General features: G+C 42.0%; 2 protein-coding genes across 3 annotated transcripts; one reads left to right on the forward strand and one right to left on the reverse strand.

Annotated features, from left to right (window-relative positions):
* Positions 1-9430: 9430 nt before the first annotated feature.
* Positions 9431-116766, forward strand: LOC128686549 (carboxypeptidase B). 2 transcript variants are annotated; one of them, XM_070084343.1, is made up of 6 exons: positions 9431-9658; positions 9851-9998; positions 18241-18776; positions 43558-43741; positions 69162-69483; positions 115934-116766. In XM_070084343.1, the coding sequence occupies exons 1-6, from the start codon at positions 9571-9573 to the stop codon at positions 116294-116296; spliced, it is 1641 nt and encodes a 546-aa protein (XP_069940444.1). In that variant the 5' UTR covers positions 9431-9570; the 3' UTR covers positions 116297-116766. The 2 variants fall into 2 exon arrangements, with proteins under 2 accessions (XP_069940444.1, XP_069940445.1); XM_070084344.1 differs by lacking the exons at positions 9431-9658; positions 9851-9998 and adding an exon at positions 17016-17934.
* A 14510-nt stretch (positions 116767-131276) lies between these two features.
* LOC128703252 (protein Star) lies at positions 131277-302111 on the reverse strand. Its single transcript, XM_070084345.1, has 7 exons — positions 302001-302111; positions 243269-243378; positions 181573-181754; positions 168369-168563; positions 150661-150759; positions 134703-134867; positions 131277-131551 (listed from the first exon to the last, which is right to left on the reverse strand). Exons 1-7 carry the CDS (start codon positions 302027-302029, stop codon positions 131396-131398), a joined length of 936 nt encoding a protein of 311 aa, XP_069940446.1. The 5' UTR covers positions 302030-302111; the 3' UTR covers positions 131277-131395.
* Positions 302112-432500: the final 130389 nt, after the last annotated feature.

Here is a 432500-nt window from a genome sequence, read left to right on the forward strand (position 1 = left end):
TCCCCTAATAGATGCTTTAGCCTCCTGTTAACCCATTTGGGATCGTTATTATTAGACCTAATTTCTCTCTGGGGAATGTATATACTCTGGGCACTGTGTACATTATTAAGAAAACAATCATAAAAGCAGATCCCTTCATATTCATAAGTATGATTATCGTCAATAAAATCATTAGCTAGATAACCCCAATCAAGATTAGGCAGATGTTTCCTAAGTCCATTATAATCGGCAGAACGAAAATCGGGGATTTTTACTGTATTATCATTATTCTTGCATTCCCAATTAATGCTAAAGGTGATGGATTTGTGATCACTTGCGCCAAGCTCTTCAGTGATCTCCAGATTATTCACGAGTGTTTCCTTATTTGACAAGACTAGGTCTAGCAAATTATTACCCCTGGTAGGTTCAGTTACACTCTGTTTCAGAAAACAGTCCTGAACTGTTTCCATGAAGTCCTCATGTACGAATTAATTGCTCTACCATATTGTATTACTTTTGTCACTACCACTACTACTACTACTACCACTAGTGAACATCGAAATGGTACCTCACTGGTATTCACCTCACTCTGAGCCTTTATATACCCTCTGTGTCCATGTATTGTTTGTAATGGCTTGATAAAGCTCCTGGAGAGCGAAACGTTGCCACAATAAATGTCACATTAGTTGCACTTGTGTCCTTTTACTTTACATATTGTCGGTAATTCTACCAACTTTATTATACTCCATATCTTACTGTGTGTACTGTTGTGATGGTTGTGTTGCAGACTTCCTTCTCACCTTCTGATACAACAGTTTACGCTGTTTAATCTCAATTTAATAATTTTTATATATACTGTATATCACATGAATTATTCTAGAGAAAAAACTATTTATAAATATATGATGGATCACAGTTATAATGAATATAATTTATAACGAAAGTCTGGTGAATACACCACTCAGAAAAGATGAGAGGAAGAGAGACAATATGAAAATACATGTAATAAAGTTGGTAGAATTACCGACAATATGTAAAGTAAAAGGACACAAGTGCAACTAATGTGACATTTATTGTGGCAACGTTTCGCTCTCCAGGAGCTTTATCAAGCCATTACAAACAATACATGGACACAGAGTATATAAGCCACGTCTACGGCCCTATGCTGTACATTCTACAAGACTGATGGACTGAACACATCGACTCCAGGCTGAGGGACTGATTACCTCATACTCCTCCTCTCCTTACGCCTTCCTCTTTGTATTGGACTGATGAAGCCACTGTGTGGCGAAACGTTTCCTGAATAAAGATTCCCATATGCTGCATAAGTGTCTCAATCTTCCACATAGAGGGTATATAAAGGCTCTGAGTGAGGTGCAATACTAGTGAGGTACCATTTCGATGTTCACTAGTGGTAGTAGTAGTAGTAGTAGTAGTAGTAACAAAAATAATACAATATGTTAGAGCAATTAATTCGTACATGAGTAAAAGAATATAAAAGCTATTACTTGGGTAACATAAAAATAGGTTGGATAAATATAGACTGGAAAGAGGCAGGTTTTTTCAGTGTTCAGTCTCTGTAATGTGCTTTGTGTAGTATAACAGGAGAGACTATGTGATGGCAGGGTTTACTGTTTTCAGGAGGATTCTTGCTAAGACTTCGGAGATGGTGAAGCTGCCGTTATTTTGTTTAATTGTATTCGAAACAGCGATCAGTGCTGATTCAAGGCACTTGCGTCTGTGGAAATTAGTTTCTTTGATCACTAATTGGGCATCTCTGAATTTCATGAGATGATTGGTGGAATTTTGGTGTTGTACACAGGCGTTGTTTAAGTTGTCGTTCCTACATGCGTAAATGTGTTCATTGAGGCCGGTGTCGAGGTTTCTTGCTGTTTCACCTATGTAGATCTTGTCACAGCCTCCACAGGGTATAGTGTAAACTCCTGCATTGACTGGTTCGTGGTGCTTGGGTTTTGTCCTGGTTAGATCCTTTATTGAAGTGCTAGAAGCGATGACGACTCTGGTGTTAGCTTGTGAAAGTACTTTTGAGACGTTTAGTGCAACCTGGCTGTTGGGAAGAATTATAACTTTGTTGGAAGAGGTGTTGATGCGTGGAGAATTAATGATCTGAAGAGCTCTTTTCTTGCAGTCTTTGATGAAAAAAGAAGGAAAATGTAACTCAGTGAATGTTTGGTGAATGTATTTGGGCCCCTGGAGTGGAACCACAGTCGATGGCCTCCACTCCAAACCAACAGATACAGATACTAATGCCGGAAAAAAATCCCCCCCCAGTACCAACAATACCACCAGTCCGATGACATTCTTCTTTGCAAATATACAGGGTCTAAAGCCAGCAACAAACAACAAAATACCTTTCATCCGTGGACTGCTTGCAGAGGCAAAGGCAATGTTCGCGGCTTTCACTGAGACCCACATAAAGGATCACTTGGACAACGAAATATGGATCCCAGGTTACAACCTATACAGATGTGACAGAGTGAACAGGCAAAAGGGGGGGAGGGAAGTTGGCCTGTACATTGCAGAGTCACTTGTTTGCACAGAACTGCTAAATGCCTCAAATGATGTAGTGGAAGTTTTAGCAGTAAAGGTCGAGAACCAAAACCTAGTCATTGTGGTAGTCTACAAGCCTCCGGATGCAACATCCCAGCAATTCCAGGAACAGCTGTTAAAAATTGACCACTGTCTGGAAAATCTTCCAGCTCCTGCACCCAACATCTTGCTCCTGGGGGATTTCAACTTAAGGCACCTAAAATGGAGGAATATAGCAAATAATATTGTTGCAGAAATAACACCAGGAGGCAGCTCTGATGAAAACTCACACTCACACGAGCTTTTAAATCTCTGCACAAAATTCAATTTAAACCAGCAAATAATAGAGCCTACTAGACTAGAGAATACACTAGACCTCATCTTCACTAACAATGATGATCTGATAAGAAATGTCACCATATCAAAAACAATATACTCAGATCACAACATAATTGAGGTTCAGACATGTATGCGTGGAGCCCCAGACCGACATAATGAGACTAGTCACGAGGGAGCATTCACCAAATTCAACTTCAATAACAAAAACATAAAGTGGGACCAAGTAAACCAAGTCCTAACCGATATAAGCTGGGAAGATATACTAAGCAACACAGACCCCAACATATGCCTAGAACAGATTAACTTGGTGGCACTCGATGTATGCACAAGGCTTATTCCTCTAAGAAAAAGGAGGAGTAGATGTAAAATAGAAAGAGACAGGCGCTCCCTTTACAGGCGACGGAAAAGAATAACAGTGCGGCTAAAAGAGGTCAATATATCTGAAATGCGTAGGGAGACACTGGTCAGAGAAATAGCAAGCATCGAACTCAAGCTAAAGGAATCTTATAGGAGTCAGGAATCGCGGGAAGAACTAAAAGCCATAAATGAAATCGAAAGAAACCCAAAGTATTTCTTCTCCTATGCCAAATTAAAGTCGAGAACAACATCCAGTATTGAGCCCCTACTTAAACAAGATGGGTCCTACACAGATGACAGCAAGGAAATGAGTGAGCTACTCAAGTCCCAATATGACTCAGTTTTTAGCAAGCCGCTAACCAGACTGAGAGTCGAAGATCAAAATGAATTTCTTATGAGAGCCACAAAATTTGGTTAACACAAGCCTATCCGATGTTATCCTGACGCCAAATGACTTCGAACAAGCGATAAATGACATGCCCATGCACTCTGCCCCAGGGCCAGACTCATGGAACTCCGTGTTCATCAAGAACTGCAAGAAGCCCCTATCACGAGCCTTTTCCATCCTATGGAGAGGGAGCATGGACACGGGGGTCGTCCCACAGTTACTAAAAACAACAGACATAGCCCCACTCCACAAAGGGGGCAGTAAAGCAACAGCAAAGAACTACAGACCGATAGCACTAACATCCCATATCATAAAAATCTTTGAAAGGGTCCTAAGAAGCAAGATCACCACCCATCTAGAAACCCATCAGTTACACAACCCAGGGCAACATGGGTTTAGAACAGGTCGCTCCTGTCTGTCTCAACTATTGGATCACTACGACAAGGTCCTAAATGCACTAGAAGATAAAAAGAATGCAGATGTAATATATACAGACTTTGCAAAAGCCTTCGACAAGTGTGACCATAGCGTAATAGCGCACAAAATGCGTGCTAAAGGGATAAAAGGAAAAGTCGGTCGATGGATCTAAAATTTCCTCATTAACAGAACACAGAGAGTAGTCGTCAACAGAGTAAAGTCCGAGGCAGCTACGGTGAAAAGCTCTGTTCCACAAGGCACAGTACTCGCTTCCATCTTGTTCCTCATCCTCATATCCGACATAGACAAGGATGTCAGCCATGGCACCGTGTCTTCCTATGCAGATGACACCCGAATCTGCATGACAGTGTCTTCCATTGCAGACACTGCAAGGCTCCAGGCGGACATCAACCGAATCTTTCAGGGGGCTGCAGAAAACAATATGAAGTTCAACGATGAGAAATTTCAATTACTCAGATATGGTAAACACGAGGAAATTAAATCTTCATCAGAGTACAAAACAAATTCTGGCCACAAAATAGAGCGAAACACCAACGTCAAAGACCTGGGAGTGATCATGGCGGAGGATCTCACCATCAAGGACCATAACATTGTATCAATCGCATCTGCTAGAAAAATGACAGGATGGATAATGAGAACCTTCAAAACTAGGGAGGCCAAACCCATGATGACACTCTTCAGGTCACTTATTCTATCTAGGCTGGAATATTGCTGCACACTAACAGCACCTTTCAAGGCAGGTGAAATTGCCGACCTAGAAAATGTACAGAGAACCTTCACGGCGCGCATAACGGAGATAAAACACCTCAATTACTGGGAGCGCTTGAGGTTCCTGAACCTGTATTCCCTGGAACGCAGGCGGGAGAGATACATGATTATATACACCTGGAAAATCCTAGAGGGACTAGTACCGAACTTGCACACGAAAATCACTCACTACCAAAGCAAAAGACTTGGCAGACGATGCAACATCCCCCCAATGAAAAGCAGGGGTGTCACTAGCACGTTAAGAGACCATACAATAAGTGTCAGGGGCCCGAGACTGTTCAACTGCCTCCCAGCATACATAAGGGGGATTACCAACAGACCCCTGGCAGTCTTCAAGCTGGCACTGGACAAGCACCTAAAGTCGGTTCCTGATCAGCCGGGCTGTGGCTCGTACGTTGGTTTGCGTGTAGCCAGCAGCAACAGCCTGGTTGATCAGGCTCTGATCCACAAGGAGGCCTGGTCACAGACCGGGCCGCGGGGGCGTTGACCCCCGGAACTCTCTCCAGGTAAACTCCAGGTAAAACATTCCTCGTCAAGAAACTCAGGACTACAAATTCGGTATGCTCTTAGGAAAAACCCGATGATGATGCCTCTTTTGGTCTTGGTATCTTGACTGGAATAGAAGTGTGTGAGATCATTTTTATTGGTGGGTTTCCGATAAACTTGAAATCTTAGGTTGTTGTCTACTTTGTGAATGAGGACGTCGAGGAAAGGTAGCTTGTCATTGGACTCTTCTTCTAGTGTAAACTGGATCGCTGGTTCAACTGCGTTGAGCCTTGCCTGAAGATCCCGTACATCAAAACGTTTTGGAGTTATTACGAGGACATCGTCCACGTAACGTAACCAAGTGACGCTTGAAGGGATGATGTTGGCGAAGTGTTCGGACTCTAGGTGTTCCATGTATAAGTTGGCTAGAACGGCACTTATTGGGGACCCCATTCCCATGCCGTAGGTTTGTTTGTAGAGCTTGTTATTGAAAGAAAAACAGTTGAAATTAACACAGAGTTCAATCAAGTCAACAAAATCTCCGGGAGGTAGAGGAAGATTAAGGTCCTGATTGACTTTACGTCATAGAACCTCGATGGCTTTTTTGGTAGGTACTTTTGTGAAGAGGGAAGTCACATCCAAACTGCTTAGTTTCTTGTTACGGATGGAGAAGTTACGGATGCGGTTGAGAAGGTCGCCTGAGTGTTTAAGATGAGCGGGACTGATGGTCCCCAGAAGGCAGCAAAGATGTTTGGCAAGAACTCCGGCTAGTTTGTGTGGAGCACTGCCTATTCCTGACGTGATTGGTCTGAGAGGAATATTGTGTTTATGGGTCTTGGGTAAACCAAACTAGCCGGAGTTCTTACCCAAGACCCATAAACACAATATTCCTCTCAGACTAATCACGTCAGGAATAGGCAGTGCTCCACACAAACTAGCCGGAGTTCTTGCCAAACATCTTTCCTGCCTTCTGGGGACCATCAGCCCCGCTCATCTTAAACACTCAGGCGACCTTCTCAACCGCATCCGTAACCTCTCCATCCGTAACAAGAAACTAAGCAGTTTGGATGTGACTTCCCTCTTCACAAAAGTACCTACCAAAAAAGCCATCGAGGTTCTATGACGTAAAGTCAATCAGGACCTTAATCTTCCTCTACCTCCCGGAGATTTTGTTGACTTGATTGAACTCTGTGTTAATTTCAACTTTTTTTCTTTCAATAACAAGCTCTACAAGCAAACCTACGGCATGGGAATGGGGTCCCCAATAAGTGCCGTCCTAGCCAACTTATACATGGAACACCTAGAGTCCGAACACTTCGCCAACATCATCCCTTCAAGCGTCACTTGGTTACGTTACGTGGACGATGTCCTCGTAATAACTCCAAAACGTTTTGATGTACGGGATCTTCAGGCAAGGCTCAACGCAGTTGAACCAGCGATCCAGTTTACACTAGAAGAAGAGTCCAATGACAAGCTACCTTTCCTCGACGTCCTCATTCACAAAGTAGACAACAACCTAAGATTTCAAGTTTATCGGAAACCCACCAATAAAAATGATCTCACACTTCTATTCCAGTCACGATACCAAGACCAAAAGAGGCATCCTCATCGGGTTTTTCCTAAGAGCATACCGAATTTGTAGTCCTGAGTTTCTTGGCGAGGAATGTACATACATTCACCAAACATTCACTGAGTTACATTTTCCTTCTTTTTTCATCAAAGACTGCAAGAAAAGAGCTCTTCAGATCATTAATTCTCCACGCATCAACACCGCTCCCAACAAAGTTATAATTCTTCCCAACAGCCAGGTTGCACTAAACGTCTCAAAAGTACTTTCACAAGCTAACACCAGAGTCGCCATCGCTTCTAGCACTTCAATAAAGGATCTAACCAGGACAAAACCCAAGCACCACGAACCAGTCAATGCAGGAGTTTACACTATACCCTGTGGAGGCTGTGACAAGATCTACGTAGGTGAAACAGCAAGAAACCTCGACACCCGCCTCAATGAACACATTTACGCATGTAGGAACGACAACTTAAACAACGCCTGTGTACAACACCGAAATTCCACCAATCATCTCATGAAATTCAGAGACGCCCAATTAGTGATCAAAGAAACTAATTTCCGCAGACGCAAGTGCCTTGAATCAGCACTGATCGCTGTTTCGAATACAATTAAACAAAATAACGGCAGCTTCACCATCTCCGAAGTCTTAGCAAGAATCCTCCTGAAAACAGTAAACCCTGCCATCACATAGTCTCTCCTGTTATACTACACAAAGCACATTACAGAGACTGAACACTGAAAAAACCTGCCTCTTTCCAGTCTATATTTGTCCAACCTATTTTTATGTTACCCAAGTAATAGCTTTTATATTCTTTTACTCATGTACGAATTAATTGCTCTAACATATTGTATTATTTTTGTTACTACTACTACTACTACTACTACTACCACTAGTGAACATCGAAATGGTACCTCACTAGTATTGCACCTCACTCAGAGCCTTTTTATACCCTCTTTGTCCATGTATTGTTTGTAATGGCTTGATAAAGCTCCTGGAGAGCGAAACGTTGCCACAATAAATGTCACATTAGTTGCACTTGTGTCCTTTTACTTTACATATTGTCGGTAATTCTACCAACTTTATTACTTTTGAGACGTTCAGTGCAACCTGGCTGTTGGGAAGATTTATAACTTTGTTGGGAGTGGTGTTGATGCGTGGAGAATTAATGATCTTAAGAGCTCTTTTCTTGCAGTCTTTGATGAAAAAAGAAGGAAAATGTAACTCAGTGAATGTTTGGTGAATGTATGTACATTCCTCGTCAAGAAACTCAGGACTACAAATTCGGTATGCTGTTAGGAAAAACCCGATGATGATGCCTCTTTTGGTCTTGGTATCTTGACTGGAATAGAAGTGTGTTGGCCAATCCACAGAATTGTACTGGCCATTCTGTCTGTCTTCTCTCTCGCCCGAAGCTTCTCACTTCTCACTTTCTTGAAACAGTTGTTCTAGTCTCGGCTAAAAGCTGCAGATAAAGCCTAATGAAAATAAATGGTATAAAGTACCGACACAATGGAAACATAAACACATATGCAGTTTAATTAATGTGATTCTTTATTGACAACGTTTCGCCCACACATTGGGCTTTTTCAAGTCACAAACAGATTTGTTTGTGACTTGAAAAAGCCCACTGTGTGGGCGAAACGTTGTCAATAAAGGATCACATTAAACTACATATGTGTTTATGTTTCCAGATAAAGCCTAATTTTAAAACCAACAAGATTTATCTTAGGGACAGGTCTGCGTCTTTTAAATAAGGACGATAAGGCCATCACTAAGATCAGCACTTCTTAATAGGTAACACATTAAGTTTATAATAAAGTTGGTAGAATTACCGACAATATGTAAAGTAAAAGGACACAAGTGCAACTAATGTGAGAGCGAAACGTTGCCACAATAAAATGTCACATTAGTTGCACTTGTGTCCTTTTACTTTACACATTAAGTTTATTTCTTAAAACAGCTGTATCCTGGCAGGAGCACTATCATATACACTATCATATAATCTCTTCTCCCCCAAGAAAATAAAAATATAAAAAAATGAAGAGAATCTATGACTTTCCTAAGGTCTATTATTTTATTGCTAACCATTAAACTGAAAAATCCCTAAAATATATAGAAGGTTAACGAACTAGTTACAGTATCTTCCTTTCGGTTACACATCTTTTAAACATTAATACAAAAATTTAGCTTCTCAGTTTCTGATAAATAAAGTTTTTTCAATAGTACCTTAGGAACCTATGAAAATTGAACCCTATTTCCTTTCAACATCTACTCTTTTCCCCATGTTCCTTATCGTTCATTCTTTAATTCCTGATCAATTACAGTACTTCCAGACATCCTCCCAAAGCTCTCCAAAACTTTCTACCTCTTCTCTAAACAGTTGTAATAATGTTATTAGTATTAAGGTTCTCATTATCACGTATTTTGTGCTTATAGACTACAGGTGCCAAGATAAGTGTATCATAAAGTGTATCATAGAGGCTTTTATGTTTCCAGCTGGAGGTTGCAGTGAGCCCCAACTCCAACTTATCTCATTTAACGAGACAATCAAGGCACGCCTCCCTCTCCGACTTTCACTGGCTTGGTCGCCACCACAACGAACACACGACCCACAGTATTAAAACAGAACAAGCAGTAGAAGAAATAGATCTGGAAGAAAGAGCAGCAACATCGGGACGCGAGAGACGGGCACTGATGAAGGGCCTGCTGGGCTGGGAGACTCTACTGGAGGACCTCAGTGACTCATTTTTTACTCCCGCTCAGTCACAACTTACTGGCCATGGTATGTGGATCTGTGGTGAGCCTTAATAACTTTGTGGATATATGTGTATTAACCCAAAACTGCTTTAACTACATGTTATTCTAGTAACTCCCTACCTCCGCCCAAACATCACAACTCTCTTTCTGCATATTTTATTGCCCTCAACTTACACTATATCTTCTCTCATGCCTGCGTGTTATCCCGTGGCTACAGAACGATTGGCGTGGGATAACTACTATCGGTATTCAAGCATCTCCAGCTTTGCCAGGAAGCTGGCTCAGCAGCACCGCACTGTGGAGTGCCTCCAACTGGGTCACACTGCTGAGGGACGCCCACTGCTGGCCCTCATCATTGCTACTGAGTGCATGACCCTTTTCTTATTTGTTGTTTCTTTGGTTATTATACATTTTCTGCATGATGATTTATATATAAATTCAGAATAATGTCACGTGGTTGTACATACAGATAACACTATGTAACACAATTTTCGATCATGGTAAGTGTTATTTTCCAACTTCTTTTTTTGCAAAACAATAGTAAATGCCCATTATTCCTTTTAACTTTAATTTTGTGATTTACAGGATGAATTTTGTATAAACATGGCTAAATTTCAGTATCTTCTGCTAGTTTTGGATGTAAAACAAACACATATAATAAAATAAATAAAATTTACATAACTAAGATAAAATTTACACAAATATTATTTTAAATTTTCTGAAACACATTTACAAAGTTAAAAATGAGCAGTTTTTCTACATAAGCAACAAATCACTATACCCGTTTAAGCCCCCAAATGTAGTCTGCCATTATGTTTTCATTATAAGATCCCTGATATCTGTGTTCAAAGTTCACTATATCTTGGTGGAAGCGCTCCCCTTGTTCCTCTGAGTATGCTCCCATATTCTCCTTGAAATTGTCAAAATGACAATTTCATCTGTAGGGACATCCTACAGCCCATCTGATCATAGTTTTTTTTACCAAGGATTCAATTGTCAGCCTTGTTGTTGCCCAGAAAGCCCTGTGCTACAGCAACAAAACTCTCACTGGCTTCCTTTTCCTTCTCTGTGAGCTTCTTTGGAAATTCTGAGCACTCCATTATTTTCCCGACTTGTGGCACAGTGAAGATGCCAGCCTTCACCTTTGTCTCTGATAGCTTGGGAAAGAAGTCTTGAAGATACTTGAAGGCTGCAGACTCTTTGTCAAGAACTGTAACAAACTGTTTCGTTATCCCTAGTTTGATGTGTAATGGAGGGAACAGAACCTTTTGAAGATCCACCAATGGTTTATATTTGATATTATATCTTCCTACTGAGAACTCGGTGCTTCCTCTGGTAATGTGCTGCTCTGTCTCTACTATCTTAATGACAGAGATAACAGGGAAACTTGGTAAAAACCTCCGTGGAGTCCCATCAAAAAAGCCACCATTTTGAAGTCTCCAATAATCTCCCAGACATACTTATCATAGTTCAAAGCTTCCAGTAGAAGTTTGACACTGTTGTAGTCCTCCTTAAGATGCACTGAATGAACCAAAGAGATGGATACTTGTTCCCATTGTGCAGAAGTACAACTTTTAGGCTTCTGGAGGAGCTGTCAATGAAGAATCTCCACTCATCTGGATTGCATGCAATTCCAATTGCATCAAACATGCCTGATACATCATTACAGTAGCACAACCTGTCTTCATTAGTGAAGAAGCTTCAGAAATGTTGATGACGTTTTCTTTGGCTTGTTACTTGCACACTTTCATCCACCATGTCCCACTCCTTGAGCCTTAAAATCAAAAGCTCAGTATTTGACTTTGTCAAACCAAGATCTCTGATAAAGTCATCAAGGTTAGTTTGGTTTGGGTAGTAATTATTCCTCCTAACAACTGCATCTGTGAGATCATAGTCTTGTTCACTGTGCTCTTCATTTTCTGATTTGCTACTTTCTTCTTCTGACGGTTGACTTCTTTCTGGAGGTGTAGGTACAGGAAGATCAGCACTGTGTGGTACTGGTGCAATAGAAGAGGGAAGACCTGGATAAGAAACAGCAGGTAGGTTCATTTTTCCCAGTTCGGTGTTTGGAAGGATCCACCACCAGATAGAAGTAGCAGTTGGTTGTGTGATCAGTGGGTTCACAACATATTCTAGAAACACCAAACTTCATGGCTCTTTTTTCCTCCTCTATATCATCCTGTAAAAGAACAAAAGAATTAGTTTCTGTTACGCACAATTCATTTAAAAAATGTTCCAAGTCAAGATTTTACCCTTCATGTAACTAATGACTTTCTTACCTTCCAATGTTATCTTACAATGTTGACAAGCAACATGAGGCGCCCAGGTCTTGTCTTGGTCCACAACTGACATGACAAAATATGCTTTGTAAGCTTCATACATTTCTTTAGATGTTGTTACAGAGAACTTCTTTACTCTTGTCTTAATGAACTGACCACATATGTAGCAGAATGTATCTGGAGAATGATTGCAGCCTCTTGATGCCATTTCACTTCTTCTGATGTGTCTTCTCAGGCAGCCAGAGCTGAACTGAATGATGGTTTGTGAGTCCTTGTTTTTATATTTGCCAAACAAAACCCTAGAACATAATAGTTTTACATCAATCTTGAAAGTGTTCCAGAAGTGTCCTGACCACAAAAGCAAAGTTCTGGCATCAAAATTACTTATTTAAAATTTTGTTTAGTTATAAAGAATTGGGAAATAATGCTTGTTTCCCAGGAACACGACAAAAGTGAAATTTTGTTACATAGTGTAATAAGTAATTAAAAACTGTTTGAAAAAACAACTCAAGTCACACTTATATTGTGTAATCTTGACTCTGTATATTGTGTTATATGTTTCCAGACTCATGTGTCCACTCTTTTTTTTTTCCTCCTCCTTCTTCCCGCCTCCTCCCACCCAAACACACATGCTTAAATTATACAAAAAAAAAAAAAAAACTTAGAAATGCCCAAAGACGACTTACATAATGGATAACTAACAAACACAAACACACACACACACACACACACACACACACACACACACACACACACACACACACACACACACACACACACACACACACACTCACACACACACACACATACACACAATGGTCTGTAATATACCACTGTGGATAAAATACTTTGACGTATCTTGACATTTCTGAATGAGTTGTCTCTGAATTCATTAATTTGATCGCACTCCAGTACATAATGACGCAGGGTGTGATACTAGTTCATCTGGTAAAGTTTACATTTCGTTTGGTCTACATCTGATGGTGAGGATTTAACCTGCCAAGGATACTTATAACCCAGCAGGAGCCGGGCGGTAGTGACATCAAAGAGTCTGTTGGATGCACCATAGACATGTGGCTCCTCCTGCATGATAGAATGATGATCGATGGACTGACTTGTGTCACTCTCCGTGAGTCTTAAGTCAATGAAATTCAGTTGAAGTTCTTTTCGTATTACTGTTGTCAAACTGCTAACTGACAAGCCAAGACTGTAATCTACTCCCTCTTGGAAAGCATACAGCTTAGCCAATTTATCAGTTCTATCATGCATCTGAAGACCAATGTGAGATGGAATCCACAGCATGTGCACTATGACTCCACTGTCCACAATCCTACCATACCTATCTCTGGCTTCTGACAGAGTTGAGAACATTTATGGATGACAGAGAATCAGTTACAATTAAAGTGTCAGCCTTAGATACATGGATGCATTTGAGTGCAAGGAGTATGGCAAACAGTTCTGTTTGAAGGGTAGAGGCCCAGTTATTGATGTTTGTTCCAATTTCTTTATGTGAGTCATCACTCTGTACGACAACAGCAGCACTACCAGCTGCACCAGTGGATTGGTGAACAGAACCATCAACGTAAATAATTTGTGAGAGAGTGTGCCGTGTGACTAAGTTATCAATACAGCTTAAGGCATCATGTGCGGCTTCAAGGCGAAGCTTTGATTTTCATTTAAAAAGTAGTTTGGGGGGAAATGGAGGAATGGTAGTTTGGAATGGGGTAACATTCCATGGAGCGGAGAAGTGCCGCTGTTGCCTTACTTGACATAGATCATGTATCTGATTCATGCGGAGGTCGGTTCCAGTTTTTTCGATCCACCTGGAGGGGTGTTCACCATTGCTGAGAAAAGTTTGGAGGGCTTCTGTGCTGGGGTTTGAATGGGCTTGCCTGAGCAAATTAACCCCAATTAGGATATTTCTTTCAGCAACACGATCTCTGATGCTTGGAATATCAAGTTCTTTTTGCATATTTAAAAATTTGGCAGTACGAGGGCATCCTCAAATGATCCTCATTGCTTCGTTCTGCAGTTTTTCCAGCCCTCCAAGCTTCCAGTCAGACACGAGTGTAAGTAGTGGCGCAGCATAATCAACCAATGATCTAATACAAGCAAGATACATCATTTTTACAAATTTAGCATTAGCACCATACCTGGGGTGAAACCCAGCCACAACTCTAAGTGCTCTCAGCCTTTCTATGTATTGGCGACAAAGTTTCGTTACAACAGGTCCAAGTAGTGGAACCTCAAAGCCTAGATACCTGTATCTGCTTACATATTCTAGAAGAGACCCATCATGCAACTGGATCATGGCGAACTGTGCCTCTCTGTCGAGGAGGACGCCTATTGAGTATCTTTGTTTTATCAGTAGAGACTATCAACCCCAGGTCCTGACACGAAGCTAGTACATGATTAAGAATTTTTTGGGTGTTGGAGAATCCGGCAGTGTGAATCATTATATCATCACAAAACTAATCATAATGATGAGGTTGGCTAGGCATAGCATTAAGTAATGCATTAATTAGAATATTGAATAAAGTGGGACTGAGCACACCTCCCTGTGGGGTTCCCAATTCAAAGTCTTTAGTTATACTTCTATGTCCCTGGAACAACACAGAAGACTTTCTGTTGGACAGGTAGCCTTTAATCCAGCGGAGAAGCCATCCTCCAACATCCATTCTTGGAAGTTCACTAATGATTGCATGTCGGTTGGCTACATCAAAAGCAGATTTAAGGTCAAGGAAAGCAGTGTATGAGCTGTCAGTGTGCAGGGTGAGAAAGGTGACTATGCAATGATGCGCGCTTCTTCCATGCATGAAATAATGCAACCGGGGAGACAAAAATTGTTTGATTCTGTACATGAGACGATTAAGAATCATCCTCTAGAATGTTTTGCACTAGCAACAAATTTTTCGTTCCCCCCTTCCCTCTCACCCCTCACCTTCTTTCCTTCTTTTACATACCCTTCCAAACTCGTCCTCCAACCTCTGCATCTTCTCTTCAGAATCTCCCAAAAGCACACTGCCATCAGCAAAAAGCAATTGTGATAATTTTCACTATGTGTTAGATTCCTCATTTTCCAATCCAACACCACTCAATAAAAAAAGTTAATTTCTACGGCATACCTGATGGGATGGGGTATATCTCTCTGGGGCAGGAGTGATAACATTAACCAACTTGGTTGATGAGGCCATTACTGAGTTGTTTAGGACTTTAAACTGATAGAAAATAGAGGTATGGGTGTGTGTGGGAAACAAACAGGAATATTACCCAGGAAACCTCAGGGAGTAATTAGCTTTTTAAGGTTTTCTATACCAATAGTAGGAGCATTAGTAATAAGATCAAACCATACCCCCGGCCGGGATTGAACCCTCGGTCATAGAGTCTCAAAACTCCAGCCCGTCGCGTTAGCCACTAGACCAGCTAGCCACAATAAGATTCACCCAACTAAGTATATTTCTACACCATAGGAAGGTTAGCACAGGCACCACTGTGACCACAAATGCAAGTTTTTACAGACGAATCTCCAGCTAGCGTGGCCGTGACGAACTCTAGCTCAAGTCCCTTCACTGCCGTCAACATGACTCAAGAAATCGTAATGACACGATTGCAAACAAACCATACCCCCGGCCGGGATTGAACCCGCGGTCGGGCTGGAGTTTTGAGACTCTATGATCGCGGGTTCAATCCCGGCCGGGGGTATGGTTTGTTTGCAATCGTGTCATTACGATTTCTTGAGTCAAGTAATAAGATAAATGAGATAAGATTAATTGCCTTCTGAATGCAACATACAGAGCTGTAAATTATTCCACACCGATAGGGTTAACAGGAAAGGAGGCGGAGTAGTGAGGTATGTCAGAGATAATTTAAATTGTTGTGCTAGACAAGATATAAAATTAGAAGCATCAGACACTGAATTTGTTTGCCTACAGTTTCTCGAGGTTCGTGAAAACTAATCTTGGGTGTGGGTTACAGGACCCCAAACTTCTGTGAAACGAGATTCATAAGGCATCCTGATACAAAAATGTTGTGTTAATGGAAGATTGTAACTTTAGACAAATTGTGTGGAGCAATTTGACAAAATCTTGAGTCTAGCGACTTTCTTGATGCGATCCACCATTGCTTTCTAAAACAGTTTGTGACACAGTAAAATAAAGGAAATAATCTGCTTGGTTTGGTTCTTGCCAACAAGGAATCACTGATTAATGATCATGAGGTTAATGATTAGCAATCACTAATCTCTCATTTTCAATATATCATGGAATTACCCTAATAACTACAACCAAGCCAATGTCCCTAACTTCTTCTTGGCTGATTTAATAGGACTGATAAATTACCTGGGTGGGTTGAACTGGCATGACCTGACTATAGGTCAGGTAGGTAGTGATGGTTGCAGATGTGACATTTTTCAAAGCATAACTCTAGCTTTTCAGACTACTTATGCTCTAAATAGGGAAACTAGAACAGTCAAAAATGACCCTAGGTCAAAAGAGAAACATTTACAGGTGAATCACAAGGGGAGATGGGCAGTTAAGACAACAACATATTCAACTTAAAAACGAAATTAAAAGAAGGAATGAGAAAAGCAACAAGAGATTATGAAGTTAAAGTCGCAAGGGATTCGGGGATTTACCCAAATGGTTTCTTTCAGGTATATAGGAGGAAGATAAGGACAAGATAGACCCACTCAAATGTTGCTCAGATTAACTCACTGACAATGACAAAAAAATGTGTTCAATTTTTAACACTCATTTCCTGTCTTGTAGACAAATGCAAAGTCTTGAAGCTCGGGAAAGTAAATAACTTTTGCATCTATAAACTAAATAACATACAGCCTGGCTATACATAATTCGAAAAGGACTTGGGAGTTATGGTCAGCACGAACCTGAAGGCAGGACAGCAGTGCCTAAAAGCAGGTAATAAAGAAAACGGATTACTGGCGTTTATATCAAGAAGTATAAAGAACAGGAGTCCAGAGGTTATTCTACAGCACTACACATCATTACTAAGGTCTCGCTTAGATTATGCAGCTCAGTTCTGGTCTCCATATTACAGAATGAATATAAAGTCATTAGAAATTATTCAGAGAAGAATGACAAAATTAATCAATTGCTTAAGAAATCTTCCATACGAAGAAAGACTGAAATCCCTTAAATTACATTCACTTGTAAGACAAAGAATGAGGGGAGACATGACTGAAGTGTGTAAGTGAAAGATTGTATAAACCTTGGTAATAGATACCGACAAACTGGTTTAGAAAGACGCGTAAGCAAACGCTAGGAAATATATATTAGAAAACAAAGAGATCAAGGTCCCAAGACCGAAGTCTGTATAAATAAGTGGAGAGTGAGATGTGAGTGATGCACGGTGACCTGAAGAATGCCATATTGGGATGACGACAGGTCGACAATATGATCACGTGACTCCTGTGTTGTTAGGTAGATGGTGCTTTGCCCCTAGTTGACTGTCATGTATGGTAATGTTTTAGAAATTTTGTGGTTTCCAGTATTGTTCTATGGTGTCCGTAACGGCGATTAGGGAGGCTTCCAGACATCATCAAACAAATCTCCCCCTGAAAAAGTCTTCTAAGCAGTTGATAGTGCTCCCATGTGGTGATACTGCGACGAATACTCGCCAGGTACTTGCTAAGAGCAACATAAACATTTCCACCATAAACATATCATCTATCAAAGACTTCACTACGAAACGTAGCCCCACACCTCTAGCTTCCACAGAAGGCGTCTACACAATCCCCTGTGGATAACGTCCGAAGAAATATGTAGGAGAAACAGGCAAAAATCTTTCGGTCCACCTGAACGAACATTGAAAAGCCAGAGACGATTTAAGGTAGACTTCTGTCCTTCATAGGAACTCCACGGAACACTGATGAAGTGGGATGTGGCACAGTTCGTCCTCACCGAACGAAACCTTAGATGCCGACAATGTCTGGAAGCCTCGCTAATCGCCGTCACTGACACCTTTGAACATATCTGCCCAATTCGGTTATATTTGATTTTATTTTGTAAGTGTTTATTTATTAATATTTGTTTTCATTAATTTCTCATTTTGGACCTAATTATTTTAATAATCAGTGTATATGTTCCAAGAAGAATTTCTCTTATTATGTACTCTGACTGAATATATTATATGTATACACATTAATGACTTTGGCAGTGATTAGTGTTAACAGTTGTTAGTGTACAGGTGATATGTTACTTCATATAACCCTCAAATCAATGTTAACTTTGGTGAAAAACAAAAATAATTTATCTTTGGGGTTGTACAGAGTTTAAGGCATTCTGCTGACAATCGTGTTTTTACCTTGCAGCGCCATCAGGATGGCCAGAGCTTACACCAGAGAGGTTCTGTCTGCACGCAGACACCAAGTTAAAGCAAGGACCATGCAGAAGAACCTCCAGGAGTATATGACGAGTGACGAACTAAGTGTTGAGACTTTGATCAAAAGAAGCGAGAAGGGAAGGAAAGAGAAAGGCCACTGGGTTCAGGGTAACATAAAAGAAGAAACAGATATGGCACATAGTGATGTTGCTCAGAGACAAATGACGTCTTTGAAATTTTCAAGAAAGAAAAGTAAGATGAGAAAACCTGAGAGACTGAGACAAAGGCAAACACTGAAAGTTGAAGAGGGAAGCAAGAGAAAGCTACGGAAGAAAGTTGTGGAGCAGAAGAAAGCTGATAAATGGAGTCTGAGGAAGAAAAGGGTGATGAGTAAGACACAGAATGGTGAAACGAGAGCAAAGGGCCGATCAGGAGGCAAGCTGCGAGATAAAGCAAAAGATATCTCAAGAAGCAAACTACGGAAGGAAGCTGGAAGATCCAAGCCAGTCATCCTCATTGAAGCAGGTGAGTCATTGAAGCAGGTGAGTCATTGAAGCAGGTGAGTCATTGAAGCAGGTGTGTCATTGAAGCAGGTGTGTCATTGAAGCAGGTGAGCCATTGAAGCAGGTGAGCCATTGAAGCAGGTGTGTCACTGAAGCAGGTGTGTCATTGAAGCAGGTGTGTCATTGAAGCAGGTGAGCCATTGAAGCAGGTGTGTCATTGAAATAGGTGTGTCAATGAATCAGGTGAGTCACTGAAGCAGGTGAGTCATTGAAGCAGGTGAGTCATTGAAGCAGGTGAGTCATTGAAGCAGGTGTGTCATTGAAGCAGGTGAGCCATTGAAGCAGGTGTGTCATTGAAATAGGTGTGTCAATGAAGCAGGTGAGTCACTGAAGCAGGTGAGTCATTGAAGCAGGTGAGTCATTAAAGCAGGTGAGTCATTGAAGCAGGTGAGTCATTGAAGCAGGTGTGTCATTGAAGTAGGTGTGTCATTGAAGCAGGTGTGTCATTGAAGCAGGTGAGCCGTTGAAGCAGGTGTACCATTGAAGCAGGTGTGTCATTGAAGCAGGTGTGCCATTGAAGCAGGTGTGTCATTGAAGCAGGTGTGTCATTGAAGCAGGTGTGTCATTGAAGTAGGTGTGTCATTGAAGCAGGTGTGTCATTGAAGCAGGTGAGCCGTTGAAGCAGGTGTACCATTGAAGCAGGTGTGTCATTGAAGCAGGTGTGCCATTGAAGCAGGTGTGTCATTGAAGCAGGTGTGTCATTGAAGCAGGTGTGTCATTGAAGCAGGTGTGCCATTGAAGCAGGTGTGGCATTGAAGCAGGTGTGTCATTGAAGCAGGTGTGTCATTGAAGCAGGTGTGCCATTGAAGAGAGGTGTGCCATTGAAGCAGGTGAGTCATTGAAGCAGGTGTGTCATTGAAGAGAGGTGTGCCATTGAAGCAGGTGAGTCATTGAAGCAGGTGTGTCATTGAAGCAGGTGTGCCATTGAAGCAGGTGTGCCATTGAAGCAGGTGTGTCATTGAAGAGAGGTGTGCCATTGAAGCAGGTGAGTCATTGAAGCAGGTGTGTCATTGAAGCAGGTGTGCCATTGAAGCAGGTGTGCCATTGAAGCAGGTGTGTCATTGAAGCAGGTGTGTCATTGAAGAGAGGTGTGCCATTGAAGCAGGTGAGCCATTGAAGCAGGTGTGTCATTGAAGAGAGGTGTGCCATTGAAGCAGGTGAGTCATTGAAGCAGGTGTGTCATTGAAGCAGGTGTGCCATTGAAGCAGGTGTGCCATTGAAGCAGGTGAGTCATTGAAGCAGGTGTGCCATTGAAGCAGGTGTGCCATTGAAGAGAGGTGTGCCATTGAAGCAGGTGAGTCATTGAAGCAGGTGTGTCATTGAAGCAGGTGTGCCATTGAAGCAGGTGTGCCATTGAAGCAGGTGAGTCATTAAAGCAGGTGTGTCATTGAAGCAGGTGTGTCATTGAAGCAGGTGTGGCATTGAAGCAGGTGTGCCATTGAAGCAGGTGTGTCATTGAAGCAGGTGTGTCATTGAAACAGGTGTGCCATTGAAGCAGGTGTGTCATTGAAGCAGGTGTGTCATTGAAGCAGGTGTGCCATTGAAGCAGGTGTGTCATTGAAGCAGGTGTGTCATTGAAGCAGGTGTGCCATTGAAGCAGGTGTGCCATTGAAGCAGGTGTGCCATTGAAGCAGGTGTGTCATTGAAGCAGGTGTGTCATTGAAGCAGGTGTGTCATTGAAGCAGGTGTGTCATTGAAGCAGGTGTGCCATTGAAGCAGGTGTGCCATTGAAGCAGGTGAGTCATTGAACCAGGAGTGTCATTGAAGCAGGTGTGTCAATGAAGCAGGTGTGTCATTGAAGCAGGTGTGACATTAAAGCAGGTGTGTCATTGAAGCAGGTGTCATTGAAGCAGGTGTGCCATTGAAGCAGGTGTGCCATTGAAGCAGGTGTGTCATTGAAGCAGGTGTGCTATTGAAGCAGGTGTGTCATTGATGCAGGTGTGTTATTGAAACAGGTGTGCCATTGAAGCAGGTGTGCCATTGAAGCAGGTGAATCAATGAAGCAGGTGTGTCATTGAAGCAGGTGTGTCATTGAAGCAGGTGTGCCATTGAAGCAGGTGAATCAATGAAGCAGGTGTGTCATTGAAGCAGGTGTGTCATTGAAGCAGGTGTGACATTGAAGCAGGTGTGTCATTGAAGCAGGTGTGTCATTGAAGCAGGTGTGCCATTGAAGCAGGTGTGTCATTGAAGCAGGTGTGTCATTGAAGCAGGTGTGCCATTGAAGCAAGTGTGCCATTGAAGCAGGTGAGTCATTGAAGCAGGTGTGTCATTGAAGCAGGTGTGTCATTGAAGCAGGTGTGACATTGAAGCAGGTGTGTTATTGAAGCAGGTGTGTCATTGAAGCAGGTGTGTCATTGAAGCAGGTGAGTCATTGAAGCAGGTGTGCCATTGAAGCAGGTGTGTCATTGAAGTAGGTGTGTCATTGAAGCAGGTGTGTCATTGAAGCAGGTGAGTCATTGAAGCAGGTGTGTCATTGAAGCAGGTGTGTCATTGAAGGTGTGACATTGAAGCAGGTGTGTTATTGAAGCAGGTGTGTCATTGAAGCAGGTGTGTCATTGAAGCAGGTGAGTCATTGAAGAAGGTGTGACATTGAAGCAGGTGTGTTATTGAAGCAGGTGTGTCATTGAAGCAGGTGAGTCATTGAAGCAGGTGTGCCATTGAAGCAGGTGTGTCATTGAAGCAGGTGTGCCATTGAAGCAGGTGTGTCATCGAAGCAGGTGTGTCATTGAAGCAGGTGTGTCATTGAAGCAGGTGTGCCATTGAAGCAGGTGTGTCATTGAAGCAGGTGTGCCATTGAAGCAGGTGTGTCATTGAAGCAGGTGTGTCATTGAAGCAGGTGTGCCATTGAAGCAGGTGTGTCATTGAAGCAGGTGTGTCATTGAAGCAGGTGTGCCATTGAAGCAGGTGTGTCACTGAAGCAGGTGCGTCATTGAAACAGGTGTGCCATTGAAGCAGGTGTGTCATTGAAGCAGGTGTGTCATTGAAGCAGGTGTGTCATTGAAGCAGGTGTGTCTTTATAACAAACATGCTTGCATAGATTAAATATAAAAAAAGATAAAATATTAAATATGTAAAGTGGTAATTTATAGCAAACATTACAAGATGGTGGACGCTGGAGACAAGATGGTGGACGCTGGAGACAAGATGGTGGACGCTGGAGACAAGATGGTGGACGCTGGAGACAAGATGGTGGACGCTGGAGACAAGATGGTGGACGCTGGAGACAAGATGGTGGACGCTGGAGACAAGATGGTGGACGCTGGAGAGGAGACGTATGATTGGTGGAACGATTAAATGTGACATAAAGGAGAACAAATTAGGATATAAGAAAGAGAAAGTTCTGGTGATAGATTCCTAAGATGAGAGACCTGGGTAACTTAGGAAGTAAAATTAATGAAAGATGTTAGTTAGATGGAGGTGGAGGTATTAGAAATGTTTTAGGAGTTGGGAAATACTTGATAATAAGAGTAAAATGGTGATTTCAAGAGTAGTTAGAGGAATGAATAGCAAAATCTGAGATGAGAAAAGATTAAGGTTAGGGTAAAGGAAGTGAGGTAATGAGTAGGTGGGGGGAGAGTGCGAGGAAGGCAAGGAATGTGGATGTACGTGGAGAAGAAAGGAACGAAGGATGTAAAGACTAGAACTGTTTGGGCAGTTCATTCTCATTTTACTAAATCTTTGTTAAATGTGATATACAATGTTAGTTTAATAATGCTCACATTTTTTTTTGTCCTCTGCTATTTTCTTTATTAAGTGTTCTCAGAAGGTCCCTTTTAAGTGGCTGCCAGAAATTTTTTTCTTTCAAATTATCGTTTTTTGTTCACTCAAAACACTTCTCCGTAATACTTCAAAGTTTCAACGTTAGTACATGGCAACTATGGCAAGACTCTACCTGGTATGTGCAGCTGCACTATGATCATAGTTATTCAAACCATCACAGTTGCCTGGAGAGGCTCCGAAAATTTTCCAAAACACTTCGCGGCGTAGCTTCAAAAATAAATAAAAAAAAAAGTTGGTTCTTAATTCAACGTAGAGATGTATCGGATATCTGCATCAGCATCTGCGGAGCATCCGCACAATTTCTTACATCCGCATCAGCATCCGCGAAGCATCCGCCTCTGCAAAATAAGTAAGACATCCTCATACACATACACATCCGCGGATAACTAAATTTTCACATCTGATACATCTCTAATTCAACGTCGGCAGAGATTGAAATTTAATTGTGTAGGCGCACTTCTGCCTTTTTCACATGTTCAACGGTGGGAAATTTTGATTCCCGTTAAGTCCCGTTAAATGTATTTTAGTCTGTCTTGTGAATACCTTCATTATTAAATACTTTAATCATCTTATTACCAGAATACTACCAATTATCTTTAATTTGTATCCCGGAAAATTTATTAGTATGATAAATTCTTTAAAATTCTGCTATCAACCTAAACTGATTGGACTGCATGTAATAACTGAAGTTTACCTCCAATCATCGGTGGAATAAATGTGATAACTGAAGTTTAAATCCTGTCATTTTTTTTATTACTTACGCATACCTGGGAAGGGGAGTGCGTACCAGCGTGCCTCGTTGTGCTCCGGGTTTTCTCGTGTTATAAGATAAGATAAGATTTCGTTCGGATTTTTAACCCCGGAGGGTTAGCCACCCAGGATAACCCAAGAAAGTCAGTGCGTCATCGAGGACTGTCTAACTTATTTCCATTGGGGTCCTTAATCTTGTCCCCCAGGATGCGACCCACACCAGTCGACTAACACCCAGGTACCTATTTGCTGCTAGGTGAACAGGACAACAGGTGTAAGGAAACGTGTCGAAATGTTTCCACCCGCCGGGAATCGAACCCGGGCCCTCCGTGTGTGAAGCGGGAGCTTTAGCCACCAGGCCACCGGGCCACGGTCGCTCTTACGTGCTAGAACTTTAATTTGTGTCATCAATCCTATACGATACATCCCTCTAGCGCCTGGAACCAATCTTGGGCGGAAAACATTATATACTGAGTCAAAAAAGGAGAATTAGTGTGCACTACCTAGCAGAGTTTACTGCCAGAGGGGAATCATAGGCCTGTGTCCCGTGTGGAAAAAATAATAATAATTGAACTTTTCGTGTCAGGAAAGAAAGTCTCCCTGATAACATTGAGTATACATAGTGTATAGTGTATACTACAGTGGCTCCCTAGTATATTGATGATAAAGGCTAAAGTGTCATTTGAAAACAGGTGAATTTGTAAATGAAGTGATAAGCCTATAGAGGCAGGTGCCAGAAGTCGCCAGAAACTTACCACAGGTCAGCTGTTTTTAATAATCTTCCTGGCCTGCTAGTGTACTCGCATATAATCTAGTGATACCAGTGAATAGCAGAATACAGTGTTGTAGTAGCAACTAACCAGTATTATAATGGTACTTAGTGGAGTGGAGTGACTTTCATTAGTTTCTTTTTTCTTGAAATACCAGACGTATACTGTGAATTTCATATAACCTGTAGTTACCAGCGGTCGCAATATACACAACGAGAAGCAATTATTACTACAGAAAAAGCGTCCTTCCTCCAAAATTTCCACCAGTCAACTATAATGATAATATAGCATTTATTGTGGTGGAGACGGAAAAAAATAGAAAAGCTATATACAGCAATTGATAAACAAGGGTTGAGGTCGACCGTTCGTCATTGTAGGAGTTGCCAGCAGTCACCGGTTTCTTCAGCACGCAAGTTATACTTTTGTATCAATCAAATCACATATTACTCGGGTAGATAATTTCCAGTAGATCCTTCATGTGTTAGCTCAAATCACCAACCAGTATGTTTTAAATAAGTGACCCACTGATCAGATCAGATCGACTGGTCCGAACCCTTGACTGGTCCGAACCCTTGACTGGTCCGAACCCTTGACTGGTTTCAAACGGTTTCGTTGGACAATAAAGCAGACTGTAAACGGATGGGGTTGTAGGCGCCCTTATAAACACAAACATTAAATATAAATCAGGAACGTGCACGGTAAGCTGTCCAATATACAAAATCAGTTAGAAACAGAAATACAAATAGCTAGAGCTTCATTTAAGGAGGTTATTAATAGAATATTCAAGAGGTTGCTAGTAGAATTGCAGTAAATCAACCATTCAAATCATTATGAAGCTGTGTGTACTCTGTGGTCAGTCAAACAAACGGGCTTCCACATGGGTAAATTGTCATTTTTGTGGAAATTGGTGTCACGCCCCTTGTGCAGATATCCAAGAACTAGCTACAAGCAGTGTTAAAACAGGGAAGTGTTTTTGGGTATACCCAAATGAGATAAATCTGTGGACTAAAATCACAAGGGTATTAAAAGAGGATAACATCAAAGCTGCTTTCATAGAAAACCTGGAAGCTTTCTACAACAGATGGGAACATAAAAAGTCTGGGGTGAATGGTACTGCCCTTGATACTGGCCATGTAGTCAGAAACTGTAAGGCTGGAGATGAAGTCTTGGTAGTCAGTAAATGTGGGGCTGATAGTGCTGTCCTGGGAGACAGTAATGGTGAAGCTGGAGGTGCTGTCCTGGGAGACAGAAATGGTGAAGCTGGAGGTGCTGTCCTGGGAGACAGTAATGGTGAAGCTGGAGATGCTGTCCTGGGAGACAGTAATGGTGAAGCTGGAGATTTTGTCCAGGTAGTCGGGAATTATACGCAGGAAGGAATACATATAAATGACCTCATAGGGGACAGGAGCCATAGTAGGGAAACAAGTGTAGTCAAAGATAAGATAAAACCAATGTTGCAAACTAGAAATACCGCAGGAAATAGCAAACAAGAGGACTCCACTAGCAATAGTGAGGATATATTACCAAAAACAACTGGTGGGAGCTCCATTGTTGGTGCTAGGGAGGATAGAAGTAAGACAGGGAAACATGCACCAACAAGGAATACAGTCACAGAAACCCAAGGCAAACGGAAACCAAGCCTGTGCACATACTATGCACTTGGTATCTGCTGGCATGGGAAATCTGGAAAAACAGATGGGACGTGCAACTATGACCACCCTAGAAAATGCCATGCCCATATGACAACAGGAAAATGCAAACTCCCTTCCTGTAAGCTTTTTCACCCTGAACTGTGTACCTCTTCAGTACAGGAAAGACTGTGCTATAACTTAAATTGCCAGGCATACCATCTAAAGGGGACAAAAAGATACAAAACATCCATGCCATGGGAAAACCTGGGTAGCCACAGCCACTCAAGAGGGAGAGGTTTTTTAGTGCCAGGAAGGAAAAAAAAACTGGCAGGAAATGGCAGAAATCGTACACCAAATCCAGTCATTCCTGGAGTGGAACCACAGTCGATGGCCTCCACTCCAAACTAACAGATACAGATACTAATACCGGAAAAAAATCCCCCCCAGTACCAACAATACCACCAGTCCGATAACATTCTTCTTTGCAAATATACAGGGTCTAAAGCCAGCAACAAACAACAAAATACCTTTCATCCGTGGACTGCTTGCAGAGGCAAAGGCAATGTTCGCGGCTTTCACTGAAACCCACATAAAGGATCACTTGGACAACGAAATATGGATCCCAGGCTACAACCTATACAGATGTGACAGAGTGAACAGGCAAAAGGGGGGGAGGGGGTTGGCCTGTACATTGCAGAGTCACTTGTTTGCACAGAACTGCTTAATGCCTCAAATGATGTAGTGGAAGTTTTAGCAGTAAAGGTCGAGAACCAAAACCTAGTCATTGTGGTAGTCTACAAGCCTCCGGATGCAACATCCCAGCAATTCCAGGAACAGCTGTTAAAAATTGACCACTGTCTGGAAAATCTTCCAGCTCCTGCACCCAACATCTTGCTCCTGGGGGATTTCAACTTAAGGCACCTAAAATGGAGGAATATAGCAAATAATATTGTTGCAGTAATAACACCAGGAGGCAGCTCTGATGAAAGCTCACACTCACACGAGCTTTTAAATCTCTGCACAAAATTCAATTTAAACCAGCAAATAATAGAGCCTACTAGACTGGAGAATACACTAGACCTCATCTTCACTAACAATGATGATCTGATAAGAAATGTCACCATATCAAAAACAATATACTCAGATCACAACATAATTGAGGTTCAGACATGTATGCGTGGAGCCCCAGACCGACATAATGAGACTAGTCACGAGGGAGCATTCACCAAATTCAACTTCAATAACAAAAACATAAAGTGGGACCAAGTAAACCAAGTCCTAACCGATATAAGCTGGGAAGATATACTAAGGAACACAGACCCCAACTTATGCCTAGAACAGATTAACTCGGTGGCACTCGATGTATGCACAAGGCTTATTCCTCTAAGAAAAAGGAGGAGTAGATGTAAAATAGAAAGAGACAGGCGCTCCCTTTACAGGCGACGGAAAAGAATAACAGAGCGGCTAAAAGAGGTCAATATATCTGAAATGCGTAGGGAGACACTGGTCAGAGAAATAGCAAGCATCGAACTTAAGCTAAAAGAATCCTTTAGGAGTCAGGAATCGCGGGAAGAACTAAAAGCCATAAATGAAATCGAAAGAAACCCAAAGTATTTCTTCTCCTATGCCAAATCAAAATCGAGAACAACGTCCAGTATTGGGCCCCTACTTAAACAAGATGGGTCCTACACAGATGACAGCAAGGAAATGAGTGAGCTACTCAAGTCCCAATATGACTCAGTTTTTAGCAAGCCGCTAACCAGACTGAGAGTCGAAGATCAAAATGAATTTTTTATGAGAGAGCCACAAAATTTGATTAACACAAGTCTATCCGATGTTATCCTGACGCCAAATGACTTCGAACAGGCGATAAATGACATGCCCATGCACTCTGCCCCACGGCCAGACTCATGGAACTCTGTGTTCATCAAGAACTGCAAGAAGCCCCTATCACGAGCCTTTTCCATCCTATGGAGAGGGAGCATGGACACGGGGGTCGTCCCACAGTTACTAAAAACAACAGACATAGCCCCACTCCACAAAGGGGGCAGTAAAGCAACAGCAAAGAACTACAGACCAATAGCACTAACATCCGATATCATAAAAATCTTTGAAAGGGTCCTAAGAAGCAAGATCACCACCCATCTAGAAACCCATCAGTTACACAACCCAGGGCAACATGGGTTTAGAACAGGTCGCTCCTGTCTGTCTCAACTATTGGATCACTACGACAAGGTCCTAAATGCACTAGAAGACAAAAAGAATGCAGATGTAATATATACAGACTTTGCAAAAGCCTTCGACAAGTGTGACCATGGCGTAATAGCGCACAAAATGCGTGCTAAAGGGATAACAGGAAAAGTCGGTCGATGGATCTATAATTTCCTCACTAACAGAACACAGAGAGTAGTCGTCAACAGAGTAAAGTCCGAGGCAGCTACGGTGAAAAGCTCTGTTCCACAAGGCACAGTACTCGCTCCCATCTTGTTCCTCATCCTCATATCTGACATAGACAAGGATGTCAGCCACAGCACCGTGTCTTCCTTTGCAGATGACACCCGAATCTGCATGACAGTGTCTTCCATTGCAGACACTGCAAGGCTCCAGGCGGACATCAACCAAATCTTTCAGTGGGCTGCAGGAAACAATATGAAGTTCAACGATGAGAAATTTCAATTACTCAGATATGGTAAACATGAGGAAATTAAATCTTTATCAGAGTACAAAACAAATTCTGGCCACAAAATAGAGCGAAACACCAACGTCAAAGACCTGGGAGTGATCATGTCGGAGGATCTCACCTTCAAGGACCATAACATTGTACAAATCGCATCTGCTAGAAAAATGACAGGATGGATAATGAGAACCTTCAAAACTAGGGAGGCCAAGCCCATGATGACACTCTTCAGGTCACTTGTTCTATCTAGGCTGGAATATTGCTGCACACTAACAGCACCTTTCAAGGCAGGTGAAATTGCCGACCTAGAAAATGTACAGAGAACTTTCACGGCGCGCATAACGGAGATAAAACACCTCAATTACTGGGAGCGCTTGAGGTTCCTAAACCTGTATTCCCTGGAACGCAGGAGGGAGAGATACATGATTATATACACCTGGAAAATCCTAGAGGGACTAGTACCGAACTTGCACACGAAAATCACTCACTACGAAAGCAAAAGACTTGGCAGACGATGCACCATCCCCCCAATGAAAAGCAGGGGTGTCACTAGCACGTTAAGAGACCATACAATAAGTGTCAGGGGCCCGAGACTGTTCAACTGCCTCCCAGCACACATAAGGGGGATTACCAACAGACCCCTGGCAGTCTTCAAGCTGGCACTGGACAAGCACCTAAAGTCAGTTCCTGATCAGCCGGGCTGTGGCTCGTACGTTGGTTTGCGTGCAGCCAGCAGCAACAGCCTGGTTGATCAGGCTCTGATCCACCAGGAGGCCTGGTCACAGACCGGGCCGCGGGGGCGTTGACCCCCGGAACTCTCTCCAGGTAAACTCCAGACATAATACATAGTTGCACAAGGAATTACAGTAGTTGGGTTTACATGCCAAAATCGCCTTGTATGGCGAGCATTATGGCAGCTTAAAGTTAGACTAACTAAGCAGTGATATATTCTGTGGTAAAAACTACGGTAAACAATTTACAACATGAAGTACAAATGAGGATTTTAAACAATGGAATTTGAACATTTCGATTATGAAACATTATAGTTGTACAAATTTGTAACATTACAATGTATATTATAACAAAATGATCAATATACTATATGTAATCATTCAATTTATTAATCCGATCAAGTCGAATAAAATCAATGATCTGTAGTGCAGAAACAGGTCATGTGGTCATGAGTTACTGTGCGTTCAAGAGAATGGATTATTCTATTAGGTAATGTAATTAAAAACATAGTTTGATAGGATCACGGGTTATACATTTATGAAATATAGTTATTCAATCATTATTTAGTTTTGGGTGAGGAAGTGGTTTTTAAGAAGTGTCTTGAATTGATAAACAGACAATGTTTCTTTGGTAATCACTGGTAATGAATTCCAAATTTTTGGAGCCTTTTATGTGCATTGAGCTTTTACATAGTGTGAGATGGACACGAGGAACATCAAAGAGTGATCTGTGCCTTGTATTATGGTCATGTGTTCTGTTGAGGTTGGTAAGCAGAAGTTTGAGGGGAGGGTTTATATCTGGCTTTAGTGTTCTATGTATGTGGTAGGGACAATAAGTATGGATGTTTTGTACGGTGAGTTAGTTTAGAGTTTTGAATATTGGTGGAGTATGCTATCTGGAGTGGGAATATGTTATCGTTCTGACTGCAGCCTTTTGTTGGGTAATTAATGGTCTGAGATGATTTATTGTTGCTGAGTCCCATGCACAGATTCCATAGTTGAGATAGGGGTAAATGAGTGAATGATACAGGGCCAGGAGAGCTGATTGTGGAACATAGTACCGTATCTTCGATAGTATGCCTACGGTCTTGGAGATTTTCTTGGAAATTTGTTGTACATGTGTTTGAAATTTGAGTCTATTATCAAGGTGGATTCCTAAGAATTTTCCTTCTGTGAGCTTTGTGATAGGTGATCCATTTATCATGATGTTAAGAGGGACGTCTGTAGTTCTGTTACCAATTTTATGAAGTAGGTTTTGTCAATGTTTAGTGTAAGTTTGTTAGTCCTCATCCAGGTAGATATTTTCTGTAATTCGGTATTTACAGTATTGGCTAGTATAACTGTGCTTGGGTGAGAGAAGACGTATATAGTGTCATCTGCAAATTGTGTGGGTTTGAGTAGTTGCAATGCATTTGGTAGGTCGTTTATGTAAATGAGAAAGAGAAGAGGGCCTACGACACTTCCCTGTGGGACACCAACAGTAATTGTGTACACATATTGGCTTCTGTTGCTAAGTTATGACTTTAGGTAGTTGAGGGAGTGCTCTCTTATACCACAGTGGGATAATTTTAAGTGCAACAAAGCATGGTCAACTGTATCAAAAATTTTTCGTAAATCAATGAAGATCCCTAGTGGGACTTCTTTTTTCTCGAGTGCAGTGTATATTAGTTCCAGCATGTGTATAATAGCATCATTCGTATTTTTATTAGGCCTAAACCCAAACTGACGGGTTGAGTATGTTGTGGGAGTTGAGGTAGGAATAGATTCGCTTATGAATTAAATTTTCAAAGATTTTAGAGAGAAGGGGTAAGTTGGATATTGGCCTATTGTTATTCAGATCTGTTTGGTCTCCTCCTTTATGAATCAGGGTGACCCTTGCTATTTTGAGAACTGTAGGAAAGATTAAGGACCCCAATGGAAATAAGTTAGACAGTCCTCGATGACGCACTGACTTTCTTGGGTTATCCTGGGTGGCTAACCCTCCGGGGTTAAAAATCCGAACGAAATCTTATCTTATCTTATCTTAAGGTATTTAAATCTTCTGCCTTGTTCTTTAGTGCGTTGTTGGTCGGAGCTAGGAACAGTGTGTTCGGGTAGTTGCCAGTGTTGGTCGGAGCTAGGAACAGTGTGTTCGGGTAGTTGCCAGTGTTGGTCGGAGCTAGGAACAGTGTGTTCGGGTAGTTGCCAGTGTTGGTCGGAGCTAGGAACAGTGTGTTCGGGTAGTTGCCAGTGTTGGTCGGAGCTAGGAACAGTGTGTTCGGGTAGTTGCCAGTGTTGGTCGGAGCTAGGAACAGTGTGTTCGGGTAGTTGCCAGTGTTGGTCGGAGCTAGGAACAGTGTGTTCGGGTAGTTGCCAGTGTTACTCGGAGCTAGGAACAGTGTGTTCTGGTAGTTGCCAGTGTTGGTCGAAGCTAGGAACAGTGTGTTCGGGTAGTTGCCAGTGTTGGTCGGAGCTAGGAACAGTGTGTTCGGGTAGTTGCCAGTGTTGGTCGGAGCTAGGAACAGTGTGTTCGGGTAGGTGCCAGTGTTGGTCGGAGCTAGGAACAGTGTGTTCGGGTAGGTGCCAGTGTTGGTCGGAGCTAGGAACAGTGTGTTCGGGTAGTTGCCAGTGTTGGTCGGAGCTAGGAACAGTGTGTTCGGGTAGTTGCCAGTGTTGGTCGGAGCTAGGAACAGTGTGTTCGGGTAGTTGCCAGTGTTGGTCGGAGCTAGGAACAGTGTGTTCGGGTAGTTGCCAGTGTTGGTCGGAGCTAGGAACAGTGTGTTCGGGTAGTTGCCAGTGTTGGTCGGAGCTAGAAACAGTGTGTTCGGGTAGTTGCCAGTGTTGGTCGGAGCTAGGAACAGTGTGTTCGGGTAGTTGCCAGTGTTGGTCGGAGCTAGGAACAGTGTGTTCGGGTAGGTGCCAGTGTTGGTCGGAGCTAGGAACAGTGTGTTCGGGTAGTTGCCAGTGTTGGTCGGAGCTAGGAACAGTGTGTTCGGGTAGTTGCCAGTGTTGGTCGGAGCTAGAAACAGTGTGTTCGGGTAGGTGCCAGTGTTGGTCGGAGCTAGAAACAGTGTGTTCGGGTAGTTGCCAGTGTTGGTCGGAGCTAGGAACAGTGTGTTCGGGTAGTTGCCAGTGTTGGTCGGAGCTAGGAACAGTGTGTTCGGGTAGGTGCCAGTGTTCGTCGGAGCTAGGAACAGTGTGTTCGGGTAGGTGCCAGTGTTCGTCGGAGCTAGGAACAGTGTGTTCGGGTAGGTGCCAGTGTTAATCGGAGCTAGGAACAGTGTGTTTGGGTAGGTGCCAGTGTTCGTCGGAGCTAGGAACAGTGTGTTTGGGTAGGTGCCAGTGTTCGTCGGAGCTAGGAACAGTGTGTTCGGGTAGGTGCCAGTGTTAATCGGAGCTAGGAACAGTGTGTTTGGGTAGGTGCCAGTGTTTGTCGGAGCTAGGAACAGTGTGTTCGGAAAGGTGCCAGTGTTAATCGGAGCTAGGAACAGTGTGTTCGGGTAGGTGCCAGTGTTGGTCGGAGCTAGGAACAGTGTGTTCGGGTAGGTGCTAGTGTTGGTCGGAGCTAGGAACAGTGTGTTCGGGTAGGTGCCAGTGTTGGTCGGAGCTAGGAACAGTGTGTTCGGGTAGGTGCCAGTGTTGGTCGGAGCTAGGAACAGTGTGTTCGGGTAGGTGCCAGTGTTGGTCGGAGCTAGGAACAGTGTGTTCGGGTAGGTGCCAGTGTTGGTCGGAGCTAGGAACAGTGTGTTCGGGTAGGTGCCAGTGTTGGTCGGAGCTAAGAACAGTGTGTTCGGGTAGGTGCCAGTGTTGGTCGGAGCTAGGAACAGTGTGTTCGGGTAGGTGCCAGTGTTGGTCGGAGCTAGGAACAGTGTGTTCGGTTAGGTGCCAGTGTTGGTCGGAGCTAGAAACAGTGTGTTCGGGTAGGTGCCAGTGTTGGTTGGAGCTAGGAACAGTGTGTTCGGGTAGGTGCCAGTGTTGGTCGGAGCTAGGAACAGTGTGTTCGGGTAGGTGCCAGTGTTGGTCGGAGCTAGGAACAGTGTGTTCGGGTAGGTGCCAGTGTTGGTCGGAGCTAGGAACAGTGTGTTCGGTTAGGTGCCAGTGTTGGTCGGAGCTAGAAACAGTGTGTTCGGGTAGGTGCCAGTGTTGGTCGGAGCTAGAAACAGTGTGATCGGGTAGGTGCCAGTGTTGGTTGGAGCTAGGAACAGTGTGTTCGGGTAGGTGCCAGTGTTGGTCGGAGCTAGGAACAGTGTGTTCGGGTAGGTGCCAGTGTTGGTCGGAGCTAGGAACAGTGTGTTCGGTTAGGTGCCAGTGTTGGTCGGAGCTAGAAACAGTGTGTTCGGGTAGGTGCCAGTGTTGGTCGGAGCTAGAAACAGTGTGTTCGGGTAGGTGCCAGTGTTGGTCGGAGCTAGGAACAGTGTGTTCGGGTAGGTGCCAGTGTTGGTCGGAGCTAGGAACAGTGTGTTCGGGTAGGTGCCAGTGTTGGTCGGAGCTAGAAACAGTGTGTTTGGGTAGGTACCAGTGTTGGTCGGAGCTAGGAACAGTGTGTTCGGGTAGGTGCCAGTGTTGGTCGGAGCTAGGAACAGTGTGTTCGGGTAGGTGCCAGTGTTGGTCGGAGCTAGGAACAGTGTGTTTGGGTAGGTACCAGTGTTGGTCGGAGCTAGGACCAGTGTGTTCGGGTAGGTGCCAGTGTTGGTCGGAGCTAGGAACAGTGTGTTCGGGTAGGTGCCAGTGTTGGTCGGAGCTAGGAACAGTGTGTTCGGTTAGGTGCCAGTGTTGGTCGGAGCTAGAAACAGTGTGTTCGGGTAGGTGCCAGTGTTGGTCGGAGCTAGAAACAGTGTGATCGGGTAGGTGCCAGTGTTGGTTGGAGCTAGGAACAGTGTGTTCGGGTAGGTGCCAGTGTTGGTCGGAGCTAGGAACAGTGTGTTCGGGTAGGTGCCAGTGTTGGTCGGAGCTAGGAACAGTGTGTTCGGGTAGGTGCCAGTGTTAATCGGAGCTAGGAACAGTGTGTTTGGGTAGGTGCCAGTGTTGGTCGGAGCTAGAAACAGTGTGTTCGGGTAGGTGCCAGTGTTGGTTGGAGCAAGGAACAGTGTGTTCGGGTAGGTGCCAGTGTTGGTCGGAGCTAGGAACAGTGTGTTCGGGTAGGTGCCAGTGTTGGTCGGAGCTAGGAACAGTGTGTTCGGTTAGTTGCCAGTGTTGGTAGGAGCAAGAAACGGGTAGTGTGTTCGGTGCCAGTGTTGGTCGGAGCTAGAAACGGTGTGTTCGGGTAGGTGCCAGTGTTGGTCGGAGCTAGAAACAGTGTGTTCGGGTAGGTGCCAGTGTTGGTCGGAGCTAGGAACAGTGTGTTCGGGTAGGTGCCAGTGTTGGTCGGAGCTAGGAACAGTGTGTTCGGGTAGGTGCCAGTGTTGGTCGGAGCTAGAAACAGTGTGTTCGGGTAGGTGCCAGTGTTGGTCGGAGCTAGGAACAGTGTGTTCGGGTAGGTGCCAGTGTTGGTCGGAGCTAGAAACAGTGTGTTCGGGTAGGTGCCAGTGTTGGTCGGAGCTAGGAACAGTGTGTTTGGGTAGGTGCCAGTGTTGGTCGGAGCTAGGAACAGTGTGTTCGGGTAGGTGCCAGTGTTGGTCGGAGCTAGGAACAGTGTGTTCGGGTAGGTGCCAGTGTTGGTCGGAGCTAGGAACAGTGTGTTCGGGTAGGTGCCAGTGTTGGTCGGAGCTAGGAACAGTGTGTTCGGGTAGGTGCCAGTGTTGGTCGGAGCTAGAAACAGTGTGTTCGGGTAGGTGCCAGTGTTGGTCGGAGCTAGGAACAGTGTGTTCGGGTAGGTGCCAGTGTTGGTCGGAGCTAGGAACAGTGTGTTCGGGTAGGTGCCAGTGTTGGAGCTAGGAACAGTGTGTTCGGGTAGGTGCCATTGTTGGAGCTAGGAACAGTATGTTCGAGTAGGTGCCAGTGTTGGAGCTAGGAACAGTATGTTCGGGTAGGTGCCAGTGTTGGAGCTAGGAACAGTATGTTCGGGTAGGTGCCAGTGTTGGAGCTAGGAACAGTATGTTCGGGTAGGTGCCAGTGTTGGAGCTAGGAACAGTATGTTCGGGTAGGTGCCAGTGTTGGAGCTAGGAACAGTATGTTCGGGTAGGTGCCAGTGTTGGAGCTAGGAACAGTATGTTCGGGTAGGTGCCAGTGTTGGAGCTAGGAACAGTATGTTCGGGTAGGTGCCAGTGTTGGAGCTAGGAACAGTATGTTCGGGTAGGTGCCAGTGTTGGAGCTAGGAACAGTATGTTCGGGTAGGTGCCAGTGTTAGAGCTAGGAACAGTATGTTCGGGTAGGTGCCAGTGTTGGAGCTAGGAACAGTATGTTCGGGTAGGTGCCAGTGTTGGAGCTAGGAACAGTATGTTCGGGTAGGTGCCAGTGTTGGAGCTAGGAACAGTATGTTCGGGTAGGTGCCAGTGTTGGAGCTAGGAACAGTATGTTCAGGTAGGTGCCAGTGTTGGAGCTAGGAACAGTATGTTCGGGTAGGTGCCAGTGTTGGAGCTAGGAACAGTATGTTCGGGTAGGTGCCAGTGTTGGAGCTAGGAACAGTATGTTCGGGTAGGTGCCAGTGTTGGAGCTAGGAACAGTATGTTCGGGTAGGTGCCAGTGTTGGAGCTAGGAACAGTATGTTCGGGTAGGTGCCAGTGTTGGAGCTAGGAACAGTGTGTTCGGGTAGGTGCCAGTGTTGGAGCTAGGAACAGTATGTTCGGGTAGGTGCCAGTGTTGGAGCTAGGAACAGTATGTTCGGGTAGGTGCCAGTGTTGGAGCTAGGAACAGTATGTTCGGGTAGGTGCCAGTGTTGGAGCTAGGAACAGTATGTTCGGGTAGGTGCCAGTGTTGGAGCTAGGAACAGTATGTTCGGGTAGGTGCCAGTGTTGGAGCTAGGAACAGTGTGTTCGGGTAGGTGCCAGTGTTGGAGCTAGGAACAGTATGTTCGGGTAGGTGCCAGTGTTGGAGCTAGGAACAGTATGTTCGGGTAGGTGCCAGTGTTGGAGCTAGGAACAGTATGTTCGGGTAGGTGCCAGTGTTGGAGCTAGGAACAGTATGTTCGGGTAGGTGCCAGTGTTGGAGCTAGGAACAGTATGTTCGGGTAGGTGCCAGTGTTGGAGCTAGGAACAGTATGTTCAGGTAGGTGCCAGTGTTGGAGCTAGGAACAGTATGTTCGGGTAGGTGCCAGTGTTGGAGCTAGGAACAGTATGTTCGGGTAGGTGCCAGTGTTGGAGCTAGGAACAGTATGTTCGGGTAGGTGCCAGTGAGGTAGCCATTAGGTGGGTGTTTGAGCTTTGGATTTTATCATGTTTTTTCCTATGGTGGAGAAGAGAACATTGTGTCTGCTGTTTCAGTCGGTGGGAGTGGTGGTTCATCTAGTTTTATTAGTTTGATTGCTCTGTTTCTTGATATCTTTTTTTGTTCCTAGAATTTCAAATAGGCTTTTGCAGGGTTTTTTTTATATCACCTTTTAAGTTGGATAATCTGTTCTCATAATACAATTCTTTTGCCCTTCTTATCAGGCTGGTTAGGATTGACGAGTAACGTTTTGTTTGGTCTCTGGTTATGTGACCCATTCTGTACTGTTTTTCATATAGGTGTTTTGTATTTATGGATTTGAGGATACTGGGTGTTAGCCAGGGACTGTTCAGTCTCTTAGCTGTCATCTGTTTAGTTTTTTTTTTTTTTTATTGTAATGCTTGTTATAGAGGTATTGGGTCTTTTTTAGAAAATTATTAATACATTCATCAGTATCTGCATAGATTTCTAGCTCAGTTTGCCAGTCGATGTTTGTCATTGCTGTTGTGAAGTTATTAATGGCTGCCTCATTATGAAGTCTGAAGGTTATTTTGGGGTAATTTACCTAGATTGGTTATGAGGAAGGTAGGGTAGTGGTCTGTGGTGTTGTCTGTGATTATGCCTGATTTTAAAGGGGATATGGTGTTGGTCCAGATGTGGTCTAATTGGGAAACACTAGTCTCTATAATTCTTGTAGGTTTTGTTACTGTTGGTAGCAACAAGCAGTTACTCATAGTTTTTGTGAATTCAGTAACGTGTGGGTCCTGGTCTTGCAGGAGATTTATACTGAAGTCTCCTGTGAGTAGTAAGTGATTTTTGTTCATGCGTGCATCAGTTATCATACTTCCTAGGTTTTCACTAAAATGGCTAATATTTGACTGTGGTACTCTGTAGATGTTTATCACTGTAAGAGGTTGAGGTAGGTATTTGGATTTGAATTTAGCTATTATATATATATATATATATATATATATATATATATATATATATATATATATATATATATATATATATATATATATATATATATATATATATATATATATATATATATATATATATATATATATATATATATATATATATAGTGGAACAGAATTCTTCCTCCGTACGCCATGCGTGTTGTAAGAGGCAACTAAAATGCCGGGAGCAAGGCGCTAGTAACCCCTTCTCCTGTATATATTACTAAATGTAAAAGGAGAAACTTTCGTTTTTCCTTTTGGGCCACCCTGCCTCGGTGGGATATGGCCGATGTGTTGAAAGAAATATATATATGTCGTGCCGAATAAGCAGAACTTGCGATCTTGGCTTAAATAGCAACGTTCATCTTGCCATATAGCACAAGTGAAAATTTGTGTATGCAATAATTTTGCCAAAATCATTCTGAACCTAACGAAAAAAATATATTTCAGTGTGTTTGTTTAGTATTAAATTATTGTAAACAAATCTAAAATATATTTAGTTGGGTTAGGCTAAAATAAATTGTTCTTGTTATAATAAGGTTAAGTAAGTTTTCTAAGATTCTTTTGGTGCAAAATTACAATTTTTTACATTAACATTAATGAAAAAAATATATCTTTAAACGTATAAGAGAAAATTTTAGAAAGGACTTAATTTTAAATGAGTTCTTACTAATTGACCAGTTTTACATATTCGGCACGACATATATATATATATATATATATATATACATATATATATATACATATATATATATATATATACATATACATATATATACATATATATATATATACATATATATAATATATATATATATATATATACATTTATTATTTATTTATTATCACACCGGCCGATTCCCACCAAGGCAGGGTGGCCCGAAAAAGAAAAACTTTCACCATCATTCACTCCATCACTGTCTTGCCAGAAGGGTGCTTTACACTACAGTTTTTAAACTGCAACATTAACACCCCTCCTTCAGAGTGCAGGCACTGTACTTCCCATCTCCAGGACTCAAGTCCGGCCTGCCGGTTTCCCTGAATCCCTTCATAAATGTTACTTTGCTCACACTCCAACAGCACGTCAAGTATTAAAAACCATTTGTCTCCATTCACTCCTATCAAACACGCTCACGCATGCCTGCTGGAAGTCCAAGCCCCTCGCACACAAAACCTCCTTTACCCCCTCCCTCCAACCCTTCCTAGGCCGACCCCTACCCCGCCTTCCTTCCACTACAGACTGATACACTCTTGAAGTCATTCTGTTTCGCTCCATTCTCTCTACATGTCCGAACCACCTCAACAACCCTTCTTCAGCCCTCTGGACAACAGTTTTGGTAATCCCACACCTCCTCCTAACTTCCAAACTACGAATTCTCTGCATTATATTCACACCACACATTGCCCTCAGACATGACATCTCCACTGCCTCCAGCCTTCTCCTCACTGCAACATTCATCACCCATGCTTCACACCCATATAAGAGCATTGGTAAAACTATACTCTCATACATTCCCCTCTTTGCCTCCAAGGACAAAGTTCTTTGTCTCCAGTGACTCCTAAGTGCACCACTCACCCTTTTCCCCTCATCAATTCTATGATTCACCTCATTTTTCATAGACCCATCAGCTGACACGTCCACTCCCAAATATCTGAATACATTCACCTCCTCCATACTCGCTCCCTCCAATCTGATATCCAATATTTCATCACCTAATATTTTTGTTATCCTCATAACCTTACTCTTTCCTGTATTCACTTTTAATTTTCTTCTTTTGCACACCCTACCAAATTCATCCACCAATCTCTGCAGCTTCTCTTCAGAATCTCCCAAGAGCACAGTGTCATCAGCAAAGAGCAGCTGTGACAACTCCCACTTTATGTGTGATTCTTTATCTTTTAACTCCACGCCTCTTGCCAAGACCCTCGCATTTACTTCTCTTACAACCCCATCTATAAATATATTAAACAACCACGGTGACATCACACATCCTTGTCTAAGGCCTACTTTTACTGGGAAATAATCTCCCTCTCTCCTACATACTCTAACTTGAGCCTCACTATCCTCGTAAAAACTCTTCACTGCTTTCAGTAACCTACCTCCTACACCATACACTTGCAACATCTGCCACATTGCCCCCCTATCCACCCTGTCATACGCCTTTTCCAAATCCATAAATGCCACAAAGACCTATTTAGCCTTATCTAAATACTGTTCACTTATATATATATATATATATATATATATATATATATATATATATATATATATATATATATATATATATATATATATATATATATATATATATATATATATATATATATATATATATATATTGATTGGAATGAATGTGATAACTGAAGTTTGCCTCCTGATTAGCTTCAAAATTTCATCCTGGTTGTATTTTCCTGGAAGTAAAGTTTGTATTATTATTGTGCTGCATTAGTCCCAATTTGCCAGTTTTATTAAATAAATAATGTTATTGATCTCCACTCAGTGCTTGAAGAAAACCTCGTCTTATCAGCTTCAAAATATTTACTTAGATACATTCCACAAGAAAGAAAACTCCATATAACTTAGCAATATTTATGGGCAACTTCAAAATTTTAAAGAAATTGTTAAAAAAACACAGTACTCGGAATCATCAGATTCAGAGCAAGTACTGGAGAATGTCCTTTCTGATAGGTTTCAAACTTTCAATGTTGACGACTTTTATAGAAAGAAAATTTTGCCTTCACTTTGAGTTTTGTAAATTTCAAATTGCCCAATTTATTAAATGAATTGACTTCTATTAATTTCTTGAGAATGTTTTGTCTGGTTGGCTTCAAACTTAAGCGTTAGTGTATCTTGAGCGGAAATATTTTTGACCGCACTTGGACGTTTTAGTGTCAAATTTTATTGATTTTTTTTTCATTAAATAAGACTTTTAGGGTTGCAGAATATGTTAAAAAGAAAATAAATGCGAGAAGGAAAACTGAAAAATATTAAAAATATTTTTAATTTTACTGAGATTGGTACCTTAAAAACTCTGTGGCAGAGCTGCCACATTGTTACCTATAATATTCTTATCTACTTCCTCCAAGTTTATCGTGTATATCTTCAGAATGTTTTAATCGATGGGCTTCAAATTTCTCAACCCTGGGAAGGCTTGTGGAACAACTGACAAGTGCAGGAGACCTTTGATAAGATTTATCTAGACAATTTCTTAAGTTCTATACCGATACTTTTCCTAAATTTTTTTGTAATGTAATGATTATGTTTAGTATATTGGACAGTGGGTTTTATATAACACAGAAAACTTAAATATTGTGTAATTTAATTTATTTGAGGTGATAATGTCATTACTTATTTCTTGGCGTGTTACTGGTTGTCAGAGGCACTTGTGTGTAGTGTCTGTGCATGTGTGTGTGCCTGTGTACTCTCCTGTTTGTGTGTGAGTGTGTTTGTGTGTATTATGTGTGTGAGTGTATGAGTAACTCTCACAATCGTGAGGTAGTGTGTTAAAGAAGATAGTTTGGGAAAGATATAGGCAACTACTGGGAGAAAGATGAGCTTGAGAGAGCGTAGGTTATGAGGAGGGAGTGGAGGAGGTATGAGGTAGATGCTGCGCTGTTAGAGTGTGCAGCAGGAAGTTTGCGAGTCTAGGAGAGTGGGTGTGGGAGGAACGAGGAGTGATTGGTGGAATGACGAGGCAAAGAAAGTGGAAAAGGAGAGAAAATTGGTCTACGAAAGATTTCCACAAAGTAGAAGTGATATACGGAGGGCGGAGTATATACATGGAGAGTAAAAGAGAGGTAAAAGAGTGGAGAGGTGTGCAAAAGAAAAGTTAATGATTGGGAAAGGTTTTATAAAAAAAATTTTCTTAGAATAAGGAAAAGTTTTAGACTGAGATAAATAAGTTGAGAAAGCTTACTAAACAAATGAATTTAAGGTAAAAGCAAAAGCGGGAACCCAAACAATCAGGCTGCAGCATTAGGGTTAAAAACAGCAGTTATTACCGGGATTCCTCAGGGATATGTTTAAAAGACATTATTCAAAATAAAGTTTCTAGTAATGGCAAATCAATTGATCAACAAACAGTGAGAGATAATAGAGGGCAACGAGTGACTAGCTCCCTTAAGGTATACTATACAAATAGTAGGAGTCTAAGAAATAAGATAGATGAGCTAAGCTTATGTCGCTATTTATTCCCTCATCTATGTCGTTTATGTAAATTGTGAACAACAACAGGCCCAACACTGACCCCTGAGGAACACCGCTTGTGACGTGCCCCCATTCCGATTTCTCCCCATTTATGCAAACTCTCTGCTGCCTATTTGTCAGCCATGCTTCTACACAGGAAAAAAATTTCTCCTCCTATTCCGTGTGCCTTTAGTTTCCTCAATAGCTTCTGATGTGGAACTCTGTCAAAAGCCTTACTGAAGTCCATATACACAATATCACATTCATTACCATGATCTACCTCCTCAAACACCTTAGTGAAAAAAGTTAGTAAATTCGTAAGACAGGAACGCCCCTTTGTAAAACCGGATTGAGATTCAATAATCAATTTATGCCTATCAAGATGGCTACAACTTGTTTCGGCAATTGTTGATTCCATAGATCTTCCCACTATGGAGGTAAGGCTTATTGGTCTATAGTTCGAAGCTAAGGACCTGTCACCTGCCTTTTAAATGGGTATTACAGTTCCCATTTTCCACTTATCAGGTACTATGCCAGTTTGTAGTGACAGGTTGAAAAGATTAGCCAAAGGTATGCTAAGTTCCTGTTTACACTCCTTTAACGCCCTTGCAAACAGTTCATCAGAGCCTGGGGATTTGTGAAGTTTTAATTTCTCTATTTGTCTGAGGACCATGTTACTAGTTACAGCAATCGTGCATAGTTTATTATCGTCCTGTTCTACCTAATCTATTATTTCAGGAATTTCGCTAGTATTTTCCTCGGTAAAAACTGAGAGGAAGTATTGAGAATTTCACACATATCCTTATCACTGTCAATGATCTGACCAAAGTTACTCTTAAGTGGGCCTGTCTTGTCCCTAATCTTACTTCTGAAAGATCCCTTTTGGGTTAGTCTTTGAATCCCTTGCGCCCTTAGCCTCATAATTCCTCTCTGCTTTTCTTATTCCTTTTTTTTTTTATCTCTCTCTTTAATCGAATATATTGATTTCTTAACTGCTCTTCCCCTCTTTTGATATGCCTATATATGCCTCTCTTTTGACCAATGAGATGTTTTAATCTATTGTTCATCCATTTGTGATCATTTTTGTTAGATCTAATTTCCCTACTCGGAACAAAAGTTGTCTGGGCAGTTAGAACTATGCTCTGAAAAACGTTATATTGGCAACCAAGATCACCTACCTGACCCATAGTCAGGACATCCCAATTTAGCCCACCCAGGTAATTTCTCAGTCCCATGAAATCGGCCAAGCGAAAGTCTGGGACAGATTTGATTGCAGTTATCTGGGTAATTCCATGATTTGTGATCACTTTCCCCAAGCTCATCATTAACCTCAAGATTATTAATTAGTGACTCTTTGTTGGCAAGAACTAAGTCAAGCAGATTGTTTCCTCTAGTTGGTTTTGTCACAAACTATTCTAAAAAGCAATCCTGACCCGTGTCAAGAAAGTCACTAGAAAATCAGTGCACTAAGTCCTTGGTGGCCGTAGATTTTTGGTAAAAGCTTGTCCTGACACATTCCACGTTATCCTCGGAGTGCCTCTCTGAATAGTATGAGCAGACAGAATGATGTTTCTTATAGTACTGTCTCAGCAGGACTGTTGTCATGGATCAACCACTTTAAATTTAACCTGTTTCTATCAGTATGTAATGCAGACCCATTACCCACACCTTCCTTTGCATGTCACACCTATCCTCGCAGGTCACATCTTTGTCTACAGGTCGCGGTGCAGTACAATCACCCATCTTCCCTAAAAGCCACTCTATCCTTGCAGGTCACCTTTCTTTTTTTTTGTTTTGTTTTTTTTAAGATCACACTTTCTCTGTATGTGACACATTGTAGGTCACATCTTTGTTATGGGTCATACTTTCCCGTGCAGGTCAACGTGCAGTAACATCACCCATACACCTTCCACTGTAGGTCACATCTTCCGATGTTTTTCACATTATTAAAGTAACATCAGCCACACACCTACAGGAGCACATGCACGGGAGTGGACGTCGTCTGCAGTAGCAACATACCTGGCGCAGCAGTTGGCAGACACAGGAAAGCTTCTCCTAAAACACGTCACCTTCATCATTGCCCCGGCCACCAACCCTGACGGCTATGAGTACTCTATCACCAGCGACCCACTCTGGCGCAAGAACCGCCGCAACGTTAGGTTAGTGTAGTGGATTTATCATACCTCTTTGCCCGTCCTGTGGGCAGTAGTCGCCTCATACCTATGCTGTGGGTTATAGTCACCCCATATTCACTTGTGAGCAATAGTCATACCATAACTATCTTGTGGACGGCAGTCACCTGGTTACCTGGAGGTTATTCCGGGGATCAACGCCCCCGCGGCCCGGTCCATGACCAGGCATCCCGATGGATCAGGGCCTGATCAACTAGGCTACTTATTTGGGTGAGTCACCCTATACCCATTTAATATGAGGAAGCCACCCCACAACTATTCAGTGGGTGGAAGTCGTCCCATACTAGCCCCATGGGTGACAGATATTCCATAATTACTGATGGTGCTGGTGCCCAGTGGCCTGGTGGCTAAAACTCTCGCTTCACACGGCGAGGGTCTAGGCTCGATTCCCAGCGAGGGTAGAAACATTGGGCGTGTTTCTTTACACCAGTTGTCTGTGTTCACCCATCAATTAATATACCAAAATTCTTGGGTAGCTTTGGGTAGAGGTCGTTTTGATAAGGACCTGCCTTTTATGGGCCGGTAGGCCTTCTGCAGTGTTCCTCCATTCTTATGTTATTCTTATCAGTAAAATGAGTACCTGGGAGTTAGTCGACTGGTGTGGGTCGCATCCTGGGACAAAACTGACCTAATTTGCCCGAAATGCTCTGCATAACAAGGGGCTTTCTATGTAGTAGTATGTCATTGATGTCAGCTTGGCCTGATATTATTATTATTATTATTATTATTATTATTATTATTATTATTATTATTATTATTATTATTATTATTATTATTATTATTATTATTATTACAACCCAGGAATTCAAAGGCCTGTTATCTCGGGTGTAAAGAGAGCAAAATAAACACAGCAAAAACTTTTGACTTGTATTATCCTTCACCAAGTAAGAACAGAAGTATGTACACTATATACGCTATGTACAACAATAGGTATCAGTGCACTCCACGGTAAGCAAGGTAGAATAGAAGCCACTAGAGAGCAGACAGTGCTTCAACCAGCTCTAGACAAGGGCAGACAGGCGGATTGTACCCACAACACCTCTGCGATTTCCAAAACCATTTTCTCATTGGTAGTCGGGAATTATACGCAGGAAGGAATACATATAAATGACCTCATAGGGGACAGGAGCCGTAGTGGGGAAACAAGTGTAGTCAAAGATAAGATAAAACCAATATTGCAAACTAGAAATACCACAGGAAATAGCAAACAAGAGGACTCCACTAGCAACAGTGAGGATATATTACCGAAAACAACTGGTGGGAGCTCCATTGTTGGTGCTAGGGAGGATAGGAATAAGACAGGGAAACATGCACCAACAGGGAATACAGTCACAGAAACCCAAGGCAAACGGAAACCAAGCCTGTGCACATACTATGCACTTGGTATCTGCAGGCATGGGAAATCTGGAAAAACAGACGGGACGTGCAACTATGACCACCCTAGAAAATGCCATGCCCATATGACAACAGGAAAATGCAAACTCCCTTCCTGTAAGCTTTTTCACCCTGAAATGTGTACCTCTTCAGTACAGGAAAGACTGCTATAACTTAAATTGCCAGGCACACCATCTAAAGGGGACAAAAAGATACAAAACATCCAGGCCATGGGAAAACCTGGGTAGCCACAGCCACTCAAGAGGGAGAGGTTTTTAAGTGCCAGGAAGGAAAAAAAAACTGGCAGGAAATGGCAGAAATCGTACACCAAATCCAGTCATTCCTGGAGTGGAACCACAGTCGATGGCCTCCACTCCAAACCAACAGATACAGATACTAATGCCGGAAAAAAAATCCCCCTCCCCCTTGTACCAACAATACCACCAGTCCGATGACATTCTTCTTTGCAAATATACAGGGTCTAAAGCCAGCAACAAACAACAAAATACCTTTCATCCGTGGACTGCTTGCAGAGGCAAAGACAATGTTCGCGGCTTTCACTGAAACCCATATAAAGGATCACTTGGACAACGAAATATGGATCCCAGGTTACAACCTATACAGATGTGACAGAGTGAACAGGCAAAACGGGGGGAGGTTGGCCTGAACATTGCAGAGTCACTTGTTTGCACAGAACTGCTTAATGCCTCAAATGATGCAGTGGAAGTTTTAGCACTAAAGGTCGAGAACCAAAACCTAGTCGTTGTGGTAGTCTACAAGCCTCCGGATGCAACATCCCAGCAATTCCAGGAACAGCTGTTAAAAATTGACCACTGTCTGGAAAATCTTCCAACTCCTGCACCCAACATCTTGCTCCTGGGGGATTTCAACTTAAGGCACCTAAAATGGAGGAATATAGCAAATAATATTGTTGCAGTAATAACACCAGGAGGCAGCTCTGATGAAAACTCACACTCACACGAGCTTTTAAATCTCTGCACAAAATTCAATTTAAACCAGCAAATAATAGAGCCTACTAGACTGGAGAATACACTAGACCTCATCTTCACTAACAATGATGATCTGATAAGAAATGTCACCATATCAAAAACAATATACTCAGATCACAAAATAATTGAGGTTCAGACATGTATGCGTGGAGCCCCAGACCGACATAATGAGACCAGTCACGAGGGAGCATTCACCAAATTCAACTTCAATAACAAAAACATAAAGTGGGACCAAGTAAACCAAGTCCTAACCGATATAAGCAACAGAGACCCCAACTTATGCCTAGAACAGATTAACTCGGTGGCACTCGATGTATGCACAAGGCTTATTCCTCTAAGAAAAAGGAGGAGTAGATGTAAAATAGAAAGAGACAGGCGCTCCCTTTACAGGCGACGGAAAAGAATAACAGAGCAGCTAAAAGAGGTCAATATATCTGAAATGCGTAGGGAGACACTGGTCAGAGAAATAGTAAGCATCGAACTTAAGCTAAAGGAATCTTATAGGAGTCAGGAATCGCGGGAAGAACTAAAAGCCATAAATGAAATCGAAAGAAACCCAAAGTATTTCTTCTCCTATGCCAAACCAAAGTTGAGAACAACGTCCAGTATTGGACCCCTACTTAAACAAGATGGGTCCTACACAGATGACAGCAAGGAAATAAGTGAGCTACTCAAGTCCCAACATGACTCAGTTTTTAGCAAGCCGCTAACCAGACTGAGAGTCGAAGATCAAAATGAATTTTTTATGAGAGAGCCACAGAATTTGGTTAACACAAGCCTATCCAATGTTATCCTGACGCCAAATGACTTCGAACAGGCGATAAATGACATGCCCATGCACTCTGCCCCAGGGCCAAACTCATGGAACTCCGTGTTCATCAAGAACTGCAAGAAGCCCCTATCACGAGCCTTTACCATCCTATGGAGAGGGAGCATGGACACGGGGGTCGTCCCACAGTTACTAAAACCAACAGACATAGCCCCACTCCACAAAGGGGGCAGTAAAGCAACAGCAAAGAACTACAGACCGATAGCACTAACATCCCATATCATAAAAATCTTTGAAAGGGTCCTAAGAAGCAAGATCACCACCCATCTAGAAACCCATCAGTTACACAACCCAGGGCAACATGGGTTTAGAACAGGTCGCTCCTGTCTGTCTCAGCTATTGGATCACTACGACAAGGTCCTAGATGCACTAGAAGACAAAAAGAATGCAGATGTACAGACTTTGCAAAAGCCTTCGACAAGTGTGACCATGGCGTAATGGCGCACAAAATGCGTGCTAAAGGAATAACAGGAAAAGTCGGTCGATGGATCTATAATTTCCTCACTAACAGAACACGGAGAGTAGTAGTCAACAGAGTAAAGTCCGAGGCAGCTACGGTGAAAAGCTCTGTTCCACAAGGCACAGTACTCGCTCCCATCTTGTTCCTCATCCTCATATCCGACATAGACAAGGATGTCAGCCACAGCACCGTGTCTTCCTTTGCAGATGACACCCGAATCTGCATGACAGTGTCTTCCATTGCAGACACTGCAAGGCTCCAGACGGACATCAACCAAATCTTTCAGTGGGCTGCAGAAAACAATATGAAGTTCAACGCTGAGAAATTTCAATTACTCAGATATGGTAAACACGAGGAAATTAAATCTTCATCAGAGTACAAAACAAATTCTGGCCACAAAATAGAGCGAAACACCAACGTCAAAGACCTGGTAGTGATCATATCGGAGGATCTCACCTTCAAGGACCATAACATTGTATTAATCGCATCTGCTAGAAAAATGACAGGATGGATAATGAGAACCTTTAAAACTAGGGAGGCAAAGGCCATGATGACACTCTTCAGGTCACTTGTTCTATCTAGGCTGGAATATTGCTGCACACTAACAGCACCTTTCAAGGCAGGTGAAATTGCTAACCTAGAAAATGTACAGAGAACCTTCACGGCATGCATAATGGAGATAAAACACCTCAATTACTGGGAGCGCTTGAGGTTCCTAAATCTGTATTCCCTGGAACGCAGGCGGGAGAGATACATGATTATATACACCTGGAAAATCCTAGAGGGACTAGTACCGAACTTGCTCACGAAAATCACTCACTACGAAAGCAAAAGACTTGGCAGATGATGCAACATCCCCCCAATGAAAAGCAGGGGTGTCACTAGCACGTTAAGAGACCATACAATAAGTGTCAGGGGCCCGAGACTGTTCAACTGCCTCCCAGCATACATAAGGGGGATTACCAACAGACCCCTGGCAGTCTTCAAGCTGGCACTGGACAAACACCTAAAGTCGGTTCCTGACCAGCCGGGCTGTGGCTCGTACGTTGGTTTGCGTGCAGCCAGCAGTAACAGCCTGGTTGATCAGGCTCTGATCCACTAGGAGGCCTGGTCACAGACCGGGCCGCGGGGGCGTTGACCCCCGGAACTCTCTCCAGGTAAACTCCAGGAACCAGGGTACTGATCGAACGATGGGGCCCCATCGTTCGACCCTAGTACTGGTTCGCTATTTATTCCCTCATCTATGTCGTTTATGTAAATTGTGAACAACAACGGGCCCAACACTGACCCTTGCGGAACCCCGCTTGTGATGTGCCCCCATTCTGATTTCTCCCCATTTATGCAAGCTCTCTGCTGCCTATTTGTCAGCCATGCCTCTACCCAGGAAAAAATTTCTCCTCCTATTCCGTGTGCCTTAAGTTTCCTCAATAGCCTCTGGTGTGGAACTCTATCGAAAGCCTTACTGAAGTCCATATACACAATATCATATTCATTACCATGATCTACCTCCTCAAACACCTTAGTGAAAAAAGTTAGTAAATTCGTAAGACAGGAACGCCCCTTGTAAAACCGTGTTGAGATTCATTAATCAATCTGTGCCTATCAAGATGGCTACGAATTGCTTTGGAAATTATAGATTCCTTAAATTTTCCCACTATGGAGGTAAGGCTTATTGGTCTATAGTTCGAAGCCAAGAACCTGTCACCTGCCTTGTAAATAGGTATTACATTTGCCATTTTCCACTTATCAGGCACTATGCCAGTGTGTAGAGATATGTTAAAAGGATTAGTCAAAGGTATGCTAAGTTCCTCTTTACATTCCTTTAACACCCTTGCAAACAGTTCATCAGGGCCTGGGGATTTGTTAGGTTTTAGTTTCTCTATTTGTCTGAGGACCATGTCACTAGTTACCGCAATCGTGCATAGTTTATTATCGTCCTGTTCTACATAATCTATTATTTCAGGAATTTCGCTAGTATTTTCCTGGGTAAAAACTGGAGGAAGTAGGTATTGAAAATTTCACACATATCCTTATCACTGTCAGTGATCTGACCAGAGTTACTCTTAAGTGGGCCTGTCTTATCCTTAATCTTACTTCTGGATACCTGAAAGAACCCTTTTGGGTTAGTCTTTGAATCTCTTGCGACCTTAGCCTCATAATCCCTTTTTACATTAATTATTCTTTTTTTTTAATTCTCTCTTTAATTGAATATATTGATTTCTTAACTGCCCTTCCCCTCTTTTGATACGCCTATAAATGCCTCTCTTTTCACCAATGAGATGTTTTAATCTATTGTTCATCCATTTGGGATCATTTTTGTTAGATCTAATTTCCCTACTCGTAACAAAAGTTGTCTGGGCAGCTAGAACTATGCTCTGAAAAACGTCATATTGGCAACCAAGATCACCTACCTGACCCATAGTCATTACATCCCAATTTAGCCCACCCAGGTAAATTTTCAGTCCCATGAAGTCGGCCAAGCGAAAATCTGGGACAGAGATTTGATTGCAGTTATCTGGGTAATTCTATGATATAGTGAAACTAAGTGATTTGTGATCACTTTCCCCAAGCTCATCATTAACCTCAAGATTATTAATTAGTGAATCTTTGTTGGCAAGAACCAAGTCAAGCAGATTGTTTCCTCTAGTTGGTTCTGTCACAACCTGTTCTAAAAAGCATTCCTGAACCGTATCAAGAAAGTCACTAGACTCAAGATTTCCTGTCATATTGTTCCAATCAGTTTGTCTAACGTTAAAATCTCCCATTATCACAACATTTTCATATCTAGATGCCTCATGAATTTCGTCCCATAACAGCTTACTGCACTCCCTATCAAGGTTTGGGGGCCTATAAATCACGTCCCTCGAGAAACTGTAGCCAAACATATTTTGTGTCCGATGTTTCTAATCTTATATCATGTCTAAGACAACAATTTAGATTTTCTCTGACATACATCGCCACTCCACCACCCTTCCTGTTGACCCTATCAGTGTGCAAGAGTTTATAACCCTGTATGTTGCATTCAGAAGGAATTTGTCTATCTTTCAGGTTGAACCAGGTCTCTGTTATACCAACATTATCTATATTACCTACACTTGCAAGTAATCTTAGCTCATCTATCTTATTTCTTAGACTCCTACTATTTGTATAGTAAACCTTAATTAAGGGAGCTAGTCACTCGTTGCCCTCTATTATCTCTCTTTGTTTGTTGATCAGTTGATTTGCCATTACTAGCAACTTTATTTTGAATATTGTCTTTTAAACATATCCCTGAGGTATCCCGGTAATAACCGCTGTTTTTAACCCTAATACTGCAGCCTGATTGTTTCCTACAAACACCCATACTGTGAAGGTTTACTCAGCCCTTTAACAACTTCAGACAGTATTGCCAAGGCTGGCTCCTCCTCAGGAAAATTAATGAATAGAAAAAGAAATAATTCACAAAAATAGACACTTTATTATTTAGTAATGCAAAAATAAAACATTGAAACATGAATGTGTATCCTACTTGAAAGAAAAATGAAAAATGAAATGGAAAAATGACATTTGAATTCAACGCTAATATGTACAGTTATACTGGGGTGTCTGGTTGAGGTTGACACCGTCTCGTAGAAATTGTAGCAGTTAATGATGGGGGGGGGGGGGGTCCACAGGTACTGAGTGACAACCCAACGACTAGTTCTTCACAGAGTCTGTAGCCTTGAATAGTCAGTCCCGATGACAGGAACGCAGGTTCTTTACCACTACAAAGATGAGGGGTAGTGTCCTGTACAATTAATCAGGTAGGTAGATCATAAAGTGACGTCTCAAGACTGGTTTCATTCCGTCTCCTTCAACGCTTCTCGTTCGGTTGGCAGGTGACCCGAGCTGTCATTCCAAGCTGGAAAGAGAAACAGGTTACCCACTGCTTAAGAAATCACTCTCCATGATAAGTGTAAGATACTTAAAAAAGGTGGTGACTATCTAAAAGTCTCATGTGAAGCTTTCAACCAATATCCACTAGAATAGGAGCAGAGGCTTTTACCTACAGTTGTGCTGGGAGCTGTGAGTCGAGTGATTACTGTTTGGCCGGAGCCCCACACGTCACCTTTCTGGGTGGAGAAAAGGGGGTGGAGGGGATAGCGGGAGCTAGACTGACCCTACCTTAACAGCAGTATTCGCTGCCTGACCACAGTAGAGTGCGGTTGTGCTCTGCACCCCTCTGCTGTTTTCAGGCGAGCTACCTTGTATCAACATGGCGCTGAGTGTGAGGAGGCACGTAAATACCATTGGTATTGAGCTGCTTCGTGGGGCGATTTCACCCTCTTCAGCACAAGTCTTACTCCCAACAATCATTAGGGAGACCTATGGAATCCAGGACGATGAGGTGTATGGTGTAGCCCTGAATGGGGCTTACAGAATCTTCGTCAAACTGAATTCCACGTCCGTGTACGAGTCTTTGGTGACGAGATTCCAAGACGTGAGTCTTGACGCTACTCCAGCTGTGAAGGTGCTTTTGATCGACGTATCTCGCCACTTTACGTGAGTTAAGATACGTAATGTCCCATTTGAGGCAGATGAGGCTGACATCAGGAGTGTTTTTGAGACATATGGAACCGTACATCTGGCACAAAAGGGCAAGTGGACGGTAGGTGCTTACATGGGCCGTCCAGAGGGTACCTTTTCCCTGAAGATGACTCTGAGACATCCCATACCGTCTTACGTCGTGTTGGAGGACTTCAGGACGCAAGTTATGGTATCGTATGCCGGACAGAGACGTACGTGCAGAATATGTGGGGCGTACGACCATATGGCGGCAGAGTGCATGAAGCTGAGGAGGGCGCCAGCGCAAACTGGTGAAGCACCAGTTACCAGCGTGATAGCTGTTGAGAGCCCCACGCGAAAGCAAGGGCTTGGGCGCTTGTGGAGTGAAGAGGTGGAGGATTCCAAAGAGGAGACTGGCATGTGTGAAGTAAGCTGTGATGTAAAAGGATCTGTTACTAGACAAGGGAAAAGTACAGAAGTGCAAGTGCAGGAGGTGCAGGCTCTAGAGGAAGAGCTTCAGGAAGTGTTAAGGACATTGACGCCGCCTGCAGAGGATGTTGTTCCTGAGCTGGTGAGAGGCACGGCGTTGCCTGTAGAGGAATGTAAGGATAAAAACCATAGCAGGGTTGACGGGCTAACTAGTAAGAGTGAGTTGTCACCGTATGCTGTGGAACGAGGCGTGGTGGAGGTTGAGGTACATCGTGAGGGAACCTCAGAAGATAGCATGGATGTAGAGGGCATCACGAGGAAGAGAGCGGCGGCGTCAGACTCAGATGATGTCCTGACGCCGGTGCAGAGGTCTGGGAGGAAGGAAGAGCAATGTCGAAGTAGTCACGATAAGAGGCATCGCAAAAAAAGGAGGGGGGGTGATGGTGTGAAGCCTTGTGCTGGCTCTGGGGCAGGAGGCCCTGGGATGAATGAAGAGAGGAGGAAGGGTTGGAAACTATAAAGAGGCCTTAGGTGTATGACTGAACATAAATGGACTGTGTAATAGTGTGAAGAAGGAATGGTTTCGAATGTTTCTGTATAAATATAGGGTGGATGTAGTGTTCCTGCAAGAACACAATTTCAAGGAGGGAAGAGTTCTCGAGGTGGAGGGGTTTCAGGTCATGACTCTGCCATCTGCACGTCTGAAAGGTGGTGTGGGTATATTGATCAGGGAGGCAAGCCCGTTTGTATTGCTAAGAAGTGAGGGGGGAGGGGGGGAAGAGTATTGCGCGTGGATGGGTGGTGGATGGGGCAGAGGGTATCTTTTGTAAGTGTGTATGCACCAGCAGAAAATGATGTGAGGGTAAAAAGGGATTTTGTATGTGAAGAACTAGTTTTCTTCTTATGTGGTTTACCTGCAGTGGCCGTCGTTGGTGGGGACTGGAACTGCGTTATTAGGAGGGCTGATGTGGAACCAAAAGGGGCGGGGCACGTGTCGGCGGCCTTGCGAGATCTTTTGAGGGATATTCAGTTGCGGGATGCGGTTGGAGGAGGGGCGTGGGAGGTAGAGCACACTTTTATAAGACGGGGTTATGCTGCTAGGTTGGATAGGCTGTATATATCTCAAGGGGTTGGGTTGACATTTTTCCGTACAATAGAAGTAGCTTATTCGGATCATCGGGCGGTAGTAGCAGAGGTGGCGTGGGAGTCACTAGCAGGTATATCTAGGGGATATTGGAAATTAAATACAAGTGTGTTAGGTGATGAGGAGGGGATAGAGGGATTTGCAACGCTGTGGGAGGGGTTACGTGCAGAGATAAATGGGGTAGAGGATGTGGTGATGTGGTGGGATGGTGTGGCTAAAGAACGGATTAAGCAATATTATGTAAAGGAAGGGAAACGTATCAATTCTTTAAAATATGGGCTTGCTAACTATTTGGAGGATAGATTACGGGGTTGTTATGCAAGGGGGGCGGTGGCAGGCACTTATCCAATGGATGATATTATGGCAATTAAAGGGAGGCTGCGTGAGGTACAGGATGAGAGGTTCCAAGCGGTGCGGGTACAGGCGGGGGTGGAAGAGGTGTTATGGGGCGATAGACCTTCATCGTGCGTATTGCGTAGGCAGAAACAAAGACAGCAGGCAATGACTATTCCATGGTTGGAGGTTCATGAGTCGATAGGAGGGTACAGGGAGGGGCAGGTCATACAAGCTATGGAAGGAATGGGGGCGTTTGCTGACAAGTGGTATGAGAAGTACTGGCAACGAGAAGGGGTAGAGGATGGGGTTTTAGAACAGGTGTGTGGGAGTGTGGTATGTCAGTTGTGTAACAGTGATAGGGAAGCACTGGGTGGGGAAATAACTGAGGGGGAAATATGGAGGGCTTTAAGTGGAATGCGAAAGGGCAAAGCACCGGGAATTGATGGACTCCCGGCAGAGTTTTATCAGCAGCATTGGGAATTATTGAGGCATTTTCTGGTTAGGTTATTAAATTGCATGAAGGAGAGAGGTGAGCTGGGTGAGAAGCAGGCAACGGCTGTCGTTGTATTGGTACCGAAGGGTAAGGGGCAGCATATGCTTCGGGATTACCGGGCGATCTCGTTGTTATGCGCAGATTATAAATTGTTTGCGAAGATGTTGGGAAATCGGGTCAAGTGTGTGGTGGGGCGGGTAGTATCAAAAACTCAGTTTGGTTTGCCAGGGAGGTCTATGGTGGAGGGGCATTGGTTACTTAGGGATTTCGTGGAGGCAAAAGGGGGGGGAGGGAGGGAGGTTTGGTGGCGCTCGATTGGCAAGGGGCATACGATAGAGTGGATCGGAAAGCATTGAAAGCCATCCTCAGGGGTCAGGGGTTTGGGGAAGAAATAGTGGGTTGGGTTGAGGCGTTGTATGGAGGTGCAATGGCGAGGGTACAGATTAATGGTCGATTGGGTGGGAAGATTGTAATGGGTAGGGGACTTAGGCAGGGGTGTCCTATGTCACAATTATTGTTTGCGTGTGTACAGGACCCCTTTTATAGATTGATGGAGCAGCGTATGTGTCACGTAGAGGGACCAGGGTGTGAGGTTGCGAGGGTTTGGCCAGTTTTAATTGGGTATGTGGATGATACAACTGTTCTGATCAGGGAGGGGATGTCAATGAACACATTAGACGGGGTAGTACAAATGTTCGCAGGGGCAACTGGTATGAGGGTAAATTCAGATAAATCCATGGTCATGGGGTTAGGAGCTTGGGCGGGTAGGGTTGATTGGGGTAGTGCAGTTGTGAGGAGGCAGGTGAATTCGTTAAAAATTTGCGGTCTTATTTATGCAGATGATCTAACTGTGGCACGCATGGAAAACTCGCTTAGGATGGTAGAAAGGATTCAGGGACGCTTGGGTGCATTGCGACCTTATCATTTGACCCTTGTGCAGCGTGCCATTGTTATTAATATCTTACTGTATAGCAAAGTATGGCACGTGGCAGCTGTGTTCCCATTAACTGGGCTAGCAATAACGAACATACTTAGGAAGGTTTTTAAATTCTTGTGGGGTTCGAGCTGTGATTGGATTAAAAGGGATGTGGTAATGTTACCTGTAAGTAAGGGGGGGCTGGGATTGCTGGACTTAAAGCAGAGGGTCAAATGTGTCTTCATTAAAAGGGAGGTGATGAGGGAAAGTGTGGGTGGGGGGGGGTTTGGCCAGGATCCATAACAGATTGCAACGGATGTATACAGGAGTTGAGTTGCATGAGTGTGAAGCTGTTTTGAGGGCTATGGCGTGGGATCGAGAGCCAGCAAAGGTTAAAATAGGTAGGGTGTGTAGATTGTTAGCCGGGAGGGTTGTAGTGCCTGTAGAGGGAATTTTCCCCATGTATGCATGGGGAAGAATATGGAATAGGTTGAGTAGGATGAGGTTGCAACCTCGTGTTCGGGATGTAATGTATCGTTTTCTGCACGGCATTTTACCGTCGGGTGTGGTTCTACGGGATAGACGAGTCGTTGACGGGGGGGAGTGTGGGATATGTGGTGGGGAGGAGTCGGCTTTTCATGTAGTATATTTTTGTGATGGAATGAGGAGTGTCAAGGGGTGGTTAAATAGGGTGATAAATAGGATAGGAGGTAAAGGAATTTCTGTATTGAGAGCATTAAGTCTCGACGTGGGGGGTTGGGAGGAAAGTGTAATCAGAGCTGTGGGATACATTATGGCAGATTATATCTATATAGTGTGGGGATTGCGGGGGAAACAGGTTACTGAGGTGAAGAGGAGGGTGTTAGCGGTAACGTTCTATAAACGGTATGTAGAAATAAGGAAATTTATGGGAGGAGGTGGGTGAAGGATTTTTCAGAGGGATATAGGCAACTTACGTTACAGGTTTTATTAGACTTGTAATATACGAGGGAGGGGAGGGTATGATTGGAAAGTGTTGCTGGGGTAGGGAACTCATGGGTGAAAACAGGGTCGCCTCCCTGGTAATGGATGACAACAAATGTTTGCGAGAGTGTTGGATGAGTGATGCGTGAGTGAATAATATGTGGACCACGGGTGCTAGCACCTGTGGAGCTGGCCAGTTTTTGTGTGACTGGACTATACACTTATTATACATATTGCGTGTGGTAATATTGATTTACGGTAATGACATTGTAATTTGGAGATTTGCTATAATAATTGCATGTATTTGCTCCAACTTGTTTTCTAGGTGCCTTGCACTGCATAGTGTTGATGCTGTGATCATGCACGGTGTCCAGAGATATGCTGCGATATGTTTGTATTAATGTCTGTGCATTATTGTTCGTCACTGGTGTTCTGCAATTTTCAGTTTTGTTTTGAGAGTAAAGAGTTTAATGTACGTCAGATAGTGTAAATAAAGTTGGGCAACAGTGGTGTTATAGGTTTTTGTGGTTAGGTGCGTGCTAGGGACAGTCTTCATGTGTTACTTATGTCATGGTTATATTTTATGTTGTATTGTACTGTTGTCAATAGCACTATGTTATGTCCATATAAGCTGTATAGAGCTTGAATGTCATAGTTGAAGCTGTGTTATTGTTTTTAACACTGGAATTGCATGTTTAAATGTGTAGAAGCTTACATGTGTTGGATTTTTGAGACTAAGTTTATACCTATGGCTTTGTAGTCATTTTGTATGTCTTTGTGACTTTTCTATATCACCATTGTTGTGTAATACATATTGTTATGTAACTGAAGCATTAGGACAATTACATAAATTAATGTTTTGATCATTGCTGTGTGACATTAGATTAGGTAACATTCATTGTTTATAGTATGTTAGGTTGTAAATAGTGGGGTGGTTGGATAACCACGGGGGGGGGGGGGGTAATATGTCTGTATAATATGTTCAGTGCAATGAATTGCATGGTCTGTAGTCGATTATTAAGTACCATTTCGAGGGATGTGTATATAAAAGTGTTGTTCATATCATGTAATTCTGTTGAGTAGCTCCAACAGGTTTGGGTTAAGTGATAGGATGAGGGAGCAGGGAGGCGAGGGGGGGGGTGCACCCACACAGAGTTGTAAGTGTGGTGTGTAATGTTAGCTGTAGGTAGGATTGTGTTAATTTATAGCCTTAAATGAGTTTTATATATTATATTTTAGTAATGTCATGTTTTAAATAAAATATATAAAAAAAAAAAACCTTAACAGCAGCCGGCAATCAAACTATCGCCACCCTATACTCGCTCGTTACTCCTATCTGTTGAACTTTTCCCTCACACATACCTCTATAATCTATCAGTTTAAATTCCTAGACAAGTCATCAATTACCCTCTCAATCGAACTGGCTAATGCAACCACCCCATCCCCAGAGAGATGAAGCCCATCCCTTGCATACATATCACGCTTGCCAAAGAATAGGTCCCAGTTATCAATGAATGGGATTGCAGTACCTGTCTAGCCAGCAATTTATACCAATTGCCCTAGACATACATTCTTGTCCACTCCCTTTCTAGGCAAGTTGCTACATATGACTGGGATCCCTCCCTTAGACCTAACTACTTCTATGGCTGACCTGTTCATTGTCTGCATCGCTATTGGGCCGTGCAGACCTCCTGCGCAAACGCACTTCAGTTCCCTGACAGCAGTAGTGTGAGGTGGTGCTTGTCGCGCCTCTGTCGTCAGACCAGGAGAACTACCATTAGTCAACATGGCGTGCAGTTATAGACGCAGGATTAACACTGTCGGTGTTGAACTTCTCAGTGGGGCAATAACGCCAGCGTCAGCCCAGGTATTACTACCTAAAATCATCAGAGACACGTATGGAATTCAGGATGGAGAGTTGTAAGGCGTAGCATTGAACGGAGCACGTAGATTTTTTGTGAAACTGCTCTCAGCAACGGTTTATGAGTCGTTGGTCAACCGTTTTCAGGACGTAAGTCTTGATGCAACACCAGCTGTGCGTGTGAGGATGATCGATGTATCCAGACATTATACATGGATTAAACTGCGTAATGTCCCCTTTGAGGCGGATGAGACAGATATCAGAAAAGTTTTTGAGGAATACAGAACTGTTCATTTGGCCCAGCATGGTAAGTGGGTGTCGGGTGCCTACACAGGTATGCCGGAGGGCACTTTTAACCTAAAAATGACATTGCGACACCCCATACTGTCTTACGTGTACCTAAAGGAATTCAGGACACAGGTCATGGTGTCATACGCGGGGCAAAGGCGTACATGCCGACTATGTGGGGAATATGATCACATAGCGGCGGAGTGTGGGAAGCGGCAACGAGCTCCTGGCCCAGGGGCGGAGACATCCGCTTCTACACCGGGCGAAGCAGGCGTTGATCAACGATGTGAAGGAGGGCGTGTTCGTCTATGGAGCGAGATAGTGGATGAGGCATATAAGGCTGGGGGAGAGGGTGAGGTCCTTGACCAGTCACCTGGTCCAGACACACTTCCAGTGGATCGGGTTGAGCAAAAAGTACAGGAGGAAGTGTTGGAACTTGAGGAGGAATTAGCCGAGGTTCTGAAGTCCTTGTCACCGCCTGAGGAGGTGGCTGCTCCTGACAGGGTGGTAGAAGACGAGGTGAAGGCTGTGGGGCATCAAAAACAGAACTATTCGGACGACGGGAGTGACAGCGTGACTGAGGTGTCACCGAGATCTTTGCCACTGTGTACAGTGGAGGTAGAGGTACATTGTGAGGCATCCCCAGACCAAGCCATGGAGGATGCGCCTGTCACAAGAAAGAGAGCCGCTGCATCGGATTCAGATGATGTCCTAACGCCAGCGCAGCGGACTGGGAAGCAAATATGGGCAGAAGGTGAAGGTAGTGGTGGCCATGACAGGAGGCACCGAAAGAAGGGGGGAGGGAGAGAGGGAAGTGTGCAGGTGACAAGTGGTCCCACACGTTCTGGTGGCCATCGGAAGAGTGAAGAGAGGAGGCAGGGGTGGAAACTTTAATAGGCCTGAATAAATTTAGAGTGGATGTTGTGTTCATACAGGAGCACAATTTTAAGGAGGGTAGGGTGTTGGAGATGGAGGGGTTTCAGGTGGTAACCCTGCCATCTGCCCGTTTGAAAGGGGGGGTGGGTATATTAATTAGGGAGGGGAGCCCGTTTGTTTTGCAGAGAAGTGAGGGGGGGAGGGGGAAGGGTGTTGCGCATAGATGGTTTGTGGATGGGGAAACGTGTGGCTTTTATTAGCGTATATGCACCTGCAGAGAATAACGTACAGGTGAAGCAGGAGTTTGTGTGCGAGGACCTTGTGTTTTTTTTCCGTGCATTACCGGAGGTGGCAATAGTAGGAGGTGATTGGAACTGCGTCATTAGGAGGGCTGATGTGGAACCGAAAGGGGCAGGTTATGTGTCGGTGGCCCTACGAGATTTATTGAGGGATATTAGGTTAAGAGACGCATTCGAGGGGGGGGGCGTGGGAGACAGAGCATGCATTTGTTAGGAGAGGGTATGCAGCGAGGTTAGATAGAGTGTATCTTTCTCACGGGGTTGTAGTGAGAGCTTTCAAAACTGTTGAAGTAGCATGGTCAGATCATAGAGCAGTGTTGGTGGAGGTTGGGTGGGAGGCGCTTGCAGAAATATACAGGAGTTACTGGAAATTAAATATAAGTGCATTGAGTGATGAGGAGGGGTTAGAGGGATTTTCTATCCTATGGAAGGAGCTTAGCGAGGAGGCACAGGGAGTGGAAGATGTCGTACAATGGTGGGATTGTGTTGCCAAGGAAAGGATTAGGAAATATTATGTGGGGGTGGGCAAACGTATAAATGATTTTAAATATTTTAAATATGGGCTTTCAAATTATCTGGAGGACAGGTTAAGGGGCTGTTATGGGAAGGGGGCTGTGGGGGGCAACTATCCTATGGATGAAATTGTCGAGGTCAAGGGGAGACTGAGGGAGTTACAAAATGAGAGGTTTCAAGTGGTAAGGGTGCAGGCAGGGGTAGAGGAGGTGCTTTGGGGTGACAAACCATCGGCGTGTGTGTTGTGACGTCAAAAACAAAGACAGCAGGTTACAGCTATTCCGAGGTTAGAGGTACACGAGATGGCGGGGGGTTATAGAATGGGTCAGGAGATACTAACTACAAAAGGAATGTGTGCGTATGCGGATAAATGGTATGAAGGGTATTGGACAAGTGGGAAGGTGGGAAATGTGGATTTAGAGAAGGTGTGTGAGTATGTGACGTGTAATTTAGGGAATAGTGATAGAAAGGCTTTAGGGGGGGTAATAACAGAGGAGGAAATAGAGTTGGCTTTAAGGGGAATGAGGAAAGGCAAAGCACCGGGAATAGATGGTCTCCCGGCTGAATTTTATCTCCAACATTGGGAGGTGATAAGGGGTTTCAAGGGTAGGTTATTTAATCAGATGAAGGAGAAGGGTGTGATGGGGGACAAGCAAGCAACAGCAGTTGTAGTGTTGGTTCAGAAGGGTAAGGGGCAGCACACCCTCAAGGAGTACCATGCCATATCTCTTGTATGTGCTGATTATAAGTTGTTCGCTAAAGTCTTGGGTAATCGGTTCAAATGTGTGGTAGGGAGAGTGGTTTCGAAAACGCAGTATGGTTTGCCTGGAAGGTCGATGATTGAGGGTCATGGAATACTGAGAAGTTTTGTGGAGTCAAAAGGGGGGGGAGGGAGGGCGGCGTTGTTGGCTTTAGACTGGCAGGGGGCCTATGACAGGGTGGAAAGAGGAGCATTGGGAGCTATACTTAGGAGGCAGGGTTATGGGGAAGAAATAGTTAATTGGGTAACCACGTTGTACAATGGAGCCAAGATGAGGGTACAGATTAATGGATGCTTGGGGGAGGAGATTGTAATGGGTAGGGGACTAAGGCAGGGGTGTCCCATGTCACAAATGTTGTTTGCGTGCATTCAGGACCCCTTCTATAGAATGGTTGAACGTTGTGTATGTGACACGAGTGGAGGTATGGGGGGGGGGTAGGGAATGTGTGGCCGAGAATAATAGGATACGTAGACGATACAACAGTCCTGGTTCGGGAGGGGATGGCGTTGGGTGTTTTGGATGATGTGCAACAGTTCGGAAATGCAACAGGGATGCAGGTAAATAGAGAGAAGTCAATGATCATGGGGTTGGGTGATTGGGTGGAGGGGGGGGGGAGATGTAATGTTGTGAGAAAACAAACGGTGTCTTTAAAAATTTGTGGTATCACCTATAAGGATGATTTGGACGCTGCTCGAGAGGAAAACTCGAATAGATTAATGGAAAGGATTCAGGGGCGTCTGGGTGCATTGCGACCTCATCATCTGACTCTCGTGCAACGAGTGATTGTTATAAATGTATTATTGTATAGTAAGGTTTGGCACGTAGCAGCCGTGTTCCCATTAACAGGGACGGCGATTGTGGGAATTCTGAGACGAGTGTTTAACTTTTTGTGGGGTTCAAGGTGCGATTGGCTGAGGAGAGAGGTTGTAATGTTACCTGTGCGCCAGGGTGGGTTGGGGTTGATGGATCTGAGAAGGAGGATTAAATGTGTGTTTCTTAAATGGGAGGTTTTGCGCGAAGGTGTGAGTGGAGGGCAGCTGGGAAAAGTATATGATAGGTTGGGTAAGTTGTATGGTGGTGTGGAGTTGAGGGAATGTGAAACTATTTTGAGGGCTTTGATGTTGGTTAGAGAACCTAGGAAAATTCGAGTAGGGGTTTTGTGTAAGCTGCTTGTAGACAGGATTGTTGTACCAGTTGAGGGATTGTTCCCCATGTACGCATGGAAGAGTATTTGGTATAGGTTTAGCAAGTTGAAGTTAAAGCCTAGGGTAAGGGAGGTAATGTATCGTTTTTTTGCATGGCATACTACCGTCGGGGGAGGTTTAAGAACCAGAGGGGTAATTGTGGGTGGAAGGTGTGGAATCTGTGGGGAGGATGAGACGGCGTTCCATGCAGTATACTTTTGTGGGGGACTGGAGGGTGTTAGGTATTGGTTAAGTAGGGTAGTACAGGGGGTGGGGGGCCGAGGGGTGTCGGTTCTGCGTGCACTAAGCCTAGATGTGGGAGGGTTCGATGAGAGTGTTATAAGAGCTTTGGATTATATAATAGTGGATTATATATATATATCGTGGGTGATGAGGGGGAGGGGGAATTGTGAGGTGCGGAGGCGGATACTAGCGGTAACGGTTTATCGTACGATGTGTCGTAATAGAGAACTGTATGGGAGGAGATGGGAGAAGGATTTTTCGGAAGGGTATAGAATGTTAACGTTAAGGTTTCTCATCAATCTACGACTTGGGCTGAGTGAGTAAGGGATGGGGGTTGGGGATTACATACGGGAAGGGGGTTTTCAGGGGGACACAGCGGGGTCGCCTCCTGGGGAGGGGTGAGAGTAAGGTGCATGTGGGTATATGAAGGTGTAGATGAGTGGCATACGTGTATGTAGCATGCAAGTGGGCACAGAAAGCAAAGGTGATATCAAGTAATTACGTAGTACCGAATGGAGAATTCTGTGTTTGATGTGTCAGGGTCGTCATGACCTTCTTCATGTATTAAGTGTGAATGGTGTCAAGATTATAGTTTTAAGACCGTGAAGAGCTTTAGGGCTTATGTAGAGTGTGCGTTTATAGCCTTTATTGGGCATATTTCATGTGCGATAATTGTATCGCAATGAGAGGTTATTTAAATTATGTTTGTGTTGAGTGTTGTGGGTTTTTAGCGAGTGTACTGTCTTTATTTTAGCATTATATAATGTGCTCATCCAGTTGCTGCGAGATGGAACGCTAATGACTTCCATAAATTGTAATGCCTCGTTAAAAGTTTGTAATGGGACAGTATGGTTTAGTCTCAGATTTTATATAATGTGCTCAGGCGTTGGAAGAGGCTGTAGTAATATTTAGTAATATTTGTTAATATTTATTTAGTATAAGGGGTTAATTTTGGGAAGAGCATGTAATTGTTTAACTGAGATTGTGATGTAGGTTATTACTCTGATTATCTCCTGTGAAGGTTGTGAACCTTTGTCATATGTCAGTCATACTATGTTAACTATACAAATCTGAAAGTTGTATATAGTTTATATTTTATATAGTTTATATAGTTATAGTTTATATTGTTTATCATAGTATGTTATATTGAAAATTTTGTGAGTGTATATGGGTAACCTCTTTTATGTCAATTACAATGTGTTGTTAATAATTGGTTAGTGTATGTTCTGTAGGATTGAGGATCCTACTGTACCCATTTTATATCTTTATTTAATATCAAGCTGTAAAGTTTTTAAATAAAATATAAAAAAAAAAAAAATCGAACTGGCTAATGCAACCACCCCATCCCCAGAGAGATGAAGCCCATCCCTTGCATACATATCACGCTTGCCAAAGAATAGGTCCCAGTTATCAATGAATGGGATTGCAGTACCTGTCTAGCCAGCAATTTATACCAATTGCCCTAGACATACATTCATTGCCCGCTCCCTTTCTAGGCAAGTTGCTACATATGACTGGGATCCCTCCCTTAGACCTGACTACTTCTATGGCTGACCTGTACTTATCCAGCAGCTCCTATCTCCTGCCCTTCTCAATGTCATTACCCCCAGCACTAAGACAGATAATGGGTTTGTTCCCATTACGTGACGTAACATTATCCAACCTGCTGATTATGTCACCAACACCAGCTTCAGGAAGGTACACTCTCTCTCTGACCTTTCTGTCTCTGTTACAAAAAACACGACCCATATATCTTACTTCGAGAATCTCCTACTATTAAAATATTCTTACCTTGATTAGTAGGGGAATCAGTGGTACCTTCAACTTCACTAACCACTGAAATGCACTCGTCCTGGAGAACAGAGAATCGATTTCCTACCTTCATATCTTCTCTGTTAACCCTCCTTATTTTCCTTCTTTCTGAGCTGTGAACCACTTGCCACTTAAAGCGGCTGCCCTATCACTGCTAGTGACCATTTCCTCCTACCAGCTAAATCATTCTCAAACTCACTCCCAAACTCATCTAGGTGAAGCTTCAGCCTTCTATTTTCCTCCTGAAGATGTAGAACCTCCTTCTTCAACACCTGAACCTGAGATTTTAAAACACTACAACCAGGCATGGTACTTGGTAACACCCCACGCTAACTCCCAGACAGCTTAGGACAAGTATGACCGCAGGTGACCACTGCCCAAAGCTGGGGTGTGACTCCTAAAGGATCCTGTAGTGCTGCTGCCTTTGCACCTCCTGACATCGTCTGCTGTTATGCGGCTGTCACACCCTTCGAGCCCTGTGCGGAACGGGTTTGTGGCAGCCCAAGGTGCCTAGCTTCTCCCTCCGAGCCCCGTGGGGATGGGGAATGGGGCTAGGCCTGGGAATAGCTGGTCCCAGAAGACGAGGAGGTATTCGTCCCTCCTCCTATGGCAGACATTGGTCTGAGACACTCCCTCGACAGGGAGCCAAGGCCGGGTCACCTCTTGGAAAAGGCCCGGGACGGGCGATTATACCAGCGAATCTACAACGGAACAGTAATTACCCCATACCTACCCTTCGTGCGGAAGTCATCCTATACCACTATCTGGGCACAACAATCATATGGTTACAGGGGCACTTATTGGGTCCAATGCCTGGGTCCTATCATTCTGTTAGCTAAGTAAGGTATAGCAAGAAACCTACAGAAAAAATAATGGATTTAGTAAGAGTAGCAAGGGATTCACTACACAGTGAATTTAGTAAAAAATATTACAATGAAGAGGTGGGAAGGCAGTCGTTATGAACTAACTATTTATATCAAGTTACTGCTTTTATTTAGATTTTTTTGTGTTATATCTTTGCTAATTGAGGTAGTAGGTTGGTAGACAGCAACCACCCAGGAGGTACTACCGTCCTGCCAGGTGACTGTGAAACAGAAACCTGTAACTGTTTTACATGATGGTAGGATTGCTGGTGTCTTTTTCTGTCTCATAAACACGCTGGATAACAGGTATATCTTGCTACTTCTACTTACATTTAGGTCACACTACACAGGCACGCATATGTATAAATATACATGCACACATCTAGAGTTTTTCTTCTTTTTTCTTAATAACTCTTATTCTCGTTTTTTTCTCTATTGTCCATGGGGAAGTGGAAAAGAATCTTTCCCCCGTAAGCCATGCGTGTCATATGAGGCGACTAAAATGCCGGGAGCATTGAAGTAGTAACCCCTTCGCCTGTACACATTTACTAAAAACGAGAAGAAGAAAAACTTTATAAAACTGGGATGCTTGGATGTGCATGGACGTAGTGTGGATGATAAGATAGAGACGATTGCTGATGTTATGAGTGAAACAAAGCTGAAGGGAATAGGTTAGCTTCAGTGGGGAGAAATAAATGGAATTAAGTCAAGAGTATCTGAGAAAGTTAGAGCTAAAGAAGGAGTAGCAATAATGTTGAAGGACCAGTTATGGAAGGAGAAGAGGGAATATAAATGTGTAAATTCAAGGATTATGTGGATTAAAATAAGGGTCGGATGTGAAAAGTGGGTCATAATAAGCGGGTATGTACCTGGAGAAGAGAGGAGTGTAGAGGAGAGAGAGAGAGATTTTGGGAGATGTTAAGCGAATGTATAGGAACCTTTGAACCAAGTGAGAGAGTAATTGTGGTAGAAGACCTAAATGCTAAAGTAGGAGAAACATTTAGAGAGGGTGTGGCAGGCAAGTTTGGGGTGCCAAGTGTAAGTGATAATGGGAGCCCTTTGATCGAACTTTTTATAGAAAGGGGTTTAGTTATAGGTAATATGTATTTTAAGAAAAAGAGGATAAATAAATATACAAGATATGATGTAGGGCATAGTGACAGTAGTTTGTTGGACTATGTATTGGTAAATAAAAGAATGTTGAGTAGACTTCAGGATGTACATGTTTATAGAGGGGTCACAGATATATCAGATCACTTTCTAGTTGTAGCTACAGTGAGGGTAAAAGGTAGATGGGATAAAAGGAAAATAGAAGCAGCAAGTAAAAGAGAGGTGAAGGTGTATAAACTAAAAGAGGAGGCAGTTAGTGTAAGATATAAACAACTATTGGAGTATAGATGGGCTAGTTAGAGTATAGGCAATGGGCTCGAAGATGTATGGGGTAGGTTTAAAAATGTAGTGTTAGAGTGTTCAACAGAAGTTTGTGGTTACAGGAAAGTGGGTGCGGGAGGGAAGAAGAGCGATTGGTGGAATGATGTAAAGAGAGTAGTAAGGGAGAAAAAGTTAGCATATGAGAGGTTTTTACAGAGTAGAAGTGATGCAAGGAGGGAAGTGTATATGGAGAGAAAAAGAGAGCATAAGAGAGTGGTGAAGCAATGTAAAAAGAGAGCAAATGAGAGAGTGAGACACTTATGCAGCATATGGGAATCTTTATTCAGGAAACGTTTCGCCACACAGTGGCTTCATCAGTCCAATACAAAGAGGAAGGCGTAAGGAGAGGAGGAGAATGAGGTAATCAGTCCCTCAACCTGGAGTCGATGTGTTCAGTCCATCAATCTTGTAGAATGTACAGCATAGGGCCGTAGACGTGGCTTATATACTGTAGTGAGGTGACGTGAAGCAGATGGAGGCGGGGTCATAGTGGTACCATCCACTAGTCGAAGTAGGTCTTCGTCCAAAGGTTGAACAAGTGTTGAAGAATTCTTTGTAACAAGACCCCATGAAACGTTTCCTGAATAAAGATTCCCATATGCTGCATAAGTGTCTCAATCTTCAACTTGTCGGTTTTTCAAACCATTCATCACAAAATGAGAGAGTGAGAGAGATATCAACAAATTTTGTTGAAAATAAGAAAAAGTTTTGGAGTGAGATTAATAAGTTCAGGAAGCCTAGGGAACAAATGGATTTGACAGTTTAAAATAGGAGAGGAGATTTATTAAATGGAGAGTTAGAGGTATTGGGAAGATGGAGGGAATATTTTGAGGAATTGTTAAATGTTGATGAAGATAGGGAAGCTGTGATTTCGTGTATAGGGCAAGGAGGAATAACATCTTGTAGGAGTGAGGAAGAGCCAGTTGTGAGTGTGGGAGAAGTTCGCGAGGCAGTGGGTAGAAAGAAAGGGGGTAAGGCAGCTGAGATTGATGGGATAAAGATAGAAATGTTAAAAGCAGGTGGGGATATAGTTTTGGAGTGGTTGGTGCTATTATTTAATAAATGTATGGAAGAGGGTAAGGTACCTAGGGATTGGCAGAGAGCATGCATACTTCCTTTGTATAAAGGCAAAGGGGACAAAAGAGAGTGCAAAAATTATAGGGGGATAAGTCTGTTGAGCATACCTGGTAAAGTGTATGGTAGAGTTATTATTGAAAGAATTAAGTGTAAGACGGAGAGTAGGATAGCAGATGAACAAGGAGGCTTTAGGAAAGGTAGGGGGTGTGTGGACCAAGTGTTTGCAGTGAAACATATAGGTAAGCAGTATTTGGATAAGGGTAAAGAGGTTTTCGTGGCATTTATGGATTGGGATATGGGATATGACAGGGTGGATAGGGGAGCAATGTGGCAGATGTTGCAGGTGTATGGTATAGGAGGTAGGTTACTGAAAGCAGTGAAGAGTTTTTACGAGGATAGTGAGGCTCAAGTTAGAGTATGTAGGAGAGAGGGAGATTATTTCCCAGTAAAAGTAGGCCTTAGACAAAGATATGTGATGCCACCATGGCTGTTCAATATTTTTATGGATGGGGTTGTAAGAGAAGTAAATGCGAGGGTCTTGGCAAGAAGTGTGGAGTTAGAAGATAAAGAATCAAACACAAAGTGGGAGTTGTCACAGTTGCTCTTTGCTGATGACACTGTGCTTTTGGGAGATTCTGAAGAGAAGTTGCAGAGGTTAGTGGATGAATTTGGTAGAGTATGTAAGAGAAGAAAATTAAAAGTAAATATTGGAAAGAGTAAGGTTATGAGGATAACAAAAAGATTAGGTGACGAAATATTGGATATCAGATTGGAGGGAGAGAGTATGGAGGAGGTGAATGTATTCAGATATTTAGGAGCGGATGTGTCAGCAGATGGGTCTATGAAGGATGAGATGAATCAGAATTGATGAGGGGAAAAGGGTGAGCGGTGCACTTAGGAGTCTGTGGAGACAAAGAACTTTGTCTGTGGAATCAAAGAGGGGAATGTATATACTGGAGTATAAGAGTATAGTTGCACCAACACTCTTGTATGGGTGTGAAGCATGGGTGATGAATGTTGCAACGAGGAGAAGGCTGGAGGCAGTGGAGATGTCGTGTCTGAAGGCAATGTGTGGTGTGAATATAATGCAGAGAATTCATTGTTTGGAAATTAGGAGAAGGTGTGGGATTGCCAAAACTATTATCGAGAGTGCTGGGGAGGGGTTGTTGAGGTGGCTCAGACATGTAGAGAGAATGGAACAAAACAGAATGACTTCGAGAGTGTATAAATCTGTGGTGGAGGGAAGGCGGGGTTGGAGTCGGCCTAGAAAGGGTTGGAGGGAGGGGGTAAAGGAGGATTTGTGTGTGAGGGGATCGGACTTCTAGCAAGCGTGCCTGAGCATATTTGATAGGAGTGAATGGAGACAAATGGCTTTTAATACTTGACGTGCTGTTAGAGTGTGAGCAAAGTAACGTTTATTAAGGGATTCAGGGAAACCGGCAGGCCGAACTTAAGTCCTGTAGATGGGGAGTACAGTGTCTACACTCAGAAAGAGGGGTGTTAATGTTGCAGTTTTATAACTGTAGTGTAAAATACCCCTCTGGCAAGACAGTGATGGAGTGAATGATGAAAGTTTTTCTTTTTTGGGCCACCCTGCCGTGGTGGGAATCGGCCGATTGAGTTAAAAAAAAAATCTTTGCTAATGAAATATTTAGATTTTTTGGGACTCTTTGAATATTCTTGTACTATTTTTTTTTCTAGCAACACGGGCTGCGTTGGCGTCGATCTCAACAGGAACTGGGAGACTGCTTGGGTTACCGGAGCTGGCGCCAGCGACGAACCTTGCTCATACCTGTACCGTGGCCCCAGTGCTTTCTCCGAGGTGGAGACTCGAAGTCTAGCTGACCTCGCCAGGACATTCAGGAAAAGGCTGAAATTTTTTATAAGCCTGCACAGCTACGGCGAGTACGTGTTGTACCCTTGGAGCTTCACCAAGAACAGTACCGCCAAGGCCAATAGGCTTAAGAGCATGGCCAAGAAAATCACCAGTAGGCTTAATGAGAAGAATACAGCGCATTTTACGGTCAGTGGATCAAAAATCTAAAAGATTTCGTCACCTTTTCATATGTTTTTTATATTTTATTTACACTTTATTATTATTATGTTTATATTAACACCAAATTTCCTTATATATGAAGTGAATGTTAATGTTTCATAATAACTCTTACTTGTAAAGTCAATACTCATATATGAAGTTTATCCCGTTGAATGTTATTCATTCTCTTTAAAGCTAATCCTGTTTAAAGTTAATCCTCGTGTTTACAGTTAATCCTCCTGTTTAAAGTTCATTCTCATACTTGTAAATCATTATCATATTTAAAGTTAGAGTAAATATGATTTATCTTAAGTGAATTTTAAGAAATATTTAATTCTGAAGATCAGTACAATGATTTAAGTAACTTTAGCTTTAAATAAATGATACATCAATTGGCTATTGCCCTCAGCGTCGTCTTACTGTTCTCAAAGAAGGAACCTTGCAGTAGGCCTACCTGACAATAATTATTTAGGCTTAGAGAAGACATCTTATAATTCGGTCTCCCTGAAGGAGGAATTGAAAGTGGTTGATTGATTTGTTTTTCATTTTCTCTTTTTTACTTCCACCAACTTTTCGTTTTTATTTTGCTTATTACACAAAAAGACATTACCCAATTGGCTTTAAATTTTGAGTGTCAGTGTAGAGTAATGAGGGTCAGTTTCTTGGAACAATTGGCTTGTGTACCTGTCCTCTGATCAGAGTCTTTAAACTCACTGAGCATCATGAAATGGCTCCGATAACTTCCAAAAATCCTGTGTCTTAGCCACAGAAGTTTACAAAATGTATCTGTGTGTGATGAATGGCTTGAAAAACCGACAAGTTGAAGATTGAGACACTTATGCAGCATATGGGAATCTTTATTCAGGAAACGTTTCGTCACACAGTGGCTTCATCAGTCCAATACAAAGAGGAAGGCGTAAGGAGAGGAGGAGTATGATGTAATCAGTCCCTCAGCCTGGAGTCGATGTGTTCAGTCCATCAATCTTGTAGAATGTCCATCAATTCTACAAGATTGATGGACTGAGCACATCGACTCCAGGTTGAGGGACTGATTACCTCATACTCCTCCTCTCCTTACGCCTTCCTCTTTGTATTGGACTGATGAAGCCACTGTGTGGCGAAACGTTTCCTGAATAAAGATTCCCATATGCTGCATAAGTGTCTCAATCTTCAACAAAATGTATCTCTCTCACGATGCTGTAGAGTGAAATTGAAGTGTGTAAAAGCAGATTTGTAGATTTTATGTGTAAAATAGTGGGAAATTTTCTTCCCGTTAATTACCGTTAGATTAATTTCAGTTTACCTCTTGTAAAAGACTTTAATATTTAATGGCTGATGCTTTTTACGGACAAGATGGCATCCACTAAGACTCAGGATGTCACTAACATTCATGACCAACTTTGTTGAGGATTTAAGGAAAAAACAATTCTCTTCTTACATTACTAAATGTGCCCTTTTGCGGCAAGTTGATGATAAAAAACATCATTTGCAACATTCTGATATCTTTTTTGTCGAAAAAGTTTCGCTTACACAGCATTCCCTCAGTGAAATACTGGCAAATATAGCACTGGGAAGAGTAACATTAATTTTCTGGTGATGACTACCTTAAGTTTCAAAGACGGTGGCGAGTCTCTGAGTCTTTAAGCAGACACATGTGGCCAGGTCTTATTTACTGCACCAGAAGTGAGGTGTGGCAGCTAGAGTTGACGTAACAGGTGAACGTGCCCCACAGGTGAACGTGGTCCACAGGTGAACGTGGCCCACTGGTGAACGTAGCTCACAGGTGAACGTGGTCCACAGGTGAATGTGGCCCACAGGTGAACGTAGCCCACAGGTGAACGTGGTCCACAGGTGAATGTGGCCCACTGGTGAACGTAGCCCACAGGTGAACGTGGTCCACATGTGAACGTGCCCCATAGGTGAACGCGGTCCACAGGTGAACGTGGCCCACTGGTGAACGTAGCCCACAGGTGAACGTGGCCCACTGGCGAACGTGGCCCACAGGTGAACGTGGCTCACTGGTGAACGTGGCCCACAGGTGAACGTGGCTCACTGGTGAACGTGGCCCACAGGTGAACGTGGTTCACTGGTGAACGTGGCTCACTACGGAACCGTCATGCTAAACAGTTGCAGAAGACTTCCCCAGTACCAAAATATCACGGTGTAGGTATGACAGACAAATATCACATTAATTATGGTATATCCACTGTTGGATACAAGATAATATAACAGGAGACAGTCTAACAGCCCAACCATCTCCGTAGTGTCCCGCGACGACCAACTTTGTATGGATGAACTTATACCGCAGGATAAAATCCAAGTGAAGAACAAAAAATCTTCACTATATTGCCCTGAAATAAATCGACACTCTTAAACTACAACGTGTTATACTACAGTGGAATTGTTATGGTCTTAAGGACTGACAAGTGCAATTGCCGATGATGCTACGACTTTACAGATTATCCGTCGTTTGTCTATAAGAGAAAGGTTTAATCAATACAGCTGTAGACTTTGCTGTTGCCAGTTGCCAGCTATATTCACATTACGTTTCCCTTGACTGAACTGTGGTTGAGTTCAGCTCTCAACACGATCGTATGAATTTAAGTTCAATAATTCGTGAATGACTGTTTGTACAGCTTATTGTCCTAATTCAGAGACACTAGATGTTGATGGGGCTTCACCTGTAATTTGATCAACTGGTCTACCAGAAAATTAAAGGTAGGTTTCAACACCCAGCATCATTAATGAGACATGCCTTAGAAAAATGACTAGGAAAACTATTTGCCGAAATAATTTTTAATTCAAACTTTATTCTTCTAAACCACAGTGGTGGAACTGGTGTAGATGATCGGAATGTGAATATTTCAACTGTAGATTTAATTTTGTCTTTTCCGAACATAATACTTTACATTACCTGGGACGTCTACACCACTTTTCGATCTGCGACACCTTTGCCTCTTCTACAGTAAATACCCATAACGTCAAGAAAGCAAACAGGTGCTATTCTCAAGAGTGGCAGACCTTGATATATCCACATTATCAATTACTAAGGATGCTTAGTTAGCTATTCCTAAGACCTCTGTGGTTCCACAAAAGCAGAAGATTCCCTGGAAGACACCTGAATCCGCGAGGCACTCACTCGTAGAGTTCTCAACGATGAACTTACCGCACAACTCTTAGAGTATGAACATGCTCGGGTTCAGGAATGACGTGCACTCAAACTAGCTATATGTGATTCCTGGTGAGATTTTGTTTCCACTCTTACGAAAAATACACAAATATCCACTGGTTCACTATACACCGAACAACATGCTCGACTCCCCATCTCCTCTCTCACATTTAGCAATACCACAACAGACACCTCAGGGAACAGAGCCACCATTATCGACGATAGCTCAGCCATTTATCACCCAACTTTCTTACATCACAAAGTTGACGCCAAGCTCGTGCCAATAGATATTGCCTCAGTAAGAAACTCTACCATATATCGCTTTGTCTTCACCTTGCACGACCTATGTCTTGCCGAAAATCAGTCAAGATGAAAGTCCCAGGCTTTCTGGGAAGGTATGGAATGCTACAGCATTTTATTGGAGCCTCATTAAAATGCTAGCGTTGTTAGGCTAGATTCTGACGTGTTCGTTTCCAAACTCAAATTCAGGCTGACTAACAAAGGACCCCGACACCCCTATGCTGATATAATTCACCTTGAGAGGAAACACGGCCTGACGATATCACTGTTCCCAAATCTGAAAAGAAAATTTATTTTCACTCCCCGAAACATAGTCCCATGAGGCTAAGCAGAATGCGCTATCCGCTAGACATGCCTCTCGATGTAACCATTCTGAAAGCTGAGCGGCTCTGAATCTAGATGGAATGGCGACGTAACAACAAGGCAGGTCCTAATCCAACATACAGGTGGATAATAATAATAATAATAATAATAATAATAATAATAATAATAATAATAATAATAATAATAATAATAATAATAATAATAATATCTTTATTTCTACAAGCTGACATCAATGATATACTACTACATAGAAAGCCACTTGTTATGCAGAGCATTTCGGGCATATTAGGTCAATTTTATCCCAGGATGCGACCCACACCAGTCGGCTAACATCCAGGTATCCATTTTACTGATGGGTGACCAGGGACAGCAGGTGTAAGAAAACACGCCCAATGTTTCCACCCTTGCCGGGAATCAAACTCGGACCCTCAGCGTGTGAAGCGAGAACTTTTCCTACTAGGTCACGAGTCACCTATAACTTGGATCCTGGGGAAAATACCCTGCTTGGACGTACACCTAGAACCTCTGAGGTACTTCAGGTGCCAGAGGTACAATGAATTCGGCTCCCGATATCAATTTCGGGAAAAGTGTGCCGTCTGCAGCGGGTCTCATCCTACCAGGACTGCTTGGACAAAATAAAGCGGTATGAGACTACGGAACCTAGGTGTCCGGACTGCATCAAGAGCTATTATGCCTGGATCCTGAACTACCCAGAGAGGCTCCGCCGGGTCAAGACAACATGGAAAATAAGGGTTGTCCAGCCTCCAACATTGAGCAGAAAACTCATCACTCAGGAGCAGCCTCGTCCAGAGGAGGCTACAGTATCACGGATCCCAGAGCCATCTTCCCTGCCGTAGCAACGCAGGTAGCCGAGAAAACATCAGCGATAATGTGACGTCCTTGTTCAGCTGGCTTCTGACACTTGTACTCAAATTCACATCCCACAATAGCTACCAGCACGCCCCGTGCTGCAGGGACAATGGATCGCCAAAGAGTCTACCTCAGCACCATAACAGTTATCAGTAAAGAACACCTTTGCCTTGTTACTCCTGAGCCATCATGTGTCTTGAACCATTGTGAAGATCATGCATATATGCATGATGGACAAAACAAGAGTCCATGCTTTATTATCAGTGTTCAGTGGTCAGTCGTCACGTGAGGTCACAGACCCTGAGCTGCTTTGGGGATTAGCGTGGACGGTTACAAAGCATGGCTTGCTTCTGCAGTGTTTTAAAAATTGAGGTTGGAGAGTTGAAGGAGGAGGTCTTGCTTCTCCAGGAGGAGATTAGGAGGCTGAAGGTCCACCTCAATGGGTCTGGGAGAGAGTGTGAGGTGGCTGGAGTTGTGGGGAACGAGGCTTCTAGCAGTGAGGTGCAGTCTCTCTCTCTCGCTGTGAGGAGGCTGTAGGTGGGGAGGTAGCAACGGCTACCAGCAGTGAGGTGCAGTCCAGCACCTGCTACAAGTGGCGAGTGGTAACCAGTAATGGGAGGAGAATCAGAATAAGGAAAGTTAAGAGTGAAGATCTGAAGGTAGGAAATCGCTTCTCTGTTCTTCAGGATGAATGTACTTCAGTGGCCAGTGAAGGTAAGGGTACTACTGCCCCTGCTAACAGAGGTAAGCGCATTCTTGTGGTTGGTGACTCTCAGGTAAGATATATTGACCGTGCTTTTTGTAATAGGAATAAGAAGATGAGAGATAGAGTGTGCTTCCCTGGAGCTGGTGTTGGGGACATAGTTAACAGGCTGGATAATATCATGTCAGGTAATGGGAACAAGCCCATTATTTGTCTCAGTGCTGGTGGAAATGATATTGGGAAGGGTAGGAGAGAAGAGCTGCTAGGTAAGTACAGGTCAGCTATAGATTTCATTAAGTCTAAGGGAGGGGTCCCAATTATATGTAGCATCTTGCCTAGAAGGGGAGTAGGAAATGAAATGTCTAGGGCAATTGGTGTAAATTGCTGGCTAGACAGATACTGCAAGGAACTTGCAATCTCATTCATTGACAACTGGAACAACTTTTATGGCAAACATGATATGTATGCAAGGGATGGGGTACATCTCTCTGGGGCTGGGGTGGTAGCACTTGCAAACTCAATTGAGAAGGCCATTGGTGAAATGCCTAGCAACTAACCAGTATTATAATGGTACTTAGTGAAGTGGAGTGACTTTCATTAGTTTCTTTTTCTTGAAATACCAGACGTTACTGTGAATTTCATATAACCTGTAGTTACCAGCGGTCGCAATATACACAACGAGAAGCAATTATTACTACAGAAAAAGCGCCCTTCCTCCAAAATTTGCACCAGTCAACTATAGTGATAATATAGCATTTATTGTGGTGGAGACGGAAAAAAAAAAAAAAAAAATAGAGAAGCTAGATACAGCGATTGATAAACAAAGGTGGAGGCTCGACCGTTCGTCATTGTAGGAGTGCCAGCAGTCACCGGCTCTTCAACACGCAAGTTATACTTTTGTATCAATCAAATCACATATTACTCGGGTAGATAATTTCCAGTAGATCCTTCATGTGTTAGCTCAAATCACCGACCAGTATGGTTTAAATAAGTGACCCACTGATCAGATCAGATAGACTGGTCCGAACCCTTGACTGGTCCGAACCCTTGACTGGTCCGAACCCTGGACTGGTTTCAAACGGTTTCGTTGTGCACCACCTAGCAGGTTATTAATAGAATATTCAAGAGGTTGCTAGTAGAATTGCAGTAAATAAACCATTCAAATCATTATGAAGCTGTGTGTAGTCTGTGGTCAGTCAAACAAACGGGCTTCCACATGCATAAATTGTCATTTCTGTGGAAATTGGTGTCACGCCCCTTGTGCAGATATCCAAGAACTAGCTACAAGCAGTATTAAAACAGGGAAGTGTTTTTGGGTATGCCCAAATGAGATAAATCTGTGGACTAAAATCACAAGGGTATTAAAAGAGGTCAACATCAAAGCTGCTTTCATAGAAAACCTGGAAGCTTTCTACAACAGATGGGAACATAAAAAGTCCGGGCTGAATGGTACTGCCCTTGATACTGGCCATGTAGTCAGAAACTGTAAGGCTGGAGATGATGTCCTGGTAGTCAGTAAATGGGGGGCTGATAGTGCTGTCCTGGGAGACAGTAATGGGGAAGCTGGAGGTGCTGTCCTGGGAGACAGTAATGGTGAAGCTGGAGGTGCTGTCCTGGGAGACAGTAATGGTGAAGCTGGAGATGCTGTCCTGGGAGACAGTAATGGGGAAGCTGGAGATGCTGTCCTGGGAGACAGTAATGGTGAAGCTGGAGATTTTGTCCAGGTAGTCGGGAACTATATGCAGGAAGGAATACATATGAATGACCGCATAGGGGACAGGAGCCATAGTAGGGAAACAAGTGTAGTCAAAGATAAGATAAAACCAATATTGCAAACTAGAAATACCGCAGGAAATAGCAAACAAGAGGACTCCACTAGCAATAGTGAGGATATATTACCAAAAACAAATGGTGGGAGCTCCATTGTTGGTGCTAGGGAGGATAGAAGTAAGACAGGGAAACATGCACCAACAGGGAATACAGTCACAGAAACCCAAGGCAAACGGAAACCAAGCCTGTGCACATACTATGCACTCGGTATCTGCTGGCATGGGAAATCTGGAAAAACAGATGGGACGTGCAACTATGACCACCCTAGGAAATGCCATGCCCATATGACAACAGGAAAATGCAAACTCCCTTCCTGTAAGCTTTTTCACCCTGAACTGTGTACCTCTTCAGTACAGGAAAGACTGTGCTATAACTTAAATTGCCAGGCATACCATCTAAAGGGGACAAAAAGATACAAAACATCCAGGCCATGGGAAAACCTGGGTAGCCACAGCCACTCAAGAGGGAGAGGTTTTTTAGTGCCAGGAAGGAAAAAAAACTGGCAGGAAATGGCAGAAATCGTACACCAAATCCAGTCATTCCTGGCGTGGAACCACAGTCGATGGCCTCCACTCCAAACCAACAGATACAGATACTAATGCCGGAAAAAAAATCCCCCCCCAGTACCAACAATACCACCAGTCCGATAACATTCTTCTTTGCAAATATACAGGGTCTAAAGCCAGCAACAAACAACAAAATACCTTTCATCCGTGGACTGCTTGCAGAGGCAAAGGCAATGTTCGCGGCTTTCACTGAGACCCACATAAAGGATCACTTAGACAACGAAATATGGATCCCAGGTTACAACCTATACAGATGTGACAGAGTGAACAGGCAAAAGGGGGGGGTTGGCCTGTACATTGCAGAGTCACTTGTTTGCACAGAACTGCTAAATGCCTCAAATGATGTAGTGGAAGTTTTAGCAGTAAAGGTCGAGAACCAAAACCTAGTCATTGTGATAGTCTACAAGCCTCCGGATGCAACATCCCAGCAATTCCAGGAACAGCTGTTAAAAATTGACCACTGTCTGGAAAACCTTCCAGCTCCTGCACCCAACATCTTGCTCCTGGGGGATTTCAACTTAAGGCACCTAAAATGGAGGAATATAGCAAATAATATTGTTGCAGTAATAACACCAGGAGGCAGCTCTGATGAAAACTCACACTCACGCGAGCTTTTAAATCTCTGCACAAAATTCAATTTAAACCAGCAAATAATAGAGCCTACTAGACTGGAGAATACACTAGACCTCATCTTCACTAACAATGATGATCTGATAAGAAATATCACCATATCAAAAACAATATACTCAGATCACAACATAATTGAGGTTCAGTCATGTATGCGCGGAGCCCCAGACCGACATAATGAGATTAGTCACGAGGGAGCATTCACCAAATTCAACTTCAATAACAAAAACATAAAGTGGGACCAAGTAAACCAAGTCCTAACCGATATAAGCTGGGAAGATATACTAAGCAACACAGACCCCAACTTATGCCTAGAACAGATTAACTCGGTAGCACTCGATGTATGCACAAGGCTTATTCCTCTAAGAAAAAGGAGGAGTAGATGTAAAACAGAAAGAGACAGGCGCTCCCTTTACAGGCGACGGAAAAGAATAACAGAGCGGCTAAAAGAGGTCAATATATCTGAAATGCGTAGGGAGACACTGGTCAGAGAAATAGCAAGCATCGAACTTAAGCTAAAAGAATCCTTTAGGAGTCAGGAATCGCGGGAAGAACTAAAAGCCATAAATGAAATCGAAAGAAACCCAAAATATTTCTTCTCCTATGCCAAATCAAAATCGAGAACAACGTCCAGTATTGGGCCCCTACTTAAACAAGATGGGTCCTACACAGATGACAACAAGGAAATGAGTGAGCTACTCAAGTCCCAATATGACTCAGTTTTTAGCAAGCCGCTAACCAGACTGAGAGTCGAAGATCAAAATGAATTTTTTATGAGAGAGCCACAAAATTTGATTAACACAAGCCTATCCGATGTTATCCTGACGCCAAATGACTTCGAACAGGCGATAAATGACATGCCCATGCACTCTGCCCCAGGGCCAGACTCATGGAACTCTGTGTTCATCAAGAACTGCAAGAAGCCCCTATCACGAGCCTTTTCCATCCTATGGAGAGGGAGCATGGACACGGGGGTCGTCCCACAGTTACTAAAAACAACAGACATAGCCCCACTCCACAAAGGGGGCAGTAAAGCAACAGCAAAGAACTACAGACCAATAGCACTAACATCCCATATCATAAAAATCTTTGAAAGGGTCCTAAGAAGCAAGATCACCACGCATCTAGAAACCCATCAGTTACACAACCCAGGGCAACATGGGTTTAGAACAGGTCGCTCCTGTCTGTCTCAACTATTGGACCACTACGACAAGGTCCTAAATGCACTAGAAGACAAAAAGAATGCAGATGTAATATATACAGACTTTGCAAAAGCCTTCGACAAGTGTGACCATGGCGTAATAGCGCACAAAATGCGTGCTAAAGGAATAACAGGAAAAGTCGGTCGATGGATCTATAATTTCCTCACTAACAGAACACAGAGAGTAGTCGTCAACAGAGTAAAGTCCGAGGCAGCTACGGTGAAAAGCTCTGTTCCACAAGGCACAGTACTCGCTCCCATCTTGTTCCTCATCCTTATATCCGACATAGACAAGGATGTCAGCCACAGCACCGTGTCTTCCTTTGCAGATGACACCCGAATCTGCATGACAGTGTCTTCCATTGCAGACACTGCAAAGCTCCAGGCAGACATCAACCAAATCTTTCAGTGGGCTGCAGAAAACAATATGAAGTTCAACGATGAGAAATTTCAATTACTCAGATATGGTAAACATGAGGAAATTAAATCTTCATCAGAGTACAAAACAAATTCTGGCCACAAAATAGAGCGAAACACCAACGTCAAAGACCTGGGAGTGATCATGTCGGAGGATCTCACCTTCAAGGACCATAACATTGTATCAATCGCATCTGCTAGAAAAATGACAGGATGGATAATGAGAACCTTCAAAACTAGGGAGGCCAAGCCCATGATGACACTCTTCAGGTCACTTGTTCTATCTAGGCTGGAATATTGCTGCACACTAACAGCACCTTTCAAGGCAGGTGAAATTGCCGACCTAGAAAATGTACAGAGAACTTTCACGGCGCGCATAACGGAGATAAAACACCTCAATTATTGGGAGCGCTTGAGGTTCCTAAACCTGTATTCCCTGGAACGCAGGAGGGAGAGATACATGATTATATACACCTGGAAAATCCTAGAGGGACTAGTACCGAACTTGCACACGAAAATCACCCACTACGAAAGCAAAAGACTTGGCAGACGATGCACCATCCCCCCAATGAAAAGCAGGGGTGTCACTAGCACGTTAAGAGACCATACAATAAGTGTCAGGGGCCCGAGACTGTTCAACTGCCTCCCAGCACACATAAGGGGGATTACCAACAGACCCCTGGCAGTCTTCAAGCTGGCACTGGACAAGCACCTAAAGTCAGTTCCGGATCAGCCGGGCTGTGGCTCGTATGTTGGTTTGCGTGCAGCCAGCAGCAACAGCCTGGTTGATCAGGCTCTGATCCACCAGGAGGCCTGGTCTCAGACCGGGCCGCGGGGGCGTTGACCCCCGGAACTCTCTCCAGGTAAACTCCAGGTCCAGGTAATAGAAGATAGAGGTATGGGTGTGTGTGGGAAACAAGCAGGTTGCAACACTAGGGTTGGAATCAGTAAATGTATAAAAGGCATTCAGCATGAAGTTATAAATAAAGACAATAGATCAGGTCAGCAAACAAAGGGGGACAGCAGAGGACAGCAAGGGACTAGCTCCCTTAAGGTTTACTATACTAATAGCAGGAGTGTAAGAAATAAGATAGATGAGCTAAGATTAATTGCAAGTGCAGGAAACACAGATATTATTGCTATAACAGAGACCTGGCTCAATCTGAAAGATAGAGAGATGCCCCCTGAATGTCACCTACAAGGTTATAAATTATTCCACACTGACAGGGTCAACAGGAAGGGTGGTGGAGTAGCGATGTATGTCAGAGACAATTTAAATTGTTGTGTTAGACAAGATATAAAATTAGAAGCGTCAGCAACTGAATCTGTTTGGTTACAGCTTCTCGAGGGCCGAGAAAAACTAATTTTGGGTGTGATTTACAGGGCCCCAAATCTTGAAAGGGAGTGCAGTAAACTTCTATGGGACGAAATTCGTAAGGCATCTACATACGAAAATGTTGTGCTAATGGGAGATTTCAACTATAGACAGATTGACTGGAGCAATTTGACAGGAAATTTAGAGTCAGGTGACTTTCTTGATACGATCCAGGATTGTTTTTTAAAACAGTTTGTGACAGAGCCAACTAGAGGAAATAACCTCCTTGACTTGGTTCTTGCCAGTAGGGAAACACTAATTAATAATCTTGAGGTTAATGATGAGCTTGGGGAAAGTGATCACAAATCACTCAGTTTTAATATATCATGGAATTCCCCTAATAATGGCAATCAAGTCTCCGTCCGTGACTTTCGCTTGGCTGATTTCATAGGACTGAAAAATTACTTAGGTGGGCTGAACTGGAATGACCTGACTAAGGGTCAGGTAGGTGGTGATGGTTGCCGATATGATGCTTTCCAGGGCATAGTTCTAGCTGTTCAGTCAAATTATGTTCCAAATAGGGAAATCAAATCAAACAAAAATGATCCTAAATGGATGAACAATAGATTAAAATACCTGATTGGTCAAAAGAGAGGCATGTATAGGCAAATCAAAAGAGGAGAGGGGCAATTAAGAAATCGATATATTCAGTTAAAGAGAGAAATAAAAAAGGGAATTAGAAACGCAAAAAGAGATTATGAGGTTAAAGTTGCAAGAGAATCGAAGACTAACCCAAAAGGATTCTTTCAGGTATACAGAAGTAAGATCAGGGACAAGATAGGCCCACTCAAAAGTTCCTCGGGTCAGCTCACTGACAGTGATAAGGAAATGTGTAGAATTTTTAACACATACTTCCTCTCAGTTTTTACACAGGAGGATACCAGCGATATTCCAGTAATGATAAATTATGTAGAACAGGACGATAATAAACTGTGCACGATTAGGGTCACAAGTGACATGGTCCTTAGGCAAATAGATAAATTAAAACCTAACAAATCCCCAGGCCCTGATGAACTGTATGCAAGGGTTCTAAAGGAATGTAAAGAGGAGCTTAGCACACCTTTGGCTAATCTTTTCAACATATCACTACAAACTGGCATGGTGCCAAATAAGTGGAAAATGGCAAATGTGATACCTATTTTCAAAACAGGTGACAGGTCCTTAGCTTCGAACTATAGACCAATAAGCCTAACCTCCATAGTGGGAAAATTTATGGAATCAATAATTGCCGAGGCAGTTCGTAGCCACCTTGAAAAGCATAAATTAATCAACGAATCTCAGCATGGTTTTACAAAGGGGCGTTCCTGCCTTACGAATTTATTAATTTTTTTCACTAAGGTATTTGAGGAGGTAGATCATGGTAATGAATATGATATTGTGTATATGGACTTCAGTAAGGCTTTTGACAGGGTCCCACATCAGAGACTATTGAGGAAAATTAAGGCACATGGAATAGGAGAAATTTTTTCCTGGATAGAGGCATGGTTGACAAATAGGCAGCAGAGTTTGCATAAATGGGGAGAAATCAGAGAGGGGATGCGTCACGAGCGGTGTTCCACAGGGGTCAGTGTTGGGCCCCCTGCTGTTCACAAGCTACATAAACGACATAGATGAGGGCATAAAGAGCGACATCGGCAAGTTTGCCGATGACACCAAAATAGGCCGTCGAATTCATTCTGACGAGGACATTAGAGCACTCCAGGAAGATTTGAATAGACTGATGCAGTGGTCGGAGAAGTGGCAGATGCAGTTTAATATAGACAAATGTAAAGTTCTAAATGTTGGACAGGACAATAACCATGCCACATATAAACTAAATAATGTAGATCTTAATATTACGGATTGCGAAAAAGATTTAGGAGTTCTGGTTAGCAGTAATCTGAAACCAAGACAACAGTGCATAAGTGTTCGCAATAAAGCTAATAGAATCCTTGGCTTCATATCAAGAAGCACAAATAATAGGAGTCCTCAGGTTGTTCTTCAACTCTATACATCCTTGGTTAGGCCTCATTTAGATTATGCTGCACAGTTTTGGTCACCGTATTACAGAATGGATATAAATTCTCTGGAAAATGTACAAAGGAGAATGACAAAGTTGATCCCATGTATCAGAAACCTTCCCTATGAGGATAGACTAAGGGCCCTGAATCTGCACTCTCTAGAAAGACGTAGAATTAGGGGGGATATGATTGAGGTGTATAAATGGAAGACAGGAATAAATAAAGGGGATGTAAATAGTGTGCTGAAAATATCTAGCCTAGACAGGACTCGCAGCAATGGTTTTAAGTTGGAAAAATTCAGATTCAGGAAGGATATAGGAAAGTACTGGTTTGGTAATAGAGTTGTGGATGAGTGGAACAAACTCCCAAGTACCGTTATAGAGGCCAGAACGTTGTGTAGCTTTAAAAATAGGTTGTATAAATACATGAGTGGATGTGGGTGGGTGTGAGTTGGACCTGATAGCTTGTGCTACCAGGTCGGTTGCCGTGTTCCTCCCTTAAGTCAATGTGACCTGACCTGACTAGGTTGGGTGCATTGGCTTAAGCCGGTAGGAGACTTGGACCTGCCTCGCATGGGCCAGTAGGCCTTCTGCAGTTTTCCTTCGTTCTTATGTTCTTATGAAAGACGCCGTAGCTATCAAGAACTGATTCGCAAAGATTTCTCCTTTGAAAGCACCTTACGGGTCACCTTAGGATTAAGATCCGTGTCAGGACGCAACTCCTGAAGAATCAGTCATGCTTGAGCGTTATATTCTTCCTTAGTATGGGTTGATCCCATCATCTTACCTCACCACTGCTTCTGCTGTCTCCTCTGTATTCAACTGAAGAAGCCTACTGTGTAGGCGAAACGTTTCGACAATAAAGTTATCCAACTGTTGGACATGAATGGTTAATTAATGGGGCTTAAAGCCTATCAACTGCACAATAACGTTTTTCACCGCCAGACAAGAAAACCTTAATGCCTAGAGTAGGTATTAAAGTAAACTTTAATCATATATACACTTCTCGGACATGTACATAAAACAATGCATATAGATCTCTCAGTGTATATATCCTGTCTGTTACAGATGTGTCTTACTACCCCGTATATACGCCCAGACACATCTCTCACTGAATATATCCTGTGTTTAAAATTTATAATCAGATGCTAGATGCATTACTCGGTTATTCTATATAAACAAAGCTGTTAGAAAATATATGAACATCCAAAATTCACTACATACTTATATTGACAGAATGGTTCTCACAGCTCTTAACATTCTTCTGCAGTTTTAGGATAGAAGTCTCCCAGTCATTCAAATGTTTTAATAGCTAAAATGAGCTGGCATTAACATTTTAATTGAAAAATAAAACATTTCTTCTATAAAACGCAAATAATCATCGTTCGCGCAAACAACAGTCACACCAGTGACTGTATTAGTTGTCTCAGACAATGACTGTAGTCAGTGGTATCAGTCGCGAAGAAACCAGCTTATACGCTATGTTCACTAATCTGTCTTATGTAAATTATCGAGGTGGTACAAAACAAGGTTTAGGTACATTAAAAATTTTATTTCATGGTGAATTAACACAGATCCATTGTTCAAACAATCGCAGACAGGCGATATTAACTGTCCAAGACAAGCCACGGTGGTGGGGGGGGGGGTAGTTGGAAATCTTTAGCTCAAGTACTTTCACACTTCTCAGTGCGTCATCAGGAGCTGTGCAAAGTTGCAAGGCAACAACTGAAGGAGCGAGGGGAAGTTTTCCCAGAGTACCGCAGTGCGGGTCACCTGCCGCAGCCTCAGCACTGCGCTACTCTGAGAGAATTTCCCCTCTCTCCTTTCAGTTGTTGCATTGAAACTTTGCATAGCTCCTGATGACGCACTGAGAAGTGTGAAAGTACTAGAGCTTAAGATTCCCCCTTTCCCGTGGATTGTCTTGCTTTGTTAAGATTCATTGTTGTTAACTGAGATTGCAGCTCAATTTGGGACGATGAATTTAACCTTAACCCGGTCGATCAGGTTTCAAATGTTCAAAATGATGTTAGACTCTTGTTCACCTTCTTTTGAATAGCAATGTGTGTTGATATTTGGGATACTGATCCTTCACCCATCTGCCTAAGACATAATCTGTCGTATTCTTAATGAGAGACATAGTACTCACCACCTTCTACCAGTGCAGGCGAATTCTTTATGCTTCACTCTAGCACTGTTGTAAACGCTGCTCTTATATTATAATCCTTAACTGCGTAACATAATAGAGTGAGCGTTGTACACTATAGTAGTACTAAAATATTTTGCAATGACTGTGCCACCTTTGATTATGTTCTATACGAGAAGGGAATATTTTTTTCTAATTATTAACCCAGAGGGTTACAACCCAGGATAACCCAGAGGATTAAGTAACCCAGGATTATCCGGAGAGTTAGTAACCCAGGATAACCCGATGAGATACGTTCGTCATTAAGGACTGTTTAAATTTCTAATCTTTCATATGAATTAAGACTTCTATGAAGAGCGGACTCTCATCAACTTCATATTCAATAGTCACAGTAATAAACGGGATCCAGGTTATTTCATTTACTTAGGATAATGTCAATGTTTTCATTGGCTGGTCACAAATATAGGTCATCATCCATGTACATTACTAACCAACAACAGTTTACTAAACACAGGACTAAAGGGGTTTCCCATTGCCATGCCATATTTATGATAACAAACACTTTGACCAGCTGACTGATCACTTCAGATTGAAATGACAGCATATTCATCTAATACTTCTTCCAGGAAGTCTAAAAAATATACTACAGGTACATCACATATAAGGACATTATATAGAATTTTGTACACAATCTAAGCGCTGACTGCTTCCCGTGGATAACTGACTGCAACAATGCTCAAGGCAGGTTAATACAGTTATCGGTGTCTAACCTGTTCAGTTTTCTGAGAAAATATTGTTTATAGTCCTGATTTTCCTTCAGAATGTTCAGATTAGCTCAGCTATGGTGACCTGTGTGTGACTTGCGGTCTTTGTTCCTAACATAATAGTTGAAAACAACAAGTTGTAGGAACGTCAAAATGGTATACAATACCGACAGGTTGTTAGGTAAGACACATATGCAACAGTTAGACAACTTTATTCCGAAACGTTTCGCCTACACAGTAGGCTTCTTCAGTCGAATACAGAAAATAGGCAGGAACAGTAGAGATGTGAAGACGATGTAATCAGTCCATCACCCTTGTAGTCGTAGAATTTGAGGTTGTCAGTCCCTCGGCCTGGAGAAGTTCAGTTCCATAGTCAGGAACTATCTGAAGATCAAGCGACAGTGCGGAGACTTAAATACTGTCAGGAGAGGTGCAGAGTAGTAGTAGTAGTAGTAGTAGTGATAATGTAACCACTGAGAGGTCATGTCCCTCTCAGATCAAACACTTCTCACTTGAAAAGCTTGTCCAAGGTGTTTTCTGTACCAAGATGCCATGTGTTGCAGTGTCTAACAAGATGAACATCAAAATGGTATACAATACCGACAGATTGTTAGGTAAGACACATATGCAACAGTTAGACAACTTTATTCCGAAACGTTTCGCCTACACAGTAGGCTTCTTCAGTCGAATACAGAAAATAGGCAGGAACAGTAGAGATGTGAAGACGATGTAAACAGTCCATCACCCTTGTAGACGTAGAATTTGAGGTTGTCAGTCCCTCGGCCTGGAGAAGTTCAGTTCCATAGTCAGGAACTATCTGAAGATCAAGCGACAGTGCGGAGACTTAAATACTGTCAGAAGGAGAGGTGCAGAGTAGTAGTAGTAGTAGTAGTAGTAGTAGTAGTAGTAGTAGTAGTAGTAGTAGTAGTAGTAGTAGTAGTAATAATGTAACCACTGAGAGGTCATGTCCCTCTCAGATCCAACACTTCTCACTTGAAAAGCTTGTCCAAGGTGTTTTCTGTACCAAGATGCCATGTGTTGCAGTGTCTGACAAGATGAACATCAAAATGGTATACAATACCGACAGGTTGTTAGGTAAGACACATATGCAACAGTTAGACAACTTTATTCCGAAACGTTTCGCCTACACAGTAGGCTTCTTCAGTCGAATACAGAAAATAGGCAGGAACAGTAGAGATGTGAAGACGATGTAATCAGTCCATCACCCTTGTAGTCGTAGAATTTGAGGTTGTCAGTCCCTCGGCCTGGAGAAGTTCAGTTCCATAGTCAGGAACTATCTGAAGATCAAGCGACAGTGCGGAGACTTAAATACTGTCAGAAGGAGAGGTGCAGAGTAGTAGTAGTAGTAGTAGTGAGAATGTAACCACTGAGAGGTCATGTCCCTCTCAGATCCAACACTTCTCACTTGAAAAGCTTGTCCAAGGTGTTTTCTGTACCAAGATGCCATGTGTTGCAGTGTCTGAATAAAGTTGTCTAACTGTTGCATGTGTATTACCTAACAACCTGTCGGTATTGTATACCATTTTGATGTTCATCTTGTCAGACACTGCAACACATGGCATCTTGGTACAGAAAACACCTTGGACAAGCTTTTCAAGTAAGAAGTGTTGGATCTGAGAGGGACATGACCTCTCAGTGGTTACATTATCACTACTACTACTACTACTACTACTCTGCACCTCTCCTTCTGACATTATTTAAGTCTCCGCACTGTCGCTTGATCTTCAGATAGTTCCTGACTATGGAACTGAACTTCTCCAGGCCGAGGGACTGACAACCTCAAATTCTACGACTACAAGGGTGATGGACCGATTACATCGTCTTCACATCTCTACTGTTCCTGCCTATTTTCTGTATTCGACTGAAGAAGCCTACTGTGTAGGCGAAACGTTTCGGAATAAAGTTGTCTAACTGTTGCATATGTGTCTTACCTAACAACAAGTTGTAGGAACATTTTTAGTCAACAAATATTCGTTATTAGTAAGAAAATAAGTAAGTTTATTCACGTACACACAAATACAGTTACATAGATTATCATACATAGCAGCATATGTGTAGAGAACATGGGATAACCCAAAAAACTAAGACAGAGTGACTTATTTCCTAAGCGTTGTGTTCATAGGTAAAACTCAAACAAGCTTCCAGCATGGTAAAAATAGGTTGGTCTCAATGCAAGGGATTATCAGGGCAATTATCGTTAACTCGCATAATTAGGAAAACACGAATAAACTAGATGTGTTTCAATTGCTGAGCGATCTGATCACAGTTTCACTGTATTATATAACCCAGTCCCTGGGCCTCAGTGCAGGCAAGTACACTTGTTCAGGGTGCACCAGAGTCCAGTCCCTGAGCCTCAGTGCAGGCAAGTACACTTGTACAGGGTGCACCACAGTTCAGTCCCCGGACCTCAGAGCAGGCGAGTACACTTGTTCAGGGTGCACCACAGACCAGTCCCTGGATCTCAGTGCAGGCGAGTACACTTGTTCAGGGTGCACCACAGACCAGTCCCTGGATCTCAGTGCAGTCGAGTACACTTGTTCAGGGTGCACCAAAACCCAGTCCCTGGACCTCAGTGCAGGTGAGTACACTTGTTCAGGGTGCACCACAACCCAGTCCCTGGACCTCAGTGCAGGCGATTACACTTGTTCAGAGTGCACCATAACCCCCAGTCCCTGGACCTCAGTGCAGGCGAGTATGCTTGTTCAGGGTGCACCATAAACCAGTCCCAGGCCCTCAGTACAGGCGAGTACACTTGTTCAGGGTGCACCATAACTCAGTCTCTGAGCCTCAGTGCAAGCGAGTACACTTGTTCAGGGTACACCATAACCCAGTCCCTGGGCCTCAGTGCACGCGTGTATGCTTGTTCAGGGTGCACCATAACCCAGTCTTTGGGCCTCAGTAGAGGAGAGTACACTTGTTCAGGGTGCACCATAACCCAGTCCCTAAGCCTCAGTGTAGGCGTGTACGCTTGTTCAGGGTGCACCATAACCCAGCCCCTGGGCCTCAGTGCAGGCGAGTACGCTTGTTCAGGGTGCAGCTCATCCCAGTCCCTGGACCTCAGTGCAAGTGAGTACACTTGTTCAGGGTGCACCATAACCCAGTCCCTGGACCTCAGTGCAGGCGAGTCCACTTATTCAGAGTGCACCATAACCCAGTCCCTGGACCTCAGTGCAGGCGATTATACTTGTTCAGAGTGCACGATAACCCAGTCCCTGGACCTCAGTGCAGGCGAGTATGCTTGTTCAGGGTGCACCATAACCCAGTCCCTGGACCTCAGTGCAGGCGAGTACACTTGTTCAGGGTGCACCATAACCCAGTCCCTGGGCCACAGTGCAGGTGAGTACAGTTGTTCAGGGTACACCATAATCCAGTCCCTGGACCTCAATGCACATGAGTACAGTTGTTCAGGGTGCACCATAGCCAAGTCCCTGGACCTCAGTGTAGGCGAGTACACTTGTTCAGGGTGCACCATAACCTAGTCCCTGGGCCTCAGTGCAGGTGAGTATACTTGTTTAGGGTGCACCATAACCAAGTCCCTGGGCCTCAGTGCAGGCGAGTACACTTATTCATTGTGCACCGTAACCTAGTCCCTGGGCCTCAGTACAGGCGAGTACACTTGTTCAGGGTGCACCATAACCCAGTCTCTGAGCCTCAGTGCAAGCAAGTACACTTGTTCAGGGTGCACCACAACCCAGTTCTTGGACCTCAGTGCAGGTGAGTACACTTGTTCAGGGTGCACCACAACCTAGTCCCTGCACCTCAGTGCAGGCGAGTACACTTATTCATTGTGCACCGTAACCTAGTCCCTGGGCCTCAGTACAGGCGAGTACACTTGTTCAGGGTGCACCATAACCCAGTCTCTGAGCCTCAGTGCAAGCAAGTACACTTGTTCAGGGTACACCATAACCCAGTCCCTGGGCCTCAGTGCACGCGTGTACGCTCGTTCAGGGTGCACCATAACCCAGTCCCTGGGCCTCAGTGCAGGCGAGTACACTTGTTCAGTGTGCACCATAACCCAGTCCCTGGGCCTCAGTACAGGCGAGTACACTTGTTCAGGGTGCACCATAACACAGTCCCTGGGCCTCAGTGCAGGCGTGTACGCTTGCTCAGGGTGCACCATAACCCAGTCCCGGGGCCTCAGTGCAGGCGAGTACGCTTGTTCAGGGTGCAGCTCAACCCAGTCCCAGGACCTCAGTGCAAGTGAGTACACTTGTTCAGGGTGCACCATAACCCAGTCCCTGGACCTCAGTGCAGGCGATTACACTTGTTCAGAGTGCACCATAACCCAGTCCTTGGACCTCAGTGCAGGCGAGTATGCTTGTTCAGGGTGCACCATAACCCAGTCCCTGGACCTCAGTGCAGGCGAGTACGCTGGTTCAGGGTGCACCATAACCCAGTCCCTGGGCCACAGTGCAGGTGAGTATAGTTGTTCAGGGTGCACCATAACTCAATCCCTTGGCCTCAGTGCAGGTGAGTACAGTTGTTCATGGTACACCATAACCCAGTCCCTGGACCTCAGTGCACGTGAGTACAGTTGTCCAGGGTGCACCATAGCCAAGTCCCTGGACCTCAGTGTAGGCGAGTACACTTGTTCAGGGTGCACCATAACCTAGTCCCTGGGCCTCAATGCAGGTGAGTTTACTTGTTCAGGGTGCACCATAACCAAGTCCCTGAGCCTCAGTGCAGGCGAGTACTCGTGTTCAGGGTGCACCATAATCCAGTATCTGGGCCTCAGTGCAAGTGAATACGCTTGTTCAGGTTGCACCATAACCCAGTTCTTGGACCTCAGTGCAGGTGAGTACACTTGTTCAGGGTGCACCACAACCTAGTCCCTGCACCTCAGTGCAGGCGAGTACACTTGTTCAGTGTGCACCATAACCCAGTCCCTGGGCCTCAGTACAGGCGAGTACACTTGTTCAGGGTGCACCATAACCTAGTCCCTGGGCCTCAGTGCAGGTGAGTATACTTGCTCAGGGTGCACCATAACCAAGTCACTGGGCTTCAGTGCAGGCGAGTATGCTTGTTCAGGGTGCACCATAATCCAGTATCTGGGCCTCAGTGCAAGTCAATACGGTTGTTCAGGGTGCACCACAACCCAGTTCTTGGACCTCAGTGCAGGGGAGTACACTTGTTCCTCATTGCAGGCTAGTACACTTGTACAGTGTGCACCATAACCCAGTCCCTGGGCCTCAGTACAGGCGAGTACACTTGTTCAGGGTGCACCATAACCCAGTCTCTGAGCCTCAGTGCAAGCGAGTACACTTGTTCAGGGTACACCATAACCCAGTCCCTGGGCCTCAGTGCACGCGTGTATGCTTGTTCACGGTGCACCATAACCCAGTCCCTGGGCCTCAGTGCGGGCGAGTAAACTTGTTCAGTGTGCACCATAACCCAGTCCCTGGGCCTCACAGGCGAGTACACTTGTTCAGGGTGCACCACAGCCCAGTCCCTGGGCCTCAGTGCAGGCGTGTACGCTTGTTCAGGGTGCACCATAACCCAGTCCCTGGGCCTCAGTGCAGGCGAGTACGCTTGTTCAGGGTGCAGCTCAACCCAGTCCCTGGACCTCAGTGCAAGTGAGAACACTTGTTCAGGGTGCACCATAACTCAGTCCCTGGACCTCAGTGCAGGCGAGTCCACTTGTTCAGAGTGCACCATAACCCAGTCCCTGGACCTCAGTGCAGGCGATTACACTTGTTCAGAGTGCACCATAACCCAGTCCCTGGACCTCAGTGCAGGCGAGTATGCTTGTTCAGGGTGCACCATAACCCAGTCCCTGGACCTCAGTGTAGGCGAGTACACTTGTTAAGGGTGCACCATAGCCCAGTCCCTGGGCCACAGTGCAGGTGAGTAGAGTTGTTCAGTGTGCACCATAACCTAATCCCTTGGCCTCAGTGCAGATGAGTACAGTTGTTCAGGGTTCACCATAACCCAGTCCCTGGACCTCAGTGCACGTGAGTACAGTTGTTCAGGGTGCACCATAGCCAAGTCCCTGGACCTCAGTGTAGGCGAGTACACTTGTTCAGGGTGCACCATAACCCAGTCCCTGGGCCTCAGTGCAGGCGAGTACACTTGTTCAGTGTGCACCATAACCCAGTCCCTGGGCCTCCGTACAGGCGAGTACACTTGTTCAGGGTGCACCATAACCCAGTCCCTGGGCCTCAGTGCAGGCGTGTACGCTTGTTCAGGGTGCACCATAACCCAGTCCCTGGGCTTCAGTACAGGCGAGTACACTTGTTTATGGTGCACCATAACCCAGTCCCTAGACCTCAGTGGAGGCGAGTACGCTTGTTCAGTGTGCACCATAACCCAGTCCCTGGGCCACAGTGCAGGTGAGTACAGTTGTTCAGGGTGCACCATAACACAGTCCCTTGGCCTCAGAGCAGGTGAGTGCAGCTGTTCAGGGTGCACCATAATCCAGTCCCTGGGCCTCAGTGCAGGTGAGTACAGTTGTCCAGGGTACACCATAACTTAGTCCCTGGACCTCAGTGCATGTGAGTACAGTTGTTCAGGGTGCACCATAACCCAGTCCCTGGACCTCAGTGTAGGCGAGTACACTTGTTCAGGGTGCACCATAACCTAGTCCCTGGGTATCAGTGCAGGTGAATACTCTTGTTCAGGGTGCACCATAACCCAGTTCTTGGACCTCAGTGCAGGCGAGTGCACTTGTTCAGGGTGCATCATAACCCAGTCCCTGGGCCTCAGTACAGGCGAGTGCACTTGTGTAGGGTGCACCATAACCCAGTCTCTGAGCCTTAGTGCAGGCGAGTACACTTGTTCATGGTACACCATAACCCAGTCCCTGGGCCTTAGTGCAGGCGAGTACACTTGTTCAGGGTGCACCATAACCCAGTCCCTGGGCCTCAGTGCAGGTTACCTGGTGGTTACCTGGAGGTTATTCCGGGGATCAACGCCCCCGCGGCCCGGTCCATGACCAGGCCTCCTGATGGATCAGGGCCTGATCAACTAGGCTGTTACTGCTGGCCGCACGCAGTCCAACGTACGAGCCACAGCCCGGCTGATCCGGCACTGACTTTAGGTATCTGTCCAGCTCTCTCTTGAAGGCAGCCAGGGGTTTATTGGCAATTCCCCTAATGCTTGATGGGAGGCTGTTAAACAGTTTTGGGCCTCGGACACTTATGGTGTTTTCCCTTAGTGTACTAATGGCGCCCCTACTTTTTATTGGGGGCATTTTGCATCGCCTGCCCAGTCTTTTACTTTCGTAGGGAGTGATTTCTGTGTGCAGATTTGGGACCATTCCTTCCAAGATTTTCCAAGTGTAGATTATGATATATCTCTCCCTCCTGCGTTCCAACGAGTACAAGTCAAGTGCTTCCAAGCGTTCCCAGTAGTTAAGGTGCTTGACAGAACTTATACGTGCAGTAAAGGATCTCTGTACACTCTCTAGATCTGTGATTTCACCTGCTTTGAATGGAGATGTTAATGTACAGCAGTATTCCAGCCTAGAGAGAACAAGTGATTTGAAAAGGATCATCATGGGCTTGGCATCTCTCGTTTTGAAAGTTCTCATTATCCATCCTATTATTTTCTTTGCACGTGCGATCGTGGCACTGTTGTGATCATTGAAAGTGAGATACTCAGACATTACTACTCCCAGGTCCCTTACATTAGTTTTCTGCTCTATTGTATGGCCGGAGTCAGTAGTATACTCTGTTCTAGTTATTATCTCCTCCAGTTTTCCATAACGGAGTAGTTGGAATTTGTCCTCATTGAACATCATATTGATTACCGTTGCCCATTGGAAAACTTTGTTTATATCTTCTTGGAGATTAACCGCGTCCTCAGCAGATGACAGCCTCATGCAGATCCTAGTATCATCCGCAAAGGATGATACGGTGCTGTGGTGTATATCTGTTTATGTCTGATATGAGGATAAGGAATAAGATGGGGGCGAGTACAGTGCCTTGTGGAACAGAGCTCTTCACTATGGCAGCCTCCGATTTAACTCTGTTGACCACTACTCTTTGTGTTCGATTTGTTCGGAAGTTGAAGATCCATCTCCCCACTTTCCCAGTTATTCCTTTAGCACGTATTTTATGGGCTATTACGCCATGATCGCATTTGTCAAATGCTTTTGCAAAGTCTGTGTATATTACATCTGCATTCTGATTTTCTTCCAGTGCATCCAAGGCCATGTCATAGTGATCCAGTAGTTGTGAGAGGCAGGAGCGACCTGCCATGAACCCATGTTGCCCTGGATTGTGCAGATTTTGGGAATCCAGGTGATTTGCAATCCTGCTTCTTAGCACTCTTTCAAAGATTTTTATGATGTGGGACGTCAGAGCTATTGGTCTATAGTTCTTAGCTAATGCTTTGCTGCCACCTTTATGGAGTGGGGCTATATCCGTTGTTTTAAGTGACTGTGGAATTTCACCCATGTCCAAGCTCCTCCTCCATAGTGTACTTAGGGCATGCGAGAGGGGTTTCTTGCAGTTCTTAATGAAAACAGAGTTCCACGAGTCTGGGCCAGGGGCTGAGTGCATGGGCATGTTGTCAATGGCTTTTTCGAAATCTATCGGAGTTAGGGTAATGTCGGAAATCTGGCATACATTTTTGGAGTTTTGAGGCTCATTCATGAAGAAATCATTTGGGTCGTCGATCCTCAGACCGATTAGTGGTTCACTAAACACAGAGTCGTACTGGGATTTCAATATTTCACTCATTTCCTTGTTGTCATCTGTGTAAGTCCCATCCTGTCTGAGTAAGGGCCCGATACTAGATGTGGTATTTGCCTTGTTTTTGGCATATGAAAAGAAATATTTTGAATTTCTTTCAATTTCACTAATAGCTTTAAGCTCCTCCTGCCTCTCCTGGTTCCTGTAAGAGTCATTTAGCTTAAGTTCGATAGTTTCCACTTCCCTGGTCAGCGCCTCCTTTCGTGTATCAGATGTTCTAGCACTCCTGAGGAGCTCAGTGACTCTTCGTCGTCTTCTGTAGAGGGAGCGTCTTTTTCTCTCCAGTTTACTCCTGCTCTTCTTCTTTCTTAGGGGAATATGCCTAGAACATGCTTCGGCTACCAGGAAGTTGATCCTTTCAAGGCACTGGTTTGGATCCATGTCATTTAAGACATCTTCCGAACATGTTTCGTTTAGGACATGGTTTACCTGGTCCCAGTTGATGTTCTTGTTGTTGAAGTTGTATTTTGTGAAGACACCTTCACAGGTACATGCATTCTGCTGATCAGGACCCCTATGCATGTACGTCTGGACTTCGATTAGGTTGTGATCGGAATTAGTTGTTTTTGATATTCTTATGTCTCTTATCAGGTCCTCATTATTTGTGAAGATAAGGTCAAGTGTGTTTTCTAGTCTTGTTGGCTCCACTATCTGCTGGCTTAAGGTGTGTTTTTCGCAGAGACTTAGTAGCTCATGTGTGTGTGACCTTTCATCTGCGCTACCTCCGGGGATTGTTTCAGCTATAACATTATTTGCTACATTCTTCCATTTTGTATGCCTTAGGTTGAAATCACCAAGCAGTAAGATGTTTGGGGATGGAGCTGGAAGGTTTTCCAAACAGTAATCAATTTTCAGTAGCTGTTCCTTGAACTGTTGTGAGGTTGCATCTGGTGGCTTGTATACAACCACAATGACTAGGTTTTGATTCTCGATCTTTATTAATAGAACTTCAACTACCTCATTTGTGGTGTTCAGCAACTCCGTGCAGATAAGGGACTCTTTGACATACAGGCCAACCCCCCCTTGTTGCCTGTTCTTTCTGTCGCATCTAAAAAGGGTGTAACCACTAATCCATATTTCACTGTCAAAGTGATCTTTTGTGTGAGTCTCTGTGAAGGCTGCAAACATTGCATTAGACTCCTCTAGAAGTCCACTGATAAAAGGTATTTTGTTGTTGGTGGATGGCTTAAGGCCCTGTATATTAGCAAATATAAACGAGGTTGTATTCTGTGTTTGTTGGGGGGATTTTGTTATTGGCATAAGTAGTTGTAATTCTGGAGGGCCATGGGTGGCCACTGGCTGCGCCTCCAGTCCAACAAGGCTCCAAGGTGGTGGACTATTTTTATTTCCTTCCATTTTCTTTTTTCGTTTCCTGCCACTAAAAAATCACCTGGAGTTGGGTTGTCGTAGCTACTATTGTTTGTCTTGTGGGGTCTGTGCCTCCTGGTCCCTTTTAGATGGTATGCAGGGCACTCGATGTTGTAGATGAATGGTTCGTAGATGAATGGTTCATAGAACCGACATGTTGATAAATTAGACACATGTGCAACTCTTGGGTATCTTTATTGAGGAAACGTTTCGCCACACAGTGTTGTAACACTGCTTCAGGAGGACCGAGGAGTGGCACATTTTTGGGTGAAAGAAAGTACAGGAAGAAGAACGACACACTCCTTTAGACAGAAGGTCGCTACATTTTTTGGGATGGTCAAAGTTGCATGTCCCATTTTTTCCCCTGTTATTCCATGCTTACAGATGCCCCAAGCATCTGTAAGCACAAATTCACCTTTGGTTGAGAATTGTTGGGAGGTGTGTTGTCAATTTCTGCAGGTTCTGGGACTGCACTATAATCCTCAGTATCCAAGCCAGGGCCACCCAGTCCTGGATTCCATCTACTTTCCCCAGTAGAGGAAGAAGGAGGAGACTCCTCTCCAACATCTGTACTGTGGGCCACGGTCTTGTGCAATGATGGTTGTATATTTACGGTTTTAGATGGTTGTATATTTACTGTTTTTGTGGTGGTTTTGGTAGTGTCCCTAGGAGAGTCTGGGCTGGCAGTAAGGCTGGGGGCTGGGTCTGGGTCACCACTGGGGCTGGGGGCTGGGGGCTGGGGCTGGGTCTGGGTCGGTGGCTGGGCCTGGGCCAGCACCAGCACTGTGGGTATTAGTGCTATGGCTGGGGGAGCCTGGGCCAGCACCAGCACTGTGGGTATTGAAGATTAAGACACTTATGCAGCATATGCTGCATAAGTGTCTTAATCTTCAACTTGTCGGTTTTTCAAACCATTCATCACAACTGTGGGTATTAGTGCTATGACTGGGGGCGCCTGGGCCAGCACCAGCACTGTGGGTATTAGTGCTGTGACTGGGGGATGGGTCTGGCTTAGCACCATGTGGGTGAGTACAGTTGTTCAGGGTGCACTATAACACAGTCCCTTGGCCTCAGTGCAGGTGAGTACAGTTGTCCAGGGCACACCATAACTTAGTCACTGGACCTCAGTGCATGTGAGTACAGTTGTTCAGGGTGCACTATAACCCAGTCCCTGGACCTCAGAGCAGCCGAGTACACTTGTTCAGGGTGCACCATAACCCAGTCCCTGGACCTCAGTGCAGGCGAGTACACTTGTTCAGGGTGCACCATAACCCAGTCCCTGGACCTCAGTGCAGGCGAGTACACTTGTTCAGGGTGCACCATAACCTAGTCCCTGGACCTCAGTGCAGGCGTGTACACTTGTTCAGGGTGCACCATAACCCAGTCCCTGGACCTCAGTGTAGGCGAGTGCACTTGTTCAGGGTGCACCATAACCTAGTCCCTGGACCTCAGTGCAGGCGAGTACACTTGTTCAGGGTGCACCATAACCTAGTCCCTGGGCCTCAGTGCAGGTGAGTACAGTTGTTCAGGGTGCACCATAGCCCAGTCCCTGGTCCTCAGTGTAGGCGAGTACAATTGTTCAGGGTGCACCATAACCTAGTCCCTGGGCCTCAGTGCAGGTGAGTATACCTGTTCAGGGTGCACCATAATCCAGTATCTGGGCCTCAGTGCAAGTGAATACGCTTGTTCAGGGTGCACCATAACCCAGTTCTTGGACCTCAGTGCAGGTGAGTACACTTGTTCAGGGTGCACCACAACCTAGTCCCTGCACCTCAGTGCAGGCGAGTACACTTGTTCAGTGTGCACCATAACCCAGTCCCTGGGACTCAGTGTAGGCGAGTACACTTGTTCAGGATAAACTATAACCCAGTCTGTGAGCCTCAGTGCAAGCGAGTACACTTGTTCAGGGTGCACCATAACCTAGTCCGTGGACCTCAGTGCAGGCGAGTACACTTGTTCAGGGTGCACCATAACCTAGTCCCTGGACCTCAGTGCAGGCGAGTACACTTGTTCAGAGTGCACCATAACCCAGTCCTTGGACCTCAGTGTAGGCGAGTACACTTGTTCAGGGTGCACCATAACCTAGTCCCTGGGCCTCAGTGCAGGTGAGTATACTTGTTCAGGGTGCACCATAATCCAGTATCTGGGCCTCAGTGCAAGTGAATACGCTTGTTCAGGGTGCACCATAACCCAGTTCTTGGACCTCAGTGCAGGTGAGTACACTTGTTCAGGGTGCACCACAACCTAGTCCCTGCACCTCAGTGCAGGCGAGTACACTTGTTCAGTGTGCACCATAACCCAGTCCCTGGGACTCAGTGTAGGCGAGTACACTTGTTCAGGGTGAACTATAACCCAGTCTGTGAGCCTCAGTGCAAGCGAGTACACTTGTTCAGGGTGCACCATAACCTAGTCCGTGGACCTCAGTGCAGGCGAGTACACTTGTTCAGGGTGCACCATAACCTAGTCCCTGGACCTCAGTGCAGGCGAGTACACTTGTTCAGAGTGCACCATAACCCAGTCCTTGGACCTCAGTGTAGGCGAGTACACTTGTTCAGGGTGCACCATAACCTAGTCCCTGGACCTCAGTGCAGGCGAGTACACTTGTTCAGGGTGCACCATAACCTAGTCCCTGGGCATCAGTGCAGGTGAGTATACTTGTTCAGGGTGCACCATAATCAAGTCCCTGGGCCTCAGTGCAGGCGAGTACGCTTATTCAGGGTGCACCATAATCCAGTATCTGGGCCTCAGTGCAAGTGAATACGCTTGTTCAGGGTGCACCATCACCCAGTTCTTGGACCTCAGTGCAGGTGAGTACACTTGTTCAGGGTGCACCACAACCTAGTCCCTGCACCTCAGTGCAGGCGAGTACACTTGTTCAGTGTGCACCATAACCCAGTCCCTGGGCCTCAGTACAGGCGAGTACACTTGTTCAGGGTGCACTATAACCCAGTCTGTGAGCCTCAGTGCAAGCGAGTACACTTGTTCAGGGTGCACCATAACCCAGTCCCTGGGCCTCAGTGCAGGCGAGTACGCTTATTCAGGGTGCAGCTCAACCCAGTCCCTGGACCTCAGTGCAAGTGAGTACACTTGTTCAGGGTGCACCGTAACCCAGACCTTGGACCTCTGCGCAGGCAAGTACGCTTGTTCAGCGTGCACCATAACCCAGTCCTTGGACCTCAGTGCAGGCGAGTACACTTGTTCAGGGTGCACCACAGACCAGTCCCTCTACCTCAGTGCAGTCGAGTACACTTGTTGAGCGTGCACCAAAACCCAGTCCCTGGACCTCAGTGCATGCGAGTACACTTGTTCAGGGTGCACCATGATCCAGTCCCTGGACCTCAATGCAGGCGAGTACACTTGTTCAAGGTGCACCAAAGTCCAGTCCCTGGACCTTAGTGCAGGCCAGTACACTTGTTCAGGGTACACCACAGTCCAGTCCCTGGACCTCAGTGCAGGTGAGGACACTTGTTCAGGGTGCACCACAGACCAGTCCCTGGACCTCCGTGCAGGCGAGTATGCTTGTTCATGGTGCACCATAACCCAGTCCCTAGACCTCAGTGGAGGCGAGTACGCTTGTTCAGAGTGCACCATAACCCAGTCCCTGAGCCACAGTGCAGGTGAGTACAGTTGTTCAGGGTGCACCATAACACAGTCCCTTGGCCTCAGAGCAGGTGAGTGCAGCTGTTCAGGGTGCACCATAATCCAGTCCCTGGGCTTCAGTGCAGGTGAGTACAGTTGTCCAGGGTACACCATAACTTAGTCCCTGGACCTCAGTGCAGGTGAGTACAGTTGTTCAGGGTGCACCATAACCCAGTCCCTGGACCTCAGTGTAGGCGAGTACACTTGTTCAGGGTGCACCATAAACTAGTCCCTGGGTCTCAGTGCAGGTGAATACGCTTGTTCAGGGTGCACCATAACCCAGTTCTTGGACCTCAGTGCAGGCGAGTACACTTGTTGAGGGTGCACCATAACCCAGTCCATGGGCCTCAGTACAGGCGAGTGCACTTGTTCAGGGTGCACCATAACCAAGTCTCTGAGCCTTAGTGCAGGCGAGTACAGTTAACATAAGAACATAAGAACATAAGAAAGGAGGAACACTGCAGCAGGTATGTTGGCCCATACTATGCAGGTCCTTCACAATTCATCCCACTAACAAAACATTTGCCCAACTGTGAAGGCTTACTCAGCCCTGTAACAACTTCAGACAGTATTACCCAGGCTGGCTCCTCCTCAGAAAAATTAATGAATAGAAAAAGAAATAATAGACAAACATAAACACTTTATTACATAGAAAATATAAAATATCAAACACTTAAATGTGAAATATTAATCTTACATTAAAGAAAATGAAAAATGAAAAATATAAATGATAACTGAATTCAACGCTAATTTAAAACTTGGGTGTCTTGTGTTGGTGACACTGTGTTGTTGAAATTGTAGCCGTTGCTGATGATAGGGGGGGGGGGGTCGCAGGTGTTGGTTACAACCCACCGGTTCGTTCTTCACAGTATAACTGTGAGTATTATATCCCGATGACAGGAAAGCAGGTTCTTTACCACTGCAATGATGAGGGTTTACATCCTACAATTTCATACAGGTGCACAGATATTTAAATCCAAAAAGGGGAAGTCTCAGGACGTTAGTCCATCTCCATCAGTTCTGCTCGTTGATTGGCAGGTGACCCTCTCTGTCATCCAAGCTGGAAAGATAGACAGGTTACCCACTGCTTAAGAAATCACTCTCCATCATAAGTACAATACCTAAAAGATGTGGTGATTATTTCAACAGTCAACTTAGAGCAAAACTGAAAGGACTAAGTTTATTCTTGGTCAAAAGTAAAGCTTTCAACCAATAAATCCACTAGAATACAAGGCAGGAATGTACTTACAGTAGTGCTGGGAGCTGTGAGTCTAGTGGTTACTGTTTGGACCGGAGCCCCACACGTCACCTTTTTGGGGGGGGGGGAAGAATGAGGGGAAGAGATAGTGGAAGCTAGACTAACCCTACCTTAACAAGCAGCCGGCAGTCAAACTATCACTTTCAGGGTGGGGGAATAGCGGGAGCTTGACTTACCCTACCTTAACAAGTAGCTGGCAATGAAACTATCACTTTCAGGGAGGGGGAATAGCGGGAGCTTGACTTACCCTACCTTAACAAGTGGCCAGTAATGAAACTATTGTTTCTATATACTCCCTTGCTACTCCTATCTATTGAACTTTTCCCTCACACTCCCCCATACCAAGACTTATAGTCAAGGAGTATAGGAAGAATAGGCGAGGAAAAAGTTCTAACATATGGAAGTCGCGTAAGGCAAAAAATCTTCTACTGACTGTCACGACTTAACCAGTCAAAGAAATAATTGGATGAACCATTGATATACACAATATGGAACTTAAAAGCCTGGAGTGCCAATGTCCACCTCAAGAGGCGACTGTTGGTTCCCTTAAAAGTTTCTAGGTATATCAAAGGTTTGTGGTCTGTTTCTTAAATGAATTCTTTTCCCAGCAAATAAAATTTAAGTTTGGAGATTCCCCGCACAAGGGCCAAACATTCCTTTTCTATGGTGGAGTATCTCTTTTCTGTGGGAAGGAGTTTCCGGCTTAGGAAGCATACAGGGAAAGGAGTATCATCATGGTATTGTAGTAACACTGCACCTAAGCCAGTATTGGAGGCATCAGTTCTTAAACAAAATGTTTTATTAATATCTGGAATCTTAAGTATAGGGTCTTTCGAAAAGATACTTTTAATTTCATTAAACTTTTCCCGAGCTACATTGGAAAGTTCAAGAGGTTCCTTCACAGACTTTTTAAGGAAGTGCAGGTGAATACGCTTGTTCAGGGTGCACCATAACCCAGTTCTTGGACCTCAGTGCAGGCGAGTACACTTGTTGAGGGTGCACCATAACCCAGTCCATGGGCCTCAGTACAGGCGAGTGCACTTGTTCAGGGTGCACCATAACCAAGTCTCTGAGCCTTAGTGCAGGCGAGTACAGTTAACATAAGAACATAAGAACATAAGAAAGGAGGAACACTGCAGCAGGTATGTTGGCCCATACTATGCAGGTCCTTCACAATTCATCCCACTAACAAAACATTTGCCCAACTGTGAAGGCTTACTCAGCCCTGTAACAACTTCAGACAGTATTACCCAGGCTGGCTCCTCCTCAGAAAAATTAATGAATAGAAAAAGAAATAATAGACAAACATAAACACTTTATTACATAGAAAATATAAAATATCAAACACTTAAATGTGAAATATTAATCTTACATTAAAGAAAATGAAAAATGAAAAATATAAATGATAACTGAATTCAACGCTAATTTAAAACTTGGGTGTCTTGTGTTGGTGACACTGTGTTGTTGAAATTGTAGCCGTTGCTGATGATAGGGGGGGGGGGGTCGCAGGTGTTGGTTACAACCTACCGGTTCGTTCTTCACAGTATAACTGTGAGTATTATATCCCGATGACAGGAAAGCAGGTTCTTTACCACTGCAATGATGAGGGGTTACGTCCTACAATTTCATACAGGTGCACAGATATTTAAATCCAAAAAGGGGAAGTCTCAGGACGTTAGTCCATCTCCATCAGTTCTGCTCGTTGATTGGCAGGTGACCCTCTCTGTCATCCAAGCTGGAAAGATAGACAGGTTACCCACTGCTTAAGAAATCACTCTCCATCATAAGTACAATACCTAAAAGATGTGGTGATTATTTCAACAGTCAACTTAGAGCAAAACTGAAAGGACTAAGTTTATTCTTGGTCAAAAGTAAAGCTTTCAACCAATAAATCCACTAGAATACAAGGCAGGAATGTACTTACAGTAGTGCTGGGAGCTGTGAGTCTAGTGGTTACTGTTTGGACCGGAGCCCCACACGTCACCTTTTTTGGGGGGGGGGGGAAGAATGAGGGGAAGAGATAGTGGAAGCTAGACTAACCCTACCTTAACAAGCAGCCGGCAGTCAAACTATCACTTTCAGGGTGGGGGAATAGCGGGAGCTTGACTTACCCTACCTTAACAAGTAGCTGGCAATGAAACTATCACTTTCAGGGAGGGGGAATAGCGGGAGCTTGACTTACCCTACCTTAACAAGTGGCCAGTAATGAAACTATTGTTTCTATATACTCCCTTGCTACTCCTATCTATTGAACTTTTCCCTCACACTCCCCCATACCAAGACTTATAGTCAAGGAGTATAGGAAGAATAGGCGAGGAAAAAGTTCTAACATATGGAAGTCGCGTAAGGCAAAAAATCTTCTACTGACTGTCACGACTTAACCAGTCAAAGAAATAATTGGATGAACCATTGATATACACAATATGGAACTTAAAAGCCTGGAGTGCCAATGTCCACCTCAAGAGGCGACTGTTGGTTCCCTTAAAAGTTTCTAGGTATATCAAAGGTTTGTGGTCTGTTTCTTAAATGAATTCTTTTCCCAGCAAATAAAATTTAAGTTTGGAGATTCCCCGCACAAGGGCCAAACATTCCTTTTCTATGGTGGAGTATCTCTTTTCTGTGGGAAGGAGTTTCCGGCTTAGGAAGCATACAGGGAAAGGAGTATCATCATGGTATTGTAGTAACACTGCACCTAAGCCAGTATTGGAGGCATCAGTTCTTAAACAAAATGTTTTATTAATATCTGGAATCTTAAGTATAGGGTCTTTCGAAAAGATACTTTTAATTTCATTAAACTTTTCCCGAGCTACATTGGAAAGTTCAAGAGGTTCCTTCACAGACTTTTTAAGGAAGTCGGATAAGATGCCTGTAAGATCAGTAAGGTTCGGGATAAACCGTGCATAAAAATTTACAGAACCAAGAGAGCTACGCATGAGTTTCTTGGTTTTGGGGAATTTAAATTCTAATAAAGCTTTGATCTTACTGGGGAGAGGCTGCAGAGAGTTATTAGAAAGTATCAGTCCAAGATATCTAATCTTGTTATACCCAAGGAAGCATTTCTTCGGCTTGGCAGTGAGGCCATGTGAGCGTAACCTACGCAAAACTGATGTTAATGTTTGGATATGTTCGCCCCACGTGGATGTCATTACGTAAATGTTATCAAAATAAACTGAAACATTTGGCATATTACCCAAGACCTTTCTCATCAGTCTCACGTAGGTAGCACAGGCAGTTACCAAACCGAAGGGCATAGTTCTATATTGCATCAGTCCTTGGTGTGTAGGAAAAGCGGTGTACTGCTTAGAAGAAGGATCTAACATTACTTGATGATATGCCTGCGCAATATCAATCTCTGAAAAGAAGGAAGAGTCATAAAATTTGTGTAGATCGCTATCTATTAAGGGCATAGGCTCAGCATCCCACCGAGTTATAGCATTAAGGCCTCTGAAGTCAATAGCAAGTCTATATGAATTATCCTCCTTCTTAACCATGACTTCTGGTGAACAATATGAAGATACTGAAGGTTCAATGATCTTTAGTTTTAATAATTTGTCTACCTCTCGGTCAAGTGCATCCCTAAGGTGAACTGGAACTGGGTATAATTTTCGTTTGATAGGATTGTCCGTCACTAAGTCAATCTTATGGACTACTGTGGAGGTAACACCTGGAATATCAGTAAAGACGTCTGAAAAGTTACTCACACATTGAAGTAGTTCATGTCTCTTATGGTCATCCAAAGATTCATTAGTATTAATGTTGGTTGCGTCCGAGTGGTCAAAAGTCACCAAGTCATGTAGTTCTTCATCATAGTCTAAGTTAGAGGTGTCAATTACGCACACCTTACATTCTTCAGTTGTCGTATCAAGTTCGTGTGGAAAAACTAAGTCAAAGTTATTAAGGCAGTTAACCGAATTTCATCGGTAATATTTCTTAAGGATGTTGATATGATAAAGCTTAGGTTTCCCCTTGACTTCTATGAGGTAGTCAACTTTCCCACAAATTTTTAATACTTTATATGGACCTTTCCATGCTACTAATAATTTATTTGACTTGATAGGCAAAAGTACAAGAACTTTATCTCCTACTTTAAAACTTCTCCTCTGACTTTTGGAATCAAAATAGGTTTTGTACTGGTCCATTGACACGCTTAGGTTTTTCGAAACTATATCAGAGGTCTTCTCAAGTTTGGATCTAAGGTCAAGGAGAAACTGGTAAGAAGACTAAACCTCAGCACTCACCTCGTCATTAGTCCATAAGTCATAAAGGATGGACAATGGGCCTCTGGCCCGTCTACCATAGAGAAGTTCAAAAGGTGAAAACCCCAAAGAGTCACTGGGAACTTCCCTCATGGCAAACAAAGCACAGGGTATATAAATAACAAAAAGGCACAATACCGTGACTGGAACGATACACAAATAACCCGCACATAAAAGAGAGAAGCTTACGACGACGTTTCGGTCCGACTTGGACCATTGACAAAGTCACACTAACAGAGGTGGAGCAGGACGGCTATATATAGGCAGGAAGAGGTGGAGGTAGTAGAAGTAGTAGTAGTAGTAGTAGTAGTAGTAGTAGTAGTAGTAGTAGTAGTAGTAGTAGTAGTAGTAGTACAAGAATTGTATATAATACCGACAAGATGAAATTAAGACACATGCACAACACCCGGGCATCACCATCGTAGACGTTTCGCCATCCAGCCAGCCACTGGATGGCGAAACGTCCACAACAAAGACAACCAGACGCCGCACATGTGTCTTAATTTCATCAGTAGTTGTAGTAGTAGTAGAAGAAGAAGAGGTAGTAGTAGTGGTAGTGGTAGAAGTGGGAAATAAGGATGACGAGCCAGTCAAAAACAAAGGAAGGGTAGCACTGCAAGAGAGCTAGATGCCCACAGAGGGAGAGCAAGCGCACAGAGGTGCGTGAAAGGGGAAGTGATGAAATAAAATAAATGAAGAAGGAACAGAAACACGAGACAGGAGAGAGAAAGACAACCCAGAGGAGAAAAGGAAAGAGGAAAGGGGAAGAGGAAGAAGAAAAAGAAAGAAAAAATGAGGATTCAGGTTAAGTCACGGGTGTTCTGAAGTTTGGAGCATTTTACAATGTAGTGGGAGAGGAAGGCATCTACAGAGACGAAGCCAGGGCTAAGATTCATACAAGGAAAGTTGTGTATTAGAGAGGATTCAACTAGACGGCGACTGTTCGAGTTGGAAGTAGGGAAGACAGTTTTAGTAGAAGACCAGTCAATAGGATGGCTATGATCTCTGACGTGACAGAAAAGAGCATTGTTAGTGTCGGCAAGCCTAACACTATTTTTGTGCTCCCTAAGTCTGTCAGAAAGAGATCGACCAGTTTCTCCAAAGTATTGAAGAGGACAGGAGGAGCAAGAAATAGAGTAGACACCAGGAACATCTGTAGAGGGAGGAGAGGTATGAACGAGATTAGTGCGAAGAGTGTTAGTCTGGCGGAAGGTAAGCTTGATGTCTAAGGGACGGAGAGAATTGTTGAGATTAGAAAGACCGGAAATGTAGGGAAGGCAGAGGATAGAAGAGTTCTCATGAGTAGAGAGTTTGGGAGAGAAGAAATTGCGTTTAGCACGTGAGAGGGCAGAGTCTATGAAATGGGAACGGTAGCCAAGACGGGAGAACGAATTATGAAGAGTGGAAATTTCTGCTGGAAGGAACTGAGGATCACAGATGCGGAGGGCACGGAGAAAGAGGGAGATAAGAACACTTTTCTTGACAGGGGAAGCATGATAGGAAAAGTAGTGAATGTACATGCCACTGTGCATAGGTTTTATGTGTGGGTTATTTGTGTAAAGCACAGGGTAGGTAACGATGCCACCCCTCAGGTTTAAGGGAGCAAAGTTTCCTTAAAATGGACTTGAGAATCGAATGCTGGTGCTCAATCCTCCCATTACAGCTGGGATGATAGGGTGTGGTGAAGAGAGGCTTCACTCCCAGAAGTTGGTATAGATGTTGCATTAAGTCAGATGTGAATTGTGTCCCACGGTCAGACAAAATTTCTCTAGGGATGCCCACTCTGGAGAAGATGGACAAAAGGGCTTCAGCCACCTCTGTAGTAGTTATGGTCTTTAAAGGTATGGCTTCAGGGAAACTCGAAGCATAATCAACAAATGTTAATATATATCTATGTCCCCCAGATGACAGTGGAGATAAAGGACCAACGATGTCAATAGCTACTCTTTCAAACGGTACCGTAAAGACTGGCATTTTGACCATAGGTACTCGCCTGGTACCTCGGGAGGATGACAGTTGGCAAACTTTACACGATCTACAATAGGTAGTGATATCTGAGGACATTTTTGGCCAAAAATAGGTTTCCCTAATTTTATTTAAGGTTTTACGATGCGAGAAATGTCCAGCCACTGGCAGGTCATGAGCCATTTTAAGAACAGTCTCTCTGCATTGACTTGGAACAACTAAGATGGAATAGTCTGTCTCATCTGAATTTAATTTGAATCCTGACTTGTACAAGATACCTTTTATATATTCAAATTTATATGAAAAGTTTTTCCTTTGGATAACTTGATTTTGTTTAGCGGCATTATGGCAATTCTGAAGAGAAGGGCAATTACGTTGTAAATTGACAAAGGAGTCCTTCGATATGTCTAAAGGCTTAAAGTCAGGGAAAATCAAAGGATGGACAGTAGGAGAAGCCTGGGCTTTGGTCTGAGCCCTAGTCAAGACATTTATAGTATCGGAGGTGATATCTTCACTTTCATCTAATAAGTGAACCGGTGATCCTACTGCCTCGCTTTCGAGAGTAGCATCACTGGTTTTTAATCCCACATGAATCTCACGAGACATTGTCTCATCTGAACTTTCGAGGGGCTTCTCTGACTCTACAGGAAGAGGATCTGAAACACTTATGTCCACCTTTGGTGATGAAAGGTCAACCTCAGAAGGAAGAATGGCACCTTTTACATTACCTATTAGAACGGAGCAAGAAGTGATGGGAGCTAGTACGGCTTCAGACCAACCTGTGAACCATTTAGATCTAATGTAACAACGGATGGTAGGAAAAGTGTCCGTACGGCCCAAGTAGTCTAGAAGTATAGCAGAGGAATGAGTTTCTTTAAGGTTAGGGAACAGCTTATCAGAAATGACTATACATGTGCATCCAGTGTCACGTAAAATGGTAGATACATTAAGTCCATTAACTGTTCCTGAACAGAAGGGTGCTTGGTCATTACAGTCTTTAAAACATCTTCCAACTTTTTGGACGTTCTTAGAAGGACAATCTGGACGTTTATGTTCCGTAACACCACACAAATGACAAACAGGAATAAAAGAAGTCATTTTACTTTCCACTAGAGGCTTTGATTTCTTAAGGTCTGATGAACCCTTGCCCTTAGGGTTCGATCCCTTTAGGTCTTTATAGGATTTGTGAGCTTCAGCATACAGGTCAGCAGCCTCAGCAACTTCCTCAGCTTTAATCAGGTTACGTTCTCTAATGAATATTCGTATCTGATGAGGAAGAGCTGTCAGGAACTGGTCAGCAACCATGAAGTCTCTAAGAGATTCATAACTGTGATCAATTCCTGAACTCTCTATCCAAAAGTCGAACAAACGAAAGAGTGTTACCTGTAACTGCTGAAAGTTCTGGCCCGGCTGTAAGGTGGCATACCTGAAATCTTTCCTGTAAGAAATAGTGGTTTTTTGGTATGCTTTAAGGATTGCCTTCTTCAGTAGGCTATAATTACATATAATATCCTGCGACAAAGTTGCATAGATATTCAAAGCTGTACCGGAAAATAACATTCCTAACCTGGTAGCCCAGGTGTCAGCAGGCCATTCACAGAGGGTAGCGGTATTTTCAAACCTGATAATATATGAAGTTATGTCTTCCCCCCTGTGAAGGGAGGTAAATTAGGTGTTGGAATATGTGCACTGGCTGCATGATGTTCAATTTCTCCTTCCTCTAATTGTTGTTGTGTAAGAGTTAACTTTCTATTCTCTAATTCAAGGCAAGATTTTTCGAGCTCGCAATCCTTTTCTCTCTCTATTAACTCAAGTTCTCTAGCTTTTTCCTCACGTTCTCTAGTTTTTTTCCTCACGTTCTCTAGCTTTTTCCTCAACTTCTCTATCCTTTGCTCTTTCCTCAAGTTCTCTTAATTTAACTTGTTCTTCACGTACTCTAGCTCTCTCCTCACGATCAAGTCTATCACGCTCCTTTTTGTCTTCTCTCTCTCTTTCTAGAAAAGCTGTCTTTCTTGGATTTCTCTCTCAATTCTCTCTCTCTCCTTTTTCTCTTCTCTTTTGATTCTCTCTCTCTCCTTTTCTTCTTCTCTTTCTATTCTCTCTCTCTCCTTTTCTTCTTCTCTTTCCCTTTCTAACTCTCTTTCTTCTCTCTCAATTCTCTCTCTTTCAAGTCTTTCCTGGATCTTAGCACTAATGAAAGATTCTAAATTTTTCCCTGTTATTCCTAACTTACTTTTAGCATTCATCCAAAACTGGTATTCATCCATACTTCCAAGAATAACTTAAACTATCAGGGTAAATGAAACGGGTATTAAAGAAAACGGAGGGTTCAATTCCTGCTCCGCTCAAACTGTAAATAAACCAGAGGGCTCAATCCCTACTTCAATTAAACAATATGTATTAATTAAAACGAAGGGTTCTATGCTGGCTCCGAGCAAACAGTAAGTAGAATGGGGTCACTTGACCATCCAATCTTCTCACCAACAAATCAAAGAGTGCCCTATGACAGTTCCCTTGATATAATAAAGAGCTCAATGAAACAAATTGTCACTGGAAAATCTCGGGTCCCTAGAGTCTAATCCTCCAAAGTGTTTCAAGCTCACACAAAAATAGATGGCAGAATTAACTAGTATTCCTGCCTTGACTTGACTTACAATAAATTGAGACTATCAATCACCAAATCTTTTAAATACCTGAACTGTAGTCCTACCATAGAGAATGATTACTCATGGCTGGTGGTAACCATCTGTGGTATGCGGCGTTGAAGTTCCAATGGTAGATTCGAGATGGAGTTGAATCTTGATTCAGTAGAGTTGATCCTGGCAGGGTCGCCACTTGTGAAGGCTTACTCAGCCCTGTAACAACTTCAGACAGTATTACCCAGGCTGGCTCCTCCTCAGGAAAATTAATGAATAGAAAAAGAAATAATAACTGAGAAACATAAACACTTTATTATATAGAAAATATAAAATATAAAACACTTAAATATGAAATATTAAACTACAAAGAAAATGAAAAATGAAAAATATAAATGATAACTGAATTCAACACTAATTTAAAACTTGGGTGTCTGGTGTTGGTGACACTGTGTTGTTGAAATTGTAGCCGTTGCTGATGATAGGGGGGGGGGGGTCGCAGGTGTTGGTTACAACCCACTGGTTCGTTCTTCACAGTATAACTGTGAGTATTATATCCCGATGACAGGAAAGCAGGTTCTTTACCACTGCAATGATGAAGGATTACGTCCTGCAATTTCATACAGGTGCACAGGTAATTAAATCCAAAAAGGGGAAGTCTCAGGACGTTAGTCCATCTCCATCAGTTCTGCTCGTTGATTGGCAGGTGACCCTCTCTGTCATCCAAGCTGGAAAGATAGACAGGTTACCCACTGCTTAAGAAATCACTCTCCATGATAAGTACAATACCTAAAAGATGTGGTGATTATTACAACAGTCAACTTAGAGCAAAACTGAAAGGACTAAGTTTATTCTTGGTCAAAAGTGAAGCTTTCAACCAATAAATCCACTAGAATACAAGGCAGGAATGTACTTACAGTAGTGCTGGGAGCTGTGAGTCTAGTGATTACTGTTTGGACCAGAGCCCCACATGTCACCTTTCGGGGGGGGGAGGAAGAAGGAGGGGAAGGGATAGCGGGAGCTAGACTGACCCTACCTTAACAAGCAGCCAGCAGTCAAACTATCACTTTCGGGGTGGGGGAGAAAAGGCGGGAATAGTGGGAGCTTGACTTACCCTACCTTAACAAGTAGCCGGCAATGAAACTATCACTTTCGGGGAGGGGAAAAAAAGGCGGGAATAGCGGGAGCTTGACTTACCCTACCTTAACAAGTAGCCGGCAATGAAACTATTGTTACTATATACTCCCTCGCTACTCCTATCTATTGAACTTTTCCCTCACACCAACCCAACTTTCAATGCTACCCAAGAAATAAGCTCTGATGTGCAAGTCATAAGAACATGAGAATGGAGGAACACTGCAGAAGGCCTACTGGCCCATGCGAGGCAGGTCCTTATCAAAACGACTACTACCTAAAGCTTCCCTAGAAATAACTCCCGTACCCAGTGACACCAATCAAACCCAGCCCCTCCCACTCATATATTTGTCCAGTCTCTTCTTAAAGCTACACAAGGTCCTAGCCTCTATCACCCCACTGGGAAGACTGTTCCACACATCTACAACTCTGTTAGAAAACCAGTACTCACCTACGTCCTTTCTAAATCTAAATTTATCCAACTTAAATCCATTATTCCTGGTTCTTACCTGGTTCGACACCCTCAGTACTTTATTAATATCTCCCTTGTTTATGCCCGTCATCCACTTATACACTTCAATGATACCTCCCCTCATTCTACGCCTCTCCAGAGAGTGGAGATTTAAGGCTTTGAGTCTATCTTCATACGGGAGGTTCCTTACACAGTAAATCATTTTAGTCATTCTTCTCTGTATGTTCTCTAATGAGTCTATAACCATCCTGTAGTAAGGGGACCAAAACTGAGCAGCATAATCTAAATGAGGCCTCACTAGTGATGTATAGAGCTGTAAAATAACTTTTGGACTTCTGTTACTTATACTTCTTGAGATAAATCCAAGTAATCTGTTGGCCTTGTTGCGCACACTAAGGCACTGCTGTCTTGGCTTTAGATTTCTGCTTACCATGACTCCCAAGTCTTTTTCACATTCTGTATGATCAAGCTCTACTTCACCTAGATTATAGCTTCGAGGGTTATTTTCATTACCAAGGGCAAGTACCTTACACTTATCCACATTGAACTTCATCTGCCATTTTTCAGACCAAGACATTAATTTGTCCAAATCGTCCTGGAGTTCATTGATATCCTCCTCAGAGTGAATTATACGGCCTATCTTTGTATCATCAGAAATTTACTCATGTCACTCGTAATCCCTTCATCAAGGTCATTAATGTAAATTATGAACAAGAGAGGGCCTAAAACTGATCCTTGTTCAGGGTACACCATTACCCAGTCCCTGGGCCTCAGTGCAGGCGAGTACACTTGTTCAGGGTGCTCTAAAACCCAGTCCCTGTTCCTCAGTGCAGGCGAGTACACTTGTTCTGGGTGCACCATAACCCAGTCCCTGGGCCACAGTGCAAGTGAGTACAGTTGTTCAGGGTGCACCATAACACAGTCCCTTGGCCTCAGAGCAGGTGAGTACAGCTGTTCAGGGTGCACCATAATCCAGTCCCTGGGCTTCAGTGCAGGTGAGTACAGTTGTCCAGGGTACACCATAATTTAGTCCCTGGACCTCAGTGCAGGTGAGTACAGTTGTTCAGGGTGCACTATAACCCAGTCCCTGGACCTCAGTGCAGGCGAGTACACTTGTTCAGGGTGCACCATAACCCAGTCCCTGGACCTCAGTGCAGGCGAGTACACTTGTTCAGGGTGCACCATAACCTAGTCCCTGGACCTCAGTGCAGGCGAGTACACTTGTTCAGGGTGCATCATAACCCAGTCCCTGGACCTCAGTGCTGGTGAGTACACTTGTTCAGGGTGCACCATAACCCAGTCCCTGGACCTCAGTGCTGGTGAGTACACTTGTTCAGGGTGCACCATAAGTTTATAATAAGCATAAATATTATCGTTGAAGATTTGAAGGAAATCAGTAGAAACATTCGCAAGTCACTATAAGCATTCACAAGTCACCATAACATTCATAAGTCACCATAAGCATTCACAAGTCACCACAGAAATTCACAAGTCACCATAAGTGACGATAGGCACTCAGAAGTCACCATAAGCATTCACAGGTCATCATAAGCCTTCACAAGTCACCATAAGTCACCGTAAAAATTCACAAGTCACCGCAAGTCTCCATAAGCATTTACAAGTCACCATAAGCATTCACAAGTCACCATATGCATTCGCAAGTCATTGCAAACATTCACAAGCCACCAAAAGGATTTACAAGCCACCATAAACATTCACAAGTCATCATAAGTCACCATAAGTATTCACAATTCATCATAAGTTACCATAAGCATTATAATCATGGGTTCTGTGTGTGTATCCAGGCGGGGATCAATGATAAGACTGCGGGGGCTCCTTACTTTATTTGGGATCTTGGTACACAGGCAGTGTGTTAATAAGTTGCCCAGGCCCGGAGGGCCATGCCCAGGAGAGAGTGACGGAGTGAACCTTGTTTCCTGAGAGACGTCGGCTGTCTCACTGAGGCCGAGTAAGGGTGGTACTGGCTGAAATTGGTAAGTTACTAGGTGTCAGCACCATTGTGCCACGAAATATGAACCCAGCTGGGCATACATCGCTCGGCCATGTACCCATGGTCGTCCTCGACCATGATTGATTGAAAAAAACTCTTGGTCTCTCTCTCTCTCAGGAACGAGGTACAGAACATAGAATAATATATATTCATGTGGACATGGACAGAAAAAAAAAACTTCCTACAGGGAGGGAAGGAAAAGAGATGGGGTGGGCTGAACATTGTGGTCCAAGGCAGTGAGCATCGATGGGCATTACTGCATGCCTTCCTGCATTTGGACATATACTGCAACATAGGAGACATTGCTCAGCTGAGCTGTGATGTAATGGGCATGGTTTCCTCTGGAACGGTGAAGCAGTCATCGTAGTAGTCACTGCAGGGTTTACTCAACCTGGGACACAACCTGTTGGTGCCCTCAAGTGAGGGGTCATCAATACTTGGCAACTGAGCAGGACTTCTTCTGGCAAGCAACTCAGGAGGACATTTCTCGACTGGTACTATCACTGGGCAATCACTGCCAGGGAGAGTGGAGTGAGTCGTAGCAGAGACGACTCACGTGAAACCTCTGGGAGTCGTAACAGCATACACTATAACTGGAGTGAGCGGACTTGCAGTCAAAGTGACATCATACTTTGTGCAAGCTGCTCACTGAAGCTGTGACACGAGTCAGTTGCCTGCCAACAGGGCTACTGTGGCTTGATGGTGTCATTCTCTCCACAGAGTTGGAGCCATAGCAGAGTGGTTAAGTTAGACACATGTACAACTCTTGGGTATCTTTATTGAGGAAACGTTTCGCCACACAGTGGCTTCATCAGTCCATACAAAGGATAAACTTGAAGAACAGGAGGAGAATGAGGTAATCAGTCCCTCAACCTTGAGTCGATGTGGTCAGTCCATCAATCTTGATTGATGGACTGACCACATCGACTCAATAAAGATACCCAAGAGTTGCACATGTGTCTAACTTAACAACGTGTCGGTTCTTTGAACCATTCATCTACAAGTCATAGCAGAGGTTGGTCTAAGCATCCCCAGACTGGATTTCTACATATAACTGCATTCTCACCGTCAGGAGGTGGTGTGAAACAAGTCTCAATAGGGAGTCATAGCAGGTACAATTCAGGCATCTATGTACAATCTTTGTAGGTTTTCTGTAAATTTTAAAATTTAGAGAAAACCTACAAATAACTGTTCCTTTCTACACTATTATTCTTCCCATCAAGATAGAGTTAAACTGTCTGTTATCTCATCAATGTTTTTGAGAGCTTTACGTATTTGTAGTCCAGAGTTCATAGATGAAGAAATATCCACAATTTATGAAATAGCCATTGATCTGAAATACCCGAGAAATTTGTTAGAAATACTTTTTACAATCCAAAAAGGGACAACCAACCTTATTCAACTAAAAATATGTTGATTCTCCCTTACCATGAAAACTTGGTTGATATGCCTTCTCTTCTTAAGACTTTTAATATTAAAGTTGTATTTAAAAATCTTGATACAGTAAAAAAAACTTTTGATAAAGAATTCCCCCCAAAATGCTGACGGATGTGTCTATAAGATTCCTTGTAAAATTTGCGATAAAGTTTATTACGGTCAAACTGGTAAAAATCTCGAACTTAGATTAAAACAACATAAATATAGCATTAGAACTGGACAAGATTCCAATGCTCTATTTATTCATGTAAGAGATTTTAACCATCCAATTGATTTTCAAAAAGTTGAGAAAGTTGTATCAAGCAAGTCCATGGTCGACAGGAATATAATTGAATCTTGTTTCATAAAAAGCAGTTTTGAAAATAATATGAATATTTCCTTTGGTTTATATAAATTAGATTCATTTATAATTAATAAAATTTGGGAAGAATTTAATAATACATTGGACAAATAATAAACCTTATTTGTTAGTGGGATGTCGTGAGGACCTGTCTAGTTGGGCCAGCGGACCTACTGCAATGTTCATCTTTTCTTATGAGTCCGGTATTGTCGCGCGTCAGGTGTTTCTTTGTTGTGGGGGTTGACTGTGAGGTGTGGTCTTAGCCCTTTAATTGCCTTCCTTTGATGTATTACTTTCATAGTTCCTTGACAATGTGAGGAGTCACGAAAGGGCTTGGAATTTCACTACTCTTTTACAATGGTTGTTTTGCATATTTTAAAATCACCTATTTACTGTGATTTTATTGCATATATATATATATATATATATATATATATATATATATATATATATATATATATATATATATATATATATATATATATATATATATATATATATATACGATTGAATGAATGTCATTCATTAAATAACAGTCCTGCCATTCATTAATCACAGTTGAGACGACCCTCCAAATCGCAAATATACCTACTGACACTGTACTAAAGACAATGTAGTAAGACATGTTTTACACACCTTCAGGACTCAAGTTAACTAATCACTTTGTATGAATCCTTAAATGCATGTTACCTTGTTTACTCCTCAACAGCATGTAAGATCATAAAAAACCCACTTAGATATATGCATATATGCTGTGTCCCTTTATACAGTATATTATATGAATAGGTATTGTATATGTCTTTGCTGAGCAGTACTTATAAGTACACTCAATTCATCCGTAATATAAAAGTAACATCCTGAATAAAACTTGTACATATCACGTTCTATACTGCTAACTTTCACTCTTTCCTCTCCTGCAGTATGGTCAGAGCTCCCACATGATGTACTTGGCCTCAGGCACAGCAGATGACTATATGTACAGCCTTGGAGTTCCCTTTGCATACACTATTGAGCTCCCAAAAGACAGTTTTAGCCTCCCTCCCAGGGACATCCTACCCTTGGCTGAGCAGCTGTGGGATACAATAGTTTGTACGGCTGGTGAGATCGCTCGCTCCACCCACGCTAAGAGCTTCTGCATGAAGAGGATAGTCAAAATCCGAGGACATGGAAACCAAACCGTGATGGCCTGGGTTCACAAGAAGGTGCCCCTGGCTCAGGCTCACCAGCTGCTCAGAGAGAGATATTCAGCAAGAATGGCAAGCGTCAGGGGCGCCGAAGTTTAACTTAGTGGTTAATAAAAGTTGAATCCCCGAAGTTTAACGAGCATATATGTTTTTTCTCGGAAGTTTGTTCAACAGTTTAATTCAACAGATATTTAATTTATGATTCCCAGTATCTATCAAGGCCCCTAAACTGGAAACCAGCTATTATTTTTCACTGTAAATATTCTTAAAATTTCTACATGCAAACCTCTTCATGAGGATTATGTGTTATGACTGCTAATTGATTTGGCCTCTGAAACACAATATGAGCCTAAATCAGTATCAAAATTTATTACTGATATTTTACAATGGCGTCCTTTTAGAACGCAATATTTGTAGTGATTTGTAATGTTCAGAAGATGTAAAGTGATGAGACGGTTGGGTTGAGGAGGGAAACTTGTTCATCACAATTTTGTTAAATTGTCAGAAGCTTTTGATTTTTTTGATTGAAAGTGCGTATGAGAGAATGATAATATACCTATGAAGATTTACGAGTTTTTCTACTCTTGGAACACGGCAATGGGCCAGGTATGTCTGGTGCTTGCCTGGTTAACCATGTTGTTGCTACCGGCTTCCTGCAGCACAACAACCTGGTTCATCTGGTACCTGGTGAATATGCTTCTCTAGTTTTCTCTTGAAGACTCTACACTTATTTCAGTAGTGTGTCTGATATTTCCTGGTAAGATGTTGAATAGTCTGGGGCCACGGATGTTGATGCAGTGTTCCCTTATTGTGCCCACTGCACCCCTGCTGTTTACTGGGTTTATTCTGCACTTCCTCCCATGTCTCTCACTCTAGCATGTTGTTATAGCAGTGTGTAGATTTGGAACAAGGTTCAGGTGTATATTAACATGCATCACTCTCTCTCCTCCGCTCCATTAAGTGCATATTTAAAACTTTAAGGCGTTCTTAGTAATTTAAATATTTTACAGGCTCTGTGCGAGCTCTAAACTCTCACTGTATTTGTTCAAGCTCTGATATTTCTCCTGCCCTGAACTGGGCCGTCAGCACTGAGCAATATTCCAAAAAAAGGGATTTGAAAAATGTCACCATTGGGATTATTTTTCTTGCTTTGAATAATCATGTCAGCTGAAAGGTCAGTTGACATAATTATTCCCAAGTCTTTCACGTGTTGCTTTTGTTCTATATGACGACCTTCTTGAGTTATGTATACAATAGCCCGTTTTAGTTTTTCATTGTTTCCATACCTAAGCTGGAATTTACCATTCAAAGTCATGTTGTTCTCCGCTGCCCACTGGAAAACACTGCTTATGTCTTCTTGTAATTTTTCAGTGTCTTCTTCCAACGCCTCCGTAATTCTGTCATAGTGGTTCAGCAGTTGTGAGAGGCATGATCATCCTGCTGGTCTGGGTTATGCCGATTGTATTGTTTCATGAAGTTTGTGATTTGTCATCTCATCACTCTTTTGAAGATTTTTATGTGGGAAGTTAGCGCTTCTGGTCTGTATTTTTTTTTTTTAGCTAGTGCTGTACTACGTCCCTTATGCAAAGGAATTATATTTGCACTCTATAAGGTCTCCGGTATTTCGTCTAGATCTAGGAACTTTTTTATATAAATAGGGAATTCCACAAATCTGGTCCGAGTGCTGAGTGAGTATGTTTACAAATTCTTTTTTGAATTCTACGGGATTAATTGGTCTGCTGGACAGAAAAAACTTTCCGCATTGTCTATGTTGTCATTTAATGGTTTGCTGAACACCGACTCATATTGTTCTTTTAGAATTTCACTCATACCCTGTTTATCATTAGTATATGATTGTCCTCTCATGAAGGGTCCAGTTCTACAGATAGTTCTTGGCTTGAATTTTGAATATGAATAGTTTTTTTTTTTTGCAGTATCCTGGATGGCCTTTTGTTCCCTTTGTGCTTCTTCTGTGTGGTATAACATCCTCAGTTTTTGCTCTAAATCTGTGAACTTACAGCTAAGATTATCTTGTTTTTAAGCAATTCGGTAACCAGTTTTCTTCTTTTGTACTATCTCGCACGTCCTTTTTCTATATCTGATTTTCTAGGTTTCCTAAATGGTACATAATTAATATAGACCTTGTATGCTTATTTATATATTCAGCTTCTCCAGGTACTGGTGAGGTTTTAGGTTGCTCGTGTCTGTCTCCCACGATAAGTCTGATAGTTCTTGATTGTTTTTGTTCCGGTCAATTCTATGGCTGTTGGAATTAAACTTACTGAATATCCCTTTCGTTACATTAAACTGAGTTTATACTCGTTTGTACTTCTATGATGATGTGGTCAGAGTATATTGTTTTTGTGACTGTTACGTCTCAGTTGTTTGAGAAGATCAAATACTGCGCTTTTTTTTTCATTTCTACTAGGATTAGTTATCCGTTGGTTCAGTGGAAACTTTTCACAAAGCCTCATTAGTTCCCTGGTATATACCATTGATCCAGGATGCTTCCAGGACTATTTCTGGCATAACGTTGTGTTGAGTCACCTCCCATTTTACATGTGGGAGATTGAAATCTCCAAGGAAGATAACATTTGGTGTGGGATTTTTCAGCCTTTTAAAGCATATCAAAAAACCACAAATTCTTACAGGAAAGATTTCAGGTATGCCACCTTACAGCCTGGCCAAAACTTTCAGCAGTTACAAGTAACACTCTTTCGAAATTGATCACAGTTATGAATCTCTTAGAGACTTCATGGTTGCTGACCAGTTCCTGACAGCTCTTCCCCACCAGATAAGAACATTCATTAGAGAACGTAACCTGATTAAAGCTGAGGAAGTTGCTGAGGCTGCTGACCTGTATGCTGAAGCTCACAATTCCTATAAAGACCTAAAGGGATCGAACCTTAAGGGCAAGGGTTCACCAGATCTTAAGAAATCAAAGCCTCTAGTGGAGAGTAAACTGACTTCTTTTATTCCGGTTTGTCATTTATGTGGTGTTAAGGGACATAAACGTCCAGATTGTCCTTCTAAGAAGGTCCAAAAAGTTGGAAGATGTTTTAAAGACTGTAATGACCAAGCACCCTTCTGTTCAGGAACAGTTAATGGACTTAATGTATCTACCATTTTACGAGACACTGGATGCACATGTATAGTCATTTCTGATAAGCTGTTCCCTAACCTTAAAGAAACTCATTCCTCTGCTATTCTTTCAGACTACTTGGGCCGTACAGACACTTTTCCTACCATCCGTTGTTACATTAGGTCTAATTGGTTCACAGGTTGGTCTGAAGCTGTACTAGCTCCCATCACTTCTTGCTCCATACTAATAGGTAATGTAAAAGGTGCCATTCTTCCTTCTGAGGTTGACCTTTCATCACCAAAGATGGACTTAGGTGTTTCAGATCCTCTTCCTGTAGAGTCGGAGAAGCCCCTCGAAAGTTCAGATGAGACAATGTCTCGTGAGATTCATGTGGGATTAAAAACCAGTGATACTACTCTCGAAAGCGAGGTAGTAGGATCACCGGTTTACTTGTTAGATGAAAGTGAGGACATCGCCTCCGATACTATAAATGTCTTGACTAGGGCTCAGACCAAAGCCCAGGCTTTTCCTACTGTCCACCCTTTGATTTTCCCTGACTTTAAGCCTTTAGATATGTCGAAGGACTCCTTTGTCAATTTACAACGTAATTGCCCTTCTCTTCAGAATTGCCATAACGCAGCTAGACAAAATCAAGTTATCCAAAGGAAAAACTTTTCATATAAATTTGAATATATAAAAGGTATCCTGTATAAATCAGTATTCAAATTAAATTCAGATGAGACAGACTATTCCATCTTAGTTGTTCCAAGTCAATGCAGAGAGACTGTTCTTAAAATGGCTCATGACCTACCAGTGGCCGGACATTTCTCGCATCGTAAAACCTTGAATAAAATTAGGGAAACCTATTTTTGGCCCAAAATGTCCTCAGATATCACTACCTATTGCAGATCGTGTAAAGTTTGCCAACTGTCATCCTCCCGACGTACCCGGCGAGTACCTATGGTCAAAATGCCAGTCTTTACGGTACCGTTTGAAAGAGTAGCTATTGACATTGTTGGTCCTTTATCACCACTTTCATCTGGGGGACATAGATATATATTAACATTAGTTGATTATGCTTCGAGTTTCCATGAAGCTGTACCCTTAAAGACCATAACTACTACAGAGGTGGCTGAAGCCCTTTTGTCCATCTTCTCCAGAGGTGGCATCCCTAGAGAGATTTTGTCTGACCGTGGGACACAATTCACATCCGACTTAATGCAACATCTCTACCAACTTCTGGGAGTGAAGCCTCTCTTCACCACACCCTATCATCCCAGCTGTAATGGGAGGATTGAGCGCCAGCATTCGGTTCTCAAATCCATTTTAAGGAAACTTTGCTTCCTTAAACCTAATGAGTGGCATCGTTACCTACCCTGTGCTTTGTTTGCCATGAGGGAAGTTCCCAGTGACTCTTTGGGGTTTTCAACTTTTGAACTTCTCTGTGGTAGACAGGCCAGAGGCCCATTGTCCATCCTTTATGACTTGTGGACTAATGAGGAGGTGAGTGCTGAGGTTCATTTTTCTTACTAGTTTCTCCTTGACCTTAGATCCAAACTTGAGGAGACCTCTGACATAGTTTCGAAAAACTTAAGCTTATCAATGGACCAGTACAAAACCTATTTTGATTCCAAAAGTCAGAGGAGAACTTTTAAAGTAGGGGATGAAGTTCTGGTACTTTTACCATTAAAATCAAATAAATTATTAGTAGCATGGAAAGGTCCGTATAAGGTGTTAAAAATTTGTGGGAAAGTTGATTATCTCATAGAAGTCAAGGGGAAACCTAAGCTTTATCATATCAACATCCTTAAGAAATATTACCGAAGAAATTCGGTTAACCGCCTGAATAACTTTGATTTAGTTTTTCCACATAAACGTTATGAGACAACTGAGGAGTGTAAGGTGTGCGTAATTGACACCTCTAACGTGGACTATGACAGAGAACTACATGACTTGGTGACTCTTGACCACTCAGGTGCAACAAACATTAATATTAATGAGTCTTTGGATGACCATAAGAAACATGAACTACTTCAATGTGTGAGTAACTTCTCAGACGTTTTTACTGATATTCCAGGTGTCACCTCCACGGTAGTCCATAAGATTGACTTAGTGACGGACAATCCTATCAAACGGAAATTATACCCAGTTCCAGTTCACCTTAGGGATGCATTTGACCGAGAGGTAGACAGATTATTAAAGGTAAAGATCATTGAACCTTCAGTATCTGCATATTGTTCACCAGTAGTCATGGTTAAGAAGGAGGATAATTCTTATAGACTTGCTATTGACTTCAGAGGCCTTAATGCTATAACTCGGTGGGATGCTGAGCCTATGCCCTTAATAGATAGTGATATACACAAATTTTATAACTCTTCCTTCTTTTCAGAGATTGATATTGCACAAGCATATCATCAAGTAATGTTAGATCCTTCTTCTAAGCGGTACACCGCTTTTCCTACCCACCAAGGATTGATGCAGTATAGAACAATGCCCTTCAGTTTGGTAACTGCCTGCGCTACTTACGTGAGACTGATGAGAAAGGTCTTGGGTAATATGCCAAATGCTTCAGTTTATTTTGATAACATTTACGTAATGACATCCAATTGGGGCAAGCATATCCAAACATTAACATCAGTTTTACGTAGGTTAAGCTCACATGGCCTCACTGCCAAGCTGAAGAAATGCTTCCTTGGGTATAACAAGATTAGATATCTCGGACTGATTCTTTCTAATAACTCTTTGCAGCCTCTCCCCAGTAAGATCAAAGCTTTATTAGAGTTTAAATTCCCCAAAACCAAGAAGCTCATGCATAGCTTTCTTGGTTCTGTAAATTTTTATGCACGGTTTATCCCGAATCTTACTGATCTTACAGGCATCTTATCCGACTTCCTTAAAAAGTCTGTGAAGGAACCTCTTGAACTTTCCGACGTAGCTCGGGAAAAGTTTAATGAGATTAAAAATATATTCTCAAAAGACCCTATACTTAAGATTCCAGATATTAATAAAACATTTTGTTTAAGAACTGATGCCTCCAATACTGACTTAGGTGTGGCATTACTACAATACCATGATGGTACTCCCTTCCCAGTATGCTTCCTAAGCCGGAAACTCCTTCCTGCAGAAACGAGATACTCCACCATAGAAAAGGAATGTTTGGCCCTTGTGTGGGGTGCCTCCAAGCTTAAATTTTATTTACTGGGAAAAGAATTCATTTTAGAGACGGATCACAAACCTTTGATATACCTAGAAACTTTTAAGGGAACCAACAGTCGCCTCTTGAGGTGGACATTGGCTCTCCAAGCTTTTAAGTTCCATATTGTGTATATCAATGGTTCATCCAATTATTTCTCTGGTTAAGTCTTGACAGTCAGTAGAAGATTTGTTGCCTTACGCGACTTCCACGTGTTAGAACTTTTTCCTCGCCTATTCTTCTTTTACTCCTTGACTATAAGTCTTCGTATGGGGGAGTGTGAGGGAAAAGTTCAACAGATAGGGGTAGCAAGCGAGTATGGTGACGATAGTTTGATTGCCGGCTGCTTGTTAAATGTTAATGTACCAGACGGTACTTAAGAATTATAAATGTGATATGTGCTATCAGCACAATAATACTGTACACGAGAGAAGTGATTATTCTTATTTTGTTGATATTGATTTAATTTAATTTGATATACGCCTAGACAACTTAATTATTAATAAATTTATTAAATTTTAATTTCTCTAGTTAGTAGCCTACCAGTTGTAATCCTGAAGCACTAATAATCTTATTGAATTCTAAGGGATACTTGGACCAGGATACTGACTAATTGTTACGAAAACCCAGTAACAGGTTGGATGCTAGAAGGGCAGTCCTTTCTAGTATTCACTGGAGATCTCTAAGCTTTTAGAATCGCGTTTTTTGTAACAGTGAGTGTTACTGTCACGCTGTACCTCGACAGTGAGAGTTACTGTCACACTGCACCTTGACAGTGAGTGTTACTGTTACGTTGCACCTTGACAGTGGGTGTTACTATCACAATACACGTTGATAGTGAGTGTTACTGTCACACTGCACCTTGGCAGTGAGTGTTACTTTCACACTGCACCTTGACAGTGAGTGTTACCGCCACACTGTACCTTGATAGTGTGTGTTACTGTTACACTGCGCTTTGACAATGAGTGTTACTGCCACAGTGCACCTTGATAGTGAGTGTTACTGTCATACTGCACCTTGATAGTGAGTGCTACTGTCACACTGCTCCTTGATAGTGTTAGTGTCCCACAGAACCTTGATAGTGAGTGTTACTGTCACACTGCACGTTGATAGTGAGTGTTTCTGTCACACTGAACCTTGATAGTGAGTGTTACTGTCACACTGCACCTTGATAGTGAGTGTTACTGTCCCACTGCACTTTGACAGTGAGTGTTTCTGCCAGACTGCGCCTTGATAGTGTTACTGCCACACTTCCCCTTGATAGTGAGGGTTACTGTCACACTGCACCTTGACAGTGAGTGTTACTGTCGCACTGCACCTTGATAGTGAGTGTTACCGTCACACTGCACATTGACATTGAGTGTTACCGTCACACTGCAACTTGACAGTGAGTGTTACCTTCACACTGCGCCTTAGTAGTGAGTGTTTCTGTCTCGCTGCACCTTGATAGTGTTATTGCCACGCTACACCTTGATAGTGAGTGTTACTGCCACATTGCACCTTGACAGTGAATGTTACTGTCACAATGCACCTGGATAGCGAATGTTACTGCCAGCCTGCACCTTGATAGTGAGTGTTACTGTCACAAAACACCTTGAATATGAGTGCTACTGCCAGCCTGCACCTTGATAGTGAGTGCTACCGTCACACTGCACATTGACAATGAGTGTTACCGCCACAATGCACCTTGACAGTGAGTGTTACTGTCACACTGTACCTTGACAGTGAGTGCTACTGCCAGTCTGCACCTTGACTGTGAGTGTTACTGATACACTGCACCTTGACAGTGAGTGTTACTGCCAGTCTGCACCTTGACAGTGATTGTTACCGTCACATTGCACCTTGAGAGTGTTACTGTCACACTGTACCTTGACAGTGAGTGTTACTGCCAGTCTGCACCTTGACAGTGAGTGTTACTGACACACAGCACCTTGACAGTGAGTGTTACTGTCACACTGTACCTTGACAGTGAGTGTTACTGCCAGTCTGCACCTTGACTGTGAGTGTTACTGACACAGCACCTTGACAGTGAGTGTTACTGACACAGCACCTTGACAGTGAATGCTACTGCCAGTCTACACCTTGACAGTGAGTGTTACTGTCACACTGTACCTTGACAGTGAGCGTTACTGCCAGTCTGCACCTTGACAGTGTTACTGCCACACTGCACCTTGACAGTGTTACTGCCAGTGTTACTGACAGTGTTACAAGGTGAATGGTGAATGTTCGCTGTAACTGGGCAGCCGCAGCAAGCAACAACAAGGCTGCTCCTATATCTTGCCGTCCCCTGGGCCTATCCGAACTCCAGTGATGGCCAAATTTGCAAGTACTGCTGCAACAACATGCAAGGAACCTATAGTGACATAAAAACTGACGGTGACGACAACGAAATGGACTAAATATGACAAAAGAGGGACCGGCATTCAAGTACCAGACCTGCTGCCAGACGTGAACCAGACATGAGACGTTTTCCACTACAATGAAATAACTGACCTCCATATCAACTGCACCAGTGTTTAACGGGAAGACAACATGGCAGAAAACCTGATCAACTAAATCTCCAAGGAAATGACAGGTCTGTAGGACTTTTTTCTTCAGTGCCAAACGAGGGAAAGAATTGAGCATTTAAACATGGCTGGCCGGCATCCAAACAGCCGCTACTGCCAGACGTACAACTAGCGAAGTGAAATTCTCATCTTTACTGACGTTCATCTGTTGACAGTAGCATCATATCTGTACCACCATCATATCACCTGTACCAGTGCTAACGAGAGGGAAACACAGGAGACATCGTCAAATCAACAGTATAAAACTCCAAGGTTATAGGTCGGATATCCCTCAGTGCCAGTCGTGGGAAAGAAGTGAATAGTTAAACAGTCAAGGTTAATGTTATAGTAGCTGACCTATATTCAGCTGACCAGTGTACAGTGAGAGAATCATAGCAGAAAACGCCAAATATATCTATAAACTCAAGGAAAGTCAGGTTGTAGGTGGCGTTACTCCCCTCAGTGTTTTAAAAATGGCTGAGTCAGCAAAACAGGTCAGGCAGTCAACAACACCACACAACCCCCGATAAATGGAATTGAGGGGGATTTGGAAGGATAAAACCATGGATTAAACCTTTCTGATCTACCAGAATGGAAAGGAGTTAGAAGTTAATTGGTGAAGCCAGACTGTGAAGTGAGATGGGAAGGGGAGTGTGTAATAAGGGGTTAACTGTAAGGGTTGTGTGAAGTAAAGGGAAAAGTGAGCAGTGAAGAGGGTTTTGAAGAGGAAATTTTACTAGTAATTCAGTGGTGATTGCTAAAGCAGATACTAAGTGTACTAGGGACTGGAAAAGAGAAATAAATATTATTGTATATGAGTAAAAGAGCGAGGAGTGAAAATGGCAGGCATTAGGAGGGTACAGGCTGCCATAATTATATTTATATTTCTTCTTCAATTCCATGAAGAAAGAAATCAGTCATGGGAGCTGGAAAAGGTGAATGGAGTAACAGCGCCCTGGACAGTAAAAGCCCAACAGTTGCCATCCTACCAGAAAAGTAAATGTCACTATCGCCGCAAGGTATGGCAACACTGCATACCCAAACAAAAACAGTGGCACACAGCTCTTATTGTAGCGCTCTTAAGTGGTGATATCCAAATTAATCCAGGACCTCAAACTATTGTGCAGAGGCAAAACAGACAGATAAATGACGGTGATAATGACGGTCTAGTAGCTAGGAATGATGACCTTAACTCCATATGTAATGCATACATAGGTCAATGTGAGACAATACAGCCATTATTATCTCAAACACTACCAAACAGGTGCGTACACTGTACTAAAGTACGCATGAAAAACAGAAAAGGCACCTTATGTAAAATGTGTAAGGGGTGGGTGCATGATGGATGTATGTACAATTATAGCAACGGTGCCAGAATTCATTTTGTGTGTAACAACTGCACTTTGGCACAGTTACCCTTTAGCAGTGATGACATTGATTTACCAAATTTTAATACAAATGACCCATTGCCATATATTGATGATTATGATTGCTTTATGAAAACAGGCCTTCACTTTATTCATGTCAATGCAAGATCACTTCTTCCTAAATTGGCAGAGATTAGGATTCTAGCTAACAAAATTAGGGCGGCAGTTATAACCATCTCTGAATCTTGGTTGGATGATACGGTGACTGACGACGAGGTCAAAATAGATGGTTACAATATAAAACGCTTAGATAGGAACAGAAAGGGTGGTGGAGTATGTGCCTACATTAGAAATGACTTAGCTTACAACCCAAGACCTGATTTAAATAGCAATAAACTGGAGATTCTATGGTTTGAAGTGCTGCTTCCTAAGACCAAACCCATCTTAGTAGGAACTAGTTACCGCCCTCCTACCCAGGACCAGTTCTTAGAAGACTTTTCCAGAGTCTTGTCCGGAGTTGAAAACAATTGCGAGACAATAATACTGGGCGACTTCAATATCTGTTTTCAGCAGCAAAATAACGGGCTATGCAAAAGGTATAAGCAAATTCTAGGATTAAATAGTTACACTCAACTAATTAATACTCCAACCCGGATCACACAGTTCTCAGCCACCCTAATTGACCACATACTTTGTAACCGCTCTGAGAACATTAGTCAGTCAGGCGTCATTACCACAGGTCTTAGTGATCATTTCATCATTTACTGCACCAGGAAAATCACTAGGGATAGGATAGGCCTACACAGGACAATAAAAATGAGGTCAACTAGAAACTACAGTAAAGAAACACTGGTAAATAGGCTACTCAATTGTGACTGGACAGAGATAACAAGTTGCACGGACGTAAACGATGCCTGGGAAAAATTCAAAACAATGTTCACTACCATCCTTGATAATATTGCACCAGTTAAAGAGGTTAGGATTAAACGAAGAACTGAACCCTGGATGAATATTGAGATATTAGATAATATGAAATTCAGAGACCAGCTGCTAAAAAGATTTAAAGCAAACAGACAGGATATTGCAGCACTAAATGAATTCCAAAGGGTGAGGAACAGAGTACAGAGACTTATAAAAGGAGCAAAGGCAAAGCACTACTGCTCAAAAATTGAAGAGTATAAGCATAACCCCAGAAAGCTCTGGCAACAACTAAAACACCTAAAGACAGTTCCTGATCAGCCGGGCTGTGGCTCGTACGTTGGTTTGCGTGCAGCCAGCAGCAACAGCCTGGTTGATCAGGCGCTGATCCACCAGGAGGCCTGGTCACAGACCGGGCCGCGGGGGCGTTGACCCCCGAAACTCTCTCCAGGTAAACTCCAGGTATAGCCATAAGCCAGTAGATAGGTCTAACATAGTACTCACTATCGATAATGAGGTATGCCACGAAACATCTAAGGTGGCAAATTGCTTTAATTCCTACTACACATCTGTTGCATCAACACTAGTAAGTAAACTACCAGCTGCATCAAATACCTTTAACACAGACTCTGATAAGTTTCAAACATACTATACCAATAAAGGGGTAACCCCAAACAGTTGTCAACTAGTAAGTGTATCTCATGACTTTATTCAAAAAGAACTAAGCAGGTTAAACCCAACTAAGAGCACAGGCCTTGATAACATCCCGTCTAAGTTCCTAAAAGATGGTGCTTCTGAACTGTCAATCCCTATTGCTCACATAATAAATCTATCAATCACCACTAATACCGTACCGGAGGGGTTCAAGGAGGCCAGAGTTACTCCTATCTTCAAGAAAAATAGTAGGTCTAATGTAAGCAACTATAGGCCTGTTAGTATACTCAGTATAATATCTAAAATTCTAGAGAGGGCGGTGTATTCTCAAGTAGTTAAGTACCTTAATGACAACAACATTCTCCATAGCTATCAATCGGGCTTTAGAAGATCCTACTCAACCGACACCTCCCTTATTAATCTGATGGATTACCTGAGAACTGAAATGTCAAAGGGGAACCTCATAGGTATGGTAACCTTAGACCTGCAAAAGGCCTTCGATACTGTCAACCACAATATATTATGTAATAAACTTCAAGCTATCGGTATAGGTTCTGTAGACTGGTTTAAGTCCTACCTTAGCAACAGGAGACAAATAGTCAAAATCAACAAAACAGAATCAGAACCCCTGCCGATAACATGTGGAGTTCCCCAAGGTAGTATTCTGGGTCCCTTATTATTCTTATGTTATGTCAGTGATATGCCTATCAGTGTCAAGTGCAAACTCTTACTGTATGCAGATGACAGTGCTCTGTTAGTGTCAGGTAAAGACCCACAAGATATTGCTAATGTTTTAACACTGGAACTGGAGTCCTGCAGCAAATGGTTAGTAGACAACAAACTATCATTACACCTAGGGAAAACTGAAGCCATTCTCTTTGGCACGAAACATAAACTGAGAAGGGTAAATAATTTTAATGTTCAATGTAATGGGGAGCCCATCACTTTGGTTTCATCAGTAAAATATTTGGGAATCCCCTTTGACCCATGCATGTCAGGAGAATTGATAGGGAACAGTGTAGTAAAGAAAGCGAATGCCAGACTGAAGTTCCTGTATAGACAAGCACAGTGTCTACCTACTGACGCTCGCAGGACCCTATGTCTAGCCCTTATACAATGCCATATGGATTACGCTTGCTCTTCTTGGTACTCTGCCTTGACAAAAAAACTGAAAGATAGACTGCAAATCACCCAGAACAAAATCGTAAGATTCATCCTGGGGCTGGGACAAAGAGAACATGTAGGCCAGGATGAATTATAGCAGTTGGATATGCTGAATGTTGAAGACAGAGTAAAACAACTGAAGCTAAATCATGTTTATAAAATTGCTCACAAACAATGTCCAGAATATCTTGCTGTCAATTTTGTCAAGGTTGGGAACCAAAGCAATCATAGTACTAGGGGGAGAGAGCACAACTTTGTAGTACCCACAGTCATTGGACAGGCTTCAAACACCTTTTATTGTACAGCAATAAAGGAATGGAACAGACTACCCGCACATGTCAAAGGCAGTCATAGCATGAACCAGTTCAAGAAGAGTGCCAAAAGGTGTCTGATGAATGTAGATACAGAAAGGGAGGGGAATGATTTTCTATTTTTTAGCTAACATACGTGTAAATTTTACCATATTCCTAGTAATGACCCTCGTATTGTAGATAGTCTTAATGACCCTCGTGTAGTAGATAGTCTTTTTAGTATGATAATAAGATGTTATCTTCATTGTAGAATAATAAGAAAATATTATAACCTTTATATTATAATAATAAGGTAAAAGGACCCCAATGGAAATAAGTCACTCTGACTTTTTTGGGTTATCCCAGGTTCTCTACACATATGCTGCTACGTATGATAATTCTATGTAACTGTATTTGTGTATACCTGAATAAACTTACTTACTTACTTACTTACTTACACACTGCACCTTGACCGTGCTACTGTCACACTGCACCTTGATAGTGAGTGTTACTGCCACACTGCACCTTGACAGTGAGTGTTACTCTCACACTGCTCCTTGATAGTGTTACTGTCACACTGCACCTTGACAGTGAGTGTTACTCACACTGCACATTGACAGTGAGTGTTACTGTCACACTGCACATTGACAGTGAGTGTTACTCACACTGCTCCTTGATAGTGAGTGTTACTGTCACACTGCTCCTTGACAGTGAGTGTTTCTGTCACACTGCACCTTGACAGTGAGTGTTACTGTCACACTGCACCTTGACAGTGAGTGTTACTGTCACACTGCACCTTGACAGTGAGTGTTACTGTCACACTGCACCTTGACAGTGAGTGTTACTGTCACATTGCACCTTGACAGTGAGTGTTACTGTCACACTGCACCTTGACAGTGTTACTGCCAGACTGTCCTTGACGTTATTCCTCTCTTGTTACACTGATTTACAATTATCCATATTTTATAATTACTAATATTAAGTAAAATTTAAAACTGAATAATAATTTAGCCTGAACTGGCAATACTTGATGAGGTCAGAAAATTTCTGCATGAAAACACCGCTACTGACATCTAGCGGTGTTTGTTTGAAGCAGATGTTACATGCAAGTTGGCACCAACATTCTGGAATAATATGGGGTAATCAGTCCCTCAACCTTGAGTCGATGTGTTCAGTCCATCAATCTTGGACTGATGAAGCCACTGTGTGGCGAAACGTTTCCTCAATAAAGATACCCAAGAGTTGCACATGTGTCTAATTTATCAACATGTCGGTTCTCTGAACCATTCATCTACAATTCTGGATAATACAAGGTAACATCTGTAAGGTTTTAAGGCAACATATCAACGTATATTTTTATATTATAACAACGTTGATATAATTACTGGCAATATTTTAGGTAAAAGGACACAAGTGCAACTGTTGTGACATATTATTGTGATATTTTAACTTGATATTTGTTTAAGAGCGAAACGTTGCCACAGTAAAATTTCACATTAGATTCACTTGTGTCCTTTTTCCTGACACATTTTTATATTGCCTAAATAATGAGACAAAATGAAGCTATTCTATTTGTTTTCAAATTAATTTGTTCATCCTTATACTATGTTAAGTCGACAAAAATTGAAAGTTAAATTGTTAATACAGTTACGTACAGAAATTTACCGCAAAATACGAAAATTCACAGTAGTTATTTTTAATAACCCTTAAAACACAATCTTTTTTTATTCAAGAATATATAATATTATTGCAGAGCTTTCTAATAAATAGTAAAGCAACTCTTAAGTAAGTTTCTATCTTCCTTAAATAAACTCGTATCAAATTTTTAAAGGTGTTCGCCGTATTTGGCAAGTTGCGATTATATGTGTGTGTGTGTGTGTGTGTGTGTGTGTGTGTGTGTGTGTGTGTGTGTGTGTGTGTGTGTGTGTGTGTGTGTGTGTGTGTGTGTGTGAATATATACATGTAAAGAACGGAAGTTGTTTTATTAGATGTCCTTCTCAGCGTCAAACTTGACTAGGACGAAGGCAGCGTTCTTCCTGGTGTTTTCACCGAAGACTCTCTTGGCTACCATATTCTGTTCCATGAAGTAGCCCTGCACATCATCAGTGATGTTGGCGCCGTGGGAATAAATGACGATCATCTGCAGATGGTAACATCAATAAGATCAGGCAATATCATTGTGATGACGGGTGTCATATTGTCTTTGTCTCCTGGTCTCACTGTCTCTCTTAGTCTCATGGTCACTAAGCACCCTCAATGTCTCACTCAAAGTTCACAGTCTCCACATAGTCTACCCATCTTTTATACTCTGTCTTCTCATTGTTTCACGGTACATCTCCCGAGAAACATTATATTCCCTTAATCTCACTGATTTTGGATTACATAGCAACGCTCTTCTTGCCGAATAAGGCAAAGAAAAATTTCTGTATGCAATAATTTCGCAAAAATCATTATGAACCTAACCAAAAAAAGTATATTTTATTGTGTTTGTTTATTAAATTATTCTAAACATATCTAAAATTTATTTAGTTGGATTAGGCTAAATTAAATTGCAAATCCTAAAAACCACTTGTCTCCACTCGCTGCTAGCTAAAACATTCACGAATGCTTGCTGGAAGTCAAAACCCCTCGCACACAAAACCTCCTTTCCTCCCCTCCAACCTTTCCTAGCCCGACCCCTACCCCGCCTTCCATCACTACAGATTTATAGGCTCTCCAGGTCATTCTATTTCGTTCCATTCTCTCTAAATTTCCGAACCATCTCAAGAACCCCTCCTCAGCCCTCTGGATAATACTTTTAATAACCCTGCACATCCCCTGTTTTCTGAACTATGGATTCTGTACATTATATTCACACCACACAATGCCCTCAGACATGACATCTTCACTGCCTCCAGCCTTCTACTTGTTGCAACACTTACCACCCATGCTTCACACCCATATAAGAGCATTGGTATGACTATACTCTCATTCATTCCCCTTTTTGCTTCCATGCAAAACGTTCTTTGTCTCCACAGACTCCCCAATGCACCACTCACCCTTTTTCCCCTGATCAATTCTGTGATTCACCTCGTCTTTCATAGACCCATCTGCTCACAAGTCCACTCCCAAATGTCTGAATGCATTCAATTACATACTCCCTCCCTCTGTCCCTCCAATCTGATATCGAATCGTTCGTTACCTAATTTTTTTTGTTATCCTAAGTTCACTTTAAATTTTCTTCTTTTCCATACCTACAAAGCTTTTCCACTAACCTCTGCAACTTCTCTTCAGAATCTCCCAAAAGCACAGTGTCATCAGCAAAGAGCAACTGTGACAACTCCCAGTTTATGTTAGATTCTTTATCTTTTAACCCCGCACCTCTTGCCAACACCCGAGCATTCACTTCTCTTACAACCCCTTCTATATATATACTGAACAACCATGGTGACGTCACGCATCCCTGTATAAGGCCTGCTTTTACTGGAAAATAAACTCCCTCTCTCTCCTACTATCCTACTATCTCTTCACTGCTTTCTGTAGCCTACCTCCTATTTCACACATTTGCAACATCTCCCACATTGCCTCCTCCTCCCTAACTACCCATCATACAACTTTTCCAAATCCATAAATGCCACAGAAACCTCTTTACCTTTATCTAAATACTGTTCATTTATATGTTTCACAGTAAACACCTGGTCTACACACTCCCTACCTTTCCTAAAGCTTCCTTATTCCTCTGCGATCATGGTCTCCATCATACTCTTATTTTTTTCAATGATTAACTGCCATACACTTTACCAGGTATACTCAACAGGCTTATTCCCCAATACTTCTTATAACTTATCCTCTTCCATATATTCATTAAATAAAAGCACTATAACCCCGCGTGCTTTTAACATTTCTGTCTTTATCCCATCAATCTCAGCTGCTTTACCCCCTTTCACTCTACCCACTGCCTCACACACTTCCCCCACACTCACAACTGGCTCTTCCTCACTCCTACAATATGTTATACCTCCCTGCCCAATACACGATATCACAGCTTCCCTATTTTCATCAACATTTAACAGTTCCTCAAAATATTCCCTCCATCTTCCTGATATCTCTAACTCTCCATTTAATAACTCTCCTCTCCTGTTTTTTTTTTCTCTCAAATCCATTCATTAATCTCACTCCAAAACTTTTTCTTATTCTTAGCAAAATTTGTTGATAGCCTCTCACTCACTCCCTCATTTGTTCTCCTTTCACATTCCTTCACCACTTTCTTAACCTCTCTTTTTTTCTGAATATACTCCTCCTGCTTTGTATCACTTCTGTTTTGTAAAAAAAAAAAAAAAACTCATGCTATTTTTTTCCTCACTTTCTACTCTCTTCAGCTCATCATTCCACCAATAGGTCTTCTTTCCTCCTAAACCCACTTTCCTACGATCATAAACTTCTCCTGAATACCCTAACACTATATATATGTCGTGCCGAATAGGTAAAATTAGTCCATTAGCAAGAACTCATTTAAAATTAAGTCCTTTCTAAAATTTTCTCTTATACTTTTAAAGTTATATTTTTTCATTTATGTTAATGTAAAAAATAATAATTTTAAATCAAAAGAACCTTAGAAAACTTACCTAACCTTATTATAACAAGCGCAATTTAATTTAGCCTAATCCAACTAAATATATTTTAGATAAGTTTACAATAATTTAATAAACAAATACGACGAAATATATTTTTTTCATTAGGCTAGGAATGATTTTAGCGAAATTGCATACACAAATTTTCACTTGCCTTATTCGGCAAGAAGAGTATTGCTATTTAAGCCAAAATCGCAAGTTTTACTTAGTATGCACGACATATATATATATATATATATATATATATATATATATATATATATATATATATATATATATATATATATATATATATATATATATATATATATATATATATATATATATATTATATATATATATATATATATATATATATATATATATATATATATATATATATATATATATATATATATATATATATATATATATATATATATATATATATATATGAAACTAATGCATGTTATTCCAAATAACATTATTTTTCAGAACTGCATTTTGAGGGGAAAATAATCCCTTAATCTCAGAATTTCATGTTAGTGAAAAACATTGCTTTCACTTTGTTTTAAGAAGCATTTTTCTACATTTTTCAAACATATTAGGACACCTAACATGTTTTTTCTCAATAAACTCTCCTCCAAAACAAGAACCCCAAGTGAAAACAATAACTAGATTGACTGGGCAGGAAAATCTGACCTCAAGAGCTGGGATGACGTCGAACTTGGTGTTCATTAGAACATCGAGGTCCGTGCCGCTCATGTCGAGCACCAGGAGGTCGATGGTGGAGGTGATGCCAGCAGCGTAGACCAGGTTCTCCAGAGGTACACACTGAGAGTCGAACTCCTCGTATTGTGTGTTATTCTACAGATAGAAATGGAAGAATATGATTATATTCACACACAAAGAATGCTAAAACCGTATGGATTATTAGTACTACAGAAAAGACTGAGAGCCTCACCTAATTTCTACGATCACTTTTGTCTCAAGTAAACTACCCTCCTCCTCCTCTACCCCAGGATGCAACCCATAACCGATTAATTAACTTTGACATTTTTTAGATTTTTTTTTATAGCTAAAAGAAATATATAGATGAAGTAGATCAATGAAACACTTTTGCATAAGAACTTTTATGCATTCATTCACAAAAAGAAAAAAAGAAAATTTTCTTAACTGCTCTTTTGTTAATGACGTTTCTTACTGTAATGATGTTAGGAAACAACCATAAGCTTATTGTTACTTGCATCCAGACAGTTTCCAGCCTTTGCTGTTATGTGCAGATGTTTTGGAAAAGCCATTGTACACAAATAGGTGGTGAAAAATGGCCCGACAACTTTTAGAGTTTCTTGCTGTGGGAAGGTTTTGAGTTGAGCTGAGCTGAGCACACCAGAACTTTTATACCGGCGAATATCCTGGAAAAATCCTGCCATTCCGAAAAAAATCCTGCCTTATCGGGGAAAATCCTATTATACAATGAGCTTGATGTTCTTCATAAGAAAAAGACTGATGATCTCTCTAAGAGGAGTGAAGATGATGATCTCTCTACAAGGAGAAAGGGTGACGATACCTTTAAGAGGAGTGAGAATGGGTATCTCTTTTAGAGAAGTGATAGTGATTATCTCTCTATGAGTCGCTAATTGACAGTCGGTCCAACATTGACGATCTAAGTTAAATTACTTGAAAACTCAATTGAAGGGAGAAGATTATGATCTTATAAAAGGCTTTCAGATCACTTGTGCTAATTACCAGCACGCTACGTTCAAAAACTTAATTGCTGTGATAAGGATCGGATCATAGCCACACACCTCTATAGGCTGATTGATCACACCTCTCTCTCACACTGCTCATCAGAGTTACAAGCATTCAGAATCTTTCTGGACAACTTCTTCGTTCTCTGGCCTCTTATGAAAACATAACGGGGAATGACTGGGTATTCAAGCCCATCATACAGAGAAAATTGCCAGAGGAGACGCTGTAACACCTGGTTCTATGATTCGCTAAATGAAGGTTCACCTTTGGTGAGATAAGTGAAGGACCACAACATATTGTGGCCTGTATGCAAACTAACATGCAAACTAATACTAGCCAAGTCAAGAGAGCACCTGACAGGGCCTCACCCAAAGTGTCACCACTTATGACACCACCTGTCTGCAGGTACTACGCTAATGACAATATGGCAGTGTATGTGTTCTCGGTTGCCACACAGTGACAAAGGGAAAATTAGGGATAAGGGAAGTGGAGGAAGTCCACTCCACCTATCACGACTACATGTACTCCGAAATGTCTCCTATGTTGTGGCACACACTGGGCTCCATCCTGTGATAAGTTCACGACAGTATCCTCCAGGGAACGGACTGTCTATGAGCTAAGACTTTGACACAAGTGCTTGGGTGACCACCAAGGAGGGGAATGTGATCCCCGACATTTAACATGCTGGAAATGTAGGGGTAACCATAACTTGCATAGAAAGCGAGAAGCAAGTCACAGCCGAGAACTGTCAAACTGATGGGGGTGACACTCCTCCCTCTCCGACCACCTTACTGGCAATGACCGCGCTGACTACCCTCTGTCAAGTAGCATTACCAGTAACACGACATACGTTACTGAGTAAGCTTCTGGGCACATAAGTGATTGCGTTGTTTGATCAAGGAGCACAGAGATCTTTTGTCCGCCGAAGTACATTACATAAACTTGGTGTGACACCATATGACAATATATCCTTAGACCTCACTGGATTTTTTCCGGGTCCTGGCGAACAATCGTACGATCTAGCCAGTGTCACAGTTGCTCTGGGTAGTTATAAACGGTCAGTGCAGTAGTAGCAGACCAGCTTCTTGATGGTATGTGAATGAGAGGCTTGCAGGATGCCGTTGCTACATTAAAAGAAGAATATATAGAACTTGCTGACCTTAACTTTCAGTCTGACAGGGTTGGGCCAGTAGACCTATTAATTGGCGGCGACCATTACAGTAACTTTGTACGGGGACTGACAAGAGTGAATGACCTCTCCCTGCTGAGCGCAGCTTGCGGTCATATGATATTAGGGCCACTCCCAAGGGTGAGGGAAGTGACCATGAAGACAATGACACTGTCGAAAGTGTCCTAGTGATGGGAATTACTGCCCTCCACTGTCCTGCCACTACCGCACACCTAGCTTGTCAGTACAGTGTCGGGTTACTGCCTGAGGGCGAACGACCATCACAGAAACCCAACCTCAAGCCAGCAGACACAATCTGCTTGAACACAGCTACGAGTCTGAGTTACCAATTGATGGGTCTAAATACTCCTCACTAGACAAAGTCTTGACAGCCACTTTTCGTGTCTACACATCCCTGCAAGTACAGGGAAAGCGTGAATTCTCTAAACCCATGAAATATTGGGTAAAACAAATACAAGAAACGCTTTCAGATGACCATGATTTCCTGAAGAACGGGAATCAACCAGTAAAGAAACCGGATTTAATTTGGACACTGGGACTCTGCCTGGACTCAGAGAACATACTGAGGTTCCGAGGAATGCAGAATTCCTCCCCACCAGGAAGCACAGTTCATCCTCTCTTAGTACTCAAGTACCGATGGCTGACAAAACTGATTATTAATTAATGACGTTCACCTGCGAGTGTCACAAGATGGAGTCATGAGAGTCTACACAAAATACCTCGGCACCTAGAACGTCAAAAGAGTGCATGATTTCCATGACGGTATTCTCACCGACTTCTTTGGTATAACCCTGACACACTGGCGCATTCACCCAGACACACTGGCGCATTCACCCAGACACACTGGCGCATTTACCCAGACACACTGGCGCATTCACCCAGACACACTGGCGCATTCACCCAGACACACTGGCGCATTCACCCAGACACACTGGCGCATTTACCCAGACACACTGGCGCATTCACCCAGACACACTGGCGCATTCACCCAGACACACTGGCGCATTCACCCAGACACACTGGCGCATTCACCCAGACACACTAGCGCATTCACCCTGACACACTGGCGCATTCACCCAGACACACTGGCGCATTCACCCAGACACACTAGCGCATTCACCCTGACACACTGGCGCATTCACCCAGACACACTGGCGCATTCACCCTGACACACTGGCGCATTCACCCAGACACACTAGCGCATTCACCCTGACACACTGGCGCATTCACCCAGACACACTGGCGCATTCACCCAGACACACTAGCGCATTCACCCTGACACACTGGCGCATTCACCCAGACACACTGGCGCATTCACCCAGACACACTGGCGCATTCACCCAGACACACTGGCGCATTCACCCAGACACACTGGCGCATTCACCCAGACACACTGGCGCATTCACCCAGACACACTGGCGCATTCACCCAGACACACTAGCGCATTCACCCAGACACACTGGCGCATTCACCCAGACACACTAGCGCATTCACCCAGACACACTGGCGCATTCACCCAGACACAGAAGGTATGTCGGCTCCTTTGAAGCACTCCATACACATTACTCCACGTCATGTGGGAAATATTGCTGTGTGACCAATGCCACTGGCACAGTGTGTGCCAGGACCACCGACAGTTTAGTGCCACTTATACTGAGCTGTCCACAGAGAGCTGTGCCCCCTACAGAGACCCCAGCAGTCACCTTGCGGTACCGCAAGACTGCCAAGATAACTCAACAACGTGTCATGGGTGCCACAAAACATGACCTTGTTTGACAAAGTCAGACCTATGCCCTTCTCCCAGCATGGGAAATCAAAGAAACTGGCTGATTTCCCGAACCATTAGACCCCCTAAACTGGGGGAAAAGGAAGGGAGGGAAGTAGAGGATAAGCGGTGGACCCACATATGCCTACGTCCGATGGTGCCACATTTCCTTATTTACTCTTAATTATAAGACTAATTTAGTAATGAACCCTCTGTAAGCTAAAATTTCTACTACTTATAAGTATTTAAGCAAAGTTAGATTTAGACATAGAGTAATTTAGCTAAGTATCTACAATCACCTCTCACAGCCTACAAAAACTGACAACAGTGGGTATTTGACAAGGCACCTACGAGGACACACTTGCCCACACTGGGCACCACAGCTTCAGTCACAAAAATCTGTTCGCGACGAGGCGGGTGGCCAGACTCTACCTAATTGTGCCGATTAAGCTAGTTAGTGAGGACCACTTATCCTAAAACAGGCTTTTTGTGCATCAATTAGTCTAACATTGGATAACAAGTTACAACGCGGATTAGACCCCTTCACTGTTACGTAAGAAACTAATCAATAGCTTCCCTTGTGGATAAAGACGGTCGCAGAACTGTAAGTCATACAGACATCTCAGGTGCCATTGATGGAGCAACATTGAACCCCTTCCCTACACTTCCCAACAGTAAGTACCAATAAACAGTATCAATGAATGTGCATATTTGGTATGTTATTGAACTGGCCAGTGTAAAGGGTCTTCTACCAGCCTCCAGTTCACCAGATACGACTCAAGAAATCGTAATGACACGATTGCAAATAAACCATACCCCCGGCCGGGATTGAACCCGCGGTCATAGAGTCTCAAAACTCGCGACGGGCTGGAGTTTTGAGACTCTATGACCGCGGGTTCAATCCCGGCCGGGGGTATGGTTCACCAGATACAACTGTATCTGCAACTGGTTTCCAACGTTACCATAGTGTACAACTAGAGATAAGAATTCAGTTACCTAGAAATGGAAAGGCAGGTTTCTTGGCCTGAAATCCACATTGGCTTGACTTGATCAGCTAATTATACACTAACACATACACCCTGAATTCTATATAGTATGATGGAGTGAGGGTGTAGTATGATGGTGTGAGGGTGTAGTATGATGGTGTGAGGGTGTAGTATGATGGTGTGAGGGTGTAGTATGATGGTGTGAGGGTGTAGTATGATGGGAGTGAGGGTGTAGTATGATGGTGTGAGGGTGTAGTATGATGGTATGAGGGTGTAGTATGATGGGAGTGAGGGTGTAGTATGATGGTGTGAGGGTGTAGTATGATGGTATGAGGGTGTAGTATGATGGTGTGAGGGTGTAGTATGATGATGTGAGGGTGTAGCATGATTGTATGAGGGTGTAGTATGGTGTGAGGGTGTAGGATGGTGTGAGGGTGTAGTATGATGGTGTGAGGGTGTAGCATGATTGTATGAGGGTGTAGTATGGTGTGAGGGTGTAGGATGGTGTGAGGGTGTAGTATGATGGTGTGAGGGTGTAGGATGATCGTATCAGGGTGTAGGATGATGATGTGAGGGTGTAGTATGGTGTGAAGGTGTAGGATATTGGGAGGGTGTAGTATGATGGTGTGAGAGTGTAAAATGGTGTGAGGGTGTAGTATGATGGCATGAGTGGTGTAGAATGATGTGAGGATGTAGTATGATGGTGTGAGGGTGTAGTATTATGGTGTGAGGGTGTAGCATGATTGTATGAGGGTGAGGTATGGTGTGAGGGGTGTAGGATGGTGTGAGGGTGTAGTATGATGGCGTGAGAGTGTAGAATGATTACGTGAGGGTGTAGTATGGTGTCAGGGTGTAGTATGATGATGTGAGGGGTGTAAAATGATGTGAGAGTGTAGTATGATGGTGTGAGGGTGTAGGATGATCGTATGAGGGTGTAGGATGATGGTGTGAGGGTGTAGTATGGTGTGAGGGTGTAGGATATTGGGAGGGTGTAGTATGATGGTGTGAGAGTGTAAAATGATGGTGTGAGGGTGTAGTATGATGGTATGAGGGGTGTAGAAAGATGTGAGGGTGGGTTATGATGGTGTGAGGGTGTAGAATGATCATGCGAGGGTGTAGGATGATGGTGTGAGGGTGTAGAATGATGGTGTGAAGGTGTAGCATGATTGCGTGAGGGTGTAGTATGGTGTGAGGGTGTAGTATGATGGCATGAGGGTATAGGATGATCATGTGAGGGTGTAGGATGATGGTGTGAGGGTGTAGTATGATGGTGTGAGGGTGTAGTATAGTGTGATGGTGTAGTATGATTGTGTGAGGGTATAGGATGATGGTGTGAGGATGTAGTATGTTGGTGTGAGGGTGTAGTATGGTGTGAGGGTGTAGTATGATGTGAGGGTGTAGTATGGTGTGAGAGTGTTTATAGTGTGAGAGTGTAGTATGGTGTGAGGGTGTAGTATGATGTGAGGGTGTAGTATGGTGTGAGAGTGTTGTATGGTGTGAGGGTGTAGTACTGTGTGAGGGTGTAGTATGGTGTGAGGGTATTGTATGGTGTGAAGGTGTAGTATGGTGTGAGGGTGTTGTATAGTGTGAGAGTGTAGTATGGTGTGAAGGTGTAGTACGGTGTGAGGGTGTTGTATGGTATGAGGGTGTAGTGTGGTGTGAGGGTGTAGTACGGTGTGAGGGTGTAGTATGGTGTGAGGGTGTAGTACGGTGTGAGGGTGTAGTATGATGGTGTGAGGGTGTAGTATGATAGTATGAAGATGTAGTATGATAGTGTGAGGGTGTAGTATGATAGTGTGAGGGTGTAGTATGGTGTGAGGGTGTAGTATGGAGTGAGGGTGTAGTATGGTGTGAGGGTGTAGTATGGAGTGAGGGTGTAGTATGGTGTGAGGGTGTAGTATGATGGTGTGAAGGTGTAGTATGGTGTGAGGGTGTAGTATGATGGTGTGAAGGTGTAGTATGGTGTGAGGGTGTAGTATGGTGTGAGGGTTTAGTATGGTGTGAGGGTTTAGTATGATGGTGTGAAAGTGTAGTATGGTGTGAGGGGTGAAGTACGGTGTGAGGGTGCAGTACGGTGTGAGGGTGTAGTACGGTGTGAGGGTGTAGTACGGTGTGAGGGTGTAGTAAGATTGTGTGAAGTTGTAGTATGGTGTGAGGGTGTAGTATGATGGTGTGAGGATGTAGTATGATGGTGTGAAGGTGTAGTATGATGTGAGGGTGTAGTATGGTGTGAGGGTGTAGTATGATGGTGTGAAGGTGTAGTATAATGATGTGAGGGTGTAGTATGGTGAGAGGGTGTAGTATGATTGTATGAGGGTGTAGTATGATGGTGTGAGGGTGTAGTATGATGGTATGATGGTGTATGGTTTGAGGGTGTAGTATGATGGTGTGAGGGTGTAGTATGGTGAGAGGGTGTAGTATGATGGTATGAGGGTGTAGTATGGTTTGAGGGTGTAGTATGATGGTGTGGGTTTGTAGTATGGTGAGAGGGTGTAGTATGATGGTATGAGGGTGTAGTATGATTTGAGGGTGTAGTTGTAGACAGCCTGTACTCTCTGCACAGACAGCCCATGCTGTCTGCCAGCTTAGTTCATATTTCGCGCCAGGCCTCTCGGTGGGCACGCCAGCCTGTCTGCCCTTGCCACGCTTTCACTCTGGCGTCACTCTTCAAGCAGTCAAGACAGTAGGCCTAGTAGCTCTCTCTCGTGGGATGGCCCTGCCCGGGCCATGGGCACAACACACAAGCCTGTGTACCCACCACGACTTAACAATAAAGTAAGAAGCCTCCGAAGAAGTTTATCATTTACTCCCCGCTACAAGAACGCCAAACAAACGGGTTATAAATGGTGGGAAGCGGTGGTTGCAGCAGTTGTTTTCCCAGAGAGAGGAAGGAAGGAATGAAGTCATCTTCACTTCATCATCCCATGCAAGAAGCATCCGTCTCTCAACGTGTTATCCTGATGTCGTGTCTGCACATTTGAACATCCAGACACAGGCACAAGCAGGATCCAGCCGAAATTTACCGAATTTCTTCGAGAATTGTAAGTGACCCCACGTTACAGCATCCCACGCTGTTTCTCAAGTCACGTGTTCAGCATCACTTGTATGTTGCTGTTGTTGTTCAGCTCAGCACAGCTGTTTCAGCAAGCCAGAGGTGAGTTTCGTGGTGATTTCTGCGTCCAGTGTGAGTTCTCCACGTGTTTGTTGGAGGAGGAAGTGGCCGCTCCTTGCCTCGCCCTGCTGTACTCTCACACCTCACCAGCCTACCATACACCACTCACCACTACTCACTCCCTCTGCTGTGTTTTCTGTTGTTTTCCATGTGAATTCATTGCCAGAGCTGTGTATGCGAGTGCCCAAGGCCACTCGAAGCTACGTGGATCAGCATGCCACGTAGATCAGCAAGCCACGTAGATCAGCAGGCCACATAGATCACACCACGTGGATCCTGACGCCACGTTGAGTGTGGGTGATGTCACGTGAGTTACCAGATGTCCCAGGCCACATGCTGTGGTCTGCTGCCCGCATCACATTGACGTCACCGACGATGCTTCCCGACTTCATGACGTCACGATGTCTGCCTGACGTCACCTTAAGATGTCTGCTGACGTCACAGTGCAGCTGACGTCACCTTGCGACATCACACCTGACATCACATGTCACATCGAGTGTTCTAGTAATTATTTCAGTATTGTCGAGAAGATTGAGAGAAGATATATGTCGTGTGTTAAATAATTCCTCTCAGTTAGTGTTCTCACATGTTAGTGTATGCACAGAAAAGCATCATTTGCTAGTTTAAGCCATGTTGTACCGCATGTACCGCGGGTGTGTAAAGTTTCCGTGTGTCCAGTGAGGTCTGAGCCAGACCTGACTAGCACCACTGTGCTAAGTCACCCATGTGACCAGTGTGTTTGACAGCTGATTACTCAGCCCTGAGCTGGTGCCCTCATTCGAGGGCACCAGCATGTCGTGCCCAAGGTTGAGTGAAACCTGAAGCGACTCCTACAATGTCTGCTTCACCGTTCCAGAGGAGACTGTACCCTGTTACGTCACAGCTCAGCCGCAGCGATGTCTCCCGTGTTACAGTATCTGTCCAGATGCAGGAAGGCGTGCAGTGATGCCCTTCGACTCTCACTGCCTATGACCACCATGTTTAGCACACTCACATGTTTTTTTCTTCCCTCCCTGTAGGAAAGTTTTTTTTTCCATGTCCATATGTTTATATATGTTTTTATTTTGTGTTCTGTGCCCTATTCCTATGAGAGAGAGACCGAGTTTCTTTTACCACCAGTATTATCACGTCGGGATGACGCGAGGTAGGTGGCCGAGCGTATGTAGACAGCCTGCACTGTCTGCACAGACAGCCCATGCTGTCTGCCAGCTTAGTTCATATTTCGCGCAATGCTGGTGCTGCCACCTATAGGCGTTGACACTTCAGCCTGCCTGCCCTTGCCTCGCTCTCACTCACACAGCAGCCTAGCAGGAAGACACAAGGCCTACTCCTAGCTCTCTGTCATGGGATGGCCCTGCCCGGGCCATGGGCACAACACAAAAGCCTGTGTACCCACCACGACTTAACAATAAAGAAGCCTGCGAAGAAGTTTATCATTTACTCCCCGCTACCAGAACGCCAAACAGGTGTGAAGGTGTAGTATGGTGTGAGGGTTTAGTATGATGGTGTGAAAGTGTGGTATGGTGTGAGAGGTGAAGTATGGAGTGAGGGTGCAGTATGGTGTGAGGGTGTAGTATGGTGTGAGGGTGTAGTATGGTGTGAGGGTGTAGTATGGTGTGAGGGTGTAGTAAGATTGTGTGAAGTTGTAGTATAGTGTGAGGGTGTAGTATGATGGTGTGAGGGTGTAGTATGATGCAGTGAAGGTGTAGTATGGTGTGAGGGTGTAGTATGATGGTGTGAGGGTGTAGTATAATGATGTGAGGGTGTAGTATGGTGAGAGGGTGTAGTATGGTGAGAGGGTGTAGTATGATTGTATGAGGGTGAAGTATGATGTTATGATGGTGAATGGTTTGAGGTGTAGTATGATGGTGTGAGGGTGTAGTATGGTGAGAGGGTGTAGTATGATGGTATGAGGGTGTAGTATGGTTTGAGGGTGTAGCATGATGGGGTGGGGGTGTAGTATAGTGAGAGGGTGTAGTAGGATGGAATGAGGGTGTAATATGGTTTGAGGGTGTAGTATGATGGTGTGAGGGTGTAGTATGATGGTGTGAGGGTGTAGTATGATGGTGTGAGGGTGTAGTATGATTGTGTGAGAGTGTAGTATGGTGTGAGGGTGTAGTATGGTGTGAGGGGTGTAGAATGGTGTGAGGGGTGTAGTATGGAGGGACTATGTAGTATGCTGGTGTGAGGGTGTAGTATGATGGTGTGAGGGTGTAGTATGATGGTGTGAGGATGTGGTATGATGGTGTAGCATTGTGTGAGGGTGTAGTATTGTGTGAGGGTTTAATATGATGGTGTGAGGGAGTAATATGATGGTGTGAGGATGTGGTATGATGGTGTGAGGGTGTAGCATTGTGTGAGGGTGTAGCATTGTGTGAGGGTGTAGTATGATGGTGTGAGGGTGTAGTATGGTGGTGTGAGGGTGTAGAATGATGGAGTGAGGGTGAAGCATTTTGTGAGGGTGTAGTATGGTGGTGGAGGGTGTAGTTCGATTACTGGGGACAGAATGTGGTTATGAACAGCTGTAGTATATGATGGACATGATGGTGTTGTGATGTACTATGTGATGGTGTTGTGGTGTACTATGTGATGGTGTTGTGGTGTACTATGTGGTGGTGTTGTGTTGTACTATGTGATGGTGTTGTGGTGTACTATGTGATGGTGTTGTGGTGTACTATGTGATGGTGTTGTGGTGTACTATGTGATGGTGTTGTGGTGTACTATGTGATGGTGTTGTGATGTACTATGTGATGGTGTCGTGGTGTACTATGTGATGGTGTTGTGATGTACTATGTGATGGTGTTGTGGTGTGCTATGTGATGGTGTTGTGGTGTACTATGTGATGGTGTTGTGGTGTACTATGTGATGGTGTTGTGGTGTACTATGTGATGGTGTTGTGGTGTACTATGTGATGGTGTTGTGATGTACTATGTGATGGTGTTGTGGTGTAGTATGTGATGGTGTTGTGGTGTACTATGTGATGGTGTTGTGGTGTACTATGTGATGGTGTTGTGATGTACTATGTGATAGTGTTGTGGTGTACTATGTGATGGTGTTGTGGTGTACTATGTGATGGTGTTGTGATGTACTATATGATGGTGTTGTGGTGTACTATGTGATGGTGTTGTGGTGTACTATGTGATGGTGTTGTGATGTACTATGTGATGGTGTTGTGGTGTACTATGTGATGGTGTTGTGATGTACTATGTGATGGTGTTGTGGTGTACTATGTGATGGTGTTTTGATGTACTATGTGATGGTGTTGTGATGTACTATGTGATGGTGTTGTGGTGTACTATGTGATGGTGTTGTGATGTACTATGTGATGGTGTTGTGGTGTACTATGTGATGGTGTTGTGGTGTACTATGTGATGGTGTTGTGATGTACTATGTGATGGTGTTGTGGTGTACTATGTCATGGTGTTGTGGTGTACTATGTGATGGTGTTGTGGTGTACTATGTGATGGTGATGTGGTGTACTATGTGATGGTGTTGTGGTGTACTATGTGATGATGTTGTGGTGTACTATGTGAGGTTTTGTGGTGTCCTATGTGATGGTGTTGTGGTGTACTATGTGATGGTGTTGTGGTGTACTATGTGATGGTGTTGTGATGTACTATGTGATGGTGTTGTGGTGTACTATGTGATGGTGTTGTGGTGTACTATGTGATGGTGATGTGGTGTACTATGTGATGGTGTTGTGGTGTACTATGTGATGATGTTGTGGTGTACTATGTGAGGTTTTGTGGTGTACTATGTGATGGTGTTGTGGTGTACTATGTGATGGTGTTGTGGTGTACTATGTGATGGTGTTGTGGTGTACTATGTGATGGTGTTGTGGTGTACTATGTGATGGTGTTGTGATGTACTATGTGATGGTGTCGGGGTGTACTATGTGATGGTGTTGTGATGTACTATGTGATGGTGTTGTGGTGTGCTATGTGATGGTGTTGTGGTGTACTATGTGATGGTGTTGTGGTGTACTATGTGATGGTGTTGTGGTGTACTATGTGATGGTGTTGTGGTGTACTATGTGATGGTGTTTTGATGTACTATGTGATGGTGTTGTGGTGTAGTATGTGATGGTGTTGTGGTGTACTATGTGATGGTGTTGTGGTGTACTATGTGATGGTGTTGTGATGTACTATGTGATGGTGTTGTGGTGTACTATGTGATGGTGTTGTGGTGTACTATGTGATGGTGTTGTGATGTACTATGTGATGGTGTTGTGGTGTACTATGTGATGGTGTTGTGGTGTACTATGTGACGGTGTTGTGATGTACTATGTGATGGTGTTGTGGTGTACTATGTGATGGTGTTGTGATGTACTATGTGATGGTGTTGTGGTGTACTATGTGATGGTGTTGTGATGTACTATGTGATGGTGTTGTGATGTACTATGTGATGGTGTTGTGGTGTACTATGTGATGGTGTTGTGATGTACTATGTGATGGTGTTGTGGTGTACTATGTGATGGTGTTGTGGTGTACTATGTGATGGTGTTGTGGTGTACTATGTGATGGTGTTGTGATGTACTATGTGATGGTGTTGTGATGTACTATGTGATGGTGTTGTGGTGTACTATGTGATGGTGTTGTGATGTACTATGTGATGGTGTTGTGGTGTACTATGTGATGGTGTTGTGGTGTACTATGTGATGATGTTGTGGTGTACTATGTGAGGTTTTGTGGTGTACTATGTGATGGTGTTGTGGTGTACTATGTGATGGTGTTGTGGTGTACTATGTGATGGTGTTGTGATGTACTATGTGATGGTGTTGTGGTGTACTATGTGATGGTGTTGTGGTGTACTATGTGATGGTGTTGTGATGTACTATGTGATGGTGTTGTGGTGTACTATGTGATGGTGTTGTGGTGTACTATGTGATGGTGTTGTGATGTACTATGTGATGGTGTTGTGGTGTACTATGTAATGGTGTTGTGGTGTACTATGTGATGGTGTTGTGATGTACTATGTGATGGTGTTGTGGTGTACTATGTGATGGTGTTGTGGTGTACTATGTGATGGTGTTGTGATGTACTATGTGATGGTGTTGTGGTGTACTATGTGATGGTGTTGTGGTGTACTATGTGATGGTGTTGTGATGTACTATGTGATGGTGTTGTGGTGTACTATGTGATGGTGTTGTGGTGTACTATGTGATGGTGTTGTGATGTACTATGTGATGGTGTTGTGATGTACTATGTGATGGTGTTGTGGTGTACTATGTGATGGTGTTGTGGTGTACTATGTGGTGGTGTTGTGGTGTACTATGTGATGGTGTTGTGATGTACTATGTGATGGTGTTGTGGTGTACTATGTGATGATGTTGTGATGTACTATGTGATGGTGTTGTGGTGTACTATGTGATGGTGTTGTGGTGTACTATGTGGTGGTGTTGTGGTGTACTATGTGGTGGTGTTGTGGTGTACTATGTGATGGTGTTGTGGTGTACTATGTGATGGTGTTGTGGTGTACTATGTGGTGGTGTTGTGGTGTACTATGTGATGGTGTTGTGATGTACTATGTGATGGTGTTGTGATGTACTATGTGATGGTGTTGTGGTGTACTATGTGATGGTGTTGTGGTGTACTATGTGGTGGTGTTGTGGTGTACTATGTGATGGTGTTGTGGTGTACTATGTGGTGGTGTTGTGGTGTACTATGTGATGGTGTTGTGGTGTATTATGTGGTGGTGTTGTGGTGTACTATGTGATGGTGTTGTGATGTACTATGTGATGGTGTTGTGATGTACTATGTGATGGTGTTGTGGTGTACTATGTGATGGTGTTGTGGTGTACTATGTGGTGGTGTTGTGGTGTACTATGTGATGGTGTTGTGGTGTACTATGTGGTGGTGTTGTGGTGTACTATGTGGTGGTGTTGTGGTGTACTATGTGATGGTGTTGTGGTGTACTATGTGATGGTGTTGTGATGTACTATGTGATGGTGTTGTGGTGTACTATGTGATGGTGTTGTGGTGTACTATGTGGTGGTGTTGTGGTGTACTATGTGGTGGTGTTGTGGTGTACTATGTGATGGTGTTGTGGTGTACTATGTGGTGGTGTTGTGGTGTACTATGTGATGGTGTTGTGATGTACTATGTGATGGTGTTGTGATGTACTATGTGGTGGTGTTGTGATGTACTATGTGATGGTGTTGTGGTGTACTATGTGGTGGTGTTGTGGTGTACTATGTGGTGGTGTTGTGGTGTACTATGTGATGGTGTTGTGATGTACTATGTGGTGGTGTTGTGGTGTACTATGTGATGGTGTTGTGATGTACTATGTGATGGTGTTGTGGTGTACTATGTGGTGGTGTTGTGGTGTACTATGTGGTGGTGTTGTGGTGTACTATGTGGTGGTGTTGTGGTGTACTATGTGATGGTGTTGTGGTGTACTATGTGATGGTGTTGTGGTGTACTATGTGGTGGTGTTGTGGTGTACTATGTGATGGTGTTGTGGTGTACTATGTGATGGTGTTGTGGTGTACTATGTGATGGTGTTGTGGTGTACTATGTGATGGTGTTGTGGTGTACTATGTGATGGTGTTGTGGTGTACTATGTGGTGGTGTTGTGGTGTACTATGTGATGGTGTTGTGGTGTACTATGTGATGGTGTTGTTGTGTACTATGTGGTGGTGTTGTGGTGTACTATGTGATGGTGTTGTGGTGTACTATGTGATGGTGTTGTGGTGTACTATGTGATGGTGTTGTGGTGTACTATGTGGTGGTGTTGTGGTGTACTATGTGATGGTGTTGTGGTGTACTATGTGATGTTGTTGTGGTGTACTATGTGATGGTGTTGTGGTGTACTATGTGATGGTGTTGTGGTGTACTATGTGATGGTGTTGTGGTGTACTATGTGATGGTGTTGTGGTGTACTATGTGATGGTGTTGTGGTGTACTATGTGATGTTGTTGTGGTGTACTATGTGATGGTGTTGTGGTGTACTATGTGATGGTGTTGTGGTGTACTATGTGATGTTGTTGTGGTGTACTATGTGATGGTGTTGTGGTGTACTATGTGATGGTGTTGTGGTGTACTATGTGATGTTGTTGTGGTGTACTATGTGATGGTGTTGTGGTGTACTATGTGATGGTGTTGTGGTGTACTATGTGATGGTGTTGTGGTGTACTATGTGATGTTGTTGTGGTGTACTATGTGATGGTGTTGTGGTGTACTATGTGATGGTGTTGTGATGTACTATGTGATGTTGTTGTGGTGTACTATGTGATGGTGTTGTGGTGTACTATGTGATGGTGTTGTGATGTACTATGTGATGGTGTTGTGGTGTACTATGTGGTGGTGTTGTGGTGTACTATGTGATGGTGTTGTGGTGTACTATGTGATGGTAACGGGTTGATATAATATGATGATGTATAACAATTGTAGGTTTAACGCTAAATTACGATTGTAATAATAATAATAATAATAATAATAATAATAATAATAATAATAATAATAATAATAATAATAATAATAATAACTTTAATAGGTTAAGTTAGGTAAAGTTCGTTAGGAAACAGGACAAGTGTTTCCAAGCGCGGGTCTTAGTCACATGATAACCCGTCGTTGGGACTTTTGGTCATATGACCGAGGCCTTCAGCTGGCTCACCGATCCACCCCTTTAAAAATTATGGTGTTAGTTATAACCATTAGTGAGAACATAACTTTAATAACAATAATAATATAATATAATGGTTTGTTCGTGTAATATGAAATATAATGATTTCAGCTGAGTGTGTGATGGTATATATTCATTAAAGATCAAATTTGGTGGGTGGTGGTATAACTTACATCCTTATGCCAGAGTTGTGAGAGTTTGGTCATGCCGAGTGTGGTCAGCAGGTTGGCGTCCTGTGTCCCAGCCTCCACCCGCGGGTGTGACAGCTTCATCTGTGGCAACACTACCTTGTTACAAGAAATTCTTCACTCACACTGCTGCAACTTACATAAAGTGTTGCGACTCAGACTGAGAATTAAACATTTTTTCTTCAAAAATATTTTGTACTTAGTATAAAAGCATTTCAACATTTAACAATTCCTCAAAATATTCCCTCCATCTTCCCAATACCTCTAACTCTCCATTTAATAACTCTCCTCTCCTATTTTTAACTGATAAATCCATTTTTTCTCTAAGGCTTCCTCAGCTTGTTAATCTCACTCCAAAACTTTTTCTTATTTTCAACAAAATTTGTTGATAACATCTCACCCACTCTCTCATTTGCTCTCTTTTTACATTGCTTCAATACTCTGACTCAAGAAATCGTAATGACACGATTGCAAACAAACCATACCCCCGGCCGGGATTGAACCCACGGTCATAGAGTCTCAAAACTCCAGCCCGTCGCGTTAGCCACTAGACCAGCTAGCCACAATAAGATTCGTCCAACTAGGAATATTTCTATACCATAGGAAGGTTAGCACAGGCACCACTGTGACCACAAATGCAAGTTTTTACAGATGTCTGTAAAAACTTGCATTTGTGGTCACAGTGGTGCCTGTGCTAACCTTCCTATGGTGTAGAAATATTCCTAGTTGGATGAATCTTATTGTGGCTAGCTGGTCTAGTGGCTAATGCGACGGGCTGGAGTTTTGAGACTCTATGACCGCGGGTTCAATCCCGGCCGGGGGTATGGCTTCAATACTCTCTTAACCTCTCTCTTTTTCTCCATATACTCTTCCCTCCTTGCATCACTTCGACTTTGTAAAAACTTCTCATATGCTAACTTTTTCTCCTTTACTACTCTCTTTACATCATTATTTCACCAATCGCTCCTCTTCCCTCCCGCACCCACTTTCCTGTAACCACAAACTTCTGCTGAACACTCTAACACTACATTTTTAAACCTACCCCATACCTCTTCGATCCCATTGCCTATGCTCTCATTAGCCCATCTATCCTCCAATAACTGTTTATATCTTACCCTAACTGCCTCCTCTTTTAGTTTATAAACCTTCACCTCTCTCTTCCCTGATGCTTCTATTCTCCTTGTATCCCATCTACCTTTTACTCTCAGTGTAGCTACAACTAAAAAGTGATCTGATATATCTGTGGCCCCTCTATAAACATGTACATCCTAAAGTCTACTCAACAGTCTTTTATCAAGTAATACATAATCCAACAAAGTACTGTCATTTCGCCCTACATCATATCTTGTATATTTATTTATCCTCTTTTTCTTAAAATATGTATTACCTACAACTAAACCCCTTTCTATACAAAGTTCAGTCAAAGGACTCCCATTATCATTTACACCTGGCACCCCAAACTTACTTACCACACCCTCTCTAAAAGTTTTTCCTACTTTAGCATTCAGGTCCCCTACCACATTACTCTCTCACTTGGTTCAAAGGTTCCTATTCATTCACTTAACATCTCCCAAAATCTCTCTCTCTCCTCTACATTCCTCTCTTCTCCAGGTGCATACATGCTTATTATGACCCACTGTGATTTCATGTATAGGGCAAGGAGGAATAACATCTTGTAGGAGTGAGAAAGAGTCAGTTATGAGTGTGGAGGAAGTTCGTGAGGCAGTAGGTAAAATGAAAGAGGGTAAGGCAGCCGGGATTGATGGGATAAAGATAGAAATGTTAAAAGCAGGTGAGGATATAGTTTTGGAGTGGTTGGTGCTATTATTTAATAAATGTATGGAAGAGGGTAAGGTACCTAGGGATTGGCAGAGAGCATGCATAGTTCCTTTGTATAAAGGCAAAGGGGACAATAGAGAGTGCAAAAATTATAGGGGAATAAGTCTGTTGAGTATACCTGGTAAAGTGTATGGTAGAGTTATTATTGAAAGAATTAAGAGAAATACGGAGAATAGGATAGCAGATGAACAAGGAGGCTTTAGGGTGAGGTCAGGTTCACTCACGCGGAGCAAAAAAAAAAAATTCGAAAAAATATGAAAATGGAGTTATTGTTACCAAAAAAATAGCTGAACTTTCTGGCTACACTCTGGTATAATTATTATCCTTGTACGATGTTTCTAAAACGAATTACAGCCATTTATAACAGGCATGGTGACAGCGCTGACGCGTCATATTTCGTAAAAGCGCTGACGCGGCTTTGTTTACGTTTTTCCCCCGTGTTATTTTTATCGTTTTCGTATATCTTTTGATGTCTCATATAATGCAAATTCACCATCTGACATCATGCCAGAGCGGGCGGAGCTAATATGATCAAGTAATCAGTCAGGTAAACCAAACCATACCCCCAGCCGGGATTGAACCCGCGGTCATAGAGTCTCAAAACTCCAGCCCGTCGCGTTAGCCACTAGACCAGCTAGCCACAATAAGATTCATCCAACTAGGTATATTTCTACACCATAGGGAGGTTAGCACAGGCACCTCTGTGACCACAAATGCAAGTTTTTACAGACGAATCTCCAGCTAGCGTGGCTGTGATGAACTCTAGCTCAAGTCCCTTCACTGCCGTCAACATGACTTAAGAAATCGTAATGACACGATTGCAAACAAACCATACCCCCGGCCGGGATTGAACCCGCGGTCATAGAGTCTCAAAACTCCAGCCCGTCGCGTTAGCCACTAGACCAGCTAGCCACAATAAGATTCATCCAACTAGGTATATTTCTACACCATAGGGAGGTTAGCACAGGCACCTCTGTGACCACAAATGCAAGTTTTTACAGACGAATCTCCAGCTAGCGTGGCCGTGACGAACTCTAACTCAAGTCCCTTCACTGCCGTCAACATGACTTAAGAAATCGTAATGACACGATTGCAAACAAACCATACCCCCGGCCGGGATTGAACCCGCGGTCATAAAGTCTCAAAACTCCAGCCCGTCATGTTAGCCACTAGACCAGCTAGCCACAATAAGATTCATCCAACTATGGTGTAGAAATATACCTAGTTGGATGAATCTTATTGTGGCTAGCTGGTCTAGTGGCTAACGCAACGGGCTGGAGTTTTGAGACTCTATGACCGCGGGTTCAATCCCAGCCGGGGGTATGGTTTGTTTGCAATCGTGTCATTGCGATTTCTTAAGTCATGTTGACGGCAGTGAAGGGACTTGAGCTAGAGTTCGTCACGGCCACGCTAGCTGGAGATTCGTCTGTAAAAACTTGCATTTGTGGTCACAGAGGTGCCTGTGCTAACCTCCCTATGGTGTAGAAATATACCTAGTTGAATGAATCTTATTGTGGCTAGCTGGTCTAGTGGCTAACGCGATGGGCTGGAGTTTTGAGACTCTATGACCGCGGGTTCAATCCCGGCCGGGGGTATGGTTTGTTTGCAATCGTGTCATTACGATTTCTTAAGTCATGTTGACGGCAGTGAAGGGACTTGAGCTAGAGTTCGTCACGGCCACGCTAGCTGGAGATTCGTCTGTAAAAACTTGCATTTGTGGTCACAGAGGTGCCTGTGCTAACCTCCGTATGGTGTAGAAATATACCTAGTTGGATGAATCTTATTGTGGCTAGCTGGTCTAGTGGCTAACGCGACGGGCTGGAGTTTTGAGACTCTATGACTGCGGGTTCAATCCCGGCCGGGGGTATGGTTTGTTTGCAATCGTGTCATTACGATTTCTTAAGTCAATCAGTCAGGTACCCTGGGTATAGTACCCAAAATGGCCGACACCTCCAGCCAACAAAATATTCCATAAATATTCCATACCCACGCTAATATCAATTATAAGGCTTATTTATCTATCACAATTGATCTATTATGACATAATGCAATATAATAATAGCATATAAACATAAAAAGCACACCGTAAAAATTAATATATAGCATAATATGATGCCCCAGAGGAAAAAAATCCTATCGGTGTATCCCCTGAAGGTTCGTTCTCTCTTACATGTGATGAGAGAAAACGAATTTACAATGGTTAACTATAATAAACACTCGTAGGTCACGCAAAAAGTGTAAAATAAAGCGAATTTTTCGGGGAAAAAAATTATTTCCCGGGCACCTGGGGTGCCGCGCGCTTCGGCCTATATCTCGAAAGTAACTTATTTACCTATTTAGGGGCAATCCATCTTTATTTATGATTGAATTGACTTGATTTTCACAACGAACATAAGAGAATGATTGCTTTACAAGGTAAAGTGTACCTTTCTGAACTATCCCAAATATTTTTAGATTTATGTGGGCAACAAGACCGACATCTTCCAATATGTCAAAAAAGTTATGAAACTTATTTTTTTTTTTAGCATGAAGATAAGGTTTATTTTAGAATTGGTACACTTACAGTGATGGAATTAGAGGTGTTCTATCAGCAGCAAGTGTCAAAACCACTTTTCCAAGTACCACTGAGTAGGACTCCGCTGCAAAATGCAATTTTTCGTAAATTTTGCATATTTCATTTTCTTTTTGGCCGATATGATTGAAACTTCAGCACAGAATACTCGATATAAGCTTCTAATAGTACACCAAAAATGAACGTAATCGGTTGAAAAATAAAAAAGTCGATATGTAACACCTGAGCTCTCCCTTTAGGAAATTTAGGAAAGGTAGGGGGTGTGTGGACCAGGTGTTTACAGTGAAACATGGTATAAACCTTGGTAATAAATACCGACAAGTTGGTTTAGAAAGACACGTAAGCAAACACTATGACATATTTATTAGAAAACGTTTCGGTCCTGGGACCTTGATCACTTCTAACATGTTAGAAGTGATGTTAGAAGTGATCAAGGTCCCAGGACCGAAACGTTTTCTAATAAATATGTCATAGTGTTTGCTTACGTGTCTTTCTAAACCAACAGTGAAACATATAAGTGAACAGTATTTAAATAACAAAAAATGCACAATACCGTGACTGGAACGATACACAAATAACCCGCACATAAAAGAGAGAAGCTTACGACGACGTTTCGGTCCGACTTGGACCATTGACAAAATCACACTAACCAGAGGTGGAGTAGGACGGCTATATATAGGCAGGCAGAGGTGATGGTAGTAGTAGTAGTAGTAGTACAAGAATGGAGGCCAAGCCCATGATGACACTCTTCAGGTCACTTGTTCTATCTAGGCTGGAATATTGCTGCACTCTAACAGCACCTTTCAAGGCAGGTGAAATTGCCGACCTAGAAAATGTACAGAGAACTTTCACGGTGCGCATAACGGAGATAAAACTCCTCAATTACTGGGAGCGCTTGAGGTTTCTAAACCTGTATTCCCTGGAACGCAGGAGGGAGAGATACATGATTATATACACCTGGAAAATCCTAGAGGGACTAGTACCGAACTTGCACACGAAAATCACTCACTACGAAAGCAAAAGACTTGGCAGACGATGCACCATCCCCCCAATGAAAAGCAGGGGTGTCACTAGCACGTTAAGAGACCATACAATAAGTGTCAGGGGCCCGAGACTGTTCAACTGCCTCCCAGCACACATAATTGGGATTACCAACAGACCCCTGGCAGTCTTCAAGCTGGCACTGGACAAGCACCTAAAGTCAGTTCCTGATCAGCCGGGCTGTGGCTCATACGTTGGTTTGCGTGCAGCCAGCAGCAACAGCCTGGTTGATCAGGCGCTGATCCACCAGGAGGCCTGGTCACAGACCGGGCCGCGGGGGCGTTGACCCCCGAAACTCTCTCCAGGTAAACTCCAGGTAATACCGACAATGTGTCTTAATTTCATCTTGTCGGTATTATATACCATTCTTGTACTACTACTACTACTACTACTACTACTACCATCACCTCTGCCTGCCTATATATAGCCGTCCTACTCCACCTCTGGTTAGTGTGACTTTGTCAATGGTCCAAGTCGGACCGAAACGTCGTCGTAAGCTTCTCTCTTTTATGTGCGGGTTATTTGTGAACAGTATTTAGATAAGGCTAAAGAGGTTTGTGTGACATTTATGGATTTGGAAAAGGCATATGACAGGGTGGATAGGGGAGCAATGTGGCAGATGTTGCAAGTGTATGGTATAGGAGGTAGGTTACTGAAAGCAGTGAAGAGTTTTTACGAGGATAGTGAGGCTCAAGTTAGAGTATGTAGGAAAGAGGGAGATTATTTCACATTAAAAGTAGGCATTAGACAGGGATGTGTGATGTCACCGTGGTTGTTTAATATATTTATAGATGGGGTTGTAAGAGAAGTAAATGCGAGGGTCTTGGCAAGAGGCGTGGAGTTAAAAGATAGAGTTAAAAGATGAAGATGGGAGTTGTCACAGTTACTCTTTGCTGATGACACTGTGCTCTTGGGAGATTCTGAAGAGAAGTTGCAGAGGTTGGTGGATGAATTTGATAGTGTATGTAAAAGATGAAAATTAAAAGTGAATACAGGAAAGAGTAAGGTTATGAGGATAACAAAAAGATTAGGTGATGAAAGATTGGATATCAGATTGGAGGGAGAGAGTATAGAGGAGGTGAATGTATTCAGATATTTGGGAGTGGACGTGTCAGCGGATGGGTCTATGAAAGATGAGGCGAATCATAGAATTGATGAGGGGAAAAGGGTGAGTGGTGCACTTAGGAGTCTGTGGAGACAAAGAACTTTGTCCTTGGAGGCAAAGAGGGGAATGTATGAGAGTATAGTTTTACCAACGCTCTTATATGGGTGTGAAGCATGGGTGATGAATGTTGCAGCGAGGAGAAGGCTGGAGGCAGTGGAGATGTCATGTCTGAGGGCAATGTGTGGTGTGAATATAATGCAGAGAATTCTTAGTTTGGAAGTCAGGAGGAGGTGTGGGATTACCAAAACTGTTGTCCAGAGGGCTGAGGAAGGGTTGTTGAGGTGGTTCGGACATGTGGAGAGAATGGAGCGAAACAGAATGACTTCAAGAGTGTATCAGTCTGTAGTGGAAGGAAGGCGGTGTAGGGATCGGCCTAGGAAAGGTTGGAGGGAGGGGATAAAGGAGGTTTTGTGTGCGAGTTGCCTGGACTTCCAGCGGGAATGCGTGAGCGTGTTTGATAGGAGTAAATGGAGACAAATGGTTTTTAATACTTGACGTGCTGTTGGAGTGTGAGCAAAGTAACATTTATGAAGGGATTCAGGGAAACCGGCAGGCCGGACTTGAGTCCTGGAGATGGGAAGTACAGTGCCTGCACTCTGAAGGAGGGGTGTTAATGTTGCAGTTTAAAAACTGTAGTGTAAAGCACCCTTCTGGCAAGACAGTGATGGAGTGAATGATGGTGAAAGTTTTTCATTTTCGGGCCACCCTGCCTTGGTGGGAATCGGCCAGTGTGATAATAAAAAAGTAAATAAAAGCATTTATTTTGTCTCTAGTTACACACTCAAAATTAACGATATACTATAACAACAACAACAGCAACAACAACAACAATAGCAATAATAATAATAATATGATTGCTACTAATAATTAATAACCCAAAACACCAGACGTACTTTTTCTAATAATCCTTATTACTCTTATTACTACACTGTAATAGGAATAAGAAGATGAGAGATAGAGTGTGCTTCCCTGGAGCTTGGTGTTGGGGACATAGTCAACAGGCTGGATAATATCATGTCAGGTAATGGGAATAAGCCCATTATCTGTCTCAGTGCTGGTGGAAATGATATTGGGAAGGGTAGGAGAGAAGAGCTGCTAGATAAGTACAGGCCAGCCTTAGATTTCATTAAGTCTAAGGGAGGGATCCCAATCATATGTAGCATCTTGCCTAGAAGGGGAGTAGGAAATGAATGGTTGTCTAGGGCAATTGGTGTAAATTACTGGCTAGACAGATACTGCAAGGAACTTGCAATCCCATTCATTGACAACTGGAACAACTTTTATGGCAAACATGATATGTATGCAAGGGATGGGGTACATCTCTCTGGGGCAGGGGTGGTAGCACTTGCAGACTCGATTGAGAAGGCCATTGGTGAAATGCCTATGATTTTAAACTGATGGAAGATAGAGGTATGGGTGAGTGTGGGAAACAAGCAGGTTGCAACACTAGGGTTGGAAACAGTAAATGTATAAAAGGCATTCAGCATGAAGTTATAAATAAAAACAATAGATCAGGTCAGCAAACAAAGGGGGACAGCAGAGGGCAGCAAGGGACTAGCTCCCTTTAAGGTTTACTATACTAATAGCAGGAGTGTAAGAAATAAGATAGATGAGCTAAGATTAATTGCAAGTGCAGGAAACATAGATATTATTGCTATAACAGAGACCTGGCTCAATCTGAAAGATAGAGAGATGCCCTCTGAATGTCACATACAAGGCTATAAATTATTCCACACTGACAAGGTCAACAGGAAAGGTGGTGGAGTAGCGATGTAAGTCAGAGACAATTTAAATTGTTGTGTTAGACAAAATATTAAATTAGAAGCGTCAGCAACTGAATCTGTTTGGTTACAGCTTCTTGAGGGCCGAGAAAAACTAATTTTGGGTGTGATTTACAGGGCCCCAAATCTTGATAGGGAGTGCAGTAAACTTCTATGGGACGAAATTCGTAAGGCATCTACATACGAAAATGTTGTGCTAATGGGAGATTTCAACTATAGACAGATTGACTGGAGCAATTTGACAGGAAATTTAGAGTCAGGTGACTTTCTTGATACGATCCAGGATTGTTTTTTAAAACAGTTTGTGACAGAGCCAACTAGGGGAAATAACCTCCTTGACTTGGTTCTTGCCAGTAGGGAAACACTAATTAATAATCTTGAGGTTAATGATGAGCTTGGGGAAAGTGATCACAAATCACTCAGTTTTAATATATCATGGAATTCCCCTAATAATGGCAATCAAGTCTCTGTCCCTGACTTCCACTTGGCTGATTTCATAGGACTGAAAAATTACTTAGGTGGGCTGAACTGGAATGACCTGACTAAGGGTCAGGTAGGTGGTGATGGTTGCCAATATGATGCTTTCCAGGGCATACTTCTAGCTGCTCAGTCAAATTATGTTCCAAATAGGGAAATCAGATCAAACAAAAATGATCCTAAATGGATGAACAATAGATTAAAATATCTAATTGGTCAAAAGAGAGGCATATATAAGCAATTCAAAAGAGGAGAGGGGCAATTAAGAAATCGATATATTCAGTTAAAGAGAGAAATAAAAAAAGGAATTAGAAAAGCAAAAAGAGATTATGAGGTTAAAGTTGCAAGAGATTCGAAGACTAACCCAAAAGGATTCTTTCAGGTATACAGAAGTAAGATCAGGGACAAGATAGGCCCACTCAAAAGTTCCTCGGTTCAGCTCACTGACAGTGATAAGGAAATGTGTAGAAGTTTTAACACATACTTCCTCTCAGTTTTTACACAGGAGGATACCAGCGATATTCCAGAAATGATCAATTATGTGGAACAGGACGATAATAAACTGTGCACGGTTAGGGTCACAAGTGACATGGTCCTTAGGCAAATAGATAAATTAAAACCTAACAAATCCCCAGGCCCTGATGAACTGTATGCAAGGGTTCTAAAGGAATGTAAAGAGGAGCTTAGCAAACCTTTGGCTAATCGTTTCAACATATCACTACAAACTGGCATTGTGCCAGATAAGTGGAAAATGGCAAATGTGATACCTATTTTCAAAGCAGGTGACAGGTCCTTAGCTTCGAACTATAGACCAATAAGCCCAACCTCCATAGTGGGAAAATTTATGAAATCAATAATTGCCGAGGCAGTTCGTAGCCACCTTGAGAAGCATAAATTAATCAACGAATCTCAGCATGGTTTTACAAAGGGGCGTTCCTGCCTTACGAATTTATTAACTTTTTTCACTAAGGTATTTGAGGAGGTTGATCATGGTAATGAATATGATATTGTGTATATGGACTTCAGTAAGGCTTTTGACAGGGTCCCACATCAGAGACTATTGAGGAAAATTAAGGCACATGGAATAGGAGAAATTTTTTTCCTGGATAGAGGCATGGTTGACAAATAGGCAGCAGAGAGTTTGCATAAATGGGGAGAAATCAGAGTGGGGAAGTGTCACGAGCGGTGTTCCACAGGGGTCAGTGTTGGGCCCCCTGCTGTTCACAATATACATAAACGACATAGATGAGGGCATAAAGAGCGACATCAGCAAGTTTGCCGATGACATCAAAATAGGCCGTCGAATTCATTCTGAAGAGGACATTAGAGCACTCCAGGAAGATTTGAGTAGACTGATGCAGTGGTCGGAGAGGTGGGAGATGCAGTTTAATATAGACAAATGCAAAGTTGTAAATGTTGGACAGGACAATAACCATGCCACATATAAACTAAATAATGTAGATCTTAATATTACGGATTGAGAAAAAGATTTAGGAGTTCTGGTTAGCAGTAATCTGAAACCAAGACAACAGTGCATAAGTGTTCGCAATAAAGCTAATAGAATCCTTGGCTTCATATCAAGAAGCATAAATAATAGGAGTCCTCAGGTTGTTCTTCAACTCTATACATCCTTGGTTAGGCCTTATTTAGATTATGCTGCACAGTTTTGGTCACCGTATTACAGAATGGATATAAATGCTCTGGAAAATGTACAAAGGAGGATGACAAAGTTGATCCCATGTATCAGAAACCTTCCCTATGAGGACAGACTAAGAGCCCTGAATCTGCACTCTCTAGAAAGACGTAGAATTAGGGGGGATATGATTGAGGTGTATAAATGGAAGACAGGAATAAATAAAGGGGATGTAAATATTGTGCTGAAAATATCTAGCCTAGACAGGACTCGCAGCAATGGTTTTAAGTTAGAAAAATTCAGATTCAGGAAGGATATAGGAAAGTACTGGTTTGGTAATAGAGTTGTGGATGAGTGGAACAAACTCCCAAGTACACTCATAGAGGCCAGAACATTGTGTAGCTTTAAAAATAGGTTGGATAAATACTTGAGTGGGTGTGGGTGGGTGAGTTGGACCTGATTAGCGTGTGCTACCAGGACGGTTGCCGTGTTCCTCCCTTAAGTCAGGGTGACCTGACCTGACTAGGTTGGGTGCATTGGCTTAAGCCGGTAGGAGACTTGGACCTGCCTCGCATGGGCCAGTAGGCCTGCTGCAGTGTTCCTTCGTTCTTATGTTCTTATTGCGGCTGGGTTAACTCCGGCTTTTTTTCCTACAACTCAGACGTTCCTCTCCAGAGTTATTCTTCTTCTGTCTCCACTTCCCCCTCACTTCTAGTGAGTCTTACCTGTGAGTCTTCACTTATTACTACAAATAACTTTCAAGTCAGATAAACAAGAGCCACAGACGATGATTGGGTAAGGCTGCGTTAGACTGGGTAAGAGCCACAAAAAGCTACTATTCACCACAGATGAGTAAGATTGAGCAAGAGCCACAGGGATTTGCTATTCACCATCGATGGGTAAAGGCCAGAGAGAGAGAGAGAGAGAGAGAGAGAGAGAGAGAGAGAGAGAGAGAGAGAGAGAGAGAGAGAGAGGAGCACTATTCATCATGACTGGGTAGAGTTGGATGAGGTTGAGTAAGAGAAAGTTGTAATAAAGTTGGTAGAATTACCGACAATATGTAAAGTAAAGGGACACAAGTGCAACTAATGTGACATTTATTGTGGCAACGTTTCGCTCTCCAGGAGCTTTATCAAGCCATTACAAACAATACATGGACACAGAGGGTATATAAAGGCTCAGAGTGAGGTGAATACTAGTGAGGTACCATTTCGATGTTCACTAGTGGTAGTAGTAGTAGTAGTAGTAGTGGTAGTGACAAAAGTAATACAATGTGGTAGAGCAATTAATTCGTACATGAGTAAAAGGATATAAAAGCTATTACTTGGGTAACATAAAAATAGGTTGGACAAATATAAACTGGAATGAGGCAGCTTTTTTCAGTGTTCACTCTCTGTGCTTTGTGTAGTATAACAGGAGAGACTATGTGATGGCAGGGTTTACTGTTTTCAGGAGGATTCTTGCTAAGACTTCGGAGATGGTGAAGCTGCCGTTGTTTTGTTTAATTGTATTCGAAACAGCGATCAGTGCTGATTCGAGGCACTTGCGTATGCGGAAATTAGTTTCTTTGATCACTAATTGGGCGTCTCTGAATTTCATGAGATGACTGGTGGAATTTCGGTGTTGTACACAGGCGTTGTTCAGGTTATCGTTCCTACATGCGTAAATGTGTTCATTGAGGCGGGTGTCGAGGTTTCTGGCTGTTTCACCTACGTAAATCTTGTCACAGCCTCCACAGGGTATAGTGTAAACTCCTGCATTGACTGGTTCGTGGTGCTTGGATTTTGTCCTGGTTATATCCTTTATTGAAGTGCTAGAAGCGATGGCGACTCTGGTGTTAGCTTGTGAAAGTGCTTTTGAGACGTTCAGTGCAACCTGACTGTTGGGAAGAATTATAACTTTGCTGGGAGTGGTGTTGATGCGTGGAGAATTTATGATCTGAAGAGCTCTTTTCTTGCAGTCTTTGATGAAAAAAGAAGGAAAATGTAACTCTGTGAATGTTTGGTGAATGTATGTACACTCCTCGTCAAGAAACTCAGGACTACAAATTCGGTATGCTCTTAGGAAAAACCCGATGATGATGCCTCTTTTGGTCTTGGTATCTTGACTGGAATAGAAGTGTGTGAGATCATTTTTATTGGTGGGTTTCCGATAAACTTGAAATCTTAGGTTGTTGTCTACTTTGTGAATGAGGACGTCGAGGAAAGGTAGCTTGTCATTGGACTCTTCTTCTAGTGTAAACTGGATCGCCGGTTCAACTGCGTTCAGCCTTGCCTGAAGATCCTGTACATCAAAACGTTTTGGAGTTATTACGAGGACATCGTCCACGTAACGTAACCAAGTGACGCTTGAAGGGATGATGTTGGCGAAGTGTTCGGACTCTAGGTGTTCCATGTATAAGTTGGCTAGGACGGCACTGATGGGGGACCCCATTCCCATGCCGTAGGTTTGTTTGTAGAGCTTGTTATTGAAAGAAAAACAGTTGAAATTCTCCACGCATCAACACCACTCCCAGCAAAGTTATAATTCTTCCCAACAGTCAGGTTGCACTGAACGTCTCAAAAGCACTTTCACAAGCTAACACCAGAGTCGCCATCGCTTCTAGCACTTCAATAAAGGATATAACCAGGACAAAATCCAAGCACCACGAACCAGTCAATGCAGGAGTTTACACTATACCCTGTGGAGGCTGTGACAAGATTTACGTAGGTGAAACAGCCAGAAACCTCGACACCCGCCTCAATGAACACATTTACGCATGTAGGAACGATAACCTGAACAACGCCTGTGTACAACACCGAAATTCCACCAGTCATCTCATGAAATTCAGAGACGCCCAATTAGTGATCAAAGAACTAATTTCCGCATACGCAAGTGCCTCGAATCAGCACTGATCGCTGTTTCGAATACAATTAAACAAAACAACGGCAGCTTCACCATCTCCGAAGTCTTAGCAAGAATCCTCCTGAAAACAGTAAACCCTGCCATCACATAGTCTCTCCTGTTATACTACACAAAGCACAGAGAGTGAACACTGAAAAAAGCTGCCTCATTCCAGTTTATATTTGTCCAACCTATTTTTATGTTACCCAAGTAATAGCTTTTATATCCTTTTACTCATGTACGAATTAATTGCTCTACCACATTGTATTACTTTTGTCACTACCACTACTACTACTACTACTACTACCACTAGTGAACATCGAAATGGTACCTCACTAGTATTCACCTCACTCTGAGCCTTTATATACACTCTGTGTCCATGTATTGTTTGTAATGGCTTGATAAAGCTCCTGGAGAGCGAAACGTTGCCACAATAAATGTCACATTAGTTGCACTTGTGTCCCTTTACTTTACATATTGTCGGTAATTCTACCAACTTTATTACAACTTTCTCTTACTCAACCTCATCCAACTCTACCCAGTCATGATGAATAGTGCTCCTCTCTCTCTCTCTCTCTCTCTCTCTCTCTCTCTCTCTCTCTCTCTCTCTCTCTCTCTCTGGCCTTTACCCATCGATGGTGAATAGCAAATCCCTGTGGCTCTTGCTCAATCTTACTCATCTGTGGTGAATAGTAGCTTTTTGTGGCTCTTACCCAGTCTAACGCAGCCTTACCCAATCATCGTCTGTGGCTCTTGTTTATCTGACTTGAAAGTTATTTGTAGTAATAAGTGAAGACTCACAGGTAAGACTCACTAGAAGTGAGGGGGAAGTGGAGACAGAAGAAGAATAACTCTGGAGAGGAACGTCTGAGTTGTAGGAAAAAAAGCCGGAGTTAACCCAGCCGCAATAAGAACATAAGAACGAAGGAACACTGCAGCAGGCCTACTGGCCCATGCGAGGCAGGTCCAAGTCTCCTACCGGCTTAAGCCAATGCACCCAACCTAGTCAGGTCAGGTCACCCTGACTTAAGGGAGGAACACGGCAACCGTCCTGGTAGCACACGCTAATCAGGTCCAACTCACCCACCCACACCCACTCAAGTATTTATCCAACCTATTTTTAAAGCTACACAATGTTCTGGCCTCTATGAGTGTACTTGGGAGTTTGTTCCACTCATCCACAACTCTATTACCAAACCAGTACTTTCCTATATCCTTCCTGAATCTGAATTTTTCTAACTTAAAACCATTGCTGCGAGTCCTGTCTAGGCTAGATATTTTCAGCACAATATTTACATCCCCTTTATTTATTCCTGTCTTCCATTTATACACCTCAATCATATCCCCCCTAATTCTACGTCTTTCTAGAGAGTGCAGATTCAGGGCTCTTAGTCTGTCCTCATAGGGAAGGTTTCTGATACATGGGATCAACTTTGTCATCCTCCTTTGTACATTTTCCAGAGCATTTATATCCATTCTGTAATACGGTGACCAAAACTGTGCAGCATAAATTAAAAAAGGCCTAACCAAGGATGTATAGAGTTGAAGAACAACCTGAGGACTCCTATTATTTATGCTTCTTGATATGAAGCCAAGGATTCTATTAGCTTTATTGCGAACACTTATGCACTGTTGTCTTGGTTTCAGATTACTGCTAACCAGAACTCCTAAATCTTTTTCTCAATCCGTAATATTAAGATCTACATTATTTAGTTTATATGTGGCATGGTTATTGTCCTGTCCAACATTTACAACTTTGCATTTGTCTATATTAAACTGCATCTCCCACCTCTCCGACCACTGCATCAGTCTACTCAAATCTTCCTGGAGTGCTCTAATGTCCTCTTCAGAATGAATTCGACGGCCTATTTTGATGTCATCGGCAAACTTGCTGATGTCGCTCTTTATGCCCTCATCTATGTCGTTTATGTATATTGTGAACAGCAGGGGGCCCAACACTGACCCCTGTGGAACACCGCTCGTGACACTTCCCCACTCTGATTTCTCCCCATTTATGCAAACTCTCTGCTGCCTATTTGTCAACCATGCCTCTATCCAGGAAAAAAATTTCTCCTATTCCATGTGCCTTAATTTTCCTCAATAGTCTCTGATGTGGGACCCTGTCAAAAGCCTTACTGAAGTCCATATACACAATATCATATTCATTACCATGATCAACCTCCTCAAATACCTTAGTGAAAAAAGTTAATAAATTCGTAAGGCAGGAACGCCCCTTTGTAAAACCATGCTGAGATTCGTTGATTAATTTATGCTTCTCAAGGTGGCTACGAACTGCCTCGGCAATTATTGATTTCATAAATTTTCCCACTATGGAGGTTGGGCTTATTGGTCTATAGTTCGAAGCTAAGGACCTGTCACCTGCTTTGAAAATAGGTATCACATTTGCCATTTTCCACTTATCTGGCACAATGCCAGTTTGTAGTGATATGTTGAAACGATTAGCCAAAGGTTTGCTAAGCTCCTCTTTACATTCCTTTAGAACCCTTGCATACAGTTCATCAGGGCCTGGGGATTTGTTAGGTTTTAATTTATCTATTTGCCTAAGGACCATGTCACTTGTGACCCTAATCGTGCACAGTTTATTATCGTCCTGTTCCACATAATTGATCATTTCTGGAATATCGCTGGTATCCTCCTGTGTAAAAACTGAGAGGAAGTATGTGTTAAAACTTCTACACATTTCCTTATCACTGTCAGTGAGCTGACCCGAGGAACTTTTGAGTGGGCCTATCTTGTCCCTGATCTTACTTCTGTATACCTGAAAGAATCCTTTTGGGTTAGTCTTCGAATCTCTTGCAACTTTAACCTCATAATCTCTTTTTGCTTTTCTAATTCCTTTTTTTATTTCTCTCTTTAACTGAATATATCGATTTCTTAATTGCCCCTCTCCTCTTTTGAATTGCTTATATATGCCTCTCTTTGGACCAATTAGATATTTTAATCTATTGTTCATCCATTTAGGATCATTTTTGTTTGATCTGATTTCCCTATTTGGAACATAATTTGACTGAGCAGCTAGAAGTATGCCCTGGAAAGCATCATATTGGCAACCATCACCACCTACCTGACCCTTAGTCAGGTCATTCCAGTTCAGCCCACCTAAGTAATTTTTCAGTCCTATGAAATCAGCCAAGTGGAAGTCAGGGACAGAGACTTGATTGCCATTATTAGGGGAATTCCATGATATATTAAAACTGAGTGATTTGTGATCACTTTCCCCAAGCTCATCATTAACCTCAAGATTATTAATTAGTGTTTCCCTACTGGCAAGAACCAAGTCAAGGAGGTTATTTCCCCTAGTTGGCTCTGTCACAAACTGTTTTAAAAAACAATCCTGGATCGTATCAAGAAAGTCACCTGACTCTAAATTTCCTGTCAAATTGCTCCAGTCAATCTGTCTATAGTTGAAATCTCCCATTAGCACAACATTTTCGTATGTAGATGCACTGAACGTCTCAAAAGCACTTTCACAAGCTAACACCAGAGTCGCCATCGCTTCTAGCACTTCAATAAAGGATATAACCAGGACAAAATCCAAGCACCACGAACCAGTCAATGCAGGAGTTTACACTATACCCTGTGGAGGCTGTGACAAGATTTACGTAGGTGAAACAGCCAGAAACCTCGACACCCGCCTCAATGAACACATTTACGCATGTAGGAACGATAACCTGAACAACGCCTGTGTACAACACCGAAATTCCACCAGTCATCTCATGAAATTCAGAGACGCCCAATTAGTGATCAAAGAAACTAATTTCCGCATACGCAAGTGCCTCGAATCAGCACTGATCGCTGTTTCGAATACAATTAAACAAAACAACGGCAGCTTCACCATCTCCGAAGTCTTAGCAAGAATCCTCCTGAAAACAGTAAACCCTGCCATCACATAGTCTCTCCTGTTATACTACACAAAGCACAGAGAGTGAACACTGAAAAAAGCTGCCTCATTCCAGTTTATATTTGTCCAACCTATTTTTATGTTACCCAAGTAATAGCTTTTATATCCTTTTACTCATGTACGAATTAATTGCTCTACCACATTGTATTACTTTTGTCACTACCACTACTACTACTACTACTACTACCACTAGTGAACATCGAAATGGTACCTCACTAGTATTCACCTCACTCTGAGCCTTTATATACCCTCTGTGTCCATGTATTGTTTGTAATGGCTTGATAAAGCTCCTGGAGAGCGAAACGTTGCCACAATAAATGTCACATTAGTTGCACTTGTGTCCCTTTACTTTACATAAGAGAAAGTTACTCGCTACTCACCATGGCTGGATAAGAGTAGGGGGAAACACAGGCTTTGGTCACCTGTGCTCTGCGACCCTTCTTCAGGAGTTTCTTGTAGAGGCGAGGGTTGGGTTCCACCAGAAGACCCGTCCAGCCCAGGTTCTTCTCCAGGGGCAGCGTCAGTGAGTGGTACTCACCGTCTCCCGCACCGATGTCCACAAACACTCCCCCTCGCTGTTACCACAATACAAGGGACACTGTCCATGTTTATAATATCAGAACAACTGTGGAAATAATCATGTAAATATGGTACAACTGATAAAAGATTTTGCTGTAATATAGCCCAGCACTAGTGTTGTTCTCACAACTGATGGGACACAGGTTCGATTTCGAGTGAAGAAGAATAGTTAAGTCTTTGTGCACTTTGAGACACTAACAACACATTCTACTTGAGCCATTACGAAGAACCATCACCATTGCGTGCCCTGACATGCTCAGTTATGCCAAGGCATGCTCAGTTATGCCATGGCATGCTCAGTTATGCCATGGCATGCTCAATTATGCCCTGACATGCTCAGTTATGCCCTGACATGTTCATTCATGAACTGCATGCTCACAGTAATGCCCTGGTATGCTCACAGCCACGCCCTGCATGCTCACTGTCATGCCCTGGCATGCTCAGTCATACCCAACATTCTCACAGTCATGCCCTGACATGCAGTCATGCCCTGGCATGCTCAGTCATGATCTGACATATAATAATACCCTGGCATATTAACGGTCATGCCTTGGCATATTCAGCTATGCCTCGGCATACTCAGTCATGCCGTGGCATACTCAGTCATGATCTGGCATACTCAGTCTTGTGCCGACATGTTCAGTCATGCCCTGGCATAATCTGTCATGCCCTAGCATATTCAGTCAAGCCCTGGCATACTCAGTCATGTCCAGACATATTTAGTCATGCCTTAACATAATCAGTCATGCCCTGGCATACTCACTCATGCTCTGGCTTAATCACTCATGCTCTAACATAGTCATGCACTGACATAATCGTGCAAGGCATACTCTGTCATGTTCTGGCATATTCTCTCAAGCCCTGCCATAATCACTCATGCCTTAACATACTCAGTCATGCCCTGGCATGCTAGTCATACCCTGGCATGCTGAGTCATGCCCTGGCATGATCAGTCATGCTCCGTTATGATCTAGCATATAATCATACCCTGGCATATTAATGGTCATGCCCCAGTATATTCAGTCATACCCTGGCATACTCAGTTATGACCTGGCATATAATCATAACTAGCATGTTGACGGCCATTCCCTGTACTTAGTCATGTGCTGGCATATTCAGCCATGCCCTGGCATACTCAGTCATGTCCTGGCATACTCAGTCATGCCCTGGCATACTCAGTATGTGGTGGCATATTCGGTCACGCCTTGGCATGCTCAGTCATGCCCTGGCATGTTCAGTCATTCTCCGTCATGATCTGGCATATAATCACACCCTGGCACATTAACGTTCATGCTTTGACATATTAACGGTCATTCTCTGGCATATTCAGCCATGCCCTGGCATACTCAATTATGACCTGGCGTCTAATCATATTCTAGCATGTTGACGGTCATGCCCTGGCATATTCAATCATGTCCTGACGTATTCGCATATGTCCTGGCATATTCAGTCATGCCTTAACATAGTCATGCCCTGGCATATTCAATCATGCCTGGCATAATCACTCATGCTCTAACATACTCAGACATCACCTGGCATACTCTGTCATGCCCTACCATATTCAGTCATGCTCTGACATACTCAGTAATGCACTGATGTAGTCATGCCATGGCATACTCTGTCTTGCCCTGGCATACTCTCTCATGCCCGGGCATAATCACTCATACCATAACATGCTCAGTCATACCCTGGCATGCTAGCCATGCCCTGGCATGCTCAGTCATGCCCTGGCATGCTCATAGTCATGCCCTTGTATTGCCATGTGGGGGTTCGAAACGTGGATTGGGTAAGAAACACTCACGTAGGCTGTTAAATACGTATATTGGATGGAATATATGGGGAGCACCAAGCCTGACCCGCCGCCTGTCTAACGTCTCTACATCAACTGACTCCCCAGCGCCTCAGAGGGTGAGAGAGATAAGATAAGATAAGATTTCGTTCGGATTTTTAACCCCGGAGGGTTAGCCACCCAGGATAACCCAAGAAAGTCAGTGCGTCATCGAGGACTGTCTAACTTATTTCCATTGGGGTCCTTAATCTTGTCCCCCAGGATGCGACCCACACCAGTCGACTAACACCCAGGTACCTATTTGCTGCTAGGTGAACAGGACAACAGGTGTAAGGAAACGTGTCGAAATGTTTCCACCCGCCGGGAATCGAACCCGGGCCCTCCGTGTGTGAAGCGGGAGCTTTAGCCACCAGGCCACCCCAGGCCACCAGGCCAAATTATGCCAGGTCAGTTGTAACAGTGAATAACAGTCAGTGATTCACGCAGGAGCAGAGGATCAGTAACGGTCGGTGTACGAGTCATTACTATTGACACTACTGGTAACTGGTCACTGGTAACTGGTACTACTGAGAGTATGCTCAGTCATGATCTGGCGTATTTAACGGCCATTCCCTGGAATACTCAGTTATGATCTGGCATATAATCATACCTTGGCATATTAACGGTCATGCCTTGGCATATTAAAGGTCATGCCCTGGCATATTCAGCCATACCCTGGCATAGTCATACACTGGCATATTCAGTTATGTCCCAACATAGTCATGTGCTGGCATATTCAGTCATGCCTTATCATACTCAGTCATGTGCAGGCATATTCAATCATGCTCTGACATACTCTTGTCATGCCCTGACATAGTCAGTCATTCCTTGGCATATTCAGTCATGCCCTGGCATTCTCAGGCATGTCCTGGCATATTCAGCTATGTTCTGGCATAGACAGTCATGCACTAACATACCCAATCATGCTCTGGCATGCTTAGTCATGCTCTGGTATACTCATTCATGCTCTGGCATGCTCAGTCATGTCCTAGCATAATCAGTCATGAGCAGGAATTCTTACACTCATACTCTAACATGCCCACAGCCATACTCTGGCATGCTCACACTCATACCCTGACATGCCCACAGCCATACCCTGACATGCCCACAGCCATACTCTGGAATGCTCACAGCCATACCCTTGCATGCTAATAGTCATACCCTGACATGCCCACAGCCATACTCTGGAATGCTCACAGCCATACCCTTGCATGCTCACAGTCATACCCTGGCATGCCCACACCCTTGCCCTTGCATGCCCACAGCCATACTCTGGCATGCTCACAGTCATATTCTGGCATGCTCACAGCTATACCCTGGCATGCTCACAGCTATTCTCTTGCACTAATAATATTCATGCCCTGGCAGTATTAACATTCACGCCCTGGCAGCATTAACATTCATGTCCTGGCAGCATTAACATTCATGCCATGACAGCATTAATATTTGTGCCCTGGCAGCATTAACATTCATGCCCAGGCAGCATTAACATTCGTGCCCTGGCAGCATTAACATTCATGCCATGACAGCATTAATATTTGTGCCCTGGCAGCATTAACATTCGTGCCCTGGCAGCATTAACATTCGTACCCTGGCAGCATTAACATTCGTGCCCTGGCAGCATTAACATTCGTGCCCTGGCAGCATTAATATTCGTGCCCTGGCAGCATTAACATTCGTGCCCTGGCAGCATTAACATTCGTGCCCTGGCAGCATTAATATTCGTGCCCTGGCAGCATTACCATTCGTGCCCTGGCAGCATTAACATTCGTGCCCTGGCAGCATTAATATTCGTGCCCTGGCAGCATTAACATTCGTGCCCTGGCAGCATTAACATTCGTGCCCTGGCAGCATTAACATTCGTGCCCAGGTGCTCAACAAACTACTAGCCACGTCTTACTAACCGGTGGCCCGGTGGCCTGGCGGCTAAAGCTCCCGCTTCACACACGGAGGGCCTGGGTTCGATTCCCGGCGGGTGGAAACATTTCGACACGTTTCCTTACACCTGTTGTCCTGTTCACCTAGCAGCAAATAGGTACCTGGGTGTTAGTCGACTGGTGTGGGTCGCATCCTGGGGGACAAGATTAAGGACCCCAATGGAAATAAGTTAGACAGTCCTCGATGACGCACTGACTTTCTTGGGTTATCCTGGGTAATCCCGGAGGGATTAAAAATCCGAACGAAATCTTATCTTATCAGTTTTACATAATAACTTGACACATTTTCGTCCTTTTGTTGTTTGTTCATTTTGTTAGTAATGATTAATTTCAAAAATAAGCTAAATCTACTAGATGTGTATGTAACATGATATTCAAGATCGTAGTCCGCAGTGTAGAGATAACTCGTGTTGTTAGAAGTCAATGGTAGACCCTAAGAGAAGGTAACCACAGCGGTGCTGCAAGTATATGATAGTCCCCATGAGAAGGTAACTAAAGTGTTATTTTTTATTAACACATCGGCCGTCTCCCACCAAGGCAGGGTGGCCCGCAAAAGTAAAACTTTCACCACCATTCACTCCATTACTGTCTTGCCAGATGCACGATTACACAGTTATAAAACTGCAACATTAATTAACACCCCTACTGCAGAGTGCCGGCACTCTACTTTCCATCTCCAGGAATCAAGTCCGGCCTGTCGGTTTCCCTGAATCCCTTCATAAGTGTTACCTTGCTCACACTCCAACAGCACGTCAGGTCCTAAAATCCATTTCTTGCATTCGCTCCTAACACGCTCACACTTCCTTGCTGAAAGTCCAAGCCCTCTCACACGAAAACCTCCTTCACCTCCTCCCTCCAACCTTTCCATGGCCTACCTCTACCCCACCTACCCTCCACTACAGATTTATGCACTATCGAAGTCAATCTATTTTGCTCCATCCTCTCTACATGTCCGAACCACCTCAACAACCACTCCTCGGCCCTCTGGATAATAGTTTTTGGTAATCCTGCACCTCCTCCTAATTTCCAAACTACGAATTCTCTGCATTATATTCACACCACACATTTCCCTCAGACATGACATCTCCACTGTCTCCAGCCTTCTCCTTTTTGCAACATTCACCACCCATGCTTCACACCCATATAAGAACGTTGGTATATCTATACTCTTATACATTCCCCTCTTTGCTTCCATGTACAACGAGCTTTGTCTCCACAGACTCCCAAGTGCACCATTCACCTTAATCCCCTCATCAATTCTATGATTCACCTCATCTTTCATAGACCCATCTGCTGACGCGGCCACTCCCAAATATCTGAATACATTCACTTCCTCCATACTCTTTCCCTCCAATCTGATATCAACTATTTCGTTACCTATTATTTTGTTATTCTCATCACCTTACTCTTTAATATATTCACTTTTAATTTTCTTCTTTTACATATCCTACCAAACTCATCCACCAACCTCTGCAAATTCTCTTCAGAATCTCCCAGAAGCACCGTGTCACCAGCAAAGAGCAACTGTGACAACTCCCACTTTGCGTTAGATTCTTAATCTTTTAACCCCATATTCTTGCCATCACCCGAGCATTCACTTCTCTTACAACTCCATCTATAAATATATTGAACAACCATGGTGACATTACACATCCTTGTCTAAGGCCTACTTTTAATGAGAAATAATCTCCCTCTCTCCTACATACTCTAGCCTGAGCCTCATTAACCTCGTAAACACTTTTCACTGCATTCAATAACCTACCTCCTATACCATGCACTTGCAACATCTGTCACATTGCCCCCCTGTCCACCCTGTCATCTGCCTTTTCCAAATCCATATTATTATTATAATCAAAAAGAAGCACTAAGCCACAAGGACTATACAGAGCTGCAGGGCAGGAAGGAAGTGAGGGCATCAGGTGGCAAAAGGGAGATGGATGAGTAATAGGTTATGGATAACAGCAGGGTAGTGGATGGTGAAAGGGTAAAGGGCAGCAAGAGACTGAACTAGAAAGGGCTGAGGGGAGTGCAAAAAGTATCATCAGAGTTTGTGGAGTAAATCAGTCGTTGTCGAGAAGTCAATGAGGGAGTCAGGATTAAAGGAGGGTCCATCAGCAAGAAGGGAAGGTAAAGAGAGAGTAGTAGAACGAAGACGACGTTAGAGGTAAATTCTGCATGCTCGTTGATAGAGAGGGCAGTCTAACAGAATGTGGCTAATCGATACTGGAACTTGACACTGCTCACAGAGAGGAACAGGGTGCCTCTCCATGAGATACCCATGAGTAAGACGAGTGTGACCAATGCGAAGGCGGGAGAGTGTGGTCTCCCAACCCCGGCACTGATGACAAGAAGACGGCCAATAACCTATGCTCGGTTTAATAGAATGAAGTTTGTTACCGAGCAGAGTTGACCAACGTTGTTGCCAACGGGTGCGAAGGTGGGTAGCTATTGCAGCAAAATAGTCCAGAAATGGAACACCTCGATATGAAATTGGTAGGTCATGTACTGCTGACCGCGCAGCAGTGTCTGCCTGTTCATTGCCCTGTACGTCGACATGACCAGGGACCCAACAAAAAACAATATCTTTATGTTTGGTAGAGATACGGCGTAGCCAAAGTTGGATACGGAGAACTAGGGGATGAGATGTATCAAATTTTTGTATAGCCTGTAGAGCACTAAGGGAGTCTGAGACTACTACAAATGATGACACAGGCATAGATGCGATACGAATAAGTGCTGTAAGAATGGCATACAGTTCAGCAGTAAAAATGCTAGCTGAAGATAGTAAATGTCCCTGCACGACGCTATCCGGAAACACTGCTGTGAATCCGACGCCGTCTGAAGACTTAGAGCCATCTGTGTACACAGCGGTGGCATGAGAATGGGAGTGGAAGTGATCAAGAAAAAGAGAGCGGGAAGCCACCGTAGGCAGTTGAGCTTTCGAGCAAGGGAGTGAGAAAGAGCAGACCCGAACAGCTGGAACTTCCCAGGGGGGTAGGGAAAAGTGAGATGCTACATGAACATATAAAGGTGGTAACTGAAGGGAAGACAAGAGTGAATGTAGGCGAAGAGAAAAGGGACGGAGCAAACAGGGGCGGCGAACGAATGAAGAATGTCTACTAATATCGGTGACCATTCTATAAATGGAAGGATTGTGTAGATCGTGAGAGCGTACATAGTAGCGAAGGCAATGGGCATGACGGCGATCAGACAAGGATGGAACATTCGCTTCTGTGTAGAGGCTCTCAACAGGGGAAGAGCGAAAAGCACCAAGGCACAAATGTAATCCTTGGTGATGGATAGAGTTAAGGCTAGAGAGAGTAGCAGGAGAGGCCGCGGAATAAATCTGGTCACCATAATCGAGTTTCAATAAAACGAGGGCTGAATGTAGGCGAAGCAGAGTTCGACGATCAGCTCCCCAGGAAAGATGAGCAAGGGTTTTAAGAAGGATTAGCCGGCTGTGACAAGTTGCCTTCAGAGAGGTAATGTGAGGTTTCCAGGATAACAGACGGTCAAAGAGAAGGCCTAGAAACCTGACTGTATCACGTTCGGGGATACGGGAGCCATAGAGATACAAAGGATGATCGGAGATAACAGAGCGTCTAGTGAAAGTAATTTGGTGAGTTTTGGTACTTGAAAATTTAAACCCATGCGTGGTGGCCCAAGTGGAAACACGGTCGACCGCATGCTGGAGAGAAACTGCAATAAGATGACAGTCAGCGCCTGCACAAGCAATGGAGAAGTCATCAACATAGAGTGATGACCAAATATTGGGTGGAAGAACAGAGGCCAAATCTTTTATAGCAAGGAGAAACAGTGTTGTGCTTAGAACACATCCCTGAGGGACACCTTCAGCTTGGACGAAGTCCAGGGAAAGAACATTATTGACACGGAAGTGTCTATCAGTTAAAAAGTTCTTAAGGAAGGATGGTAGATTGCCTCGGAGGCCTAAGGAATGGGCCTGGGCCAAAATATTATACCTCCAAGTTGTGTCATATGCCTTCTCAAGGTTAAAAAATATGGCAATAACTGAGTGATTATTCGCAAAGGCATTACGAACATACGTATCCAAGCATAGTAAGGGGTCTATGGTAGAACGACCCTTACGAAAGCCATATTGACTAGCGGAGAGACTGTTGTGTGTCTCTAAATACCACATTAAACGTCGATTTACGAGACGTTCCATCACTTTGCAAACTGCACTAGTAAGAGCAATGGGGCGATAGTGGGAGGCATCATGTCCTGTAGTACCCGGTTTGCGGAAAGGGAGAACAATGGCAGATTTCCACAGCTGGGGAAGAACTCCTTGTGCCCAAATAAGATTGAAGAGGTGTAAGAGGACTACAAGGGCTGGCCGATGTAAATGTTGTAACATACGAATATGAATGTCGTCAGGCCCAGCTGCCGATGATCGGCAAGCTGAGAGCGTTGCCTCCAGTTCTTGAAGTGTAAAAGGCACATTATACTGTTCTTCTCTGAGAGAAGAAAAGTCCAAGGGTACTAACTCTCTGGCAGACTTTGAGGAAAGAAACGAGGGGCATAGATGGAGCCCTCGGGAAATACGGACCAGATGTGTGCCAAGTTCAATGGCAACGTCGAGAGGGTTTGCTACATCAACACCAGCGACCCGTAGAACAGGAGCCGGGTCAGGAGAGTATTTACCACTCAATTTCCTCACTTTTTTCCAGACTGCACTCATAGAAGAAGCAGAGGTGATGGTGGAAACATAGTCTCGCCAACAAGTGCATTTAGCTTCACGGATGACACGGCGAGCGATCGCACGCTTCTGCTTAAAATCAAGAAGTCTCTCAGCGGTTCTATTGTACTGGTACCTGCCCCATGCAGCACGTTTCAAACGTACTGCACGAGCACAAGCAGGAGACCGCCAAGGCACGCACTTCTGAGAATGCCTGCCTGAGGTTTGGGGTATAGAATGAGAAGCTGCGGTATAAACTGACGTCGAGAAGATGTGTAGGAGGATGAAGAAGGAACCTCACTAAAAGCAGTGAGGTGTGAGCAAAGATCCCAATTTGCCCGATCAAATTGCCAGCGAGGGCTACGGAAAGGTGGTGAATAGGAAGGAGAAGTAAGAATGATCAGAAAATGATCGCTGTCATGTAAGTCTGGTAGAACAGACCAGGTGAAGTCTAGTGCAGTGGAGGAAGAGCAGACTGAGAGATCGATGCAAGAGAGAGTATGAGTACGAGGATCAAAATGGGTGGGAGTACCCGTATTTAAAACATGGAGGGGGTGAGAGGCGAGAAAAGCCTCCAACTGGATACCACGTGAGTCACAATGAGACCCCCCCCAGAGGAAATGGTGGGCATTAAAATCACCAAGTAACAGAAGTGGTGGTGGTAAGGATGAAACAAGAAAGGCAAAGTCTGGGATAGAAAATGCTCGAGAAGGAGAGAGATATAAAGAACATATTGTACACCACTTATTCAAGTGGATACGGACTGCAGTGTAATGCAGCGAGGTATGGACAAATAGTTGACAGTATGGAATATCATTGCGTAGAAGAAGGGCACTTTCATTAAAGGTCCCATCTGAGAAAGGATCCGAAGAATACAATAAATTATAGCCTGAGATAGGTTGGAAAACAGCCGAGTGTAATTTTGGTTCTTGTAAGCAAGCACCAACAGGGGAAAACCTGGAAAGCAACATCTGAAGCTCACCCTGATTACCCCTGAGGCCGCGGATATTCCACTGTAAATAGGCCATGATTGGCGATGAAGAAAAAATCAGGAATCTGTAGGTAAAGGCACCTATGGACTAGAGGGGTTAGAAAAGTCAACGTGTGGTGGCATTGGAAGACGTTCAAGTAGCGAAGGAACGGAGCGTTGCGAAGAATGGGGTTGTGAAGATGGAGGAGAGGGAAGAGAAGGAACAGGAAGTGAATCAGTGTCCATTGAAGGTTTAGTCTCTGCAATATATTCTGAAATGGTTTCAAGTGTTTCTGAATTCAAAGATGTATGGGAGACCATATTGGAGATAGAAGGAGGAGGGTGAGTAAAGATTGGGACAGTAATGGACTGTACCAAAGTAGAGGGGGAGGGAAGAGTGTAAGGGACTGGAGATGAAGTGTGGGGGGGGGGACAGAAGAGGCAGAAACCTGGGAGGTGGCAGAAGAGGGAGAAACTTGGGAGGGGACGGGGGTGGAAGGCATAGTACGAGGAGGAGGGTGAATCTCCACACTTGTAATAGAGCTAGAGAGAGGGGTAGAACTAGGTACAGAGACTGGAAAGGTAAAGTGTGGAGGTGGAAGAAGGGAAGGAAGGGGCAAAGAAGATTTGAGCAATGTGGATTTTTTGGACTTCTGAGTAGAGGGGCGATTGGTATTAGGTGTCGTACGAGGTCTTGTCGATACTGGGGCTTGTGAGGAAGGACGCGAAGATGTGAGAACAGACTGAGTTGTAGTCGGGACGTCAGAGCCAAGGACAGCAAACGGATTAGATGCTGTAGTGGCTATGGGAGGGGTAACAACAGAGGAGGCTGCAGAAGATGGGACCCCAGAAGTGGGGGGATGTTTGGAAACACGAGAATAAGAAACACGGGGTAGTCTCCCTGCCATAGCATAAGGGAGACCTGCCTCTTTGAGGCAACAGATTTCACGTTCATTTAAGTAGACCTGGCAACGGTGGGAGTATGAAGGGTGAGCTTCATTACAATTAAGGCAAGATGGAGGTTGACTGCAAGATGTATTAGAATGGTCGTCGGCACCACAGACTGGGCATTCGGCCATAGACCTGCAATATTTCACTGGGTGACCAAAACGCCAGCAATTTCTACATTGTTGCAGTGTAGGTATCACCTTTCGAACTTGTAACCGATGTCCCGCGACATATACAGAGGACGGGAGTTCTCGGCTGTCAAAAGTTAAACGAGCCACATTGCAAGGGTAACGTCTCCACCCCCGGGCAGGAAGGACATAAGTGTCTACTTTGAGGATTGGGAGATCTTGGAGTTCCAGCTGTTCAAAAATGTCATTGCCACATGACTGGAAATTCTGTTGGACTATGGTATGGGGCAGAATGACAGTACCACTACAAGAATTGAGAGAAAGATGTTTTTCAATAGTGATAGGAATAGTATCGATATTCGAAAGGAGAGAAAGATCATGAGCTTGGGTAGCATTCTGGACAGTGATGATGCGCATACCGCTCTTGAGAGCATGAAATGAAATATCTCTACCAACATGACACAGGAGCGCTTTGCCAATACTATGGTCAGAAAGGTAGGAAGAAGAAGAAGTCGGTCTTAAAGTAAAGAATTTAGTCCATTGTGTGGTCCAAAACTGAGCGTGGAGAGGGAGTGCTTGACGTGTCGGTCTTTTCCGAGTAGAATGGGAAGGTAACGAAGGAACATCATCAGGAGATTGACGTTGGCGTTTAGGAGTAGGACCGGAGTTGGTCTGGCGTGAAATGGGCGGGCGATTCGAAAATTGCTGTACCATAGAGGGAGAAGCCGGAAGCATAGTCAAAGGAGAGTGGAGTTCAGACAAATCGAAGGAGTCAGTCGAAGCCCCGGTTCCTGAAGTGGGTGAGGAAACAGCACCAGCAAGAGGTACAGGGGTATCAGGAGTGTCCGAAGAGTGGTCTAAACACAAGGCAGGGTCAGAATGGGGTGCGGTATCAAGAAGGGGCCTGGGGGTAGTGGGTTCATGGACTAGGGCTGCCATGGTTAGGTTGCTCCTTTGCTTTTTGTTTTTAAGAAAAAAAAAGAAAGAAGAAAAGAAAATAAAAATAAAAAAAAGAATAAAAAAAGGGGGGAGTGGGGAGGAATAGTTCCCAGGAGGAATGAAAGGGCCGGAAATCTCCCTCCGTGCCCAAGAGGACCTCAACACCGCTAGTAGCGCAGATGCAGCATGGAACCCGTGCCATACCCTACCCTTCATGCCAGTAAACCAGCAATCCAGGATAGCAACCTCACATCTGCCGAGCTACCTCGGTGGACAAAAGAGAGGGCGGCCGGATATCCGCCACAAAGCATACCTCCTTCGGCCACCACCCCCGGAATCCGAAAGGTGGCTTCCAGAGATACACCCGTCGCCTGAAAGACACCCAAAGCTACTCCGGGATACCGGAGAGGGATCAGGACATCCCCAGGCAATCCAGATTCCACGGCAAACTACGCCACCACCAAGAACCTCAACGGAATGGGATGGACCCCGGTGTCCTTTCCCCTACCTAGGAACTAGCGTGCCTGTGGGAGAAATCCCAAAGGCCAAAAAGAGGAAGGGCAAAAGGGAGGGGTGAGGAGGAGGAGGAGGAATGGAAAAAGGGGAGGATGGGGAGGATGGGATAGGGGAGGGGAGAATGGGGGGTAATTAGGTTCGGTCTGAGGAAGAAGACCAACAGGGCTAATTCCTCAGACCAAGAGCCTCTTCACCACGCCAAGGAGCCCCCCTTGAAGAGGTTCCAAATCCATAAATGCCACAAAAACCTCTTTACCCTTATCTAAATACTGTTCACCTATATGTTTCACTGTAAACACTTGATCTATACACCCCCTACCTGTCCTAAAGCCTCCTTGTTCATCTGCTATCCTACTTTCCGTCTTGCTCTTAATTCTTTCAATAATAACTCTACCATACACTTTACCAGGAATTCTCAATAGACTATATTTTTTGCATTCTCTTTTGTCCCCTTTGCCTTTATAGTAAGAAACTATGCATATTCTCTGCCAATCCCTAGGTACCTTACCCTCTTCCATAAATAGGTAACTACAGTGTTGTTGGAAGTAAATGGTCATTCTCAAGAGGAGGTAATTACAATGTTGATGGCTGAAAAGTTTATAGCAACCGAACTAATAACAGACTATTTAACCCCAAAAAAAAAAAATGATCGCACTACTAAAGTCTCCAGGAATAGGGTGACAGATTTTATTAAATCATGTATGAAAAATATTCTGTTTCATATGAAGTATCAGAAAATTTTCTGTGGTTAGGTTCGTTAAATGAACACTGAAGAAACTTGCTGGAACCATATGTGACTTAGACCATATTAGTTATAATATTTAACATATCTCAGAGGATATATACCCTGAAAGATGTATTTCTCTTAGCATATACAGAATATCCTGAAAGTTTGCTCTAATCCCTATTTTAGGGATTAAAACATTCTTGTCTGCTGATGAACAGGTGACAGTGCAGCCTTAATGACTCTCATGCAGCCAATAGGCTTTAAACCCCAATAACAAACCAACCAACGTATTTCATTTTGACAATAATAATCCAACCTTGTTCTTGAAATAGTCTGTGACGAACTGCAAGAGAGAAGCCGAGAATGTGGAGGCACCGTCATTGCCGGAAAGATTGTAATCGGAGGCAGCGGGAGGCAAGAAATAGTTCTTCCTCAGGTAGGCAGCCATCGCCTCGTCGTTGAAGAGTGGAGGACCTTCCAGGAACTTTGACAAGCACACTGCAGAATAAAATTGACAAAGATATGTGATAAACAGTGGGTTGTGCAGTGTGTGGGTGGTGATGGTGGTGGGTATAGGTAGATCATCATTGTAGGGGGTTGAATAGTGAAGGAAGGTGGGCTGAGTGAAACTTTGTCGTGGGCTCTTGCAGAGTGACGGGGTGGGGCTTGGTGGTGTTGGTTATAAGGTTAAGGTGGGAGTAGGTTGGTGGTGAGTGTAGAGTAGCAGGGGGTGGTTATGGTTATAGGGTGAGTGAAGTATTATAACAAGCGTAGCGTGGTGGTGGGTGTAGAATGATAGTGGGTGATAGTGTTTGTTATAGTATACAATTACCAAAATTCGTCTCTCAACTCTTGAGTAGAGAGGACGTGTGCTGCTGCTGCCCCCTGGTGTTGACTGGGTGCAGTAATATTTTCACAACATGGCGCAGGCTAGCCAGCGTCGTATCAATACAGTTTGTATTGAATTAACCAGTGGAGCTGTAACGGGGCCGTCTTCTACCAGCAATAATCAGAGAAACATACGGCATAGCTAATGAGGAGATTTGTGGACTCGCATTGAATGGTATGAAGAGAATATTTGTAAAATTCAGCTCGGCGAGTGTGTACGAGGCTGTGGTGAATAAGTTCCAGGAAGTGGCCATACCTGTGAATCATGCTGTGACGGTGACGATGCATGATGTATCAAGCTATTACACTTGGGTGAAGATCAGGAATGTACCATTTGAGGCGGATGCATCTGACATACGGTTCGCCATGAGTAAATACGGGACAATACACATGGTCACTGCAGGAAGGTGGTCAGCTGGTCCATATATGGGGATACCTGAGGGTAAGTACTCGGTGAAGATGATGCTCCGACATCCTATACCTTCATATGTGGTGGTGGAAGAATTTAGAACGCATGTGTTTGTGACATATGCGGGGCAGCGATGCACTTGTCGTTTGTGTGGGTCGTATGACCACCTGGCTGTGCAATGTGGTAGAGGACATGGAGACAAGGACCAGCAACAATGAAGAGATGTCGAGGAGAGGATAGCGGATCAAGATCAGCCGTATATGACACTGCCTTTGCAGTGTCATGGAGTGGGGAGGTTGAGAGGGAGGAGGAGAAGGAGAGGGCAGGTGCTATGAGTGGGGGGGGACTCCCCTTCCTTGGATGTTGTTCAAGTGCTGGAGGAGATCATCACAGAAATGAATGACAGTAAGGAGGAAGAATCGATAATATCAATGTTTGGGGAAATTTTGGGCAACAAGAGCCCTTGTCAAGACGATGGTACAGACCTGGATCTTGGGTCTGCTGTAGAGGAGGGCGGGGCAAAGGTAGTTCTCCTAAGGTGTGTGACAAGGATGCCCTCTCTGTGAGAACGGTGGAGGTAGAGGTTCATCATGGTGATGAACAGGATGACAAGATGCAGGTTGAGGGTGTGACACTAAAGCTCGCAGCAGTGATTTATGATTCAGATGAAGTGCTTACGCACGCACAACGTTCTGGGAAGAAAACATGGATGGATGCCATGCAGAGGGGTTCAAGAGGCACTCAGGGACAGGGGTTGGGTAAGAGTGCACAAAAAGGGGGGGGGGTGGAGGGATAGGGGTGCAATGAGATGATCAGGTGACAAATCAGTAGTGTCAAGAGGGAAACCCCCTTTGTCGGTTTTAAGTGCTTGACATTGAACATCAATGGTTTGAGGTCGCAGAGAAAGTGTGAGTGGTTTAGGGAGTATTTGGTGCGTCATGGTGTTGACGTCGTGTTCTTGCAGGAACACATGGTTATGAGTTGAAGGTGGATGGATATAATGTGTATGTTGAGCATACAGTCAGATTGAAAGGAGATGTGGCTCTTTCGGTAAAGCATTGTCAGGCATTGTGAAGGGGGGGAGGGGAGCGTGATTCGTGTGGATGGGTTATGGGGTCAGGTACAGATGACATTGGTGTGTGTGTATGGCCCAGCAGAGGGTGATGTATGTGTTAAGAATAAATTTGTGAGGGATGTTCTGGTATATTACTTGTGTGGATTGCCAGGAGTAGCCGTGATAGGAGGCGATTGGAACTGTGTGATAAGGCGTAAGGATGTTGAACCGAGAGGGGCAGGGCATTGTATGGGAATATTGGGAGAATTGTTATCTGGGGTGGGTTTGACCAATATTTGTGGAGGGGGGCAGTGGAGCATACATTTATTAGGCGTGGATATGCTGCTAGGCTCGATCGTTTGTACGTCCCCAGAACAGTAGTAATACATAGTGTGAGGGTGATGGACGTGGTATTTTCTGATCATAGGGGTGTTTTGGTGGATATAGGTTGGGAGGGGTTGCCACGAAGGTGTAGGGGGTATTGGAAGTTAAATGTAAAGTTGTTGCAGGAAGAAGAGCCTCGACAGTCATTTAAGCAATTTTGGGAGGGGTTGGTGGTGGAGGTACCTGGGAATGGTGATCCGGTTAATTGGTGGGACTTGGTGGTGAAATCAAGTATTAAGGATTTTTATGTACGTAGTGGGAGGGAGTATAATAGATTAAAGTATGGGTATCAATCTTATCTTGAGGGGCAGTTGAGAGCTTGCTATGAGCGTGGGAGTGTTAGTTATCCGGTGGGAGATATTGAGGGATTAAAGAAGAGTATTAGGGATTTGCAAAATGAAAGATTCGATGGTGCGCGAGTTTTGGCTGGGCTGGATGAGGTGTTATGGGGTGATAGGCTTTCTGCATGTGTGTTGAGAGGACAGCGTAAGAGAAGAGCAGCTACAGAGATGAAGGGATTAACTGTTCATGTGGGGATGGAAGGGTATAAGGAGGGGCAGGTATTAGTGTCGACTGAGGGTATGAGTGGATATCTAGATGCATGGTTTAGGTCATATACACAGCATGTGGGTATACAAAATGCTGCTTTACGGGAAATGGGAGGTTTTGTGTAATGTGAGCTTGATGGTACAGATAGGGAGACATTGGAAGGACAGATTACAGAAGAGGAGATATGGCAAGCTTTAGCCGGTGCAAGCTTAGGTAAGGTGCCGGGTGTAGACGGGTTGCCTAATGATTTCTATGTTAGGAATTGGGAAGTTTTGAGAAGGTTTTTAGTCAGGTTGTTCAATGTAATGAAGGATGAGGGGGAAATGGGTGAGCAACAAAGGACTGCTGTTGTCGTATTAGTTCCGAAGGGTGGACAGACCACAGTGGAGAATTACCGTGCAATATCAGTTATGTGCAGTGATTATAAGTTATTTGCAAGGATATTGGGGAATAGAATAAAAAAGGTGTTAGGTAAAGTAATTGATAGAGGGCAATATGGAATACCGGGTAGGTCAATGTATGAAGGGCATGGAGTTATTAGGAGTTTCATAGAGCAGCAGGGGTGTTTTGGCATTGGATTGGAGAGCGGCTTACGATAGTGTCGAGAGGGATGCATTATGGAGTTTCATGCGTTGGCTGGGTTTCGGGAGGGAAATTATTTCTTGGGCGAAAACTTTGTATCTGGGTGCAGTTATGAGAGTACAGGTTAATGGAGGACTAGGTGTTAGCATACATATGAGAAGGGGTTTGCGACAGGGATGCCCTCTGTCACAAATATTTTTTGCATGTCTTCAGGAACCCTTTTATGAGGCGGTTAGGTGGAGTATAGCAGGAGGAGGGGTTGATACTGAACGAGAGGGTGGAGTGGATATAGTGGGTTATGTGGATGCTACGACTGTTTTGGTGAGGGATGAGAGGGATTTACATAAGGTAGGTAGGGTGGTAGACATCTTTGGTGAGGCTATGGGGATGAAAATTAATAATGTAAAGTCCAAGTATATGGATCTAGGGGATAGCATACATAATGGTGGGACTGTAGAGGGCGGGTGGAGTGTGGTGGATCAGCTGTTGACATATGGGATAGTGTACATGAGGAATGATAGGGATGCGCAAGAGGCAAATTCGAGGCACACCGTGGATGGGGTTTTGAAAAGATTGGGCGGTTTGAGGGCGGCGCAGCTAATGTTGCATCAGAGGGTTATAGTCACAAATGTCCTGTTGTATAGCAAGCTATGGCACGTGGTGGCAATATATCCGTTGAGGCGGTGTGAGGTGCAACGGTTGCAACTTGGAGTTTTCAGATTTATATGGGGATCAGGTTGTGACTGGCTAAGTAGAGGGGTGGTGTCACTTCCCGTTAGCCGGGGGGGCTGGGGCTTATACCTCTTGAAAAGCGTATGTTGAGTGTGTTTTTAAAACGGGGTTATTCGAGGGAGGGGGGCGAGGGAGGCTTGAAAGACTGTGCAAGGATATGCAATGGTGGTGGAGGGGTAGGGATTTAACTTTTGGAGAGGCTATGTTGCGGGTTTTACTGACTGTGAGGAATCCGGATCACCTTAAATTGAGGGTTCTTGAGAGGGTGGGGGGCGAGTCTGGTGGCGGCAATTGAGGGGGCATGCCCTATGTACACGCATTTGCGTGTAAAACCAGGTGTTAGGGAGGTTATGTTTAGGTTTTTACATGGGATTTTGCCGTCTGGGGTCGTGTTATTTAATAGGAGACTAAGGGAGGGTGGGGAGAGCAAAGCGTGTGGATGTCCGGAAACTATTTTTCATGCTGTGTACTTTTGTAACTATTTAGAAGATGTGAGGGTATGGGTAAGTAGGGTGGTTAGGTTAGTGGGTGGGGAAGGGTTACAGGTGTTGAGGGTGTTAAGTTTAGATATAGGTGGGGGGAGTCAGATGGTGGTGAATGCGGTTGCGTATGTGGTTACTAACTTTATTTATACATCTTGGGCCATGAGGGAGGTGTGGAGGAAAGGATAAAAGTGTTAGGGGCTACAGTATATAGAACTAAGTGTCGCAATAGGGATCTTTATGGGGGAAGATGGGAGGCAGCATTTACTGAGGGTTATTGTAGATTTCGATTGAAGGATTTAAGAGATTTAAATTCAAAGTAAGGGGTAGCGGCGGGCTAGTTTCTTGAGTGTGGAAGTGTGGTTGGGTGTTAGCGAGTGAGGTATGTTTTTGTAATAAACAAATATGATTTATTTGTGGTGTGTGTGTGGTGTGGGTGGTGGTATAACACATGTTTTTCACATTGTTTTTAGACGGTTTTGGATAAAATATGTACGTAGTGTCTTGTTGCACTACATTATTGTGTGTATATAAGGTGTGTGTGAGGGTACATCATACAGTATTTGTGTGTTTGGGAATGATTGAACGTTCTTGTGGGAGTGTCTTCAAAGGTGCTATACAAAGAAAGTATAATCTGGTGTTACTATGGCATGACATATGTATGTTGGTATGTGGTGACACAAAGTCTGGGATTAACCTTTTTGTAGGACGCAGACTGTATGGCACAAGATTTGTATATCGGGTTGGTGGCAAGGATATTTAGTTGCATTGTGCAATGCAGTAATGTATCTATATATTGTGAGTGTGGAAAATTGCATTTAGCTGAATGTATCATTATATACATAACAGTAAATGAACAAAGATAATTATTATTTATCAGTTAGACAAGTAGGAATTTGGGACACCTAGGTCGCAAAAATGTCCCCCTTCGATACCTACCACTGTCATATCCACAAGTTGCTCTGGACCTATTAATTAAATGAAATATACATACACCAGGAATACTGGTAAATATATAAATTTGTGGACTGTATATTAAAAATAATAAATGGTTATATACATACACAATTACATAACAGAAGGAAAATATATCTTAATATCACTCACCAATTTGACTGGATATTAAGTTGTATCATACTCAGAAAAACCTCACTAACTAAATTTATGAAAACACTGGCCAGAATTATACACAAATCTAGAGAGCTTATCTGAGGTTCCTGGAGCTGTCTTGTCCAGTCGTCTGATATCTCAAGTTATGCAGGAATGTATGTCCAACAATTTGGCCTCCTATTTGAGAGGTGTCAGCCCAATTTTAACCTCTAGAGCACGAAAATTCCTTCCCATTACACTAACGTTGTATCCAATTCAAAACCAAGATGGCGAGTCTCGTCTGCACAAACGCAGAATTTCCGTTTTCTATGACATAAATATTATTAAATACAGTATGGCCATCTATTTACATATAAATACTGAATTTCTGGAAAATATATACAGTATTTTCCACACTGCGGCCGGCCGGAGTTCGTTGCTAAACGACTCAAATTGTTCATTTGACAATGGTGGAGGACCTGGGTACATATAGGATCTGGCATCCACACGGCGACATATTGCACAAGATTTAATCACCCTTTTTACACTTTGCCATCCTTGTGGAATCCAGAAAGGTTCCCTAATACAATTTAAAGTATCTTGTACCCCACCATGCATTACATTTTTATGGGCATTTAGAACAATTAAATTTGTTAGATGATGAGTTTTGGGCAGTAAGACAGGGTGTTTAACATAATCACCCAATTCAGCATTTTGTAACCTACCTCTGCACCTAATTACATTGTTCTCTAAATACAGCCCCAATTTCTCTATTATGGAACCTTTCACAATTTTACTTTCCATCATCAATTTAATCTCATTTCCATAGATTTCCTCCTGTACCCTCTTTATCCAATATTGAAGAGGATGTGAAAACTAATATATATTCATCTTGTTTAGAAATTTAAACACCAACTTAGTTACATTGATTAGTTTGGGTAAAGAAGAATACCTATTTATATCAATGGCTAAGGAAGGACAAACTATTGGAGCGGTGGTCACAGTAATTGCAACAGGAGCAATATATGCCTTTTGTACAGGCCAATTAGCTTTATTTACCAACCAGCTCGGTCCTTTAAATCATGATACAGCATTTACAAATTTAGCATAAGATAAACCTTGAGACAAGAAATCAGCTGGATTCTTTTCACCAGGAATATGATTAAATGTTAACATATGCTGACCCAAACTATTATACTTCTCTTGCATCTGATAAATTTCAGCGACTCTGTTTTGTACGTACACAATTTTACTGTTTCCATTACGAATCCATTGTAAGGATACCTCATTATCAGACCAAATTACAGTGTCACTAATATTTATCTCCTGCAACTTATTTCTTATATAATTAGCTAATTTGACACCTACATAAATAGCTGTTAATTCCAACTGAGGTAAGGTACATGATTTAATTGGAGACACTTTAGCCTTAGACATAACAAGAGAAATAACACTATTACATTGAAGGTAAGCAACTGTTCCATATGCCAATTTTGAAGCATCACAAAAAATGTGGAGTACATTTTTCCCATTTGGATTGGCCACCTGGCGTGGGAACTCCAACATTGGAATTTTTTCATAATCGCCAAATAATTCATCCCACCTGTTAATGAATTCCTCAGGTAGAATTTCATCCCAAGCACTTTTAAGTTTCCATGCTTCCTGTATTAATAATTTCCCTCTTATAGTAAGGGGTGACACTAAACCTAGTGGATCAAAACATTTGGAAACTTCAGCAAGCAAAACTCTCTTAGCTAATTTATTTGGCATACTGTAATTATTAGGTTTTAACATTAACAAATCTCTCTCAGTATCCCAAGTTAATCCCAATACATTACTACATTTTGGCACTTCATCTCCAGGGTAATCTTTACTTATTTTGTCCTTTAATTTGGACGAATTACTATTCCATTCCCTGAGAGGCATATTTGCACTTTGCATTATTTCATTAGCCTCTCCATAAGTCATTAACAGTTCCTCTTCAGTTGACGTCACACCCAGGAAATTGTCCACATAAAATTGTTTGCTCATTACTTTACTCAATGGACTTTCCATACATTTAAGGTGTGCATTTATCGTCGCTTGAAGTAGGAAGGGACTGGATGTAGCACCAAATAATATGCTCCTAAAGCGAAAGGTTTTCAGAGTGCTAAGTGGGTCACTAGGATTCTCAGGCCATAAGAAGCGGGTACAATCCCGGTCATCCTCTTGTAAACCCACTCTTAGGAAAGCTTTACTTATGTCAGCCATAAAAGCATAATTCTTTACTCTGAAATTTAATAAGATATCTCCTAATTTTTCCATCAACGACGGACCTGTCATCAAACAGTCATTTAAACTAGGTACATTTTTGTTACTCCTGGCACTACAATTAAACACAATCCTCAAAGGAGTGGTCTTAGAATCCTTCTTCACTCCGTGATGTGGCAAATAGTGACCATAAATTTTGGCTTGCTCAGGAGGTACCTCTTCTATAAATTTATTAATTAACTGCTCAGCAATTATATCATTATAGGCAGTTAGCAATTCTGGTGTCTTACTCAGCTCGCGGAGCTGAGCCTTTAATTGTCCATATGCCATTCTGTAATTAGTGGGTAATTTTGGATGGTTCAGTCTCCACGGAAGTCGTACCCAGTATTGTCCAGATTCAAATTTTACATCTCTCAGGTATTGTTCTTGAGTAAAAGAATCGTCTGGACTTTCTTCATTTACATTTATTCCAATGCTGTCTAATTCCCACAATTTATGCACTGGCTCAAGACGATCCTTTATGAAAAAATTATACTGGGGCACGACTTCATGAGCAAGACACACAGTTATGGTATTTGTAGTTTCCTCTAGTCATGAATTATTATTACGAGGAATCCTACCATACATTACATGGCCTCCTGCAGTCTTCAAAAGGGTGACACCACATTTCTTTACCATACCCTTTACAAAGGAGGCATAATAGTCACTACCTATCAAAATATTTATTGGGCCTACAGAATCATCACTTACACCAGAAGGTGCTAAATTTACATTATGTGAAAGTCTTTCTGTAGCTTTACTAAGCCCTACTGTATATATTTTCTCTGGAATTCTATCTACAATTACTGCATTAACACGTTTTTTCTCATTGCCCAACCTGACAGTTACATAAACAGTGTCATACAATTGAGCCCTTTTATCCAAGAGAAAACCAGATAATTATAAATTTGTGGGATCTCCCATCTGTACTTTCATACCATCAAGACATTTACGTTTTATGAAAGTACGCTGGGATCCTTGGTCTAATAATGCAGTTACATTTTTTAATTTATGCCTTTTATCATCAATTTTTACCTGTAACACAGGTAAGGCTACTTCAGAAAAACCATCATTATTAACATTAGCAGCAATTTTTACATTAGCCACTGTTGTGTCAGGATTGTCAACATTATCATATAGACCTTTACACATGACTATATGGTGTCTTCCTTTGTGACATTGATAACAGAAGTTTAATTTGGCATAACAATCCTTTACATTGTGATTACCTAAACATCTGATACATCTGTCAAGTTCCTCCAATCTTTCAACTTTATCATTCCATGAATTGTATGCATTGCAATTCTTAGAAAAATGAGTACCCTTGCAGAAAAGACAATCTCTCCTTTCTTTGACTGGTTTCCTATTAACTGGGCTACTCTTAGGAGGGTACTTATTCTTCTTACCTTGTGGAGAATCATTATTTCTGATTCCTGCTCTTTGATATGCACCTATGCAACTCTTTTTAGGAAATGAATTTTGATTATTAACATTGGGATAATTTTTCCCTTTGTGAAACTTGACAGATACCTCAGAGTTATCATGTGTTGCATCTTTAAAATGAGTTAGTTGGCTGCTCTGCAACTGAACAGTTAATTCTTGTAGACCTAGTCTTATTTCCTCCAGACCAAAATAACCCTTGTGATCCATTCAAGTGTTTTACAGCTTAATTTATTCTGTACTATGGCACTCAATAACCAGTCTGATTCCTTCAGATTATATTTATTACTTAAAGTTTTGAGAGTGCTCTCCAGTTTAACTCTAAACTGCTGTAAACCTTTGTAAGTGTGATCTGGGGATTTTAAATTAACAATGATGTTAACTAGATCCAACCTACTTTGTTCTATATTACCATAAGTGACTTTCAACAAGTCAACTGCTTCCTTGTAAGAGTCATCTACATTGGGAAAGGCTTGTATGAGTATGTCAGCATCTCCTCTTACCTGCCCTTTGAGGTAAAATAATTTAGTTACACAGGCTAGGTCACTCCTGTCATGCACAGCTGCTTTAAAAATTGACCAAAATTCCTCCCAATTTTCACCAGGATTAAACACAGGTAAACATAATTCTGGGAGTTTTGGCAAATACATCTTATTTGTTGGAGCAGACTGATTAACTGCCTGGTTTACACATTTTAATTTATTCAAAGCCTGACTTTCACAAGAAAAAATCTTTTCCTCTAATTCATAATACTGATTAATCATGAGATCTACTTCACTCTCATCTACACAGTTTACTAACAAATCTCCTTCATATTTGTTGTAATATAATTTGTATGAATCATATCTATTACCTAAAGCATCTAAATACAATTTTAAATCATCAGTATTCACAGTTTCTTGATTCATTAATACCAAACATTTATTATATGCTTTTGTTACATGACCTTTTCTAGCTTGCAGTGATGCTTTCTTTGCTCTATATTCCATATGTTTGTCTTCTACATTAATTTCCTCATTTTCAGCCATGATGCAATGTATTAAATTCAACTTTATTAATAACACTGATTATGTACTAAATTATGCACTTTATAAAGGTAAATAGTACAACTTACCTTTAAATAAATTCTAGCTGCTTGATCTTAGCAATTACATGTAAAAAATTGTAATATAAATTTTAAATACTCATTAATAATGTTAGCTACACTTGAGCTTAACAATTACACATGTAAGAAATTTATATATAAATTTTAAATGTACATTAACACAAACCTTCAGCCAGCCTTGGCTTATCAAAATTATTATACAAATTAATATAAATTCTTGCCAGAATTTGGCATAGCAAAATTATTATACACATTAATATAATTAGCAACACTTGCCTTATCAATTACACATACATTGATATAAATCTTGGCCAGAATTGTCTTATCAAATTAATATTGTAATAATTATAATCCACTACACATTAAGTAAAATTAATATTATACACATTAATATAATTAGCAACACCTGGCTTATCAATTACACATACAATGATATAAATCTTGGCCAGAATTGTCTTATCAAATTAATATTATACAAATTAATATAAACTTAGCCAGACTTGACTTATCAAAATTAATATTGTAATAATTATAATCCACTACACATTAAATAAATTTGTGAACTTAACATCCACCTCCTTCTCTCATTTCACATATAATTATTAAGTAATTAACCAATTAATGACTTCACTAATTACCTCCGGTTCAAGAAGGACCAACGGGCAAATTAAATGTGGAAAATTGCATTTAGCTGAATGTATCATTATATACATAACAGTAAATGAACAAAGATAATTATTATTTATCAGTTAGACAAGTAGGAATTTGGGACACCTAGGTCGCAAAAATGTCCCCCTTCGATACCTACCACTGTCATATCCACAAGTTGCTCTGGACCTATTAATTAAATGAAATATACATACACCAGGAATACTGGTAAATATATAAATTAGTGGACTGTATATTAAAAATAATAAATGGTTATATATATATACACAATTACATAACAGAAGGAAAATATATCTTAATATCACTCACCAATTTGACTGGATATTAAGTTGTATCATACTCAGAAAAACCTCACTAACTAAATTTATGAAAACACTGGCCAGAATTATACACAAATCTAGAGAGCTTATCTGAGGTTCCTGGAGCTGTCTTGTCCAGTCGTCTGATATCTCAAGTTATGCAGGAATGCATGTCCAACAATTTGGCCTCCTATTTGAGAGGTGTCAGCCCAATTTTAACCTCTAGAGCACGAAAATTCCTTCCCATTACACTAACGTTGTATCCAATTCAAAACCAAGATGGCGAGTCTCGTCTGCGCAAACGCAGGCTTTCCGTTTTCTATGACATAAATATTATTAAATACAGTATGGCCATCTATTTACATATAAATACTGAATTTCTGGAAAATATATACAGCATTTTCCACAGTGAGATTGTATTATGGTACATAAGGCCTTGCATATAATGTTTCAGAGGCCTGGTTATGACTATAGGTTACAGGTTGTGCGACAATGTATGTGAAGGGAAATTTTATATATTAAGTACATGCTTGTCGTATGTTTCCTCTTTATTTTTTTTTTAATTTTTAACTTAAGTGTATTCGTATGGCATTATAAAAATGTATTATTTTGTGTAAATACATATTTTGACAGATATTCTGTTGGAGGAGAGTTGTTTATGAGTAACAAAAAAAGGCACAATACTGTGACTGTTTATTGTTTATGAGTTTCAGTAGTGGTGTGTGTCTTGTTATCACTACCACTATATGGTAGGCAGTGAATAAAGGGTTTTTGGGTGGTTGGCCCATTTTTGAGAATTAGGGCATGTTACCTTTTGTAATCAAGGTAATGTTGTCATAAATGTTACTAAGAGTAACTAGTTCTGGAGGTCTTATAGTTTGTGCACCGATTTGTAGGTTTTGATGGATGGTTTCTGTGAGGGGGGGTAGCTTTTATTTCCTGTGCAAATAAGTATGATTTAGTAAGGTACCTTTTGGGGGAGGGGGGAGAATAGGGTTTAATGGTATGTGAAGGTTTTTTACATTTTGACTGTTAGTATAACACTTCGCATATGGTGGAAGTGTGCTGGAGTAGATTAATCGAATTATTGGGGGTATTTAGGGTATGAAGCGTTTATGAATTGTGTATAGGTGTGTGGTAATTAAATTTGTTGTTCATGTTGATTGGTTTTCTTGATGTATATTGACATCCATGTATAATGTATACTGCATTTTAAATATAATATATAAAAAAAAAGCCACACATGAGCCGCACATAGGGGAACGACATTTATGAGGACGTTTCGGTCCGAGTTGGACCATTAACTAATCACACAGAAGCGCAAAGGGAAGGGAGACCAAAAGAGGAACACTGCAGCAGGCCTAATGGCCCATACTAGGCAGGGCCTTCCCGAATTCAAACCCACTAACTAAAATATTCGCCCAACCCATTTTCAATGCTACCCAAGAAATAATCTTTGATAATCCTATTAACTCATGTGCAAGTCCCACTCAAATCCAGTCCCTTAACTCGTGTATTTATCTAACCTCTATTCGGAATCCATTATTTTGAATTCCGTATTGAAGGGATATTCTCAGAACCTTATTTATATCTGCCTGTGGCGAATTTCGTGATTTTTCAGAACCTTTATACCCACCCCCCAAGTGGGGTAATGTAGGGAAACGGTGATGACGCCTAGACAGGTGTCAGTTCTGTATATACTTAATTACTAAGAATTAGCCTCGTAACTCCTAGGCTAAGTATACATACAATTACTACATTACTACTACACATATTTAAGTTAAGTTAGAGATAGTCGTTTAGCTTATGACATCTTCAGCCCGCCAATTTGAGTGTTCACGGGGTAGGCCGAGTCCCTGGGCGAGTTACCTGGAGTTTACCTGGAGAGAGTTTCGGGGGTCAACGCCCCCGCGGCCCGGTCTGTGACCAGGCCTCCTGGTGGATCAGCGCCTGATCAACCAGGCTGTTGCTGCTGGCTGCACGCAAACCAACGTACGAGCCACAGCCCGGCTGATCAGGAACTGCCTTTAGGTGCTTGTCCAGTGCCAGCTTGAAGACTGCCAGGGGTCTGTTGGTAATCCCCCTTATGTGTGCTGGGAGGCAGTTGAACAGTCTCGGTCCCCTGACACTTATTGTATGGTCTCTTAACGTGCTAGTGACACCCCTGCTTTTCATTGGGGGGATGGTGCATCGTCTGCCAAGTCTTTTGCTTTCGTAGTGAGTGATTTTCGTGTGCAAGTTCGGTACTAGTCCCTCTAGGATTTTCCAGGTGTATATAATCATGTATCTCTCCCTCCTGCGTTCCAGGGAATACAGGTTTAGAAACCTCAAGCGCTCCCAGTAATTGAGGTGTTTTATCTCCGTTATGCGCGCCGTGAAAGTTCTCTGTACATTTTCTAGGTCGGCAATTTCACCTGCCTTGAAAGGTGCTGTTAGAGTGCAGCAATATTCCAGCCTAGATAGAACAAGTGACCTGAAGAGTGTCATCATGGGCTTGGCCTCCCTAGTTTTGAAGGTTCTCATTATCCATCCTGTCATTTTTCTAGCAGATGCGATTGATACAATGTTATGGTCCTTGAAGGTGAGATCCTCCGACATAATCACTCCCAGGTCTTTGACGTTGGTGTTTCGCTCTATTTTGTGGCCAGAATTTGTTTTGTACTCTGATGAAGATTTAATTTCCTCATGTTTACCATATCTGAGTAATTGAAATTTCTCATCGTTGAACTTCATATTGTTTTCTGCAGCCCACTGAAAGATTTGGTTGATGTCCGCCTGGAGCCTTGCAGTGTCTGCAATGGAAGACACTGTCATGCAGATTCGGGTGTCATCTGCAAAGGAAGACACGGTGCTGTGGCTGACATCCTTGTCTATGTCGGATATGAGGATGAGGAACAAGATGGGAGCTAGTACTGTGCCTTGTGGAACAGAGCTTTTCACCGTAGCTGCCTCGGACTTTACTCTGTTGACGACTACTCTCTGTGTTCTGTTAGTGAGGAAATTATAGATCCATCGACCAACTTTTCCTGTTATTCCTTTAGCGCGCATTTTGTGCGCTATTACGCCATGGTCACACTTGTCGAAGGCTTTTGCAAAGTCTGTATATATTACATCTGCATTCTTTTTGTCTTCTAGTGCATTTAGGACCTTGTCGTAGTGATCCAGTAGTTGAGACAGACAGGAGCGACCTGTTCTAAACCCATGTTGCCCTGGGTTGTGTAACTGATGGGTTTCTAGATGGGTGGTGATCTTGCTTCTTAGGACCCTTTCAAAGATTTTTATGATATGGGATGTTAGTGCTATTGGTCTGTAGTTCTTTGCTGTTGCTTTACTGCCCCCTTTGTGGAGTGGGGCTATGTCTGTTGTTTTTAGTAACTGAGGGACGACCCCCGTGTCCATGCTCCTTCTCCATAGGATGGAAAAGGCTCGTGATAGGGGCTTCTTGCAGTTCTTGATGAACACAGAGTTCCATGAGTCTGGCCCTGGGGCAGAGTGCATGGGCATGTCATTTATCGCCTGTTCGAAGTCATTTGGCGTCAGGATAACATCGGATAGGCTTGTGTTAATCAAATTTTGTGGCTCTCTCATAAAAAATTCATTTTGATCTTCGACTCTCAGTCTGGTTAGCGGCTTGCTAAAAACTGAGTCATATTGGGACTTGAGTAGCTCACTCATTTCCTTGCTGTCATCTGTGTAGGACCCATCTTGTTTAAGTAGGGGCCCAATACTGGACGTTGTTCTCGATTTTGATTTGGCATAGGAGAAGAAATACTTTGGGTTTCTTTCGATTTCATTTATGGCTTTTAGTTCTTCCCGCGATTCCTGACTCCTAAAGGATTCTTTTAGCTTAAGTTCGATGCTTGCTATTTCTCTGACCAGTGTCTCCCTGCGCATTTCTGATATATTGACCTCTTTTAGCCGCTCTGTTATTCTTTTCCGTCGCCTGTAAAGGGAGCGCCTGTCTCTTTCTATTTTACATCTACTCCTCCTTTTTCTTAGAGGAATAAGCCTTGTGCATACATCGAGTGCCACCGAGTTAATCTGTTCTAGGCATAAGTTTGGGTCTGTGTTGCTTAGTATATCTTCCCAGCTTATATCGGTTAGGACTTGGTTTACTTGGTCCCACTTTATGTTTTTGTTATTGAAGTTGAATTTGGTGAATGCTCCCTCGTGACTAGTCTCATTTTGTCGGTCTGAGGCTCCACGCATACATGTCTGAACCTCAATTATGTTGTGATCTGAGTATATTGTTTTTGATATGGTGACATTTCTTATCAGATCATCATTGTTAGTGAAGATGAGGTCTAGTGTATTCTCCAGTCTAGTAGGCTCTATTATTTGCTGGTTTAAATTGAATTTTGTGCAGAGATTTAAAAGCTCGTGTGAGTGTGAGTTTTCATCAGAGCTGCCTCCTGGTGTTATTACTGCAACAATATTATTTGCTATATTCCTCCATTTTAGGTGCCTTAAGTTGAAATCCCCCAGGAGCAAGATGTTGGGTGCAGGAGCTGGAAGATTTTCCAGACAGTGGTCAATTTTTAACAGCTGTTCCTGGAATTGCTGGGATGTTGCATCTGGAGGCTTGTAGACTACCACAATGACTAGGTTTTGGTTCTCGACCTTTACTGCTAAAACTTCCACTACGTCATTTGAGGCATTAAGCAGTTCTGTGCAAACAAGTGACTCTGCAATGTACAGGCCAACCCCCCCCTTTTGCCTGTTCACTCTGTCACATCTGTATAGGTTGTAACCTGGGATCCATATTTCGTTGTCCAAGTGATCCTTTATGTGGGTCTCAGTGAAAGCCGCGAACATTGCCTTTGCCTCTGCAAGCAGTCCACGGATGAAAGGTATTTTGTTGTTTATTGCTGGCTTTAGACCCTGTATATTTGCAAAGAAGAATGTTATCGGACTGGTGGTATTGTTGGTACTGGGGGGGGATTTTTTTTCCGGCATTAGTATCTGTATCTGTTGGTTTGGAGTGGAGGCCATCGACTGTGGTTCCACTCCAGGAATGACTGGATTTGGTGTACGATTTCTGCCATTTCCTGCCAGTTTTTTTTCCTTCCTGGCACTAAAAAACCTCTCCCTCTTGAGTGGCTGTGGCTACCCAGGTTTTCCCATGGCCTGGATGTTTTGTATCTTTTTGTCCCCTTTAGATGGTATGCCTGGCAATTTAAGTTATAGCACAGTCTTTCCTGTACTGAAGAGGTACACATTTCAGGGTGAAAAAGCTTACAGGAAGGGAGTTTGCATTTTCCTGTTGTCATATGGGCATGACATTTTCTAGGGTGGTCATAGTTGCATGTCCCATCTGTTTTTCCAGATTTCCCATGCCAGCAGATACCAAGTGCATAGTATGTGCACAGGCTTGGTTTCCGTTTGCCTTGGGTTTCTGTGACTGTATTCCCTGTTGGTGCATGTTTCCCTGTCTTATTCCTATCCTCCTTAGCACCAACAATGGAGCTCCCACCAGTTGTTTTTGGTAATTTATCCTCACTATTGCTATTGGAGTCCTCTTGTTTGCTATTTCCTGCGGTATTTCTGGTTTGCAATATTGGTTTTATCTTATCTTTGACTACACTTGTTTCCCTACTATGGCTCCTGTCCTCTATGAGGTCATTTATATGTATTCCTTCCTGCGTATAATTCCCGACTACCTGGACAAAATCTCCAGCTTCACCATTACTGTCTACCAGGACAGTATCTCCAGCTTCACCATTTCTGTCTCCCAGGACAGCACCTCCAGCTTCACCATTACTGTCTCCCAGGACAGTATCTCCAGCTTCACCATTACTGTCTCCCAGGACAGCACCTCCAGCTTCACCATTACTGTCTCCCAGGACAGCACTATCAGCCCTACATTTACTGACTACCAGGACATCACCTCCAGCCTTACAGTTTGTGACTACATGGCCAGTATCAAGGGCAGTACCATTCAGCCCGGACTTTTTATGTTCCCATCTGTTGTAGAAAGCTTCCAGGTTTTCTATGAAAGCAGCTTTGATGTTATCCTCTTTTAATACCCTTGTGATTTTAGTCCACAGATTTTCCTCATTTGGGCATACCCAAAAACACTTCTCTGTTTTAATACTGCTTGTAGCTAGTTCTGGGATATCTGCACAAGGAGCGTGACACCAATTTCCACAAAAATGACAATTTATCCATGTGGTAGCCCGTTTGTTTGACTGACCACAGACTACACACAGCTTCATAATGATTTGAATGGTTGATTTAGTCACATTTCAGCTGTAAGAAGGGCTGTGGTGAACGTATGGAGTACACTCGTACTCCACACTTTCACCACAGCCAGTTGAGTGACACACAGATATTTCTCAGGTATCCCCCGCCCCGGTGGCCTGGTGGCTAAAGCTCCCGCTTCACACACGGAGGGCCCGGGTTCGATTCCCGGCGGGTGGAAACATTCCGACACGTTTCCTTACACCTGTTGTCCTGTTCACCTAGCAGCAAATAGGTACCTGGGTGTTAGTCGACTGGTGTGGGTCGCATCCTGGGGGACAAGATTAAGGACCCCAATGGAAATAAGTTAGACAGTCCTCGATGACGCACTGACTTTCTTGGGTTATCCTGGGTGGCTAACCCTCCGGGGTTAAAAATCCGAACGAAATCTTATCTTATCTTATCTTATGAGTGCTGGTATATACACATGTGCAGAGGTGGCACCCACAACCAGAGATTACTGCCGCAGCTGCCTACATACATTGTCTACTGTGGGGAATAAAGGTTAGTACACATTCACTGAATTACCCTGAAGTGGAGCGGCAGGCTTCAGACTGAATCCACGACTGAAACAAGGGACCACTAACCCGATTCAGCCATTACCTCACACACACTGCCTTAATTTTCCACACAACCTTATTTATACCCATCTTCCATTTAAACACTTCAGTCATGTCTTTCCTCATTCTACGTCTTACAAGAGAATGTAGAGGAATGAGACACTTGTGCAACATTTGGAAATCTTTATGGAGGAAACGTTTCTCCAGTCAGTGGCTTCTTCAGTCCAATGCAAAGAAGAATTGCGAAAGATGAGGAGAATGAGGTAATGAGTCCCTCAGCCTGGAGTCGATGTGTTCATTCCATTAATCTTGTAGAAATGATTACCTCATTCTACTCATCATCTTCTCTGTATTGGACTGAATACGTTACTGACTGGCGAAACGTTTCTTCAGTTAAGATTCACAAATCTTACACAAGCATCTCATTCTTCAACTTGACAGTTTTTTAAACTATTACACCATGTATACAGCTGGTAAGCATAAAAGATAGAATTTCTCAGTTTTCGGATAGCAATAGACATAATTAGAAGAAAGGAGGGCGACCTGTAACATGTGGAATTTTGTCAAGAAGAAGAGTTTGAATTGAATGGTTGTCCAGGGCAACTGATGTTAATTACTGGCTGGACAAACACTTTAAGGATACATCTGTACCAATGACAACTTGGACCACTTCCGCGTAAGAAATGGCATAAATGCCAGAGATAGCGTTCATTTATCTTGTGCTATGGTGAAGACATAAACAAACTCAGTTGAGTGAGCAGTTAGAACTTTAACTTGGAATAGGTATGGACTTTTGGGGGAAAACAATAAAATATGGTACAACAGAAGTGGGCAGTGTGAATTATCAGGGCAGTGAATTTTGGGGATACCGGTTGAAGGCAGAATAAGGTAGAATTGTTGGTTATTATTGGAAATTCGTTGGCATTAAGCCATAATGACAGTAGCAAAGATGGAGGAGCTGGGAGGCGCAGGGAGAGGGAAGAGGACAGAGGGTATTCGATATGTATTACACAAATATTCAGAGAGCAAGAAACAAGGTGGACGAGTTGAGGTTAGATGCTAGTTCAGATAATATTAATGTATTTGAAAAAAGTGAGAGGTGGTATAATTTGAAGAATGTCACACTAATGGTTTATAGTACCGATGGGACGATAACAAGATTTTTACCGTTTCCGATACCCAATTTTCGGCCGATACCGACTCCGATTATTTTCCTATATCTTTATTTTTATGATTATAATGACCATGTTCAACATATAAGGGAATGTTTACTGCACAATGGTTCACTTAGTGTATCATGCCAGTCAAAGTCAATATGAATCAGTCCACAGTACCAATATTCCCTTACTGACAGAAAGACAATACCTAGCCCTTGAGCAATGTGTTTGTTCTCACAGCTTGTATCTGAGATTTGTTAAAGTGCCGCGAAATGTGAAGTTCAGATTAAGCTTCTATAGATTCGTTCATTACTTATTAACGCAGTCGAGCGGTCAGGCACTAGTAATACTGTCACTCCATTCGCTTCCTGACCACGGTAGAGTGCAGTTGTGCTCTGCACCCCTCTGCTGTTTTCAGGCGAGCTACCTTGTACCAACATGGTGCTGAGTGTGAGGAGGCGCGTAAATACCATTGGTATTGAGCTGCTTCGTGGGGCGATTTCACCCTCTTCAGCGCAGGTATTACTCCCAACAATCATTAGGGAGACCTATGGAATCCAGGACGATGAGGTGTATGGTGTAGCCCTGAATGGGGCTTACAGAATCGTCGTCAAACTGAATTCCACGTCCGTGTACGAGTCTTTGGTGACGAGATTCCAAGACGTGAGTCTTGACGCTACTCCAGCTGTGAAGGTGCGTTTGATCGACGTATCTCGCCACTTTACGTGGGTTAAGATTCGTAATGTCCCATTTGAGGCAGATGAGGCTGACATCAGGAATGTTTTTGAGGCATATGGGACCGTACATCTGGCACAACAAGGCAAGTGGACGGCAGGTGCTTACATGGGCCGTCTGGAGGGAACCTTTTCCCTGAAGATGACTCTGAGACATCCCATACCGTCTTACGTCGTGTTGGAAGATTTCAGGACGCAAGTTATGGTATCGTATGCCGGACAGAGACGTACGTGCAGAATATGTGGGGCGTACGACCATATGGCGGGAGCGTGTGTGAAGCTGAGGAGGGCGCCTGCACAAACTGGTGAAGCACCAGTTACCAGCGTGATAGCTGTTGTTGAGAGCCCCACGCGAAAGCAAGGGCTTGGGTGCTTGTGGAGTGAAGAGGTGGAGGATTCCAAAGAGGAGAATGGCGTGTGTGAGGTAAGCTGTGAAGTAAAAGGATCTGTTACTAAGCAAGGGAAAAGTACAGAAGTGCAAGTGCAGGAGGAGGTGCAGGCTCTAGAGGAAGAGCTTCAGGAAGTGTTAAGGACATTGACGCCGCCTGCAGAGGATGTTGTTCCTGAGCTGGTGAGAGGCACGGCGTTGCCTGTAGAGGAATGTAATGATAAAAACCATAGCAGGGTTGACGGGCCAACTAGTAAGCGTGAGTTGTCAACGTGTGCTGTGGAACGAGGCGTGGTGGAGGTTGAGGTACATCGTGAGGGAACCTCATTAGATAACATGGATGTGGAGGGCATCACGAGGAAGAGAGCGGCGGCGTCAGACTCAGATGATGTCCTAACGCCGGCGTAGAGGTCTGGGAGGAAGGAAGAGCACTGTCGATGTAGTCACGATAAGAGGCATCGCAAAAAAGGGGGGGGGCTGATGGTGTGAAGCCTTATGCTGGCTCTGGGGCAGGAGGCCCTGGGATGAATGAAGAGAGGAGGAAGGGTTGGAAACTATAAAGAGGCCTTAGGTGTATGACTGTGAACGTAAATGGACTGTGTAATAGTGTGAAGAGGGAATGGTTTCGAATGTTTCTGTATAAATATAGGGTGGATGTAGTGTTCCTGCAAGAACACAATTTCAAGGAGGGAAGAGTGCTCGAGGTGGGTTTTGGGTCATGACTCTGCCATCTGTACGTCTGAAAGGTGGTGTGGGTATATTGATCAGGGAGGCGAGCCCGTTTGTGTTGCTAAGAAGCGAGGGGGGAGGGGGGGAAGAGTATTGCGCGTGGATGGGTGGTGGATGGGGCAGAGGGTATCCTTTGTAAGTGTGTATGCACCAGCAGAAAATGATGTGAGGGTAAAAAGGGATTTTGTATGTGAAGAACTAGTTTTCTTCTTACGTGGTATGCCTGCGGTGGCCTTCGTTGGTGGGGACTGGAACTGCGTTATTAGGAGGGCTGACGTGGAACCAAAAGGGGCGGGGCACGTGTCGGCGGCCTTGCGAGATCTTTTGAGGGATATTCAGTTGCGGGATGCGGTTGGAGGAGGGGCGTGGGAGGTAGAGCACACTTTTGTAAGACAGGGTTACGCGGCTAGTTTGGATAGGCTGTATATATCTCAAGGGGTTTGGTTGACATTTTTCCGTACAATAGAAGTAGCTTATTCGGATCATCGGGCGGTAGTAGCAGAGGTGGGGTGGGAGTCACTAGCAGGTATATCTAGGGGTTATTGGAAGTTAAATACAAGTGTGTTAGGCGATGAGGAGGGGATAGAGGGATTTGCAATGCTGTGGGAGGGGTTACGTGCAGAGGTAAATGGGGTAGAGGATGTGGTGATGTGGTGGGATGGTGTGGCTAAAGAACGGATTAAGCAATATTACGTAAAGGAAGGGAAACGTATCAATTCTTTAAAATATGGGCTTGCCAACTATTTGGAGGATAGGTTACGGGGTTGTTATGCGAGGGGGACGGTGGTGGGCACTTATCCAATGGATGATATTATGGCAATCAAAGGGAGGCTGCGTGAGGTACAGGATGAGAGGTTCCAAGCGGCGTGGGTACAGGCGGGGGTGGAAGAGGTGTTATGGGGCGATAGACCTTCATCGTGCGTATTGCGTAGGCAGAAACAAAGACAGCAGGCAATGACTATACCATGGTTGGAGGTTCATGAGTCGATAGGAGGGTACAGGGAGGGGCAGGTCATACAAGCTACGGAAGAAATGGGGGCGTTTGCTGATAAGTGGTATGAGAAGTACTGGCAACGAGAAGGGGTAGAGGATGGGGTTTTAGAACAGGTGTGTGGGAGTGTGGTATGTCAGTTGCGTAACAGTGATAGGGAAGCACTGGGTGGGCAAATAACTGAGGGAGAAATATGGAGGGCTTTAAGTGGAATGCAAAAGGGCAAAGCACCGGGAATTGATGGACTCCCGGCTGAGTTTTATCAGCAGCATTGGGAATTAATGAGGCATTTTTTGGTTAGGTTATTATATTGCATGAAGGAGAGAGGTGAGCTGGGTGAGAAGCAGGCAACGGCTGTCGTTGTATTGGTACCGAAGGGTAAGGGGCAGCATACGCTTCGGGATTACTGGGCGATCTCGTTGTTATGCGCAGATTACAAATTGTTTGCTAAGATTTTGGGAAATCGGGTCAAGTGTGTGGTGGGGCGGGTAGTATCAAAAACTCAGTTTGGTTTGCCAGGGAGGTCTATGGTGGAGGGGCATGGGTTACTTAGGGATTTCGTGGAGGCAAAAAGGGGGGGAGGGGGGAGGTTTGGTGGCGCTCGATTGGCAAGGGGCATACGATAGAGAGGATCGGAAAGCATTGGAAGCCATCCTCAGGGGTCAGGGGTTTGGGGAACAAATAGTGGGTTGGGTTGAGGCGTTGTATGGAGGTGCAATGGCGAGGGTACAGATTAATGGTCGATTGGGTGGGAAGATTGTAATGGGTAAGGGACTTAGGCAGGGGTGTCCTATGTCACAATTATTGTTTGTGTGCGTACAGGACCCCTTTTATAGATTGGTGGAGCAGCGTATGTGTCACGTAGAGGGACCAGGGTGTGAGGTTGCGAGGGTTTGGCCTGTTTTAATTGGGTATGTGGATGATACAACTGTTCTGATCAGGGAGGGGATGTCAATGGACACATTAGATGGGGTAGTACGAATGTTCGCAGGGGCAACTGGTATGAGAGTAAATTCAGATAAATCCATGGTTATGGGGTTAGGAGCTAGGGCAGGAAGGGTTGATTGGGGTAGTGCAGTTGTGAGGAAGCGGGTGAATTCGTTAAAAATTTGCGGTATTATTTATGCAGACGATCTAACTGTGGCACACATGGAAAACTCGATTAGGATGGAAGAAAGGATTCAGGGACGCTTGGGAGCATTGCGACCTTATCATTTGACCCTTGTGCAGCGTGCCACTGTTATTAATATCTTACTGTACAGCAAAGTATGGCACGTGGCAGCCGTGTTCCCATTAACTGGGCCAGCAATAACCAACATACTTAGGAAGGTTTTTAAATTCTTGTGGGGTTCGAGCTGTGATTGGATTAAAAGGGACGTGGTAATGTTACCTGTAAGTAAGGGGGGGGGGCTGGGATTGCTGGACTTAAAGCGGAGGGTCAAATGTGTCTTCATTAAAAGGGAGGTGATGAGGGAAAGTGTGGGTGGGGGGGGGTTTGGCCAGGATCCATAACAGATTGCAACGGATGTATACAGGAGTTGAGTTGCGTGAGTGTGAAGCTGTTTTGAGGGCTCTGGCGTGGGATCGAGAGCCAGCAAAGATCAAAATAGGTAGGTTGTGTAGATTGTTAGCCGGGAGGGTTGTAGCGCCTGTAGAGGGAATTTTCCCCATGTATGTATGGGGAAGTATATGGAATAGGTTGAGTAGGATGAGGCTGCAACCTCGTGTTCGGGATGTAATGTATCGTTTTCTGCACGGCATTTTACCATCGGGTGTGGTTCTACGGGATAGACGGGTCGTTGATGGGGGGGTGTGCGGGATATGTGGTGGGGAAGAGTCGGCTTATCATGTAGTATATTTTTGTGACGGACTGAGGAGTGTCAAGGGGTGGTTAAATAGGGTGATATATAGGATAGGAGGTCAAGGAATTTCTGTATTGAGAGCATTAAGTCTTGACGTGGGGGGTTGGGAGGAAAGTGTAATCAGAGCTGTGGGGTACATTATGGCAGATTATATATATATATAGTGTGGGGATTGCGGGGGAAACAGGTCAGTGAGGTGAAGAGGAGGGTGTTAGCGGTAACGTTCTATAAAACGGTATGTAGAAGTAAAGAAATTTATGGGAGGAGCTGGGTGAGGGATTTTTCAGAGGGATATAGGCAACTTACGTTACAGGTTTTATTAGACTTGTAATATACGAGGGAGGGGAGGGTACGATTGGAAAGTGTTGCTGGGGCAGGGAAGTCATGGGTGAAAACAGGGTCGCCTCCCTGGTAATGGATGACAACAAATGTTTGCGTGTGTGTTGGATGAGTGATGCGTGAGTGAATAATGTATGAACCAAGGGTGCTAGCACCTGTGGAGCTGGCCAGTTTTTTTGTCATGGATTATACACTATTCTATGTACATAGTAGTCTTAAGTCGTATTATTATGTTGTTATCTATGTACATAGCAGTCTTAAGTCATATTATTATGTTGTTATCTATGTACATAGCAGTCTTAAGTCATTATGTTGTTATCTATGTACATAGTAGTCTTAAGTCATATTATTATGTTGTCATCTATGTACATAGCAGTCTTAAGTCATATTATTATGTTGTTATCTATGTACATAGCAGTCTTAAGTCATATTATTATGTTGTTATCTATGTACATAGTAGTCTTAAGTCATATTATTATGTTGTTATCTATGTACATAGCAGTCTTAAGTCATATTATTATGTTGTTATCTATGTACATAACAGTCTTAAGTCATATTATTATGTTGTTATCTATGTACATAGCAGTCTTAAGTCATATTATTATGTTGTTATCTATGTACATAGCAGTCTTAAGTCATATTATTATGTTGTTATCTATGTACATAGCAGTCTTAAGTCATATTATTATGTTGTTATCTATGTACATAGCAGTCTTAAGTCATATTATTATGTTGTTATCTATGTACATAGCAGTCTTAAGTCATATTATTATGTTGTTATCTATGTACATAGCAGTCTTAAGTCATATTATTATGTTGTTATCTATGTACATAGCAGTCTTAAGTCATATGATGTGAGTTGTGTTTAGGTGCAGTTGCCACAAAATTTTGTTTTGTTTTATCTGTGTTAGGGAAGTATGTGGAATTTTTGCGTGTAGCCGCTACATGGCTGGGGTTTATACTTTATACCTTTGTATTCTCTGATGGTTTTCATAATATAAAGTTTTATTTAAATACTATGTGCAATGACTAGGGTTTACATGCTAAGATTGCACATAAGTTGCCTTTGGGAGTTGACATTCATTGTTGTAACCTTCTTAGAAAAATAAACTTTTGCGGGGTTTTCTTTCACCAGGTTGAGGTGTCTTTGTGTTAAGTAAAGACATGTATCCCATTTAATTGTTATTAATATTTTTGTGTCCAAGATGTTACTGCATCACTCATGATAGTGTAATTCCTATGTATCCTTTAATGTTAAGTTAAGATGCAATCAGGTTGGGAATGGTTATATTTGGCGGGAGGGGGGGGGTTAAATTGTGTCAAAAGTTTCAGCCTTCACATGTATATAACTCTGGTATAACTGGGTGTATATGGGCGTCAGAACACTTTTGTCTGTTGTAATCATTTTTGTAAGGGTGAATTGGGAATTTGTGATTTAACTCATTTTGTGTACCTTTTAATATAATTTCCACCTTGTAATGTTTTAAATAAAAAAAAAAAAAATACTGTCACTCCTGTCTGGACTCCAGCCACAATATCGTGCACGCAGGATAGTGTACAGTTACCTTGGGTTTCAGAGGAACCTCAGACAACCCTGGGTGCTGAGACTACTATCCTTGCGATGGCGACTTGTTCAAGTACTCGTTCCTTCCCAGGGGATGCTTTGAGAAGAACTACTTGCAACTAGTTATGCCATCTCTTGCTGATGCCACAAGCTAGTGTACTCACTTGAGTGTTGTTGTTGTCCCTTGTGTTCCAGATGGTGATCCCATCCTAGTTGACAGTAATTCATGCAATGTAAGAAGTTGTTTCTCGAGTAACTTTCACATGTTGTTAACGTTTGTAAGTGAAGTTTCTTTATAGCTGATACCTCGTGTCACTGTGTGCGACTCAGTTGAATATCAGCATTGTTCACCGTGTTCATTTCTTTCCCCTGTGCTTGCAGTGAGAGTTAGTAGATTCGTTCTCCCTTGCTCATATTGCGTGTTATAGCGTTATTTTTTTCAACCAGGGAGAGTCATCCACTCCACCGAGTTTGTTCATTCCTCCAGTAAGAAAGAACCGATCCCTTGTGTTCTGGTGTGATTCGATTCCTGCTCCAGGAAGATCTTATTCTGACTGCGAAGCCACCAGCACCCTTTAGTGACTTTGTAATGATCCAAGAATTACTGTATCGAACAGCCGAGTTGGGTACTCCAAGCAGAATAGTATACCAGTTAGTAATTCCACAGTCACTAGTGAATGTAGCTCTACAGCTAGTTCATGATGCACCAGGTGTTGTACACCCTGGTATGGATCGTTCTGTGAAACAAGCCAGAATGAAGTACATTTGGCTACGTATGGCAACTGACATTTCAGAGTATGTTAAGAAATGTAGTGTTTGTATGCAACATAAAGGAAATGTCAATGGTCCTAATCCAATCCAAGTGTACCCAACCACTAGCGAACCGTGGGAAAGAGTTGCCCTTGACTTGTTAACCAATTTTAAATGTTCCCTCCAAGGCAACAAACATCTGTGTGTTATGGTAGACCATTTCACCAGATATTGTGAGTTAGTTCCTATTGCAGATAAGACTGCAGAGACAGTAGCTAAAGCGTTTAAAGAACGCATTATCTGCAGGCATACCACCCCTAGGTCCTTAGTAACAGATAATGGAGGTGAATTCTGTAATGAGATTCTTGAAAATTTGTGTACTTTGTACAAGATCTCTAAACCCACCATTGTTCCTCATCATCCTGCCAGCAGTGGGTTAGCTGAACGAGCCAATAAGAAAGTACTTGATGTTTTGAGAGCCACTATCAACCCCAATAGTGAAACTTGGGATGAAGTTATACCAGATGTTCAATGTGCCATAAATTCTGCTTACAATGCTTCCGTAGGTGATACTCCACATTATGCATTGTATGGTGTAGACAAGCGTTTACCCTATGAGTTGTTATATTCCACTCTGAAACCCAATTACAACCCTGATGATTTCATAGCAACTCGTACCAGCATAGCTCAGAGTGTTTTTAGAAGAATCCGTGAAACACTTCATAAATGAACAGCAGAATTTACTAGAGTAACTAATAGCAGTGCTAAGCCGTCAAAAGTTAAAGTAGGTTCAAGAGTAATGCTGACAAATTTCAACAAAACATCCGAAATGCCTAAGCTCGATCAAAAGTTTGTTGGTCCTTATCGGGTTGTAGAACATATCTCTGGCAATAAGTATAAGGTTAGAGAAATTAGTATTGGTAAGTACAAAGAATCGCATTTAGATCATATGAAATTAGTATGCGATGTTGATGATATTGCTACCCAGACTAATGTGACAGATGCTGAAAATCCTCTTGACTCTGTACCCTCTACCTCAAATACTCAGTCAGATATTCAACCTGAATGTCGTTACTCCTTGCGTACTCGACAAGTAATGAGAAACCCACAAGTATCTTTTGTAGATACTCGTTCAGATCTCCCTCAGTCAAGGCATGTGTTAGCCATTGCAGAGGAATTTGATCCTCCCAGAGATGATAACCATTCTGCATATGTAAACCTCACCCTCGCAGAATTGGGTTTTAATGTACATAGTCTGTATAACTAGATGTCCGAGATGAAGGAAATTGTCAGCTGTTTGTTATTAACTGATCAGTTTTTCAGAATTTTTTTTTTTCGTGTTCACGTTCCCTCCGTATTCTGAGAATTTGACAGTAATGATCTAAGTGCGCACCAGATGCCTTTGCTGTTAATTTCACCTTGTATATATATATATATATATATATGTATTTCCTCAGAATCCGTAGAGTGCATGAATACAGATCGATCGATCAATTCCATCCATAACATACAATGATTTGTTCTTGTAAGTCGTAATGCATTACAATGAAACTCATTACGTTAAGTGATTACGTTAACACCCATTACATAAAACTCATTATGTTAACATCCATTATGATACCATCCACTAGTTCTAAGTTATTTAGGAATTTGTTATTGTATAGAATCAGCCCAGAACCACCTGCCTGTTCAGCCGATAGTATAGTAGTGTATATCGAGACGACATACGTAACATGACCGAGCTGTCAGCATAGTTGCTGATCCCCTTACATGTGTTATATAGATTAGCTGAGTATCATAGTACCATCCATGTGTTTATATAGAAGATCCCTTAGGCCTGTGACTATATGACGTCACGGGGTACAGCTTGAGGCAGTGAGACGAGCTGCCTCGCCCTCACTCGGTGTATAGACATCCAGGCAGTGACACGGCAGGCTGGGCCCATCCTTTCCTTACCACAGTCTGACAATATATATCGTTACCATCCAACAAGTGAGTTTACCTTATCCATCATATCTCCTTAGAACCCCTACGACAAATAAAGCAGGAAGGTTAAATATTAAAAAAATGATTTTCTGTGAGATGAATATGTCATTACTAATTACAGCCTGTTGTGTTAGTTACCGGCTGTCAAAGGAGCTTGTTGATAGTGTGTGTGTGTGTACTCACCTTGTTGTGGCTGCGGGGGTCGATTCACAGCTCCTGGCCCTGCTTCTTCACCTGGCCGCTACCTGGTCACTTTTCCCGCTCCGTGAGCGTTATCATACACCTGTGTACTCACCTAATTGTAGTTGCAGGGGTCGAGACTCAGCTCCTGGCCCCGCCTCTTCACTGAACGCTACTAGGTCCTCTCTCTCCCTGCTCCATGAGATTTATCATACTTCGTCTTAAAGCTATGTATGGCTCCTACATCCACTACATCACTCGCCAGACTGTTCCACTTCCTGACCACTCTATGACTGAAGAAATACTTCCTAACAATCCTGTGACTCATCTGAGTCTTCAGCTTCCAAGAGCGACCCCTTGTTTCTGTGTCCCTTCTCTGGAACATCTTGTCTCTGTCCACCTTGTCTGTTCCACGCAGTATTTTGTATGTCGTTATCATGTCTTCCCTAACCCTCCTGTCCTCCAGTGTCGTAGGACATTCCCCTTAGCTCTGGAACTAACCTTGTCGCAAACCTTTGTACTTTCTCTAATTTCTTAATGTGCTTGACCCGGTGCAGGTTCCAAACCGGTGCTGCATACTCCAGTATGGGCCTGACGTACACAGTGTACAGTGTCTTGAAAGATTCCTTACTTAGATATCGGAATGCTAATCTCAGGTTTGCCAGGCGCCCATATGCTGCAGCATGTGTGTGTACTCACCTAATTGTAGTTGCAGGGGTCGAGACTCAGCTCCTGTGTGTGTGTGTGGGGGAAGGTTGTGTGTGTGTGTGTGTGTGGGGGGGTGTTTGTGTGTGTGTGTGGGGGGGAGTTTGTGTGTGTGTGTGTGGGGGGGGTGTTTGTGTGTGTGTGTGTGTGTGTGTGTGTGTGTGTGTGTGTGTGTGTGTGTGTGTGTGTGTGTGTGTGTGTGTGTGTGTTTGTGTGTGTGTGTGTACTCACCTATTTGTACTCACCTATTTGTGGTTGCAGGGGTCGATTCACAGCTCCTGGCCCCGCCTCTTCGCTGATTGCTACTAGGTCCTCTCTCTCCCTGCCCCATGAGCTCTATCATACCTCGCCTTAAAACTATGTATGGTTCCCGCCTCCACTACGTCACTTTCTAGGCTATTCCACGGCCTGACTACTCTATGACTGAAGAAATACTTCCTAACATCCCTTTGATTCATCTGAGTCTTCAACTTCCAATTGTGACCTCTTGTGTCTGTGTCCCTTCTCTGGAACATCCCGTCTTTGTCCACCTTGTCTATTCCGCGCAGTATTTTATATGTCGTTATCATGTCTCCCATGACCCTCCTGTCCTCCAGTGTTGTCAGGCCGATTTCCCTCAACCTTTCTTCGTAGGAGAATCCCCGTAGCTCTGGGACTAGTCTTGTTGCAAACCTTTGCACTTTCTCTAATTTCTTGACGTGCTTGACTAGGTGTGGATTCCAAACTGGTGCTGCATACTCCAGTATAGGCCTGACATAAATGGTATACAGAGTCTTAAACGAATCCTTACTGAGGTATCGGAACGCTATCCGTAGGTTTGCCAGGCGCCCGTATGCTGCAGCAGTTATCTGATTGGTGTGCGCCTCAGGAGATATGCTCGGTGTTATACTCACCCCCAGGTCTTTTTCCTTGAGTGAGGTTTGCAGTCTTTGGCCATCTAAACTATATTGTGTCTGCGGTCTTTTTTGCCCTTCCCCAATCTTCATGACTTTGCATTTGGCAGGGTTAAATTCAAGGAGCCAGTTGCTGGACCAGGCTTGTAGCCTGTCCAGGTCTCTTTGTAGTCCTGCCTGATCCTCATCCGATTTGATTCTTCTCATTAACTTCGCATCATCTGCAAACAAGGACACTTCTGAGTCTATCCCTTCAGTTATGTCGTTCACATATACCAAGAACAGCACAGGTCCTAGGACTGACCCCTGTGGAACCCCGCTTGTCACAGGCGCCCACTCTGACTCCTCGTCGCGTACCATGACTCGTTGTTGCCTCCCTGACAGGTATTCTCTGATCCATTGCAGTGCCTTTCCTGTTATGTGTGCCTGATCCTCTAGCTTTTGCAGTAACCTCTTGTGAGGAACTGTGTCGAAGGCCTTCTTGCAGTCCAAAAATATGCAGTCGATCCACCCCTCTCTCTCTTGTCTTACTTCTGTCACCTTGTCATAAAACTCTAGTAGGTTTGTGACACAGGATTTTCCTTCCCTGAAACCGTGCTGGTTGTCAATTATACACTTGTTTCTTTCCAGGTGCCCCACCACTCTCCTCCTGATGATCTTCTCCATGACCTTGCATACTATACACGTTAGTGATACAGGTCTGTAGTTTAGTGCCTCATGTCTGTCTCCCTTTTTAAAAATTGGGACTACATTTGCCATTTTCCATACCTCAGGGAGTTGCCCAGTTTCAAGTGATGTGTTGAAGATCTTTGTTAATGGCTCACACAATATCTCTGCTCCCTCTTTAAGGACCCATGGAGAGATGTTGTCTGGTCCCACCGCCTTTGAGGTGTCAAGTTCGCATAGCAGCTTCTTCACCTCCTCCTTGGTTATATGTACCTCATCCAGCACTTGCGGGTGTGCCCCCCTGTTCTGATTTCCTGGAGTCCTACTGGGTTCCACTGTAAATACCTCTTTAAATCTTGTGTTGAGCTCCTGACATACCTCTTGGTCGTTTCTTGTAAATTCCCCATCACCCTTCCTCAGTCTGATTACCTGGTCCTTGACTGTTGTTTTCCTCCTGATGTGGCTGTACAACAGCTTCGGGTCAGTCTTTACTTTTGATGCTATGTCATTTTCATATTGTCTCTGAGCCTCCCTTCTTATCTGTGCATATTCGTTTCTGGCTCTTCGGCTGATTTCTTTATTTTCCAGAGTTCTCTGTCTTCTGTACCTTTTCCATTCTCTAGTACACCTAGTTTTTGCCTCCCTACACCTTTGGGTGAACCAAGGACTCGTTCTGTTCTTCCCATTATTTCTGTTTCCCTTGGGAACAAACCTCTCCTCTGCCTCCTTGCATTTTGTTGCTACATAGTCCATCATTTCTTGTACTGGTTTTCCTGTCAGTTCCCTCTCCCACTGAATGTCTTGAAGGAAGTTCCTCATGCCTGAGTAATTCCCCCTTTTGTAGTTTGGTTTTTCCCAGCCTATTCCTGCTACTCTCTCCACTTGGAGCTCAACTATGTAGTCGAAGCACAGAACCACATGATCACTAGCTCCCAGAGGCCTTTCATACATGATACCCTCGATGTCCGAACTACTCATGGTGAATACAAGGTCCAACCTTGCTGGTTCATCCTCTCCTCTCTCTCTGGTAGTGTCTCTAACATGTTGATGCATGAGGTTCTCCAGTACCACATCCATCATCTTGGCTCTCCATGTTTCGGGACCCCCATGGGGCTCCAGGTTTTCCCAGTCAATCTCCTTGTGATTGAAATCACCCATAACTAGTAACTTTGCTCCTCCCATGTGTGCTCTCCTGGCCACCTCGGCTAGTGTGTCGATCATTGCTCTGTTGCTCTCATCGTATTCTTCTCTTGGCCTCCTGCAGTTCTGTGGTGGGTTGTACATTACTGCAATTATCACCTTATGTCCCTCAGACTGGATTGTTCCTACTAAGTAGTCCCTTTCGCCCATGCCATCCATTCCTTCCATTTTCTCAAAACCCCACTGGTTTTTAATGAGCAGTGCAACTCCTCCTCCCCCTCTCCTCCCTCTGTCTTTCCTGAGGATTTTGTATCCGGATGGAAAGATTGAATCTGTTATTATTCTGGTGAGTTTTGTTTCTGTGAGTGCTATTATGTCTGGGGATATCTCTTTGATTCTTTCGTGCCACTCCTCATACTTGTTTGTTATTCCATCTGCATTTGTATACCACACCTTCAACTTCTTTTCTAAGACTGTGGTCTGGGAGGTATATTGGGGTTGGGGAAGTGGGAGACCTGGTAAGGAACTATGGGTTGTTGCTGTAGGGGTGGAGTTTGTAATGTAGTGGGTGGGGGCATTGGATGTGGCATGGGTGTTTTGATTTAGAGTGTTTGGTTGCACTGGGGTTGACCTGGTTGGGAGGCTTCTATAGGAAGTTGTGAGGGAGGCTGTATTTGATCTTCTTCCTGGGTCTGGGATCTCCTGTCTGTCTTCTCCATCCCCTCTCTTTCCTCCTTTCGCCTTTGTAACATCTCTCTCAGTTTCTGCCTTTCTTCTTGTGATCTGTCGCGGTCGAGATACACCTTCCTGTATGCCGGCATGTCCCTTAATCGTGCTTTCTCCTGCAGGATCCTGGTCCGAGTCACTTCTGCCTTGAAGGTCACTCTCACTGGCCGGGTTCTTTTTTTTACAAACCCCCCTATTCTCCGAAAATTTTCCAGCTGGGTCATGTCGTCTTCTCCTATTGCTTTCATGATGCTTTCAATTGCTTTTTTTCCCCTTGTTTTCTTGCTTCATATGTTTCCCCTTCAGCTTCCTGGAGCCCATACACGAAGACTGACCTCACCCTTTCATTCTCTCACTGCATATCCCTGTGTATCCCTTCATTTAATTTGGTTTCCTCCACTGCAGCTTTCCTTTCATCAGTTTCACTGGCTAATGTACTTGGGCTCAGTGGCCTGTCATTTTCCCTTCTCGGCTTTCCTTGGGCTCTGTTGTTGTCTGTTAGGGCCTCCACATAAAGCTTAGCTCTTTCATTTGCTACAGTCTCCTCTGATAGAGCATCTCCATGCAGTTGTGCCCCTTCTTTCCCTACAGTCCCCTTATTTGTGGCTGAGGTAGCAGTCTCTGTTGTCAATCCCAAAATGTTCTTTAGTTCTTTAGGCTGTTTCAGATTTTTCAATTCCTCTTCTGAACTCTGTATCCTAGCTTCTGCTGCTATGACATGCACCTCCCACTTCCTGCTTTCCATATCTATCCTCTCTTCCATTCTCATGCAAAGTTCTTCTAGTTTCTTTTCCCATTCATGATCCCTTTTTATGAGCTCTGCTGCCCAATCTTCCTTTGCATTTTCCTCCTCCTGTCCCTTGGTTTTTCTTGTTGCTCTCTGGCAACCCATTTTTGTTTTATCCTGATTGCCTCAGAGTGGGAAACCTATGTAGTTCTGTATGTTAGGTTAGTAGTGTGTATGTCAGAGTGTGGGGGGGGGGAAGTAGTGGAGGAACTGTGGCTATGTGGGAGCTGAGTGGGGAGGGGTGGGGAGGGTTTAGGGTGAACGGGGGAGGGGAGGGTGATCGAGGGAGGGGAGGGATCAGGGGAAGTAGTGAGATGTCGGTGGTGAGGGGGAGTGTATGTGTGTCTGGATATGTGTGTGTGTGTGTGTGTGTGTGTGTGTGTGTGTGTGTGTGTGTGTGTGTGTGTGTAATTTTGTGTGTAATTGTGTGTGGAATTATGTGTGGGTTTATTATGTACTGAAAGGTAGGTGGCTTGTGCGTTTAAGGTAAGTCTCAGTGGTCCTTGGCTGCCCACACCTTCTTGTGACCTGACCCCCAACCTCCTGGGACTTACCGGCACTTTCTTACAGTGTGTGTGTGTGTGTGTGTGTGTGTGTGTGTGTGTGTGTGTGTATGTGTGTATGTGTGTGTGTGTTTGTGTGTGTGTGTGTGTGTGTGTGTGTGTGTGTGTGTGTGTGTGTGTGTGTGTGTGTGTGTGTGTGTGTGTGTGTGTGTGTGTTTGAGTAACTCTAACAATCGTGAGGTAGAGTGCTGATGTTGATATTTTTAAGCAGTCATGCAATATTAATATTTTAAGAAGTATCGGCTGTATTGTAACCGATACCGTAAAAATGGTCGATATCCACCGATACCGATGCTATGGTTCATCCCTAGTGGAGAAGAAATTATTGAGTCTGTTTGCTGTTTCTGTTGGTGGGAGTTGGGGTTCATCTGGTTTTGTTAATTCAATTTCGCTATTTCGTGATATCTTTTTTGTTCCTAGAATTGCTGATAGGGTTTTCCAGGTCTTTTTTTATATCACCTCGTAAGTTGGATAATCTGTTCTCATAATACAATTTTTTAGCCCTTCTTATCAGGCTGGTTAGGATTGACGAGTAACATTTTGTTTGGTCTCTGGTTATGTGACCCATTCTGTACTGTTTTTCATGTAGGTGTTTTGTATTTATGGATTTGAGAATGCTGGGTGTTAGCCAGGGACTGTTCAGTCTCTTAGCTGTCATCTGTTTAGTTTTTTTAGGGCAGTGCTTGTTATAGAGGTATTGGGTCTTTTATAGAAAATTATTAATATATTCGTCAATATCTGTTTAGATTTCTAGCTCAGTGTGCCAGTCAATGTTTGTTACTGCTGTTGTGAAGTTATTAATGGCTGCCTCATTGTGAAGTCTGAAAGTGACTTTAGTAGTGTCTTGGGGTAATTTGCCAAGATTTGTTATGAGGAAGGTAGGGTAGTGATCTGTGGTATTATCTGTGATTATGCCTGATTTCAAAGGGGATATGGTGTTGGTCCAGATATGGTCTAGTAGGGAAACACTAGTCTCTGTAACTCTTGTAGGTTTTGTTACTGTTGGTAGCAACAAGCAGTTACTCAGTGTTTGTGAATTCAGTAACGTGTGGGTCCTGGTCTTGCAGAAGATTTATGTTGAAGTCACCTGAGAGTAGTAAGTGATCTTTGTTCATGCGTGAATCAGTTATCATACTTCCTAGGTTGTCACTAAAACGGCTAATGTTTGACTGTGGTACTCTGTAGATGTTTATCACTGTGAGAGGTTTTTGTAGGTATTTGGATTTGAATTTAGCTATCATATATTCCCCAAGTTCATCCCTTGTGCAAGTATTAGTGATACATTCTAGTTGGTCTGAGTAGTATATAGTATGTAGTATATAGTATATAGTATGATCTGGCCTACAGTTGTGTATGGCTGTGTAACCAGGAATGGCATAGACATCTGTAGTATCAGGCTTTAGCCAGGTTTCGGTGAGAATAATGATGGATATACTGGAATGCATGGAATTTAGTAATGCTATGAGGTCATCGTAATGTTTACTTAAAGATCTTATATTGCAGTTAAAGACAGTTATATTTTTGTTGGCTCTGAGAAGTTCCTTTGATTGTTCTGCTGTGTAGTAATTACAGTTACTGTTTAATTCATTTAAGTCATTCAATAAGAGGTTGGTATCAGGATCAATGCTTGTTATCAAAAGATTTATAGTGAATCTATAGTTAGAATTAAGTATAAGAAAAAGTAAATATTCTAAAGCTATAAAATAGCACCTGAGTTATTTTAACAAATGTAAAAAATTTGAGCTAAGGTAGTTCTTTAAAGCTAAAATAAAGGAGACAATATAAAAGGGACTAAAAAAAAATTTGTGGTGAACAAATAAAGTGATAATCAAATAAATGAGCTAGGGAATATAATGGCAAAATAGTGAACTTAATACACTTTAGCACCTGAGAATAGCACCTTGATTATTTTAACAATTGTGAATATATGAACTAAGGTTGTTATGTAAAGCTATAATAAAGCTAAAATAAATTAGAAAAATATAGGGACTAAATTAAATAATGGTAAACAAAGTTAAATTGGCAGATAGTAACTAAGATATGATATTGATTTGGGAGTAAGATCTGATTTGTTATATATAATAAGTTGAGCTATTTATTATACTGTAAAAAGTAAAAAATAATATGAGGAAGTTGGTAGTTTTGGGCCTTGAACAATATTGTAATTGAAATATACACTAATTGTACACACAATATAGTCACTAAGATTTGAAAACAATCTGAGAGTAGGAATTGCCTTATACTTGATTGTCTGCATCGCTCTTGGGCCGTGTAGACCCCCTTGCCTGACGCTCCTCAGTAACCTGACAGCAGTGGTACGAGGAGGTGCTGTTGTGTCTCTGTTTACATCGCTGGAAAATTACTGGTGTTAAGATGGCGGTTTGTCATCGCAGACGCATTAATACTATTGGTATTGAACTGCTTTGAGGTGCGATTACACCTAGTTCAGCTCAGATACTCTTACCCAAGATAATCAGGGAGACATATGGCATTCAAGACTGTGAATTGTATGGGGTAGCATTGAATGGAGCACATAGAATATTTGTGAAACTGCTTGCTGCGACAGTTTATGAATCGGTGGTTACACGTTTTCAAGATGTGTGTTTTGACGTTACGCCTGCTGTGCGTGTGAGACTGGTGGACGTGTCTCGATATTATACCTGAATAAAGTTGCAGAATGCCTCCTTTGAGGCGAACGAAGCTGACATCAGAAACGTATTTGAGAAATATGGGACCGTGCATTCTGCCCAGCAGGGTAAGTGGTTGATAGGTGCCTACGAAGGTATGCCGGAAGGAACTTTCAGCCTTAAAATGACGTTGCGGCAACCCATACCATCATACGTGTATCTTCAAGATTTTAGGACACAGGTAATGGTTTTATATCCTGGACAACGGCGTACGTGTCACATTTGTGGAGAGTATGACCACATAGCAGCGGCATGCGAGAACAGACACGTGACCAAACCTGTGCAAGAAGAGGTAGCCCCGGTCACATGTGGTGAAGGTGAGCATCGATCATCAGTGGAAGGGCGTGGTCGTTTGTGGAGTGAGATGGTGGAACAGGCTTTTCGAAATGAGAGTGAGTCCTCCCCTCAGCTCCCTGCATCTGAGTCGTTGCCAATACCACCTGCTGGATTGGTACCCCGAAATGACGTGTTAAATATAGGGGAGGAATTGGACGAAGTTTTAAAGACCTTGTCACCACCTGTGGTGGGAACTCCGTCTACAAATGACGTAGCTGGAGACTTTTTGAGTCCAGATTGTAAACAATATGAGACTCAGCGGAATGACGAAGAGACTGAGACATCGGGGGACTTCATACATCACTGTAAAGTGGATGTTGAGGTACACCGTGAGGCTTCCTCAGACCTTGACATGGAGGATAAGAACGTTACGAGGAAACGAACAGCTACGTCAGATTCAGATGACGTACTGACGCCAGCACAGAGGACTGGGAAGAAAACTGAGAGGATGGGAGAGGGAAGGGATGGAGAGGGGGGGGGGTCATGTGGGACGCCATCACAAGAAGGGAGGCGAATGGGAAGGTACTGTAAAGAAAACCCATAGAAATAACAATTCAAGTGGTGAAAAACGAGAGGAGAAGAGGCAAGGGTGGAAAACATAACAGGCCTTAGGTGTATGACTGCTAATGTTAACGGTTTATGTACTAGACTAAAGAGAGATTGGTTAAACAATTTTCTTAGCAAGCATAGAGTTGATGTTATGTTCCTTCAAGAACACAATTTCAAAGAGGGGGAAGTGTTGGAGGTTGCAGGTTATAAAGTACTGACCCTGCCAACTATCCATTTGAAAGGTGGTGTGGGTCTTTTAATAAAAGAGACGAGCCCGTTTGTATTGCAGAGATGTGAGGGGGGTGGGGGGAGGGTGCTGAGAGTGGATGGAACTTGGATGGGAAAGCGTGTATCTTTAAGTGTGTATGCCCCTGTGGAGAATAGCACGAAGGTACGAAAGGATTTTGTGTGAGGACCTTGTTTATTTTTTGCGTGCACTTCCGGAAGTGGCGATAGTGGGGGGTGACTGGAACTGTCATCAGGGCGGCTGACGTCGAACCCAAAGGGGCTGGGCATATGTCTGCACCTCTCAGAGATTTGTTGAGGGATGTTAAGTTACGTGATGTGTTTGGGGGAGGGGTGTGGGAAACGGAACATACTTTTATCAGAAGGGGATATGCTGCAAGGTTGGACAGAGTGTATATTTCTCAAGGAGTAGTTGCAAAGTCTTTTAATATGGTCGAGACGGTCTTGTCAGATCATAGGGCAGTAGTAGTGGAGGTAGGGTGGGAGGGGATGGCGGAATTTTATCGGCCTTATTGGAAATTAAATATTAGTGTGTTAGGTGATGAGGAAGGTTTAGAGGGTTTTTCTGTTGTGGAAAGAGCTTTCAAGGGAAGCTCAGGAGGTAGAAGACATTGTAACGTGGTGGGACTTGGTAGCAAAAGAAAGGATAAAATCCTTTTATGTGAGGGAGGGTAAACGTATAAACACTCTAAAATATGGACTAGTGAATTATTTAGAGGATCGATTAAGAGGTTGTTATGGGCAGGGAAAGGTTGGTGGTGTTTACCCCATGGACGAGATTGTAGACATAACAGAGAGCTTGCGAACGTTGCATAATGAGCGGTTTCAAGCGGTGCGGGTGCAAGCAGGATTAGAAGAAGTTTTGTGGGGAGACAAACCATCCGCATGTGTGTTGCAGCAGCAAAAGCAAAAGCAGGCGCTGATGGCAATCCCGAGCTTGGAGGTACATGAGACGATGGGAATCCATTAGAGCAGGTCAAGTGATAAGAAACACGAAAGCTATGAGTGCATATGCAGATATGTGGTATAGAAAATACTGGACTAGTAGTGATGTGGATGAAGTGGAATTAAATAGGGTGTGCACATATGCCAAGTGCAATTTGGGTCATAGTGATAGGAAGGCTTTGGGTGGGGATATTACTTAGGAGGAAATTGAAATTGCTTTACACGGAATGAGAAAGGGCAAAACCCCGGGTATTGATGGTTTTCTAGTGGAATTTTATTTACAGCATTGGGCGCTGATTGGGAAGTTCATGGTAAGATTATTAAATTGTATGAAGGAGAAGGGTACGTTAGGGAATAAGCAGAATACAGCAATTGTGGTGCTGATCCCGAAAGGCAAAGGGCAGCCAGACCTTGGGAAGTATAGGGCAATATCGTTGCTCTGTGCAGACTATTAGGTTTTCGCTAAAATTTTGGGTAATAGGGTGAAATGCGTGGTGGGGAGGGTTGTTTCACCATCGCAGTTTGGGTTGCCGGGCAGGTCGATGTTAGAAGGTCACGGGATTTTAAGAAGTTTTGTGGAGTCAAAGGGGGGGGGGGAGGGGGCGGCTTTACTGGCCTTAGACTGGTGAGCCACCTATGATAGAGTGGAAAGAGGTGCACTGCAGAGTATACTTAGGAGACAGGGTTACGGTGAAGAAATAGTTGGATGGGTAAATACGCTGTATAAGGGAGCAAAGATGAGAGTACAAATAAATGGGTGTATGGGGACGGACTTTGAGATGGGTAGAGGTTTACGACAAGGGTGCCCTATGTCAGATCTTATTTGCGTGTTTTCAGGATCCCTTTTACAGGATGGTTGAGAGCACATTCAATTCCCGGGGTGAGGGGAGGTAGGGGTAGGGAGATGTTGGCCGGCATTAATAGGTTATGTAGATGACACGACTGTTTTGGTGTGTGAACGGATGTCTATGAAAGTGTTGGAAGATGTTGTACGTGTGTTTGAATGAGCCACGGGTATGAAGGTAAATAGTGAAAAGTCAATGATCATGGGGTTGAGTACCTGGAAAGGGGGATGAATGGTGAGCTGTAAGGTGGTTAACACGACTGCGATGTCATTAAAGATTTGTGGTATTATTTATAGAGACGATTTGGATGTGGCGCGGGAGGAATATAGTAAGGTGTGGCACATTGCGGCTGTATTCCCGATTACAGGGACAGTGATCAATGGAATATTGAGACGAGTATTTACCTTTTTGTGGGGATCGAGGTGTGATTGGTTAAAACGTGAGGTTGTTATGTTACCTGTCCGTCGAGGAGGTTTGGGATTGTTGGACTTAAAGCGTAGGGTAAAATGTGTTTTTCTAAAGTGGGAGGTTTGGCGTATGGGTGTGATGGCGGGAAATATGGAACAGGTATATATGAGATTGAAAAAGTGGTATGGGGGAATGGAATTGAAGGAATGTGAGATTGTACTACGGGCTTTGTTGATGGTAAGGGAACGGAAAAACATTGGTCCGAACCCTTGACTGGTCCGAACCCGGGACTGGTTTCAAACAGTTTCGTTGGACAATAAAGCAGACTGTAAACGGATGGGGTTGTAGGCGCCCTTATAAACACAAACATTAAAAATCAGGAACGTGACGGTAAGCTGTCCAATATACAAAAAGAGTTAGAAACAGAAATACAAATAGCTAGAGCTTCATTTAAGGTTATTAATATAATATTCAAGAGGTTGCTAGTAGAATTGCAGTAAATCAACCATTCAAATCATTATGAAGCTGTGTGTAGTCTGTGGTCAGTCAAACAAACGGGCCTCCACATGGATAAATTGTCATTTTTGTGGAAATTGGTGTCACGCCCCTTGTGCAGATATCCCAGAACTAGCTACAAGCAGTATTAAAACAGAGAAGTGTTTCTGGGTATGCCCAAATGAGGAAAATCTGTGGACTAAAATCACAAGGGTATTAAAAGAGGACAACATCAAAGCTGCTTTCATAGAAAACCTGGAAGCTTTCTACAACAGATGGGAACATAAAAAGTCTGGGCTGAATGGTACTGCCCTTGATACTGGCCATGTAGTCACAAACTGTAAGGCTGGAGGTGATGTCCTGGGAGACAGTAATAGTAAAGCTGGAGGTGCTGTCCTGGGAGACAGTAATGGTGAAGCTGGAGGTGCTGTCCTGGGAGACAGTAATGGTGAAGCTGGAGGTGCTGTCCTGGGAGACAGAAATGGTGAAGCTGGAGATACTGTCCTGGGAGACAGTAATGGTGAAGCTGGAGATTTTGTCCAGGTAGTCGGGAATTATATGCAGGAAGGAATACATATAAATGACCTCATAGGGGATAGGAGCCATAGTAGGGAAACAAGTCTCGGCTGAGTGGTTGAGGGGAGTAGATGTGTGCTGAGGATCTGGACCTATTAATTCACAGGCCTACCCATTTCTCCCGACTGATAAGTCATCATTAAAACTCCTACTGTTGGAAGACAGCTTCAGTGTTGTGAGAACTCTTATGTGCGAGCTGTGACTAAGGATATACCTGGTCAAACACTGGAAATAGTTTTCCTTTTTGCAAAGGCCCTCACAGGCCTCTGCTTCCCCTCTGCCTTTCATTTGACCTCAGCCTTTCGCCTCTATCAACATGGAGTGTAGAGGCGAATTTTGCTAGTCCACTGCTACTCGTGCCTCTCAAAATGCTCACAACTCATCGCTTTACCAACCTTAGGAATAACGACGAGTGTGCATTCCTATGTGAGTTGGTAACCCAGGTGTCCACACACTGAAAATTCGTCTTTCACTCCAAGACACGTGTGCTAGAAGTTCTGCAAGTTTGGAGTAACAATCTCTACGAGTATTGCAGTGTGTGGTAACTCTTGAGAAGTCTGCCTCAGCCTGTGACCTTGAGCGAGGCACTGCATCACCTGCCTGAGACTTTCGCCCATATTGACTATGTGAAGAGAGGCGAATGTGCGTGCTCAGTTGCCCCTGCTGTTCTCCTGTGTCCCCAGCTCTCCTCCTTTAAACTCAGCTGTTCGCCTCTATCAACGACGTGCAGTGTAGAGGTGTATTTTGCTGCCCCGCTGGTACTCGAATATGTGAGTTCCGCAAGTGCTGCAGATTTGTTGTAACTATTTGCATGAGTGGATTACGCTGACTTAGGACATTGTGCTACCATCAGTACCTACGTAGGCTTAAAATGAGTGAGGAATGTCTGGCCTGCTGGGTGACCTTGAAAATGGCACTATAAGACCCGCATGCCACTTACACCCATACTGCGTGTGTCTAGTGAGGTGAATGTCCCTTCCTCGACTTTCCTATTCACCGGTATCCCTTAACTCGTCGCCATTATCTACATATGGGATAAGGGCGAGTTTAGCTGATCCAGGCCAAACAGCGCTCCAAGCCAGCCAGTGAAGGCCAAGGCTACATCTGTTCTGAATCCCAGAATGCCTTTGTGAGCGTTCTACAGTGTTCCGGCCGTACCATTAACAAGTAGTACAGGGTTGGTAACTCTCGAGACGACTGTGGGCCCAGTGAATGACCTTGAAAATTGCACTGCGACCTGCAGGCCACTACACCCATATTGCCTGTGTCTAGCGAGGTTAATATCCTTTCCTTGTCCCTTCTCCTTCTTCGATTTGGAACTCAGCCGTTCGCCTCTATTTGCTTGCGATCTAGAGGCGGTTTTAGCCAGACCACATGGGTGCTTGAGTGCCTGTGTCCTCTGTGCCGCACTCCGCTCATCTTGCGAGTGTCCCCTGTGTGCCTGCCTGCCTGCTGCAAGCAGGTGTCCGGGTGGTTGGCGCGGGCTTGGCGAGCACAGTCAAGCAAGCTTGAGGGTGGCACTAGAAGCTAGCCAGAACGGGCTAAGGCAGCCTGCAGTAATAGCTGTCCTAGGGCCCAGCATGTCTGTATACGTTCTGCAGTGCTGCTGGCATACCAGTGTTTCCTGTAGTGGCTTGAGAACAATTTGACGAGCATTGCAGTGCTGACATTTTGAGTGGGACATGCCAGAGGTTCACTTATAAACATAGTAAGCTTGTGGTGATTGGCTTGTACACAGTGAACATTCATCTGTCATACTTGTGCTAGAAGTGTTAAGTGCTGCTTTCCCCAACAGTTAATTGTCATTTGTGAGCCTGTATTAAGACTTTAAAAGGCTCAGAGTGTACTTCAGTGTAGTGACTCCTTGCATTTGATAAATCAGTGTAATACATGCTCTGCTCAGTGTAACTGAACTATTAAATACGGTTACATAGTTAAGTTGCTTGTCCTAGTGTCATTGTTGTGTTTTCTAATACATTTTCTCGTTCAGACTGAAACTTTACTGCTAAATTCCCAGTAATATTTCAAATTGCAGTGTTCATCTGTGGTGTGAGTGTGTAACTTATGCTTTGTATTTTTACTGTGAACAAGCTTACTCCTGCATAATGTTCAGTTTCATGAATACTTTCTTACTTGAGTAATTCGGTTACCTTTCAACTGTGTTAAGCAAGAGTCAGCCTGTTAACATCTATGTTCCTTGCCATCTCATCTAGTGGGTCTGGCGCCTAGTTGAAATTGTAATAGTAACAATTTGCAATCATTATACTTCTAGTTATACATTGTGTAAATTGTTTTAGACTATTTGATCAACTGGATTGTAGTGTTTAACTTCTGATACACCAAGTTAATGACTGCAGACACGCACTGACACATAATAAACACATTAAAACGCTGGTAACTCCAGAAGCTGGGCCTAGTGTGTGACCTTGAGAAGTTGAGTGTGTTTATTACGACCAGCGGTGTACCACTCTCACCTATATTTACATCAACAAAAGTGTATTCTAAGTGATAGTGTACACTTGGTGTACTTGGTAACACTTGTCATACATAGTAACGCGTGTGTAAGTGAGATTGTTTAGGTACTGGTTCATCTATCTACAGCTGCACACTTATGCTTGCATACATGTATAACATAGTAATGTGTGAGTTACCCAGGATGGACCAAGGAAGTCAACCAGAGTGATTTATCTCATTGTCATTGTAACATTACCTAGTTTTTTTTTTGTTTTTTTTTTTTTTTTTTTTTTTTTTTTTTCGGATTTTAATACTGTTTACAATCTATGGTTGGGGTAAGAGGTTGTCTTCACCATTCATTGTGATGTCTGCTATATTATTATTTCAGTGAGGTACATTAGGTGGCAGTAGCCTGAACTAACTCAAGTGGAAGTTATCATTGAATTTGAACCTCATGTTTAATGTGATGTATGTCAGAATTCTAATTTTATGCTCAATATTACCTACTTTCTCTCTTTCTCTCTCTCTCTTCATCTTTGTAATTTGTGATAAGGTGTAAGACCTCGCCTGTTTACCTGGAGTTTGCCTGGAGGGAGTTCCGGGGGTCGGCGCCCCCGCGGCCCGGTCTGTGACCAGGCCTCCTGTACCATCCATTATATCATTATATGTACCATATTATTACCACACATACAAGAGGTCTCTGAGTGTGTTTTTGGTGGGGTGTGTGTCGTATTGAGTGGTGGTGGTCTGGGTTGAGTATGGTTGGAGGTGTTCATTGAACTTGAGCACTTGTGTCTTGTGATCTATTTTGGACTTCTGACTTTGTAGTGAATATTTGCTCTTGCATAAGCTATAAGGGAAAGATAAGCGAGGAATTCTTGTGTTGTGAGTCTTACACCAGATATCATCACTGGCAAACATGGCAACTGTCATAGAGGAACCTATTTCTGCAGGTGATGGAAATGAAGATAGCTTCCAGACCTTTAAAAGTAAACAAAAGAGAAAAAGTGAGAAAGGGCTAGAGCGTCGACGTAGTCAGACTCACTTGACTCGTACACAATGTGATACTAAACGTCCTTGGTGCACAGAGGCTGCAAGAAGTCTTTCTTCAAAGGAAGAATGTGTTAAGCTGAACTTCCCTGACAACACCCCGCTGCCTGCTAAGTGTGCATGGCTAATGGAAGCTGTAAACAAGCATCCTAACTCAAGGATCCAATTTAGGAAAAACACACACAACTTTGTGTTTGTGGAACAGAATAAAGAGCTGATTAATGATCTACTTAGTACACCTTATGGGGATATTAAGCTGCTCCGACCTCCATCAGACACTCACCACTTTAAAAAATGGGTCAGTATCATAATCTTTGGATACCCTCTCTGCATGGACCCATCCCATCTGACTCTAAGTGAGCATGTCATCAAGCCTAAAAGACTTAAAGGAAAATCCCAAATTATTGCCAGTTGGGTAGGTCCTGTGCCCCTCCCCCGGAATATCTGGGTGCATGGTTTACGTTTCCTAAACATCGAAGTGTACCTACCCCCTAAACGTAGGTGTTACAAATGCCAGCACTATGGCCATGTTGCAGTAGACTGTGGAATACTACATTCTTGGTGTGGTAAGTGTGCTGGGAAACATTCCACTAGAGAATGCACAGTAGGCCCTGACAGCCGAAAATTTAAGTGTATTAACTGTAAAGAAGTTGGGGTTACAGTCTCCCACAAGGACTGCAGTCAGAACCCAAACAACCTTCGATGTAAACCTGATAACAGTCCTTTAATGGTAACTGAGGATGGGGCCATCCAGTCTACCACAGCCAGATCTGAGACTGAACCTCTGCAAAGTGTGCAAGAACCCCACCTCACTGCAAAGGATTCTGGTGATACCAGAATGCCATCACACACACCAGCTGTGGAGGAGCTAGCCATCCCTGCTAGCACATATGGAACTACTGGTCTGCCACTACAGATACCTATGGCTACACCTGAATATGGGGATGAGTTTGTCATTTCTCCCAATACACACAACTACAACAGTCAGACGGACACCACACAGGTAACCTCCCTGGAAATTGGAGATGAGTCAGATGCACAGGACCTACCTGCAATGAATGATGAAACAGAGAACACTAATGTAACCATGGTACCTGTTAAGGTGATAGGTGTTAAAGAAAGCACTAACCCAGAAGTGCCATCCTCCGGAGAGGCATTGGATTCGTTAGACCTTCCTCATATTATAACAACTTTCCAGAAAAAAATTGAGCATCTTGAACAGATCCTGACAAGTTTAATAAATATATGTAATCAGGATGATGCTCTTGAGAATGGTGATGATGTCAAAAGTGCAGCAATCTCCGTTCAGCTTCCAGCAATTTGTGAGAAAGAAGCCCATAACTCTTGCCTTCAAGACTTGCCTTATCACTGGCTGCCAAAATGCCGAAAAATGCTTAAAAATAAAGGTCCTGAAGATAAAGACGTACAAACTATGCTATTTGCTCTTAAGTATCTGCACACTGTAGTCAAAGCATAATAGTTTTACCATCTTATGAGCAAGAGATTGTAATAACTCACTACAATGGATACATTACAAATCTTTTCATGGAACATTGCTTCCATCAGGAAGCGGTTGCCTGACTTACATCATATTAGTGCAACCAAGAATATTGATGTCATCTGTTTGCAGGAATGTAGATTGAAAGATGGAGCACCTCCACCAAACTTGCCTGGATATGCAGCGTATAACCTAAGGTCAACCAACTGTTGTGTGATGTATGTCAGAAAGAGCTTGCCACATTCACTCCTTTCCTTGCAGAGTCGAGTTAACATGCAGTATCATGGTGTCAAAGTATATGCAGGCGATTTTTCCATAAACATTTTTAATCTCTATGCCCCAGCGAACCAGCTTCGACCTGATGCTTTACCAGATCGCATCAATAGTGAACCTACCATCATTCTTGGAGATTTTAATGCCAGACATAAGAATATTGGTGGGTCTATAACAAACACCAATGGAACTAAACTAGTGAGATTGCTAAATGAGCATGATAATGTTCGAATTGTGGGCACTACTGAGCCTACTCACATATATGGTGGCATACTAGATCTGTGTCTTGGATTTAATACATCATATACGATGCATGACTCTGTCATAGTTGATGATCTTCTATCTGATCACTTCCCAAGACTAACAACTGTCAATCTTGATCACATCTCCAGCAATCAAGGAGCTAAATACAGAAGGAGGAAACTTATTCTCAAACCAGAACACAGAGACAACTTTATTAACCACTTGGATCAATGGTATAAGAATTACGAGCCCATTGGCACACAAAAATTTAATGATGATTTAATTACCACTATTGAGAGTGTTCTCACAGATCAAGTGGGCAGGAATAGGAAACAAAAACCCTCCACTATAAATAACAATAAAAACCAATGTAAATACTATAATGATCCACAGCTGCGCAATCTAACACATGCAGCTAGGAGGATTGGTAAAGCATACCGTGAATGTAGAACCCCAGACCTGCTCAGAACGTTCCAAGCTGCACTAACAAATGCAAGGAATAGAAAGGAAGAACTTAGGCAACAGGAATGGGAACAGTTTGTTAGTGGATTAAATAGGTCCACCCCTTTGAGTTTGGCTTGGAAAGGTATAAATAAAATAACCAGGAAAAAGACTGGCAATGTTGCTCATCCCTTTCCTCTTGAAAAAGCAAATGACCTCATAAATGACTGGTCCAAAACATCCAGGCATGAAAGCCTTCCATCTCATATTAGAAAAAATTTAGAGAGTACTTCTGAAGAAATGTTGAAACTGATTAATTTTATGAGCCAAAATATTGATGAGAGTGATTGCCTCTTTACCGAGTATGAATTAGATAATGCATTAACCAAAGGTCGATCAACTGCTCCTGGAGAGGATGGTATAACCTATGATATTCTCAGAACTCTAAGGCACGTGCCTGATAACCCTTTGTTGGCACTGTATAATCTCAGTTACATTGAGGGCGTTCTTCCTACTTCCTGGACCAATAGTCTCATTGTGCCTATCCCTAAGCCCCAACAGCCTGATACATTTAGGCCGATCTCCTTAACTAGTTGTCTTTGTAAAACTTTTGAAAGAATGATGCTTAACAGACTGTACTACAGAATCAGACATCAACTTTCCCCCTACCTCTATGGGTTCATGAAAGGTAAAAGTGTGCAGAACTGTATTTCCACCTTTCTCACTGCACACACCTCTACTAGTTTTACCACTTTTCTTGATCTAAAATCTGCATTTGATATTGCGAACAGAACCGTTATACTACATGAACTAGCCAAAATGAATATTGGTGGTAGCTTACTCTGCTGGATAATAGGATACCTGTCAAATAGAGTATCCTCTGTCCTTTACCAAGGCTTCAGAAGTGATTCTAAAGAAATGTCTTTAGGTACACCGCAGGGAGGAGTTCTTAGTCCCATGCTATTTAATATTCTGATTAATGCTCTCCTAAATGCTCTACCTGCCTCACCTAAACATATAGCTATAAGCTATGCTGATGATATCATGATCCATACAACAGGGCATAAGAAGATGAATACCATTCTTAATGAAGTTCAAGCAATTTGTAATCGACTAGGCCTCATAATATCTTCCTCTAAAACTAAGATATTAACAAGCAAACGACATCCCCCACCCATCTATTTGCAGGGTGAAATCATTAGCTACGTTAAAACTTACAGATATCTTGGTGTAGATGTACCCTTTAACAAATCCACTATACCACAACTAAACAAGAAATGTAAAGCTAGGCTAAATGCTCTCAAAGCTGTTGCTGGCTACAATCCCAACTATGGTGCAAATGTGAGAATCGTGAGAATGATGTACATAGCCTATGTTAGGTCCTTAATTGATTATGCTGCTCCCATGTTGATATTAGCTAGAGAAAGTTCTCTCCGACCCTTGGAGTTAATGCAAAATGAAGCTCTCAGGATTATTCTTGGCTGTCCCAGATCTACAAAAGTTCTTAACATGAGGAAGGAGCTTGGTATTTCTAGTATCAGTGATAGGATTGTTGAAATTAACACTGTACTCGGTATTAGAATGTTGAGAAACGAACCAGACACTGTCACAGTGAATCTTACCAAGTGTCTAGAGGTAAATACACACAGATCTAAATGGATTGTGAAAACGTGCAATTGCATTAAGTTTTATAACCTGCATGAACTGTATCACTGTAGGCAACAAGAGCATTTCACCCCTCCATGGAAGATGTGTTCATTTAATATCACATACCTACAAGTTCCTCCCAAGAAGCTCATTGCTAGTAATCCCTTCCTTAAATCTCTTGTTAGAGCAACTGCTCAAGAAGAAATTTCTCACCTAGCTGGTAGTAACAAGTTATCACAAGTTATATACACTGATGGATCTAAACAGGAGTCTTCTGGCAGGGCTGCATCTGCTCTTGTTGCCACCTCCCTAGTTAAGAACGATAATAAATTTGTTGAGTTAGGCATAAGAATTAACAACTGGGCGTCTACACTGCAAACTGAATTGTTTGCAATCCTAATGGCGCTAAAGCTAACCTATGACACTGAGCTTGACTCTATCATCATTACTGATTCTATGTCATCATTGAAGGCTCTTGGCTCATATAATGACTCCAACAACATGCTCATTGGGGAAGCCAGGTATAGATACTCAAAAATTAGGGAAAAAGGAATTAATGTACAATTGCTATGGATCCCATCACACATTGGATTACTCCTTCATGATAAAGTTGATATGTTAGCCAAGAAGAGTATCGAGAAGGAGAATGTAGAATATAACTTTGGTATAACTGTGTCTAGCATTAGGAATAATATTAGGAGAGAAGTAAATAATGAAAATGATTGTTATAGGAATGCAGTTAGAAGCCTGAGTAGATCTATAACCCACTATGATAACATGAACGTAGATAAGTATGTTTATGGAGCAACTTGCAATGTGAACAGACTGACTGATGTTGTAGTGGCCAGGCTTAGGCTTGGTTATAAGTACTTCTGGCAGTTTGGGAGACACACAGATGATGATCAAACTAAATGTAAATTATGTGATCAGGCATATGGTCATTCTCTTGAACACTATGTGCTTAATTGTCCACTTATTGAGGAATACAGAGACAGACAGTATAATAACCTATGTGACATGTCAAGATATCTTATTAATGAAAATAAGATACCAGATATACTAAGCAAATTTCCTAAATTTGCTTGTAACAGATAAGTGAACTATAGATATGTAGATATAAATCCATATGTATTCCTGTTAACCCTTTGGGGCCTAGTTCCTAGGCCTTTTGTGTATCCATATGCTCTCGCGCTACCGTCCACAGGATGGATATGGGGTGCACAATAAACTAGCCACTTCGGTGGCAAAATCTAATCTTTTATCATTACTGGAATATCGCTGGTATCCTCCTGTGTAAAAACTGAGAGGAAGTATGTGTTAAAAATTCTACACATTTCCTTATCGTGGATTACATTTATATTTCGTGGGTAATGAGGGGGAAAGGGGTAAGTGAGGTGAGACGGCGTGTCCTTGCAATAACGTTTTATCGTACAATGTGTAGGAATAGGGAATTGTATGGGATGAGGTGGGATAAGGGTTTTTCGGACGGTTATAAAAGGCTAACTATTGAAAGCCTTGTGAATTTGTGAATAATTTACGGGCATGCCGGGTAAGTTTCCGTGTAGGTCAGTGGGCAATAGCTGGCTCGTCTCTTGGGAGGAGGGGAGGTGTGAGTTGCGTGCATATGAGTTTGGGCATGGATGTATTCTAGTTGTTATGGATGTGTTTGTTGATTCTGGAGTTAGGGTTACTTACTATACCTTTTGTGTACAGAATGACAGTGGCGCCTTTACAGTATTTGTTGTGTTTTTGAAGCTTTCCTTTTGTGTAAAGACTTTTTTCTTGAGTCACAAGTTTTCTTAGTATTTTGTTTTTGATTGTGTTTTATAGGTCCAGATATTTGGGTTTACAAACCTGCATACATATATATATATATATATATATATATATATATATATATATATATATATATATATATATATATATATATATATATATATATATATATATATATATATATATATATATATATATATATATATATATATGCATGTTTTATCCCTTCCCTGTTACTGTTCAATCTAGTCTGTGAGTCACCAAAGTATTAAAGGGATATAACACGTGTACATTACTCTGAGTCGTCCAAATTTATCCTATAAATATTTCGTAATGTTGTGATTTGTGTTTGTGATTCAAACGTAGTTCATAGGTATCAAGACTGAACACACCTGGGAGTGATCATGTCGGAGGATCTCACCTTCAAGGACCATAACATTGTATCAATCGCATCTGCTAGAAAAATGACAGGATGGATAATGAGAACCTTCAAAACTAGGGAGGCCACGCCCATGATGACACTCTTCAGGTCACTTGTTCTATCTAGGCTGGAATATTGCTGCACACTAACAGCACCTTTCAAGGCAGGTGAAATTGCCGACCTAGAAAATGTACAGAGAACTTTCACGGCGCGCATAACGGAGATAAAACACCTCAATTATTGGGAGCGCTTGAGGTTCCTAAACCTGTATTCCCTGGAACGCAGGAGGGAGAGATACATGATTATATACACCTGGAAAATCCTAGAGGGACTAGTACCGAACTTGCACACGAAAATCACTCACTACGAAAGCAAAAGACTTGGCAGACGATGCACCATCCCCCCAATGAAAAGCAGGGGTGTCACTAGCACGTTAAGAGACCATACAATAAGTGTCAGGGGCCCGAGACTGTTCAACTGCCTCCCAGCACACATAAGGGGGATTACCAACAAACCCCTGGCAGTCTTCAAGCTGGCACTGGACAAGCACCTAAAGTCAGTTCCGGATCAGCCGGGCTGTGGCTCGTACGTTGGTTTGCGTGCAGCCAGCAGCAACAGCCTGGTTGATCAGGCTCTGATCCACCAGGAGGCCTGGTCACAGACCGGGCCGCGGGGGCGTTGACCCCCGGAACTCTCTCCAGGTAAACTCCAGGTAAACATATAGAATGGAAGGAAATTGCTGACGATTAATATGATCGTCAATTTATTTAATATTTATTATGTTAATGAATTTGTGCTAGAGTAAATCATTGAATTTGTGTCTAAGTTTGAATTTCTATAAACAATTGTATATTTTGTATGCAAATTACATAAACTATTGTTTAATCATCAATGTAACATGTTTGTATGATGTGAATGTAACTTATAATGGGTTAAGTGGGGTTTCCACCAGTGTTATATTTGTTACACAAACAGTTTTATCTTTTGGTATTGTGAGTGTTTAGTGAAACGTACGTATGCGTTTTATGGTGTGTTTGTTGTATATATCTATTTGTATTAGTTACAAAGTTTTTTTCTGGTATTTATGGTGTGTACCTCGTTGTACTCTATAGAATATGTATGGTGATGCTATTTAATTTTTAAGCAGCCTTGTATTTATGATGTTTTAAATGAAATATAAAAATGTTGGGGGGGGGGGGAGTCAGTAGTATTGTAAGTACTTTGTGTCATTTTACATTGTGAAAAAACAGTGATAGTAGCACTGTGTATTTTGCAGTAGTGTGTTAGTTATGTAGTTAGGTGTATATCAGAATCATTATGATCATATAGTGCTACTTAGTGGACCGCAACACACCCACTGATAATACCTCTTTTTATGTATATTTATATCATATTTATATACGTAACTATCTATGTATATTGTATGAACTGTTTTAAATAAAATATAAAAAAAAATAGAGACCAAGTGAGGATATTGGGTTCAAGGCACGATAACGTAGTGTTCTAGATTTTTCCTTAAATATATTGACTGGAATTCCTTGACTGGAAATGCTGGGTCAGACAACTTCCTCGAGGTAATTCAGGACTGTTTATTGAAACAGTTTGAGATAGAACCAACGAGGGAAAATAACCAACTTGGTTTAGTTCTGACAAATAAGGAAACTCTTGTTAATAATCCAGAGATTAAGGAGGAATCTGGCACGAGCGACCACAAATCATTTAACTTTGAATGGAAATATGTAAGTAAAGATAATTCAGTATGGGCTCCGTGTAGCAGTTTTCAATGAGACTAGAGAACACCTGTGACGTGTGGTCTGGGGTAACGATGTTATCACAAGTTATATACACTGATGGATCTAAACAGGAGTCTTCTGGCAGGGCTGCATCTGCTCTTGTTGCCACCTCCCTAGTTAAGAACGATAATAAATTTGTTGAGTTAGGCATAAGAATTAACAACTGGGCATCTACACTGCAAACTGAATTGTTTGCAATCCTAATGGCGCTAAAGCTAACCTATGACACTGAGCTTGACTCTATCATCATTACTGATTCTATGTCATCATTGAAGGCTCTTGGCTCATATAATGACTCCAACAACATGCTCATTGGGGAAGCCAGGTATAGATACTCAAAAATTAGGGACAAAGGAATTAATGTACAATTGCTATGGATCCCATCACACATTGGATTACTCCTTCATGATAAAGTTGATATGTTAGCCAAGAAGAGTATCCAGAAGGAGAACGTAGAATATAACTTTGGTATAACTGTGTCTAGCATTAGGAATAATATTAGGAGAGAAGTAAATAATGAAGATGATTGTTATAGGAATGCAGTTAGAAGCCTGAGTAGATCTATAACCCACTATGATAACATGAACGTAGATAAGTATGTTTATGGAGCAACTTGCAATGTGAACAGACTGACTGATGTTGTAGTGGCCAGGCTTAGGCTTGGCTACAAGTACTTCTGGCAGTTTGGGAGACACACAGATGATGATCAAACTAAATGTAAATTATGTGATCAGGCATATGGTCACTGTCTTGAACACTATGTGCTTAATTGTCCACTTATTGAGGAATACAGAGACAGACAGTATAATAACCTATGTGACATGTCAAGATATCTTATTAATGAAAATAAGATACCAGATATACTAAGCAAATTTCCTAAATTTGCTTGTAACAGATAAGTGAACTATAGATATGTAGATATAAATCCATATGTATTCCTGTTAACCCTTTGGGGCCTAGTTCCTAGGCCTTTTGTGTATCCATATGCTCTCGCGCTACCGTCCACAGGATGGATATGGGGTGCACAATAAACTAGCCACTTCGGTGGCAAAATCTAATCTAATCTGGGGTAACGAAGAGAACTATCAAAATGTCAGTTTTCTAAACACTGTACACGCTGTTCAGAGAAAATTTATTTCGTGTAGAGAAATAAGATCAAGAAGAAATGATCCGAAATGGAGGAAAAAATGTTCAAATTTATGAGATGATCCTGACTTCAAAAGAAGTCAGGATCATCTCATAAATTAGTATATTCGAATAAAGAATGAAATTGAAGTGTTATGAAAAGCTAAAAGTGACTATGAAATTAAAGTTGCTAAGGATTCGAAAACTAATCCAAAGGATTTTTTCCAAGTATATAGAACAAAGAAAAGTTTGATCTACATAAAATTAACTCTGGTCAGCTTACTGAGACTAAGAAAGAAGTGTACACAAAGTGAGCTTCCTTACTGTGTTAAGAGCTGGATTATGCCTTGGCCTTCAACATTGTTTTCTTCCAGTCTTGAATTTACGGCTTGGTTCTCCGTGGAGAGAGTTGGATGGGAACGAGATTTTTTTTTTTTAACGAACTGGATAAGTAAACAGGTTTGGTCTTTTACGAACATTATACGAACTGCAATGATCTGGGTCAATATCTACGGATATCACGGAGGCATTATAACAATGTTCACTTAGCTTGTTAATGGTCTGCTGGTGAACTACCTGTAACACGGAGGCGCTTGATCAACCTTACCCTCTCGACCTCCTGGTAGACCTCCACTGGCACATCACTTGGCCTGCCTGTGACATCTGAAGCACTCTTTAACATTCCTGTTACATATAAGGTGGTTTCATCACCTTATAGAGAACGTCAGTAATTATCTTTGAGTTGTACGTCACCATAGACAACGTCACTGACGTGTACTTGCTACTCTGGCTGAGATTTTTTTTTTGTGTTAAGCGATAATTAATCCGTTTATTTTTATTTAAGTTTTAATTTAGGTTAAGATTATTTAAAAATGGCGGTTAAATTTATCAGTAATATTTACTTGCGCCTTTCTTCATTTTCCAATTATAAGTTTATATTTCCATTAATGTTTACCAGTGAAACTCGATAGTTCTTTTTCCTGACAATATGGCTTTTCTAAATCCATAAATGTAACAAAAAAGCGTCTTACCTTAATCTAAGTATTATTCACTTATATAGTTTAATGTAAAAAAATGATTAACACATTTCATACTCATCCTGAAACCTCCTTATTCAGCAGTCCTACTGTCTTATGTTTAATTTCTTCAATATTGAGTCTTCTTTATACTTGACCAGGTATACTCTAGAAGCTTATTTCCCAATTATTCTTACACTATTTCTTAGCCCATTTTCCCTTATGCAAATGATCTATACATACCGTATGCCGATCCCTGATTATCTTTCCCCCCTTCATACATAAAGTGAATAAATTCACCACTCAAGAAAAAACTATACCGCCTACTGTTTACCAGTTGCTTTACCATTTTTAATTTTAGCGAGTGCCTCACATCTTCTCTTCCTTATTCCTACAAGATGTTATACCTCCCTGCCCAATGAATGAAATTATTGTTTTGCTGTCTTCCTCAACATTCAACTCAAAATATTCCTCCCATCTTCCCAAAACCTCCACCACCCCATTTAATAATTCTTCAGTTTAGTTCTAATTGTTAAATGCATTTGTCCACTTGGCTTTCACAACTTATTAATATCACTCCAAAACTTTTTTTCCTATTATCAGCAAAATTTGTTGATAAAACTTTACCCACTCTGTCACTGGACTCCTCACCACTCTTTTTAACCTCCACATTCTCAATTTTACTTCACTGTACAAACCTTTTATATGCCAACTTTTCCTTCATTAACATCTTTTGATCCTTTTTACTTCTTTCGACCAATCGCTCCACTTTGCTCCCGTACCCACCCACGTATACTCTCTCTTATTGTGCACTTAAACACTACATTCTTAAATTTTCCCCATACCATTTCGACCTCATTACTTATACTCTTTCTGGCCCTTTCTCTCAATAATTGCTGATATTCTATGCTATTCTATGCTATGTGTCACGCCCCTTGTGCAGATATCCCAGAACTAGCTACAAGCAGTATTAAAACAGAGAAGTGTTTCTGGGTATGCCCAAATGAGGAAAATCTGTGGACTAAAATCACAAGGGTATTAAAAGAGGACAACATCAAAGCTGCTTTCATAGAAAACCTGGAAGCTTTCTACAACAGATGGGAACATAAAAAGTCTGGGCTGAATGGTACTGCCCTTGATACTGGCCATGTAGTCACAAACTGTAAGGCTGGAGGTGATGTCCTGGGAGACAGTAATAGTAAAGCTGGAGGTGCTGTCCTGGGAGACAGTAATGGTGAAGCTGGAGGTGCTGTCCTGGGAGACAGAAATGGTGAAGCTGGAGATACTGTCCTGGGAGACAGTAATGGTGAAGCTGGAGATTTTGTCCAGGTAGTCGGGAATTATACGCAGGAAGGAATAAATATAAATGACCTCATAGGGGACAGGAGCCATAGTAGGGAAACAAGTGTAGTCAAAGATAAGATAAAACCAATATTGCAAACTAGAAATACCGCAGGAAATAGCAAACAAGAGGACTCCAATAGCAATAGTGAGGATAAATTACCAAAAACAACTGGTGGGAGCTCCATTGTTGGTGCTAGGGAGGATAGAAGTAAGACAGGGAAACATGCACCAACAGGGAATACAGTCACAGAAACCCAAGGCAAGCGGAAACCAAGCCTGTGCACATACTATGCACTTGGTATCTGCTGGCATGGGAAATCTGGAAAAACAGATGGGACGTGCAACTATGACCACCCTAGAAAATGCCATGCCCATATGACAACAGGAAAATGCAAACTCCCTTCCTGTAAGCTTTTTCACCCTGAAATGTGTACCTCTTCAGTACAGGAAAGACTGTGCTATAACTTAAATTGTCAGGCATACCATCTAAAGGGGACAAAAAGATACAAAACATCCAGGCCATGGGAAAACCTGGGTAGCCACAGCCACTCAAGAGGGAGAGGTTTTTTTAGTGCCAGGAAGGAAAAAAAACTGGCAGGAAATGGCAGAAATCGTACACCAAATCCAGTCATTCCTGGAGTGGAACCACAGTCGATGGCCTCCACTCCAAACCAACAGATACAGATACTAATGCCGGAAAAAAAATCCCCCCCCAGTACCAACAATACCACCAGTTCAATAACATTCTTCCTTGCAAATATACAGGGTCTAAAGCCAGCAACAAACAACAAAATACCTTTCATCCGTGGACTGCTTGCAGAGGCAAAGGCAATGTTCGCGGCTTTCACTGAGACCCACATAAAGGATCACTTGGACAATGAAATATGGATCCCAGGTTACAACCTATACAGATGTGACAGAGTGAACAGGCAAAAGGGGGGGGGTTGGCCTGTACATTGCAGAGTCACTTGTTTGCACAGAACTGCTTAATGCCTCAAATGACGTAGTGAAAGTTTTAGCAGTAAAGGTCGAGAACCAAAACCTAGTCATTGTGGTAGTCTACAAGCCTCCGGATGCAACATCCCAGCAATTCCAGGAACAGCTGTTAAAAATTGACCACTGTCTGGAAAATCTTCCAGCTCCTGCACCCAACATCTTGCTCCTGGGGGATTTCAACTTAAGGCACCTAAAATGGAGGAATATAGCAAATAATATTGTTGCAGTAATAACACCAGGAGGCAGCTCTGATGAAAACTCACACTCACACGAGCTTTTAAATCTCTGCACAAAATTCAATTTAAACCAGCAAATAATAGAGCCTACTAGACTGGAGAATACACTAGACCTCATATTCACTAACAATGATGATCTGATAAGAAATGTCACCATATCAAAAACAATATACTCAGATCACAACATAATTGAGGTTCAGACATGTATGCGAGGAGCCCCAGACCGACAAAATGAGACTAGTCACGAGGGAGCATTCACCAAATTCAACTTCAATAACAAAAACATAAAGTGGGACCAAGTAAACCAAGTCCTAACCGATATAAGCTGGGAAGATATACTAAGCAACACAGACCCAAACTTATGCCTAGAACAGATTAACTCGGTGGCACTCGATGTATGCACAAGGCTTATTCCTCTAAGAAAAAGGAGGAGTAGATGTAAAATAGAAAGAGACAGGCGCTCCCTTTACAGGCGACGGAAAAGAATAACAGAGCGGCTAAAAGAGGTCAATATATCTGAAATGCGCAGGGAGACACTGGTCAGAGAAATAGCAAGCATCGAACTTAAGCTAAAAGAATCCTTTAGGAGTCAGGAATCGCGGGAAGAACTAAAAGCTATAAATGAAATCGAAAGAAACCCAAAGTATTTCTTCTCCTATGCCAAATCAAAATCGAGAACAACGCCCAGTATTGGGCCCCTACTTAAACAAGATGGGTCCTACACAGATGACAGCAAGGAAATGAGTGAGCTACTCAAGTCCCAATATGACTCAGTTTTTAGGAAGCCGCTAACCAGACTGAGAGTCGAAGATCAAAATGAATTTTTTATGAGAGAGCCACAAAATTTGATTAACACAAGCCTATCCGATGTTATCCTGACGCCAAATGACTTCGAACAGGCGATAAATGACATGCCCATGCATTCTGCCCCAGGGCCAGACTCATGGAACTCTGTGTTCATCAAGAACTGCAAGAAGCCCCTATCACGAGCCTTTTCCATCCTATGGAGAGGGAGCATGGACACGGGGGTCGTCCCTCAGTTACTAAAAACAACAGACATAGCCCCACTCCACAAAGGGGGCAGTAAAGCAACAGCAAAGAACTACAGACCAATAGCACTAACATCCCATATCATAAAAATCTTTGAAAGGGTCCTAAGAAGCAAGATCACCACCCATCTAGAAACCCATCAGTTACACAACCCAGGGCAACATGGGTTTAGAACAGGTCGCTCCTGTCTGTCTCAACTACTGGATCACTACGACAAGGTCCTAAATGCACTAGAAGACAAAAAGAATGCAGATGTAATATATACAGACTTTGCAAAAGCCTTCGACAAGTGTGACCATGGCGTAATAGCGCACAAAATGCGCGCTAAAGGAATAACAGGAAAAGTCGGTCGATGGATCTATAATTTCCTCACTAACAGAACACAGAGAGTAGTCGTCAACAGAGTAAAGTCCGAGGCAGCTACGGTGAAAAGCTCTGTTCCACAAGGCACAGTACTAGCTCCCATCTTGTTCCTCATCCTCATATCCGACATAGACAAGGATGTCAGCCACAGCACCGTGTCTTCCTTTGCAGATGACACCCGAATCTGCATGACAGTGTCTTCCATTGCAGACACTGCAAGGCTCCAGGCGGACATCAACCAAATCTTTCAGTGGGCTGCAGAAAACAATATGAAGTTCAACGATGAGAAATTTCAATTACTCAGATATGGTAAACATGAGGAAATTAAATCTTCATCAGAGTACAAAACAAATTCTGGCCACGAAATAGAGCGAAACACCAACGTCAAAGACCTGGGAGTGATTATGTCGGAGGATCTCACCTTCAAGGACCATAACATTGTATCAATCGCATCTGCTAGAAAAATGACAGGATGGATAATGAGAACCTTCAAAACTAGGGAGGCCAAGCCCATGATGACACTCTTCAGGTCACTTGTTCTATCTAGGCTGGAATATTGCTGCACTCTAACAGCACCTTTCAAGGCAGGTGAAATTGCCGACCTAGAAAATGTACAGAGAACTTTCACGGCGCGCATAACGGAGATAAAACACCTCAATTACTGGGAGCGCTTGAGGTTCCTAAACCTGTATTCCCTGGAACGCAGGCGGGAGAGATACATGATTATATACACCTGGAAAATCCTAGAGGGACTAGTACCGAACTTGCACACGAAAATCACTCACTACGAAACCAAAAGACTTGGCAGACGATGCACCATCCCCCCAATGAAAAGCAGGGGTGTCACTAGCACGTTAAGAGACCATACAATAAGTGTCAGGGGCCCGAGACTGTTCAACTGCCTCCCAGCACACATAAGGGGGATTACCAACAGACCCCTGGCAGTCTTCAAGCTGGCACTGGACAAGCACCTAAAGTCAGTTCCTGATCAGCCGGGCTGTGGCTCGTACGTTGGTTTGCGTGCAGCCAGCAGCAACAGCCTGGTTGATCAGGCGCTGATCCACCAGGAGGCCTGGTCACAGACCGGGCCGCGGGGGCGTTGACCCCCGAAACTCTCTCCAGGTAAACTCCAGGTACTCCAGGTAAGTTGTCCTGCCCCATCTACCTCTCACTCTCGCTGTGACCACCACTGAATAATGATCTGATACATCTTTCACTTCTCTAAAAACTTGCACATCCTGAAGTCTACCTGAACCTTTCAACCTTTCAATCGACTAATACATAGTCTTACAAACTGCTGTCATTATGCCCTATGTGGTATCTCGTGTATTTATTAACTCATTTGTTTTTACCAAACCTCATACAATATGTAGTTTACTTAGAGAACTTAGAGAACTCCAAACTTACCTGCTACACTGTCTATAACAATTGCTCCCTCTTCAGCGTTTTAAGTCTTCCACAAAGAGTTATTTTTCTTTAAAACTCCCTAAACAATCTATTAACAATTCCCAAACTCTTTCTCCTCTAAGCCCCTCTTTTTCCCAGGTGCATTAACATTTACTATAACCCACTTCACACATTCCACCCTTATTCTAGTCCACATATTTCTTGAATTTATGCGCCTGCACGCATTCCTCTCATTCCAGAGTCTATTATTAAATATTACCAGCTTCCCTTCTTTAGCTTTGGTTCTCTCAGATACTCCAGATTAAACCCTAGTTACTCCTCACCTCTAACATTCTCTTACTCTCTTCACCTTTGTTTTGCTTTGTTTCATTAAGTTATTGTGAGTTTTAAAGAGGAAAAAAGAATAGGTACAAGTATTTTGAGAATATAACAATGAAAAAGTTTGAGATAGAATTACAATTATATTAAGTTTAGTTTCAAGATCTGTATAAAATTTATAATGCAAATCAAAGTTTTGCCACTTCTTCTTTTCCTTGACTCCTTCCTTCCTTCCTCTACTGCTGTGACTGTCATCCTTCTATACTCATTTCTTCCCTTCATCGCTTTTTAATTCATTCCCCACACCTCATTCTCATTCTCACACTCCCCTTCATTCATCTCTTCATCTCCTCCCTGCTGTCTGCCCATCTTTCCCCCATTTCCTCTTGTTCTCCTTTCCTTCGTTTTCCACCCAATCCTTGGTTTGTCCCTCCTCCATTCCTTTGTCTTCCACTTATCCCTCTGTCTCCGCCTCCTCCGTCCGCTTCTGCTTGCCCCCAGGGAGCTTGGGAAGGTTCTCTGCAGCAGAGTTGGTTCACTCACCTTGCTTGGTACAGGCAGATTTGGATGGTGAGACCACCATGGCTGCTACCTGCAGAAGGAGCACCACGCCCAGGAAGCCCAGCATCGCCACGAGAGCCGCACTCACACACCTGAAACAGAAATATCTACAGTATATTCATGGAGACACGCTAATCCCAGAGGGATGAAATTCTAGGAAAAAAAACAGGTAGAAGGGATAGTAATTTAGCTTGACACTAGGAAGGTAAGAGTAATTCCAACTTCTTGGTTCGGGTTGTCTGATGCTGCTGAATGTCTCATGATCCCTCTTGAAGGGATTTAAAGCCTAGAACCCGTAATACCCTAGTTGCAACAATATCAAGACTGAAACAATACCCCAGCTGCAACAATATCAAGGCTGCAACAATACCCCAGCTGCAACAATATCAAGGCTGCAACAATACCCCAGCTGCAACAATATCAAGGCTGCAACAATCCCCCAGCTGCAACAATGTCAAGGCTGCAACAATATCAAGGCTGCAACAATATCAAGGCTGCAACAATACCCCAGCTGCAACAATGTCAAGGCTGCAACAATACCCCAGCTGCAACAATATCAAGACTGCAACAATACCCCAGCTGCAACAATATCAAGGCTGCAACAATACCCCAGCTGCAACAATGTCAAGGCTGAAACAATACCCCAGCTGCAACAATATCAAGACTGAAACAATACCCCAGGTGCAACAATATCAAGGCTGCAACAATACCCCAGCTGCAACAATATCAAGGCTGCAACAATATCAAGGCTGCAACAATACCCCAGCTGCAACAATATCAAGACTGCGACAATACCCCAGCTGCAACAATATCAAGGCTGCAACAATATCAAGGCTGCAACAATATCAAGGCTGCAACAATACCCCAGCTTCAACAATATCAAGACTGCAACAATACCCCAGCTGCAACAATATCAAGGCTGCAACAATACCCCAGCTGCAACAATATCAAGGCTGCAACAATACCCCAGCTGCAACAATATCAAGGCTGCAACAATACCCCAGCTGCAACAATATCAAGGCTGCAACAATACCCCAGCTGCAACAATATCAAGACTGCAACAATACCCCAGCTGCAACAATATCAAGACTGAAACAATACCCCAGCTGCAACAATATCAAGGCTGCAACAATACCCCACCTGCAACAATATCAAGGCTGCAACAATACCCCAGCTGCAACAATACCCCAGCTGCAACAATACCCCAGCTGCAACAATACTCCAGCTGCAACAATATCAAGGCTGCAACAATACCCCAGCTGCAATATCAAGGCTGCAACAATACCCCAGCTGCTACAATATCAGGCTGCAACAATACCCCAGCTGCAACAATACCCCAGCTGCAACAATATCAAGGCTGCAACAATACCCCAGCTGCAACAATATCAAGACTGCAACAATACCCCAGCTGCAACAATATCAAGACTGAAACAATACCCCAGCTGCAACAATACCCCAGCTGCAACAATACCCCAGCTGCAACAATATCAAGGCTGCAACAATACCCCAGCTGCAACAATATCAAGACTGCAACAATACCCCAGCTGCAACAATATCAAGACTGAAACAATACCCCAGCTACAACAATATCAAGGCTGCAACAATACCCCAGCTGCAACAATACCCCAGCTGCAACAATACCCCAGCTGCAACAATACCCCAGCTGCAACAATACCCCAGCTGCAACAATATCAAGGCTGCAACAATACCCCAGCTGCAACAATATCAAGGCTGCAACAATACCCCAGCTGCAACAATACCCTAGCTGCAACAATACCCCAGCTGCAACAATACCCCAGCTGCAACAATACCCCAGCTGCAACAATATCAAGACTGCAACAATACCCCAGCTGCAACAATATCAAGGCTGCAACAATACCCCAGCTGCAACAATATCAAGACTGCAACAATACCCCAGCTGCAACAATATCAAGGCTGCAACAATACCCCAGCTGCAACAATATCAAGACTGCAACAATACCACAGCTGCAACAATATCAAGGCTGCAACAATACCCCAGCTGCAACAATATCAAGACTGCAACAATACCCCAGCTGCAACAATATCAAGGCTGCAACAATACCCCAGCTGCAACAATACCCCAGCTGCAACAATACCCCAGCTGCAACAATATCAAGGCTGCAACAATACCCCAGCTGCAACAATATCAAGGCTGCAACAATACCCCAGCTACAACAATACCCCAGCTGCAACAATACCCCAGCTGCAACAATATCAAGGCTGCAACAATACCCCAGCTGCAACAATATCAGGCTGCAACAATACCCCAGCTGCAACAATACCCCAGCTGCAACAATATCAAGGCTGCAACAATACCCCAGCTGCAACAATATCAAGACTGCAACAATACCCCAGCTGCAACAATATCAAGACTGAAACAATACCCCAGCTGCAACAATACCCCAGCTGCAACAATACCCCAGCTGCAACAATATCAAGGCTGCAACAATACCCCAGCTGCAACAATATCAAGACTGCAACAATACCCCAGCTGCAACAATATCAAGACTGAAACAATACCCCAGCTACAACAATATCAAGGCTGCAACAATACCCCAGCTGCAACAATACCCCAGCTGCAACAATACCCCAGCTGCAACAATACCCCAGCTGCAACAATACCCCAGCTGCAACAATACCCCAGCTGCAACAATACCCCAGCTGCAACAATACCCCAGCTGCAACAATACCCCAGCTGCAACAATACCCCAGCTGCAACAATATCAAGGCTGCAACAATACCCCAGCTGCAACAATATCAAGGCTGCAACAATACCCCAGCTGCAACAATACCCCAGCTGCAACAATACCCCAGCTGCAACAATACCCCAGCTGCAACAATATCAAGACTGCAACAATACCCCAGCTGCAACAATATCAAGGCTGCAACAATACCCCAGCTGCAACAATATCAAGGCTGCAACAATACCCCAGCTGCAACAATATCAAGACTGCAACAATACCCCAGCTGCAACAATATCAAGGCTGCAACAATACCCCAGCTGCAACAATATCAAGGCTGCAACAATACCCCAGCTGCAACAATACCCCAGCTGCAACAATACCCCAGCTGCAACAATACCCCAGCTGCAACAATATCAAGACTGCAACAATACCCCAGCTGCAACAATATCAAGGCTGCAACAATACCCCAGCTGCAACAATATCAAGGCTGCAACAATACCCCAGCTGCAACAATATCAAGACTGCAACAATACCCCAGCTGCAACAATATCAAGGCTGCAACAATACCCCAGCTGCAACAATATCAAGGCTGCAACAATACCCCAGCTGCAACAATATCAAGACTGCAACAATACCCCAGCTGCAACAATATCAAGGCTGCAACAATACCCTAGCTGCAACAATACTCCAGCTGCAACAATATCAAGGCTGCAACAATACCCCAGCTGCAACAATATCAAGACTGAAACAATACCCCAGCTGCAACAATACCCCAGCTGCAACAATATCAAGGCTGCAACAATACCCCAGCTGCAACAATATCAAGACTGCAACAATACCCCAGCTGCAACAATATCAAGACTGAAACAATACCCCAGCTGCAACAATATCAAGGCTGCAACAATACCCCAGCTGCAACAATATCAAGGCTGCAACAATACCCCAGCTGCAACAATATCAAGACTGAAACAATACCCCAGCTGCAACAATATCAAGACTGCAACAATACCCCAGCTTCAACAATATCAAGGCTGCAACAATACCCCAGCTGCAACAATACCCCAGCTGCAACAATATCAAGACTGCAACAATACCCCAGCTGCAACAATATCAAGGCTGCAACAATACCCTAGCTGCAACAATATCAAGACTGCAACAATACCCCAGCTGCAACAATATCAAGGCTGCAACAATACCCCAGCTGCAACAATACTCCAGCTGCAACAATATCAAGGCTGCAACAATACCCCAGCTGCAACAATACAACAGCTGCAACAATATCAAGGCTGCAACAATACCCCAGCTGCAACAATACAACAGCTGCAACAATATCAAGGCTGCAACAATACCCTAGCTGCAACAATATCAAGACTGCAACAATACCCCAGCTGCAACAATATCAAGGCTGCAACAATACCCTAGCTGCAACAATACTCCAGCTGCAACAATATCAAGGCTGCAACAATACCCCAGCTGCAACAATACAACAGCTGCAACAATATCAAGGCTGCAACAATACCCCAGCTGCAACAATATCAAGGCTGCAACAATACCCTAGCTGCAACAATACTCAAGCTGCAACAATATCAAGGCTGCAACAATACCCCAGCTGCAACAATACAACAGCTGCAACAATATCAAGGCTGCAACAATATCAAGGCTGCAACAATACCCTAGCTGCAACAATACTCCAGCTGCAACAATATCAAGGCTGCAACAATACCCCAGCTGCAACAATACAACAGCTGCAACAATATCAAGACTGCAACAATACCCCAGCTGCAACAACATCAAGGCTGCAACAATACCCTAGCTGCAACAATACTCAAGCTGCAACAATATCAAGGCTGCAACAATACCCCAGCTGCAACAATACAACAGCTGCAACAATATCAAGGCTGCAACAATATCAAGGCTGCAACAATACCCTAGCTGCAACAATACTCCAGCTGCAACAATATCAAGGCTGCAACAATACCCCAGCTGCAACATTACAACAGCTGCAACAATATCAAGGCTGCAACAATATCAAGGCTGCAACAATACCCTAGCTGCAACAATACTCCAGCTGCAACAATATCAAGGCTGCAACAATACCCTAGCTGCAACAATACTCCAGCTGCAACAATATCAAGGCTGCAACAATACCCCAGCTGCAACAATACAACAGCTGCAACAATATCAAGGCTGCAACAATATCAAGGCTGCAACAATACCCTAGCTGCAGCAATACTCCAGCTGCAACAATATCAAGGCTGCAACAATACCCTAGCTGCAACAATACTCCAGCTGCAACAATATCAAGGCTGCAACAATACCCCAGCTGCAACAATACAACAGCTGCAACAATATCAAGGCTGCAACAATATCAAGGCTGCAACAATATCAAGGTATATAACTGGTTAAGAAAACCGACAGAGTTGAAGGAGATAATTGTGCAACATTTGGGTATCTTTATTGTGGAAACGTTTCACCAGCCTGTTGCTTCATCAGTTCAGTACGGTGGAAGACACGTTTCACCAGCCTGTTGCTTCATCAGTTCAGTACGCTGGAAGACACGTTTCACCAGCCTGTGGCTTCATCAGTTCAGTACGCTGGAAGACACGTTTCACCAGCCTGTTGCTTCATCAGTTCAGTACGCTGGAAGACACGTTTCACCAGCCTGTGGCTTCATCAGTTCAGTACGCTGGAAGACACGTTTCACCAGCCTGTTGCTTCATCAGTTCAGTACGGTGGAAGACACGTTTCACCAGCCTGTGGCTTCATCAGTTCAGTACGCTGGAAGACACGTTTCACCAGCCTGTGGGTTCATCAATTCAATACGGTGGAAAACACGTTTCACCAGCCTGTGGCTTCATCAATTCAATACGGTGGAAGACACGTTTCACCAGCCTGTGGACTCATCAATTCAATACGGTGGAAGACGAGAAGTTTGAGTAATTAGTCCTTCAACCTAGAAATAATGTGTTCAGTCCATCAGTCTTAGTATAAGTGCAGCATATGCACTGAGAAGTAACTTATATACTGCAGACAAGTGAGGTGAAGCAGTTGTAGACGGCATCACCAGTGAAAAAATCCACAAGTGGAAGTTGGTTATACCTGTAGGTAGGCAAATGTTAAAAAATTCCCTTACCTAGAGTATACCTGGAGAGGGTTTCAGGGGTCAAGGCCCCCGCAGCTAGGTCTGAGACCAGACTTCATGGTGGATCAGGGCCTGATCAACCAGGCTGTTACTGTTAACCACATGTAAACTAGTGTACGAACGACAGCCCAGCTGATCAGGTACTGACTTTAGGTGCTTGTCCAAAGCCTTCTTGAAGACAACCAGGGGTCTATTGGTAATCCCCCTTATGCATGCTGGGAGGCAGTTGAACAATCTTGGGCCCCAGACTTACTGTGTTGTCTCTCAGTGTACTTGTTACTCCCCTGCTTTTCACTGGGGGAATGTTGCATCTCCTGCCGAGTCTTTTGCTTTCATAGGGAGTGATTTTCGTGTGCAAGTTTGGCACTAATCCCTCTAGAATTTTTCAAGAGTATATTATCATGTATCTTTCTCGCCTGTGTTCCAGGGAATACAAATCAAGGGCCTTCAACTGTTCCCAGTAATTTAGGTGCCTTATCGTACATTTGTGTGCCATGAAAGTTCTTTGTACACTCTCCAGGTTAGCAATTTCACCTGCCATATAGGGGGCAGTTAGTGTAAAGCAGCATTCCAACCTAGAGAGAACAAGTAGTTTGAAGAGAATCATCATGGGCTTGAGTCCCTAGTTCTGAAGGTTTCAATATCCATCCGATCATTTTCCAGAGCAGATGCAGTAGATTGTTGTGGTCTTTGAATGCGAGATCCTCTGACATTATCACTCCCAGGCCCTTCACATTACTTTTTCACTCTATTGTATGGCTAGAATTTATTGTATACCCTGATGCAGTTTTAATTTCTTCAAGTTTTCAATATCTGATTGGTTGAAATTTCTCTTCATTGAATTTCATATTGTTTGAGTGGCCCATTTAATGATTTGGTTGATGTCCGCTCGCAGTGTCTTTGTGAAGGCTTACTCAGCCCTGTAACAACTTCAGACAGTATTACCAAGGCTGGCTCATCCTCAGGAAAATTGATGAATAGAAAAAGAAATAATAATTCACAAAGATAAACACTTTATTATTTATTAAAGCAAACATAAAACAGTGAAACATGAAAGGTATATCCTATTTGAAAGAAAAATGAAAAATGAAATGAACAAAATGACATTTGAACTCAACGCTAATATATATATATATATATATATATATATATATATATATATATATATATATATATATATATATATATATATATATATATATATATATATATATATATATATATATATATATATATATATATATATAGTGATACTGGGGTGTCTGGTGTTAATGACACTGCGTGTTGGTGAAATCATAGCCGTTGCTGATGATGTGGGGGCGGGTCGCAGGTGTTGGTGACAACCCACCGGCTCGTTCTTCACAGAGTCTATAGCCTTGAATAATTAATCCAGATGACAGGAAAGCAGGTTCGTTACCACTGCTATGACGAGGGGTTATGTCCTGCGTCGGCGTACATAACAGGTAGATAGATCCAACATGGGACGTCTCAGGACTTCAGTCCGTCTCCTTCAGTTCTTCCCGTTGGTTGGCAGGTGACCCAATCTGTCATTCCAAGAGTAGTGCTGGGAGCTGTGAGTCGAGTGATTACTGTTTGACCGGAGCCCCACTCGTCACCTTTCATGGGGGGAGGGAAGGGGGGGGATAGCGGGAACTAGACTTACCCTGCCTTAACAAGCAGTTGGCAATCAAACTATCACTTTCCGGGTGGGGGAAAAAGGGGGGGATAGCGGGAGCTAGACTTACCCTACCTTAACAAGTAGCCGGCAATCAAACTATTGTTACCATATACTTGCTCGATACTCCTATCTGTTGAACTTTTCCTTCACAGTCTTCAATAGAGGACACTGTCATGGCAACTCGGGCGTCATCCGCAAAGGAAGACACGGTGCTGTGGCTTACATCCCTGTCTGTGTCAGATATGAAGATGAGGAATAGGATGGGAGCGAGTACTGTACCTTGTGGAACATAGCTTTACACCGTAGCTGTCTCGGATTTTACTCAGTTTACTGTTACTCTTTGTGTTCAATTTGTCAGGAAGTTATAAATCCATCTACCAACTTTTCCTGTTATTCTACTGTCACGCATTTCGTGCACTATTACACCATGGTCACACTTATCGAAGGCTTTTACAAAGTCTGTGTATACTTCATCTGCATTCTGTTTATCCTCTATAGCATCCAGGACCTTGTCATAGTGGTCCAGTAGCTGGGACAGGCAGGAGCGACCTACTCTAAGCCCGTGTTGCGCTGGTCTGTGTAATTGATGGGTATCTAGGTGGTTGGCGATCTTACTACTTAGAACCCTTTCAAAGAATTTTATGATATGAGATGTCAGTGCTATCGGTCTGTAGCTCTTTGCAAATGCTTTACTGCTACCTTTGTAGAGTTGGGCTATGTCTGTTGCTTTTAGTGTGTGTGGGATGACTCATGTGTACATGCTTCCTCTCCATAGAATGTTAAAGGCACGCGACATGGGTTTCATGCAGTTCTTGATAAACACGGAGTTCCTTGAGTCTGGGCCAGGGGCAGAGTGCATGGGAATGTCATTTATTGCCTTTTCAAAGTCTTGTGGTGTTAGAATAATATCTGAGATTTTTGAGATGACCAAATTTTGGGTCTTGTTGTTAAAGAATTCCTTTGGATTGTCAACCCTTAGTTTGCGCAGCGACTCGCTGAACACTGAGTCGTACTGGGACTTTAGTATCTCACTCATTTCTCGGCTGTCATGTGTATGTCCCATCTTGCCTAAGCAGGGGCCCAATACTGGATGTTGTTTTTTCCTTAGATTTGGCATAAGAGAAGAACTTTCTTTTTTTTCAGTTTTCTTTATGGCTTTTAGTTCTTCTTGCGATTCTTGTCTCATGGAAGATTCCTTCAGCTTACGTTCGACACTTAAAAATAACTCAGGGAACCTGTCTCATGTCCCACCATTATTGTACAAGCGAGCGGCCCATGTCCTTTCGCATGCTATTTCCTTACTTTTTAACAAGTCACTAGAAACTAGCACCTTCCCGAAACTACTCAAGACAGCAAGGGTTACACCAATACATAAAGGTGGTGACCCTACAGATGTAAACAACTATAGGCCAATATCAAACTTACCATTGCTATCCAAAATCTTCGAGAAACTCGTGCACAGGAGACTGTATTCATTTATAACGGCACATAACATACTCAACCCCTGCCAATTTGGATTCAGAAAAAATAAAAGCACTAATGCAATTGTAAAAATGCTAGATCTGCTTCACTCAGCATTGGAAAATAAGGAATATCCGCTAGGAATTTTTATTGACCTAAGAAAAGCTTTTGACACAGTAGACCACGGCATCCTACTCCACAAACTTGACCATTATGGTATAAGAGGCCATGCGCTTGCATATTTCAAATCCTACCTTACTAATAGGTATCCGTATGTCACCATTAAAGACAGCCTCATCAATACGGCCACTTGATACTGGAGTTCTGCAGGGAAGTGTCCTTGGACCCCTGCTCTTCCTCATTTACATCAATGATCTTCCAAACATATCCCAACATCTAAAACCCATTCTCTTTGCTGACGACACGACTTATGTCATCTCTCACCCTAATCTTGCCACCCTCAACACCATCGTTAATGAGGAGCTACTCAAAATATCAACTTGGATGACAGCCAATAAACTTACACTTAACACTGACAAAACCTACTACATTATGTTTGGTAGCAGAGCAGGTGCTGCACAACTAAACATTAAGATTGACAGCACTCTAATTGCCAGGCATAATGAGGGCAAATTCCTATGCCTATACCTCGACAACAACCTGAATTTCAGTACCCATATCCAACACATATCAAAAAAAGTATCCAAAACAGTTGGGATCCTCTCCAAGACACGATACTACATGCCGCAAAATGCCCTTCTCACACTATACCATTCACTAATTTATCCATACCTCACCTATGCTATTTGTGCTTGGGGATCAACTGCAGCAATACACCTAAAGCCAATAATAACTCAACAAAAAGTTGCAGTAAGAATAATCACTAAATCCCATCCCTGGCAACACACCCCCTTACTCTTCATAGATCTAAACTTACTCCCTGTTCAGAACATCCACACTTACTACTGTGCAATCTACATATACAGGACCTTAAAATCCAATATTAACCTTGACCTAAAATGCTTTCTTGATAGTTGTGACAGGACCCACAAGTATAACACCAGACACAAACATATCTACGACATTCCCCGTGTCCGAATAAACCTTTACAAAAATTCAATGTATGTCAAAGGCCCAAAAATCTGAAACACCCTACCTGAAAACTCTAGAACTGCAAACACATTCATCACCTTCAAAACTACCATTAGAAAACATCTTATCTCCCTGATATACCCCGTCACCTACCTACATAAAAACCACCTGGTGGTTCACACTTACACTCACTCACCCATTTGACTATAAGCACAGAAATACGTATCTTAATCTTAAAATAATGATTCCTAACTAGTCACAAGTTTGCCTGTGATACTCCAAAATAGAAACTATGTATTGTGCCAAAAACAAAACCTGGAGTTTACCTGGAGAGAGTTCCGGGGGTCAACGCCCCCGCGGCCCGGTCTGTGACCAGACCTCCTGGTGGATCAGAGCCTGATCAACCAGGCTGTTGCTGCTGGCTGCACGCAAACCAACGTACGAGCCACAGCCCGGCTGGTCAGAACCGACTTTAGGTGCTTGTCCAGTGCCAGCTTGAAGACTGCCAGGGGTCTGCTGGTAATCCCCCTTATGTATGCTGGGAGGCAGTTGAACAGTCTCGGGCCCCTGACACTTATTGTATGGTCTCTTAACGTGCTAGTGATACCCCTGCTTTTCATTGGGGGGATGGTGCATCGTCTGCCAAGTCTTTTGGTTTCGTAGTGAGTGATTTTCGTGTGCAAGTTCGGTACTAGTCCCTCTAGGATTTTCCAGGTGTATATAATCATGTATCTCTCCCGCCTGCGTTCCAGGGAATACAGGTTTAGGAACCTCAAGCGCTCCCAGTAATTGAGGTGTTTTATCTCCGTTATGCGCGCCGTGAAGGTTCTCTGTACTTTTTCTAGGTCAGCAATTTCACCTGCCTTGAAAGGTGCTGTTAGTGTGCAGCAACATTCCAGCCTAGATAGAACAAGTGACCTGAAGAGTGTCATCATGGGCTTGGCCTACCTAGTTTTGAAGGTTCTCATTATCCATCCTGTCATTTTTCTAGCAGATGCGATTGATACAATGTTATGGTCCTTGAAGGTGAGATCCTCCGACATGATCACTCCCAGGTCTTTGACGTTGGTGTTTCGCTCTATTTTGTGGCCAGAATTTGTTTTGTACTCTGATGACGATTTAATTTCCTCGTGTTTACCATATCTGAGTAATTGAAATTTCTCATCGTTGAACTTCATATTGTTTTCTGCAGCCCACTGAAAGATTTGGTTGATGTCCGCCTGGAGCCTTGCAGTGTCTGCAATGGAAGACACTGTCATGCAGATTCGGGTGTCATCTGCAAAGGAAGACACGGTGCTGTGGCTGACATCCTTGTCTATGTCGGATATGAGGATGAGGAACAAGATGGGAGCGAGTACTGTGCCTTGTGGAACAGAGCTTTTCACCGTAGCTGCCTCGGACTTTACTCTGTTGACGACTACTCTCTGTGTTCTGTTAGTGAGGAAATTATAGATCCATCGACCGACTTTTCCTGTTATTCCTTTAGCACGCATTTTGTGCGCTATTACGCCATGGTCACACTTGTCGAAGGCTTTTGCAAAGTCTGTATATATTACATCTGCATTATTTTTGTCTTCTAGTGCATTTAGAACCTTGTCGTAGTGATCCAATAGTTGAGACAGACAGGAGCGACCTGTTCTAAACCCATGTTGCCCTGGGTTGTGTAACTGATGGGTTTCTAGATGGGTGGTGATCTTGCTTCTTAGGACCCTTTCAAAGATTTTTATGATATGGGATGTTAGTGCTATCGGTCTGTAGTTCTTTGCTGTTGCTTTACTGCCCCCTTTGTGGAGTGGGGCTATGTCTGTTGTTTTTAGTAACTGTGGGACGACCCCCGTGTCCATGCTCCCTCTCCATAGGATGGAAAAGGCTCGTGATAGGGGCTTCTTGCAGTTCTTGATGAACACGGAGTTCCATGAGTCTGGCCCTGGGGCAGAGTGCATGAGCATGTCATTTATCGCCTGTTCGAAGTCATTTGGCGTCAGGATAACATCGGATAGGCTTGTGTTAATCAAATTTTGTTGCTCTCTCATAAAAAATTCATTTTGATCTTCGATTCTCAGTCTGGTTAGCGGCTTGCTAAAAACTGAGTCATATTGGGACTTGAGTAGCTCACTCATTTCCTTGCTGTCATCTGTGTAGGACCCATCTTGTTTAAGTAGGGGCCCAATACTGGACGTTGTTCTCGACTTTGATTTGGCATAGGAGAAGAAATACTTTGGGTTTCTTTCGATTTCATTTATGGCTTTTAGTTCTTCCCGCGATTCCTGACTCCTATAAGATTCCTTTTGCTTAAGTTCGATGCTTGCTATTTCTCTGACCAGTGTCTCCCTACGCATTTCAGATATATTGACCTCTTTTAGCCGCTCTGTTATTCTTTTCCGTCGCCTGTAAAGGGAGCGCCTGTCTCTCTATTTTACATCTACTCCTCCTTTTTCTTAAAGGAATGAGCCTTGTGCATACATCGAGTGCCACCAAGTTAATCTGTTCTTGGCATAAGTTGGGGTCTGTGTTGCTTAGTATATCTTCCCAGCTTATATCGGTTAGGACTTGGTTTACTTGGTCCCACTTTATGTTTTTGTTATTGATTTGGCATAGGAGAAGAAATACTTTGGGTTTCTTTCGATTTCATTTATGGCTAAACTCACAAACTAGTATTTAGTCACTTAGTATTTAGTCAACTTACTCCACAATTTGTAATAATTTAGGGTTAAGAATTAATCTAAGTTTGCCCGAAATGCCTAGCCATGCTAGGTGTTCTAGTGGCCCCCTCTGTAATTAGTATTTTATTACATGTAAACCACACAACCAAAATCTGTGAATCCCGCATTGTAATCCTTATAGAAAATAAACTTTGATTTGATTTGATTTGATATTGGTAATTTTATTGACCATTGCCTCTCTTCTTATTTCAGATATATTGGCCCTACTCCCCTCTCAGCAGCTCTGACTCTTCACCTTCGTTTGTATAGGGAGCATCTCTCTCTTTCTAGTTTACATTTTCTCTTTCTTTTTCTTAATGGAATGTGCCTTGAGCAGATCTCAAGAACCACAGAGTTTATTTTTTCTAGGCAAAGGTTCGGATCCATGTTGTTTAGGATATCTTTCCAGCTTGTTTCATTTACTACGTGGTTGACTTGTTCCCATTGTATGTTTTAGTTATTGAATTTGAATTTTGTAAAGACACCCTCATCATTGATCACATTTTGCAGGTCAGGAGCCCTGTGCATACATGTCTGCACCTCTATTGTGTTGTGATCTGAGTGTATTGTCTTTGATAAGTTATCCATATCAGATCGCTGTTGTTAGTAAACATGAGGTTCAGCATATTTTCTAGTCTTGTAGGGTCTAATATTTGATGGTCTAAAGTGAATTTTGGTACAGAGATTTAATAGCTCGTGTGTGTGTGAATTTTCATCTGAGTTGCCTCCTGCTAGAATATTATTTGCTATACTCCTCCATTTTAGGTGTCTCAAGTTGAAATCTCCCAGTAGCAAGATGTCTGGGGCAGGAGTTGGGAGATATTCCAGATAGTGGTCAATTCTCAAAAGCTGTTTCTGGAATTGCTGGGAAGTTGCATCCTGGGGCTTGTATGCAACCACAATGACAAGGTTTCGGTTTTCAATATTTACTGCCAAAACCTCAACTACATCATTGTGGTGTTTAGTAGTTGTGAGCAAATGAGCGACTCTGTGATGTACAAACCAACCCCCTCCCCCTTGTTGCCTCTTTAGTCTGTCGCATCTGGATAAGTTATAACCTGGGACCCATATTTTGTTGTCAAAATGATCTTTCATGTGGGTCTCTGGGAGAGCTGCGAACATTTGACTCTGTGAGCAGTCCCCTGACGTAAGGCATTTTGTTGTTTGTTGGTGGCTTTAGACTCTGTATGTTTTCAAAGACAGGATCGTTATATTGATGGAATTTAGTTTTTTTTTTATTTGTTGGCTTTATTATCTGTTGTTCTTGAGGGGAGACCAATGACTGTGCCTCTGCTCTAGAAGTTTCCAGTTGGTGTAGAATTTCTGTTATTTCTTGCCAGTCTTTATTCCTTCCTGCATAGTCCGGCTGCTCTGCGTTTTTGTGTCCCTTTTAGATGGTGTACTTGACAGTATACGTTGTAGCATTTTCTTTCATGTACTGCTGAGTGACACATTTCGGGGGTGAAAGAAGTTAGAGGAAAGGGAGTTGCACCCTCCTATTATCATGTGAGTGTGGCAATTTTTGGGACTGTCAAAGGTGCATATCCCACCTGTTTTTTCAGATATACCATGCCTGCAGATACCCATAGCTTAGCATCTGCATAGACTGGAATTTTGTTTTCTAGTTTTTTTTTTTTTTGTGGCTGCATTCCCTGCTGGTGCATTTTTTCTGTTTCCCCTCTAACTAACGCCCTTGTATGGACATCAGTGCTTCCACCAGTTTTTACTGGTAATGTGTCAACACTATTCTTTGAGGCATCACCACCCCCTTTTGCTCCATCCCCAGCAGTATCACTACTTTGTATCTCTGTAAATTGAATAACGTTGTCATACCAGGCTGACATGTCTTGTAAGAAGAATATTTTATTGGTGTTCTTTCTTCTATGTGTAATTTTCTGATACAGATGTATCTCGTTTGGGCAGACCCAAAAACATTTCTCTGATTTTATATAAAAAGTGGGTGCTGGCATGAAGTTCCTGCATGACCCATGGGACCATTTGCCACAGAGATTGAATGCAACCCAGACATGATTCCGTCTCTTACCCTTCAGACTGCACAGGTTTTCATGATGATGGTTATTTGCAACACTTTACAACTCTTCTAAATAGATAGTCAATAACTACTAAAAGTATTCAGTTGTTAGTCTTTAGACAGTTCTTTAACAGTTCTTCTGGGTAGGATGGGCATATTATATATATATATATATATATATATATATATATATATATATATATATATATATATATATATATATATATATATATATATATATATATATATATATATATATATATATATATATATATATATATATATATATATAATATATATATATATATATATATATATATATCTCGTGCCGAATAGGCAGAATTTGCGATCTTGGCTTAAATAGCAACGTTCATCTTGCCATATAAGACAAGCGAAAATTTGTGTATGCAATAATTTCGCCAAAATCATTCAGAACCTAACGAAAAAAAATATATTTCACTGTGTTTGTTTAGTATTAAATTATTGTAAACAAATCTAAAATATATTTAGTTGGGTTAGGATAAAATAAATTATTCTTGTTATAATAACGTTAGGTAAGTTTTCTGAAATTCTTTTGGAGCAAAATTAAAATTTTTTTTATATTAACATTAATGAAAAAAATATATCTTTACTAAACGTATAAGAGAAAATTTTAGAAAGGACTTAATTTCAAATTGCATACGACATACATTATAAATATATATATATATATATATATATATATATATATATATATATATATATATATATATATATATATATATATATATATATATATATATATATATATATATATATATATACATAAATACATATATATATATATATATATATATATATATATATATATATATATATATATATATATATATATATATATATATATATATATATATATATTTTTTTTTTTTTTTTTTCAACAAGTCGGCCGTCTCCCACCGAGGCAGGGTGACCCAAAAAAAAGAAAGAAAATCCCCAAAAAGAAAATACTTTCATCATCATTCAACACTTTCACCACACTCACACATTATCACTGCTTTTGCAGAGGTGCTCAGAATACAACAGTCTAGAAGCATACACATATAAAGATACACAACATATCCCTCCAAACTGCCCATATCCCAAACCCCTCCTTTAAAGTGCAGGCATTGTACTTCCCATTTCCAGGACTCAAGTCCGACTATATGAAAATAACCGGTTTCCCTGAATCCCTTCAATAAATATTACCCTGCTCACACTCCAACAGATCGTCAGGTCCCAAGTACCATTCGTCTGCATTCACTCCTATCTAACACGCTCACGCACGCTTGCTGGAAGTCCAAGCCCCTTGCCCACAAAACCTCCTTTACCCCCTCTCTCCAACCCTTTCGAGGACGACCCCTACCCCGCCTTCCTTCCCCTATAGATTTATATGCTTTCCATGTCATTCTACTTTGATCCATTCTCTCTCTCTCTCTCTCTCTCTCTCTCTCTCTCTCTCTCTCTCTCTCTCTCTCTCTCTCTCTCTCTTTATATATATATATATATATATATATATATATATATATATATATATATATATATATATATATATATATATATATATATATTTATTATCACACTGGCCGATTCCCACCAAGGCAGGGTGGCCCGAAAAAGAAAAACTTTCACCATCATTCACTCCATCACTGTCTTGCCAGAAGGGTGCTTTACACTACAGTTTTTAAACTGCAATATTAACACCCCTCCTTCAGAGTGCAGGCACTGTACTTCCCATCTCCAGGACTCAAGTCCGGCCTGCCGGTTTCCCTGAATCCCTTCATAAATGTTACTTTGCTCACACTCCAACAGCACGTCAAGTATTAAAAACCATTTGTCTCCATTCACTCCTATCAAACACGCCCACGCATGCCTGATGGAAGTCCAAGCCCCTGGCACACAAAACCTCCTTTACCCCCTCCCTCCAACCTTTCCTAGGCCGACCCCTACCCCGCCTTCCTTCCACTACAGACTGATGCACTCTTGAAGTCATTCTGTTTCGCTCCATTCTCTCTACATGTCCGAACCACCTCAACAACCCTTCCTCAGCCCTCTGGACAACAGTTTTGGTAATCCCGCACCTCCTCCTAACTTCCAAACTACGAATTCTCTGCATTATATTCACACCACACATTGCCCTCAGACATGACATCTCCACTGCCTCCAGCCTTCTCCTCGCTGCAACATTCATCACCCACGCTTCACACCCATATAAGAGCGTTGGTAAAACTATACTCTCATACATTCCCCTCTTTGCCTCCAAGGACAAAGTTCTTTGTCTCCACAGACTCCTAAGTGCACCACTCACTCTTTTTCCCTCATCAATTCTATGATTCACCTCATCTTTCATAGACCCATCCGCTGACACGTCCACTCCCAAATATCTGAATACGTTCACCTCCTCCATACTCTCTCCCTCCAATCTGATATCCAATCTTTCATCACCTAATCTTTTTGTTATCCTCATAACCTTACTCTTTCCTGTATTCACGTTTAATTTTCTTCTTTTGCACACCCTACCAAATTCATCCACCAATCTCTGCAACTTCTCTTCAGAATCTCCCAAGAGCACAGTCTCATCAGCAAAGAGTAGCTGTGACAACTCCCACTTTGTGTGTGATTCTTTATCTTTTAACTCCACGCCTCTTGCCAAGACCCTCGCATTTACTTCTCTTACAACCCCATCTATAAATATATTAAACAACCACGGTGACATCACACATCCTTGTCTAAGGCCTAGTTTTACTGGGAAAAAATTTCCCTCTTTCCTACATACTCTAACTTGAGCCTCACTATCCTCGTAAAAACTCTTCACTGCTTTCAGTAACCTACCTCCTACACCATACACTTGCAACATCTGCCACATTGCCCCCCTATCCACCCTGTCATACGCCTTTTCCAAATCCATAAATGCCACAAAGACCTCTTTAGCCTTATCTAAATACTGTTCACTTATATGTTTCACTGTAAACACCTGGTCCACACACTCCCTACCTTTCCTAAAGCCTCCTTGTTCATCTGCTATCCTATTCTCCGTCTTACTCTTAATTCTTTCAATTATAACTCTACCATACACTTTACCAGGTATACTCAACAGACTTATCCCCCTATAATTTTTGCACTCTCTTTTATCCCCTTTGCCTTTATACAAAGGAACTATGCATACTCTCTGCCAATCCCTAGGTACCTTACCCTCTTCCAAACATTTATTAAATAATTGCACCAACCACTCCAAAACTATATCCCCACCTGCTTTTAACATTTCTATCTTTATCCCATCAATCCCGGCTGCCTTACCCCCTTTCATTTTACCTACTGCTTCACGAACTTCCCCCACACTCACAACAGGCTCTTCCTCACTCCTACAAGATGTTATTCCTCCTTGCCCTATACACGAAATCACAGCTTCCCTATCTTCATCAACATTTAACAATTCCTCAAAATATTCCCTCCATCTTCCCAATACCTCTAACTCTCCATTTAATAACTCTCCTCTCCTATTTTTAACTGACAAATCCATTTGTTCTCTAGGCTTTCTTAACTTGTTAATCTCACTCCAAAACTTTTTCTTATTTTCAACAAAATTTGTTGATAACATCTCACCCACTCTCTCATTTGCTCTCTTTTTACATTGCTTCACCACTCTCTTAACCTCTCTCTTTTTCTCCATATACTCTTCCCTCCTTGCATCACTTCTACTTTGTAAAAACTTCTTATATGCTAACTTTTTCTCCCTTACTACTCTCTTTACATCATCATTCCACCAATCGCTCCTCTTCCCTCCTGCACCCACTTTCCTGTAACCACAAACTTCTGCTGAACACTCTAACACTACATTTTTAAACCTACCCCATACCTCTTCGACCCCATTGCCTATGCTCTCATTAGCCCATCTATCCTCCAATAGCTGTTTATATCTTACCCTAACTGCCTCCTCTTTTAGTTTATAAACCTTCACCTCTCTCTTCCCTGATGCTTCTATTCTCCTTGTATCCCATCTACCTTTTACTCTCAGTGTAGCTACAACTAGAAAGTGATCTGATATATATGTGGCCCCTCTATAAACATGTAGATCCTGAAGTCTACTCAACAGTCTTTTATCTACCAATACATAATCCAACAAACTACTGTCATTTCGCCCTACATCATATCTTGTATACTTATTTATCCTCTTTTTCTTAAAATATGTATTACCTATAACTAAACCCCTTTCTATACAAAGTTCAGTCAAAGGGCTCCCATTATCATTTACACCTGGCACCCCAAACTTACCTACCACACCCTCTCTAAAAGTTTCTCCTACTTTAGCATTCAGGTCCCCTACCACAATTACTCTCTCACTTGGTTCAAAGGCTCCTATACATTCACTTAACATCTCCCAAAATCTCTCTCTCTCCTCTGCATTCCTCTCTTCTCCAGGTGCATACACGCTTATTATGACCCACTTCTCGCATCCAACCTTTACTTTAATCCACATAATTCTTGAATTTATACATTCACATTCTCTTTTCTCCTTCCATAACTGATCATTTAACATTACTGCTACCCCTTCCTTTGCTCTAACTCTCTCAGATACTCCAGATTTAATCCCATATATTTCCCCCCACTGAAACTCTCCTACCCCCTTCAGCTTTGTTTCGCTTAGGGCCAGGACATCCAACTTCTTTTCATTCATAACATCAGCAATCATCTGTTTCTTGTCATCCGCACTACATCCACGCACATTTAAGCATCCCAGTTTTATAAAGTTTTTCTTCTTCTCTTTTTTAGTAAATGTCTACAGGAGAAGGGGTTACTAGCCCATTGCTCCCGGTATTTTAGTCGCCTCATACGACACGCATGGCTTACGGAGGAAAGATTCTTTTCCACTTCCCCATGGACAATAGAAGAAATAAAGAAGAGCAAGAGCTATTTAGAAAAAGGAGAAAAACCTAGATGTATGTATATATGTATGCATGTGCATGTCTGTGAAGTGTGACCAAAGTGTAAGTAGGAGTAGCAAGATATCCCAGTTATCTAGCGTGTTTATGAGACAGAAAAAGAAACCAGCAATCCTACCATCATGCAAAACAGTTACAGATTTTTGTTTCACAGTCATCTGGCAGGACGGTAGTACTTCCCTGGGTGGTTGCTGTCTACCAACCTACTATATATATATATATATATATATACATATATATATATATATATATATATATATATATATATATATATATATATATATCAACAAACCATCCGTATCCCATCGAGGCAGGGTGGTCCAGAAAAACACAAGAAGGGGTTACTAGCCCCTTGCTCCTGGCATTTTAGTCGCCTCTTACAACACGCATGGCTTACGGAGGAAGAATTCTGTTCCACTTCCCCATGGAGATAAGAGGAAATAAACAAGAACAAGAACAAAAACTAGTAAGAAAATAAAAGAAAACCCAGAGATTATTTGTGTATATATATGCTTGTATACGCAAGTGTAGTGTGACCTAAGTGTAAGAAGAAGTAGCAAGATGTACCTGAAATCTCGCATGTTTATGAGACAAAAAAGTCACCAGCAATCCTACCATCAAGTAAAACAATTATAGGCTTAAATTTTAAACTCACTTGGCAGGACGGTAGTACCTCCCTGGGTGGTTGCTGTCTACCTTCCTACTACCTATACTATGTATATATATGTATATGTCGTGCCGAATATGTAAAACTGGTCAATTAGCAAGAACTCACTTAAAATTAAGTCCTCTCTAAAATTTTCTCTTTTTTTTTTTTTTTGTATCACACCGGCCGATTCCCACCAAGACAGGGTGGCCCGAAAAAGAAAAACTTTCACCATCATTCACTCCATCACCGTCTTGCCAGAAGGGTGCTTTACACTACAGTTTTTAAACTGCAACATTAACACCCCTCCTTCAGAGTGCAGGCACTGTACTTCCCATCTCCAGGACTCAAGTCCGGCCTGCCGGTTTCCCTGAACCCCTTCATAAATGTTACTTTGCTCACACTCCAACAGCACGTCAAGTATTAAAAACCATTTGTCTCCATTCACTCCTATCAAACACGCTCACGCATGCCCACGGGAAGTCCAAGCCCCTCGCACACAAAACCTCCTTTACCTCCTCCCTCCAACCTTTCCTAGGCCGACCCCTACCCCGCCTTCCTTCCACTACAGACTGATACACTCTTGAAGTCATTCTGTTTCGCTCCATTCTCTCTACATGTCCGAACCACCTCAAAAACCCTTCCTCAGCCCTCTGGACAACAGTTTTGGTAATCCCACACCTCCTCCTAACTTCCAAACTACGAATTCTCTGCATTATATTCACATCACACATTGCCCTCAGACATGACATCTCCACTGTCTCCAGCCTTCTCCTCGCTGCAACATTCATCACCCATGCTTCACACCCATATAAGAGCTTTGGTAAAACTATACTCTCATACATTCCCCTCTTTGCCTCCAAGTACAAAGTTCTTTGTCTCCACAGACTCCTAAGTGCACCACTCACCCTTTTCCCCTCATCAATTCTATGATTCACCTCATCTTTCATAGACCCATCCACTGACACGTCCACTCCCAAATATCTGAATACATTCACCTCCTCCATACTCTCTCCCTCCAATCTGATATCCAATCTTTCGTCACCTAATCTTTTTGTTATCGTCATAACCTTACTTTTTCCTGTATTCACTTTTAATTTTCTTCTTTTGCACACCCTACCAAATTCATCCACCAATCTCTGCAACTTCTCTTCAGAATCTCCCAAGAGCACAGTGTCATCAGCAAAGAGCAACTGTGACAACTCCCACTTTATGTGTGATTCTTTATCTTTTAACTCCACGCCTCTTGCCAAGACCTCGCATTTACTTCTCTTACAACCCCTTCTATAAATACATTAAACAACCACGGTGACATCACACATCCTTGTCTAAGGCCTACTTTTACTGGGAAATAATCTCCCTTTTTCCTACATACTCTAACTTCAGCCTCACTATCCTCGTAAAAACTCTTCACTGCTTTCAGTAACCTACCTCCTACACCATACGCCTGCAACATCTGCCACATTGCTCCCCTATCCACCCTGTCATACGCCTTTTCCGAATCCATAAATGAAACAAAACCTCTTTAGCCTTATCTAAATACTGTTCACTTATATGTTTCATTGTAAACACCTGGTCCACACACCCCCTACCTTTCCTAAAGCCTCCTTGTTCATCTGCTATCCTATTCTCCGTCTTACTCTTAATTCTTTCAATAATAACTCTGCCATGCACTTTAACAGGTATACTCATCAGACTTATCCCCCTATAATTTTTGCACTCTCTTTTGTCCCCTTTGTCTTTATACAAAGGAACTATGCATGATCTCTGCTAATCCCTAGGTACCTTACCCTCTTCCATACATTTATTAAATAATTGCACCAACCACTCCAAAACTATATCCTCACCTGCTTTTAACATTTCTATCTTTATCCCATCAATCCCGGCTGCCTTACCCCCTTTCATTTCACCTAGTGCCTCACGAACTTCCCCCACACTCACAACTGTCTCTTTCTCACTCCTACAAGATGTTATTCCTCCTTGCCCTATACACGAAATCACAGCTTCCCTATCTTCATCAACATTTAACAATTCCTCAAAATATTCCCTCCATCTTCCCAATACCTCTAACTCTCCATTTAATAACTCTCCTCTCCTATTTTTAACTGACAAATCCATTTGTTCTCTTGGCTTCCTTAATTTGTTAATCTCACTCAAAAACTTTTTCTTATTTTCAACAAAATTTGTTGATAACATCTCACCCACTCTCTCATTTGTTCTCTTTTTACATTGCTTCACCACTCTTTTAACCTCTCTCTTTTTCTCCATATTCTCTTCCCTCCTTGCATCACTTCGACTTTGTAAAAACTTCTCATAAGCTAACTTTTTCTTCCTTACTATTCTCTTTACATTATCATTCCACCAATCGCTCCTCTTCCCTCCCACACCCACTTTCCTGTAACCACAAACTTCTGCTGAACACTCTAACACAACATTTTTAAACCTACCCCATACCTCTTCGACCCCATTGCCTATGCTCTCATTAGCCCATCTGTCCTCCAATAGCTGTTTATATCTTACCCTAACTGCCTCCTCTTTTAGTTTATAAACCTTCACCTCTCTCTTCCCTGATGCTTCTATTCTCCTTGTATCCCATCTACCTTTTACTCTCAGTGTAGCTACAACTAGAAAGTGATCTGATATATCTGTGGCCCCTCTTGAAACATGTACATCCTGAAGTCTACATCATATCTTGTATACTTATTTGTTCTCTTTTTCTTAAAATATGTATTACCTACAACTAAACCCCTTTCTATACAAAGTTCAATCAAAGGGCTCCCATTATCATTTACACCTGGCACCCCAAACTTACCTACCACACCCTCTCTAAAAGTTTCTCCTACTTTAGCATTCAGGTCCCCTACCACAATTACTCTCTCACTTGGTTCAAAGGTTCCTATACATTCACTTAACATCTCCCAAAATCTCTCTCTCTCCTCTACATTCCTCTCTTCTCCAGGTGCATACACGCTTATTATGACCCACTTTTCGCATCCAACCTTTACTTTAATCCACATAATCCTTGAATTTACACATTCATATTCTCTTTTCTCCTTCCATAACTGATCCTTCAACATTACTGCTACCCCTTCCTTAGCTCTAACTCTCTCAGATACTGCAGATTTAATCCCATTTATTCCCCCCCCCCCACCGAAACTCCTCTACCCCCTTCAGCTTTGTTTTGCTTAGGGCCAGGACATCCAACTTCTTTTCATTCATAACATCAGCAATCACACACACACACACATATATATATACATATATATACATATATGTATATACATATATATATATATATATATACATATATATTATATATATAAGTGTATATATATATATATCTATATATTTATTATATATATATATATATATATACATATATATGTATATATATACATATATATATATATATTTAATGTATATATATATATATATATATATATATATATATTCATATATATATATATGTATACATATATATATATGTATATATATATATATATATATATATATATATATATATATATATATATATATATATATATATATGTCGTGCCGAATAGGCAGAACTTGCGATCTTGGCTTAAATAGCAACGCTCATCTTGCCATATACCACAAGTGAAAATTGGTGTATGCAATAATTTCGCCAAAATCATTCTTAACCTAACGAAAAAAATATATTTCACTGTGTTTGTTTAATATTAAATTATTGTAAACAAATCTAAAATATATTTAGTTAGGTTAGGCTAAAATAAATTGTTCTTGTTATAATAAGGTTAGGTAAGTTTTGTAAGATTCTTTAGGTGCAAAATTAAATTTTTTTACTTTATCATTAATGAAACAAATATATCTTTAAATGTATAAGAGAAAATTTTAGAAAGGACTTAATTTTAAATGAGTTCTTGCTAATTGACCAGTTTTACATATTCGGCACGACATATATATATATATATATATATATGTATATATATATATATATATATATATATATGTGTATATATATATATATATTTCTATATATATATATATATATATATATATATATATATATATATATATATATATATATATATATATATATATATATATATATATATTTATATATATATATATATATATATATATATATATGTATATATATATATATATGCAAAACAACCACTCTGAAAGAATAGAGAAATTCCAAGCGCTTTCGTGACTACTCACCTTATCAAGGAACTATGAAAGTAAAGTATCCAAGGAAGGTATATAAGGGGTCTGGCCAACACCTCACTATCAGATCCCACAACAGTTAAACACCTGATGCGCGCCGGCCCAACTGGACAGGTCCTTTGCACAACCCACCAACAAACTATTCTACCCAAGAAAATTTAAAAAATTATTATTTGTCCAGTGTATTATTAAATTCTTCCCAAATTCTATTAATTATAAATGGATCTAATTTATATAAACCAAAGGAAATATTTATATTATTGTCAAAACTGCTTTTTATGAAACAAGATTCAATTATATTCCTGTCGACCATGGACTTGCTTGATACTACTTTCTCAACTTTTTGAAAATCAATTGGATGGTTAAAATCTCTTACATGAATAAATAGAGCATTGGAATCTTGTCCAGTTCTATTGCTATATTTATGTTGTTTTAATCTTAGTTCGAGATTTTTACCAGTTTGACTGCAATAAACATTATCGCAAATTTTACAAGGAATCTTATAGACACATCCATCAGCATTTTGTGGGGAATTCTTTATCAAAAGTTTGTTTACTGTATCAAGATTTTTGAATACAACTTTAATATTAAAAGTCTTAAGAAGAGAAGGCATATCAACCAAGTTTTCATGGTAAGGGAAAACCAACAAATTTTTAGTTGAATAAGGCTGGTTGTCCCTTTTTAGATTGTAAAAAGTATTCCTAGCAACTTTAAAAGATTTATCAATTACATTTCTTGGGTTTTTAAATCATTACCTATTTCATAAATTTTGGATATTTCCTCATCTATGAACTCAGGACTACAAATTCGTAAAGCTCTCAAAAACATTGATGAGAAAACAGACAGTTTGACTCTATCTTGATGCGAAGAATAATAGTGGACATAGGAACAGTTATTTGTAGGTTTTCTGTAAATTTTAAATTTGAATTCATTATTACCCTTAATAATTAAAACATCTAGAAAAGGCAATGAGTTATTTTCTTCAAACTCAACAGTAAACTTTATAGAATGGGCTAAGCTATTTAATTTTCCAAGGAAATGGTGTATATCTACATTTTTGGGCATAAAACACAAAATATCATCAACATATCTGAACCATTTAGCTCTATTAGGGAGGATTGTGTTAAGCAACCTTGTTTCAAAAAATTCCATGTATAGGTTGCTAAGAACAGGTGAAAGAGGATTTCCCATTGCCATACCAAACTTCTGAGTGTAAAACTTATCATTAAATACAAATTTTGCATCAGCAATGCAAAGTTCAATAAGTTTAATGATAGTAAGAACTGGGAATGGTAAATATTTCCTCATAGATGAGGAAATATCCAAAATTTATGAAATAGGTAATGATTTAAAATACCCAAGAAATGTAATTGATAAATTTTTTAAAGTTGCTAGAAATACTTTTTACAATCCAAAAAAGGGACAACCAGCCTTATTCAACTAAAAATATGCTGGTTCTCCCTTACCATGAAAACTTGGTTGATATGCCTTCTCTTCTTAAGACTTTTAATATTAAAGTTGTATTCAAAAATCATGATACAGTAAAAAAACTTTTGATAAAGAATTCCCCCCAAAATGCTGATGGATGTGTCTATAAGATTCCTTGTAAAATTTGCGATAAAGTTTATTACGGTCAAACTGGTAAAAATCTCGAACTAAGATTAAAACAACATAAATATAGCATTAGAACTGGACAAGATTCCAATGCTCTATTTATTCATGTAAGAGATTTTAACCATCCAATTGATTTTCAAAAAGTTGAGAAAGTAGTATCAAGCAAGTCCATGGTCGACAGGAATGTAATTGAATCTTGTTTCATAAAAAGCAGTTTTGACAATAATATGAATATTTCCTTTGGTTTATATAAATTAGATCCATTTATAATTAATAGAATTTGGGAAGAATTTAATAATACACTGGACAAATAATAATTTTTTAAATTTTCTTGGGTAGAATAGTTTGTTGGTGGGTTGTGCAAAGAACCTGTGCAGTTGCGCCGGCGCGCGTCAGGTGTTTAACCGTTGTGGGATCTGATAGTGAGGTGTTGGCCAGACCCCTTATATACCTCCTTGGATACTTTACTTTCACAGTTCCTTGATAATGTGAGTAGTCACGAAAGCGCTTGGAATTTCTCTATTCTTTCAGAGTGGTTGTTTTGCATATTCTGAAATCACCTGTTTACTGTGATCTTATTGCACATATATATATATATACATATATATATATATATATATATATACATATATATATATATATACATATATATATATATATACATATATATATATATATATATATATATATATATATATATATATATATATATATATATATATATATATATATAATATATTCTGTGCCAGATTATGTAATAAAATATTCCTATTGGTAAAAAAAAATAGTTTAAAAGATGGGGTGGTAGGGGAAGTGGAATATTCAAACGGCTTCTGGAAGAAATCCAAATATTCTTCCTTGAAGCCTTTTTATCCACTTCTCCGAGGCTATGGGTCCCACAATTTACACCAGAGGTGGACCCCATCCTATATATATATATATATATATAAATATATATATATATATATATATATATATATATATATATATATATATATATATATATATATATATATATATATACATATATATATATATATATATATATATATATATATATATATATACATATATATATTCATATATATATAGATATATATAGATATATATATATATATATATATATATATATATATATATATATATATATATATATATATAAGTAGTCATTTTTTCCACTGGGCGGTGTATCCGGTTTAGGGGCCTTCCACTGGGCGGTGTATCCGGTTTAGGGCCTTCCACTGGGCGGTGTATCCGGTCTAGGGCCTTCCACTGAGCGGTGTATCCGGTCTAGGACCAGCAGCTGGAGGGTCACCTTTTCACACCTAGGTGTTACTTCCGGTTTTGACCATGACCTCGCCCTCGAGACTACCTCACCCTTGACCCCCCAACAAATACCCCCGCCCACGACCCCCCCCCTTCGCGACCCCGCCGTCGCGCCGCGCCCGCGCGCCCGCGCGCCCGCCCGCGCGCCCTTCGCGACCCCGCCCGCGCGCCCTTCGCGACCCCGCCCGCGCCCTTCGCGACCCCCGCCCGCGCCTTCTGCTGCGCCTTCTGCAGCGTCATCCGGATCGCCCCCGCGCCTCGAATTTTTTTCCGATTTTTTTCGATTTTTTTTTGAATTTCATTTTCTTGTGCTCTCCATCTCCTCAGATCAAATTTTTGAGGTTCCCCCTCTCACTTTCACTCCCACCCCAAAATTTCTCGATAATACAAGTTTTGGATTCCCCCCTATGGGGGTTTCGAAATTCTTATGATCTCCTCGGATCAAGTTTTTTTTTGGATTCCCCCCTATGGGGTTTTCGAAATTCTCCATCTCCTTGGATCAAATTTTTGGGTACCCCTCCTTTCACCCCAAATTTTCTCGACAATACCATGACTCCATCTCCTCGGATCAAGTTTTTCTCGAAATCAAAGTCTCCATCTCCTTGGATCAAATTTTTGGATTACCCCTCTCACTTTCACTCCCACCCCAAAATTTCTCGATAATACCAAGACTCCATCTCCTTGGATCAAGTTTTTTGGATTCCCCACTCTGGGGGTAAGCATGCTTACTACAGGTCTAAACATCTTCCCCTTATTATTTTAAAATGAACTAAAACCTTCCTCTCATTAAGTTAAATGAACTAAGAAGGGTGTTTACTCGGCGGTCAGTGACGTCACACATACAAGCTAAATCTTGTCGACTTACCCCTATGTCAGTGACGTCACGCACACAGGCTGAATCATGACGACCCTTTAGTTCATTAAAGTTAATAAGGGGATATAGTACCTACATCATAGGGAAAACATTTTCATCATCAGAAAGTCACATTTTTGTTTCGTTAATACCCACAACAATCCAACAATTTCTTTACAACACAAGTCTAGACATTTTTCTCGTTTTAATTAACTATTTCATCTCAGGTCACTCCCCCACGAAGTAACCTCCTCCCCACCCTCCCGAACCCTCACACTCCAACCAACACCTCACAATTTTCACTCATAACCTCCAATTTTTCTCGTTTTAACCCTTTTAGTTCATTAAAGTTAATAAGGGGATACAGTACATCAGAAAGTCACCACAACACTTATAACCACTTTTCGATAAATTCACTAGTCACAATTTTACATATTACGAAGTTAATACGCACACACACCTCACTTTGAACACCTTCAAAACACTCTCTTAAATCATTTAAATACTCACAAAAATACCTTTATACATTTCCAAACAACACTGAAATACTCCAAAACATCATTCGAACACCCCCCAAATCACCTCTGAATACTCCCAGAACACCTTCATAAGTACTCTTGCACATCATTTGAACACCTTCATAAGTACTCTCATAATCATTTGTACATCTTCAAAAAACACCTTTGATTACTCACATAAACACCCTTGAACACCTTCAAAACACCTTTGAATAACCTCAAAACACCTTTGAACACCTTCAAAACACCCTTGAACACCCTTGATCACCTTCAAAAAAACAACATTTGAACACACTCAAAACACCTTTGAACACCTTTGAACATTTCCAAACAACACTGAAACACTTCCAAAAACACCATTTGAGTACTCCCAAATACACCACTGAATACTAAAACACCACTGAATACACTCAAAACACCACCAAAATCACCATGAAACACTTCCAAAAAACACAATTTGAGTACTCCCAATTACACCACTGAATACTACTAAAACACCGCTGAATTCAATCAAAACACCCTTCAACACCTTCAAAACACCTTTGAACACCTTTGAACATTTCCAAAAACACTATTTGAGTACTCCCAATTACACCACTGATTACTACTAAAACACCGCTGAATTCAATCAAAACACCCTTCAACACCTTCAAACACCCTTGAACACCTTCAAAACACCCTTCAACACCTTCAAACACCCTTGAACACCTTCAAAACACTCTTGAACACCTTCAAAAACACCTTTGAACATTTCCAGAACACAATTTGAGTACTCCCAATTACACCACTGAATACTACTAAAACACCGCTGAATTCAATCAAAACACCCTTCAACACCTTCAAAACACCTTTGAACACCTTCAAAACACATTTGAACACCTTCAAAACACTCTCATAATCATTTGAACACACTCAAAACACCTTTGAATAACCTCAAAACACCTTTGAACACCTTCAAAACACCTTTGAACATTTCCAATCAACACTGAAACACTTCCAAAAAACACAATTTGAGTACTCCCAATTACACCACTGAATACTACTAAAACACCGCTGAATTCAATCAAAACACCCTTCAACACCTTCAAAACACCTTTGAACACCTTCAAAACACATTTGAACACCTTCAAAACACTCTCATAATCATTTGAACACACTCAAAACACCTTTGAATAACCTCAAAACACCTTTGAACACCTTCAAAACACCTTTGAACATTTCCAATCAACACTGAAACACTTCCAAAAAACACAATTTGAGTACTCCCAATTACACCACTGAATACTACTAAAACACCGCTGAATTCAATCAAAACACCCTTCAACACCTTCAAAACACCTTTGAACACCTTCAAAACACCTTTGAACACCTTCAAAAAAACTACATTTGAACACACTCAAAACACCTTTGAATAAGCTCAAAACACCTTTGAACACCTTCAAAACACCCTTGAACACCCTTGATCACCTTCAAAAAAAAACAACATTTGAACACACTCAAAACACCTTTGAACACCTTTGAACATTTCCAAACAACACTGAAACACTTCCAAAAACACCATTTGAGTACTCCCAAATACACCACTGAATACTAAAACACCACTGAATACACTCAAAACACCACCAAAATCACCATAAACTAAGATCAACACCCACATCCCACAACACCCACAATTTTTTCTCGTTTTATCTAATTTCATCAGAAAGTCACAACACCCACACCTCCCATTTTTTTTTTCTCGTTTTAACCCTTTTAGTTCATTAAAGTTAATAAGGGGACACACTACATCAGAAAAAGTCACAAAAACAACCCACTTATAACGTCTTTTCGGTATCTCTAGTTCGACAACAACACCCACATCCCACAACACCCACATCCCACATCCCACACACACACACACAGACACACACACACACACACACACACACACATCCCTAACCTAGCCTAACCTAACCTAACTCATCCTAACCTAACCTAACCTAACCTAACCTAACCTAACCTAACCTAACCTAACTTATCCTAACCTAGCCTAACCTAACCTAACCTAACCTTACCTAACTTATCCTAACCTAACCTAACCTAGCCTAACCTAACCTAACTTAACCTAACCTAACCTAACCTAACCGAACCCACCCTAACCTAACCTTACCTAACATAACCTAACCTAACCTAGCCTAACCTAACCTAACTTAACCTAACCCAACCTAACCTAACCTAACCTAGCCTAACCATAACTTAACCTAACCTAACCTAACCTACCCTAACCTAACCTAACCTAACCTATCTTAACCTTACCTAACCTAACCTAGCCGAACCTATCCTAACCTAACCTAAAATATATTGGAATACTTCAAAAATACATTAGAGTACTCCAGAATTACTTTGAACGACTCCATTTTTTTTGGATATTTCCAAATTAGTTTTGAAAACTTTATCGTAAAATCGAACATTATTTTCTTGTTGGTAAACACACTCAATGGTAGAAATATTTACTCGATTTCCGAATAGAAACACTTTCCTCGCTCGGAGAGACTCATTGTGGGCCACCCCTTCCCCCCCCCCCAACACCACTGGGTAATGCGGTTCACACCCAAGGTAGAACATAACACCTGCGTCAACTCAGGACAGACAGACGCCATGAAATGCGGGGTAACATCCAAGGTAGAAAATCATCTCTTTCCAGACCAACTGTCTATCCTAACCTAACCTAACCTAACCTAACCTAATTCCTAACCTAACCTAACCTCACCTAACCGAACCTAACCTAACTCCATCAATCACCTCTATCCTAACCTAACCTAACCTAACCTAACCCAACCTAACTCCATCAAACACCTCTATCCTAACCTAACCTAACCTATCCTAACCTAACCTAACTCCATCAAACACCCTCGAATACTACCTAACTTAACCTAACCTAACCTCACCTAACCTACCGAACCTAACCTAACCTAACCTAACCTATCCTAACCTGTCCTAACCTAACCTAACCTATCCTAAGCTAACCTAACCTAACCTAACCTAACTTATCCTAAGCTAACCTAACCTAACTTATCCTAACCTAACCTATCCTAACCTAACCTAACCTAAAATAACGAACCTAACCTAACTTATCCTAATCTAATCTAACCTAACCTAACTTATCCTAACCTAACCTAACTTATCCTAACCTAACCTAACCTAACCTAAAATAACCTAACCTAACTTATCCTAACCTACTCACTTTACTTTGAACACCTTCAAAACACTCTCATACATCGTTTGAGACCCCCTTTTCTCAATATCTCTCATCCACAACCTTTATCATCTCACTACAGAACAACCCCAAGATTACTTCGAACACTCTCATAAAGCATTTGAGTACTCACATAAACACTTTTGAACATTTCCAAACAACACTGAAGCACTTCCAAAATATCATTTTGATTACTCCCAAATAATATTTGACAGCTCTAATTTATCTACACTTACACATTTCATTAAATTACATCCCCCCAAACTCCTCCCTCATTCTCCAGACTTTACAACATTAGCACAAAAAAAAAACTAACTCATACACTTATGACATGAGACATTACCATATCTAACACACTGACTAACTTTGAACCAACTCTGAACACCACTGATCTTCTTCAAAAAATGCTCTGCACATCATTTGAACACCTTCAAAAAAACACCATCAAACACCTCCGAATACTCCCAAAAAAACACTACTGATTACTACCAAATCACCACTGAATACTACCAATCACCGTCAAAATCACCAGAAACTAAGTTTAACATCACCATCTAACATCCTTTTTATAGAAATCCCCTCAAATCACTATAACCAAGAACTCCCTCCCCATTTGGCGCATGAAAAAAAAAAGCATGAACACAAACCTAATACGCAAACACTTAGTACATGATCACCATCAACTGAAAACATATCTTGTACACACACATATTATAAGACAATCACCAACTACAATCACCCATGTTCACTTACCTCAAAATCACTAATATCACAGAAAACAATCATTTTTATAAACATTTCACACACACACACACACACACAAAAAATCATATTTGACAATATCTAAGCGCACTCACCTCACTACCACCAACACACGATGTCTCACCTCACAGGACCGACGAGCTCACCTCCAGTGACGTCACACTCCCATTGTGTTACTTGGTGGTTGGTAACATCACACCTAACCCCCCTTGTTTCAACCTGTTGTACCCTACATTATCTAAGAACACTATATCCAAGACGATTACCAGATTTTATGATCCCCAACACCAAGATCACAGAAAACACACATTTTTATAATTATTCACACAAAAATCACGATCACCAATTCCATATCATGTTTACCGTCATCTATCAACACTAATCACCAAGATCACCAAAAAATCTAAGATCATGCATCTCAAAACTACTATGATCACTGAAAACACTTATTTTTTAAACATTCGCACAAAAATAAGACATACACAAAAATACCACAACACTTCCACCAACATCTATAACATAACATGAGCACTATAACATATCACTATCACAAAAAAAAATAATACACAGACACCCACATATTATACATTTCAATTGCAAATTTAAGACATGAGACATACACACCAAATCTAAGACATTCACCTCCAACTAAGACATACACATCACCCTTAAAACTTCCTTCCTTATTCATTCCGTATATCTCCTAGAGCTGTTTTAACCCCGACGGACCCATCACAACGTAGGAGCCAGAGGAACCATCACCACTCCAACACCACCTACTACACCACTGGCGTCCGTAGGTGGGAACAAGTGGGGGTTAACCGTCGAGTTAAAGCAGCTCTGGGAAGGAAGTACTGATGAATAAGCTGTAGCTAGGTAATAATAATCTTAATTGATGTGTTTAATACAATATGTAACTATGCAATAAGTGTCTAATTAATGAATAAGCTGCTATGTATAGTACTTCATGTATTATGTTGTACTGAGTTATGTTTATGATGTTGATGAAATGATGTATTATTTTATGTTATATGCTATTGTCTATTTAAAAAATAAAACTAAGTGTTTTCGAATGAATATAATACTGTTCTGGCGATAATGATAAGGTGACAAATAAGCTTAATATATGAGCCAGTGATCATTTGTGTCAATATGATGTGAATCTTGGATGACGATCATTAAAATCTGGTAATGTGCAATAGGTATTCTTAGGAACTAATGAAACTGCAGGGGCCAGCTTAAGGGGAAGTAAAATGTGATAATTACAACCACAAGAACACATGTGTGACTGAAGGCTCACTTCGTAAGTCTGCCTATAGTAAGGGCTCTCCTAGTTCAATGTGTGTGTATGTGTAACCAATATATAAATGTTGATGTGATTTAGTAGTGTTTATGAAGTGTACTGGAACCAGCATGATATGGCTTACTAATATAATATAATTACATAATTGTGAACTTCATGTATTGCATAACAATTATGTTCATCTCTCATTGCCAAATTGTGGCCAATGTGTTGAGGCTCTAAAGATGCTTAGTGATGATAACATTTCTGGTATTGAATTGATACCAGTACTCAGTAATGTATTTTAAGTAAGTAATGAGTATTATATTGTTGAATGAAAATGAATATGGCTGCCCATCAGTAATGTTCAGGGCAATTCAAAAAAGGTCAACCAATATGTTAGATATGGCAATAATCTCATGTCATGTAATAGTTGACCTATATGTTGTCTGGAAGAAATCGAGAAGAACTGAGATATAAGATATGAATGTAGAATAAGTGAACAAACAAGCTGTCAATATTGAGAGTAATCAAAGTATTATTTTGAATACAGTGTTGTTGAAACTGAAATATTCCAAGTGTTTATAATAACTCAAATGCTATAGTGTCAGTGTCTGAGTGAATGGACAAGAGAATGAAGTCTCAAAGCTTGATAATAGTGTTTCAAGTGTTAAGCTAAAGTGTGGAGGAGACTAAGACAGATAGTTATACAGGGTAGATTGGGCCAAATTGGGGTAAGACAATTAAGTGGGGCCAAGAGACAAGACCAGGATTGACCAGGGAAGATAAGATGGGATTAGGTTGGATAGATAGGATAAGTTGGGATTGGGTTCGTGTTTTACAGGTTAGGTTAGGGATGAGTTAGGTTGGATAAGTAGGATTGTTAACAGAATAAGTTAGGTTAGGGTTGGGATTAATTAGCCAGAATAGGTTAGGTTGAATTATTAGGTGGGAGGTAGATAGGTTGGGTTGGGGTTGGGGGAAGTTGATTCATGGTGAGTGAGGGTTAGAGTTAGATTAAGATTAGTGTTATTCAGTGTTTGATGGAGTTAGAAGGGTTCAGAATAGGAAAATAGGTTGGAAATTAGAATAAGAAAATAATATGATTAGTTGGCATTAGATAATTGGGGAAATTAAGAGATAGAAGTGATTGATGGAGAGTTAGGTTAGGGTTCCAAGGGAATGAGGTTAGGTGAAGTTAAATTGGAATTAGTGGGTTAGATTAGGTGGAGATTAAGAGGATAGACAGTTGGTCTGGAAAGAGATGATTTTCTACCTTGGATGTTACCCGCCATTTCATGGCGTCTGTCTGTCCTGAGTTGACGCAGGTGTTATGTTCTACCTTGGGTGTGAACCCGCATTACCCAGTGGTGTTGGGGGGGGGGGGGGAAGGGGGTGGCCCACAATGAGTCTCTCAGAGCGAGGAAAGTGTTTCTATTCGGAAATCGAGTAAATATTTCTACCATTGAGTGTGTTTACCAACAAGAAAATAATGTTCGATTTTACGATAAAGTTTTCAAAACTAATTTGGAAATATCCAAAAAAAAAATGGAGTCGTTCAAAGTAATTCTGGAGTACTCTAATGTATTTTTGAAGTATTCCAATATATTTTAGGTTAGGTTAGGATAGGTTCGGCTAGGTTAGGTTAGGTAAGGTTAAGATAGGTTAGGTTAGGTTAGGTTAGGGTAGGTTAGGTTAGGTTAGGTTAAGTTATGGTTAGGCTAGGTTAGGTTAGGTTAGGTTGGGTTAGGTTAAGTTAGGTTAGGTTAGGCTAGGTTAGGTTAGGTTATGTTAGGTAAGGTTAGGTTAGGGTGGGTTCGGTTAGGTTAGGTTAGGTTAGGTTAAGTTAGGTTAGGTTAGGCTAGGTTAGGTTAGGTTAGGATAAGTTAGGTAAGGTTAGGTTAGGTTAGGTTAGGCTAGGTTAGGATAAGTTAGGTTAGGTTAGGTTAGGTTAGGTTAGGTTAGGTTAGGTTAGGTTAGGATGAGTTAGGTTAGGTTAGGCTAGGTTAGGGATGTGTGTGTGTGTGTGTGTGTGTGTGTGTCTGTGTGTGTGTGTGTGGGATGTGGGATGTGGGTGTTGTGGGATGTGGGTGTTGTTGTCGAACTAGAGATACCGAAAAGACGTTATAAGTGGGTTGTTTTTGTGACTTTTTCTGATGTAGTGTGTCCCCTTATTAACTTTAATGAACTAAAAGGGTTAAAACGAGAAAAAAAAATGGGAGGTGTGGGTGTTGTGACTTTCTGATGAAATTAGATAAAACGAGAAAAAATTGTGGGTGTTGTGGGATGTGGGTGTTGATCTTAGTTTATGGTGATTTTGGTGGTGTTTTGAGTGTATTCAGTGGTGTTTTAGTATTCAGTGGTGTATTTGGGAGTACTCAAATGGTGTTTTTGGAAGTGTTTCAGTGTTGTTTGGAAATGTTCAAAGGTGTTCAAAGGTGTTTTGAGTGTGTTCAAATGTTGTTTTTTTTGAAGGTGATCAAGGGTGTTCAAGGGTGTTTTGAAGGTGTTCAAAGGTGTTTTGAGCTTATTCAAAGGTGTTTTGAGTGTGTTCAAATGTAGTTTTTTTGAAGGTGTTCAAAGGTGTTTTGAAGGTGTTCAAAGGTGTTTTGAAGGTGTTGAAGGGTGTTTTGATTGAATTCAGCGGTGTTTTAGTAGTATTCAGTGGTGTAATTGGGAGTACTCAAATTGTGTTTTTTGGAAGTGTTTCAGTGTTGATTGGAAATGTTCAAAGGTGTTTTGAAGGTGTTCAAAGGTGTTTTGAGGTTATTCAAAGGTGTTTTGAGTGTGTTCAAATGATTATGAGAGTGTTTTGAAGGTGTTCAAATGTGTTTTGAAGGTGTTCAAAGGTGTTTTGAAGGTGTTGAAGGGTGTTTTGATTGAATTCAGCGGTGTTTTAGTAGTATTCAGTGGTGTAATTGGGAGTACTCAAATTGTGTTTTTTGGAAGTGTTTCAGTGTTGATTGGAAATGTTCAAAGGTGTTTTGAAGGTGTTCAAAGGTGTTTTGAGGTTATTCAAAGGTGTTTTGAGTGTGTTCAAATGATTATGAGAGTGTTTTGAAGGTGTTCAAATGTGTTTTGAAGGTGTTCAAAGGTGTTTTGAAGGTGTTGAAGGGTGTTTTGATTGAATTCAGCGGTGTTTTAGTAGTATTCAGTGGTGTAATTGGGAGTACTCAAATTGTGTTTTGGAAATGTTCAAAGGTGTTTTTGAAGGTGTTCAAGAGTGTTTTGAAGGTGTTCAAGGGTGTTTGAAGGTGTTGAAGGGTGTTTTGATTGAATTCAGCGGTGTTTTAGTAGTAATCAGTGGTGTAATTGGGAGTACTCAAATAGTGTTTTTGGAAATGTTCAAAGGTGTTTTTGAAGGTATTCAAGAGTGTTTTGAAGGTGTTCAAGGGTGTTTGAAGGTGTTGAAGGGTGTTTTGATTGAATTCAGCGGTGTTTTAGTAGTAATCAGTGGTGTAATTGGGAGTACTCAAATAGTGTTTTGGAAATGTTCAAAGGTGTTTTTGAAGGTGTTCAAGAGTGTTTTGAAGGTGTTCAAGGGTGTTTGAAGGTGTTGAAGGGGGTTTTGATTGAATTCAGCGGTGTTTTAGTAGTAATCAGTGGTGTAATTGGGAGTACTCAAATAGTGTTTTTGGAAATGTTCAAAGGTGTTCAAAGGTGTTTTGAAGGTGTTGAAGGGTGTTTTGATTGAGTTCAGCGGTGTTTTAGTAGTAATCAGTGGTGTAATTGGGAGTACTCAAATAGTGTTTTGGAAATGTTCAAAGGTGTTTTTGAAGGTGTTCAAGAGTGTTTTGAAGGTGTTCAAGGGTGTTTGAAGGTGTTGAAGGGTGTTTTGATTGAATTCAGCGGTGTTTTAGTAGTAATCAGTGGTGTAATTGGGAGTACTCAAATAGTGTTTTTGGAAATGTTCAAAGGTGTTCAAAGGTGTTTTGAAGGTGTTGAAGGGTGTTTTGATTGAATTCAGCGGTGTTTTAGTAGTATTCAGTGGTGTAATTGGGAGTACTCAAATTGTGTTTTTTGGAAGTGTTTCATGGTGATTTTGGTGGTGTTTTGAGTGTATTCAGTGGTGTTTTAGTATTCAGTGGTGTATTTGGGAGTACTCAAATGGTGTTTTTGGAAGTGTTTCAGTGTTGTTTGGAAATGTTCAAAGGTGTTCAAAGGTGTTTTGAGTGTGTTCAAATGTTGTTTTTTTGAAGGTGATCAAGGGTGTTCAAGGGTGTTTTGAAGGTGTTCAAAGGTGTTTTGAGGTTATTCAAAGGTGTTTTGAAGGTGTTCAAGGGTGTTTATGTGAGTATTCAAAGGTGTTTTTTGAAGATGTACAAATGATTATGAGAGTACTTATGAAGGTGTTCAAATGATGTGCAAGAGTACTTATGAAGGTGTTCTGGGAGTATTCAGAGGTGATTTGGGGGGTGTTCGAATGATGTTTTGGAGTATTTCAGTGTTGTTTGGAAATGTATAAAGGTATTTTTGTGAGTATTTAAATGATTTAAGAGAGTGTTTTGAAGGTGTTCAAAGTGAGGTGTGTGTGCGTATTAACTTCGTAATATGTAAAATTGTGACTAGTGAATTTATCGAAAAGTGGTTATAAGTGTTGTGGTGACTTTCTGATGTACTGTATCCCCTTATTAACTTTAATGAACTAAAAGGGTTAAAACGAGAAAAATTGGGGGTTATGAGTGAAAATTGTGAGGTGTTGGTTGGAGTGTGAGGGTTCGGGAGGGTGGGGAGGAGGTTACTTCGTGGGGGAGTGACCTGAGATGAAATAGTTAAAACGAGAAAAATGTCTAGACTTGTGTTGTAAAGAAATTGTTGGATTGTTGTGGGTATTAACGAAACAAAAATGTGACTTTCTGATGATGAAAATGTTTTCCCTATGATGTAGGTACTATATCCCCTTATTAACTTTAATGAACTAAAGGGTCGTCATGATTCAGCCTGTGTGCGTGACGTCACTGACATAGGGGTAAGTCGACAAGATTTAGCTTGTATGTGTGACGTCACTGACCGCCGAGTAAACACCCTTCTTAGTTCATTTAACTTAATGAGAGGAAGGTTTTAGTTCATTTTAAAATAATAAGGGGAAGATGTTTAGACCTGTAGTAAGCATGCTTACCCCCAGAGTGGGGAATCCAAAAAACTTGATCCAAGGAGATGGAGTCTTGGTATTATCGAGAAATTTTGGGGTGGGAGTGAAAGTGAGAGGGGTAATCCAAAAAATTTGATCCAAGGAGATGGAGACTTTGATTTCGAGAAAAACTTGATCCGAGGAGATGGAGTCATGGTATTGTCGAGAAAATTTGGGGTGAAAGGAGGGGTACCCAAAAATTTGATCCAAGGAGATGGAGAATTTCGAAAACCCCATAGGGGGGAATCCAAAAAAAAACTTGATCCGAGGAGATCATAAGAATTTCGAAACCCCCATAGGGGGGAATCCAAAACTTGTATTATCGAGAAATTTTGGGGTTGGGGGGGTGAACGTGGGAGGGGAACCTTAAAAATTTGATCCGAGGAGATGGAGAGCATAAGAAAATGAAATTCAAAAAAAAATTCGAAAAAAATCGGAAAAAAATTCGAGGCGCGGGGGCGATCCGGATGACGCTGCAGAAGGCGCAGCAGAAGGCGCGGGCGGGGGTCGCGAAGGGCGCGGGCGGGGTCGCGAAGGGCGCGCGGGCGGGCGCGCGGGCGGGCGGCGGGCGGGCGCGTGGGCGCGCGGGCGCGGCGCGACGGCGGGGTCGCGAAGGGGGGGGGGTCGTGGGCGGGGGTATTTGTTGGGGGGTCAAGGGTGAGGTAGTCTCGAGGGCGAGGTCATGGTCAAAACCGGAAGTAACACCTAGGTGTGAAAAGGTGACCCTCCAGCTGCTGGTCCTAGACCGGATACACCGCTCAGTGGAAGGCCCTAGACCGGATACACCGCCCAGTGGAAGGCCCTAAACCGGATACACCGCCCAGTGGAAGGCCCCTAAACCGGATACACCGCTCAGTGGAAAAAATGACTACTTATATATATATATATATATATATATATATATATATATATATATATATATATATATATATATATATATATATATATATATATATATATATATATATATATATATATATATATATATATATAAATATATATATATATATATATATATTTATATATATATATTTATATTTATTTTTTTTTTTTTTTTTTTTATTATCACACTGGCCGATTCCCACCAAGGCAGGGTGGCCCGAAAAAGAAAAACTTTCACCATCATTCACTCCATCACCGTCTTGCCAGAAGGGTGCTTTACACTACAGTTTTTAAACTGCAACATTAACACCCCTCCTTCAGAGTGCAGGCACTGTACTTCCCATCTCCAGGACTCAAGTCCGGCCTGCCGGTTTCCCTGAATCCCTTCATAAATGTTACTTTGCTCACACTCCAACAGCACGTCAAGTATTAAAAACCATTTGTCTCCATTCACTCCTATCAAACACGCTCACGCATGCCTGCTGGAAGTCCAAGCCCCTCGCACACAAAACCTCCTTTACCCCCTCCCTCCAACCTTTCCTAGGCCGACCCCTACCCCGCCTTCCTTCCACTACAGACTGATACACTCTTGAAGTCATTCTGTTTCGCTCCATTCTCTCTACATGTCCGAACCACCTCAACAACCCTTCCTCAGCCCTCTGGACAACAGTTTTGGTAATCCCGCACCTCCTCCTAACTTCCAAACTACGAATTCTCTGCATTATATTCACAACACATATTGCCCTCAGACATGACATCTCCACTGCCTCCAGCCTTCTCCTCGCTGCAACATTCATCACCCACGCTTCACACCCATATAAGAGCGTTGGTAAAACTATACTCTCATACATTCCCCTCTTTGCCTCCAAGGACAAAGTTCTTTGTCTCCACAGACTCCTAAGTGCACCACTCACTCTTTTTCCCTCATCAATTCTATGATTCACCTCATCTTTCATAGACCCATCCACTGACACGTCCACTCCCAAATATCTGAATACATTCACCTCCTCCATACTCTCTCCCTCCAATCTGATATCCAATCTTTCGTCACCTAATCTTTTTGTTATCGTCATAACCTTACTTTTTCCTGTATTCACTTTTAATTTTCTTCTTTTGCACACCCTACCAAATTCATCCACCAATCTCTGCAACTTCTCTTCAGAATCTCCCAAGAGCACAGTGTCATCAGCAAAGAGCAACTGTGACAACTCCCACTTTATGTGTGATTCTTTATCTTTTAACTCCACGCCTCTTGCCAAGACCTCGCATTTACTTCTCTTACAACCCCTTCTATAAATACATTAAACAACCACGGTGACATCACACATCCTTGTCTAAGGCCTACTTTTACTGGGAAATAATCTCCCTTTTTCCTACATACTCTAACTTCAGCCTCACTATCCTCGTAAAAACTCTTCACTGCTTTCAGTAACCTACCTCCTACACCATACGCCTGCAACATCTGCAACATTGCTCCCCTATCCACCCTGTCATACGCCTTTTCCGAATCCATAAATGAAACAAAACCTCTTTAGCCTTATCTAAATACTGTTCACTTATATGTTTCATTGTAAACACCTAGTCCACAAACCCCCTACCTTTCCTAAAGCCTCCTTGTTCATCTGCTATCCTATTCTCCGTCTTACTCTTAATTCTTTCAATAATAACTCTGCCATGCACTTTAACAGGTATACTCATCAGACTTATCCCCCTATAATTTTTGCACTCTCTTTTGTCCCCTTTGTCTTTATACAAAGGAACTATGCATGATCTCTGCTAATCCCTAGGTACCTTACCCTCTTCCATACATTTATTAAATAATTGCACCAACCACTCCAAAACTATATCCTCACCTGCTTTTAACATTTCTATCTTTATCCCATCAATCCCGGCTGCCTTACCCCCTTTCATTTTACCTAGTGCCTCACGAACTACCCCCACACTCACAACTGTCTCTTTCTCACTCCTACAAGATGTTATTCCTCCTTGCCCTATACACGAAATCACAGCTTCCCTATCTTCATCAACATTTAACAATTCCTCAAAATATTCCCTCCATCTTCCCAATACCTCTAACTCTCCATTTAATAACTCTCCTCTCCTATTTTTAACTGACAAATCCATTTGTTCTCTAGGCTTCCTTAATTTGTTAATCTCACTCAAAAACTTTTTCTTATTTTCAACAAAATTTGTTGATAACATCTCACCCACTCTCTCATTTGTTCTCTTTTTACATTGCTTCACCACTCTTTTAACCTCTCTCTTTTTCTCCATATTCTCTTCCCTCCTTGCATCACTTCGACTTTGTAAAAACTTCTCATAAGCTAACTTTTTCTCCCTTACTATTCTCTTTACATTATCATTCCACCAATCGCTCCTCTTCCCTCCCACACCCACTTTCCTGTAACCACAAACTTCTGCTGAACACTCTAACACAACATTTTTAAACCTACCCCATACCTCTTCGACCCCATTGCCTATGCTCTCATTAGCCCATCTGTCCTCCAATAGCTGTTTATATCTTACCCTAACTGCCTCCTCTTTTAGTTTATAAACCTTCACCTCTCTCTTCCCTGATGCTTCTATTCTCCTTGTATCCCATCTACCTTTTACTCTCAGTGTAGCTACAACTAGAAAGTGATCTGATATATCTGTGGCCCCTCTTGAAACATGTACATCCTGAAGTCTACATCATATCTTGTATACTTATTTGTCCTCTTTTTCCTAAAATATGTATTACCTACAACTAAACCCCTTTCTATACAAAGTTCAATCAAAGGGCTCCCATTATCATTTACACCTGGCACCCCAAACTTACCTACCACACCCTCTCTAAAAGTTTCTCCTACTTTAGCATTCAGGTCCCCTACCACAATTACTCTCTCACTTGGTTCAAAGGTTCCTATACATTCACTTAACATCTCCCAAAATCTCTCTCTCTCCTCTACATTCCTCTCTTCTCCAGGTGCATACACGCTTATTATGACCCACTTTTCGCATCCAACCTTTACTTTAATCCACATAATCCTTGAATTTACACATTCATATTCTCTTTTCTCCTTCCATAACTGATCCTTCAACATTACTGCTACCCCTTCCTTAGCTCTAACTCTCTCAGATACTGCAGATTTAATCCCATTTATTCCCCCCCCACCGAAACTCCTCTACCCCCTTCAGCTTTGTTTTGCTTAGGGCCAGGACATCCAACTTCTTTTCATTCATAACATCAGCAATCATATATATATATATATATATATATATATATATATATATATATATATATATATATATATATATATATATATATATATATATATATATATATATATATATATATACATATATATATATATACATATATATATATATATATATACATATATATGTATATATATATATATATATATATATATATATATATATATATATATATATATATATATATATGTATACATATATATATATATGTATATATATATATATATATATATATATATATATATATATATATATATATATATATATATATATATATATATATATATATATATATATATATATATATATATATATATATATATATATATATATATATATATATATAAATATATATATATACTAATATATATATATATATATATATATATATATATATATATATATATAGATGCAAAACAACCACTCTGAAAGAATAGAGAAATTCCAAGCGCTTTCGTGACTACTCACCTTATCAAGGAACTATGAAAGTAAAGTATCCAAGGAAGGTATATAAGGGGTCTGGCCAACACCTCACTATCAGATCCCACAACAGTTAAACACCTGATGTGCGCCGGCCCAACTGGACAGGTCCTTTGCACAACCCACCAACAAACTATTCTACCCAAGAAAATTTAAAAAATTATTATTTGTCCAGTGTATTATTAAATTCTTCCCAAATTCTATTAATTATAAATGGATCTAATTTATATAAACCAAAGGAAATATTTATATTATTGTCAAAACTGCTTTTTATGAAACAAGATTCAATTATATTCCTGTCGACCATGGACTTGCTTGATACTACTTTCTCAACTTTTTGAAAATCAATTGGATGGTTAAAATCTCTTACATGAATAAATAGAGCATTGGAATCTTGTCCAGTTCTATTGCTATATTTATGTTGTTTTAATCTTAGTTCGAGATTTTTACCAGTTTGACTGCAATAAACATTATCGCAAATTTTACAAGGAATCTTATAGACACATCCATCAGCATTTTGTGGGGAATTCTTTATCAAAAGTTTGTTTACTGTATCAAGATTTTTGAATACAAGTTTAATATTAAAAGTCTTAAGAAGAGAAGGCATATCAACCAAGTTTTCATGGTAAGGGAAAACCAACAAATTTTTAGTTGAATAAGGCTGGTTGTCCCTTTTTAGATTGTAAAAAGTATTCCTAGCAACTTTAAAAGATTTATCAATTTCATTTCTTGGGTTTTTAAATCATTACCTATTTCATAAATTTTGGATATTTCCTCATCTATGAACTCAGGACTACAAATTCGTAAAGCTCTCAAAAACATTGATGAGAAAACAGACAGTTTGACTCTATCTTGATGCGAAGAATAATAGTGGACATAGGAACAGTTATTTGTAGGTTTTCTGTAAATTTTAAATTTGAATTCATTATTACCCTTAATAATTAAAACATCTAGAAAAGGCAATGAGTTATTTTCTTCAAACTCAACAGTAAACTTTATAGAATGGGCTAAGCTATTTAATTTTCCAAGGAAATGGTGTATATCTACATTTTTGGGCATAAAACACAAAATATCATCAACATATCTGAACCATTTAGCTCTATTAGGGAGGATTGTGTTAAGCAACCTTGTTTCAAAAAATTCCATGTATAGGTTGCTAAGAACAGGTGAAAGAGGATTTCCCATTGCCATACCAAACTTCTGAGTGTAAAACTTATCATTAAATACAAATTTTGCATCAGCAATGCAAAGTTTAATAAGTTTAATGATAGTAAGAACTGGGAATGGTAAATATTTCCTCATAGATGAGGAAATATCCAAAATTTATGAAATAGGTAATGATTTAAAATACCCAAGAAATGTAATTGATAAATTTTTTAAAGTTGCTAGAAATACTTTTTACAATCCAAAAAAGGGACAACCAGCCTTATTCAACTAAAAATATGCTGGTTCTCCCTTACCATGAAAACTTGGTTGATATGCCTTCTCTTCTTAAGACTTTTAATATTAAAGTTGTATTCAAAAATCATGATACAGTAAAAAAAACTTTTGATAAAGAATTCCCCCCAAAATGCTGATGGATGTGTCTATAAGATTCCTTGTAAAATTTGCGATAAAGTTTATTACGGTCAAACTGGTAAAAATCTCGAACTAAGATTAAAACAACATAAATATAGCATTAGAACTGGACAAGATTCCAATGCTCTATTTATTCATGTAAGAGATTTTAACCATCCAATTGATTTTCAAAAAGTTGAGAAAGTAGTATCAAGCAAGTCCATGGTCGACAGGAATGTAATTGAATCTTGTTTCATAAAAAGCAGTTTTGACAATAATATGAATATTTCCTTTGGTTTATATAAATTAGATCCATTTATAATTAATAGAATTTGGGAAGAATTTAATAATACACTGGACAAATAATAATTTTTTAAATTTTCTTGGGTAGAATAGTTTGTTGGTGGGTTGTGCAAAGAACCTGTGCAGTTGCGCCGGCGCGCGTCAGGTGTTTAACCGTTGTGGGATCTGATAGTGAGGTGTTGGCCAGACCCCTTATATACCTCCTTGGATACTTTACTTTCACAGTTCCTTGATAATGTGAGAAGTCATGAAAGAGCTTGGAATTTCTCTATTCTTTCAGAGTGGGTGTTTTGCATATTCTGAAATCACCTGTTTACTGTGATCTTATTGCACATATATATATATATACATATATATATATATATATATATATACATATATATATATATATATACATATATATATATATATACATATATATATATATATATATATATATATATCTTAAATCTTCTGTGCCATATTATGTAATAAAATATTCCTATTGGTAAAAAAAAATAGTTTAAAAGATGGGGTGGTAGGGGAAGTGGAATATTCAAACGGCTTCTGGAAGAAATCCAAATATTCTTCCTTGAAGCCTTTTTATCCACTTCTCCGAGGCTATGGGTCCCACAATTTACACCAGAGGTGGACCCCATCCTATATATATATATATATATATATATATATATATATATATATATATATATATATATATATATATATATATATATATATATATATATATATATATATATATATATATATATATATATATATATATATATATATATATATATATATATATATATACATATATATATATATATATATATATATATATATATATATATATATATATATATATACATATATTTATATATATATATATATATATATATATATATATATATATATATATATATATATATATATATATATATATATATATATATATATATATATATATACATATATATATATATATATATATATATATATATATATATATATATATATATATATATATATATATATATATATATATTTTTTTTTTTATTTTTTTTTATTATCACACTGGCCGATTCCCACCAAGGCAGGGTGGCCCGAAAAAGAAAAACTTTCACCATCATTCACTCCATCACCGTCTTGCCAGAAGGGTGCTTTACACTACAGTTTTTAAACTGCAACATTAACACCCCTCCTTCAGAGTGCAGGCACTGTACTTCCCATCTCCAGGACTCAAGTCCGGCCTGCCGGTTTCCCTGAATCCCTTCATAAATGTTACTTTGCTCACACTCCAACAGCACGTCAAGTATTAAAAACCATTTGTCTCCATTCACTCCTATCAAACACGCTCACGCATGCCTGCTGGAAGTCCAAGCCCCTCGCACACAAAACCTCCTTTACCCCCTCCCTCCAACCTTTCCTTGGCCGACCCCTACCCCGCCTTCCTTCCACTACAGACTGATACACTCTTGAAGTCATTCTGTTTCGCTCCATTCTCTCTACATGTCCGAACCACCTCAACAACCCTTCCTCAGCCCTCTGGACAACAGTTTTGGTAATCCCGCACCTCCTCCTAACTTCCAAACTACGAATTCTTTGCATTATATTCACAACACATATTGCCCTCAGACATGACATCTCCACTGCCTCCAGCCTTCTCCTCGCTGCAACATTCATCACCCACGCTTCACACCCATATAAGAGCGTTGGTAAAACTATACTCTCATACATTCCCCTCTTTGCCTCCAAGGACAAAGTTCTTTGTCTCCACAGACTCCTAAGTGCACCACTCACTCTTTTTCCCTCATCAATTCTATGATTCACCTCATCTTTCATAGACCCATCCGCTGACACGTCCACTCCCAAATATCTGAATACGTTCACCTCCTCCATACTCTCTCCCTCCAATCTGATATCCAATCTTTCATCACCTAATCTTTTTGTTATCCTCATAACCTTACTCTTTCCTGTATTCACCTTTAATTTTCTTCTTTTGCACACCCTACCAAATTCATCCACCAATCTCTGCAACTTCTCTTCAGAATCTCCCAAGAGCACAGTGTCATCAGCAAAGAGCAGCTGTGACAACTCCCACTTTGTGTGTGATTCTTTATCTTTTAACTCCACGCCTCTTGCCAAGACCCTCGCATTTACTTCTCTTACAACCCCATCTATAAATATATTAAACAACCACGGTGACATCACACATCCTTGTCTAAGGCCTACTTTTACTGGGAAAAAATTTCCCTCTTTCCTACATACTCTAACTTGAGCCTCACTATCCTCGTAAAAACTCTTCACTGCTTTCAGTAACCTACCTCCTACACCATACACTTGCAACATCTGCCACATTGCCCCCCTATCCACCCTGTCATACGCCTTTTCCAAATCCATAAATGCCACAAAGACCTCTTTAGCCTTATCTAAATACTGTTCACTTATGTTTCACTGTAAACACCTGGTCCACACACCCCCTACCTTTCCTAAAGCCTCCTTGTTTATCTGCTATCCTATTCTCCGTCTTACTCTTAATTCTTTCAATTATAACTCTACCATACACTTTACCAGGTACACTCAACAGACTTATCCCCCTATAATTTTTGCAATCTCTTTTATCCCCTTTGCCTTTATACAAAGGAACTATGCATGCTCTCTGCCAATCCCTAGGTACCTTACCCTCTTCTATACATTCATTAAATAATTGCACCAACCACTCCAAAACTATATCCCCACCTGCTTTTAACATTTCTATCTTTATCCCATCAATCCCGGCTGCCTTACCCCCTTTCATTTTACCTATTGCCTCACGAACTTCCCCCACACTCACAACTGGCTCTTCCTCACTCCTACAAGATGTTATTCCTCCTTGCCCTATACACGAAATCACAGCTTCCCTATTTTCATTAACATTTAACAATTCCTCAAAATATTCCCTCCATCTTCCCAATACCTCTAACTCTCCATTTAATTACTCTCCTCTCCTATTTTTAACTGACAAATCCATTTGTTCTCTAGGCTTTCTTAACTTGTTAATCTCACTCCAAAACTTTTTCTTATTTTCAACAAAATTTGTTGATAACATCTCACCCACTCTCTCATTTGCTCTCTTTTTACATTGCTTCACCACTCTCTTAATCTCTCTCTTTTTCTCCATATACTCTTCCCTCCTTGCATCACTTCTACTTTGTAAAAACTTCTCATATGCTAACTTTTTCTCCCTTACTACTCTCTTAACATCATCATTCCACCAATCGCTCCTCTTCCCTCCTGCACCCACTTTCCTGTAACCACAAACTTCTGCTGAACACTCTAACACTACATTTTTAAACCTACCCCATACCTCTTCGACCCCATTGCCTATGCTCTCATTAGCCCATCTATCCTCCAATAGCTGTTTATATCTTACCCTAACTGCCTCCTCTTTTAGTTTATAAACCTTCACCTCTCTCTTCCCTGATGCTTCTATTCTCCTTGTATCCCATCTACCTTTTACTCTCAGTGTAGCTACAACTAGAAAGTGATCTGATATATATGTGGCCCCTCTATAAACATGTAGATCCTGAAGTCTACTCAACAGTCTTTTATCTACCAATACATAATCCAACAAACTACTGTCATTTCGCCCTACATCATATCTTGTATACTTATTTATCCTCTTTTTCTTAAAATATGTATTACCTATAACTAAACCCCTTTCTATACAAAGTTCAATCAAAGGGCTCCCATTATCATTTACACCTGGCACCCCAAACTTACCTACCACACCCTCTCTAAAAGTTTCTCCTACTTTAGCATTCAGGTCCCCTACCACAATTACTCTCTCACTTGGTTCAAAGGCTCCTATACATTCACTTAACATCTCCCAAAATCTCTCTCTCTCCTCTGCATTCCTCTCTTCTCCATGTGCATACACGCTTATTATGACCCACTTCTCACATCCAACCTTTACTTTAATCCACATAATTCTTGAATTTACACATTCATATTCTCTTTTCTCCTTCCATAACAGATCATTTAACATTACTGCTACCCCTTCCTTTGCTCTGACTCTCTCAGATACTCCAGATTTAATCCCATTTATTTCCCCCCACTGAAACTCTCCTACCCCCTTCAGCTTTGTTTCGCTTAGGGCCAGGACATCCAACTTCTTTTCATTCATAACATCAGCAATCATCTGTTTCTTGTCATCCGCACTACATCCACGCACATTTAAGCATCCTAGTTTTATAAAGCTTTTCTTCTTCTCTTTTTTAGTAAATGTCTACAGGAGAAGGGGTTACTAGCCCATTGCTCCCGGCATTTTAGTCGCCTCATACGACACGCATGGCTTACGGAGGAAAGATTCTTTTCCACTTCCCCATGGACAATAGAAGAAATAAAGAAGAACAAGAGCTATTTAGAAAACGGAGAAAAACCTAGATGTATGTATATATATATGCATGTGCGTGTCTGTGAAGTGTGACCAAAGTGTAAGTAGGAGTAGCAAGATATCCCTGTTATCTAGCGTGTTTATGAGACAGAAAAAGAAACCAGCAATCCTACCATCATGCAAAACAGTTACAGGTTTTTGTTTCACAGTCATCTGGCAGGACGGTAGTACTTCCCTGGGTGGTTACTGTCTACCAACCTACTACCTACACCAACCTACTACCTATATATATATATATATATATAAATATATATTTATATATATATATATATATATATATATATATATATATATATATATATATATATATATATATATATATATATATATATATATATATATATATATATATGTATATATATATATGCAAAACAATCACTGTGAAAAAAAAGCAAAATTCCAAGAGTTTTCGTGACTTCTCGCATTATCAAGGAACTATAAAAAAAAAGAATCAGAGGAAGGCATATAAAGGATTGGGTAGAGTATTAGGTGGGTTTCACAGAGTCTGGTGTTGTCACGTGTGTGTGAGGTGTAACTTTGTTGTGGTGACGTGATGGTGAGGTGTAGTCTTGACCCTTTACATGCTTTCCCTTGATGTTTTTTATAGTTCCTTGATAATGTGAGAAGTCACGAAAGTACTTGGAATTTCACTTTTCTTTCACAGTGGTTTTTGCACACACACACACACACATGCACATACACACACACACATACACACACACACACACACACACACACACACACACACACACACACACACACACATATATGTAAATATATATATATATATATATATATATATATATATATATATATATATATATATACATATATATATATATATATACATATATATATATATATATATGTATATATATATATATATATGTATATATATATATATATATATATATATATATATATATATATATATATATATATATATATAAATATATATATATATATGGGGAAGTGGAACAGAATTCTTCCTCCATAAGCTATGTGTGTTGTAAGAGACGATTAAAATGCCAGGAGCAAGGGGCTAGTAACCCCTTCTCCTGTATATTTTACTAAATTTAAAAAGAGAGACTTGCGTTTTTTTTTTTGGGGCACCCTGCCTCGGTGGGATATGGCCGGTTTGTTGAAAGAAGAAATATATATATATATATATATATATATATATATATATATATATATATATATATATATATATATATATATATTTATATATATATTTATATATATATATATTTATATATGTATATATATATATATTTATATATATATATGTATATATATATATATATATATATATGTATATATATGTATATGTATATATATGTATATATATATATATATAGATATATATATATATATATATATATATATATATATATATATATATATATATATATATATATATATATATATATATATATATATATATATATATATATATATATATATATATATATATATATATATATTGTGGAAAATATTTTAATCTTCCAAAAATATAGTGCCTAATAAGTGTTTAATGTGTTGATATGGGCCAAAAAATGTATTTGAAAATGGAATAAAACCAATAGGGTTCCCTCTGCACCTGCGGATGTGCGGAGGGAGAGGTCGAGATGGGGCATCAGGGAGCGTGAGTGTTTGGAATTTTAGTTAAGAGGCTGTGAAAACATGGGACCAGGAAATTGGCGTTCACGGCTGCCTAAGGATTAATATAGGCCTCACTTCATAATAGAAAGTGTCGTAACTGTTCCTGGTGAAGAGTGAGGGAACGTGATTTACGGGACTGCTGTAATAAGTGGTAAAATTACTAAAATCACAAGGGTATTAAAAGAAGACAACATCAAAGCTGCTTTCATAGAAAACCTGGAAGCTTTCTACAACAGATGGGAACATAAAAAGTCTGGGCTGAATGGTACTGCCCTTGATGCTGGCCATGTAGTCACAAACTGTAAGGCTGGAGATGAAGTCCTGGTAGTCAGTAAATGTGGGGCTGATAGTGCGGTCCTGGGAGACAGTAATGGTGAAGCTGGAGGTGCTGTCCTGGGAGACAGAAATGGTGAAGCTGGAGATACTGTCCTGGGAGACAGTAATGGTGAAGCTGGAGATTTTGTCCAGGTAGTCGGGAATTATACGCAGGAAGGAATACATATAATTGACCTCATAGGGGACAGGAGCCATAGTAGGGAAACAAGTGTAGTCAAAGATAAGATAAAACCAATATTGCAAACTAGAAATACCGCAGGAAATAGCAAACAAGAGGACTCCAATAGCAATAGTGAGGATAAATTACCAAAAACAACTGGTGGGAGCTCCATTGTTGGTGCTAGGGAGGATAGAAGTAAGACAGGGAAACATGCACCAACAGGGAATACAGTCACAGAAACCCAAGGCAAGCGGAAACCAAGCCTGTGCACATACTATGCACTTGGTATCTGCTGGCATGGGAAATCTGGAAAAACAGATGGGACGTGCAACTATGACCACCCTAGAAAATGCCATGCCCGTATGACAACAGGAAAATGCAAACTCCCTTCCTGTAAGCTTTTTCACCCTGAAATGTGTACCTCTTCAGTACAGGAAAGACTGTGCTATAACTTAAATTGCCAGGCATACCATCTAAAGGGGACAAAAAGATACAAAACATCCAGGCCATGGGAAAACCTGAGTAGCCACAGCCACTCAAGAGGGAGAGGTTTTTTAGTGCCAGGAAGGAAAAAAAACTGGCAGGAAATGGCAGAAATCGTACACCAAATCCAGTCATTCCTGGAGTGGAACCACAGTCGATGGCCTCCACTCCAAACCAACAGATACAGATACTAATGCCGGAAAAAAAATCCCCCCCCAGTACCAACAATACCACCAGTCCGATAACATTCTTCTTTGCAAATATACAGGGTCTAAAGCCAGCAACAAACAACAAAATACCTTTCATCCGTGGACTGCTTGCAGAGGCAAAGGCAATGTTCGCGGCTTTCACTGAGACCCACATAAAGGATCACTTGGACAACGAAATATGGATCCCAGGCTACAACCTATACAGATGTGACAGAGTGAACAGGCAAAAGGGGGGGGAGGGGGTTGGCCTGTACATTGCAGAATCACTTGTTTGCACAGAACTGCTTAATGCCTCAAATGACGTAGTGGAAGTTTTAGCAGTAAAGGTCGAGAACCAAAACCTAGTCATTGTGGTAGTCTACAAGCCTCCGGATGCAACATCCCAGCAATTCCAGGAACAGCTGTTAAAAATTGACCACTGTCTGGAAAATCTTCCAGCTCCTGCACCCAACATCTTGCTCCTGGGGGATTTCAACTTAAGGCACCTAAAATGGAGGAATATAGCAAATAATATTGTTGCAGAAATAACACCAGGAGGCAGCTCTGATGAAAACTCACACTCACACGAGCTTTTAAATCTCTGCACAAAATTCAATTTAAACCAGCAAATAATAGAGCCTACTAGACTGGAGAATACACTAGACCTCATATTCACTAACAATGATGATCTGATAAGAAATGTCACCATATCAAAAACAATATACTCAGATCACAACATAATTGAGGTTCAGACATGTATGCGAGGAGCCCCAGACCGTAAAAATGAGACTAGTCACGAGGGAGCATTCACCAAATTCAACTTCAATAACAAAAACATAAAGTGGGACCAAGTAAACCAAGTCCTAACCGATATAAGCTGGGAAGATATACTAAGCAACACAGACCCAAACTTATGCCTAGAACAGATTAACTCGGTGGCACTCGATGTATGCACAAGGCTTATTCCTCTAAGAAAAAGGAGGAGTAGATGTAAAATAGAAAGAGACAGGCGCTCCCTTTACAGGCGACGGAAAAGAATAACAGAGCGGCTAAAAGAGGTCAATATATCTGAAATGCGTAGGGAGACACTGGTCAGAGAAATAGCAAGCATCGAACTTAAGCTAAAAGAATCCTTTAGGAGTCAGGAATCGCGGGAAGAACTAAAAGCTATAAATGAAATCGAAAGAAACCCAAAGTATTTCTTCTCCTATGCCAAATCAAAATCGAGAACAACGCCCAGTATTGGGCCCCTACTTAAACAAGATGGGTCCTACACAGATGACAGCAAGGAAATGAGTGAGCTACTCAAGTCCCAATATGACTCAGTTTTTAGCAAGCCGCTAACCAGACTGAGAGTCGAAGATCAAAATGAATTTTTTATGAGAGAGCCACAAAATTTGATTAACACAAGCCTATCCGATGTTATCCTGACGCCAATTGACTTCGAACAGGCGATAAATGACATGCCCATGCACTCTGCCCCAGGGCCAGACTCATGGAACTCTGTGTTCATCAATAACTGCAAGAAGCCCCTATCACGAGCCTTTTCCATCCTATGGAGAGGGAGCATGGACACGGGGGTCGTCCCTCAGTTACTAAAAACAACAGACATAGCCCCACTCCACAAAGGGGGCAGTAAAGCAACAGCAAAGAACTACAGACCAATAGCACTAACATCCCATATCATAAAAATCTTTGAAAGGGTCCTAAGAAGCAAGATCACCACCCATCTAGAAACCCATCAGTTACACAACCCAGGGCAACATGGGTTTAGAACAGGTCGCTCCTGTCTGTCTCAACTACTGGATCACTACGACAAGGTCCTAAATGCACTAGAAGACAAAAAGAATGCAGATGTAATATATACAGACTTTGCAAAAGCCTTCGACAAGTGTGACCATGGCGTAATAGCGCAAAAAATGCGCGCTAAAGGAATAACAGGAAAAGTCGGTCGATGGATCTATAATTTCCTCACTAACAGAACACAGAGAGTAGTCGTCAACAGAGTAAAGTCCGAGGCAGCTACGGTGAAAAGCTCTGTTCCACAAGGCACAGTACTAGCTCCCATCTTGTTCCTCATCCTCATATCCGACATAGACAAGGATGTCAGCCACAGCACCGTGTCTTCCTTTGCAGATGACACCCGAATCTGCATGACAGTGTCTTCCATTGCAGACACTGCAAGGCTCCAGGCGGACATCAACCAAATCTTTCAGTGGGCTGCAGAAAACAATATGAAGTTCAACGATGAGAAATTTCAATTACTCAGATATGGTAAACATGAGGAAATTAAATCTTCATCAGAGTACAAAACAAATTCTGGCCACAAAATAGAGCGAAACACCAACGTCAAAGACCTGGGAGTGATTATGTCGGAGGATCTCACCTTCAAGGACAATAACATTGTATCAATCGCATCTGCTAGAAAAATGACAGGATGGATAATGAGAACCTTCAAAACTAGGGAGGCCAAGCCCATGATGACACTCTTCAGGTCACTTGTTCTATCTAGGCTGGAATATTGCTGCACTCTAACAGCACCTTTCAAGGCAGGTGAAATTGCCGACCTAGAAAAAGTACAGAGAACTTTCACGGCGCGCATAACGGAGATAAAACACCTCAATTACTGGGAGCGCTTGAGGTTTCTAAACCTGTATTCCCTGGAACGCAGGAGGGAGAGATACATGATTATATACACCTGGAAAATCCTAGAGGGACTAGTACCGAACTTGCACACGAAAATCACTCACTACGAAAGCAAAAGACTTGGCAGACGATGCACCATCCCCCCAATGAAAAGCAGGGGTGTCACTAGCACGTTAAGAGACCATACAATAAGTGTCAGGGGCCCGAGACTGTTCAACTGCCTCCCAGCACACATAAGGGGGATTACCAACAGACCCCTGGCAGTCTTCAAGCTGGCACTGGACAAGCACCTAAAGTCAGTTCCTGATCAGCCGGGCTGTGGCTCGTACGTTGGTTTGCGTGCAGCCAGCAGCAACAGCCTGGTTGATCAGGCGCTGATCCACCAGGAGGCCTGGTCACAGACCGGGCCGCGGGGGCATTGACCCCCGAAACTCTCTCCAGGTAAACTCCAGGTAAATAATGGTAGGACCGGTGGTGACTGGAGCGACGCCATGGAGTGTGTCCAGGGGAAAATACCCGTGATTTAATCATCAATCATCATCTCAGATCTTAATGGAGTGACCTCTAATGTGCATAATAATTATGAGACATTAAATCGTCTTGTGAATTGTAATGTAATCAGTGATAACACTAAGTTAAGAGAATGCGTGAAGTGAAATAAGTCGCCTTGCTCCTAGTGAGTGTGCACGAGTAGACCTCGTGGTTCCTGTCCCGAGGATAGTGAAGTTTTTATGGAGTCATGACTTCTAAACTGGGACAAACCAACGGATACCTCGCCCTGCTGGAATAAGAATCGTGCCGGTGTAACAGGACATCAAAATGAGATGGTGAATGGAGTAAATAAGGAGCATCAATCACCCACAGTTAAGTAACCCTTCTAGTTATAACAAGCTGATACTGTCCAGTTAGGTATGTTGTAATTGGATAGGTTTTGGGTGATCCAGCTACATCAAGTGACCACCAGAGAATATCTGGTAAGTGGTGGTATTATATACAAGTGTTTTTTCCTTGATGGATATATACATGTGCAACCCCCCCTCTTCATTCAGTTAAACTAATATAATCTATACAGTCCACAGTTAATTAGTAGCGCCGTACTTGTGGGTGCTATCCAATTCATACTGGTCTCGGATAGATATGGGTAAGCTTGTGAGGTCGAAGGAATCACCTGCAGTGACCAGGGGTGGCTAATTTTTTCACATGTCTACACGGGGTGACTTCGGTAAACAATATGGTTGTTGTCTCCCAATGAGATTACTTGTATGTATGTAATGTTGAGGTACATACAGGTAACCCCTATAAAATTCCCGGTGGCCTGGTGGCTAAAGCTCCCGCATCACACACGGAGGTCCCGGGTTCGATTCCCGGCGGGTAGAAACATTCGACACGTTTCCTTACACCTGTTGTCCTGTTCACCTAGCAGTAAATAGGTACCTGGGTATTAGTCGACTGGTGTGGGTCGCATCCTGGGGGACAAGATTAAGGACCCCAATGGAAATAAGTTAGACAGTCCTCGATGACGCACTGACTTTCTTGGGTTATCCTGGGTGGCTAACTCTCCGGGGTTAAAAATCCGAACGAAATCTTATCATATATATATATATATATATATATATATATATATATATATATATATATATATATACATATATATATATTACCTGGAGTTTACCTGGAGAGAGTTCCGGGGGTCAACGCCCCCGCGGCCCGGTCTGTGACCAGGCCTCCTGGTGGATCAGAGCCTGATCAACCAGGCTGTTGCTGCTGGCTGCACGCAAACCAACGTACGAGCCACAGCCCGGCTGATCAGGAACTGACTTTAGGTGCTTGTCCAGTGCCAGCTTGAAGACTGCCAGGGGTCTGTTGGTAATCCCCCTTATGTGTGCTGGGAGGCAGTTGAACAGTCTCGGGCCCCTGACACTTATTGTATGGTCTCTTAACGTGCTAGTGACACCCCTGCTTTTCATTGGGGGGATGGTGCATCGTCTGCCAAGTCTTTTGCTTTCGTAGTGAGTGATTTTCGTGTGCAAGTTCGGTACTAGTCCCTCTAGGATTTTCCAGGTGTATATAATCATGTATCTCTCCCTCCTGCGTTCCAGGGAATACAGGTTTAGGAACCTCAAGCGCTCTCAATAATTGAGGTGTTTTATCTCCGTTATGCGCGCCGTGAAAGTTCTCTGTACATTTTCTAGGTCGGCAATTTCACCTACCTTGAAAGGTGCTGTTAGTGTGCAGCAATATTCCAGCCTATGTATTCCTATATATATATATGTCGTGCCGAATAGGCAGAACTTGCGATCTTGGTTTAAATAGCAACGCTCATCTTGCCATATAGGACAAGTGAAAATTTGTGTATGCAATAATTTTGCCAAAGTCATTCTGAACCTAACGAAAAAAATATATTTCACTGTGTTTGTTTAGTACTAAATTACTGTAAACAAATCTAAAATATATATAGTTGGGTTAGGCTAAAATAAATTGTTCTTGTTACAGTAAGGTTAGGTAAGTTTTCTAAGTTCCTTTTGGTGCAAAATTAAAAAAAATTACATTAACATTAATGAAAAAAATATATCTTTAAACGTATAAGAGAAAATTTTAGAAAGGACTTAATTTTAGATGAGTTCTTGCTAATTGACCAGTTTTACATATTCGGCACGATATATATATATATATATATATATAAATATATATATATATATATATATATATATATATATATATATATATATATATATATATATATATATATATATATATATATATATATATATATATATATATATATATATATATATATATATATATATATATATATATATATATATATATATATATATAAATATATAATACGTAAAAATTACTCTGATTCCTATAATGAAAATAAATTATGTTTGACTGATAGTGTATTTCATGCAGCCTTTCTGATCCTGTTGCTGTAGAAAGAATTCCAACCTAACAGACCATTATGTGTATTTAAATGTATTACTTACCTATTAACACGGGGTTTATCTGCAGACATGTTGAGCTACACGCTCTCACACACGCAAATGCCACCTCAACTGGGTTGAATTTTCCTGCTAGCTGTACAGGGCTGTGTTGGCTCCGTGGCAGAGTTAAGCCTCGGGCGGTAGTCACAGAAAACCAGGAATATACGGGTAAACTATTCTTGTGTATACTCTTGAATTAGCTTTACATATTATTACTATTATTATTATTATTATTATTATTATTATTATTATTATTATTATTACCACTACTACTACTACTACTACTACTACTACTACTACTACTACTACGACTACTACTACTACTACTACTACTACTACTACTACTACTACTACTACTACTACTACTACTGTTTACAAATACTAGGTATACAGGCTCAGCCGACTTCAGTAACATACTACCTTCGTTATGCAGAGCATTTCGGGCAAATGAGGTCAATGTGGAAAATTTTCTAGGGGTGATTACCTGTATGTTCCTCAACATTATATACATACAAGTAATCTCATTGGGAGACAACCATATTGTTTACCGTAGTCACCCCGTGTAGACATGTGAGAAAACTTAACCACCCCTGGTCACGGCAGGTGGTCCCGACCTCACAATCTTATCCATATCTATCCGAGGCCCACAAGTACGGTGCTACTAATTAATTGTGGACTGTATAGATTATATTAGTGTAACTGAATGAAGGGGGGGGGGGTAGGTTACACATGGATATATCCATCAAGGAAAAACACTTGTACATAATCTCTCCACTTACCAGATATTCTCTGGTGGTCACTTGATGTAGCTGGATCACTCATAACCTATCCAATTACAACATACCTAACTGGCCAGTATCAGTCTGCTATAACTAGAAGGGTTACTCAACTGTGGGTGATTGATACTCCTCATTTCCTCCATTCACCATCTCACTTCGATGTCCTGCTGCACCGACACGGTTCTCATTCCAGCAGGACGAGGTATCCGTTGGTTTGTCCCGGTTTAGAAGTCGTGACTCAATGAACTTCACTTTCCTCGTCCCGGGAACAACGAGGTCTAACGTGTTCACTCGGAGCAAGACGACTTATTTCACTTCACGCATTCTCTTAACTTAGCGTTATTATCATTAATTGCATTACAATTCACAAGACGATTTAATGTCTCATAATTATTATACACATTAGAGATCACTCCATTAAGATCTGAGACCGATGAGTGATGATTAAACAAAGGGTAATTTTCCCCGGGACACAGTCCATGGTGACGCGCCAGTCACTCGGTCCTACCCTTATTCACTCATTTTACCACTATTACGGTGGTCCCATAAATCACGTTCCCTCACTCTCCACCAGGAACAGTTACGACACTTCCTATTATGAAATGAGGCCTATATTAATCCTTAGGCCGCCGTGAACGCCAGTTTCCTGGTTCTATGCTTTCCCAGCCTCCTCACTACATTCAAAACACTCCCGCCTCTCCCATGCCGCTAGTCGACCTCTACCCCCGCACATCCGCCCATGCGCAAAGGGAACTCTTGGTTCTGTCCTATTGTCAAATACATTTTTGACTCGTATCGACACATTAAACACCTATTAGGCACTATAGCTTCGGAAAATCAAAAAAATTTCCACACTGCGGGCCGGGCGGAGGTCGTTGCTAGACGACTTACATAATGTGGAGTACAATTTTCCCATCTTCACTGGCCACCTGGCTTGGGAACTCCAACATTGGTATTTACATAATCACCCATTAATTCTTTCCACCTGTTAACTCCTCAGGTAGGGCTCCACCCAAAGCACACTCAAGCCTCCATGCTTCTGGTATTAACAATTTCCCTCTTATTGTAAGGTGTGACACTAATTTGGGTTAATTTGTTGGGCATACTGGAATTATGAGACTTTAACAATAACAAGTCTCTCTCAGTATCCCAAGTCAGCCCCAGCACATTACTGCATATAGGTACCAACTCCATGGCCATCCATATTTATTGAACCCACAAAATGGACTAATTAGTGTTCCATTCTCTCAGGGGCATAAGCCTATGCTCCCTGGATTAATTTATTGGGCATACTGGAATTATGAGACTTTAACAATAACAAGTCTCTCTCAGTATCCCAAGTCAGCCCCAGCACATTACTGCATATAGGCACTTCAACTCCATGGCCATCCATATTTATTGATCCCTCAAAATGGACTAATTACTGTTCCATTCTCTCAGGGGCATAAACCTATGCTCCCTGGATTAATTTATTGGGCATACTGGAATTATGAGACTTTAACAATAACAAGTCTCTCTCAGTATCCCAAGTCAGTCCCAGTACCTTACTGCATTATTTCGCTCAGTGGACCACCTGTGCACTTAAGGTGTGCATTTATCGTCGCCTGAAGTAAGAACAATTTATTATTTAACTGTTTATTAATTATATCATTATAAGCAGTCAACAATTTTGGTGTCTTGCTCAGTTCGCAGAGCTGGGCCCTTTAACGGTCCATACGCCATCCTATAATTAGTAGGTGATTCTGGACGGTCGAGCTTCCACGGAAGTCGCACCCAGTAATGTCCAGATTCACATTTAACATCCTTCAGGTATTGTTCCTGAGTAAAGGAATCATTTGGATTTTCCTCATTTATATTAATCCCTATGCTGTCCAGCTCCCACAAATTAGACTGGTTCAACATCATTCTCGATAGAAGAATACTTGTACTGGGTTGACCTTTTATGAGTAAGACACCGTGACTGTATTCACTACTTCCTCTAGTCATTATTACTAGGCGGTACTCTGCCATATATTACATGGCCCGTACCAGGGTTGAGGAGAGTGACGCAGCATGGGTTTGGAGTTATGCCCTTTATCCTGAATTATTACATCCAACACCGGCAAGGCTACCTCAGCTAGGCCATCATTATTGCCATTAGCTGCAACCTTTACATCAGTCACTGTAGTGTCAGGGTTATTAACATTATCATTATTGTCACCATTATTATAAGAATCACATACAAGAAAAAGTTTTGGAGTGAGATTAACAAGTTAAGGAAGCCTAGAGAACAAATGGATTTGTCAGTTAAAAATAGGAGAGGAGAGTTATTAAATGGAGAGTTAGAGGTATTGGGAAGATGGAGGGAATATTTTGAGGAATTGTTAAATGTTGATGAAGATAGGGAAGCTTTGATTTCGCGTATAGGGCAAGGAGGAATAACATCTTGTAGGAGTGAGGAAGAGCCAGTTGTGAGTGTGGGGAAAGTTCGTGAGGCAGTAGGTAAAATGAAAGGGGGTAAGGCAGCCGGGATTGATGAGATAAAGATAGAAATGTTAAAAGCAGGTGGGGATATAGTTTTGGAGTGGTTGGTGCAATTATTTAATAAATGTATGGAAGAGGGTAAGGTACCTAGTGATTGGCAGAGAGCATGCATAGTTCCTTTGTATAAAGGCAAAGGGGACAAAAGAGAGTGCAAAAATTATAGGGGGATAAGTCTGTTGAGTATACCTGGTAAAGTGTATGGTAGAGTTATTACTGAAAGAATTAAAAGTAAGACTGAGAATAGGATAGCAGATGAACAAGGAGGCTTTAGGAAAGGTAGGGGGTGTGTGGACCAGGTGTTTACAGTGAAACATATAAGTGAACAGTATTTAGATAAGGCTAAAGAGGTCTTTGTGGCATTTATGGATTTAGAAAAGGCGTATGACAGGGTGGATAGGGGGGCAATGTGGCAGATGTTGCAGGTGTATGGTGTAGGAGGTAGGTTACTGAAAGCAGTGAAGAGTTTTTACGAGGATAGTGAGGCTCAAGTTAGAGTACATAGGAAAGAGGGAAATTATTTCCCAGTAAAAGTAGGCGTTAGACAGGGATGTGTGATGTCACCGTGGTTGTTTAATATATTTATAGATGGGGTTGTAAGAGAAGTAAATGCGAGGGTCTTGGCAAGAGGCGTGGAGTTAAAAGATAAGGAATCACACATAAAGTGGGAGTTGTCACAGTTGCTCTTTGCTGATGACACTGTGCTCTTGGGAGATTCTGAAGAGAAGTTGCAGAGATTGGTGGATGAATTTGGTAGGGTGTGCAAAAGAAGAAAATTAAAAGTGAATACAGGAAAGAGTAAGGTTGTGAGGATAACAAAAATATTAGGTGATGAAAGATTGGATATCAGATTGGAGGGAGAGAGTATGGAGGAGGTGAATGTATTCAGATATTTGGGAGTGGACGTGTCAGCGGATGGGTCTATGAAGGATGAGGTGAATCATAGAATTGGTGAGGGGAAAAGGGTGAGTGGTGCACTTAGGAGTCTGTGGAGACAAAGAACTTTGTCCTTGGAGGCAAAGAGGGGAATGTATGAGAGTATAGTTTTACCAACACTCTTATATGGGTGTGAAGCATGGGTGATGAATGTTGCAGCGAGGAGAAGGCTGGAGGCAGTGGAGATGTCATGTCTGAGGGCAATGTGTGGTGTGAATATAATGCAGAGAATTCGTAGTTTGGAAGTTAGGAGGAGGTGCGGAATTACCAAAACTATTGTCCAGAGGGCTGAGGAAGGGTTGTTGAGGTGGTTCGGACATGTAGAGAGAATGGAGCGAAACAGAATGACTTCAAGAGTGTATCAGTCTGTAGTGGAAGGAAGGCGGGGTAGGGGTCGGCCTAGGAAAGGTTGGAGGGAGGAGGTAAAGGAGGTTTTGTGTGCGAGGGGCTAGGACTTCCAGCAGGCGTGCGTGAGCATGTTTGATAGGAGTGAATGGAGACGAATGGTTTTTAATACTTGACGTGCTGTTGGAGTGTGAGCAAAGTAACATTTATGAAGGGGTTCAGGGAAACCGGCAGGCCGGACTTGAGTCCTGGAGATGGGAAGTACAGTGCCTGCACTCTGAAGGAGGGGTGTTAATGTTGCAGTTTAAAAACTGTAGTGTAAAGCACCCTTCTGGCAAGACAGTGATGGAGTGAATGATGGTGAAAGTTTTTCTTTTTCGGGTCACCCTGCCTTGGTGGGAATCGGCCAGTGTGATAATAATAATAATAAAAAAATTACATACAACCCTGCACATAACTGTATGGTGCCTTCCCTTGTTGCATTGATAGCAACTGTTCAATTTGGTATGACAATCCTTTACATTATGATTGTCTAGACATCTGATAAGTCTGTCAAGTTCTTTCATTCTTTCCACTTTAATATCCCATGAATTATAGGCATTAAAATTTTTAGTGAGAGTACCCTGGCAGAAGAGGCAGTCTCTGTTTTCCTTGCCTGACCTCTTATTAACTGGGTTACCCTTACTGAGGTACTTATTCCTCTTACCTTGATGTGAGTAACCACTATTACTGATTCCTGACTTGAAATGTGCCTATTTAACTCTTAACTATGATTATTACCAATGGGATTATTTTTCCCTTTTGGGACTTGACAGATACTTCAGAGTCATTATGTGTTATATCCTTAGAACTGTTTGGCTGACTGGTCTGCAATTAAACAATTAATTCCTGCCGACCTAGTCTGATTTCCTCCAGACCGTACTCTGGAGGTTTTGGCAAACCCACCCTTTGCATTAATAGGTTGATCAACTGCCTGGCTTACACCCTTTAATTTATTCAAAGCCTTACTTTTACAAGACAGTTTTTCTTCCAATTCGTAATGTTGATTAATTAAAACATTCATTTCCATTCCATCTGCACAATTCTCCAGCAGATCTCTTTCACAGTCTTTAAACCACAATTTGTACCAATCAAATCTACTCTCTAAAACATCTAAATATAACTTTAATTCATTAGGGTTCACGGTTCTTTGATTCACTAGATCAAATGCCTTAGTCACATGGCTTTTAATAGCCTGTAATGATGCTTTCATTACTCTAAAATTCACGGACTTGTCAGCCACATTAACTCCATCAGATCCAGTCATGGTTAGAGAATTATTAGTCACTGATTATGCAACTTAAGTAGGCGCCTTATAAGAGTAATTCTTGCACTTTACTCTTGTATAAATCCTAGCCACACATGTGCTAGCAATTAATTGGGCTAATTATCATCCACCACACGATCGATTAAACTTGTGTACCCTATACCCACTTCCTTCAATCAGTCACTTAATTATTAAGTAATTAATTCAATTAATTTTTTCACTGATTGCATCCGGTTCAGGAAGGACCAGCAGCAGATGTGGAAAATTTTCTGTATGTACCTCAACATTATATACATACAAGTAATCTCATTGGGAGACAACCATATTGTTTACCGTAGTCACCCCGTGTAGACATGTGAGAAAACTTAACCACCTCTGGTCACGGCAGGTGGTCCCTTCGACCTCACAATCTTATCCATATCTATCCGAGACCAGTATGGATTGGATAGCACCTACAAGTACGGTGCTACTAATTAATTGTGGACTGTATAGATTATATTAGTGTAACTGAATGAAGGGGGGGGGTAGGTTACACATGGATATATCCATCAAGGAAAAACACTTGTACATAATCTCTCCACTTACCAGATATTCTCTGGTGGTCACTTGATGTAGCTGGATCACTCATAACCTATCCAATTACAACATACCTAACTGGACAGTATCAGTCTGCTATAACTAGAAGGGTTACTTAACTGTGGGTGATTGATACTCCTCATTTCCTCCATTCACCATCTCACTTCGATGTCCTGTTACACTGACACGGTTCTCATTCCAGCAGGACGAGGTATCCGTTGGTTTGTCCCGGTTTAGAAGTCGTGACTCAATGAACTTCACTTTCCTCATCCCGGGAACAACGAGGTCTAACGTGTTCACTCGGAGCAAGGCGACTTATAAGACGATTTAATGTCTCATAATTATTATACACAGAGATCACTCCATTAAGATCTGAGACCGATGAGTGATGATTAAACCAAGGGTAATTTTCCCCGGGACACAGTCCATGGTGACGCGCCAGTCACCCGGTCCTACCCTTATTCACTCATTTTACCACTATTACGGTGGTCCCGTAAATCACGTTCCCTCACTCTCCACCAGGAACAGTTACGACACTTCCTATTATGAAATGAGGCCTATATTAATCCTTAGGCCGCCGTGAACACCAATTTCCTGGTTCCATGCTTTCCCAGCCTCCTCACTAAATTCAAAACACTCCCGCCTCTCCCATGCCGCTAGTCGACCTCTACCCCCGCACATCTGTGCATGCGCAAAGGGAACTCTTGGTTCTGTCCTATTGTCAAATACATTTTTGACTCGTATCGACACATTAAACACCTATTAGGCGCTATAGCTTCGGAAAATCAAAAAATTTTCCACAGTCAATTTTGTCCCAGGATGCGACCCACACCAGTCGACTAACTCCCAGGTCAACATGGACAGCGGGCGAGTGCGCCAGCACTCGTTCTAATAATAATAATAATAGTTATAATAATAATAATAATAAATCTTTACTTCTACAGGTACTTGATACAAGTAAGTCGCTCTGACTTTTATGGTTTATCCTAGGTAATCTACACATATGCTGTTATGTATGATAATCTATGTAACTGTACTTATGTGTACCTGAATCAAAATTACTTACTTGTAGAAATAAAGATTATTATTATTGTTTTTAATTATTACACTCCTAGCTGACTATAATTATAATCTTAATATTTAAAGGGTACATAAATATAATTCCATAATTTTTAAAGGGGTGAACAGGTAAGCCAGCGGAAGGCCTCTGTCAGATGACCACAAGCTTCAGCTGCCGGTTCATCATTGGACCAAGACCGGCGTCAGGGAACACGTGTCATGTTTCCTCACGAATCTTACTTAACCTATCATTAGCATACTATATAGAAAACCCCTGGTTACGCAGAACATTTTAGGCATCTTAGGTAAATCTTGTCCCCCAGGATGCAACCCGCAACACTAAGCTAGCACTCAGGTACCTTCTAAATGCTAGGTGAACAGAGGCAGCAAGTGTAAGGTACATCGCCAACGTTTCACCTTTGCCGGATTCGATCCCGGACCTTCAGAGTGTGAGCTGAGGACCTTGTCAACCCAGTCACAAGCACCCGTAAAGATACAACCGTGACCAGAGATTTACTAAGGTTAAACTCTCAGCATTTTCTTCTACAGAAAGGTATTTTATATTTCTACAGCTATCTCAATAAATACCTGCTTGTAAGACAAGCGGTTAATGCTGGGTCACTAATACCCAGATCTTCTGAAATAATGATTCTACCAAACAAAACTAAGACTGCTGATTTTTTCATCTCTGATTCGTGGTTAGATGAAACTAATTAATAAAGAACTCACAGGGATAATTATCAAGATACATGTGATCAAGACAGCATTATTGAATATCCTGTAGAAGAAACCCTACTGGAAACTCTCTGCGGCAGTCTTGCGGTTACTAAGTAGTTGCTAACTGCACCTCCCATTACCCCTGTATATTTAACCTGTTAAAAGATATTCTGGTGCACTGATGAGGATCTCTCGGTAAGAACTTAAGCAAGTGTTCCCTATCGTAACGCGATCTTTTACATTTAGGCAAGTCGGAGGTGTGGTGCTGCCAGAAGTATTCAGAGGTCTGAGGAGGGGTTGTTGAGGTGAATTTGGAAGTTAGGGAGGGTGGAGAAAAATAGGATGACTAAGAAGACGTATAAATCTAGGGTGTAGGAAATGAAGGGTAGGAGTCGTTCCAGGAAAGGTTAAGTGGAAGGGGTAAAGGAGGTTTTGAGTTTTAGGGGCTCATTCAGTGTGCTTGTGTGAGCGCGTTAGATACGAGTGAGTACAGGCAAGTGACTTGCTGCTGGAGTGTAAGGAAGGTAGTATTTACATGGAATAAATAAAATAAAAGGGAATAAATAGTGACATAAGCAAATTTGCTTCTGACACCAAAATAGGCCATCCAATTCATTCTAATGAGGACACTAGAGCACTCCAGGATGATTTGAATAGACTGATGCAGTGGTCGGAGAAGTGGTAGATGCAGTTTAATAGACAAATGCAAAGTTCTAAATGTTGGACAGTTAAATAACCATGCGACATATAAACTAAATAATGTAGATCTTAATACTACTGATTGCGAGAAGGATTTAGGAGCTCTGGTTAGCAGTAATCTGAAACAAAGACAACAGTGCATTAGTGTTCGCAATAAAGTTAACAGAATTCTTGGCTTCATATCTATAAGTATAAATATTAGAAGTCCTCAGGTTGTTTTTCAACTCTATATATCCTTTGTTAGGCCTCATTTAGACTATGCTGCTCAGTTCTGGTCACCGTATTACAGAATGGATATAAATGCTCTGGAAAACGTACAGAGTAGGGTGACAAAGATGATCCCATGTATCAGAAATCTTCCCTATGAGGATAGACTGAGGGCCCTGAATCTGCACTCTCTCGAAAGGCGTAGAATTAGGGGGGATATGATCGAGGTGTATAAATGGAAAACAGGAATAAAGAGGATGTAAGTAGCGTGCTGAATATTTCCAGCCAAGACAGGACTCGCAGCAATGGTTTCAAGTTGGAAAAAATCAGATTCAGGAAGGATATAGGAAAGCACTGGCTTGGTAATAGAGTTGTGGATGAGTGGAACAACTCCCGAGTACAGTTATTCAGGCTAAAACGTTGTGTAGTTTTAAAAATAGGTTAGATAAATACATGAGTGGGTGTGGGTGGGTGCGAGTTGGACCTGACTAGCTTGTGCTGCTGGGTCTGGTGCAGTGCTCCATCCTTGAGTGGAGGTGACCAGACTGGGTGGGTCATTGGGCTAATCCGGGAGGGGGTCATTGGTCTAATCCGGGGGGGACATGGACCTGCTCCGCATGGATCAGTAGGCCTGTTGCAGTGTTCCTTCTTTCTTATGTTCTTATGTTCTTAAGAATGTAGGAAGCACAGTACTTGAACTTTGAAGGATGGGTGATGTTACAGTCTGAAGGATCACCTGAATTGTGATGTCAACAAACTATTGGCAAGACAGGGATTGAACGGATAACGGTAAAGTGTTTTCCTTTCAGTCGGGTCACCCTACCTATGTGGGCGACGATTGGCGTGTTAAAAAAATGTTGCCAGCCCAAAGAAACTCACAACTTTACTTTTTTAAGATTTTTTTGATGTGCTACTGGAAGGTTTCCCTTTTAAGTAGAGGGACTCGGCCTTGGAAGAACGACATGCACATGTATGGTAATGGCTTTCTTTGTGCTAACAGTATTTTGTTACATGTAAACTACATTTTTATACTGCACAAAGAAATCAAATTTGATTGTTTATTTGCTACCTCAGTAGGAGAGAACAGAAGAGTTACGACTTAATCTTCACCGTAACAATAGGGGCACTAATAACTTTTTTTTTTGTTAGTTTTATTTTATTACCAATCATTTAGCTTCATTGGTATTTGGTTAGTGAATTAAAATAACCACAAGCAATTATAAATGAAATACTATACAGTAAGAAACCCAATCTTACGTTCAAATTCTCATTAACAGAGTATGATACAATAATTTCAATTAATAATCTACTAATCTCACCATTTAACTCTTTTAGAAAGGTCTAGGGTAACGAAATGGTTATCTTTCATAAGTGACATGAATTACCAGACTTCAGGAAACTAATGGCAAATGCAAGACAACAGTCTTGGTTTAAAGGTTTAGTTTAAGCTAGGAGCTTTGGGTTGAAGACCCGTACCGAGTCAGAGCTAGGAGCTGACTCACTCACTCAACTACTTCATAGTATGACTTCAGCTCTGCCAGAAGGCGACGCGTGGTGTCAATTCTAGAACCACCAATTGGTCACTACAGTAGTGGTTACACATTCGTAATACCTAACTTAATAATAATATAATATAATATTATAATTATAATAATCATGGGGAAAGATATAATATAATACAATATAATACAATGAGAGTACTGTTGATGATTCATACTGTACCCGATAATAATATATAGTCGAACCTGCTTTATCTAGCTAGTAATAAAGTGGTTCGCGATATATTATTATAGAACTTATTTTAACCAGGCCTTTTATTTTTGTATATAATGGAGTGAAGTAGGGGCGCGTAACACCTCCCCCCTCGCGACTGACGGTCGCCATTGACTTGTACTCTCGGTGGTGGGTAGCATCTGTCACAGTAGCAGAGGTTGTAACATACAGCAGTCCTACATCATCTCCAGCTTTCTCCACAACATAGATGGTCATAAAAGTACTGACTCATACTGTTAAAATAAAGGTATATTAATAAAGATTCAAGGCCTAGAGAGGGCATCAGCAATGAGATTATGTTTTCCTTTTATATGGGAAATAGTAATAGAGAAGGGTTGAATTTTCAAAGCCCAACGAAGTATTCTGGCATTCTTCGATTTCATTGTTCGCATCGCTTCCGGGCCGTGCGGACCTGCTGCACAGACGCTCCTGACTGAGTTGCTTTTGCGCAGTTTACCTGTTTGTGCTGCTACCCCTGGTGTTAGCTGGTGAAAACTTTATTTTCCAACATGGCACTGCATAGCAGCAGGCGCATCAACACTGTCTGCGTTGAGTTGACCCGTGGGGCTGTCACGGGAGCCACGGTGGATTTGTTACTACCGGCGATTATCCGTGATACCTACGGTATCGCAAATGAAGGGATATGTGGTGTAGCACTTAATGGGACGACACGGATCTTCGTTAAATTGACGTCAGCAAATGTCTACGAAGCGGTGGTTGATAAGAATTAAGAGACCATTATAGCCATCAATTCAGCTGTATCAGTACGTCTTCATGATGTATCTCGACATTACACATGGGTAAAAATCAGGAATGTGCCTTTTGAGGCTACTGATTTTGTTATAAAAGATGAACTACGTAATATGGTACGGTTCATATGGCCTCTGCAGGTCGGTGGGCCGCTGGACCTTATGCTGGAATGTTGGAGGGAACATATTCAGTCAAAATGACCTTACGCCATCCCATACCATCCTATGTTATGTTGCAAGCATTTCGAACTCAAGTATATGTAACATATGCGGGGCAACGTCGTACGTGTCGGCTGTGTGGGTCGTATGACCACATAGCAGCGCAGTGTGGTAAGCGTCGTGGGAATCTCCAACTATCGCAACAGCAACAATCAGAAGAGGTCGAGGAAGGTGAGGGACGAGAACAGTCTTCTGCTAACCTGTCTCGACAACAGTCATCTTGGAGTGATGAGGTAGAAAAAGCACAGGAGAATGCTTTGGAGGATGCAATACAGCGAGGAGAATCACCGTCATTGGACATAAATAAAGTATTTGAAGAGACTCTGCCCACTATGGGGGAAGAGGATGTAGCGGCGTCTTTAGTGAAGGCACTGGATGTTTAGTTAAACGAGTCGATCGTCAACCGTGTGGAGGATCCAGGTGCAATTTTGGGATCGGTTGAGCATCATGGTGAGGCGACAGATGGAAGCATTGAGTCTAGAGTGTCGCATGGTATGATGGTGAATGTAGCAGAAGTGGAGGTGCATCACGATAGTACTAAAGAAATCCCAATGCAGGTGGAGGGTAGGACGCGAAAGCGAACTGCAACCCCATCGGACTCAGACGACGTGCTTACGCCTGCCCAAAGGCCAGGGAAAAAGTCTTGGGTGGATGTACAGAGGAAAGGGAACAGTGAATCCACGAAACAAGAGTTTATCAAAGTGGTTCCCAAAAAAGGGGGGAGGGATAGAGATGTAAAATGTATAAGTGAAAAGTCTATACCTAGAACGAAAGGAAACTCCCATTAATTGACTTTAAGGTTTTGACATTAAATATTAAGGGTTTGAGATATGAGCGGAAGCGAAAGTGGTTTAATGAATTTTTGGTGCGTCTAGATTTGGATGTGGTATTTCTCCAAGAACACAATAACGGAATTGGATATGAGTTAGAAATGGATGGTTACGATGTGTATATGGAATATGCGACGAGGTTAAAAGGAGGCGTCGCCATTTTGGTAAAGGAAAATAGCCCGTTTGTAGTACGGCATAGTGAAAGGGGGGAGGGGAGAGTGATTAGTGTGGATGGTTTATGGGGTAGAGTACACATAAGTTTTGTATGTGTATATGGGCCGGCCGAGGGAGATGTACGACTTAAAACTCATTTTGTACAAGATGTATTAGTATATTATCTACGTAGTTTACCAAATGTAGCAATAATAGGGAGCGACTGGAATTGTGTAATATGACGAAAGGATGTGGAGCCTCGAGGAGCGGGTTGTTGCTTGGGGTTCCTTGGTGATTTATTGACGATTGTGGGTTTAATGGATGTGTGTGGGGGTGGCATGGTGGAGCATACTTTCATTAGACGAGATTATGTGGCAAGATTGGATAGAATGTACGTGTCATTGTTCGCATCGCTATTGGGCCGTGCGGACAGGCTGCGCAGTAGCTCCTGATTCAACTGATTTTTGCGCAGCTTTCACAGACCACTACAAGTCACAAGATGGCGGACTGACAAGGCAGGAGAGTTAACACGGTCTGTGTTGCATTCACACAAGGCTCCCTCAGTGTTTCTACAATGCACACATTAATGCCAAGCATTATACAAGACCTCTACGGCATCCCCAATGAAGAATTATATGGCGTAGCTTTGAATGGGATGTCAAAGATATTTATAAAATTCGTGAATGCCGGCTTCTACAACAAGATTGTGGAAACTTTTCAAGAAAGGAGAATGGTAGTGAATTCGGCTGTGGAAGTGTGTCTACATGACGTGTCTACGTATGTCACCTGGGTCAAGGTGAGAAATGTGCCTTTCGAGGCGGAGGAGTACGATCTGCGGGATGTTTTCGGCAGATACGGAATGGGGCATGCAACGACCAAGGGAGTGTGGAGAGAGGGCCCATACGAGGGGTTCCCGGAGGGCTCCTTCACCATCAAGATGATGCTCCACCAGTTGATTCCCTCTTATGTACATCTGGAGAAATATAGAACCCAGGTGTTTGTTCATTACGCGGGCCAAAGGAAGACTTGCAGACTATGCAACTCTTTTGAGCATATGGCTGCCCAGTGCCCCCATCGACTGGTTGGCCACTCCCGGGACCAGTCACCTGTGGGCCTATGGGCTGAGGCTTTCGTGACTGAGCCTGGTACCTCAGCTGGGCAAGTTCCCAAGCTTTGGAGTGATGAAATGCAACAGGAGGACACGCAGTCTACGATGTGTGCCACCCTGTCTATGGATGCATCGACCGTGCCCATGCTTACAGTGGATCCTGTGGGGCCTGAGGTTTTGCCACAGGATAAGTTGCTGGAAGACGTGTTGCAGGACCTTCTAGATGGAACAGAACACGGTCCTGTTGTTTCGACGGTGTGTCGTGAGTTAACGACTGAGGAATCCCCTAACATGGAAATGCAGGACAAAACCACGATCGTACGGATGCATGAGGTGGTGGTGGAGGTTCACCAGGAGGCTTCGTCCAGCGAGGAGATGCATGTGGATGGCAGCTCCCACAAACGTTCGGCGGGAGTGTAGGATATGGACGACATCTTGACACCAGGACAGCGCCCAGGGAGGAAATCGTGGGCGAAAGTGGCTGAGCCGCCTGTCACAGAAGGGATAGTTTCAAGGTCCCAGCATAAGGGTAGAGTGCGGGGGGAGGGGGGTCTCGAGAAGCCGAATGACAAAGACGGGCAGTCTAATGTGCGAGTGGGAACAGGAAAGACCCAAAAACATAGAGGTAAACCACCTTTTTTTGTAAATTCAAGTGTGTTACTATCAATGCCAATGGCTTAAGGACTGAAGTTAAAAAAGTGTGGATGGAGTGGTTTTTGCGTCGTTACAATGTGGATGTATGTTTTATGCAAGAACATAATTATAAATTTGGTAGAGAGTTACGGTTGAAAGGCTACCGAATGTATGTGAGTAATTCTTTAAAATTAAAGGGAGGGGTGGCTATAGCGGTGAAGGAGTCCAGCCCTTGGAGCATCTTGGGATGGGAGGAGGGGGGAGATGGAAGGGTGGTAAGGGTGGATGGGTATTGGGGTGGGGTTAGAGTTTGTTTTATTGGAGTTTATATGCCAGCAGACAGTAACTCTAAAGTTAAAATAGACTTTGTGAGGGAGGCTTTAACGTTTCACATCCGGGGTTTACCTTTAATTTCGGTCTTAGGTGGGGATTGGAATTGCATTATCCGCCATGGGGATGTTGAGCCAAGGGGGGCGGGGTACATTCTACCTGTACTAAGAAATCTGCTGGGGGATGTAGGGGTTCATGATGTAGTGGGGAGGTGTGGGTGGGGGGTGGAACATATGTTTGTGCGCAGAGGTTACGCGGCCCGACTGGATAGGATTTAGGCAACACAAGGAATTCGAGTGGGGCGCGTGCAGACCCTTGATCTGGGGTTTTCCGATCACAATGCAGTGCTAGCGGACTTGGACTGGGATGGAATGATAAGGGTTTATTCAGGGCATTGGAAACTGAATGGGCGGCTCTTGGAGGGGGAAGGGGATAGGTCCGCTTTTCAGGATTGGTGGAAACATATCTGGGAAACGCGGAGGGCAGATAAATGTTTGTTGGAATGGTGGGAAACACGTGCCAAACCCGGAATAGCGAGTTATTATAAGAAGCGGGGAAAGGAGGAAGCAAGGTGGAGGTTTGGGCTACAAAACTATTTGGAGGGGCAGATTAATGATTACTATATGGAGGGTGGAAGTAGTAGGTATGACGACATTGAACATCTTCGTAGTCGACTTGCAGAAATTCACAATGAACGTTTTAATGCGGTTCGAGTCAGAGCAGGTATGGAAGAAGTGCTCTGGGGTGACAAACCTTCCAGTTGTGTCTTGCGCAAGTTCAGGGTCAGACAACAGGCGACGTCCCTCTTGCAATTGGAAGTATGCACGGGTTTGGGTGGTTACCTGCCGGGTCAAGTACTCCTCACCATGGACAGCATGAGTTTTTATGCTGATCTATGGTTTGGGGAAAAGCTACGGCGGGGAGTAGGAGGGATCCATGCGGGTGGCCTGGTGGGGAGGGATTTCAGAAAAGTTATAAGTGACAGGGATAGAAAGGTACTAGAAGGTAGAATTTGAGTGGACGAGGTAGAGGAGGCTATTTTCAGTATGAGTAAAGGAAAGGCACCAGGTATAGATGGCATTTTGAATGATTTTTATAGGGCGCATTGGGGAAGTATTAAGCATTGTTTGGTTGATGTATTGAATTGCATGCTCACGGAGGGGAGGTTAGGTATGTCGCAAAGTACGCGGGTAGTTGTGTTGGTGCCCAAAAAGGGAGAGGGGAAGGGTCTGAGTGCATATAGAGCTATATCTCTTATGTGCTCGGACTATAAAATCTTTGCAAAAGTTTTAGGAAATAGAATGAGGAAGGTTATGGGGTCCGTTATTCACGAGGGACAGCTAAGCATACCAGGTAGGAGCATGAGGGATGGGCATGTACGTATTAGGGAATTTTTGGAGGAATGTCAAGGGGGGGGTGTCCTTGGGCTTGACTGGCAAAATGCTTACGACTGTGTTGATAGAGATTTATTGAGGCTTATTTTATTGAAGCAGGGTTTTGGAGAGGAGATTGTAAGATGGGTTGATACCTTGTATGTCTCGGCTATGATACGCGTACAGGTAAACGGTAAATTGGGGCAGCCGGTCCGTATGGAACGGGGTCTGAGGCAAGGGTGCCCCCTCTCCCAGCTGCTTTTTGCTTGTATGCAAAACCCCTTTTATGAGCTGGTGGATGGTAGTTTGAGGCGTGGGACGTGGAGCAGTGACCATGCAGCGCGTGTGGTCGGATACATAGATGATACCACGATTTTGTTAAAAGCGGAGGAGGACTTGCTGATCGTGGGATGGATTGTTGAGTTTTTTGGGACAGAGTCTGGCATGTGCATCAATAAAGCAAAATCGAAATTATTGGAGGTGGGTACATGGGTGGGGGGGGAGGTTGGGCGAAAAGTATGGGTGGTCAGTTGTGGTGCAACTTAGAATATGTGGTATCGTGTACATGGCAGATGAGAGGGAGGGCCGGAGGGTGAACTCAGAATTGGTGGTTAACAAGGCTTTAGATCGACTTCGGGGGCTAAGAGCTGGGGATGTATCTTTGCAGCAGAGGACAGTAGTGGTTAATACACTTTTTTATAGTAAAGTATGGGGTGTGGCTGAGGTGTACCCTTTAAGAGATGTGGATATTCAGGAACTGCAGAGAAGGGTCGTACGTTATGTTTGGGGTTTCGGGAGGGCTTGGTTAAGATGGGAGGTTGTCATGACCCATGTTCGCCGTCGGGGGTTAGGTCTCCTGGCTTTGGGGCCATGGGTGAAGGCCCTTTATGTTAAGCAGCGGTTCCTCAGGGCGGGCGGTGAGAAGGGCATCCGGGTGGGTCGGGTAATAATAGAAATGCATAAATGGTGGAGCGGCAGGGGATTAATCGAGTGTGAGGACATGCTACGTTTGTTGTTAAAGTTGAGAAATGCGCAACGGATTCGGATGGGGCAAATGGTCAGCATATGTTGTCGTAGGGAAATTGTACAGGGATTGTCTGTTTTTCCGCTGTATAATTGGGGGGAAATATGGGACAGATTTTGTAAACTTAAGTTTGCACCAAGGGTTCGTGAATTGGTCTACAGATTTGTCATGGGGATTTTAGCATCAAAATCGGTCTTAAATACGATGGGTTTGGTAAGGGAGGCGGATTGCTTACGTTGCAGTCTCGAAGAAACAGCTTTTCATGCAGTCTATTTTTGTGATACCTTGGACATAGTTCGTTCGTGGTTGGGGCGGGTTTTCGAGTTTCTTAGTGGGGGAACTATCTCAACCTTATGAGCCTTAACATTAGACGTTAGCGGAGTATCAAATGAGGTACGAAGAGCAATAATGTGTGTGGTGGCTGATTTTCTTTATATATCGTGGGGTATGCGAGAAACCGGAGGATCAGTTAGGATCAGGGCAATTGCGGCAGGTATCTACAGAACGTATTGCAGAAATAAAATCATATATTGTAGAAGTTGGGATAATAGTTTTCCTGCAAACTATCGAAGTCTTACTGTTCAAAGGTTGCTGCAACTGGGGGTGGGGTAAGGCAACGGGGAGCTGGACTTCCCCCATGGTAGCACCAAACGGTGGGGTCGGGACTTCAGGGAAGAGTGTGGGTTTTGGGGAGTGACGTGTAGGTATTATGAATTGTCTGTGTGTATGGTTGTGGCGTTGTGTGGAACTGTGATCTTGGATTTATCCTAATATGGTCATGCATCTTGATAATACAGATAAAAAGCAATATTTCAGTATAAGTTCCAGCCTCTGCAAGGCTGAACCGGTTCCCGACTATGGCCGGGGCTTGGTGAAGTATGTTGGGTCTTTCCTGGGATTCCCGTTAGGTTTTGTTTAGTCATTTGTAAGCGGAAGCCTCGCTGATATCACCGCAAAAAGTACACGTTATACTGCCCTTTAAGGGGAATGTTCATAAGCAGACCTTTGGTGATGGTTGTAAACTTTTAATGAAGGGCAAAAAGTTTCATTGGCCTAAGATTGTTTGAATATATAGTAGAGGTCACCTATGTGAGGGGGGGGGGTTGAGATGTACAATGTCCTACATTGTAATCTTTAGACATTCAAGTTCCTTGGGCAGCAGCTTTTGTGGGATATATTGTTCTGTCACCCAGTGATATCTCATGTATTTATTTTTATCATTTATGGTGCATATAGTCAGTTGATTTCAATTAAGTACCTTTACTAATATCACTGTATACAAGGGGGTTGGTCGGGGTATTAGGTGTCTTAGTGTTTCCTCATATGTAATCATACATGTTAGATCTGTAAAAGTCTTATGTTAATAATTAAAGACTTTTTGCATGTTTTGATTCCTTTTTCAATATATGCAAAACCAAAAATAAAGAACACCATGTTTCAATTTCAAGAGTCATGTAGGTTTCTGTTAGTTATTTTATATAACCATAGTACCATTGAGTGTACAATGTATTAGTTTATATGATATTGTTTTTCATATAACTTATTTTATATAATCATAGCACCATGTGTGCAATGCATTAGTTTATGCATTGTCCTCTTCGCTTTCGGGCTGAGTGGACGCACTGCGCAAACAGCTCCTGCTTTCTCTGGTGCGCAACTTCCTGTTTTCACCAAGATGGCTGCCAGCTACCGCAGGAGGAGCAACACCGTGTGTATTGACATTGTTAAAGGGGCAATTTACCCTACGAATGCCTCTGTTTTATTACCAACGATTATACGGGACACGTTTGGCATTGAAGTGGAAGAATTACACGGAATAGCACTTAATGGTTCATCACGAATCTTCATAAAGTTCTGCACAGTGGAGGCATATGAAAGGACGGTGACTCAGTACCAGGAGAAGAACATCACCATATCATCTGGTCTGGAGGTACGCTTGTGGGATGCCTCAAAATACTACACCTGGGTGAGAATCCGCAATGTTCCTTTCGAGGCAGACGATGTGGATATCAGAGAGACTTTTCAAAGATATGGTGAGGTGCATGCTATAACTTTAGTTCGATGGACGGAGGGAATCTATGAAGGGTTGCTGGCTGGATCTTACACCGTCAAGATGTCTTTAAGAAGACCTATTCCATCGTATGTTGTCCTGGAGGATTTTAGGACACAGCTGTATGTGACCTACGTGGGACAACGCAAGACGTGTCGCCTGTGTGGCGCTTTTGACCACAACGAAGTGGAGGGCGAGGAAGAGAATGGTGTGACGCTACCAGTGGCTTCGGATGCTCCCCCGCAAACGAGCCCGGGAGTTGAGCAGCAGCCTGTGGGGGTGGGAGAGACTGGTGATCCACAGGAGTTATCTATGCCCCTACAGGAGATGATTAAGTCTTTCCTGGACGTGCCTGCGGAGGAGAACCCATCTACAGACAGGAGAATTCTGATGGTTGAGAAGGACTTGATTGAGCAGATTCCAGGGGCTCTGGGGGTCAGAGCCTGGCATGTTGCAGTTGCTACAGGTGGAAGCTGAGGTGCACAAGGGGAATGGAAATACTGATATGGAAATTGAGGGCACATCTAAAAAGAGGGCTGGAGGCTCGTCGGATGAGGTTATAACACCAGCTCAGCGTTCAGGGAAGAAGACGTGGGCGGGAGTGATTAAGAAGGGGCAGGGTAGTGCACAGGGGAAGAGGGGGTCCAGGCGGGAAAGAGTGCACGGGAAAAGACAGACGCAGCAAAAAGTGGAACAGACAGGACACAGAGACATAGAGGAAAGCCACCCTTTCTGAATCTTTAAGTGTCTAACGATAAACGTGAATGGCCTTAGAGCTGACGGTAAACGAGTATGGTTGGAGGATGTTTTGTGGCGTTTTAACATTGATGTGTGTTTTATTCAAGAACACAATTTTAAGTATGGCAGAGAGTTGAGGCTGAACGGTTTTAGGATGTATGTTGCTAGTTCAGGGAAATTAAAGAGTGGGGTGGCAGTGGCAGTGAGGGAGTCCAGCCCATTCCACGTGCTCAAGTGGGAAGAGGGAGGGGAGGGGAGGGTGGTGAGGGTGGAGGGGATATGGGGTGAGATTAGAGTATGTTTTCTGGGGATATATATGCCGGCAGATAGTAACATAAGGGTAAAGGTGAATTTTGTAAGGGAGGTTTTGATTTTCTACATGCGGGGTTTACCAATGATTTCTATAATAAGTGGGGATTGGAATTGTGTAATCAGGAATAAGGATGTGGAGCCGAGAGGGGCATGGTGTGTGCTTGGGGTATTGAGGGATTTGTTGAGGGATGCAGGGGTTTATGACATAGTCAGGGGCGATGGGTGGAAAGTAGAGCACACGTTTATGCGGAGGGGTTATGCGTCCAGGTTGGATCGTATATATATAACTAGAGATATGACAGTAGAACGTGTAATGACGATAGATTTAGGTTTTTCGGACCATCGTGCTGTTTTGGCAGAGATGGCATGGGAAGGGATGGTTCGTAGGTATGTGGGTTATTGGAAAATGAATGTGAGGCTACTTCAGGGAGAGGGGGAGGGGTTGTTTTTTAGGGAATGGTGGAAGCAACTATGGGAGGCTCACAACGAAGAGGAGGATGTCTTGGAATGGTGGGAGAAGCACGTTAAATTGCAGATTAGGGAGTATTACCAGCATAGAGGACGGGATGAGGCGAGGTGGAGGTATGGTTTACAGAAATATTTAGAGGGGAAGCTAAATGATTGTTATGAAGGGGGAGAGGGGCTAGACATGGAGAAATAAAGGTTTTAAGGGGAAGATTGAGGGATATACAAAATTCTCGTTTTGATGCGATACGTGTGAGGGAAGGTTTAGAGGAGGTTCTATGGGGTGACAAACCGTCAGGATGCGTTTTGAGGAGATTTAGGAATAGGCAACAGATGACCACGATTATGGGTTTAGAGGTGTGCAAAGGGGTGGGGGGATATAGGGTGGGGCAGGTACTTAGTACCACCGATGGAATGAGCAATTATGCTGATCATTGGTTTAGGGGGAAATTTAAGCAGGGGGAGGGAGGAGAGAGGGAGGGAGAGATTCTGGGAGAAGGAATTCGAGGTTTTTTAGGGAAGGAGGAGAGAGCGGTAATGGAGGGTAGGATCAGTGAGGAGGAGGTGGAGGAGGCGGTAATGGGCTTGAGTAGGGGAAAAGTGCCGGGCATTGATGGAATTCCTAATGATTTCTATATTACACATTGGGATTGTATGAAGGAATGTCTGGTCCGGTTGTTTAACTGTATGAAGGAAAGGGGAGTGTTGGGGGAATCGCAGAGCATGGGGGTAGTAGTTTTGATCTATAAGGGAGGGGGGGGAAGACCTTGGGTGATTTTAGGGCGATATCCCTCATGTGTGCAGATTATAAAGTTTTTGCGAAGGTTTTAGGTAACCGTATGAAAAAGGTGCTTAACCGAGTCCTACATAGAGGTCAGTGTGGGATTCCAGGTCGAAGTATGCGTGAGGGGCATGGAAGAATTAAGGATTTTGTGGAGTGAAGACAAGGGGGGGGGATCTTGGGGATTGATTGGAAGCAGGCTTATGACAGTGTAGATAGACATATGTTGTGGAGTATTTTACAAAAACAGGGTTTTGGGGATGAGATTGTGCGCTGGGCGACTACTTTGTATACGCCTGCAACGGTAAGGGTACAGGTTAATGGGAAGTTAGGGTTGCCGGTGCAGATGGGGATGGGTTTGCAACAGGGTTGCCCCTTGTCTCAAATCCTTTTTGCATGCATGCAGGACCCTTTTTATAGGCTTATAGAGGAAGGAGTGTGGGAACAGGGAGAGGTGGGACATGGGAGATGTGGTATTGTGGGGTATGTGGATGACACCACAGTTTTGGTGGGAAGGGAAATAGGATTGGGGAATGTGGGACGTATAATAGAGATTTTTGGCGGGGCGACAGGGATGAGGGTTAATGGAGCAAAGTCAAAGTTATTAGAAGTAGGCACGTGGGTGGGGGGGGGGTTTGGGGGAACAGTACGGGTGGAACGTAGTGGATAGAATTAAGATATGTGGGGTTGTGTATATGGCGGACGTTAGGGAGGCGCAGAGAATAAATTCAAAGGAAGTTGTGAGTAGAGTGATGGGTAGGATGCGCGGGTGGAGGGCTGGGGATGTAACATTGCAGCAGAGGGTGGTGGTAGTAAATACACTTGTGTACAGTAAAGTGTGGGGCGTGGCAGAAATATATCCCCTGAGGTCGTGCGATATTCAGGAACTGGAGAGGGTAGTTTTGAGGTATGTGTGGGGTTATCGGAAGCCATGGCTACGGAAGGAGGTGGTGATGATGGGTGTACGACAGGGTGGGATGGGTCTTATACCTTTGGACACACGAGTGAAGGCAGTGTATGTGAAGCAGCGGTATTTGAGGGTGGGAGGGGAGAGGGGTAGAAGGGTGGGAGAGGTCATGGAGGATGTGCGAAAATAGTGGAAGGGGAAAGCACTCCTGGAGTGTGAAGATATGGTGTGAAATTTGTTGGCAGTAAAGGAAGCAAAAAAAGTGAGGGTAAGTAGGCTGGGAAGGACAGGTTGGTAGGGTACAGTGATACAGGGAGTAGCTACATACCCGATGTATGATTGGAAGGGCATTTGGGAAGATTTTCGGAAGATCAGATTAAAGCCAAGGGTTTGTGAAGTGGTTTATAGATTCTTTATGGGAATTCTAGCCACAAGGTCAGCGCTATACAGAATGGGTTATGTAGGTGCTAGCACTTGTTTGCATTGTGGGGAAGAGGAGATGGCTTTTCATGTTATATATTTTTGTGAGAACTTGGGTTTTGTAAGGACATGGTTAGCGAGAGTTTTGGGTATAGTGGCGGGAGGGGGAGAAACATTTCGACTTTGAGGGCTTTGCATTTTGATGTGGGAGGGGTTTCCAAGGACATTCGGAGGGCAGTGATGTATGTAGTGGCAGATTTTTTGTATGTGTCTTGGTGCATGCGGGAGGTGGGGGGTGAATGTAGGGTGCGGGCACTTGCGGCGAGTGTGTATCGTACAGTATGCAGAAATAGGCTACTATATGGGAGGTTGTGGGTAAATAGTTTTCCTTTGGGTTATCGTAATCTGACGGTAGGTGTAATGTTGGGGTTGGGTGTAGTTTAGAGCTGGATTGAGCTGTTTTCTCCCTAAACTGGCATTTTTGTTCCTTTTTGAGATTAGTGGAGGATGGAAGGTGGAATAAAAGTGTGTGGTAGTGGTGCATATGGGTGTAATGTCGTTAGGAATGAGGGGGGGGCGTAGGGGGGGTGAACTGGTGACATTTGGTTAAGAGACAGGGGTTTTCTGACTTTTGACGTCAGGTACGAACTTGAGCATGGAAGGGAATGTGAGTTTGTGGTTTTTAATGCAGATAGCATGGGGTCAGGGGATGGCAGGGGGTGGCTTTGTGAAGTGTCTTTTGCCAGGTTGGTGTTGTTAATGATTGAGGTAGTACTGACCGGTACATGTATTATTAGGAGCCATAAGTTATATTGTGTAACTTATTAGCTTATTAACTTATTAACTTATTACCATATTAGTTGGTATTCTTTGTCAAATAATTACTATCTATATATTGTTATAAGTTATTATGTTAGTTCTTATTTTATACGAACAAATGTAATGTGTTGTGACGTCTAGTGCAAGTGGATTTTATCTTGCACTAGGGAAAAGGAGAAGTGTAATGTAAATATGATTGGATCATAACGAAAGGTCATTGAATATATGTACACTGTATTTAGAAGGCAGGAAGGATTGTGAGGATTGTCAATATATGTATTAATTCTTATGTAAATTTCATGGAAATCAGGGTAATAATAATGTACACTTATTAGCCGGATGATAAGTATTGATATTATAATGCTTATTGTAATATAATTTTGATTGATGAAATGTATAATCTGGTTTTAGCTTTGGACTAAAGGGATAAAAAGCATAGGGGATGGGAGATATTTTGTAAGCACAAAGATGAATCAGCAGTATGAATTTAGAAAATTAAAATTTTTTATTTTTCTGTGGAGGAGTCGATAAGGGGTTCTTGTATTCCCTTATTTTATTGTATTCTAATGTATTTTTAAATTCAATAACTGAAGGTGGTTATGAGTGGTGACGGCAGACATAGTTACTAGGCAAATGGGGGGGGGGGTGAAGAGTCAGCAGTAGTGTATTAAACCCACCACCGTGCACGATATTGATTGTTATCATGAGGTATATGAGGGTTAGGGTGTGGATTGGTTTCATTAGTGGATGAGTGCCATCATGTTCAGATATTCCTTGTATTATAGTCAGCCTTTAGATGGCTGGATTGTGTTTTATACATGTTGTCAATGAAGTCCTTAAAGCTCTTATAAATGTATAAGAGATGTCAATGAGTATACTAAGGAGAAAGTGGTAGTTTTTCAAGGGGGGGGGTGTCAGCATTACTAGGTAGGACTATCGGTTTTTATTATAAGACCATTTTTTCATGTGAAGTACAGTACATAAAAGTAGTGTTTGATTGGAGTGCAACAGCCAGTCTGATGTCATTATATAAGTGATTCTTTAGTATTGGTGTAGTCACGGAAGATTATCGTTTTACTGCTTGTATCTTGTTACATATTGATTATGTACCCAATTATTTTGTACCTGAGTTTTAAATAAAATATATAAAAAAAAAAAAAAAAAAAAAAAGTTTATATGAAATTGTTTTTGTATATAAAATTTCATATATAATATGAGTAAGACTGTCAGGTTTTGGTTATATAGTTATTTTGTGGTTAAGATATGTTCCGGTAGTTCTCTGTTTAGATATATGTTGTCTTATAAAGTTTTCGCGTTTTTTGGTTTGAATGATTTATGTATACCATCCATGTATACTGTGTTTTTAAATAAAAATATAAAAAAAAAAAGTTGTATATATGTTGTTGTCTTACATAAAGTTTTCACGGTTCTTGGTTTAAAATCACTTTTGTATACCACACATGTATACTGTGTTTTAAGTCAATTATGTATAACATACATGTATACTATGTTTTTAAATAAAAAAAAAATAAAAATAAAAAAAAAAAGAAAAAAAAAAACGTACGTGTCTTGTGCGGTTACAGTGCGGAGAGTGAATGTGATAAATGTGGTTTTTTCGGATCATAGAGGAGTTGTAATGGATGTAGATATTGAGGGTGTGCCTAGGAGGGGTCTATCATTTTGGAAATTGAATGTAAAGTTATTGAAGAGAGAGGAAAGTCCTTTGTCTTTTGGGCATATGTGGGAACACCTTGTGGGTGAAGCACCTGGAGATGTGGCTTTGGTTAATTGGTGGGAAACGATAGCCAAAAAGCGAATTAAGGAATATTATATTAGTCAAGGGGTGAGATATAATCAGTTACAGTATGGTTTCCAGCGATATTTAGAGGGGCAGTTGCGTGACTGCTATGTACAAGCGAATGCTAATTATCCTGTTATAGAAATTGAAAGAATTAAGGAGCAACTAAGAAATTTACAAAACGAAAGGTTTGATGGGGAAAGGCTTAAGGGTGGAATCGAGGAGGTTTTGTGGGGAGATCGGCCATCGGCGTGTGTGGAGGAATCAATACAGACGTTGCAAGGCAATGGAGTTAATGGGGCTGAATGTTCAGGTAGGTATGCAAGGTTATTGAGTGAATCAGGTGTTGACGACAACGGAGGGTATGAGTGGGTATATTGATCCTTGGGTTAAATTGAAAACGCAAAGTGTTGGAATAAGTGAAATTGCATTGCAGTCAATCGGTAGGTTTGTGCAGTGTGAGCTGATGGAGCATTATCGTTTGATGTTGGGAGGGCCGATAACGGAGTGTGAGACTTGGGAGGCTTTATCTGGGGCGCAATTAGGTAAGGCGCCAGGAATTGATGGGTTGCCCAGCGACTTTTATCTTCAAAATTGGAACGTTTTAAAGGGGTTTTTGGTACGTTTATTCAATATAATGGGGGTTTTAGGGGAACAACAAAGGTTGGCTGTGGTCTTCCTAGTTCCTAAAGGTGAGCCATTAACGGTTAAAGATTATCGTGCAATCTCGTTATTATTTTTTTTTTTTATTATCACACTGGCCGATTCCCACCAAGGCAGGGTGGCCCGAAAAAGAAAAACTTTCACCATCATTCACTCCATCACTGTCTTGCCAGAAGGGTGCTTTACACTACAGTTTTTAAACTGCAACATTAACACCCCTCCTTCAGAGTGCAGGCACTGTACTTCCCATCTCCAGGACTCAAGTCCGGCCTGCCGGTTTCCCTGAATCCCTTCATAAATGTTACTTTGCTCACACTCCAACAGCACGTCAAGTATTAAAAACCATTTGTCTCCATTCACTCCTATCAAACACGCTCCCGCATGCCTGCTGGAAGTCCAAGCCCCTCGCACACAAAACCTCCTTTACCCCCTCCCTCCAACCCTTCCTAGGCCGACCCCTACCCCGCCTTCCTTCCACTACAGACTGATACACTCTTGAAGTTATTCTGTTTCGCTCCATTCTCTCTACATGTCCGAACCACCTCAACAACCCTTCCTCAGCCCTCTGGACAACAGTTTTGGTAATCCCGCACCTCCTCCTAACTTCCAAACTACGAATTCTCTGCATTATATTCACACCACACATTGCCCTCAGACATGACATCTCCACTGCCTCCAGCCTTCTCCTCGCTGCAACATTCATCACCCATGCTTCACACCCATATAAGAGCGTTGGTAAAACTATACTCTCATACATTCCCCTCTTTGCCTCCAAGGACAAAGTTCTCTGTCTCCACAGACTCCTAAGTGCACCACTCACTCTTTTTCCCTCATCAATTCTATGATTCACCTCATCTTTCATAGACCCATCCGCTGACACGTCCACTCCCAAATATCTGAATACGTTCACCTCCTCCATACTCTCTCCCTCCAATCTGATATTCAATCTTTCATCACCTAATCTTTTTGTTATCCTCATAACCTTACTCTTTCCTGTATTCACCTTTAATTTTCTTCTTTTGCACACCCTACCAAATTCATCCACCAATCTCTGCAGCTTCTCTTCAGAATCTCCCAAGAGCACAGTGTCATCAGCAAAGAGCAGCTGTGACAACTCCCACCCTGTGTGTGATTCTTTATCTTTTAACTCCACGCCTCTTGCCAAGACCCTCGCATTTACTTCTCTTACAACCCCATCTATAAATATATTAAACAACCACGGTGACATCACACATCCTTGTCTAAGGCCTACTTTTACTGGGAAAAAATTTCCCTCTTTTCTACATACTCTAACTTGAGCCTCACTATCCTCGTAAAAACTCTTCACTGCTTTCAGTAACCTACCTCCTACACCATACACTTGCAACATCTGCCACATTGCCCCCCTATCCACCCTGTCATACGCCTTTTCCAAATCCATAAATGCCACAAAGACCTCTTTAGCCTTATCTAAATACTGTTCACTTATATGTTTCACTGTAAACACCTGGTCCACACACCCCCTACCTTTCCTAAAGCCTCCTTGTTCATCTGCTATCCTATTCTCCGTCTTACTCTTAATTCTTTCAATTATAACTCTACCATACACTTTACCAGGTACACTCAACAGACTTATCCCCCTATAATTTTTGCACTCTCTTTTATCCCCTTTGCCTTTATACAAAGGAACTATGCATGCTCTCTGCCAATCCCTAGGTACCTTACCCTCTTCCATACATTTATTAAATAATTGCACCAACCACTCCAAAACTATATCCCCACCTGCTTTTAACATTTCTATCTTTATCCCATCAATCCCGGCTGCCTTACCCCCTTTCATTTTACCTACTGCCTCACGAACTTCCCCCACACTCACAACTGGCTCTTCCTCACTCCTACAAGATGTTATTCCTCCTTGCCCTATACACGAAATCACAGCTTCCCTATCTTCATCAACATTTAACAATTCCTCAAAATATTCCCTCCATCTTCCCAATACCTCTAACTCTCCATTTAATAACTCTCCTCTCCTATTTTTAACTGACAAATCCATTTGTTCTCTAGGCTTCCTTAACTTGTTAATCTCACTCCAAAACTTTTTCTTATTTTCAACAAAATTTGTTGATAACAGCTCACCCACTCTCTCATTTGCTCTCTTTTATGTGGGGACTATAAAATTTTTGGAAGGATCTTGGCTAACAGAATAAAAATAGTCCTGGGCAAAGTGATTGACAAGGGACAATATGGGGTGCCGGGCAGGTCTATGCATGAAGGTCACGGTATGATTAGAAGTTTTATTGAAGAAAGAGTAAGATTGGGAGGGGGGGGTATTGGCTATAGATTGGGAGGCGGCATATGATAGTGTGGAACGGGAGACATTATGGAAGATCATGAGATGGCAGGGGTTTGGGGCGGAAATTATATCATGGGCCAAATTAATGTATCAGGAGGCAACCTTGCGTGTGCAGGTGAATGGGTTGTTGGGAGAACGAATTCAGATGGGAAGGGGTTTGCGTCAAGGTTGTCCCCTTTCACAAATTTTTTTTGCTTGTTTTCAAGATCCCTTTTATAGAGGGATAAGGGTTTTATTGGAAGCAAATGGGATGGGTAATGTAAGGGGTGGGGGAGCGGGCATTGTTGGATATGTCGACGATACGACGATTTTGGTGAGAGAAAACATGGATTTGCTTCGGGTAGAAAAGTTAGTAAAAGTTTTTGAAAAGGCTTCTGGCATGACGATTAATACGGGGAAAACAAAGTATATGAATCTTGGAAAAGGGTCACGTGAGGAAGGAATGGTTGCTGAAAGGTGGGAAAGGGTGGACCAAATTAAAATATGTGGGATCGTTTATGTAAGTGATATCAAGTTAGCACAACAAATAAATTCCGTGCGTATCGTTGATAGTGTTCTCAAGCGCCTCAGTGGTTTAAGAGCTGCTGATTTAAGTTTCCAACAAAGGGTGATTACAACGAATGTGCTATTATATAGTAAACTATGGCATGTTACAGTAATATTTCCGATACTTCTTTGTGAGTTAAAAAGGTTACAAAAAAGTGTTTTTAGATTCATTTGGGGAACAGGGAGCGAATGGTTAAGTAGAGCGGTTGTCACACTCCCGGTTGGCCGTGGAGGGCTGGGTCTTATAGATGTCGAAAAGAGGATAATAAGTATGTATTTAAAACGTAGTTATAAGCGGGAGGGGGGGGGCGAAAGAAGATGGACTTCATAGGATACATCAGGATATGTGACGGTGGTGGGGGGGTAGGGAGTTCATGATAGGTGAGGCAATGTTACGGGTCTTCATAAACGTGAGGGATCCTTCATATATTAAATTGAGAAATCTTGATAGGGTAGATGGTAAGGCTGTGGTAGCGGCAGTAGAAGGAGTTTATCCGATGTATGATTGGCGTAATATTTGGGGGCGTTTAAACAAATTGCGTTTAAACCTAAAGTCAGAGAAGTTATGTATAGATTTTTACATGGAATCTTGCCGTCAGGAATGGTTTTATTCTATAAGAGAATACGAGAGGATGGGGAATGCAACGATTGTGGAGGATTGGCGACTATTTATCACACGGTGTATTTTTGCGATTGTATTGAACTCATAAGGGTTTGGATGGGTAAGGCTTTAAGGTTAGTGGGGGGAGGGGGTTTGCAGGTCTTGAGGGTTTTAAGTTTAGATATAACTGGGGTGAATAAAAGGGTTGAGAATGCGATTGGGTATATGATTATGGATTATATATATATATGATGTGGGCTTTGAGGGAGGCAAACATGCATGCAAGAATTAATGCGTTGGCAGCAACTTTTTATAGGACACAGTGTAGGAATAATGGAGGGAGATGGGAGAGAGATTTTAGTGAGGGTTATAGAAATTTCACATTAAGGGATTTAAGGGATTTGCAACGTGGGTAAGGGGATACAACGGGCTATTTTCCTAGAATGGGGAGTGAGCATGGAGAGTTGTTTTTATGGATGTATAATTGAGTTTTGATATCTAGTGGCAATAGGGTTATTGCCCCGAGGGTTTCAGGTACTACACAGTTATCATTTGGAAGTGTTGCACTACGATTGCATATTATTATTTTTCATGTATAAATCATTTCAAGGACTTTATGATGAAATTTTTCAATGAGATTCAAATATGTTATAGGTGTCTTTAATGATTTTGATTCAATTGTAAATGGTAAAAAGATCTTTATTTTCAGTTTAATTACAGAGTTTTTTCTTAAGTAAAGCACAACTTAAATGGTGTAAATTAGAAAATAGGTAGGTTTGATATTTTAAGGTTGCTTTTTTCCTTTTAATATATTTATCGATGGAGGCAATATGTTGAAAATTGCTAAGATTTGTTAACGGAAAATTTTCTGTACTCTTGGAGTTAATACAGGTGACTGTATTATTCTTGGTTGAATGGAGGTATCATTATAATTGAAGGTGGATGTGAATGTGTTAAATATGTCAGTATGTTTTATATTAAAATTCCTTTGTTTAGCACATGTAGGAGAACTGACAGTCAGAAATATTTTGAATGAGAAGAGTGGGATTTCCTTTTTATTGTTTTTTATTCTTTGTAAATATGTACATCAACGATTTCGAATAGTTAGTGGGTTTTTGGTAAATTTATGATTTGTTACGATAATCATATTGTAGTAGGAATACTAGGCTCAGGTAGATGGTATAACTTATGATAATGGTGTAATGCTTCTTGACATTACAAGACTATTTATTATAACAAGGTGGTTCAATGTTTTTATGGCAAGCAATTTATTGGAAAAAAATTGAACGTATTCTCATAAAAAGAGGGATGTATCAATAGACCTCTGCTGATTAGTGTAGTGGTTTGTATATGAGGTTTCTAAATTTATGTAGGTCCATTCTTATTCTATATTCCTTTCTTGTGTTCAGAGCAGAAGGAATTTGAAAAAAATAATGAAGGATAATTGTACTGTACATATATCAATTCCGAGCTAATTAAAAGATACAATACTTAATTTTGATGAAGAAATAGGTTGCATTTTTACTATTGTTAACTTATACACATGTATCTAGTTAGGACAGTTTAAGCTTCGGCATCAGATATAGTATTGTTTATAGTTGTTATAATGTTAACAGTGTAATGGTAATAGGTATTGTTTCAATATCCGATGTAAGGATTCTCATTCAGTGCAATATATTTGTTTGAATTTTCTTGTGCCTCACGTTTGTGTATGCTTTTTAAAGAAAATATAAAAAAAATTCTTCGATTTAATAGTATTTATGAAGGTCAAAGGATTGTGATCGGAGTACACCGATATCTGATGGGGAGAAGATCCTAAATATACATAAAAATTCTCTAGGCTTACAACGAGAGCTAAGGCTTCTTTTTCTATAGTTGAATAATGAATTTGGTGTTTCTTTAACTTAGAAGAAAAATAAGAAACAGGTTGTAATAGGTCAGAATTTGGAGGCTTCTGTAACAATGCGGCTCCCAAATAATACGCACTGGCATCTATTTGTAAGTGGAATGGTTTATTAAAATCAGGACTTAGCAATACTGGAGAAGAGGATAGTAATCTTTTTAAACGATTAAAAGCAATTTCACAGTCCTGGGTCCATGAAAACTTGTTTTTGGACTAGTTAATTCAGTTAGGGGAAAAGCTACCTGTGCAAAATTCGGACAGAACCGACGGTAGTAACCGGCAACTCCTAAAAATCTTGATACGCTTTTCCTATCCTTAGGGATAGGAAATTCTAAGAGGGCCTTTACTTTGGCGTTCAAAGGAGCGACTTCACCTTGTCCAATCCGAAATCCTATGTATTTAATTTTCGTCTGGCCAAACTCACACTTGGACAAATTAACTGTAAAATTATGTTTACTTAAGGCATCAAACAAGGCTTTAAGCTGTCTAAGGTGTTGGGACCAACTGTTGCTGTATACGACTAAGTCGTCTAAGTAAGCTTCTACTCCATCCAATCCGCCCGTATGTTCATAATACGCTGGAATGTAGAGGCCGCATTACAGAAGCCGAAGGGCATAGCGCAATACTTGTATAAGCCACCAGGTATCGTAAAAGCCGATACCTCTTGAGCTCTTGGTGACAACGGGACTTGGTAATACCCTCTTATTAAGTCCAATTTACTGATATACTTAGCTCTGGAGACCTTGTCTATTAAGTCATCAATTCTGGGTATTGGAAACCCATCAGGTACTGTTACAGCATTGACTTTTCTAAAATCCGTGCACATACGGGAGGTCCCGTCTGGTTTGGGGACTAGAATGCACGGGGATGCCCAAGGACTGTTACTTGGTTTTATCAACCCATGTGAGAGCAAGAAGTTCACCTCTGCCTCTAGCTCACCTTGTTTCTTGGGACTCACTCTGTAGGGAGATTGCTTGATTGGAGTAGGTTCTCTGAGAGTAACATCGTGCACACCCAATGTACACGGTTTTGGGACGTCGTTGAATAGGTGGAGATTTGCCTTAATCAGGGATTTTATTTCGTGTCCTTTGTCCACTTCAAGATTTATCAGTAGAGAATTTAAATTCTTTAAGGCTGTCGAAGTGTTCAGAAGAACCGGTACTCCTATCATTTCATCCGAACTTGCTGGTACCCGTTCTTGGTTCAGAGGCGTTATAGTAGAAATTGGAGAAACGATTCCTGAATAGGGTTTAAGTTGGTTAATGTGATACGTCCGTTGTGAGTTCCTCTTCTTCGGCGTCCTTACCAAGTAGTTCACGTCACTTAGGCGCTTCACGATTTCTAAAGGACCTTCAAATTTGGGCTGTAAAGCATGTCCCTGATGAAATCGTTGAACCAAAACTTGATCTTTTGGTTCAAATGAACGAAGTTTAGTTCGACGATCGTATTCCTCCTTCATCTTACTCTGTGCTTGTCGTAAGTTTTCGGCGGCCAATTCTCTAGCTAGGCTCAGGCGTTCTTTCATTAAGGTAGGAGAGCTCCTAAAAGTCGGCGTTTCTTCCCCGGTCCAAGCTTCTTTGAGAACCTGTACTGGTCCTCTAATTTGATGCCCATATATTAACTCAAATGGCGAAAACTTCAAGTTGTCTTGTTCACTTTCTCTTAGGACAAACAAGAGTAGTGGAATACCTTCATCCCAATCTTTGGAATACTGCAAACAATAGGACCTCATCATAATCTTCAAAGTTTGATGGAACCTTTCCACCACGCCTTGTGATTGGGGTCGATAGGCCGTCGCATAAACCGTCTTGACCCCTAACTGAGCCAAGGCTTCACGGAAAAATTTTGAAGTAAAATTCGACCCTTGATCCGATTGAACTTCTCTTGGAAATCTGAAGTGAGAGAAGAACTTAATCAATGCTCTCACTATTAGGCGAGCATTAAACCTCCTGAGAGGAACTGCTTCCAGGTACCTGGTGACGGTGTCCATTATAGTGAGCAGGAACTGGTTGCCCTGCAGAGTCTTGGGTAGCGGGCCGACACAGTCGATCACCAGACGTGAAAAGGGTTCGCCTCTTACTTGTATAGGGTTCAACGGCGCAGGTGGTGGATTATGTGCAGGTTTGCCTACTAGTTGACACATGGAACAGCTTCTTACATACCGTTCCACTTCTTCCTTCATTTTTGGCCATGTGAAGTGCTTAGCAATTTTTCTAAAAGTCTTCTTTTGTCCCAGATGTCCACCTTGAGGACTGTCATGAGCAAACTTACATGCTAAATTTCTAAACGGGGTAGGCAAGACCAGTAGATGATCACTTTTAAGAGATCCTAGTTTCTTTTTCAGTAAGGCCTTCTCCCAATAGTAAGAGCTGTCATTTTTAAGGGCTTCTTCTCCCGACACAGCAAGCTTCCTGATGTCACTTAAGGAGGGGTCTATTTGGAGTTCTCTTACTAGATCCTCCTTCGAGAATAAATCTATTTCGGAAACCACCGACTTAGGAACTGGTATCGGTTCCGAGTGGACTGTTGGCTCGAAACTCAAGCTTTCGTTGAATATGTCTCCTACTCCTACATCGACGTCGTCCATGACTTCCTCCAATACCAACAGAGAACGCGACTGTTTGGTCATTGCCCGGGTTACTACGCTCAGAGGAAAGAGGGTAGGTTCCGTTCGTCGGGCTTCGATGACGTAATTTTCCTCGGTTGGATTTTCCATAACTTTGGGCTCTTTCCATATTCCTTCTTCCACTAAGTCGTTCCCAATCAATAGGTCTACATCTTTTATGGGGAAGTTAGTTGGAGACACTCCGATTGACGTCCAGCCTGTAAAAATAGGAGTTTCGACATATAACTTGTACAGGGGTACTCGCGTAGTGGAGCCACCATAAGCTTCCAACAGAGCGTCGAAACCCGTATATGATCTGGTGGGGAATGATAACAGTCCTTCTCTTAGTAATGTTAAGTAGGGCCCCGTATTCCTAAAGGAATTTACTTGCAACAACTGGCTATCGGTAATTCCTACTTTGCTTTTGGAAAAGTAAGGGCTCATAGCTCTTGACAAGTTTGACGATGATCCCCATATTCTGCTTAGTCAACTAGGAGGATCTGTTCCTTTTCCTTGGGACAGAGCGTCTACTCTTGGCTCGGACTTCCTTGGATGAGTCGTAGAGGATATGATTTGTGTGGGCAATCTATAGGATGGACATAAAACTCATATGGTAAGGAGGCGACACAAGACTGCGCCTTTCCATATAGAGACATGTGCAGCAATGTGGCCCATTTGTCTTTGGGCCATCCCATTGAACGCGCCTGATTCTCAAAAATTTCAAAGAATTCATTTAAGTCTGTTTCGTTAAACTTAGGTACCATAAGAGCTGCTTTATGTAAGTCAAACCCGATTACAGTGCTCTTCACGTCTCTTTCTTCCGGAACTCTCTTCTGCTTTGTTTCAAAACGAAACCTTTCACGCCTAAATTCTTCCTCGTTTAGATGTCTTCTAGCTTCGATTTGAGAGTTTTGCAATAGTAATATGCGTTCTATTCTCTCTAGTTGTTCGGACGTGAAATTCCCAAGAGGTAATGACACCGAGGGGAATTCGAGCGTCTTCTCCGGAAGTATTTTGGGACGAGCACCAGTCCTAAAATTATCCCCGTCATTTGACTGAGGGTTTGTTCTAACCATCGATACATACTCCGGGGAAATGAACGGGGGAGAGCTTTGAGACTGGACTGAGTAGCAAGGCCTTGTAAACCCTGGCTCAACTTCATTATTTAAAGTAGTTCCCGTCCGTGGGATTTCTACTTCCTCGAACTGAGAAATAAAACTATCTTCCGAATCTAGTTCTGGCATTGCTTGGGATTTCGGAAATAATCTATCCTTAATTAGGGACCTAAGAGTCTCTGCGCTATGGTATCTATTATAAGGTATATCTAACTGTCTAGCTATTTGCCAACACGTCTGTAATTTTAAAGTGTCAAGAGTAGCCTCTGTTAATTCATCTAATAATGACTTAATTTCTGGATCCATTTTCTTAATTCTCGCAAGGGAGCTTAATTTTAATGCAAAACAAATATGTACTTCAGGGTATGTAGCTCCCGGACAGACAACCCATTTGTTACGACTTAATCTTCACCGTAACAATAGGGGCACAAATAACTCCATTTTTTTTGTTAGTTTTATTTTATTACCAATCATTTAGCTTCATTGGTATTTGGTTAGTGAATTAAAATAACCACAAACAATTATAACTGAAATACTATACAGCAAGAAACCCAATCTTACGTTCAAATTCTCATTAACAGAGTATGATACAATAATTTCAATTAATAATCTACTAATCTCACCATTTAACTCTTTTAGAAAGGTCTAGGGTAACGAAATGGTTATCTTTCATAAGTGACATGAATTACCAGACTTCAGGAAACTAATGGCAAAGGCAAGACAGTAGACTTGGTTTAAAGTTTTAGTTTAAGCTAGGAGCCTTTTTTTTTATATATATTTTATTTAAAACCATACACAAACATGAGGCACAAGAAAATTCAAACAAATATATTGCACTGAATGAAAATCCCATTTGCTGCCTGACTGCGGTGGAGCACGGTTGTGCTCTGCACCCCTCTGCTGTTTTCAGGAGAGCTCTCATAGCAACAACATGGCGCTGAGTGTCTGGCGTAGAGTGAATACTGTCGGCGTTGAGCTGCTTCGCGGGGCGATTTCCCCCTCTACGGCGCAGGTGTTGCTTCCGACGATCATAAGAGAGACGTACAGAACACAAGATGATGAGGTATATGGTGTGGCCCTGAATGGGGCCTATCGGATCTTTGTCAAGTTAAATTCGACGGCTGTGTATGAGTCGTTGGTGAAGAAATTCGAGCATGTGAGTATAGATGCAACCCCAGCTGTAAGAGTGCGTCTCATAGACGTCTCTCGCCACTATATGTGGGTGAAGTTGCGCAACGTCCCCTTCGAGGCTGACGAGGAGGACTTAAGGAACGTGTTTGAAGCATTTGGTACCGTGCATCTGGCAACCCAAGGCAAGTGGGCAGCAGGTGCATACATGGGACGTCTGGAGGGTACTTTCTCCCTCAAAATGAGTCTGAGGCATCCGATCCCATCCTACGTTGTGATGACAGAGTTCCGGACCCAAATTCTTGTGTCTTATGCTGGGCAGCGACGTACATGCAGGCTGTGTGGGGAGTACGATCACATGGCGGCGACGTGTGTGCAACAGAGGAGGGTGATGACGCAGACTGGTGGAGCACCAGTTACAGGTGTGGATGCTGTAGTGGAGAGTCCCAAGGGCAACAGAGGAGGTGGCCGTCTGTGGAGTGAAATTGTTGAGGATTCCATTGTGGTGAATGATGGGCGAGCCATAAGTTGTGTTGAGCCAGAAATGGCCACTTTGCCGGTGACATGGGAGGAAGTGCTAGTCCAGCAGGAGGTGCTGGGGCTGGAGGAAGAGCTCGACGAGTTTTGAAAACTTTACCTCCATCTGGGGAGAATGATGCCCTTGTCCAGGAGACCGTTCCTGAGTTGCAAGGCGAGAGTGTCGGGACAGGCAAAGGAAGGAAGGAGGAAATCAGCAGGCACAGAGAGGAGTCACCGTGCTCTGTGCAACATGAAACAGTAGCGGTTGAAGTTCACTGTGAGGAATCATCGGAAGACAGCATGGCGGTGGAGGGTGTCACGAGGAAGAGAGCGGCAGCGTCAGACTCAGATGATGTCCTGACGCCAGCGCAGAGGTCTGGGAGGAAGGATGAATATTCTCGAGGTAGCCAGGATAAGCGGCATCGAAAGAAGGAGGGTGGGGTGGATAGTGTGAAATCATGTGTTGACCCTGGGGCAGGAGGCCCTGGGAAGGTTGAGAGGAGGCAGGGTTGGAAGCTTTAGGAAGGCCTTAGGTGTATGACTGTGAATGTGAATGGACTGTGTAATGGAGTGAAGAGGGAATGTTTTCGTATGCTCTTACGTAAATATAGAGTGGACGTCGTATTTCTACAGGAGCATAATTTCAGGGAGGGTAGAGTGCTCGAGGTGGCAGGGTTTAAGGTTTTGACTCTGCCATCTGCACGTTTGAAAGGTGGTGTGGGTTTATTGATAAAGGAGGCGAGCCCGTTTGTGTTGCAACGAAGTGAGGGGGGAGGGGGGAGGGGGCAGGAGGGTGTTGCGTGTGGATGGGTGGTGGATGGGGCAGAGGGTAACCTTTGTAAGTGTGTATGCACCAGCAGAAAACGATATGAAAGTAAAGAGGGATTTTGTGTGTGATGATCTAGTTTTTGCCTTACGTGGTTTACCTGCAGTGGCCATCGTTGGTGGGGACTGGAATTGTGTCATCAGGAGAGCTGATGTGGAACCACGGGGGCGAGGGCACATGTTGGCAGCCTTACGAAATCTCTTGGTGGATGCTCAGTTGAGGGATGTGGTAGGTGGGGGCACGTGGGAGGTAGAGCATACTTTCGTGAGGAGAGGTTATGCAGCTAGGTTAGATAGGTTGTACATATCTCACAAGGTATTGTCAAAGTCTGTCCGTACAATTGAAGTAGCTTTTTCTGATCATCGGGCGGTAGTGGCAGAGGTCGAGTGGGATTCATTAGCTAGTATGTCTAGGGGATACTGGAAGTTAAATACGAGTGTGTTAGAAGATGAGGAGGGGTTGGAGGGTTTTACAGCACTGTGGGAGGGGTTAAATGAAGAGGTAAAAGGGGTAGAGGATGTGGTGACGTGGTGGGATGGTGTGGCTAAGGAACGGATTCGGCATTATTATGTGCAGGAAGGGAAAAGGATCAATTCTTTAAAATAGGACAGGTTATGGGGTTGTTATGTACGGGGAGCGGTGGAGGGTACCTATCCTATGGACGACATTATGGTACTTAAAGAGAGGCTGCGGGATATCCAGGACGAGAGGTTCCAAGCGGTGAGAGTAATGGCGGGGGTGGAGGAGGTGTTATGGGGAGATAGGCCATCGTCGTGTGCGTTGCGTAGGCAAAAACAACGTCAGCAGGCAACAGCTATTCCATGGTTGGAGGTTCATGAGTCGGTGGGTGGGTATAGGGTGGGTCAGGTTATACAAACTACAGATGGGATGGGGTTGTTTGCGGATAAGTGGTATGAGAAGTATTGGCAAGAGGAAGGGGTAGGAGTTGGGGATTTAGAACAGGTGTGTGGAAGTGTGACATGTCGGTTGGGAAACAGTGATAGGGAAGCACTGGGTGGGGAAATAACTGAGGAGGAAATATGGAGAGCTTTAAGTGAAATGCGTAAGGGCAAAGCGCCGGGAATCGATGGACTACCGGCAGAGTTTTATCAACAGCATTGGGAGCTAATAAAGGGTTTTTTGGTGAGGTTATTAAACTTGATGAAGGAGAGGGGCACGTTGGGAGAAAAGCAGGCAACAGCTATAGTAGTCTTGGTACCGAAGGGTAAGGGACAGCATTCGCTTAGGGACTACCGGGCAATATCTTTGTTATGCACTGATTATAAGTTGTTTGCTAAGATATTAGGAAATAGGATTAAGTGTGTTGTAGGGCGGGTTGTATCGGAAACCCAGTTTGGGTTGCCAGGTAGGTCTATGGGGGAGGGGCATGGGTTACTACGGGATTTCGTGGAAGAAAAAGGAGGGAAAGGGGGGGGCTTGGTTGCTTTAGACTGGCAAGGAGCATATGATAGAGTGGAGCGAGAAGCATTGAGAGCTATCCTTAGGAGACAGGGTTTTTGGGAAGAAATAGTGGGATGGGTAGATGCGTTATATCATGGGGCAATGGCGAGAGTACAGATTAATGGAAGATTAGGGGGGAGGATTGTAATGGGTAGGGGACTTAGACAGGGGTGTCCTATGTCACAGCTTTTATTTGCGTGCATACAGGACCCCATTTATAGAATGGTGGAGCAGCAAATGGGCATTAGTGAGGGGGAAGAGAGTGGAGTTGGGAGGGTTTGGCCAGTTCTAATAGGGTATGTAGATGATCCTACTGTTCTGGTTAGGGAGGGGATGCCAATGAACGCCTTAGATGGGGTAGTCGACATGTTCGCACGTGCTACTGGTATGAGAGTGAATTCAGAGAAGTCCATGGTCATGGGGTTAGGAGCTTGGGCGGGGAGGGTTGAGTGGGGTAGTGCAGTTGTGACGAAGCGGGTGACTTCGTTAAAAATTTGTGGTCTTATTTATGCAGATGATCTGGATGTTGCACGTGCGGAAAACTCGGTCAGGTTGGTAGACAGGATTCTGGGTCGCTTGGGAGCATTGCGGCCTTATCATTTGACCCTTGTGCAGCGTGCCATTGTTATTAACGTCTTATTGTATAGTAAGGTTTGGCACGTGGCAGCCGTGTTCCCTTTAACTGGGACGGCAATTGCAAATATACTTAGACGGGTTTTTAAATTCTTGTGGGGTTCGGGCTGTGATTGGCTTAAAAGGGATGTGGTAATGTTACCTGTGCGTCAGGGGGGGTTGGGTTTAATGAATTTAAAGCGGAGGGTCAAATGTATCTTCATTAAGAGGGAGGTGATGAGGGAGGGTGTGGGTGGGGGGGTCAAGATACACAGTAGATTGAAACATGTTTTCTGGAGTAGAGTTGCGTGAGTGTGAAACTATTTTGAGGGCAGTGGTGTTGGTTAGGGATCTGGGTAAGGTAAAAATAAGTAGGCTGTGTAGGATGTTAGTGGAGAGGGTTGTGGCACCAGTGGAGGGGATTTTCCCCATGTATGACTGGGGAAGTATATGGAGAAGGTTCAGTAGGTTAAGGTTACAACCCCGTGGGCGTGAGGTGATGTATCGTTTTTTGCATGGGATTTTACCGGCGGGTGTGGTTTTACGGGCTAGACGGGTGGTTGAAGGGGGGGGGTCTGTGGAATATGTGGAGGGGAGGATTCTGCATTCCACGTAGTGTATTTTTGTGAGGGGATGGGGAGCGTCAGGGGTTGGTTGAGCAGGGTGCTGCATAGGATAAGAGGTAAAAGCATTTCTGTTCTGCGGGCATTAAGTCTTGACGTGGGGGGTATGGATGAGAGTATTATTAGGGCTGTGGAGTACATTATGGTAGATTATGTGTACATAACGTGGGGAATGAGGGGGAAAGGGGTCAGTGAGGTGAAGAGGCGGGTATTGGCAGTTAAGATTTATAAAACGATTGTGCCCCGTAACAGAGAAAGTTTATCGAGGAGAAGGTATTTCCATTGGGAGCGGGATTTCTCAGAGGGATATAGAGGTGAACAGGACACAGGTTAGAGTGTTTTTCCATTAAAACCCGGGCCTTTGTAAATTAGGTGGGACCGGGCACCCACCGGGTAGGGATGGTACAATGCTAATGTGCCGTAACAGGATTTATGGGAGAAGGTGTCAGGGGATATAGAAAACTAACATTAGGGTCGTCTTAAATTTGTAAATTAGGTGGGAGGGGGCAGGGTAGGGATGGTAAATGCTAATGTAGGATGGGCTGTCGGGTAGAAACGGGGTCGTCTCCTTGCATAATGTAATGGGCGAATGTGTATGAACCTGTGCGTATGATGTGTAATCACAGTCTGGAGAGTGTAATACCACTGTAATGTGTTTGACTTGGCCATGTTTCCCTTATGTTAATATTTTTATTCATTGTACTGTGTCTTTGGTGTTATTGTTTCACCAACACTTCTATAATTACCACTTAGTTTATTCATATATGTCAAGTTCGGATGTTAAAGTTACCATGTTGGTGAAGGGGGGGGGGTAATTAATGTGTAATGAGTTTAAGTCATTACCGGTAATACCAACTTTATTGGTAGTTGTATACATGTGTTTGGCATGTAATATTTCACATTATGTTAGTATTATTTCAGGTCTTGTGACATTTTAGTATACTTATTCTTCGCTTGTATTTGTATCAATGTTTTATATTTTGTTGTGATGTTAGTTTCATTGGTAAATAAACATGTGCATAGGTAGCCTTTGAGCTCTGTTGAACTTCAGTGTTACATTGTTCTATGTAATATTAATCTTTTGCATATATTTAGACGACCTGGTTGAGGTGTCACTGTGTTGGATTCTTGTGTATTACTCTGTTCTGTGTTTTATATCAACTTGTATTTGCATTGCTTTAAATAAAATATAAAAAAAAAAAGAATGAAAATCCTCACATCGGATATTGAAACAATACCTATTGTTAACATTATAACAACTATAACCAATACTATATCTGATGCCGAAGCTTAAACTGTCCTAAACTAGATACATGTGTATAAGTTAACAATAGTAAAAATGCAACCTAATTCTTCATCAAACTAAGCATTCTATCTCTTAATTAGCTCGGAATTGATATATGTACAGTACAATTATCCTTCATTATTTGTTTTTTCAAATTCCTTCTGCTCTGAACACAAGAAAGGAATATAGAATAAGAATGGACCTACATAAATTTAGAAACCTCATATGCAAACCACTACACTAATCAGCATAGGTCTATTGATACATCCCTCTCTTTATGAGAATACGTTCAATTTTTTTCCAATAAATTGCTTGCCATAAAAACATTGAACCACCTTGTTATAATAAATAGTCTTGTAATGTCAAGAAGCATTACACCATTATCATAAGTTATACCATCTACCTGAGCCTAGTATTCCTACTACAAAATGATTATCGTAACAAACCATAAATTTACCAAAAACCCACTAACTATTCTAAATCGTTGATGTACATATTTACAAAGAATAAAAAACAATAAAAAGGAAATCCCACTCTTCTCATTCAAAATATTTCTGACTGTCAGTTCTCCTACATGTGCTAAACAAAGGAATTTTAATATAAAACATACTGACATATTTAACACATTCACATCCACCTTCAATTATAATGATATCTCCATTCAACCAAGAATAATGCATTCACCTGTATTAACTCCAAGAGTACAGAAAATTTTCCGTTAACAAATCTTAGCAATATTCAACATATTGCCTCCATCGATAAATACATTAAAAGGAAAAAACAACCTTAAAATATCAAAACTACCTATTTTCTAATTTACACCATTTAAGTTGTGCTTTACATAAGAAAAAACTCTGTAATTAAACTGAAAATAAAGATCTTTTTACCATTTACAATTGAATCAAAATCATTAAAGACACCTATAACATATTTGAATCTCATTGAAAAATTTCATCATAAAGTCCTTGAAATGATTTATACATGAAAAATAATAATATGCAATCGTAGTGCAACACACTTCCAAATGATAACTGTGTAGTACCTGAAACCCTCGGGGCAATAACCCTATTGCCACTAGATATCAAAACTCAATTATACATCCATAAAAACAACTCTCCATGCTCACTCCCCATTCTAGGAAAATAGCCCGTTGTATCCCCTTACCCACTTTGCAAATCCCATAAATCCCTTAATGTGAAATTTTGATAACCCTCACTAAAATCTCTCTCCCATCTCCCTCCATACACCCCTTTATTCCTACACTGTGTCCTATAAAAAGTTGCTGCCAACGCATTAATTCTTGCACGCACGTCCGCCTCCCTCATAGCCCACATCATATATATATAATCCGTAATCATATGCCCAATCGCATTCTCAACCCTTTTATTCACCCCAGTTATATCTAAACTTAAAACCCTCAAGACCTGCAAACCCCCTCCCCCCACTAACCTTAAAGCCTTACCCATCCAAACCCTTATAAGTTCAATACAATCGCAAAAATACACCGTATGAAAAACAGTCGCCAATCCTCCACAGTCCTTGCATTCCCCATCCGCTCGTATTCACTTATAGAATAAAACCATTCCTGACGGCAAGATTCCATGTAAAAATCTATACATAACTTCTCTGACTTTAGGTTTTAAATGCAATTTGTTTAAACGCCCCCAAATATTACGCCAATCATACATCGGATAAACTCCTTCTACCGCCGCTACCACAGCCTTACCATCTACCCTATCAAGATTTCTCAATTTAATATGTGAAGGATCCCTCACGTTTATGAAGACCCGTAACATTGCCTCACCTATCATGAACTCCCTACCCCCCCACCACCGTCGCATATCCTGATGTATCCTATGAAGATCATCTTCTTTCGCTTATAACTACGTTTTAAATACATACTTATTATCCTCTTTTCGACATCTATAAGACCCAGCCCTCCATGGCCAACCGGGAGTGTGACAACCGCTCTACTTAACCATTCGCTCCCTGTTCCCCAAATGAATCTAAAAACACTTTTTTGTAACCTTTTTAACTCACAACGAAGTATCGGAAATATTACTGTAACATGCCATAGTTTACTATATAATAGCACATTCGTTGTAATCACCCTTTGTTGCAAACTTAAATTAGCAGCTCTTAAACCACTGAGGCACTTCAGAACACTATGAACGATACGCACGGAATTTATTTGTTGTGCTAACTTGATATCACTTACATAAACGATCCCACATATCTTTATTTGGTCCACCCTTTCCCACCTTTCAGCAACCATTCCTTCCTCACGTGACCCTTTTCCAAGATTCATATACTTTGTTTTCCCCGTATTAATCATCATGCCAGAAGCCTTTTCAAAAACTTTTACTAACTTTTCTACCCGAAGCAAATCCATGTTTTCTCTCACCAAAATCGTCGTATCGTCGACATATCCAACAATGCCCGCTCCACCACCCCTTACATTACCCATCCCATTTGCTTCCAATAAAACCCTTATCCCTCTATAAAAGGGATCTTGAAAACAAGCAAAAAAAATTTGTGAAAGGGGACAACCTTGACGCAAACCCCTTCCCATCAGAATTCGTTCTCCCAACCTCCCATTCACCTGCACACGCAAGGTTGCCTCCTGATACATTAATTTGGCCCATGATATAATTTCCGCCCCAAACCCCTGCCATCTCATGATCTTCCATAACGTCTCCTGTTCCACACTATCATATGCCGCCTCCCAATCTATAGCCAATACCCCCCCCTCCCAATCTTACTCTTTCTTCAATAAAACTTCTAATCATACCGTGACCTTCATACATAGACCTGCCCGGCACCCCATATTGTCCCTTGTCAATCACTTTGCCCAGGACTTTTTTTATTCTGTTAGCCAAGATCTTTCCAAAAATTTTATAGTCCCCACATAATAACGAGATTGCACGATAATCTTTAACCGTTAATGGCTCACCTTTAGGAACTAGGAAGACCACAGCCAACCTTTGTTGTTCCCCTAAAACCCCATTATATTGAATAAACGTACCAAAAACCCCTTTAAAACGTTCCAATTTTGAAGATAAAAGTCGCTGGGCAACCCATCAATTCCTGGCGCCTTACCTAATTGCGCCCCAGATAAAGCCTCCCAAGTCTCACACTCCGTTATCGGCCCTCCCAACATCAAACGATCATGCTCCTCCAGCTCACAACGCACAAACCTACCGATTGACTGCAATGCAATTTCACTTATTCCAACACTTTGCGTTTTCAATTTAACCCAAGGATCAATATACCCACTCATACCCTCCGTCGTCGTCAACACCTGATTCACTCTATTCCCCTGCATACCTACCTGAACATTCAACCCCATTAACTCCATTGCCTTGCGACGTCTGTGTTGATTCCTCAACACACACGCCGATGGCCGATCTCCCCACAAAACCTCCTCGATTCCACCCTTAAGCCTTTCCCCATCAAACCTTTCGTTTTGTAAATTTTTTAGTTGCTCCTTAATTCTTTCAATTTCTATAACAGGATAATTAGCATTCACTTGTACATAGCAGTCACGCAACTGCCCCTCTAAATATCGTCGGAAACCATACTGTAACTGATTATATCTCACCCCTTGACTAATATAATATTCCTTAATTCGCTTTTTGGCTATCGTTTCCCACCAATTAACCAAAGCCACATCTCCAGGTGCTTCACCCACAAGGCGTTCCCACATATGCCCAAAAGACAAACGACTTTCCTCTCTCTTCAATAACTTTACATTCAATTTCCAAAATGATAGACCCCTCCTAGGCACACCCTCAATATCTACATCCATTACAACTCCTCTATGATCCGAAAAAACCACATTTATCACATTCACTCTCCGCACTGTAACCGAACAAGACACGTACATTCTATCCAATCTCGCCGCATAATCTCGTCTAATGAAAGTATGCTCCACCATGCCACCCCCCCCCACACACATCCATTAAACCCACACTCGTCAGTAAATCTCCCAGGAACCCCAGGCAACAACCCGCTCCTCGAGGCTCCACATCCTTTCGTCGTATTATACAATTCCAGTCGCCCCCTATTATTGCTACATTTGGTAAACTACGTAGACAATATACTAATACATCTTGTACAAAATGAGTTTTAAGTCGTACATCTCCCTCGGCCGGCCCATATACACATACAAAACTTATGTGTACTCTACCCCATAAACCATCCACCCTAATCACTCTCCTCTCCCCCTTTCACTATGCCGTATTACAAACAGGCTATTTTCCTTTTCCAGAATGGCAACGCCCCCTTTTAACCTCGTCGCATATTCCATATACACATCGTAACCATCCATTTCTAACTCATATCCAATTCTGTAATTGTGTTCTTGGAGAAATACCACATCCACATCTAGACGCACCAAAAATTCATTAAACCACTTTCGCTTCCGCTCAGATCTCAAACCATTAATATTTATTGTCAAAACCTTAAAGTCAGTTAATGGGATTTTCCTTTCGTTCTAGGTATAGACTTTTCACTTATACATTTTACAACACCTCTATCCCTCCCCCCTTTTTTGGGAACCACCTTGATAAACTCTTGTTTCGTGGATTCACTGTTCCCTTTCCTCTGTACATCCGCCCAAGACTTTTTCCCTGGCCTTTGGGCAGTAGTAAGCACGTTGTCTGAGTCCGATGGGGTCGCAGTTCGCTCTCGCGTCCTACCCTCCACCTGCATTGGGATTTCTTTAGTACTATCCTGATGCACCTCCACTTCTGCTACATTCACCATCATACCATGCGACACACTAGACTCAATGCTTCGATCTGTCGCCTCACTATGATGCTCAACCGATCCCAAAATTGCACCTGGATCCTCCACACGGTTGACGATCGACTCGTATAACAAAACATCCAGTGCCTTCACTAAAGACGCCGCTACATCCTCTTCCCCCATAGTGGACAGAGTCTCTTCAAATACTTTATTTATATCCAATGACGGTGATTCTCCTCGCTGTATTGCATCCTCCAAAGCATTCTCCTCTGCTTTTTCTACCTCATCACTCCAAGATGACCGTTGTCGAGACAGGTTAGCATAAGACTGTTCTCGTCCCTCACCTTCCTCGACCTCTTTCGACTGTTGCTGTTGCGATAGTTGGAGATTCCCACGACGCTTACCACACTGCGCTGCTATGTGGTCATACGACCCACACAGCCAACACGTACGACGTTGCCCTGCATATGTTACATATACTTCAGTTCGAAATGCTTGCAACATAACATAGGATGGTATGGGATGGCGTAAGGTCATTTTGACTGAATATGTTCCCTCCAACATTCCAGCATAAGGTCCAGCGGCCCACCGACCTGCAGAGGCCATATGAACCGTACCATATTACGTAGTTCATCTTTTATAACAAAATCAGTCGCCTCAAAAGGCACATTCCTGATTTTTACCCATGTGTAATGTCGAGATACATCATGAAGACGTACTGATACAGCTGAATTGACGGCTATAATGGTCTCTTGATACTTATCAACCACCGCTTCGTAGACATTTGCTGACGTCAATTTAACGAAGATCCGTGTCGTCCCATTAAGTGCTACACCACATATCTCTTCATTTGCGATACCGTAGGTATCATGGATAATCGCTGGTAGTAACAAATCCATCGTGGCTCCCGTGACAGCCCCACGGGTCAACTCAACGCAGACAGTGTTGATGCTCCTGCTGCTATGCAGCGCCATGTTGGAAAATAAAGTTTTCACCAGCTAATGCCAGGGGTAGCAGCACAAACAGGTAAACTGCGCAAAAGCCAACTCAATCAGGAGCGTCTGCGCAGACTGTCCGCACGGCCCAATAGCAATGTGAACAATGGCTTTTGATGATTCATACTGTACCCGATAACAATATATAGTCGAACCTGCTTTATCTAGCTAATAATAAAGTGGTTCGCGATATATTATTATTGAACTTATTTTAACCAGGAGTTTTATTTTTGTATATAATGGAGTGAAGTAGGGGCGCGTAACAAGAAGCAACAGTCAAACTTTGCTCGATATCCGATCTGAATGTGTTCTATTTATTTTTAACGGGCAACTGGTTCTATGATGCTTTAATTCCTCAGTGAGAATGTCATCCACTATTATTATGATGTAATGGATTAAATAGTCTCTAATATGAAGTCTTATGATGGACATTACTGCAGAGACCTTGAGGATATAACATTATTAGTGACTTGTACTTAGCTCAGTGAGGACGTGTCGAGTGTGCTCTCTACGGACTGAACCATTTGCCTTCCATCGAGCAACTTTACCAACCGAGGAAAACAAGAAGATTCGTAGTAGTCTTCCTGTTTTGAGTCTTCAGGTCTAGAAGGGAAACTGGTCAGTGGCCGGACAGTATGGAACGAAGTTGACGATCAAGAAGACGAATGGAAAGGTAGAAACGATAAAGAAGAAAGAGACTGCTGTGGAAACTGTTGTGGAAACATCTAATGCATTCTCCGTGCTACCCGACGAATATGAGTCGACTACTGGGAACGTCACGATGAACGACACCAAGGAAGCTAAGAATATTGTTGTTGTTGGGGATAGCCAAGTTAGGTACATGGATAGGGCATTCTGAAATTAAGACACATGTGCAACATCTGGGTATCTTTGTTGTAGACGTTTCGCCATCCAGTGGCTTTATCAATACAAATTCTAGGACATAACTTGAAGACAGTAAGACTATGTACAGAAGATGAGGTAATCAGTCCCTCAACCTTGAAGTAGTTGCGAAGAGCACCGTAGTCGTGGAGATTCTGAAGCAGAAGCAAGGAGCCTGGCACTTATATAGTAACGTCAGGTGTAGCAGACGAAGGCATAGTCACTGGTAGGCGGGATTCCCCAGTGGAAGTAGGTCCTTCCCAAAGAGATGGGTTAGTTGTAGTAGAAGTTGTCGTAGTCGTGTCTTAATTTCATATTGACGGTATTATATACTATTCTTGCACAACTTGTCAGACACTGCAACATCATGGAATCTTGATTCTGAGGACATGTACATAACCTTCACGACTACGACAACTTCTACTACCTTCTACCCACTGGGGAATCCCACCTACCAGTGACTATGCCTTCGTCTGCTACACCTGACGTTACTATATAAGCGCCTGGCTCCTCCACGACTACGGTTCTCTTCGCACCTACTTCAAGGTTGAGGGACTGACTACCTCATCTTCTGTACATAGTCTTACTGTCTTCAAGTTATGTCCTAGAATTTGTATTGATAAAGCCACTGGATGGCGAAACGTTTACAACAAAGATACCCAGATGTTGCACATGTGTCTTAATTTCATCTTGTCGGTATTATATATCATTCTTGCACATAGGGCGTTCTGCTTGAAGGACAGGAGTAGGAGACAGAGAGTTTGCTTTCCTGGGGCTGGGATGGAGGATATTGTTAGCCGTCTGGATGACATCATGAGATAATGGGAGCAATCCTATTATCTGTCTCAGTGCGGGAGGCAATGATGTTGGCAGAAGTAGGAGTGAAGACCTGATTATCAGGTATAGGTCAGCAATAGAAATAATTAGGAGGAAGGGTGGGAACCCTGTCATATGTGGTATTTTGCCAAGGAGAAGAGTTGGGAATGAATGACAACTGCATTAAGATCCCAAGAAGTTGCAGTGTCTGACAGGTTTGTAGATGAATGGTTCAGAGAACCGACATGTTGATAAATTAGACACATGTGCAACTCTTGGGTATATTAGACACATGTGCAACTCTTGGGTATCTTTATTGAAGAAACGTTTCGCCACACAGTGGCTTCATCAGTCCATACAAAGGAGAATCTTGAAGAACAGGAGGAGAATGAGGTAATCAGTCCCTCAACCTTGAGTCGATGTGGTCAGTCCATCAGTCTAATTTATCAACATGTCGGTTTTCTGAACCATTCATCTACAAACCTGTCAGACACTGCAACTTCTTGGGATCTTAATACTTGGGAATTCTTCGCTTGCCTAATTCTTGGGCACGACCTACTTCCACATTGAACAAATGTGACACCACCTATGACTGCTGCACCTCTCCTACCAACGGTTTATAAGCTCCTTCTCCGCACGTATGCCGTATTCTATTCAAGATTGATGGACTGACCACATCGACTTAAGGTTGAGGGACTGATTACCTCATTCTCCTCCTGTTCTTCAAGATTCTCCTTTGTATGGAGTGATGAAGCCACTGTGTGGCGAAACGTTTCTTCAATAAAGATGCCCAAGAGTTGCACATGTGTCTAATTTATCAACATGTCGGTTCTCTGAACCATTCATCTACAAACTCTTGGGTATCTTTATAGAGGAAACGTTTCGCCACACAGTGGCTTCATCAGTCCATACAAAGGAGAATCTTGAAGAACAGGAGGAGAATGAGGTAATCAGTCCCTCAACCTTAAGTCGATGTGGTCAGTCCATCAATCTTGAATAGAATACGGCATATGAGCGGAGAAGCAGCTTATAAACCGTAGGCAGGAGAGGTGCAGCAGTCATAGGTAGTGTCACATTTGTTCAATGTGGAAGTAGGTCGTGCCCAAGAATTAGGCAAATGTGACACCACCTATGACTGCTGCACCTCTCCTGCCTACGGTTTATAAGCTCCTTCTCCGCTCATATGCCGTATTCTATTCAAGATTGATGGACTGAACACATCGACTCAAGGTTGAGGGACTGATTACCTCATTCTCCTCCTGTTCTTCAAGTTTCTCCTACGTATGGACTGATGAAGCCACTGTGTGGCGAAACGTTTCCTCAATAAAGATACCCAAGAATCGCACATGTGTCTAATTTATCAACTGGAAAAAGTACAAAGGAGGATGACAAATTTGTAGATGAATGGTTCAGAGAACCGACATGTTGATAAATTAGACACATGTGCAACTCTTGGGTATCTTTATTGAGGAAACGTTTCGCCACACAGTGGCTTCATCAGTCCATACAAAGGAGAATCTTGAAGAACAGGAGGAGTCGAGGTAATCAGCCCCTCAACCTTGAGTCAATGTGGTGAGTCCATCAATCTTGAATAGAATACGGCATACGTGCGGAGAAGGAGCTTATAAACCGTTGGTAGGAGAGGTGTAGCAGTCTAATTCATCAACATGTCGGTTCTCTGAACCATTCATCTACAAACCTGTCAGACACTGCAACTTCTTGGGATCTTAATACTTGGGAATTCTTCGCTTGCCTAATTCTTGGGCACGACCTACTTCCACATTGAAGAAATGTGACACCACCTATGACTGCTGCACCTCTCCTGCCAACGGTTTATAAGCTCCTTCTCCGCACGTATGCCGTATTCTATTCAAGATTGATGGACTCACCACATCGACTCAAGGTTGAGGGGCTGATTACCTCGACTCCTCCTGTTCTTCAAGATTCTCCTTTGTATGGACTGATGAAGCCACTGTGTGGCGAAACGTTTCCTCAATAAAGATACCCAAGAGTTGCACATGTGTCTAATTTATCAACATGTCGGTTCTCTGAACCATTCATCTACAAATTTGTCATCCTCCTTTGTACTTTTTCCAGTTGATAAATTAGACACATGTGCGACTCTTGGGTATCTTTATTGAGGAAACGTTTCGCCACACAGTGGCTTCATCAGTCCATACGTAGGAGAAACTTGAAGAACAGGAGGAGAATGAGGTAATCAGTCCCTCAACCTTGAGTCGATGTGTTCAGTCCATCAATCTTGAATAGAATACGGCATATGAGCGGAGAAGGAGCTTATAAACCGTAGGCAGGAGAGGTGCAGCAGTCATAGGTGGTGTCACATTTGCCTAATTCTTGGGCACGACCTACTTCCACATTGAACAAATGTGACACTACCTATGACTGCTGCACCTCTCCTGCCTACGGTTTATAAGCTGCTTCTCCGCTCATATGCCGTATTCTATTCAAGATTGATGGACTGAACACATCGACTCAAGGTTGAGGGACTGATTACCTCATTCTCCTCCTGTTCTTCAAGTTTCTCCTACGTATGTACTGATGAAGCCACTGTGTGGCGAAACGTTACCTCAATAAAGATACCCAAGAGTTGCACATGTGTCTAATTTATCAACATGTCGGTTCTCTGAACCATTCATCTACAAACTTTTTCCAGAGCATTTATATCCATTCTGTAATACGGTGACCAGAACTGTGCAGCATAATCTAAATGAGGCCTAACCAAGGATTTAAGAACAACCTGAGGACTTCTATTATTTATACTTCTAGATATGAAGCCAAGAATTCTGTTAGCTTTATTGCGAACACTAATGCACTGTTGTCTTGGTTTTAGATTACTGCTAACCAGAACTCCTAAATCCTTCTCGCAATCAGTAGTATTAAGATCTACATTTAGTTTATATGTGGCATGGTTATTTACCTGTCCAACATTTAGAACTTTGCATTTGTCTATATTAAACTGCATCTGCCACTTCTCCGACCATTACATGAGTCTATTCAAATCATCCTGGAATGCTCTATTGACCTCATTAGAATGAATTGGATGGCCTATTTTGGTGTCATCAGCAAATTTGCTTGTGTCGCTATTTATTCCCTCATCTATGTCGTTAATGTGAATTGTGAACAACAACAACAGGCCCAACACTGACCCCTGAGGAACACCGCTTGTGACTTGCTCCCATTCTGATTTCTCCCCATTTATGCTAACTCTCTGCTGCCTATTTGTCAGCCATGCCTCTACCCAGGAAAAAAACTCTCCTCCTGTTCCGTGTGCCTTAAGTTTCCTCAATAGCCTCTGATGTGGAACTCTATCGAAAGTCTTACTGAATTCCATATTAACAATATCATATTCATTACCACGATCTACCTCCTCAAACACCTTAGTGAAAAAAGCTAGCAAATTCATAAGACAGGAACGCCCCTTTGTAAAACCGTGTTGAGATTCACTAATCAATTTATGCCTATCAAGATGGCTACGAATTACCTCGGCAATTACTGATTCCATAAATTTTCCCACTTTGAAGGTAAGGCTCATTAGTCTATAGTTTGAAGCTAAGGACCTCTCACCTGCCTTGTAAATAGGTATTACATATGCCATTTTCCACTTATCAGGCACTATACCAGATTATTTTTAAAGTATATTGCCCTGAGATGAATCAACACTCAAACCAACTTATACACTATACTGTACCCCAGTGGAACTATGGTGGCCATGGAAACAAACATCTGCAACTTTTGTTGTAGAGAGTGCTAAGTTCAGTAACTGTAGATGAATGGTTCAGAGAACTGACACGTTGATAAATTAGACACATGTGCAACTCTTGGGTATCTTTATTGAGGAAACTTTTCGCCACACAGTGGCTTCATCAGTCCATACTAAGGAGAATCTTCAAGAACAGGAGGTGAATGAGGTAATCCGTCCCTCAACCTTGAGTCGATGTGGTCAGTCCATCAATCTTGAATAGAAGATGGACTGACTACATCGACTCAAGGTTGAGGGACTGATTACCTCATTCACCTCCTGTTCTTGAAGATTCTCCTTAGTATGGACTGATGAAGCCACTGTGTGGCGAAACGTTTCCTCAATAAAGATACCCAAAAGTTGCACATGTGTCTAATTTATCAAGTTCAGTAATAAATACTTTGTGATGAATGGTTTTGAAAACCGACAAGTTGAAGATTGAGACTCTTATGCAACATGTGGGAATCTTGTTGCATAAGTGTCTCAATCTTCAATAAATACTTTGATTTTTTTTATCAGTTTATTGCCCTGACTGAGGCATTTGATGATTAGCTTAACTTATATTTTAAAGAAAACTGATAACAGTAAATTTCAATGCCCATTATCATTATCAGTTGAGGAAAGATAATATAGAAAAGCATTACTGAAATACATCAGTTTAAAATTCAATCTTCACTCTATTAAATGACAGAAGTAGAACTTGTGCAGATGATCAGAATAGGAATATTTCAGCTACAGATTTATCTCAATCTTCTCCGGATATAGCACTACTATTACATCTTCTGTTGTAGTGATCATTTTCCCACCTGCATTTGTTATGACTGTGATGCTACTGTTTCTCCTCCACTACACACTTTTACTACATAAAAGCAGGAATAAAGTTATTCTCACTGGTCATCTAACTTGATATATTCGGAAATGATATTGTTTTAATAAACAAAATGTCCTATCTTAAATTTTTGTGGCTGCCTAGTTAACTATTCCTAAGACCCTGATATTTCCAAGAAAGCACGAGGCTCCCTGGTGAATATTAAAATGTCCTAAGGCATTAATTTTTGGAACAGACTGTACAAGATTTTCAACAAGGAACCCACTGCACCTCACCAGTCAGAATATACAAATGCTTGTGCTAAGGCAAGTCGTACAATAAGACAGATCAAACGTGACTAAAGGCGAGGTTCTGTTACCACTCTTACGAAGAACCCAGCAATCAGCCATGTCTTGTCCACTGTAATCCATCTCCTCCCTCTTAGTCAACAATACGATAGTAAACATCCCGGTGGATATAGTGAACACTATCGTCAGGAGGCTGGTATTTGACAGCAGCTAGGCCAACTACCATCCAATTTTCCTACAGCATAAAGCTGAGGCCAAAATCATGTCAATAGACTTTGCTACAGAAAGTACCACCATCACATACAGCTCTGCTTTCACTCTGCATAATCCATATCTTGTACCAGTATCCTGAAAAGATATGTTCTTTTCATTCCTGGGCGACTTCAACAAATTTCTATACACATTTTGTGGACAGAAATATACCCAGTTAGATGAATCTTATTAGAGCCAGCTGCGGGTCCGAGCCTTATCCGTTCCGTGATTTGATATGCTACATCAAGAGTCTGATTAAGTTGATTGCAAACTACAACGTTTTCAAACTTGTTGAGCTATGAGCCGCAAGTTGTGTCAGAAAGATATAACGAATCACAGATTCTCTCTCTTTTCCGTCCTATTGCCTTGACTGAATGCCTTTACAGTCATGGAAATAATGATAAATGTTACTCAATTTGCTTCGATGAGGTCATTATTAGCGACGTTGAATACTGGACTATATGCTATCAGTTTAAGAAGTTATCGACCCTATTTTTTATGAAGAAAAGAATAGAACCTTCTATATTCTTGTGAACAAGCTTCATATCAAGACAACCGAGTGCCGCAGATTTGTGCTAAATCCACCATGGCTTCCTGTCTTGATCAATGGCATACTGTCTCCATCTTCCGCCTGGAGAGCTACTAAACACTGTGTATATCGATAATTGGAGGTTGTGAAGGCTTACTCAGCCCTGTAACAACTTCAGACAGTATTACCAAGGCTGGCTCCTCCTCAGGAAAATTAATGAATAGAAAAAGAAATAATAATTCACAAAGATAAACACTTTATTATTTATTAATGCAAAGATAAAACATTGAAACATGAAAGTGTATCCTACTTGAAAGAAAAATGAAATGAAAAAATGACATTTGAATTCAACGCTAATATGTACAGTTATACTGGGGTGTCTGGTTGAGGTTGACACCGTCTTGTAGAAATTGTAGCCGTTGATGATGTAGGGAGGGGGTCACAGGTGTTGGTGACAACCCAACGACTAGTTCTTCACAGAGTCTATAGCCTTAAATAGTCAGTCCAGATGACAGGAACGCAGGTTCTTTACCACTGCAAAGATGAGGGGTAGTTGCCTGCTGTTGCCTACAATTAATCAGGTAGGTAGATCAAAAAGTGACGTCTCAGGGCTTTTTTTTTTCAGTCTGTCTCCTTCAACATGTTTCTTCGGTTGGCAGATGACCCGAGCTGTCATTCCAAGCTAGATAGAGACAAAGGTTACCCACTGCTTAAGAAATCACTCTCCATGATAAGTGCAATACCTAAAAGAAATGGTGATTATCTATAACATGGAACTCAAGACTGAAAGGACTAAGTTTATTATTGGTCAAAAGTGAAGCTTTCAACCAATATATCCACTAGAATAGGAGCAGAGGTTTTTACTTACAGTTGTGCTGGGAGCTGTGAGTCAAGTGATTACTGTTTGGTCCGTGCCCCACACATCACCTTTCGGGGTGGAGAAAAGGGGGGGGGGAGGGGATAGCAGGAGATAGACTGACCCTACCTTAACAAGCAGCCAGCAATCAAACTATCATCACCATATACTCGCTTGCTGCTCCTATCTGTTGAACTTTTCCCTCGCACTCCCCCATACCAATACTTATAGTCAAGGAGTAAAAGAAGAATAGGTGAGTAAAAAGTTCTAACAAGAAGTCATGTAAGGCACCAAATCTTCTACTGACTGTCACGACTTAACCAGTCAGAGAAATAATTGGATGAACCATTGATATACACAATATGAAACTTAAAAACTTGAAGTGCCAATGTCCACCTTAAGAGGCGACTGCTGGTTCCCTTAAAAGTTTCTAGGTATATCAAAGGTTTGTGATCCGTCTCTAAAATAAATTCTTTTCCCAGTAAATAAAATTTAAGTTTGGAAATACCCCACACAAGGGCCAAACATTCTTTTTCTATGGTGGAGTATCTAGTTTCTGCAGGAAGAAGTTTGCGGCTTAGGAAGCATACTGGGAAGGGAGTACCATCATGGAATTGTAGTAACACCACACCTAAGCCGGTATTGGAGGCATCAGTTCTTAAACAAAACGTTTTATTAATATCTGGAATCTTAAGTATAGGGTCTTTCGAGAAGATAATTTTAATGTCATTTAACTTCTCTCGAGCTACGTCAGAAAGTTCAAGAGGTTCCTTCACAGACTTTTTAAGGCAATCGGATAAGATGCCTGTAAGATCGGTAATGTTGGTGATAAACCGTGCATAAAAATTTACCAAACCAAGAAAGCTAAGCATGAGCTTCTTGGTTTTGGGGAATTTAAACTCTAATAAAGCTTTGATTGGGGAGAGGCTGCAAAGAGTTATTAGAGAGGATCAGTCCGAGATATCTAATCTTGTTATACCCAAGGAAGCATTTCTTCGGTTTGGCAGTGAGGCCATGTGAGTGTAACCTACGTAAAACTGATGTTAATGTTTGGATATGCTTGCCCCACGTGGATGTCATTACGTAAATGTTATCAAAATAAACTGAAACATTTGGCATATTACCCAAGACCTTTCTCATCAGTCTCATGTAGGTAGCACAGGCAGTTACCAAACCGAAGGGCATAGTTCTATACTGCATCGGTCCTTGGTGGGTAGGAAAAGCGGTATACTGCTTAGAAGAAGGATCTAACATTACTTGATGATATGCTTGTGCAATATCAATCTCTGAAAAGAAGGAAGTCATAAAATTTGTGTAGATCGCTATCTATTAAGGGCATAGGCTCAGCATCCCACCGAGTTATAGCATTAAGTTCCTCTATAGACATGCAAGTAAGTAAGTTTATTCAGGTATACACAAATACAGTTACATAGAATTATCATACATAGCAGCATATGTGTAGAGAACCTGGGATAACCCAAAAAAGTCAGACAGAGTGACTTACTTCCATTGGGGTCCTTTTACCTTATTATTATAATATAAAGGTTATAATATTTTCTTATTATTCTATAATGAAGATAACATCTTATTATCATACTGAAAAGACTATCTACTACACGAGGGTCATTAAGACTATCTACAATACGAGGGTCATTACTAGGAATAAGGTCAAATTTACACGTATGTTAGCTAAAAAATAGAAAATCATTCCCCTCCCTTTCTGTACCTACATTCATCAGACACCTTTTGGCACTCTTCTTGAACTGGTTCATGCAATGACTGGCTTTGACATGTGCGGGTAGTAGTTCCATTCCTTTATTGCTGTACAATAAAAGGTGTTTGAAGCCTGGCCAATGACTGTGGGTACTACAAAGTTGTGCTCTCTCCCCCTAGTACTATGATTGCTTTGGTTCCCAACCTTGACAAAATTGACAGCAAGATATTCTGGACACTGTGAGCAATTTTATAAACATGATTTAGCTTCAGTTGTTTTACTCTGTCTTCAACATTCAGCATATCCAACTGCTGTAATTCATCCTGGCCTACATGTTCTCTTGGTCCCAGCCCCAGGATGAATCTTACGATTTTGTTCTGGGTGATTTGCAGTCTATCTTTTAGTTTTTTCGTCAAGGCAGAGTACCATGAAGTTTATGTTTCGTGCCAAAGAGAATGGCTTCAGTTTTCCCTAGGTGTAATGATAGTTTGTTGTCTACTAACCATTTGCTGCAGGACTCCAGTTCCAGTGTTAAAACATTAGCTATATCTTGTGGGTCTTTACCTGACACTAACAGGGCACTGTCATCTGCATATAGTAGGAGTTTGCACTTGACATTTATAGGCATGTCATTGACATAAGAATAATAAGGGACCCAGAATACTACCTTGGGGAACTCCACATGTTATCGGCAGGGGTTCTGATTCCATGTCTGATTCAGTGTCTACCTACTGAGGCTCGCAGGACCCTATGTCTAGCCCTTATACAATGCCATATGGATTACGCTTGCTCTTCGTGGTACTCTGCCTTGACAAAAAAACTGAAAGATAGACTGCAAATCACCCAGACCAAAATCGTAAGATTCATCCTGGGGCTGGGACCAAGAGAGCAATAGGCCAGAATGAATTACAGCAGTTGGATATGCTGAATGTTGAAGACAGAGTGAAACAACTGAAGCTAAATCATGTTTATAAAATTGCTCACAAACAGTGTCCAGAATATCTTGCTGTCAATTTTGTCAAGGTTGGGAACCAAAGCAATCATAGTACTAGGGGGAGAGAGCACAACTTTGTAGTACCCACAGTCATTGGCCAGGCTTCAAACACCTTTTATTGTACAGCAATAAAGAAATGGAACAGACTGCCTGCACATGTCAAAGCCAGCCATAGCATGAACCATTTCAAGAAGAGTGCCAAAATGTGTCTGATGAATGTAACTACAGAAAGGGAGGGGAATGATTTTCTATTTTTTAGCTAACATACGAGTAAATTTGACCTTATTCCTAGTAATGACCCTCGTATTGTAGATAGTCTTAATAACCCTCGTGTAGTAGATAGTCTTTTTAGTATGATAATAAGATGTTATCTTCATTATAGAATAATAAGAAAATATTATAACCTTTGTATTATAATAATAAGGTAAAAGGACCCCAATGGAAATAAGTCACTCTGTCTGTCTTTCTATGTAAGATAATTCTATGTAACTGTATTTGTGTATACCTGAATAAACTTACTTACTTACTTAGCTCATTTGTTTTGAGTAATAAGAAGTTTATGATAGTTATCCATTGAAATAATATTTTTTTTGTGTTATAGAAAATTGAGAAAGTGTTCAGGTGGATCAACTATTATAAAAGTTAGCGGTTGTTTCTCATCAAACATATTAGTACACTAGGAGAAGATTATATTCTGATATGTAACCTCTGAGGGATTAATAACCCACGATAACCTAAGTAATGTGTCTTAATTACATTGGGTTTCTGTTTAGGTCTTTCCCCGGGATGTGTCCCACAATTGCTAGTAAGTTTACCTAAACAGTCTTACTTTCTTACTAACCAGGGCCGGATTAATGCCAGCTGATGCCCTACCTACAACCCAATAATGGTGCCCCCCCCCCGGCCCTTCCATTGATTTGCTGGCAAGACATTTTGACTCAGTAAGTGCTGAAGGAGAAATAAGACATTAAAAAATCAGTTTTCTTCAATGTCATTACTGATTGCTCTTACCTCATATAATGACTCCAACAACATGCTCATTGGAGAAGCCAGGTATAGATACTCAAAAATCAGGGACAAAGGAATTAACGTACAGTTGCTATGGATCCTGTGGAAAACTGCAAGCGGCAGCGGCAGCGGCAGCGGCAGCGTCAACAGGAACCTTGTCCTCTATTTTTACTTCTACCCGAGGTTCCCAGCAGCCCAGTGATGACCTAATCAAGACCCGCATAACACTAACATGTGTGGATACCCAGAATGATATAAAGCAACTGCAGAAATCACCCAAAAGTTCACAAATTACCAACTAATAGGACTCGTTCTAGCAACTCCTACCCCGCTGCCACTGAAGTGATACTCCACAACATTCACCCAACACCCATCGCCTACTATTCACCCGAAGCCACAGCCAATGGACAAGGGTCAGAACAATAAAAGAAGATCCAGTAACCAGCTAAGGACTCCTAACATCAAAGGTGAGAGCAGTAATAGCACGAGGAAAACTTGTGGTATTGCCAGCCAGGACACAACCCTCATCACCCACCGACACCATCACAACACACGACAGACGACAACAAACATGGCCGCCGCTCCAGTCCAAGATAACTCCTTCCCAGTATTTGATGTCAAGAAGATCACCGACCCAGAAATAGCTAAACTCCTTATGATTCAGAACCAAACGATCACCAAACTAACTCAAGAAATGCAGGAACTAAAGGCTAACAATGCAGATTACCTCAACAAGATCACTGCTCTAGAACATAAACTAGACACTCTAGAACAACAAAGCAACACCCACACCCGGTCCCTAGACACCATCAACACTTTAAAAGACCAAGTCACCCTACTTACTACCAACATTACAGAGGAAAGATCAAGAGAGGACCAACAACTTGCAAATGTCATAATCAACTTCCAAGACCATAATGACCAACAGCAGCTATCTGACGCTGTTGTAGTTAACAGCAAACATCTCCCACCCACAGTCACCCAAGAGACCTGCATGGAGACCACCCTACAGCTTATCAAGGACCACCTTCGCCTTAACATACGTAGTGATGACTTAAAGGATTGCAAACTGATGGGCTATCATGCAGGTAAAAAAACAGTGCTGTTAAAATTCCAAAATAGCTTACAAAGAAACAACCTACTAAAAACATCTATTACTATGAAAACTGATGTTTACGTCAATGAGTGCCTTACCAAAATGAGACAAAACCTCCTTTATCGGCTAAGAAAACTGCGCTATGCCCAAAAAATCCACCAGTGCTTTGTGAGGGATGGAAAAATAGCAGTTAGGAAACAGCCCACTGGAAAGAGATACTTCATCTCCACAGAACATGACCTTAAAACATTCCTAAGTGAGGCTGGACTAACAGAATCAGAGTAAAGTGCAGATAATACCCATAGTCCACCGTTAGTGTTATATAGTCATATTGTCATAAATTTGTGCCCCCCTAAAATTCTAATACTCCAACTACTTTTAATTGTCATTGTTGTACTCAACGACCATTCTACCTCATAGTCTTAATTGTATTAAACATCTACAGAATCTATCTCCTTTATTACAACTTACCACATCACTGTTCCATCTTATTCTTTTATAAACTAACCATAACTTGTCTTCAATAATTCTACCTCACTTTAAAAAATACTCAATTGCCCAATTTTATTCTAAATCCCTATTATTGCCCAATTTTACTTTAAACTATATTGATCAAACTTATTGTAAACTCTTTTATTGACCATTTTTATTCCATACTTTTTTAACCTAGTATTTTCAACTACAACTTTTATATCATCCTATCTACCATCTTACTAGTATATTATAACCAAGTCATTGCCATTTTTATTTTTATCAATTCTTTTGTTTTTATTATTATTTTGCTACCTTAATTTTATCCTGTCAATTTAAATCTAATTATACTCTAATTCTTGTAAACAACTTATATAAGACCTTAGTGCAATTACAATTGAGAGTCTTGTTCCTTCATTATATTATAGATTAATCACAGTTTTATTCTAGCTCATTCTAGCTCAATACATAGTCAATACCAAATTCACTATACTAGACCATAGTGCAATTACTAGTGAGAGACTGGTGCTATTTGTAATTTGTATTTTTATATTATTAGACTAAAGTTGTTGTACTAAAGCTCTTTCTACCTCAATACATAGTCAATACCAAATTCACTATATTAGACCATAGTGCAATTACTAGTGAGAGACTGGTGCTACTTTTAATTTGTATTTTTTAATTTGTATTTTTATATTATTAGATTAAATTCAGTTGTACCATAGCTCATTCTACCTCAAGACATAGTCAATACCAAATTCACTATATTAGACCACAGTGCAATTACTAGTGAGAGAATAGTGCTATTTTTAATTTGTACTTTTATATTATTAGATTAAACCTATTGTACTTTAGCTCACTCTAGCTCAAAACAGAGACTCCACAAAAGTCACTATTAGACCTTAGTGCAATTACAAGTGAGAGTCTTGTTCTATTTTTAATTTGTATTTTTATATTACTAGTTTATACCTAGTTGTACTTTAGTTCATTCCAGCACAACACACAGACAACATCAACTTCATTATGTGTAGTAATGACTATACCCTACATGACCAAAATACTCTAGCTATATACTTGTCCAAACTTCCAACCACTACAGATATCAGTAGTAGAACTCAACACACAACACAGGATATAAATAACCATAATTTTAAACCTAGAAGATGATTGATCACGTTGACCCTGATCTAAACCTCCATAATCTGACACCCAATCAAAACCTATTGGAAAGTAACTGCCTTTATTACACAGCATCACAAGCCACCACTATCCTAAACAATGCTAAAAGTCAATCAGTACTAAACTACAACATCAGGTCCTTAAGCAAACACTATGATGACCTCCTAGCACTCCATGAATCACTAAAGACACCCTTCTCCTGCATTATTCTTACTGAGACCTGGCTTAAGCAGGACACAATAGATATCTACCCTCTACCAGGATACACAGCAATTCACAACTGCAGAACAAACCAAGTTGGGGGTGGTATTGCAATCTATTACTCTAACCTATTATCTTGTCTTAGCACCACTTGCTTTAGTGATGAATATGGGGAATACATTTTTGCTAATTTTACTGTAAAAACCTTAAGACGCCTATAACAATTGGTGCCATTTACCGGATACCTCACACAAACATCCCAAATTTCAGTGAGAAATTAAAGTCACTAATAACAAACAGACAAATGAATAAGCACCACCTTCTCTTAGCTGGAGACTTCAACATCAACCTTGGCTTACTAGATGATCAGCCTGTAACTGATTTCATCAACAATATGAACAACACACTTCTAATACCAACAATAACTAAACCAACCAGGCTCACTGAGACAAGTGCAACCATAATAGACCACATATGGACCAATATACTAGCCCCCCTTAAATCAGGGATAATCACAGATAGCACTACAGACCACTACCCTACCTTCCTCCTGACAAACATTAGTAAACCACCACTTGAATACAACAAAGTCTCATTTAGACTCCATGACGAGGCCTCAGTAAGGAAGTTCACAGCTGACCTAGAGACTGTTGATTGGCCTACAGAATTCTCCAAGGCCAATGGTATTGATGACTTGACAGACATCTTTCTTAACAAATTACTTAGACAATACAACAAACATTGTCCTATAAAAACAAAACAGATCACAAACAAACGGCTTGGTTGCCCATGGCTAACCAGTACCATTCTGAAATCCATTGACAAGAAACACCAATATGAAAAGCAATATAGACAGGGCTTAATACACAAATATATTCTTAAACACTATTCATCAGCTCTCACCAAAGTAATAAAAAAAGCCAAACAACTATACTACTCCAGTAGATTCACAGACACTAGAGGAGATATAAAAAAGACCTGGAAAACACTCAGATTCTAGGGACCCACAAACTGAGAAAAACCAAGAATATTGTCCTAACTAAACCTAATGAAACACCACTACATCCCCCTGACACAGCTAACAAGATAAACGACTTCTTCTCAAACATAGGATCTAATCTCGCCAGTAAAATCCCACATACCAATGCCCATGCCGGGGACTACCTAGATGGAAATTTCCCTAATTCCTTCTATCTTGCACCAACTGAGCCCACGGAAGTCATTGAGATCATAAAGTCACTTAAAAATAACTCGGGGAATCTGTCTCATGTCCCACCATTACTGTACAAGCGAGCGGCCCATGTCCTTTTGCATGCTATTTCATTACTTTTTAACAAGTCAATAGAGACTAGCACCTTCCCGAAACTACATAAGGTGGTGACCCTACAGACTTAAACAACTATAGGCCAATATCTAACTTACCATTGCTATCCAAAATCTTTGAGAAACTCGTGCACAGGAGACTGTATTCATTTATAACGGCTCAAAACATACTCAACCCCTGCCAGTTTGGATTCAGGAAAAATAAAAGCACTAATGATGCAATCATAAAAATGCTAGATCTGCTTTACACAGCATTGGAAAATAAGGAATATCCACTAGGAATTTTTATTGACCTAAGAAAAGCTTTTGACACAGTAAACCACGAAATCCTACTCCACAAACTTGACCACTACAGTATAAGAGGCCATGCGCTTGCTTATTTCAAATCTTACATTACTAATAGGTATCAGTACGTCACCATTAAAGACACAGCATCAGCAACACGGCCACTTGATGCTGGAGTTCCGCAGGGAAGTGTCCTTGGTCCCCTGCTCTTTCTCATATACATCAATGACCTTCCAAACATATCCCAACACCTGAAACCCATTCTCTTTGCTGATGACACGACTTATGTCATCTCTCACCCTAATCTTGCCACCCTTAACATCATTGTGAATGAGGAGCTGATTAAAATATCGACTTGGATGACAGCCAATAAACTTACGCTTAACACTGACAAAACTTACTATATTATGTTTGGTAGCAGAGCAGGAGATGCACAAATTAACATTAAGATTGACAACACTCTAATTACCAGAAATAATGGGGGAAAATTCTTAGGCTTATACCTTGACAATAACCTGAATTTCAGCACCCATATCCAGCATATAGCCAAAAAAGTATCCAAAACGGTTGGGATCCTCTCCAAGATATGATACTACGTGCCGCAAAATGCCCTTCTCACACTATACCACTCACTTATTTATCCATACCACACCTATGCTATTTGTGCTTGGGGATCAACTGCAGCAACACACCTAAAGCCAATAATAACCCAACAAAAAGCTGCAGTAAGAATAATCACTAAATCCCATCCCTGGCAGCACACCCCCCCACTCTTCAAAGATCTAAACTTACTCCCAGTTCAGTACATCCACACTTACTACTGTGCAATCTATATCTACAGGGCCTTAAACTCTAATATCAACCTTGACCTAAAACGCTTTCTTGATAGTTGTGACAGAACCCACAGGCATAACACCAGAAATAAACATCTCTACGACATTCCCCATGTCCGACTAAACCTTTACAAAAATTCAATGTATGTCAAAGGCCCTAAAATCTGGAATACCCTACCTGAGAACTCTAGAACTGCAGACACATTCATCACCTTCAAAACTACCATTAGAAAACATCTTATCTCCCTGATACACCCCATCAACTAACTACACGAATACCACCTGGTGGTTCACACTTACACTCGCTCACTCATTTGACCATAAACAGAAATATTAATCTCAGTCTTAAAATAATGAATCCTGTGATACTCCAATACTGAAACTATATACTGTGCCAAAACAAAAGCATTCACATTGCTAAACTCACAAAATAGTATTTAGTCACTTAGCCATAATACCAACTTACCTCATAATTTGTAATATTTTACATTTAAGAATAAAACTAAGTATGCCCGAAATGCCAAGCCATGCTAAGCGTTCTAGTGGTACACTCTGTAATCTCAATTTTACTATATGTAAACCAAACAATAACCAAATTTCTGTAAACTCAGCATTGTAATCCTTATAGAGAATAAACTTTGAATTTTGAATTTGAATTTTGAAATGTAACTCATTATGTACATAACAGTAAATGATAACAAAGACAATTATTATTTATCAGAGTTACATAGACAAGTAGGAATTTGGGACACCTAGGTCACAAAAAATGTCCCCCTTCGATACCTACTACTGTCATATCCACAAGTTGCTCTAGACCTATTAAAATACAAATGAAATATGTATCACCATGAATTCTGGCCAATATATAAATTTGAGGACTGTATATTAAAATTAATAATTGATTATATAAATACAATTTACATAACAGAAGGAGAATATGTCTTAATATCACTCACCAATTTGACTGGAGATTAAGTTGTATCATACTCAGAAAACCTCACTGACTATCTATGAAAATAACACTGGCCAGTTATAACATAAGACTTATCTGAGGTTCCTGGAGCTGTCTTGTCCAGTCGTCTGATATCTCAATTTATGCAGGAATACACATCCAACAATTTCGGCTCCTATTTGAGAGGTGTCAACCCAATTTTACCTCTAGAGCACGAAAATTCTTCCCATTATTCACTAATGTCTATTATTCAAATCAAACAAAGAAATAGCAAGTATCTTCTGTGCAGGTGCAGGCTTCTTCCCATTTTTTATAACATAATTTTTATTAAATACAGTACGGCCATCTATTTACATATAACTATTGTATTTCTGGAAAATATATACAGTATTTTCCACACTGTAGCCGGGCGGAGTTCGTTGCTAAACGACTCAAATTACTCCTTTCTTTAGGAGACGATTCCAGCCGGTTCTGGCTTGAGTGGCTGTTCTCCTAGTAGGTCTTACTACAATTTCATCTTCCAGCATCACTTGGTCAGCGTTATCTTCCATATCACTCGTGTCACTTTCCCTCAGATTTTCATTTTAGTTTGTTTGATCACCAGTTAATTCCAAGGAAATCAATTTATTATTTTTTATATTTTATTTAAAACTGTATTACAAGATTCAATATAAAGATACCATGAAATGGTACATGTTATGACAGAACATTCAACACTAGTACTACAACAGTCCACTGAGTGAACATACATACAATGTTACCTTAAGATAGCCTAACACAACCTACAATCTACCTAGAAACAGTGTTGCATAATCACAAAGTTCTTCATAATACACTAATGCTAACACTGACTTCCAACACCTCCACAACCCCCACCCGCCCCTCTACAAGTTGAAACCCTGGCCACTCTCACGTGGTGCAACACGATAACAATATGTAACATTAAAAAAGTTACCATTGCCAATCTCACGTGGTTAAACACATTATCAATGTTAAACATTAACAAGTTAACATCCTAGCCACTCATGTGGTTAAACACATTACCAATATTAAAATTAAACAAGTTAACATCATAGCCACTCATGTGGTTAAACACATTACCAATATTAAAATTAAACAAGTTAACCTCATAGCCACTCATGTGGTTAAACATATTATCAATATTATTATTTTTTTTTCCGGCAATGAATGTATCTGGGGTTAATGTAACTCAAACTGTATTTAACACCGAATTCCTTGTGTTAACTAATTACCAACTTTTATTTATATATATATATATATATATATATATATATATATATATATATATATATATATATATATATATATATATATATATATATATATATATATATTATGTGAAGCTGTAGTACAAGATGCAATTTAAAGATACCATAAAATGGTACATGTTATAACAGAACATTCAACACTAGTACTACAACGGTCCACTGAGTGAACATACATACAATGTTACCCTAAGATAGCCTAACACAACCTACAATCTACCTAGAAACACAGTGTTACATAATCACAAGATCTTCATAAAACACTGCTGCTTACAGCGACTTCCAACATTCCCACAACCCCCACCCGCCCCTCTACAAGTTGAAAACCTAGCCACTCTCACGTGGTGAAACACATTATCAATGATAAACATGAAACAAGTTAACATCATAGCCACACTCATGTGGTTAAACACATTATCAATATTAAAAGTTAAACAAGTTAACATCACAACCACTCATGTGGTTAAACACAATATCAATATTAATAATTAAACAAGTTAACCTCATAGCCACTCACATGTGGTTAAACATATTATCAATATTAATTTTTTTTATAGCAATGAAATGTACCTGGGATAAATGCAGCTCAAACTGTAGTTGACACTGAATTCCTGGTGTTAACCAATTACCAACTTTTATACCCACTAAGCACTAATTTACTACCACGAAACAACTGTGCATTGTCTCTATAAGTCACAAACAAAAGTTGTACAGCGATCAAGTTAACTTTTTTTTTTATATTTTATTAATAAAATCCATACAACAATATAAATCAAAATGAAAAAGCGTTACCAGGACTGCTATCCAATAAACAATATTTATTCGTCTCTCGACCTCCGGGGAGAGAGGACGCACGCCTAGTAGCTACACCTGCCCTCTGGTGGTGACCTTTAGCAACTAGAAGACAAAATGGCGTACCGAGTGGGACAACGGATTAACACTGTTTGTATACAGCTGGTACGTGGCACGCTTACTGGAGCAACGATGCATACATTGCTACCTGCTATCATCAGGGACGCCTATGGTGTCCCCAACGAGGAAGTATATGGTGTTGCCTTGAATGGGATGACCAGAGTATTCCTAAAACTGAATCGTACCGGCGTCTACGACAGACTTGTTGAAGAGTATCAGGAGAGGAAGGTGACGGTGAACTCGGCAGTGGACGTCGTTATGCATGACGTATCCAGGTACTATACGTGGGTGAAGGTCAGGAATGTCCCTTTCAAGGCGACGGCGTATAGTATACAGGAGGTATTCAACAACTACGGTAAAGTTCATTCGGCAACGATGGGAGTATGGACAGAAGGGCCATATAAGGGACGACCTGAGGGCTCTTATACCCTCAAAATGACGTTGGCTAGGCCTATACCGTCCTACGTCATGTTGGTGGAGTCCAGGACGCAGGTTTTTGTACACTATGCCGGCCAGAGAAAGACCTGTCGACTTTGTGGCTCATATGATCATATGGCAGCTCACTGTCCTAGAAGGCAGCCTACCAGGGCTCCTGGTACGTTGGCAGTGGAGCAGAGACCATGTGAGTTGATGCCTGAGTTGGGAGAGGTGGAACCAGTGACGAGTGGTCGATGGAGTGAAGAGGTAGAACGGGAAGTATCGACGGTCGGTACCTGTGTTACCATCCCAGAGGTGACAGGGGAGGGGCCCCCATCGCCTGAGGGACGGGTGGACGTGGAAGAGTCTACCCAGGAGAAGTTGCTGGATGCGGTGCTGAAGGAGTTCTTCGACGAGACGGTGGCCGGGGAGGATGGTCCTGAGAAGTCAAGTGAGATACAGCTGATGGTTGAGCAGCAGGAACAGGTGAAGGGTTCGAGGAATGCCAGAGAGGACATGGAAGTGGTGGTGGAAGTCCATCAGGAGGACGTGCAGGAAGTAGATTTGTGTGTGAGTGAGAGCTCACGAAAAAGGACTGCGGGTGCTTTTGACCTCGATGAGGTTTTAACACCTGGGCAGAGACCCGGGAAGAAGTCATGGGTAGTTGTAGGGGAAAAGGTAGGCATGGGAGGGGGTGTACCGGGGAAGATCAGTGGGGGGGGGCAAGGAGGGGCTGGAGGCCAGGTTAGAAAAAAGGATAAAAATGGTACAGGTACTGAGAAAGGTGAAGTGAGTAAGATACAGCGGCATAGGGGTAAGCCCCCTCTTCTAGCAAATTCAAGTGTGTCACAATAAATGTCAATGGGCTTAAATCTGAGGTAAAAAGGGTTTGGTTAGAGTGGTTTTTACGAAGGTTTGATGTGGATGTATGTTTTTTGCAGGAGCATAACCATAGGTTAGGGAGTGAATTGAGTTTGAGGGGTTATAAAATGTTTGTCAGTAATGCTTTGCAATTAAAAGGAGGGGTAGCAGTAGCTGTAAAGGAGACCAGCCCATTGCGTGTCATGGGTTGGGAGGAGGGGGGAGGGGGGAGGGTTGTAAGGGTAGATGGGCACTGGGGGGTGAGGAGAGTATGTTTCATTGGTGTATATATGCCAGCATGTAACAATGTTAGAGTTAAAGTTGATTTTGTACGTGATGTTTTGATGTATTATTTGCGGGGTTTACCTTCCATAACTGTAATTGGAGGTGATTGGAACTGTGTGATTAGGTATGGGGATGTGACGCCGAGGGGGGCAGGATGTGTTTTGGGTGCACTACGGGATGTGTTGAGGGATGTAGGTGTTGTAGATGTGGTGGGCAGGGGGGAGTATGGGGTGGAGCACACGTTTATTCGTGGGAATTATGGGGCGAGGTTAGATAGGATATATGTGATGCAGGGGATTGGTGTGGAGAGAGTGAGGGCTTTTGATGTCGGTTTTTCGGATCACAGGGCGGTGATAGCTGATCTGCGGGTGGATGGTATAGTTCGCATATATGCTGGGTATTGGAAATTGAATGTGAGGCTTCTGCAGGAGGGGGATGAAGGCTCATCCTTTGAGGAATGGTGGAGACATTGCTGGGAGGGTAGGGATGGTGGGATGGATTTGCTTGACTGGTGGGAGATGCGAGCAAAGACAGCAATAGCGGAGTTTTTTAGGATACGTGGAAAGGAACAGGCAAGGTGGAGATATGGTTTGCAAAACTACCTGGAGGGACAGTTGAATGCTGTTTATGACGGGGGGGGAAGGGAAGATGTGCGAGGTGAGGTGGATGGCTTAAGGAGTAGGATTGAAGGATTACATAATGAAAGGTTTAACGCGATTAGAGTTAGGGCAGGATTAGAGGAGGTGTTAAAGGGTGATCGACCATCAGGTTATGTCCTGAGAAAATTTAGGGAAAGGCAGATGGTGACTACCATAGCGCATCTAGTGGTCGCTGATGGGGGGGGGTTATGTGGTGGGTCAAGGTCTTACTGATACAGATGATATTAGTGGTTATGCTGATTATTGGTTTAGGGAGAAATGGAGGAGGAACAAGGAAGTTGTCAGTGAGGAGGTATTTGGGGTTATGCAGAATACTATTGTATTGGGACAAGAGGAACAGGAAATGCTGGAGGGTAGTATTAGTGAGGAGGAGGTGGGGGAGGCGGTTTACGGGATGAGTCAGGGTAAGACGCCGGGCATTGATGGAATACCGAATGATTTTTATAGAGTTTATTGGGAATGCATTAGGTATGGGTTAGTGGAAGTCTTGAATCATATGTGGAGCAGTGGGAGGATGGGGAAGACTCAGAAAACAGGGATCGTTGTGTTGGTGCCGAAGAAGAAGGATGGGAAAGTATTGAATGATTATAGAGCAATATCCTTAATGTGTGCAGATTATAAAATTTATGCTAAAATTCTGGGCAATAGACTGAAGAAGGTTCTAGGATCAGTGGTACATGGGGGACAGTTTGGCATTCCGGGAAGAAGTATGAGGGACGGGCATAGTCAAATAAGGGATTTTATTGAGGACTGCACCGGAGGGGGAATACTTGGATTAGATTGGGCTAATGCGTATGATTGTGTGAATAGGGATTTCTTAAAAGTTTGTTTGGAACAGCTGGGTTTGGGGGAGAAGGTGGTGAGATGGGTGCAAACCTTGTATGAGGGAGCAGTTATTAGGGTACAGGTTAATGGTAAGTTGGGGGACCCAGTACTGATGGAGAGAGGTTTGAGGCAGGGCTGTCCACTCTCTCAGTTATTGTTTGCCTGCGTACAGAATCCATTTTATGGGCTGGTGGATGAGGTGATGATTGAACATGGGATTAGGGGGGGTGGGAGGGGGGGATTGTGGGGTACATAGATGATACTACCGTGCTGGTAAGGCATGAGGAAGATCTAAGGAAAGTTGGTGGAATCATTCAGATTTTTGGGGACGCCACGGGTATGAGAGTTAATTTAATGAAGTCGAGACTATTAGAGGTGGGGGATTGGGTGGGAGGGGGCTTGGGGGAGGGGTTGGGATGGTCAGTAGTGGACAGAATTAAGGTTTGTGGAATATGGTACATGGCGGAAGTGCAGGAAAGTAGGAAGATAAATTCGGAATTAGTTACGAGCAGGGTTTTGGGTAGGCTAGGAGGCTTAAGGGCTAGGGATGTAACATTACAGCAGAGAGTTTTAGTGGTCAACTCTCTGGTGTATAGTAAGGTGTGGGGAGTGGCTGAGGTGTTCCCTTTAAGAGCAGAGGATATTGCAGAAATCCAGAGGAAGGTTCTAAGGTATGTGTGGGGGTTTGGGAGGGCATGGTTGAGCAAGGACGTGGTGATGACGGAGGGGAGACGTGGGGGTCTTGGCCTGATGTCATTGGGTCATAGAGTAATGGCTTTATATATTAAACAAAGATATATTCGGACTGGGGGGAATAGAGGAGTCAGGGTAGGTAGGGTAATGGAGGATGCACGAAGATGGTGGTGTGGAAGGGATTTGAGGTATTGTGAGGATATGTTGAGGGTTTTATTACATGTTAAACAGGTGTCCACGTTAAAGGTCAAACGAATGGTGGGTGCTGTGGTAGGCAAGGGTGTCTTACAGGGACTTGCTGTATATCCAACATATGACTGGATAAGCATATGGAGGAAGTTTGGTTTGCTTAGAATACCAGCGAGGGTACGAGAGTTAGTATATCGTTTTCTGATGGGAATATTGGCCTCTAGGGATGTGTTATATAAAATGGGTCTTGTGAGAGAGGACTCATGCTTGCATTGTGGGGACATCGAAACGGCCTTTCATGCGGTATATTTTTGTCCCTCTTTGGAGGGGGTGAGGTTATGGATGGTGAGAGTTATCAGATTTTTGGGGGGGGGGGCAATGGCCATTCCTACGGGCCTTAATGTTGGATGTAACTGGGGTGCCGGGTGATGTGGGTAGAGCCTTAATGTATGTTATGACGGATTATTTACATGTATCTTGGGGGATGAGGGAGGTTAGGGGAGAGTTGAGGATAAAAGCGTTAGCAGCGAGATTTTATAGAACTATGTGTAGGAATAGGCAAGTCTATGGTGGGAGGTGGGTAGTTAGCTTTTCGGAGGGTTACCGGAATCTCACTGTGGGGGGCCTTCTCCTCATGAACCCAGGGGGCGGGCAAAGGGTTGGTCTCCTACCGGGGGATACATGAGGGTGGGTTGGTTTAGGCTTCTTTGTAGTGTGGATGGTGGGAGGGTTATGAATAGAGTGGAAGGGTGATGAATGAGGATTTGGAATCTATGGTTATGTTCACTGCATACAGGATAACCTTAAAAGCCATGATGACTAAACCTTGGGATCTCGGGTTTAGAGCAGAATGATGTTAAGATAAGCACACAAGTTAACTTGATCGTTGTATAACTTATGTTTGTGAAGTGCTGTGACCCTGCACAGTTGTTTTGTGGGAAAAATTTTCTGCTATGTTTTATATATGAAATCATGATCTTTGGTTTAGTCAATTTTATAATCACATATAATGACACCTTTTTCTATGTACCTAATCATGTTATGTAATGATATATGAATTATAATGGATAGTGAGGTATTAGGTTAGGAGTGGGCAATTTTATTGTGTGATGCCTTTAATGGGGTTTCTATGAGATTGTAAACTGGTTTTGTTCAATGGTGTTTTTGGGGAAAAAACAAGGATGGAACATGTACGAACTTGTATGTCAATATTTTTAATTATGACTACTGTATGTGCATGAGGAATTTTTATTCCCATGATAACGCTCAGTATAATAACATTGATAATAGGGAAAAGGGGGGGGGGTAGTATGTGCCGGCACGAAGTAAGTGCGGCGAGTCTTTAGGCAATGAGAATTATAATTATATGCTAATTATTTGTTTATATATTTATCTTTTAGACTGTTTATATAAAAAAAAAAAAAAAATCAGCAATGATGTACTAGTGTTTCAAATAGGGAGATAAGGTTTTTATGTCCTGTAACTAGACAGTTTTGATACCTTATGTTAGGATTTTGTTAGTTGTATGGGTTGTACTTGCGTATATAATGTTATGTCTTTTACTTGAGGGTGTTTCCTGCCCAGTGTTTATGTGGGGAGTTTCATTGTGAGATGTATCAATGTAATGTTTATTGTAGGCTTAGGTTTGCATAATGTTTAAATTAATGTTCTGTATAATTTTAATTTTTGTATGTTAAATAATATTTATTGTGCACTTTGTGCAAGGGGTCTAATTGTACAGAGTTGTGGGGGATTTATGTGGACACAGACATAAAATTTTTGAGTTTTTGGTTTTTGCTAATTTTTTTTTTTTGTTCGGTGCTGGAGCTCTCTCGCTCTTTATTATGTTAAGAGTTTCCTGCTATTTGCGGGAAGTATTAATGTGGTATGTCTTTGCAATTTTATTGTAGGGTTAGGTTAGCCTTTGTTTAATTATTGTAATGTATAATTTTATCCTTCGTATGCTGCATCATATCATCTGTGTACTTTGTGCAAGGGGGTACTGTACTGTATAAACAATATTACATACACACATCAGTATTCTGTGTAAAAGCAAAACCCCTTCCCAATTCCTAGGATACAGACCAAGACGTATAATATCAACAAAACATAATGGAGCTACCCTGCAAAACGAAGCTATACCGTGGTTACACACAAAAAAAATATCCACGATATGTCATAATACACTGGAAATAATCGTACTTCTACAATAATGCATGGCATAAACAATAGAATTACAACTGACGTAATAAACAGAAACTTTGGTTATCCAAAGCAGTCGTCCATCAACCCCCCCCTCCCCGGCAGGATCCCACTTCACCCCACCAATTATTCCCTACTACCAAATGTGCTTCTACCTATCCATACCTTGTAACAAAAGTGGAATAGTCAATATCATCAGTAAGATATCGAGAGGCATGTAATATACAGTACTTGGCACAATAATGGACCACTCAAGAAGACCGCATCATATAAATTATAGCACAACATAGGAAAGAAGTGTTTTTTGAAACAAACATGTTAAGACTATTACCCACTTAAAACTTCTACCAATAATTAAAACACAAATCTTCCAGCACACACTTTACGACTCGCAGGTCGCATTACATACATTGCTGTGACTCTTATGTACTTAGTAAAACCAGTACTAACAGGTGCACACAGAATACATCTCAAAAACAATTGCATTACAAAACTCCAAACAATTCACACTATATGCAACTAACACCAACCTGGGAAATTAGAAAATTTTGTAAAACATAAACATTAAACACGGCGTAGCCTCTGTTGGTGACTTAGTGGTTCAGCATGACTCAGCATAAGAAAACCATACCGTGGTTCTGAGTACCACTCCCCCCCCCCTTTCTCAGACTATGATACTCAATCACGCCAGCAAGACACTATACCCCAGACCACACAAGGTTCCCTTCCTTCACCCTACATTACACCCAGATTCACCATACACACCAAATAAAACATACAGTCCAGACGCCAAAAAAACTAACTCTTCTCTCCCCCCCCCCCGGGAGACCAACCCCTAGGCTCCACCAAGGGATTATACCTACCCCCACCTCATTACTCCCGTAACGTTTCCATCGTTAGATTCCTATACCCCAACGAAAAAGCTCCCTCCCAGCATTGCCCATATACCTCTCTATTCCTACATTTCGTCCTATAAACATGACACATCAGCGCCTTGACACGCATCGCACCCCTAAGCCCCCGCATACCCCATGACACATATAAATAGTCAAGTACCAAATATGACACAGAACGTCGTACAGCATCCGAGCAATCTCCCATTTCAAGACTCAAAACTCTAAGCATCGACAAACCCCCCCCCCTCCCACTCGTCGGAGAACACCCTTGAACCAATCCCTAACCTTATGTAAACTGTCACAAAAGTATACGACATGAAACGCCGTTTCCGGCCACCCACACCACGCACAGGTCTGATCCTGGGTCATTCCCATAATGTACAATTGTGCCTTGGACGCCAAAATCCCGTGGAGGAATCGGTAACCAGTTTCCCTAACCCGTGGTTGTAAGCGCAATTTCTTGAACCCCTGCCATATAGTCTTCCAATGATATCCTGGGAAAACCTCAGCACCGATGACTTCTGCCGATGTTATACCTATATTATCTAGTTTACCTGCCTTAACTCTCACAGGGTTTTGCACCATCAATAAGTGCCGTAACATTGCTTCGCACCTTGTGAGGTCCTTCCCCACCCACCATCGTCGAACCTCCCTCATCACTGCATCAACTCTCACTCCCCTGACCCCACCCCTTGTTAGGTATTCCTGTCGTACATATATGCCCATTAGACGACTGTGTAGTGGTATTAGCCCCAAACCTCCCCGAGTTACGTGCGTCATAACTATGTCTTTCCCTAACCAATGCCTACGGTAACCCCATATGAAATCCAAAGCCTTCCTCTGTAACCGCAACACATCGTCCGTCATCAATGGATAGACCGCTGAAACAAACCATAATTTACTATACACCAGTACATTGACAACTTACACTTTGGTGTAATGTTACATCACCTGGTCTGCATCCCGCCATCCTACGAATTGCAGCTGTAACTACAATGGATGAATTAAATGCACTCACAGCCTGTTCGTCATTGCAAAAATGCACACCACAGATCTTTATCCGCTCAACGGTTCTCCACCCATACTCCGTACCTAACGTCCCGCCCACCCAGGACCCCACCTCCAAAAGTTTGGATTTTTCTCTATTAATGCGCATGGAAGACGCATCGCTAAAAAACCTTATAACCTTATTTATGAACGCTAAACCATTCCTACTATGCACCAAGATGGTGGTATCGTCCACATAACCTAAAATTTCTACTGCTTCTTCCTGTGCACAATCCTCCCCCCCCTACCCCACCCATTACCAATCTATAAAAGGGGTCCTGCAAACAGGCAAACAAAAGCTGCGAGAGGGGACACCCCTGCCGCAGCCCCCACCCCATGCCTATCGCGGACCCCACCCTCCCATTGACCTGGACTCGTACCTGTGCCTCCGTATATAACATACGTACCCACGCTACTATTTCTTCCCCGAAACCCTGCTTCAATAATATAGCTAATAATGTTTCCCTATCCACATTGTCAAAAGCCTTTTCCCAATCCAATCCTACGACTCCGCCTCCACTACAATCTTTCACGAAACTTTTGAGGCGTCGATGACCATCTCTCATAGATCGGCCAGGAATCCCGTATTGCCCTTCCCATATTACCTTGTCCAAAACTCGTTTCATCCGGTTTGCCAAAATACGCGCAAAAATCTTATAATCCGCCCCCATCAATATGATGGGCCTATATGCCTCCAAAGATTCGCAGACCTCGGCCTTTGGTACCAATACTACAACACCCAACCCCGCTTCACCGCCCATGCTACCTCTAGTTTTCATTGAATTGTAAAGTCGAACCAACATGTGTTTTAACAGTTCCCAATGAACTACATAAAAATCACCTGGTATCCCATCCCAACCAGGTGATTTCCTCAGTGCCTGTCCCTGAACAGCCTTGGAAACCTCCTCCTCCGATATACAACCCTCCATGTCCTCTCGATCCACGTCTCTCAAATTTGCCACTATGCCACGCAGTAAAGCTTCCCTCGCCTCTCGATTCCCCTCTCTACCCTTCCATTTTCTCTCAAACCATTGGTCTGCATAGGTCCCTATGCTCTCAGTAGTAACTAGCCTTTGTCCTTTATGATAACCACCCAAGTCATCACCGACCACTACTGACAAAACTGTCGTCGCCATACGTCTCATTCTGAAACTACGCAGAACCCCAACAGAGGGTTTATCCCCCCAAAGCACCTCCTCAATCCCAGCTCGCACCCTCAAAGCCTGAAATTTATCATTCTGAATTTCCCGTAATTGACTATGTAGACACTCTATTTCCGCTAGGTCATACCTCCCGCCTGTACCATAACAATCCCGCAGCTGTCCCTCTAAATACTTTTGCTTCCCATATCTATAACACGCCTCCTCCTTCCCTAACCGTCTATAAAAACCCTGTATTGCATGTTTCGCCTTTGAATGCCACCACTCTACAACATCCTCTATCCCATTCCCGTTATTCCAGAAGTCAACCCACCATAACCTGAAAGCTTCCACAGCATCGACTCCTTGCAACAAGCTGACATTTAATTTCCAATAACTAGTAAATACACGGATAGCGCCCTCCCACTCGAGTGTTACCAGAACACCACGGTGATCTGAGAAACCCAGATCAACACAATCGACCCTGCCACTACGGATTAAGTTGGTGATATAAACCCTGTCCAACCGCGCAGCGTAACCCCTTCTACAAAACGTATGTTCCACATTCCACCCGTCGCTACCCACAACATCCACTACACCAATCGCCTGCAATACCTCACGTAAAACCCTTAAATTACACCCCCCACCACGCGGTTCGACGTCTTTTTCCCGGATCACACAATTCCAATCACCTGCCACGACAGAAACTAAGGGTAGACTTCTGAGAAAATAAACCAAAACATCGCGTACAAAATCCTCTTTTACTCGTCGATTTGTTGTCGCTGACATATATACTCCCACGAAACCTACCTGAATGTTCCCCCACAAACCCACCACACGCACAACCCGGCCCCCTCCGCCCCACTCCCATGCTACAAGCTTAAAAGGGCTGGTCTCCCTTATGCCTATCACAACCCCACCCCTGAGATTATCCGAATTTCCCGCATAGCACTTATACCCTTGCACACGTAATTCACTACCACACCGAAAATTGTGTTCCTGTATAAAAAAAACGTCAACATTCATACGTCTGAGCGATACCTCTACCCAACGTCTCTTGACCTCTGCTCTGAGGCCATTGACATTCATTGTTATACACTTGAACTCTCTGGTTAGGTTTTCTCATTTCGTTTTCCCATCACCTTTATACCTGACTTGGACTTGCCACTGCTGCACCTGCCCGTTTTCCCCACACTCCCACTTAACTTCTCTAAGGGGGGTCCCTTAACTCCCTTGGCTACGTCAGCCCACACCATTTTACCAGACCTTTGACCCGGTGTTAAGACATCGTCCTCCACATGTGTACTGGGCCTCTTACGTGACACTCCCTCATAGTCCATAAGCCCATCGCTGTCTGTTCTATGTACCTCGACATCCGTCACCACCACAGACGTAAAAGTCGTGCGCCTTTCCTCACCGCCCACACGTCCCGCTAGACCATGGTCGACCACAGGCGACACCGCTAATGTAGGCGGTAAACCCTCTGTCGCCGGGCTATCGAGGATCCTCTGTAAGTCTTCAAAACTGGGCAATATCAATGGCGTTTGTGCCTCCTCTTCCACCGGAGGTGACGCACTGTCCACGCACCCAATCGCCTCGATCTCCGACGCTGGTGGTAGCGTCGAGACGATCCCCTCTGCAGCATCCACTGCTTCACTCCACTTTACATCCGCTGGTAAAACCTGCAGCACGTCGTCCACCATTGTGGGCTTCTGATGGGCCAGCTCATCCTCCTCCATCGTATCTTTGGATGCAGTGTCTGTCAGGTCCGACCGTTGTTTCCCTCGTCGGTGCTCACAAGACGCCGCCATATGACCCGTTGCACCACACAGTCGGCACGTCCGAACCTGGCCCGGGTAGGTTACGTAGACCTGCGTCTGAAAATCCTCCAACATGACAAACGAGGGAATTGGATGTCTCAATGTTATTTTCATAGAAAAGGAACCTGCGAGCATACCAGCATAAAAACCCTGGGACCAACGCCCAATTTGGACAGCTTGTACGGTGCCATAGCGCCCAAAAGTCCGACGGATGTCCACCTCGTCTGCCTCGAAGGGGATATTACGTAGACGAACCCACGTATAACTTGCCGATACATCACGCAGGCGCACCTCCAGACTAGCATTGATTACAATCCGTTTTTCTTGAAAGGCATCCACAACACTCACATACGCAGCAGACGACACAAATTTCACAAAAATTCTCGCATTGCCGTTCAAAGAAATCCCATATAAATCCTCACGTGGGATTCCATACGTATCTCTTATCACAAGAAACAGAATGACGTCAGCGGTGTCCTGGTATATTGCACCTTTCAACAATTCCACACAGACAGTGTTGACTCTTTTTCTGCGCTCCGCCATCTTGAGAAAACAAAACTTCTCAATACAGACACCAGAGGGCACCAGCCGCACGCTCTGCGTCCGCCCTCACCAACAGCTGGGTGAGAACTCAGGAGAAGGAGACCACCCACAGTGAGATTCCGGTAACCCTCCGAGAAGCTAATTACCCACCGCCCCCCATAGACTTGCTTATTCCTACACATCGTTCTATAAAACCTCGTTCTACAAAACCTGCTAACGCTTTTATTCTCAACTCTCCCCGAACCTCCCTCATCCCCCAAGATACATGTAAATAATCTGTCATGACATTCATTAAAGCCCTACCTACATCACCTGACACCCCAGTTACATCCAACAATAAAGCCCTTAGGAACGGCCATTCCCCCCCCTAAAAGACTGATAATGCGCACCATCCATAATCTCACCCCCTCCAAAGAAGGACAAAAAAATACAGCATGAAAAGCAGTTTCGGTGTCCCCACAGCGCAAGCATGAGCCTCTCTTACAAGACCCATTTTACATAACGTATCCTTAGAGGCCAAAATTTCCATTAGAAAACGATATACTAACTCCCGTACCCCCACCGGTATTCTAAGCAAGTCAAACTCCCTCCAAATGCTCTTCCAGTCATATGTCGGATATACAGCAAGCCCCTGTAAGACACCCTTACCCACCACAGCACCCACCATCTTTTGACCTTTAATTTGGACACCTGTCTTACATTCAATAAAACCCTCAACATGTCTTCACAATACCTCAAATCCCTTCCACACCACCATCTTCATGCATCCTCCATGACCCTACCCACCCTGACTCCCCGGTCCCTGGTGGTGGCCTGGTGGTTAACGCTCTCGGTTCACACGGCGAGGGCCTGGGTTCGATTCCCAGCCAGAGTAGAAACATTGGACGTGTTTCTTTCCACCTGTTGTCTATGTTCCCCATCAGTAAAATGGGTACCTGGGTGTTAGTCGACTGGTGTGGGTCGCATCCTGGGACACTGACCTAATTTGCCCGAAATGCCTCCGGAGCATAACAAGGGACTTTCTATATAGTAATATGTCATTGTAATCAGCTAGGACTGTATACCCTGTACATGTACTTGTAGTAAAATAAAGATATTATTATTATTATTATTATTATTATTTAATATATAAAGCCATTACTCTATGACTCAATGCCATCAAGCCAAGACCCCCATGTCTCACATCCATCATGACCACATCCTTGTGCAACCATGCCCTCCCAAACCCCCACACATACCTTAGAACCCTCCTCTGGATTTCTGCAATATCCTGTACTCTTAAAGGGAACACCCCGGCCACCCCCACACCTTACTGTAAGCCAGAGAGTTAACCACCAAAACTCTCTGTTGTAATGTTACGTCCCTAGCCCTTAATCCTCCAAGCCTACCCAAAACCTTGCCTGTAACTAATTCCAAATTTATCTTCCTGCATTCTTGCACCTCCGCCATGTACCATACTCCACAAACCCTAATTCTGTCCACTACTGACCATCCCAACCCCTCCCCCAAGCCCCCACCAATCCAATCCCCCAGCTCCAATAGTCTCGACTTCATTAAATTAACTCTCATACCCATAGCATCCCCAAATATCTGAATGACCCGACCAACCTTCCTTAGATCTTCCTCATGCATTACAAGAACTGTAGTATCATCCACTTACCCAGCAATACCCCCCTCCCCCCATCGTCCCCTGTTCATTCATCACCTCATCCAGTAGCCTATAAAACGGATTCTGCACACAGGCAAATAATAACTGAGAGAGCGGACAACCCTGCCTCAAACCTCTCTCCATCAGTACCGGGTCCCCCAACTTACCATTAACCTGTACCCGAACAACCGCTCCCTCATACAAGGTTTGCACCCATCTCACCACCCTCCCCCCCATACCCAACTTCTCCAAACAAACTCTTAAGAAATCCCTGTTCACACAATCATACATATTAACCCAATCTAAACCGAGTATTCCCCCTCCGGTACAGCTCTCAATAAATTCCCTTATGTGACTATGACCATCCCTCATACTTCTTCCCGGGATGCCATACTGGCCCCCATGTATCACTGATCCCAGAACCTTCCTCAGTCTATTGGCCAGAATTTTAGCATAAATTTTATAATCGGCGCTCTATAATCACTCAGTACTTTCCCTTCCTTCTTTCTCGGCACTAACACAACGATCCCGGTTTTCTGTGTTTTCCCCATCCTCCCACTGCTCCACATATAATTCAAGACTTCCACTAAACCATGCCTAATACACTCCCAATAAACTCTATAAAAATCATTCGTTATTCCATCTATGCCTGGCGTCTTACCCTGACTCATCCCGTAAACCGCCTCCTCCACCTCCTCCTCACTAATACTACCCTCCAGCATTTCCTGTTCCTGTTGTCCTAATACAATATTACTCTGCATATCCTCAAATACCTCCTCACTGGCATCTCCTCTGTTCCTCCTCCATTTCTCCCTAAACCAATAATCTGCATAAATACTAATACTGTCCGTATCGGAAAGGCCTTGACCCTCCACATAACCTCCCCCCCCCCGCAGCGACCACTAGATGCGCTATGGTAGTCACTATTTGCCTTTCCCTAAATTTTCGCAGAACGTAACCTGATGGTTGATCACCCTTTAACACCTCCTCTAACCCCGCTCTAACTCTAATTGCGTTAAACCTGTCATTATGTAACACTGCAATCCTACACCTTAAACCATCCACATCCCCTCTCATACCTTCCCTACCCCCCCCCCGTCGTAAAACGCATTCAGTTGTCCCTCCAGGTAGTTTTGCAAACCATACTGCCACCGTGCCTGTTCCCTACCACGTGCCCTGAAAAACTCCGCGATTCCTATCTTAGCCCTCACCTCCCACCAGTCAAGCAAATCCATCTCACCATCCCTGCCATCCCAGAAATGTGTCCACCATTCCTCAAAGGAAGAGCCAACATCCCCCTCCTGCGGTAGCCTCACATTCAATTTCCAATACCCAGCATATATACGTACTGCACCATCCACCCGCAGATCAGCTATTACCGCCCTGTGATCCGAAAAACCGACATCGAAAGCCCTCACCCTCTCCACACCTATCCCCTGCCTCACATATATCCTATCTAACCTTGCCTCATAATTCCCACGAATGAACGTGTGCTCCACCCCATACTCCCCCCTCCCCACCACATCTACAACTCCTACATCCCTTAACACATCCCTTAGAGCGCCCAAGACACATCCCGCCCCCCTCGGTGAGACATCCCCATACCTAATCACACAGTTCCAGTCACCCCCAAGAACAGTTATGGAAGGTAAACCTCGCAAATAATACATCAAAACATCACGAACAAAATCAACTTTCACTCTAACATTGTTGCATGCCGGCATATAAACTCCAATGAAACATACTCTCCCCACCCCCCAGTGCCCATCAACCCTTGCGACCCTCCCCCCTCCCCCCTCCTCCCAACCCATGACACGCAATGGGCTGGTCTCCTTTACAGCCACTGCCACCCCTCCTTTTAATTGCAAAGCATTACTGACAAATAGGTTATAATGCCGCAAACGCAATTCACTCCCTAACCTATGGTTATGCTCCTGCAAAAAACATACATCTACATCAAACATTCGTAAAAACCATTCTAACCAAACCCTTTTTACCTCAGATTTAAGACCATTTACATTTATTGTGACACACTTGAACTTCCCAGAAAAGGCGGCTTACCCCTATGCCGCTGTGGCTTACTCAATTCGCCTTTCATGGTACCCATACTATTTTTATCATGTTTCCTAACCTGTCCACCAACCCCTCCTTGCCCTCCCCCACCAAGCTTCCCCGGTACACCCCCTCCCCTGCTTGCCTTTTCCCCCCACATCTGCCCATGACTTCTTCCCAGGTCTCTGCCCAGGTGTTAAAACCTCATCGACGTCCAAGGCCCCCGCAGTCCATTTGCGTGAGCTCTCACTCACACACATATCTCCCTCATGCGAGTCCTCCTGATGGACTTCCACCACCACTTCCATGTCCACTCTGTCATTCCTTGAACCCTCCACCTGTCCCTGCTGCTCATCCATCAGCTGCACCTCACGTAACTTCTCGGGTCCATCCTTCCCGGCCTCCGGCTCGTCCAAGAACTCCTGCAGCACTGCTTCCAATATCCTCTCCTGGGTAGACTTTTCCACGTCCACCCTTCCCTCCAGCGATGGGGGGCTCTCCCCTGTCACCTCCGGGAGGGTAACACACGTCCCCATCACCTCTTCCACCTTGTCCACCTCCTCACTCCAGAGATTCGTCTTCTGTCCATTCGTTACCCCAAATTCCACATCCACATTGTACGGTTGCTGATCCACCATCCACGATAACGCCATCCTAGGGGCTTGCCTGCGAGGACACTGCACCGCCATGTGCTCATAAGAATCACATAATCGGCAAGTTTTCCTCTGCCCCGCATAGTGGACAAATACCTGGGTCCTATAGTTTGTCAGCGTTACATACGAGGGTATTGGCCGCCTCAAAGACATCTTCAGGGTGCAGGATCCCTCGGGCAGCCCTTCAAACGGCCCGTCCCTCCACACCCACATACTAGCCGTATGAACTGTTCCATAATTGCTGAAGGCTTCCTGAATGCCATACGACGTTGCCTCAAAGGGTACATTACGCACCTTTACCCATGTGTAATATTTCGAAACATCATGTAGACACACCTCTACTGCTGAATTCACACTCATCCTCCTTTCCTGAAATTCATCCACAATCCTGGAGTAAAAGCCGGCTCTTGTAAACTTCACAAAAACCTTTGACATTCCATTAAGGGCCACACCGTACAATTTATCGTTCGGTATCCCATAGACGTCCCTAATTATGGCCGATAACAGTACATGCATTGTCGCACTGCTTAACGTTCCTCGAACTAATTCAATACAGACAGTATTCACTCTTCTGTTGATACGATCCGCCATGTTGGTGCCTAAGTCAAGCAGTCACCACCAGGTGGCGTGTAGGGAGACTCAAGAAGCGTCCTCTCTTCCCAGTGGTCGAGAGACGAAATGGCGGGCCACGGCACAACACTTTGACATTCCTGACAATACCTTGTGCATCTGGGTAAAATGTCAATACTTTGCCCAGAGGCCACAATGTTCGATGTTGTTCAGTATTAATCAACACAATGTCACCTGGTTGAATGTTCTGTCGATTTACTGCCTCTGTCGCACCATAAAAGTGTTCAAGTAGTGTAAGAAGATATTCCTTATGCCACACATTAGACCAATGATCAATTACTTTATTTAGCATTTTAAATTTATCACACAACACTGCCGCATCATTGTAATCTTCATCACTTTCTTCCGGATTATCTCTATAGACAGGGGCAGCTTCCAATTTCCTTCCACATATTAGGTGAGAAGGTGTTAATACATCTGCATCAGGTGTATCACTCATGTACGAGAGAGGCCTATTATTTACATGATTCTCCGCCTCCACTAACACTGTACGGAACTCTTCCGGTGTAGTACTTTATGGAGACACCGCTTCACTGTGCCTATAAGTCTTTCGTACAGCCCCCCTGCCAAGGGGCTCTAGGAGTAATAAATTTCCAGGTACACTCTTGTTGGGTTAACAGAAATTGAACATCGTTACTATTATTTAACTCTATCAAATGTTGAGCACCTGCTACAAAATTTGTGGCATTATCCGAAATCATCAATCTCAGACAGGAACTCCTAGCTGCAAACTTTCGAAACAGCTGTATAAACTGTTCTGCAGACAAGTCCTGTCCACTTCTAAATGAACTGCCCTAGTAGCAGTACAGGTGAACAAACAAACATACACTTTCAGTGGAACACCATCTGAAGTACCTGTTAAAATTATTGGACCACTATAGTCTACACCTGTTACATCAAATGGTTTCACTAATTGTACACGCTCCTTTGGCAATGGTGGAGGCCCTGGGTACATATAGGATCTGGCATCCACACGGCGACATATTACACAAGATTTAATCACCTTTTTACACTTTGCCGTCCTTGTGGAATCCAGAAAGTTTCCCTAATACAATTTAAGGTATCTTGTACCCCACCATGCATTACATTTTTATGGGCATTTAGAACAATTAAATTTGTTAGATGATGAGTTTTGGGCAGTAAGATAGGGTGTTTAGCATAATCACCCAATTCAGCATTTTGTAGCCTACCTCTGCACCTAATTACATTGTTCTATAAATACAGCCCCAATTTCTCTATTATGGGACCTTTCACAATTTTTCGTTCCATCATCAATTTAATCTCATTTCCATAGATTTCTTCTTGTACCCTCTGTATCCAATATTCAAGAGGATGTGAAAACTTATATGAGATATTCATCTTGTTTAGAAATTTAAACTCCAACTTAGTTACATTGATTAGTCTGTGTAAAGAAGAATACCTATTTATATCAGTGGCTAAGGGAGGACAAACTGTTGGAGCGGTGGTCACAGTAATTTCAACAGGAGCAATATATGCCTTTTGTACAGGCCAATTAGCTTTATTTACCAACCAGCTCGGTCCTTTAAATCATGATACAGCATTTACAAATTTAGCATAAGGTAAACCTCGAGACAAGAAATCAGCTGGATTCTCCTCACCAGGTATATGATTAAATGTTAACATATGCTGACCCAAACTATTATACTTCTCTTGCATCTGATTAATTTCAGCGACTCTGTTTTGTACGTACACAATTTTACTGTTTTCATTACGAATCCATTGTAAGGACACCTCATTATCAGACCAAATTACAGTGTCGCTAATATTTATCTCCTACAACTTATTTCTTATATAATTAGCTAATTTGACACCTATATAAATGGCTGTTAATTCCAACTGAGGTAAAGTACGTGATTTAATTGGAGACACTTTAGCCTTAGACATAACAAGAGAAATAACACTATTACATTGAAGGTAAGCAACTGCTCCATATGCCAATTTGGAAGCATCACAAAAAATGTGGAGTACATTTTTCCCATTTGGATTGGCCACCTGGCGTCGAATTCCAACATTGGAATTTTTTCATAATCACCAATTAATTCATCCCACCTGTTAATGAATTCTTCAGGTAGAATTTCATCCCAAGCACATTTAAGTTTCCATGCTTCCTGTATTAATAATTTCCCTCTTACAGTAAGGGGTGACACTAAACTTAGTGGATCAAAACATATGGAAACTTCAGCAAGCAAAACTCTCTTAGTTAATTTATTGGACATACTGTAATTATTAGGTTTTAACATTAACAAATCTCTCTCAGTATCCCAAGTTAAACCCAATACATAACTACATTTTGGCACTTCATCTCCAGGGTAATCTTTACTTATTTTGTCCTTTAATTTGGACGAATTACTATTTCATTCCGTCAGAGGCATATTTGCACTTTGCATTATTTTATTAGCCTCTCTATAAGTCATTAACAGTTCCTCTTCAGTTGACGTCACACCCAGGAAATTGTCCACATAAAACTGTTTGCTCATTACTTTACTCAATGGACTTCCCGTACGTATAAGGTGTGCATTTATCGTTGCTTGAAGTAGGAACGGACTGGATGTAGCACCAAATAATACACTCCTAAAGCGAAAGGTTTTCAGAGGGCTAAGTGGGTCACTAGGATTCTCAGGCCATAAGAAGCAGGTACAATCCCAGTCATCCTCTTGTAAACCCACTCTTAGGAAAGCTTTACTTATGTCAGCCGTAAAGGCATAATTCTTCACCCTGAAATTTAATAAGATATCTCCTAATTTTTTCCATCAACGACGGACCTGTCATCAAACAGTCATTTAAACTAAGTACATTTTTGTTACTCTTGGCACTACAATTAAACACAATTCTCAGAGGAGTGGTCTTAGAATCCTTCTTCACTCCGTGATGTGGCAAATTGTGACCATAAATTTTGGCTTGCTCAGGAGGTACCTCTTCTATAAATTTATTAATTAATTGTTCAGTAATTATATCATTATAGGCAGTTAACTATTCTGGTGTCTTACTCAGTTCGCGGAGCTGAGCCTTTAACTGTCCATATGCCATTCTGTAATTAGTGGGCAGTTCTGGATGGTTCAGTCTCTGCAGAAGTCGCACCCAGTATTGTCCAGATTCAAATTTTACATCTCTCAGGTATTGTTCTTGAGTAAAAGAATCGTCTGGACTTTCTTCATTTACATTTATTCCAATGCTGTCTAATTCCCACAATTTATGCACTGGCTCAACACCATCCTCTATGGAAGAATTATACTGGGGTACGATTTCATGAGTAAGACACACAGTTATGGTATTTGTAGTTTCCTCTAGTCATGAATTATTGTTACGAGGAATCCTACCATACATTACATGACCTCCTGCAGTCTTCTAAAGGGTGACACCACATTTCTTTACCATACCCTTTACAAAGGAAGCATAATAGTCACTACCTATCAAAATATTTATTGGGCCTACAGAATCATCACTTACACCAGAAGGTGCTAAATTTACATTATGTGAAAGTCTTTCTGTAGCTTTACTAAGCCCTACTGTAGATATTTTCTCTGGAAGTATATCTACAATTACTGCATTAACACGCTTTTTCTCACTGCCCAACCTGACAGTTACATAAACAGTGTCATACAATTGAGCTCTTTTATCTGAGAGAAAACCAGATAATTTTAGAGTTGTAGGATCTCCCATCTGTACTTTCATACCATTAAGACATTTCGTTTAATGAAAGTACGTTGGGATCCCTGGTCCAATAATGCAGTTACATTTTTTGATTTATGTCTTTTATCATCAATTTTTACCTGTAACACAGGCAAGGCTACTTCAGCAAAACCATCATTATTAACATTAGCAGCAATTTTTACATTAGCTACTGTTGTATCAGGATTGTCAACATTATCATATAGACCTTTACACATGACTATATGGTGTCTTCCTTTGTGACATTGATAACAGAAGTTTAATTTGGCATAACAATCCTTTACATTGTGATTACCTAAACATCTGATACATCTGTCAAGTTCCTCCAATCTTTCAACTTTATCATTCCATGAATTGTATGCATTGCAATTCTTAGAAAAATGAGTACCCTTGCAGAAAAGACAATCTCTCTTTTCTCTGACTGGTTTCTTATTAACTGGGCTACTCTTATTAGGGTACTTATTCTTCTTACCTTGTGGAGAATCATTATTTCTGATTCTTGCTACTTGACATGCACCTATGTAACTATTTTTAGGAAATGAATTTTGATTATTACCATTGGGATAATTTTTCCCTTTTTGAAACTTGACAGATACCTCAGAGTTATTATGTGTTGCATCTTTAAAATGAGTTAGTTGGCTGGTCTGAAACTGCACAATTAATTCTTGTAGACCTAATCTTATTTCCTCCAGTCCAAAATAACCTTTGTGATATTTATTTGAGAGGTATTCAAGTGTTTTATAGTTTAATTTATTCTGTACCATGGCACTCAATAACCAGCCTGATTCCTTCAGATTATATTTATTACTTAAAGTTTTGAGAGTGCTCTCCAGTTTAACTCTAAACTGCTGTAAACCTTTGTAAGTGTGATCTGGAGATTTTAAATTAACAATGATATTCACTAGATCCAACCTACTTTTTTCTATATTACCATAAGTGACCTTCAACAAGTCAACTGCTTCCTTGTAAGAGTCATCTACATTGGGAAAGGCTTGTATGAGTATGTGAGCATCTCCTCTTACCTGCCCTTTGAGGTAAAATAATTTAGTTACACAGGCTAGGTCACTCCTGTCATGCACAGCTGCTTTAAAAATTGACCAAAATTCCTCCCAATTTTCTCCAGGATTAAATACAGGTAAACATAATTCTGGGAGTTTTGGCAAATACATCTTATTTGTTGGAGCAGACTGATTAACTGCCTGGTTTACACATTTTAATTTATTCAAAGCCTGACTTTCACAAGAAAAAATCTTTTCTTCTAATTCATAATACTGATTAATCATGAGATCTACTTCAGTCTCATCTACACAGTTTACTAATAAATCTCCTTCATATTTGTTTTAATATAATTTGTATGAATCATATCTATTCCCTAAAGCATCTAAATACAATTTTAAATCATCAGTATTCACAGCTTCTTGATTCATTAATTCCAAACATTTATTATATGCCTTGGTTACATGACCTTTTCTAGCCTGCAATGATGCTTTCTTTGCTCTATATTCCATATGTTTGTCTTCTATATTAATTTCCTCATTTTCAACCATGATGCAATGTATTAAATTCAACCCAATCAATAGCACTGACCACAACTCACAACACTGACACAACCTACCTTTGAATAAATCCCAGCTACTTGAGCTCAGCAATTACATGTAAGAAAATTATAATATTAATTTTAAATGTACATTAATACAAACAAACCTTTATTCAGACTTGGCATTTCAAAATTAATATTATACAAATTAATATGAATCCTTGCCAGAATTTGGCATAGCAAAATTAATATTATACACATTAATATAATCTTTAGCCATAATTGGCTTATCCAAATTTAATATTATACAAATTAATATAAGTCCTTGCCAGAATCTGGCTTAGCAAAATTAATATTATACACATTAATATAATTAGCTACACTTGGCTTATCAATTACACATACACTGATATAAATCTTGGCTAGAATTGTCTTATCAAATTAATATTGTAATAATTATAATCCACTACACATTAAGTAAATTTGTGAACTTAACATCCACCTCCTTCTGTCATTTCACATATAATTATTAAGTAATTAACTAATTAATGACTTCACTATTTACCTCCGGTTCAAGAAGGACCAACGAGCAAATTAAATTTGAAAAATTGCATTTATCTGAATGTAACTCATTATGTACATAACAGTAAATGATAACAAAGATAATTATTATTTATCAGAGTTACATAGACAAGTAGGAATTTGGGACATCTAGGTCACAAAAAATGTTCCCTTTCGATACCTACTACTGTCATATCCACAAGTTGCTCTAGACCTATTAATTACAAATGAAATATGTATCACCATGAATTCTGGTCAATATATAAATTTGAGGACTGTATATTAAAATTAATAATTGATTATATAAATACAATTTACATAACAGAAGGAGAATATGTCTTAATATCACTCACCAATTTGACTGGAGATTAAGTTGTATCATACTCAGAAAACCTCACTGTCTATCTATGAAAATAACACTGGCCAGTTATAACATAAGACTTATCTGAGGTTCCTGGAGCTGTCTTGTCCAGTCGTCTGATATCTCAATTTATGCAGGAATACACATCCAACAATTTCGGCTCCTATTTGAGAGGTGTCAACCCAATTTTACCTTTAGAGCACGAAAATTCTTCCCATTATTCACTAATTGCTATTATTCAAGTCAAACAAAAAAATGGCAAGTATCTTCTGCGCAGGTGCAGGCTTCTTCCCATTTTTTATAACATAATTTTGATTAAATACAGTATGGCCATCTATTTACATATAACTATTGTATTTCTGGAAAATATATACAGTATTTTCCACAGATCCTGTGGAAAATTGCATTTATCTGAATGTAACTCATTATGTACATAACAGTAAATGATAACAAAGACAATTATTATTTATCAAAGTTACATAGACAAGTAGGAATTTGGGACACCTAGGTCGCAAAAAATGTCCCACTTCGATGCCTACCACTGTCATATCCACAAGTTGCTCTAGACCTATTAATTACAAATGAAAGATGCATCAACAAGAATTCTGTTAATATAAATTTGTGGACTGTATATTAAATTAATAAAGGATTATATATATACACCTATACATAACAGAAGGAGAATATCTTAAAATCACTCACCAATTTGACTGGAGATCAAGGTGTATCATACTCAGAAAACTTCACTGTCTATCCATGAAAATAACACTGGCCAAAGGTAAACATAAGCAGACTTATCTGAGGTTCCTGGAGCTGTCTTGTCCAGTCGCCTGATATCTCAAGTTATGCAGGAATGCACATCCAACAATTCTGTCTCCTATTTGAGAGGTGTCAGCCCAATTTTACCTATAGAGCACGAAAATTCTTCTTATTTTCACTAACGTTTTCTTGGCTCATTCAAAAACACAATGGCGAGTCTCTTCTGCGCAGGTGCAGGCTTCCCATTTTTTATAACATAATTTTTATTACCTATAGAATATTACTCTAATTTACATAAAAAATACACAGTATTTTTTTCTGGAAAATGCATTATTTTCCACAGATCCCATTACATACTGGATTACTCCTTCATTATAAAGTTGATATGTTAGCCAAGAAGAATACCCAAAAGGAGAATGTAGAATATAACTTGGTATATCTGTGTCTAGCATTAGGAATAATATTAGGAGAGAAGGAAATAATTGCCATTCTAATTGCCAGACATAATGAGGGCAAATTCCTAGGTCTATACCTCGACAACAACCTGAATTTCAGCACCCATATCCAACACATAACATAAAAGTATCCAAAATGGTGGGGATCCTCTCCAAGATATGATATTATGTGCTGCAAACTGCCCTTCTCACACTATACCATTCACTTATTTATCCATACCTCACATTTATCCATGCTATTTGTGCTTGGGGATCAACTGCAGCAACACATCTAAAGCTAATAATAACCCAACAAAAAGCCGCAGTAAGAATAATCACTAAATCCCATCCCTGGCAACACACCCCCCCACTCTTCAAAATCTAAACTTACTCCCTGTTCAGTACATCCACACTTACTACTGTGCAATCTACATCTACATCACCTTAAATTCCAATATTGACCTTGACCTAAAATGCTTTCTTGATAGTTGTGACAGGATCCACAGGCATAACACCAGACACAAACATCTCTATGACATTCCCCGTGTCCGACTAAACCTTTACAAAAATTCAATGTGTGTCAAAGGGCCTAAAATCTGAAACACCCTACCTGAAAACTCTAGAACTGCAGACACATTCATCACTTTCAAAACTACAGTTAGAAAACATCTTATCTCCCTGATACACCCCGTCAAATAACTACATGTAAACCACCTGGTGGTTCACAAGTACACTCACTTACCCATTGACTATAAACCCAGAAATACTAATCTTAATCATAAAATAATGAATCCTAACTAGTCATAAGTTTGCCTATGATACTCCAATATAGACACTATGTACTGTGCCAAAACAAAAGCATTCACATTGCTAAACTCACAAACTATAATGTAGTCACTTAGCCTTAATACCATAATCTGTAATAATTTAAAGTTTAGAATTAATCTAAGTCTGCCCGAAATGCCTAGCCATGCTAGGTGTCCTAGTGGCCCCCTCTGTAATTAGTATTTTAAAACATGTAAACCACACAATATTCAAAATCTGTAAACCCCGCATTGTAACCCTTATAGAGAATAAACTTGATTGATTGATTGAATAATGAAAATGATTGTTATAGGAATGCAGTTAGAAGCCTGAGTAGATCTATAACCCACTATGATAACATGAACGTAGATAAGTATGTTTATGGAGCAACTTGCAATGTGAACAGACTGACTGATGTAGTGGCCAGGCTTAGGCTTGGTTACAAGTACTTCTGGCAGTTTGGGAGACACACAGATAATGATTAAACTAAATGCAAATTATGTGGTCAGGCATATGGTCACTGTCTTGAACACTATGTGCTTAATTGTCCACTTATTGAGGAATACAGAGACAGACAGTATAATAACCTATGTGACATGTCAAGATATCTTATTAATGAAAATAAGATACCAGATATACTAAGCAAATTTCCTAAATTTGCTATATTTCCTAAATTTGCTTGTAACAGATAAGTGAACTGTAGATATGTAGATATAAACCCATATGTGCACCTGTTAACCCTTTTGGGGCCTAGTTCCTAGGCCTTTTGTGTATCCATGTGCTCTTTTTTTTATATACTATTTTATTTAAAAACGGTGTATACAAAAATACCAAGCATCCAAGAAATAATACATAATGTTACATTACAGTGGTTCGAACCCATAATAACAATATATAAATGAAAACAAAACATATAACTTAAATCGCAACACAAGGAAGCACATAGTTTAACATGTGTTTCACAGAGACCCAGACACAAAACACATGCTCATGGAAAACTAGAAATGAAACATTATAACAACCCGGATGCAACATCCCTATGCAAATCGTTACTATAAGAATACAGCACACACTACAACCCCCCCTTCCCTATTCCCAACAGCTGTATCTGCTGTCACCATCATAACCAAAACTATAAAATAACATTAATTAACATGGTTGAACATTTAAACATTCTGAAACACGCTTCATACATAACCACATTCCTGCAAAACAGAGGAAATACAAACGCATAAACACATGTATTACAAACGTACAATAACCACAATGAATACAGCGGTATACACAGACACAACATACCTCTCCAAACATGTAATTAATATCTACATAACAATATAGCGTAATAAAATACTCTACGGAAACATACCATCACTTCATAGAAGTACTAAGTATTAATAATAATATATAAAAATTAAAATCCAATAAAATCCCCCCCCCAAAAAAACATAAATCAACAGATCTTAATACAGAAACATTCTTAAACATGTTTCACACATAGCCACACACCTGCAACACACATAGCCACACACCTGCAACACACAGGAAGCACATTTGTTAAAAATGATACATTAGCATAATAAGAACCTTCACAGTCATCTTGCACACAAGACGCTCACAGTCACATAAAGTACCAGACTTCATACCTTGCGAAATTAAAGCTCCATTTAACTCATACCAGTTTCCTGAAGGGAATCTGCCTCACAACCCCCGTGTTTCTCATATCCCCAAATTAAAATAAGAAGAATCATAAACTTACCCACCACCAGGTCTCAACCCCTCACTTCGCATAACAAATGTCATTAAAATTCCCTGACACCAAGCCACTCACTTGACCCACACAACTCGCATTACACCTCTTGTCCTCCAAATGCACCAATCACGCCCGCGCCTTCCTCAAGAAGCCAGCTTCGTCACGTACCCTGAATTTGTAATGCCCATAAGTCCTCCACTCGAAAGCTACGATATCCATCTTAAAATTTGAAACACCATCTGTTCCCAGTGATATCCTTATTCCTCCTTTGTGTCCCATAAAATATCGCTGCCAGGGCCCTAATTCGCTCCCCCACCGGCGCTCTCCGTAAAACCCACGAAGTATACACGAAGTCGGCTACCAGATAACCCATCGCATTTTGTACCGGCACCCCCCCCCCCACATCCAAGCTTAATGCCCGTAAAACACAAATACCACCCCCACCCACCATACGTAAAACCCTGCTAAACCACACTCTCACTGGTTCCAACCTTTCACAAAAATATACTGCATGGAAAACAGTGTCAATACCCCCACACTCACAACACTCCCGTCCCTCCTGCACACGCCTATTACCTAACACCTCCCCCGACGGCAATATATTATGGAGAAATTTAAACATTACCTCCCGCACCACAGCCTTCAATCGCAACCCTTTCAGGCGCCCCTATATATCACTCCATGCATACATCGGATACAAACCCACAACCCTAGCAACTACCTCCCCACCCTTTTCAGGATTGGTGGAAGAATCTCTGGGAAACGCGACGGGCAGGTGAATGTTTGTTGGAATGGTGGGAAACACGTGCCAAACCCGGAATAGCGAGTTATTATAAGAAGCGGGGAAAGGAGGAGGCGAGGTGGAGGTATGGGCTGCAAAACTATCTGGAGGGGCAGCTAAATGATTACTATGTGGGGGGGCGGGAGTAGTAGTAGGTATGACGACATTGAACATCTTCGTAGTCGACTTGCAGAAATTCACAATGAACGTTTCAATGCGGTTAGAGTCAGAGCAGGTATGGAAGAAGTGCTATGGGGTGACAAACCTTCGGGTTGTGTCTTGAGCAAATTTAGGGTCAGGCAACAGGCGACGTCCCTCTTGCAATTGGAAGTATGCACGGGTTTGGGTGGTTACCTGCCGGGTCAAGTACTCCTCACCACGGACAGCATGAGTTTTTATGCTGATCTATGGTTTGGGGAAAAGCTACGGCGGGAAGTAGGGGGGATCCATGCGGGTGGCCTGGTGGGGAGGGATTTCAGAAACGTTATAAGTGACAGGGATAGGACGGTACTAAAAGGTAGAATTCGAGTGGAGGAGGTAGAGGAGGCGATTTTTAGTATGAGTAAAGGAAAGGCACCAGGTATAGATGGCATTTCAAATGATTTTTATAGGGCGCATTGGGGAAGTATTAAGCATTGTTTGGTTGATGTATTGAATTGCATGCTCACGGAAAGGGGGTTAGGTATGTCACAAAGTACGGGGATAGTTGTGTTGGTGCCCAAAAAGGGAGGGGGGAGGGGTCTGAGTGCATATAAAGCAATATCTCTTATGTGCTCGGACTATAAAATCTTTGCAAAAGTTTTAGGAAACAGATTGAGGAAGGTTATGGGGTCGGTTATTCACGAGAGACAGCTAGGCATACCAGGTAGGAGCATGAGGGACGGACATGTACGTATTAGGGAGTTTTTGGAGGAATGTCAAGGGGGGGGAGGGTGTCCTCGGGCTTGACTGGCAAAATGCTTACGACTGTGTTGATAGAGATTTATTGAGGCTTATTTTATTGAAGCAGGGTTTTGGAGAGGAGATTGTAAGATGGGTTGATATCTTGTATGTCTCGGCTATGGTACGCATACAGGTAAACGGTAAATTGGGGCAGCCGGTCCGTATGGAAAGGGGTTTGAGGCAAGGGTGCCCCCTCTCCCAGCTGCTGCTTGCTTGTATGCAAAACCCCTTTTATGAGCTGGTGGATGGTGGTTTTAGGCGTGGAACGCTGAGCAGTGACCATGCAGCGCGTGTGGTCGGGTACGTAGATGATATCACGATTTTGTTAAAAGGGGAGGAGGATTTGCAGATCGTGGGATGGATTGTTGAGTTTTTGGGGCAGAGACTGGCATGTGCGTCAATAAGGCAAAATCGAAATTATTGGAGGTGGGTACATGGGTGGGGGGGGAGGTTGGGCGAAAGGTATGGGTGGTCAGTCGTGGTGCAACTTAGAATATGTGGTATCGTGTACATGGCAGATGAGAGGGAGGGCCGAATTGGTGGTTAACAAGGTTTTAGATCGACTTCGGGGGTTAAGAGCTGGGGATGTCTCATTGCAACAGAGGACAGTAGTGGTTAATACACTTGTTTATAGTAAGGTATGGGGTGTGGCTGAGGTGTACCCTTTAAGAGATGTGGATATTCAGGAACTGCAGAGAAGGGTCTTACGTTATGTTTGGGGTTTCGGGAGAGCTTGTTTAAGTCGGGAGGTTGTCATGACCCATGTTCGTCGTGGGGGTTTAGGTCTCTTGGCTTTGGGGCCACGGGTGAAGGCTCTCTATGTAAAGCAGCGGTTCCTCAGGGCAGGCGGTGAGAAGGGCATCCAGGTGGGTCGGGTAATGATCGAAATGCGTAAATGGTGGAGCGGCAGGGGATTAATCGAGTGTGAGGACTTGCTGCGTTTGTTGTTAAAGTTGAGAAATGCGCAACGGATCCGGGTGGGGCAAATGGTCAGCATATGTTGTCGTGGGGAAATTGTACAGGGATTGTCTGTTTTTCCGCTGTATAAATGGGGGGAAATATGGGACGGGTTTTGTAAACTTAAGTTGGCACCAAGGGTTCGTGAATTGGTGTACAGATTTGTCATGGGAAATTTAGCATCAAAATCGGTCTTAAATAGGATGGGTTTGGTAAGGGAGGCGGATTGCTTACGTTGCAGTCTCGAAGAAACAGCTTTTCAAGCAGTCTACTTTTGTAATACCTTGGACAAAGTTCGTTCGTGGTTGGGGCGGGTTTTCGATTTTCTTAGTGGGGGAAGTATTTCAACCTTACGAGCCTTAACATTGGAGGTTAGCGGAGTATCAAGTGAGGTACGAAGAGCAATAATGTACGTGGTGGCTGATTTCCTCTATATCTCGTGGGGTATGCGGGAAACCGGGGGATCAGTTAGGATCAGGGCAATTGCGGCAGGTATCTACAGAACGTATTGCAGAAATAAACTCATATATGGTAGAAGTTGGGATAATAGTTTTCCTGCAAACTATCGAAGTCTTACTGTTCAAAGGTTGCTGCAACTGGGGGTGGGGTAAGGCAACGGGGGGCTGGACTCCCCCTCCCCGTGGTAGCACCAAACGGTGGGTTCGGGACTTCAGGGTAGAGGGCGGGTTTTGGGGAGTGACGTGTATGTATTATGAATGGTTCCGTGCGTCTGTGTGTGTATGGTTGTGGCGTTGTGTGGCGCTGAGATCTTGGATTAATCCTAAAATGGTCATACATCTTGATAATACAGATAAAAAGCAATATTTCAGTATATGTTCCAGCCTCTAACAAGACTGAACTGGTTCCCGACTATGGCCGGGGTTTGGTGAAGTATGTTGGGTCTTTCCTGGGATTCCCGTTTGGTTTAGTTTAGTCATTTGTAAGCGGAAGCCTCGCTGATATCACCGCAAAAAGTACACGTTATACTGCCCTTTAAGGGGAATGTTCATAAGCAGACCTTTGGTGATGACTGTAAACTTTTGATGAAGGGCAAAAAGTTTCATTGGCCTAAGAATGTTTTTGTATATGTAGTAGCGGTCACCGCTGTGAGGGGGGGGGGTTGAGATGTATAATGTCCTATATTGTAATCTATGGACATTCAAGTTCCTTGGACAGCAGCTTTTGTGGGACGATGTGTTGTTCTGCCACCCAGTGATATCACATGTATTTTTTTTATCACTTATGGTGCATATAGTCAGTTGATATACAATTAAGCACCATTAACTAATATCACTGTATACAAGTAAGGTACATTTTTTGTGTGTTTATAATTAGTTTAAGAAACTAAATATGGGGTTGGTCGGGGTATTAGGTGTCTTAGTGTTTCCTCATATGTAATCATACATGTTAGATCTGTAAAAGTCTTATGTTAACTATTAAAGGCTTTTTGCATATTTTGATTCCTTTTTCAATATATACAAAACCAAAAATAAAGAACACCAGGTTTCAATTTCAAGAGTCATGTAGGTTTCTGTTAGTTATTTTATATAACCATAGTACCATTGAGTGTACAATGTATTAGTTTATATGATATTGTTTTTGTATATAAATTTCATACACAATATGAATAAGACTGTCAGGTTTTGGTTATATAGTTATTTTGTGTTTAAGACATGTTCCGGTAGTTCTCTGTTTAGTTATATGTTGTTGTTGTCTTATATAAAGTTTTCAAGTTTTTTGTTTTAAATCAATTATGTATACCATACATGTATACTGTGTTTTAAGTCAATTATGTATACCATACATGTATCCTGTGTTTTAAGTCAATTATGTATACCATACATGTATACTGTGTTTTAAGTCAATTATGTGTACCATACATGTATACTGTGTTTTAAGTCAATTATGTATACCATACATGTATACTGTGTTTTAAGTCAATTATGTATGCCATACATGTATACTGTGTTTTAAGTCAATTATGTATGCCATACATGTATACTGTGTTTTTTTTAAATAAAATAAAAAAAAAATTCAGAAAAAAATAGTAAATCATAGTTAAATACTTAAATAATTATATTTTTAATTGCATTAGATGTTTCCGCTACACTGTACGTTGAGGTTGATCACACAGTAGTTAACATGTATTTAGTTAACCTTGTTCTCCGCTTCACTACCAGTTTTGTGGCACAGAGGTTCTATACAGGTGCTGCTTACTCGAGGATTGCTCTTTGTTTGTAGTGTAGTAATATAACATTCTGAATGATCTTCTAACTTTCATTAGGAAGCTCTTATTAATAATCTAACGTTTTGCTACTGTTGTTGGGTGTTTGTTCTAACTTCGTCACACATGTTTATCGTCACACCTGTTTATCGTCACACATGTTTATCGTCACACATGTTTATCGTCACACATGTTTATCGTCACACATGTTTATCGTCACACATGTTTATCGTCACACATGTTTATCGTCACACATGTTTATCGTCACACATGTTGTTTATCGTCACACATGTTTATCGTCACACATGTTTATCGTCACACATGTTTATCGTCACACGTTTATCGTCACACATGTTTATCGTCACATATGTTGTTTATCGTCACACATGTTTATCGTCACACATGTTTATCGTCACACATGTTTATCGTCACACATGTTTATCGTCACACGTTTATCGTCACACATGTTTATCGTCACACATGTTTATCGTCACACATGTTTATCGTCACACATGTTGTTTATCGTCACACATGTTTATCGTCATACATGTTTATCGTCACACACACTCAAGTCATTTTAAATTTTCTCAGAATGTTACAGTAAAGCGCTGTCACACACCACACGATACTGTCAGGCGTCCAAGTCTTAGACAAAAATAACTTCTTTTCACTTTAATAAAGCACAACAGCCGCTTGTAAACACTCTCATGCGTCAAGATTTAATTGACGATAACAATAAAATTTATATAACTTTTAAGAGGATTAATCGAATCATTGATTGCTAAATACATACAGAGAGACAAGTAGCTGGTATAATGAGAGGCGGCCGCCTGGGAGCAGAGTCACCTGCTTGAGATACTTGTCTGGGAGTTCTAGTGCATGGCGCTGGTGATAAGGATGCACCTTGTCTTGACCTTAGTACCATCTGTTTTACTCCCCGCTGGGTTACTACCTAACTCTCCCAGCCAATTTTTGAAGCTTGGCTATTATGTGTCTTGTGTCTGCTCACCACATATATGACTATTTCTGGAGACCGAGTCTCGTCTCCTAGCCTTGCCTCTTACCTTCTATAACTGGTTTAACAGGTTACTTGTCTAATAGACCTTTTTATATTTTTACAAAAATCTGTGTATAGTGTTTGTTTCATTTAAATCATTCCACTTCCTAGCCACTTGAAGTGAAGAAATACTTCATATTAACAATGCTCCGATCCACATCTATCAAACAATCGGTTCATGTCTGTCGTAACGAATCCCTAGAGCGACTTACACTCAACTGTCAGTCTCTTCGGTTCTTGTTTTGTGTTGCATCAAATTTAGTTCCTTTAGTTTATCCTAGAAGGTTAGACTGGTGGGTTCATAGTCATGATGCAGAACTCTGGACTTTCTCTAGTATGTACACTTCATCAAGAGTTGGATACTGAATAGTAGGCTTCACCTACGTCGTATAAAAAACATTTAAATATATATATTTTTTTATATTCCTGACAGGGATTCCCATCTTTGCTCAGTGTGTACATGTTACTGGCACAATCCTGCTCATGTGCTCCTCCACCTATATGCTTGGTATATTGTTTTTTATTTCCATTGACTGAGGTCTGTAGTTTCTCTGTACATATTCCCTCATCAGTATTTTTATGATTTCTCCAATATTCATAACTTAAAATTAAGTCCTTTGTAAAATTTTCTATAATACATGTAAAGATATATATATTTTTTCGTTTATGTTCATATAAAAATTGATGATTTTGTACCAAAAAAAAAAAAACCTTAGGAAACTTGCCTAACTTTATTATAACAAGAGTAATTTAATTTAGCTTAATCCATCTAAATATATTTTATATAAGTTTACAATAATTTAAGAATATATAATTATACGTATATGCTTCTAAACTGTTGTATTCTGAGCACCTCTGCAAAAACAGTGATAATGTGTGAGTGAGGTGAAAGTGTTGAATGATGAAAGTATTTTCTTTTTGGGGATTTTCTTTCTTTTTTGGGTCACCCTGCCTCGGTGGGAGACGGCCGACTTGTTAAAAAAAAAAATGAACACATTGAAGTATATTTTGCTCGTTAGGTTAAGAATTATTTTTACAAAATTATTGCATACACAAATTTTAACTTGCCTTATTCGGCAAGAAGTACGTTGCTATTTAATCCAATATCGCAAATTTTACTTATTCGGCACGACATATATATATATATATATATATATATATATATATATATATATATATATATATATATATATATATATATATATATATATATATAATTAACATAGGTACCACCTCTAGAACTGTTATAGGGACTCTCATCCTCAGAGAAAAGAATAAACTTGCTTCAGGGAAAACTCAAGGTTCTCCCTGAAGCTGTTTGAGAATTATCTCCTACCACCCCCTATATTATATATATATATATATATATATATATATATATATATATATATATATATATATATATATATATATATATATATATATATATATATATATATATATATATATATATATATATATATATATATATATATATATATATATATATATATATATATATATATATATATATATTTAGGGAGGTACACCTCTAAATCTTTACTGGGAACCTTCATCCTCAGAGAAGACAATATACATACCTCAAAGAACACCTCAAGGTTCTCCCCGTAGCTGTTTGAATATTTTCTTCTCCACCCCCAATATTTTATATTTTATATGAACTTTTATTAATAGACAGATTACAAAGCCACGACACCAAAGTTACGACACCAAAGATACGACACCAAAGATACGACACCAAAGACACGACAGCAAAGATACGACACCAAAGATGCGACACCAAAGACACGACAGCAAAGATACGACAAAGATACGACACAAAAGACACGACAGCAAAAATACGACACCAAAGATACGACACCAAAGACACGACAGTAAAGATACGACAGCAAAGATACGACAAAAAAGACACGACAGCAAAAATACGACACCAAAGATACGACACCAAAGATACGACACCAAAGATACGACACCAAATACACGACAGCAAAGATACGACAGCAAAGATACGACACAAAAGACACGACAGCAAAGATACGACAGCAAAGATACGACACAAAAGACACGACAGCAAAGATACGACAGCAAAGATACGACAGCAAAGATACGACACCAAAGACACGACAGCAAAAATACGACACCAAAGATACGACAGCAAAGATACGACAACAAAGATACGACACCAAAGACACGACATCAAATACACGACACCAAAAATACGATACCAAAGACACGACAGCAAAGATACGACACCAAAGATACGACACCAAATACACGACAGCAAAGATACGACAGCAAAGATACGACACAAAAGACACGACAGCAAAGATACGACAGCAAAGATACGACAGCAAAGATACGACACCAAAGACACGACAGCAAAAATACGACACCAAAGATACGACACCAAAGATACGACACCAAAGATACGACACCAAAGATACGACACCAAAGATACGACACAAAGATACGACACCAAAGATACGGCACCAAAGATACGACACAAAGATACGACACCAAAGATACGACACCAAAGATACGACACCAAAGATACGACACCAAAGATACGACACCAAAGATACGACACAAAGATACGACACCATAGATACGACACCAAAGATACGACACCAAAGACACGAAAGTCTGTCAAGCTTCGAGAATATTGACAGAATACATTGATGAGAACAGAATACTGACAGAATACATTTATGAGAACAATATTGACAGAATATACATTGTAGACTGATCACTTCTGGGGAACCTAGATAATTATCAGATAAAGATAAGAGTGATTACTTTCAGACTGAAGGAGAGGCGACTCCTCAAAGCTGCGAGGTTTCCTAGATATTGTATAATAGGAAACAATGACCTGAGAGGAAAACTAGTGTTGTAGTTTATGAAATATCCGACTTCAGAGTGGCAGGAAGCAGCGGGAAGACCGGAGTCCACAGCTCACCTAAGATTTTTGAGCGTTTAAGTCTAAATGTACAACAGAAAAGTAAAAAACTACAGAAAAAGAAGAAAAAAAGACAGAAGCGAGCGGAGTCGCCTCTTAGAATGAATACACAAAATGGGAATTTGATATAATGAGTCCCTCAGCCTAGGTGCGAGATTATCTGTCTCTGAACCTTTAAAAGAGAGGAACAATGGCGAAAAGAGAAGCACAAAAATAATTTTAAAATAACGTAACAAAGGCTAAATCAAAATCGACACTGCTGCACGTCATCATCAGAAGGGAGATAGCCATTAAGAATCATGTAATAAAAAATAATGAATAGAGAAATAGAGATTAATGAAAATGACACGGAATACTGTGTGAAGCTGAAGAGACAGTTCAAAGAGATGTTCATTGTAGATTTTGAGACAGGCTCATTAAAGATAGAAAATAATATAAACCAGCGACGACTGAAAAATGTTTCACATGAGAAGATGAAGGGAAGAATTTACTGAGAAAGAGATGGACATTTAAAAAAATAATTGGCCTTGATAATGTGTTTATACATTCTGGAAGAAGGAGCGACACCATTATGAACCACTTGCATAAATAAATCTTTCGTAACTATCAGAAATACGAAATAACAAAAGAAATGCCTAGAAGAACTAGGCTGTATAAATTTAAATTTAAGATGAATATAATCGGAAGAAGAATATTGAAGTGCCTGGAGAAAGAAACGGAAAGTAATGTGCAACAAACCTGCTTGAGTTCTACGACATTGTGACGGAGATATAACAGGATAAACAATGGATAACCTGCATTCTCCTGGCTTGTAAGGATCAATTGTTTATGTACTACAATAGACACTGATATGGAAACTAGAAGAACGGGCAAGTACAATGGAAAAGGTACTACGATTGATCACAGAATACTTAAAAGGAAAGAAAACAGAGTGGTGGTCAGGGGGGCTGATATTATTACAAGCTGTGATGTCAACTGGTGTCCAGCAGGGGTTTCCTTGGACCATTATTGTTAATGTTTCGTGAAACTGTAACCACGATTGTAAACAACTCACAGTTAATCAAATATGGTACAGTACGTAAATTATATACGCAAAGAGATAAATTTCCATACGACGCAATTTCCCTTTGATGATCAATTAACGAGGACAATAAAAAGCTCACGAATACTGTGAAAATCTGTAAAACAGTTAAAATAGATATTGAGATGGTCAGAAAAATAATTATTGGAATTTAATCCATGGTAACAATTAAGTAAGTTCTTGCTAACTGACCTATTTCACCTATTCGGCACAATATATATATATATATATATATATATATATATATATATATATATATATATATATATATATATATATATATATATATATATACATATATATATATATATATATATGTATATATATATATATATATATATATATATATATATTATTATCACACTGGCCGATTCCCACCAAGGCAGGGTGGCCCGAAAAAGAAAAACTTTCACCATCATTCACTCCATCACTGTCTTGCCAGAAGGGTGCTTTACACTACAGTTTTTAAACTGCAACATTAACACCCCTCCTTCAGAGTGCAGGCACTGTACTTCCCATCTCCAGGACTCAAGTCCGGCCTGCCGGTTTCCCTGAATCCCTTCATTAATGTTACTTTGCTCACACTCCGACAGCGCATCAAGTATTAAAAACCATTTGTCTTCACTCCTATCAAATACGCTAATGCATGCTTGCTGGGAGTTCACTCCCCTCACACACAAAACCTCCTTTACCCTCCTCCCTCAAACCTTTCCTAGGCCGACCCCTACCCCGCCTTCCCTCCACTACAGACTGATACACTCTTGAAGTCATTCTGTTTCGCTCCATTCTCTCTACATGTCCGAACCACCTCAACAACCCTTCCTCAGCCCTCTGGACAACAGTTTTGGTAATCCCGCACCTCCTCCTAACTTCCAAACTACGAATTATCTGCATTATATTCACACCTCACATTGCCCTCAGACATGACATCTCCACTACCTCCAGCCTTCTCCTCGCTGCAACATTCATCACCCATGCTTCACACCCATATAAGAGCGTTGGTAAAACTATATTCTCATACATTCCCCTCTTTGCCTCCAAGGACAAAGTTATATATGAATAAAAACACTACAACTAGCCAAGAAGTCGAACCCATGCTGCTTTGGCCCGCCTCATGTTGTGCGAAAGACACGGGACCACACAATTCTCAAGACTGACGCCTCCAGCAAAGTTAGATGTTGTACCCATAATCCGGGAGCATACGGTGGTGTGGCTGCCTCTGAGCTAATTTCATTCTACTCCCTGTTTGGTGTACTAGCCCAACGAGCAGTATTTTATATTATTGTAACCACGAACAAGTGATACTCATCAATAAAAACACTGCGACTAGCCAAGAAGTCAAACCCATGCTGGTTTGGCCCGCCTCATGGTGAGCGAAAGACAGATGACGCTCTAATCGCTGGTCGTTCTAGTCACTGATCGCAGTGTTGTTATTGATCAATATAAAAACATAAGAACGTAAGAAAGAAGGAACACTGCAACAGGCCTACTGACCCATGCGGAGGAGGCCCATGTCCCCCCCGGATTAGACCAATGACCCCCCCGGATTAGCCCAATGACCCACCTAGTCTGGTCACCTCCACTCAAGGAAGGAACACGGCACCAGACCCAGCAGCACAAGCTAGTCAGGTCCAACTCACACCCACCCACACCCACTCATGTATTTATCTGACCTATTTTTAAAACTACACAAAGTTTTAGCCTGAATAACTGTACTCGGGATTTTGTTCCACTCATCCACAACTCTATTACCAAACCAGTGCTTTCCTATATCCTTTCTGAATCTGATTTTTTCCAACTTGAAAACATTGCTGTGAGTCCTGTCTTGGCTGGAAATTTTCAGCACGCTATTTACATCTTCTTTATTTATTTCTGTTTTCCATTTATACACCTCGATCATATCCCCCCTAATTCTACGCCTTTCTAGAGAGTGCAGATTCAGGGCCCTCAGTCTATCCTCATAGGGAAGATTTCTGATACATGGGATCATCTTTGTCATCCTCCTCTGTACGTTTTCCAGAGCATTTGTATCCATTCTGTAATACGATGACCAGAACTGAGCAGCATAGCCTAAATGAAGCCTAACCAAGGATATATAGAGTTGAAGAACCACCTGAGGACTTCTATTATTTATACTTCTAGATATGAAGCCAAGAATTCTGTTAGCTTTATTTCTAACACTAAAGCACTGTTGTCTTGGTTTTAGATTACTGCTAACCAGAACTCCTAAATCCTTCTCGCAATCAGTAGTATTAAGATCTACATTATTTAGTTTATATGTGGCATGGTTATTTAACTGCCCAACATTTAGAACTTTGCATTTGTCAATATTAAACTGCATCTGCCACTCGTTCGTATGTGCAATAATATAAAATACTGCTCGTTCGGCTAGTACACCAAACAGGGAGTAAAATGAAATTAGTTCAGAGGCATCCACACTACCGAATGTTCTCGGATTACGGGTACAACATCTAGCTTGGCTGGATACATCATTCTTGAGAATTGTGTGGCCCAGTGGACTAGAGCGTCCACTGTCTTTCGCTCACCATGAGGAGGGCCAAAGCAGCATGGCTTCAACTCCTTGGCTAGTCGCAGTGTTGTAATTGATCAATACCACTCTTTCGTGGGTAAAGCAGTTGGAACTGACGGGATCATGACAGAAATGTTAAAAGCAGGGGGGATATAGTGTTGGAGTGGTTGGTATTTTTGTTTAATAAATATATGAAAGAGGGGAAGGTACCTAGGGATTGGCAGAGAGCATGTATAGTCCCTTTATATAAAGGGAAGGGGAATAAGTTTACTGAGTATACAAGGAAAAGTGTACGGTAGGGTTGTAATTGAAAGAATTATAGGTAAGACAGAATGTAGGATTGTGGATGAGCAAGGAGGTTTCAGAGTGGGTAGGGGATGTGTAGATCAAGTGTTTACATTGAAGCATATATGTGAACAGTATTTAGATAAAGGTAGGGAAGTTTTTATTGCATTTATGGATTTAGAAAAGGCACATGATAGAGAGGATAGGGAAGCATTGTGGCAGATGTTGCAAGTATTTGGAATAGGGGGTAAGTTACTAAATGCTCTAAAGAGTTTTTATGAGGATAGTGAGGCTCAGGTTAGGGTGTGTAGAAGAGAGGGAGACTACTTCCCGGTAAAAGTAGGTCTTAGACAGGGATGTGTAATGTCACCAAGGTTGTTTAATATATTTATAGATGGGGTTGTAAAAGAAGTAAATGCTAGGGTGTTCGGGAGAGGGGTGGGATTAAATTATGGGAATCAAATACAAAATGGGAATTGACACAGTTGCTTTTTGCTGATGATACTGTGCTTATGGGAGATTCTAAAGAAAAATTTCCAAAGGTTAGTGGATGAGTTTGGGAGTGTGTGTAAAGGTAGAAAGTTGAAAGTGAACATAGAAAAGAATAAGGTGATGAGGGTATCAAATGATTTAGATAAAGAAAAATTGGTTATCAAATTGGGGAGGAGGAGTATGGAAGAAGTGAATGTTTTCAGATACTTGGGAGTTGACGTGTCAGCAGATGGGTTTATGAAGGATAAGGTTAACCATGGAATTGAAAAAAGGTGAGTGGTGCGTTGAGGTATATGTGGAGACAAAAAACACTATCTCTTGAGGCGAAGAAGGGAATGTATGAAAGTATAGTAGTACCAACACTCTTAAATGGGTGTGAAGCTTGGGTTGTAAATGCTGCAGTGAGACAGTTGGAAGCAGTGGAGATGTCCTGTCTAAGGGCAATGTGTGGTGTAAATATTATGCAGAAAATTCGGAATGTGGAAATTAGGAGAAGGTGTGGAGTTAATAAAAGTATTAGTCAGAGGGCTGAAGAGGGGTTATTGAGATGGTTTGGTCATTTAGAGAGAATGGATCAAAGTAGAATGACATGGAGAGCGTATAAATCTGTAGGGGAAGGAAGGCGGGGTAGGGGTCGTCCTCGATAAGGTTGGAAGGAAGGGGTAAGGGAGGTTTTGTGGGCGAGGGGCTTCGACTTCCAGCAGACGTGCATGAGCGTGTTCGATAGGAGTGAATGGAGACGAATGGTATTTGGGACCTGACGAGCTGTTGGAGTGTGAGCAGGGTAATATTTAGTGAAGGGATTCAGGGAAACCGGTTATTTTTATATAGCCGGAATTGAGTCCTGGAAATGGGAAGTACAATGCCTGCACTCTGAAGGAGGGGTTTGGGATATTGGCAGTTTGGAGGGATATGTTTTGTATCTTTATACGTATATACTTCTAAACTGTTGTATCCTGAGTACCTCTGCAAAAGCAGTCATGATGTGTGAGTGAGGTGAAAGTGTTGAATGATAAAAGTATTTTCTTTTTGGGGATTTTCTTTCTTTTTGGGTCACCCTGCCTAGGTGGGAGACGGCCGGCCTGTTAATATATATATATATATATATATATATATATATATATATATATATATATATATATATATATATATATATATATATATATATGTATATATATATATATATATATATATACATATATATATATGTATATATATATATATATATATATATATATATATATACATACATACATATATACATACATATATACATACATACATATATTATGTCGTGCCGAATATGTAAAACTGGTCAATTAGCAAGAACTCATTTAAAATTTAGTCCTTTCTAAAATTTTCTCTTATACGTTTAAAGATATATTTTTTTCATTAATGTTGATGTAAAAATTTATAATTTTGCACCAAAAGGAACTTAGAAAACTTACCTAACCTTATTATAACAAGAACAATTTATTTTAGCCTAACCCAACTAAATATATTTTAGATTTGTTTACAGTAATTTAATACTAAACAAACACAGTGAAATATATTTTTTTCGTTAGGTTCAGAATGATTTTGGCGAAATTATTGCATACACAAATTTTCACTTGCCCTATATGGCAAGTTGAGCGTTGCTATTTAAGCCAAGATGGCAAGTTCTGCCTATTCGGCACGACATATATATATATATATATATATATATATATATATATATATATATATATATATATATATATATATATATATATATATATATATATATATATATATATATATATATATATATATATATATATATATATATATATATATATATATATATATATATATATATATATATATATATATATATATAAATATATATATATATATATATATATATATATATATATATATATATATATATATATATATATATATATATATATATATATATATATATATATATATTTATGCAATAAGATCACAGTAAACAGGTGATTTCAGAATATGCAAAACAACCACTCTGAAAGAATAGAGAAATTCCAAGCGCTTTCGTGACTACTCACATTATCAAGGAACTATGAAAGTAAAGCATCCAAGGAAGCTATATAAGGGGTCTGGCCGGCACCTCACTATCAGATCCCACAACGGTTAAACACCTGACGCGCGCCGACCCAACTTGGATAGGTCCTTGGCACAACTCACCCCACAAACTATTCTACCCAAGAAATAAGAAATTTTAAAGATTATTTGTCCAGTGTATTATTAAATTCTTCCCAAATTCTATTAATTATAAATGGATCTAATTTATATAAACCAAAGGAAATATTCATATTATTGTCAAAACTGCTTTTTATGAAACAAGATTCAATTATATTCCTGTCGACCATGGACTTGCTTGATACTACTTTCTCAACTTTTTGAAAATCAATTGGATGGTTAAAATCTCTTACATGAATAAATAGAGCATTGGAATCTTGTCCAGTTCTAATGCTATATTTATGTTGTTTTAATCTTAGTTCGAGATTTTTACCAGTTTGACCGTAATAAACTTTATCGCAAATTTTACAAGGAATCATATAGACACATCCATCAGCATTTTGGGGGGAATTCTTTATCAAAAGTTTTTTTACTGTATCAAGATTTTTGAATACAACTTTAATATTAAAAGTCTTAAGAAGAGAAGGCATATCAACAAAGTTTTCATGGTAAGGGAGAACCAACATATTTTTAGTTGAATAAGGCTGGTTGTCCCTTTTTGGATTGTAAAAAGTATTTCTAGCAACTTTAAACGATTTATCAATTACATTTCTTGGGTATTTTAAATCATTACTTATTTCATAAATTTTGGATATTTCCTCATCTATGAACTCAGGACTACAAATTCGTAAAGCTCTCAAAAACATTGATGAGAAAACAGACAGTTTGACTCTATCTTGATGCGAGGAATAATAGTGGACATAGGAACAGTTATTTGTAGGTTTTCTGTAAATTTTAAATTTGAATTCATTATTACCCTTAATAATTAAAACATCTAGAAAAGGCAATGATTTATTTTCTTCAAACTCAACAGTAAAGTTTATAGAATGGGCTAAGCTATTTAATTTTCCTAGGAAATCGTGTATATCTACATTTTTGGGCATAAGACACAAAATATCATCAACATATCTGAACCATTTAGCTCTATTAGGGAGGATCGTGTTAAGTAACCTTGTTTCAAAAAATTCCATGTATAGGTTACTAAGAACAGGTGAAAGAGGATTTCCCATTGCCATACCAAACTTCTGAGTGTAAAACTTATCATTAAATACAAATTTTGCATCAACAATGCAAAGTTTAATAAGTTTAATGATAGTAGAAACTGGCAATGGTAAATCATAGTTAACGAGTTCTTCAGATAAGAAACTTAATAAATCATCAACAGGAACTTTCGTAAACAAGGAAGTAACATCAAAACTAACCATGTTAAAATCATTTAAGTCAGTCAAGGAGCTTAATTTATCAACCAAGTCTATGTTGTTTTTAACATTAAAGTTAGAGTGGTTGTTTTGCATATATATATATATATATATATATATATATATATATATATATATATATATATATATATATATATATATATATATATATATATATATATATATATATATATATATATATATATATATATAAGATCGCGGTAAACAGGTGACATCACAATATGCATAACAACCAAGCGCTTTCGTGATTTCTCACATTATCAAGGAACTGAAGGAGGAGGTAGTTAGGGCAAGATAAAAGCATCTATTTGCACAGAGATGGGCTAGTGACAGTATAGGTAAGGAGGCTGAAGAGTTATGAAGTATAATGAACAATACAATGCTGGAGTGTTCAGCAGAATTTTATGGATACGGGGAAGTGTTTGTGAGAGGGAGGAGTGACTGGTGGAATGATGAGGTAAAGAGAGTGGAAAGAGAGTGGAAAGAGAGAAATAGCATTTGATAGTTTTTAACAAAACATAGGTGATATAAGAAGGGAGAAATATATATAGAGAAAAATGCTGCTTAGGAGAGTGGAAAGGGAATATAGAACGAGAGCAAATGAAAGAGTGGGTGAGGTACTGTCAACAAATTTTGCTGAGAATAAGAGAAATTTTGGAGTGAGATTAATAAGTTGAGAAAGCATAGGAAACGAATGGATGATGTTATAAACAGAAGAGGAGAGTTATTAGACTGGGAGTTGGAGGGAATACTTTGAGGAACTGTTAAAAGTTGATTAAGATAGGAAAGCTGTGTTTTCATGCATTGGCCAGGGAGGTATAATACCTTTTAGGAGTGAGGAAGAGCCAGATGTGAGTGTGAGAGAGGTGCATGAGGCAGTGGGTAAAATGAAAGGGAGTAAGATACCTGGGATTCATGGGATCAAGACAGAACTGTTAAAAGCAAGTGGGGATGTAATTCTAGAATGGTTAGTGCTTTTATTCAATAAATGTTTGAAGGAGGGAAAGGCACCAAGGAATTGGTAGAAAGCGTGCTTTTTAAAAAGACAAAGAGGATAAAAGAGATTGTAAGAATCATAGAGGAATAAACCTGGTGAGTTATTGAAAGAATTAAGAGTAAAACGGAGATCAAGATCACATGTACACAAGTAGGCTTTAGGAAGGGTAGGGGATGTCTAGAACAAGTGCTTACAATGAAGCATTTACGGGAACACTATTTAGATAAGGGTAAGGAATTTTCAGCTGCATTTGTGGATTTGGAAAAGGTATAAGACAGGGTGGATAGGGAAGCAAAGTGGTAGATGTTGCAAGTGTAAGGAATAGCTGGTAGGTTACTGAAAGCAGTTAAGAGATTTTACGAGGATAGTGAGGTTCAGGTTGGGGTATGTAAGAGAGAGAGTAGGTTATTTCCCAGTATAAGTAGGCCTTAGACAGGGAGGCATGATATCTGCAAGGTTGTTTAATTAATATCCTTATAGATGGGGTATTAAGAACAGTGGTTGGGAGAGGTGTGGTATTTGAAGATAAAGAATCTATCACAAAGTGGGAGTTTTCACAGTTGTTTTTCGCTGATGACGCTGTGCTTTTGGGAGATACAACACAAAAATTATCGAATGATCCTCAAGATTTATTTTTTCAATTTTTATTAAAAAAAAATGGGACCTACTCCGGATAAAATAAATCCAAAAGTTTCTCTGAGTGAGACTGACCAGAATGGAAGTAAATTCGATAATTAAGTACAGAAGTACTTAAGTAATTTATAAATTGGCTAAGCTATCTTCCCTGCTCCAGAAAGATGCCTCCCACACCATAAATACATATTATGATTGCTGTAAAAGTAACAGCCGTTCTCAAATAATTTATTTTTCAAGTTCATTATAATAACTGCATAACCAGTAATTTACATCAACTGTTCAAAACATTCATTCACTGGGCACTACTAGTCTAGGCAGAATGCTACATATGATGGCTCATTTAAATCAATACCTTTATTGTACTTGGCAGGCGAGTCTTCTGGTGCTACTTCCACCATTTTCTGCAGCACTAACAGATAATGAGAGTGTTCCCAGTGCCTGATATCATGTTATCTACCTTATTAACTGTATCATCTATGTCAGATCTGGGGAAACACACACACACACACACACACACACACACACACACATAAAAAAAATATGTATAGATATATCTAAGGCTTTGTTCTGAAGTTAGCCAACCTTTCACTGGAAGATAACGCTTGTAACTTAACGTGTCTTCACTTTAAAATTAATTTTTGGCTTTGCTGTCAAACCGTCGCAAATGAAAATTAAATGGTAAATTTAGGTTTTGTCCAACCAGCACATTTGCATAACATCTACCTATAATTGGTTGCAGAGCGAAATTTTTAGTACAACTCGAAAGTACTCCACTGTGTATAGAACAAATTACTCTTTAGTTGTAACTGGTTGGCTAATTTGTATATTTTAGGCCTCAGAAGACTAGTTTCCACTAAATTTTCGAAGATATTAATAAAGACATTGTGTCTTTTTCAATTTACGTAGGTAAAGATGCTCGGCTATTGTACGATATATACATAAGTGATTCATTATTTAAATTTATAACCAGTGTATCTAGTGTCACGCTGTATACATTATTTTGTTTTAAGCGTAACGTCACACCGGCTTCTGCAGGTAAGTTCTGTACATATGGCAGCATACTTCTGTACATATAGCAGCATACTTCTATACATATAGCAGCACACTTCTGCACATATGGCAGCATACTTCTGTACATATAGCAGCACACTTCTATACATATAGCAGGCCCGGTGGCCTGGTGGCTAGAGCTCCCGCTTCACACACGGAGGGCCCGGGTTCGATTCCCGGCGGGTGGACACATTTCGACACGTTTCCTTACACCTGTTGTCCTGTTCACCTAGCAGCAAATAGGTACCTGGGTGTTAGTCGACTGGTGTGGGTCGCATCCTGGGGGACAAGATTAAGGACCCCAATGGAAATAAGTTAGACAGTCCTCGATGACGCACTGACTTTCTTGGGTTATCCTGGGTGGCTAACCCTCCGGGGTTAAAAATCCGAACGAAATCTTATCTTATCTTATCTTATCACACTTCTGCACATATGGCAGCATACTTCTGCACATATAGCAGCACACTTCTATACATATAGCAGCACACTTCTGCACATATGGCAGCATACTTCTGTACATATAGCAGCACACTTCTATACATATAGCAGCACACTTCTGCACATATGGCAGCATACTTCTGTACATATAGCAGCACACTTCTATACATATAGCAGCACTCTTCTGCACATATGGCAGCATACTTCTGTACATATAGCAGTACACTTCTATACATATATCAGCACACTTCTGCACATATGGCAGCATACTTCTGTACATACAGCAGCACACTTCTGCACATGTGGCAGCACACCTCTCAAGAGCGTGCACCCATCACTCAAGAAAATATATATTAATAGTCACCATCTCCACGACCGCCACAAGTTTCCTCCTTCAAACCCTCTTTATCACAGTATTTGCCGCCTCGCTGCTTCAGTTTGCACCGAGAGTGCACCTTGGGTAAGTTTAGCTGGCTAGCATTGGCAAGTTAAAAATATAATGCGTAAGAGACACTGAAGATAGTGTGATATATGGATCAACGCCCCCGCGGCCCGGTCCACGACCAGGCCTCCAAGTGGATCAGGACCTGAACAACGAGGCTATTACTGCTGGCCGCACGCAGTCCAACGTACGAACCACAGCCCGGCTGATCGGGTACCGACTTTAGGTATCTGTCCAGCTCCCTCTTGAAGACAACCAGGGGTCTACTGGTGATGCCCCCCTATGGCTAGTGGGAGGCTGTTGAACAGTCTTGGGCCCCAGACACTTACTTTATTTTCTCTTAGTGTACCAGTGACGCCCCTGCTTTCACGGGGTATGCTGCATTGCCTGCCAAGCCTTTTGCTTTCGTAGAAAGTGTTTTCTGTGTCCATAATAGAAACCAGGCTCTCCAGAATCTTCCAAGTGTAGATTATGATATGTCTCTCTCCCCTGCGCTCCAGTGAGTACAGGTTGTAGGGAGAAAAGGTTGTTGAAATGGTTTGGTCATCATGATAGCTTTGATTAAGAGTATAATTTATGATAATAGAAAGAGAAGTGAATATTATGGTGATGCTAATTAGATATGAAAAACCACACTTGTGTATAGTTCTGGACATATATTAAAGGAAATGTTTTAGGTCACACGTTACATGACCAGGAAGCCTGGTCATGGACCGGGCCCCGGGGGCGTTGATCCTCTGAATACCTTCCAGGAGTACCCTCCGGGTAGTAATATTAGGATTGAACTATACACAAGTGTGTTTTTCTAAGGAATTGTTAGAAAGAGGATGTGAAAGACCTAGTGAGAGGTAGAGGCTTGACTATACATTAGGCCTGCGTAAGGCAGTTAAATAAGAATTAGTGGAGCAGAGTGTCGAGTGTGAGAATGATATTAGTGGAGCAGAGTGTCGAGTGTGAGAATGGTATTAGTGGAGCAGAGTGTCGAGTGTGAGAATGATATTAGTGGAGCAGAGTGTCGAGTGTGAGAATGATATTAGCGGAGCAGAGTGTCGAGTGTGAGAATGATATTAGTGGAGCAGAGTGTCGAGTGTGAGAATGATATTAGTGGAGCAGAGTGTAGAGTGTGAGAATGGTATTAGTGGAGCAGAGTGTCGAGTGTGAGAATGATATTAGTGGAGCAGAGTGTCGAGTGTGAGAATGATATTAGTGGAGCAGAGTGTCGAGTGTGAGACTGATATTAGTGGAGCAGAGTGTCGAGTGTGAGACTGATATTAGTGGAGCAGAGTGTCGAGTGTGAGAATGATATTAGTGGAGCAGAGTGTCGAGTGTGAGAATGATATTAGTGGAGCAGAGTGTCGAGTGTGAGAATGGTATTAGTGGAGCAGAGTGTCGAGTGTGAGAATGGTATTAGTGGAGCAGAGTGTCGAGTGTGAGAATGATATTAGTGGAGCAGAGTGTCGAGTGTGAGAATGATATTAGTGGAGCAGAGTGTCGAGTGTGAGAATGATATTAGTGGAGCAGAGTGTCGAGTGTGAGAATATTAGTGGAGCAGAGTGTCGAGTGTGAGAATGATATTAGTGGAGCAGAGTGTCGAGTGTGAGAATGGTATTAGTGGAGCAGAGTGTCGAGTGTGAGAATGATATTAGTGGAGCAGAGTGTCGAGTGTGAGAATGATATTAGTGGAGCAGAGTGTCGAGTGTGAGAATAATATTAGTGGAGCAGAGTGTCGAGTGTGAGAATGATATTAGTGGAGCAGAGTGTCGAGTGTGAGAATGATATTAGTGGAGCAGAGTGTCGAGTGTGAGAATATTAGTGGAGCAGAGTGTCGAGTGTGAGAATGATATTAGTGGAGCAGAGTGTCGAGTGTGAGAATGGTATTAGTGGAGCAGAGTGTCGAGTGTGAGAATGATATTAGTGGAGCAGAGTGTCGAGTGTGAGAATGATATTAGTGGAGCAGAGTGTCGAGTGTGAGAATGATATTAGTGGAGCAGAGTGTCGAGTGTGAGAATGATATTAGTGGAGCAGAGTGTCGAGTGTGAGAATGATATTAGTGGAGCAGAGTGTCGAGTGTGAGAATGATATTAGTGGAGCAGAGTGTCGAGTGTGAGAATGATATTAGTGGAGCAGAGTGTCGAGTGTGAGAATGATATTAGTGGAGCAGAGTGTCGAGTGTGAGAATATTAGTGGAGCAGAGTGTCGAGTGTGAGAATGATATTAGTGGAGCAGAGTGTCGAGTGTGAGAATATTAGTGGAGCAGAGTGTCGAGTGTGAGAATGATATTAGTGGAGCAGAGTGTCGAGTGTGAGAATGGTATTAGTGGAGCAGAGTGTCGAGTGTGAGAATGATATTAGTGGAGCAGAGTGTCGAGTGTGAGAATGATATTAGTGGAGCAGAGTGTCGAGTGTGAGAATGATATTAGTGGAGCAGAGTGTCGAGTGTGAGAATGATATTAGTGGAGCAGAGTGTCGAGTGTGAGAATGATATTAGTGGAGCAGAGTGTCGAGTGTGAGAATATTAGTGGAGCAGAGTGTCGAGTGTGAGAATGATATTAGTGGAGCAGAGTGTCGAGTGTGAGAATGGTATTAGTGGAGCAGAGTGTCGAGTGTGAGAATGATATTAGTGGAGCAGAGTGTCGAGTGTGAGAATGATATTAGTGGAGCAGAGTGTCGAGTGTGAGAATGATATTAGTGGAGCAGAGTGTCGAGTGTGAGAATGATATTAGTGGAGCAGAGTGTCGAGTGTGAGAATGATATTAGTGGAGCAGAGTGTCGAGTGTGAGAATGATATTAGTGGAGCAGAGTGTCGAGTGTGAGAATGATATTAGTGGAGCAGAGTGTCGAGTGTGAGAATGATATTAGTGGAGCAGAGTGTCGAGTGTGAGAATGATATTAGTGGAGCAGAGTGTCGAGTGTGAGAATGATATTAGTGGAGCAGAGTGTCGAGTGTGAGAATATTAGTGGAGCAGAGTGTCGAGTGTGAGAATGATATTAGTGGAGCAGAGTGTCGAGTGTGAGAATGGTATTAGTGGAGCAGAGTGTCGAGTGTGAGAATGGTATTAGTGGAGCAGAGTGTCGAGTGTGAGAATGGTATTAGTGGAGCAGAGTGTCGAGTGTGAGAATGATATTAGTGGAGCAGAGTGTCGAGTGTGAGAATGATATTAGTGGAGCAGAGTGTCGAGTGTGAGAATGGTATTAGTGGAGCAGAGTGTCGAGTGTGAGAATGATATTAGTGGAGCAGAGTGTCGAGTGTGAGAATGGTATTAGTGGAGCAGAGTGTCGAGTGTGAGAATGATATTAGTGGAGCAGAGTGTCGAGTGTGAGAATGATATTAGTGGAGCAGAGTGTCGAGTGTGAGAATGATATTAGTGGAGCAGAGTGTCGAGTGTGAGAATGGTATTAGTGGAGCAGAGTGTCGAGTGTGAGAATGGTATTAGTGGAGCAGAGTGTCGAGTGTGAGAATGGTATTAGTGGAGCAGAGTGTCGAGTGTGAGAAGGGTATTAGTGGAGCAGAGTGTCGAGTGTGAGAATGATATTAGTGGAGCAGAGTGTCGAGTGTGAGAATGATATTAGTGGAGCAGAGTGTCGAGTGTGAGAATATATTAGTGGAGCAGAGTGTCGAGTGTGAGAATGATATTAGTGGAGCAGAGTGTCGAGTGTGAGAATATTAGTGGAGCAGAGTGTCGAGTGTGAGAATGATATTAGTGGAGCAGAGTGTCGAGTGTGAGAATGGTATTAGTGGAGCAGAGTGTCGAGTGTGAGAATGATATTAGTGGAGCAGAGTGTCGAGTGTGAGAATGATATTAGTGGAGCAGAGTGTCGAGTGTGAGAATGATATTAGTGGAGCAGAGTGTCGAGTGTGAGAATGATATTAGTGGAGCAGAGTGTCGAGTGTGAGAATGATATTAGTGGAGCAGAGTGTCGAGTGTGAGAATATTAGTGGAGCAGAGTGTCGAGTGTGAGAATGATATTAGTGGAGCAGAGTGTCGAGTGTGAGAATGGTATTAGTGGAGCAGAGTGTCGAGTGTGAGAATGATATTAGTGGAGCAGAGTGTCGAGTGTGAGAATGATATTAGTGGAGCAGAGTGTCGAGTGTGAGAATGATATTAGTGGAGCAGAGTGTCGAGTGTGAGAATGATATTAGTGGAGCAGAGTGTCGAGTGTGAGAATGATATTAGTGGAGCAGAGTGTCGAGTGTGAGAATGATATTAGTGGAGCAGAGTGTCGAGTGTGAGAATGATATTAGTGGAGCAGAGTGTCGAGTGTGAGAATGATATTAGTGGAGCAGAGTGTCGAGTGTGAGAATGATATTAGTGGAGCAGAGTGTCGAGTGTGAGAATGATATTAGTGGAGCAGAGTGTCGAGTGTGAGAATATTAGTGGAGCAGAGTGTCGAGTGTGAGAATGATATTAGTGGAGCAGAGTGTCGAGTGTGAGAATGGTATTAGTGGAGCAGAGTGTCGAGTGTGAGAATGGTATTAGTGGAGCAGAGTGTCGAGTGTGAGAATGGTATTAGTGGAGCAGAGTGTCGAGTGTGAGAATGATATTAGTGGAGCAGAGTGTCGAGTGTGAGAATGATATTAGTGGAGCAGAGTGTCGAGTGTGAGAATGGTATTAGTGGAGCAGAGTGTCGAGTGTGAGAATGATATTAGTGGAGCAGAGTGTCGAGTGTGAGAATGGTATTAGTGGAGCAGAGTGTCGAGTGTGAGAATGATATTAGTGGAGCAGAGTGTCGAGTGTGAGAATGATATTAGTGGAGCAGAGTGTCGAGTGTGAGAATGATATTAGTGGAGCAGAGTGTCGAGTGTGAGAATGGTATTAGTGGAGCAGAGTGTCGAGTGTGAGAATGGTATTAGTGGAGCAGAGTGTCGAGTGTGAGAATGGTATTAGTGGAGCAGAGTGTCGAGTGTGAGAAGGGTATTAGTGGAGCAGAGTGTCGAGTGTGAGAATGATATTAGTGGAGCAGAGTGTCGAGTGTGAGAATGGTATTAGTGGAGCAGAGTGTCGAGTGTGAGAATGATATTAGTGGAGCAGAGTGTCGAGTGTGAGAATGATATTAGTGGAGCAGAGTGTCGAGTGTGAGAATGATATTAGTGGAGCAGAGTGTCGAGTGTGAGAATGGTATTAGTGGAGCAGAGTGTCGAGTGTGAGAATGGTATTAGTGGAGCAGAGTGTCGAGTGTGAGAATGATATTAGTGGAGCAGTGTCGAGTGTGAGAATGATATTAGTGGAGCAGAGTGTAGAGTGTGAGAATGGTATTAGTGGAGCAGAGTGTCGAGTGTGAGAATGATATTATATACGAAGAGCTTCAACAAAACCAGTTAACTGCACACTTGTTTTGAAGCTGTAGATTATAGTGCCTGCACTTCTTTCACTTTAAATTTCCTGTCTTCTACAAAACAATTATGCAATGCATGTTTGTTTTGAGTTAAACTTACACACACATACACACACAAATACTCTCTCTCTCTCTCTCTCTCTCTCTCTCTCTGTATGTTCTGACTACCCGAGCGATTTTACAGCAGTGCACAACGCAGGAACAAGCGAGTCTTTTTCTGTATATTCCTCCGCTTGTTTCTGCATGGTGCATTGATATAAAATCACTCGTGTGGTCAGAACATACATACACGAGATTGAAATAGCTGGAAACCATTCCTGAGGCTCACTGGTGTGCCCGGAGCTAGGAAGAAACATAGCTTGTAACCAGAGCTGGATTAAGATTTTGTAGGCTCGTGGGATACAGGTACTGTGAGGCTCCCAGTGATATCTTCAAATGGAAAAAAGTTAAAGAAATATTAAATTTATTTTTGCAAGACTAACCACAATTAAAATTCAAACATTTGGTTTGTGTAATTTCTTGGAAACAAATTTCTGTAAAACGTCAGTAAACTGTAAGTTGTTGAGAACGTCTCTGGAGGCCCTCCAGCTGACGGAGGCCCTCCAGCTGGCGGAGGCCCTCCAGCTGGCGGAGGCCCTCCAGCTGGCGGAGGCCCTCCAGCTGGCGGAGGCCCTGCAACTGGCGGAGGCTCGTGCCTGCAGCATCTAAAGCCCCGCTTGTAACCAGGCTACCTAGCTTCTTGTGGCATCTGTGGCTAAGTGGTCTAAAGCGTCACTTTGGGAGCTATACCACTCCCCACACGTGGTTTCAAATCCTGTTGACTGCAATCTCCCATCGAAGTAAGGTGATCCAAAAAAGAAGAAACAATTTCAGCACTCACTACATTACTGTTTTGCCAGACAGACGCTAATACTACAGTTCAAAACTGCAAATATTCCCACCCCTCCTTCACAGTGTAGACACTGTACTTTCCCATCCTCTAACCGGTTTCCCTGTATCCCTTCATAAATATCACTTTTCTTACACTCCAACAAGCACGTCAAGTCATAAAAACCACTAGCCTCCACTCCCGTCTAACATGCTAACACAGGCACACTCCCGTCTAACACGCTAACACAGGCACACAAAATCTTCTTTACCCTCCTCCCTCCAATCTTTCCAAGGACGACCCCAACCCTGCCTTCCCTCCACTACTGATTTATACACCCTCCAAGTCATACTATTTTATTCCATCCTCTCCAAATGTCTGAACCACCTCATAAACCCCTCATCAGCCCTCTATATAATATTTTAGTAATCCCGCACCACCTAATTGACAAGCTTCGAATTCTCTGCAAAATATTCACACCACACATTGCTCTCAGACACGACATTTTCATTGCTTCAAGCCTTCTCCTTGCTACAACATTCCTAAACCATGTTTCACATATAACAGTACTGGTACCACGGTACTCTCATACACTCCCCTTATTGCCCCAATACATTACGGTCTTTGTCTCCACATACTTCTCAATGCTCCATTAACCTTTTTTCCTCGTCCATTTTATGGTTCAGTTCGTTTTTCATAGACCCATCTGCTGACAAGTTCACTCACAAGTATCTGAACTCATTCACTTCTCTCCTTCCAATCTGATGTCTCATCTTTCATTGCCTAAATTTTTATTACCATCATCACCTTGCTCTTTCCTGTGTTCACTTTCAATATCCTTCTTTTACATACCCTCCCAAATTCGTCCACATACCTTTGAAACTTTTCTTTAGAATCTTCCAGAAGCACAGTGTCATCAGCAAAAAGCAACTGTGACAACTCCCACTTTGTGTTAGATTCTTTACCTTCAAATCCCACACCTCTTCCCCAACACCACTACATTCGCTTCTCTTACAACCACACTATAAATATATTAATTAAGCAACCATGGAGAGATCACACATCTTTGTCTAAGGCCTACTTTTGCTAGGAAATTATCTCCCTCTTTTTTACCCTAAGTCTCACTAGCCTCGTAAAAACTCTTCTTAACTGCTTTCAAAAACCTACCATCTATTCAATACACTTGCAACATCTGCCACGTTGCTTTCCTATCTACTCTATTACACATCTTTCCCAAATTCATCTATGCAACAAAATTCCTTACCCGTTATCTAAATACTGTTCACAAATATGCTTCAATGTAAACACTTGGTCTACAACCCCTAAAGCCTCCTTGTTCATCTGTCATCCTGCTCTCCGTCTTACCTTTAATTCTTTCAATAATTATTCTACCATAAATCGTTCCAGGTATACTCAACAGGCTTGTTCCCAGTAATTTCGATATCTATGTAAAGAATCATTGACGGAACTGTACACCGTGTACTTGAGGCCCATTTTGGAGTACGCAAAATCAGTATGGAACCCACATCTGTTCAAGCACGTCAAAAAATTAGAGAAAGTGCAAAAAATTCCCAGGAAAGATTAGTCCCATAGCTAAGAAGTATGTCTTATGAGGAGAGATTAAGGGAACTCAACCTGAAGACGATAGGACAGGAGGGAAGGGAGGGACATGATAAGGATGAATTAAATACTGAGAGGTAGTGACAAGTTGGACAGAGCCAGGATGTTTCAGGGATGGGACACAGCAATAAGGGGACACAACAGGAAGTTAAAAACTCACACGAGTCATAATGTTAGGAAACATTTCTTAAGTAGAGGCAGGATCTATAGATTGCTTTAAGAGGTTCGATAAGGCTCTTAGAGCAGGTAGAGAGTGGACTTAGTAGTGACTAGTGAAAAGGAGGGGCTAGAAGCTGTGAATCGACCCCTTCAACCACATATAAGTGAGTACACACACACACAAAAGGCCCCTCTACGCTAGTGACCACGTGGTCCTGAGTTTCAAATACCTTACAGAACAGACAGTGGAGAGTAAAGCAGCACAGGAAGGACGGGAGAAGCCGAACTTCGACAGAGGGGACAACACAGGTACACACATACACACACACATACACACAAACATACACACACACATACACACGTTACAAAAAACGCGATATCTAATAAGCATAGAGATCTCCAGGTAATACTAGAAAGGACTGCCCTTCTAGCATCCAGCCTGTTACTGGGTTTTTGTAACAAGTAGTCAGTATCCTGGTCCAATTATCCATTAGAATTTAGTAAGATTCAATAGTGCTTCAAGATTACAACTGGTAGGCTACTAACTAAAGAAATTAAAATTTAATAAGTTTATTAATAAGAAAATTGTCTAGGCGTATATTATCAAAGTAAATTAAAGTAATCAATTATAATAATAATATATAATATAATATAGCATACAAGTTGGTACACTTCTTTGGTGTACAGTATTGTGCTGACGGCACATATCATATCTTTATGGCTTGTAAGTACCGTCTGGTACATTGTTAACATTTAATAACATAATACAAATATATACAAGTAAGTTTGTGTGTATGTGTGTAAGTGCTCTAAGTAGTTCGTTATGTCTCAATACTCGACTAGACTTAACCAGTGACTGACTAAAAGTCCTCACATAAACTAACTTCTTGACCAACCTGGCAATCAGAAAAGCTTGCTTGAACAATAAAACGACTGATAAGCCGAACAGCAATATAACAAGCAGCAGCGACACAGAATCAGGAACAAGGAGATAATATAACGACACTAAGTAGGGACCATCAGCAGATCCTCCACAAAAGTCACAAAACTCCCATACTACTGAATCTAAGTTCAGCATAATAAAATCCCCGACTGTGACAGTACACAGATACCAGTACAAATTAGGTCAGAAGCTACAGCTCAGGACCTGAGTTTCTCAGAGTGTCTATGCGACACACAACCTCAGTACAACGTCGAAAATCACTAAGTCTAGGCTATGTTCTGTGAACAGAGTTACACAGAACCAACAAGAGGAAAGCGACAGAGACGATCTTCCAACAAGGGCCATCAAGGGAGAGTTGGAGAGGCCGTCTTGTTGGAAGGCATGCCTAACAGACAATCCTCAGTGCAGGCCAGGCCGACTCTCACTCCTGGTGAAGTGTGATCACCCCATCCTGATCACGTGACTCTCCGTGGACTGCTGCTGCCCAGCAACACAGAGAAGCCGGCAGGGAAACAAGCGGAGCGATAGTTAGACAATGCTGTCAGCTACTTAATACTCTCAAACTATGAGCACTGAATAATATATAAATGTTACATCCTACCTAATAATATAACTAAGTCAAATAATAATATAAAGCAATATATTTACAATTTAGCTAATATTGCAAATATAAGCAATATAAAATTATATGAACAGATAATATACATTATATACATTGTGACCCATTCAGGGGTCACAATACACACACACACACACACACACACACACACACACACACACACACACACACACACACACACACACATACACACACACATACACACACACACAGTAGGGACAGCGAGCGGGCTAGTCACGCCGTCGGTGCTCCGGGGATTTTAGTGTTTTTGAGGGCTACTAAGTGTTCTGCAAGGGTTGCTAAGTGTGTCAGGGTAGTCAACAATCCTAGAAGTGTTTTTTTTTTTAATTGCCTGAGCCACACAAGTGTGGGGAGAGCCACAATTTTGAAAGTGATCTGGAAAATAAAAGTGTTGTGGCGCAGGCTAGTGTGAAGGCGGCGTTGCCAAGTGTCACCCAAGATTTTAATAAAGTGAAACAATAGTGTGACCAGTGAAAGAAATACAGTGAATAGGGTACATTATTAACGAGAAGAAATTGAGGTGGATCTACACCAGGACGTACATCGAGCTGGATCTACTCCAGGACGTCACATCGACCTGGACAATCTACACTGCTACAGCTGCACTACAAGTACTGTATCACCTATGAGTGGTTGTTTGGGTGTGGGGTCCAGGTTCCAATTAACCGCCAAGCTGAATGTGAACGGTCTAACTCTCATAGCATGATAAAGAATAGGCACTCAAGTATTCAATAAGGTTTAGCAAATGGTAATCCATTGAACAAGGCGATTAACTCACTATAAGCAGGTGATATAGGCAACACTGCAAGGGTGGGAGTCAGGTCACAAGAGGTTGTGGACACAAGCGACAACTGAGAATCTACATTACACTCCAAGCACAAGCCACCTACTTTTCAGACACATAATAAACCCACACATAATTCGACACATAATTACACACACACACACACACACACACACACACACACACACACACACACACACACACACACACACACACACACAAACACACACACACCCACATACACACACACACACACACACACACACACACACACACACACACACACACACACACACACACACACACACACACACATACACACACCCACATACTCACACCCACATACACACACACACACACACACACACCACACACACACACACACACACACACACACACACACACACACACACACACACACACACACACACACACACACACACACACTGTAAGTGCGGTAAGTCCCAGGAGGTTGGGGTGTCAGGTCACAAGAAGGTGTGGGCAGCCAAGGACCACTGAGACTTACCTTAAACGCACAAGCCACCTACCTTTCAGTACATAATAAACCCACACATAATTCCACACACAATTACACACAAAATTACACACTCACACACACACACACACACACACACACACACACACACACACACACACACACACACACACACACACACACACACACACACACACACATATCCAGACACACATACACTCCCCCCTCACCACCGACATCTCACTACTTCCCCTGATCCATCCCCTCCCTCGATCACCCTCCCCTTCCCCGTTCACGCCAAACCCTCCCCACCCCTCCCCACTCAGCTCCCAAATAGCCACAGTTCCTCCACTACTTCCCCCCCCCCTACAATCTGACACACACACTACTAACCTAACATACAGAACTACATAGGTTTCCCGCTCTGAGGCAATCAGGATAAAACAAAAATGGGTTGCCAGAGAGCAACAAGGAAAACCAAGGGACAGTAGGAGGAAAATGCAAAGGAAGATTGGGCAGCAGAGCTCATAAAAAGGGATCATGAATGGGAAAAGAAACTAGAAGAACTTAGCATGAGAATGGAAGAGAGGATAGATATGGAAAGCAGGAAGTGGGAGGTGCATGTCAAAGCAGCAGAAGCTAGGATACAGAGTTTAGAAGAGGAATTGAAAAATCTGAAACAGCCTAAAGAACTAAAGAACATTTTGGGATTGACAACAGAGACTGCTACCTCAGCCACAAATAAGGGGACTGTAGGGAAAGAAGGGGCACAACTGCATGGAGATGCTCTATCAGAGGAGACTGTAGCAAATGAAAGAGCTAAGCTTTATGTGGAGGCCCTAACAGACAACAACAGAGCCCAAGGAAAGCCGAGAAGGGAAAATGACAGGCCACTGAGCCCAAGTACATTAGCCAGTGAAACTGATGAAAGGAAAGCTGCAGTGGAGGAAACCAAATTAAATGAGGGGATACACAGGGATATGCAGTGGGAGAATGAAAGGGTGAGGTCAGTCTTTGTGTATGGGCTCCAGGAAGTCGAAGGGGAAACATATGAAGCAAGAAAACAAGGGAAAAAAAAAGCAATTGAAAGCATCATGAAAGCAATAGGAGAAGACGATATGACCCAGCTGGAAAATTTTCGGAGAATAGGGGGGTTTGTAAAAAAAAGAACCCGGCCAGTGAGAGTGACCTTCAAGGCAGAAGTGACCCGGACCAGGATACTGCAGGAGAAAGCACGATTAAGGGACATGACGGCATACAGGAGGGTGTATCTCGACCGCGACAGAACACAAGAAGAAAGGAAGAAACTGAGAGAGATGGTACAAAGGCGAAAGGAGGAAAGAGAGGGGATGGAGAAGACAGACAGGAGATCCCAGACCCAGGAAGAAAATCTAATACAGCCTCCCTCACAACTTTCTATAGAAGCCTCCCAACCAGGTCAACCCCAGTGCAACCAAACACTCTAAATCAAAACACCCATGCCACATCCAATGCCCCCACCCACTACATTACAAACTTCACCCCCACAGCAACAACCCATAGTTCCTTACCAGGTCTCCCACTTCCCCAACCCCAATATACTTCCCAGACCACAGTCTTAGAAAAGAAGTTGAAGGTGTGGTATACAAATGCAGATGGAATAACAAACAAGTATGAGGAGTGGCACGAAAGAATCAAAGAGACATCCCCAGACATAATAGCACTCACAGAAACAAAACTCACCAGAATAATAACAGATTCAATCTTTCCATCCGGATATCAAATCTTCAGGAAAGACAGAGGGAGGAGAGGGGGAGGAGGAGTTGCACTGCTCATTAAAAACCAGTGGGGTTTTGAGAAAATGGAAGGAATGGATGGCATGGGCGAAAGGGACTACTTAGTAGGAACAATCCAGTCTGAGGGACATAAGGTGATAATTGCAGTAATGTACAACCCACCACAGAACTGCAGGAGGCCAAGAGAAGAATACGATGAGAGCAACAGAGCAATGATCAACACACTAGCCGAGGTGGCCAGGAGAGCACACATGGGGGGAGCAAAGTTACTAGTTATGGGTGATTTCAATCACAAGGAGATTGACTGGGAAAACCTGGAGCCCCATGGGGGTCCCGAAACATGGAGAGCCAAGATGATGGATGTGGTACTGGAGAACCTCATGCATCAACATGTTAGAGACACTACCAGAGAGAGAGGAGAGGATGAACCAGCAAGGTTGGACCTTGTATTCACCATGAGTAGTTCGGACATCGAGGGTATCATGTATGAAAGGCCCCTGTTAGCTAGTGATCATGTGGTTCTGTGCTTCGACTACATAGTTGAGCTCCAAGTGGAGAGAGTAGCAGGAATAGGATGGGAAAAACCAAACTACAAAAGGGGGAACTACTCAGGCATGAGGAACTTCCTTCAAGACATTCAGTGGGAGAGGGAACTGACAGGAAAACCAGTACAAGAAATGATGGACTATGTAGCAACAAAATGCAAGGAGGCAGAGGAGAGGGTTGTTCCCAAGGGAAAGAGAAATAATGGGAAGAACAGAACGAGTCCTTGGTTCACTCAAAGGTGTAGGGAGGCAAAAACTAGGTGTACTAGAGAATGGAAAAGGTACAGAAGACAGAGAACTCAGGAAAATAAAGAAATCAGCCGAAGAGCCAGAAACGAATATGCACAGATAAGAAGGGAGGCTCAGAGACAATATGAAAATGACATAGCATCAAAAGTAAAGACTGACCCGAAGCTGTTGTACAGCCACATCAGGAGGAAAACAACAGTCAAGGACCAGGTAATCAGACTGAGGAAGGGTGATGGGGAATTCACAAGAAACGACCGAGAGGTATGTCAGGAGCTCAACACAAGATTTAAAGAGGTATTTACAGTGGAAACCAGTAGGACTCCAAGAAATCAGAACAGGGGGGCACACTAGCAATTGCTAGATGAGGTACATATAACCAAGGAGGAGGTGAAGAAGCTGCTATGCGAACTTGACAACTCAAAGGCGGTGGGACCAGACAACATCTCTCCATGGGTCCTTAAAGAGGGAGCAGAGATATTCTGTGAGCCATTAACAAAGATCTTCAACACATCATTTGAAACTGGGCAACTCCCTGAGGTATGGAAAATGGCAAATGTAGTCCCAATTTTTAAAAAGGGAGACAGACATGAGACACTAAACTACAGACCTGTATCACTAACGTGTATAGTATGCAAGGTCATGGAGAAGATCATCAGGAGGAGAGTGGTGGGGCACCTGGAAAGAAACAAGTGTATAATTGACAACCAGCACGGTTTCAGGGAAGGAAAATCCTGTGTCACAAACCTATTAGAGTTTTATGACAAGGTGACAGAAGTAAGACAAGAGAGAGAGGGGTGGATCGACTGCGTATTTTTGGACTGCAAGAAGGCCTTCGACACAGTTCCTCACAAGAGGTTACTGCAAAAGCTAGAGGACCAGGCACACATAACAGGAAAGGCACTGCACTGGATCAGAGAATATCTGACAGGGAGGCAACAACGAGTCATGGTACGCGACGAGGTGTCAGAGTGGGCGCCTGTGACAAGCGGGGTTCCACAGAGGTCAGTCCTAGGACCTGTGCTGTTCTTGGTATACGTGAACGACATAACGGAAGGGATAGACTCAGAAGTGTCCTTGTTTGCAGACGATGTGAAGTTAATGAGAAGAATCGAATCGGATGAGGATCAGGCAGGACTACAAAGAGATCTGGACAGGCTACAAGCCTGGTCCAGCAACTGGCTCCTTGAATTTAACCCTGCCAAATGCAAAGTCATGAAGATTGGAGAAGGGCAAAGAAGACCGCAGACACAATATAGTTTAGATGGCCAAAGACTGCAAACCTCACTCAAGGAAAAAGATCTGGGGGTGAGTATAACACCGAGCATATCTCCTGAGGCGCACATCAATCAGATAACTGCTGCAGCATACGGGCGCCTGGCAAACCTACGGATAGCGTTCCGATACCTCAGTAAGGATTCGTTTAAGACTCTGTACACCATCTACGTCAGGCCCATACTGGAGTATGCAGCACCAGTTTGGAATCCACACCTAGTCAAGCACGTCAAGAAATTAGAGAAAGTGCAAAGGTTTGCAACAAGACTAGTCCCAGAGCTACGGGGATTGTCCTACGAAGAAAGGTTGAGGGAAATCGGCCTGACGACACTGGAGGCCAGGAGGGTCAGGGGAGACATGATAACGACATATAAAATACTGCGCGGAATAGACGAGGTGGACAAAGACGGGATGTTCCAGAGATGGGACAAAGACACAAGAGGTCACAATTGGAAGTTGAAGACTCAGATGAATCAAAGGGATGTTAGGAAGTATTTCTTCAGTCATAGAGTAGTCAGGCCATGGAATAGCCTAGAAAGTGATGTGGTGGAGGCAGGAACCATACATAGTTTTAAGGCGAGGTATGATAGAGCTCATGGGGCAGGGAGAGAGAGGACCTAGTAGCAATCAGCGAAGAGGCGGGGCCAGGAGCTGTGACTCGACCCCTGCAACCACAAATAGGTGAGTACAAATAGGTGAGTACATACACACACACATGCACACACACATACACACACATACACAAACACACACATACACACACACACACACACACACACACACACACACACACACACACACACACAAACACACACACACACACACACACACACACACACACACACTGGATTTCTATGACATGGTGACAGCAGTAAGACAAGAGAGAGAGGGGTGGGTGAATTGCGTTTCCTTGGACTGCAAGAAGGCGTTTGACACAGTTCCACGCAAGAGATTAGTGCAAAAACTGTAGGACCAAGC

Source organism: Cherax quadricarinatus, chromosome 12, assembly GCF_038502225.1.
Source record: "Cherax quadricarinatus isolate ZL_2023a chromosome 12, ASM3850222v1, whole genome shotgun sequence".
In the NCBI taxonomy this organism is placed as follows: domain Eukaryota; kingdom Metazoa; phylum Arthropoda; class Malacostraca; order Decapoda; family Parastacidae; genus Cherax; species Cherax quadricarinatus.

Bases quoted from the DNA above. Each gene is read 5' to 3' on its own strand.
- LOC128686549 (XM_070084343.1), top strand. From the start codon at position 9,571: ATGAAGGGCCTGCTGGGCTGGGAGACTCTACTGGAGGACCTCAGTGAC. The intron at 9,659-9,850 runs GTATGTGGATCT...CCGTGGCTACAG, and splicing joins GTCACAACTTACTGGCCATG to AACGATTGGCGTGGGATAAC. The intron at 9,999-18,240 runs GTGCATGACCCT...TTTACCTTGCAG, and splicing joins GCCCTCATCATTGCTACTGA to CGCCATCAGGATGGCCAGAG.
- LOC128703252 (XM_070084345.1), bottom strand. From the start codon at position 302,029: ATGTCTGCAGATAAACCCCGTGTTAATAG. The intron at 243,379-302,000 runs GTAAGTAATACA...TTTCTGTTTCAG, and splicing joins GATAAACCCCGTGTTAATAG to GTGTGTGAGTGCGGCTCTCG. The intron at 150,760-168,368 runs GTGAGTAGCGAG...GTGTTGCCACAG, and splicing joins CCTACTCTTATCCAGCCATG to ATGAAGCTGTCACACCCGCG.